The following is a 576716-nucleotide window of genomic DNA, read 5'->3' as shown; positions in this document are numbered from 1 at the left end:
AAGGTTTGCAGACTATGTATGGACCATTTACACTCAATGCACAAGACACTGTGTTATAAAAGTCAGAAGTATGTGCAGTTGTGGACTTAATATGATGTTTTGAGAACCAAGAACTTTCAAAAATGCATAGGAGAGTTCACACAGCAAGATTTTACTAACTTATCACTAAAGAATGACCTCTAGTTTATTGCTTACTGGCTTTTCTCTAAAGAAGTGTCCATGTGGTGGTTGTTTAGGAACATGTTGCCATAGAAGTGAAGAGGATTTCCCCAAAGTAGACCCCCTTTTTTAATCGGTTATCCCAAGTATTTTGGGAACCGATCCACACATTTGTTATCAACAGTCAGTGTTTATCACAACTAAACTGTGTTGCAGCTACAAAAAGTTGAGTAAAATGTTTTCAGTGACCTATATGTTGCTTATATTGTAATTTTATGTGTTTTTTTTTTAAAGCAGTGCCAAAAGTCCCATGCTATGAAATATTGATCAAAACAGAGTGTTGGTAATGAGCTGATGTTATGTCATTTCTTCCTTATTTGTGAAACAAACATGTTCCATTTTGGCTCCAAGAGGGAAACAATACATTGAAGAATCAAGAAAAGAGTTGTAGAGTTTCAGTTCCAGCTGATATTTATTTCCTTCCTTGAAAAAGTTCTGTACACAAGTTTGTATCAACAATCTGACAGGCAGTGAATGGACACAATTTAGCTGGCATGAGTTCCCCATCCTCTCTCTGGGTCTCAGAAAAAGGGCGGTTTCTTTTGTTTATGGCATGATTAGAGACAATAAATGATAATTCTACACAGCATATTGCACAGGATGGATGAAAAATAAAGTTAATATATTTAAAAATGCTTTCATATATATATAAAAAACAGTCTGAACTGACCACCTTAAATGTAAGTAAGGATGTGTAAAAGATAGCAGTTCTAGACAGTGCCTGTCCTCAATAGCAACAACGTACATAAACACACAATCTTTTTGCTTTATGATACAGTCAAATATACAAAGATCGAGTTCACGTTTCATCGTTTTTGCTCATTTTTTCATTTTTTTCTGAAAAACACAACAGCTAATAACCTGAATCTGAAATACAAATGCTATTCACCATGCCATAAAGATACTAAAACAATTATTAGCTAATAGTTAGCCGACAAGTAGAAAAGATTATATATTCAAATACAATGAGAAACGCAGTACAAGTAGGTGTTGCGGAACTCAAATCAAAAATTTGAATATGCTTGATGTTGTCATCCTTTTGCTGTTTGCTTTGCTGTTGTGTTGAGAACCTGTTGGATCCAGTGGCTGATTGGCAAATGTGACATCAGTTAATGAAAACATCAAGAAGTACGTCAAATTTAAAGCTACAATCTCCTCATTGTTGTCATAGGCAAGATACTTGACGGGAAATGCAAAACCAAAAACAAGTGGCTGCTGGAGACAGTGATGCTGTTGCTAAACCCACGTGGTGTACAGGAACAGCCCCTGGAAATAAAGCCTCCTGTGTCTTTAAGAAGCCTGCAGTCTGGCACTGTAAACGTAGAAGGTAGGCTGATACAAGACTGGTGCTGCTTTCAAGTGCTGTCGGGAAAAATCCAAATTGCAGTGTGCGTTACTCCTGCACTGCCAATATTCAGGGTAGATTCGGGGGGGTTGGGTGTCAGATAAGTGTTACAAGTATTTGCTGGTAGAAGTGACAAAGTTTGGCTGTTTTGGTGACGTAAAACACGAATTGCACACCTGGTTCATGTTCTGCTCCATCACTAAAAGTACAAAATTTGGTGCCTCTAACTGCTAAAAATCAAACAACAGGCACCACAGTGTTTATAAGGTCTGTTCTGCTGCCTGTCCCTGCAAAAGCATTTCAACAGTCTGCAGAAACTTAGAAATACGAGCTTGTCATGAGCACTTGAAGGCAGCATGAAAACCAGTCTGCCGGGGGTATTAAAAATTAGGAAATCCAATACAGCTGTATTAGTAGGCTACACACACCGATTGTTGACTTCCCCATTTTTCTATATAGATTTGTACAAAAATACACTGAGAAAATAATCAAACTGTTTCCTCTCTTTTAAGTGTCCAAAAGTGTGTACATTTAAATATAAAAAAGAAATCAAAAAAGTTGTGTTTTTAAAACTCTAGCCCTTCGCCTGAGAAGGAAATGTGACAGACATACTGACAAACAACCGTGTTAGAAAAAGAAATGGACTAGATCGTGTGTACAAGAAATAAAAACGAAAATAAAAAAATGATAAAGTTAAAAATGCTTGGCCCAGTATATAAATACAACATCCCATATAAAATGGCATCTGAATACATGTACAAAACAAAGCTCAGAGGATGAAAAACAACAAAAAAATCGGTGAGGATTTCTCTATAGCTATCATCTAAAATTAAAGAATTTTGGTCCTGAATCAGAGAACACGTGTATAAAGTTCAGCACAGATTTGAAGTTGCGTTTGAGTCCTGAAGTCTGAAAAATTACGACAGCTGGTGATTATTTCAATGTCCTTTTTTTTCCTTATAGAGAAGAACCGAAGCGAGCGCCACCTATCCATTTAAATAACCCTAATACTAGTTGAACTGCTCGACAGTCTTACAGAAAATCTCAGCACAAGATAGGAAACAAAGTAGGCTATCATGCTTAACAGGTTTTTTGCTTTTGAGAAAAATATCCAACTTTAAAAAACAAAAACATCAACCCACCTCGGTCTCATTTTAAAAAATCCCTCTCGGTGACACACCACAATAAAAACGTTGCACGGCAGTCAGTCCTATTTCTGTACCTTTTAGTGGTGAAGTTCACTTGGCGATTGGTAAAACGTTGTGAAATGTCCCTTTTTTTAAAAATTCAGCAACAACATTGATTAAGTGAACGGCGGACCGCGTAACGTGCAAATCAATCACAGTAAAGTTCAAACAGTCCAGGACTGAGTCAGTCTGCTCCTCCTCTGGTTCCTCCACCGGTACCGAGTCCCACAGTCCACTCATCCGAAGAAAAGGACAAAAAGCAAGTTATTCGCTTTAAAGTTGAGCTTTCCAAGGACTCGTAGCTCTCGCCTCTAGAGGCAGGAAGGGACGGGGACTAGTTTAGTGGCTTTTTACTAGTCTGCTGTAGTCAGAACAAACTATTGCGCCCACACTCGCAGGAACCCCCGTTTCTGTTTGTGGTCAGATTTTTACGCGCAGGAATTGTTACCTGTCGTCTGTCGCCCGTTTGCTTCCTCAGTATGTGAACACCAGGTTGGAGATGGTGGACTCCAGCCAGTCCCCGGAGATCATCTCGCTGACTTCGGGCGTGCAGTAGTCGGGGAACTCGAAGTGGGACCCCCCGGAGCCGGACTCAAAGTTCAAATCCCAGTCCCTGTCCAGCACCGAGGAGCCGAAGCTGCCCAGAGACATGCTGTCAAAGCTGGGGCTCGGGTTGATGTCGAGCAGGTCGTCCTCGAACTCTTCGTCCTCCGAGGAAGAGGAGGAGGACGAGTGGGACGAGGCGGAGGAGTGGGAGCCGGAGGGAGTGGGCGAGGAAGTCCGCCGGCTGCTGTACGTGTGGCCGCCGTGGCGCTCCGAAGACGCGCTCAGGCTGCCGCTGCTGCCCGGGGAGTCTGCGCCCTCCTCCCGGCCGCTGGACGCGTCCTCGTACAGGCTCAGTGGGTCGCTGGAGTCCGCCGAGCTGCTGAGCGTGGGGCTGGCCGGGACCACGACGGAGGACGCCGGGCTGACGCTCAGGCTTGCCCCGCTGCTGCCGAAGACGTAGACCCGCTTGGGCTTCTTGCCGTCCGGTATCTGCTTGGCTGAGGAGACGGATTTGGACTTGTACAGGGAGTTGTGGTGGTGCTCTGACGGGTGCTCAGAGGCAAACAGTGATGCTTTGGTGCTACTGCTCCCGAAAAGTGATTTGTGGGGTTTGCTGCTGCTGGTGGTAGATTTGGATCCATTCTTCCTCGAAGATGAGGATGTCTTGGTGCTGGTGTTGTTCGAGCTACTGCTAAGTTTGTCTCCCTTGTCTCCGCTGCTGCCCGGCTTGGATGCGCTGGATTTTACCTTCTTTCTGGGCCGGTACTTGTAGTCGGGATAGTCCGCCATGTGCTTGAGCCTGAGCCGCTCCGCCTCTCTGATGAAGGGGATCTTGTCGCTGTCTCTGAGCAGCTTCCACCGCTTCCCCAGCCGCTTGGAGATCTCAGCGTTGTGCATGTCCGGGGACTGCTCCATGATCTTTCTCCTCTCGATCTGCGACCAAACCATAAACGCGTTCATGGGTCTCTTGATGTGGCCGCTCGGAGTTTTACACCACGCCGGGTTGTCTCCCAACTTGTCGCCGGCGGTCGAGGAGGCTGTGGAGCCCGGGGAGAGAGGCGAGGCGGCCGGGTCCAGGTCCATGCACGCCCCGGAGTCGGAGCTCGAATCCCCGGCGAAGAAGGACAGCGCCTCGGCGGTGCTCTCTGTGTGGCTCATTTTCTGCACCATGCTGCCCGCTTCTGCACACAGAGGGAGAGGGCTGTACTGGCTCTTTCTCTCCCTCTCTCCGTGGTCCTCTGATTCACTTTAAAGCAAACTCAGCTCTTTTCTCCCCCTCTTCACAGTCTGAGCTGAGAGGAGAGGAAAAAAAAACAGTGCAAGAAATAATTCACTCCTGAGATGCGCAGGAAACTCGGAAACACTTCAGTCCAGAGGAGCCTCAAACGGCTGGATGCGTAAAAGTTTAATCTCCAGCTTCTGTAGGAGTTGAAACAGCTCGGACGGTGCAGCCCACTGTCCACTGTGCACCCTGGGATCGCTCTCAGTCTCTTCCTTCTGTGTTATAAGATTAGTTCAGTGAAACAGTCTACACAGCTGAGACTGGGCGCCACTCTCTGCGTTTTGGGCACTTGCAAAGGACTCCCAGAGTGTGTAAGGTAAGTGCTTTTCTCTGCATCAGCTCTCCTAGAAACAAAAGCCATGCATGCTGGGGAAGGAAAAAAGCAGCTAGAGCGAGTTACACTGTCCGCCTCCCATCCGCAGACCTACAGTCGCGTTTTAACCAGCCCTCCAGACCCGGCCCCCCTCGCCTGCATTTATCCCTTCCCGTGATACAACGGCGATAAAAATCCACCAATGGCACGCTGTCGCTACCCTGCCTTTGCGCCAGAATCACGCCCCCTCGGATCTGATTGGCCCAAAATGGAATCTAATAATAATCAGCGCGTGCAATGAGGAGCCTCGTGTCTGACCTCATTCCAGAATACAACAAGAAACTTCAATTTTTTTTTAAAGAGACACTGGCTTATGTTATGAACCCCCCTTCCTACTCTCTCACCCGCAGCCCATGTGTGGACCATTAACATGCAGCTATATGGGAAAGCTGAGTATACTTTTGCCATATGGCAATTTAAACACGTACAGTTTCCCACTGTGCCAGATTAAAAAAGAAATATGCTCTGTTATATCAGCCTCCTTTACAGTGGGGATGTTGTGAATGGTGCGCAAAAACAGAACCCGGAGGCGCACAATGTGTATAAAGACACATGCTGTTTATATTTAAAAGTATTTAGTATTTTTAAAAAGTGGATCATTCTTTTAATTTCTAAAAGTGATCACTGGGTTAATAGGTGGCTGTCTGCATACAGGGGGTCACTGCTCATCATGATGTTAAACAAGACCACGTTCAACAGTTGAGCTCCTCTTACTGACTGCTGCACAAACAGGGAAATGTCTCTTGGACACCTCATAATCGTTATGCTGGTGTGAGAGAAGACTCCGAGCCAAGCTTCCAAGCTTCACCTCCTTCTCTCTCTCTCTCTCTCTCGCTCTCTCCCTCTCCCTCTCTCTCTGCGAGGCGGGGTTGGGCGGTCTTTTGTCACATAACACACATCGAACCAGCCCCTCTCCAGCACAGCAGACAGGGGAGAAGAGAAGGGGAGCGAAGATCTGTGTGGGCAAACTGCCTGTGAGGACACACACATCCGCACACCCCGAAACTGACATCGAGTGCAGTTTTTTTGTGAGCAGTGACAAAAACAAGACCGGGTGGCACAAATACGCACGGCACTGCACTCTGTGCGCAAAAGTACTTTTACGCACGGAGGTAAATATGCCCACATCAATATAAAAGTTGTGTACAAAGATAGATAAAGAATTAGGACCAATGAAATATTTCATTTTTGTCGCCAATCTTATCATATGCACTTTTAAACCCATTGGCATCATTTCCAAAATTACATTTTCTTAGTGTTGTCTATTTCTACTGTAATGTCCTCGTGACGCATCCAGTAAACACAATAATTTCTGGTTTAACCCACTTTAAATTTGTAACGAGTCAAAAAAATGTAAGGAGGAATAAGGAGGGTTAAAGGCAGGCGCACAGTAGTGAGCGAACTAGAATGCTGAGGTGGAGGGCCGCTAGATGGCGTCGCAGAGCCGGAGAGAACACCGCGTGGCTGAGCTGCAGAGAATTTAGGAGGGTAAAGAGATCAGGCCGAGCATTGAAAACAGTTACCAGGGGTGAATTACATAATGTCTCTGTGCGACAGGGAGGCATCCGAGCGATGCTGTTGTGCAGTGAGTGTGTGTGTTATAGCAAGTTATACCAGACCGTAGAGAGGTAGAACAGGATGCAAAATTTATGGTAAATTAAAGCAATTTAGTGGTTAGTAGAGAAAAAAAACAGTTTGGTTTGTAATCAGCCCCCACTTTAATGATTCCAGCTTCCAGGGGAGAACGAGTCTGCACATTAAAAAAAATACCATCAAAAATATGGAATGAATTGGAAATGAAAGCAGTGTGTGAGTGTGAGTGTGAGTGTGAGTGTGCGTGCGTGTGTGTGAGTGAAAGAGAGAGAGAGATAGAGATGGTCAGATGTTCTGTGTCTTAATGAAAGGAGAGTCAGAGGTGACTTGGACCACCGCTGGGAAATTAGTATGAAAGTAAAGTCACCAACGTTCCTGGATGCATTTCACTGAGTACAATTATATTCAATATGGCCTCATATCTGCGGTGCATCCAAGTAAAGCAACGGGTAATTGGGCTCCAATTTGTGTGTTCATGGAGCATAACTGCAATGGAAATAAGAGCGTTAACTCATAAAGTCACACTGCTGCACAATGCCATTTTAATAAGAAAATGCAGGAAAACATTATAGCATATAAGCCTATATGCTATAGAAGAGGTTCTGCTTTGGTGGATGACTTAACCTGTGAGTGCTTTAAAATATACACTGAGGCTTATTTTACAAGTATAAATACAAATACTCTTCCCTGTGGGGATGTGTTAAGGTCAGTATGAACTTACTGAAGACTAATGTTTGCCAAATTTTAAGTAACATCAAGTCTTCCTTGGCAACTCTCTGCACCTGGAGGGACAGCTGGTGGCTTTTCAAGATAACACCTCATTCAGTACCTTGAGCAGGTGTCTTCTATTCTATACTATCCTATCCTATTCTATTCTATTCTATTCTATTCTATTCTATTCTATTCTATTCTATTCTATTCTATTCTATTCTATTCTATTCTATTCTATTCTATTCTTAATCCCAAGGATAAATAAGACCTTTCACCCAGTTTTGGCTTCATGGTTAACTTGAATACACGTCTTTTTCTTGGCACACTTATCTGACTCGCTTTCTCTCTCCCTCCCTCTTCCCTCTCTCACTCACCCTCATTACTATGCCACACACACACACACACACACACACACACACACACACACACACACGACCCGAAAGGATAAGTAGCGCATTCAAACTTTCCTCTCGCTTTCTTCCCTCTCTCTCTTTTACTGCCATTGTTCCAGTGAGGTGCAGCTGCCACGCGAGTTGGAGTGGGTCGCGTGCCAACCCTAATCTCAACAGGTGTTCTTTTTGTGCCCCACCTCCACCCCCAACTTTCTTTTGTCAGTCCTCACTCTTTGCTTCTCACTCTCGCTCTCTCTAAACTCCCCTCTTAATTTTCCCAACCACTGTTGTAGCTCTCTCGCTCTCACGAAAACTGAATTTACTTCATTAGAAAGACCATAATTAAGTTCTCTTAATTAGGCTTCGCAATCAAAGAATAAAAATGTAAGGAAACAAATTAACAAATGGGCACATTATTACACTATATATGTACATATGCACTCAATAATGCAGTTATGCTAAGAAAACTCAGTCACTAGGTATTTAAAGAGATGATATGAGATGTAGATTAATAAATAAAAGAAATAGCAGTTGTATAGCTGTAAAGGAAAATAGATCAGATTCAAAGATTTTAGAAGTTCAGTATAGATTCAGATAGTTTTCTGCTGGTATCTAATATAGTGGTATGATAATGTTGAGATTTCTTCAGTTGCCAAACAGATTTGCATGGATCGGGGAGCATGTCAAGCTCTTTGAGTGTGAGTTTTGGTTTGGTGAGGAATTTGGTGCTTCTCTGTTTAAACAGGCTTCCTCCCTCTGAGTTATCTCTCACTGTCTTCCCTCTGAACTCTCTCTTGTCATCCCCTCCTCTGCCTCTCAGCTCTCTCTCTTCACTTTAGGTCAGTTTGTTTTATTGGCATGAATGTTAGATGAAGAATGTTGCCAAAGCAGCCCCATCTCTCTTTCTTTTTGCTCCGCGTCTCCCTCCTAAGATAAATCTGATCTGAGGTCATCTGTTATTCAGAATACCGACACCATATGGTCAGCCACCCACTCAGAGCGCATCCACTCAGTTTCATGAAAACTTAAAATCTTCCCATATTTAAATATTGATGGAGGTGTGTATTGAACAGCTGTCACAACCCCTGCCTGGAGTTTAGCTGCTCGAACTTTGAATCATAACAGCAGCCGATCCATTACAGAAATATTGATCTTTAACGACAGAATAAGCAAATTAGTGAAATATTTCTAAAAACGGGTTATAACCAGACATGAGTGAAAAATAGAAGCATTAGAAACAGAAAATATACTGTTCTGTGATAAATACGCTTCTAAAGAATGAGTTATTTAATGGGAAAGCTAAGCAACGTAATGAACAACCTTAACAAAAACCAACAATTATAATAATAATCATGATTCTGCTTTGTTGTTCATCCCTGCCACGAGTCGACCTTTATTGCAATTAAAAATGCAGTGCTTGAGGCTCTACTTTGGTCAGACCCCTTTAAAAAGAAAGAGTTGTGGTATTGAAAGAGGGCAGGTGGGAATGCTCTGTCTGGACGGGTGTCAGTGATGTAAAGAAGGTAGAAACGTTTTAATTGTTTCAGGATTTTTCATGGAAATGAACTCCACGTCCCCTTGCATCTCAGAGATGTCACCATCTCTAACACTCCTCATTATTTTCGCTGCATAACCTGGCAGGTTGTGTGGAATGCTAAGCAGTAAGTTACCGCTTTAACGTGCACAAACACACAGAAATCTGCCGGGTCATTTTGCAGCAGCTTGATGTTGGTTGCGCAAGAGTTAATCAAGCTAACCAGTGGATCTGATGTGTTTAACCATGCCCTGACAATGCATGCCAGTCAAATTAGACCCTGCAAATGGACCACATACCTGCCTCCTCCAGTAGCTGCAAAATGATTTAATCAGTGGAATGAGAGAGCCTTTACGTACGAAGGCGAAATGGATTTGAGATTCGGATAACTGGAATGTAAAAAACGGAGAATTGGGACTATTCTTAAAACAACATGGGTCCATGTGTATGCAAAAAAAACAAACAAAAAACAACATATTCTCTGCTTAGCACACAATTTATCAGATGGCAGAAACATCAGACTTGCAGTGAGCCATTGGATGACTCCCTACTGCTCTTCATCCAGTGTGGCAAATATTTAAAACTCTGCAAGAAAACGTAACTTCTTGCAAATTTTACTGGCTCACATGACAGAGTCCACACAATGTATCAGTGAACCACAGCACATACAATGAAGCTCTTTGATTTATTATATTTTTACTGTCATCAAAGTCCGTGTTCCCAGCAAAGTCTTTTACAACCCTGTAACAGACAGATGGCTGGTTACTGTATATGTGAAATGTATTTATTCAGTCATATTTCTAAAGCTTTGTTTGAACAGGTGTTTTCAGGCACAGAAAGAGACAAAGATGCAGACACAAACACACACACAAGAGCACACACACTCTGTCTCAGCAGCCAGCAAAGTCTTATCTTATCCAGAAAGAGCAGCTGCAAAGTATGACCCTAGCTTAGCTGTTAATGATTGGTGGTGTGTGACTGGAGCTGTGTGTGTGTGTGTCTGTGTGTCTGTGTGTATATGATCTTATTTTACCTCACAATCCCTCCTTTTCTCAACTGACAAGAGCTCATTATTAGTGGCCAAGCTTTGATTTGTGAAGTTCAGCAGGTTTGAATTTGAACATCTGTCGCATTTCAAGGTTGTTTCTGTGGGTGAGAGCAAACACACACACACACAGAGCTAAAGTAGCAAGGAAGTGAATAGGTGGAACACACACATTCAGCAGGTAGATGTGTGACAAACCTATATGTGCATGTTCATGAATATTTCTTAGATTTGTGCAGTCTTATAGATTTGATTATTTGCTTTGTAAGAATATCTGCAAAGGCAATGCAGAATATTTAACAACCAAGGTTCAGCATCAGTAAATCTGTACATTGTACAGTGGGTATGTTAATTAGTTTTCATTTATTGTAGCCCAAAAATGTGCTTGTTGCATAGCAACACTGTCAGCTTCAGAGGCATGTGCAATTTAGATATAAATTACATTTCTGTCTTGATAAAGAGATGTAACTTGGGTGTCGTAATGATGTCTTCAGTGTATGTGCAGCACAAATATCAATATCTAAGACACTAAAAACATCTGTTTCAGAAGATCTGTCACACTGTCTTGGATTAGATTGTGTTCGTGTCCAGCTCTGGTATGTCTGAGTATTACTGGATGCAAAAGTTCTTCAGGACAAACAAGTTCTGTCACCTGATCTCCTCCAGCCTGTCTCTCAGTGTTGATCGTCCGCTCTACTCCTTCTACATCTGACTGCATTCCCACACACCCCTCAAACACAATAATTAAATTTGCGCAACAGTGGTGGGTCTCATTACAAACAGTGATGACAGGGATGAAGTCTGCAGTCTGACAAGAAGAGAAAAGAAATCATCCTCGACCTCTAAAAAGCATAAAGATGACCTCTGTCCACTAACTATTAAAGGGGAGGAGCTGCAGAGGGTCTCCTCCTTTAGTTCCTCACATGGTCAACCAACAAAAAGGCTCAACAGCAGCTCTACTTTCTGACTTTCTGAGGACACTTTAAAAAAACAACCTGTCTGCAGAGCTGCTCAAGGACTTAGTATCACTACATCATATACAAACTGCACAGAAACAGAGTTATAAAAACATCCCAGAAAATTATGGGGCACCTTAAACATCTTGAAAGATGGAACCCATCTCTCTCATCAGACCTTCTCTCTGCTACGTCTTTAAAGCGCCAAAGAGCCTTTAAAACCTGCACAAAGTACTGAATGATAATTTAAATCTTTATAAGCGCAATCACAGTGGTCATTCTGTTGCAGTAACTGTGGACATTATGTGCAATATTTTATACTGAGCCAAAACTCTTATGTTTTTAAATTTCACCATTTAGTGAGTGTGGGTGTGAAAGAGTGTTTGTACAGTGCTTTTTTTTTAAGTGATGGACAGCAAAGCCTGTTGTACTGTTGGTACAATGACAATAAAGCTCTGATTCTGATTCCAAATGACCTCAAATTACTTTTTTTTAACATGTCCAGGCTTTTTCTGATCTAATATATGTACAACTGAGAATCCTGTCATTTCATTTCGATCCTGAAAGAGTTGACAAAATATCCGCAGGCTGTGAAGGACTCTGGGGTGTATAAAAAGGACTAATGCTCTTGCTGTCATTCTGAGATTCATGTTAACATATTTATGCTAAAGTAGTTATGATACTTGACATCTGACACAGTGTGTAACATCATGTCATTGCAGTATTGATGGTCACCGACAGGTTGTAGAGTGGATAACGTTATTTCTTTTACACCGACAAATCAAAGATAAGATGGTTTTACCTCAGCTGACACGTTTCAACTCGCAGTCTTCTTCAGAGCGTCATCTGACGTGTGATGACATGTCCTTTTTTATCATGTGACCGGTCTGACAGATCTGTCAGAATCTGTCAGATAGGCCACGCCCCCCGCCGCCAGGTGGTCTCTGGAGGATGGAGTCCTAGGTATTAGAGGGTGTAGTCCCCCTCGTCCCGGTTCATGGAGCAGCTCGCCCGCTTCCTGATCTCGATGGCCTCCTTGATCCATCGTTTATGCTTGTTGGTCTCTGATGTTACAATCCTCCCCCTGTCCCAGTCCATGATATGATTATTTCTTTTGCAGTGATCCCTGATGGCTGGTTTTTTGTTTTCTTGTTCGGCTTTTTCTTGTTGTGTTCTTGTGAGTCGTCCGATTGTTTCCTTTTCTGTCTGGTGTTCTTTTCGTCTTGTGCTGAATGTTCTGCCTGTTTCTCCAATGTATGTTTTCTCGCAAGATTTGCAGGGAATTTCATAAATGATGCTGCATTTCTTGTCCGGTTCTATTTTGTCTTTGGGATGGACTAATAGTTGCCGGAGTTTTGTATGTGGTTTTACTGCTGTGTTAATGTGTTTTTTCATTATGGGCTGTATGGGTTCTGTTATCCCACGGATATATGGGATGGTGATTATGTCTTTGTTTTTATTGTCCGGTTGTTGTGTGCGTTTTGTTTGTGTTTCCTTTTGTTTATTTACTTTGTTTTTAGCTTGTTGTTTTCCTTTGTTGATGGCCCATATCGGGTATTGGCAGTGTGTGAGTGCGTTCTTGATGTGTTTATCCTCCTCCTGTTTGTTTTTCTCGTCTGTTATGATACTTGTCCTTTCATAAAGTGTTCTAACTACTGATAGTTTGTAAACTGTGGGATGTTCTGATGTCCAGAGGAGGTACTGGTCTGTGTGTGTAGGTTTCCTGTAAACTGTGATCTTAATGCTGCCGTCTTCTCTGTGGTCTATGTTTAAGTTCAAAAATGAAATGGTCCGGTTTATTTCTTCTTCATGCGTGAATTGTGTATTTCCTGTGTCGTCCATGTTGTTCAGATGATCGGTAAGTTCGTGTGTGTCCAGATTTTATTATTTCCAGGATGTCATCAACGTATAGTTTCCAGAGTGTAGGTCTGCAGTGTGGATGGCTTTCGTTTCTAGGTCCTCCATGAAAAAATTACTCATTATTGCAGATAGTGGATCTCCCATAGCTAAACCTTGTTTTTGACTGTAAATAATTCCTTTGAACTGAAAATAGGTGGATGTGGCAACGAACCAGAGTAATGCGATGATGTCATTTACTGTAAGGTTTGTGCGTTTTTTTCAGTGTACTGTCCTTCTTAAGTCGCTCTTGTACAATATGTAATATGTCAGCGGGGTTTTTTGTGAATAATGAAACTACGTCGTGTGAAATGAATATCTCGTCTTTTTGTACTGTGATATTGTTGAGTTCTTGTGCCAGTTGTTTTGAGTTCTTGCAGTGGTGTTGTGATGTACCGAGGAGGGGTTTGATGATAAACCTGATAAAAGGGACACGTCAGCACACGTCAGATGACGCTCTGAAGAAGACTGCAGTTGCAGTTGAAACATGTCAGTTAAGGTAAAACCATCTTATCTTTGATTTGTCAGTGTAAAAGAAATAACTTAATCCTATGATAGTCAACGGCAAAATGAACATCATCCAAATATTAAAAGGTTGTAGAGTGGCTTACATCAGAATTAAAGTATAAACAGTGAGATGATCTGTGCACACAGTTCTGAATATATATACTTGTGTACGTATATCTGAGTTGTTCTGCACAGGAATGTTTGTACTTCTGTGTGTGTGAAGTCTGTATGTTCATGTGTGTGTGTCGGAGGTGACCAGTTGTCACTAAGCTTTGACAGGAGACAGGTATCAGGGAGACGTGGTGTCACCTTGTCACCTCTACCCTGTGCATGCGTGTGTGCGTGCGTGCGTGCGTGTGTGTGTGTGCGTGTGTGCGTGTGTGTGTGTGTGTGTGGCGTACCTCCTGAGACCCCTCCTAACCTGCCCCAGGCAGACTGCATGGAGGCGTCCCAGGAGTGAAGCTCAGGTGATGAGGCAGCAGCGTGTGTGTAGGTGTGTGTGTGTTCACATCTCCTGAGATCAACTACCTCCTTTAGAGCACTGATGACAAACAAACAAACACACACACACACACACACACACACACACACACACACACACACACACACACATACACACACACACACATACACATAGATGGTTTTGACATGAGGAAAGTTGAGCTCTGCTCATTCAGGGACTTGATGGTGCAGTCAGTCAATATCAGGGTCAAAGGAAGAGGAGGAGGAGGAAATGGAAAGAAAGTAAAGAAACAAGCAAACATTTAAGAAGAGTTTTAAGTCTGTGAGAAGTTAAGGACAATCCTTGTAAATCCCTAAAACCTTCCTGTAGCTCTTTGGAACAATACAGATGAACTCGAAATTACACAACTGTTAGTTCATCAAGCCCAAGTCCATGTATTTCTGAAACATCAATTTAATAATGCAGTGAGTACATAATTTCAGAATCATTCTTTCATTTATAGCAGCGGAGGTCAAGCTGCAACTTCGCTAAAGAGCTCCTATGGTCCCTCAGCACTGTGACAGTTGTTCGTGAATCACTCTAAAGGCCCAATCATGATCTGAACTCAGTGTGGCTCCATTGATTTGGAGCTTGCTGCCTTCCCATACTGAGCACAGCAGGTGGACAAAGCACAGGATTCTGGAGAATATGAAACTTCCCTTTTAGCACCATTGCTGGAAAACATGTACAAATCAAAGTAGTAGTTTCAGCTGTGGTGCGGATAGCGGCATGCCTCTACATATAGCTGCCCTTTAAAACATACAGAATTTTCTTTCTTTCAAATTTTGTGCTGCACATAGAATTGGATGGATGATGAAATCTGCATCATGTTAACACAGAAGGCATGGATTGGTCTTCAAGAGGAGACTCTGCTTGGAACTGTTGGAGCCATTTAGGAGGATAGAACATTTTTTGAATATATCTTTGGGACTGGATGTACATTAAATGTCTGAAAATGTTTCCTGTTGTTGTGTTTCTGTATATCTGACAAGTTCCTTGAAAATATCCAATAGAATGTGTTAAATGCGACAGTTTTAGTCATAATGGAGACTTCAAATGACTTCAAAATACTAAATTGGCATCCTGCTTTGTTTGTCTGCTACCATTAATGAGCAATTTTGTGGCATTAAAGTGCATTATATTAAAAAAAACGGCAGTAAGATGTGACATTACATTTCATTTTTCACTTTTGGAGTTTGCCTTTAGGCTTCGGCAACAAGGCTAGATGTGATTTCTATTCTCTGTGTTCCATCATATTAGAAACATATTGGATGTAATCTATCCTGCAGCAAAGTGACAAAGTGCTTTCTCACCAATTACAGACTGCCATCTCCCTCTTCACACCTGGCAGGCAGAGGATGTGGCTGACAGTGTTCATGTGTGTGTGTGTGTGTGTGTGTGTGTGTGTGTGTGTGTGTGTGTGTGTGTGTGTGTGTGTGACAGAGCGAGAGGTAAAGGGGGAAAAGGGCAGCGAGGGCCACCGAGACAGATGAAGTCAGAGAGCGGCTTTAAAGAGGCTGTCACTTGTGTTTACATCTCCTCTGTTGTCATCAGCTGAATGGCATATCTGTGTTTCTGCAATATCACACTTCCTCTGTTCACATGATGTCTTTTTTTATTCTAAATGGCCATTTTACTTTATGATAAATTCAGGAAAATTTGAAATGATATTATTTACTTTGGCATCCTCATATTTTCAGTATTTGTTTAGAAACCTTTAAAATGCAGTTTGAAAGTGGTTTAAGTTATAAATTAAATTATAAATTCTGTAGGGTTGTGTAGTCAGGTTATGTCTGGTAAGCCTTGCAGTGAGCATTTCACACTCCACTTTGTGTGGGTTTGTGGCAAAACTAAGATCCAGTTCTGTACATCTGCAAATGAAATTTATGGTTACAACCCGCAGTTTCCATTTCAAGGATACAATCATGATTGATGATCAAAATAGCATGACTGTGAATTAAATTTACACATTTACAAGTCAGCTCACTGAACGACATTTTTAGTAATTTCGGCACATATGTTCGAACTAGTAACCAATTCTCAAAGCAAAAGATACAGTATAAACTTTCAAAAACAAGAGTGTGTGGAGTTTTTTAAAATCAGAGGTGTTTAAAATCCTAAAAAATCATGTCAAAATCATCAATCTTTGTATGTGTTATCACTAAATTAGTCTGAAAGCTCAAGGCCGTGTGTTGCAAGTGGAGCCTTATTCTGGTGATAGTACAAATTTACAAAGAACTCTAGATTTACATGCATTTCCATTGCACAAATATCTACTACATATATTCTCTTATAAATCAACACGTGGACAAATATACATCTGTTGTGTTTGATCACACAACAGATGACTGTAATGGTTCATGAAATAAAAACATTACTCTGTACTGCAATGTTTTGAGTATACATAGCTAACAGCTACAGTATATGTGCATATATACACATTTGGTAGGATACTGTTTTGTAATAAAAACATCATCATAGACAAGCTGCAGAGGTGCCTCCACTATCACATACAGGCCAAAGCATACAGTAAATGCAAACCTGCAGACCAACAGCAAAAGATTTCAGCAAGAAAATGGATGTGGAAACTGACTAGTGAAGCAATTTGATAGAGTGCAGGATAAATAGAAGAAGAAATTGTTTCCATCTATGAAAAGAAGAGAAAAGGGGGCAAAATTCTCCAAGAAGAGGACACAATAAAAGCAGAAAGGAAAGAAGATCTGCTCGTTTCAAGAAAAACTCCACATTTTGATGCAGAAAATGACACCATCCGTGCTGCCTAGAAGAACAATCAGATAAGAGAAGCCTTTGAAAAATACCCGAGAGGTCGAGGTAGAGTGAGTCAACCAGTTACATGAACTGAAAGACCGATAGCAGGAGAAGGTGAGCCAACTTCAACGGCAGTGAAAGAAAAAAAATAGCTCAGAAAAGGATGGCTTGCACACAAGACCTTGGCCATGCTGAGTGTAAAGAAGGAAGTGCAGGAACTGGAGAGAGAAGAGATGGAAAAACTCGGAAAGCAACAAGGAGGAAAGACTTGAGTGGTGAAGGAGAGCCGGAAGAGGTGAGTCCATAATCTGGAAAAGAAAAGAAAATCTGGAGGAGATGAGGCTCATGAGGCCAGAAAAGGGCAGCAATCAACCGGAAAAATCTGCTTCAGGTGCCTCATCTGGTTATTTTTGTAGTTTGCATTGACTTGTTGGATTCTTATAGCAAGATTACTTTGAGAAATGAAAATAGATGTTTTATCTCTTTCAGAAGGTCACTCAATAAATAAGAAGAAATACAGGCAAAGGAAGGTCCACTGGTCTTGGAGTAGTTATAGGAGTAACAATTGTGCTGCTTCCTGCTTATCTCTGTCTCGAAGGGAAGCAGACACGATGCAAGTTAGCTTCTGAAGCTTTACATGAAAAAGAAAAAATGTGAAAGCAACAGTGAGGTGAAGGAAGCAGCAAACTGAAACCAGACCTCGGTAGACAATCCTTCCTGACCGACTTCTGATCTTTTTGACAGTAAAACGACACCATTAACCACCACTGCTCCGTTTATCAGCCTACAGGATGCTGTACTGCCTTTGGCTTGAAACATTTTTATTTTCGCTTTGCCTTTTTAACACCAGTGCAATTATTTTCTTTTTTACAGTCGAGGGAATATTACATTTTGTGGAAGTCGAGTATCTAATTGTGATTCACACAGACAAAGATACAACAGTCATTTTGTCCTGCACTCACATGAGTTTAAAATTTGAAATGTAATTATTTGATCAGTTAAAATGAAGCCATGTTTGTAGGCATCTGCCAAGTTAGCAGAAACCTTTCCTATTTCCCATCAACATAGAACTGAGGCTCAACACTGCAGATTATAAAACTCAAAACAGGAGACAAAGATTCTGAAGTTTACCTCTGACTAAAAAGCGGGACCACAAGTGCCATAAAACTGATCAGCAACATTACAGAAATAAATGTCATCCAAATGCGGCCAAGCATCACCTCTGGACCTGATTCTTCAGACAACAGAAAACATCAGCAGGAAGGCTGAGAAACATAGTACTAGAGGAGCATGAAAGTGGTAAGAAGATGACAAGAACAACAACAGACTTCATCTTCTTCACTTCAGAATCAAGGAAACAGCAACTTCCTGTTATTTCTCACAGGCAAGCAGGCCAACATTATAGTTATAGAGCTCCGTAAGTATGTTTCATACTCTCCATGTTATATTAGAGGTCCACATGATGTAAATGTTGTCATCTTTTGTCCATACAGACCATTCTCCTGCATTACGCTACAATGGCAGTAGCATGGATGTGCAGAATACGTAGACGTTGATAAATGCATACGTCTTTCAGCAGACTTCAAACGGACCAGAAAGTAGGTTAATAAAAACAACTACACATCTGTAGTGTCTGCAGCTGTCCATCCACAAGGGAGAATAATCATATCTTTAGAGAGACTTGAAATACTCTTAGATACAGAGCATCACTATTATGTGCTCTACGCCACTTTGAAGTTATTTTAAAACCACACAAAACTTGAGATTTATTAGATATAAATTCCTAATTGCTACCAAGATGCATCTCATCAGATGTTCCCTCTTGGTTTTCAAAGGATTCCAATTTGTCATGTGCAAATGAAGTTGCAGTGTGCTGTGGTTTGGTGAGTTATATTTTAGGTTCATCTGTATAATATTTAAGCACTTAATGACTGTACTATCAGTAGTATCTCAGACATAATGTTTGCCTCAGAGATACTGTTGGGAAGGTGAAGATAAATCTATAGGCTAAGATCAAATAAACACTTCTGGTTGCCGTAATATAATCACTTCAGTCAATTAAAACATAATGGGATAACAAGGAATTTAACGTGTGCTGGTTACAAAATCCACTGAGAATTCACATTTGGAAGACATCCAAACTCAAATAAACTGACTACATAGAATGACTAACCGAAACTGTTTGTCTGTGCTGAGTGTTGGTGTCTGTGTTGCGTGTCTGTGTGGTCCCGGGAGTGATGATGCAGTGTCCACACCCACTTTACACCCACTCACCCTCCCACTAACACACACAGCTGTTTGTAAAGCCAAAAGTCTGCGGTGACAGTGATTGATTGCTGATTGATGGCCTCAGATGACTGCTGAGCTTCAGCGCTGCAGCCAGACAGCTCCACGCTCAAACACTTTCTGCCAGTCTGCCACCACAGAGTTAGCAACAGTCTGCGTTTTGCCTCCCTCACTTCTCCAAGCCAGTCGCTCTGCACTGCGGCAGGCAGGCGAAGCAGACACACACTCACACACACTCTTCTCTGCTCCACTCCCTTATTTTTTGGAAGGGAAGAGACGAGGAACGAGCTAAAGCTTGACAGCACACCGTTTTATTTTTTTGTCTTGCGTTTCTTTATGGAGATCTGCTGTAAAATCCAGAGAACGTTTCAGGGATTTCTGTTTTCTTGCCTTGTCCTCAAAGTTGTTTCAAAGAGGTCTGGAGTATCGACATTACAAGAGGAATATGTACAAGTCGACCTGCCTGCCAACACAGAGACACACGAAAAGCACGAAGAAAGAAAAAGGAAATTTGGACCTATGTGGTGGATTTTGGAAGCGTTCGAACAGTGCAATGTTCCAAGGGTCGTTTTCGGATGAGAAGTAATGCCAAAAGGTTTCTCCCTGCTCTCTTTTGAAAATACTCTTGCAGCAGCTGACCCCCGGGTTCTGGCTATGTTCTGTCTCCACCTGCAATGTTGCTGCTGATAAGACAATTGGAGTCTCCTGCGCCCGCTCCAGGATATAGATGCAGCCGGGCCTTGTAATTGTGCAGATCCTGCACCCTCCATATGCAATATGAATCATATCCAGTCCAGCGGTATCCAGCCAGGCGAGCTATCCAGCAGCCGGTGCCCTGGACGGACACGTCGCAGCCCCAGTGGACGAGAAGCAGAGAGCGATGGACTGAATGGATGGTGACAGACAGAGAGAGAGGAGCTTCCAGACAGGCTGACCTACATTTAACAGTGTCTAGAGTCAGAGACAGAGCAAGAGGCAGAGGCAGAGAGAGAGAGAGAGAGAGAGAGTGAGCGAAAGAAAGATGTTAAGCTATGGAGAGTGCAAACAGGGACATAAGGCGCAAGAATGAAATAGCACAAAAGAAATATGAAAGGAAGAGAAACAAAGACAGTCAGAACAGCACTGGCAGAGAGAGAAAGCTGATCCTGAGCTGAGATCATCCATTTCTTACTCTGTCCCTCCTGCCTTCTCCCTTTTTGTTCTTTCCTCTCTTCCTCTTCCCATATCCCCTTTCTCTTTCTGCATGCCGTTTATTTTCATGTCTTCCCATTAATCAGCCATCGCCCTGAGTGTCTGGGGGAAAGCAGCTGTCTGTGGCACAGAAACATTCATTTAGCACAGTCACTTTGTACACTTTTGTTATTTTCTCTTCTACATTCCCTCTTTCCTTTGTCTCTTCTTTCCCTTTTGCTTCCCATTTCCTTCTCTTTCCTCCTTCTTTGTCTGCATCCCATCCTTAAACCATCTCTCCCTGATGTCCAGGCACCCCGTCTCCCCTCCTCAGCCACATTTATCTCTCTCCTCCCTCTCCTCCTCCTCCTCTGTCAGCATTTATCTATCTCCGGGTCGCTCTAACAGTATTTTTATGGTGGATTACTTTGTCTTGCTGTTATCTGGTGTCACTGGAGGGGAAGAACAGCACCAAAGCAGCAGCAGCAGCAGCAGCTCTATCTGTCTGTGAGCCTTCATATCTCTCCGACTGCCTTATGGATGGAAAGCTGTCTGTCTGTCTGGCTTGTTCTCACAGCTTTTGTGTAGCTGAATGTACAGTTGGTAAGGTGGTAAATTCAAGTGTGACTGTCCGCCTGACTGAGCCTTTGTCCGTCTTGCATTATTGCTTTTATATCGCAAGGTTTCCGACTGTTTTTGACTTGGTTTGGTTAGCTTCCTGGCTGTCTTGTCTATAAGTCTAATATTTGATCTCTGCAGACAAGCACACATGATTATTATTTCCTGTTGCAATCATTCCTTCTCACCACCTTGTCTTCTTCTAGTTTTCACACTCTTTTTCACGATTTCCTCATCCTCCCCCACCTCCTTCCCACTCCATCGCTTCTCTCCACTTGCATGTCAGTCCTCAGGGATCAGTGTTAAAGACGTGAGTGAGGATTGCAGTTGAAGGAGAGGAAATGACATGGGTAATGGAAGAGGACACACGGGCATCTGTCGGGGAGAATCAAGGGTGGGAAGGGGGAGGAAAATTAACTATTCATGAAACCGAATTACATTGCTTTCACCGTCTTGAATAAGCCTGATCAGAATCCTATATTTCTTTAAACTCTTAAAGGAGCAGGATTTGTAGTGGCCCTCACATCCGAGTTGAAGAGGTTTCAGAGAGGAGATGTTATTTCAAAATCAGTGAGATATTATAGCTGTTTTGATTTCCCTGGAGATACCGCAAATGTCTTTCATGCATGTCATGATTTCTGAAGCGGTGACATCAAAGCAAATGCCAGTACTTTCTTTACTATACTTTCCAATTTCCAACATGTTGTGTAGCAACAACATTTTCACTGGGTAATTTAAATGTACCTTTTATCAATATAACTATTTAGGTAATATTTAATGTAAGTGACACTAAGGAATGGAAATAAAGTTAACTGTAGGATGAGCTTTGACGGTGTTGACTTGCATTCATTGTTGATCTCTGTGACACTTTGCCCTGCACATTATGTGAATTTTTCACTGGAGTGTTATTTCCCCTTTATGTTGCACCGGCGTCGCTTAAATCATCACTAACTAAGCTTCTGCTCGCCTTGTAGCCCTGACAGACACTTTCCTGACAAGCTTGTTTAGGCCACTGTGCTCTTGCTATATCAACATAATAAGCTTGACCTTTACATTAACATGCATCCAGTGAACCAGTAGCTTCCCCCACGCTCCATGCCGCCGTCTTCCCACATCATAGGACAGGTCCATTATGTGTAAATGGCAACTACACAGCATATCTCTTGCTTTAAGTCACTTACTGTGAATCACATCTATTTGTGTGTTGTGTTTCCTGCCTCTGTGTGTGCCTAAATTGCCTGCTGCTATATGTGCTTACATTCCTTCCTGTACTCTTCTCACTTTTACCTGGCTTGTAAATGTCTCTAAAATGTTGAGGAAATTGAAAAAAAACCCTTCCTGACTGGAGTTATTTCAGCATTATATAGTGTATTATTAGCGGAGGACATGGCAGACAATGCTGGCCGTCAATTACAGTCCGAAAAGTGCTGCACAATTTAAGATTCTCTGCAGGACTTTATGGAAGATGGCAAATGCACTCTGCTCTGTACATCTTAAAGTAAATGGCATCTATTTGTGGAAAAGCGTAAGTGCGGTGCTCTCGCTGTGTTTTAGCAGTGCATTTGCTTTAAACATGCTCTATACTGTACGCTGGACTGTTTTTTTTTATCTTCAACCACACTTTTCAGGCGGTAATTTGCAGCCACGTCTCACAAAAATTGTGTTCCTCTGCTACTAAATTGCATTCTCAATTAGCTTTTGAAAGAAACATATTTCCTCCCGCTAATGGAACACGGTGACATCATGGGACACGTTTTCACTTTCTAAAAGCCACAAAGTCCACATCAGGAGGACAGAAGGGCAGGAAGAATGGAACAAGGAGGGATGCAGGGGTTGTAACACTCACTCTTTTGCTAAAACTTGATTCTGCCCCCACATACACACTTTTTGTGACAGCAAAATGTGCAAGAAATTACAGAGTAAAGATTCTGTATCTGAAAATACATAGACAAATACACACATAGTTCATGTTAGACTGATTGAACACCCACCAGTCATAGTCCAGTGAAATAACTAAAGCTAGTGTGATTTTTTCCACATCTGTGAGTACATGATGGTTCACTAAGGTCTGTGTGATGGAAATTTCATCATTTCCGCAAGTCTACAGGAGTCTGCACTGATTCCTATGTTGACCTGAGTCAACTACACTGGAAAGTCAGCAGTGCACGTGCTTGGCAGTAGTGTGCATGTCTGGAATACGTAGATCTACTGTGCATGTATGAAACTGGCCTCCGTGCAGATGTCAAGAACTAGAAAGTAGTACAGTAACATAGTTGTTGATATTATCCTTCTAAACCTTAACTCTGCCGTAATCACTTTATTCAAACCAAAATTTACAAATGTACAATTATGTTCACTGCTGTTTAGTGTTGTTTTTGGCGGCCTGTTTTGATTTTAGTTTTAGTCTAGTCTTTGTGTCAAGCTGACATTTTAGTTTTTATTAGTTTTAGTCACGTTCATTCTCTTTTTCATCTAGTCAAGTTTTAGTCGACTAAAAGTCTGAGCATTATAGTCTTATTTTAGTCAGAATAACTGACTATTTTCGTCTAGTTTTAGTCGAAGAAAACTGATGACATTTTAGTCTAGTTTTAGTCAATGAAAATTATGTTTTACTCTCTTTTTAGTACTGCAATTCTATTTAACCCAATCAATATAGTATAATTTCCTTGTATAGTATAGACAAAACTATTTTTTTCTTTTAGTCAAACCCATTTCACAAATTAAACATGGTTAACTTATATTATTGTTAACTTATAAACTCAAGAATATACTCACTCCAGACATGGAAGATGCTCTTTTTCCGCGTTATTTTGTGGCCGCATTTCTCCCCGTCTTTTTCCACGACACATTCCGTTTTGTTTTCCACTTGTATATAAACAAAGTATGTCCATATATCGCTTCTTCGTTTTCTCCCCAGCTGCCAGAAAGCTGGGGAACAGTGCTCGGCCAAGATCCCACCGCAGATGCATCTAAATAATGCCGCGAGTGGAGATTGAGGAAGTGACGTCACCTGCGTCAGCGCAGTGCGACGTCACAGCCTGGGGAACAGAAATACTGCAAAATAATAAACGCGACTAAACATTTAAATGTTATTTCGTCTCGTCTCGTTTTGGCCAACGAAAATGAAGAGACATTTCAGCAGAGTTTTTATTTTGTAAACCGAATTTCGTCTCGTTTTTATTCGTCAACAATATTGTATTATATATTTTATTATAGTTATCGTCACATAACCACCATTTACGTTTCGTCTCGTCTCGTTTTCGTCAAGTGATAAAGGTTCGTTGACGACGGTATTTCGTCATAATTTTCGTTGACGAAAGCAACACTACTGCTGTTGTCACTCTAAGACTGCTTATTTATTTGAATTGCTTGAGTTTTTCTATATTTTATACATACAGCTAAGGAGGATCAGCAAAGTCAAAATTTCATTGTATGGTGCAACTGCCTAGTTTTCTGACAGTAAATCTCTTGAATCTTTCTAATTCTCTTGGAGTCCATTTGGAGGATTCTGTTCAGATTATATAGCAGATCAACATCTACCATCTATGTACACTACTGTCCTTGTACTATAGTGGCCACACTGACGTTAATATAGAGACACATGCAGACATCTGCAGAGGGATTTTGTTCAGAGTCCCACAGTCTTGTGCAGATGACAAAATTTACATCATGTTGATTCTGGCAGTTAGCTGTCACAAAGCAGCTGTAACGTCATCAATTATTCACCTCAAATATTTACATCTTCTGACGTGTCGTTGTGATCATATGTTGTATTATTGACATAAATGGGTTCCTGCAAAGCAAACAGTTGAGCTCCTGTGTACAGATTCATGGTCTATACAGGGAAATCCTTGGACACAAAAATGTTTTTATCTCAGTGCCAGTGATTCCTGAACCATCACTTATATGCACAAGTTAAGAATAATAATCTAGAGTAAGAAACAGAAAATATAAATAGTGGTTTGTTCTGCAATGTATTTGGACTTCAGCCTGCTGTTTGTGGTGTTGAATTATTGTCCGTTAGGACTTCACTGTAGTCTGTGGAGGTAAATTATTATTTTTTGTCTTCTGTCTTCAAAATCATTGAAAATATTGCTTTATCCAAATTATGAAAAGGTACTCAGAGTAGGTGAACAACAAAACTGAGAATCTTAGTGGTATCTGGACATTAAATTTGATTCACTTAATCAGTGCAGGTAGATGACAGTAAGCCTGGACAGTCAACATCCATAGAATAGAGTTTGTATAATTCTGATTGGAACTATTTTCTACTGACAAAATAGTTCTTATTTCCATTGTCAGTAGTCTGGTCTATAAACCCAGAGCTCATCAGTTTCTACTGCAATATATTAATGTATGATTGATTGACTGCATAGGAGTGACAGCTGAAAAGCAATACAATGAATGGTAAATATAGGTTGACTAGACATGTATTTGTGAAATGTCACAAGCAAACTTAGTGCATTTCTTGCAAAACATAACTGAGAATGCTGTTTGGTTTTATAGGAAGTTGGTTTTTGTGAGACAGGATTTTAATTCACACTCCAAGAGATAAATCTCCAAGAGCAAATACAAAAAACAATAATAGAGGCTTTCAAAAGTGGAATCGATTGTAGACTTTGTGCATTTTGTTTTTATTAAGCTGTCTGCCAAGTGTTTCTTTTTATTGTGACTGTTTATTTCATCAGTGAAATTCAAAACATAGCTTGAAAGGTAAGATTTTCTGCTGAGAAATCTTTGAATCAGTTCCGCACCAAGCACAGGAATAGCTCAAGGAACACGACCAAGAGCCCAAAGCATTGACTCAGCTTCCAAACCCCCCAGATCCCAATATTACTGATCCACAGAGGCCTCAACCTGAAAATTGCAGGACTCAAAGGATTCTTCACCAACATCTCAGTGCTGGACGCCCCAAGGTGGTTTTATTGTTGTGGCTGATTGGTTCATATTAGAAGATAAATTCCTCACTGAGATTTGAAGCCACTGAAGCCTAAATGCATCAGTGGTTTGACACATTTCATTTACCACTTTGATGCAATTTACAGTACGTTTGATGTGTTTTGCCAGATTTATATTTCGACAGAGGAAGCATCAGATCTCCACCAGAGACAGCATTTCACTCAAAAGTTTTGCATTCTTTGATTCAAAAGGTCAGACAAGCATTCTGAAAGTCCATCGAGTTGTTAAATTAATCTCCACTCTGTCATCAGTGACTCGTCTGCCTTATGTGTTATTCATAAAGTCACATTTTGCCTGAATTCATGGAAATAACAGGCACCCCAGGAGTTAACTTCAGCACACTGATGTTCGCGAATCAAATGGTGGACTGACCGCTGAACATTAAACCAATCAAGCAACAATGTTCTTCCCTTTCAGAAGTCACGTCTTTCACATTAGGCAGCATTTCCTCCTCTGTTTGATACAGCTGTGCTCTCAGTAGGCGGCCAAAGTGCTGCATTAAATCCTCGTCACCTTCTTTTCCGTCTCACTCATCTGCTTGTAAGATAGCAAATTTCCAACTTAATTTGGTCTCAGATGTGTAGGAGGAGAATGTTTAATTATTATTATATGAAATATTTAGATATAAAGGATGAATTGTTCGCATAGCTCCTGCTGTCTTCTAATTCCTCCCAGTTATATCTGTGAAAGACTTACATCTGCTGTGTGAAAGGAGGGGAGTGCTGTGATGGATTATTACTATCACGTACTCACTTTGATTTTCTGCTGTGAATCTGATGCATTAAACTTGGCAACAGATGGGAATGACAATGTTTTCATGATAATAATAATAATAATAATAATTTCAGTTTGTTGGTTTTGCCTTGTCATTTAAATTCCATTTCTGTTCAAGAAATTCTCCAAGGTTTTTGTATTTATCCATTAAAATTTTAACACAATCTGGCTTCAAGTAACAACCAAAACATCCAGCGAGGTGACAACGGATCACAGTGTTCCAGGTGAGTGGTTGTTCAGTTTATTAATATGCAGACAGCCAAGCATGTCCAATTGCAGTGTTTCCTTTTTTATTTATTCTGACCTATTTATAGCCTTTTTGGATGCATAAATTGGAAGAATTGTACCAGATATGTGAAAAATGTAATCAATTAAAACAATTTGACAAAACGCTGATTTTGTCTGTGATGTTTTCAACCTTCTGCTGCTGCACGCGATGAGAATAAAATGACAGTAAAAAAGATTTACAGTCTCTTAACAGTCATGTATGTTGAAAGCCAGATAATAACACTAATTATAAAATAGCTGAAAGTGTCACACTGCTTTCACTGAAACTTTTTTTATCTCCTCACATTTACTTATTTCCTTTTTGTTGTTGTTCAAAGTGAATCACATTTGATCTCTTTCTAATCCAGAGGGACTGTGTGTCATTGTGTTTTGATGTTATAGAAACACATCAGAATGTTTATTGAAGATCCTTGGCAGCATTCAGAATTAAAACTGCCACTTGAAAGTTTTGGTGTTCTACAGTCATAAAGTCTTCTTTGTTATTATCTCTGCAGCCGTCTCGCTCAGACGGAAGATAAAAAGCAGGTTTCAAGTATCAGACAGGTCAAACCAGCTTTAAACCACTGACTCAACTCAGTGACTCACACATGTTGTGTTGTGTCAACAGATGAAGAGATAACACATCTGACCTCAAATGGAAAAAAAGTATAAAAAACACACACACACTTCATGGTTTTTGGTGGAGTGTGTACAATAGCAGCTGTGTGAGACACTTAACAGATCTGTTTATCCACTAAAGTTCAGTTTAACTGATCCAACTGCTGCATTTGTGTGTGTGAGAACATTTAAACTGCATTTGGATGGGAAACCATAGCAACTACAGCTCCGTTTTGTTGTGTTTTATGTAAATTAGTAGGTTGTATATACAGTGCTTTATATTTAAAGAATTTGACTAAAAGGAAACAAAGAATATTGAGATAAGAATGTTATTTCTGAAGTACCACTTTCAACAAAAACAAAGCACTTTCTCCCCATTAAAGACAAATATATGTAACATTATTAGAACTTCTCTTTGGCAGCACAGGTAGTTTAAATTCATACCTTTATGGCTGGTTTCACAGTCCATGTTTTCACCATTATCTTTACACAGTCCAATACAGAATGACTGCAGAGCCGCTTGTTTGTGAGTGGCTGTTTGAGTATGCAGACATGTAAGAGGATAATGAATCTATTTCTTTTTTCAGTCCATGTACGTCGCCTTTATGTGTTGCCTGTAAACATGCCAAGTCTGAGTCTGTGTTCCCTTAACAGTTCTTGTTAACAGAACAAGTGTGAATAAAGCTACACATTGACACGTTGCGTCTCGGGGCCACTGGCAGATAATCAACACATAGACAGCACGCACACATTTGTAGTGTTGTAAATTGTGCAACGTGCCTTTAGGATGCATGTACAGACAGACTGACGACATAAAGACAGGTAAACAGGCCCATGTAGGAATATTCCAGTCAGAAGAGGATGTTGTGTGAAGTCAGGTGAGACGGGAAACAAATCTGCAGGTTTGTGAGTGCAAATACAAATTGAAACAACAAAGTCTGGAAAACAACAACAACGTGTACATCAGTGGCTGGCAGGTTCCCAGAGTTCGGTTTTATCTTAACTACTCTCGCTAGGTGGCTTGTTCTTTCTCACATACAGCAGGGTTTTTACCTTTTAAGTGCACACGCTCACAATAGGAACATCAATATCTACTGACTCTCCCTGGTCAGACACACACACACACACACACAACAGACACACTCTCCCAGACAGTCCCATATGGACTCATTAGGGGCCAGTCTATCACCACCTGTGCACTGAAAGGCCCAGCGGACCGGCTTTGACACTGACGGTGGACAGGAGCTGTGTTGGGAATACACACTCAGACACACACACACACACACACACACACAGGTGCACACAATCATGCACACATATGGACGCAGGCAGGCATGTGTACTCTGCTGCAAGACAGACACAGAGCCAGTGTTAGTGGCAGCAGGGACAGCTTGGGGACTGTATGTGCTGCAGCTTCAGACTAACAATAGATGGTGAGACCAGACTTTACCTGCTGGCTTTAGAAACACGCCTTCGTAGACTCCATGAACTACCTTTTGGCCTGAGTCCCAGTTACCGGGCTTCAGACTTTAAAATTGTTTTACAGCATGTGGTGGCTGAGGATCGTTTTCGTGGCTTCTGCATTGACTAACAAAGTTCTGATCCCTTAGAATAAGCAACATGCACGCTCAAACTTTATTTCATTTCAGTTTTAATGTCTTCATCCAAACATACAGAGCTTGCAGAGCCTCTTGGCTGCCACAATCCATAGACTCAACTGTGCAATAAAACCCAATAATCCTGGCCCACCAGCACTAAAGCACCCCTGTTACATGCTTGTTATTATTTCTTTCTACACTATATGTAGACTTTTTATATACCCTTTGTTATTGTAAATGCCAATTTTTGCACTTTTATTGTAAATCCCAGGAATTTTTGAACCTTTTTTTCTCTAACCAGCACCATTTACACATTAATTGCATACTCTTTTACACATTGGTTTTCTTATTTTTCTTAAATGTATCATACATGAGCTACTGGTTACCTTGAATTTTCTCCAAGGGGATAAATAAAGTATCTATTTATCTCTATCTGTCCATCTCTGCAGGGCTAAAACATACTGTACAGACAGATGAACAGAAAGCCTCACATGTTTATGCCTATGGACAGCTGAATAAATAGACGCACAACATTTTTAAATTGATCTTAAAACACCAGGTTTTGCTTCGATCATTTTCCTTGTTAATACTGACTAATTAAATTTTCCTACTTAATGCTACTTGATGTGACAGATGAATAAATTTACAACCTGAATTTTGTGTGAAAATATATGTCAAGGTCAACCAAATATGAAGAGCCAACAATCTGACTTAAACAAAGCAAGAGGATGTCTTAGATTAGAGGTTGAAATGATCAATTTGCATTTTGATTGATGGTGTTTCCCTGTAGAACTAATGTACTTGAGTACAGGGATAGCAAAACTTGGCTTGCCTAACTTGGACAACTTAAGTCTCAGATTAGCTTCAGATAAATATTTGAATGCATTTTTAGGTCTGCTGATTTTACCTGACATCATCTACAGTTGTTTATCAAGGAGGCTTAAAAACAACCATTAATACATAATGGACAGTATCAGCAGATGGAATGATTACAGGAAGAAAAACGTTGTTTCAGGCTTCATATGGCACCTGAACATTATCTCAAAGGTGACTGCAAACTTGTCCTATAAGCATGCAACCTCTTCGACATTCTTGTTGGATTATAGGTGAAAATAAACGTAAACTTGCAGAGACAATAGTCTGATCAAACCTGAAATATTATGAATGCACCCAAACATCACTTTTTAAAGAAGACAAGCATGAAAGCAGCTGATCAGTACATATATTTAAAGAGGATGCACCAGTACTTCTTCACATTGGTCAAGTTCCTAAACGCCTACATGTAGATTTTGTTTGTATTCACAGAATTTGAATTTGTAATCCATGCTGTAAAATCAGGTGAACTCAACTCCCGATAGTAGCTGATGGGTACTTTTGTTCTGCTTGTTTTGTTAATCTTTCTTAACTTGTTCGTCCTTGATAATATATTTTTTAAATCATTTTCATTTCATTCAAACATAAATAAATGCAAATTAGAGATTAAACTAAAATGCACACACTAGTCTATCTCTGTGTGGGGCTGCGCTAAATCATAAGTAAAGACAAGTTAGAAGGCAGCTGGGAGCATAATGAAGGACAGTCGAAGACAGGAAGGAGAAGAAGTAAACAAAAGTGAAGCAAGATGATAAAAGAATTATGAAAAGCAGGACGTACACAGAGCAGATGTAAACAGAATGAGAGAGAACAGACCGTTTCAATCCTTCCTCTTTGGTTCACTGATGTTCTTGTCATTACTGGATTGATACCAGGCAATCAGTTGTGTCAGTGATCCCCCTGGATTCATAGCTTTGGGAAAACTACAGTCCTTGTCATGTGTGTGAAAAAGCCGACTGTGTGTGTGTGTGTGTGTGTGTGTGTGTGTGCGCGCGCGCGTGCGTGCGTGTGTGTGTGTGTGTGTGTGTGTGGCATCAAAAATAGTCCCAAAGATGTCTCTTGAGCTATCTGCATTAAAAAATATGTGCGTGAGATGAAATCAGGGGAACTGAGGTGGGCGTTAGCACAAAGAGACACCTTTAGCTATTTTTGATTCACCAGTTACCCCACCATGGATGTCCTCGGCCTGTAGGAGGGATCCAGAGAAAACCTGAAGTCTACACGGAATGGTCTTGTGTGTTTGTATGTGTGTGCTTGTATGTGTGTTTAGTGTATATCAGAAGAGACAGGCTCTCTGGAAACAGATGGTGTTGTTGCTATAGTGTACACTGTTTATCAGGCTGATTGCTGAACTTTTATTTTGAAACCCTGGGGCTAGAGGTGCAGCTCGTGTTGCATCCATGAGTCCAGATCTCAATGAATGACTGAAAGTGTGCGGATGCTATACTTTAAACACAATCTGTAAATCACCCTGACAAAGGCTCTGAGTGGAGAAGCATGCTGGTGAAACAAACAAGATGCTTCCATTTGAGATGCTTTGTTCATTTTTGTGTAACAGAAGAGAGAGTTCCTCTCCGGAAACATGTGTTGTGCTGTTTATTATGGATGAAGCGCAAGAAACTGGCCCTGTATTGGATTTGGATCTAGTAGTTTGTCCAGTTAAATCACAGAACAATATACTAGTATATTTAGTATTCAGGTAACAGTCACTCTCACTGTATAGCAGCTATAGATCTTTGTCTCATCCATATGGTTCATTCTGTTATTGGAGCTTTAGTCTCTTTAATACATTTCCCGTCTCTTTAATTAAACTTCTAACTTGATTAAGCTGACTTCTTCATCATCAGCGGCTCATTCATCAACTGTGTGGATAAAAGCTGACTGTCACGTCCAATCACATCCATGCAGCCCAACCTCCTCCCTATATGGGAATGTTCTGATGTTGTTACCATCATGTATTGTATGGTAGCCATTGAGTCTTAACCAAATGTACATATAACCCTCATAAATTTTGCATTTTTTAGAGTCACTGTGCTCTGGATTTCAAGTAATTGATTGCACTGTTTTATTGTTTTATTGCGTTCATCCATCCATTTTCTTCTGCTTAGACTCAGATTGTGATGACAGCAAGCTTAGCATGATATTCCAAATATCCCTTTTCCACTGCTGGGTCTACCCCAGAATCTCTTTGCAGTCGGACATACACGGAAAACCTCCAACGAAAGACACCCAGAGTGCATCAGAACAAGATCATTTGGTTCCTTTAGACACAAAGGACCAGCGACTCCACCACAACTCTATCTGTGAAGTCTAGCAACACTATGGAGGAAACTAATTTCATCTGCTAGTATCTGTGATTTAATTTTTTCCAGCACTACTCAGAGCTCATGACAATAGGTGATGGTTGGAATGTAGAGTGATTGGTAAACAGCTTTGCCTTCTATTTTGTACAGCACTCTTTTGCTCTACTGTTACACTTCAAAGAGCCCTAAGAGAGAAACTGGATTGGGTTAGACACAACAATCCTGGACAAAACACTTTATGAAAACCAGACAAAGCTATCTGTAAGCATTGGGTTAAAACTGTCTGAAGTCCATCAACTAGAAAGGGGTTGGAGTCAAAAACCAGCTTACCACCATGACCTAAACCACCATAATTTGGTAAATGTGCTCATCAAATGTCATAGTCTGATTGGATTTTAATAGTTCATTGTTTCCATACTTGTGAATTTTTTCCTGGTAGTTCTGTCAGGCATGGAAGTTTTTCAAGCTTTCCAGATTTCTTCATCTACATATATAGAGAAACTACTGGACTTAGCATCAGAAATACTTCCATCAGTGACATTTGGTTTAAATTAAAACCACCCAACCCCTTGTTCTCTCAACCTATCAACAGCAGCAGTGAGATACAATAGACATGATTCATCTGTTCAGGAATTCCATTATAATTTCTTGCATTGCACACAACCAATCAGAATGACCCTTCGGCTGCACAGTTACATGTTGTTAATGACCTGCCAAGGTCATGTTCCACTTTGAGCTCTTTCTCTGTGCTTCCACACTTCTCGGGGGGTTCAGCATTCATACTTCATCACAGTAGGTCACAGCCATTCTGCTCCCCTCTGTACTGCACAGGGTTATAGCTTCCAGTCCCTGTCAGGGTAAAAACTTTAACCATCCACATGTGCATACTGACATGCGCTCAGGAACGCGTGCACACACACACACACAACCTAATAATAGTCTAACCTTTATGCTGGATCAGTTACTGATGGCTTGGGATATTTCATCATGTTGAAGCAAGGTGAAAGATCTCTCATTTCCAACTTTTCCTCCTCATTCTCTGGGCTTCTGCCTCCCGCTGCCTCCCCCTCCACCCCTCACTCCCTTCAAACTGGCCTTTATCTGTGAACTTTGCTTGACCCCCCTCCACTAATCTGCCATGCTCTAGGGAAGCCAGCGTCAAAACTCAGCGCTTTAATAGACTGAGGGAGCTGAGGGCTAAAGTGTAAGGGTAAAGGGAATAAGAGATTGCTGCTCATAGCGGGGCTAATGCCAGCGCCGTGAAATGCTCTGCCATCTTTCATCAGCTTGTCTCAAGGTGAAAGAGACCTCGTCACTTTCATCACAAGCGGACAATTAATTCAATCCCACTAATATGCTCAGTGGTCAAGCTGTTCTCATTAGCTTGTTTCACTCTTTCATTGTGTCCTGTTACTTTCTCCTCATGTCTGTTTCTGCCCTTTCTAACCAAAATGTTTTGTTCAGAATGCAGCAGCTCGTCTTCTAACAGGGACAAAGAAACGTGAGCACACAACGCCGGTGCTTTCCTCACTTCACTGGCTTCCGGTTAGGGTCAGGATTGATTTTAAAATTCTTCTATTTGTTTTTAAGTCTGAATGGACTGGCCCCAGAAAATTTGTCTGACCTTGTTGAGGTGCATCAACCCTCTAGAGCCCTTAGGTCAGCTGACCAGATGGTCCTGGATGTTCCTTGATCTCTCATGAAAACCAGAGGAGATGGAGCCTTTGCAGTTGTGGCTCCCAGGATGTGGAATGCATTGCCCCTCTCTGTGCAGTCTGCGAATAGTCTCTCCATTTTTAAAACTCATCTTAAGACTCACTTATTCACCCTGGCCTTTGGCTGAGCAGAGTCACCTTTAATGGACCTTTTATCTGTTTTATTTTACTGTTTTATTGTTTTGCTTTTATTGTTCTCGTATTATTATTTATTTTACTGTAAAGCACTTTGGTTGGCCATAGACCTTTGAAAGTGCTATATAAATAAGTCTGACATTGACATTGACATTAAATGTACATTTTCAGAACAGTATTGTAAAATGCAAAGCTCACACATTCATCACGGCTGGGAACTTGTCCATACTAAGAAATGTTGATCGGTTTGTTGTCGCTCTCTGAGTTGAGCCGGTGCCAATAGAATCCATTCTAAACCGGGCCAGTGAACTAGAAGCGACGCGGTTCACACCACGTTTGTATTTTCACGCATCAAGATCAATTTAAACCCACAACTTTCACACTCGGCTAGCTGGCGCATTCTGCAGGTTTTTGCTGTTTTAAATAATCAGCAGGGTTCCACTCAAACTTCCACAACTTTGCCACAGATGTCTTTCTGCCCCAGAGGGCAAAAACATGCAGAAAATTACACATTTCAGCAGAAAAAGTCTGCGATCTCACACACCTTACGCCTTTTTCTTTCTATCTCCCAGAGCGAGGGATGGAGCAGGAGGTGGAGACGAGGGACAAAGAGGGAATGAAGGACGATGAAAGGACACGGACAGTTAAAGAGGTCCTCGAAGACAGGAACTTTTATTTGGTGCTTCCAGTTCTTTGTTTGTATAATTAATCTACATTGTAAAGACGAGCTTTCCAAAAGCATGTTAAGTGGTGACTATCTGACAACACATTTTAGCTCAAGTTAAGTTATTTGAGAAGCTTCTCTCCCTTGGCATACTACCTCGGACCTTGTCTTTATTATATTCATCACAAAAATTAATTAATAAGAAATACTGTAACTCCACTTAAGTTACAAAAGGACTGGAAAGTTGCCTCATTTTCTATGTCATGTAGTTCGTTTTTTTTTAAAAAAAATGTTATAACAAAGGAGATGTCGGTCACTATATGAGAAGCAGCACAAATTAAAGCAGTTTACGCTACATAGACTGTTAAAAAGCTTTAATTTTTCTTTCTCCTCTAAAAAAGAATATTTGTCTGATTCTGCATTGCTTCACATTTTGACCTACAGCTTATTTACCAGAAGAAAACAGACTCTCGTCTCTTTGAGAGTTGGATCCTTGTGAAAACCCTCATGAAAACCTCTTCTTCCTTTTCAGTCCTTTAAGGAAGATGCTAAGCTATTAATTTTCCGTCCAACTTCATTCAGTGTCGACATCCACTTTAGCGCATTGTTGTGTCTGTTTTGTGCAACTTCTATGTAACCCCTAACATCAGATCATTGCTATCCTTGAATTCACAGCATCGCAGATGAAAAAAAAACATCCATTTATGACATGTTGTTGGGTTTCAATGTCTATGTTTTGTTGTCATCTGTTTGCTTTTCACTCACTTTCTGTTCATGCATTGCTGCTTTAGTGTCATAGACTTGTATACTATACAAACTGCCACATGTTGCCCAGCAGCAGCAGCTTATACAGAATAACTCAATGTCATGAAGAGACCACTAGAAACAGTTAGATACACAAACCACATCTCTCAAGGATGAGCACATTTTTCATTTCCTCTGTAGCTTCAAAAAGTCACTATTCAGTGTTGAAACGTCTCATTATAACTTTTTTACAGCTTATTGCATTTGTCCAGTTGTTTACAAGAATATTACAAACTATCATATGGTCATATCATCAAGTGAGCAGCAGTGAAAATGCATTATGTGACATTAATTAAAATCTAAAATGTGTATGTGAGGTGGGTTTTTATTAAGTATTTTCTGCTAATCTGAGTAAACTAATGTTGCTTGCTACTTCAACTTTCCAGTTTAAATTGATGTTATTCAATAAAGTCATTTAAATTTTTTCAAAAAGGGTCCTAAAAGGAGAAAAAGGTTTGCCTTAATAAAAAAAAAAAAAAAAAAAAAAAAAAAAAGCATGATAAGTACAAACCCTGAAAATGTGATTCCGTGAGGTCATGAATCACTGGTTCAGGTGTAGTTTTAAAGGGTGACTGTCACAGTGTGAGATGTGCAACTGAAAAAGTTGCTGGAATAGTTCTTCTTTTACACATTCACGCAAGTGCAGTCTGGAGATCTTTCTAATTTGCAGCTGAAAAGCTTCTAATTGCACATTTCATCAAGGTGCTTGTGTGCTCGGTGTGTACGTACATGTGTGTAACGTTCTGGTGCATTGCCAGTGACTCAGTCATTAGCATCCTGCCTGCGCGCGCACACACACACATACACACACACACACATACGGACCACCAGCCAACACCCCAACATGCATTGCACCCCTCATGTCTCCCCCTCTAAACACACACATTGTTACTCCCATTTCCACACATCCTGCAAACACACATATACACATACACACATACACACATACACACACACATACACACACACACACACACACACACACCCCATTCAATTTCACACATGTCACGGGAGACTCCCAACCAGGCAGTCATATTAAACCAGCTCATTATTTATGCAAGGGAAGAGATTGCCAGTCCCCGATTCGCCTCATAAAATGTTAATATATTCATCGGAAGATTGTAGTCTTTTAATCTGCCCCGCCAGAAAAACACTTATCAGCCACTACAGCACCATGTTGTACAGTAGTGCTTTCTCTCCTCAGACTCATTCCCTTCTATAGTGCTCTCTGTCAGATTCTCTCATTTCCTATCTCTCTCTCTCCCTCTACCCCAGTACTAGCTGGTGGCGATCATGTATGGCGTTTGAGATGCAAATTCCCATTGTCTTCTTCTGGCTTTTAATTGCCAAATGCTAAATGCGGTGTAAGATTTGCGCAGCAAGATTTAGGATGTCACTGCTGCAGACTACAACAGTGACTGAGGCAGATTTATGACACACCAGTATTTCAGGAACACTTTTAGGTTTTCTTAAAAAAAATATAGCTGCCTATATTGTTGGGATTCTTAAAGGAAAATAAATAAAAAGTATTATTTTATGGATTATTTAGGATGCAGTGATTCATATCACATTCATGTATTACCAAATTGATGTTACTTGCTCTGATGAAAATCCACTTACCAGGGAGGCTACAACACCTACAGACTGCCAGGCCTTGACCTGCTGCTGTTTCCAAAGGAAGTATATGCAAGCATTTGCCTCTTCGGTTCACACTCCAGTCTAATACGTAAAGCCTTCAAAGTTTGTTTCTTCACCGGTTTCGTTTAAAGTAGACAGAAAAAAAAAAACAATAATGAGGGAGAGACCAAAACTGCATGAATCCATCAGTCGACACTCAAACCATCTTCCTTCATGTCCTCAGTCATTTTCAATTCTTTTGATGCTCACAGCCTCCTGAAATAATCCCAGTCCAGCCAGTCTCTGCAATTTACTGGTGTGCATGGAAAATATACATGTTGCTCAAGAAACTGCACCAGATATAACAAATTTCTGGACTTGGACTGGGCAAAAACAATCACACTGTTGGACTGGACTTGGATATTAAACTGCAAGCTTTGATATTTTGATGGACTAAGTAGAGATTTTAGTCATATAGTCACCATATTCTCGACTTGCCAAATATGTAAGCTAACATTGTTTTTATCATTATTTTAATTTTAAATAGTGACAGCAATTACATCTTCTTCAAAATGTAGTTTTAGTTTGTAATCAGTTTTACTGTACATAAATATGATTACAGTACTTGGAAACAGGCCTGTAGCTATAAACATCTAAAAAATAACCTTTTTTCATCTTTTTTTCTTTCCCCACTTCTTTCCTCTCCGTGGCTGGCAGACAAAAATATCTCCACTCTTCTGGTTTTATTTAAAAAAAAAAAAAAAAAAGCAACAACATTTCTATCACCTAAAATGAAGCAGTGCTAGCTAGCTGAAAATTACCTAGGTTGCTATGCAACGGCAGCATCGTGCAAAGCCCTGTCATTTCCCAAGCCAAACTAATATCCCATAATAACCTCAAATAAGCCCTTCACTCGTATATGTAGGTGTGTGTGTGTGTGTGTGTGTGTGTGTAGAGACAGTGTCCGTCTGCCTGTCTGCATAAATATTGTGCTAGTGTGTACATTTGTGCATTAAGCATGTCTGTGGACACAGCTGTCTCTCTGTCTGTCTGTCTCTCCTGTTCTTTTGGGACACACGGTAGATTATGGCTAACTCCTCCCAAAATGAAATCAAAAACAACACAAGCAGAAACCTAAGAAGGACTCCAGTTGTTGGAATACTATTTTTACTGAACCCAGAAGGAAAAAGTGATTTACGAAGCATTTGTGGCATTTGGATTAGCGATTTGCACCTAAAATATATATATTTATAACTATAGTAAGAAACCTTGTCTTTGTCAAATTTACATTATTTTGCAGCTATGAAGAAAAGAGCAATGCAGGACAGAGAGAAGCAACTTCAACAAAAATACTCTGATGCTCGTGTCAGCTGATAAGGGACGTGCTAATAAGTGGCAGAGCATGAAGTCATGTCGACACCAGTGTGGGCGGGCCAGCAGTCTCTGCAGCCCCGTAGCTTCACTGAGATTTATCACAAAGTGTTGAGTGCAGTGACAAGTTGTTGCATGTGATGCCATTTGTAGTATGAAAGCGGCTGCTGGTGCAATTAACAGACGATGGAGGTAATTTGTAAAAACTTCACAGGAAAGTTGAAATTGTGTTTGAACACGGAAGCTCCCAAATGTTTGCAAACGTGCCTGCAAACACAAATGTAAAGAACAAATGTAGGCTGCTTAAACTGTAATTTGTGAAGCTTACAATCTCCAACTTAACTGAGACTATGTCAGAAAAGGTGTTGCTTGGTGTTTTGTTGTAAATTTGCTTGGCATTCCTGCTATTGTGAAATCCACAATCCATACATGTGATGCTTGTGGCCCATTTTACGGCTATTTAGCCACTCAGGTCAAGCTTTTTGAATTTGTAGGTGTTTTTGAAAAGCTTTAAGGGTTTGAAATTATTTTCTCGCCTGAAAAATCATTTTCACCACAAAATACTTTTTTTCTATCCAGAGATGTAAGAAAATCACATTTAAACACAGGATATATAGGAATAAAAACCTGTTTTAGTCTCCATGAAAAAATAAATGAATTCCAAGAGTAGCTCTAAGACATGCAGCATCTGTAGTGTGGGCTGATGTTTTTGTTTTTTTGTTTTTATACAGTTAACATTTTTAATACTGTAGTGCTTCTAGTATAGATTCTTAAAAAGAAAGAAAGAAATGTGTTAAAAAAGATCAATCTGATAACCTCTGAAGCAAAGTTCACTTTAAAAACAGAAATATAAGATATGACTTAAAAATAAGATTATATAAGGCTTCTGAATCTAACTGAGTCATATTTTCCCACTTTAGATCAAATGTGGCCAAAAAAACAGACATATTGTGAACAAAATTTATGAAAGGGTTGTGTCTTTTGGTTCTATAACTGATGTGAACATTCATCAAAGAGTGCACAGAACCACAAGTCAAAATTCTGCAAACAAAAAATGAAGTAAGTGAGTTCGAATTTTATTGTACTGTATTCTGGCACTAAACCTTTAAATGTTGCCACCATTAAAGCTGCAGGCTAAAAGTTCCATTCAAGCTAAACTGCATATAACTGTGAATGATTTCAAAGCTTGCAGATCATTATGTTTATTTTGTTGTGATAAGTAGTCTAAAAAGTAATCTAAAAAATAATTGAAAGAAGTCAGTGTTATTCCGAAAGTGTCTACAGACTTAGCCTTGTTTTATTTTCTTTCTTGGTGAGCAGCTTTCAAACCTATACTGAAATATGTCAGCTTCTCTTTGCCAAATGTTTTTGAAGAAGCGACAAAAACATCAAGCGAAAGAGAGCGACGGCATTGTACAGGTAAAAGTCTTTTTCAGCCTTTCAATTCGAATCAAACCAAGAGCAACTCACATCAAAATAACAAAGAAAAAAAATATTTTGGCTTTCAGAGCTCTCAGATTTAAGTCCAAGTTATGCTGCGAGTACAAACTTCAGTCTAAACTTTCTTCTAAGAAACAACGTTGGCCTTGACAGCATGTAACAGACTGACCTTCTGTACTTTCCAAATATCAAAAGACTCATTTCAACACCCATTCATTCACTTTCACACATTAATATAACACATTCCCTGGTACAATAGGCCAACATACAAACACACGCAGATGGCAGGCGCTGGGACCAATCCAGTGTGTGTGTTTGTGGAAGCGAGTGTGTGTGTTTGTGTGACTGTGGCTGTAGGAGGTTGACAGCAGTGTGTTTGCGATCATACGTCCAGTCCAATTCAGCGTGTCTGTGACGGAGACTTCCTGGGCCAGTGAGCGCATTTAAAGTATGCATATGGGTGTGTGGAACTTCAGGTATTTGTGTGTGTGTGTGTGCGGTTAAACGGGGTAACACTTACAAACATGTGTATTTATGTGTTTAAATGCAAGAACGTCTGTGTGCAAAGCCGCTGCCAGAGAGAGAAACAGGCTTTACTCAGTTACTTAGTATTTCTGGCACACTGATAAAGCTCTTGAAGCCATCAGAGTGAATAATATCCAACAGATTGGGGAGGCCTGCTCAGATTCTCCAGCCAGCCCTCTCTGGTTTGATAAGATTGTGTTAGCCACCACCTCACGCCACCTCAGACTTCAAACAGTTACATATTGCCCTGGAAATTGTCGCAGGGAGCGCGTCAAGCCGATAAATTCATTTCTGATCATACATCTAGCTCAGTTTATTTATAGTACCGCCAGCCAGCCAGCCAGGCAGGGAGACGAGGATGAAGGAGAGGAGGAGGAACGTGGGGAGGAGTGAAAAAAGTGAGATGCAGAGATGGAGAATGAGATGTATGAAGGTATGTAGTCGACTGTGACTTCATCGCAAATCACAGCTGAGCACCACCAACGCATACACAGCAGCATGCACATGTTTTAGCACGTATCTGAGATGGTAAATCCACAAATATCAGCTGAAGAGAAGTTTGCAACAAGTGCTTATTGATATTTTTTCTTTAAATTTTGGCCTGATGACTCTTGGTCACATTACAAAGCTTCACTTTCCCGACATTTATAAAAGACTTTCTTTCAATCAAGGATGTGATAGTTGTGTTAGAGATAGAAAAAAGCAATATTAGTAAAGCCCAATCTCAAGAAAATTACATAAGGTGCAAAATTTAGTTCAACCATCTCACATATTGATAGAAGTTACTTAATTAATGATTAATGATTAATTGAAGATTGCATGATTATCTACAATTAATCATGAAATGTAAATGGGATTACCAAAGATTGAGCTCATAGGACGCAAACTGTAAATGAGCTTTGATGCTAAGTTACACAGCATAGTTAGCCAGCTTTGTAGCACATGTTTACTGCACTATATATCAACTTACATGTTCCAGCTGATTGATTCTACCAGACAGAAACACACCTGAATCAAATTCAAAGGAAGGATTCAAGCATCTTCTTACATATTAATCAAACAGCATAAATAAACTGACATTTGATGATATTTAGTCTGACTTACATGATATAGACTTCTGGTATAACACTGCCATTTTAATCTTTTCATCTTCTGCTCTCTGTGTGTTACCGTTTCCCAAATCAGCTTCACTACAGGAAACCACAACAACAACCTATGTGCTACAACCTACAGGCTGAAAACTTCATGCTTTACTAAAGACCTGGATCATGCAATAAGGAAGGACTGCTTGTTTGTTTTTTTCCAGTAAATTTGACATCCTTTGACCTATCACTATTCTGCAGGGACACAGTCACCGCATCCTGAGCTTAGCACCGCCCACATCAAATCTGATTGGTCCAAAGAAAAACAAACAAGCAAGAGCGTTAATGAAAATGAGGTGCAACCAGAACAGGCTCAAATTCTGACACAGTGCAGCAAAGATATGTGTGAGCTAAAGAATAATATTGCTGGCATCTACTGCCTGCAGTATTATCATGCACCGTCTACATAACCTCTGCAACACCTTTAACCTCACCTTGCATCGCTATTCAGGCTTGTTTACAAAGTGCAGTGTTTTCTTTGTCTAAACTTCGACTTGTGCTGAAACCTTTTTACAACACGTGAAGAAAAGAATCACATCTATGTTTCATCAAGTCTTAACAAGGTCACAGTATCAGCAGGAGAGGAAACAGGCTTTTTTATAAGAAAAAAAACAAAGTCACTCACATCATGTCACGCAGCTGTATGGATGTGTGTGTCTGAGATACCTCATCAGGTGGTTTCACCTACATGTGGTGTTCTCACTGCACTCTGCTAACTTCCTGTCTCTCTGTATTTTTAGTCTGGCGGTCTGTTTGTACACCACATTGGAGCCTTTTAAAATGAAACAACACCTCCTCTACATCTCAGAGCCTCTCATGCCACCTAATTACATCAGAATTAATTGTGTCTTTCCTTCACATTCTTGGCATGAGAACTGAGGAAGCCCCGGACTGAATGTAAAGCTCTACTCTCTCCGTCTGTATGTCAGCAGCGAATACGTGATGACATTTTTATGATCATTATTTTTCCACCTCCAGGCTGACTTCAGAGGTAATCGGCCAGGGGACGCTGGTTGAGCCGCATATTGCGTGCGCTGCATATGACTGAATGTAGTCCAAGTGAAAACAGAGATAACAGAACAAACCTTTACCCAGAGAAAAACCTCGCTTATTGAGTTGTGTCCTGCTTTAAACTTTATAGTGGACCTTTTTTGTGCAGAGCGAGTTTATTAAACTGGGACTGTGGGACTGAGGATGTGAAATGCAGATGTTTTTCTGGACTCCTGAAGAGCAGGCAGGTCTGTCTTTGAGTTGTGCAGCTTTCATCTAGCACTGGTGATTGCATTTGCACTGGAATCATGATTATACACTTGACACTGATTCCGCCATCTGACACCGTATTAATGCAGCTCCTGGTGGCAGAATGCCAGCTTCTACTGAGAGAAAACACTTTTCTCTAAATGTCAGGGGTCAGAGAGCAGAGTCAAGCACAGAAAAAAAACAAGAAGATATGTGTTCCTTAATTTTAGAGCACTACTAAACAGCTTCAGCGGTAGTAACAGCTCTTATCACAAACCAATTAAAACCAACTAAGTTGATGAAGAGGAAAACATAAGAGCACCACACTCTCTTGATTCACATGGAGGATTTTAAAAGGCGTTAAGCATCCATCTTCAAGACGATGCAGCAGCTTTCACAGACCAAAGACAAAAAAAAGGAGCCAAACATCAGTGACCTACAGCGACTGTCGGTGGGCGTATAATTCAGACACACACTCACTTTATGACTATCAGCTGTCTGGTGTCTCCAGAGGTGCATGGCCTAATCATTTATCTACTAGTGTGATGAACCTCTGTCTTTTCCAGCGCAGACAGAGAGAATAATCACAGAGTGCATCTCACATTGGCAGCTTCAGGACAGACGGTGACAGTTACATCTGTGCATTACAGCTGCAAACTCTCTGCTCCTCAGTAGCCGTGACACCTTGACCTTTTCAGTGCTGGATGTTCTCGCTGCGGTGCAGGTGACAGCATGAGTCCAACGACAAGTCAGCCAAGCAGCTCGCCATAAAGGTCTAATGAAGGAGTTAATTAAAGCTTTATTGAAGTGAGCTGCAGTTCAACAGTGCTGACAGCGAGTGAGAAGAGAGCGAGCTCTTCTTAGAGTGATGAACATGTGTATAGTACTGGATGAATCCAGCTAAACTATGCAGTAGCAAATGTTGGTTTAATGTGGCGATGTAGTTTTAAAGCTGAAGATGTGGTTATAAATGCCACATAACACCACTATAGCTGCATTTGTTAGAGCAAATAACTAATTTTAGAGAACTGGCTTAAGTTGATATGAGCATGTTTTGAAAACTTTGTCAGCAACAGTGGAAAAGTTGTGTTTTGCAAAGAGAAAATTTAATTTATGAAAGTTTCAAGTAATCCACAAGTAAAAAAACTTCGTTTCATCGCTAACGAATTGTGTTTCAGCAAATTTTATTATGTAGCTTTTCAGAAATCAAACAGGAGTGGAGGTAAATGGAAAATGTATTATTACAAAAACAGGGGGTTTTACTATTTGCTAAAGTTACTGAGGATAGAATACGCCACATCATGTCTGGATCTATGTAAAATATTTACATGCAGTTTACTGGTGAAGGATTAGGGGTTTTTTTTGGAATTAACTATTTGATTTATAATCTCTAGACTTGTCTCAGTGTCAAGACTTAAGTGTTTAACCATCACAGAGTACAAACCTATCTCCTTAGAACTAATAATATTTACTGATTTGTCTATATATTCACTTTTTGCATATATTAACCTATATAATGTACAGTTTCTTGCTTCATTTGTATGATTTCTTAATCTGTTTTTAATATTTTTTGACTTCTACTTCTATCTTTATTTTAATAAGAGATATTTTATCTTCTTTTATTTTATCTCGTGTTATATAGGATGGAGTCCTTTATTGATAACATGACTTTGGGGAGTTGTTTGTACTGTTGTGTTGCACTTCATTTGAATGAAGAGTGCTCCATATATAAAGTCTGTTGATTGAAATAAGTTAAGCTTGGGGATCAAACCTGCTTGTCTCCTCTATTACAGTATATGCCACACAAACAGAACGTGGCATCTTTCATTTTATTCTCATCATTTACTCTCCGAGCTCATCTGCTTTTCACCGTCCAGATGCTCATATAAGTGGAGGCATCCAGAGACGAGTAACATAATGAATGTGTAAATATCAGAACAAAGGTGAGATGGCTGTGGCGTTGGTGATGGGGCAGAGTGGGTTGCTGGGTGAGAGGAGGTTGTTAATCAGTCGCTGTCAGTGGGGGAGGCAGGTAATGAGCACATGTGATATGTAAGTGATGTGAGTGTGGATGAGCAATGAGCCTCGATTATTCTCTCTTACTGATGCGAACATGGACAACTATGGACACATAGTTTGTATTATACTGCTGTACTATACTCTGCTTCGTACTTGTGCAGCAGATTGGTTTCTATGTATTCTATGCATGCACACTGCTGCAGAGCATGTGCACTTCTGCCCCTATAACATAATGGCTCGGAGAGCATATCGCTGGCCTAAGGCTGCTACAAAAGGACAGTACATAAGGTTAGCAGAGTGTCTTATTTGGCTGCCAGTCCAATTTCACAAAAAGTGCAAAATATTTTTTTTTCATATATAAGGTTGTGAAACTGTGAGATGCCAACATCCTTTAGGAGCTATTCTGTGTTTAGTGTTTGTATGGATGAATTTTAACCCAAACCATGATCTTTTGCTGAACCTGACTGAGTAGCTTTGGCGTCTAAACTTAACCAGGTATTTTTGTAGGATGGACGTAAGCAAACGGCATCAGAGAACGAGACCAAACGGCAACTAAAAATATGTATTTTATTTCAAAGCATAATCTTTTCCTACATGTTATGAAGTAGTTTGGGTGCTTAAAATGGTTTTGTAGCGTAACTAAATGGGAAAAGCATCTGAAAATGACAGAAAAGGCACTAAGTAACGTGTGAAAACATCAGAAAACACACAAAAACATTTCTACCTCCTTCTGACTACCTCATGTGGACCTTGCTCCTCTTTTTATAGATAAGTGAAATAAACTTATAAGCCTTATAACTCAGGGCAAGAAAACATATTAATCTCACTATTTTACAAACTATATTGTGCAGGATATACATTTTTGCTCTGTGGATCAATGCAGCATTTCAGACTGTATATGTCCCTCTCTATCAACTCCTTCAAAAGGAGGAGATGGACCCTTTTCTAACTGCAGTTTTACATTCATTCCATCTGAATGCTCTTTGTGGATCCTTAGTTCAATTTCTTGTTATTTTTTTCTTCTTTAACTTTCTCTGTGAACTTTACAGTGTTTTTCTCAATTCATATCTTTTTGACATTACTTTCTACCTAACAGCATCAATTTGTGCATTTCTTTCTATCTCGTTTTTGTTCTTGAATGCCTCTTCTTACTTTCTTTCTTTCTCTTCCTTTATTTTTCCAATCTGCCCTTGCTCCTCTCTGACCTTTTGCTCATCTTCCTCCTCTTTCACTCATTCCACTCCACATCCTCCTCGTCAAATACATCAGAGAGAAGACAAAACTGCAGCAGTTATTATCAAACCAGAATTCATTTATTTGTTCATTTATTTCCTCCTATTCTTCCATAACCTTTTCCACCTACTTTTCATCCTACATCCATCTCATTCAGCAGAGATTTGATAAAAGAGTTACTGGATCACAGATCTTATGGATAGGAGGTGTAGCCTTTAATCATACTGATGCTAAAGAGATTATCTACAGAAAGCAGTGTATAAGCAGTGTCTATCTATCTTTGCATTATCTAACACTATCCCACTCTGCATGCTGATGCCATGCAAAAGGATTTGATTAATATAGGAACTGACATGCATACCCTAAGAAACCTGATGTGAACAAACAGAGGGTTATTTGCATACATACTGTAGGTCATCGTGGCGAACAGAGGAAGAGGAGGAAAGAACAACGAAGTAGTTGGAGATGTGATGCTCTTGAGCATCCAGTTTCTACCACAGAAATGTCACCACTTTATTTTATGTGGAGCACCTCATTGCTTGTAGCTTAATAAATGGCTTCACATACAGCAGTTGTGCTATTTTTGGAGTTTCATGTTGGTCTTGTGGTGTTTCTCCAACATAATCCAGAAGAGAAGAGAAGAGAAGAGAAGAGAAGAGAAGAGAAGAGAAGAGAAGAGAAGAGAAGAGAAGAGAAGAGAAGAGAAGAGAAGAGAAGAGAAGAGAAGAGAAGAGAAGAGAAGAGAAGAGAAGAGAAGAGAAGAGAATTTGGCCATAATAAAACTACATTATTGATAAGAGCATCATTATGGCTGCTTAACACTGCTGTTTCTATAAAAGGGTCCAAGTCATTACTGTCTGACTCCCATGAAAAAGACATCATCCTGCAGTACAGTACATAACACTGCAGAAATGTTCTTTTAGGGAGCGTTAAGTGTACTATACAAGAGAATTCACATTCTATTGTTGCCAGAAAATCTAGAAATGTGAACTTTGAGGAATTGCAATCTAAACCAAAGTGTGTCGCCAACATCAGCAGCTACATCTGATTAAGAAAACAGTTGGATGAGGTGGACAGAGAGGTTCAACATGCCATATATTTGCAGAAAGCCGCTCGACATCAGTCACTAGCAGTTGAGACATTCTGGTTTAAAGGAAGAGAAAATATGAAAGGAAAAAGGCAGAAAATGGTGCCTTAATCACTCGCTCACTCCTCTCTTTCATTCTCTTCCTCTTTCTGTGTGCCTTTGGAGGCGCTTTAGTCACTATAATCCGCTGAGCGTTGCTTTAATCACATCTTCGTGGGTCTCCACTTTTTAATTAAGGCCCGTGTTTCAGCTCATTTCACTGCGCATATTTAGCGAGCCGGTGGGACGCCGAGGCATTCATCAGACACGAGCCTGACAGAACAGCATCACACAGGTTTTAAAGACACCAATTGGGTCCTGAACCAGATGAAGGTTCACAATTATAAGCACAAACAGACTGCATAGAGCTTATTTCCACTGCATACATATGATTTTCTTCAATTTTCTTACTTATACAGCATATTGACTGGAGGAGTAAAGGGCACCTCGGACTTTTGGCTCTTTTAAACAAGCCAATTAAACATTCCCTCCAAATAGCATTCTTTCAAAATAACACAACACGTCGTGCAATAGCTGTTAATTGCCTTGTTGGCTGTGTTTTTAAATTGTTTAACTGTGTCCTAAATAAATAAAAAAAAATATTGCTTTAATTATTTCTCTGTGTGGACCTGGCAAATCTGAATTTCAAATTAAATACGTTTAGTGAGTCCGTTTCACCCACACACAGTGCAGAGAGGCATTGAAATTTGTACAAGCAAAGGGCAGAATGACCCGCAGAGACACACACACACACACACACACACACACACACACACACACACACACACACACAGAAGCACATGGACGTGCTTCTGCAAACATCTGCACAAATCTCGATCTTGGACTTATTTTCTCTTCTTAACTTATACCCAGAATATTGCTCTAGTATTCCCTTATTCTCGCTTCCATTTTAGTCTCTTTATCTCTCTGTGTCTTTGTCCCACACACACATACACACACACCTACATACATATACACACACACATGCATACACACACACACACACACCCACACACACATCTCCACGCATTGCTCCATCAGTGATCATCACAGAGTCTTCCATTAACTTCACAGCAAGAGGTTTTCCATCTCCCTCAGATTGCTCTTGTTTGTCATCCTAAGCTCTGCCTTCAATCATGTTTGCCCATGCCTTTACAGCACATTGCCCATTTAATTGGATTGAGAACCCCGTTTTGAATATGTAAGAGAGGGAGCTGCATAATAATCAGGAATATTCAAATGAAGGACAGTGCTTTAATTGACATTTCTGGATGTGTTGAAAAGGACGGAGTCACTTTTATTTCGTTCTTTTTTTTTTAACAGAGGGTTAACACTGATGTTGGCTTTGTAAGAGGTTAGATTTGGAGCAAAATCTATGAAAAAAATACTGCAATCCGAGATGATTTCTAATCTTTAATGGAATCTATCACAGAGCTTGTGTAGCTACATCTGTTATGATGATATCATTAAATTAGGAGCATAATTAATCGGCTAAATGAAAATCTCCATTATATATTGTTTTAAAGTTTAGTTTTTTAAAATTTTGGGAAGCTTCTGACACATTTTACTCACCATGCATGCAGTCATACCTTATTCTAACTCAGGATGTGTTCCTTTTTAACACTAAAATATAGCACAAGACAAGATCAAACATTATAGATCAGTGCTAGAAAATCAGGTCAGTACTGCAGATCGACCACAAAAGGGGGAAAATAGATGCAGTTGTAGCACAGTACAGTAGTAAATAAGACAAAGTAATAAAACAGTAAAGCAAAACAGGCTATTTCAAGTTGTTGGGTTACTGTTACAAAACATGTTTTTCCCCTCCACACAAGTACAAATGCTAAAAATTACTCATGCATTAAAATAAATATTGATCTCAGTAACACTGTACATCAGCTCGTCCTGTTTTAGCCAGTCTGGGTTTAAATTGCTCTGTTAGAGGCTAAATGTCAATTATTGACTGTCTTTGTGTTGGGTGCGTATCGACGTCCCTGAGATCAGCCACATGTTGGAGTTTCTGGGTTTAAGGTCAGGTCTATGGAGTCAGAGTTCACACCGTAGTGACAGCAGAGCACGCTTTGCTGAATAATGAAAGAGAACTGTCACGGTAAGCACTGGAGGAGAACTAAACAGTTTCCACTAAACGACCAAAGGGTAATAGGGTGTAGCACGGAAAATAGTCCCATTATTTGGTAAGTAGATTGGAGTGATGGATAGATGGATGGAGGAACTGGTGGATCACTAGATGGATAGACGTTTTTGCATGAAATTACACAGAACTTGTCAATTTGAGAGAAGAAAAATGTTTGTGACTTTTAGCAGCAGATTCAAGTAGTTCTTGTGTTTTACTGGAAAAATATCCAAGAAAACAAGTGCATTTATATGAAAATATTCTGCAGATATGCAAATTCTCAACTTGATTTCACAGGAGTGTGAATGTTTTTTGCACCACACATCCATAGCAAAAATGCAATTGTATGAGTTTCATAATTTGTATTTCATAGAGTAGGATTTCAAGAATTTAAGGTATAACTTGTGTTTGTGAGAGAGGAAAACTAAAATTCTCTGTGACTACTTTTTACAACTGCAAATCCCCCGTCACTGGTGCTTAGTTGTTTTTGCTCTAAGAATAACTTCATAAAGTACTTTCCCACAAAGGCCCAGTTGGTGTCAGAAAACTTCATTTATTTCAGTGCATACAATTAAAATTCAAAAGTTGTAGTTTATGTTTACTCAGGTTGCCTTTGTTTTATGTTCCAATTTGTTTGAAGAACCCAGGAGGGGGTCCAATACTTTTTCAAGGTGCCACAGATAGACAGATTTATGCTTTTACCTTTCATTTAATAGAAACTATGGATGCTATCTTCTTTTTTCCAGAATCTTTTGATGATACAGTTAATTGACAGCAATGAAGGATGTACATTTGCTCAAACTCCACCCAGAGTCGGGATCACAAGCAGCTGATGCCTGAGAAGTGGAAGGAACGGCAATGCTTCCCATGTGTTTCGAGATCAAACACGTTTTAACGGTGATTAGAGCTTCAAGTTGTAACCAGACTACGTGAACAGACCTTGAAGGAGAGAAGTATGTCTGTATGAACACCTGCTGCCTATTGCTCTAATTAAAGAATCTTAAATCTGCCTTTAGGTGCATTATTTTATCCACCAAGTAGTCCTGCTATGCTGGCATTGATGGATGGAGGAGGGAGGCTGCTGGAGTGAGGCAACCAGGGAAGCAGATAAAGGGTAAACTGCCGTGAGAAGAAGAGATGGCAGGAGAGAGAATACAGACAGCATAAAGTAGTGACTTATAGCAAAGTGACAGAGTTCAAAGCAAGGCCGAGTCCTCTTGTCTCCTCATTGCTTTTGTCATTCGCACACACTCACACATACACAAAGACAATGGTTGACAGAGAAAAGGGTGATTCCATTTCTGTGAGCTGACATAAAGATCAGTGTTCCACAGCCCGAGCAGCCTACTGAGCATGCTCACTGTTGACTCCGATATTTCCTGACACTGCTGCCTCAGGGACAAGAAGACTCTGTCACACACACACACACACACACACAAAGACCCAGAAACCACAAAGAGCATGACAAAAAAAGAGCCCGTTTGGTCGATAAATATGTTCGCTGCAATCTGTCTTTGTTTGCCCACCTGCATGTGAATGTGCACACTTCCAGATCCAAGCATAGGTGTGTGTGTGTGTGTGTGTGTGTGTGTGTGTGTGTGTGTGTGTGTGTGTGTGTGTGTGTGTGTGTGTGTGTGTGTGTGTGTGTGTGTGTGTGTGTCCAACTATGCTTTGGTGCAAGAGTGTGTGAGACGCTGCCCTTCTGCCTCATCAGCAAATGCCAGCGAGGACCAATGTGTCAGTGAAATGTGCAAATGCCAGTCATGATAAGGGAGAAGGGCAATTACCACTGCAGGGCTTCAGAGGTAGACAGCCAACGGCATTTTAGGAGAAAAATGAAATCAGAAAAATACCTTAAAAGAAAGATTTAGATTCGTATTAATCCTGGGATCTTTCACCAGAAAATAAAACATTAACTGATCAAGCGGTGAGCATTCTGACACCTTTTAGCTGGACAACAATTCAAACTCTAATAACTCAGAGCACTTCAGCTGGACTGTGTCTCTCTGCCAGTGTCAGGGTCCTTCCTCTATAGGTAATTTCTATATATACAGAAAATCCTGTGAAAAGAAGCCTTTTCTCCATTCTTATATGTCTCCTTACATTGCAAACAGAAAATGTGACCACAGCAGTGCTACAATCTGCAGCTGCTGCCTTAAGAAAGAAGCATTGTAAGCCTTTTCAGAGCTGCAATTGCAAACATAAGTAAAGCATTTATTGTATATGTACACACGTGTATTGAGGTCTAAAATCTCATAAAGCCTTTCACTGACTCCATTCTATCAATTCAAATCCAGCTATGCTACAGAGATTTGCTTTCAATTGCAAATATTTAAGATCAAATTTCCCCAATGGGAAATGTGGCTGGACCTTTGATTTTACTTCTCCACAGGGACACCAATGCAAATCTGTTTCCAGTGGGAGTCTTCTGTTTGGATTCTTATGCTGAGATCAAACATAACATCAAGCTGAAGGTCACTGCTTTTACTCATGTTCATGCTTAAAGGAGCTCAGGAATGCTTCTATATAAACATGTAAAATTGCTGTATTTTGCACAAAGGTGCTGTGCCAAATCCAAAACAAAACCTTGTGGAGAAGCCACAGGAAGGGCTTCTGTAACAGTTATAAATGCGGCATGTTTACCTTTGAATAGCACTCTATAGTTTATTGATGAACATATGCATCCCTTCTAGGCTCCTAACAGGAATATATAACATTCTGTTTGAAATATCTCACATCAAATGACTAAACATGTGAAATACTTTCAGGCTTGTTATGGTATGTGATATGGTGTTTATTAGCATTTTCTTATCAACGCGAACAAAAGAACGTATGCCTTCGGATGCATTTAAATGAGGTCGACCGGGATTGAACTGTACAGTTTGTAAAGCACACAAACATCTCTGAGGCGTGGTGAAGAAAACACAGCCTTTGGAGCATTAACTTATGTTGCATCTGCACATCTGCATGTGTGCAAAATTCTCTCCACGCATCTGTGTGCATGCCCATAAAACGTCGATACACATATCAAATGGGATTGGGGTCACCGGTGTAATGAGCTTTGTTGTCCCCACATGGTCAGTGCGTATTGGTAAAGGGCTGAACAGACGGGAAGCACAAACACATGCACCCAGGTCCCCCCGGAGCAGTGTACATATAGGCGACATGTTGGCACTGATGAGGGCAGACAGCTCGCCCCTGCACATAGACAGGCCCAGACAGGATGGCGTGGTGCCAGCAGCAGCTACGAGCTTCACTCTGTGTCTGTGTGTGCAGCAGCTCAGCTCTGCTCGCCTCAAGTGTCCTGCTGGGAGTTTGGCTCCACGTCATAAACAAACAGACAAGAGCAAATAGGAGAAGGAGGAAACAGATACTGAGAGGGATGGAGACAAAAACAGCAAAGTGAGGAGTAAATATCCACTTGTGCTTTCTATCTGTTCACCGAAACATCTATCTCTGTCTTTTCAATAAAATTTTACAGGTTTAGAGGTTGGAGTAAAGGGAACCTGTAATCTATAACCCCTGCATGTATTTATGTACAGTGTTTGCTCTGGGGGTTCAGGCATATGGGTTCTGTAAAGCGGCTTGAGGCAATTTGACCTGTAATTGGCGCAATATAAATAAAATTGAAGTGAATTGAATTGCTTAAAAAGAACATTTGCCCCCTTGGAAGTTTTTCCCTTTTATTGCTTTTCAGCCTTGAAAACCAGTCGCTGTAATTTTGGTGTTGTCAGGAATTTACCGATAAAGACTCTTGAGTGTCAACGTGAAACAGATTTCTACAAAGTAATGTCAGTTAATTAAAATTATAAAACATAGAAGGTGTGACTGTATAAGTATTCACTCCTTGACTCACTTAATTCAGCATCAGTGGAGCTAATTGTTGCTAGAAGTCACACAATTAGTGACTTTCTTTCTGCCCAATTACACATTCATATATCCTACTTTCTATCCACCTGGTTTCTCTTTTCAATAAAATCCCACAACCTATGCATGTCTTATTTATAGTGCCTATAAACATTCTTCACCCACTTTGGAAGTCTTCCTCTCCTATTTTTTTTTTTTAGATATTGCAACAAGAATTTCCAAAGAAACTCATTTAAAGACTCTTTCATGTCAAAGTGAAGACAGCTTTCTACAAGTAATGTCAATTAATTAAACATACAATATAAAAGAAGTGATAAGTTTTTGTTAGGTGCAGTCAGTTGGTGCTAGAAGTCAGTAGTTAGTAAATGGACCATCTGAGGTAAGTGAATGTGTCTCAATGATTGTAGTATAAAAACTCTATACTCTGTATCTGGAAGGTCCAGTCACTGGTGGATCAGTACTCCTGGATAGAACTAAACCATGAAGACTAATGAACACTCCAAGCAACTCCCCAGACTGAAAAGCATCAGTGAGGATGGTACAAGAACATTTCCAAGTTACTGAATATAAATTGGAGTTCAGTTAAATTCATCATTAAGAAATGTAAGGAATATAGAACATGAGTACATCTGATTAGAGTAAGACGTCCTCAAAAACTGACAGACCAAGCAAGAATGAGACTAGTGAGGGAGGCCACCAAGACACCTATGACTTATCTGAAGGAGCTACAATCTTCAGTGGCAAAATGAAGCTTTTTGGCGATCAGACTAGACACTAGTTTGTCTGGCGGACACCAAACACTGCACATCAACACAAACCCACCATTTTCACTGTGCAGCATGGTGGTGGTATCATCATGATGTGAAGCACGGCAGTGGCAGCATCATGATGTGAGGATGTTTCTCAGCAGCAGGTCCTGGAAGGCTTGTAAAGGCAGAGGGTAAAATGAATGCAGAAAAGTCTAGAGAAATCCTACAGGACAACCTGGTACAGTCTGAAGAGAAGTGAGACTCGGAGAAGAATTGTTTTCCATCAAGAGAATGATTTGAAACAAACAACGAAAGATACTCAGAAATGGTTTAAAGAAAACAAGATGAATGATCTGGAGTGGCTGAGTCACAGCTTAGCTCTAACTCCAACTTAGAATATGTGGGTGAACTTGAAAAGGGCTGTTCACATTCAATCTTGGTGCAATTTAACAGTTTTGCAAAGAGGAAAGGTAAATATTTGCAGCGTCCACATGTGCAAGGCTGATTGAGATCTATCCATACAGGATCAATACTGTAGCTGCAGTCAAACGTTCATGTACTAAACACTAGATTGATGGAGGTGAATACTTATGCAATTACTATTTCCAGTGTATATTTTTAATTAATTGTCATTATTTTGTAGAAGTCAATTTTCACCATGACCTTGAAGAGTCTTTATTTGTAAATTCTTACCAGGAAGTGCAAATGATATTAACTATGATTCATTGTTTAACCCTTTGATGTGATACCCATTTCCCATTGAATATGAATCACTTTGACCCATGTTGTCTATCAAAGGGTTAAAAGTTAGAAAAAGGGAAAACTTTGAAGCGCAGTGAATACTTTCTATAATCTCTGTATCTTTGTTTAGTTCCTCTATTTACCAAAGGATCTTAGATCGGTGTTTAGGGCAGCAAACTGAAAAGCTTTCATGACAAACACAAAAGATAGATTACAGATAATGAACCTTTTGTGACACAATGTCAAGGTGAGCACCGTCTCTCAGCCGTATATTTTATAGTTTTATGGAGAAAAGGTTTGTGGTGTGTCAGCCTTCAGATCCCACACCTCTTTAGGTGTAAATGAGATTCAGCAGCAGGCAGAGGCCTACTTCTAAGACAAAGTGAAAGAGCAAACAAGGAGGAAGACTGACATTTTGTCTCTTCAAGGCTCTTCTCTGAAACAGAACGAGACACACACTCCTACATACTGTATGTGTTCCACACAGGCCCCCTGTTGTTCACAGCACTAGCTAGTTATGCTAATGTGTCTCCTCACTAAGACTGTCAAGGCGTGGAACAGGATTAGCATAAAGTTGATTTCAAAGCACGTACACTCACATACACAGGCATCTGGGCCATTTAAAAGAAAAAATCACTGCACAGACTCCACGAGCAATCAGCGTAGGATGTCAGGCATTAAAGAAAAAGAACATATATGATGTGCATGTATGAGCAAAGACTGCAATCATGATATTATAAGCCTAACTTAATGGGCATACCAGTGATATTAAAGTAAACAGCAATTTTCCAGAGAAAGCAGTCTGAGACCAGAGGTAGTAATATTGGATTAGAACAAAACACACAAACTCACTGATGAATGCATAAATTACACAAACACACATTACTACCGAAGGAAATGAAAGTTTTTCAAACAAGTCATCTCAGGAACCTAAAGAACTGTTTTTATGCAGGTTTGTAAACACAGTTACACAGCGTCACTGTAAACCCAGTGGCCATCATAAAATACACAAAATGAAAATGTGATGATTATTTTTTTGATCAGAAACATTTTGGTTAACTTCATAAAACATATCCAAAAACCAACCCTGCCTCCCAAAAATTACGTTTCTCATACAACATAAATGAATTGTCAATTCTGATTTTAGCGAAACTCAAGGTTGAGACCATAAATTTATTAAGAAAATGTTTACTGAGAGAACAGAACAAGTGAGAAATAGGGCAGTTTTTGTCACTGACTTCTGTACAGTTAGACTTCTTTTTGCAACCAGAGGTTTCGCCCCCTGCTGGCTATTGTAAAGAATTCAGGTGTAAGGCACCTCCACCTTGGCTTCACTTTTCAGGCCAAAAACTCACGTCCATCTTTTACATGCAGTTTATGGTTCAAAACATCATATATTTTCCACATATTTCTTGCTGTACTGTTGCTCCTTTTCAGCCAAGTCGTCATAAACCAGATCGATAGAACATAGAAAAGAGGAGAAGCTTTAAACATGTTGTAAAATGCAAATAATAAAAGCTAAGGTATTTTACCAAAGGTTTGGTGCCTACACTTAACCAAGCTTCTAACCAGTCGTTATCATTTTTATTGAAATTTTCAAAACTTAAACAAATATAACTTTCATGTCAAAGACTAAAAAACAATGAGTGAAAATATCATATCTTTAATGTTTGATTCAAAATGAAATAATTTTTCTTTTAAAAGGTAAATGAGAACACAGTTTAGTTGGATAGAAACCAGATTATGGGAGACAGAGTTGCTAAAAGCACATTTAGAAATTATGTTTTATTGATTTTACAGCTACTTACTGTAACTTTACCTTAACTAGTGATTATTTTGCTGCTACACTGATCACAGTGTTGTGTGTCTGATATTCTAAACATCAGTTCGCTCTTTATTGTCTCAATTGATTTCACTGAAGGTTTCAGTTCTTATCAGTGTCTCACAGCACATAGTACTGAACATTAAAAAAAAAGCAAAGATTGTGAAAAACGTCAGCTCTTACACTGTTTGTGCTCGACACTCAAGAGGACCAGCAGGTCTGCACTGCAGTGTGTAGCGTTTTTTTTTTTTTCAAAGCTTTGTATTAGAGAATTTTATTAGAGATGTGCACAGTGTTAAAGTGCTTAAACCCAACACAAAAGTCTCTATGGAAGAATCCTGCATCCAAACTGTTAAAAACTGGTCGCAACATTGCAGCTTTTCTTTTGCGTGAAATTCATTAATTATATTCTCATGCTGAAAACACACAGGCTCGCATCAGCAGAGGTGTGCACATGGTCGCACTATGAGCCTATCAGCTGCTGCACACCGCTGCGGGATTTATCAGATGTTTCTCTTATTTTTTCTCCCTCCATCTCTTTTCACTTTCCCAGCATCCACAGAAAACAACAGATGGATGGAAAGGAGGGGGAAGGCAGGAGAGGGTAGAAAAGAGAACCGAGGGTGTTTGCTTCTTTTTCTTGCTTTTTTGAGTCTAAACTGCATCTAAATTCTGTGCTGCCATATGCTGACCTGCAGAGGAATGTGCCATATGCTCAGAAATTCATCAAGCAGCACCAGAGGCAAACACTGAATGAGTTTAATATTAAGTAAATTCAAGGAACACTGACAGAGACCTCAGTGCGATGCCAGAAGTGTTGCTGGTGAACATGTTTGCAGAGCTGTGAAAGAGTTTTTATAAAGTGCTGCAACAGTCAACAGGGAGAAAATGGCAGCAATTAAATCCGAATATGTCTTCATACGCAATTGTCAAGGTGAGGACATGAAACAGAAGGAGCACGGCCTTCAGATAAACTAATAAATTAGCCAGATAACTGAGCTTGAATAAATGGTGTTTATGACTCAGAACAACATTTCTCTGGGTTACCCTAGAGTGTTTTATTTACTTATTTGTTGTCTTTTAAAGCTGAGGTAGGCAGTATTCTTCTGCAAAACTGCCATACTAACCTTTTAGCGTATTGTAATTCAAGTGGTGTGTGAGGAAACTAGAATTGTGCACCTCCTCCTGGCTTTGTTTTCAGACTAGAAAATCTAACCAGTGATGGGAGACTTCAGTCAATCACCGGGGTTTTCATCGATCACATTAGATATTATTAATAGCAATAAAGTCCACTATGAAAACCGAATGTAGTGGTGCAGTGGGTCAGATGGAGGATTTACCCTCAGGATGCTGGTTTGGATTCTGGGTGGCACCACAAATGAATGTTGACTTTTGGTTTAACTGTCTTTAAAGCTCACGTGGTGGGAGGAGCTTAGAACAGAGAAAGAACAGGCAAGAGCTGCGTATTTTTCAATTCTGACATTTTTTTCCCTTGACCTACAGTAATATTTTGCTCTAAATGACAGTGTTATGCAGCATAAAGTTGTCAGTTTAGTAAGACTGCTTGAATGCATAACTAAGAGAATAAGAGGTCTTTTAAATTCTATTTTTGTTCAAAATCAAACATATATTTCAGTTGAAAATCCAGCTGCATGATGTGATCATCAAACCACTACCAAATTTTCTTTGTGAATCAAAATTACATGAATTTTAACTGCCTCAAAATGGCTCACATGTAATTCTTGCTTACATGCAGCTTGAGCACACCAGCTCACCTGTCACTCTGCTCAAACACTGCAAAACTACATCTACAGCTTTCTCTTCTTTTGCTATTACCTCTCTGTGGGAAACAACTTCCAGGCAGCAACTTATCACCATTACCATTATAAAGCACAGAATGGATCCATGTTTTTTGACACAGATATGCGCTGCTGTGGTTATTTCACTCATAACATGTCTTATAGCACATCAAAAACACAATAGAAACATGTAAAAATGACTCATTAAAGCTCTAAAGCAAAACATTTTTCCCTTAAAGTCATTTACTTTACTATTGTCCCATTAATGGAGCGTTATTTATTTCCATCGATGTTAGATGCTGTTACTCTTCTCAACTGTGTTTGCATGTAAATACCACCGCCAACCTAAAACCACTGTCAGTGCTTTGGCTCCCTCCTTTTGCTGGGCCTAAAGTGAATCGCTGCACGGCGAAAAAACAATTTTAAAAAGCTGCTGTTATATTCAATAATATGTGTGAAATGCAAGAGTTTTCAAAGCTGTTTCCTATTTGTGGAAATGCAGAAGTAGTATGAAATACATATACTTTGAAAAATGTGAATTTCATAAGCAGATTTTTCAAATCAACTGAGCGAGTAGGGGGATGCCCCAAAGGCCTCGCCTTGATCCAGAGTGGAGGTATGTGCACAGAGCTGGCATTTTGATCCTCTGCTCTCACTCACACTCAGCCAGACAGAGGAATATGGGGCTTCTTCCCACAGATGTGATGGGAGATCATTTGTGTGCATGTGGTGAGCAGCACACACATTCGCACACAAACACACACTAAAACACACTGCCTGGGCGCTGCTCGTCTGCCACGGGTGTCAGTACATCTAAAAGGTCTCAACATAAATGGGATTAATGCAGTCTCTCTCCCATCGGCAGTCATTAGGCATTCTGTTTAAAGCGCAAACACACTCAAAATAAACGCACTTCCACTCTCCCCTGCTGCAGTAAATTATTCAAAGAAAAAAAAATTAAAGGAAAGAGAAAAAGGGAGAGATGTGGGGGGGGGGTACGAGAAACTCCTCGGATAGGAGGAGGTGCATCGGAGGGGAGAGACAAATAAATAAGAATGGGGAGAACATGAAAGAATTGTCTTAAAGCTCAGAATCCTAAAATGCGATTGGCTTTGTCACCGAGGACTGATTCCTCTCGCTGTTTTTCCACATTTCTCCTCTCTTTCGCGTCTTCATCTCCTTCATTCTCTGCTGACATGTTCCTCCCTCTTCCTCCAACTTTCTCCTCCCACCTCCCTCCCAGTTTGAAATCCCTGTGTGCTGCTTGCCATACGTTAATAACTGTTTACTTCCCACTGAGAGCAATTAGGCTAAGAGGGCTTATTTTTTTTTTCCTCCTTTCATATTCTTGAACTTTTGAAACCAGGCATATAGTTTGAAGTCTGTGTTCGGAGGCCTTCACCAGCTCAAGCACGAGTACTACGGTTGCAAGTGGAAGATTTGGAGACAAGTATGTGCAGACCAGAAAGAGCTTTGTGATATTTTGAATTAGGCTTCCAAGAGATGGTATTAGTTTATCAAAGGGGCTTTTACTTGGGTTTAATGAAAAGACGAGTAAGACCATGGCTCGAGATTCTTTTTTGCTAATGTTTCTCCTTTGCTTATTATACAGTAAACAAAAAACAGGATGTTTGCCCACTAAGTGTAAAATTGACAAACCGGGCTGCTCTTTTAGCCTCCACGCTGTACAGTACACTGCACTGAGACATTTCCTTGAAGTTAAAAGCCTCTGACTGGAACAATCGCTGCCTGATGTGTCCATAATAATCAAAAAGAGTGATTAAATATCTCGGCTATTCATAGACGAGAATGTATTGATTTTCTTCGTGAGGTTTCATAGCATGGATGACACTGGGAAGGCCAGCGAGTCGGTAATCAACATTACTTAAGTGTCAAAAGGAGCAAGAATGTAAGAAAAAATTTAAAAATTAAAGCTACAGTGAATTATTTTCTTAGCCAATGCAAACAGATGCAACAAATAATCCCCTTGACTTAATAAATGCGCACTACAACACAGTGTAGTTTGAAAAAACAGCATTTAATGATTCAATGAAAGAATCATTTCCTACTTCATAAGTCGCTTTTGAGTCACTGAGCAACTCAATTCGTCATTTATTACTAATCACTGAATCAGTATTTACTCTTTTTATGCACCGTTAAGTACAGTCAAAGCTAAAGCAAAGCATCAGCACACTAGATACTGAGATCATCTTGGGAATTTAACATTAGTTGGTTCATAACAAACTCCAGAGAGCACAGAAAGAGTAAATAATGATTAAATGATTAGTAATGACTGAGTGGTCACTAGTTTGAGCCTCTATTTCAGAGTTAATCAGAAGTGACTTATGGAGACAGTGATCATTATTGTATCTCACAGATAATAATGAGCTAATCATTATCCAGTGATTCATGTTGTCTAGTAACTCATCATTATCTCCTATAAAGTCCTCAGTTCTGCTCATCAACAGTTCATTCATTATCAGCTGTTTCCTTCCTCCTCAGTGTCCTCTCACAGCTTTTTCTATCGTTAATTCTTATCTTTGTCCAACTAAGACGTGTTCATTTTTCATGCCAGTACGGTAAATTCAAACATATATGTGATTATGTTTGGTTTACTTAATAACGGAAGTCTCGGTTTACGTGTGAAGCTACAAGCTTCAATAACAATCTTTTTTTCTCACCTTTAATGAATGAAACTGCTCTCTGAGACACAAGTTGATTCATGCCTGTCTGATTCTGTTCTGTCTTCTTTGTGTTTTACATATTAATTTGTAAAAAAATAAATCTCACCTATTTGAGGTGTTTTGCAGAGTCTTGTTGTTTCTATTACAAGCCGGAGGCTGAATGTTACAATAACAGGTTCTTATTGAGTTCAGTTTTACCTCTTCATACGTATTTATTTAGGAATGATGTAACCATAAGTCAGGAGTAAGGCTCAGCATTTCAAGTTTAATTTTATTTATTTATATTTTTTTTACTGAATGAGTCAAAATTAAATCTATCTTTTTTCATGTACTGTTTTATTTTGGTTGGTAGAACATGGATGAGCAGCTCATTTGCATTTTCTTTCCATTTTTCTCTTTACATTCTGCAGACGCTCCGCTGTCATCACTGTTTGACAACCTAATTTACTGCTGTAATCAGTGACTTCTTGTACTGGATGCAGGCATGGACTAAAATGTTTTAAAATCAGTTTAAACCAACCTAGTGCTGTAGTAGACTCACTGTTATTTTAAGTAGTGGGTTGTAAACATAATTACTATTTGCGACTGTATTTATCATATTTAATCAGTGACTATGATGCTCTACTTTCTTTAGAAGTTGTCAATCGGATTTTAAAATAAGCTTAAGGAATTGCATTTTGTTACATTTCTGACTCAATTGTGAATTAGAATATTCTGAACAAGTTTTCCACCTCCTTCAATCTATGTGTATTTGGTGGACTGACCAATAATAAAGCGTCATCTACAAACCAATGTCAGTGATAGCCAAGTAGAAATATTTGTTTTTAAAAAAGCAGTAAAATATGAATAAAATCACTTTTTTTCCCTCATTGCTAACATGTTGTATACACTTTATTATGAAAAAAATCACTACAAGTTCATTTGATTCAGTGCATGCTTTTAGTTTTGCCCTCGTAATTCCTCTTCCAGTTTCTGAATATCTTTCCTTCCCCCCCCATGCTCTATGCCTATTATATCCATAATACGTGCCACATTTCTCCTTGACAACTCTTCCCCCCACCCCTTCATCAAAGTGAATTAACAAGCAGATGTTCTGATTAACTTCACATGTAATATGCAGCTATACTGACATTGAATACAAAAATAATTCCCACTTTTTTTTCCAATTAACTGTGACTTTGCAGTGGTTAATTACATTTCTCTTGGTTCAAAAGTGAGATAGAACAAGACTTCTGAGTGCAGATATATAGTCCACTTATCTATCCAGCAGTCATTTACAAAGCTTCCAGATGAAACAGGACTCTTCAGCGTTTTTTGCTCTTTTTTTTGCTCATAAATGGTCGTTTTATTAACATATGTAATATGTTAGCAGTGTCACCTCTTCAGAATGTATTTTTTTATGGCTGCAGTGATACATAAGTTTTAAGTTTTTTACTATTTTACACTAAACAATAAGCGTATAAGTGTCACATACTAGCTTCTTTCGCTCTCTCTTTGAGCTTTCCGATCTCTTCACGCTGTATACTATCAAATCAATCAAAAAAACTCATGAAAGCAGCCTTCAAGTTTAAAAAAAGAAGTATAGATTGAGTTAGGAAAGCCCTGTGAGCTCAGCCTATGACAACCACAGTCTCCAGCTGTGAGCTTTGATGAAATATAGTTCAAGGGATGAGGCTATAACATCCATACCTTCATCTCATCTCTATCTCCTCCCTCGCCTTCTTTTCATTCATAAGTAATGGTACACACTGAGACTCATCAATAACCTACAGCGGTCCTCTGTGAAAAAGCATCATGCTCATAAATGTTATCATTACCTCCAACGTATAGCGCTGGACGCTGAGATATATCAGTGAAGTGTCTGTGAAGGAGAGTCAATGAGCCATGAATGAAGTTATTCTCATGTATATTTTACTGTAAATGTACACATTCCCACGGGTGGATCTGGTGGATGTGAGGATTTCTCTGCTAATATTGGTGGAGAATCGTACTTTCTCACGTTCCTGACCACATAATAAAGTTGTTTGGCTTTGTGTGTGAGTCAGTTAATCATAGGAGGAAAAGGAACCAAATAAAACACAAGTGCAGAGGTTTGGTTTAATCTTCTTATAGTCACAAATTATGCAGAAAGTACATTCTTCAAAGTTTTATTTACTATTACTATGACTGGTATTACTTCTAGTCAAGCCTTGTTTTTATGTTGTTCTAATATAACCCACTAGGTTCTTTTATTCCACTTGTTCTTCTTCCTTACTTGGATGTGGTATTTTTGGTTCTTTTAACCCTTGTGTTGTCTTTGGGTCATTTTTGACCTGAAAACATGTTTAATAGCATAGAAAACCCCCTAAATGACCTTTTTTCAACTTGAAATTCACTGAGTTTTCCTAAAGTGACCCCAACATTGTTTTGCATAATTTTTTGTCTTAAAAATGGTGCAAAACAAGAAATAGAGTGCAAAAATAAACAAAAAAGTGCAAAAACAGCATAGAGGTAGCATAGTAAAAGGAAGGTAGCACAGAGACAAGATGAAAATGGTGCAAAATAAGATAAAAACTGCAAAAAGACAAGGCAAAAATATGCAAAGAATTATGTAGCGAATACTAAAATACTGCAAACCAGTGCACATTTCCATGTAATATAAGCTGCAGGATCAGTTCAGTCTGAGGTCTGTCAGCAGTAAATGGTAACAACATTGGTCCTGATTCTCAGCATTATTTTAAAGATTAATCTGATCTTCTCCTGAAAACATTATTCTTCTCATATTTTATCACTCTTTTTGTCTTCTCTTTTTGCACAAAGTTTTACAGTCAAGAACTGATGTTGGTTCACACATTTACTCTGTGCAAATGGAAAATAAAGTTAATACTTAATATTTAACACGATTTAGTTGACTTTTTTTTTTTTATAGTTAAAACACAATTAACCAGAGTTTATCTGACAGCAGAGGAAAGGAAAACCAAATTCTAAGCGTATTTTAAATGTTAATTATTGTGTTACTGATGTGATGAGTTGGAGAGTTTCTTACAGCAGACATTTTGTGTTGATTTCAAAACACCTCACTGATAAATCTTCACACAGAAAGTGTCCGTTTGATGAACAATGAGAAAATTCTGTAGTGAAACTCATGTTGGATTGAAATGAAAAGTGAATTCATGTGAGTTTAGTGAAATCTGACAGCAGAAGGAAATGCAACAAACTGAAAATATATTTGGTTATTAATATTTTATCATAATTTTATTACAAAATTTTGGTTTAGTTGATTTAAATTTTTAAAATTTTGCTCTTATTTTGTATATTTTTTTTAAGGTGTGCTATATAGACAATTTTTTTAATGTTGCTATTTGGAGAGTACTAAACCAATTTTCATTGTTCTCTGTAACAGTGACAATAAAGATCTATTCTAAAAAGGTGTGGAAGGAAGACGTTTTCTACGTTTCCTTCAAGATCAACAAACACTAAAAGTATAAAAAAAAAATATATTTTTTAAAGTATTGTTATTAACGGATTAATGATAACAAAAAAGAAAACAATCATATCTCCCACCCCATACTCAATCCCCCCCTACCCCCTACAAAACCAAAACAATACCAAAAAAAAAATCCCGTTAATTTTATTCTTATTATTGTTATGTACCTTGTGAGTGGGAACAATGAGTCAGAAGATGTCAGTAGACTAGCATTTTGCAGTTGAGTTTTGTAGTTTTCCATTCCATTGTACAGTATACAGTACACTGTTGTTTCTCTTCAAAAATGCATTTCAAGCTACATTCTGCACATTTCTGGTACTTTCTTAGGAAATAGAAGTACTATCTCTTGCTAAATAAATAATGTTTACACCTATGCAGTACCTTTAGCAGCAATAATAGTGATAATAAACCTCTACTTTAGCAAAGAAAACAGTTTTAGCATGTGTGATGCAATAAAAATGAGTGGTGTCCATTTATTAAATACAGTCTTTCTGCCTCCTGAAGAGCCAAAAACTCAGACATTCACCAAGTGTGTGATGCATGACAGGTTGTTTCTTCATGTAAAATAGATTTTTGGTTGCAAATTCAATCAAGCTGCTCTATTTTAGAGGCTCAGTGGAGGCAGGTCATTTTTGACCCTGAGGACAAGTGGAGTGCACAGGAATCACTTAAATACACAACAGAGCTTTTCTCATGATTTTATCGTGTGCAGCCATCGTTGCCTTTGTCTCTGATAATAAAACTTTTTCCACAAAAGCATTTGCCTCCATCTATTTTACTAGTCTCTGTCATCTGTCCTTTATGTCACTGCAGTGTTTTGCAGTCAGGATTGTTTTCAGTTCACTATTGCAGAGAAACAGATATTTAAACCCTGATCCTCGCTGATGTGTCCTTGAGCAAGACACTGAATTCCCCACCTCTTGGATGGCACCATTAACTTAATTAGAATTTCATCCCCCTGTTAAAACATGTACATGTATGCACTTCACTGAAACATACTTCTAATTACACGAACATTCAACAGAGCCAGCGAGCACTTAAAATTCTTAAATTTAGAGCGCACTAAACTTAAAATAATAAAAAATCACATCAGATCCCTTTCATCGCCCGCTGCCTTTTGTGAATATTAGAGAATGGAAGTTCACAGGGTTCACATTAGCTGTGATGGTGGTCGGGGGTTACAGTCAGAGCCACTACTTTGAACATATGAATTAATAATCCATGGCCGGGTTATTAGTGTATGAGGGATTTCAGGCCCCTATTACTGTAGATGAATAGATCCAGAGGGCATCATGGGTAAGGATGAAGGAAGACAACACGCACAACTCTAAACACATCAAAACATCATTTGTTTTATATTCCATAATTCAAAGTTTCTGCTACAAGCTAGTGGACTTTTGGTCAAAGTTTGAAACTGATGGCGATCATTTAAATACAAAGTTTTTCTTCAACCCAACCTCCAAAAATAAAACTGAATCTTCAGCCCTTCAATAGGTAAGATGCAGATTTTTTTTCCCCTCTTGTTAATCTTTGTGCCTATAGCTGGCATCTTAATTAAAACTGAATGTAATTCAATAAAGCATCTATCAGATTTACAAAGCCCTTTTAAGCTTTTTGGATCTCAAAAACACCTTGGCCTTACGCTATAAGGGATGCATGCATATCTTACAAGAAATCATCAAATGCAGCCCATTAGGCACACATCACATGGAAAAACACCTTGAAGCCACCACGCCACTATAGCCAATTTAATTTCCATACGCTAATGCTAATTACCTTGAAAGAATCAAGCTAATTTAGAAAGATGCAAATGTGTTTGAGGTTAGGTTCATTAGTAAAGAGGACCAGTGCATGGAAGTGTATGAGTGTGTGTGTGCATGTGTGTGTGTGTGTGTGTGTGTGTGTGTTTGTGATGGGTTTCATTAACGACAAGCCCTAATGTGTGTGGAGAGGAAAGCTGTGCACTAAAGGACAGAAGAACAGTGACTATGACAGGTACTGTTTCCTTATTGAGTCGATGCATTTCTTTCAATTTCTCTTCCTAAAATGTACATTTTCTAACTTAACAACACAATTTGAACTTTAATCTGTTTTCCAAATCTCTCCGAGTGAGAAATCTACTATTATGAAGCATCAAATATGAAGGTATGATTATTCCTTAAACGTTTTGAGCCATCGAAGGTCTGAACAGGCCACAACTGCGGTTTCTGTCACACACTGCTGAGATGAGACCTATCTTTAACTACTAATTAAACATTGTAATATCCCTTTATTCTGCTCCACTGAGAAGCTGGAGACTCAGATTACACACAAACATCTCTTCTGCAATTATCCTGATTACAGTAGAGCTGCCGCGAGTTCAAACACATACATGCATGCACACATTCGGATACACTTAACAGCACATATTGTCACACACACACACACACACACACACACACACACACACACACACACACACACACACACATGCAGGCGTGCTGGTCCCTCAAGGCCAGGCTTTGGTGCCACTGAAGGTTGTAGCAATTAAAAACATCATCCTCTGCTTGTCACAAACATGATGAATTTGTAGCAGCAGAGCAGTAAGGCATAACTCTACAACCCGCAATATGTCACATTCCTCCTCTCCTCCGATTCCTCGGTTTATATCATCACTATTTTGTTGGCGGAGGAAAAAAATACGACGCTGTGATAGCATCAGCAGTCATTAAATGATTGCATACTGCTGTATATTTGTACAATGGCGTAACATGTTGTCTCTTGCTGTTGCAAACGCATGAAAATTTTGATTTGTCCAAACATTTCCTCTTGGGGTGCTGCAGCAAATCCACATAACTGTCATGACAGTGACAGGTACATGTGCAAATGAGCAGATTTAAAAGGACAGGACATTTTGATGACACTCGACTTGTCTTATTATACAAGTCACTAGTAAATGGCACAATAAATCAGTCAGGTGCTCGCCAGCTGAAACCATGTTGAGATTAAATGAGCTGGAAATGGCCAGTTTCCTTCAGAATCCATGTTCAATATCAGTCTGCTAATTGTCATAATATGGTGAGGAGATGTTGCACAAACGCTGGGGTTGTCTTCAGCCTCCCAGATCCCTTAAACCATTACATACGAGCTTTATCTGTACTATTTCAAAAAGGGAGCGGTTGAATTGCCTTCAGGCGCCTCTTTCTGTCTTCCTCATCCCACCGGTCACTGTCTGTTTGATGGTAAACAGGAGAACAAAAGAAGAGAAGAATATAGTGGAGCTTCAGAGGCAACGCTTCAATACAAGCTTCTCCAATGACTGGAGTCTCTGGAACACTTTGCTTTGTGAGGAGAGAACATTTCATACTGATCACACAGTGTGCATGTGTTGGTGCTTTAGATGAGCTACTCTGTAACATACACCATTTACAGCATATCTAAAGGAATAAAACTATGTTAAAATGGAATTTCCAAGTGTGTGAGAATGTAAGTGTAATCTGCAGAATTTTCACGGATTAACAAATTGTAATTCTTCATATTTTTTTAGCTTTGGCTTTCATTTTAAAATTTGTCCAGATGACATAAACAATTAAGTTGAATTTTTAAAATCATCATCTAAAAAGGGTACTTTGCCTGAACTACACCACTCCCTTTGCAGCATAACCAAAAGGAAACATCTCAAAATGGAATTTGCTCGTGTGTGAGAATGAGTGTAAGAAGCAAAACCAGTTTTGATGCATTAACACGTAGTATTTCTTTTATAACTATGACTTTGACCTTACAGTTAAAAAATACCATGTCTTCGATTTGCTTTGCACACAAGTTGCATTCTTGAGTTTTTCTAAATCAGTCTCTAAAGAGGTTAAAAGACTCCATTGTATACAAACAGAATGTAAAAAGACCTACTGAATGAGCATTTTCATACTTCTGAATGATGTTCCTCTTTAGTTATTGATTTAACAACTAAAAACTCATCTCTGCATATCAAAGCTGCATATTCAGAGGTCTTCACTGCATTCAAATAGCTTGGAAGTCTGCACTCTCCATGCAGCCCTTCACTGGTTGCTGCAATGCAAGCACACCAGCTTCCTAACAAAGTCCAAACCGCCCAAACAATGACACAGAAACTGACGAACTGACAGAATTTGTTCTTTAGTTTTGTCACATATGAAACTCCACTCATGTTTTTCAGAAGGTCATCGATATGCTGCAGTTTCAAGGTGGAAATTCTTAGCCATGGTGTTGATTTTTAGCTCAGAGGGTCTTTAAATCGACAGCTAGACCAAAGGACACATTTAATTTAAACATCGGATCACTAAAAGTTTTGCCTGAGTGGACATTTTTATGCTCTCCCACTGAAATACTAAGATCACTCCCTCTTTCTCTTGGATTACTTTACTGCACCAAACCAATAAACCCAGTTATTTCTTCATAATTTCACAAACCTTGATCCCCTCCACATACCTGCGCTCAGAAAGGCAAACATTAGCTGTGCATAAAGATATATAGTGAGGTTGTAAGTCTTTTTTTTATTAAACTCCATGGTACCATCCTCTGACTTTTATTCTGTCCTAGACCAAGTGGAGCAGAACGTCCCACACAGAATGTCTCAGAATTTGCAAGAATTCAACAACTTTTCAGATGTTTAGCTAAAACTAGGGTAATAGGCAGAATAGGGCTTCACATAACATCAATTGTTTTAATGAAAAGCAAACAGAACAGATGAAGATGAGTTTGTTTTCTGCTCTTCTGTTAGTCAGATGAGTTTCAAGTGGTTTGAATGATTTTATTTAACATTTACGTCATGTTGATATGAGTGATTCATGGTTCTAAATTCCACAGCACTTGAGCTACACCTTATTTTCATTCAGGTGATATTTTGGCTCACAGGGAGTATTTCTGAAAGTATTCCAACCAGATCAGCACCATCAAAAACACACCTGTCATCACTGCGAATGTACTCGTGGCACCGGATCATCTCCTCCAGTTTGGAATAAATCATCAGTCTAAAAATCATCCCCCTAATGCAACCCTTCGTTAAACAATCAGAGCTTGTTAAGCCCCTTGTTTGTTAATCAAGCACTTGCTTGTTAAATGGGAGATGAGATAATAGACCTCTAGTGTGTGTGTCTAATTTTGGGGGCTGTCTAGCTGCCTGATTGTTTATTGCTTTTAAATATCAGCCACTGCTGTGAAGGAAGCTCTAATTGGTTTGTTTGCATTGCCTTGCAGCACTGATGGAGTTTGACTCAGTCGTGAGTTGGCTGCATTTTACAATCAAGACTCCAAAAAAACAAACAAAAAAAACTAAATCCCAAACAAATGTTTTCTGTTATTTTGCTTGGCTGATAAAAATGAACATTTGAACTTGTTGCGAGGTGCTTATAGTTCCCTGATCGCTCTTTTATCCTTAATCTCTTGTTGATTCCTCTCCTGTTTCCACAGACAGTTGCATTCTAATCTCACGCCCTGGATTTTATTGCGATGCGGCCTTTAAAACACCAAATCGTTTCGATGAATCTCTCTCATCAAACTGCAAATTCAGGGCAAATGCAAGAAAACAAAACATCACCTCTTGCATTTTGCAGAGGGATTGAGTGCACCTCATGTACACACTATCAGCAAAGTGTACAGCAGCCCACATAGATTATCAACCTCCACAAGGCTGACATCAAAGGTTGAGAAAACCTCCACTTTATGCGTCAGCCTACAGAACTGTAAGTCACAAATCCTAAAACAAGGAAGGGTTTAGGGGGAGAGGTGCTTCTTCTCTATTCTGATCGTTAAGTCCTTTTTACAAGGAAAACAGTGCTGACAAATCCTTGTCAATGAATGCATCAAACCTGATCACTCTGGATTTGATTAGCATTACCTAATATGCCATTAAACACATACAGAGGAAGGGAAACAAACGAAGGCAGGAAGAGTGAATAGTTTGAAGATTTGTAGTCTTGGTTGGTGAAATCATTTCATGGTGCGCCAACGGACAAAATGTGCTTCTTCTGTTAAGATGCTTTGAGGCCGAGAATAGCTGAATGGTTACATGAGAGCGTTCTGATGTTGCAGCAGGTAATTCACGGCGTGTTGGCCTAAAGCCGGCCACAGAGCTCCGCCAGATGATAAATAACATGGATTTAGTCAATGGTGTCTGTTCTTGTCAGTAAAGCCTTTTTCTCTCTCTCAGGATTTTATTTTTCTGAGAGGTTCTTAGAGGGAAATTGTCATGTTTTCATGTCAAAGGCGTGCTTTTATCTGTTTGTTTTCCAGGGTGCTTAAAGTTGTTTACTGTGCCAGGGGGGCTTTCAGTCTGAGTGTGTAATCGCGTGTTCTCCTGAGTGAGTGCGAGAGACAACCACCTCACCACGGATGATGCAAAAAGGAGGTGGAAATTCGACATCTAAGCCTGAACGTATCACTGCATCAGATGGGGAAGAAGTCTGGACAAAATTTGTAGCAGTGGCCTACTTATCTTTGATCACGGAGAGCTGTCATCGATTCTCAACCAAATGTTGACATAAAGTAAGTCAAACGTGCAGGTGACCTTTCAGAGCCTCCCGCAGCAGAGCAGGGCAGCTGGCTGAGGATATGATGGAAATTATTCCTCCTTGACATTTCAGGGACCTCAGCCCATCGGTTTTTAGCATTCCAGTCCAGGCACCAAAGAGAAAATGTCACCTTTTTTATTTACTTGGGGGAATACACCAATTAATGGTGACTTTAAGGCCAGGCCATGATAACTCCTTTCTAGCGCTGCCACACACACACACAAACACACACACACTCCTCGTCATATCAGTGACATTTTAAATAATGCTGATGCTTGACCCTGTTGAGGTAACCTTTCTTACACAGGCAGTTTAGAATTAGTCTCTGTAGCTTTGTGAACTAACTGCACTGACCTCTGGAACGTGCTCTGGACCTTTGAGTGTTGGAAAGAACCAACACTTTCCACCTGGTCGCAGTTTTGCGGGTAAATTCAGCTGCAAGAAGTCTGGAACGAATTCCGACAAACTCTTCCTCAGAATTATTGGCATTTATTTGACATAAAATTAAACTTTTTTGACCTTTTTACCATATAAAGCCTCTGCATCTTACTTAACACAACTGAAACTTTTAGCATCAGCAAGTTTAATTATTAACTGAAAAAATTATTCTACACAATCAAGTTTATCACTTTTACATTACTTTTACTGACATTTGAAGCTGAGGGTTGAAGTAGGATTGATTTACTAAGCTTCAGTGTTTTACAACTGATTTCTGTCTATTTGCAGTGTTTCATGACCTTGTCGGTTATAGCTGATGATGATGATATTTCTGCAAAACTGGGTATGTGAAAACATAAAAAGTTCAGAAGAGAGAGAAGAAAAAGTAGAATTTGATTATTTTTCATGGCAAGAAGTTATCATCACATCTGCTGCAACACATCTGAAGAAAAGGTAAAAAATCAGATACAATAATAAGAAGAAAGCAGAATGAACTCAATATTTGTGTAATATATATAATTAAATATTCATTCAAAAACAAAACGATTTGAAGCAATAGTGCTAGTCCAGCAAAGTGGGATGGTGAGAGTTATGGTCGCTTATATCACACAATATACAGTCTAGTAATATTCTGCAATCAATCTAAAATGACTCATTAATTTCTATATGTAATATGACTATGTAAATGCAATATATCGCATGTAATGAATGTAAAATAGATAAATGCAAAAACCTGTATCTCTTTGTTTGTAAAAACAGGTACTGAAGTAAATAACAAACAGTAAAAGCAATTTACATTTTTGAATTTCATCAAAAGTATTTTATGTCACTCTTTATATCATGAAAGCCTATTTTTGCTGTTGCCAGTCCACAAAAAGCCAAAATGGAAAATTACACCAGAATTTATTTCAACTGTGCTAAAATGATTCCCCAGTATGAATTGCGTTTCTTAAATCATCTAGTCTCTAATTTCTCAGACAACCAAGAAATGCCAAATTCATGCCACATATAATTATCAATTAGTATTTTCTCAACGGCAAGATATTCACTAATAACTAATAATAAGGCATTAGCTCACAGAAACACAGCACCCATGGTCATTAGAACAGTGACAATGAGAATCCTACACACTAATAATCCTGCCAAGTTTCCTGTTCCACTGTAATTTGTGCGACTTGGACTGAGGTCAAGCAGCAAACCCTGTGAATTGTATGATTTTATGCAAGAAACTGCAGATCAAAAATAACTGATGCAACATATTAAATTGGACAGGAAATGCCTCTGAAGCACAGGGGATCTTCATCTCGTTCCCCTCCCCACATCCCCCACCTCTCTCTGTAATTAGTGCATTTTTTTCTAGTATTTCCAGCGATGTTTTCATCAGAGTACAGCTCCGTCCTCGGCTGAGACGGAGAGTGAATTGGGGAGAGAGGAGGTCCTCTGTGGCTGCTAATAGTTCTCATCTCTCCCCTGGACTCTCCTTTAATTGCTCTGCTTTGCCTGCAGGGTCATTATTACTCTGATCAAGTGCAACTCTGTTTTTCGTTGCTTTTCATGAATATCATTTTTGTGCGAAAACAACTGCTTTGAGGTTTCTCGGGCAAGGGATCAAATGTGATCACCTACCCTGATGTAAATGTGGGAGCATTCTTGGCATCACCAGGACACAATATCTTTCATATGCACGGCTTTCAAGTCTTTAACACATTTGACATGTAAAACACTTTGAAGTATTTTCTCTCTCATTTACTCACTTTAATCAAGCAAAATGCCTTTTGAGGTTTTGACAGTCAGTGGTCAGACGGCGTAGATTAATTCACTTTTTATCCAAGAATCATAGCGAAAGGTCCCAAAAATTCTCACATTTGTTTTTCTGGTAAAATGTCTTTCTTTTGTAATCACTCTGCTCCGTCTCTTAGGTCGTTGTTACTCTGATCAAGTGCAACTGTGTTTTTAGAGCTTCTCTGAATGTCATTTAGCCCATATAAAAAATAATGATAGTCCTGGTTTTCTCAGCACAAAGACATAATGAAGAATAAAAGCAGAGTGCAACAAAAAAAAGAAACATCTCTCTCAGTGAAGGTAAAAATGTTGAATGTCAGCGTTAGAAAATCACACACAGATTCAGACAAATGAAATTGAATTAGATGTGGCGCTTCTTCAAGCACGCATTGTGTCTCTTTTTTTATTAGATTCCTGACTAAAGCTGCAGATTAAAAGAAATGTTTTCTTTAGAGACATGTTTGTGGGATTTGAATGGAGACAAGGAAAATAAATGTAAAAAAAAATATGGCTATAAAAGCGAGAAACTCACCTTTTGAACAAAATCTTCATCTCCTCCATCATCGTGAATTTCGTATAAAGTGTAGTTCACAGAGTGCACTTGTACTTGTCATTCAAAGTTATGCATTTAGACAAACATCACCTATTGATTCCTTCCAGCTGAATAATGTCAACTCTTGACATTTAAAGTTTCATATATTGGCAGAGATTGTTATGGTTAAGGCAGAGGTGCCATATTTGAAGCGTCTAAAACATGGCATTTGACTTTTTTTTTCAAATACATTACCTTGATAAAAATCTCTGAATGACCAAGGAGGGATAAAAGAGACAAAAAGGTTTTGCACTGTTATCTGTGAAGTAAGTAACTGGGACACAATAATATGACAAATGGCACCAGGACTAGGAGATAAGTGAAATAGCGGGAAAAAAATACATCTTGGCTGCATCTATATTCTGGAACAGAAGCAGTGAAAGTGTAGCGCTGCCTGAAACTCAAATCATCGCCGCTATAAAGAACAGTAGGACAAAGACTGTCGTGTTGTTTGCCAATTGGTAGTCAATCATGCGAGCTCTGTGTTGTGTACAATCCACCAGGCAAGAGTTGTCAAATAAACAAGTGGATCTTCAAACACGGAGAGGCTTATCTCTCACTTCCATTCCCTTGATGTTTTCTAATTCAAATGGTCTCATCAGTGAGGCTATGAATGCTGATTTTAGCAAGTAAACACTCCTTTAAACTCACCGTACATGTACTCGCCAAACATATCGTCTCCAGAACCGAACATCTGTCTGGCCAGTATCTGACATCGGATTAAGAGTCACCTGATGCACATTATACAAGACAAACAAGGAAACATCTTTGGACAGGTTTATCTGGTTCCAACATTTCAACTGCTTCCTAAAATGGACAAACAGATTCAGCCAATTTTGCTCAAGAGTTGCATCTTTATAAAGACAACCAAAACAAAACAGAAAACACAGTTATTATTAATAACAGGACCCATAAGTGCATCTGAGGTTTAACACTTTTTCTGCCATGAAGCAAAGATAAGAGCAGTTGCTGTAATGAACATTATGTCTAGTTGTGTCTGCTCTTGTTGCTTTTATTTGCAATATTGTCTCTCAGTTGCATCTCCTTTGACACGTAAAGTAACGTCAAAATCCAAAGAAAGCATTCATGTCTAAAGTGTGACTGACTGCCAGCGGTGCACTAATGAATACTTTCCTCTGCCAAAGAGCCAAACTGCCTCAGTGTTTCAGTTCTATTATTCGCTTGGCTGAATAACAAGCTCTGTAACAATATTGTCAAATATACTTCTGTGAGTATCAGAGGCCGTCGCTCTGCCTATAAATCAACTCAGAAATGTGGTTAGAGGGTCCAAAAGCACATTTTACATCCAATTTTCCTGGGCTGCACAGTCTGGGAGCCTGCGGGCAGGACACTCAGAGCAGGGGATTCTGTAATGATTGCATAGCTGTTGAAACAATTTGTTATGCAACCTCTGAAATACAGAACAGAAATGCGGCTCTTTTTTACTGCCAAAATAACATGTTGACAAAAAGCATGCAACAGTTATACCTAGATATGCTCATGCAAACTGTATATCTTGTAAATCTGCCATGCAAAATGTCTTTATGTATCTGCATTTTTATCCTGCCATTTACAGTATGCTTTAAATGTGCTATAAATTTCATTCATTTTACGCATAATTCATAAAAATCAAATGTACATACATTATCTGCTACTGTATGTGTGTTTATGTGTTTTCTAGTTGTTGCTGCAGGCCCCATAAGACACATTATTATATATACGGTATAAAAGGTTATGTGTCTACAGCACTGGTTAAATAGAACGCACTAATATGAACAATTAACTCATTAATGCACTGACTCTTAATACTAATCAACAAACAGCATCTTATGACAAAATATGAATCTAATTGAGTTCCTTCTTTCTTATTATATGCAGATGTCATGTGTGTTTGTGTGTGTGCAGATGGATAGAAGGTTATTTGAAACACTTATTTTCTTCTGGCGACTTTCGTAAATCCTGTTAAAATTATAATTATTTATCAAAGGTATCGTGCTGTGAATTAGGCTACGCTTTATCGCCCTTTATAAATAAATAAAGCTCTCACAGGGAGCGTTCAATGCAGTGGGAAGATTGGAAAAATGGCCCTGAAACATAAGAGTGGACGTGCATTTAAATGCGGTTTTACATACAGTATGTTGGCAACACAAATGGCTGCAGATTGTTCACCACTTTTTAGGACAGTGCAAATACAAAACATCATCGGACATCCTTCAACCGGTGAAAAAGTGGATTTAAGTAAATACTATGATGTTCTGTAAATGTCAGTTTGCCCTAAAGTCAATAAAGTTCATGAAAACGTTCAAGAAAGCGTCAACGCCTGCGCTGAAAAATCTCAGATTAACTTTCAGCAAAGTCGGTCATTTAGATGCATTTTAATCTGAGTGAAAATGTTGGTTATTTATGAGAACACACATTCAAACACACACTTATACACTTACTATTCTGATATTATTCACACACACACACACATACACAGAGAGAGAGAGAGAGATCCCAAAGTCAGAATGTCAATAAATCAAAATTCAAATTGAATCTGCCAATCAGGTTACTTCCCCCTCAGGTCAATCTGCCAGTCATATCGGTTTTCAGGAGGTCAGAGTTCTTCCAGCAGAATCCTATCTGGTCAATATCTCACACTGTAGTTTCCAGTCAGCATCTCGAGTGTGAGTGTAGATGTGAGTGCGTATGTGTGTGCGTGTGTGAGTGTATGTGTGTGCGTGTTCCCTGCAGACCTGCCCAGGGCCCTGTTTCGACAACAGATCTGTGTACAATCCAACAGGGAAGAGAGTCAGTCCATTGATCCACAGCACAGGAGACATCAAAAGATCCATAGGAGGAAGAGCAGAGACGGAGCAGAGAGGCTGAACAGTGTGAGCGTGATTGAGAGCGAGATCACAGCTTTCATCAAATTTTCATTAAGTAATGTTTTTGTTGGACCTACTTTACACTTACTCTCCAAATAAAAGCACATCGTTCCGCAGATGTGAAAAAGTGGAGCGTTTTTCCTCCATCCTTGAATGGTTTTACATTTTAAATCACCACTTGTTTGCTGTAAACCATGAGAAAAACTACTGGATAAAAAAAAAAAAAAAAAAAAAGCAAGCAGAGCAGCAGTGATTCCTGTGATTTGGTTGGCTGAGGGAGCTGGAGATGTTGTAATGCCCTGGCAACATGGATCCTGAGTTGAGTGACTTGCCAAATCTCTGGGTAGCAACACAGGAGCTGTGCCTAAAATATTGTGCTTGTGTGTTTACATGTGGGACTGTGTGTGAGAGAGAGACTGAGGCAGACTGGAGGCATAATGCAACACATTTGTAAACGGGCTTCACATTCCAAAACAACATTTCAATTACCATTCTGCACAGAAACGCACACACACAAACCACTGCCATTGATGCCATTCAGCCTCTGTTTGTGACACAACACACAAATTAAACAACATCATGTTCACAGCAAAAGAAAAACTGTCCGACAAGATGAATAGAAGCAGGCAAACTTCAGTCCCTGTGCTCGTGATGCCTTGAACATTCCTGATAAAACCATTTTGCCTGCATTCGGACGGTGATGTGCAGCTGTTTCCATCACAGCCACAGTGAAAATACTATTTATTCACATCAATAAAAGCACAGGAATTTGCCTTGTTGTCCAGTTAAAAAGTGACAAAACACAACGCCAACCATAGGCAACAGGACCTTATAATTACTTCAGGAGCAGGAGGATAGATGAAGGTTATGGAGTGTGGCCCTGATTCTATGGTGGAGTCTTATTCAAGGCTACAGGCACAGCTGAAGCGTGAATTCACACAAAAAAATCTGTCGCTGTGCGCATTTGTACAGTTCTGCATACAATAGGTGTGCAGTTGTCAAAGCCTTCTATTGATAATCTGTGCCCGAACTTGTTTTTAATTACCAAGGACAGCAAAAAATACAAAAGATTCTCTTTACTATCCATGTGTATTTACATGGAAAGCAGCTGCATTTGCAACCCACTGTCACACACAGTTGGACTAATTATTTGAGATGTCTGTTAATTCTCATAAAAGCGAATATTTCACTAAAAACTTTTTATCCCATAAACTATTTGCTGGCAGAAGGAAACAGATTACAAGATGTGATGTATTACAGAAGTAATAGAAGATAGATAATACAGACTGATGGATGTAAATTTGCTTAAAAGTTGTGTTGTTTAGCTCCCAGTAAACATCTGTTTTGTGTGTTTGTGTCCAACACATTTTTCAACAAAGTTATTAGTTGGTCTTCAGCTGTTTCCATCTGTTGACTGTCAACTGATGCAATCGGAGGCAACTGCTGAGAATTAACTCTCCTACTGTCTGCTCTCCATCCAACTCTCTTTTTCTCTGCACACACACACACACACACACACCCACACACACACACACACACACACACACATACACACACATTTCATCTAGTTTCAGCCCACAGGAATTAATTTAGCGCTCTGCATGAACAACTTGAAGATTTCCTGTAAGAACCTGTTATAATGATCATAAACAACTTAATCTGTTTTCTGGGTCAGCATCACGCAGGTATTTCTATTTTTCTGTCTTGTTGCATTTAACCGCAGCACTTATGGCACAATTTGCAGGTTTTAACTTATTTAAGGACGTGGCTGTGCAGTGGTCCTCCCTTTGTCCCTCCTGTCCGCTAATTTATCTTCCATACGAATGACATTAACCGTCCCGGGTGCAATATGGCTTAAAACTGGCACATGGTGAGGGCAGGCTGGGTCGAGAGAACACAAACGCGCGTGCACATACAAAAGAGGATGGCAGACGGGACAAGGGTAGTGCATCTGCTCTTTAATTAAAATAAGAGGGGGGCCACAGACAGGCCTTAATCAGAATGGGACCCATGTGCGCATACAGACACACTGTCATTGGTCCATGAGACAGAAAACTGCAGATTTAAGAGGCAGAAAGGTGGGACAGAAATAAACAGTTACACATAAAAACACACTGAAAGAGGGGCAGGAAGAAAAGAAAGCTGAAATATGTCCACACAAAAATGTGTTTATTCTTTCAACATTCACAATGATGTCACATTGAAAGGATCGAGGCCAGAGGTCAACTACATTTCGTAAACATCATCTGGTTTTAGGTGATTACTGATCCAACTACGGATGTCGCGATACCAGAATTATGGTAGCAAATGTAATATATGGATGTATGTCAAAATAAACTCTTATTTACTAAGGCTGCTGCACACACACCCAAATTCAAGTCATGAACTAGTGTGATGTTAGCTTAACAATGTAAAAATTTTACTGTTGTACATGAAGAATTTCTACAACGGATGCTGAAGTTGCAATTTGCAAACACCAGTAACATTTTGATGAAAAGATATTGATAAAAAAAAGTGCAACTCCAATTTATTCGCTTTGAATTCTGTGTACAGATCAAACATCTGCCTTTGAGCTGCGCAGATAAGCTCATGTTCCAAATACTCATCCTATGATACCGTCTTCATGACTGACTTTTGGTTGTCTATAATTTGTCCTGGATCATTTGACCCAAATGCAGAATGTCTCTATGCATGACTCCGTTGTTGCACCTGCTTCACATGTTGCTGTTATTGTCCAACATCTCAAGGTAATATCAGATCCTTAAGAAATCAAGTTTTCAGAACTGGTTTCAACTTGGCATGGGGTCTCCTAACATCGATATATATGAATCATTTCTACATAAAGGAGAGGATCTACAGGAGCATGTCCTGCACATCCTCATATTTGAAACAGCAGCACACTGAGGCCATAAACTTGCTTTCTATAGAAGTATGCAAAAAACAAATGGTGATGTGTGGCCCCGCCAGCGTAAACACACAGCCCCAGAGATGCACATTAGTGGAGGTGATCAATCTCAGTCCTCCAGGAGGCAATATAGTTAAAACTAATCAAAGCAATTCTGTGACCACAGCAGTAAACAAACACGGAGTCCATGGAGGAATGTAAACTCCTTTGCTTACTGCACTGAAGAAGGGAAATAAGGAAAAGCTGCAGATGCTACGTGCTGCCTTTAAGGATGGAGAATTCCTGTCTGAAATAAGAGTTGACAAAGTTCAGCTGCAGCTTTATGGAACTGATCAGCAGGATGGTTTTAAGCCATAGTCAAACAAAGGTCAGCATTCTCTTGAGTTGTTGCTTCTGAAAATGTTTGGAGTACAATGATGTCAAGATCAAAGTGTTTTTGCATGAAGCATGTTCTCGGTTTAATGCACTAGCAGGCAAGGGGGCTAAAATAAGTTCAAAGTTTTCGAAGCGTGCTGTGGATTGAAAATTAATAATATATGAGATGAACAGTCTTCAGCTGTTCTGTCTGTGGTCTTTCTGCTTCCCCTCTTCACCCACAATATGCTTCCAAAAGCCAGATTGTGCTTATTCCAATTTTAGTGAAGTGTTGGGAACAACCTGAGAACTAATTTTATGTAACAGTTAAATCTAATGAGTTAAACATAAAAAAAATAGCAGAATTCTTGTAAACTTTGCCTCCTCTGTGACTTTCTCCTGTCCTACATAGTCTCACATCAGCAGGACAGAGATGATAGAGGTGAGAATCGCGGGATGATACCAACAAGTTTAATGTGAAAATGATAAGTCAGTAACTATATTTCTTTATGCACAGCTAAAAATGGCCTTTCTGGATGTGTGGTCAGAATAGAGGATTGTAAAATTAAGAGGAGAAATCTGTGGTTTTTGTTCTGGTGCACTAAAGTAGTCTAAAAGAAAAGGGGGAATAAACTTTTAACATCTCATGAGGAGAACATGAACATGACAACTCCTGTATAGCTTTTTAAGGATCCGCTGTTTAAATCTAATCTGTCCTTTGGTCTCGCTATCAATCTATTTACAGAACACCTACAGTGAAAATCAAGTTTCATGCCTTGTTAACACATTCATATTGTGTTTTTTTACATCTTGGGAGACACAGATTCAGACACTCATGGTTTGAACCAAGCCTGTACGGCTGAATTATTCTATTATTACAGCTTCACATTAAACAGGAGTTTTGCAATATTTTAGCAGTTTTAGTTGGAGGTAAACTGGTGTGCTGGAGCTGCAGTGAGATTGCAGGTGGAGATCGTAGGTCTGCACTGTCATTTTATGGCATAAATGGACATTTTTATTGAAAAATCTTCCGATTATGTCTTGGTATGTAGGTGTAGTTATAGGAAACATGATCTTCAAGGTCAGCTGTACACAAATATAGTAAATATTGAACTCTAACCATCTCATTTTTTCTGGGAAAAAAAGATTAAAAATGATGATCTAAGAGAAATGGAAACATTTTTGGTGAACTTTGGTCATTTCAACGGTTATTTTCCACACAACGGTTGAAAAATATACACATTTAACTGTGCACCAAATAAGTGTTTTAAAATGAAGCTACCGGTTTCTGTGGTAGTTCACTGCATCCTCACTTTAAACAGAGTTTTGCTCCTGATACTAACAGTGGTTGACGTATGTATAGCCGTGTGTGCATACGTTTATACACGAATGCATGTGTCGGTGCAGAAGTATGTGCTTGCTGTGTGCGACTGAATCCATAGGGTCGCTCTGGGGAATGTCTCTCTGGAAGAGAGTCAAACAGAGTGAGCAGGACCCCATATATCTACTGTGACTAACAGGATTAAACCTGACTGGGGAGGGAGACAGATAAAAAAGAAGGGAGGCGGGGGAGAGAGTGGGAGAAATCAAGTTCTCCGCTTTCATACTGATGAGAGGAAAAGAAGAAGAATGAAGTTTTGAGTTTCACCTAGAGGTGGGCAAAAGGAGGAGGAGAAGGACAGAAATAAGGGATAAGATCAGAGGAGATGGATCAGTGTAGCAGAGACGACGGGGAAGCCTTTACATTTGTGCATATCTGTACATAAAAATGCATATTGTGTGTACTTTTGCCTGCAGTTTCCTCCATGGAAGAGTGATGCTCCTTCCATGAGCCCTCCAGGGCATATATTCACCTAACCCGTCCCCAGAGCAATTTAGGAGCAATTTAGAAACACTTTCACACTTTAATGCCCTTAACACTACTGAGCACACACACACACACCACACACACCACACACAAGCACACAGACACACACAGATATGTAGTGCATGGAGCATAAAAGCAGGAAGCACAGGTCAGCAAGATGTGCTGTTGCTAATCGAGCATCTTCTAATATTAGATTAATATTTAACATTATTACTCAACTATGGAGAGAGAGTGGGGGAAAATAAAACCTGTTTTACACCATCCTACGTGGTTTTCTCTAAGCTGCTCCTCTGCAGACTGCGAGTCCTGCTCAGCTGGGTTTATACATTAACACTCTGCAAAAAATCATTTACCACCATCTCTGCAATTTCACCTAACGAAACATTAGTCAACATGTTATATTACTGGACATGGTTCCGATTTGCTCTGGAAGCTCCTGGAGGGGGGTACTTCAGCTCTGAAGAAATTTGCACCAATAAGTGCAAAAAATAATCATATTTGCCTACCAGTGCGTTTACATTGCAGGTCTCCTGGGTGAGACTGGTGCAGCAGACGGTGAAAATTAAAATAAATGATGTGACAGAGATCAGAGAGCATGTTTTCCAAAATGACACACTTATAGAAGTATATCAGTACAGTCAGTCAAACCCCACAACTGGAAGATAAGTCACCCATTTCCCAAAATGGAAAAGGCTTTCCATCCACATTCTGCCACTGAACTCGATGGCTTTTAAAACTAATCATGTATTCTAATTATTACAGAGGGAGACAGTGTCCTTTAGAAGGACTTTCCTGACTCCACCGCTGTGACATCCACTCCGCTAAAGAGCCCTACAGGTTAGAGAAGAGGGCTTAAACTGGCTCACATCCTGAGGACAACTGGAAAAAAACATGCGGATGAAAGTGAATGAGTCGGGCTCCGCCAGAAGTGTGACCTCGTCAACCTTGCTCAAGTCCCCAGTTAGTAAAGCAGAGAGACTATGTGAGCGGAGAGGAGCTGCAGTAATTTCCTCTTGCTGTTCAAAGCAGCAGTAATCACTGAGCTCCAGCTGCTCGGAGACTTCTATGTGCAGAGAGCAAACCTGTTCGCTCCAAACAGGTTCAGCTTGTCTTATCGCTGTAATGGTAACGACGTGTGAATGCTGCCCTATAGTTGAACTATGAAACTGTAGAATGTGTCCTTTGCATTCAACGTAAAACACAGAGGTGGCGAGAAGGTACACAAAGTGAAGGGAAAATGCAGATTCACTTCAGGGAGCGCGGACACATCTGCTCAGGTTGAAAATGCTTTTACTTGAGTAAAACATTTACCCAGAACTGACAGGAGCAAAGAGCAGTGAATCAGTTTGAGTTCCTGGTATCTCTGGAATGCTACAGACAAGCTTCATCACACACATCCATGAGCTCCATAGCCATAAATGTGTTCAACGGACAGACTGCAAAAACAAACCACAAATATATGGTGGCACAAATATATGCATCAGACTCCATGCTTCAGGCAATACCATGCAGCCAAAACTCACAAAACGAGTCCAAAAGCCTGAACACAGAAAGTCTGGCTGATGTCATTAGTGTCAGGTTTCATCTGAAGCCTTAAATATAACGGCTTCAGTCCAAGTCAAGTCAGGACGAAAGTGACCAACGCCAATTCAATGTCTGAAGTAAATCAGATTATCTTATTGACCAAGTAGTCGAGTTTCAAACTCAGGCCAGAATCTCGCACAAACGTATTCACAGCAGTGGTCTGTCTCTCTCATAATCAATTAAATCTGAACCAAATTCAAGCTTCTGTTTCGCTCCCATCTTTGTGCTCTTCCACCAGCCACTAGTTGAAGCGCTCTTGAGCAGAGTATTGAATCTTCTCGTGCAGTGGAGCAGCTGAGTGGAACCAGGACTGTACAGTTTGTGGTTCCCGATGGTGAAAGTGCACCAGAGTGTCGCCGTAATAAAAGCACGAGTGCTCAGTTGACTTTCTGTGTGTGAATAAAGGTTGATGACTGATACGAACACTCAGGGAGATTATATAGCGCTGGTAGTCTCCACAGTGTGCCGTGAGGAATCGGAGAGAGGGACTGGAAAGTGGAGATACTAGTATAATGGGAATAAATCAAGCTGCACTCTGGGGCTTGAAAATGAAACCTGACATGAGCCATAAATCTTAAGGGATGTAAATAAAGCAGGACGAGAAACTAGATATTAGAACTTCAAGATCAGATGACGCTTCTACGCCAACTCAGAAACGCTTGTCTTATAACCTAAGAAGAAAAATATACAAACGACTAACATGTTCCAAGAAAGAAGATAGAGTAAGAGAGGAAAAAAGAGATTTGGAAAGGGGCAGAAAGAGAGATTAATGCAGGCAGCAGACAGCATGAGAGAGAGGGAGAAAGAGACAGGGATTATGGGTACTTTTCTTTTGCAGCCTCATCACAAACAAATAAGCCGATCGTCAAGACCCAGCCAGGCAATTAATATTCAAGGAATTAGTTTTCTTTTTTTTAAAAAAAAAGGGAGGGGGTAGAGGAGATTTAGATTCTTTTCCTCCCTTTGCTGCATGAGGATCCATTTTGTGAGCTTAGGCTATAAACAGCTTGAAATCACTTTGACAGCCTGCTCTATCTCATGGAAGACACACACACAAACACCACACACACACACACACACACCACAGGGAATTTTAATTTCAACCTGTAAAATTGTAATTGGCTCTCCTGTAAAAGGCAAAGGATTGTGGGAAGGCTGAGTGTGAGCTCTCTCACATCAGCTCTGACAGTCGGACTTCTTTATTTTGCCTTTATTATCCATTTATTGCTTGATTTATTTTTCTCAACTTGTTTTTTTAATCTTTCTTTTCTGCCTCCTCCCCCCCTCCTCGCCTATCTCTTCCTTGTCCCTCTCCACACTCTCACACTCTCCTGTTTGTCTCGCAGTGACGAGGCGAGCTGGCAGAGCTGACATTAAATTAACTGGAGCTGTCAACGGCAGAAGCAGGGCGGCCAGGAGAGGAAGAAGAAAAAGGGAAGAAGCAGTGGAAAGAGGGAGAAAAGTAAAAAGGAAATGAACAAGGAAGAGAGAAGAGCTCAAGAGTGATAAAAGAGAGAAAATCATAGCGCAGGGTGGAGAACAAAAACCCCATGACACAAAAACGTGATGAAAATGTCTTAAGGGCATTTGGATGCCATTATTATTTCTCTTCTTTTGTTCATTTGTTATTTCTGACTCCTCTCGCTGCGAGGCTGCCCTGTGAATGACTTCTCAACTCTGTACGTGTGATTGTTGTTCTGCAGCGTGTTGGAGAGACCGCCTGCCTTGCAAACTGTCAGCTGAAGCTACGTTCAACTCGGGGAAGAAAAAAAAAGAAATATATATATATCTTCCAAAGCAGAAGGCAAAACAGGCATGAAAGGCTTGCATGTGGATGTAATTAGTTGTGATATTAAGTCATTTCTAACCTGTCACAGCTCTACTCTCTCACTCAGACACACACACACACTGTGAGGTGAAGAGGTGCCTATTAAATAACAGCTCCCTCTTATCAGGACTTAACAGTAACAGTACTATAGCTATATGAATGTGTGTGTGTGTGTGTGTGTGTGTGTGTGTGTGTGTGTGTGTGTGTGTGTGTGTGTGTGTGTGTGTGTGTGTGTGTGTGTGTGTGTGTGTGTGTGTGTGTGTGGATTCTTGTGTTGTAAGTGCAGAGAAAAAGGGGGCAGGTGAGTTTACCCACTTCATACCTATATATACTGACATAAGGAATGCATAGATGAAAAAAAATGCATGAATGTAAAAACAAAACTGAGAGGAGGAGTAATGATGTAGAAGAGGAAGGGGGACACAGAGAATGATATGCTGCAACACATCATGGATATTATTTCTCTCAGAAAGTTGCAGCTGCCTCAATGCATCAGTCTTTGCTTTTTTCTTTTTCTCCCCTGTTGTCACTGTCTTTGGAAATCCTAGAGATCCCTGCTCTCCCAGCACTCAGTATACAGGACACAGGAGAAAATCAGGAATAATCAGCATATTCTGATTGAGTGTGGTGGTTATTTTTTTATACTGAGAAGTTGTAGGGAACTTTATATTTTTCTACATCTTAATAATTGCATTATGTCTACGTTGAACAGCAGGATATTTGTTGTTTTGTTAAAATGAAAAGCCATAAGCTTATACTTACTGCTTTATCAAGAGAATCCCCAAATTGATGACTCAGTTTAACATGAGTTTGAAGACATTTAATTACAGTCGATAATTTCTTTCATTCATTAAACAAGTGTGTAAATTTCACATATCTGCTCTTATTTTGATGACAGTCCTCCTCTGCATGATACCAGTGCTCATACAAACTCCTGAAGTAATGTTCTGAGATTTGTCAGAGACTATTTTTGTTTAGCTGCTCTTGTAGTTGCTCTATTTTTGTCTTTAAAATAGACCAAAGGTGTTGTGCTGGATTCAAGTCAGGCAACGTACTTGGTCGAATCACAGTTTTCACTTTTTAAATCTTCATAAACCTGGGTGATTTAGTGCTTTGGATTGTTATCTTGCTGGACTATTCATCTTCTGCCAAACTTCTGGAGTCACTTTGTCCACCAGCATTTTGGTTTATCCTCAGACAGTCATGGCACATCTATAAATGTCATCTACACCTTTTGCAGCTCCATATCATCACACTTCCACCTCCGTGCTTCACTGTCAGGACTATGCATTCATTGTGGAAGTCCTGGTCAGCTTCACACCAAGCCTGCTGGACTCCATTGGAGCCAAACAAATAAATTTTGATCTCAGCTGACCAAAGAACGTTCTCCCAACATCCATCTGACTTTATTACATATGGTTTAGAAAAGTCTCATCTTATAGTGTTCGGCCAGACATTAATCAAAGTCCTTTTTACTGCCTGGACTGTTGCAGAAACAGAAACTGTAAGCCCTAAGTCACATCTGTCAATCTTTTTACTTGATTAATAATATTCCTTTGTCATTTTCCATTGATACGAAGCCTTATAATAAGATTTTCAATTCCTCTGGCAATTTTTATCCCGTGTGGAGCCATGATGCAGACATACACAGCTCATTGGCCCAAAACAGAAGAAGTTCTGGTGTTCACAATTCATATTATAACTATGTTCATGCAATTAAGGTTTTTGGAAATTATGACAGAATTTGTTTTCACTTTGGGGCCTGTATCTTCAATGTTGACACTCAAACACTCAATATTGATTGTTTGCAGGAGGGAATACTATACTTATCAATTTAAGAAAAAATTGCAATTATTGAGAGATAATGCAAATTTGAGTCTTTGGACAGTCTAGTTGTATTTCATAGGTGTGTACATTTACTGTGCCCTGCTGATTCCACCCTGAAAAAGCTGTTTGTGCTGCTGCACCTGACTTGCAAATCTTTTTAATGAGGTCAGTGTCGATCCAGAATTCATTTTTTAATGTAAATTTAATTTGAAGGTTAGACTGAACTAATTCTCCAGTTTCTACAGTGATGCTTCATAAAAATTATGTCATCAGGCTAATAAAAACAAGTTATTTCATTTCATTTTTCTGCCAAAAGTCTTACCTTTCAAACTAGAAATGCATTAGTGGGTTTTTGTTTGTGTCAAGTTTGTCCTCAACTGGCAGCTAAACAGTTTTTTTTTCAGATAACTACACTTTGAACAAATCTTAACACAAAATGTACTTCCTCAATAATGCCAGAGCCTACTTTTAGTAATTGTGCACAATGTTCAAGTGTGTCAGCAGGTGAGCCGCAGCATCCTCAGCACTGATCAGTCAAGCACATACTGAGCTCACAAGACCTCCTTTGGCTCTGTGAGATAAATTTACACTCTGGAGAACATGAAAAGGTCTTTTACTTAAAGACCTGACATGCAGCTAAAGATCTGACGTGAGTGTTGGAAAGGAAATAACTAATTCACTGTATTTTGGGTAGAAGTTCACATGAACACAATCATCAAATCGCCTTTATTGAAAAAATGATTTCACATGATGCTTCCGAAGCCATATCAAAGACATGGCGCAAGCTAGCAACACATGGCTCATTCATGGCAGGATGTCTGACAGTGATTTGGTCCAAACCGGCTGATATGTATTCAGTTAGTGCTGGTTGGCATCAGGAAGACTTGGAAGGAAGCTGCGTGTAGCCTCCGTCCTTGTGACTCTCGTTTTCTGTCTTCTGAATGCATGTTTAAGGCTGTTCCTTATGTAATAACTCTCTCCCATGCACATGCCTTACTGTTCCTTTGCTATTGTGCATTTCTAATTATGATATTTACAGTCAATTTACTTAATCATGGCAGGCTGGTGCAACAACAGAGTACATCATATCCTTCCATTTTTACACTGATAATTTCTGCTGGCTCCAGCAAAACTCTGAAGGCCGGAGCACCACTAAACATCCTGATCTGTGGGCCAAGAGGGCGGGAAGGACACTGATTACCTCCTCATGCAACTCTTTGTTTTACTTTTAAAGACATGAGTCAATAGTACATTACTCCAGAGCAGAGACATCATCTGTTCAGAACACTCAGTAGCAGAATTAGTCTCCCTCTCATACATCTGAGAAGGTTTCCATTAAACGTTAACAAAGCAGTTATGTAAATGAGCATTGTTTCATGCGTGGACAACGCCACAGGAACATTTCACCATGGCAACTAACCAGCCCCCAGGAGTCTCAGGCAATGTACAGTTATTTCCATGGCAACATCATTAAAAGTTTCTTGGATGCCATCTGAAGTAGTCTAATCAAACATTAGCAGGAGGGAAAAAGCTGCGAGACCTCAAGGTGATTGTGTTTTTTTTTCTAACCCTTCTTTGACAAGATGCAAAGCTCATTCCCACTATCTGATGAAAAATATCCAACTTAGATGGTTCATTAAGCTAAAACCTGTTAAATGTGCTACTTGGCTGCAATCACCAATTTCCTCTCAGTTACTTTTTTGACCGAGCAAATGTGAGCTGTGTGTGTTCCAGCATCTGTATCTGTTATCTGAATGAACTGTGAAAGAAAGAACAACTTTCAGCACTTCAAGAGTTCCATAAAAAGCCAGAGCAGGTCCACCACGAATGTTTGACATCGAAGGTGTCTGAACAACACTTGAGTAAACTTATTAAATAAAATTACTATACTTTTTTGCCCTAAAATTCCTGGAGACAGATTTCTAAATCCTTGAGGTTTAACAGTTAAGCACCACAGTTTGTGAACACTCAACAAGAGTACCATATTTTTTGTTTTGAGGCAGATAAACTGAACAATTTCATTCAGTCTCTGTTATGCAAACAATACAAAAACTATACAAATGGCGTGTCAAGAGACATTAAAACTGTCTTCAAACTAATAACAGCTTTTAACACCAAGTAATACTGCAGCACTGCCATGTCTCTGTGCGCTTATTAAAGTGCTTTCAAGAACAATGCTGCTGTAGAGCTAAAATATTGACTTTGGTCTCTCGTCCCACTGGTGATTACAAACACCCTTAACCGTTCAAAGTCAAAGATGTATGTAGGTCCATCAAACACACACAAAACCACAGACACACACAGCGGCACAAAGAGACACACTAAAACAGAACTGGCAAGCCACCAAGACACTCAATAGAGCCAATCTCTCCCTCACACGGCAGCCTGTGAATTCCCAGTTTGCTTTGCAGCGACAATGGGGTGTGTGTGCGTCTGTGTTTGTGCGTGTGTGCAGATAAAAACACAGCAATCACCGAATGCAGGCACAAGGGCCACCAAACTAAATGCTTGAACGAAGCTGGCATGAAGACTCATGTGCACACACACACACTGAGCACATATGATTAGGAATGGATATGCTTGCCAAGACAGTTTCCCCCTCTGTTCCAGAAGGCACTGAGGTGCTTAGCAGACCTCAGCCTATAGAAATGGGAAGGCAGAGTGTGACAGAAAGAGAGGGAAGGTGGGAAGTGAAGACAGGAAGCAACAAAGCATGTTGGTCACCAAAATTGCGAAAATTAATTGGTCACACCCATGTGGGCTTGAATTTGCATCCGGCAATTGCACTTGCAGGGAATTACAGGCAAACATTTTCCAGAAATTTTTGGGGTGAGAGATAAATCAAATATTTCCATCCATAATCACAATCCGTCCTTCTTCCTCTTCAATTCACAGCCTGAAAACTCTACAGTGTGGCAGGAAAACCCTTGTTATCGCACAGGTTCGATAGGAAGGAAAGCTGGTTTCACTGCTTCTTTATAAAAAAATCACTTCAGCATCCTCCACTACAGTGTGTGTTTACTGTATAGGGCTGAAGAGTCTTGTAGAGCACCACTGTAGACACACAATACACACTATATGTGCAACATTTCTTGTATGGTAATGCCAAAGTCAAGGGCAAATGATAAGTAAGTTAATGCAAGGGAGCTGTGGGAAAGAAGGATTTTCTGTCCTTGTTTCTCAGTTTCTTCAAACTAAAGGAGGGTCAGGAAGGCAGCTGCAAATTAGGGCAGTGACACACACACACACACACACACACACACATTATTAATAGTCACTGTGTTAGCTGTAAGGTAGTGTCAGTCACTGCTCTTGGTGTGTGTCTGCCCTCAGGCTAAGCAGACCTCCTTCCCTCCAGATACTCACACTGAGGCCACAGTATTTTCATATTTTGTCAGAAACTGTCACCGGCTGCATCCTGAGCCAATTAACATCTGTGCAAAGATAAAATGCTGCGCGGATACTTTGGTCGTGTAAATATTTTAATTGCACCTTCGCCGGTATTGTCTCTGTAATCTCGTTGCTGCAGCTTTGACTGACACGTAGCTGGATGTAGGTAAAATTTCTGAGCTAAAACAAAGGGAAGGGAAAAAAAATTTAATGAAACTGCGGTGAAGCATTCTGAATGACAGCATGGGAAATTGACTGAACTAAATTGGGCTTAACCTGACAAACATCAACATGGTAATTACGTCAGGTTTTTCCCTCCAAACTTTACTGATTGCTTTTCTGAAAAAACAGCGTTACAAAGCTTAACAAGAGAGGTGTCAGCTGAAGCCTGAAAAACTTCCTACTTTTTTTGCCTTCATACAATGAAACTGAACTCAGATGAATGATTTATATTCAGATAACCACACATGCAGGAGCTACAGCGAAACAACCTCAGTGGCAGATGCAGAAGATGGTGAAGAATTTACTTCGTTAGGCAGAAATGAAAAGGTCACCGGCTGAGATGGCAGCAAATGAGAATCTCTGTCAGCCCGAAGCTCACGTCAAGATCCTGCATTAGCTAAAAATTCATTCTAGTTGCTGGCATCAGTGTGTATTTATTGCATATCTGACAACATGTTTATCTGAACAGAACTCAAGTTTAATTGATCAGCTCAGTAAAGGTAACTGTGCAGCAGACTACAGGCTTGTTTTACAGGCTTTTGAATGTCATGAATAAAGTAGATTACAAACCAAGTGGTGTTGGATCACTGGTCAGGGGACTGCGGAGTAATCACATGTGTCAATATAATTCTTTCTGTGCTCTCTATTGGGACCTCATAAGATGATGGATTCTGGTGCATCGGTTCTGACTGGTTCTAACTGGTTCTAACCCGTTCTGACCGTTTCTAACAGGTTCTAGTCTTTTCTAACCCATTGTTACTATTTCTAACTGATTCGGACTGGTTCTAACCAGTTCTAACTGGTTCTGACAGATTTTTACTGGTCCTAATCAGTTATGACTGGTTCTAACCGGTTCTAAATGGTTCGGACTAGTTCTAACTGGTTCTGGTAGATTTTTTCTGGTTCTAACCAATTATGACTGGTTCTAACCAATCATGACTTGTTCTAACCAATCATGACTGGTTCTAACCAATCATGACTGGTTCTAAACAATTCTGACTGGTTCTAACCAGTTCTGAATGGTTCTATCTGGTTCTGAAAGATTTTTACTGATTCTAAGCAGTTCCGACTGGTTCGAGCTGGTTCCAACTGGTTCTAAGTGGTTCTGACAGATTCTAAGTGATGTGATTGCCTCAAATTGTGGATAACTCCTGTTCTCATTAATTCCAAAAGAGGCTATCCATCAGCATTAGCACCAGTCAGTAAAATAAAGCCCCTGTCTGACATGCACTCTTCTTCATAGACTTCATGTCTGAATAAGCATCCTGCTCACTTTCCTGTAAAAGTCACAACAGAAATCTTACTATAACTTTCATTTTGAGTTGGCTAATGCAGTCTTAGGGAATGTTTTTTTCATTTTCAGCATCACAGTAACTGCAAAAGACAGTTGATGTGCCAAAATCTCAAAACACCTTGAATTTACCTGAGATGAATCTAATGTTAACAGGATGAAACTATGAAACTATCCAATATGACATTTAATCAAGTTTTGAGAAAACAGTAACAGCAGCTGAAGTTCAGTTCATTGCTTCCAGCTGTTTGGAGGACTTTTTCCTCTGAGTTCATTAAATAACTGCAGCATCAAGCAGCAGCAGGGTCCACATGGCATCTCTTAAATCAGAGAGCTGCACACAGTTGTGAACATGAAAAAGGGGTAGCTTGATGAATTGCTTATAATATTAAATGATCCCTGACACGGAGACAGATTTGATAAGGATCTAACTTTCCAGAAGTCATAGTTTATCAGCTAAATCATGGTACACAGTGAATCCTCAGGTGTCTTACAGTCCTGAACTCCATCACAGCTGTCAGGACATTTTTATTTTACTGTTGTGAAAGCAGTAGTTGGATTAACATTGCATTTGGACATTCGGATGGTTTGCTAGACTTGCTATTAGTTTCGATTTAATGTATTATTATACACCGTATGACAAATATTGTGCGTGCTGTAGCTCTGTTTGTCACTGTGGTGGGTCAGTCTGAAGAAATCCTTGTGGAACGTTAACATAAAGGTGCATGAATGACAGAATATTGTTACTTTCAAAGAATCCAGCACCTTTTTGTATCTCATGTCTGAAAAGAGTTCAACTGCCACAGACATGAAATTTTTACAATACCCAGCAACATTTTACGGCAGCTTATGTCAAGGTTTTGTATAAAGAAATTCTTCAAGGCTATATGCAGCTTTCTATAAAATAATTTCTAACTGATCCTGATTTCTGACACATATTCACACATATTTATGGTGTTAATGTTTTACGTCAGAATTTGGCCTCCTGTTACTGTTTAGCCATTGTTTACAGTTTGTGCTCGGCAAACAAACATAATTCATGGCTCATAGCACCTTTTTTTTTTCTTTACATATACTAGCTTGTCAACACCAGATGAGCAGAGGAGTGTTGTGCAGAAATGGGACCAGATGGCCACAATCCTCAGAAACAGAAAACTGCAGGCTAGTATCATACAAGAAAGTATCTTATGGATTTATACCTCTGCTTATGCAATACATCTAACTTGTTGCACATGTATGATGTATCCATGTCACACATTTTTTATTTTGCACAAATACAGAGATTGAAAACAGACACTATCTTCATCTTACTGAGCTGGTTTCACACAGGTTAGCTCCCATACAGCTAAAAATCCACAGAAATATTTTTCTTTCTCTGTCTCCTACAGCCTGCACACTAACTGCTAACTTTGATTTTAGTCAGACTGTTATAAGGTGAACATGTGAAGCTCTAGAAAAGACTCGCCGCCACATTTGCTTCGGCTTAACTCTCGAAATTGTGATCTTACACAATTTCACATCTCATCTAAAAAAAAAAAAAAAAAAAACCCTCAGCTAATAAAGTTTAGCTTAGTTGGATCTACCAGATGACAACATATAATTTCAAAAATAACATCCAGATTCATCCAGAGTGTTTTACTGCTTCCACCGCACTCCGAGTGATGTGGCATCTGAGCCAATTAAAAATAAATTGTGTGAAAACGTTCACGCCCTTCTGTGAGCAGCAGCAGCGCAGCCTCTGCTCTTATGCAAGCCAAACCACTCGGAATTTAAAACACTTAAATCAAAGAGAAGAAATGACACAACGGATGAGAGACGGAACAGGCAGGCACAATAATGCTCAGCCTCTCTTGCATTTGTCTCGTGTCCAAAGTTTCACATAAAAAGGACGTCAGTGCACAAATGACAAATCGACAACAGCTGCAACTGAGACAAGAATTCAGAAACTCTTGCTTTTATTAGAAACAACTGAAGTGAATGATGCGAAGTGAATAATGATCTTCTTTCGATGGTTCCTGCTTCAATATTTCATAGTAAGTGATGATCTCCCAAACATAAAGGGTGTCGTTGCATCCATTTTTCATTGGAGAACAATGCAGTGTAACTGACATACACAGGGAGGAAATGTGCTTACAAAGCATCAAAAGAACTGTCGCGCAGTATGGATGGCTGCAGAACAATATAGGGCACTGCTGGATGGATGTAACAAGCGTCGGAGCTACACGCATCATTTGATCACATAATACAAAGCTGGTGTGTGTGTGCGTCTGTGTGTACGACATGCATCATTTGATCGGGTAATATAAAGCTTTGGTGCCTGTGTTTGTGTGCAAGTTTGCTTGACATGCATCATTTGCCCATATAGTACAAAGCTGCAGGATGCCGTGAGTGTGTGTGACATGCATCAGACAGGTGGGAGGAGTGCATGCATGTACCTGTGTCTCCGCAAAACATGTGACATGCATCATTTAGTTAGAGAATACAAAGCTGGTGCCTATGTGAGCTACAAACTTTGGTTTATCTAACAAGAGGGCTTTCAGAGTGAGAGAGTGATGAGGCCTGTCACTCCTGATCCACACACACACACACACACACACACACACACACACACACACACACACACACACACACACACACACACACACACACACACACACACACACACACACACACACACACACACACACACACACACACACACACACACACACACACAAGCTGACTTTCTGCTAAATTAAGCATCGGAAGAGCCTCAACATCAGGCCGTGCACACACACAAATTCACACACACCTTTTGACACGGAAACAAGCTCACAAACAAGCTTGGAGAGACACTTGTGACGAGGAATATATGCAGGGCACAAACACACGCAGATAAAACGCAGACATACTGACAGAGACACATGTGGCAGAGCAGCGCGACATAAATTGGGGCATGCATTATTAACTGTCTGGGATTTCACAGCTTGTGTTCAGACAGTTGCACCTCAAAACAGCAACATTGGAGAGCAGCACAGGCCGACGGCGTGCACGGCAACAACCGAGAAAATCAATAATTCAACGAATCAGTCAATCAGTCCGCATTTTAGCAGTTTCACTCATGACAAATTGATTTAGCCTTTTATTAAACCACGGTTGCAATGATGAAAAAATAAAAGACTGGCTCATTTATGACGACTAACTGTACATACGCCACCAGTCCACACGTCAACAGAACAGCTGTTACAGGAAAAGTTCACCTGAATTACAGAAAGAAAATTCTCAGCTACCTTTACTGATGTGTAGCAAAGCTGAGACTTCTGCTGTTGTCCTAATTCATGATATTTAAATCTTTTCTTGTGAGTCTTTGAGTAAATAAGAAGAATGATGATGTTTTTTTTGGGATGGTAAAAAGACAACTGTATTGGGGTTGCAGAATAAGTCTCACAGGAGCAAACCAGCGAAGCACCACTACAGGTAAGTGAAAAAAAACATGTAAACCCCTTTATGTTGGCAGCAGAGACAGACAACGTAAACAAATAAAACAAGTCATCCAATAATGACCATTAATCCCAGCAGCCACATGCCTTAATTAAAATAAGAGGTATATTACATGTGAATTCCATTTGACTTCAATGTTTGGGGCAAAAAACATAAAATAAAATGCTTTATGAACAGCCGAATAAAACACAAGGTTAACAGAAATGACATTCATTAAGTACAATAGCTCTGAAAATATTCTGTCCACGTCTCCTTTTCAAAAATAAATACTTTGAAATGAAGATTATACATTAACTTTAATCAGAGTATTATACAGATCAGCTCCACATAGTAAAAAAACAAAACAAAACATAAACTAAGCACAAAAACTCTACAAATAAGCTGCAGAGTGACTGACTGGTTGATCATTTTAACCTAGTGGCTACCATGAATGCGCAACGTTTGTAGAGCATTTCTAAAGCATCTTCTGCATCGACTTTCACTATAATCAATGAAACCGGCAACACCAGGTGTGACAGCAGCACACAGCTCTTGAAATAGGTTAGAAAGCATCTATATTTTAAAAAAGTGAAACTACCAGTATGAAGAAAATGACCACTTTCTATCAAACAGAGTTTTGACCACGCTGTCGGTTGTTTTATCCTTTACAGTCTCAAGTGAACTTACTCAGATTTAACAAACTTGTAGAAAAAAGTGAAACACTACAGAATGCAATCTCAAAATGAAAAGTCACCGTCTTGTTTTCATTCTACGCTGTGCTGCAGATGAAGCCAGTAAATGCAGTTCAGTGTGGCCACAGTAGTCAGACTGTTCTATTACAGGTGAAAATGACATCCTGAATGTATTAACTCACTGAGTCGTGCTTAGTTTATTTGTGAAACAGCTACAACACCCCCAAAACTAGCTTCAAAATACTTATTCCTCACTCTATGGACAATGTCAGGCAGCATCAGTGAACATGTCACATTTTAATAAAATTGTTCAGCTCTTATAACCAAACGCAACAAAAAAAGACCCAACCTGTACTTCCAATAGGTTCTAATTAAAATGTAGTATAACTTATAATTTGTACCAAAAAGCTTGTATAAAAGGAGTTCTGACTGGTGACCTGTTATTGCCCATGAGGTTATTCTTTCTGTACTGACAGAAGAAGACATCACTTTGGTGCATACAAAGTAAAATAACTGCACAGAGGCTCAGTATTCACTCAGTACAGTTTCTCTACAATAAAGGCTAAGATGATTGCTGCCAGTGCGAGTCCGATCCCCAACTTCTTCAGCGCTTCTCGATCCACACTGGAGGATCCAATCAAGAAAGAAGAACCTTGGATTCCATTGGCCAGATGTTCCTGTGGGAAGAAATATATAGATTAAACAATCACATTCAACTAAGACAGAAAGAGCATTTTGATGTGTCATTTATTCTCTACACTGGGAATAATTCACCTCTTTACTGAGTGCAACCCTGTTCCCAAAATTTTCGCTCGAAAACAACTAAACTCCCTTCTCATTTACATTTAGGAAGAAACGTGTTCTCTCACCTAACACTCCTCAGACTGTAAGAGGAAACACTTCCAGTTTGAAAGAGCCACGATGCTCTGTCTTGGAAATCAGCAACAGAATCTTCACCCAGAAGACCTGGATTCACGTTTAATATGGGGATTTTATTCTGAGACTTGTTTATTTACAGTTTTCACTCACAGACTTTAGGAAAATAGCACAGTTGGGTGTAAAATACAACCCTTCACAACACGTTTGAAGCTTCTCTTACATTTTCTGGGTGCCAAGTCCCACCTCGTCTGATATATGACTGTCAAATAAATGGTAAAGATATGTCGATTTGAGTATTTGGTATTTCAGTTGCAGATTTCTGGGTCAGTTGTTGATATTTAGCTGACAGGAATCAAACTGCATGGTAGAAATGCTGTGGGTCAACTGGGAAGTAATTGTTTAAAAATTAGAATTCTGTGATAAAATGCGGCTATTCATGAAAGCTCCATTTCTTCCTCAGACTTGTGGACACACAGATTGCAGCTCATTGCACATCATGTCCATAATTCATAATTAGAGAATCATCTTTAGATTAAATCAGCCGGCTGTGGTCACAAATCAAAGAGCCGGACTTGACAGCAGAGCGGTCGGCGATCCGACACATCAAATGTCTATAATGAGAGAGTTCTGCTCCGTCCTAATGTGCTGGACCATTAAAAGATAAACGATAGTCAAAGATGAAGAAACAGCAGAGCAGGAGGGGAAAAAACTGTCAGTAGGGAAGGAAGATGAAGAACCAAACCTTGACTGTATTTGTTTAAACAAATATCCAGAGTTTGTTTTGCTAAATCAATAAGCCAAATCACAATTTACTCATAAAAAATCCATTTCACATAAGGAGGTGTATTATTACCCTTCATGGATCATTAAAAAATACATCTAATGATGCCACTTGATAGGACGATCCATAGATATGCTGGTGATATTTGAAGAGCAAAGGGGATCCTCCACTGTCTCTTCCTTCTACTCTCACCTTCTGTCTCTCCCCATCTGCTTCCTCTCTAGAACTCAGCTTCACTGGGAAACTCTAGTAATATAATAATAAAAAACTGAATTTTAAATGCAGTTCGTGTTTTGGCATTTTGTGGATGAAAGCATTCATCAAACCAGCCATTTGTTTATGCAAATGAGTGCATTTCAATTATGATGCCATTATCTCTGTGTAAGCAGTTAATGCAGTTTTGTAGTGATCCAATTATTGCAGAGTGCTGTCTATTAAATCAAGCTGATGTTGAGAAGGTGCACTGTGATGTCATTGTGGAAGCTTGGAGAGATATGAGGAAATAGGAGTTATCTTACAGTGTTACAGCAGCACGGCCAGAGTAACACAAAAACACATTTGCTGTGTTTGTGTTGCAGTCGACCATCAAATTAACATTGCTTTGCTGCCATGTTCCTATAAAACTTTGCATAAACCATAAATCTTTAGCCTGATTGTGCACCTAAAGCAAAGATTGTTTTGAGGCTAATTTGAGGGTTTTGAGCATTTAGCACGCTGCTAATCATCAAACATGCAAAAAGATCCATACTGTCCCCCTTTTTCGCAAATTATAAATGCCTGACATTTCCCCAGAAAGGTGTTTTTCAATTTTTCAGCAAAGTTGGCTCACTTCACCATGACTGCATGGTTCAGCCCAGTTCTAAATGAGTTCTTTTAGCATCTGTAGCTGTAAATGCAACTGAGCTGCTGTCATCTACACCTCCTTCAGGAAGAAGACTCTCTCTGCGTGTGTATTATCTGAGTGTGTGAAGTCGAACTTTCCATTGCATCTAACTTTCTCTCTAAGCGATCATTTTGCATGGAAATATTGCAGCTGTTTTTTTTTTTTTTTTTTTTTTTTTAAATTTATGTGCATGGTGACTTTGTTAGGCAATGCTTTCCATCTACGGACAGTATTAATATAAATCAGTGGGTAACATTGAATATTGATCACAAGCCCTATTTCCTCACGGCCTCCACCCTCCCTCACTGATCATCATTCTGTTTGATTACACATTTATTTAGTTTTATCTTAACCTGTGAGAGCGGAGACCTGAGGTGCAATCTGAAACCTAGCCGATTGATCGCTGGATGAATAAATAATCCAACACAAAATACGCGGTCCTTTTAACATGAGCTTTAAATAAATTGGACGAGAGAAGCAACACTTGTCAACATCAGTGGGCGGAGTGGAAATCAATGTGGATGACCTTGTGGTGGTTCCTGCACGTCTCCTCCTGCATGACAGCTGGTTAAACGCCTCATCACCACAGAGGTAAATTATGCAGGGTGACATTAATCAATCGATCTGAATTTCTAGAATAACCTTTAATTAAGTTCACTGTAGGGATAACTGTAGGAGGTTTGGCTTTGATATTCACCACAGATGTATTGACTCATTCTGTCTGCCTCTCCCTTATTGATTTTGTTCGACTATCTATCTGATACATAACAAGTCTTTCCTCTACCTTTTCATCTGCCGTGTTCTTAAGTTAGTCAGAAATGCTGTATACCAATAAAAAAGTTCCTAAGTGAATAGAAAACTTACTGTACATTTGACCAATGTACTGAGAGTATAAAAAATGACAGACTTTGTGGAGCAGAAACACCTACATGCATGTGCAGTATGTAACTGGATGCTAGCACGCCTACACGTGTTGCACACACACGGCTGCATGTTTAGCAGCTGCCTCTCGATCCTCCACGTCACCGCGAACGCTACCTTTCCACCCACTCTTCTCCTCATTCTCCTCCAAACATTGAATGGCTTCCTCTGTTACGGCGCACAATGGAGGATGGATAGTATGACGAACAACGCCTAGGTGACACATCCATCAGTCACCTGCAGTAACCTCAGACAATAGGTGGAGGGAGAATCAGTAACAGAGGTCTGGCTGACACATCGCCGAATCTCAGGATCATCTCTGGTCTCCCTGATGGCAAAAGTGAGACGCTGCTTTGTTGCTAAAGACACTTGATAAAACAATGAAAGTTCTAACAGAATGAGCCGTATGGTGGCAGACCTGTCACTTCACAGTGCAGATCCTTCTAACTGAAGACCCTCTTGACTTTTAAAAAAGGGATAACAAATACACTTCAATAATTCAAATTCTATGGTTTGTAAAGTTCTTTTCAGGTGTTCAGCAGGTTTTGAACATCGTCTCATTCTTTTAAGGATGAATGAACAGTGAGACCAAAGGGTGTCATCATTCACACCTTATTAAAACCTGAATTAATAAGAAAAGTGGCACGCAAACAGAAAATTTCCCCTTTTCTCACTTTTTGAGAAGAAAAGGACCGAAACGAATATTTAATGGAAACTGTGGCTAAAGGAGAGGTGGACTAAGGGCAAAGGACTAATGAAATAGAGAAAAAAAAGTCGAGAACTAAAATCATTATCTTTCTCTGTGCTCAAAGGCCTGGTAAAGTGCCTCCTTCTCTATGTGTCTCTGTCTCTGCAGGTGGCTTTTAACAATGGTGCGCCAGCAGAGAGACTGAATAATACAGTCTAAAATCTATTACTAGTATGAGGGATAAGTGAAAATCCAAGTGCCAGTGGGTGCATGTCAGCACAGTGGGTGGGAGGGGAGCAGCAGAGAGGAGGGAACTGAAAAACTGAGAAGAAATGAGGAGAGGAAGAAAGGCAGCAGGAAAAGATGAGAGATGTGGCTTTCAGTGATAGTTCACCACCTGCTAGCCGGCCTGTTGAGTCTGTGCATATGCCTGTGAGAAAAAGGGCTAGCATTCGCGAGAGTGTGTACATGTGTAGACCTGTAGTGGATAATGTCTCTTCTCTCAGCAGTAGAACAGAGCAAAAACAATCCCCCTGAAAATCAACTAACACTACACCGGAGCTACAGCCAGATACTATTCCCTCAAGGTTCGAAGCTCTCAAATGTCTCTCCGTCTCTAACAAAATACAACACAAAAATCTCCCAAAAGCTACAATGCCACATATGCACCGTTTTTTAAAAACAAAATCTGCCTGGCCGTCTGGCGCAGCAACATATTCACACAGAAACACACACAACACATGATGAGAGCCAGGAAGAACAATGCACAGTGGTCACATTTCTCACATGATCCTCACCAGCTGTCAGTGTCACTCTAACACACAGAGACCAAGGAAGTGTGTTTGTGTGGATACTGTAACAGCCTCCTTAGTCACGGGTGACTCGACAAAGCCACAGCGACAATCAGAGAGTGCTGCAGCTGCATGTACCAGCAGAAAAGACAGACTGATTAATAATTTGTAAAACAGACCAGTTGGTCGATAGACTGAGTTTACAGCAACAAACAAAAAGAGGTTTTTTTTCCCTTTCTCTTGCATCTAAAATTGTCCCTTAGCTCAACTGTCAAACCCTCTGACACAACAACGCATGGACATAAGACAAGCCTTTATTAATCTCGAAAATAATTTGTGTCAGAAAAAAAGACATAAGAAACGCAGGTAGAAAAAGGCAAAAAAGCAATAAAATAGAGGTAGAATACTGAAATAAAATAGGAAAACTAAAGGCTAGAGGCTAGAATAGAAAGGTATACAGTAATGCTGGCAATTGATGTGAACTGAGTGAAATAATGCACATTATATTCACAATGTTGTACATAAACTGACCATGTAATGAAATGCTGCAAATGAAAATGAGGTGTTACACATGATAATGAGATATTAAACATGAAACTGAAACACTGCACCTAAGAAATTAAAATATGACATACTGCACATTACAAATGCACATGAAATGAAACGCTACACATGATGAAGCTACAAAGCATCTTAAATTGTTCATTTTTGACACAACTTGCTTTGTCTGTGTACATGTTGGACCCTCTTTTGCCTTCAGAACAGCCTTAATTCTTCATATAGATCCAGCAAGGCGCTGAAAACGTTTCTACATATTTAATGATAGCATCACTCAGTTGCTGCAGATTTGTCGGCTGCACATCCATGATGCAAAGCTCCCGTTCCACCACATCCCAAAGGTGGTCTACTGGTCTGAGTTCTCATGACTGTGGAGGCCACTGGAGTACAGTGAACTCATTGTCATGTTCAAGAAACCTGTTTGAGATGATTTGAGCTTTGTGACATGGTTCATTCTCCTGCTGGAAGTAGGAAGTCAGGTAGACCGTGGTGTTTAAAACAAGGTCAGTTGGAGCCCAAAGTATGCAAAGAAAATATCCCCCACACCACTACACCACCAGCCTGAACTGTTGATACAAGGCAGGATGGATCCATGTTTTTATGTTGTTTTATGTTGTTTAAGGAAAATTCTGACCATGGAATGTGGCAGCAGAAATGGAGACTTATCAGGTCAAGCAACATTTTTCCAATCATCAACTGTCTCCTGTAGCCTGTCTGCTTCAAGGTTCGGTATGTTGTGCATTCAGAGATGGTCTTTTGTATATCTTAGTTGTATTTGAATCACTGTTGCCTCTCTATCATCCGTCATTCTCCTTTGATCTCTGGCATCAACAAAGAGAACTGCAGCTCACTGGATAGTTTCTCTTTTTCAGACCATTCTCTGTAAACACTAAAGACGGTTGTGCATAAAAATCCCAGGAGATCAGCACTTTCTGAAATAATCAAACAACAACGCCACATTCAAGATCCCTTAAATCACCTTTATTCCTAATGCTGATGCTGGGTTTGACCTTCAGCAAGCTGCCTTGACAACATCTACATGCCTATATGCATTGAGTTGCTGCCATGTGATTGGCTGATTAATGAACAGCTGAATCTAATAATGTGGTCAGTGAGTGTAAATGAAATGAAGACCTGAACTATAAAGACAGGGAGAATTTCATGAACAGTTTGTGCTGGGAATGATTTTGTTTATGCCACAGAAAGTGTAAAAGAAATCAATCTTTTGACTTCTACAATTACAAAACAAGAAATATCTTCTCCGATAAAGGTACATGTTTACACAACTATTTCATGACTTGTTAGTGTGGTATTTCATTATTTTTTAACTTCTGTCAGTTTTCAGCTATAAGTTGTAAGAAGGTCGAGTGTCCAACCAAGAGAGACATGTGAATTTCAAACACAGCATTTTGTCAATGGCTATAAAAGCCTGAACCGACTTTGTCCACTATACTGTCTATGAAGCTGCGTTGTGATCAGGAAAAGATCATGGCAGTGTTACATACACTTTCAGCCCTCTAGTATCTCCATCTTGGCATTGATAGATTCATCAAGTGCACTTACATAACGCACACACCTGACTAACACACGTAAACAAGGATCCTTTATACTCATTAACATACACAACGACGAGTTCAGGATGTTCCCACACAAACAGGTTTACAGTTTCAGTAACTGAATACAGAAGAACACTACACATGTGTACAGAGAGCTGCTGAGTCTGCATGTATGTGTCAGACTAGAAGCTCGACGCTTTCAGGTGCACTGATCTAACATGAACACAACACTCGCAGACACATGCATACATTAAACACTTGGTGGGCAATAAAGTTAGTGCAATATTGAAAAGATTAAAACAAATGCAAGTGGTTCCATGAAAAATGCTGCTGAACATGTCAAAAATACAATACAAGAGACAAGTTCATTATTCTGTTGCACAAAAGGCAGGATTAGATGAAGTGTTGCTGCAGACTGTCAGAGCACAGGTTTACACTATTGTAATGTGGTTTGATCTTGAAATCCTGATTCATGCAGTCTTAGCTTCCTATGATGACATGAAAGAAAAAAAAATAGAAAAAGCAGGAAAAGCAAAAAAACATCACAAAACTTGCAAAACAACTTTTATGCTTTGCTTGAGTTGACTTTATCCATTTTAGAAACAGAGTTAATCAAAACAGGAGATTTTTCTATTATGTTCAAGCGCAGTGAGCATTTAACTCTAGGGCCGCCACGATTATTTGACATAATCAAGTACGTAGATGCTGAAAATGCATCTATGTTAATATTTTTAAACAATGCATTTTTTTGCACTTTAAATCACTATAACTGAAGTTTTTCTTCAGTGTTCAGGCACTTCACTACTGTTTACTTCTGCCTGCGCAGCAGTCTTCTTCTTAGGTGTCTTGTTTAATCACGTTGACGACCATGTCTTTCCACTTTTTTCTATCATACGTTGTCATCATCAGATAGAAGATCAGTTGTGATTTAACTGCAATCTGAAATATTTCTATATAGGTTCTCAAAAAGAATATTTATCTGTAAACAAATTATTGTTTTATGGTTAATATTTCTGTGTCTCTGGATCAAAAATTATTCAGTGAGCAGGAGTAATTTCTGCACCAGCAATACTGATGAGACAGCATGCTGAGATTAAAAGGATGGTAGAAGACAAAGCCACGGGTGACTGTTTGGCTGATTTTTTTCTTCTTTTTCCAAGGAGTTTGTTTACAAGGGCCACTCTGGGGAATGATGGCTATTTTTATGATACCACGGAAGAAAAATCCCAAAAAAACATAAAGTCCTTAAAACAGATTACTCAATAACTAAACACATCCTCTGAGTTTTTTTTTGGCTGAGTGCTTTGTTATTTACATCTTCCATCTGTGGATCAAAAACAAAACGGCATTTCAAGCCCTCTGACATTCTAAATGAACACAACAGAATGAGGTTCTGTAATGCCATTTGACATATTAGGTAGAAACACTGAAAATAGAGCTGAGTGATGTTTTGATGGGTTAACATTTACTCCTTTGTTGCTCTGATTTTGGTTCTTAAGTGCAGGCCATGTAACACAATTTGACATGCTAAATGAAATGCTTAAAATAGCTCCGCTCGCTGTTTTGAAGGCAAAACAAATGATTCGCTGCGAGAGTAAACAAAGTCATGCAAAGGCCAAGCAGAACCTTTTGACATTTTAAATAAAAAAGTTTAAAAATAGATTTGAGAGGATTAACTGTATTGCGACCAGAAAAGACAGCAGCCTAATCTTTGGTTCCTGTTCTCTTCCTGACAATGCCGATGACGTGGAAGCATAACGCAACATCAAAGCAACAATCCAGAACAGTTGCATGTCAGCGCGGAGCAGCAAATAAACAGATCAGAGCGGCGTAGATTTTTGTTCAGGCTTCATTCCTGTGTGTCGGGCGGCCTTGCGTTTTGTCTGTGCGATGATTGTGTGTCTATGGAAGCGTCTCAAACAGCCCGCGGCCACCCGGAGTCTGCCAGGCTCACCGGGGGGGGGAACTGCATCAGCGTATATGTGCATAGAACAAGGATCAGCGAATGTGTATGAGCTTTGTTTTACCAATGAACCAGGGGTGTATGCTATTGTGTTCCGGCATTTATGTACCGTCAGCATTATGATGCAAAGCACAAGCAATCCCACCCAAACACCCACTCATTCTGCACTGCAAAATTATAAACTGATGAGATTCCCAACAGCATGCGCTCAAATATTACTCCAAACAAGTAAAATATTGACACAGGATGGCGAATCTGAGACAGAACTGAGAAGACAGATCTTAATTTCCAAATACAAGACTTTTTCAACACAGAATGCTGTTTATTTGGTAAATTATGGTCCCTTTTGAAGTAAATCAGGCAGTAAAACAGCAAATGTTTAAAGGTGGGACTAAATTTTGACTGACAGCCTCCAAATGCAAGGGTTAAATATTATTCCTCTGCCCCCCTTTGATACCAAACAAGAAAAAAAACTCAAACAGGATGGCGAATCTGAGACAGAACAGAGAAGGCAGATCTCAATTTCCAGTTCCAAGACTTTTTCAATACAGAGTGGTGTTTATTTTGTAAGTTATAGTTCCATTTGGAGTAAAACAGACTATAAATCAACAAATGTTGAGTTCTCTGTGAGATCCATCCCTCGTTCACTACATCCAGTTTTAAAAGAACAAGATGGCGACGGCCAAATTCCTAACGCAAGGGTTCAAAACAGCAGTCCACAAACCAGTGGGTGGAAACATAGTAAAGTTTATCTGTTATATACACAGTCTCTTGTTTATAAAGTGAAAAAATCCACACAGAAAAGATGCTCATGTGGTCTTGTTACCAAAGTTGGAAGCATCTTTCTCAAATAACGAAAAAAAAAAATGCTTGACCTGCAGTCCATCTTTGTTGTTGATTCAATCTGTAAAACTCATCTCTGCATTTCAAAGTTACAGATTTAGAAGCTTTTCCCTTGAAAATACCCCCTTTTTTTTGCCTAAAAGTGACTTAGATCAAACTCTACATTGTTACTTCCTCCAGAATGCGCAGATCTATGAAGTCCCTCTGCAGTCGCTGCAGCTAAGCACACCAGCTCATCTATAACTCTGCTCAAACACTGTAAAACTACTGAAACAGTTTAGAAAGCAGCAAGTGTTTAAAGGTGGGACTTTAATTTTGACTGACAGGAACCAAATACAAGGATTAAATATTACTCCTTTACCGCCCTTTTACACCAAACAACTAAAATACTCACATGGGATGGCAAATCTGAGGCAGTACTGAGAAGACAGAGTAGGAAAAGCTAAAGAAAGAACAAGAGAATTAACAGTGCAGTAGAGATTCATCCATTCGCCTCCATTTTTCTGCTGTGTGGTTATGGATGGACATTGTTCACCACCAGTATTCTTCCTTCTCTATGTCTCTCTCCCTTTTCTATTCTGTCTTTCATACAAACTGTCAATTTGCTCTTGTGGAAGGAGCAGAGAGGTTTTCTTCTGCCTCTCCTATTCTCTTGGTGTTCTTGAGGAAATGTGCTGTGAAAAGAGTTGATTATTAGATGGCACTCCAAGCTGCTGCTCCGTCTCCTGATCTCTCTCTGTCTATTTCACTCAGTCTTTTTTTTTTGGCCTCCTCTTCTCTTCTATCATTTAATTTCATCTGAGGAAGAAGGCCGGTGAAGATACGTTCTCTTTTTCTCTCCTTCACCATGCTGTTGAGTGCTTTCTCTGCTATTGTGTCCTACCAAAAGACTCATTACTGTCCATGGCCTTCTGTTGAAAGTGCTGTTTTTTTTGTATGACAGGCTGACACACATGGGTAGAGTAAGAGAGGGAAAGAGAGAAAAGATCTTCTCTGGACTAAAATGGCATAATCATCATGGACTGTCACAGTACCCCCCCCCCCCAAAAAAAAAACAAAAAACAAAAAACAAAAAAAAAAAACCACATCAACACCAAGCTCATAGTTATTTAACTATCTGACCTGAATGTTTCTGGGGTTCAGAAGGGCCTGAGCCTCAGTGACAATGACAGACTTTATATGGAAGATGGTTGTAGCCTGCTGTCAAAGTGCCTTAAACCTACATTCTTTCTAACGGCAACTCCTCTGGTGGCAAAAAGAAGCCTGATTGTACAGAGGTTTATCAGAAAATGACCCTGCTTCTAACTTGATCTGCTACCTCAGCAAACATCTTTCGAATGAGTTCAGGGTCATAATGTACAGTTTCAAGACTTTTTCAATACAGCATTGTGTTTAATTTGTAAATTATGGTCCCATTCTGAGTAAAACAGACAATAAAGCAGAGTGTATTGCCACCATACTTGAGTTCTCACTGAGATCTACCCATCCCTGATAATGTCCTGCTTTTAAAAAACCAAGATGGCGACAGCCAAATTCCAAAAGAAGTTTCAAAACTGCAGAAGCTTTTTTTCCCATGAAAACATTCCTTTTCTGCCTAAAAGTGACTTTGAAGAAGCTCTGCATTGTTACTTTCTCTCGTCATTCCTCTGTAGTTGCTGCAGCTCAGCACACCAGCTCACGTATAACTCTGCTCAAACACTATTTTAGGCTACACAATGGCAAGTTGTTATACTGTAGTAAATTTACTATAGATGTTAGAACTGGAAACAACTTATGAAGAACAACAATGATGCAGAAAGACACAATCTGCAAGCTGGCAGGAAAAATGTAACACGCAGTCTGAATTAGGGTATCATTTGTACATCCCAGTTTCAAGGGACAAAAGCTCAGGCACTGCGTTGACTAATCATTTCAATCATGATAATTATTCCAGCATATAAAAACACACCATATGGACATGTTAACAAGGTTAGAAAACACTTTCATGGTGTTTAAAAACTGATGCACAAAAACTGGATATCAGACAATAAATTCAAAACTCCCAACTGCTATCTGATTGAATACATCCAAAGTTACAGGTTGTAATTTTTCTATTCTTCTTCTATAAATGTTTGCTTTATAGACATAACCTGTACCAGCTCCAGACCACAGCACAACATTCAAGGTCTGCTCTTGGAGAAAGCGAGCGTGTTATTAGATCGCTATGAATCTATCCTCGCTACTCATCCATCCATTCAGAATTGCTATACCTGAGCATATATTCACACATTCATGCATGTGTTCGTCTGCTCATCCATCAGTCGTGTGCATCTAAACCATCATGTGTCACATCCATCGCTCTACTCTCAAGCCCATTCCAGAGGCTTTCATACTCATCCATCCATCCATTTGGCCACAGTGTGTCAATCCCTCACACATCAGTATGTACGCTGGCTGGTGTGCAATCACCCTGTTAGTCTCTATTTCTGGCACGACAGATCCCTCACTTTGTTCTTCTTTTGACAAATGGACATTATGGACCTTAGTTGCTTCCTCTGACTATCCAATCATCCACTTATCCACCACTTTTTCTTTTGTCCCACTACTCTCTTACATTGCTCCTCTGCATCTTGGATGGAAAGATAAAAGCTCAGACTCTCTTCCTATCACCTCCCAGCTATCATGTACCTCATCATACAATGTCTCTCCTCCTGCTCCTTCATTCTTCTGTTTTTCTCCTGCTCTCGGCCAGAAGCCTGCAATTATGGAACCTTGATGCAAGACATAGAGTATCAGCCTTTCCATTATCACTCATTCACCTCGCACATACATATCCTGTTCAGTATGTGGTTGACTCACAGAGTCCCACAGAAAATAGATGGTCTTCAGATATGTATAGAAACAGTCACCCATAGGTCTATGCACACGTGTATACATGGGTAAGGTTATTGTGGATGATATGTTCAATTAGGGGGATATCATCGAAAATCAACATCCAGATTAACTCTCACATTTAGCTCAGTAATGATTCATTTAAAATGCATATCTGAAAATGTATTTGGCCACAAAATGTACCTTCAAACAAGACAATTTTAGTTATTTGCACTGTGAAATAAATGGATTTGGACCTCAAGTAACATTCGACATTCAATAGAAAGAACTCTGAACCTGTGACGACTTCTCTTCTCCACAATTAGCCCAGTTTTGGCAGTCTTCATTGTCTCTCATGGATGACGTACACCGGTTAAAAAGGTTAGCTGCTGTCAGGGAACATGCCAACTGCATGTATGTGAGTGCACATGAACATAAAGACTGTGAGCACATGGGAACTGAGTAAGCCAGATAAAAAGAAAATAACGCTGATAAATCAATTATTAACTTCACTACAATAACATCGTGAATACAGATGCTCACACAGATGTCAAGGACATCGCATGTACATGATTCCGCTTTGTTTCCAAGCCATTAGGTCAGTTATCACACTGTGCTCACAAGTGCCACTCAGAGTCATAAAGAGCCAACCATAAGAACCAGAGATTACAGATCATCAGCAGCATCTAGAGATAAATTAATATAACACCATGTTAATTGACAATATGCTGTGGACAGCAGACTCAGACGTTAATGAATTTTTCAAATCCACTACTGAATTAAAACATGCTGATCTGACATTAATGGGGGGGCGATTTGGTCATATCACTTCGTTTTTTGATTTAATCACACGATCTGAAGCACAACTTCCCTCCAAAGACGTAGTGAAGCCTGTCATTCAATCGATGCATCCTGCTTTCGCTCGGATTATAAGTAGTGACTCATATTTCTGCTGTTTTGATGCTTTTTTCATGACGTTGCCGATATTATTCATCCTCCATGCCGGATTCTGTTTACAAAAAAATTACACCTCCATGATGCAAAGTGTGTCCATTATCATTCAGTTTCCTTTACAGTGACACAACACACTACCTCCATTGTTTTGAACTGCAGCTTGCAAAGACAGTAGTTGACATCACGGTCTTCTTGTTCTGCTCTACAGCTTCAGTGATCCTGCAAGTTCTGATTGGACAGACCTTAAAGTTTGTAGTGAGTCTGTCACTGTAGAGAAGCAATTTATAACAGTATACTGTGACACATCCATCCATCTATTCATTTTCTCCTGTTTATCCCGAGTCGGGTTGGAGTGGCAGCAGACAAACCTCTCACCAAAAACATACTCCAGTTCCTCCTGGGGGAAACCAAGGCATTCCCAGGCCAGATGAGATATATAATCTCTCTAGTAAGTTCTGGGTCCACACTGGTGTTTCCTCCTAGGTGCCTTGAAAACCTCCAAAGTAAAGCCCCCAAGATGAATCCTAATCAGACAACTGATCCACTTCAGCTGTCTTCTGTTGACATGAAGAAGCAGAATTTACTGTCCAGTTCATAAATTTCTCCTGTACAAACTGATGGCTGAGTCCGATGGGGCTTGTTGGGCTCAGCAGCATGAAGCTGAAACCCAGTGGGTTTTTCAGCTACTGAAGTAACAAAGATTCACTCTTTTCTGCCTTTCTGTCAACCCTTGTCTCTCTACAGAAACACTCTTGTAGTTCAAGGTGGAGATGATGACCTCCCCTCCATGTTCACCTGAAAAAATAACTCACATTTTGACCTGGAACTAGCTGACATCAGGCAATACATAGTGTGTGAAAAGGTGAGAAGAGTGACATGTGTGCATGAATGTATGTGCAAGAGAGCCTTGTGTTACATCAAACCCTGCAAAAATAAGAACTGAAATATTGTGTAAGAAAGTCCATTGAAAGCGTGTGAGCATGGGGGAAAGTAAGCAACGCTTGTGTGTGTGTGTGTGTGTGTGTGTGTGTGTGTGTGTGTGTGTGTGTGTGTGTGTGTGTGTGTGTGTGAGAATGTGTGTGTGTTGTACGAGCTGCAGACTTCATGAGGCAACTAGTTTTACAAGGTCCAGTCTCCACTGCTGAACTTCTCATTGCTGAGTGACGTGTCGATTGGTTTGCTGTGAAACCTTTCTCATTCTTTCTTTTTATCTCACTCTCTGCTATCCATTTCTCTCTCTGCTTGCTTTCCTCTTCATCCGAACCCCCTACCCGGCTCTCTCATGTCTCTGTGTGTTCCTTTCTGCCCCTCCCTCGCTGTCTGGCAGTAAAGGCTGATGGAGTGTGAAATTAGAAAGTGTATCATATTCTGCTCTGTGGCTCCATGTCCTGAGCTATAAGCTGCAGCTAGTCAGAGTGAAAAATAACATGCAGTGAAACAGATACATTAACATGGTTTTGTGTGTGTGTGTGTGTGTGTGTGTGTGTGTGTGTGTGTGTGTGTGTGTGTGTGTGTGTGTGTGTGTGTGTGTGTAGCATGTGTGTGTATGTGTGGTGAAAAGGCAGACAGAGGACAGTTTAGCTAGCCACAGCTTATCTAAAATTACTTATCTCATGGATGATACACTGGTGCTTCTTCACAAACTATAGTGGCAAGCATGGACTAAAAATATGCACACAAACACACCTTTCTCATTTGCTGAGTGCACAAAATCTGAAGACCCAGTTGTAAACACAACTTTCACAGTTTTGCCAAGAAAAGAATACACAGCGAGAGCTTGAAAGATAGGATACGTCCTCACATTACCTTCTATCCTGCAGGGAAAACATCTTATTTGGTTGTGTAATACTGATATAAATGCACCAGCTTAGCAGAATTTCGATTACATTTTGAGGTACGCTCATTCTAGTGCAGTAAGTGTACATTTCATACATTTCTTGATAGAATCTTGTTCATATGAGCAGGAAGAAGTGCTTTATATTTAAAGGATGCTTATTTAGTGAACAGACAAGGTGTGCTGCCTGAACCCAAAGATGCAACATATGTTGTATCGCAATACTCTTGCACATTTGCAGGAGCCAACAAAGTCCAATTCTTTTCTGTCTTTGCCAGTACCAACTAAGAAATGAATCCAAATGTCAGAGTTGCTTAGATTCGCATTGGCATTGTAAAAAACCTGCTTTAATCTGCTTTTCGGCTTCACTTTCTGACCCCATCGTTTTGGTTGGAACTAAATCTGGAGACTTGCAGTTCATTTTTTGGCTGCACAGTGGCGTAGTGGTTAGCACTTTCGCCTTGCAGCAAGAAGGTCCCTGGTTCGCGTCCCGGCTTTCCCGGGATCTTTCTGCATGGAGTTTGCATGTTCTCCCTGTGCATGCGTGGGTTTTCTCCGGGTACTCCGGCTTCCTTCCACAGTCCAAAAATATGCTGAGGTTAATTGATTATTCTAAATTGCCCGTAGGTGTGAATGTGAGAGTGCTTGTTTGTCTATATATGTAGCCCTGCGACAGACTGGCGACCTGTCCAGGGTGTCCCCTGCCTTCGCCCGAGTCAGCTGGGATAGGCTCCAGCCCCCCCCGCGACCCTAGTGAGGATTAAGCGGTGTATAGATAATGGATGGATGGACTCATATTTCTGCTGTTTTGATGCTTTTTTCATGACGTTGCCGATATTATTCATCCTCCATGCCGGATTCTGTTTACAAAAAAATTACACCTCCATGATGCAAAGTGTGTCCATTATCATTCAGTTTCCTTTACAGTGACACAACACACTACCTCCATTGTTTTGAACTGCAGCTTGCAAAGACAGTAGTTGACATCACGGTCTTCTTGTTCTGCTCTACAGCTTCAGTGATCCTGCAAGTTCTGATTGGACAGACCTTAAAGTTTGTAGTGAGTCTGTCACTGTAGAGAAGCAATTTATAACAGTATACTGTGACACATCCATCCATCTATTCATTTTCTCCTGTTTATCCCGAGTCGGGTTGGAGTGGCAGCAGACAAACCTCTCACCAAAAACATACTCCAGTTCCTCCTGGGGGAAACCAAGGCATTCCCAGGCCAGATGAGATATATAATCTCTCTAGTAAGTTCTGGGTCCACACTGGTGTTTCCTCCTAGGTGCCTTGAAAACCTCCAAAGTAAAGCCCCCAAGATGAATCCTAATCAGACAACTGATCCACTTCAGCTGTCTTCTGTTGACATGAAGAAGCAGAATTTACTGTCCAGTTCATAAATTTCTCCTGTACAAACTGATGGCTGAGTCCGATGGGGCTTGTTGGGCTCAGCAGCATGAAGCTGAAACCCAGTGGGTTTTTCAGCTACTGAAGTAACAAAGATTCACTCTTTTCTGCCTTTCTGTCAACCCTTGTCTCTCTACAGAAACACTCTTGTAGTTCAAGGTGGAGATGATGACCTCCCCTCCATGTTCACCTGAAAAAATAACTCACATTTTGACCTGGAACTAGCTGACATCAGGCAATACATAGTGTGTGAAAAGGTGAGAAGAGTGACATGTGTGCATGAATGTATGTGCAAGAGAGCCTTGTGTTACATCAAACCCTGCAAAAATAAGAACTGAAATATTGTGTAAGAAAGTCCATTGAAAGCGTGTGAGCATGGGGGAAAGTAAGCAACGCTTGTGTGTGTGTGTGTGTGTGTGTGTGTGTGTGTGTGTGTGTGTGTGTGTGTGTGTGTGTGTGTGTGTGTGTGTGAGAATGTGTATGTGTTGTACGAGCTGCAGACTTCATGAGGCAACTAGTTTTACAAGGTCCAGTCTCCACTGCTGAACTTCTCATTGCTGAGTGACGTGTCGATTGGTTTGCTGTGAAACCTTTCTCATTCTTTCTTTTTATCTCACTCTCTGCTATCCATTTCTCTCTCTGCTTGCTTTCCTCTTCATCCGAACCCCCTACCCGGCTCTCTCATGTCTCTGTGTGTTCCTTTCTGCCCCTCCCTCGCTGTCTGGCAGTAAAGGCTGATGGAGTGTGAAATTAGAAAGTGTATCATATTCTGCTCTGTGGCTCCATGTCCTGAGCTATAAGCTGCAGCTAGTCAGAGTGAAAAATAACATGCAGTGAAACAGATACATTAACATGGTTTTGTGTGTGTGTGTGTGTGTGTGTGTGTGTGTGTGTGTGTGTGTGTGTGTGTGTGTGTGTGTGTGTGTGTGTGTGTGTGTGTAGCATGTGTGTGTATGTGTGGTGAAAAGGCAGACAGAGGACAGTTTAGCTAGCCACAGCTTATCTAAAATTACTTATCTCATGGATGATACACTGGTGCTTCTTCACAAACTATAGTGGCAAGCATGGACTAAAAATATGCACACAAACACACCTTTCTCATTTGCTGAGTGCACAAAATCTGAAGACCCAGTTGTAAACACAACTTTCACAGTTTTGCCAAGAAAAGAATACACAGCGAGAGCTTGAAAGATAGGATACGTCCTCACATTACCTTCTATCCTGCAGGGAAAACATCTTATTTGGTTGTGTAATACTGATATAAATGCACCAGCTTAGCAGAATTTCGATTACATTTTGAGGTACGCTCATTCTAGTGCAGTAAGTGTACATTTCATACATTTCTTGATAGAATCTTGTTCATATGAGCAGGAAGAAGTGCTTTATATTTAAAGGATGCTTATTTAGTGAACAGACAAGGTGTGCTGCCTGAACCCAAAGATGCAACATATGTTGTATCGCAATACTCTTGCACATTTGCAGGAGCCAACAAAGTCCAATTCTTTTCTGTCTTTGCCAGTACCAACTAAGAAATGAATCCAAATGTCAGAGTTGCTTAGATTCGCATTGGCATTGTAAAAAACCTGCTTTAATCTGCTTTTCGGCTTCACTTTCTGACCCCATCGTTTTGGTTGGAACTAAATCTGGAGACTTGCAGTTCATTTTTTACAGTGCGCTTCAAGCTGCTGCAAACTTAATACTGCTCAGTCAAAACAAGACACTATGACCCAGCTTTCTAGGCCCAATTTTTGGATTCTTGTCAAAGTTGCTCAGGTCTTTCCACTAACTCATTTCTTTACCATCCAACCTGTTGAATATGCCAATAGACTCCAAACCTTCTCCTTCATTGTTAATCATTCGGAATATTTTGTCCTACTGGTGGACAAACCTCTGTTCAAATTTTATCATCTTAACTATAAAGCTCTTTGATTGTGGGTTTGTCTAATATAATGTTAATTTACAGCAATTACTTGGTAAGACTTAATTACATCTCTGTGCAGGTGTGCATGTATCTGTGTGTATTCACCTGCATCAAACCAGATACCTCTCCTTTCTGAAGAGGTGCAGCGATGGAGGGGGTGAACGGTTTGCTGTGTTCGACTGGTTGTCCTTTCAAGAAGTGTTTTCCTGCTTCATAGATGTCCACCTCGATCATCTTCCCTTTGAATTCAACCCTCTTAGGTACCAGCACCTGCAAATCAGAAGACAACATGACTGATATCAGCACAGATTATAAATAAAATAACCTGTCAAAGCAGCACAATGAACCTACAAATGCCCCAAAGTTATGATTTTGGATCCATCAGTATTTACTATCAGCAGAACAAATCCAGCACTTTGCTGTGATTTAAAGAGAAAGGCGTTCATATATAACCATTCCTTCAGCCAAATAACACACTCTCTACATGTTTCTTCACATCTGACAATTATATTTTCAATTAACAGCTGCTCAAAGCTGTTTCCCCCAATGCTCCCCCACTCTGTTATTTAGATAGTCCTTGGCTGCTTGGAAAAACAGGGTCTGAGTGCTTTCTGTTCCATCTGCGAGATAAACCGGAGTGATATGCTGGTCTGTCTTATTATTTCACCATGGCAACTATAAATCTTGGCTGATCGCAACAGGAAGGAAGGCAAAACAAAGAGTTATAATTACAACTTCATGTGAAATGGAATTTGTCCTTAATGACTTAGCTCTGTAAACACCTAATGTGTGAAAAGTCATCTTCTTTCAAAACAAATTTCAAGCTAACTACAGAGTCGACAGGGTGACAGCGATGTACGCCGTACGATTAGGGTGCTGATTTATTCCTCTTCTTTTGCTCTCGTGTTCAGATTCAATCTCTGTGGTAAACACTTACTGGATGATTTGTATTGTCTAATTATTGGGGGGATTTAAACTGCAGTTCTAAGTGCTCGTGTAAATTACAATCACAACTAAAGTGGGAGTTTTCGTTGTAAACATGCAATGATTTATTCTGCTTCCAAAGCTGCATGTGAGCAGAAATGAACCCAGCTATGACAAATTATCTGACACTGTTTGACTATTTGTTATCATACAAGTGTACGGACTATGTGTAAAAGCTAAATGACGACGATAATTCTCTGAAACTTGGCAATAAATTCTCTTTATTCTTGCTTCTTTTCAGGCCTCGGACGTGTTAGAAATTCAGGTTCAGGGTGGTTTCGTGCTGACTCAGAGCGTCTGGTGGTCTGTCTAACCATTACGCCACTCTGCAGGATTAAGTCACCGACTGGGCAGAGAATAGCTCATGAACCGGTGGAGGGATTGTTACCGCTGCGATGGCAGGAGCGAGCCTGCCTCAGTATTAATCTGTCAGTCTTCATCCAGCTGGTGGAATATGATAGGAGACGGTGCTCGGTCCAAACAGACACGCAGCCAGGAACACACCTGCCCAATCAACACACCTGCTGCTCGACACTCTGACCACTGCGAGAGAGAGTGTGTGTGCATGAGAGTAGCAGCAACCAGACTGTGAGCAGAGAGGTAAAACAGCAGGGCAGAGGGGGAGGCAGTGCTGTTTAGGTGAGGGTCATTTGAGGCCCATTACATGGTGATTAAATGATGAAAGAGCTTGTCCGATTTCATTGGAAACCCCCTCTGCTGCTTCCTCCCTGCACCACTAACTGATACACACTCACACACACACACACACACACACACACACACACACACACACACACACACACACACACACACACACACACACACACACACACACACACACAGGTGGGTTGGGCACCTATTACAACCGTCAGGATTGATATCAATCTGATGGTGTAAAAGGGAAAACTAGGCCACTTGTTCACACTCACACCTTTTCTCCATCTTATTCCCTACTTCCCTCAACCCACGCAGCCTCCCCTCTCCACCTCCTTTTCTTTGCTCCCACAATTCATTCCTCTTCTTTACAGTTGCAGTCTTAACACGACTCTTAATGTTGTTGTTTTCATGCTGAACAATGAGGTTTAAGCTTTGAATTTCACATGCATTTACATAACTGCATCAAGAATATATAAAAGATCTTAGATAAAAGTGAGGAAGATACAACTTGTACTCCTGTGAGTCAGGTTTCTGTATACATGTGTCTGTGCGTCCAGTGGAAGCAGGCGTTTTCCTTTGCTGGACAGATTCAGGGACATATTGGCACGCAGTTGTTGTTTTTTCTCCCAAGTCAAAGTGTGATTTAAGAGAACATGTGAGAGACTTGATGCCCAAAAAAAGAGGAGAAAAAAACGGGGCAGGAAAAACATCAAACACGTCCCCTCTTAAGTACAGCCGCACATGACACACATGTCTGGATACGCAGAAATGCACACATGCATGGAAGAGTCGTGCACTCGTGCAACACACACATGAACCGAGTAACACTTGTAACTTAAGTTTATAGCCTGCAGAAGGAGGTGCAAAGGAGGAGGAGAAGAGGGGAGGAGAGGAAAGTGGAAGGGAGGAAAAATTATTACCATTCCCTGCCCTCCCTGCTAATAAAAAGCATAACTTCAAACATGTTTCTGATGATGGTTAAAGCAGGAGGAAATTGATTTATTTGAAGATGTTTTAAAGTGAATTTTTCACAGGTTGAGAGAGGGTCTTTGAAGCCATGTGAGTGCATGTCTCTCTGTGTGTGTGTGTGTCTCTATGTGTGTGTGTGTGTGTGTGGGTGTGGGTGTGCGTGTAGGTGTGTGTACGTGTAGGTGTGTGTGTGTGTGTGTGTCTGTGTGTGTGTGTGTGTGTGAGAGAGAGTTGGATGGAATGTTCATGTCTTTAGGGCTGAACTTAATGTTAGCACAGTAAAAAAAAAAAAAAGAAGCAAAAACTACTGCTGCTATCAGTCACCAAATGCTCTCATGACCACCGCAGGGTGTGTGTGTGTGTGTATTTGTGAGTATGTTTGATATTATAGCTAACCTACTTTAGTCAGTACAAGCTTAAGCTTCTGACACCTGCTGTGAGAACCTCTGTGACATGCAAAGCAAACCTTCTGATCAGATTTATTAAGTGTGAAAATGAGAAAGAGTTGGATTAGCTTCACATCCGGAATCATCAAATGCAGATTAATTTACTGCTTTTCCACTCTGTGTTTTCTCGATGGTGCAGGTCAGCTTTACTATTTCAGTATACCTCCAACGCAACAGCATCAACATAAACTCACTCTCCTGAATCAGGCTTCAGCAAGTATTAAAGTTCTACTGATTATTATCTGTTAGGTTAAATGTGCTCAGTAAATATTGCTGCAACTATTAAACCTGTGTTCTATATAGAAAACAAAATCTCTATTTGGGTTTTGTGTCATCAGTGATCCTTTGTTAATGTCTTAAAATTTTAGGAAATATATTGTATACATTGTAGTAAAAGTAAAAATGGTGAGACATGCTCATGACCTCTGGAGTCTGTGCTTAAATCATTGTATAAATCTATTAGCTAGAGGCTATTTCTGGAGAATTTCACTAACTTTGTTTTTAAGGTTGTATGTTGGTCATAATCAGATCCATCATTTGATATAATAATATTTGCAGTTTTTTTAAAATCTATAATAGCCTGTATAACAAGGGAACCAAAAAATATAATAGGTGATTGTTATGTTTTTTCACATATCTCATTATAAAATGCGGGCAGCAGAGTTATTTTTTTTTATAATCGTGTAGGGAAAGTTGTCTGGAGTCTGGTAATATCAGAGTCAAGATGGTGGGAAACTGTAAAACTCATAAAATGGTAAAAATCCAATATTACTTTGAAGAATTTTGAAGTGTCTTTATTACTTCGGTATGCTCAAATATAGTATGTGACCTAACCAGTGTAATTACAAAACTCCGGTTGGACTCTTTCTTGTGATGGGAGCTTAACATATCATGCTGATATCTATGCGCTGATTGCCTTGCAACGATATTAACATATCTTGATATCAACATTTATATACGATGATGAGTCATGAGTAATTCAAACAAGAGTAATGGGTGCAGAGCCGGTTGTAACTCTGATTAAATTTCATGTAAATTCAAAATTATTGTTCTTATTATTGAGAAGACCGGGTCTAGTGGTTTCATTTAATATGGGCTACATCCTACTGCAATTCAGAACCAATCAATGTAGAGGAAGGTTTGTGAATTTGGATTCAAAGTGCATCCAAACATGTTCTTATCCCCCATCGTACCTGTTCGTAGAACTTGTTGTGAGCCACGTAGTATTGTCCATCAAATGATTCCTCTGTCACCAGCACATGTTGTCTTTCTCCTACCTGCACAGAAGCACAGAGAAAAGTTGTGAAAATGCATCTGCTCAAACAATAAATATCAAACACACACAACTTTATTGAACAAAGCATCAATCGTCCTTTTCATCACAAATGTGTTTTCATCCGTCCATCTGTCTCCCTTCCCCACCTCTTCTTTATTGTCCTTTTGATTGCTGAAACATTTCTTTTAAAAAAAAAAAAAAAAAAAGATGATTCGGACAGAAATAGTACATATTTACGACACTGAGTCATTTCTGTCAAGACAAAGAAAAGAAAAATGTATTCTATTGGTCTTAATATTTAAGGGCTATTTGCCTCAGCACACTGGTTTCACTGCACATTGAAAAAGACACTGATTTAATATGCTGATATACATTTACTGTCCAGTTTATAAATGTCTCCTGTACATATGTAAGCATCTCTGTGGGTTCAGAGCTTTTGTTGTACAGGTCGCCTTTAAGAGCTGTGTATCTTCTTCTGATTTAATTCAACACAACAAAAAGCTTCCACGATCCTGCTTCTATTCATCAAGAGCCCAAATCCAAGCAATGAAAGCTTTTTTCCTTTATGTTCTCAAGTTTTATGTTACTGGAGTTCACCGTCTAATTACAATCTCAAGGTTTCTAAGCCACTTCAGTTTTAGTGCTTTGCTGAGAGGATGGTGAGCATTATGTAGCAGAATACTTCTGCACAGTGCAAATATCCAACAAATATCTGACTGTTGCATCCACATTTATTTTATTTTACGCTGTTGTGAAAGAAAACAGTCAATGCATTGTGAGTCTGACCTAACGCATCTCCTGGAGAAGCTCTGAGTGATGGACTCTTCCTCTGGGGGTAATTACACCTGTACATTAGAAATTTTTAGTCTATCTGATTGTGCTCATGGCATCCTGAAATCATGTAAATGTTCCTGCCATGTGGAAAACTACCACAGAAAGTTTAGATCCAAGGCAGCAGTTTAGGAACCAGAGCTACAGAGTAGAACCACCTGGGCTTTAAACATCAGTACACATGTTTGAAGATGTTGGGAACATGGTGTCCTGTGGGCTTGGCATGCAGCATTTGCATTCTAACTCTGTCAGTGACGAGCCCTGTGCTCTAAAACTGTGCTGACTGATCATTTCCTTAGCAATATGTCAAAGCCTTAGAAGTCATGCCTCTGACATATTGCCAAAGGTGTTTCCACTTTTGCAGACACCCATATTCTGCTCTTTTCTTCCCTCTTTCCAGCGCTTATCCTTTCGCTTCCATCCCTCTCTAGTATCTCTGGGCGTTCTCTTTGTTGTTCATACCTCTCTTCCTTCCACTGTAACTCCCTCTCATCCTGTTCTCCCACCTGCACAGGCACACTGACAGACTTAAAAAGAGATCAAATAAATCACTTATTTAATTTTCAGAAAAGGTGGGTGGAAAACATATCCTTTGAACGTTATTACTGGATGACAAGCATTTGATTTGGACCCTTTGTTTTCCCTTTGGATTGAAGACAGATGTCTCTGCTGAGAGCCTAAAACTCTGAGCACATGAAAAAGATTATTTTCACGGCACTGTAAATATATTTAAGGGAAAAAACGTTTTTCTTTAAAATGCTTTTTCTTTTTTTTCTGCTAACCCCAGCCACTGGCGATAATGTCTCACCTACCCACCTGTGTGTGTGTGTGTGTGTGTGTGTGTGTGTGTGTGTATATATATATACATAACATATACTATTATTATTATTATTATTATTATTATTAAAAATAGATCTACAGATTCTCAAATCAGTTTTAGTGAGTTTGAGAATCTGTGTGCTCACAAACACACTACATTACGAACTCTTTTACATTTACTCTATAAGCAGAGCTGCACTGTGGAAGCTACATGAGAATCTGTGTGGCTCCACCTGCCTTAATAATATCTAATCCCTGTCTAAACAACCAGCAGCGAACAATGATCTGGGATTAAGGTATATCTCAAAATGTTGATTGAATTGTGAATCAGAGGGCGACTGTACATCAAGACATCAGCATAGACAAAGACGCATACAAGACAGAGAAAACTCTATATCAAAAGGTGACTAGCTGCACATACCTTTGTGGAAATCACACAACAAGCACAATGCATGTTTGTCTGCAATATACAGCATTTATAAAAATATTCACCTGCCTTGGAGGTTTTCTCCTTTTATTGCTTTTCAAAACTGAACCACAGCCATTTAAATTTGTCTTTTGTGACAAGAATTTACAAAAGAGACTCTTTAATGTCAATGCCAAAGCTCCACAGAAATGGTTTAAAAACAACAAGATGAATGTTCTGGAGGCCGAGTCAGAGTCCAGATCTCTATCCAACTGAGAATTAGAGTCTGGACCTGGATAGTTGAGGTAAAACTGAAGTGTCCAGATGTGCAAGGCAGACTGAGACCTACCCACACAGGATCAATGTGTAATTCAGGCCAAATGTGCATCTACTATATCCTGACTTAAAGGGAGTAAATATGTGTGAAATCAGTTATTTTACATTTTATATTTTTAATTATTTCAAATTAGTCTGTAAAATGAAATCAGTTTTCACTTTGACATGAAACAGTCTTTTTTTGTAAAAAAGTCAAACTACATTGACCATGATTCAATGTAGAAAAACAATAAAAGGGGAAAATTTCAAAGGCGAGTGAATACTTTTTAATAGGTGCTATATTTATTGGTTTTGGTTTGTGTGGCTGCCTATCTTTCCTTGCATATCTGCATGTGTGAGAGTCTGCATTTAGATTTGTATTTACTCCATCTGTTGGAAAACGTCACAGCATACCAAACGAGGCATGTATGTCTTTGCACAGCGAGGCGTTTATTTACTTCCCCATCCAGAGAATAGCATCCCAGGATACGCAGCAGATCCACTACAGATTTGTGGGATCGTGAGTTTAATTGATAATTAATCCACATCATAACAAGGATGATGAGAGAACTGTGGCTTTGAATTGTAATCAGCATTTTCATCTGCAACACAAATAAAGGAGCAATTCATCCAAACACCATCCAAACTACTTTGCTGCATCTGTGGCCTTTTTAGCATGCAAATGGATTATGGTTCCAAACAGAGTGAAAAGCAGACAACACATGTCGTCGTGCCACTGTGACAATACTGAATAAGAAAGATAGTAGAGTCCATCATTGACAGAAAAGCCATATTTACTTTTAATGCCTTCTAGTACAACTGTGGTGTCAGTACAAGGGCAACGACATTTAAATCCACTTAACACACAGCATGTACCCAAGATGACGGCATGCAAAATTAGATTTTAACCTATTGTGAAGATGCACTGCATTACAAGCACTTTCCCTTCATGCTGATGTTAAATTATAAGTTAAGAGTGACATATTTTACACAAGGATGTAACATTAGTTAACATACAGAATTACATGTATCCATTTGAACCCACCAAAGGCAATAATTTAACAACAATGGATTCATATCCCTTGAAATCATCATAATTTTTTAAAAGAGTACAAGCTTCTCTTCCATGACATGTGGTCCTGGTAATTTCTATCATTTTCTTCAGTATTCTAATACACTATGCATTTAGAAAAGCTGATGCAGTAGTCCTCTAATCAGTCACTTGTCAACTGCTACAAACCAACGGGCTAAGTGAGCTGAGCACTGAGAAAAAGTAGTGCAGTGTGGCCGGTCACAAGACAGGGAAAACCTCTGAAGGTCGCATCCAAGTGTTTTTAAGTGTCAGGGTCCACAGTGCGAAACATAATCAAAAAGGAAAAGGAGCTCCACTTTTGAAAAACCTCAAAAGGTCATGGTAGGAAGCCAAAGGTGAATGGTAATTCAAGGGACAAAAGAGAAATCAAGGAAATTCATCAAGTCGCATCTCAGTAATTCTGGTACCATTGTCTCAAAGCAGATACTCTAGTGGACGATACACAAAGCTGGTCTCCACGGATGCTAACCACTTTACCACAGGCACACAAAGGCTCACTTAGTCTTTGTGAAAGCTCATCTGGACAAAGACGAAAGCTCTTGGTCATCAGTACTGTGGCCGGATGAAATGAAAATGGAGTTATTTAGACACAAGGACGTAACATTTGTTTTGGCAAAAGAGAGAAGAAGCATTGGATACAAAGACACCACCACCACCGTTAAGTATGGTTGTTAGAATGTAACACTTCAACAGTGTTTCTGAGCCAGTGGGCCAGACAAACATGTCAAGGTAAAACAGCATCATGAGAAAAAAAACATCAGGCAGCCTGCAGAAAAACCTACTGGCTGTAGAAACACACAGCCAAAGTAGTCAAGAAATAGTTTAAACAAGACAATATCAACAATTTTAATTCCCACTGAGAAGACTTAATCCAAAGAAGCCTTCAAAACTCAAAGGGCTGGAGATTGTTGCAAAAGAGGAATGGAACAAAATCCCACTCAAATTTATCACTGACATCTGTAGCACAGTGTTTTACTAGAAGAGAAGAAACCTACTGGTTGAATAAAAATTCACCACAAATCAAAATGTGGCATGACATGAATAATTTAGAGGTTAGCCTCAGCTCTCATTTGCTTTTGGTTTTCTCAGATGTTGCATTAAAGGTATCAACACCTCGGGATGAAAGACTCTGCATCATAACTAGAAACAACAAGTTACAACTAGTCGGTTCGTACTTAATTACACAGATGATAAATGCCCCAACTATGGATCTTGAAGAAGTGCTAAATTTGAATTTCCAGTAAACGGTCAATTGAATCACTAAACCCTGAATTCTGAGCCCACTGCACAGCAACCTCATGCAACACAAAGCTGAACTTCTCCTGCTCATTGTAAATTTATAAATCCCTCCCTCTAACTCTGACCCACTTGTTTTAACTTCTCCATCAATCTCTCTGTCTCCTTATCATCCCCTATGGTTCCTATACACACACTTTACTTTTTTGCACTCGTACACAAACACAGAGGGAATGCAGGAATACGATGTGCTGTCTTGCTCACAAACCTCGCCAAATTATCGCCAGCACGCACACACTCACACAAATCAAATGTTGCACAAACCAGCACACACACAGCTGTCTGAAGCCACTTGTAGAAAGAGATTTTGTTTTGTTGCCTGCTAAACAATCGCTGTGGGGAGCGATTTAACAGGGCAACAGAAAGATGCTCTGATCTTTTGGAGGTTCTCTTTGAATAAGCTTCTTGAAAGATGAAGAAAGAAAAAAACACCCCTGTTGGTTTGTGTATTTTGTTTTACCCACAAAGTCAAATTCAAAGTAAATGGGGCTCAAACTTTACAGTGTTGGCCATGAAAACTGAAGGGATTATGGATGGCTTTGGTTAAATGTTTGCAGGGACAAATGTAAAATCAACACAGATCAAAGTCATACAAATGAACTGGTTCAAAACAAGGCTGGAACATAAATACTTGAGACAGAGAAATGCACTGACAGTAAGAGAAGAAGAAGACAAAGGGAGGCACATATGGATGACAAAAGGGACAATACAGTTAAGGTTAAAAGAAATGAAAAAGACGAGAGGGAAACAAATGAAAATTTTTTGAAGGAACAAGTTCATAAAGTCTATACACAGAGTGTATCGACTTGCATTTCTCATGCCTTTGAGAAGTTTTCAAGACTTTGTCCTCAACTAAGCCTTTGCAAAGAACTCAATGACTTCATGTCCACACAAACACAACAGGTCCTGCCTTTAAAAACTAAGGACACAGATTTTTTTTTCAGTAAACTAACTCCTCATCTGTTTGTTCATGCACTCTACTTGTCTGTCTGTAACAATACATTCATCTGCTGTCCACCCAACACTCTGAGCCTTTATCAAGGCCGCATTCTAATATACGAGAAGAAATAAGTACTTTCATGCACAGCCACCAGCTCAGTTTGCAGTCTGGCTCTGATAGTCTGTTGTGTCAAATTAATTGTGATGTTTGAATTATTGCTGTCCAATTCTTATAAAAGGAAAACGGCTATGATTCAGAACAAATCCTGGCATCTGTTTAATCTTAAGTGCTTTGAATGTTGATTACACAAGAGTGAATTCAAGAGCACAAAGCAGAGGAAACACTGCAATTATTGGCATTGACCTCTGCAGAAGGAACTACACTTTGAGACACAATGGATTTGAAATTTTAGTCGTTATATAAAGTAAACAATGAATAAAGAATGTTTTTGACCCCACCTAGACGCACACTGTACTATCAGATAGACAAGCGGACTGTGGAGTCGTGATGTACTCAGTGAAAGGCAGATTTTATCCAAGAATCAGATAGTGTTGAATATGTGTGTGTGTGTGTGTGTGTGTAAACTTGTTGAGACAGAACAAGAAAGAAGAAATATAGCCTGGTGTTCATCTTAATCCAGCTAGAATCTCTGCACCTACCTGAAAGTAAATGCAAGTGTGTGCATTAATGTACATGTGCAAATATATGTATATATATATATATATATATATATATATATATATATATATATATATATATATATATATATATATATATATATATATATATATATATATATATATATAGTGCATCTGCAAATGTGTATGTATATTAGTGGGAAAAACACTTGATCAAAACTATTGCAGCATTTTGTATTTGTGAGAGTGTAACTAACAATATATTAAAAATATATCAAATTGCCTAACAGAAAAAGAAACTCCTTGTAAAGTCCTTCAAAGGCAAAGGCCTGCACAATATTCTACATGCATCAGCACCAGTCAGTTTCTTTCAAGGATTTCAACATTTTGGTGAGTAGAGACTTGAAATATCTTTTGTATTGTGTTATTATACTTCACCGTGAGGCAAAGAACCGATCATCTTTGTAAAATACTTGCCTTGGCTGTAAGTCAGTCTTATCTTCGGTGGGTCTTTTCTGTCTATGCTTTGGCCAGTATTAAATTAAAAGAAATATATTCAGAACTCACAACTTCTGAGTCTGTTTGAGGCTGAACTTGGTTTTAAAGTTATTAGGTTTAGATCAAGGTAAAGGTTAGGTTTGATGTCAGGCATTCAGATGTAATAGTAACAGGCTTGGAATGCTTTAAGTCAGTTAGTGTCATCACATCAATGTGTAACTATTCATGTGCCTGAGAGAGACAGGAATGTACTTCTATGTGCAGTTTCAAGTATTGCACAATGAAATATTAATTCAACTGGTAAAATTACAAAAAAAAAGAGTTTCGAAAACAGTTAATGTGCACATTTGGAACACCTTATTTTGATTCTGCTGATGAAACACGTTTAATACCAGCAAAAATGAAAGTTAAAATTACAAATTTCCCATTTGAAAATTAGTCCTGAAGATTTATCTCTATTTGTTTATATTGCAGATGATCAACACTGCATTCCTTTCTTCTTTTTATTGAGTCTTTTTCAGCTGTTGTTAAATCATTGGTTTTGTTTTCTGCTTCTTCTACTCTGGTTATTACAGCCATGTAACCTACACGGCCACAGCAGAGACATATAGAGACGCTGCAAATCCAAGAGGAAGGAAGGTGATTAAAACTATTAGCATCCTAAAAGACACTCATACATACGTAACTATCCAGATTTGTCTCACACACACGCATATAAACACAGACACACATGAAAACCAAGCTCCAAAACTGCACTACGCATTTTGCTAAACAGAGAGAGAGAGAGTGTGTGTGTGTGTGTGTGTGTGTGTGTGTGCCTTGAGGCTTTAAACCAGGCCTCTAATGTGTGTTTGGCTCTTGCAGCTCCCCCGCCTCCTCTCTGAACAGAGCTGTGGAAGTGTGAGAGGTTTCTGCCTGAACAGAAAGCTGCGCACCTGCATCAAAACTACAAACCCCTCCAGGACCTCGGTAGCAGAATGGGAATTGAGGAAAATGAAGAAAAACATGAACTTTTCCTTACAAGAGCTCTGAAACACCAGCCAAGCCTGTACAAGACAGACTTTCCAAGAATGAACAACTTTATCCTCAAATTAAATAAAGCTCCGTGCTTGGGTTTCATGAAACCTGAGGTCATGAAACCTCGTCGGCCAAACGAGGACTTCCAAGAATGTTCAGAGAGAGTGGAATAAAGAATGGAAAACATACGAAGGTTAGCATATGACGCACTGCAGCAGCAATGGGCAGGTTTGTTATTCTGTTACAGCCCTGAAAAACCTATTCTAAAACATTCTCACAGTATTTCTAAATCGAAAAGACAATGACAAGCATTTTCTTCCAAAGTGCAATTCACTGATCAAAGTTATTCTTCTGTATGTGAACCCACTGCAGGGTATTTGTTTGCATTTGAAGTTTGGAGTGACAAAAATTTAGCAATCAGCTCTGAAATAAATACTAACAAATGTATAAGTCAACAACTTCAGAGAACATTTTCCAGCCATACTATTTATGTTACACCAGTTATGTCTGTCCACAATTACAGAACAACTGAGCAACTCCCAAATGCTTGACTTCAGTCGCAGCACAGCAGCTGCTCCTGGGGATTCCACTGTAAACCCTCGAAATAAAACCCTCTTTATAGATCTACACACAATTTTGTGATATTGCTGATCACATTAGTATGTTAAATGATATGCTTTCTATAGGTTTTCTTATTTATAATAGGTTCAGATGTTATCTCGCTGATAGAGAGAGAGAATGGGTTTAAATTAAGTCCCCAGATGGCTGATAAAAGTCTCTAAAGGGTCAATACTAAACCCACTCTTTACTCTGTACACAAATAATCTTTAATTTCCAACTCAACAATGAGTCAGAACTGTAATTTGAGCCTCTGATGTCTTTGTTGAATTTAAAATTTGTTATAAACTCCAAAAACACAAAATGCATACATTACATAAGAGCATTTGCAATTGATATTACAAATATTATCTTATTAATACTGTTCACCATCATAATACCTTGGAAATTTGGCTAGATAGATCATTTCCAATAAACCTTATGTTGGATATGTTGCCCAAAAATGAAGAATTGAAATCATGAAACCAAGCTTTTCCTTTTAAAAAAACAAAACAAAAAAAATTACATAATCCATTATACCGTCTCCAGCTGCTAGCCTGGTGACTTTCGATTCTCATAAAACATTACTGTCTAAGATATTTAACATCCTAATTAAGATTAGCTCTGGCCCGAATAGCAATTTCTGTGCTCTGGATATTCGGTCCCAATTACTGACGAGCATCCGGATCAGATCACAAATAAATATTCGGATACCACCGTAACGACTGAATATTCGGGTATTCGGGTCCAGCCCCAATTAAGATTAGACACAGTAACGATGGCACCAAAACACAGGATTGCACAGAATATGGACAGTGAATCTGTCGAGTCAAAAAGTTGACAGAACAGTGCTTAACACTCACACAGATCATGTTAATTTAGATCCAACATGCTGCAGTACAGCACTAAACCAATAAACAAGGTACCATCGTCGATGTACTGCATATATATTTAAGATGGTGGATATATGACAGCTTCAGCAAGGAGTATAAAAAGTGAGAAAGTAAAAGGAACACAGAGTGAAACAGTTTCTAGCACATAATGTTGAGTTATCATACTAAGCGGATTTATGCATATCCTTATTTTGCAACAGGAGTTTGAAGATTATGATGGTAAACGAAAGTACTCTGACATACATGCTGCATCTACACAAAACATACCATGTGCTGGCACGGACACAGGAAAAAAAACTGCTAAATCCCACACATATACACAACTTGATTGCCTCATCAGTTTTATCCACCCAGCAGAAAAGACAGAGGACTGGCAGCAGTGTGACAGATCCAGTTTGTCAGTCCAGAGACAGATAGATGTCTCCCTGACACACAACACACACACTCAGGCCTGTGACAGTAGCTACTGGCTGTTTAGTGTCTCAGATGCTGCAATGAATCACATCAAAACAGAGACGTGGCAGAAAACAAAGAATGAAAACCTCGGAAACATCAGTTACTAAAAGGCACGGCATCGCAGAAACCCACAAACATTGGAAAACACACACGCTCGGTCATAAAGTACGGGGAGGATGCCTTCGAGTAAAGATTAGAAAGCATCATAAATAAGATAAATATGTAGAGGAACACTTGGATGGGTTTTGGTTTTAACATTTCTTTCAAGTTTTCTTGCATCAATTGCTATAATATATAGAAATATTACCTGGATGAAATCCTAATTCTGTTATATTTACTGTGTGAATTTAACGGCAAAGAAATAAACAACACGACAACGGCTTATACGTTTTTTCCACCTTTTGTCACACGCAGATGTACAATGAACGGCCTTTGACCCAAACCAATTCTCCTTTCTTCTGCAACAACTGACAGTTGTGCGGCAGAAGCTTCCTTCACTCCTTTATTTATTCATTCAGTATATATGAGAGTGTGTGTGTGTGTGTGTGTGTGTGTGTGCATGCCTATGTGTGTGTGTGTGTGGGGACCGAGCGCTTGGCGTTACAGCGTGTTCGTGTCTGAAATTGTGTGTGTTTGCAAGTGCAGCATCAATCAGAGCTCAGCTGTGATTGTCAGGCTGATTGTCTGTTACGTCCCTGTGGGCCTCGAGGCCTTGGCGTGTGTAATTCATGTGCGCATGTGTACACGTAATGGAGAGAGAGCGCACATATAATGCAAACATCTATACATCCACATTAATCTATAATTGCGGCTAAAACTAATGCCTCGGCAATAGCAGTATGATTATGATTATCACTAGAGGCCAGACCCGAAGACACAACAAATCATACATGCATAGGGAGGCCTATCTGGCGAGCGCGTCTGATTGCTGTTCAAGGCTAGCCCTCCAGTCATCATATTAGAATGAGAGAAAGTATGTGTTGTGATAAGGGAGAAAAAAACATGAGCTACGAGGCCATACTGGTGGCTCCGTGGGACGAGGCGAGGATCATGCTCCTAATGCTTGATTGGGTTAAAAGCTGGATCATGACCTTTGATGATGCATGTTCCATCTCCAGCTTTCTTTTTCTTTCTTCCATATTTTCAGCAACAGTGCAAATGAAAATATTAATGCTGATCGGAAATTAGAAAGACCCAGAGATGTAAAAGTCGGGAGATATCCAAAAGACATGGTATGAAGGGAAACAAAGGCATAACTACTTCTGCCACAATTCATGTGTTCACTTGTTGGTGCAGTTTCTGGGTGTTTTTACTCACTGTGGTTCATTTTTCACTCCAATATAAACTCCTGCACCTCTATGGAAACCACACAACCATGACTAGAAATAGAAAGAACTGTTTTTTTGTGCAGATTAACAGAGCTATAATGCCATAAATCATAACTAAAAAGGAATCAGAGTCGGTGGATCTACATACTACAGATATGTTACGACTTAGATTTGTGCAACCTCTAGAAATTAGCATTTTTCCCACTACTCTGCACATCAGCTGTAGAAAGAAGTCTCACCAGGCTACATGTATCTTACAACAACTTTGTAACAACTTGCTCCTCCGTTTACCATGTTTGTTGCAGCTGAGACACACAGAGCTTCTAGACTTTGCTGATCAGTGCAGAATTTTTTTGTTTTTCACAGAATTTCTTTGGAGGGAATATTTTATTTTTGATAAATTTTTAAAAGCGACATGTACAATAATGTGATTTGATTGAATATGATGGACCCAAATGTCACACATGACGATTTCAAGAAATGTCAGAACATTTGACAATTCCAATGTTTTATCAGGTTGTTGATCTTATAAACAAAGTAATTTTGTACGTAGTGTGCTGTTTTGGTAGCACGGTAGAAAGTAAGAATTTCATGGACAGAAAATAACCTAAAATAAGCCTAAAGCAAAAGTTGAGTAACCTTAAATTATTATTAATGAATTAATGTTCTGTTTTTAGTGGTGTTAATTCAACTTCCTGGTTGCTTGTCGGTTGTAGCTTGTGGTGTTTTAAACTGGACTGCGTTATTCTGAAAGGCAGTTTGAATGGAGTGTATCCAGTGAAAAGAAAAAACTGACTGTACATGTATAAAAAACATTTTAAAAGTGTACACAGGTTCCACAGTAGCCAAAGAGGCTTGCATCTTCAGCTGGACAAGAAATAACAAATGAAGGAACCAGACCTCTCATTGTATAGAACATACTGGGTTTTGTGCATGATGACAATGTGCTTCTCACTGTTTTTTGCTCTTGTGCGTTGTGTTGTCTCTCGGACACTCGATTCTCCTCGAGGTCTGATGGTTCAGTCTTTATTTCCTTGGTTCAGTGTGTTCGTGTCCTCTTTTGTGACCCACTGACGGTACATTCTGAAGTGGTACAATGATGGACTGTCAAGTATCCTGCTGTTTGTTTCTCTGTACATCCCACTCAGGTACCCAAGGACGAGGAAACAAAGGAAGAACCGAGAGAGAAGAACGGGAGGAGCTAAGGTTCTGTTGGTTCATGCATGTGATTTCTTCTTGCAGCCTTATTGTAACATTTCCATTTTAGTTTTTGTACATTTTATTCATTAGACAGTGATGACTGAGTGATCCAGGAGGATTCAGGTTGTTGTGGAGTAGGTTGCTAGCTGCATTCAAGTACACAAAAACAAACGTCAGTCAAGGTCATCATTTATAATGTTGTGAAAAGAACTGCTTCAAGTATGTCTGAAAAAGCTCTTTTAATACGTATCTTTCTTCATTTTTTAACCTTTTAATAAGTATCTTTCTTATTGAATTATTACATTTTTAAAAAATTAATTCTTATTTCTGAGATTCTTTTGTGTAGTCTGATCTCACATTTATTGCTGCATTGTGTTCGTTTGTGAAGTATCACAAATACATTGTAAATAAAATATCTTTGCCATTTATTTTATTGCTTTCTGCTTTACTGCTTCTCTTTAGGTTTGTTCGAGACATATCATCTTGCTAACCCCAAAAATTATTGAGAAGATTCAAACATTCTGTGAAAGAGTCAGATTTTTACTAAACTGCTCTATTTTATGAAACTTAACCAAATAATTGTGGTTCTCAGACTTGCCTACAGATGCTTTTTATCATGTTTTTATAGTCAAAATGTCCTTAAAACTGGAAGCTAATGCTACTACAACACAGTCAAAACCTCTGGTGAGAAAATACATTAAAAAAACAGTTTCTTTCAAAATATAAGTTTAGTTGTGCAGGAATGGAATTTTGGGAAGATAGGGTTTAATTCTGACTGCAAATTCTTTTCAAAACAATCCAGTGAGATGATTTACTGCACAGATTCAGTATTTCTTTTTGCAACAGAATTTCATTTAAGGCAAATGAAATGCAATGAATGAAAAATGCAGTCAGAAAAGTAGGAATTCACACTGGTGCTGCTGTAAGGAATGACGTTTGCGAGACAGAATAAGAAAATGTTGACAGGACATGATCTGGAAGAAGGGGATGACAATGAAATGTTAACTTCCTGAAGAAGAAGTGTGTCACAAAGCAGCAGAAGAGTGAAGCCCTCAGAATTGAGCTCCCTATAGAATATAGCTTGAGGTAGAATGCATACTAAATTCACTGCTAAATAAGCTGCTTCAATCAACTTTTTTTATTTTTTAACCCACTTCTCGTGATCCCTCCGAGCTAGCACCGTATTCCCTCCATTTCTTAGACACTAAATGTGCTGCAGTTTCCTTTCTGACAGTTTTCTTTCTTCTCATTTCTTCTGCTAGAAACAACATCCCTGTCACTGGTTCTGGTGGCTTAAAATGCACAGATTCCTTAAATTTTTCAAGCATTGCTTCCTGATGCTGCCAGTCATTATAATATGTAAAGAAACTATCATTAAACCTGTAGAGTTTTCAAGCATTTCTTAACAAGACATCATGAACTCTGTACACGCAAATATATAATTCCTCTGCAGATGCACAACACACTGTATCGCTAATGTAAACACGTTGAAGCCTGCATTTGCTGGGGAATCAAAGTCATTAAAGCATGCAAGTGGCAACAGAATAGATACTGCAACGCTTAAGTAGGTTCATGTCAAAGCTGAATCTATATTTGAACCATAAATGCCACATAGATTGAGGATGATCTTTAAAGAAAAATAGTACATTCTCAGAATAAACGTAAAATGTCGCTAATGTGTTTGCGTCAGTGACATGAAGTGAGTGGACAGCTCAGCAGCAGATGAATGCAGTTTTGCTGGTTACTGGCCACGGGGTCAGAAAGAGTTGACAAACTGGCACTGATGTACGGACGTTATGTGAGTAATGCAGGATGTGAAGGCAGCTGAATGAATCTATTTCTGCGTCATCGAGATGAGAAAATGTGAGCGGATGGCAGGAAAACATGCATGAACAAAATAAGCTAGATGTGCAGCAAATGTGCAGATTGGAAACTGACACTTCAAAGGGAAGGTGCTCAGCTGGTGGCAAACAGATTCCTATCACATACAGATTAATCCTCAACATTACATAATTTCCCTCTTCCTGGTTGAGAGCAGTTTGGTGGTCACAGGCTCAATGAGAGCCGACAAACCCACAGAACGTATGGATAATGTGCCGACTAGAGCAGGATGTGTAGGCTTTCACATTAATGTATAGACCTGTCAGTGAGACGACAAATAAATGTGGATAGATGTAGAAAACAAAGTAAGATATCACGCCTCCGTTTGCTCTAATTCACATAGAAAGAAATACAGCGAGAGGCTATAAGGATCGGGAAAAGCCAACAGTGACACACAGAGCCGCTTGGCAGATTCTAACTTAATTAAATTCATTTTTAAAATGCTCACACTGGACATTTGTGTGTAAAATGACCTTTTCTTTAAAATCATCAAGCAGACAGCCTTACAGTTGCATTTATATTTAGCACACATAGAACGACACAAATTGTGAACACTGATGCTGCTTCCTTTTCTCCTAGTAAATCCATACGATAGATGCAAAACCAAACAAAGTGTGATCTAAAGTTCTCTCTTATCCACATTTGGATACAAGCTGCGGATTTCCACAACGTCTGATACAACTGCTGGCAAACACAAGTGCAGTTAAAGCACGGGGAGTTTTACTGTTGAAAATTTTAGTTTTTTATTAGCAGGTTGCAGCCAGTTGCAACTGTATTAAGACATTTTTAAGAAAGACACAGGCGGTAAACCAATGTTTGCGTCAAGAAAAAAAGAAAAAAAAGACTCAGTTAATGTAATTCTTATGTATGTTTTCTTTCCGCTGGACCAAAAATGTATAAACCATAAGCTTAAAACTGATATACATACTGAACTGTACCTTTGCGGAGTGATACACCCTTATCCTCGAGTGAAGATTTAGCTTCCTTTTTATTCTATTTTATTTAACCTTTATTTTATCAGGAAGTCCCTTGAGATTAAAAATCTCTTTTCCGAGGGAGACCTGGCCAAGACAGCACACCAATTCAGACAATGTAAAATGTGTAGTATAAGTATACAAAAACAATTGACATTTCTTTTTATTGTCTTTGCCTCTGGACAGCATTAAAAACATGTCTAACATCAGCTAACATTTAAAGAACACACACAGTTTTAGCGACTAAAAACAATCCGTGAAGATATTTCTCCATTTTCACTCCTGTACATCATCTTTAAAAGCTTTGTAGCAGTTATCAAACTTGCTTTGCTTCAAGCTTCTTCTACTTCGGTGATCACAGTAATGTGGAACACAGTTTTTATCACCATCTTCAGATGACATAAAACAGCCAAGTACATTTGCTTCACAGCTGTAAAAGGAAACAGGCCAAAGTCTCATTTTCTTTTTTATACTTTCAGCAAGTTTTAGCAACAATTATATGGAAACGCTGGCCAAAGAAAAGCATAAGATTCTCATAAGTGGGAAAAAAAGAGTATCTGATTATCGAAAGAGTTATTTCTTTTTCAGTTGATTATCTAATCAATTAATCAACTAATGGCAAAAGTAATCAGAACAGACGAGTGAAAGTCCTCATCAGTAAAAGTCAGTCTGGCTTCAGAGAGATGGGGCTTGAATACGTAAAATGGCTCACAAAGGGGGGAATATTAGCACTTCAATGGTGTTGATTGATTTATGGCAGAGGGAGTCAGGTTGATACCGAGCACACACACACACATGCACGCACGCACACACACACTAAGACGTAATGAGCATTAATCAAAGGGAGCAAGTAGCAATCAGACAGAGCTTTAAGAGGCTAGTCTGCTCGCTCACAGCTGTGCCATTCAGACCAACAGACAGACAAAAAGCTTGATCCCTCAGCTTTATGCAAGGTCGATAAAATAAACATGCTCTGCTGCTTACTGCACCTATTAAACCACTTCAGACAAACATATCAAGCCTGTTGCAATGTGTCTTTTTATTATTACAGCTCAAGTATTTGAGACCTGTCATCTAACAGCAGCAGAAAGTACTGAAAATGGCATATAATAATCAATATTATAGTATTTATGAAAAAGGCAGTAAACGAATAAATCTGAATTTTCCAGCAGAGATACAGGATATAATTTCACACATGTAAGTGCAAATGGTGTGTAGATACAAAGCTGAGCCAGTTCTGACTGTGGGCTAATGGCACAAATGCAAATGAGGGACCAATCTTAGATGCTTTAGAATAAATTGAATATGCATGAAACCAGCCAGTGTCTTTGTGTGTACAGTTATAAATGTGACTCTGCATGTTTAGCTTTATATGCATGACTTCTGCCATGAATTTGGTTCCCTGAAAATGCATTTTTGAGGAACTGATGTTGCAAACGATGGGCCCAGAGATGCTGTCTTGGTGACTTGTTTCTAAATCTACTGTTTAAATCCAGTGAATGAGCTGCTCAAATAGTAGGTAAAGAAGAACTGCTGCACAGATTGTGTTTTTTTTCTGTGTGTGTGTGTGTGTGTGTGTGTGTGTGAATGCATATGCAAATGTATTAGTGCGCAATGCAGGAAAAAGTGATTACTTCGCTGTGAGTCTCTTGTTGCTGTGTTCCAGCAGATGCCAGGCCCTTGGGTGGCATATGGCTGAGTGGCAGAGCTATCAAATGGCCAGCGTTGTGCGTGTTTGTCTGTGTGTTCACGTGTGTGACAAGCCACACGACTGGGAATTGAGTAGGATTTGAATGTTCATCCAAAATTAAACCCTCTATAGTCATCACCAACACACACACACACACACACACACACACACACACACACACACACACACACACACACACCTCAGTGCTTGGCAAAGAGATCTCTGTTAATTTGTACACAGAGCAGCTGCTGGAACTTCTTAACGCAGCACAAACCCAAATTCACAAATACAGATGTAGGAAAACAAATTCACTCTGCAGCAGAACAAACACAGGAACACATGAATTTGAGCATTTTTGGAAAAGAAAAATGCCTAGAAACCATTTCTATTTTTCATGTCATAACATAGGTCATTTTGCTATTCTTTGATGTACTAATAAATTAAGCTACTTTCAGTCATGGTTAAACTGCATACGTAAGGATGCATGGTATGTAACTTGTACAAGTGGTACGGCAATTCTCAAAAATATTTTCTATGAAGAAAGTTTTGTTTTCATGATGAATGTCTGTGACTCTGGCTAAATTCTTCATTTTAAGTTGTCTTAGTGGGTGAACGACCATTAATATTGGCTTTAATAAAAGCTGTTTAGCATTGACCATCAATTTTAAGGAATGAAAAGAAAGATTCTCAATAAATGTATAAAAGTTACTCTATTATCTGTGAAACTGCTGAAAGCAGAGAGTAAAACCCACAACGAGTACAGGCTATAGTTCAGTACAATGATAAAACAAGGGCTTTTAACAACAGCATCAAGGTGACAGAGACACTCCAGAACACAAGGAATGCTGTTTGGAATAAAAGCTACTGTCGTGCTGTGGATAGCAAGATGTAATAAAAAAAAAAAAAATCTTGATCACAAAAGTAACTCTGCATGACTGACTTTCACTGCTCTGTTTGAAACAACATCATACCTTTTAATGACCTTTTAATGCTCTGAGAGGCGGCTGTGACCTTGTCCATCTCAACAAATCCATCCTTGCTTTTATTCACATGTGTGAGGAGGGAAAAAAATTAGAAAACACATCAAGTGGCATTTTAGCCTGTGGTACTCTAGTTACATAAACAAGCCTATGCGCCCAATAAAATCCTGTGGCGGTTCTGCTAACTCCATATACTATCCTGCTAATGGGAACACGCTGCACTGCTCTAATGTCAACAGGCATTTAGCCATAAGCAGGTCAAAGCAAGTGAAAATGGCTCCATACTACATTAGATTAATAAACTGGCCTGCGTCCTCCAGAAGTCCTCCACATAGTTCTCAGTTCGATCCATACTCACCAGCAGAGGTTATTCTTTCATATATGGTACATTAGATACGTAAACAACTTGTGTCCTCAATAAAGGCCCGAGGCTTTTCATGCAACGCTCTGCAAAGTGTTATTTACTCATGAAATAAGCTATCATATCACGTTGTTTCTGAGCCAGCCAGTACAGCAGCTGAATGACTTTTGACTTTTTCTGAAGTCCGGGACCAAACAATAAAAAGCATGCGAATATAAAGACTATATATATATATAGACTCTCCAGTAGAGTCTGTAAGGCATAATTTTAGCGTAAGGCAAAAAGTAAGAAGGTATTTTAAAAAACACATTTTCCAGAGAATATTGAGAAACTGTTAACACTGATGATCACATAATGTACACAAAAAGCCAAACTGAAAGAAACAGAATAAATCAGAAAACACTTGTCCGCAGCAATTTCACCATAAGAATGCAATAAACTACAAATATGTAAGCCATAGAGATGCATGACCAGATATAGCACTATAAGTATTACACACATAGATCTTAAAAGCTACAAAAAGTAATCAGCATATTGTAAATCAACAATATATAAACAGAACACAAAAGTTTTTCTGAAAGTTCAATGGCAGTTCACCAATAAAGCAGCAACTGTGAAATCTGTGGTGCAGTTACATACATCACGCATTAAATAATCGAGGTAAACATCATCAATAAAAGCATTAAGCACTGGCTGTCAATGAATTCACAGCAAACTAAGCTTGTTTTATATGCTATGCTATGCAGAACGCACAAACTGGGGTCAATAAAAGCCCCAAAGCTCAGTTATTGCCTCTGCGAATAGCAAAGGAAATTTACATTATCTATCAAGCAACAAAAGCCAAACTCAACAGACAATTCACCCGACAGTTAGTAAAAAATAGCCTCCGTCCTTAATACTTGCCTGCATTCACAGACAGCTGAAGCCAGCAGCGTTAAAGGTTCCAGTTATCAGAGGGTTATCCTATAGTCTATACTGCTGCTGCCAAAAGGGGACTTGAACGCACCGGTTTTGTCTTAGCTCAGCTTTAGCCCGGGGCCTTGTTGTCACTACATGTGTTGTCCTGATGAAAAAATCCTCTCCAAACAATGTAATTATAATGTGGCCTTGCAGTGACTTGTACACACACACACTGCCTGAGAGTACAGCAGTCAGAATGCACTAAATACTCACACACATGCAGCCGGAGAGACATGAATTTCCATCAGAGCCACGTTGGATACACAAACACCACGGCGACGCACACACAAAGCTGAAGACACAGGAAGAAAAATCCCATAAAGCAAAGGATGCACGTACATCTCCAGATATGCAAAGAGCTGCAGGGACACTTTGACTTAATTTTGTTTATGTTGCAGTTCCTGGAAAGGACGGAGCTCGAGGCTGAACATCACTTCTGCATGAGGAGATGACTGGAACTGGTCGGCCCTCCGCTAATTTCTGTCTCGCCCTTGTTTTTGTTTTTATTCTTCCATCTATGAGCTTCTCACACAGGTCTGTATCACCTGATTTGGATGTTACCAGCCCATTAAAGGACTGATATCAACGCTGATCATCTCATCATAGCATAGTGTAACCCTGCTAACTCAAACCTCTTATTTTTATGTCAATATGTGTATGCAAATTCTTGATTTTTGTCTACAGATGCATAGTTTTTGTTAATTTACTACTTTTCAAGTACACAAGAGTCCACTTGGAAGACTCTCCTGCATTCATGAGAAGTAAAGTAAAATATCGATGTATTTTAGGGTTCCTCTCCTCAAACTAAACCTTTCTTTATACGGCAATTTAAACATTTACATGCTCCCCAGGCTTTCTGTAGTAAGATTAAGGTGATTTACTCTTCAAGAACATGAATTTCACAGATTCTTATTCAACAGGGGAAACACAAAGCATCATTCATTCCAAAGGCTGCAGTTCCTGTGATATTCTTAGAGTTTGCGCGCTATTGTACTTTAAGCCGCACATGGATGTTCATACGAAGGTCCTGTGAGATGACAAAATTCACATCATTTGGAAAAAAAAATCCTTGGTTGAGTCAGGAAATGCACAAAATGGAGCTCTGTACCCAACTGTAAACGATAGTAATGAGGTGTATTTTAACCCAAAACCCTAAAAAACTTAGCTTTGGTGAACAAACTTTGCCAAACTTAACAAAACGCAAACAAAAAATGCAAGTAAACACCAAAACAGTGAGTGAACATGAAAGTCTAACACTAAATCTGCTAATTTATCTCCTCAAATCTCCAAATGCAAACTTTTGATCCTGCTTGTAAGAGCAAAATCACACCTCAAGGGCCATTAAACAGGATGATAACAGCCTACAAAATCTATTAGAAGGTGCAAGATCTTCCTACTGTCTACTACCAAATGTATGGGAATGAAACATTTGATACTGATACCAATAAAGCACATTGAGGTAAATACTTTTCTCCCTCAACTTTACATCTTTTTTTTTCTTTTTCTCTTGAAAAAATACTAATTAAAAAGAGAAAGTCAGAGAGAATGCACATCTTTAGCTATACAGTTACTGTATGTGTAAATACAAGCTAATTATATTCAGGAATAGTATGTATACCAGGAGAATAACCAACATAAAGACAGCAGTGTTACAGCTACAGCACATACAGGGTCAAGAAGATGTCACTGGAGCGTAATAAGTTCCAACCATAAGCTGCGGGATTGTGGCTTTAGGAAAACCTGTTAGAGCAAAACATAATTTAATCTTCTCTGAATGTACACAATATACTGTTTGATACTATTCTAGAGATGAAAGGAAAAGCCTCCATCTGACTCAATATTCTCTGTTTATAACTGTCTATTTATTACAAGATGAAAGGAAGGAGGAAACAGTCTTTTTCTGCACGTCTCTACTTTTTTTTGTAAAATTAGGTCAGAAATGACAATCTAGAAAACGATCTGTTTGTCTTTTTTTTTCATCTGAACTGATCAGCAAATTCTCTGAGTTAACGTACCTGGTTACTCCATTTCTGAAACTTTACAAGAGCTTTAAAGGAGCTAAAATTGATTCATTTCTTGACAGAATGTCAATATTGTGCCTGTAAAAGCAGATACATATTCATTTCGATCTGCATTACAAAATTGGCTGCACTAATGCCAAATGTAAATGCAGAGTTCACTGCTCAGCAGCATGAAAAATAAAATAAACCTTCACTGTTCAAATGTAGCGCATCTATGTTCCATCTTCCAAATTAAATTTCTACTTCTGATGTAACCAGAAAAGTGAAGCATGGCGAACTTACATTATATGTTCAATACATTATGGAAATAAAACACTACAATCCATCACTTGAAGAGACTTCAAATAAGAGAGCGAGCTGAATAAGTGGAACACATGCACAGACTCATACACACAGGTGGCCATTAAAGCATTTGATCTTCCTGCTTTCTTTCAACAGAAGCTTCATGTCATCACGGCGGCTGACAGGCCCTCAGGGTACAGCTCTTCCTTCAAACGCTGATTTTAACAATAAGACAGATACATGTGACTCGGAGAAACGCAGCAAAATAAGAAAGATGCTTCTGATAGCTGATCTATGCAAATTATGTAAATGTATGTTAAATGCTAATTAGGTAGTCAGCGTAACCTTTGGAAGCAAAATGTTGAAGAAATTATAGTTATATAGTCGATCCCCTACAAAATGGTTTAACATTTTCTCTAAATGAAAAGTTTATTTTAAAATGCTTTAATTTGATTAATTCAGTTTATGTGGTGTCAAAAAAAGTGGAATATCAGTTCTCTACATGTCATGATCAACGTTTTTCCAATAATTATTACCCACAATGAACAGTGGTAACTTATAACAATTATCTTTTTGATATTACCTTAAGCACCTCTTCATTTATTCACCGAAACTGCAAGTTTACATACAGCTGCCCCTTGTATGTCGTGTTTGCTCTTCTTTAAGCCATTATTTTTTCATTTATGTTCAGCAACGTGCAACATCCAGAAGAGCAACATCAGTTACTGTTTTTATATCAAATACACTAAATAAACTATTTAAAATAATAAGCTAGACCACTGTTTTCACAGATACAATTGTGCATACTTTTTTTCATACTTCTTTTCCATATTTCTTATTGTACTTTTAAATATGTCTGTGTAAATGCACTGACTCGATTGCTGCTAATGACAACAAAGGAATTCTATCTATTTTATGCAGTTATAGAGTTCAACCCTCCACCACCACTTTCACTCCTATAGCTTTGTGGTGAAAGCATACAATCAAAAGAAATCAGTCCAGGACACAAACCGCCGTTATTTATTTCAGTAGAATTACGATCAGATAATTACTCTTATTATAATAGCACTTTTACTGGGGTGTGCCTCATGAGTGGGTGTGACAACCGTTTGAGCCTCACCTGCACCCATTCACCTTCTATTTGCTTTTTTTGCCGGCATGTCATAGAAGCATGAATGAAAAAAAAAAAAAAATCAGCTGCTGCAGTCAAAAGAAAGAGAAAATCCCTGGTGCTTTTTACCCCTCTTTAATGGGCTTAAAGTCCACTTTTTAACTGGCAGAACTTCAAACAGCCATACCTCGCTTCAACAAGTCTGGGCTCTCACGTATCAACAGACGAGCCACAGTCAAGGGCGAAGAAAGTAAGAACAGATGATGAGCCGAACAAGGAAAAGATGAGATCGCACTAAATGGTAAACTAGCAGAGATGACAGACGAGAAAGAGCAAGAGAAAGTCCAACTCAAGCTTTTCAGTCAGTTGACACAGCAGACAAAATCTTTCCATCCCAACATCAAACATGTGGAGACTTCAAGGTGAAAAGAGAAGAAGGTTGATAGGCGCATCTGCTTCACACAACAAAATCTATTTCCTTTGTCTGCTTTCACCGGAGCGTTTGTCACTGCAGCAAGCGTCTTCACATCTTCAACACATTAAATGTTGGCCAGAGCTTATGCTTTTTACTGCAGCACAGTGATGCAATTCTACACTATAACTGTGACACAATTACAGCAAACCAAATGAAATAAACAAGCTAAAACCAACAGAAACAGACAAAAAGCAACAGACAGGTTGCACAAAATGATCTGCTTAAAGGAATATGTTATGATTTCTAATGATGAAATTTGCATGAATAATGTGGGTGGACTGATTTTAGGTGGATTCCACCAAAACACAACTTGTTAAAGGTGAAAATCCATTTTAATATTTTTTTATGGTTGTTATAAACTGAGAGGAGTAAAGTAAAAGCTGTTAAGATCAGATGATGCCTACTTCTGCCATTCGTACATCCTCTCACAGCTAGTTAGTCTACCAGCGTTATAAGTTTGTACTGAGCTGCTACGTAGCAGTTCATTAAACAATAGCTACCTCAGGCAAGCTTTGCATAATCATCCCTACTGTGAAGTGATTTATTCTAAAAAAGCAGCTGCTTCTTAGTCCGTCACGTTTATTTACTCTCTAAAGCTAATCCTGTTAATTCTAAAATGTCTCAGTCAGAAGCAAAACACACCAAATGTTCTGCTGCTGGTTGTAAGAGTGAACACAAGAGCCTTCATGCACTCCAGCATCTGAAGAACTGAAGTGGACTACATTTATTACTGATGACAACAATAAGAAAATCCTTATTGTTGGCACGCTGTGGCTAATGTTACCATTAGCTTTGATCGTATGCACACACATCTGAGCAATCTGGATAGTCCAACACTAAGGGGGAGATGGTGGAAACTTCAAGCTCAATTTGAAGCCATTAAACAAGGACCGGGTGTGTTACTGTGTTTTCGTGTCACCTGTTATGCTTCAGTGCAACCTAAGCTTGGCAAGTGTTTCTATTCTTTAGCGTCTCTCCTGATTTCTGTGCTCACACATACTGCATTTTTTAACACTCATTTTCCCAATAAAACTATCCTCATCAGCATATTTTGCAGACAATGGATCAAGTATAAAATAATGACTGAAACTGATGTAGCCCTTTAATGCTACATGTTAACCGGCAGTCACTTCAGAGCCATTTCCCAAAGAGAAGCTACTGATTTTGAACTAATCAGAAACACAAGGAAAAACAATGACTGGGTGTGCATTGAATTCGGTGAATTTTTCACGTAAAATCATCATGTAGAAAGAAATAGATTAAAAGTCCTAGTTGCACATATGTTGTTAATCACAGATGCAGAGAGAGTCTTCTTCCTGAAAGGGGTGTGGCCAGCAGCAGCTCAACTGAACACTGAAACAGCCCTGTTAGATCAGGGCTAAAACGAGGGATTTTATAGTTAAACAGACACATTCTGAGACTTTCATTAATTTGCTGAAACGTGGCACAATATGAAACCTTTAATGAACTCAGAATTATTGGAAAAAATGTCAACTAATAAATCTGATAAGGTAATATTTCAAATTTAAGGCCTCTCATTGGTGCTATCATTAGGAGTGTCTTTAATGAGCATGCATGGAATTCAGCTTCAAAAAGAACATTTTATTGGTCCCAATAAGACTCATCTTGCTGCTCATTTAATCTGAATTTCCCAATGGACAGAAGTTCCAGGTGAAGCTGCCTTATTGTGGTTCATTGTTTTCCTGTAGCTGCCTTGCCACAGATTTTATATCCCTATCTCACCCAGACCTGTTAATTACAGCTATTTATTAGCCCCAAACAGCCAATTAACAGGCCTTCAGCAAACACACTAATCTATATACAACACATTGAGAGACGACTGCACCAAATATTATGAAGAAAAATGAAAACAGGACCACAAATAGAATAGGTGTCAAAGCTGCTGAAAATGCTCTTTGTTTTCTTTTCTCCTGTTCAGTCCCATAAATATTCAGTTCAGTGTTTTTTTTCCTGAGGTGTTTGCTTTTGTTCTTTTGTGCCACTTTCCCCTCTTCAGTATGTGAAAGGTTTCGCTTTTCTTTAAGTGATTCTTTCCTTCATTGTCCGAAGCTGTCCTGATTGTTTTCAGAGCGCAGTGAGTAATGATGTCGGGCTGAATATAGAGAGAAAAACAAAATGCTGAACATCCTCAAGGAGAAAAAAAGCTGTTAGTATCAAAACACTGCAAGTAAATGAAAAAATAAATAAATTTGAGGCTAAATTCTGACACTATGAATGAATACGAGCCCAGAAACAATCAATCACCAATAGTTTTAAGGCTTAGTAGTGAAAATAAACTAAAAAAACACAAAAATATTGATCCAAAGTATTAATCATAATCAAACTCTCTTAAACTCAACAATACATGTCTGATTGATTTCCAACCAAAGGGGCCATTGTGTTATTTTAACCTCCAGTTCAGTTTTATGTTGGTGCCTAAATGCTGTGGTTTACACATAAAGCTGGATTATTGATTAGATGTCTGCTGCAGATTTATAGTTCTGCAGCTGTGTCAATGTAACTGGGGCACTGAAATTTTCTGGCAGTGATGCGTTTTTCATTGTGACGAGGGAGAGAAGCAGCTTAAATTCTCTGTTTCAGAATGATTACATCATAATGGTTTATAAGCTGAAACTGACCTGACAGCAATCAAAGCACAAATCTGACAGTAATTTAAAACATTAAAGAACAGAAAATGGCCTGTGAGACGACTAGAAAGGTTTAGGGAAGATTTGAAACAGATCTCTGGCCTGAATCCATCTGCAGAACAATGATATTATGGTGAAATTAGCCTCAAATGATGATCCCGTGAAATATACAGAAAACTACTGAAAAAAATAACTTGTGATGCTCAGAATGTAGTGGGGAAAAAACTATTCTGGATAAAAATAAATAATTTATAAGGTTTCAAATATGTCAAAATATGACAGCTTGGGAATAATCCTTGTCACATGAACACATACAAAGAACATAAGGCAAAGAGCACAATAAACACACTCGCTGTGACTATTTTTAACTGTCTTCATTTAGACAGTAAATTCTGTCTTGCTTACACACCCACACAGACACAATGCCTGCAGTCAGTTAATGTATCACTTATCCCCCCTGCTGTGCCCCAGTTTCTCCAACTCAGTTCTGAGAATAAGAGCCGTACAGTAGCGATGCTGCACTATACACACAGCTCATTTACAGGGTCGGGTTTAAAACATGTGCATGTCCTGAGTGTAAAGTGACTATTCTCCAAGTCTGTGTTCATGTGGACAGTAGAAAGCAGAGGCAGGCAAAGTGTCTACATGAAATATTAAACTGCTCCTTTCATCTGGTCATTTCCAGTGTCTCTCCAATATTTGACATATTATTTTAGCAATAAAAGCAAACATAAAAGTGCTGAAAGCAAAAATTTGAATTTTCAGCAGTGTTGATTTCAGTATTTGTCAATTAGTCATGAAAGCTGGTTGATGTTGGTTTAACCCTCCGAACCCTAAAACCCACCAGTGGATTTAAAAGGCATGTTATTTAAATAAACAAAACAAAAAAACAATATTACAGCATTTATCAGTTGCATTTTCACATTTCCGACTGTATGAGCTAAAAATGTGTGAGGTGCAGTTCTATCAGGAATAATCCGGAACTAAGCTTAAAATTATGATATTTGATCCAAATCATTTTATTCTACATGCCTCATTTAAAAATTCACCAAAAATAAAGTGTTTACAGTAGAATAAATTGGTAAAAACGTAAAAATTCTGCAGCCATTGTGCAGACTGTGAAGTCATGACTGACTCAGTCGCATTCAACAGTCAACATGATAAAAATCGGGACATTTTTGCCTGAACTGCAGGTTGTGCTTCCATGGAGCAGACAGAGGAAAAGTAAGGAAACAAATGAAATATTGACATTTTTTTTCTTTCCCCAATATTGGTTTATGAACTGTGGGGATTTTGAAAATATTGTACACGTTGATTCCATGTTTGAAACTGTTTGTGAAATAAATAAATACAACTGTTGTATTTTTGTTTTGTTTTTTTAATGATTTTTTTATGGTTTTATGGATTCATGTATTAATGTTCTGTCTACCTGTAACCATGCTGCACTGTTTCCATCAAGGTGTAGAACTTTATACTGCAGCAAGAAATGAGAAAATGAGCAAAAAACAAGTCTGTTTAGGGTTCAGAGAGTTTAAATGAAAAATAAAATTGCAATATTCTTTTTTTTTCAAAATTAATAGGCAGAATTTCTGCTGTACCTTCTGACTGTTAACCAGTATGCATGTAAACACACAATATGCAAATAGTCACCATGTTAGTTTTTCTGAGGTGACATTTGTGCATTAGTATTTCGGATGATTTAATAGATAGAAGGCAGATGTAGACTCAAAAGCCCAACTGATGCTGTTACCTTCTGTTTATTTTCCACATTTATGAAAAGATAATTTAGTATACTAAATCTCTTTATCTTGGGAAGAACAACAGTATTCTGTTTAACAATTCATAAAATGTCAGTGGCAAAATGGAGAGTTTCTTTGTAAAAATATATTTAAGAAACTGAATTTAGCTTTTATACATGGGGACTCTGATTGATTACAAGACAAATTTAATAAAAAAAACTGACTTATTCAAATAGAAAACATGATTGAAAATACCAGTTTTCAAGACAAAAAGAAACATTAAGTACATTGTACCACTGAAGATTAAACATTTAAAGAATACTACGGTCTTCAGATAACAGCGACTGCCAAAATAATGGAAGATTCTTTTTAAGTTTTGTGGGACAAGTGGATAACCTGTAAACATGCATCGCTCAAGATAAAAGCCCTTCAACTAGCTAGCAAAATCAATAAGCAAATGCAAGATTTTAAACGGTGTTAACATGTAATTTACAATGGAAGATAAGCTCTGCACAGCCGGTGAAATAAGAAGATAAAGTAGCCAACAAAGGAACTTGTGCAGCTCGTATTTACTGTTTGCAGAGATTGGCTGAGTTGGTCCTCTCTCTTGACAAAGTGTCCACGACTGAATGTGTAGCACGGCGATAAGCTCAGATTTAAGGTGCTAGAGGAGCGAATTAAACAACCACGGGAAATTCACACACTAAATAAGATCCAGGTATTCGTTTCTGTAGCTGTATCCCTCCCTCTGTCTAGGTGTTTTTGTCTGCGTGGTAACTAATAACCATCTCGGCTTTACTTAGCCGGATTGAGTAGCTTAGACCGAATGTGGGCTCGTAAACAACAGGAGAGTGAAGATGGAAAAGCTGCAGCCATGCATCTGAATTTCCATATAGATTGTAGTGGGTTACTTTGATGGAGGCTTCAGATATTTCTAATGACAGGCTGTGTTAAGCAATCAGGCAGAAACAACACGACTGCATACATGCATACATAAAACACGTGTGTTCTAACATCTGTTCACTCATATAGAGGAAAGTTGGTCAAACACTGAGAAAACTCCTGGAATGTATTTAGTACATACGTGGACAGTTTGGAAAGACGTGTTTAGAGATCAACTGTGATAAGTTGTGAAGATGCAATGAGGCTTAATTCACTACAGAAGGTTTCTCATTAAGGAAGAGCCTTTGTTAACGATGCAGCCAATAGGGGAAGTACTCACAATAAGATAGAATAAGATAAAACTTTATCTAAAAGGAAACACTTGTCCTAATTTTCACTCAAAAAACTAAATGACATAACACAATAAATGCAATGAATAAAAAGTAGAAAAGCTATAAGACATACATTATTGAAACAGAATAAGTAGCTAAAATAAGGGTAGAACAGAACATTTAAAAAAGTAATACTGGCAGTGTTACTGATGTAATTAGTAATATCACATATTAAAATGAAATGTCCCACCTGAAAAATTTAAGTAAAAATGAAATGTTGCAAATGTGACTAAAATGTGAAATAAAAATTAAATGTAGATGACATAATAATTAAGTGTTGATAAAGGAGGACAGGTAGATGCACAGAAAATGTGTTATTATAAAATGCTTGTTATACAAAACTGCAAAGAATAGAAGAACAGAAGCTTCTAATGAATGACTTTGAGCTTTCTGGAAATCTGACTATCAGTGGAGTGAAAAAACAAACAAACAAAAAAGAGTATTAGTATTCATTTGTCAAAGACAAAAAAAAAACAAGCATTTTCTGAAAACCTCTGTGCACTAAAATGACACAACAGAAAACCTACTTAATACTGTCTGGTGCTGCAGTGTGTTTTATCACTGAACACTGCCTAATGTTGGACATATCATTAAAAGACAAGTCACAATAAGCAGTAGGTATTTTAATACTTCAGGTACAGGAAAGGTTTGCATACTTTATTGTATATTTTTGACTGGTTTTAAAGAAGAGACGATCCACTTTTGCAGCCGAGCAGCTGCAGAATAGAGAGGAAAGAACACACACTCATCAACAATAAAACACACATACCTTTTCAAACGAGCCTGGCTGAATGGAGGCCTATTGACTGAATCAGAAAGCATTCACACTCCTGTCTAGGAAACCATTTAGCAGCACAAGCCCTGACAGCCCTCCTTCATTCATCCCCCTGCCTCCTTTCTCTCTGCCTCCCCTCCATTCAGATGTCACTCACATATTATGCTGAAGTAGCTGCAAACCCTGGTTTCCTCCGGCCTGCTGCTGTGGCCTCATGTATGGAAGTGTGTGTGTGTGTGTGTGTGTGTGTGTGTGTGTGTGTGTGTGTGTGTGTGTGTGTGTGTGTGTGTCTGTGTGTGTGTCTGTGTGTACCTGCCGAGTGGAAAAACACAGGCATGATGCCTTTAGCCCAACAAATGGAAGCAATCAACAAGCCACTGCGAGACACACTGTGTCCCTTTTTTTTTTTTTTGTGTGTCCCTTTCAGAGAGGAGGTGGGGGTGGTGGACGGGTCAGAGAGGGAGAGAGACGGAGTGAAAAAGCTGATATTTTGTTGGCATTTTATGTTAAAAGAAGAAAAAATTGTCCAACTGAGCCATTTAGGTTTCTTTAAATGGGACGGAAATGAAATATTTCACATTACACTGTAAATGTTGTGCATGAAAGTGAAACATTGCACGTGTAATGAAAATGTTGCAAATGAAAATGAAATGAAAAATAAAGTGTTGATAAAGTAAGTGTGAGGAAATGGTGCGATTACAAAATACTCATTACATAAAATTGCATAGAGCAGGAGGAGAGAAGCTTTTAATGAATGATTTTACCATGAAATGTAACTAGCAATAAAGTGAGAAATCCCCCCCAAAAAGAATTAAGTATTCAATTATAGCTAAATGCTTGAGAGAGTAACACAAAAAAATCAAGTATTTTCAGGTCATTTCTGAAAACTTCTGTTCACTAAAATGCCACAAGCTGCCTATTTTACGTTAAAGGATAAAAAATAGCCAACTGAGTCACTTAGATTTCTTCAAATGAGATGAAAATGAAATACATTACACTGATGCAGTGAAAAAGCATTTTTTTTGCTGGGACTTGTTAATATGAGAACAAATGGCCACTTAGATTTCTTCAAAATGTAAATTTTTTGTTTGGCCAATTCTAGTCAGTTGTATTAAAGCCTGTTAAGATAATATACAGCAACAATCTTTTTTGCTACATAACCTTGAAAGTATGAAAACAGGACAGAAATATTCAGATGAGGTTCTTCCTAATGTTTTCAGCTGAAACCTTTCTTACTGTGATAAGGATAAACAGCAGCAAGTTCTAGTTTCCACCAGTTAGAAAACACACAAATTAAAAATAAAAGAACAAAACAACACTCAACATAAAATATAATGATGTTATAAGTTGCTTGGACAGGTGTGTCTGACCAAAATAGAAGCTGCTCAGGTGGATTTGTTTTCTTAAGGTTCAGCACTTGTTTTGCTGTAATTGCATCACAAATAGTAGCTCATTAGTTTAAAAAACTTGGCATTTCTTCAGAAACTGTTCACTCGACATTCTCTCTTCTCCTATGGGTGTAAGAATATAAAAAGAATAGGCTACATTTTAAACTACACTGATTTTAAACCAGGTCGGGGCATCGACACAAGACTTCTGAAGTGTCTGGTGGTGTCTGGTGCTGGGAAAGTGCTCGATCAGACTGATATTTGCTGAATTTGGAAAGCTTAACCAATGCTTTGAGCTCTTTGTCATGTTCCTCCAGCTACTGCTGAGTAGTTTCTGCAGTGTAAAATCAACATGGATGCCAGAGCGTGAGGTTTCCTAGCAGAACGCTGCATTGTAATGAGATAAACCATCACTTGACCTCTCAGTGATTTTAATGTTGAAACTGCTCGGTGTTTATCATATTGTTTTTCACTCTTAAGTCACTTTCACAACACCTGGAGCAGCTGCAGGAGATTTGTAGTGTTGTTGAATATGCAGAGGCATTCCACCTTTGTTTAGAGTCCAAAACATTGATTTCGGTGGGTGCTGCATGCAGGAACAAAGTCCAGCATCTAAAACAAAGTAAAAAATATCTTTGGAGGACAGCTTTAATTCAGTATGATTTCATTAATATGATGTATTTTACATAGTGCGCTGTGTGCCATTAAAATGAACTTGTGAGGTGCCTTTAGTGTGCTGTTAATAAGTTTTATTCACCTTATTTTTAAGAACAAAGCCTTCAACTCTCAGCATTACAAGTTCTGATCAAAATGTATAAAGAGTTGTCTGTTTTACAGATCTAAGGTCACAGTGCCATTTCCTAACAGCTGATTTTTGAGTGACGACATCAGTTTCATCCTGTGTGGTGCAGGCACATGTCCAGCAGTAAAAAGAACAGTTGCAAGGTGTCATATTTGGCAAAAGTAATGCTCTGTTAGTGTGTCGAGAGCAAACCCAGTGTAGCTCTAATGTGGTGTTAGTGAAATAAAGAACCTGGGAATATAACGTATGTTTGGCACCAAAATGACCATGCAATTACAGAAGTTCACATGTGTTTTTGTACTTTTGCAGGACTGTATATGAGTATGTGTTGTGCTGGTCCTTGTTGTGTAACCTTGACAGATTGAGAGCATGTATACATGGCTATAGTGCTCTACTGTAAAGTAGCAGAGGAAAATCATGTATTTGGCAAGCAGCGTGCAATGTGGGTGGAATATCAGTGTGCACGCACACATGTAGACACATACACACAAAGAGGTTTTGTTCCATTTCTATTGCCTTTGATCAAACAGGAGGTGTAATATTATCCTGTATAGTAAGGTGTTATGCATATCTCAGCCTACTTAAAGCCACAGAAGAATCTGTGAGTTGTACAACACTTTTGACTACCAACTTTGTCACAGAAAGGTCTTCTCAACACTCATTGGATATGTGCAAGGCTGCAGACCTGCTGTTAATTAAAACACCGGAGAAAAACACCTAGAGATCCAAGAAAAGTGTGCAGTTTAATTCAGTAACTTGCAGAGAAAAAAATGCACAGTAGTAACACATAATATCACATTCTAAAGATAAAAAACAAAAAAAACAACCAATGACTGCACCCAAGTTCTGGCAGAAAATGCTGCACTGGAAAGCTGGTAATATTATGGAACAATTCATATCCATTTTGGATTTAAGAGAGATTCCAGCAGCTGACGATGTTAAACTGGTTGTAGGGAACCATTAGAAATAGCAGAACTGATGAAAATGCACAGAACAAAGGGGGACTCAAGAGAGATTCAGTATGGAGGAAGAACAGGTGACGGTGTTAACATGGCCTGAAGCTCGATTTATACCTGAATCTACCCCTGCAATGCAAAGAACCTGATTGGTAGTAGTACAACGTGCAAAGATCATGTTTAAGTGAAACTAAATGTAATATGTAATGGATTGTAATTGTGTCTGGCTTGCTCATAATGTATTTTATAGCTGTTTTCTGCTGTCTCGTGTTTTGTTAATTTATTCCTTTGTTAGATTGTTAGGAAAAGTGATCTATAAATAATAAACTTTTATTATTGCTATTAGTAATATTCTGCCTATGTCATATTCCTTTGTCACAGCTCTATTGTCTGTTCTACAAAAATTATAGTAAAGGCAGTTGTTCAGCATTTATTAGGTTTAACTCCAACATGATCAGCTCCATTCCAGTCACCGCTTCTTGAAGAATACAAAGAAACTCCTCATGATGGTATATTAATACCACAGCTTACTAGCGGTTTGGCAGTGTAACCTCGGAGAAACTTAGACACACAACTATAAAAGCTTGAAACAGCCACTTTCTCTGCGTAGATTCAACTACAGAGAATGAACCAAGATCAGTTCTTTCAGTATGCATCAGTGAGTTCAAGAACTGCTGAAAAGCTAAACTATAAAAGACTTTCCACAAGCCATTTGTGTGTTTTGGTTTTATTTCTGTCACCTTTTATCACATTTACACCGCAATGAAAAGATAAAGACAGTGGCAGGGATTCAAATTATTCTAAAAACAAAGCATACAGCAGCTTTCCTCCAGAATGTGTCCTTCATAAACACCTAAAAATAACCACAACAACAACATTTTTATTCCGGTGTAATCAGTCCATCACAGTTAACAACAGAAGTTAACTAACTAACAGCACTGAAAATCTGTAATACCTTTAAAGCCTTAGATTGTTGCAATGAAAGCCAATTGTAGATATTCTTTAAAAAAAAAAAAAAAGCCACATAGAACCTGAATCAGATGAAGCAAAAAAATAAAATAAAATAAAAGTCTTTCCCAGATTAGACAGCAAAATCAGACAGATGGACGAGGAGACCAGTCAAGAAAGAGTGGCACAAACATAAATCACGATAACTAATATTTCTCTCGTTTTTTTCCCCTTCTTCCACTCCCTCTTTTTTTTTTTTTTTTTTGCCCTGAATAGTCAGTTAATTAACAGGGAACGAGGGAAAAGAAGTACGGCAAGCAAATGTCAAGCCTGACAAAGACAGAGGTTAGCTTCTCACAACAATGCAAAACAACAGCGGCTTAAAAACTCATTCTAAAAAATAAAAGTAATTAAAAATGCCAAAAGAAAAAAAAAGAATACTAATTGTTCAGTTTAGCAGCATGCACAAAAATAAGAAAAAAAAGATCTGTTGTGTATAGGGAGAGAATTGTGAGACTAATTACCTTTTTTTGTTTTTTCAAACGATAGATAATTATGTCAACTTCTATGAGGCAAACTGGGAGTTCAGAGTAACTGAAGGGGGAAAGTTTACTGAGTGTAATTAAGTGTTTTATTTTCTACAAATGCCTCCTTTCCCTTGTTAGTCTTTCATTACCAGCCTTTCATTTAGCCACCTCTACCTCCTTTTCTATTCCGTCTTCCTGTTTCCAGTCTTTGTGAGTGTTTTGAGGCCGGCAGGTGCAGCCGGCCATGTTGACAGCTTGTCCCTCCTCTCTTGCCGCAGGGAAAACTGTCACCCCTGTCATTCAGGCCTCTGAACACAGCGTGGAGAATGTATGTGTGTGCGCTCTCAGGAGACTGTGGCAGTGTGTGCTGAGAGGTGAGCTCTGTTAACTCTGCCAGAAACAGCTGAACGCGTGGACACTCGCGCACACACACACACACACACTGCTGACAATGACTTCAGCATGATGGCAGCGCCACAACCTCAACCTGGAAGGGCACATACTCCAGGGAGCAAAACTTTACAGCAGATGACACAGCGATGCAGCAAAGGGAGAGACGTCTGCATGCGTGCAGTGTGTTCATGCGCTTTCTCTAACCACACACAGACACACATTTGCACAGGGGAATAAAAATGTGGTCATCCTAGGCAAACAAGAGGGAGGCAGGCATCACCGACTACAGGGACTTCAAAAAGGCATAATTAAAGTGAGCACACAGGTAAGAGGAGCAGGATATAGACTGAAGTTGCAGGAATAAAATCTCACAGATAAACACAGACCAGATCTCCAGGAGCACTTTAAATCTTACCTGTGAAAAAAAGGTTGCAAACACTGGTTCTGCTAATTGTGTCGAAGACAAGTGAGTAAAGATGAATATTCAGAGATTATGGAAATTTTAGGCCAATATGAGACCAACAAACAGCTACTGAGTGGGTTATTGTGTTTCTGTATTGTCTGCTGTGCTTCAGTTCAACCTAAACTCTGCTGTTTGTTCTTTACATCTGTTAGCTTCTCTCCTTCTCTCTGTGCTCACACATTATGCATTTTAATTCCCAATAAAACTGTTCTCTTTGCAGATTTTTCTCTTTTGGTTGTCAGATAATAGAACAAGTGTGAAATTGTTACAAAACGACAGCCCATTAAGACTCCATGTTAACAAGGACTATTTCAACAATGCTTCACTGCACCACTAAACTACCGATTTCATATCGTTGTCTGACAAAGTCATCATACAGTCCAAAGTAAAATAAACCATCTTCGCAGTATTTTGAGCTGAAAAGTTGAAGGACACATATGAGACTTTCATTAGTTTGCTGAAAAGAGGCACAATATGGGACCTTTAAAGATGTCTACTGTTTAACAATCCTGCTTTTGTTTTCAGAAATCCATATGGAAACAAACTGTGCACTAGAATTGTAAAAACGGAACTAGTTGACCTTTCAGCTCAGTCGTGGGACTATAATAGGTTGAAGACCTGCATATGTCAACACCACAGCAGACTTGTTTTCAGGGGTGAACTACCACCGCTCATGTGGGACCGAAGCAGGAAAAAACAAGCAAGAACCTGGACTCCAAAGCAAAACACGAGGCTCCGGTATGGCTCAGTGGGTTATACAGTGAAAGCCTGAGAGAGTGTGTACGCATGTGTTGTGTGTCTGTGTGTGTTTGTGAGTGTGTCCAGTGGGGGCACTGGCCCTAGACAAAGTGCTCTGCCAGCTTTCTGCCCACTGGTCTTTTCATTGCTGATGGATGGGCCTTGTTCAGCACCATCTGGCTAAAGGATACCTCGCATTAATCATCACAAACACACACTCATGTACACACTTCTGTCTCTTAAACATACACACACCAGATGACTGTCTATATGTAACGTATATGATCACACAGGAACACGCAGCACTGTTTAATATGCGGCGACAAAGTGAGAGAAAGGAAGAGAAAAACTGACAATAAAAGGAAAGCAAAGGAAGGAAAGTATTCTCTTTGACAGCCCATTTTCGTTTGAGCTCACCATTTTTCCAATTTATAATTCAGAGTTAGTCATGGGAGATTAAGAAACAAGCTCGGTACAAAAACAACAATTAGTTCATTTAAAAACATGGTTTCATTTGGTTTGGTAGCCTGCAGCTACAATAAAGCCGCACTAACCCAGCGCCCTCTCCCCAACTCACTCTTTATTAATGACCTTTTCATACCTATAGGAGGATATGCATTAACAACAATGGCTGTAAAAACACCAATTTCTCCCTTCAATCTAAATCTATGAACACACTCGCCGTCTTTATCTCCGCCTCACACACACATGTTGGTAAACACATAATATCCTTACATAAAGCGTAAGCTGAAAGGCCAGACACCCAGGGGAATTTACTGTAAAATGAGGGACATTATCAGACTTCATTTATTTCTATCTAACGGCTATATGGGCTTAATACAAGCTGATTTGCTTTAACATTTCCACAGTGTATGGACACGGGCAAGGACAGGCAGAACCGTGCTTGATCTGGGAGGAAGCATGCTTGACATTAGATTTGTTATCATTAAATCATATCTCACGGCTATCCGAGTCTGTAATGTGAGGGGATTTATTTGCACATTTACACAATCTATGGAAAAGGAATAAGACCTGCAGTAATGTGGCTGTAAGTCGAGCTGCTCTGGAGATTTATATGAAACCTGACATGTTAAAAACATTGATAACGTCAGGGATGTAATAGTACTGGATTACTTTTGACATATTTTATTCACAAAATATCACAAAAAAGGCAAGTTTATCAATAAGTTAGCTGGCATTTTACCCTACTAAAGATTAAAAACAGAGCACTGTCCTCTTTTTCAGATCTACATCAAGTTTAACAGGTTCTTTCTTTGCCTCTGCTCCAAGTGTACGACCAAGTGTTATGAAATTTGTCTCGCATTGAAAACACACAAATAACAAATGTGACATATCAAAAGAGGGCAATTGTTTTATCAATTGCAAGGTTATTATCCTCGTAATTTGGCTTTTTAAAATTGCAAAATAGCTGCTTACAACAAAGCAAATTCGTCTCGATGTCTCGATGTACAAATATTGAAGAGATTTTTCTTGTTTGTCTCCTAAAAAAAGGGAATCTCAGAAGGACTGGCGCTCTGACTGCAGCCATGTTTCATCTTTAGCCTTAACTTTGGAATGGACATGGGCTTCCTCCCAGAGGAGCTCACGCTGCGCACAAGCTCAGAATGAATTAAGTTGTCTAAGAACTGCAGAGGCCATACAGTGCCTTTAAAGTGGTTCTTCACACAACATCTGTCTTTGGAGAGTGAAACCCCCTGTATGCTCTCTATTCTCACAAAAAAAAGTGTCAAAATTTACAGCTGACAGAAAATGAACGTGCACACAGACAGCTGTTTCAGAAGGAGGTTCTATTGCAGGAGTGATTTAAGAAACTGATGCTCTTTGTTTGCAGCGACAACTTGTTATCAGATCCATGTGCCTCTTTGTGAAGGTTTAGCCAGACTTGGACTTAGACTTTATGCAATATTTCAGGACCTTTTCAGTGGCTTAATTTAACTCCTCAAACAATTTAAACATTAACGAAGAACAGACGACTGAGCAAGAAAGGTGCAAAAAAAAATATTGGTTTGAGCGATGGAGCAGAGTTTCTCATTTAGATACGAGTGTGTTAATTTAATGTCAAGACACTCTGCTAACTTTGTTCAAATTCCTGTTAACCATCGTCTTTAATGTGCATGTGTGTCCCACGTGTACTATTATTAGTGTACTTTTGCTCGTCTGTGTGAGACTTTGTGAGTGTGGGAGGCAGAGATGCATGTCTGCCACAGAGAAAACGTGATCTCTCCCATATCCCTTTAATTAGTGTGTAACATTAACCCGTGCACTACAGGCTCTGGGAATAAAGTCTGCAAAAAACTTGGCTAAGCTAAAGCTTTGCTAAATAACACAGCGTCACACCTGCAAGGCAAGATTCAAACTCCAACATGTTCAAAGCCTTCACTCTGCAGTAGCAGGCTGCCAACTGCTTTCCAGAATGTTTTATGATATGAGTGTGTTCAGGATAAGTAGAGTTTGCCTGATGGACCAACATTATGACAGGAAAAAAGTGAGATATATGTATTTCTAACCATACACAAGAGCTCACGACACTCTTGCATGTAAACGTGTAATTCATCTTTTACAGGATGGGAGTAAAATGTGATGACAGCTGTCGTCGTGGGTTTTCAGAAGGTCATCTTTCTAGAAGAACACAACAGACACACAAACTGCAGTCATGAGAGTCTCTTCATCATAAGTGGCTGAAGTGTGGCAGGTTCAGTCTGCTGTCAGATGTTAACCTGATAATGTACGAACACTGCAGCACACACACAGCTGATTAGATTTATCTCCGACCTCACAGTTCAATCTCCCTCACACACACTCACAATGTAATCAGGAACAAACACTTGAGCCGTCCTCATCCGTCAGATTGCTGACAAGAGGTGTCCATCTCAAAGAGGCAACAAACCATCAGGGCCATAAATACGATGGTGACTTATAGCGAATACTTCTGAAGTCAAATAAAGACGTCTGCTCTGGAAGGGAATGATGCTGAATGTGTGTCAGGACAACGTTTTTTGTGTTAACTCACCTGTACTGCACAGCCAAAAACAGCCACTTTTAGAAAAAACCCTCCAGACACACATATCTGCAACAACTTTATTCTGCTCTTAATAATCCTAATATTTCTTTCTTTGGACATTGATTTTACAAGTTGCTATCTAGTTGAACAATTCCATTTTATTATTTTTATCCAGTCTTGATGATGTTTTGCACATAATTTTGCTGTCTGTCAGACCAACATATGCAGCACTTTGGTCAATTCAGGTTGTTGTAAACAAACTACATAAATAAAGTGGATTTCATTTGACTTCACTGCTCACATCCACAATGTTGGTGGTCACACTAAATGTAGAAGCCAAGACATCAGTTGCTTTTGTCCACTGACAGTCCAAATAAAGGTTTTCAAAACAAAATACCTCCTCCCTTTAGTGTTGCTTTGCACAACTTTTACTGCTGAAATTGTACTGTTGGCTTCAATAACTATTCTAAATTGATATATTAAACTTGTCTTAATGGAAATTTGGATTTGATTAGATTTTTTTCCTTCCATACTAAAGAGTAAACAGCTCAAAGTCTTTTTTGCAGACTGTATGCAGTATTTGACTGCTTTAATAGTTACAGTCAAAAATGTACTGAAGAGTGACTTCAAAACCGAGGTTTATACCGGAAGATGCATTTTGAATACAGTTACACCATTAACAGTGACAGATCTTACCTCGTGGTCGTACGGGTTGTAAGAGTGGAAGAGTTGTGAGAGCTCTTTTGTCCTTTGTTTTTTCTAAAAAATAAAAAAAAAGACAAAAGAAATGTTAAGTTTTAATAAAACCACCCATTAAACATACAGCTACAAAAAAAAGACAAGAAAAGCAACACAAACTGGAGACAGAGAATCATATCAAAACACTTTCTTCAGGTTAAAGAGTTAATGCAAGAATTTCCTAAAAAATGACCTCTCCGTCAAAACTCCATTTTTTTTTTTGGCATAATGATTTCATAAAATCCAACATTCCCTGAATTGTCTTCATTTTTCCCCTCATGATATAGAATATTCTTCCTCCTCCTCCTCTGCTTGCTTCACAAAGAAAGAAGACATGACATATGGTAAAAACATGGACATACAGTACAACTTTACTCATGTTAACTCTTTGGGAGACTTGAACAGAAGGAAATGAACTGCCATGGCTGACAACTACGCCTCCAGTAATCCATTAAATATATAGACATGGAATTCGTTTATTTGTTCAGCAACTGTAGCAGAAAATATTCCACATTTTATTTCCTTGTGAAAATCTGGCTTTAACCTTGCGTGTCCTTAATGTGTAATGAGATGCATAAGCGTGAGACATGACTGTTTGATGTGTGGCAGTTGTTAATGCAATCAGTTACATGAGGCTGATGCAGTTACAGAGAGCGCTAATTAGCTCGCTGATTAGGCCATGTCTGGCTAAAGGGGAAGGATATATGTCTACGCTACTCTAGCTAAAGGGAGAGTGCATTCGATGCTGCTCTCCCTCCTCTTCCCTCCCTTTGCTTTTTCATTGTTAGTATGTACAGGGATGATTCTGTGTCCTTAGGCCAGATCTGTACGTAGCGAGCAGACAACCTAGTCGCTCTCCTATCACACACAGGCTTCATTACAGCTTGACAGACATATGCAGCTTCAGGATGTAGGCAAATACAACTTGATGCTTGAATGCAAAAAGGAGGGGGGAAAAAATTTCTTAATATGTACAATATGTGTGTCAAATGGACAAAGATGGACTGAGCTGCAAAAGTTAGCATGACATGACAGACTGTGCTGGTGTTCTTAGAAGGAAAGAAATGCCAAAAAACTGAACAAAGACGTGGAAAAGCAAAGTAAACATAGCAGAGAGGCAGAGGGAAGGTGAAATAAAGGTATTAGAATCGAAGTGTCTGAAGGTGGTGATTTCCTCCTTGTCCAGTTTTGACTTTTTCTGATATTCTGTCTCCATCCTTCATCTGTGCACCTCTCACAGCTCTAAACTCTCTTCCCTCCATCTGTGTACGTCTTTACTTCTTTTCCTTCCCTATGGTATGTTTCTGGCCGTCTCTTGCTCATTCTCTGTTCACTCAAGGCGCTTCTGATCCATAAAATCCTGTAATCATCGGCCCTGTCCCTGTACCATCCTCTCATTTATGTTTTCACCTGATTCCCTCTCTCTTCCTCTGCCAAAGGGCTCTCCGGAATCTCCAAATCCTCTTTTCTCTCATTTTCTGTGCCTTTTCCACGTCTCCCTCAGCGCTCCCCCCACTCTCCCCTCGCTCCATGTGTTTCCTCCAGTGGGAGAAAACTCACACTAATCATTGGGTCTCCACTCTCTCACCAATCCTCCCCCTATAAGTCTGTCCCTCTACAATTCCTCTCGCTCTCTCTTTGCCTGAAGCACCTCGGCTGAGAGCAGTGCTCTCATCATCTCTCCTCAGCACCGTTCTCTCTCCTCCTGCCATCCCTTCATCACTTTTACCATCACTCTGTAGTCGACGATGCTCAGCTCAGTGTGTGTGTGTGTGTGTGTGTGTGTGTGTGTGTGCAGCTCTAAGACAGATGTAACTGCAGGTAAGGATTTCTCAGCCCCCGATGAATAGCCAACAGAATTTATTCAGTCCTGCAGCACACAAACATGCCAATACAAACACACATGCTGCAAGGCGCACGCTGAAAATGGACAAAGGAGGGAAAACATGCCAGATGCACAGTAATTCAAATGGAAACATGAAAACATTCTCAGTTTCCTTCCATAACAGTAATAATTTAGGGGGAAATCTCAGCTCATTACCTGTAAACCTATAGTCCGGTGGTTTTCTTAAGTCATGCTACCTGTTCCTCAATTTTTGGAGGTTCACATCCTTCGTTTAAATCTCCAGACGAGTGTAGAAAAGCTGGCTAAAGGGAAGTAAACTAGACATACTCTCATTATCACACCACAGCTGCTGTCGAGGTGCCCTTGAGCAAGACCTACACTCTTAGTCGCCCCTGTGAAACTGATTTGTAAACACTAGCAGACGTCTGCACTGGGGAGGTGAGGATCTGCAAATGTGGAAGCAAGAGGACGTTGAAACAGGCCGCAGACGATCTGTAAAGGTGGACTACCGTGTATATTTTAGGAAGTGAGTAGAAATGACTATAAGGCAGACCGTATATAAAGATGGATGAGCCCTCCATGGCAGCCCTGTGATACCCACCTGCCAAAGTGACAACGCCCTGAATTATAGATCATTTTTAAGCTTAATGCAATTTAAATGGAAAAGATATACAAAAACTCACCCTTTGTTCAGTGATTATTAACGGATAAATTACCTATAGACACCAAAATTGTCTTTTGCATCAGGTTGCAAACCTGCTTATTTTTACTATAAAGTTAAAGCATTGTAACATTGGGGTTGATGGAGATTGACTCACTTTCGGAAACAGCTTCAAGCGGCCACTTAATGAACTACAGTTTTTGGCATTTAGCATAATTTTTCAGTCCCAGAGGTTGCAGCTTGATCTAGCAGTCATATGTTTGTGCAAATATTTCGAAGAATCACATCAGAAAAAGTTAACCCAAAACTCCCTAATTGTGCAAAGGTTTTTAGGCTCACTTAAGGTGGTTTTTGCATAAAGAGATGGAAACAACTTTTTCAAATAAGTTCTAACATAGCAAACATGTAAGTGACACGACTGATCAGATGTTTAGACTTCTTTTGTTGTCTTTGTTTCCAGACAACATGAAACATGTCCAACACCAGATTGCCTGGCTTTTTGTCCTCTGTTTATTACTGCCACCTTTTATTGGCACTCTGCAGTCTACTTTACTCCAATGCAGGCAATTTAAAAAAAAAAAAAAGACAAATTTATAATTTTTTTCTTTTGTGCGACATTTCAAAAGCTCATTTCAAATTCTCTTGATGATTATATGAAAATACAATTACTGTGGAGATATACACACTTTATTTAACTCTTCACCGTGTTACTTTTCCAATTAGATTAAAATAGTTTAAAGCATAAAAAAAATGTTTTGATACCCTTCAAAAAGTTGACAAACGCTGGCCACTATCTTTTTTTTTTCTGTACACTGTTTCGATGAAAGTGCGACTTGATTAAGACACAAAAACCTGCTTGTGAAAATACAACACAAACACAAAAAAACCTGTTATGAAGTCAGTGTGTTGTCTGTGTACAGGTATGTGTGTGTTCTATCAGCTACAGAAGTTAATCTTGCATGCCGTCGAGGTTGTGCTAGTGACAGCCCAGCAATGCACAGCCACTGTGGACCTGTCACCATGGTGATGATGAACAATGGTTTTTATCATGACGTCCATCTGTTGTTGTCGCCAGAGACGGATGCTGCATCTAACGGGAAGTGACATTACATGGATGTAGACACTTGTACACAGATTCCAACGTAGGAGTGACAAGGAAAGAAGCAAAAGCTCTGTGAAAAAGTGCTCATACAGGCAGCGTTAACTCATTTTATATAACAAAGGAAGGTCCGCACAGAGCTGAGAAGCAGTTACTGTAAGTAATTTAAAGTGATAGATAGTAAATAATTGTCTTTAGGTACCTGTTAGCTTTCTAATTTCACTAAAAAACAATATTCAGATCGATGCATCTACTCAAACTTTCCTTTAATTTCTTCTTTCTCTTTGTTTTGCTTTTTTCTCATTTCAATGCTGGCTACATTTCCAGAAAGCTCAAAGTCATTCATTAGAAGCATCTGCTCTTTGGAGTTTTATGTAATAAGCATTATATAAGAACACATTTTCCTGGCATCTACTTGGCCTCCTTCATTAACGCTGATTATTATTTCTTTGTCATTTTATTTTCATTTGTAACATTTAGGTCACGTGCAATATTTATTGTTCTATTCTTGCCCTATTTTAGTTTAGTTTATTTCAGTATTGTACTTATATCTTATTGCTATTCTACTTTAAAGGCACTGCATTTCTTGTGTCATGTCTTTTGCTTTTTCTGAGCAGTATCTGACACAAGAATTTCTTTCGGGATTAATAAAATTTTATCTTATCTTATGTGTGAGGATGTTGTGGTTCCATGCTCACATATATGGGATGTACAGACTGTTTATATAATATAAACATTAATATAAATATTACTATTGATAGTAGCTTTTACCATGTTATTTTTCTTTTTTTTAACTATTTATTTTTTTTACTGTGTATGGATGAATCTAAATGTATGTCGCACACTGTGGGCTGCTGGACACCTGAATTTCCTCTCTGGGGATAAATAAAGTATCTTTATCTTTATCTTGTTCATATACTGTTTACATTTTGTATATGCATTCTAATGCTAATGGCAAAGTCCTGCTTTTGTTTTTGTTTGTTTTTTATTTATATGAGAGAAAATGCTTTATTTGTGACTCCTTGACACAATGCAATAGAGCTGTGACTACATATGAAGTACATGTGTGTCAGCAGTGAGTGTGATGTGGGGCAAGGTAACTGTGATCTTGCCGGTGCTGTTTGTGCTTGTGGCTCAGCAGAATGTGCCCGTTTGTCTTTCCCTAATGACAGACAGATGTTAGCGTTACAGAGCCCGAGTGTTATATTACTTCTATAGCTGAACAACCTCGGGCATAATGTGTGTGTGGTTGTGTCTGTGAAGGATTAACACCTCCTAAAGCATCACGCTGAGAGGTGGTACTGTGGTGTTTGTAACCTTTATCTCACTGCAGAGGTCACTAAACAGAACATTGTCCAACTAGTTGACTTGTGTTAGACATTATCTGCAAAATAAGACACACAAAAGGTAGATACCGCGAATTATTGATGTAGAAGTGGAAATGATCATATGTGAGCAACTCGTTATAGATGAAATGCTCTTTTTACACACTGAGACAAATTTAAAGTGATTTCAACATGTTATTAAGACATATTCAGGTAAATAACGCAGTTATATACTCTACAGAGGCTATGCAGTCACTTCATTTCAGCTGAGAAAGAATAAAATCAGTCTTTTCTTAGTTCAGCCAGTCATTTTAAATGGAGGACATGTAGCATTATTTTTAAAATGCATTTTTATTTTTGTTTCCAATAAACAATTTCTTCATTCTGAAGCATATAAAATGGGCTAAAACATATGGAAGAACACACTTAGATTCTCAGTCATTCTCAGTCCAGTTCTCTTCTAATAAAGAACTGAAGATGTATATACTGTACTTCATTTAAAGATTTCTATTAAAAAAGTGAACATATTTAAGCACACTTTGCTCACCACTATTACCCTCCTTCAGGAACAACTAAATCTCCCCTCAGGCATTGGCAAAGACTTACTGGAGATCTTTATTTTTCTCACCCTGTTACTGTCAGCGTCTCCAGCTAGTTAAAACTCTAAATTGAACAGCGCACTGATGACCTGCACAGGTAAGAACACCCGTTTGAATAAGGCAAGCAAAAGTTGTGATCATTAAAGCAGAATGTGTTACTGCTTTCATTATTAGTGGACTAGGTGCTCATTAATCAAGCACAGGTCTACCTGGCCCCAGACAGCAACTTAACCATTAACTCAACCTTAATACCTGTTAGACTGCCTTTAACCAAGTGTTATTATCTCCCCTGATAGGACAGTTTCAGACGGAGAGGCGGAGAGAAACCCAAGTGTTTGTCTGTGTGTGTGTCGGCGTAGATAAATGACGGCGAAGTTAGAAGATGGAGTTACTGGTGGCTGGCCAGCTGTTTCACTTTGACAGCTGCGGCACTGGTGCCTCGTGGGTAATGGAGTTCTTAACCAATTACAACCTGGGGAAATTAAAAACATTGTCCCACTAGATCAGCTAATCTCCTTCTCTATCACTTTTTTCTCCCTTTCCCTCCCACAGCTGCTCATTCTCAACTCGTCCTTACCAACAGACGTTCAAATGCACGCACACACACACACCTTCCACTCTGCAAGTCCATTTATCAAGGCTAAGTTCTAGTCACCTGGGGATGATTATGGAGATCCGAGCTAATAACACACATCCTTTTATTCTCAACATGCTGCCTCCATCCCTGTGGTCCCCTATTCTTTCCATCTGCCTCTACTCTACCCTACATGCAGCTCATATATCATTTATTATGGAAGGTAATAAGTTAGACCCACAGATACCAAAAAACACCTGGACCTTATCACAGGTGGACGCTCTCCAACCTGTTTTCTGTGCTCCGCTCACTGGCTCGGCGACGGAGTGTTTTCCTGATCAAATATGTGTTTTGCGATGGCTGGAAATTAGATTGCCAAAGCGAAACAAATCTGCAATGTAACATCAAAATAAAAATGTCAGTGTTGCTAATTACAGTCACGGCCAAATATCAGATTTTCTTGCACTAGCCGCAGCAAAGTGAGGAAAAAGGGTTTCTTCATTATCACTTCCACACTCTGGCATTAACTCTTTCGGTTTATAGTTGAGATCTTCCGAGCAGTACACGAAGAAAGAAAACGGTAAGAATACTGTACAGTAAAATAAGATCATTCCTTGTTATTACTCGTCTCTTCGGCCAGAAATAATGTTTTTGTGTGCAGGGGAAACTAGAAGAGCACTCAAAGAGCTAATCCTCCACTGAGGCCAGCGCCCTATCTGGTGATTTCAAAGAAAGCGGTCTGGATCTGCACCAAAATTGAATGTTTTTTTTCCTCATTTTCAGTGTGCTTTTCAGTACGACAAACAGCTTGTTTGCATGACAACCACAAGGTCAAAAAACACAAATGAGGAGAATTCGGTGAGTATGAAAATCATCTTTTTTCCCATACTGGAGGTGGAAAAACACCATTGTAAACTGTCAGACTGTGTCCCATATGGACCGTGCAAATGACACCTTTATAACCTCTCAGCCTCCACATTTAGTAGGTCGTGGTGCACCTTAAACTCCCCACAATGGACATGTCCCTGTATGTTTCTCCTTCTGTCTCATTATTCCCTCCATCCATCTCCCTTCAGCTCCTTTTCTTCTCCTCCTTCCTCCTCCATCTACTTCTCCATCCATCCCTCCTGTGGCTATTCAACACAGTTGTGTTCCAGACAAACCATCTGGTGCACTTTATTAATGACTGACCCTACATGGCTTCGACGTCGCCTAGCTGCCACTGCTTGCTGTGTGTGTGCGTCTGAATGTGTGTTTGTGTGTGTGTGTGTGTGTGTGTGTGTGTGTGTGTGTGTGTGTGTGTGTGTGTGTGTGTGTGTGTGTGTGTGTGTGTGTAAAAACAGGTGCATGCTGACTGATGAAGTGATGCTGGGAGCAACTTTAACCACTGAAGCAGGTGTACTGGTCACAGGGAACTCAAATATTTCCCAACTTTCTCACCCTTTACTTAATCTGGCAAGCACAGGTACACTCAGAGTTATCCCACGTATAAACCTTTAAATAGGCAGCAAAAATGGTTATTAGAAATGCAGGAAGGACAATGTGATCAAGGGAATTTCATCTTACACAATCTGCACTATACTGCTCCAGTGAAATAAATCTCTGTGCCATTAAGTTAACAACAAACTACCAATTAAAAAATAAGTAAAAAAACCAAACATTTGCTAATTAAAGAGCCCCACAGGAAACAGTATTATTGCACAATCTGACATTCAAAGAGCTGCCTGCAGAATAAAATATTTTGACATCCAAATGAATGAGACCGATGTAGGAGACAGAAATAGGGAGAGAGAAAAAAAAACAAGGACGAAAAGATGTAGAACTGTGGTTGTCTGGGGATTGATTCCTCCAAGACGCACTCAGCTTCCCCCTCAGAGAACGAATAGAGGAAGGAAAAAGAGAATGACTTATGAAGACACTCGACTTGAAAGAGAAGTGTCAACACTTTGATGGTAAAGAGGGAGGGAGTACAAATGCTAGAAGAGATATAACATACAGTACAGGGCACAGCATATGTAGGAGGTCAACTCCAAAGAGAAGCGGGTCAAAGAAAAACATTTCAGGCACAAGAACAATCCCAAGTAGCATGTGTGATATGGCTTCAGGAATGTATAAAATGCTCCATATAATGCTCAAATGCTCATGTTTAGATAATATACTAAAATGAAGAGTGAAACAAGCATGCAGGCAAAAAAATGTGATGAAACAACTACATATGTTTCTGCTTGAAGTTGAACGAAGTGAAAAGCCAAATATAGGCTAAATAAACAGTAATTCTTTCATAAAATAATAACTACATATACATTTTACAACTGAAGTAAGTACATCAAGTACAGTGTTAGCTCTTATATGAAATTAAAATCAAATAAATCATTGGCTTTTGCACTCAAGGAGCTCCATATAGTCACACTTCCATCTCCGTACTTCACTGTCAGGATTATGCATTCACTGTAGTAGTCCTGGTCAGGTTAATGTCAAGCAAATGGATCTTTACCTCATTTAACTGAAGAGTGTTCTTGTAGTGGTCATTGGACATCTGTACATGCCATTTAGAAAAGTTTACTCTTGCAGTTTAGTGCCAAAGAGAAAGGAATAGGTTTGTTCTTGGATGTCGTCGCATCAGGTCGACAAACAACTAAATATGATGAAATACCGAAATGAATAGCCAAACGTAGGGTAAATAAAGAGCAATTCTTTCTGCTAATTCTGTGGAAATAAATACATATTACAACAGAAGTGAGTACACATTAATGTATACACAGTGTTTGTGTTTATATATAAACAAAAAAAACAAACAAACACTGATTTTTGCACTCGTGCAGCTCCATATCATCACACTACCACCTCTGTGCTTCACTGTGAGGGCTATGCATTCACTGTGGTAGTCCTGAACATTTTCATGCCAAACAAATTTATCTTCATCTAATTTAACCAGAGTGTTCTCACAGTGTTCATCGGGCATCTTTAGAAATGTTTTCTCTTGCAGTTTAGTGTCAGATAGAATGGAAGGGTTTTGTTCTTGGATGTTATAGTATCAGGTTGATGTTATGCAGTGTCCTATATTTTACCAAAAGCTTATTATTGATAATCTCTGTGCCAAGTCTGAAGCAGCTGCTGTCTGGTTTTCACAGCTAAATTGTGCGTCTAATTTTTGACTTGTTCTATACCTTCTGATTATTGCTGCCACTGTGTTTCGATCTGAGTTTTCAATTCCTCTCGCGATTCTTTCAATTCCATGAGGAGACATAGTCCCGAAGTCCAAATCTAGTTAGCAATATGCTAACTAGAAATCACGGATTTATTCAGTTTTTGTTGCAGTGATCACATGTTTTCTGATGTTTTCTCTTTTGTCCCATTGAATTTCTGCTATGGGGTTTGTGTTGTAAATTCAGTATCCCTAAAGTACTCAAGCATTTCCACCTGAATGACGTGGAATCATTTGACATAAAGGTGATATTTTACACTGCCCTTCATTTCACCAAAATATCTACATCTAACTGTGCATCAATTTCAATCAAACTGCAGGTAAAAAAAAAAAAGTGAAGAGAGTACGCATAAGAACACAATGAGAAGAAATTAAAGTTACAAAGGAGAGACTTTAGAGCGTAAGATTGTTTTACAGTTTAATTATAGATGTATGCGGCTCTGCCAAACAATAATGTAGCTGAGAAACCTGTGAGGCGAAAGGTCAAGAAAACGTCGGTGCTGACGGCGACGTGTTCAGTCGGTGTTGCTTTCTCACTCTCTCCCTCACACACCTTTCCTCACAATTATGGCTTCATTAGCCGCTAATTGTTTCATTTGGCAGCAGACTGAGAGAGAGAGAAGCTGGAGAGGCTCTGTGTTAGAAGTTGGATGGCTGAGCAGGGAACAATAAGAGGCTCGAATGAAACTACCATTAGACAATGTGTTGGTGCCTCAAGTGCTTCAAGATGCAGCTTTCTACTCTGACAATGGCATTTAGATCTCAAGGGAAGTCAAGAGAAAGAGCTTCAGATAGTAACTGTTTAATTAGGGAGATATTGTAGCTCTAAAACTTGGCTTGACTGACAGATGTTTTACCCTGTCACAGTCAGATTGTTCATCTCAACGCAGCACTGCTCAGGAGTTCTCTGCTTTAAATGTTTTTCTTTGGATTTTCTGCAGCATCAAATGTTTCTGTAGACTTAATGCATTTAGACATTTACTGTGCTTTCAGACGTGGCCTCCGAATGTGAGTCAGCTCGCCCCACACACAAACACACTTCTGATGGCTCTCAGGATTAGAGATATTAAAATGCATGTACATGTCATGACAGAACTGGAACAGGTTTTTACATTTTCAGATGACGGGAGGCCGAACTGTGATTCCTCGATTAACACACATGTAAATATGTGTGCGCTCACAGCTTTTGCATAAACATATGCAGCATCTTTTCCTGTAAAATTCATCATGAGCTGCCTGCTATAGTCCAATTCATTCAATTTTGAAATGATTTTGTTTGTTTTGAATCGGACTTGGTTAAAATATTACATATAAAATGCAGATTTTTTTTAATGGAATCTGCAGCATTAGATGTGTAAAATTAGACAAATCTTGTAGAAGCAACACCATAATGCAGAAAAGAGAGAAACAGAACATTAGTCCACCTGAGAATGTTGAAGATTTTGGTGGCACTAGCATAACTTTTTGGTCGTGCAAGTAGTATTATGGTGCTGGAAATTCTTGCACGAATTCTTGAGGGAATGAGGGAGAAAAATCACAGCAAACAAGAGGTTTTCACTGAGCCTTTAGGTTGTTACACAAATAAACTGACTGAAACTTGATCAAAATGCTGTTTAAATCATGAACGCTACGAGTTACTTTATACATTTGTAAAATACGAAAATTTCCTGAAGCTAATTACTTTAGGTTGCAAGCATTGCTACAGTTCTATGCTTACATTTAGTTTTCAGAGACACTGGAGCCTTGAGGGACACAAATGAAGATTAAGAGGCACTATTAATTTTAAAAGAACTGACATGACATGGATGCATCTGTTTAGTAAAGAGTAAAGACATTAACCCCAGGAACTCTTGGCTATTTTCAAGGTAATTTCACTACCTTCACTATTAACCTCTTATCCTGGTCATCATAAGTATCTGCATACGGATACATAAGATGTACTTGGAGCCTAGTAAAGGACAGAAACACATTGTGCTTCTTTAATGCATCTCTTTTCAAACAGCATGAACTCATCTAAAGCTTTCAAAATGACCCAGCATGAATCCAGTATTGAATTTGCTTCTTTAATCTAAATCCATTCAAACCTCTTAGCGATGTTAGCAATGTTTTTGAATGATAAAAATCACAAAAACTCGAGAAGCCTAATTAATTCAGAACCTCTATCAAAGATCTGAAAATGACATAAATGATGATAAATGTATACTTACAGCACGACTGAATATGAGCTTACACGTTAAATTAATAGCAAAATTTATAAAAACTGTTTGCTTTTTTATATATTTATATTTAACATGACTGGAGCACAGTTTTAATCATTTTTTTCACACCACTGAAATCATAATCAGCTGATGGTTTTACTGGAGAAAACCCCTGAATCTGCTTGACTAGTTGAAACTCTGACTGTGCAGCAGTTTTACAATGAACAATGACGTGTTGCAGCTTTGTTTCTCCACCAGCTTGATACAGTTACACTTCGGCCTGTTGAGCTAATTCATGCAATTACCATTAGTCAGCTGTCATTTCAACCAGCAGCCACAAATGCTTGTATATGCTGCGACTGGATGACGATGTTTTCTGCTTTTTTTACAAGTAGTGTTCTTATCCACACTCACCACATGTGCAGCTACTTGCTCCATCTTGGCAGCAGGAGTACCGGGTCGGGGGTAAAACTGATTGATGAAAAGGCTGGGGAATCGGTAGCATTTCACCAAATCAACTGTCTCCTGGAAGTCTTCATCAGTCTCACCAGGAAAACCGCAGATTATATCTGTAGCAATGGTCACACCGGGGACTCTGAGAAGAAAGACAAGGGCAAAGTTTTCTTATTTTCTAGTGATAGAATCAATTAAAAAGTAACTGGTACTGAGACGTCTTTGAGAAAAGCTCTTCATCTCTGCTTAACTTCTGAGGCTGCCAGGGAATTTACATTATTACAACAATATAGCAGAACTATGAAGCTAATCTATAATGCATCAGTTCAGTCTGTTAAACCTACTGGCTTTTGGTATTTACTGAGTGTAAAACAATTTCCCTTTGGTTATTCATTAGTCAACAACTTGGAGATTCAGGAGCAACTTGGAGATTCAGTCCAAAGCAAAACAAACCATAATTTAAAACAAACAAATACATTTCCATCCCACATTCACCAGAAACTACTGTCCAGTAAATTATATGGAACTGTCCTGATGTTTGTGAGTCACAGATATTTTCCCACTGTTGATTTATACCTTTAAAAACCTATCTGAGGTACAGTAGCATTACAGGAGGCTCAAGCATTTCCCCATGGACTCATTCAGCCAATCAAAACCTGATTAGCAACCTTTGCTGCCAATCGTTAGCTATTGATTATTGGCCAGTTGGCTCGCTGGATTTAATCGTCGCCGCTCCGATGGTACGGGAATAAATGCATTGATTTGTTCCATGTATTTGGTTTGTATTGACAGATGTTGGATGGCCTGTAGAGGAACTCCAAGGTGAAGTCATCGCTGTCTGTCAGAAGACAATCCACTCTAAAGGCCTTGACATTCCCAGTGAGATGAACAGTATTTGGACAGGCTGAGTTTCAGTGACAGCATTTATCGTCATCTCTGGTGGCTGAAATTACTGTCAATTACCAGAAAAACCTAAATTATCTATATGAAAGTTCTGTAAGAAACGTTGTTAATCTGAGACAAACTGGCTCCCTGTTTTTGAGGATTTAGTTATTTGCTGGAGTGGTCTGTTTCTAGGAAGGCTAACTAATATGGAAATAATTGGAAATCATTCTCAATTTAACCAAGCCGAGCCATTGATTTCAAGCTTTCTATTAAAGCTCTCAATGCAGTTGAACAGGAGCCTCTTAATGTAATGGGCTATATGGTCAGCAGTCTGCTACAAGAAGGAAGGATGCTATTAGTACCAGACAAGTCATTTGGGCTTCAGTACTTAGAGATAAGAATGTGGCTTCAGAAATGTTGCACCAAACAAAGACTGCAATGAACTAAAAAGCAAAGATATGAAGACGACTTTATCTCCTGTTGATAATCTGTGAAAACTTCAAGACCTTAAGACGAGAAATCAACACATCCAAGACCCACAAAAGAGCAAAGCAACTCAACAAAGACATTAAGAGTGGAAAAGGCATTTTCCCTGCAATCGACAGCATGATGCATCTTTAATTACATTAACTTCCTGCATCTGCAACCCCATGATAACCCCTGACCTATTGATGAGATCCAATTGGCTGATGGTCATTAATATTAACCAATGGCCTGCAGGCACAGGCATCCTTGACCTCTCAGATCTGCCTGACACCGACCCTATGGAAAAGTAAAACTACATAAATTAAAAGTAAAATGTGCATGGAATGGTCAAATGGTCGAATAAATGAATAATTCTCTATTTATCATTAAAAATTAACTTTTTGGATCCCCTCAAGCTATAGTTCTACCTGCTCCTGAGGATTTAACACAAAATAAACAGTCTAATTCTTCCTCTTAGTAGGTAAATAAACGAGGATCTGCAGTCTATAGAGTCTAGATTGCAATAATTAATCAAGTTAAGTGTTCGAAAATCGAGGATATAGTTCACGTTTTGAACCTGAACCCACATTGGGGTCATCGGTACTAAACTTGTAGGCGGGAAAGTTCAGTCCAGAGGCCATGTAAGAGAAATTTTGTGGACTGCATGACATCTAATGACAAAAAAATGCTCTCCTCTCATGAGGAATAAAAAAACATCTGAATAAACTCACATTACTTACTGCTATTTAAAGCCCTTTGCATAATATACTCCCTTCGAGCTGTTTCATTAATGACAGTGGGAGGGAATGTAAATAAAATTAGCAATATGAACAAACAAGCAGTTTTTTCTCATCTCCACAGGGCTTGTAGATCTAATTTGCTGTGGCTCTTTGGTGGTGCTGAGGAGGCAGACGGCCACTGTGTCCTTTTCATTCTGGTAGCAGCAGTAAAAAAAACTGACACTGTTGCCGGGAAAAAAATGTACAATTCAGGCCAAGGGTGAAAAATAACACAAGGAGATAGAATATTGAGAAAAGCAGCAGAGAGAGAGAGAGACTAGTGTGAATTGGCTTATGTGGATTTTACTAAGGTGGAGGTTGAGAGGCTAAAAAAAAAAAAAAAAAAAAAAAAAACATGCGTGCACACACACACTGTCATTTTGACACCTCTGCCTCTCCCAGATCTGAGGGTGATAGAGGTGTGATGTGTGATACTAATGAACAAGAAGCACACAGATACTCTCCTTGTTAAAATGAGAGAAGAGAAATGTATCTTGTTATTGCTCACCTTTCAAAAAACAGAGTGTGAGAGAAACAGAGAGGGAGCAAAATCAGGAAAGACGACAGATTACATTTCAGCTCAGTGCGCTTTCAATTAAAGCGTTTTTTCGAGGGATATTTTTACAACTTCAAAACTGAAAAACAGATTTGTTTGTTTAACCCGGAATGAACTTTTGTCACAAAGTGCTGGGAATAATTTTAACAAAAGGGAGGTGAGATTGTTTTCAGTTTTATGCCTATTTATCCAGGTTTGAATCACATTTCTACTCTCAAAACAGCTGTAATACACATTCATTGCAATGTCAACTGCAACTGTTGCTGCAAATTCCTGCTTTACTTAAACAGAACAAACACATTTAAGTGTGCTATGTCCAATATTAGGCTTTTGAAAGGTGAATGACTTATCTGACTAATAAATAAAGAGATCTGTATGCAGACTAACTAAAACACTGAGTAAGATGAGTCTCTCTGGTGTGTGGAATAGAGATAAACAGACATAATCTATCAAATGAGACAGTATCTGCTACGGTCAGGCACAGAGAAAGAGTTAATGTTGAGTATTGATTAGGGTAAGATTTGCCACAAAACAGAAAGAAAAGAAAAGAAGTGCTCTTACAATACAAACTGTATTATGCAAAAAAAAAAAAAAAAGCTACATATAGCATATTAGGGAGAAACAAGCAGAAAAAAATACTGTCAGAAGACAAAAAAAAAGGGATCACAGTTCATCAAATTAAAAAAAAAACTGTGATGAATACTGCAGGTAAAAACGAGGCTCTATATTTTATACCAGATTTAAATAAAGAACATAAATTCTCCAGTGTCCATCACCCTTATTGCTTCTCCAAATGTCATCATTAAATGCAGCCTAAATGTATGTTTACAGGAGCTACATTTAATTAGATCTCTATTTGACAATGTCTGAGACTATGAATGATCTGCTGTAATGGAAAGTAAAGTAATATCTCCTGAATATATTATGGACACATCTAAAGAGAAAACCAAGGAGGAGGAATGATTTTTCTCAGCAGCTAGCAGTCAGCTGCTAACCTCATGACTAATGCTGAGATTCCTGCAGCTGCTCCAGAATAAAAAGCAGTAAAACCCTAAATCAAAAGACACAATGCTGCAGGAAAACAGCTCCATGTTTGTGTGTAGTTTGTCTTTTCTCCTTCTGCTCCACGGAGGCAAAAAGAGTCAAAAAGACCACAACCCCTAAGACAGTAGCCTCCATTAGCACTGGTGTACTATCGGGACGAGTTAGGCTTTACACAGGGAGAGTGTGCTCATAGAAGACTAAATTCTTTTAATTAAAACTCCAGATAAGCACACAGTCAGTCCCCATCTGCCTCAGTGTGCTGAATTAAGCTTCATAAAACACACCATTGTCTGTGTTGTTATTATCAACTCTTTGTTTGCTGAGGCCGCCGCACATCCATACAAGAGTGTACGAGTTTCCGAAGCCACACGGCGCAGCCTCTTCATCATATATTCAAAATATGTGCATGTGTACGCAAGAGTGTTTGCACAACAGATGCCTGTGAATCGGCCCCCGTGATAAGATGAAGGCGAGACCGCTGGAACAGAAGAACCCTGAAAAATGACAAGGGAAGAAAAAAATGAGTGTGGCGTGGAGGTGTAGAGAGGATGGAAGGATGAGAGCGGAAGAAAGACAATCTGGGAAGGTAAATATTTATCTATTCATGTGCTGGAAAGACACCATGCTGTAGTGTGTGCGTTCTCTGAAATGATAATGTGTGGCACTGTGGGGCTGCTGCAGCGTAGGAGTCAGATGGTGAAAGGAAGGAGAGCTGCAAAGAGATGTGCTTTGGGGAGATTTGTTGTCAAATGTTAAAAAAAGAAAAAAAAAGTTTGGAAAGCTGTTGTCTTGAGGAAGCCCTAAATAAAATCCAATTAACACGGACAGCTTTACTATGAAGCCTAATAGTGTGTAAAGGAGAGAGAGAAGAAAACTAATTTTGCAAGGTCTGAAATATGGAATAATGTGTGAAAATTACATACAGGTCTGACATAATCAACTCAGGCACTTAGAAGAGCCATCTGCTCACTGTATTACGCTTTAAAATGCACCTCTGATGTTGTATTTTCCACCAGACCTTTAAAATCGACCATCAGTTAAATCTATTTTTTAATTTCTGCGTTGGTTTCACTACATTTCTTCAAGTCAGGCAGTGTCTGGTGTTCCTGGTGCCTATGCAGCTTGAATTTATTCACCGAAACTTCACGTTTGCACCTTATATATACTTTTTGCACTACTTAAACGATGTGCAACATCAGTTACTGTTTTAATCATACTCATTACTACCAAACAATCTGTCTTTAAAAGAATAAACAATCCCAGTGTTTTCATAGACACACTTGCACAAACTACTTTTTCCGCTAGACGTTGTTTATGTTTGCACATTTCTTATTGGACTTTTAAATATGTTTGTGTAAAGACTGTGACAGGATCGCTGTTTAATTTTGTTGTGCAATGACAATAAAGATCCTATTCTATTGTATTAGATGACACGCAGACACACACATTTATTTCAATTGATATTGACAATTACTGATTATTTTAATGGACTCTTTCAAATAACTTTTTTTCTAAATTCTGAGTTGAATTCAATCACACAGGTAACAAGAAAAGCACTCAGAGAGCACAGTACTCCGCCAAGGCTGCTCTGTCGTATAATTTCCGATGGATAAGTCCTGATAAAATCCGCAGCGGTGGATTTGTAGTAGGATCACAATCATGTGATCTGATGTAGAGTTCACTTGTTGTCATAGTTACAGTGACGCCATGCTACTATCTCTCAATGATAAAGAAATCTCTAACAAATCTGTGGATCCAGACTATAAGGCGCATCACTGCCAAAATCTAATCAGTTTCATTTTGTGTACTTTATGACCCGCCCTGAAAATTTCATCCAAATCCATTAAATGGATAAACAGACAAACATACGCTGATGGTTACATAACTGCCAAGTGTATTCCTCACACTGGTTTTTTTTTTTTTTTTTTAATGTTAGTACAAGTAAAACCACGGAGGTGCACAGAGAGCTACATTGCTGCACCATACTGGGGTAAAGGTTTCGAGTGGCTGGCCTGGACTGGGCTTCACTGGATGGGGATTAAGTCTGCGTCACTTCGGTGGAGATCGATTGGGACTCAGGGATGTGGGGTTTTTGTGATTGTCTAGGTCCCCATTGGACTGTGGGTGCAGGTGGAGCTACTGCACCCTGGAAGGCCTGCACAGGAGCCACTGGGAAGAACCACGAAGATGCTCCATTATCCAGAGATATCATAGACTTTGTAGAGCCTGAGAAGAAGGCCTCTTAAGGAGAAGGCTTTCACAGTGGATTGTATCAAATGTATATAAGTAAAACTATCAAATATTCTATAAGCCCATTTTTCTTCATGAAGTGTTACCAGCAGTTTTTTTTTTTATTATTATTATTCGCCAAGTCTTGAGATGAAGTTTGAGATACTTGTTCAGAAAATGAATTTTCCTTTTAAAATCACAAATCATCCATACAACAGATGTCTTGCAAAATGAACTTGAGCCTTAAGAGGCTGAACTGTTCTTAAAATAAATCTGCCATCAAGTGGGTTCATCGAATCCCTCTTCAACATACAATATCTGGACCAGCACGGCTTTAAAGGTCGTCTTCGTCTGCAGTCATTTACTGGGATCAAACTGCTTTTGAAGACGTGATCAAACCCTCAGAAAGCTGCATCATACGTCTCAGCTCTGAATCTTTACTGAAGCACATTTCACGGAGAGCTGTCAGAGATGTTCAATGAACATTTGCATTGTGTTCAAGGTCAGCCTTCGCTCTGTTTTCTTCATTAGTGTTTGCTTGTTTGTCTCTTCAGTTCGAGAACTTTTTTGTTTTTGCACGGCTGTTTTGCATATGTCTTTCATTTTCAATCTAACCAACCAAATAAAAAAAGAACTCAAGTACACTGGATCACATATATACATCAGAAAATAATTCCTGGAGACAGACGGGACCTGAAGAAGTGTGAAGAATAAGAACACTTGTGAGGAGTGTGAGTAATCACTCAGACACTTAAGTGTTTGATTTAGCTCTGGCAGCTGGAGATAATGGCACTGTCATGTAGCAGCTCAATTTACAGAGAAGCAGAGAGAGAGGAAGAGGTCAGGTTAGTTATCAGTCACTTTCCTCACTGCTGCCACCTTAAGGGATGAGGGAGGAGACTGTCAGTACCAGCTGAGGTGAAAAACTAGTTGACAGGAGGCTTTGAGAATGATTAAAGTTGTACAAGCAAACAATGGTTCTTACGTTGGCCCTTATACAAACTCAAATGACTTTAGATGCATAACTGACAGCAAACATGACCTGAAAACCTGATTACATCAAAACGGAGGTAATATTCGCACCACTGCAGCACGACAAGAAGATACAAATTATTTCACTCTGTATGGGAGCCAAGTTGGCAGGTGTATTCTTGCAATTTGATGTGAAGTAATTCAGAGTACGAAGGATGCCAAAGAGGTTGAAGAGAAGCTGTTAGAGAGGTGACAGACGGATCGGTTAAAAGACAGATCGAAGCCAGTGATGGCTTTAGTTGGCCTGAGACAGCTGTCAAAGTGTCAGAATGACTTTCTCACCCTTCATATTTAGCTCATTCTTCCCTCAAATCTCTGCCTTCTCTCAGTCTGTGTGGAATGACTTTTTTCACTTATACTGAAGTGTAAACCACATAAGTTCTCAGAGCTGTGACAGTCTGTTTCACTCCATCATACTTTGTCATCTTCCTCTCTTAATCATCATTTATGACTATCTATTTACAAGGTGAAAGATTGGATTCTGTTTGGCATATTTGGAAAAAAAGATGAAAGAAAGTGTCATTAAATTTTTTTAAACTGTGTTTATTTAGGCAAACTCTCAAAATGAGATAAACATCAGATATTGGATAGAAGTGCAAATGGGTGTGCAAATGGGGTGTGTAAACACGTTGGAGATGCCGGTGGTCTATTAAGTGAATCCCGAGTCATTTGTCTTTAAACCTGCAGTGCAAAATAACCTCTGTCTCTCCGTGTAGCAGGTCATTTGTAAAGATCGAGGTGGCTACTGTGGAATGAACGGAGAGCCAAGTAAATAATGATCCCACCGGAGTCATCAGTAAACTTTATCATTTAATGAAACAGCCTGAACACAGCAGAGCAGAACTGCAGTTCAATTTAACACACACACACTTACACATGCTGGCACACACATACTTCATTAGCCTTGGAGAAGGGTAATGAGAACACACACATACACATTCCATTAGTCTGAGGGAGGAGTAATAAGAGCGCACAGACACCACAAATCCATCCATTCACACACACACACACACACACACAGTTATTTCATACACATCGACACCTATGAATGCTTAAGGAGGGCAGCGGAGCAAAGGCTCGACACTCCTGACTGTCTAGCCAGCCGTTAAATGGACTGTCCCTTTGCACTTTATTTCAATTTAACCCAACCTTCATTGGCATACCAGTATTATGTGATTCATCCTTCCATCCCGCTGTGCTGACCCGACCCACGCAGATATGGATAACATCAAGGCCTCGGATAAATGCTGGACATAAAAGCTTTATCCGAATCAAATGAATGGTGGACATGCCTTAAGTGTGGGCTTTTGTGCTCTCTGTATCGAGCAGCTGACCCACAGCCAGTCAGAAATGTTATTACTGACATGAATTGCTAAAGCAAGCAACCGCACACATCCTGCCTTTGTGTGCAGACTGAGACACGAGTGGTTACTCCAATATGCTGAAAGATTAGCAATTAAAAGAAGCAACTCACTCAATAAAAATGGATTAATCGGAACTGTTAGGTCCACAGTTACCAGTATTAAAATGTTTTTGGTTTGTCGCTTTGTTCTGAGCAGCTCACATGCAACAGAAGAAAAGAAGAGAAGATGGTGAAGCTTCTCCGCCAGATGACAGGAAAATTTAAGGGCAGCTCATGGTTTCTGCATCTTTGTGTGCAGACCGACGGGGATTTTGTACACTTTAAGTGGACACACACATGGCTGTACCCTTACAACAAAACGTAAATTTTGCTGCACGCTGATGGTCACATTTTACTTCATAATGAATGCAGAAAAATACTTAGGGCTCCAGAGTTGGCTTCTGAAAGGACTGTGATTTTGCTGTTTTACAGGATGTAGCAGCGATTTCTACAGAGTTCAGAATTTGCATGTAGATTTAAATTAAGTGTGTGTTGAAGTGAATGAAAAAATGACATTTCCCTTTTTGACAGTGTATCTGTTTGCAAGAATATCCTGTCAGCTTTTAATTCATTCTCCCGTTGACTAAAAAGCATTTGGCTCATTTTACCGAAGGAAACACGTCAGCTAGGCACTAATTGATTATGTCGGACAAGTTCTTCGTCATTCTCAAGAAAAACTGCACGAGCTCAGCTTAATGACTCTTAAAATGATCCGTTGATGATCACAACCAACTGCAGCATCAGTCTTTCCTGGATGTCACTGTTGTCTTCTGTAACTACGGCTCTTAACGTGAAGGATATCAACAGATATCACTATTTTATAGCATCAAACTGAGCCAGCTTAACTGAAATTACACATCACGGACTTGCTAGACAGCTGACATGCAAACAAACTGAAGGCCAACTCATGCTTTCATATGTAATGAAAAGAAATGAAGCTCGAAAGAACCACTTCTCTTTGTCATTTACCATTTAAAAAGTTCAATTTAAAAAACTGAAGGAATTGCTGCCGAACTTGGGAGTTGCTTTAATCATAAGGGAAACAAATCTGCTGTACAATTGCTTCAAATCATTTACTAATCAGAAAAAGAGCAGACAAAATACTAAAACATTCTCAGAAAGAGGTGAGTGAAAAGGAAGCACTTAGAAAAAGAATATTTAAAGGCCATCCACTATCAGTGTATCATTCCTATGTAGTCTCTACCTGTTATCAAGATTCCTTGGAACAGCATATGCGAGCACACAAAGACAGCAAACACAAACACTCCACATTCATTTTCGTATTTTTTTTTTGTCACAACAGTAAACGGAGCAACACCAGTCTCATCTGGCATCTTGTATGCTGAGCAGATATGAAGGTTTCTTGGCATTTCAAGTGTCTTCGTCTTGACACCTACAGTTTAACTTCCTTAAAGAGTCACATTTACCTGCACATTTACAGGTTTAGAATTCTACTTTGGAGGTCGACTAGAATACATTTACATGCTTTAATGTTGAAAAATACATTATTTTCTTCATACTGAACATTAGTGCAGCTCCTCTGTCTGAAATTCTCCATTTGAGTTCCCGTTATTTACTCTCAGAGCCCTAAAACCTGCAAGTAGGTTTGAATTTGACATTGAGCGAAAATCAGGCAGAAACTGTCAAAGCAGAAAGAATTGTGTTGAACCTTCAAATAATCCTTGAACATATCTGCAAATGCAGCTTCGTTGGGAAAATTTATCAAATCTAAGCTTAAAATTGTGATGATTTACTAAAATCACTTGTGTTTCTACATGTCTCATTTAAAATTCCCCCCAAAAAAATCAAGCGATTGCACCAGATCCTATTATAAAAAATTTAAAAAATTTAAAAAATCACATTCTGACCTCAACAGCACAACTGGTTCATGATTGACTCAGCTGTGATCAAATTTCTGAGTTTTCAGCTGAACTGCACGCAGAGTTTCTGCAGAGAGACTGAGAGGAAAATCAAACTGGATACTGGATCAATAAAATGAATGCAGCGTGGCTCAGAAACAGGAAACAGAGGAGCAAGTTGTCGGAAGATACACAAGAGTTAAAAAAGCCTTTACTTTGACATACACAAACAACTTAAGTTAGAAGTATGCCTCTAGTTGGAATACCTGTGTTAAAATTTTACTGAACATTCAAGCTCACGAGTATTTGTTGGTGGCATGTATTTAAAGAAAAAAAAAGTGCAGGAATTTAGAAACACACAAAAAACAGGATTGCTAATTCTGCTGCCAGAGATAATCCCCCTCAGGCTGGAATAACTGTTGCACAACAGTTGAGTTAAAAACAGAGCAACAATCGCTTACATCTGCTCTCACACAAACAGATTACAGTCCATCAACTGGGAGTGAAACTGCGTGGTTGAAAATAAGCTCTCAGAGGCAGCGTGACTCAAACACCGAGCCAGAGAAATGTGATACGACAGAGACTGAGAGACTGAAAGCTGAGTCAGACGGTGAAATATGACTGTGCTGCTCTGCCCCAGTATCAGCTGACATTCAGAGGCTGCGTGGGTTCACTGGGAGAGTCCAGGCTCATGGAAAGTTAACACTTAACACTGCCTCATCCTCTGACATTCCATTATCTTCTAGAGAGCTTGTTTACATGTTCACAGTGTCCTGCCACGCTGCCTTACCGCCGGTCATGCATGTCTGTGAGGATGTGGGTGGCAGCGTTCGAAGGGCCGGTTTACGGCGTCGCAGCTGGTTGTGATGGAAAATCTAAAGTGTTTACACCTGATCTGAATGGCTGTACGCTAACATGGACTGAAAACCATCAGAAGGAGACGTGATATCCTTTACATGTGGGGATAACGGTGCACGATTTCCAAGAGTCTCTGCAGAAGGATATCACAGTGCCATGAAAAATTGTGTGAGAAATGTAAAAAGTGAGGCACAGAGAGTTGTACACTTCCTGACTTCTTTCCTCACAGGTGGACAAGTGTGAAGCAGGTGTGAACGTCAGATTGTCAGTTTCAGAAGGTTACAGAAATACACTCACAACCTCCTAATCCAGTGTCAGAAAGGTGTGCGGAGAGAGGCTTTGCAAAGCTCTCTGACCATCTGACGAGAAGGTCAGACAGAATAAAAAAGCTGAACTTAAAGCTGGTTTTATGGTCCATCCTAAACCTTCTCATTTGATGTTCGATAGCAGGTGTTCATGTCACTTTACGCCATGATTGGCTACCTGTGGAGATGAGAAAGAACCTGGGAATCGTACTTTTTTATTCCACAGTAGCTTGTTTTTGGTGTTTTTAAACAATATCCTCGTCATTCTTTCCACTGTTTGGCTCCACTATAAATTTATTAGCATGTCTTAGGAACTTGTTTTCAGATCTCAGCCTTAAGTCTAATCTTCCTGTCTGTGTTTATGTGAGTGGATCCAGCACCTAAACACATGATTGGCCTTCTGAGTAAAACATAAAGCCACCTCTGGCTGCTTTTTTAATGTGACGAGATATGTTTTCTGCACGCTTTCTCAAACCAAATTGAATTGATGATGCATGAAAAAAAATAAAACAAGGAATAAGAAGAAATAACCAGTTCAGGTTGACCTTTCTTCAGGTCAACCTGAACTTCCACAGTTTCAGTTTGATATATCTTTTAAGTGGGAAACCAGTCGGTGCGCTTTCCCATGCAGGTCTACAAAAACAACTTGTACAACAAATACCACCACATCTTATAAGCAAATATAGAAAACTTGGAACAACTGAGGTTACTGTGAAAACTCAAACATGGCCTCAGTCCTTCGGGAACACAGATAACCTTGAGGCTCATGACTAAAACCCACATGAAAGCGTTTCATTGATAAAAATGACAATGATAAACTAGTCACTTAGCTGAGGACAATATTGACAGACTACTTCTGAAGACAAGCTGATAGTAAACAGGAAGAGTGAGTAACTTTATGTTTTAAACTGATGCAGTTCGTGGAAAAAAGAGCACCCTGTTCTACTTTAATCTTCAGGGTGTGTTTCTATGGTTTTAGGCTGTTTTGCCACCTGCTCTTTGTGACCACTGGGAGGCTTAAAGTTTCACTGCTGCTCCAACATGTTTTGAAGAAACTCACACACTCTTACATAAGCGCTGACAGTACGTCAGTTTCATGCAAACACACCAAACTCCCACATTTGTATGAGCACTTTTTTTTACAAGGCAGGAAGGATGGGTGATACGGTCTGACGGGCCTAATAAGAACTGAACACAAGTTAATAAAGGAAAACTTAACTCTTGTAATTATAGTGAAGCCGTATGTATCTTTTGTGTGTGGTTTATGGGAAGGAAGTGAAGTTTAATCCAGAGGAAGTGTCAATAAGACGGCGATGTGTTAGGAATTGCCAAGAGTCATTATCCACAAGCTGCTTCTCTCACACACACACAAACACACACTTCAGTTTCAGCTTGTTGTGAAGTTAATGAGTCGTCTCTGCTTGTCTCCTGTTGTTTAAACGGAGAAGATTCACAGCACTAGACTTGCTGACACACACAGGCAGGTATGTAGGCAGGAAGCCGCCTCCTTCCCTCCTTCACTGCTTCCTGGATTAAATGGCTTCATACACAAACCAACAGGCAACATAAACAAACAGCATAAACAAGTTGACAAGCAGATACAATCGCAATCACAATCATTCACCCCTGCCGAGAACGTAAAGGTTTACACGTGTTTATGAATGCTTTCCTGCAGAGTTAGTATGAATTCTATTTCTATGAGCTGGGTGACAAACTGATAATGAAAAAGTGCAACATAATCTTCATGAATTTATCCCTGTTTAATCACTTACTTTTACTGGATCAGACTTAAGCCTAAGCGCAGATGCTCATGAGTAAAAAGTCTGGACAGAACTTATGGAAAATATGGATGTGAAATCTTGGAGCTGCTGGCTGGTGAGTTTAAAACACTTGCGTGTGTGAGAAGTAAAACAGGCTGTTTGCTGTATGTGCTTTCACTGTGTTAAAGAGGAGTTTTAAATCAATGACTGAGAGTCAAAACACAAAAACACAACGCTTCATTTACTTTACTTGCTGAATCATCAGCTGGAGGGAAAGCAGAGGAGAGAGGAGGGTTGAAATGTTGACAAGTGCCGCCAGTGTGGCAGGTTATCGCGGCAATCCCGTCTCGCTCGTTGCTCTCTTCCCGCCTCCCTTCTTTCCCTCTTTTATTTTTTTCCCTCCACACGAGTCTGATCTGTTTTTCTGAGTTTTGTTTCTTTCCAAAGCCTTCAGGGTACCGCCACCCCTCCCTCCGTCTGTCCCAGTGAAACATTAGCTCTGGCCGATACCTTAAACCCTGAAGTGAGTGAGTGCGTGAGTGCGAACTAATAAAGGTATCTTCAACAACAAATAGACACAGTCTGCACACACTCTGTGCAGTCACGCTACTGCTGCATGTGTCCTGTTGTAACCCGGAGAGGTTTGATATAACGCCTTCACTCCTCGTGACTAATAGCGATGACTAACTCAGACGGGACACAAACACAACTGTCTTGGAGCCATTTGTTTGGCAAGAAACAGTTGCTGCACTTAAGAGACACAAAGTTTATCACCAACACGTTGTATCAGCAGCCTCAGCGTCACTCTGGCGGCACATTGCAACACAGTACCACCACATAAAGGTGCCCATAATACCAGGAAGCCTGAGCAATCAATTTGACTGAAAAGCTGAGACTGAAAAAAAGAGTTCATTATTACTTTCCCAGGGCTTCGTCTCGCAGGCACAGACTTATTATTTCTTATTGTAGTGCCAGATACGAGAGTCAGGCTTGAACCAACAGTGCTGTGCATGCAATATAGACATTTTATTTTATACCTGCGCTCTGTGAAATGGCAAAAACTTCTCTTTATTTTACTAATGATAGCTCTAGCAGTGTCTTTAAAGCAGGATTAATAAAATGCTGAAAAGTCAACTGATAGTATCGGGTGACAAAATTAGAAGTTTTAGAATAAAATTTCCCCCATACTCCTGCAAAAGCTCTTTCATTTATGTCTTTTTTGTAACACTCAAGACAATATTAAACAAAACTTGTACCCAATAAAGAACATGAGTACACCCTTGTGAAATATCGCTTCAATGTGAAATGATGCACAACTGTATCACCACTCAATAACTGCATTAAATCTGCGTTGAACAGTCCAAGCTGTTGCACTTACGCAGCTCCAGACCATCACACTCTCACCTCTGTGCTTCACTAGCGGAACTATGCATTCACTGCAGTAGTCCTCCAATGAAAAATTCAAAAACAAATACTTGAGAGAGACTGTATTAACGATACAGGCTCCAAAGTAAAAGCTTAGTGCAACAAAAAGTGAATACACCTGTGACATATTAGTTAGAAATTCTGTGATTATAGAAACTAAACCAGAAAAGCAGTCAGAGAGCAAAAAAAAAAAAAAAAAGAAGTCCACAGCGGTGGATTTGTAGTAGGATTGCAATCATGTGATCACTTGTTGTCACAGTTACAGTGACGCCATGCTGCTGTCTCGCAATGATACAGAAATCTTAAACAAATCCATGGATCCAGACTATAAGCTGCATCACTGCCAAAATCCAATCAGGTGGTCCTTGTGTCATTTCTGACCTTCCCTGGAAATTTCATCCAAATCTGTTCTTCCATTTTTGAGTAATGTTGCACACAGATAAATAGAAAAACATACACCAATCATCACATAACTCTGCTGCATTCCTTGGAGGAGTAATTAAGAACATCTGTGATTTCCAATTAGTCCAATTACACAAACATGGCTGTGAAATGACTTGTGAATGGCAGAACTGTCTCAATTTTTGCTCCACATGGAAGGAATTGCCAGAGTAACTGAAAAATATGATTGTTTGACTGCACAAAGATGGAAAAAATTACAGGAAAATTCTTGAACAACAATCACTTGCAATAACCAGGAGATATAGATGCATTAGTAGTAGAGTTGCAGTGACAGTTCTCCTAAAATTATTCCACAGACAGTGTCTGCACTACCTTGTTGTACAAAATAGATGGCAAGTGCTTGAGAGTTAGTACAGGGGTAATCAGTTGAAAACAAAGTTTCTGTGACAGGTCAGACATCATTGCCTCAAGACTTCAAGACAAAACTTTGCTAAAGAACAGAAAGCATGATGAACATCGGGGGCTCATTCTGTAGTCAGATGAGACCGAGATAAATGACTCTGGGTCAGATGGGTTTAACATGTTTCATGTGAACATGGCCAGGATGATCACAATGAATGCATAGTCCTGAAGGTGAAGCACAGAGTTGGGAGCATGATGCACACAGTGCTGACGAGATGCTATGTATAGATACAAAAGCTTAACAAAAGAGGAATATTTTAGCATGATAACAATCCAGGAAACACTGCCAGTCACAGAAGAATTTCTAAAAATGAAAAAACAGGAAAATTATGAACCGGCCAAGGACATCAGCTGATTTCAATCCAATAGAACACCACTGAGGTATTTTAAAGAGAAAGGTAGAACAATACAACCTCATCCAGAAAAGACCAGTTTAAAAAAAAGTCTTGAAAGAATGGCAGAACGTCTCTTCAGAAATGTGTGGAACAACGATATTCTATATGCCAAGAGGGATTGAGTCTTTCATTAAAAATAAAAGTGGACATACAAAGCATTGACTTCCAACTGCAGGGCCTGTATTTTTAATATAACTCTAAAATGTTAGTTTTTAATTTTTTGCAAGATTAAGTAGCCCAAACTTATGCTTAGCAGTAATGCCATTTAATTGATAAGTGTAGTCACTTCTGCTGTAAATGCAGTTGTAAGAAGTCTTTGTATTGAGAAAAGTGTGAGCAGGTTGAAACTCTAAAAGACAGGACAGAAAAACCAAATGCAATATCGCTTTGGTGCTGTAGAAAAATAATTCCGCCAGAGGTAAAACTGATTACATTCAGAGCAGTAATCGAGGTCAACATAAGCCATGAAAGCAAATCTATTTATTGTAACATCTCAGTGGGTTAAACCAGTGGAGCAATGGACTGAAGAAGCACACACTGGTAACCAAATGTTTAGATGGAGATTGAATGAAAACGTTGGGTTCTCATAGGTCATGTTAAAAGTCAAAGGTCACTGTAGCGTTCAGCTGCTGGGATTACACAGATTAATCACCTGTTGACCTGCTCAAGTCTTCACTGCTTTGGTAAACCAACTGTAAAAACTCCACAGCTGGAGGAGCAACTTCAACATTTTGAATAATGAAGTGTTCTTTTGAGCTCCTGTTTCGACCCAACAGAAGGATTTTTGCAGAAATTCTGTCTTTCAATAATTCAGAAATGATGGAAAGCAGATTGCTTTGATAGATTGTCTGCAGCTGACAGCGCTGAGAGTCGCTGAGTCTCCTTGGAAGAAGGACCTTCTGCCCTGAGATTGAAGGGTTTTCAGAGGTCAGGAACATATAACCTCCAGGGAAACCAACCTATCAACCCGAGGGAACTCCCAGAAGGTCTGAGGGCGGCTCGACACCCAGCGATACCCAGTCATTAATCCCTGTCTGATAGCACGACGCCCTCCCCCCTCGCTGCTCAACACAACTAACCCTAAAGTTCAGCACCGATTCCTCTTCACACTTACACAACCAATCCCCAACTCACATAACTAGTCTTTTCCAGGCGTTTCATCTTTGGCCCCAGTGGTTCAAACACACTTAATCCTCCAGAGCAGTTCAGGGAAAAATCTGCCCAGATATTACTGCAAACAACTGTGGAAAATCCTCGGACCACGTTCACTCCCTCTGTAACAGCCTTATTCCACCATAACAGGATTTCCTCCATACATCACCACATAAAGACTGTACTTCATTATGTGGATTTAATTGATGGAAGCTGAGAGAAAAGAGTGGAAAAATATGGTCTGAATGGGCAGACGAGAACAAATGAACCATTTTAATGAAATAATTATTCTACTGATTGTTTGAATTATTCATGGCAGAAAACAATTTACTTATAACAACCAAAAATTAGTTATTATGTTCTTGAAAGGACAGTTTTTTAATTCAGTTTTTTTCCTCTGTGGATGATTTAAGTGGGAAGCTCTGTATACCAAAATTTGCAGTGTGAATTAGGTTAAATATTTAAGTAGTGGGATTAAACATTATATGGAAATAATGTCATGATCCCAGCATGGAAAAATAAGAAAAAAAACAGCAATTAAATAATGTGCAGCAAAAATATAAGCATTCTAAAAAGTAAAATACTCATACTCACTATGTATTATTAACTTTGAGGGCCAATAATGTTTGAACTGTCTTGCATAAGGACCACAGTCTTGGAGGAACAATGGAGGACTGATTTTCTCTCAACAAGTCTTGTTTCATTAATGTCTGAGATGGTTCGCCCTCTTTCTTTGTATTGCACATATAGACTTAATGTGTGTTTTAAATTCTTCCCCTGGAGACTCACTGCAACAGTTTTTAGATGTTTAATGGAAATTTTGTAGTTTAGATGCTTGTGACGGTACCATTTATAGCTTTGTGATTTAATTTCTGAACAAAAAAAAAACAATTTCCTCAGAACGACTGCAGTGTAAAATCTCACGAGTCATAAACTCCCAACTGAGGAGCAGCAGGAGCTGAAGTTACAGTGTTCTCTTAGTTTTTGAAGGAGTTCAGCATTTCATGTTCATTCTTTGAACTCTAACAATGACCCTGACTGCCAAATAATTATTTATTTTGACTGACATTATGCTGTTTAGATTTTATTTCATTTTTTTCAATAGTTAAATTCCTCCATTTCAAGGAGAAATATTGTACTCACTTTGAATGTACCTGTTCACACAGAAATTCTTTAGCAGAAAAGAAACACATACAGAAAAGAAAAAGCTACCTGTTAAGCTACTTTTAAAAAATGACCAAAGAAACATCCTCTGCATTTTATAGCAATGCTCAAGATTCTCCTGGGTGAAGATTTCAAGGAGAGGCGGCGTGTGAATGTGTGTGTGCTGGTTTCCACTGATAAGGAAGGTCGAAGGACTGCGACCTCCGGTGACCTCTGCAGCGTTGCAGGCACTAAGCTGTTTATAAAGAGAAATGCATTTATCTGCTGCTGTGTGTGTCAATCAGATAAGTCCTGGTCTCACACTGTCTCATTCTTTCAGGTGAACTTCTGATGCTTCAACAAAGGACTAATTGTGAGAATCGAGGTTAACTGTCGCCTGTGAGGATGAGTCGCTGCCTAACCAAACACACCCATGGAGCGGTGTGGGGTTTCTATGGTAAGGGGTTGAAACAGATAAAAACAAAGTTCTAAAACAGGTCGATGTAGAGATGAGCAGATCAGGAGGTCAGTGAGAAATTCCCAAATCATCAGACATATATGAAAGAACATGTAAGTCTCTCAGTGAAAGGAAAAACATGCAAATACTTTTAATTAATAATTATCGTGTTAACATCATACTAAACTTTGCAAGTAATCCAGAATGACAAAGTCCACTGAAAAGATGAGGTTTTAAGTCCAGACAAAGTGGAGGACACTAAGCAATTTCTTTCATTTTTCTTCACTGTGGTTCATTTTCCACTGCAATCTAAAGTCCTGCAGCTCTATGGAAACAGAATAACATGAAGGACAGAAAACTCAGAAATGTCCTCTGTCAGTAGAACACAGTTACTGTATATTGCCATGAATCATGAAGAAAGAAAAAACTAAATTAAATTTCTTTGATTACGTATTCTATGGAAGTTGAAATGACTTTTTTTAAAGTGCTTACAAGCGTTACCAATTTTAACTGAAAATGAGGGCTCCACATACAGCGGATATTTACTTATTTATTAACTATCTCACCGTCGGTCATTAATTTGTTCCAGCCTTGCATCTTAAAATCCCGTCTTAAAGGCATGTAACCCTTAAAAAATGCATATTTGTTTATTAAGGGTACATTATTAGACGTTTTGTCCATGAAAATAATCACTTCCTGTCTTAAACTGGTGTAAACGCAACTCTAAACTGTAAATCTATGAAGTCCCCATCTCTCCGTCCATGCAGCCAGGCACACCAGCTCACCTACAGCTCAAACACTGTAAAACTACTCTACACTACCCAATGACAAGTTCTGAATTTGCAGTAATTCAGAAAAACATAAATCTCAATGTATGCTTTTGAGACGCTGCAGCTTCGAGGTGGAAATGCTCAGCTATATGGAACCAGCTGCTTTCAGTCATGATACATCTTCTAGCATATAAAAAAGCCTTGTTAACAAGGTAAAAAACTTGATTTAGAGGCTACAATAACACACACAGAGCTGCACACCAACACTTGTCCTTGGCATACCTCGTCTCTCTCTAACCCTCCTGTTTAGCTCTCTCTGTTGTGTCTTAAATTTCCTCTCAAAGACCCACAGCCCTGGACGAGGCGCTTTGAAAAGAACCTTTATGTTTAACACGTGCACACTCCTGCACGCTCTTATTCTTCCCCTCTCGCACACAGCGGGTGTGTTTTTTGGCCTGTCTGGAGTCCTGGCTGCTCTCCCAGACCCTGAACTGCACCCCAGCCATTACTGCTGCAGCCAAATGGGTCAGAACACTGGATTGATTTCACACAACCGACATCACCCATTTGTGTTTCAATGCGTGTTTATGCAACAGATGCCAGAAATTGAGTAACCCCCCCTACACACACACACACAACTCGCACAAAAGACACTTTATGGACTGCATGTGGATAGCTAGGGTGTTTATGTGTCTTTGCTGCTCCCCTGATCTTTCAGCTCAGTGTGTACAGATTTTCACCAGATCAGTGTCAGTGTGTCAGAAGTTCTACTGAAAACAAACAAATGTAAAAAAACAAACAAAAAAAACTGGACAGAGACACTGCAATGACTAAAAAACCGTATAGAGAGCAAAGCTGTACATACAAAAATGCGCAAATAAGCATCTATGTTTGTGTTAAAGCAAATGTAATTACCCATTTAAAAGTCTTTCAAAAGGAGCTTCAAACAAGATTCAGAGAGGTGTAGGTTTTAATTAACGCACCTAATCAGAAGCTAAAGGGGATATTTGAGAGACCGACAGGTGAGAATACAATATTAAGTTGGGGAACATTCTTAGACGCATGTACAGAGAACAGACAAAGGACAGAGATATAAATTAAAATGTCCTCTCTGGGGCTGCACAGTGGCTTGGTGGTTAGCACTTTCACCGAGCCAGAAGATGCCCGGTTTGTGTCCCGGCCTTAACGGGATCTTTCTGCATGGAGTTTGCATGTTCTCCCTGTGCATGTGTGGGTTTTCTCCGGGTACTCCGGCTTCCTCCCATAGTCCAAAAATATGCTGAGGTTAATTGGTGATGGATGAATGGATGGATGGATGGATGGATGGATGGATGGATGGATGGATGGATGGATGGATGGATGGATGGATGGATGGATGGATGGATGGATGGATGGATGTTCCTTCTGAACATCTGCTGACAGATTTAAAAAGCATGCTGTCTTTGAGAGAAAGCACCCCAATTACAGCATTTACTAGAGCCAGAAATTTTTATTTATTCTAAATCTGACCTTAAAGCTGGGATATTTCACCAGAATCCTTTCTTTATACATCACATTTAAAAAAAAAAAAAAAAAAAAAAACAATGCTAAATAAAACTGTTGTAACTCTTACCAAAAAATTCTACATATTGAGCTTCTTGGTGCAACCAAGAATGATTTAGGGATTCAGCTACAATTCAGTGTTTAGCGACAAAAATTCAGGGACTTTTTACTTTGAATGGGTTGAACTGCAGGCTGTGTATACGCATCAGTAAATAGTAGGATAGCTATAGTATGTAAAGTGACCTTTGTTTTACAGTGCTGGTAACACCTAGGAGCACTTTGAAATATTTTGCATGAGCTTTTCTTGATTTGTGGAATAAATAATGAAAGAAGGTCAACTTTGTTATGATGTATGGTATTATCATTTTTGCTAAACTGCACAAAAGTCATGTTTCAGTTCTAGATATTTGTACGCGTGGTTGTATTATTTCTATAGAGGTGCACGATTTTATATTGCAGAAAGATGTGAGCCTAAGGGGGCGCAGAAATAGCTTGGGTTCAAAGGATTAAAATCTGACCTAAAAGATGAATCAATTCCGAAAACTATCGCAGATTAATCTATCAGGATATATATACTGATATATGACAAAAGACAAGCATTAAAGACAGAATAGATGTGAGTTCAGGTTGGTTTCTACACAGTGCCGGAAGGAAAATAAAGAGGAGGTTGGAAAGAACAGATGAGAAAAAGGTTGAAGAGGGAGAAAAGCTAACCTGCAGGTGTGTCAAAGTGATGTAAAGACTCTCAATATATATACAAATATCACAAATGTGAGTAGGAACAAACTTCTTCCAGGACAGATTTTAAATGTAGACAGCTGGACAGTGACTTGGATAAAAGTCGTCACTCAGATTTAGATTTTATACTTAAGCCTGCTTGACTTTGACCTACATGAAGCAGTTGCATAAAATCTATTGATTGCTGCAGAACATGAATCTTATCCGCTTAGAGCAAACATGATCTCCCACATCATAAAACATGTATGTGAACATATATTTATTAAGATTTAGATCTATATATAGGAACCAAACCAATATAATTTAACCTATACAAGAGTTGCAGCTAACATTTAGTGTATTTAATATGTACGTTCACATAATCATGCAGCTATATGCGGAGATAATCATGTCCATTCTGTGATCCGACTTGTGTTTATTCTATCTCCGTCACAATCTCTTCAAATCTCTGACAGTATATAATCAATGAGGCTGATATGCGCTCCCATCTTAAAACCACATACGGTGCTTTTAATTCCAGGAAAAATAGAAGGTTATCATCTGGCAAAAGCATCACCATATTTAAATAAGCCACTGCATCCATAAACATGCTCTAAATCTTACAATAGCACCTAAAGATTTAAGACGGAAATATGACACGAACTCATTTTCATATGAATCCCTTCATAGCGTTTCATAATAGCATCAAATCTATATTTATTCACCGCTCTGACATGCACTGCCATAATTAATCACACTCAAATTCAATGACAGATTATCTTCCGTACAGTAAAAGATTAGGTTTGCTTCTTTCAGGCAAAGTCAGAGGTCAAATCTGTAATTTCAGGAATGTACATGTTTAGCTTTGAAATCTGTGTCTAGATTTTGCAGGAAGATTTGTTTGAACACGAAGCCTGTGAGGAATCAGGGCTGAACCACTTGTACAGGCAGTTCTGCTTTAACTTGTCTATTCATTCCGAGTTTGAAATGTTTTACCTTGGAAAGTGATGTCCTGATGAAAGACAGATGCTCAGCAGCAAAGGTGGGATGTAGAAAAGAGAACACATCAATGCTGCCATTCAGAAACATGGACTGATTTTTGTGCTACTAAAAGGAAATCTTACTGTCACACTTTGTAAGGAGCTCACATTTATGGGATATCAGCATGAAAGCTGCGATAATCACGTTTTATTAGTAGTTTTCTTTCTCCCTGACGTACACATTTATCTGGAACTCAAGTTCAAGGTTTAAATCCTTCAGTTTGTTTAGTATTTAGTGTTTCTAAGATATCAGAGTAGCTTCCCAATGACAAACAGCAACAAAAGGAACTAATGCACAAATATGAGTTGATATGGCAGGAAACGGAACCAAAAAATGAGCCAAACGCATCACGAGCCAAAAAAAAAGATGCTCCGGAAATAAATACTCATAAGAACTCACATTCAAACACATCATCATACAGTTCACATCTGACACAGCGTATCATGGTTTGTTTTGCTTTGATAAGAGTCAAATGAAAGAAAATCTTCAGAAAATTAAATTATCACGATTCCAAAATCATGCCTTTCATGTGACAGCTGCCATTATACTGAAATGATACCAAAAAATCCACTACATCAGGGAAAATATTGTATCAATACGACACAACATGCAACTAAGAATCTGTCCTTCTTTAAAACTAAATATAGTAAAATATTTTAACAATTTTAATGTAAGAATGTGGAGGACATTAAAATATATATTGGTACAATATCATGTGAATTCCGAATATTTCGCAATTTAAAAATCCTGTGCAATATCTATTTTTCTACACATACTAGAATTCATTCTATTTCTTTCTACCCAAGTACAATCCATGCAATAATAGTACTCTATCCTTATTTCTATTCATCAAAAAAATCTGTGCAATAATGGACTAGTACTTGTGTATATTTTATTTTATTTTATTTTTATACTTCACTCCTTAAATGTTTGAACTATCTTTGCTGCTGTAACACTGCAAAATTCCAACTGTAGGATTAACATAAGATTTATTTATCTTGAAAGAAGCAGCCCTAAAACAACTGGAGGGACTTACTGTACCACAGTTTGTTCATATATTTTAATATCCAACCATAAATTGAGGACAGTTTCAGTAGTATTTTAGTGCACATTTTAATACGTTTGCTCTTTCTGCAGGAATCAGTTGATCTTTATAACTGGTGCTGCTGCAGCTTCGTGCTACAAATTTAAAGCCATATTAAACAGTCAAGATTGTTCCTAATTACTTCAACAAATGGTAATTAAAAAAAAGTTGCATGTCACAAAATAAATCCCACTCATTTGACTTATATTTGAGGACATGTTGTAATTACGATACTAAACTTAAAGGAGCTCTTCACAGATCTATTTCATGAGGCAGGTGCATGGCAGAGGTACAAGTATGTCTACAAATTTGCACACTGTTTAACTTGCAAAAGTATCTTTATTGGTGCAATGTTTCAGTGCTGGATCTTCATCAGGAAGATAGTTTGGTACAAAGCCAGAAGACATCTAAAATAATGAGTTGCTCTGAATCAGTCACAAATGAACAAACTCTACAAACAGTACCTGTTTCCCTAGAGATTAATGAAACACCAAAAGAATACAGAATATTTTCCATTCTATATAAAACATGTGAGTGAACAACAATGCAAAGAGAAACACTGATATTGCCTCAAAATATTCACATAGTGTTGGTGTACTTCTAGGAAGAAAATACTTCAGGACTGTTGCAATGACAATTTGGGTCTAGACCTACAAGTATTTATGCAAACTGGTTAATTTGCGTTGAGAAGGAAACTATTTTCTCAATGAAGGTCCAGCACTGAAAACGTTGCACCAATAAATGCATCTTTGGAAGCTAGAAAACGCGCAGAGGTCTGTTAGAAGGTTTTGTATTTGTGTTATTAATCACATTCATTAACCCGTCGCTCTTTAAATCCATTGAACAGGTGAAAGAGTGACATATTGTGCTTTAAGCGTCGACTTTGTGGAGAAACATGCAGCATGTAAGCCCAAAATGGCTGCAGAGAGTGGACACGCAGACACCTGCTGTTTCACACGGAGGGAACTCAGAGGAAATGTAACTTCATTTTAACAGCGGGATTCTTTAAATATCCGTTCTAATAAAATACAGGATAGTGCTTTTTACTGCAGGGTGTTGCAATACCTTTATAGTACTGGTATACTGTACTGAACTGCATTCATGTGAAGATGAAATGTATGCTTTCAAAGTTTCTAGAAGTAGTTGCATAAATGTATACTTGTGTACAAACAGACACATCCGGACAACAACATATGCGACTGAAGGTTGCAGCAGCCCATGAGGAGTCCACGTCCTGCCTTACCTCTGCTTCAGGAAGTCCACCACTCGTTTGAAGTCGTCGATGCAATACTCTCTCTTCATGTCCATCAGAACACTGTCTGAGGCCGACTGCACAGGAACGTGGAGGAAGGCGTAGACTCGCGGATGGTTCAAAATCTTCGCCATCTCCTGATGAGACCCAGTGGAAGGAAAAAAAAGGTTGTGTGGTAAGAAAAGGAGGTGAAAGCAGTAAAATTCACAGATTTTTCTACATGTTTCACATTTAAATCTGAGTCCAAACTGCTGTTTTTCATCTGTGTCCTCAGAATGAGTGACAACAGACTAATTGGGGTTGTGTGTAACTTAAAAACTATAACATGGTAAAACACATATTCAAGCACCACAGCACAAATCCTACTAATTATTATTGTAAGTGCAAACATTTGCAATTAACCTGTCAAATATAGTGGACAAAACGGTACAAATTCCTAACAAGAAGAAGTCCATGAGTCAATAATTTAAAGCAAAAATATTTAACCGCAACAATTATTTTCATGCGAGTGCAAGTTTTAGTCAATAGAAATGTACCAAAGGTGGTAGAAGCTGAATCTGTGGTGAATGATAGCTGCTGGCTCTGAATAAAACGAAGGTTCCATCAACATTCCTGCCTCCTTTCACTTCAGACCTTCTACAATAAACTGCCGCTTTCTCTTATTTTTTTTCATTTCTCCTTTTTATATCATCAAAATAAAAGAAAAAGCGGCTCTGAGAATTCAGCGCATACACCAAAAAGATCTTAAGGTCAAGGAGTCAAGGTTGCTCCAGTAGGGGCCCTTTATGTGTGAAAAGTCAAGAGCTTTTACTGAAGCATGTCGGTCCCCATTTCACATGAAAATGGTGAAGCGGGAGGGAAAAAAGATTTAGCAAGTCTATAATTAACTCAGTGAGTCACTTTGTACCTTTTATACAATTACCCGAGTGCTGTAGCTTCTGGAGTTTCTATAATACTAAAAGCAGGATTTAAGTATATAACTCTACTATTAAAGTTGTTAAAAATGTGAAAAAAACAAAGAGACTAAAGGCTGAAGCTGGCAGGAGGCTTTGTTCAAGAAATCTCTCTTGATTTTAATAATAATATTAATAATAATAATAATATCTTTATATATGTAGCACTTTTTAAAAACAGAGTTTACAAAGTGCTTTACAAACTGGACAAGAAAGAAAAGAAGGATAGTCAGGAAAAACACAGTAAAAGATTCTCACAATAAATGAGTATACCATATACAATAATAAAATGCCACACCTGAGTAACAGAATGAGTGGAATATAAGAAACAGAGGGTAAAACCATAAACACAATGCTAAAATGATAATAATAGTAGTAAATAACTAGAATGAAAACATAAATAAGTGAATAAACAAAGGGTAAAGTTTAAAAATCAATTAGATCGTAAAAATAGAAGATAAAAATAATAATAATAATAGAAATAGATGAGTTTGCAGACTTGTCATAGCTCAAATCACAAAGCAAAATTCTGGATATTATCTGCTAAATGGCATTAATTATATGATACTATATTGAGATGTTTGGAAAAAAATGTATATGTATGAAAACTGGATTTTCCAGTTGAAACACTGGACAGCGGTTTGTACATATTAATGTCGCAGATTCTACACTTTTACCACGAAAACTGCATTTTAACAGCCTGATTAATTAGCAGAGAGCTGGCAAGTTTTTAGTTTTTTCTTTCATTCTCTCTTTAATTTCCTCAGTAAACGAAGTGGAGAGAGCGCAGATGTCAGATTTTTCTGATGGACATAATCAGGATGCTATCATCGCCACGCTAATCACCACAAGAAGGAGAAAAAGAAAAGGAGAGGGGAGGAAGAAATGATTTAATGATTTCCTACAAGAATGTGCTGATTGCAGTCCGTCTTCTCAATTAGGATCTATTGTAGAACGTTCTCGGCTTCATACGCAGACACACACACACACACACACACACACACACACACACACACACACACACACACACACACACACACACACACACACACACACACACACACACACACACACACACACACACACACACACACACACACACACACACACACACACACACACACACACACACACACACACACACACACAGTTGCAGCACCGCGGGGGGTTGACCGCTGGAAGCTCCAAATTAGAAAGAATTAATTTGGTTGAAAAATGGAGCTTGATTGGTGACAGAAATCAGTCTGCTGCACGTGTGAGTGTGAGACAGAAAGACCTGTACAGGAGCACGGATTTAAATGTGTTCCTGAGCGTTTGACTGAACAGTAGATCAATGAAATAATGATACTTTGTGCAGAGAATTTACTGAGTATACTTTATGTCTGCTTTCAAGGTCTTTAAAATGAAGAGCTGCAAAATATCACAATCACTCAACCAGTTTTGCACTACATGAGCACTTCTAAAATCACATAGGTGCTGTTTTTTGTCTTTATGAGCCTTTCAAAAGTGAGATCTTTTTACCTCTGGCATCAAAAATCAATTACACTACACCATTTATCAAAGCTAGAAAAATACAAAAACAGAAAGCATTGACTGAATATCAACTTTCAGATGGTTCTTTAACTAAAGAGCTAAAAATTGTCATGTTTATTCTGTGTGACTGATATGAACATTTTCAAAAAATTGAACCTAATTTGATGGTAAATCTGTGCTCCTGTGCAAAAACAAGAAGCCATAATGTAATCAGTTGCAACCAACAATCATGTAACAAAAATTTAGGGACTACTCAGCTGAACTGCAGGCAGTGTTTAAGTATGAACAAGTATGTTGACAAATAAAAAATGTAAGAAGTAAAAGGTGTACTGCAACGTCTGTGGCTCTTGGAACAAAGTTGGCTCCAGGTTTTTCCAGGTTAAATTAATAATAGAAATTCAACTTCCATTTATTTCCCATTTGAGTTCTTTCTACTTCTACTTTCATGGAGGTGCAGGATTTTATACTGTAGTAAAAAAAAATTAGTGACTAACAAACAGCCAGTTTGGGATTCAGAGGGTGAAGTGAGAACTGTGAGAATTTAAGTTTTCACTTAGTTGGGAACCAAATTTCAGTGAAAATTGTGATATTTATACTGCATATCTGATATGAAAATTTACTAAAAAGAAAAAAAAAAGACAGTTTACCCCAGATTTCATAATAAACAAAAACAATCTGTGTTCCTGTGCAAAAACAAGAAGTCATAGCTTAATCAGTTGCAACCAACAATCACGTGACCAAAATTTAGCCACTACTCGGCGGAACTGCAGGCAGTGTTTACACAGAGATAGCAAAAAAAGTACTGAAACGAACTAAAAATGTAAGGAGTAAAATAAATATAATGTGCACTGCAACACCTGTGGGCTCTTGGAAAAATGTTGACTCCGGGTTTTCTTAATTCATATAAAATAATTCATAGAAGTTCGACTTACGGCATAACTGCACAAAAGACACGTGAGTTCTCTCTCCTACATCCACTTCATGGAGGTGCATGACTTTATATTGTAGTAAAAAGTGAGTTCACAGTGACTAAAAACTGCCAGTTTGAGATTTAGAGGGTTAAGTGAAAACTGTAAGCATTTAAGTTTGCACTTGGCTTCAGTGACATAGTTTAGATTTGATACCGTTTTGCAGAATTGACCTGTAGAGTCTGATCGATGAAAGCTATCATGTTCAGGTCACGACGAGCACATTTGAACATAATCCTTTCAAAGCCTGCTAAATGACACAACTGTGGAAGCTTTCTAGTTGCTCAGGATTAACATTTGTTGTGCTGTGCATTTTACACCAAGCACAATGAGTTGATTTGTGCTTAAATGGAAATGACATTGCCCAGCCTTGCAGGGTATTTTTTAGTGCATCCTGGCGTGCCTTTGTATTATCTATATAATATGTTACTCCAGTGTGATTAGATCCGCTGTCAGTGATGGTGAATAAATGCATGTTGCAGGGTTAGATGGGCTCTCAACAGACGGCATGCTGGGTTGACTAGCAGGGCGCTCCTGATTACAGCTGAGGATTAACCTATAGGAGGAAGACTTTTCACTCACACAAGCCATTTATCATGTGCATCCCACCGCCCAGCCATTACACACTGATATGGATCTCTAGCTACAGATCCCTGTGGAGTTAAAGCTTTTTCACTGCTACTGACAGTCTAAAGTGAAAATGATGCTGTGATGAGCACAAGTCAATAAAGCCTAAACACACCAATTGAGGGGAGATGCATGTGTTCTCTTTTTATTTTCATTTGTTTTAGTTTTAATCACTTTTAAAGCGACACTAACTAGTCCCCGCTCGTTCTGTTTTCCACCGAGTCCATGTCTCATTCCCACAAACAGACGCGCAATCTTTTCATCTCCGGCTGATTGGCTCAAATAGACACACAAACCAGAGAGGATCTATCTTAACTGGATTAGCTCAAAGGATCTGATATCGCTCCCTGTAAATCAGATAGCCCTCAAAAGACGACATAAGGAAAAAAGAGAAAAATAGGAGATGAAAGATGATTTGGCTCCAAGCAGCCTGCATCCTTTCACACTGCCTTCCCACTTCCCTCTTTGTAAAGACAAAAAATGTGTCTCGCTGTGAGCTCGGTGCTGTAAATTCCTTTGGAATATTCTGCTGCTTTCTGCTCTCTTCATCAGTCCCTCCCTCCTCGCTTTTAGTATTTGGAGGCACAAAACATGTGATTTCTGCGTGAGTTTCATCACATACTGGTGCATGTTGCAGGATGAAAACTGTGGGTTAATAAACATGTTTCTGGCTGGTTCTCCCTGAAGAGGCTGCAGAAAGTCAGGATCGATCTGGATCAAATCATCTGTGCTGGTGTTGTTCGGAAGGTCAAAAAGTTAATAATTAGAAGTGTCGCACAAATAATATTGGAAGAAAATCTGTGAAATCCAAAATGAGTCACATCCACAGTCAAGTAAAATTCTGTAGAATTTTGTTTTTCTGCCTGAATTCATGGTTTGATTCAAACAGAGAGAAAATGAAATATTTCAGAAAAGTGGTAAAAACAGGCCAGAAAGGAGAAGTTCGATGTAACACAGTCTGTCTGGGCCTGTTTAATACTGGATGTATTTATTATAAATCATTATTTGTCAAATGTCAGTAACTGACACAAATCAGGAAACCACGCTACACTGCGCTATCAATAGCAAGATTTGAGTCACACAGGTTTTTGTGAGGATTTGTGATTTCCTTGTGGATCAGAGTAGAAAACGTCACATTTTGTGTCAGCAAACGTCCAGGATGAGGCAGACATCATGTTGATGATCATCTGTGGTGATGTGGGTCACAGCTACTACCAGAGGAAGAAAGTGCAGTTTTTACAGTGGAAGTTTCCAAGACTGAACAAGTCGGACCAAAAGTGCACCAGGAAAACCTGCTTTCATCCGAATTCATAGAGACGTGCATAAGAATTAGTCCCTTTGTTTTCTACTGCAATATCCTGATGTGCCTGAGAGAGAACATTTGGTGAAAATGACCTGAGCTATGGCAAGCGGGTTCTCCAAAGTGTTCACAGCGTGGTGATTATGCAAAGGTTTTTGGCCACAACTACACAATAGTCGCTCTGCACCTGCCCTCCTCACTACATTACCTCCCTGTGGTTTCCTTTTCTTTCCTAAAATGAAATTCAATTTGAAGAGTCGCTGTTTCTGAGAGTCAGCATCACAGATGACGCTTGACACGTTTACAAAATCGGACTTCCAGGGAGAGTGTTGCAGAAGTGTTTGGAGCGCTGTATAGCTGCACAAGAAGGTTAAACTAGGTGCAGTTTTTGATTTTATGGGTGGCTGATTGCACCTGGAACACTACAGAGAAAACACAGAAAGAGCAACACTGCTGTCAAAACATCTATAGAGATTCTATGTAGATATTTGGAAATAAAGAACCTAAACATCATACATACACACTGAATAATATTTTCATATATTGCACTCTGCTCCAAACAGTGCAGCACTATGTCTTTGCCTTGACAACACTTGGGGATCAAATAACTAAGTTTGGCACTACAGAGAAGGAATTAGAAGTGGAATTTAAGAAATAATGGCAATATTTTAAGGCTTGTATTCAATTTATTTCTTTTGTAAACAAGAAAGAAGTCGAGAAAAGTCACCACTTGTTAAAAATAAATAAAAACAAACTCAAAACTGGCAAGAAGACAGAAAGAAAACAAAATGAAGTACACTTGAAATTGCTAAAATGCCAACACTATAAATCTCTAAATGCAACAACAGCCTTGATGTGGAGGAGCTACACAAGGCAAGAAAAATGTTTAATTACAATAATAATACAGAAAGACATGTTTTACTTTTTTTGCGATAATGTTTGAAAGTTGAGGCTTGTTGTCCTTAAAATCTGAGTGGCTACATGACTAGGAGTGTACTGTATCACATATAATGTGTAACAAGGCCTCTGAAACATACATTGAAGTATACACATATTAGCAGGGTTCACTCTGGGGAGTCTGTAAAGAAAATGATTCTACAAGTGATTCCCAGGACAGTCGGTCTCGTCTCCATATGTGTGCACTGACACACAAACAGTTGATGGAACTGTATTCAGTAGCAGAAAGAACAACTGAGATCCCAGCGGTATTGAACATTTCAAACACTTCAGGCTGCTCTTGATTTTCCCTGGAGGGTTCACAGAGCCTGCAGCACCCCGCACGGCACACATGAAATCCATGTATTGCACAGTAAAATAGGAATTAAGTGCACGAGTAGCATTTGAATATCACGCTGTGAGCTGGGAGAAATGATAGTGCTGTAATGTTTTCAAGCATTTAGTCATTTTTCCAACCGTTTGCTCTTAATGCTGAAACCAAAGTTTGCTTTTCGGGGATGCAAACAGCATGATAAGTCAAACAAAGACACAATATGCATGAAACCAGTATGTGAGTAAATGTTATTGCATCTTGTTTATGTGTCTAAAAGCCACAACATACATCACTGCTGAGATGCACAGTTTCACACAGTCAGTTGGCATTTAAATCCTCATCTTTCAGAACTCCTAATTCCACATGAGAACCCAGAACACATAATTCCCTGCATTAAGTCAGGAGTCATAATTTAAAAGGCGCTTCAGGAAAGCTTTAGAGTGAGCGCTCATTCAGTCTGGGTCGCTCACACAATGCTACATTAGGCCTCTAATGTGAGGAGGCTCCCAAAGGCTTCATTAAAATGAAAATGGCTTGAGAGGCTGTGAGCTTCAATACGGCTGCTTTTGTGTGCAGGTAGGAGATGGTCTCAGTATGTTTCTGCACGTGTTCAGGGTTTAAAAATCAGCCAATTCAAAGAATTTTCATTTTGCTACAGGTATTTTGCAGTTTCTGGAAACAAGCAACCAAACAAAATGTATAAAATGATTAGAGATCATGCTTAGCCTCATAGTTTTTAGAAAATGATCACCTTTAACAGCATCCTTCAAGGATCCACATGGCTGATACACGCTGATTCTAATAAAATTTTAAAATGGATGGAAATTAGCTGGTTGCTACATCCAGACCAAGAAAAGCACTCAGAGAGCGCAGTACTCCGCCAAGGCTGCTCAGTCATATCATTTCACATCTTGAAAAAATTCATGGCAGAAACCATGGCAACATAGAATGTGTCCATTTAATATAGATCTACCCACAAACAAAATGACCTTGCGCTGAGCACAGGCATGTGTTGTGCATGTATACGTTATGTACGGATACCGAATCATGTGACCTAAATATGTAGCGGGTGGTGGGAATTGATGGGACTCAGAAACACCACAAAAATTTAAATAATTGTTCCTTGTATTATTTCCGACGGATAAGTCCCTATAAGTCCGCAGTGGTCAATTTGTAGTAAGATTGCAATCATGTGATCGTCAGCAGGCAGCTGACGTAGTGTTCACTTGTTGTCATAGTTACACCGCTCCTTGGCGGAGTAATAATGCTAACTTATAAATAAAACATGAAGCAATACAACAAAACAATAAACAGATGCATTTTTAGGATAACGGTAAAATGTTTTTGCAAAATGTTAACCCTTCCATGCATTCAAATGACGACTAAAACCACATTATTCATTATTCAATAACTACTCTAAACCAGCAGAGAACAACTGCTCACGCCTTTCTCTGTATTGTTATATGTTATGTGATCATTATCTTAATTAATATTTGATACCCTGAAAAATTGCTTCATGAATCAAAAATGGTGGTGGGACTGTGCCTGTCGCCTCTGAAGTATCTCTTAGAATCTTTTCATTCTAGAAGAAAAATACAGATACAAAACCTACTCTCTGGTTAAAGTTGTGAATTATTGTTTACGCTGCATAGTAGACAAATGTAAGTAATAAACTGGGGAGGTTCAATGTTGATATCTATTATTTAAAAGCTTCACCTGTAAATAGGTTTCAAAAGAAAACCTTTGAGCGAGAAATCTTTATTTAACAACACTTACATACACCAGACTTTTATTTTATTATTCCTCTCTATAGTCTAAAAGCTTTTACAGAAGTATTTGTTCATTTATCAGTTGTAGCTTGAATTTTAAAACATTTTAAGTAGAGAGTATAAAAACATTTGACTCTAATATTTCAACAAAATGAAACAAGAATCTGGAACCTGATTTCATGCAAAATTTTGAATTCTGTTGTGGAAATTATAGTAAATTTGTGCATTTTTGATTAGATAAAAATCTAATTTGCTTCAGAAAACATGATATTTTACTTTAAACTACATTTTAAACTATTGTGGAATGGTGTCTACAAAAAGGAAAACTGTGTATCTCACTGGGAATAATATATACTGAAAAAAAAATCTAATTGGACATGTTTTAAGTATGGTTTGTGTGTACAAAAAGACTTGAATCTCACTCAGTTATTTTAATAATTTGTGCATATAAGAGTTAAGTTTGCTTAAAATCTGGCTTGGAGCTAGAACAACAACAAACTATAGAAGTATATTTTGTTTTTCTTGTCAGATTTATATAGAAACAAACAATGAAATAAAATGATTAAATATTACAGGTTATGTTCAGTTTCATAGTTCATCAGACAATAATCACCTTTAAGGACCAACATAATATAATTCATAAAAAAAAAATCTAAAAAGGGGCCTTGGATGGAAATGAACCAGTTGCTACATGTGGAATCTGATTGGACAAGTCTTGTTTGGGTGGAGTAAAACATTTTTAAAAATAAATCTCACTCAGTTTTTTAAGTAATTTGTGCAAGAAAAAGTTAAGTTTGCTTGAAACTGGATGCAAACCAACAAACAAGAATAAAGAAGGATGTTATGTTCTTCTTCTCAAATTTAGAACGTTGGGATTTATTGTTTTCAGTGAAATATTAAGTAAACGAAAAGTCAGATCATTCTTTATTTTCACTGAAAGCTGTGTCAAAGAACAAACTGCAGCGAGACTGAATGAATATGTTTCTGATGTTGGTCAAACTGAGATGAGGGGGATGTTTAATGGACGACTCCCGTTTCATTCATCTTAGCCTGACTGATTGCTGCGTACAAGGAGCCTACTTTCACACCTCATTTGCTGTTTCTGCTACCATGATAGATTCAATCACACACATGCACAGCTATCAGCGTGCACACATACCTTAGATGATCAGATACCAGTCAGAAAGAATGCTGAGCTCAAAAAATATGAAGCCCGAAGAAGAGGAAGCAGGAAAAAAAACATAAAGGTAAAATGAAAAACAAAAAAAAGCAGCATTGTTAGAGACATTTCTTATGTGCAGCTCTTCAAAAAGGAACCAGTGACAGCACAATGCAATCAACTAAAATGTCAGAGAGAAGTGGCCCATGAGGGGCGATTGGGCCTTTAACTGCTCCAATCAGCAAATGGTGCTATGAGGCTGTCAGGAAAAAGAAAGAGAGAAAAAAAAAGGCTGCACGGAGGAAGAAATTGTGTGACAGAAGACGACAGAGTGAAAGCGTTGATCTGTGAGAACGTGTGAGAGAGGCTGATCTTTAACGGGGTAGTGGAGAAGTTACTTGGCCTTTTCAGCTTCAATCACAGCCATTCGGAATGATGCTGTTATATAAGTACCGGTGTTGTTCAGGGGAAAAGTAAGCAGGATATCATCTGGCCTTTACTTCAGATGAAGGACAAATACACTTTGGAGATTCATCGTCATCGAGTGTCGAGTGATTACCGTCATCACGGTGTGAATGGGACACGAGAGGGAAAAGAAGAGAGTGATTAAGGAGGAGAAAAACAAGAAGCTAAAGGTGGAGGGAAATGAACAAAGTTAAAACAATGACAAGAAGAACAGGAAGAGTAAAATATGAATCAGTGGGAGAAAAGACGAATAAAAACAAGACAGCTTCAAGGAAAACTTTCAGACTTTTTTTTCTGGAATAGTTTGTCTGTTAGATGTTGAGCTAATAATCATTGACATGATAAAGAAATTTAATAAGTAGGACTAGAAAAAGAAGTAAAGAGGGGGAAAGAAAGGAGGGGATAGGATAAAGGGTAAATAGGGGACAGGAGTAACAAAAGACAATGATAAGTTAAAGAAGACCATTCTTATCTCTCCTTATGTAGGTTAATTGACTAAGGAATTAAAGCAAAAGAGATATAATTCAATTCAAGGCATGGACGTTAACAATAAGAGGGCTGCTAGCATATGAAATGACTTAACATACACACACAAGCTGGTGTGTCTTCCTGCTATATTTCTAATTATCAGTTAATTGTTATTCCCTATCATTAGGAGGGTGGTTTTTTAATTGTAATGTAGCCAAGCAGAAAGCCTACCTATACATGTGGGGGACAATTAGCCACCTCCATTAACCCCTGCTTAATTACAACCTCCATCGCTGCTTCCCACAGCACTTTTCTCGCTCCTTCGTACCCCTCGTCTCTATCCCCGGGCCGTCATCCCCCTTTTTTTCTTTTTCTTTTTAAATTTCTGCCCTCATTTCATTCATCTGTGATCCCTATCATCCTCGATTGTTTGATTCATAGTATCTGTTGTGAACTTTTTCAGGAAACTTTTGTGTTTCACTTCGGTTTTCTAGGTTAAAATCTCCCAGTTTCTGCCCTTCGTGTCCTCACATTCTACGCTGATGTCTTTCTCCTCGACTTTTTCCGAACTATTTTCATCAGGGTCGAAAACTGCAGTTCTATGGAAAAGTAGGGCGTAAAAAGAGGACTGATAAATAAGTCAAAAATCCTAAGTAAAATCAGAAGAATCAGTCTCTTTCATTAGCAGACTTTGATGGAGACTGAATCACATTCAACCACATTTATGGCATTGATCATAACTCTAACAAGTAGCATTGTGATGGTGTAAATAACGGCCTCAGAACTAAGTCAAAGTGTCTGCAGGTACTGCTTTTACAAAGAGGAGATTTCTAAAGGAGACTTTGCTGCAGAATTTGCCCAAAAAAAAAATCAAGGCTCCAATCAACAAAAGTACCAGCAAAAGAAGGCTGTGTGGTCTCACTTTGGATAAAAGTGTCTGCTAAATGAAACCGTAGGATGAAGATATTTAGCAGAGTGGAATTACATTAATAACAACAGCACAGAAAAGTTGAATAAAGTGCACACAAAACGGAACAAGACTGAATTACTTCTGAGGAAAAAGGACCAAATGCTCGAAGTAGGCTCAGAACAAACCGGCATTTAAGGACGATTAACTGGAAAACTTTCCGATTTACCGAAAAGTATGAGATGTGTAGCTGCAGTAACAGAAGTGTGCATGTATAGAAAGACTTGCCACCAGCAGTAGTGGTGGGACTATTTAGGTCGAGGTGGTGGATCAACTCCAACCTGACCAAGTACATCTACAGTCTGGGTTGCAATTTTGTGCGGAAGGATTCATTCTGCAGCAGGAAAATGATCCCAAACACATGTCAAAGCTTCACAAGGACTACATGAAGACTGAAGAAGACCATGAAGTGCTTATAGTTGTGGGTTTTCCTCCACAGTCTCTTGTCCTCAACTCCATTGAATGTTTTTTGAACTGAAAAAGCCAAAAACTCGGAGATATCACAAGGAGCTCTTTCAGCTATTGTTAGAATAACATGAGTTTTGCACAAAATTCTGGAGTCCGAGGATCAATTTATCCAAATATTGAAGCTTTTCGAGCATAATGACCTAAATTTAAAGCTGATGTTGCTCAAAAGTAGCTGCTATACCGTATACTGAAAAAAATTGTTGTCCACAGGAACAGGACATCAGCAGCCGCTCAGGTAAAAGTTCTGCAAAATTCTGTTGAATAAATAGAAATATTGATGAGAAAACTGTTGATCTCGCAAATTATAACTTCAATGCTTTTACATTGTTGGGTAATTTACAGTGAGAAAACAATGATTCAAAGGGTGAGCTGCAAGTCCTTCTCAGTGAAAAGTGCCATCTTGTGAGTAATGTCTGGTACAGAAGAGTGATTCTTCATTAAATGCTTGATGCTGCAATTTTGATTCACAAAGAAGCCACTGGCTGAATTCTGGGTATCAATGCTTAGGTGAATAATGAGCTACTGAGGACAACTTCAAATTCACATCTCTGTAGTTCTGTTGCTGCAAATCAAGGACAGACGCCATCTTAGCTAAAGATTTGCAGCTTTTTCTGTTTTGAAAGTTTGCATTGATAAGTCTCTGTTCAAGGATTTTAAAATCTTTTTCCTGTTGTTGGTTTAACCCCTAAAAACTCATCCCCAGGTGTCAAAGATGCATATTTAGAGGTTTTATTCTGTGGAAAAACTGTTATTCTGCTCAAATTCTGTAAAACTAATTCATGCTACACAATAACAAGATGTAATTTTAGAGTAATGCAGCAACACATGCTCAAACCTGAAATCAATTCTTAAGTTTAATGAAAAAGTCATAAACTGCAGTATTGGATCTTTTGGTTTGTTACGTATGAAACTCTGAAAGTCTGAATCAGTGCAATGCAGGTTAAAATGGAACAGTGGAGTTGACTACTTATTTTCACTCATCCAGTGTACAGAAAAGACAATATCTTAACCAGGTATAAAATGAAAAAAACAAAACAAAACAAACATAAAATATATGGATGAAAGAGGGTTTTTCTCAGTCAATTAAAAGAGAATTTCTGAATAGATATCTTCTCTGCATCCAGCACACTTTCTGCCTCTCTGTTCTAACTTCTTCTTCTACTCTATGTACGATTATTTGCTGTCTATTGTAAGCTGCTGGTGGAAAATGGTGATAATATGCGTTACTGTTGTTAGTCTAACACATCTGGAAACAAAGAATTCAAAAAAACAAGAGGAAAATCTGTTTAAAAAAACAGATTTAAATGATAGAAAATTCTCACAGACATGTAAAAACACAAAGAGAGAAAGAGGAGTAGAGAGAAAAGAGAGAGGAGGGATAACAATGTCCATTGTTCCATTAGGGAAGACAATAATGACTGATAAAATGAGGTTGCTAAAGAGGACACAATGGACCTTAATTGACTCATTAGGGAAAGAAGAGAATGAACTAATGAGTGGAAAACGAGTGCTGCCGCTTAACTGCTTAGTAAGCAAAACAGAAAGGCATTTAGTTTATTAAATCTAAGCAATGCAATATTGTTTGTTCCCAGAAAGGGATCGCACAGGAGACCATCAGGAGGGAAACAAAGGAGATGTGAAAAAGAAAAGGTCTGGAGTGCTCAAGGATTTTACATTTATTTATCACCGAGGTATTATTATCGTTGATGGGACTTCTGGGTGAAACGGGTGGAGAGTGTGTGAGACTATATTACTCATGTTGTGGGGACATAATGCTGGACTCTATGCCGTTTTGCAGGATTAAAGGACTGTTAATATGAAGACTTGGTTTAAGGATATTAGTAGCTGGATTATAGGAAATCTCCAGGAAGTCATTGTTATGTCATCTGAAATTATGGAAACCGTCTGTGTGTGCACATGCGTGTGTGTGTGTCTGTATTTTGTGTCTACCTCCAGGTGTTCCAGGATGTAAGGTGGGTTGGTCATCCCCAGCCTCAGCATGGCTCCTTCAGGAATCTCCTCCACTAGTCTCCACAGCAGCTTCGGCAGGTCGGTCCCGATGTCTCTACCGTAAGCACCGGTATCCTCACTGGTCAGCCAGATCTCACACACCCCCTCTGCAATGTGCACAAAAAATATTCAGAATTAAGCACACTTTTAAACTCATTTTACATTGTTTTTTCCTCATAACAGCATTTAATCTGACATGACTGTGTTGCATCGCATCAGAAAACAAACTGCCCTGTGCATCCCTGAGCAGCACCTCCCATGTGGGCATTCTTTCCTGTGACTGTAGCTGCTGTTACACTTTGGGGAATCTCACATTTACATTTCACTAATTAGATCTAGGTAACCTCACCTACTGAAGGTAATGAATGCACAACCTGTAGACTGAAACCTGGGGGAAATATCTGATTTAGACCTCTGTTCTGGTGGTTATATAATCTACATTTCAGTGATCATAACATGCTTACAAAATAATCCATGTTTGACTGGCTTGGTTAACATTATCGTCGCAGCTATTTCATCATATCTGGACTTTCTGAGAGCTACAATTCTTTCTTCTTTTTCATTTTTTAAAGATAATCATCACTATGTTTGCCTCAAAATCAGAGCTTTTATTTCGGTACTTTACACAGTTGTTGGTCTGAAGTCCTCTTTTAATTCTTTATCTTACTGGTCTGGTTTGGTCTTATGTAAATTTGACACTAGAATGCCTTATGTAACCCTTTTAAAACTATATAATTTAATAATAATAATCTGCAGTAACTGAGTGGGGACTAGTGGCTTCTTTATGCACGGCTGCCTACCTACCATAAACTGATGCATGTGAGGCATTTTTGTAAAACTGGTAAACTGTAGCATCTACTCCTGGATGTGTCAGGTTTAGTGAACATCAGGAAATTGTATCATCTACCGATAGTCTGAATGTGAGGTATTTCAAGGACAAGTACATTTTAGCTTCAGGAATAAACCTGGGTTACACTCATGAAACACTGAGATATGATAAAAAATATTCATTGCATTGACTGCTAAGAATGCAGCCAAAGCGTGGCTGGGAAAAGTTATTTTTTGTCAAATCGTCAAAGTTCCAAATTGAAATGTTAAAAAAAGACATGAATATCTGTACTTTTATTCCAGTTTACAATAAACTGACAAGATTTGCAAAGAGAATACCGAAGTGAATGTAAAATAACAACGAAGTTGCACCTAAATTATGTGTTAGTACATCTAAATTAAAATGCAAAGTGTAAAAAGTTAGTTTAGAGTTGATTATTTATGCTTAAATATCAAAACTCAACCTACAAACTGCTACAAACTATTATCACTTTACCAATTTTCTGAGGCTCCTGTCGTCATTGCATAAACGCCTGAAGGCTTTAGTAGAACCCCGTTCATGACAGTCACCAACAAGTATTAAAAATACTCGTCTTGTAAACACACTTTGCAGGAAAGTGAAGGTCACGTGTAGCAAAAAGGGGACTGATCTACCGGCTTCATGCTAAATTAGAGCAACGCTCAGCGCTGGAGCTTAATGATCGAACTGTCATTTGGCTGTAGGTCTGGAAATGGTTGAGTGTCTGCTTAAGCTATGTGTTGAGACATATTATATCATGCAGGCTCACAAAAATACATTTGCAAAACGTGGCGGCACAAGACTGAGTACACACACACACACAGAAAGCAGGAAATACACAACCATCATTATCATTAGCTGTGCAGAGACAGACAGAAAGATGCATGTGGTCATTCAGACAGCAAAGATGATGTCTGGCTAATTGGACAGTGCATGTGTGTGTGTGTCTGTGTGTGTGCGCGACATAAACCGTTTAAAGGTGCACATGGGCCAGATAGATTAAAAATGATGACAGTGTAATTGTCTGGAGTGGAATGAAAGAGTTTCCAAAGCTCATCATCGCTGACATTAAGATGCGCTAATGATTTCTGGAGCCACTCGCGTCTAAAAACTCCATCAAAAACATCCATCAATCACACATGTTCAGATCAGATCCAATACACACAAACACACATGCACACACACACACACACACACACACACACACACACACACACACACACACACACACACACACACACACACACACACACACACACACACACACACACACACACACACACACACACACACACACACACACTGAACAAGAATGCAGTCAAGATGTGATACTCATTTGCTTCAGCGTGTAATTAAAAGCATATTTCACCTTGGTGCAACACTCAATAATATCCTAGTTCATTAAATTCTTTATCATTTTATACTTCATTCAATTTATTCTACTCAGAATGTAGGTTCTGTTTCAGTAAAGTCTTCCGTCACAAAAGGTCAAGCCCCATGCAGGCCCATGTTTTTATCTGCTATCAATGAAAGAGGTGTTTTGCAAAATAAAAAGCATTGTTGATTTGATGAAGCTTTTTTTTTTTTTTTCATACACAACCTGTCATATATTTTATCTTTTCAGCATAAAGGAAGGTGGTGACAGTAAATTCCCAGAGCAGCTGAATTATGGCAATCTCACTGCCGGAGTCAAGGCCCCTGACTGCATCCTCAGCAACCCAGGAGTGAACGTTTATTCCTGCATCCAACACACCAACAGTGTAATTTTCAGCTCAACACCGTGTCTTCTACTGCAAGGCCAGACCTGTATCAAACTGAGCTGAATTGGTTCCCTCCAAAACAACATTCCTGTGATTCCACATGATGCTGTGTATTGTCTGCTCACTCTTTTGATTCCTGTGTTAATTATGTTTTGAACGGAGTGATGCTTTGGAAAAGTTACGTTTTACTCAAGGCCACAGTTATACACAGATCTCCAGATAAACTCACTAACCCGCCCAGCAATTTGCCCTTTTGGTTGGCTTCTCCGCTCCCTTTGTGTTCGGTGTGTCGATAGTGTTATTGTTGGCCGAACGTGCGGGGAAGGTAGCCATTAGGAAACGTCTGTTCACCCTCCACTCTCTATCTCTTCTGATACAAACTGCCCAGCTGCTTCCTCTGCTGTTGGTTTATGTGCAATAGAAAGAGGCTGAAACGTCTCTCAGGCTTGTCAAGGCTGTCTCCAAAAAGCCATTTTTCTCTGGCGACAAAAATTTGGAAATTTGATAATGTACCACCTGTGGCTTATTTTTTCAATAAAATAATTTAATTCTGATGTAAATTGATTATAGTTAAAATATATTATGACATGCCATCATTTGTGAGAAAACAAGTTCTAAAAACCAACACTACAATCCAGATAATTGACAACATATTGTGGCAGCATAATATTTTACGTCTGTGAAAAGTTTTAATCAAAGATAGTCCAGTAAGGTGAAAATATTCAGACTATTCTGCTTTAAATTATATTTGTCATACAGATTTGTGTCAGAGATGACTTTTCCATACACACTCCATACATTTCACCTTTAAACATGCTCGCCTTAGGCCATATGGTTAGAAAACACCAAATAAACTCACATTGCTATGCAGATGTCACCCACCTATATTTACATATGAAGGGGGATGAGCTAGTAAAAATTCACGCACGTCTTTAAAAAATAATAACCTTGAAGATCTGTAATTTTCTACTAAATTCAAATAAAACAGCAGTTATTGTATTTGGTCCAGAAACATCATCATATATAGTTACACTGAAAGGTGTTGCATTGAAGTTACATTTGACCATGCAACCAGTGTCTTTCACCTTTGTAAAATTTATCAATTACCACAATTCCTTAATGTCAGAATGTCCTATTTTCACTCTGAAAAACCTCAAGTTGATCAAAAATGCTAATGCAAATGAAACATATTCTCCCTGTATCAGCTTCCCTTTATCCTTAATGACCAGATTCCACTGTATATTAAAGACGTCGTATTCCAAGTGCAGGCTCATTTCCTGTACTTCTTCATCCTCTCTACTTTTAAAATTAGGCTTCAAACATTACTTTTTGATGAAGTTTACAGTTAAAACTTGCTCAGGTGAGACTGAAACGTCTCTTAGTTATGCTGCAAGATTCTTACAGTGCTGGAGGATTTGTCAAGATGCACTGAGGTTTTCCCCTCACTTCTTGGCAAGTGCTTGATCAAAGGGAACCATTGGGTTACTGTTTATAAAACGTTAAGGTCTTGACTTCACTTTGTAAACAGCCCTGAAATGACTTATTTTATGAATTAGCATTTTATAAAGAAAAAGGCTAAAAGTGCACCAGTTAAAGAGGTGCTGTTCTGTTCTGACCTCTGCTTCTGACCCCAGTATCAAAGGCAGACAAAAAACGCTGAATTTGAACATATAAACAAAATCTGAACCTTGTTAATGTGTCATCATTGCTGTATTTACAAAAGCTAAATCCCTGAAAATAAAAAACACAGGAATCAGTTTCCATTCTGCACTGACCTGTGTGTGTTCACATTAGAAACTTTCACCTCAGACCTTTTTCCATGTCAGTTTGTGATGTAGTTTGATGTCAGAACAGTCATAAACCAGGGCGGGGAGCTGCACACTTTCCAAAAAGCCATTAACATTCACTAATTTAGACACGGCAGTGCCAAGACAGCACAGAAAGGGGTGGACAACAGCTAGCAATGATGCAAATATTTTAAAAACAAGAGTCACACCTGCACAAATGGGGTCGCAGGATTGGAACGATAGAACAAATATGCACAAAAAGGAAATAGTTGTATGTACGTGGAGGTTCCATTTGTCTTTGTCCAAGAATAGCACCATCAGTAATGATGTGCACTTGTCCAACAGTCAACACTGCAGCTCTCTGGCTTCTCTTTGTGTTTTTATGTTTTAGAAAAACTCCTGCTCAACACAGATTTATCATCTGACAAGGATGAAAGGGAACCGGTGGCTTTGGTTTATGCAGGTTAAGTGAATTTTAGACATCTTTAAATTTGCATTTTACACTTACTGTGTCAGACCTCTATATATTATTAAGCTGTTTACATGCCTGATTCCTTATGACCTTGTATCCTCACTCTGCCTATAAGGACAGAAAGCTGCAGAGAGCGAGAGCAGAAAAGAAGACGATGGGGGTTTTGAAGTGGCTGCTTGGAAGCGTGACAGAACCAATTGATTCAGGTGATTGGGAGTTTCAGTAAAAGCCACAGTTGAAACAGTAAAAGGGTCTGAAATCATAAAGGAGACAGGAGCAGAGCAACACGACCACACGTTTTCATGTTACACCTGTTGGTTGGTTAGTTTAGCAACGTACACATAAATAACAACAGTCTGAATACCAGCCAGAATGTTTGTTCAACTCCTAGACACTGTTCTGTAAAATTAATAGCAGGAGATAAGAATACCAAATCATATTTGCATTTCTGTGACACTACTACAAGTGGTCACCGACTTTTGGACTCCAGAATATATATATATATATATATATATATATATATATATATATATATATATATATATATATATATATATATATATATATATATATATATATATATATATATTTAACAGCTTTAAATAGTATTTTTTTAAACAATTTACTGTTACATTTTTTTCCTTCTAATCACAAAAAGTACTCATTTACACATTAACCCTAAAATAACAGGCCAAAACAATAAATAATGTTAAAAATCTATTAAAAGCAGTGATTTAATTTTACTTTTAAATTTATTTGTCAGATATTTACCACTATTTTTAAGAAAAACTATACCCAGTAAAGATTTTAAAATGGTATATCATTTTTAGCTATTATTTTACAGGATATTCCTTGTTTTGTTAATTTATACACATTACCTCAAGTATTACTACTATTATGTCCACATCAAAATCAGTATTTTTTAAAAATTAATTTATGCTTTTACAATATTTGACCATATTTGCTGCTTTTTTAACAGGTTTTACATGTTTTTTTTAACAGATGAGAAAATCTGCAGATTTACAGGTTTTATTTTTGTAAAGTCCCCCGTTTATCTGTACTGTATATACAGACTCATAAGTCACCTTCTATCCATACAACATACATATGGGCTCAGTATCCCTACTTATCTTAATCTCTTCAGCATGATATACATTTTCATTGGCTGCCACAGGCTACCAAGTTTAACAGATTATAGATTAGATGCACATAAAGATGATCCTATTAAACTGTATTAAACCCATTTTTCAAAACACAAGTCAACACATGGCAGAGCATGTCACGGTATATACGTGGAGAACATAAAAGAGAGAGCGAGAGAGAAAGAAGTGAACATGGGTCAAGTTTTTTTGATTTGTTTTGAAAGTTTTGCAGTATTTGACCGATAATGATTTATTGGAATTCACAGCCTGACGATGTAAATCTATGTCCAGATACACCTCAGACTATGAGCACACACACCCTCCCTCATGGCAGCTTAATGTACACAACATGCTTAGCTGTGTGTTGCTTAGTGTCATGGAAAATATGGACTTAAGGCAGTATAATAGGATTATATCCATGTGCATATAAATTGAAATCTATTAAACATTCCCACTAAGGATGTGCATGACTACACAAACCTGCAAAATATGAACATATCAGCTAAGATGAAAAAAAACCCAACACAAATTAATGAATCAACCATAAGTTTGCGAACTCTGCCCACACAGTTTGACCCCTTTTAATGCTCCTTAATACTGGTTTCTATGGAGACCAGTAACATAGAAAATAAACATGCACAAACACTCAACTGGTACCTGCAGAAATAAATGAGCATCTACATGAATCAATATGTTTACTATAATGTGCAATCAGTCTTCACGTGGCCAAGAATTTACGGGGGAATAAAAGAGAGAATACACATAATTAGAAATATTACCACATATAGGGAGTGGTTTTAAAACAGTATTTGTATGACAAAAGCAGACCCACATTAAAAACGTAATGCGTGATTATGCCTTCAAGAAGAATATTTTAATATTATAAATTAAAATAGAAAGCTCTAACATATTTATGTATTTTAACACTCTAAACCTGAAAACCCTCCAGCAGTTAAAAAATAGGCAAAATTACACCATTTATTTCCAGCCAAAAACTCTAACAACAAAAGAACCATCAACTTCCCAATAGTCTTTGAACTAATCTTGAGGTGAAATTCCAATTATGTTGCAAAAAATTAACCAGATCTAAGCTTAAAATCGGAATATTTCATCAAAACCACTATACTCCCCATGACTCGTGAAAAAAAATTCTTTGCAGTAACCAGATTCTGTAAAAAACAAAAACTTCTACACTCCTCAGTGTAACAGAGAAACCACAAGTGACTCAACAGTAACAACAATTTACACTGAACTGGGCTCAACTGCAGGCTGTGTAGGCTCTGTTAGTCAGATTTTCATTTAAGTGAAAAACAAACTGAGAAAGTTTCACAGATAAATGTTTAATACAACAATTGTTTTCACATCGATCAGCTGTTTGGTCTCTAAAATGGTGACAGTGTGGATCGTGTTTCTTCAGATTTCTTGTTTATTTCCTGTTTTGTCCAAAAAAAAAACTTAGTTTACTGTCATAGAAACCAGAAAATATTCAGATGACAATTGGAAAAATGTTGATTCATTTAAAAAATAAATAAATAAAAAATAGAAATTCAACTCCAAGTTTTTTTCTTTTTTGATGATTTGTGGCACAACTTGATAACTGTGCACAAAATACATGTTGGACTTCTTTATACTTCTAGTCAATGTTGTGCTGTTCCCATCGAGATTTCGGACTTTGTATTGCAAAGAAAATGAGCCCACAGTGAGTAAAAATGTCATAGGAGCAAAAGACTCACATTGCTGGGATTCAAAGGGTCAGAAAAAAATCATTAAAATGACTTTTCTAGCTGTAGAGATCCTCATGCGTCTACAGAGAGCCCTGGAACATGCAAAACTGAGGCATGATTGCATTAAATAGCTGTTTCTTGGAGTATTTGTTCAACATGAATATGTAAAAAAACAAATTAAACTTGTCTTGAAGGAATGTGGCCTCTCAACACTCAACCTCTGTACTTCATGAGCATATTGTTTCCAACCAGAGCCTTTTCAAGACAATATTTTTTTCTTATGGTTTGTCTTTATTTTTGCATTTCAAGTCTTTATTTGAGTGCTACAGTGAAGAACGATGGGAAACGTGGGAAGCAGCAAATGGATCGAATCGAACCGGGACGCTTGGTGCTCAGGGCACATGCAGCTGTCGGGTCACCCAGCACACACCTCGTCTTTAACCATCCAACACATCGGTGCAACGCCACTGACTGGAAGGCCTGTCTGACCTTCAATCACATTAGTCCCTCCCCTATCCTCCCCCATCAACCACTTCCCTCTGGCTGTCTGCCTGCACTGTGAGCCTCCACATCCACCACTAGACGGCAAGAAACTCTGGGGCAGATGTCAGCAACAGCAACTTGAGAAATTCAATGTTGAATTTGGATTCAGAGAGAAAAGTGAGCCTGTGTGTGGTGAGGGTGAACTATGAGGAGAAAAGATTTGTTGGAGGAAGAACAGGAAGAAGAAGAAGAAGAGGGGTGCATTAATATTGCAGAGCACTTAAGAATGTTCTCCAGGAGTGGATTTATTAGCATTGCAATGAATCATTCGACATCATCTATATCACAAGACGACTAATTGAATCTGCTTTTCCTAAATTTTCAGATGAAACATATTTAAAAATTCAAAGAGTATACAAACTCTGTAATTATTATTTTAATTGGTTTTAACCCTCCTTAATCCCTGCTTCCCAACATAACGAGTAAATGTGCGCCAAGTCACTTCATTTAATTCCTATTTTCCATCAAAACAACTTTTTTTTTAGGTTCGTATTCATCAACTCTCACTGAAAACTTTACTAATAAGCATTTTCACACATGCAAGCAGCTACACGCACAAACACAAGCACTCTTTGAATCCTCAGCACACACATTTACACACTACGACTGGTGCACAAACACCACACACAGAGTTTAATTGCGGTAATTAAGCAGCTTAATTTAGAGCAACAACTGTTGATGTGGTGTGTGGGTGTCTTGGCAGGTAGCATCATCATCATGGATTAATCCAACACACACACTCATACATGCAAATATCGTCTCTCAGGCATGTTTACACTAAATACACGCATGTGTGAGAGTTGCATGTGTATGTGCACGTGTGTGTATGTGCGCGCGGCTTTACTAAACAGCCTACACAATCCTTCAAACAACAGCAGCACATCAGCGTTAACCTACTTTCACATAGTTTGTGAACTACAGGCGTGACCCCGTGTGCACATCTGTGGATAAGACAAAACGTCTGAATATATCAAAGCCTGCATGTGTGTGTGCGTACGTGCACGTTCAATGTATGTGGAATAAAAACAACATGCCACATGCATATGTGGGTCAGACGTATGGATATATCAAAAGTAATTGGCAAGGGGACTCCAAGAATAGTGTGTGTGCTATATATAGGGTATACAGTGTGTGTGAATGTATAGACAGGAACAAGGAGAGAAGTTAGAGCCCCTCTTTCATCTATTCTGTGTTTGTGTGTTTGTGTTGTCAAAGAGGAAGCGTCTTGTGCAGCTTCCAAAGCAGATGGACTGCAGCATACGAGAAGAAGGAGGATCAGAAACAGTCCTTTAACTGCCTCTAGCGCTTCATACTGATGGGGCTTCCACTGAACTACAGGAGACGCAGATTATTGATGTTAGTGATTGGTCTGCTGCAAAGGTTCAAAAAGAGTTCATTCATTCTTCTTACATTCACTTAGAGACTAACTGAAAACGCAAAATTTCGGCTAGCATTAGGTGAATAAAGAATAAATCACTAATGCTTCAAACTGCTTTGTGCAGCATGAAAACACGACAAGCCTTATGGAATTTTATTATGGTGCCAAATAAAGGAAAAACTAAAACACTTGACACCTACAGTGAGGGAATCCAGTGGTGTTGCTATTTAGGGCATTTTGCTAGTAGATCTTGGATTCTTAGAAGAAAGAGTCACTGCAAATCAATAAAAGGTTGTTCCAAATAATCATTTTTATCCTTTGATGAAACATTGCTATCCCGATGGAAGTCATCTCTTCCATCCAAGAGGAGTCACTCAATGGTCTGATGTAAAAGATGTAAACTGAACACTTCCGTGAGGTTTTGGACCTCACAACGCTCTCCATTGCCATCATCAAAACACCATGTGCAGGGATATCTTTGCGAAGAAGGTGTTTATCTCACCAAAAGAGTTCCAGAGATTCAGTGAGGCACTGAGGCTGCTTTTGTGGCACATAGTAGCCAAACATTTTATTAAGACAGGTTATGTAGGTTCACGCTGTAATTATTCATCTGTATATACATGAATTGAATATTAAATAATGTCTTTGGAAGCATCCATCCTTTTTGTGGAAAAAAATGACTGATATTGGTACAGATCCCACTCTTTTCACTCGGGAAATATTGAAATTTGCCCTGATTTGATGGTAAAATGTAAAGTATCTTTAGAAAGAAACAATGCTACATCCGTGCAGAAATCATCAGCATTGGATTTAAACAAGCCTATCTACACTACACTATTCTCTGTTTCTATCCCTATATAAAAAAAAGAAAACAAATATAGCGTTCTTTACCTCAGTCAAATTAATGGATGGATGGATGGATGGATGGATGGATGGATGGATGGATGGATGGATGGATGGATGTGCTGGTTCAACACCTCCAATGCTTGAACTAGATGCTAATATTCCTGCACAGGCCTGTTACAGTAACATGTTAGTCGTTCTCAGATGGTTCACCTGTGCATGTTAGATAATAGATGTCAAATTGGAGATTATGCAAGAAGGGTTTTTTGCAAATTAGTCGTGTTTTAGCGATAAACAGACCTTGTCATCTGCCCTCTTTAATGTTATTTAATGAGCAATTAATGCAATTGAACAGGAGAATTGAGTAAAAGATGCACCTGTCACAATAGTTCAGATTCAGATGTCTAACGTGATACAAATACAACTATCTGAGAGAATATCAGGCTTGTCAATGTATTGATTAATCAGAATTAAGTGATTGCTTCAGTATGCTACTGAGGATTATATCAGAGTAGGAACGAGATTATCGACGCTGTCCGCAGATCTGACCTGATGTCAGTCTATCAAGATAATGAACTTGCACTGAGCGCCATTAAAGGCACATGAGTGGAAGCTGAGGGGAGGATGAATGGCTGATGGGGCGTGTGGATTAAAGGACGGCGAGCTGAGAAACTGGCTATAGGGACACATCTCATTCCCGTACGCTTCAGAGACCCCAGGAACCGCCACGAGCCGAGGGCATTAGAACACACACACACACACACACACACACACACACACACACACACACACACATGTACGCCTCGACACTGAGATTACATATGGAAATGAGTTCCTATTAAAAAGTCATTGAGGTGGTAATGGTTAATATCAGCTGTCAAGAAGTCAAGGCAGTGGACACACACACAGAGAAATGTACTATCACAAATATCCCCCCCACACACACACACATAAAGCACTACAGTTGTGTTATTAATCAGACATAATAAGGTTTAACTCCTCTCAATTCAAGGCTGTTGACCTAATTTCTTTGCGAGCCACGTGTGTGTGTGTGCATGAATGAGTGTGTGTATATGTGTGTGTATGTGTGCTTTTGCAGGCACTAATTTGATAAATAATAATAAGTCTGGTCAGTATTTATGCTAATATATTCATGACCCACCAGCAGGCATCATGTTTGTGTTTGTTAATTCATTTAGCCAGTGTGTGTGTGTGTGTGTGTGTGTGTGTGTGTGTGTGTGTGTGTGTGCCTATGGCATTAGTTACTGTATGAAGCCCAAATGAACTTTGCACTGTGCTTCTGTCTGCAGGAGCGTTAATTAAGTTAGTGCCTCTATAATATATTGGGTGTGTTTGGATATTTGCAAATGTAATAAAAGGTTGTGTGTGCGTTAACTTATGACTGTATTATAGAACATTATCATATTATGTAAATATTAGCATCTTATGTGAACATATGGGGCATTTTCGGTATTAAAGCCTCAGATAATGACTGTGGTCTGTTTACGAAGTTAGAAAAACTGAGAAACAGGGAGCCCATATGCAGGCTGCTGATCATAATCTGCCCATCATCCTTCTCACTCTTATCAACTCTTGTAATCCTCTTCGACTACACACTGAAACACCACTTATACGTACAAAACTCAAGGACACAAGAGAGTCTACATGTGCTCAGGCTTCAACAAGTCACGGGACACATGTTCTGTGTTTCTGAGTTTCTATCTCTAGTCTATTTGTGCCTACAGTTTAAAAAAGTTTGCAAAAATATTTTCCTACACTGTGTACTTAATTTTTTTTTGCTCATGTCACTAATTCTGCAGTGATCCTTGCAAGTTTTACAGTCATTGTCAATATATACTCAGTTATTTAAGAGTAAATATGTTTACTTTGACCCCCGGAACATGCATGCAGATATGGATTTACATGTAAAAAAAAGAAAAAAAAAAAAGACAATATGGGCTGCTAGGTACCACGAAGTGATTTTACTAATTCACTGGAAATCGGATTAGACAAAGTACAGATTCATGTAATTCGAAAAATTATGAATAACACCTACAAAGTAATTAGTCAAGAACCAGATGGATATCATTACAATGAAGGCTACTATTGCAGAAAAGAAAAGCTGAGGATCTCAACACACACTTCTAGGTACAAGGCGAAGGGGTGATACAGTGACGTTGTGCCTTGAACACACACACACACACATGTAGACACAAACATGCAATGGGGGTCGAAGGGAATCAGGAACAGGGTTTTCTGCAAAGTGACAGATGTGGCGACAGGCTGTCCAGTCAGGCAGAAACACTCAGAGACTTCTTCGGCTCAAGACCTGCAGTGACAGTGACTGTGGCTGGAGAGAAACGTGTCAGGACAGTCACTCGCACAAACAGAAAGACACACAAATAGGAAAATATGCAAACAGAAGACTGACTTCGCTATCAGAGCCAAGGTGCACAAACTTAGATTTAACCGAGAGGATGAAGCAGGAGATGGAGGCTGTGCTTTGCTCTATCACTTTTCACACACATGCATCTGGCCCAAACATTTTCTGTTTGTGAATACACTCATAATACACTCCTAAACTCTACTACAAGCTTTTACACTCTCACAGCTACTAGCCTCCAGGACCAGGACTTTGTTTTTTGAATCATTAGTAAGGTACAAGCTGCCATTTAACTGCTCAACTTCTGTGTCCTGCTTTTGTATATTTTATGTTGTCAAACTATGTTGGTGTTGCTTCTTTTGTGCAACACAAACTGAATTCAAGCATATAGCAGCTGTGTCCCCTTGATGAAGGAATTCTCCTCTGACAGGAAAAAAAAAAAGAGAAACGAATGTGGTGGCTGCTGAAGCTAAAAGCTCCACTGCAGCAGGAGACATAAATAGGCAGCAGAGACTCATGTTCAAACATGTAAACCTGACATGTATGGACATGTAACCAGCAGTGAAGGCCTCTTTTCTTTGCAACACTGTTTTGAACCACAGGTTTTAATAGTCCCAGTGATTAAAACATCTAGAAAACTGCGCCCAAGCAAACATAAAACTGTTTTTTTTTGTTTATATAACTTCCCTACTTATCTTTATTCTTCCTTGAATTTTCTTTCTCTCATCTTCTGCAGCAATTTATTTTGTCTTTTGTTCAGCCTCTGTATTGTTCACTTTCAGTATACAGTAAAAGCGTCAGTTATGCACAAAGTAGTGACATAAAAAACAATTCCTTTGAATTCATAATGCTGTTCAACACTGTTAACTCGAACCACATAGTGCAGTAATCTAATATGCACATCACATGACTCGCCAGTTTGATTTCTGGCTGGACCTTGACTGTCATTTCCCTGCTCTCTTTCTCACATGTCTAATTTCTCACATAACTAATAAATGAACCCTCCCCCACCCACCCACACACACACAATAATAATAATAATTAACGGGACAATACAAGGTTCAACAAATCTAATGTAAACTACAAGGTGTCAGCAAAAAATGTATGTGAGTGAAATAAACTGTACAACATCGATTGTAATACAGAAAAAGGTCACTGAGTGAACCATTTCAAAACCATTTTCGTCCGTATCGACTCACATCACTCTGGCATCACATGGTTCTTGCAGACTGAGAAGAAAGATGCTGAGGTCTGTCCAAGGCTGTGCTGGTGATAACTGGTGAAACTGATCTTTCAGTGTGTTCAAGTGCATTTTACACAACATCAAGAAGCTAAACCAGACCTAACTACAACATAAATAATACGACCAGCTCTCAACCTGCTTGCTGATGTGGAAAAAGACACTTAGAAAGTTACTCAAGTTGCAAACAACAAAAAGACAATAAAAAGTTTGCACTAAGCTACTGATTGAATCCAAGACTTTCTTTATACCTGAAAATAAACTTCATTAAAAGGAAGCTAAATCCAGGCTGTAGCATAGGACGAGTAGCCGCCCTCCACCTGTTTGGTTTGGTTGACAATGCCAGCTCCCCACCCACCTACTTAGTTTGCATACTGTGCATGAACACGCCATCTGATAACACAAAACATACACAATGAGTAGGACTCACTATTTGGGTAACATATTGGATGCAGATCAGGCTGTGTTCAAATGTCAGAGGTCTGCAATGTAAAACTTTTAAAGTAGCATACGGCTTGAAAAAGAGTTTAAATTTGTAGCTCTGTGAATTATTGCAACCCACATGAAAGTTCCAGCTACATTTACTTCGAATCTGTAGAAGAATGCTGATGAACCAAAACACAATAAAGCTATTGACAGGCTTTGACTTTTGCCCTTCCTCATTCTACCAGCTTCTAATGGAAAAGCATAAAGCAACATATTGTAAAAACCTTATTTATACAATATATAACATGTAATATAATAGAAGATAAATGCATGCCAACATTTCATTATACCTTAAAAGTGTGAATTTAACACGATCAAGACCTTTTGACCGGAAAATGACAATGCACAGAGCACCTAAACTGAGGAAGCTACAAGGCTTTGACTTCAAAAAAATTTATATCTATTTGTTCTGTCGAATAATGATGCATCCAAATGGAAAGAATTCTTTTCGAGAGGGATGGAAAATTGTTTTCTAAAGGTTGTTTATCAAGGGTCAATGCCATGTGCAACCTGCAGCACAAAGAGCCAGTTAGAAGAGTTGGAGGCAACATTTACTAGAGGACGCACACGTTAGTTTGTAGCGAAACATTTCTCCGAGGAAGTGTGTCTGTATGTTTGTGTAACTATGTGCATCAGCTGTCTCCCCTGCAGTCCTTTCATGTCACCCAACACCAGGAGCTCGTGGCTGCGGCCGCGGGTGGTCCACGATGTGAGAAGTGCTTCCTGCAGGGGGTGTGAAGAGACCCCCCGATGGTATCAAAATATATACCAGGACACACAAACACACACGGAGCTGCAAACTACACTCAGAACAAGTGGGCGTTCTTCGCTAGATGTACACGCGGACAAAGCTGCAAAATAAAGGCAGTTTCTGTCCAAATACATGCCAATCGTTTGGTTCTCAAAACAAAATAAGACACAATACCTCCAAAATCTAGTTTAACTGCTCAGTCAGAGCAATATGTGAACAAATGTGCAAATATTTGTTGCTGCCGTCGCGCCTCGAGCCATTATGACACTAAAACAGCCAAAATCACTGTTAATGAACATTTCTGCACGTCATGAGACAACCTCATCATACTATGGATCACTTAAAATTAATTTACAAATGAAGAATAAATAAATGCACACGCAAATAACTTCGGGCAAACATTTCGCCGCTGCTGTTCATTCAGCTAAATGGGAAATAAATGAGCTGCTGAAGCGCCTGGTGAAATGAACTGAGGTTTAGTCTTTTCACAAGCGCTGCTAGTGTTTATCCATCTGAATGCAGATAAGCCAACAGTGGTCCAACATCAGACAGTAAACTAAGTGGAGGAATTACCCAACAGCACTGAAACTATACCAAAGATGAGAGTAATCACGTGAGAAAACTAAAAGGATGAAGACAAAAGTGTGATTGAGCCGGAGAGATCCACGCAAAAAAAAAAAAAAAAACTCGATGCAGCAAGAAAAACTGATCTGAAACTAAACTGAAAGATCAGAATGCGAGGGAGAAGCACCGACTGAAAATAAGTAGAGAGATCAAAGAAGACGAAGCCATAAATGACAGAGAGCAGAGAGGGAAAAAGACGCATGGATGGCAGCATGGTGGGAGAAGTGATGGGATGGATTCAGACAGAAAAACAGACTAAAAAGAGCATAAGTGGGGCAGCTGCATAATATTTTAGACCGAGCAGAACCAAATAATCTCAATATCTGTTTGACTTTCCATTTCTGTCTTTCTTCAACTTCTCAAGGGGTTTTCCTTCGTGAAAAAAAAGAAGCTTACCTAATAAGAATAATATAATCTGAAAAGACAGATTTGGCCACACATTTGGACTTAAGTAAGACATATTTCTGGCTCATTTTCTCTCTTGTGAGGCTTTCATTCGACTCCCTCTTTAGATTTCTTTTGCAGGTAATGAGTTGATCACAACACTGATGTGAGGTTCAGATTAATTACAGGTAGATTAACCAATTAACGGTGATGCCTGTGTTAAGTGTGCATACATGTAAAGTGTGTGGAGGGCATGTCAGACTATCCTACAGATCAAATTTAAATAAAACTATCTATAAATCAAATGTTTGTATTTAAAAATATGGTAAATATATTGACTGTTGCAGGGCTTTACATTTCACAGGTCTGTTTGTGTGTTACTTTTTCCCTCACCTTCACTCTACGTTGCATCGTATATCAATGATCAGCTGCTTTGCAAGTTGCTGCAGCTGATTCCTGCAGCAGGTGGCTCTGGGCGCTAATGCTAGCCGCTCCGCTAGCATGCACTGCTGTATCCTGCACTTCATCAGGCGGTTCTGTGGTTTATAGCAGGAGCTTGGTGTCCTGTTTAAGCTTCATGAATGATATCATGTGTACAAGCTGCATATATTAATGACATTTGCTTGTGTAGATTAGCTGAGCAGGTGGCCATCAAACTGTATAACCCCTCACTTTTCTGGAGGAATCACAGCCAAAACAAAAATGTCAATGTCATTTGCAATATTACTTTTCTTTATGGTTTGTTAAATTTCATTTCCGTGTGCAATATGTCATTTTTTGAGGTGCAATATTTCATTATCATGTGTGATATTATTTATTATCTCAGTATAAGTGCCAGAATTAAGTTTTACTGTTTATTCTACCTTCATTTTAGCTCATTTATTCTATTTCAGTAACGTATCGTACATACATCTTACTGCTTTTCTACTTTTAAGGCACTGCATTTCTTATGTTGGGTCATTCAGTTTTTTTTCTGAGCGATATCTGGCACAAGAATTTCCTTTTGGGATTATTAAAGTTTTAACATTTGCCTTATCAGAGGAAACGTGAATTACAAAGTGTGTGTGTTTTCATTATATATTTTAATAGCTTTCGGGCATTTTATTCGTGTTATTCTATTTTGACACTGTTATTGTGTAGAGCAGTCAGCAGGTTGAGAATGAGAGGTCAGCAAGAAACCAAGTCCTCTGCTGCTTCCTGAAAATTGTGTTGACATTCCTCTCAGTTGTGTATTAGGTATAAAGTGAAGTAAAAGTGCATCAATAAGCTCAAAATGTAACCTAATCAACAACAAATTATAGGTATCAAATTACCATATATTAGCTATGCAGGTGCATAATGTAATAGTATCCTTCTGTGGAGCCCATCTGTCAACTTCAAGCCTCACTAATCAATATTTTTTATACAAACAATGGATGAAATCATCGCTCATAGTGTTTACATTAATTCTACACAACATGTGACACCTCAGCCTCAATCAACAACAAATTATAGGTTTTACATTATTGTAAATTAGTTGTGCAGGTGCATAATGTAATAGCAGCCTATTGTGGAACTCATCGGTCATCTTCAGGCTGTCACCAATCAATATTTTGGCTGTAACAATGGACGAGTTACTCCATAATAGTGGAGCATTTTAACATCTTGTGGCTTTTCCTGGATTTGTGTTCTGTTACTTAACTGTTTTGGCTGAATCTGCTCTTGTCAGTGTCACTTTCACAATCAGCAGGCAGCTGTTTTCAATACACCAAGTGATCAAGATCCAACTGCTGACAGACAAAGTTAGTGACACTGAAAAACAGAGAGAAGCTCATAGAGCCAAAAGTCAGAACTAAAGGACGGAACGTCCATCAAAAAGCCACAAACTTGAATCCAAATAAAGGTTTCTATATGTTTGCTGAAATTTCGCCAACAGATCTGCCACAAGTTGCTCCATAAAGTGACATATAGTCTGTTTTTGCATTTGATTATGTTAAACGTAGGCAGCAAGGCTTCTCTCCAGCTGAAGAATTTGCACATTAAACACAGTGGATGTAAAGGAGAATGTTTATTACCATGACAGACACCCTCACAAAGTCATTATGCTGCATTACTATATGCCACTTAATACCCAACTGCTTTTTCTCATCTACCTTTCACTGATCTGAAGCAGTCATCCCACTCGGAAATCCACATGACAGAAATATGCCACATGGCAGAAACTTTAATCCCTGAAGGTATCTAAAGGGCTTTTGTTTTGTGCCACTGCCAGAGAGCTGAAAGCGTTCCAACACGGAACTGTGCAGATTAAACAGCCCAATTAATCTCACCTTCTCCAGCCTCCCAAGATCCAAGTCTAGACTTCAAAGCTCACAAACTCGAGGGCTTGAGCCACTTGTAGCTTTTTCTTTGTTTCTCTCTGCTCTGGTGTGTGTATGTTCATGTATATCATGACTCATCTGGGGCTTAGAAAACAACTTCGTACTTTACATAAGCTTCCGTTTGTTCAGGAAGAAATGGTGCGAAAAATAGGACTCAGGACTTCATTCTCACTGTTAATATGACAGTAATTTTTGTTTAGTCCCTCTCTGGTGTTGGATTTCACCTCTGAATACTAATTTCTGTGTGTTAAAGTTACACATTTTAAAGTTTTTTCAATGAAAATAACCGCTTTATACCTTAAAACTGCATGGATTTAACATTGACCTATGTACTACTTGCTTATTACTCCATTCACGGCAACTCGAGCACACCAGCTCACCTACAACTCAGCTCAAAACTTGTAAAACTAAAATAATGATGCAGAAAGCAACAACCAGCAAATTGACAGAAGTGGAAGTTTTAATGTATGAGCAGGTTTTTTTCTCAATTTAAAATTTGATGACCTTTGAACAACAATATCTCAGGAACAATTAAAGATAAAAACCTGAAAATGTCACTGTTATTTCATGTTATTGATTAAGAACCTGCAAAATTGATAACGCAGAAATCAGCTAGTAATATTTTCTGAACCATATGCAGCTGCATGTCACAATTGTACAAGAAAAAACATAAAGAATACTTATTTATGTGCAATACCTGGTCACAAAAATAACTTTAAAAAGTTGTTTTTCACTACTGATTGAGCAGATTTGACAAGTTGTACCACGAAAACTAAAGTATAGCTAGATAGTCAAATCCAGGTGGAACAGAGATCTGGAGATTTGAAATGTTCTTCCAATTACAACTAAGAAAACATATTTTTAATATGGACATGATTTGAATTTTCAGAACCACTTTGTAGACATAAACCTGCTTTGGAGGAGACTTTGTCATCTAAGTTTTGTGTAATTTCTGAGACTATCATCAGTACACTGCAGTTTAAAAGTGGAAATTATCAACCACAAAAGCTCATGGTGTGTCTTCTAGCTACTAAAAAATACACCTTATTGACATGTTAATGTGGTAAAAACTGTTCTTGAGTGAGAAATATATGAGAAAAATGTTAAATTAGACTGACAACTTGAATTCTGACAACCAGTAAGTGTAGATTGATGAAGAAAAACAGATAAGAGCAACTAGCAGGAAGGAAAGAAGCTATTGGGGCAAAAAAAATAGCAAAAATGCTGTATGTATGTAAATGCTGTAAATAGAGAAAAACAGCAGCTTAAGACTAAGAAATAAAACTATGTGAGTCATATTTTACCATGATGTTAAATGATGCAATTAAAGTGTAGTATTTTCTTCTCCCACAGCACTTCATGGATGAGACGGGTCACATGAAAACTGAAAATAAAATATTAACTGTTTAGATTGCTTATTTGAGTGAGTAATCATTACAAATATTTGCAAGGCTGCAATAAGAAAGGACAGGGTGCCATTTATTCCTTATCTTTTGTGACTCGCTCGGGGTAACAAGGAGGAAGTTGGTATGTAAACAGCAGAGCAGGAGTGTGTTGAACAGCTTGGGAAACACACACACACACAATCACACACACAGACACACAAACACAACACACGTTTTGGGAGGAAGAACTAAAAGCCAAATGTGAGTCAGAGGACTTACAGCAGTTAAACATTTTAACAGCCGACTCTCAGAGGCTCCAGACAATAACGCGGCTGAGCACATGGTCCAGCGTGAATCTAAGAGTCCTACTGCCACCTATTGACTGAAACAGGAAGTGCTCCCCCCTCCCCCACACTGAGGCTACAATACAGTAGAGCCTTTAGGTGAGAGAACAGAAAAAGAAAAGGCAGATGGAGGAGAGGGGCCACGAGGAGAAGAAAACATGTCAGGAAAGGAAGGAGAAGTGAGAAAGGGGAAGGAAGATATTTCAGGGGGAGAGAAACTAAAATTAAACCTCTAAAACATGTTTTTGTTTCCAGCAGCAAAAACAGCATCTTCATCTGTTGCTCATCTTCAGCTATTTCAATTTCTTCATGCCACTGCTTTCTCAGAACTGCAGCTACTTAATTGCAGTACAATACAAAATGATCAACGCTACAGAGAGAAAAACCTTAACGTTAACATCATACTATAAAATATAGAGTTGAATTTATAGTTATTCATTGATGTAGCTCTATTACACTGTAGTGTAACATTGCAGAACAAATATTAGCGCTTATAGTAATAAACTGCAATAAAACAACGTATACAACTTGATGTGCATCGCTTGTTTAGCAGTAACACAATACAGTATTGCAGTAGGAGTATCAAGTACAGTATCTGTCAGAGGTCTTACTACATTTCGAGGTGGGACAGGCAGAGGAGAGGTGTAGACACAAGTTCACAGAGGACAGAGCAGATGGTGTCTGCTGGACTTACACAACTACACACACACACACACACACGCACAAGTGCACACACACACAACACACTGGTGACATAATAGCAGCATGCCAGGTGTGCGGTTGGTGGCCTGCAGTCTGGCAATGACTGTGTTCGTGTGTGTGTGTGTGTGTGTGTGTGTGTGTGTGTGTGTGTGTGTGTGTGTGTGTGTGTTCGCGCTCTCTTTGTGTGAAAGGGCCTCCTATTCACGGCTCTTGGCTGCCAGCTTGGCACTAAATCACAGGACAAGACGTGCACACACACATACACACAGGCACACACAGACATGCATACACACACACATGTACACACACACACACACCACCCTCTGTTGTCTTTTTGTCCGGCCCAGGCAGAGAATTAAAAGAGGTCAAACCAGAATACAGAGGCAGAGACGCAAATGAAGGACAACAGCAGTTGATCTTTGGGGGCAAAGGAACGAAAAGAAGCTTAATTTGGTTTGAGAAACAAGAAGAAATTAACTGTCCTCTTTATCTTTAGCATCTATGAGATTACTGATGTGTAAAACTGAGAACCAAACAAAGATACACTCAAACACACACAGTCTGCATCACGTCCACGGTTGTGAGTCTCTGTTCTTTAACTTTCACAACAATCACTCATCTGATTTACTTCACATTTGTCTGTTGGAAAATGCAACATAGACTCCGAAGTCATCGCAGTTTTTATAATTTGGCGAAAGTTTTTTCTGTTTGGACTTTGGAGTGTGACAGTTGGTCAGGTGTTATTCGCCCCGCCCCTTCTCCACTTTGATTGGACGTCTGGGTAAAAAGTGATTGAAAGATTATCTAATTTTCCTCCTTGACCCTTCGACCTTTGACCTGGAAATCGCGCTTGGTGAATCATAAAAAAGGGCATTTCAATTCCTAAAATGTATATCAAAGACGGAGGAGGTTACTGGAGGATCTATGGTGCTCAGGTGTATCCAGGTGTATCCTCGTAATGAAGTCTATTCTGCACTGTGACATAAAAGATGCAAATATACAAACCACATCAGCAGCAGGATGGGCAGATGTGTGTACACAATATTCAATATTAGTATCAGTCAGTCTTTATTTCTATAGTGCTACTCTGTCTATTTTACAAGTAAAAATATATCGTATAGATCTTCATGAACACTGTTCTGCTCATCTGATAGATCATAAAACACAGCTGTAATAAAACAGTGGACAGATGATGCAGCTGTGACAAACGTCATATCTAATTAACGTCGCTTTAAACTGACGCTCTGAGGTGAGGATGTCTCATTTTGGTTAAATAATGCTGCCTCAACTCGTCCACTTGAACCTCTAGATGGAGGGACTAAGACACGAGAGAAGTCGAGGAAAGGAATCGATGATGTGCGATTAGTGAGAGAAGCTAAGGAGAGTGAAGAGTGCAGCGTTGAACCAGAGTTGGCAAACAGGAAAACAAAACAGCAATTCTTGCTGCAGCTGCTTTAACCACAGTGGAAATGTGTGTTGCTCCCCGTGTAGGCAGTTGCATAAATAGGAGTTTGAAGTCTTTTGGACAAGAAGTTCTCATATTTTGGAAAAAAAATACAGCGTCACAATAGTATCCTCAGCAGGCTTTTGGCTAAGCTGACCCAGTTGTTTTGGTCACTTTCAACACAGATCTACTTATAATGGTGCATTAGTTTGGGTTAAAGAACCAAATAAAGACAGACAGACCCACCATAGGCTGTATCCCCACCAAAACCTTTTGGTACCAGTCGAAAAAATCAGATTCTCCTCTGAAAATGAAACTTTTGGAGGCTCTTTTCAGCTGTGATGCTTTGTTTGCAATTATACGGAAGTAATAGCAAGTACTGATCAGCTGTAACTAACTACAGCTACAACACGCATTGCTTAAAATATATTAATGCAGTGATAGTCCAGAGAAGTCATCTGATACAGACATGGATACTTAGACAACAAGAGTATTAACTTCTCTTCCACTGGTGTTTAGCCATTGTGCTGCCCTTGTACAAGCAGAATGTTATGGTTGGTTGGCATCTGTCCTGTAACTCCTCCACTGTGATTGAGCGACAAGGTAATAAGTATTTTATCCAACACATGTAACCTCTTGGTGACCACAAAAAACTTTGAAAGTGCTCAATAATCAGTGTGGAACAGATGTTAGCGCCTTCTTACGCTGCTAACACTTTTACTACTGTGTAAATATGTGATGCTCCCAATGCAAACAATTGAAAAATATACCGGAATCAGGAAAAAACACTGGTGGGCATCCTGCCAATCACAATGAAGGTCAGCAGCAGCTCGGAGGGACCAACACTTGGCACAAATGAGCAAACACCTCAACACAAAGCAGTTCTTTCAAACACATACACATCTGTAGGGATTTATGTTGGATTCTATATCTGAATACTTTACGATCTTCACAGCTTTTGTAGTCTGTTTTAGACTCCATTTCACTGTAAGGCTGAGATCTTATTGATTCTTCGGTGTCTTATCCTGATAATCAAATAAAATAACGGACAATAAACCTTCTTTTCATATCGTCTACTATCAGGTTTCATAGCAGGAGTGGCACAGGTGGAACTAATGCCATTAACAACGGCTCACTTCCATTTTCTCAGTCAGCTCTTCCACTGAGGCAGCGTGAACAATGCAGGGCCCTGAAAGTGGAACATATAGACTTAATGCAGCCATGATTAGCATTATTAATCACATTTGTGTTTGACAAGCGAAAAGACATTGACTGAAATAAAGTGCTGACGCTGGAAACTCAAACTGATCTTCACTGGGGTTGTGTTCATTTTCTACAAACAAGAACTGCAGTCAGCAGAGCAAACTGGAATCACGAACAAGTTAAACTTTTATGACATTGTTTATTGGAGATAAGATGATATTTTTAGTTTTGTTATCAAAATACTCTGAGATATTGTGCTGCAGACAAGCAAAATACTAATCAACGTCTCCCTGATGAGTAGTGGTGTAAAACGCAACTTTCATCACAATTTGATACACCAATAGTTTGGGCGACGATAAAATATTTGCAGGTCTCTCAAAGTCTGCAGCGAAAAGTCATTTTTGAGTCTGAATTCACTGATGAGGTTTTGTTGCATAAACAAAAGCAAACAGTGACTGAAAACACAACAAAAATATGGTTAAATGCAGGACCCAAACCCCACTATCTAGGGGGAAAATAATGCTTCCTCATATGTACTGAGAAAGAACTTACAGGTCACATGACACTGACACAAGCCAATAGAATAGGCAAAAATAAAGCACAAGTATCCCACCATTCTACAGCCTCGACTTTGCTACTTATACATTTTCTACACATTAAGGCAGGATTTTCCGCACAGGTGTGACTCTCACTAGTGCTCATAGTTATTCAGATTTTGGGGAAAAAGCCATCTGACACAGAAAGGCTCAGTGTTGTGCTTCCTTTTTAGGAGCCTGACCAGGTTCATCATGACCCACATTTTCTCTGAAATCCAAAGAATCTCCACACGGACGATTTACTCCCAAGAGGAGAGTAAATATCCTCCATGTCATCTTTTTCTTGGCTGCTTTGCACTTTGGTTTTCACTTTGCATCGAGCATATTGGATCAATGATGACTGAATTGATCGCACTCATCCAAATCAATGAATCATTACTCTGAGTTTCCATTACAGCTGCAAATATCTGCTTCATATGTGAGTTAAGACATATACACGAGCTTTCCGGATTTTATTTGTTTCAAAAAATTATTTTCACAAATCACTAACCTGACGTCTGTACAGACCATCAATTTGGATATTTGACAAAATGTGCGACGTGCATTTGAGCTTTTCCACTTGGGCTGTAAGTAGGAAGAAAATCCTTCTGGTGTTGAGCTTCACCCACAGAGTTCTACATCTGTTGCAGTGTCATGCTCAGTAATACCTACCGTCGGCTAACAACACATTAAACTAAGAACTGTAGGACTTGTTGTCACTTCTAGATGCTTTGCTAGTGGTGACACACGTCTGAACTCTGGCTCATGTGTGTCACTGCATGTGTTTCCAGTTTACTGTCCGATCAACAGACAGATAATGAAAAACTGAACCATTCCTCAGTCCGAGCCACATGCAGAAACCTCTGCCTGCGTGAAAAATATCTGCAAGTTATCGGCCTGGAAGCGATTAAGAAAATCCATTTTTAGCTTCTCCATGAGAGCTTTCCTAGAGGATAATGAATCTGACTGCTTCCACACACAGGAAATTTGTGTTCATGCTTGCACGCTCAGCAGTTTTCCACACGCTCTTTCCAATAGGAAGCACTTTGGTGACTCAACTATGATCAATGTTCTTCTATCAATATCTCAGTGCTCTGCTTGTCGGCCTCTAGTCCTCCTTATCTTATTACCTCCATCTAGTTTACCTAAATGAATGCCAAGTGTACAGTTTACATTACATACAAATCTATATGCATCTTCCAATTTGCAGGGAAAATGTGTAATAATGTTAACAGCCAAAGAAAATGCAAAGCTGCACATCTGTCAAATGATACCGTTCCTTTATTTGTCTTTGTTAACTGACTGCATCTTCTCTGCCACAGTGACAATTACTGGTCCTAATTTGTCATTTAAGGTGCTATTTAAATGTACCCACAAAACTGCTGCATGATATTGCAATTTTATTTATATATATTCATATATATTACAATATGAAAAAAAGACTGTTTTGCAAACATTGCATTGGTATAACTTAACAAGTGCATCTTGGCTGTGGTGTTATCATCTAAAAATTACATTTTCAAATTGGAACTTTGTCTTTTGCGAGATAAAAATGCATTGAGTCATTTAAAACATTTTAATATGGTGCTACAGTAGCAAATGCATCTAAAATAGTAGCACTGGATGTCATTTAAATCTGGCTTTGCACTCATACAGAGCTACGTGGTGCATATTTAAAGAAAGAAATTGTTGCAAGATACTGAAGACGAAGTACTTATCTGTAGTCACAATATTCCCATGCAACAGAAACAGTGAAAAAAACAAAAACAGCAAAAACAAATGCAACATTCATTTGTTTTTGCAACTAAATCTTACTTTCCCTGTTTCTCTCTTGTTCCTTGCTTATTTTCTGTGGAGCCTGCATGTCTCAACCTTGCAAATGAAGCTAAAAAAATACAAATTGTGCATCTAAGAAGTGGTGCAAATTATGTTACATTAGATTTCTTTTGCAGATAAGTCACGGAAAATGAAAACAATGGAAGATTCCTCTATGCATCCAACAGCAAATAGTCATATAGCATGATGGTTGAGTTGATTTGCCTCCTATGGATGTGACTACTGCACATCGCAGCATTGATGCTGAAAGGAAATATTGAGCAGCCCTGCACCCAACCTGCATTAACCACTCACCCATAAAGGATCATTCCTGGAAAACTTTGGCAGCCTTGTCTGTCCATGTGTCACATAGCTGCAGCAGCAGAAGTAAAGAAGAGCTGACACCTGTCACAGATGTTGGAGCTAGCCAACAAGATAGCCCATATATCTGTCTATCTGCAGCTACCTGACATATGTCATCCAGCTCAGGCCGAGACACTAAGCAGTGTCATTTCTGCTAATATCTGGGTTTAATACTGATGCCAGCAGTCATGTAGAAATAAGCAGAAAAAGTAGATGACATCAGTCAACATTTCATGCATTAAGTCATCATAAAGAAGGATTTGTGACAAAGTTAACCAGATTACTGCAGTGTTTTGATTATGTTGTCAGTCTATGGTTGAGATCCAGCCATTACACTGCATTTTTCGTGTTTTGCTCACATTCTAGTGCTTCAAAAAATTCTACACCAGGGAGAAAAGCAGCAGCTGTCAGTTCCAGAAAGAAGCAATAACGGTGATATGAGGTTCCAGTTGTGCGTTTTCATTATGGCAACACTAGCGAGAGCCCAAAATTCCAGCTGTGTCAAGATCGCTGAGACGCATGTCAAACACTAATGTAGTGTGTCATGTGGCAATGATAGCAGTGTGTCTGTATCTCTGAAGCGTCACATCCTGTTTTAGACAGGGCCATTTCAAACACACCCGACTGACAGTTTAAAATGACAAGGCGTCAGCCACAGTGGAGGTTTGAAGACCACAACAAAAATAGAGTTCTCCGTCTAAGCGAGTCCCGACTGCTGGGGCAGCCGCCATGTTTACAGGACAGACAGGGTTCAGCCTTTAAGACAGTCGATTTCCAAATAAATATCACTAATAAATCCAATTTTACTATGAATGATAAGTTCCAAAGGTGACGTAATTATATCTACTTTAAGGAACATAGTATATCCTGGTTACTTCAGTTTTTACTGTGCTTCATATGTACAGTTGGACTCATTTCTACTGGAACTGAATATTTATCATAGCGGGTCCCGAGGCACACACACTCACACACTTAATTACAAGCCTGGTTACACATCATCCACCTCATCACATGACCACTGAGGGCAGGATTTGGCAGAATTTTTTTTAGTTAGTGACATATTTTATTTTAATTTAGAATTATCTGTGTCCGATCATGAGAATTTTTGCCTAAAATTGAGAGATGCCTTTGTAGCCAGACCACTGCTGTAGGTGGACAGTGATGGAAGACATATCAGAGCTTAGATTTTTTAGATTGATTGTCATATTTCCTGCTATGTAATGGATCAACATAACCAAAGAACGATGGTTTCAGAGAATAAAAATGCTGTTCTATGTTCTAGAATCCTCTCATGGAGAACTCTCGAGGAATATTTATAAATATTTCTCAGCTCCTGATTTCTTGTGTTTTTCTAAAAGACACACACTTCCCAGTTGACACACAGACCGACCCACACTCAATCAGTTTCCCAGCATGTGTCTGTGACACGCACAACTACAGAAGCAAAGCCCTCCACTCCCCCCATGCAGTCACACACACCCACAGCCTTGTCATTTCCGATGACATCCGCAGCCTCCATTACCTGCATGCATTAACAAACCCCTCTGATGTTAAAAATTATACATTCAAATATTTGAATAATTCAGATTATTTTAAAAGCTGTGCACTCACACTCTCTCTCGTTTTTTTTTTTTCCGCATCGAATGAGAGCTATTTACCTCAAATCGCATTTGAATAAATCCCATAAATCCTTTCAAAGTTGCCTGAGATAAACCAATCAAATATTCTCAACGCTGGCTGACTGGCCAATCAAAATTAGCATTCATGCTTGCAGCTTATTTTCATTCAAAATACATCAAATAGCAAATCAAATTGCAGGGTCTATTTGTAAGGCTCAATTTGTTTGAGATAAGAAAAAGGTGGCGAATAGGGAGAAATGGGGCGCTGCTGCATCGCCATAATGTAATTCCAAACCTAACAAAAATATTTGATGGAGGAAACAGCGAGCCTTTGATTCATAAATGTGGTGGATGATTCCATTTGTTCAACAAAAGAGAAATATATTATATGAAACTTACAAAGTATTATATATTAGATGGCCAGAGGGGGAGGACACCAAATTATTTCTGAGATGAAACCAGCTTATCACACTTGCCAGTGAGTGTGTTGATCTGTTTGTGTTGTGCTGATAAAATATGACAGATGAGAATCAGGGAGTTTGAGCCATTTATCCAACAGTGTTTTAGCTTATTAAAATGGAGATTTCTAAAGTAATTTTTTTTTTTTTTTTAAAACTTCAGGAATTCGAACTCGCCTATTGTTGCTTCGTGTAAATAGAATGTACCATAAAGAACAACAGTGGTACCAGTTTCTTTACATTTGGTTAGCAGCGGAAGTTTACAACTTCTTCTTCAAAAGCGTCAGCTGTACCAAATATCACCAGGTCCACAGTATCTATGGCTTTAAGTTTGCATTTTTATATTATATTATTTGATAAATGGATGGCCGTGTGGATAGAATTTGCCCTAAAACAGAAGAGGAAAATATGCATCAGGAAGAACATCCATATTATTGTGTACAAGACCAACCTATGTCACAGCAAGCATAGTATTTACTCCTTTAATTCTGAATATTCATAATAAACAACACCAGCTAGATAGTGAAACCTCATCTCTTATTCTCTTATTCCAACTGTCTGTAAATCAAACCAGCCAGTTAACCTCCTGCTTCCTTTTTCTCTTCATGAAAACATCAAACTGTCTCACACACTCATGTCTACTGCATTGTGACAGAATAACTTCCAACTAACACACACTTTTATTTCCACTGCCGTACAAACGTGATGTTGCTCCATTGCTTGATTGCACTGATTGATTGATTCCTTTATAATTTAATGTATTTACAGCCTGTACCTGAGATTATTTGGATAAGTATTAGTGACACTTTTACAATATATACTTGATTCAAGCCACACAGAGTCTCAGCAAAACATCAGTTTGCATTTGTGCATCTCAAACTTCTCTGAAACAAGTGCAGGTGTATTTTCACTCTGTTTTCTCCAACATCACACTTGTATAAAACATACAAACACACACCGAGGTTCAAGCAGCTGGTGAGTTTGCCCTTGACTGCCCACCCTGTGGCAGTGGCATGGATGCAGCTGTTTTAGAGGTTCTGGGTGGGATTTAGAAAGCTGTGTCCTTGTCAAGGGTATATTCTAGTCAGAAACTAAGGCTGTGTCCAGAACAACATGAAAATTTGTTTGTATCACTGAAATGTATCTGCAGTGGTGGTGCTGAAAGAGAAGCAAACCTGCAAAGATATCTTTCTACTGGACAGTCAAGTTGTAGTAATCATAAAGTAACGTTCTGTGTTATTCAGTCAAACATGTGCAACTGCATGACAGCAAGAGGGACTGTTGTAATTTATCTCTTTATCTTGCAAACATTGAGAAAGATGTGCAAAACAGTGAGCTGTAATGTGTCAATAAAGCAACACAGCTATTAATGTGTGTATAAAAACACTGTTTATGTGGCTGCATGGATCTCTGGACCAATAAATCCTCAGAACTCACTGCCACAAAGCTTTTTATTCACAAGTTATATCATCAGCTGACTGTCAAGTGTTTTTTTTAAAGTAGGAAGTTCTTAAAGAATTGAGTTGCACAACAGCCAAACAACTGCTGGCAGTGCACAGCGAGTCAGGTGTTGCTGGCTTATTCATCAAATGGGATACATGAAAAAATAAAAGCACGCTGCTGGAATATTGTTTGAAAAGCTGCATGCGCAAAGAACAAAATGTGGATTCACTATTCTGTACAAAATCCCCAGGAGGAGTAGAGGAAGGCAATGAATGTATAACGATGCAGCATGTTTGTTCACATGGAGGTCTTTCTAACAGAAACAGCAAAAACAGAAAGACTGGTTGGACTTTTAGCTTTTTAGCTGTTGCATGAGAAATTTTAACCAAATCTGGAGTTTAAATCTACGATATTTCATTAAAATTATGTTATTCTGTAAGTGAAATTCATAATTTCATGAAAAAAAAAACATTTGCACAAATGAGATTCTGTAAAATAAATAAATATCAAAATAAATATATAAATAAATACATAAAATTATTCCCTCCTCGGGGCACCTAATGAGCCATCTGTGGCCAACAGTCACATGACCAAACTTCAGTGACCCTCGGCTGAACTGCAGGCAGTGTTTACACAGATCAGATAGAAGACAAGCACGGAGACGAATTAGAGCAATTGAGAGGAAAATAAAACAAACTTAAACAGAAATATAGGGCGGTAAGTTGTCAGTAAGCTGTCTGAAGACACATACAGCATTGTGAAATACATTTAGCGAATTATTGTGCACTGAAGAGGAAAGAATATGTAGTTTGTTCAGGTTATAAAAATGTAAGTAGTGAAATATGTCAAGTATATGTGTCTATATACTTTTATGGTATTGGTGACATCTGGGACATGTTGATTATATTTTGTCATTTTGTTTGCAAAATAAATAATCAAATAAATTAAACCTTTTTTGCATGATTTTTTCATAACTAAAAAAAGCATGCATGAGTTCTTTCTACTTGCATCCATGCTTCCATAGAGGTGAAGAACAAAAAAGCCAAGAATTTTACTCATCTATAATGCTCATGGTTACATTTTTTGATATTGTAAATATGTGCACGAGCAATGAAATGCAATTTTCTAGTCTAAGTTTATACACATGGAATACAAAGATCTAATAGATATAATATATGCCAGTATAATGTGCAATACGAAAGCTGAAAACCAAATGGCAGCTCCTCAATGAGATATGTGCCCACTTGTGTTATCAATGTGCAGACTTGCCCTTGACTGACCCGCCTGAGGCTCTAATAGAGGCCTGGCCTGCTGTGCAGTTAGGGATTCTGGGAATGTGCTCTTAAGGAACAGATGCCAGGGCACAACAGCTGTTCCTCTGGCATCGAGCTAGAGCCAACTGGCCGGACCCTCTACCCAAGAACAAAAACATCAACATGTGTTACTAAAACCTCCCCCTCTTGATAGGACACACAAACACATGCAACACACTGAACTTAACTGATACCAAGAGCCACATTTAAGGACAGAGACACTAAATAATGAACCTAAAACCGCCTACTTTGCCAAATTCAGCACTTGAACATCCACAGTCGAATTAAACATATTAATCAGTATATTTGCCAGGAATTTAGTGAGTCTTATTGCCACTTAAATACCTCTTTAAAGATGTTTTTAATTGTCATATCATATAAATGTCATGATTCAGATTCATGTTGTGACTGTGCACGATAAAGCGCTCACCCTGGAATGACTGCCTGGCTCTCTCCACCAGCTCCTCGATGGGATAGCTGGCCAGGTCTCCTCTGGCATGCTTCGTCTTGCAGTAGGTACAAGCATTCAGACACCTGCAGCGACAGAAAACAGACAAGCAAGAGTTCAGGAGAAAGATTTGGATGTGCAGAGAAGAGAGCAGTTTTATTCCAGGGTTACAGTTTGTCTTGTCTTGTTTGCTTTTGTGTTTTTGTGTATTAACCACCAAGGAAACATGACACTGGAGACAAAACAAATGCAAAATGTCATGAAATAATATTAAACATGCATTTATTATAACAAATACTGTGTTTACCTTACTGCCCTTTACAATAAGGTTCAATTTGCTTGTAAATGCTAACTTGTAATTTGGACAAAATTGTAGACGTTTTTATAATATATATATATATATACATATATATATACACACTGAGTTTCCAGTTTATTACTGTAGGTAAATCTACAATTAAGCCCCAAACTATTTATGCGTATGACAAATTTAGAGTTTTAGCTAATTTGGATTTGACTTGTAGATTTCTTCTGAGTAAAAATAATAAAAACAATTCATAAATTTGAACTATTTCTATGCCTCTCATATATATATATATATATATATATATATATATATATATATATATATATATATATATATATATATATACATATACATATACATATACATATACATATACATATACATATACATATATATATATATATATGTTTTTTTTTTAACTATGTGACAATCAGCATTGGTTTGTCTGTCAGTCTGTTTATCTATTAGCAACATTACTCAAAAACGAACTAACAGATGTGGATGAAATTTTCAGGGAAGGTCAGAAATGACACAAGGACAAAGTGATTAGATTTGGCAGTGATGCGGTTTATAGTCTGGATCCACAGATTTGTTTAAGATTTCTGTATCATTGCGAGATAGCGGCACGTCATTGTAACTATGACAACAAGTGAACACTACATCAGCTGCCTGCTGACGATCACAATTGCGATTCTACTACAAATCGATCACTGCTGACTTATCAGGACTTATCCGTCAGATATCATACGACTTAGCAGCCTTGGCGGTGTACTGCGCTCTCTGAGTGCTTTTCTTGTTTTTAAATGCCATGTCCAAAGTTATTCTCACTCTTTCTTAGTAATCAATTGCAAAGCCGTAACTCAATCAAACAGTTCTTATTATTGTGAACAGTCTTTCTTCATGCCTCCACAGGGATTTAGTTCCTCCGAATGATGATCTGCAAGTCTTTGAGATTTAAAGGTTTCTTCTTCATCACTCTGGTCTTCAGTTTCCAGAGGTCCAGAGACCAGAGGTCTTCAGTTTCCTCCATAGAATCTGGTCTGGACTCCAAAATATTCTTCCTTTCAGCAACGCCGTGACCACCTGTGTTTCGGATCACGGAAGTTTCAATGCTGTCCAAGGACAAGGTTTTCTGCATGAAGTTTTCCTCCAGAATTTTTAAGTATTTTTCTTGTCTCATGATGCCATGTACTTTGACCAGGTAGCTTTGATCGCTGCAATGGTGTTACTGGAGCTGAATGTTTCTCCTTTGTAGTTCACTAAACTAGAGACCTTGAGTCAAAACAATTATTTTCCCTTCTTATTCATCTACAAAACTGAAGACCAAAACTTACTTTGCTGTCCAGGTGAGCTTTTGCAAAGGCTTGGTGAGCTTTTTGTTCCTGTCTTGGAGAAGACTCTTTAGTCAAGCTGCAATTTTTAAAATAAATGTCAAAAATTTCAAGTACTATGAATAAATTTTCATATGGCATCTTTAGTATCTTCATAGCGAAGAGCAGGAACCAGATGAAATCTATGATCTGTTGTCATTTGTTGATGTCATTTACAGCTAGAGGAAATCTACAGGTTAAACAGAAATTCACTTTAAATCCAAATTATGCACATTGTGGCCTTAACTGTAACTAAAACAAACAGCCCTGCAACAAATCTGAGCATTTTTTAAGGTGATAATCTTTAGTTTAGGTGCTGATTCAATTTTTTCATCATATTGGAGGCTGCAGTTTGTGATACCGTTGCAGTGGTGAGTCTTTACAGTAGGACTGCTGCATTCAATTGCATTTTTACTTGAGTGTGTATGATTTAGAATATAACATCTCAAACTAGAGAAAGGCAGTCATTGTCAGCACAATAAATTCAAATAAACTGAACCGTAACTGTGGGGGGAGACTGAGGAGAACAGAGTGAGTACACAAATGAATAGAAGAGACTTTTAAAAGAAGACTATTGATGAATACTTGGTGAATAGAGCAGAAGCACCACGAGCAAAAGGCCAGTTAGAACTACCCTTTCTCTCCTAAAGTGTTCAGAAGGACTTCAGCTAATTCCAAAATGACCGTGGACAGCTGTCTCAGATTAAAACAGCAGTGGAAAAACTGGACTCAATGCATTTTTTTGTTTTATAAAAAGTAGAGCGGCTTAATTCAAATTGACCATGAAAAGAAGACAATAAAGCAGAAGAAAATAAGAACCAAAATACACAGAATAAAGCGAGAATAGAAGCATGGCGGGGAATAAATTCTGGGGGAGTCTTTGTTTAACATGAAGGAGGCTCTTCTTCAAGTGCTGTGTGTAAATCACTATTGAAAAAAAGAAGAAAAGCCACTATTAAAGGCGTTTACTCCATTCGAGTTTCATTTCTGACCTCCAATTTGACATAGTGGGTTTACAAATATATGCTGTTATTACCACAGTAGGGTTTTTTCAAACATTTGGCTTAAAATCCTTCCAACAGTTCTGGTTAGTTGCAGGAACTTGCTGCTGGGCCATTTAAGTTAAACACTGTGGCATCCCATAACCGGAGCTCTGCATGTGAAGGAGTGTTTCCAAGAACCATTCAAATATAACTGATAACTGAGTCCAGCTACTCATAAGGAAAACAACACGACTGTCGGATGGAGACAAAAGATCTAAAGCTCACAGTGTGTCACGGAGTTAAAGTTGTTTTGCTGTGAGGCTTCAAATCTTCAGTTCAACGACAAAAACATCTCACCAGAGATTAATAAGCATCAAATGCAGTGATGTAAGGAAGCCAGTGTGAGACTATGAAATCAGGCTGCTGCAGATAACAAGCGTAAACCCTGTATCTGTCCGTGACAGACTCACGAAGGAGAAGCAGAGATTCCCCAGAAACTCAAACAGACACAAACTCCTGCTGAAGCACAAATACGACTGTTGGCATATTTACATAATGTGTTTTTGAACTGGGTCATGTAGATTCTGTTTTGCTCAGGAATAATCATTTTTCTCAATTACTTCTTGTAGTATAATGTCTGTCACACTGAGAGATCTTAGTGGATCCTGTTGTCTTTGCTACACAGAGAGTTGAAGCAGCTCTGGAATAAATATGGTGAGACATTACAAATCAAGATGAGAAAGTCTTATCAGAGAAAATTGCTTTTCTGTAAGTGCAGACATTCTGGTTCTCTTTATATTTTCTTTCAGAAAATCTCTATACAAAATGTTTTAAACTCAAAATCTGCTAATAATGGTTCACATTCAGCTCAGCTTAACCCCAGTCCACCACTGCAGGCTACTGAACAGATTCATTAGCAGTAAGATTCGCCCTTTGGACACCGACAGGTTTGAAAGGCATGTTGTCTTTAAAAGAAAAAGTCTAAATTGCATATTTTATTATAGCCAGAAACTATAAAAACTGAGAAAATCATCAGATTGTCAACTTTCCAACAGTCCTTGAACTAATCTTCTATAATGTAAAATAAACAGCTTGTTCGAACAAGATTCAGTAAAACACTAAAAATTCTGTGGTCATGGGTGCAACAGTGAAGCCACGAGTGACTCAGATGTCTCCAAAGGTGATGTAGTGAAAAATTCAGGGACTTTTCGACTCAACTGGACTAAGCTGAACTGCAGACTCACACAGAGCAGAAGGAGACAAAAAAATGTAAGTACTAAAACATTTATACTATGAAGAGGCATAAAAAAATGCAGCACTAGCAATACTTGTAAACATTTCAAAAAAAACATTGTACATGTTGATTCTTGATTTTTTCATTTTTATAAGACAAATATTCAAAGAAATTCAACGAAATATGTTTAGATATTTTTATAGTACCAGGATCACTTGGAAATTGTTGCAGATGTTTTATAAAATAAATTATTAATGAATTTTTAAAAAAATGTGTATGATTTATGGCATTTTGACTTTGCTATGCTGCACAAAAGCATTTTTGAGCTCTCTCTACATCGAGCCATGGTTGTGCTGTTTCCTTAGAGGTGCAGTGAGAAAAATTCAAAGGGTTCAAAGGATTAAGCAATTTGTGAAAAATTAAGATAAATCAAAAGAACTCCCCAATTTAGTGATTTTAGCAAAGGGAACCCACATTTTTAAACACATTTTTTCCACCACACTGTAACTATGTAATCGTTTTGAAATACAATCAACATGACAGCAGCATTTCTAATGTCACAAATAACCACACAGGAGAGCAGAAGAGAACACAGCGACCCACTCATCTATCCATCCATCTCAGAGTATTGCTTATCCTGGCTGAGGGCACTGAAGATGGCAGCTAGGTCACAGGACCTCGCTGTGGAGAAAACACAGACAGATGGGACCCTGCGAGCGTGCACGTGCATTAACACACACACAAAGTGACACACACACACACACACACACACACCACCAGGGGGTCCATCCATCTTAATATGATCAGGCCCAGCTGAGTGGATCACACCAACATTAATCTCAAGAGACAGTCAGTGGCCTGCTTGGGTGTCTGTGTCTGTGTATGTTTGTGTGCGAGTATTTGCATCAATTGTGCATGTCTGTGTGTGTGTCTGTGTGTGTGTATTTGCATCAATTGTGTGTGTGTTTGTGTGTGTGTATTTGCATCAATTATGTGTGTGTGTGTGTGTGTGTGTGTGTTTGTGTGTGTGTGTGTGTGTGTGTCTGTGTATGTTTGTGTGCGTGTATTTGCATCAATTGTGCATGTGTGTGTGTGTGTGTGTGTGTGTGTGTGTGTGTGTGTGTGTGTGTGCGCGTCTGCTGAACATTTGTCCAGTATCACAACAGGGCATTAGCAGTTTCGACTTCTCCATTAGCCTGAACACATTGCGACAACTACTCAGCACCTCAGACCAACAGTGACTGAAGGAGACTGAGACACATTCACACATTTACTTTTACGTTGATTACAAGTTTGCAGCTGATGTTCAATAAAATTTTATTCTGCCTAGCAACAAGATTTCACCATTACTGTTCATGAGAAAGACGATTAAACATCGAACATTCCGGTGCCGTAAAGGAACTTGTTTTGTGGCATGTATCCAGGTTGTTTTCTCCTGACTAGATCCTTGCTTGTGTTGTATCTACTGTCAGATGTACGTCGCTTTGGATAAAAGCATCCGCTAAATGTAACTGTAGAACTGTAGAACCACAAAAGTACTGCCAGACTTAAGTATTTCTGCTCCTTATCAGCCTCCATCCTTCCTCTATTTTATATCTGTCCTCTCTCCTTCTGTTTCATCCCAGTTAATTAAACCACAGAGGTAGCTGTTGTACCTGACAACAGTGTACTTCATCAATGTGTTGCAATGAGAAAGGCTACCTCCCCAGTGTGTGTTCGAGTGTGAGACAGGGAGGCTATTGTGTGGCTTCAGCCTTGAAACGGTAACAAAGAGAGGAAAGCCCGAGGTTCCTCTATATGTTTGTGAACCTCCCTCGACATACACAAACACACTATAGTTGCCCTCAGAGGGCTTCCCTGGTGGAGCATCTCAGAGACAGACTGGGATGGAGCTGAGCACTGAAAGGTTCCCTCAATGATAAGCATTTTGGATCAACACATTAATTAGAAAACTGCTCTGTGCATAAACAAATTGGGCCATTGGTGCATTTAGAGTGTGTGGGCGCGTGTGTGTGTGTGTGTGTGTGTGTGTGTGTGTGTGTGTGTGTGTGTGTGTGTGTGTGTGTGTGTTCGCAGAGGGTTTGTATTGTGCCAGCTTCAAAATGTAATTATGAAAACAAAGCTTAAACTGTGAGGGGAAGTCTGAGCGCTGAGTGCAAGATTATTCACTGCACTTATTGTCAGCACTGGGAGAGACGGTGAAGTGGGTATATAAGCAAACAAAATCTTAAAACTGCTATTATGAGACCGAACAAAGCCTCAGGCCTGTAAGTTTGCTGTTAGTGTCATCTCAAAGTCAAAGTGGAGGTGGCAAAATAATACGGAGTCAAGGAACAAAGAATGTCGACACAATGGAGTTAAGACCTATTAAGAGCAATGAATAGAGCATGATTAGTAATTCAGAAAAAGATTAGCAGCTAAAGCCATTTCAAGTTACATGGGAACTTTACACGAACATCAATGATGCTGTGTGACTCGCATAAAGGTAATATTCCTGATAGCTTCAATATTATTGGGAACTTTAAACCACAAAACCAAACATTTCTGTGGAGTTTAACCATCTTGGCTCACTTTTCAAGCAAAGTGGAGACACTGAGGATAAACCAAATGACAGAAAAGTATGTGTGAACACAACATTTCGCATTGATTGATAGCTGGGTAAGTCTCCGGGTCAGACGAAGAAATAAATTAATTCAAGGTTTTCCTGAACCCAATATTTCATATTAGGGTTATTGTTGCATATTTGTGAGTGTGTACATGTGTGCACACTTCCTTTCATCTCCTACTGTGTCTATGAGCGAGTCCTAATACAGCTGGGGCCCATTTCTCTCAGCGTTCAATCCTGCCTTTGTGTCTGACCTCTTGAATTCTGTTAGTGAGTCTCATGCTCTGAAAGAACTGTGTGTGTGTTTCAGAAAATGAGTCACATGCTGATCTGAGTTTTTTGCGGCTACTACAGCAGCCTTGCTTGTTGTTTTGACTGGAAAAAGGCAGCACGTGCATGTGTGCGAGCGCATGTGCATTTGTGTGTGAAACCACAGCAGCATGTCTACAAAGGAACTGCGAGTGTTTTCCCAACTTCTTGTTTTGTCTGTGCACAGACCTGAGCTGGTGTTTGTGTTAGATCAGTCGGCCCATTGTTGCTGCACAAGAATGGTGTTTATTACTGAACATGTAGGCTCGCTGTTAAAGTCAAAGTGTGCATGTGAAGTTAGACTTGCAGGCCAACTAATCCTGTCACCTACTGACCATGTCACCTGTCTAACTGTCTACCTGACTTAAGTGACACAGTCATTCAGCAGATTGATTCTCTGACAAGCTACCTGAAACACAAAAAGTCTGAGAGACCTTTGTATGAACCTTTGCATGATTTAAACTTTAACTCGGCTACACTGCCTCTAAATCACTTCCAACAGCTGTTACCAGATGTTCCCTCCTTACACACTGCTGTAGACAAGTTTATGTAGCTCCAGCAGCAACATCACCTAAGTCTACAGCAATGGGAGCAGCAAGATGCTAACTCTGCAAGAACCAATCCATCTCCTCCGATTGGCACCATCAGAACAGTACACAGCAAGAAGTGGATTCACCATCAGAAGCACAACTCTTCGCAGGGCAGATTAAACTGCCAGCCACCAAGTTAAACAGCACACCAAGGGGCTATCTTTGCTTTAATACACTGGTAACGGGGCTGACACAGGATGGTATTGCTAAACTTTGCTATGTTATATTATGTTCGTGGGTAGTTGGTTCTACTACACTATTAAGTTGAAGATCTTTATGTTTCTCATGTACGCAGGGTTTTGCTTGCAAACTAACATCCTGGCATACAATCCATACATATAAGGAAACTCTAAACTTTCACTTTACTTAGACTCGGTTTCTGGCTACAACGTGGGTTCAAGCACATGGATCACAGGAAGGCAGAACAAAGACACAAGTTCCTTCACACACACACATGCTTTAGCTCTTTTTAAGTTCATTTAGTTAGATTTATTGCATGTATTACATGATTTCTTAATATTATCTTTGATAAATACTTCATTTCTTTTCAGTTTCTCTCTCCCGGTCTTTGCTCATTTTGTTGTGCATCTCTGAACTCATGAAATCTTATCTGTATAGCAGCTAATTAAATTTTGAATATTGACATACACTTGCTCTACTTAATCACCTGTTTCCTTTCTAAGTCGAGACTTAACATGCACTTAACATGCTATCTCAGGTCTGCTTGATTAGCAGGTAAAAATGGCTTCTGTCTCTTGGACTGCTTCGCCTTTTCTCTCCTGCTCAGTATGGCACATATTTTTTTTCTTTGCTGCCTTAAGCAATAATGATATTTGCAATAAACAGTCTGTTCTCAGCAACGGAAGGGAAGTTCATTGAACTGGAAACCTCAAAAATAGCCCAGTAGCTGCAGTTCCACACTAGAACAAAGCAAATCATTTAGCTGATAAAGTGGCCTTCTTAACATCTTCCCATATTAGAAGGCTTTAAGTTTCCAAACACTCAATTCATCAGAGCTGTTATAGCTGCCATTTTTCCTGTTAAAATCCATCTCACTGGAGCCAGAATAACAAAAAACGTGTCACTGTCCACATAACCAGACATGACTGCATGTGTACACACACAATCCTACAAAGAAAATGACAACCATCGAGTAAAACGCCTCATCGCTGGCTTGATGGTTCGACCATTTACCACTTGGAAGGAAACAAGTAGGAAACTGGTTTGTGCAAATAGTCTGTAAGACAATCAGTTGTGTGTCTGTGTGGGTGTGAGTTTGTGTGTTTGCCTGTGACACACTGGGACTAATTCAGTTACTCAGGGGTTCTGTAGCGTAATACCTTGTAATGACACACAATCTCATTTTGTCCAAGGAGACACATCAATCTTTTGGATTTACTGTGGGGAGCTGAGTCTCTCCTGGTGAGTGAGTGCCGAGAACAGTGGATGGAGAGTGAGTGAGAGTGTGTGTGTGGTGCGTGTGCATGTGTGGGTGTGTGTGTGTGTCTCAGGCATACATTTGTGTGTTTGTGTGTTAAGCAGTGGGAAAGAGGGAAATGGAATAAAATGTTCAGACCAGTGGAGCTGAAAACTACCCATACATTGGTTTGATAAACAGCAGGAAAGGCCACCATGGTACATAGCTTGAAGAGGTGTGGGCATGTGTGAGTGTGTGAGTGTCTGCATATGATCATGTGTGTTGAGAACAAAATAGAAAAAAAAAAGGAATTCCTTTGTGGAGGTGTGTGTTTGCGCTAAAAAAAATCAAAGCAGATTGTGTGTACGCTGGGCATCCATGCATCTCTGGAGTTCCACACATGTACGTGATCAGAAACACCATTCACTCCACTGTAATTCTGCTTTTCTGAAGCACATCAACACATTTTCTCCCTCTTTTGTTGCTGCTTGACATGATACGTTTTCATTTTGGCTCCTTGGAGAGCAAAACAACGGCGAAAAGAAAAGATGAGATCGTTGACCAACGATAAACCAAATGAAAACGCAGTCAAGTAGAGCAGGCCAATGTGGATTATGTGGTCCTTGTGAGATCAAGAAGAGATATGGGCAAATTATTTGAAATGAATATTACGCAACACCCCGGTGGTGGATGTGAGAGTCTGAATACTGTATATGTGCTTTAACTGCTGGGTAAAAGAAGAAAAAAGACACTCTGGCATCTCACCTTATTCAATTCTACACTGTTACCCAATAAATTGAAATTACAAATGAGTACATAGGCCTGATTCAATTTGCTTTTAACTTGACTAATGACTTCCCATCTATCTCCCCTTTTCTATCCCTTTCTCTTTGAAGCAGAGACTTTCATCTTCAAAAACATCTCCTCTATTCACTCACTGACATCACTATTCTTTAGTGATAATCAGTATTATAAAGTGTGCCACCAATGAACTGTGCTGTCTTTTTTTTCTTGCCGTGCCAAAGTATGAAAAAGAAAAAGTGCTGACTCTGACTGATCTCTAAACAGAAATTGTTGTAAAGTTCGCTAAGAAAAGAATCTCTTTTGTGGTCATATATGGACAAAAGAGGGCCAGTGTGGTAATTCATAGTAGAAAAGAGAAAATTTAACACTGCTGATAAACAGGATGTGACAGTTAGTAATATGAAAAGGAAACACAGATTTCTAGTGTCTTTCCAAGCAAAGCAAATGCTTACATCCTGTTTTACAATATTTCGGAAGTATATAAAAATCTGCCAGATATGCACACATAACGCAAAAAGAAAAAGTGAAGGTTAGTGTGCCCCGTGCGCCTTCGCTGCTACAATTTCCTCCCAGCTGTGTTAAAATGTGCACTACTTAGCCACAGCTCTTGAGAAGAAGCAGTGAAACTCCCATGCATCGATACAATCATGATGTGCTCTGGCTCTACGAGGAAACAAAATTGCTTTGTGTTGCTTGGACATGTGAGTTAAAACCTGAAACAATACAAGAAAACATACTTTTGCTTCATATTTTGACCATATGTGACATTATTTCAGGAAAAACCATCGTCTTCTTTCACCTTCGCTTCTTATCATGCTGGATACTGGGATTGTTGAAGGCATCTGAAGTGAACAATGAGTTCTGTGTGGCCTCAGTAAGGCTCTTGGGTTTCTTTATTGGCAACAAGCTGCAACTTGTGTGTCTGAATCTAAATTGGTTTGGAAAAAGTGCGTGTATAGTTCCATATTTGTGACCCCCACTAGCTTCAAAGCAGCGTGTGAATGAGATGCGAATGGCAAACTGTCGGCCACAGTGACACATTCAAAACAGCTGAACCATTTCTGATGTCATGTATTCCACTTTCCAACAATGTATGTGCACACAAACTTTTTCTTATTCTCAGAAACACACACTCATTAATGATGGCACACATTGAAGAAAACAATTAATAAATCTTGTCAACTCTTTCAGATGAATTAAGTGCAGCAGATGAAATAATGGAAAGATTATAGAGCTGTTAGGAGTCTGCATTAAACTTTACAACATAAATTACAAAGAAACAGGAGGTTGTGATTCTGTAAGAGTAAGAAAGAGTGTAAACTACTTAACCATTATAGCATTATGAATGAAAGCTGTGTAGTCACAATATGGTCAAAAAGAGGGCTGTTTTGATATTTTGTTGTTTTTTTGTGAATTATCCAGTTTACTTTGGGCCAGATATAAGGCCAGGAAGAGGTCTACATGTGCAAAATCAGGTGAAAAGAGCCCCAAGTGACCACAGACTAGCTGGCCAGGGAACACCTGCAGGAAAAAAAAAAAAAAAAACTTGGAAAGCGACAAAGAGCAGAGGGTCTCCATTATCAAGAGGTATGAAAGGCTGTTCGTGGGCCACTGAGGGAGCAGGCTTTCGGTTTATTCATGGAGCTAAACTTTGTATTTTTGTGATGTACTTTCATGGCAAGTTGCATCCCATGCATTTAAATAAAACTATCCAACATTCTATTGAACAATGTTATTATTTGTCCAAAACTGGGAACTCATTGTCTCCTGTATTATCTGAGAGCATTATTACTGCAAACCAAAATGATAAAACTTTCTGCTCTATTGCAAACTAAGCTTGGATAAATAAAATAAGTAGTTTTTGTATGAAATTCATTTTGTCTCATATGAATATATAAGATTTGTAAAAAAAAAAAAGATATAACAATATATATATATATATATATATATATATATATATATATATGTTTTTACGAATCTTCCATGTTACTAAAGGACGCATAAGGTTACCAACAGATGTGATAAAATACTAATGTTGTAAGTGTGTTTTTCATTATAAGAACCTTCCTTTTGGCTTATAGGACACTGCTGATGTTGTTGCAGCTTCACTAGCCCTTACTTTCACCCCGTCTGTTCTGAGGCTAATCGTTTCTTCTGTGCATCTAAACACCGCTGACCTCAAACCTCCTTCTCTCTCAGCTGGCTGAAGGCTTGAACGTAACACCTCAGTCACAATGGAGTAACACAAATCTGCATAAAGGTCAGCACCAACGCTGATAAGAGCTATTATTCTACCGTGTCGGCCTGCAGAGTGGATGGAGAAGCTGTGCCAGCCTGATGCAAAACACAGGAAACAAACTCACACTGGGGGCCTCAATGCTAACACAAATATATTCACAGTACACGCTAACATGCAAGCACATGGACATTTTTCACTCCATCTGTTGGCTCTGTTTACACAGCGTCTGTGTGTACAAGTGTCCTCTGCTACAGTGATTACAGTGATTACTTGTATAAATTAAGGTCTGCGAGAAATCAGCCTCTAGCCTGTTAAAATCATTTGAGTGTAGCCAAAAATGAAAGTGAATAGACAAAGGGAAAAAAAACAGACGGTTTCTATGTTGCCTGAATAAAGAGTCTAAAACATTAATGTTTAAAAAGTGTTAAATGTCCATTCAAACCCCAAACAATGGAATCAAGAAATATTCAACATGGCTTAATAGAAAGATTAAATTACCTTTCTGTTAAGTAGATAAATATGTTACTGTAAGTTTCAAAGGTAAAAAAGAAAAAAGAAGTGAATAGAGGGAGCTGAACAGAGGAGGGAGGATAAAATGCTGCATGGGCTCCAAGATTATCCATTATACCTCCTGGATAGGTGAGGTCAACAGCTCAGAGAGGAAGAAATTTCCACTCTCCTCCAACAAAAAACAAGACTATTGAAATTTATCACATATTAAATCCTTCGATGGTTGCTTCTATTCAGCTTCTCTCTGTTTGTCTATTGTAAGCTCAACTCTGCAAGAATTTGAAGGACAATAGTGTGCAGGAGGCAACTGCACAGAATACCCAGCCAAAAGTGTATTTTTGCAGGATCATATAATAAAACAAAGAAATAAAAAGCCTATTGAAAAAGTAAAAGAAACGGTTTTGTGAAAAATAAATATTTATGCGATGCTTGGCCACAGATGCTTGATGATATTTTCATTTCAGAGTAATATTTAAAAAGGTTTTCAGCCCTGCGTATCAGCATTAATTCAACTTCACACTATTTGTTGCAGAGTGTGAGCTGCGATCAAGCATCAAGGCTACAGTCAGAAATTCTTCACTCATGTTTGAGAGCTCTCAAACCTTGAGACTTTTACTGAATATTCCTCTCCACCATCCCGTCTTATCTGCCTGCCTGTCTGGAGGAAACATGAGGTCGGTTATTGGTTCGGGGTTGGAGCAGAGGATCATCAACACCTGACTTTAGCACATTGTAATAACAGTGACAGAGATTATGACTGCCAAAAATACAACTAAATAGAGAACAGGGAGGCTAATGAAATGTAATGAGCTGTAACGGTGGAACAAAGGACTTGTTTTTTAATGCCCGGAGTCTAATAGCAAAAGGTTCACACAAACAGACGCAGCAGCAACAAACACACATACAAGTTTAATGACCCATTCTGACTGAGTGGCTGTAAATTCCTTGTTTATGATGCCGCAGCATCATGACTGAACTTGCTCACAAAAGGGCTTTTACTGCCGCACAAATATAGATATACAAAGAGCAATATAGGACCGTTAGTGTAGCCCGGGGCAAAACGCACACATGCACACACCAGCTTCCCTAATGGCATCAAGTGTGCTAAAACTGAGACTCAAAGCATTAGGAAGACAGAGTAAAGTCTTTCTCCAGTGTGAATGAAAAATGAACTCTGCCCTCAGGCTTATCTGTTTGCATACAGTGTCTATGGAAGGAAAAACACAAGAAACGATCCAAATGTTGCAGAACATGAGCCAATTAAAGAGCACAAACCTGACATGAGCTGCAGGAGACATCCTGAACAAGGTAGAGAGGTGTTCAAAGCAACACCGTGTTACCTGTGAGTATACTTCCAATATTTCTATCATTCTCACTGATCTGTCAACGCGCACACAAACACAATCTGTAAAAAAAAAAAAAGGTTCAAACTTTACAGGTTTGGTTTACCTTATGATTATGCTACTTATAGGGTGGTGTTAATTAAAATAATGAGGAAATTGACCAAATCAGTCAAATTGAAACACCAAAAAGCAAACAAAATATGAAATTACTAAAAGAAAAATGTCATTAATTAATTGCCAGATGAGAGTTGTTTTCACTACCATCAGAGGCTTTTGTTCACCCGTGTTTCCAGTGAATACAACCCAAAATAACTGTGCTAAAGGCCCAGGAGAAACTCGGCAATGTTCCTTTTCTTTAAAGCCAGAGGCTATTTAAGGCCTGGCTGGACGATGCTGAGTCTAATTTCTGATGGGGATAAAATTAACTTTGTGAAAAAAAAAAGCCAATCTAATTTGGATTTAATAGGTGCAAATGAAATTAATATGCAACTTAATGAAACTAATATTGTGAATCAATTTCAACGCAAAATTAAATTTTCGTAGGTGGTCCCAGGTGAGACGCTTCGCCGGGCTGTTGTGAGGATTTGCACTCATTAAGTGACGGAAAGACTGACTGACTAAAGTGAGCTGATAATCTGAAAGGAGGACGGTTTCTATTTAACAATACAAACACTGAGCCGATCGCTGTTTATAGTCAAAAACTCAAATCATGTGGAAGTTTTAGAAGCTGTACATGGTAAATCTGTAATATTTCAACAGGTAATTTTACAGAAATCGACTTCTGTTTTGCCAAATTTCCCCCTTTTTCCACACATGCGCCCCGACCTGCAGCACAGAGCCTGATCCATGACCGCCGTCACATCCATTTACACCAACTACTGTGATCAGTGGAGTAGAAAGGCAAACACTGGAAATGAGTTATTCTTTCATTGATTATTTTTTGAGTGCTTGAGCTCATTTGCGGTTTAATTGCTCTCATGGCTGTTGAGCCGAGCTGACTTCTGCAAGAGGAAATCCCAACGTTTTAGAGCGCCAAATTTAAGATCTCTCTCTCTGGTTACTGATGAAACCCCTGAAAACTAACCTGTGTGTATCAAAATTACATATTTAGAAGTTTTACTCTATGAAAATAATCCCTCCCTACCTCAACACTCTGAAACCCTAAGACTGTGAGTCTAAAGGGCATGTCATCTGGAAAAACACAGCACTAAAGTTACAGCATTTATCAGAACTAAAAATATAAAGAACTGTTGGCTTTTTATCTCTCTGGTCTTTGAACTCTGTGATGGGTCTTTCCAACACTTGACTAGGGCTGAAATGATTCCCCGATTAATTTGAGTAATTTGATTACTAAAATGCCTCAAGGCAAAATTCTCTGCCTCAAGGGTTCTTTAAATTCCACTATATACTATATATGTACAATACAGCACGGATGTTCGCTCATGTTCTGCCCAGATGGTTATTTCTGTTGCACATCGTGCTCCCTTCTGCTTTTGATGCTGTAACACGCAGGCCAAGCATGGAATGCAAAATGGACACAGAGACTGACGCCTACTCGATTAATCACCATTAAAATAGATAGAATACTCCATTATTAAAATAATCGATAGCTGCAGCCCTAAAGTTGACCAAATCCAACACTGAAATTGTAATATTTCATAAAAAATCATTTTTTTTCTACATATCTGGAAAATTTACAGAAAAAAACATTTGCTCTGATGAGATTCAGTATAAAACAAAGCAAATCTGCATTCCTCGGTGCAACTGAGAAGATTTTAGCGACTCAGCGGTGACCAACAGTCGTGTAACTGAAATTCAGGGACTTTTCTGTGGAACTCGTCTGAACTGCAGGCTGTGCTTCAGACCATATAGGAGATAAGTATAATAACAAATTAAAACTGTAAGTAGAAAAATACATGGACCAGCTCACCTACAACTCTACTCAAACCCAATAAAACTACTTCAAATAATGGCAAGTTGTATTATTAAAGTAATTCAGCAATAAATGTCCGAACTGGAAATCAATTCTGAAGAAGAAGAATGATACTGAAATCATCAGTTGACAGGATTGGCTCTTTTGGTTTGTTACATAGCAAACGCTGGAAGTCTGAATCGGTGTTTTTCAGTGTAAGACAAATTTTCTTTTTTAACGATTTAGCTTATAATGTGTCATCTAGCATCCAAAAAGACACCATATGGACATGTTAAAAGGGTAAAAAATGTAATTATCACTAAAGGCGGCCTTAAGAGTCAGTCTAAATGTCACGGAAGTGAAATGTTATTTTTAATCCAGAACAGCATTAATAAAATTCCATTTTTTATTACTATTCTCATTAATGGTAATAAAAAAATGTAGGTATTTATTAACTGCATTCAAATATGTACACTTTTTCATGCCATAAAAATGACTTGAGATTGAAGATTTGTCAAAGATCTTCACACTGAAGCATTATATCAGCTTGACATTTAGCAAAAAAAAAACAAAAACAAAAAAAAAAAACCAAGAGTTTAAATGAATGCATCCCTCATGTTCGTACAAAAAGACAAACCGGCGCAAACTGGAGTTGCTGAAGGCCACTGACTCAACTAATTAATGCTCTCAAATGTTCTCTTTGACGCAGAAGCAGCTGGAGAAAAGCTACCACTGATGTCGTGCATATTAGAGCCACACAGAGTGTCGCACAAGGATCCCTCTGTTTCATCAGCTGACAAACGTCGCCAGTGATGTCAGCACTACCTCAGAGGAATATTCTCCACAGATTATCTAAAAACAGCCAAATAAAGGACACTTTCTCTGGCTTTTCCTTGAGACACGCAATAAGAGGATCGAAAGTAATGACACTGATGACCGACCGGCTCAAACTAAAGCGCACAGCTCGAATGTTATTTGGGGAAAAGGGAGATTTGGTCAACAGTCGATCCATCCAGTTAAATATTTGTGTAATCCATGTTTGTACTGAAAGAGTTCCAGTTAAAAGAGTAAAAACAAGGGGATTTATTCGCAGCCAGTCTGACCCTTCTGAAAAACAACAGCGAGATCATCTGGATCAGATGCGGACCCCTGCTGGCGGCTGGCGAGGGACTGACATCTGCACACACAACACAAAACTACTGACAAAAATGGAAGAAAAATGAGGAAAAAAAATGCTGAGATGCAGGTTTGAAGGCCCAAAGAGCACAGAAAAATAGAAACAGCCTAAGAAGAGAGCACATGGAGCAAGAAATGCATATGAAAGTGACCAAAACAAAACAACAGAGGCTGAAATGCATTTGTTAACAATTACCAAAAAGACATACAGCGAGTATGACAGGGCGCACCAACATCTTTTTGTGTTAAAGATGCTAAATTTGCTGCTGGCCAGGAGTACTAATTTATCTGAAAAGGAGTGACAGACTAAACCAGCTGGATTTAGAGTTTTTCTAACAGATCAATGTAGTTTAAGAAGCTTTAGTCTGGAATAACGAACATTGAGCTCTGTGGCCTACAAACATCTGAGACACAATCAACTCTTCAGGAAACAACTTGCTGGATTTAAACTGATGCTTTTTTAACAGAAAGCAGATCTTAACATTTAATGTTAGAGAACTAAAGAGCGTAAAAAAATTATAAAAGCCTACACCTCCATGAAAACAGTACAACCAGAAGTAGAAATATGTCAAAAATGTCTTTTGTGAAGAGCAACAAAACCTTACAAAAAAGAAAGCTCTATTTCTTTAATTATCCATTTTATATTTTAAATAAAACAGAAATCAACATATACAACATTTCTCCACTGGTGTCACCAATGCTAGGATATTTTACTACAACATTTATTTGTACATAAACTCCATGAAGATATTTCAATATGCAGCAATAATTTGCTCCACTGTGTTGCATTTTGCAACCGCCCTGCATTTCTTTATAGCTCAAGCATGTTTTATTTTCTTTTTCACTCTATTATGTTTCCATACTGTGCATAACTTGCAGTTCAGCTAAAAAAGTCACAGAATTTTTGCTGTCAACTGAATATTTTGCAACAGTTGAGTCACTCGGGGGTTCTCGGTTCAGAATTTTTACAGTTTTTTGCAGTTTTTATTGAGTGAGAGGTTTGCTTTTTGTGACTTTAAAAAAAACACATTTCAATAAGTGATATCGGTAAGATATTTTATTCTAAGCTTAGATTTGGTTAATTTTCCAAACAGAATAGCACACCAAACATGATGAGTTCAAGGACAATTGGAAAGTTAAAAATATGCCGACTCTTTTTGTTTTTATAGTTTGTGGCTCTGATAAATGTTGCAATTGTGGCATTTCTTTAAAAAAAAAAAAAAGCAGATTAGGAGGTTGAAACAGTTAAAACATGCTGGTAACTGATTATTGATCCTTGGTCTTTCACCACACGCACCCATAATATCCGATAAAAATGAAATTAAGCATATTATTAAGTGAATGAAACTAATTTCTGTGGAATTTTCTCGAACCGACAACAATCCTCGTGAATCTCACATGTAACAAAATTGTATTATAAATGTATAAGTACATTTTTATTTTCTTAGTACAAATGTACATTTTGACATTTTTACTTTTCTACTCATGTTTATCTTTTTATTTTTTGACTCCCTAAATTTCTAAGAGTTTGAATGGGAGCAGCTGCAACATGAGCAATTTGCCCTCAGGGATCAATAAAGTCTTTCCGATTCTGATACCAGGAATGACTGTGAGCAGAATAGTGGATGAATAAAAAACAAATGAAAACAAATGCAGAAAATAAAATATTCTCAGAAAGGGGTTATTAACTTTTAATAAATAAGTTAGATACACGGCATATAACGTAGGAGCTCCGTTTTTGCTAATGATGGAACTACAATGTTACAATCTATTCTTCTGAAAACAAAGGTCCCCCTGTAACAAATATAAGGATGCTGATGGATGACATTCATTGCTATTTACTGCTCCAATGTGAAGAATCACCAGGAATCTACTGCATCACTATCGCACCCAAAATCATCATAAAAACGCCCACTGTGGTAATACGGCAGCCACAAACACTGATCAGACGACAGGTCGCAGCATCTTTGTTGGTTCATCTCTACGTTACACGGACAAGAATGTTGCTGCAATTAGCCCAGAAGGTTCAAGGACACTGATGGAAATTCCAGTGAAATGCTGAAACCCCCTTCATGGAGAGAACGAATGTAAACACAGCAGCCTCAGACAAACAGATGATGTATTTCTGAACATGTAACGTCTTTCTGATGCTGATTCAAAGCAGGTTAAGCCTGTTTTCCTGACAGCTAGTTAAAAAAGCTCTTCAATACATTTCTATGAGGACAAATGAGCCTTCATTTAAGCCGAGAAAGCTCTGCTCTTAAAGAAGAACAGCTCTTTGTCTGCGAGCTGTTCACTTCTGTGCTTTGTGAGTCGAGCCATTAATGTATAGACCTGGAAGTCATGAAGTAGGATGATTGATGGATTATCATCAGTGGAGGTCCGGCACAGTGGAATTAGTCTGTCATAACCCTTTTTAACTAGCCCACTGAGGATGCAGCACACGGGCTGGAGGAGGCTCACATATCTGTAAACAACATGAAATTAGCCCATAAAAATGTAGCTGCACATGTTTGTGAAGGTGTTTGTGCATCTGAACATGTAAAAAGCGCTCTGCTCCATCTGTATGTGGAGTATTTATTTCTGCATGCACCAAATCTACATTTATATACCTATCTACACCATAAAATCTGATTTACTGGCATCACTGCTGCTATGTTTGGTAAAAAAATAACCAAACACAACTACTCTTGAACTCACTACCATAAAAAACATTTGTGCAAAGAAAAGGTAGAACATCACAACAAAAGAGGTAGAATCTGTTTTTTTTTCTTTTTTTTTTTCACTTGCTTTTATAATCGAAGTCAAATGAAAGCTGGTAAAAGCGTCCAGACACCTGTTGGCTCTCTATTACATTTACATATGACAAACATCACTATATGCACACCCACATTCTAGCACACACATCCACTGCAAACCCTGTGAATTGATAAAATTAGAAGCACAGAGGGGCTCTGTTTAAGTGGTTGTGCAAAGACAGAGAACACACACGCACACACACACACACACACGTATACACACACACACACACAGAAAACCTGAATGGCAGGGAAGCAGTGAAATTGAATTCAGTTAAAGCTGAATATTTTATGAGTCGTGTTCTCTGTTTGTGCATCTGTGTCCTACCCCGTGTTAATGGAGATGATTTCGATCAGTGGGTTCTTCCTGATCTTGGGCAGATCCAGTCGAGCTCCTCCGAGCCGTCGGCCTCCATCTTTCTTTTGACCCAACAGACGAACCGAGTGACCTGGAAAATACAAAAAAATTAAAAAAACACCCCTTTACAGAATGTTCCTTTTCACACTTGAGTGTCACCTGTTTTTCTGTGGTTTCCTTGTTGCACAAAGGGTGCACCATTGTTAAAATTTGTGTGAATGGATGTTAAAATGAAAGTTAGTTAAGCCTAAATTCCTTTGTGCCAAAGAACAAACTGGGCAAATAAAAGATGAAAGAAATAACAGAAACATGACAAATTCAATATTTGGATGTTGGATCACTTCCTCTCTTTTTCTGTCTCTATATCAAGCTCCCAAACATACAGTTAACAACTACATTTACATAGACCTGTGCATAAAACATAGCTTTATGTACCACTGGTAGACAGCAATGAGAAAATTATTTGCATTACATGTAATTACATGCCATGAACGCACAAAACAAAAACACAAAGTTCGGTTGCATAACAACATCTGTGTGCATGCATGGACTGGTTGGGCACTCCAGTCTGGTCTACTGGAGCAGCTTCATCTTCCAGCACCTCCAGGTTTTACATGCTTTCTTGTTCACTGTGTCTTAACGTGTTTAATTTACATGGATTTTTGTTTCATTGCTCTGCTAAAATTATAAGAATAAAATATTGCTGGTTATAATTTAAAAATGATTTTAAAATTATCAACAATTGTCGAAATCAACTGAAATAAAACATTTAATTGAGATTCACTTTCCAGCTACATCACCTTGCCCTTCATTTACATGATTTTTGACAAGATATCACAATTCTAGGCTTAAATTTGGTAAATCTTCCTAATGGAAAATGCAGCCACACATGATTAGTTCAAGGATCATAAGAAAGTAGAAAATCTGGCAACTACTTCTGTTGTTACAGTTTGTGGCTAATAAATAGTGGAATTATGGCATTTATTTTTTAAAAAGTCAGCAGGTTTGGGGGGTTTTTGAGCCAACAACAATACTCATAATTTACTTACTTACAAATATTTACAATAACACAAATTTGGTAGAAATTAATTTCAGGACTTGAGTGCATGTACAAAACACCTGTTAACACTTTTAAATAGCAAAAGATTCCTTTCTACTTTTGTATTTTTATTCATGTGGCTATTTATTGATTTATGCCAGTTATTCATTGCTGTGTTGACACTGAAATTATTGTTGGTTCTACTTAAATATCATTATGTTTGTCAATATTTCAAGACACCGTTTTAAGCTCTATCATGTAGTCTTACATCTATAAATGCAACTTTTCAGAATAGAAATCTAGTCTTCAGCTGTACAATATCTAGATATTCTAATGAATCCCAGTATAATGTTCATTAAAATACATTAAAGACAAATATTAATACACACAGTGATCAGTAGGGCAACAATGATTTTCTAGGTGAAGTAAATTTGACTGATTTTAAGCGTAAAGTCAATAAAACCAGTAAAGGAAAGGTAGGAAAGTGGGGATTTTCTACATAGAAAAAATGAATTCCCTCATATCTTTCATCAAATGTGCACAGTAACAACTGTGGAAGTCTTACTTAGTGGATGTGACAGCGTCAGAAAAGCAAATGAGAATCCACACCTGAGTCTAATAGCTGGTAATGTCCAGGCTTTGGTGTGTGGAAATGGGATGCAGCAGACTCCCTCTCTAACATCTAATAGGCTCCCGGCTCGAGGTGAGCGAGATGGAGGCGCTGAGGGATGGAATTGTCTTCCTGTTTTCATCCGCTTTACAAGGGTCTCCAGGGAGGGTGGGTTCAGGGCAGGAAGCGTGGTTATCAATTGGTAGATAAAAATGACAATCTGCCCCAGAGGAGGACAAAGAGCCAATCGGTGAGGCGTGACTGGTCTTAATATCCCAGTACAAGCAAGGAAATGAGAAAACTTCCCCCATGGAAAACAGCTGGGACTTGGAGCACATTTGGTCATAGTCTCAAGCATACAAAACTCATACAAGCTGTAATTATAATATCATACCTCTCTAACCATAGTTCCATCTGTTGATCCACTTTCTTGAGCAAATTCACCTGATAATTCACTGCTGCTTTAAACATTTTATGAGAAGTTCGACAAAAACACTGAAGAAAAGTAAAAAAAAAATAAATTATGCTGACTGAAGATGTACACAAGCTTCAAAAAGTAGACAAGATCTGATTAAAACAATTTAAAATGGCTTAAAATCTTCTTTTTTCCACCTTTGCACAAGTAGACCAACTATAACTGCTTGCATGTTGAGGTTGAACAATGGACCCTGAAACATTTGAGCAATTTTAATGTCATTTCGCTTCAGGCCTGTTGGTGCAGGTTTGTGGTAAAATCTCTTTTTGAAATTCCACATTTTTTTCCAGCTCACATTGTACTCGGTGGGAAAGTAAGAGTTACCAGTACCTAACTGCATACACAGACTTGTCAGGAAAAAGCAATTACCAGTATGGTGCTAGATTTCCAGATGTTTTTCCAAATTATGAGCTTGTCCGTTCTAATAAAACATGGAAATTGCCACTCCCTGCATATTCCTCGCTGTAAAACTGCGCAGGACCCCTGTCAATGAGACTCCCACCCGAGACTCAAGAAATAATCTCGGTGCCAGCATGGACTCACTCCAGGAATGTACCCAAAGCCAAATTCAATTTCAGGGCCGAGGGGACCATGAATGGAAAGCATGAGATAAAACATGAAGAAAAGCAAAAAACGCTTCCCTATTTGTCATCTCAATTACAGAGTTTAGAGGCCAACTGCTGCGATGGGCGACGCCACATAGACACACATCCACTTACACCACAATTTCTTGTTACAGACTGCCCTGCTCTTTTCCTTCCTGCACTTTTTCACCGTCTATCTTTGTTCTTTTCTCTCCTTCATAAATACTAGCCGACATAAATCCTTCTATCCGCCCATTAAAACATGCTGGAGAGAAGAAGGAAGGACAGATGGATGGAAAGGTGGATGATGATAGAAAAAAAAATACATCACGGATGGAAGATGTATAGGACGGCCAGATGGATGGTGGGGTGAGAGAGGCAGAAAGCTAAAAGGATGACCTGTTGACCTGTGTCTGATGTCTCTTAAGTGGAGGTTCTTGTTGTGCTCTCTGGTTTGATTGTAAAGCAGCAGGAGGTACTGGGGGGAGGGACAGAGGTGGCACTGAGGGGGGACAGCAGGGCTTCAATGTTTGTCATTTATCCTTTCAATGCATCTGATTAATATAAATGTACGGCTGACTTCGAAAAAGTGCAAGTCAAATCAGTTTTCATGGGAAATATTTCACATCGGTGATAAATGTGTTACTCCAAATGTTCCACAATGTGCCTTAATGTAAACAGACAAATAAGTGCTTCCCTTAAAAGTCATACAAAAGACTTTGATGCCTGACAAGGAGCTTTCTTTTGTCACTACTGGTAAAAGACATTACTCAGAACATCCTCAGATGAGTAAAAACATGATGATTTAAAGGAAAAAACAACATAAAGTGTCTTAGTAAGACAGTAAGTGCCGCCTTCAGAGCATCTCAGCATCTCTCTGGAACTCTAGAGATAGATGATGATGATGGTGGTGGTGGTGGAGAGCGCTCTTGGTCCAAAATCTCCCAAACTTGTTGGATCAGGTGACTAAAAGCGCCGTTGCATTTGATGATCATTTTCATACTCATTGAACCATCCAGTGACCCCTCTGGCCCATGTATGGGGTTATTGTTATCCTGGATGACACCACTTCCATCAGGACAACAAGGTTTCATCGTAGGATTAAATGTGATCACTCAGAAAAACTCTGTATTGATCTGCAGTGACCCTTTTCTCTAAGAGGACAGTGGAACCAAACAAACAAAACCAAAAACATGACCCAATAACAGAGCCATCAAATCCCTACAGAACTGTAGGTTCTCTTGATGTACATGACACATGAATTTGTCATGACTATGGTGAAGGATCTGACCACACTACTTTTTTCCACATCTTTGTAGTCCTGTGTCTATGATTTCTGTACCACCGAACTGTCAAATGTGCATTTATCTTTGTAATGAGATGTTTATGCACTGCAAACCTACTGTAATATCCCTCTCGATATACAGTCATCAAATGTGTGTTTTTGAGTTTCAAATTTTGTTTACTCATGTCGTTCCCATGAATTTAAATGCAAATGCCACTTTAGTCACATTAAAACATTAACCAGTTGAGCAGTCTTTGCAGCTGAAGCTCCGGCCTCTCTGTTCCCTAACACTGAGCTTTTTGTTAAAAGTCACTTACATACTTTTTTCTAGCCATCTTCATACAAAATTTGAATCAACTGGTCTGAATTTTTAAACATTCCACAGGGCATGACTAGATGGTAATTGTTTACTGGTACCATGCCCTGCACATTAGAGATGTGACAAAACCAGAAAGTAGGTAATCAGTAACAATATCACTAAAATTCTGTGGATCTCTATACCTAGTTTCGAGATAACCAGCAAAAACTTTGAAACTTCTTTTAGTGGCACAAGCATTTATCGAACACCAGCTGCCTGATGTATGGAAAATGTACAAGAAATAGATGAAAAAATAGTTATATTACAAAAAACAGTGGCGTGCAGTTGTGAGCAGTGAATTTTTTTTTCATATTTTTCATGTCTTGGAAAGACTTTAGAGCATCCTCCTCATACTGACACGGTGGAAATAAAAGTAGACAAATAGTAGTTGCTACACGTATTTGCAGTTCTATGTAAGAAATACAACAAGGGAGGTTTGTGTTGTTAGCCTACGTGGTGAATTTATTTTGGAGATCACATGTTAGGGAGTAAAAGACTGCTATTTGACCAGGACATTGGAAGATAAATAAAAATTGCCTGTTTTCCTCTTTGAGTTTAACCAATTTATTTTGGTCTTTTCCAAGTTTACGCAAATTTACACAAGTAATAACTAAAAAACTATTACATTAAATCCTGTAGACAAACCCACGTCTGTCTTTGAGCTGCTTATATAAGTTTGAGGTATTTCCTCCATTTACGCCAAATAGTCTGTGACATCGTTTGCGTTGTGACGTTTGGTTCGCTATCAAAACTCAACAAAAAAACAAAAACCAAAAAGGACACATTTTCAGAATTTATGATATTGATTTGGTATCCTAGTGTGTGTGTATAGAAGCTACTGCATTTGTTGTGTTTCTCCATTCATTTCATTTTTTTGTATTTGCCACCCGTCTGCATGTGAAACTTGTTTCTTAGTGTTTCTTCCTCCTCTTGTCTGCCTCGATCTGTTCAGCTACATCTCCATATTTCATTTTTTCAGCACGGATAAAGGCAAACAGTTTGTTTATATGGTGAAATAAGGTTCATGAGGTTATACTGTTGCAATATAGCCTCTGATCTGGAGCTAAACACATATATTAGCCTGTCTAACCTGCGCTGCCCCCCGTTTCTATGTGACACACACACACTAAATCTAAACTGTTTCTAAATGATAAAAGAATATCAGGTGAGAAAGCATCATCTGAGGCTATCTTCTCAGTGAGAGAAGATCAATATTAGAAGGCAATAAAGAAACAAACACATCAAAACAGCCCTATAAAAAAAGAAATACATCAGACGTTTGTGATAAGAGAGAAAATATGGCTAAAACTGTTTTCTAGCCTTTGTTTGGGATTCAGTTTTCTACATTTTCTCTACATTTACTCTTGAAAAAACTATTTGTTCTTGTTTTTGTTTGTTGAGCATCACTTGGAATGATGCTCTTGTAAAAATGTGCATCCATGGGTGTCATAAGGGCTTGGAATAGAAACTATAGTCAAAGCTGTGTTTGTTGTTAGCAAGAGAATTAACATCTGGAAAAAATGGACTTGGATGCTGAAGCTTGTGACGACGGTAAAAATAACAACCAGCAAATCACTGACGCTGCACAATAACACTCAACACAAGGCTGTGCAGTAACTGTAATGGATGAGAGTGTATAAATTAAGTGAGTGCACACTCACTAAGTCAACCTGAGATAACAGTACAGGATAAAAACATGCTCTGTCATTTACCACAGGTAGTAACCGGAGCTTTATATTACATAGATGCAGCATGATTAAAAGCGGCTTCACAGTAGTGAGTTATCCTCATGGACTGGCAGATGTTAAGTTCAAATGGAATAAAAAGTCTTACACCTCCAGAAGCAACTTCATAAAAACATCGCAGTACTCTTGTCATGTGGAAAACAGACCTGCAAGCAATTCTGGCACCGCAAAGACCTGCATCTATTAGCAGTTCACTCAAGTAAGTATTTTAGTAGCCATTACGAAAGGCAAATCTCATGGCTTAAAGGTTTATGCCCAGGCTTCCGAGACGAAATAACAGCTCTCAGTTTATACGAGGTCATAAAGAACTGTAATGATACCGGCGAAATTAGTTTCTATGGAGGGGGTGACGGTGGGAGGAGGAGGGAGGGAAGGAGGTGGAAAAAGAACAGATCAAAAGATGCAGAGGAAAGAGCGAAAGAAGGAAATGTAAGGAAAAGGGAAAGAATGAGCAAATCATGGAGGAGAAAGAGGGAATAAAAGTCACAGTGTGCATGTGTGAATGTGAGTTTGTGCATCGCCAGACAATTTAGGGTTGATGACACATTGTAAAATTAAGCCTTAGTTCAGCTGTCCTTCATTAGAACGAAGCCTGCAGTGCAAAGCAACACATACACACACACACACACACACACACATAGTGTAAAGTCAATCTGTTCTTTATTAGAGAACAGCTGGGGGTGAATGACAGCTTGACTGGACACTCTCACACTGTAAACTCTTTCTGACCTTCATTAAACAGCTAAGTGCGCTGCTTCACTAACTGTTTAAATGGATGACCTAATCACTGCCATGTGAGTCCGTCAGTAAGCTTCCACTTAACAAGCAGCTCAGACAGAATCCAAAAGCAACACGATGACTCCGCTTTTAAACACACATCCATCTAAACCCATAGAAGAAAAAATAACTCAACTTCGGTCATGAAATTTACCAGCAGTTCTTTACACTTTGAGCAAATTTTCCCCCCAGTAGTGACTGAATCATATGTTTTATGTTAGAACAGTAAACAACGGGGCGCCCAGATAGCTTGGTTGAGCGGGGGACCCATGAACGGGGGTCTGGGTTCAATTCTATCTCATGGCCATTTTGCTACAGGTCTTTCCCCCCAGTCTTCTCCCTACTTTCCTGTCTGCCTGTCTAATAAAGCTGAAAAAAGAACAATAAACAACCATTATTAATCACATATCTACTGCTCTTAAGCTATGCGATACATTCAGACTCTCGACAGTAAAGTCACTCTCAGCACTTGAAAATTATCCATCCAGGCAACAGGAGCTGAAAAACTTGATTTCCTGTTCCAACTATGGAAGCCCTCTCATTCATTCATTCCCTGATCAATGCTTTGCTGCTCACTCACTCACACAAGTGCTCGTGTGTGTGTGTGTTTGTTAAAATACCTTTAACAGCCTCGTCCACTACTTCCACCACTCGATCAATCTGCTGGACCTGAAATGCAGACCGACACACAAGGGAAAAGTTTATTGATGCAGACGAACCGAGTCCACGCAGTCAAACAAAAGCCTCGTATTGATGACACACAAGCTTACACACACTTAGCCGGGTTTAAACAAGGCGGGCATGTAAATATACACAAGAAGCACATGGACAAACAAGTGCAAGAAGATACGTACGATCACACTGAGCTTTTCTCCAGACAGTAGTATGGATTTCCTAAATGCCACTGAGTGTGTATGTACGTGCAACAGCTTGTGTATCATGTATTGGCATGATTTTACAGATGAAAACCAAAAGGCAAAGAAAGACATTCAGAGAGCAGCAGATAATCATACCGGTAACAGTACAAGGAATAACTAAAACCACATTATAATAATGCATGAGAGCTATTATGGAAAAATATCCTGCAGTTCTTCCAAGGAGTATTCTGAAATCACTAATAATTCATGTGAAGAAAATAAGCAAGACCCCAGTGGCCACAGAATAATAAGAGCTGGACTGCCATCATACGGAGATATTGTGAAGACAATGGGGAAGTGAATGACCAAAACAGAGCGAAAGGCTTGGACCAAACTAAAGAAATGGGGGGAATGAACTTAATAATTTCTGCTGCCATTACTTCTCCTTTCATTCCTCCCAGCATCCCATCCAACTCTAATCCGCTCGCTCACTTTCTCCATTCTTAGAGGTCCACGCTGCAGCACACAACACCGGCTCTCAATGCCTCCTGGCCCATTACTCAGAATAAACCTCCTTTCAAACACACTCACATGCGATAGCACACTGTGCTTTGCAAGCAACACTTACATGCATGTTACACACCGAAATAAAACCCATTTCCTTGTAATAGCGATGCAATCTGGGTTCATTCAGAGCAGCAGCGGGCGTCCCTACTTACAGTAAGGGTCAGGTGTCTCTACATTTTAGCTGTTAATTCAGATTTTCAGCTCTGGCTGTTTTCAAATCCTGCTTTCTATTCATGGAATATTGTTTGAGTCAAAAATTAAACACAATATGCAGAAAAAACATATTTTCAGCAGATTTAGCCTTCAAAGAAACTCATTTGTAAAAAATTATGAGATTATTCTTTGATAAACCATTTCCATCTTGTCATTGACAAGTGGACTGTTAATATGTTGGAAGTACAGAACAGCCACTGCACACCAAGGATATGCACATTTTCTGAGACTATTTCTAGCCAAGGAAAAAAACATTTCAGATGTGCTGCACAGACCAAACTATAGGGGAAGAAAAATTTTTGTCCCTGAATCAAGAGTCCGAAAGAAATTAACTTTGTAAAGACAAAATCTCTTCTACATTTACATTTCAAGAAACCGAAAGAATAAAGTAAAAGTCTAAGACAATTTATACCAAGTTTTGATTTACAGTGAATCCATATTTGAGCAATAACTTTCTTCTGGCTTTTATGTTTTTACTTAAACTGCCGTCCAAAATCATTCATGTATTTTCTCCGTAATCAATGGTAAAGCCTTTATTTGCCATCGAAGCAATTCAACAGTCCTGATAATTGCCTAAGCAAATCTCCGCTGGGATTTGCACCACTCCTCTTTTGTAAAGGCTTCCTTCCATCACTCTGGTCTATGTTTCCTCCACAGTTTATTCGTAGATTCAAAAATGTTCAGACTGTTTTCTTTTAACCATTTTTTCACCACTTTGGCTGCATGTTATAGATTACCATGTTGTTGGATGCTTAAACAGTGCCCAAGCTCAAGTTTTTTGCACACTGTCTGATGGTTTCCTCTAGCATCTTAACATCCTCCTCAGTTCATATGATGCTGTTAACTTTGATGAGGTTGCTTGGCCCCCAAAGCATCACGTTCCCACCACCGAGCTTGACTGGTGCTCTTGGAGATGACTGATTCTCCTTTCTTTCTACAAATGAACACCACATCTCTGTGTCCAAACAACTCAATTTTTAAATCATCTGAGCACAAAACTGACAACAACACACGTTATTCTTTGTCCAGGTGCAGTTTTAGCCTAGACTAGATGAGCTTTTGCGCATCTGTCTTTGAAAGTCTTTTGTGGTTGGCGTCCATAGAGATCAGCCTTGTTCAGTGTCTGCTGGAGATGATGCTACCAGAACTGGTCCGATTCATCAGGATGCTCTTGATGGTGATCCTTAGATTCTTTTTAGCCCATTGCACTACCATTTCTTGCCACTGTAGGGTTCCCATTAGGCTTCCCACTACGTCCTTTCAGCTTTTATAGTGTGAAACGCCTTATATTTTATGGTCACACTTTGCACTGTGGCCACTTACACTTAAAAACCTTTGTATTTGGCCTAAAAGCCTTTTCCTGTCATAAGTAACCAGAATACTCAACGTTTTGTCAGTGATGGACCCTAACAGGAAACTCATGCAGCTTTTTGGTTTTAACCATAACTCAGACCTGACTAAAAATGGAACTACTTCTTGAGCTGTTCAGTTTATTGTGATTTATTAGAGCGCTGGAGAACATGCACACACACACACACACACACACACACACACACACACACACACACACACACACACACACACACACACACACACACACACACACACACACACATAGTGTAAAGTCAATCTGTTCTTTATTAGAGAACAGCTGGGGGTGAATGACAGCTTGACTGGACACTCTCACACTGTAAACTCTTTCTGACCTTCATTAAACAGCTAAGTGCGCTGCTTCACTAACTGTTTAAATGGATGACCTAATCACTGCCATGTGAGTCCGTCAGTAAGCTTCCACTTAACAAGCAGCTCAGACAGAATCCAAAAGCAACACGATGACTCCGCTTTTAAACACACATCCATCTAAACCCATAGAAGAAAAAATAACTCAACTTCGGTCATGAAATTTACCAGCAGTTCTTTACACTTTGAGCAAATTTTCCCCCCAGTAGTGACTGAATCATATGTTTTATGTTAGAACAGTAAACAACGGGGCGCCCAGATAGCTTGGTTGAGCGGGGGACCCATGAACGGGGGTCTGGGTTCAATTCTATCTCATGGCCATTTTGCTACAGGTCTTTCCCCCCAGTCTTCTCCCTACTTTCCTGTCTGCCTGTCTAATAAAGCTGAAAAAAGAACAATAAACAACCATTATTAATCACATATCTACTGCTCTTAAGCTATGCGATACATTCAGACTCTCGACAGTAAAGTCACTCTCAGCACTTGAAAATTATCCATCCAGGCAACAGGAGCTGAAAAACTTGATTTCCTGTTCCAACAATGGAAGCCCTCTCATTCATTCATTCCCTGATCAATGCTTTGCTGCTCACTCACTCACACAAGTGCTCGTGTGTGTGTGTGTGTGTGTGTTTGTTAAAATACCTTTAACAGCCTCGTCCACTACTTCCACCACTCGATCAATCTGCTGGACCTGAAATGCAGACCGACACACAAGGGAAAAGTTTATTGATGCAGACGAACCGAGTCCACGCAGTCAAACAAAAGCCTCGTATTGATGACACACAAGCTTACACACACTTAGCCGGGTTTAAACAAGGCGGGCATGTAAATATACACAAGAAGCACATGGACAAACAAGTGCAAGAAGATACGTACGATCACACTGAGCTTTTCTCCAGACAGCAGTATGGATTTCCTAAATGCCACTGAGTGTGTATGTACGTGCAACAGCTTGTGTATCATGTATTGGCATGATTTTACAGATGAAAACCAAAAGGCAAAGAAAGACATTCAGAGAGCAGCAGATAATCATACCGGTAACAGTACAAGGAATAACTAAAACCACATTATAATAATGCATGAGAGCTATTATGGAAAAATATCCTGCAGTTCTTCCAAGGAGTATTCTGAAATCACTAATAATTCATGTGAAGAAAATAAGCAAGACCCCAGTGGCCACAGAATAATAAGAGCTGGACTGCCATCATACGGAGATATTGTGAAGACAATGGGGAAGTGAATGACCAAAACAGAGCAAAAGGCTTGGACCAAACTAAAGAAATGGGGGGAATGAACTTAATAATTTCTGCTGCCATTACTTCTCCTTTCATTCCTCCCAGCATCCCATCCAACTGTAATCTGCTCACTTTCTCCATTCTTAGAGGTCCACGCTGCAGCACACAACACCGGCTCTCAATGCCTCCTGGCCCATTACTCAGTATAAACCTCCTTTCAAACACACTCACATGCGATAGCACACTGTGCTTTGCAAGCAACACTTACATGCATGTTACACACCGAAATAAAACCCATTTCCTTGTAATAGCGATGCAATCTGGGTTCATTCAGAGCAGCAGCGGGCGTCCCTACTTACAGTAAGGGTCAGGTGTCTCTACATTTTAGCTGTTAATTCAGATTTTCAGCTCTGGCTGTTTTCAAATCCTGCTTTCTATTCATGGAATATTGTTTGAGTCAAAAATTAAACACAATATGCAGAAAAAACATATTTTCAGCAGATTTAGCCTTCAAAGAAACTCATTTGTAAAAAATTATGAGATTATTCTTTGATAAACCATTTCCATCTTGTCATTGACAAGTGGACTGTTAATATGTTGGAAGTACAGAACAGCCACTGCACACCAAGGATATGCACATTTTCTGAGACTATTTCTAGCCAAGGAAAAAAACATTTCAGATGTGCTGCACAGACCAAACTATAGGGGAAGAAAAATTTTTGTCCCTGAATCAAGAGTCCGAAAGAAATTAACTTTGTAAAGACAAAATCTCTTCTACATTTACATTTCAAGAAACCGAAAGAATAAAGTAAAAGTCTAAGACAATTTATACCAAGTTTTGATTTACAGTGAATCCATATTTGAGCAATAACTTTCTTCTGGCTTTTATGTTTTTACTTAAACTGCCGTCCAAAATCATTCATGTATTTTCTCCGTAATCAATGGTAAAGCCTTTATTTGCCATCGAAGCAATTCAACAGTCCTGATAATTGCCTAAGCAAATCTCCGCTGGGATTTGCACCACTCCTCTTTTGTAAAGGCTTCCTTCCATCACTCTGGTCTATGTTTCCTCCACAGTTTATTCGTAGATTCAAAAATGTTCAGACTGTTTTCTTTTAACCATTTTTTCACCACTTTGGCTGCATGTTATAGATTACCATGTTGTTGGATGCTTAAATAGTGCCCAAGCTCAAGTTTTTTGCACACTGTCTGATGGTTTCCTCTAGCATCTTAACATCCTCCTCAGTTCATATGATGCTGTTAACTTTGATGAGGTTGCTTGGCCCCCAAAGCATCACGTTCCCACCACCGAGCTTGACTGGTGCTCTTGGAGATGACTGATTCTCCTTTCTTTCTACAAATGAACACCACATCTCTGTGTCCAAACAACTCAATTTTTAAATCATCTGAGCACAAAACTGACAACAACACACGTTATTCTTTGTCCAGGTGCAGTTTTAGCCTAGACTAGATGAGCTTTTGCGCATCTGTCTTTGAAAGTCTTTTGTGGTTGGCGTCCATAGAGATCAGCCTTGTTCAGTGTCTGCTGGAGATGATGCTACCAGAACTGGTCCGATTCATCAGGATGCTCTTGATGGTGATCCTTAGATTCTTTTTAGCCCATTGCACTACCATTTCTTGCCACTGTAGGGTTCCCATTAGGCTTCCCACTACATCCTTTCAGCTTTTATAGTGTGAAACGCCTTATATTTTATGGTCACACTTTGCACTGTGGCCACTTGCACTTAAAAACCTTTGTATTTGGCCTAAAAGCCTTTTCCTGTCATAAGTAACCAGAATACTCAACGTTTTGTCAGTGATGGACCCTAACAGGAAACTCATGCAGCTTTTTGGTTTTAACCATAACTCAGACCTGACTAAAAATGGAACTACTTCTTGAGCTGTTCAGTTTATTGTGATTTATTAGAGCGCTGGAGAACATGGCAGGTATTACCTAAAATGGTATGAAAGCTGCATTTTCTCAACAAATGTACACAGTTTTAAGGAGCAAGAATCATTTTGGACATGGCACTTTTTAGTACAACATAGAAATAGTTCAAATTTATGCTTGTTTATGTAATTTCCAGGCTTACTAGTTAAATTAAAATGTACTTTATATGCAACGATGATGAATTATCAATTTGTGTTTTGTAGTAATGCAAATTTGCCACAAGTAGTCATGTGAGATGCATATAAGTTTGGGTAATCAGGCGCATTCTGCATCCTGAAAACACTGATGTGTGGCATCTCAAGCTTACATCTCTGCTGTCCTATTGTGAGCCTGTGTGTGTCGGTTTGTGTCAGACACAAGATGTGACAAATCTACACTGCAGGCTTGCGTGACTGCCTGTACCTCACACAGAAAACACAAGTCATTCACGGAAAAGCACAAACACAACAGAGACGCACGCATAAAAGCACACACACAGCTCAAATAAACAAAATGAATTCAACAGGAGGGACTCTATTTTTTTTTTTAAACTGCACCCCTTATCTAGCCATTAGTGCAATCACTATACACAAATTTTAACTGGTGATTTGCATGTGATTTGCATAACCCACCAACTGCCACTGTCATTACGTGGCTGATTGTAACTACCAAGGATACACAAGGGGAGGACATGCATCCTCATATACCTCTGTCTGTGCTTGTTACTGTATATGTGCCTCCTCATGCATATATACATCCATTAGCGTGCGCGCCAATGCGTGCATATGCATGTCTGTGCACGTGTATCAATGCATAATCCAATGGAGTCACGACAATGGAGGGACCAGCAATGGTAAACTTGCAGCTGTTTGTGCTTCCCCCTGAAGGCTATTAGATATACAAGCCTGTTTATCTGAATGTAATTATATTATACATACATGCCACTTTATTTGAATGTAATTACGTTACACACTGGCATGTTTACTCGGATGGAATAACATTATTTATGGTATAGGATATTTAACATAACATTTGAGCCGACTCCAACCCATTACTCATAAGACAGTGGCAGGAAACAACAGTGGATGTTTTCCATTCATCCCCATTTTCAACAAGGCAGTTTGTTTTAATACACAGGCAAATAAATTCTGCATTATGTCAAATTAAGATCACAGTTTTCTGGAGTGGTTTAGAAGGCAAATTGTGGTTCTTGGTGAAGATGGGGTGAACAAAAGAATGTATGAATAAATGCTACACCCAAAAAGACCAACTAGCTCTCCTTATTCACTTTTTATGCCTGGTAGAGACATGCTTGTACTGCAAACTGCAAATTCCTTGTTTGAAATATTATACATATTTAATGTAAGACTACACAATTAAGGTCAAAATGTTCATCATCACTTGCTGAAAATTTGCTTATTAATGGAAAATTTGCAGATTTTCCCTGAATGCTAAAGAAACTAGCTAGTCAGCTGTGCACAGAGAAGCCTCTAGTCTCCTCATTCAGTAACTGCTGTGCAGGAAACTCGCAAAGGTTTGTGACCAAAGGTGGCTTTGCAAAGAGTAAAATGAGGCAGTTTAACGTCAGATTTACTCAAAACAAAACCAGGTGATTATATTTAAATGGACTGTTTCTATTGGAGTCAAACATGTTCATTAAATTGTGGTAAGTCAAAATTGTAATTAAAATTTCAAAGATTTATTTATTTTAAGTAGGAGTGTTAAGATGACTTCAAATATCTAATTCAATGACAAACACTTACTGAGCTGTTAAATAATGACAGACTTGACAGACCTTTTTACTCCCTCTGAGGTGAAAAACATTAAATACACTGTTCCATTCTGTCAGTTATGCACTCTATTCACAGCAATGAGGGCGATAATTAAAACATATTAGCTTCGTTTAAAATAACCAAAATTACTAACTCAAAAACCTGCTATTTGTTATATAGAGGGTTATATAGATATAAGACGATGTTTCGTTCCTTCTGGTTGCCATATCTGCATGTTTCTGATTCTTTTTTTACATTAACTGTCGTTTCCTCTGTTGACTCAATCAACTACACATAACAATGGGATGCATGCAGACATACAGTAAATATTGCATAAACACAAAACTCTGTGCAATATCAGTATTTATGTACTTATGGACAAATCTTGTGCAATATAGATCAAATCTGTGCAATATTGATAGACCTCTACCAGTATTTCTACTCAAGAAAGAATCTGTGCAAAACCATTGATATATGTAACATTGTTTTTTTCCACATCCAAGGGGAATTTGAACAAGCTGAGTACACAGATGTATGTATGAAATATACATACCCCAATGATGCTCAGACCTTTGAGGTACTCCATCCTCGGCTGGGCCTGGGGAACACATCCTGCTACTACCACCTTTTTCTGCTGTTCTGTGGCTTTTCTGTACAAGCAAACGCAGAGAGGAAAAACACAGATGAGGAGATTAATTAACGCTTTGTACGATTTTACTTTTTAACTGGGTCAGCCTTAAACTGTGACCGTTCTGGACTGACCTCTTTATGACACATGGCTCCTACCTGCAAGAGTTTGTGTGCATGTTAAATGGTAACTTCACTGTAAAATTTCTCTAGTCCGCGTATTCAAAAAGCAATTTTCAATGACAGTATATCTGTTTTTCTGAGCCATTAATGGAAATATAAAGGCTTAATGGAGCTGACATGCACACACACACACACACACACACACACACACACACACACACACACACCAATCAGTGGCCTTCAGGGATAAAGCCCGTCTGTGTCCTGTATCAAATGACAAGTGCCTTCAAATTCTGTGCAGCTTTTCTCTTGCTGTATGAATAGCAAAGTCCACATTCTTCAAACATAAGCCATAAAAATATTGAAGAGGGTGAATGAAAAAGGAGAGGCTGTGGCGGGATTTTCTATTATCTGTAGGAAGATGAAAAGAGCCACTAAACATCACTGTGAAGCCCAACAAGTAGCAGATAGGTCTCCATCAGTAATGGGTAGTTTCACGATGGGATGCCTGTGAAGGTTTCTTGTTTACGCTCAGTGGCATGTTCTCCATTTCCTCAAAAAAAATTCCAGAAGAAAGTAGATTTAACTCACATTAAACCAGAGGGTGCAAAATGCAGATAATAAATGTAAGTTCAATTTATGTCCGATAATTAAACAGAAGCAGGAATTCTTCCAAATTTTTGGACTAATAATTCTGCATAGGGACAAATCGACATTTGTTTTACATGTTTAATTAAAAGAAACTTCTCAACATTTTTCAATTAATACATTTTAATAGGAAATGGTTAGAAAAATAACAATACCAAATAGTCAGAAAAATACTGAACTTTGAATCTATTAAGTACATTTTTCTTTGAGTGTTTTACAGCATTTTTCAACTTTAGGAATTAAGTGACACACAACCTTGAGCGTCCCATATTGTGAAAATTTGGAGAATTTGGAGGGTAAAGATGGTGTATTTCTACTGTATTCTAAATGTTGTAAAAGACATGTTTCACATGTTTGTCATTAAAAGGGCACTACCAGTAAAGATAGGTTCAGTTTTATGAGTGTATCCAGGTTATTATACTACTGTGAACAGAAAAAATTATATTCTCATATTTCTATTAGCTAACAAAGACCACAAGATGCAGCTGAAAGCTCTGAAACAAATCTAGCAAATTAGACTTATTTTCTGTCAAAATAACCCAATAAAGTAGTTTGACACGGTTTTTAATACCAAGTTCTTTTGTTTTGTCATAATATAATAATAATAATAGATACAAAGTCTGGAGTCACAGCTTGGGTTTTATACTCAGGGAAAAACCGGTTGGTTTACAAGATTAGTTGATCTCCTACAATGTTGACCCCGAATACTCAACCCAGCATGAGTAAACCAGCGTAGCCCTCATGTCAGGTTTTGATTAAGGTATGAGCAACACACAATGTGATTTAAAATATCACAAGAAATTCATAGTTTCTGTGAGAAAACAGGGCACAATGGCACACTACAACAAAAACACAGCTCAATCAAAACTGGCGATTTGTATAACCATGCAGACTGTCAAATATTTTCAGCATCCGTCACATATTTTAGTATGAAGCAGCCATTAGGAAGAATATGCCCGGCTGAAGTGTTATACTATTACTTTTTGATGGAAATAAAAGACGTACTATAAATTTCTTTAGTTAGAATGATCTGAATCAAAAAGAGCTGCACAGAGTAAAATAACGTAACAAACTACAAGGAAAACGTGTTTCCGTGTGTGCATGTGGATCTACTTCACGTCACCTCCAGTTAGCGGCAGCGAGACTTGAGACACTCTGTCTGTCTGACAAAAGCTTTCGGAGGAGCTGCCCAGACTCTGCCATGAATCTTTAATAATGAAGCCTCCTGACAGCTGGAGTGAGAGCGGGAGGGAGGGGAGGAATGGTGGGAGGAGGACGGAGGAGGAGCACCAGAACTGGATGCAAACTGTCAGTTGTGTTTTAATTCAGACTCCGTATTCTTCAGTAAAGGGAGAGGGTGCTGTGAAGGTAGACGAGTCAGTTCAAAGCCAGATTACACTGTCGCATGAAAAAGGGGAGGAGGGATGGAGGAAAGCTAAAGATGGTGGAGAGATGAAAGCAGAAATGGAAGTGGGGTGTGATTATTTTGACTACTCAGAGCTTTATGCATTGTTATGATTGCTTAAAAATCTGAATCAGTGTCATTAGCCCAGCAGGTCTGCAAATTCATTGAATTTGACTCAGTATATCCAATAAACAAGGACAAAAAAATTCGCTATAAAAGCCAAAATCTCAGATATGATAATTGCACATTCATTGTTGGTTCCTGAATGCACCTTTCCAGTGTAAGGCAGGTAGGGCAGAAAATCATGATGCTGGTAAATAACAAAAACTTTGAAGACTCGTTGAAGTGAGAAAGTATGCGTTTAGAGGAGCTTGTTATTCATGAAGACCTCACACTGGCCTCGCTGCACATCCAGACACATGGACGGCGGAGGTGCGTCTGCATAATTCACACCGTCTCTTGCCAAAATCCGACCAAACGCTCCTTTAATGTGCGAGTCGCTCCTCTGCCCACAGACTTGCAGCCATAGCTGACACGGCGAGTCAGCAGCCTGAACCGTCGCCGAGGCGCCCCAGGGGGAACAGGCCAATCACGTCGCGCTGGGCGGGATGAGATGGGATGGGATTATGCGATGCGGTTGCCGTGGAGCCCAACCGAGCGCTCGCTGCCAGTGACCCGGACCACAGCAGATGTCCCCCAAGATCAGACGACAAGGTGTGTGTGCGTGAACACACATTTCTACTTGACTTCGTTGGCACCTCGCCCTGAATCTCTGCAGCCCTCTGTCAACTCCGTGTTACCGCCTCCAGACCACACACTGCATCTCTACACCCACACGCCAAAAACACGCTTTACATACATACACATAACGATGGTCACGGCCGTGCAACAGTCTATGCATACATGTATGACCTGTGTGGTATGTATGTATGGAAAGGAGCGCTGCGCTGTACATACCGGTTTTTAACAGCTGAGTGGACACAGTGAATCAGTCAAATTAGACCAGACTAAATGTCCAAGTGAATTGATCAGCTTGACTTGGAGATGTCCCTTGCTATGAATATGACATTAAAATAACTCTAGGCATCAGATGGACCACAGTGCATGACCTATATAAGAGCCTCTTCAACTTTCTCACAACAAAACCCGAAGTGAAGGAGAAGACCATCCTATAGTGCCACTTATATGACTGCTACTAAAATCATATAAATTGAGAAGGAATGCGGATTTTCTCACAACTAGCAAAAATATCTCACATGTATTATGAAAAATAACAGATTTATAATGAATTCCTTTGGCAAAACAATAAATTCTGCATCATGCAAACTTTTTTTTATTTCCATTTTCTTCTTTCTGTTTTTTTGTTATGTGCTAGTCCTGATGAAAATTCACAGTGTGTTAATAAACTGTTTTCCAACCACAACAAACGTCCCTGCAGAAGCTCTTTCAGGTTCATTCTCAGAGCAGAAAGTATTACCATCGAAGAACTGCTTTGTGGCTCTCGATGTCATTTGTTAAACTCAAACATCAAGTACAGGGGCTATGTAAAAGATGGCCATAGAATTTGCCTGTCGCCATCTTGGTTTTTGAAACCAGACGTAAAGGGCGAAAACTAGAGAACACTAAACCCCCAACTCTACTACATACTCATGTTTTATCATCCATTTCACCCCTAATAGGACCATAATTTTACAAACAGCCTATTTTTAGTGACATTTTAGTGTTTTTATTTTATCTACTGAGCATTGAGGCTACAGTCGTCGTCTTTTTGCATGGTTACTTGAACTGGAGTTGCAGCCAGCAACTATTACTTGTTGTTGCTGTCAAAGCTGCATTGCAATGGAAACAGAACGACTGAAAGGGCCAATTACAGGGACATTTGTAAACGAATTTCAACACTCATCAAAATAACCACTAACTCCAGCAAAAGCATCTAATATGACCTTTCCAGATGTCTAGATTCAAATCAGGATGAATATCAGAAACAACACAACCTAGCCGTCTATGTAGCCGTCTAATAAAGTCAGGTAGAGAAGCATCCCAAACAGGTTAGCAGCTGTGAACGGTGTGTTTGCATGCGTTTCGGTGTGTGTGTGTGTGTGTGTGTGTGTGTCCTCTCAATGACTCTCCCTGCTGCTCAACATCCTCGGCTCTATACAGAAAGCTGCATGCTGGGGAGAGGATGAGCTCATTACACTCACACACAGAGTCGGCCATATGCTCGGCAACAAGCATGTTGCTTAAACAATGAGGTCATACAGGAACTGAAACGTACGTACAGTATCTGCTCTGTGATTAACTCTAGGAAGATGCATTCAAATACAAACTGAGTAAAAAGTGTTTAAATGCAGTAAATTTTCATTTTGCTCCCGTTAAACGACTGCCCCTTCCCCATATCTGGCCTGTCCTTGCTCCTCCGTCTCCCTCATCCTCTCATCTGCACTCCAGCGGTTGTTTCTGGCTGATTTGACAGCGAGCCAGCCACTCGGCACACTCCTGACCTCTGTGCATTTGCATAAGCAGCAAGGGGTAAGGTTAAGTACCCATCAAGCCTCAGTAATTAAGATGTGAGCTGGTGTGTGCACAACTGCTAGCGTGTGAATGCGAGTAAGTGAGAGCAGCCAAATGTTTTTAATCTTCCACTTCATATATTCTCCACAAACTTCTACTAACTCAGTCTTACAGCTGGTCACTGTCCCAATTTTAATTCCACAGTGGTTATTACAATGCACCACTTTACCTTAGTTACTTTTCATTGATTGGGGGGTCCGCAGTGTATGTTTATGTGTTTATGTTATGTTATGTTTTATTCATGGTTTCATATTTATTTCCCTGTGCAGTTCTTTTGAGCTGCAGCACTTTTTGAGCTCTCTCCGCTGACTGACAGCACAGACTGGATGAACGTGGAGAAAACACACTAGCCTTTCCTCTGTGGATAAGTTCTGTGCAAAGTTTACCACAACAACTGTCAGAATACAAACAGTATAAATAAAACAGCAGCTCAATGCAGACCGGTGGGATCTGACTGCAGACAAACTAAACTAAATTAAAGCTGCTAATGTTGTAGGGTCCTCTTGGAGATGTTGCCGGGAGATACGAGGAAAAAGCAGGAAGGCAAAGAGTGACTGACAGGAAGATGTCAGAAGAACATGGTAATTATCATGTCAGAAGGTGAGAGGAATGTGTTGAACAGGACAGAGTCGATGTCAGAAGAGATAAAAGGCAGCAAAACATGCAGTTAATTGCCAATTTAAACAGTAACCTTTCCTCGTGCAACTAGTGTCCAATGAGTTATCTAATGTAGAACAACGACTAACACTGTTCTGCGGCTTAACAACCACCTCACTGTAGTTTAATGATCGACCTCGTGTCTGTTTAACCCTCTAAACCCCAGCAAGTTTTGTTGCACCATTTTTCAGTGCAACACAAAACCCTGCACCTCTATGGAAACAGCAGAACCACATATAGAAGTAGGGAAACAATTATTTTGTGCAGTTTAACAAAATGCCAGAAATCATAAAAAATAACATTAAAAAAGAAACCTGAATTTCTATGATTAACAAAAACTGGGAAAAATGAATCAAGGGTCCCAAGTGCCTGCAGGTGTTACTAATATTAAAAATAAATAAATAAATGAAATGTGTCTGCATACTAAAGACACGTTTACTAATTGCATGCTCAAAACCCTCAAAAAGTATTTAACTACATCAACTCTAGAAAAAATATTTCACCATGCTAAATGTATCTTACATAGGTTTTATTTTGCTTTCCATAACTCTAATTTGCTTCCATACACAGCCTGCAGTTCACTCAAACTGTTTCTGAATTTGATGATCGTGGATGAGGCAGTCATGACTTCTTAGTTGAAAGAAAAAGTGCAGAATGTTATTTAATTTTTTTTTTTATTTTTAAATGTGACATGTAGATTAAAGCAGATCTGGATGAAAAATCACGATTTTAGGCCTAGAATTGGTTAATTCTGAAAACATACACAACCGTTCAAAAGTTTGGGGTCACCCAGGCAATTTCACGTTTTTCATGAAAACTCACACTTTTTGTCATGTGCTGACACAATTGCACAAGGGTTTTCTAATCATCAATTAGCCTTTCAACACCATTAGCTAACACAATGTAGCATTAGAACACAGGAGTGATGGTTGCTGGAAATGTTCCTCTGTACCCCTATGGAGATATTCCATTAAAAATCAGCCATTTCCAGCTAGAATAGTCATTTACCACATTAATAATGTCTACACTGTATTTCTGATTAATTCAATGTTATCTTCATTGAAAAAAATGCCTTTCTTTCAAAAAATAAGGACATTTCTAAGTGACCACAAACTTTTGAAAGATAGTTTAAGTCACACAACATTAGTTCAGGGACAATTTCAACGTTGAAAATAGGATTTTTTTTTTTTGTATTTTTTACAGTTTCTGGCTCTGATTTTTTTAAAAAATCACATCACTGCTGTTTTCCAACTTGAAAGCTATCACTAGCTTGGAGATGAATTGAAAATAATGCTGTGATTGGAGTAACAAATACATTTTGTGTAAAAGCTGACAAAAAAACAACCTCTTGATTAATAAATTACAGTCACTCCAGTGGGATGCCAAAGAACCAAAAAATCAAATGGTTCTTAAGATGAGGCCACTTTTATACCTTTTAAGTCCTCAGAATATACTGAGTTTTTTGTTTTGCAGGATAATTGATATTTTAAATGTGTTGGGGATAGCTGGGAAGCAAGTGTAGACCAACACAACTAAAAAACTTAAAAAGGATACAGGAGAACATTCATCCATCAGCTACATCCATTTATCCTTTAATTGGGCTGGAGTCAGTCCCAGCTGACACTGAGCTACACCCTGAACACGTCTGAAACATTCATCTTTTTTATTTTTTACATCTAAATAGAAAGGGGCTCAGGAGAGGAGAAGAAAAAAAGAACTGGCAATGAGTTAAAGGAAGGAGAAAGGAGAAACTCAGAGGAGGGATGACAACAGGACTGAAAAGGAGATGAAGGAGGAGGACAAGAGGTCAGAGGGTACAGACGGTGATTGAGGGATGAAGCAGGGGTAGGATGGAAACAACTGCTGAATCCTCTTCGATTTCTGTCTTTCTCTACACAAAAACTCAGCTGCATTTTCTGGTAGCAGGAGCTGATGCACATAAAGAGAATTGAAAAACAAATTAAAAAGAAATAACATCTGAAAGCAAAAGAAGAGAAAACGAGGTAGGAAGTAGAGGAGGGACGTCTGGTTTAATCAATAAAAGATAATTACATGAAAGGAGGACTATAAAAGTGTGTTGTGGTAATGTGATATAAAACTGGGCATTCAAAGCACCAAAGACAAGTTCAAAGATCCTCATTGCTTTTCTTAAATACTCAATCTAGATTTTTAGAGGTTTAAATAGAAGCTGAAAGACTGTCGCTGACGTGAGTCACCACAACCAAACCTACTTGTTTTCAGTTTTGCACGTTTATGAGCAGGCATGGTTAATAAAGGCTTCACATTTGTGCTGTGTTTTACAGGATACAGCCAATCTGTTGACCAATCAATACACACCTATAACACGGCTAGTTTACGGCGAGCTCGCGTAGGCCTTCGGGTGTATTAGAGATAGGATGCAGCCCAACTGTCAACATGGGTCTAGTAAAGGCACGGCAAAGGAAATGCAAGGCTTTCAGATTATGGCCTTTTAAACCAAAAAAAACAAACGCCTGACACACCTGCCCAGCGCTGTGAAAGGGATGACAACTGTCTTGTAAAAATCAGTTGAATGTGCGATAAATATTGCATTACTGTAAATGAGTTGTATTCACCGCTTGAATGGTTCATAATAGGGAAAATGCTCATAAAAAAAAAACTGCGGCAGAGGCCCACACAAACATTCAGACACACAGATGAGCAGCGAATTGCATTAGAGATGAGCACTTGAGAGAAACCTCAAAGCTGAATCCTGGGAAAAGTCCCAAGAGTCCCATTCCTAATGCAAAGTCCTGCAATCTATAGCAGAGGCTATTATAGGACAATCATACGTAACCTCATGCAACTGCCAGGTTCTTACTTTAAAGAAGGAGAATGAACACACTCATATAAAACCAGAGTTAGTGTTGTTTGGAAGCTGGGAATAACCTTCACAAACAGAAGCATGTGCTTAATAGAACAAATGTCAGCAGGAAATCACTTAGATTCAGGTTTGTAAAAGTCAATAATCAGCATTTTATCAAGATCAGTGTATGTGTTTCAGAAACTAGGAGGTTTGTGTTGCAACAGACCAACTAAATGAGCATATTTGAGTTTTTTTAATCTCATATCTTGTGTCTGCAGCAGTGACAGTCGTGTAGCAATGTGGCAGCTTAACTCTTAGACTAAACAGGTCAAGTCACAGCTTCTCCCCATGAGGCCGCTGGCATTGTGTGAATCAATGTCAAAATGTATGTGTGCAGGAATACAAGAATTTTTCTATGTTTACATGCTTGCATAGAGATGTATAGGTGTGTATATGTGTGTGTGTGCACTGTCTGTCTACATGTTTGTGCGTTTCCATGCAATTACTTTGAACCCTAACTGGAGACGAGCCGAGAATCAGTGCTGAAGATGACACAGGTGAAAGGGCGTTGCTGGTTGAATGAATCCACACAAAATTAGTCCAAGCATAAACAATCATGATTGGTTTCAAGGTCATAAATTATTACAAGCAAGGGTTTGGAAAAGTGGAATGGCACATGCTCAGTGACCTGGAATGCATCAACAATCTTTGCAAAGCAGCATTTTTTTTTTTTTCCCAGCTCACACAAGGACAGAATAATTACACCATTCTGACAAGTAGACATGCGTGAAATACACACAGAAAATTGTTCATTTGTCATATTTTACAGACGTTTGATTATGCAATTGATAATAAGATTAAGAAAGATATGGGTACAGAGGTAAAGAGAGGTAGTACCACAAGTTAAACTGTAGATCCTGTCCATAGGTGTGACCTTCCACGTTAGAACAAACATAGAGTACAGGGATTATTAAATAGTCAAGTGCATAAAAACTGATGCAGGCTGAAGAGTTTAATCTTCACTTCCACTTTCAAAGGAAAAGGTACAATAGCTCAAGAAAAGACGAAGCACTAAGTGCAAAAGTGTGAGCTTCAAAAGAGACAACTGCGATAGCAAACTGGCAAAGGACAAAGTATTCTATGTATATGCATTGACAACTATTAACTCAGCTCCACAGGTGCACACATTGCTATTCCAGCCTTCATTTCCATCATCACAGCAGGAACTACCATCACTGGCCTGGGATTATATTGCTCTGTTTCTATGACAGCCTGCACAATCAACTGAGACACATTATGCTCATTTCCAACCCCATATTTTTCAACCTGCATAACTCCCAGTTCAAAATAATTCTTATTTATTTATTCATTGCTATTATGCAGTCTCTTAATTTAGCATCTCCTTGGCCATATTAGCCCAGGCTCTTCCTAAAAGCATCCTTCCTTCTGGTTGGCCGGCTCTGAGGAAGCCTCTGCTTGTGAGCAGTTCCAAAAGCACAATGTAAACCTACTACATTTTAGTTTTTTTTTTTCCTCGTCTGTCTGCTCATGGTAGAGCCCAGTCTCATCCAGAAAAATCTATAAATGCTCATTTTAATAGGGGTACTTGTGGAAAACGTGCTAACACACTAACTGAAGTGGAAAACAACTGCCGTCTGGCAAGGACAAAGGTGACGCAGTAAGTAAAATGTTATTCTTTTGTCATTAAACAACATGGTAAGACAATGAAAAAAAGAAAAGATGTAATTTTGTCTGTTAAAATTACTATAATTGCAGTTTTCACACATTTTTGGAGCATATACTTCATATTTTGCATATTATCTTGTACATTTTAGACAGCTATGTTAATGTGAGCTGGTGCCCTGTTATTTATTCCATGTGAGAATGCATACCAAGCAGATATGTGAGTACATGTATAGTAGAGCGAGACCATGTAGACTAGGGGAGTCTCATTATGGAGCTCCACAGTCTAAACGTCTATTCAGCCCGTTAATTTCCCCGGCTGATGTCTTTCCCTGCACGGCCTGAAGTGGCTCCACAATGGCCCATCAGTCCCTCATTTAACCACACTGCCTTATTTATTCCAAATAACATTCCTTTAAAATCCAAGGTTGCAGCAAGCACAAAGCCAACTATTTGATTAAATCACTATGCAGGGCCTCCTTACTTCGTAAAAATTAATTTATGGAATGTTAAAATAAAATTCTTTTTTTGCCTTCACTCTTCTCAGCAGAGTCAACACCAATTAAAAGGAAGGTTCAAGGCATGGTTCATTACATTAGAAAGGAGAAGAAAGAAAAGGGGGTGAACAGTTGGAAGGAAAGAAAAGCCTTTGCTTGGATGAGAAGGTGATTTTAAAAATACATTTGACTTGTTAGGGGGATGGTGCATATTTTTCTAGTTGAGGATGAATAGAGCTGCTTCTTTTGTTGAACTACATTTGTTGTATCTTCCTCCTTCTCACAGTTTCAATCAGTAAAAACCATGTTCTACAAATTCATCCGTGCATAAACACACAAAATGTTTTATTACATTTGAGTTCTCAAGTGATTTTAATGATGCATTTGTATGTTACATCAAAACAAAAAGAGGATTCTGTGTTGTTCTCTTTCTCCTGTAAATGGTTCCACAATTATTTGTCAACATTGAGTAAATATTTGCTCTGAAATTTGACTTTTGTTACGAGTTCTACAAGGTTCAATTCTGGGTCCTGTCCTCTTCATAATTTACATCAATAATACACTGTACAGCTAGAGATGCATTAATTTTTAACCAAGATCTTATATTGATGATGGGAGAGTCAGACCGCTGTACAAAATCTTCTCCACCACATCCCATTCTCAATGGGGCTGAGGTCTGGACCTGTGGAGGCCAATCCATGTGTGAAAATGATGTGTCATTCTTCCTGATCCACTCATTCACAATGTGAGCCCCATGAATCCTAGCATCGTCATCTCGGAATATGCCCATGCCATCAGGGAAGAAAAATTCCATTGATGGAAAGACCTGGTCATTCAGTATATTCAGGTAGTCAGCTGACCTCATTCTTTGGGAACATAACGTTGGTGAACCTGACCAACCCCAGATCATAACCATAACCCTCACAGGCTTGTAGGCACTAAGCATGATGACTGCATCACTTCATCTGCTTCTCTTGTTACCTTAATGCATCCATCACTTTGGAACAAGGTTAATCTGGACACATCACACCACATGACCGACCACATTTGTTCCTCAAAGATGATAGTTCACCATTATCCTTCCAGGTTTTAATGATGCGTTAGACAGTTCTTAACCTGATTTTAGTAGTTTCATCTCCTTAGTTGTTTTCTTTGATGCAGGCCAATAAGTTGACCCTTCTGAGATAGATTAGCATCCTTCCACGATCACAGGATATGTCTTCCGACATGGTTGTTTAAGAAATGAGAAGCTACTCACTACATCAGCTAGGGTTACATAAGTTCTTGCCAGCTGAAGCGTATTCATCACTGCAGTAATTGTCCAATGGAAGGTTCTTACCTATTTGCTCAGTTTAAATCCAGGTGGTGACAGTTCTGTGCTGCTTTTCTAAAACTTTCCAATCTCTGCAACAAACTTTGGATTAACTGTAAAATGCAATTGTTCAATCACTACTTGTCCTCAATGCAAAAAAAAGGCCAAATATAAGCTTGAAGGTAGTTTATCACCACTCTGACTTGTTTCTGAAAATAAACATCTAGGCATCAATTTGGATCAAAAACGTACATTCAAATTTCATATCTATAAATCAGAAAACTGGGTATTTTTGAGAAACAGAGACTTTTCCTGTGTTCTGCAGAAAGCAAACAATCAAATCTTCTTGTCTGTTCTAGATACAAAGATATCATTCACAAAAAATGCATCTATCTCAACTTTGAAAGCTCCGAATCCAGTTTACCACTCAGCTCTCAGATTGATCCAACTATTTCACTCATCACTGCTTACTGTATGAAAAAGATAGCTGGCCATCCTTAGCAATGACGCGAGACAAACATTGATTTTTGTTTATTTATAGAGCACTAAATGGCAAGATGCTGTAATACAGCATTTCCTTGTTAAATTGGTTTCAAAATCATTGTTCAACTACTTCAAGAATTTAGCTAACCGTCAAAGTCCCACAAACTCACACCAAAATCAGTAAAACTATTTTTAGCTTTTCTGCTTCACACACTTGGAACATTTTACAGCATGCTTGGTACACCTGTACCTATTTAATAATTCAAATCCATGATCATAGACTGAATGTGACTGTTCTTAAATGTGTTTTTCTTGTCATCTTGTTGACTGTACTTAATGATTCGTTGAGATTCAAATATAGGTCGAATGAAAGAAATGAATGAAAGCATTTCTTTTGCCTACTATTATCCGCACAGATGTCAACTAATACTACCTTTAGTAGAACCAGCATAGGAAATAATACCATGTTAGCTCTCTATCATATTTGTTTCTTATAGCCCACATGAGTGAAGCCAAGAAACTGCTTGAACTGTTAATGCTTCAACATACATTATGCATTACTGAAGAACTTTCAGATAAACTTTGGACAAAAGCTGCACAACACAACAAAGTTTCCACCAGATGAGTTGAGATGTCAGAGAAGATGCTTCATGGTATCTTATCTGACACGCATATAAGACATGCACGTAATCCCACATCACTGCAAACATTCAGCCAGGGAACGTACAGTAGCCTATATCCCACATGTGGCCTAATTCCCCTCAGCGATATTCCTTCCCTCCATATCCAGCGATCTGTCTGTTTGTTTACAGTACCTCAGAGGTTAAGGATTGCCCCGGGTGCACCGAGGCACCGACCCACCAGCCCCTCGCCTCACAGAGGTTGGCATCTGGCTGTGTACATTCCCATGCTTCCATCATCCTCTGTACCTATAGCGGAGCAGGAAGCCTTGGGCTCGTGTCACTCCAAATACCGCTTGGTGAAATGGCTTCTTCGCCTGTTTGCCCCTGTCCATCGGCTGGTTAAATAAAATTAGAAACAAGCCCTTCTAAGTGAACTGTAAGATGCTTTGATGACAGCACCTCTAAGGCACATATGTACATAACCACACAGATACTGCGGATAGATACACAACTATGTCAAAGAGGAGAGTGACAGTTCAGAAAGTTCACGGTTCCGTATGAACCTCAGTTTTAGAGTCATGGTGAAGTAAGCTTCCAGTAAAGCAGAGAAAATAAAACTTTTCCATTTATTTACAAAAATGACTAATTGGGATAATCCACAGGGTAACAGTTTAGAAACTCAAAAGCTGATTGCTGTCACTAAGAAAAAGAAAAGACTACAATGAACATATATTAAAGCAGCAGTGGAATTTCAGCTTTACCTTTTTGAAAACAAATTGGAATTTGTTTATTTTATGGCTCAGTCCACTTCCAATGCAACCGTTTATTTCTAACATGACAGCTGCAAATAAAAGTTCTTGAACTCTAAAATTCATACATTTAAATGCGTTACTAAGTGAAATGAATGTAATTGACTGCATTTTATCTGTACTAACAGACGTACATTTTATAAACTGTTTCTAAACGTCTAGTAGCTGCAGCATCAGCACTAAAACAAAAGCAAATCAGGACAAAGTATAAAAACATATTTATGCATTTTCTGCATCAATGACTGAATGTGTTTAGGTTACTACAGCAACACAATGCAAACAGCTTTCTAGCTTTACTAAAGTACAGGTCAACATGTTTGTATAGAATGTACTGCAAAGCTAAGAAACTATATCACACATTGAAAACATGGTCAGGAAAAGAATTTGTGAAACATGGGATGTCTTACAGCTGATTTAAACCCCAAATTCTGAACTTAACCTCCATTGGTGCAGATTAGCTGTGCATCATTAGTTACCATGGTGATTTAACCAGATTAAGACTTTCAAAATACAGTTAAGTTCAAAAAACTGTATTTGACCTCTGGGAAAAATTAAGAACAACATTTAAATTCAATTTAAATACATTTTAACTACGGCTTTTCGCTCAACGTGCCTCACTAACCTAATACATCACACAAATGTACAAGGTCTATTCCCGGGTTTGGGGGTTGACTATGAACAAAAGAAAGCCTGATCAATAACAGCAGTAAGTCTGTGATACTGTATTTGACAAAAATCCTTGTCTTTTTTTGATTATTTCTGGCAATAAATTTGAAACAAAAATGTAGATTATGCTTGCAGCCATTAAACCAGTTAACAAAGCGGGTTAAACAAATATATGTTGTGTTTTTTATTCTCAATTCTTGTCATTTTGGCCCCAATGACTAAAGTGTCTTTGGGGGGGCACCTGAAAACTCTTCCAGGGCCTAAAAATTCCTATATGGTGGAAAAAGTCTGTATGTAGACATAAATACAATTCAACAGGTTCACAACAGGTACAAACCAAATTTCACACACTAAACACGTGTACTGTACAAATAAAATAATACATTCTACAAAAAACATACACATTTAAACAGATACATATACAAATGGAAATCTACTGTCTTAGTGAAGGTTTGTAAGATGGTAAATTCTATCTGATCCATGATTTAACAATCATCTAACATCAAATGTGACCTCTTTACATCCTCCTCTATCTCTAGAACATTTCTCTTCCTTTCTCCTGCAAGTTCTCCAAGTCTTCCAGCTCTTTATGCTGTCATCTTTTTTCTACTCCCATCTTTTTTCTTCCACTGTGTGCATCGCTCCAAAAATTTCCCCTCAGGGCTTCGAGCATAAGTCATGCAAAGGTCAAAGATCTTACTGTCATCTTGCATGACTTAATGTATATCACGCACGTCTCTATACTTCAACGTATTGAATCTAGATGTGACATCTGCGGAGAGAGACTTGGAAAGAGTGTTTGTATCTTCATCTGTGTGTTACCGCAAAGTTTCTCAAGTAATTCTGCTGTCACTCATCACCCTGAAGGTGCAGGAGGATAAACTATCTTTCAGAGGAGGAGAATGTCATCTTTTATCACTGGCAGCGAGTACAAAGTATCTCAGTAGTGGGCTAATTTCCAGGTCAGTGCTTGTTTAGCAAACACCAGCAAATGCCAGCCTCTGGAATCATCAAGCGGACAAAAAGCTTACAGGTGCTCCTCAGGAGAACACACGAAAACCGTGTCCTGCCGCTGCCCTTTTCTCTCTTACAGTTGGACTTTATTAATAAATGATCAGACATGCAAAAACAGCTTGTTGAAACAGGCGTCAAAGGCTTTCTGCTGTGTGTGGGTCGTACGCTGTGAATATGCATTGATGTAATGTAGTTTGTTGTGTCCACAGTGTATTCATGTGTGGATGAATAGAAGCAGGCCGATCATGTTTCAGTGTCAGAACCCTCTGTGTGTAACTAAAGATACCTGGTAGGAACACAGCAGCTGCTCAGCACACACCTGTCACCTGAGTCCGTCAGGCCTCCTCACCTTCCTGTACACTCACACTCAATCAGCAGACATTATCGCCTCCAAAGAAGAACTACGTCACACTAAAGACAAATATGACCAAGTGGGAGCTGCAGTCAGAGAAGGAAAAGAAATATTCTAGCGTTACTTGTCTTCTCTGTCACTGAGGCAGTTTGAAATCATGGAGACACAGGGAGAAGGATGGACGAAGCAGCAGGTGTTGTGTGTACAGTGTGTGTGTTTGTGTCAGTGCAGGTGAACAGAGGGTCAGTGCAGAACTCTCCATATGCCATCTGTCAGATGAGCTACATCTCACTCTGACATTTCCCAACATTTCCCTACTTTCACTAACAATGTCACCGAAAACCCAAACCAGCGCAATCACCAGCACAGATATTAATAGCTAAAATCACATTTTCTCATCAAATTCAAAGCTTCCACAGGGTTTAATTTATTATTGACAGCTTTAAAGACAGAATGAATTGGTTTTGACATGCTTTAAATTTGAAATATAATTCTTTAAGAGCTGCAACTAACAATTATTTTATGAGTAATTAGTCTGAATTATTTCATAAGTGACTAAAAAAGCTGACAGCTCTAATTGCGTTTATTAAATCAACATTAATCTAAATGACTATGAAATGATTACACAGAAAAGGCAGAAATCGCTCACATTTCAAGAGGTGGAACCACTAAATTTATAGCATTTTGCTTAATTAAACCACTTAAATAAACTTCAGAATCACGATTAACCCAGCTTCTCACATTCAGTTAGGCACATATTTGTCAAAATTCTGAGAATGATAGCTAAGAATGCTCTCAAGAAGAAATTAAAGGACTAAATATTCTTAATTAAGTGAGAAAAATAACAAATATTTATAACGTGATTGATCACATAAATGCTCAGAGAAGGAATATAATACATTCCTTTCAACATTTTCACAGTGAACCAGCAGTATGTTTTTCTATTAGACCACTGGATCTACTGGTAAAAGTGAGAAACAGCACACTACATTATTAATTGCGACCTCATGATAAGCATTTCTAAATAAATAACAATAATATACATTCCTAGTTAAGTTTTTGTGATCTATAAATTAAAATATTACTTTCTCAGGTATGGCTCCAGTCTTCTGTTATTGATTAGACAGACTTGGCTTGGCAAACCATGCTAGGGAAGACTGAAAGTAGCTCTAATTAAAGCTTTTATAGCATTGTCAAGTATTTCAAGTAACTTAACAATCAGAACTTTCACAAGCAGTAACCCGAAAACAAGAACAATGAGCACAGCTCCACATTGTTTTGTGTTTTATTACAAGCACATCTGCTTTGCTTGTGCTACATCGTCAATACGAATACTAGTCTTGAAATTCTAACATTATCATTAAATTTACATCCTGATGCGATAGCCAGATGTAAGTCAAGAGTCGTCCATCCAGAATCAAGTGGAAAATTGGGCAGCTTCACAATATCTGTGCTGCTCATTAATCTCACAATAGATGAGAATAACAAAGGTGATGATAGCTATAGCCTCAAAATGCACAGAGGGGAAAAAAAACACTAAAATATGACTAAAAATATGGTATTTTTCAATGCAGGAGCTCAAATATTACAGGAGCAGCTTTGTAATTGGCACATTCAGCCTTTTTGTTTCCATCGTCAAGTCCAACTTCATCAAATAACAATAAATAGCAGCTACAAGTTAAATGAGCACATAAGAAACATGACAATGGAGGTTTTATTATGCTAGCCTATATGGTGGATTCTACATTGTTTATGGTGATGTTGGAAAAGAGAAGATGGCAACAGAAAATTGGACACTGTCATCTTCTCCGAGTTAAACCAATCATTGTAAAAGCCTGGCAGTAGTTTTTCCAAGGGTGCCAGAAGGTACGAACCCTGTAGTCTGTATGTGTTCTCTTCCACAAAAACAGCCCAAAAGAAGATCTACATGAGATGTTCCTACAGCTGAAATACAGCGTAATGTCAAGAACTACCTTGAAACAAACAAAGAACAAAACAAACACACATTTTCGTCATAAGACCAGCACCTAATGAACACCAGAGGCCAAAATCTACTTTTCAGCACTTCTGGAGCTCTGAGATTTGTGACACTTTTAAGTCAAGAACATCTTAATAAAGTATGTCCTCTTTCATTTTTTATTTAATTTCAAAAATTGACTTTTAGCAGTTCAATGAAGCTGTTCTCTTGGCCTTTTGGAGAGACAGATTTAACAGGATTTTAATGTATGTATTTATAGTATTTAGATTAAACATTTATGTTGAGGATGGATATCAATATTTTTAAGACACATCATCGTAGAGCTGCTCCTTCACCAATCATATGAGCTTCAAACAGCTCTAGTTCTTCCAACATGAACTTCAGATCTCTGTCTACTCAATTCAGCCCTGAACTGAGCTTGACTCCCTCATTTCCATGTCTCTTCCCATCACTCTCTCAGATTCCTAATGAGGTGCTAATGAGATTCACAGAACTCTTCTGAATGAGATTACAGTGAATTATGTATAAAGCCTTTAAATCACTGCTTTAAAATTACACGAGTGGGACGTGTAGCAACACGACAGCCTTGTGTTGTTATAAACTGACAACGTGGTGACAGTGTTGATTTAGCATTGCAGGTTGCATACTAATAACTGTCTTTGTTAAAAAAAAAAAAAAAAAACAATGGTAATACAATTAAATTTCAATTATTTTGCGACTTTAATGAAATAGTGGACACGCATTTTAATTTTGGAAGCCGAAGCAACCCTGACAAATAATTTCTGGGCATGTGCAGGCTTGTAGATGGACAGTTTGATGCCGCCGTGCAAACAACAACATCTCATAGTCCTGAGATTGTGAACTGTGAAGAGAGAGAAATGACACGGCAAATAGCGGGAAAATTAAGGTGAAAGATGGGAAAAGCTGGAGTCACCTGGAGAGTGTGAGATGGTTCAGAGGCAGAGAGAAGATAAGTGGGGAGAGAATGATGGACAGACAGAGGTAATGGTGTGACCTTGTGAAAGCCTGTCATCACCTGCTGGGAAAAAAATTACCTGCAGGAGATTGTCCAACTATACAACACATCAACATCTGAGTGGAGAGGTCTCCAGCTACCCTCCAGCTTCTTCACTACCTCTTTAACTACTCCCAAATGACGAATATTTTACTTGCTCGAAATACCTAAACTCAATTAAAACGGAATAGAAATGACTCTGGTGGGTCCGCTGCGTTCATTAATTGGGAGCAAAATAACCTCACTCTCATTTACTGCTGCATTCCATCCATCTTTTTATCCGTCTTTTCTCACTCGTTCTTCCCCCCTCCTCTACTGTAATTTGTCTTCATCTCTTGCACGTTATCTCTTTAGCTGCAAATTCAATTAAACGCACCGTATTGCTGGAAAATTTGGAGAACAGTGTTGCCGAGGCATCAAGGTCATCGGTTTGGTATTAAAATTGTTTCATGCTAGGAGCGCACTAACACACGGTGTCAAATTTAACAAGATCACTTTAAAATCAGGTTGTGTAGGTGTGTGTGTGTCTTTTCTTTGTACTTTAAAAAGAAACTCACTGTCCAAAGCACATCTCAGTCTCTTTGTTGAGTCTTATAGCATTTTGGGTGCACAATGGTCCATAACCTTGAGCTTCCCATAAAATGAACATTTGGAGAACAAACATCATTGGTGCTGCCTAGCTTTTCTGCTGTATTTCAATGTTGTGAAAGACTTGTAGAAGAGATGTGAGCATTTGTTTGAGTAAATCTAAAATAGGGTGAGCAATATTGCTGAAATTTTTATCACAATAAAATGTTAAATTTCAGTCAATATCTATAATTATTGATAATTTTTCAATGTTAACATTCAGGTGTGGGATTGCACAGCGGCTTGGTGGTTAGCAGTGTTGCCTTGCAGCTAGAACATCCCCCGGTTCACATCCTGAGCTGGGATCTTTCTGCATGGAGTTTGCATGTTCTCCCTGTGCATGTCTGGGTTTTCTCCAGGTACTCAGGCTTCCTCCCATAGTCTAAAAACATGCTGAGGTTAATTGGTCATTCTAAATTGTCTGCAGGTGTCAATGTGAGTGTGACTGTTTGTGGTGACCTGTCCAGGGTGTCCCCTGCCTTCACCCTAAGTCACCTGGGATAGGCTCCAGCCCCCTAATGAGGATTAAGTTGTGTATAGATACTAGATGGATGGATGGACATTAAGGTGTCCTGCATCAGCCTCCACGTGCAACTAACGTCAAGTCCGTCAGCCCTCGTTGCAGGTTGTCAAGAGTGCGTTTCTTACCCACAAAGCCCATATCGCATGTGAAATCACCAGCTACCACCACAAGAATCTGGCACAAAAAGGTGCAATTACAGACCCAGGTAATCACAGACTAGCACACTTTAGGAGACCTGCACAGATGCTACAGTATGAACAACAAAGGGCAAAAAGACTTCATTATCATGGTATGACCACAGTTTATAGACCTGGGAAGGAGTACAGGAGGGAGATTTGGTCATGCAACTGAACAATGTGTTTTCATTATGTGATTTAATCTAAGTGAAACTGTCAAGCAATCCAGCAAACAGTATTTGTGTTATTTCAGAAATACCACATTCTCATAAAGGCCAAAAACAAAAACAACAAAACAACGAGAACCTAAAATAATGTCAGAAAACAAGTAGGATAAAGTTTAACTTATTACCTTCTACCCGCTACATGTCCATACATCTCAACTGTTTTCAAGATTCCCAGTTACTACTTCAACTATTCTCCTTCTTATTTCTAAAACTCCCAGAGGTTTCCATCGCGCACATATTCGGTTGCCAGTTATATGTACGGTGGATCTCCTCGGTTCAACCAATCCAGCCTTTAACAGCAACCATTAATTCGTTCATTCATCTACTTTTGCTGGCATCTTGCTTGCAGTAAGTAAATTAGTTAATTCTCTTTGCTTTTTCACCTTACCTTAGCAACATCACACTGTTGTCATTCTAATTACCCCTTCCTCGTCTCACTTGAGTAACCTTACACTGGCATTCCATTGAGAACTAGACATTTTTGCTATATGCTGTGTCCATTACGAAAACTGTGATGCCCGTAAAAACTATTCCTGCTACTCACATTGGATTTCCAGCAATTTTGGCTTGTTTCCATTTCTGACATTGGGTTTCCAGGCTCTAATAATGGACTTAGCAGTTTGTGTTATTTCTGTTTAATTTGTCTCAACAATCAAAATCTCTTGTATAAGCTACTTCCTGATTATATATATGTATATATATGAATTTCCCAAATGCGTTTATCAAGATTTCTCCCACAGTACTTGGCCTGAAACCAAACTGCAAAGTGGAAAGATTACCTTAAACCACAAAGACTAGACAAATCACACCTAAAGCCTGTTTCCATCAACGTTTGCAGATATTGCTTTCTGACGGTCAGAAAGGAGAATAGCAAGACTTGCAAGAACACGATTCTCTTGTGATTTCCTATGAAAAGCCCAAAAAAGAAGGAAAACATTCAGAGTTTTGCTGAGATACTGGAAACCTGCAGGACTGTAGCAACAGAGGGAAATAAAGGTGAGCTTTGTTTTCTACAAAGCTAGTGAGGTAAAGATGTTTAGTCTGAACAGTGAAGTACAGTAAAGTAGGTGTTAAAGCAGTGAAGTGGGAAATTCCGAATTTAATCAAGAATACGGGTGTGCGTGTGCGTGCGTGTGTGTGTGTGTGTGTGTGTGTGTGTGTGTGTGTGTGTGTGTGTGTGTGTGTGTGTGTGTGTGTGCGTGTGTGTGTGTGTATGAGTGTGTCTGTCTTCATTTCTGTCCTGTCACAACAGTGACAGGAAGTGTCCTGGGAGGCTAAGATCTGGCCTCCCACATGCCTGAAGGGGAAACACACTCACATATGTGGTTATTTATCATGGGAAATAACTTCACACCAAACAGAGCTTCTTCAGTTATTGATCAAGAATGCCCACTTTCTTCTGCTCATATGAGGATGGCAACCCTGAAACTCACTGATAGAATATGTAAAAAGCAGCTTTGGGTCATTAAAATTCTCCAAACACAAGGAGCTACAGAGTTTCTCTATGATGCTATCTTGCATGTAAAGCGCTCTATAAAAGGTATATTATGACAGAATTAAATGTGGCATTGTTGTGTTTGAAATTACTAGGAGATATATAAAAACAACAGCAACAGCAAATAGAGTAAATACAATAAATCATCCCCAGATACTCAAGCTAACCAAACAAGAACAAAGCCTAATATGAGCACTCCAATATAACTTCTAACACTGATGATAACATACAGACTATCAGTGATCAATGATTCCCTGGACTGCACCTACAGAGATATGTGTGTATATATATATATATATAGCATGAGCAAAGCCCCACAGATGCAGCCATGTGATCCATCACCAGCTGTGGAGAGCATGACCTCCAAAACCTCTGAAGGCACCTCTGACCTCTTCAACGTGACCTTTCCAAGGGTCAGTGCAGATTTATCAAACAACATAATGAGCATTACAACCACCATCACTCACTAATGTTAGTTCTCTCGCAGGAAAAACATAATATAGAGGCCAAATAAAAATAACACCAGCCTGACAGCCTCCTGCTGAGACCTCCCGTCTCAACATATTTCACCATTTTCTTATTACGGCTGACAGCTGACATTGTCTCTCAATCTTGCACTTCTGCCCTGCTGCTTCACTCTTTATCTTTTCCTTTTACCTTTGTCTTCAATTCCCCATCCTTGTCACAGATTGTACCACACACATGCAGTCGCTGACAGAAAGCTGGCAGTGTGATCCAGCTGCCCATGGGTATACCGCACGGCTGCGGATCCAGTCACTTTGCTGGCGAAACACAAATCGTTGCAAGTCGGAGCAACAAAGCTGAGACAGTATTATTGACATGTGTTCTAATTAAAAGTCTGAATGTTGTGCATCACAAAGCCCAGCCAGTGTCATAGCAATGATCTATTTGTTTTGTTGATTGGGTGGTAAAGGTCCCATATGGTGAAAATCCATTTTCATTGTGTCTTAAAAATGTGAAGAAGTGAAAACAAAAGTTATGAAAACATGGAGAAGCTAATTACTGACACTCGTCAACTAGATAGCCTCCAAACTTGACCAGCCAGGAAGAATTTCAGTCACTTTCTAAGGAGAAAATGAGCATGTTTACATGTTTTTGCTTCTGTCCTGCTCTCTGTGCTCACATAAACTCTTATTCCATATTGTCAAATTCCCCGTAAAGCTATTCTCATTTACATATATTTCTGTTTTTGCTGTCAGACAACAGAACGTGCATGAAACAGTGACTGAAATGCAGCCATTTCCAAGCTGCCGCTCTTCACTGTTAAAATGTGGATTTTGTAATGGCAACGTCGTCTGTCAAGCTCAACGAATTAGAACGAATGTTTATGTCTTGAATTGATGTAAAATGACCACTCAGAGAGACAGAAAATTCTGGTCTCACACGCTAACTTATGTCTATGTTGGCTGCTGAACAATTAACAATCACAGATTCAAAGAGAGTCTTCTTCCTGACACAGCCCGTTTAGACCAGGGCTAAAATTAGGAGTAAACACAGTAAAATGAATCGTCTTTGCAGTATATTGATCTGAAAATTAAAAAGACACATTCTGAGGACATGCAAGACTTTCACTGATCTGCTAAAAAGTAGTACTGAATTCATCGGCTGGCCAATAAAATTGGTTGATTATAACCCTTTTCAAAATAATCGTCATCGGCCGGAGTTTTGCCGATTAAACGCTGATATATTCTTAAATTCTCATAAAAAAAATAAATGTTGTTAAGCGTCGGAGTTGCGCAGAATGCTGTCCTTGCGCCATTCGTCCAATATATGAAGCTCTGACTCTATTCAGTCCTCAGTCCTCACCGCTGTCTTCTCAGTAACGTACAGGAGTAAGCTACAGCCAGGCAACATTACAGGAGTGGGCTGAGCGGAGCCTGCCGTTGCCACATGTCTTGACGAATGGCGCGCGTTTTATTGTGTCGGCCACGCTTTTCATTTATGTTGGATTGCTATGGTGTGCTAACCAAGCTTACGTTACTCCCTGTTTGTTTATGTTAGAAATAACATCGCTGTAGTTATGCCAGCGTAGCGTTAGTTAACAGCTTCAAAGCCAGTAACTGCAGAAATAACGTAAGTGTGCAAAATATTTGAGAATACAGAGCAACCGTTTATCACTCCATCAGCTGCATGTTGAGGCGCATTTAAGGAGGAGCGATGTGAACACAGAGGGGAGGAGGTTTATTCAGTTCAAATGATTAACATTACTGTCTGTCTTCAGCACGATGACATGTCATGTCACTCAGTTTTATTTTGTCAGATAATACTATAACATGACACAGGCTGGAACAGCAACTCACTGTGTGTGTTGTTATGGAGTAACATTAGTGTTAGACTATTAGTGACCATTATATATTTAAAATGCAACTGTCAAAGATAGGGTTGCCACCTTTCAGAAATGAAAATAAAGGATGCCCACCACAGCTCCTCGGGGCCACAGTTCAGTAAAGTTGGAAAGATATTCACAGATTCAGACTTCTGGCATCCACAATTCGTTAGATATACGTTGTCAAAACATAAATTATGCCTCTTTTCCATCATTGTAAGGTAGACAGTGTGCTACAAGCCCAGTTTGATCAAAAGTAGCTGTCGTTCAAGTTGCAAGAATAACATTGGTGTCAACAGGAGCCAGTTGAAGGCTGCAGTGATTTTGGTGACACTACAGTATATAAGAGTGAAGTTATTGAATATTTGTCTCTCTTTACTGTTGCAGCGGTTTTGCAAATTGCAGACGGACCCTGTTCACTCCATAGACACCAATGTTATTCCTGTAGCTTGAAAGACAGCTACTTTTGATAAAACTGGCCTTGTAGCACATTGTCTGCCTTACAACGATGGGAAAGAGGCATCACTTATGTTTAGACAACGTATATCTAATGAGTAATTGATGCCAGAAGTCTGAATCTGTGAATATCTTTCCAACTTCACTGAACTTGGGGCCACTACCACCTAAGGAGTGATATATTTAATTTTGAAAAAAGCATTTAGCCATACTAAAAGTTTCAAGTGCTTTATTAACATGAACTTAAGAATTTTGTATTGTTTTAAGATCACAGGTTCTGTCTGAAAAGAGGTGGCATCATTTTAAACAGTGAAAATGTTTGAGCAACCAGTGTGCAATACTGGATTCTGCAAAAACATAAACAACTGAATGCAGAATACTGTACAAAGAAATTTTCTACATACATTTTTTTCATCTAAATATTATCTTAACACAATTAATGTATTAACTTATTTATGTGTGTATGCATGTATTTATTGATTGATTTATTTAGTACTGGTAGCATATCAGAGTTCTGAGTGAGTTTTTCTTTAGACAGGCAAAGGCCATTTATTGATTACATATAGGCTATTAAATAAATGTTTATTAAAAACTATAAAGCATTAAACGATAATAAACAACTTAAAGGTTAAAGGACATCAGAGGTCTGCATAAATAATGTTTTACCAGTAACTTCACTCATTCTGTTGCTTATATACAGCATGTATATATATACAACCTACTTCTAATTTACAGCAACAAGAAGTACAAGGCGAGATGTATTTCACAGCTCATTCATAGATTGACTCTTCTAAGGTTATATAATTTCCCAGAGGTTTAATGCTTTGTTGCATGTTTTTATACTTGAAATTCCTCTCAATTGTAAAGTTAAACAATTACTAAAGGACAAAGTATTGTTAAACAGTAAAATGTTCTCTCTATAATTCATATCTTTGTTGTTAAAAGCATCAAAGGAACAAAAAAAGAAGTTTTTTTTCATTATATATTTTCTAAACTAATTGGCCAATTAATCGGTTATCGGAATTTCTTTGTGCCAAATATCGGTATCGGCCTCAAAAAATCCACATCGGTCTGGCCCTACTAAAAAGGGCGAAATATGGAACGTTTCTTCCCAACCCAAAATAGGATGGTTGTGGTCTCAACTCACTGTAATCGCTCCAGAGTAAGGCACAGCACTTCCACTGTCAAGGTGAGGATAATTCCATTTTAACATGTACATACAGACACGAGATACGCATTTTATGCAAAAAACGTAATACATAAATGACAAAATCTGGAATCATTATTTGAGTATCCTACGGCTAGTGTCTTTTGAAATGTAAAGCCTCCTCTATCCTTCCCCAGATTTGCAAATGGAGTGTCAGCGGCGTCCACGTCTCTTAATAAGACATCAGTTTTCCTGAAAAGTCTAAGAATCACATGACATGTCTATCAAACCCCCTGCAGAGGGATTTAGCAGCCCTTCATTCCATTAAAGCTCACAACACAACACACGCACTGATTTAGAAACAGTTAACATTAAACGCTGGTAATCTTGTCACATCCTGGGAGGCTGATGCTCACGATGAGCTGCAATATCGTCTTATTGTGTTTGTCCTGTCACTCTCTGTATACAGTATAAGTCATAGACATTACATATGTTCTGTGATTTAATTCAATCATGCAATGTACACCTGTTTAGCCAAGTGGTTTCCGTTATAGAACAGAACAGAATAGAATCATTATCACCAAAAATACTAATAAATATGCAGAAATGTCCAGTAAGCCAGATAAAAAAAAAAGAAAAAGAAGAAAAATATACAAAAGTACAAAATTCACAATAAAGTGTTCAATATACTTTGAGTAAAAAAGTACTTAAGCAAAAAATGCACTTCCGCGAGCTTCACTGGTAATTTTTACTGTTTAAAAATTCAAAAAAAAATCCAAATACACCCTTTCACCATCAAGTTAAGTCAATTATAGATGACCTATTATAAGGTCCTTCTCCCAGATTCATCCTCTCACCAATGTCTGAAGCTCTAATCTTAAACTGCAGTATTAGACATCACAGTAGAAAACATATGGACCCACAATTTGGCTTTAATTTTAATCATATAGACTAGATGGTGAGATTTTCTCCACTCTTAAATGACAAGAGTAGACGCACCAATTCAGTAGGTTTCCAAAGGTGATGACCCAGCTTTCCCAATTTCCCTATACATATATTATTTCCTACTTTTCAGTCTTATCTTAGTCCCCTCAAAGTTAAAATGGCCAACATGAGTCCTTCAATATGGATAAGAAATTCTTTAAAGCTTCTCAAGCAACTCCATCCCTTGAAAAAAATGCAAAAACTCAACTTGGGATTCAACTATGAAAATCGAGTTACTTGCAACACACCAGGGTGAAAGGTCCCTCCTTTATCTTCAATCCTATATTAGCTTGGCCTCTTATGGCTTAAATCCACAATCGGGGACCAGCGAAAAGGCAGCAGCCCAGCGGGAGGCGCTAAGAGCCGCCGTCTGAGCAGATGAAAGGCGGCAGTTGTTTGTGATTGCCGTTGAGGAAGACCTTATGAGGACAGCAACAACGTGACAGGCTGTGATTATGCAGCCATTTACTTAAAGGGATCACTCATGCAGACGCTTTCCCAGAGTTACACGACAAAATACACAACAACGAAGAGCGCTGGTTTGTTTTCCAATAAGCTCAACTTGGGAAGAGAGCTTAACATGCTTTTGCAATGCAGTTATTATTATTTTGTAAATGCATTTTTCATTTCATCAGATTACTAAATGTCTGTTCCTAAATATCTACCACATTCAGAATGAAACTACAAATCTGTTAAGTGTAAAAGCACCGAAAGGGCCAGATTTAATTTTGCTTCACATCCAACCACAGAGAACACACTGAAGCCAGAGTAAAGCCGTGTTCAACAAGATCTGGTTGGATGGTGAAAAGGGTTGTTGGCTCGGACCTTCAGCACCACACTGAGCCACCCACCATTGTAGCCGCATACAAACACACACTCCAGGCTGGAAACCGCAAACACACACTGAGCCGAGCCTGGCATTCAAAACCACTTTGTAGAGCAGATGTGACAGGTTGTTTGTGAGTACGATTCAGCACCACACACATGTGGAGTACACAGATTCCATATCAAAATGCACATAAAACTACATACATGAACAATAAAAGATTCTCAGAAATTGGCTCAAATACAGAAATCATCATCATAGGTCCTCTATTGGTCCAGAAAACTAATCATCTCCATCACTGACATTCTCGGACTGCATCTACAGGCAACAGATGTCCTGGTTGCACATGTGGACACGCTTCTTCAAGGTACATTTAAAAATAGTGTGGAGTCAGGCAGTTAGACTTTACTAAAAGCAAGTCTGATTTCTATCTTTTTGTCATTTTCAGCTGGCACAGCCACAATAAAACACATCTCCTCAGGGGTATTTCTAGCTTTGGCACTGAGCTCTTCAACTTCTCCTAAAGAGCAGAAGGAGTGGATTTAGCACAGAACGATTCTCCTGCAATTCTTCCATTAAATGCAATGGCCATTAATATTCAGATAATAGCAGCACCACCTCTGACTTGACATTCAGTTACTGGAGCTCTAATGACTCCTCACTGGCCTAATACCTGGTCTTTTAAAGCCGATAGAAGCCGATGAAAGTCAAGTCTGTTAGGAATGGAGATTTAATATTATTAGCCTTAGATCACATTACAGTCATCCCTGCTGATGGCCGAGTTGTCAATCGTCTTTTCTAACAAATAGGCTTTAAAATGCGTTGGGCTGTTACTTCACTTTCTGCTTTCTGTGCATAAAATTGGATTTGACCGTTTGTTGTGGAGGCAGAAAGTCTTAAAGACAAAAGTACTAAAATTCAGGCTGACAGCAGGTAAATGTTTTTAAGAGGATAAATCTGAATCGATTAATTATGGCCCAGTTATTGCTTAAAGTCCAGTTAACAGGCTCAAAGCTGGAGCCGTTAGCTGGACATCTAATGGAGTTGGAAAACTTCAAGGTGAATCTTCGAGTAGCAATGAAGCTGTAAATGCTTTAAAATAAAAAATTCAACGCATGTTCACCACAACATTGTCAGGAACTTATGAAATATCAGAGACAGAATAATGACTCACTTCATACTGAATTATACATCACCTTGAGGTATTTTATTTACCTCACAATCCCTGTACAGCAACAGAACAGAATGAAACAGAACCAGGCAGAGAATATAGTACACCACAGCAAAAAAAAAACAACAACTGGAAGAACATGACCTATTGAATAATGCATGCATTAATTATTTTTTAACTCGATACACACTGCTTTGTCTTCACAGAATGTGCCAGCCTACTGAACAGTGTTAATTTCAACAAAAACAAAGGCAAATTAAAAAAAGAAAACATATTTCAAGAAAGGAACTGCAAGAAATGTTTCAAGCTTTTTGTCAACTATTACAAACTAAATGCAAAAAGGTGAGCAAATGTTGATCTAACACTGCTAACGTAACACAGCTGAAGTATCGGTAATGTTAACATCAGAGGGATTGGCTCAGATTCAGGATGTAGCTCTTCATATACTTGTTGGATAGCTGTGCTAATGTTTTCCAACCTTTAAGTGTCTTTTTTCAAGCTGAACCCAGACAGTAAACAGGATGAACAAGTGGGTGAATCATCCAGTGAACCAGCTGCTGCTCCTCACTAGCTGCAGGAATGCTAATGTTAATGCTAGGTAAATTTGGAAAGAACTGAATTTACTAAGGAGCGTTCATCGGCTGCATCACTGCAGAAGGATGGAAGGACGTAGAGTATTTTTCCGTTAATCTAGGTGGAGATGAGAATAACACGTTGGTAACCGTAAACAAAGACGGCTGTGGCCTCGGAGGGCTTAGATGATACAAAAACTCATATGGGACTGATGAAAACTACACTGAATTGTCTACGCAAGTTGGCTAAAACTAATACACATTTTCATCACTAAATCAAAATCAGGTGCCAAAATTTGCACTTTAACTCAACAACAAAAGTTTGTTGTCTTACTATGAAAACAGCTACATTGTAGCTGTATTTGTACAAGAAATGATAAGAAATTTAAGCGAATTGCACAAAAAGGAGTACATGAAGCAGACAAAATTAGCATTTAAACAGATCATCTTCTCCCACCAGACAAAACAAAACAGATAAGCGGAAATCTGTCAATGGTTTGAATGACTAAATCAAAATCTCAACTGCAAAATATGAAACTAAACTTTGTTATCTCACTATGAATGAAACTGTGGTAGCAGTACATGTATTAGAAATGATAATAAATTTAAGCAAATTCCCCTAAAAGCAGACAAAACTACATATTTAAATATCAAACCTAACAGATCATCTGCTCCCACTAGACAAAACACACCATAACAGTGGAGTTCATTCTAAATATTCAGACGAAGATGTGTTAAAACAAGGTCATGTGTGGTGCATCCCGGCCTCGGTGTGATTCTTAAACAGCCGTGGGCTCCGTCAGACAGACCAACACAGGATGCCTGAACTCGGCTACTCTCCCCATAACTCCCTGTTTTTTTCTAATTTCCCCCCTCTGAGTCTGTCAGTCTCTGCCTCTCCACGACTATTTTTTGTGTCTGTGTGCAGCCGAAAATGTAGGCTAATGCCCTGTAGAACTGACAGATTAAATGCCAATCCCTGGGTTGTACCAAAACTGGCCCCAGGCGTCAGGCTCTGTTTGTGCTCGTGTGTGTTAGTGTGTGTGCGTCTGTTGGTGAACACAGATATAAAACAACTGGCCTCAGTAAACAACCCGAAAGGTCAGTGCAGATTTCAGATTGTTTTTACTTCGTTGTCATGTCCTGATGAAAAGTAACATTTCTGGCATTAATGTCAGTCACTTCATTTAAAATTATACAGTCCTGTAAGGCAGCGCCATATGTTCTGAGTACTGTAAAATAATAAAAACACCTCATAGCAGTGTCACTGCGCTGACAGATATTTAAGAAAACATATTTTTGGTCCGTCATCTGCCTGACTGCAGCCTCAGCAGTGTTTTAATGCTGTCAAACAAAGGTTGAAAAAAGACTCCCGTGGAATAACACATGTAAATTCAGTTTCTGGGTGGATTTTCACTCTAATGATTGTATTTGCCAAGCATGACCTTGTCCCTCTGGTAAATATGTGGTCAGAAATCCATGACATAAAATCACTTGGCCAGCATCAGTGGATATCTTACTAATCAGCACATGTAGCCACAGGCCGAAATGCATATTCACCACCTGGAATTTCACTGTAAATATACCAAATTACAACATACCCTGGACTTGTGTGTTCAAGATTCAGCAAATTAGAATAAAAAGTTAGATTAAAGATCTCGAGGCCTCCTTCTGTCAACTGGAGGTTTAATTACCAACAATGTGAGTGATTAAAACAGGTGTACATAACAGCAAAAAAAAGCATACTGAAATAAACAAATTGTCTTCTTGCATATTACTGAAACACTAACACAACCACAACTAAAATCCCACATCCAGTTTTACATTATTATTTATCATTTAGGTCCATACCGCAACTGTAAAGCCGCTAACTTTATCTTTGTATTCACACTTTTGGCAGCATATATTCTACAATCAATGGTCCTAAATGTGTGTAAAGAAAGTTGTGCCAAGACCACAGTGAGGTAGAACACCCAGTAGCCAGCAGCTATAATACATATTCACCAACCAGCCTACCCATCTGTTAAAAATACACAATATAAGCACAGTACATACACTTTGGACTCCTTCCAAGAGTTCATTCTGTGTGTTCTGTGTCCCTTTTCAATTAACATTAATGATTTTTTTTCTTTCTTATGGCTGGTTCATGAATATTAAAATCATATTGAAATGAATGTAAATATAACGTGGGAATTGGTGTATTTTGAAAACAGAAGACAGAACGGCGAGTTGGGTTCTAATTCGTTAAGCGTACATTCCCTTGATCATAGAAATTTGCAGAAACAGCCAAGTGGAGAAATCCAACACACACCCAACAAACACACACCAACACCAAGCAGTTTAATCACATGCTGTTGAGCAACTGTTTCTTTAATGCATTCTGCGTTCATTGATTTTAAAGGTCTCTGACATCGAATCGCACTATAGATTTTGGCATTTTAAACACACACACACACACACACGCCCTAATATCCATACTAATTGACTTTTCAGCATTCAGAAGCCGCTCTATTATGAGTTTATGCAACTGATGTAAAAGTCCTGCAGGGGAGTAAACAGTAGAAGAAATCCCATCTCCCCCACATGTCAAGTCACCAAAATGATAGATGCAGGCTTCAAATCCAAACACTGCCCCGCTGAAAGTAATTACAGAGTCAACAAATAAATGTACTGATATTATCTTAATAATCAGGAATTACATCAACACAACACACACCCTAAACCTCCCCCTGAGCGACACGCACAGAGGTCTGGGCTCACTATAGATTTAACTTAAATGGATTTGTGTGTGTGCTCACATAATGAAAAACAGCAGCATTCATGTATGCACAGACACAACCTCCTCTATAAACACTCGCAGTGCAGGAACCTCGAGCACATCTGATTGCATTCTCTCACAGGGAAACCCTTCAGACCGCAAACACAGCGCCGGGCATCCATCCACCTGACAGCCCTCATGCACATATGCACAAATTTAACTCCTACCCCACACACTTGGCACCGATGCCAGCTAAGCCCCAGTTCTCCAGAGGTAATAAACCATCTTTTCAGTGCGTCTCTCCAAACAGTGATAGAAGATGCCGAAAGGCCCCCGCGCTTCCATTTTAAACCCCTCAACTCATTTAACACCACACTGATTGTTGCTTATGTGACGACGCACTATGTGTGTGCTTGTGTGTCCCACATGCTGGAGTCAAAGGGGACTAAAAAAATTAACAATAACGATAAAAAACACAGTCTTTTCTGTCAAATGTTCCAAAATGTGCATCTGTGACATAGCATTTATCTACATATTTACTGGTTCAGAACACTATCGAGTTTTTGCAGAAAAACAGAGGATTGTTTCACATCGTTTTATTTCAGGAAATCAAAACCTAGATAGTTAATTGTTCATGGAGCTCATTGTTGGGGCAGATGCTTATTATTTAAATTTTTGCACTGTTTTTAGATTTTTGATACACCTTTGTACACTAAATACCAGCAATTTTGCATTTTTACTCTAAATAACAGCAATTTTTGGACCTTATTTCTTTGACCAGCACGATTTGCACGTTCTTTTGTACACTGGTTTCCTCATTTTTCTTAATATAACATATGTGAGCTACTGGAAACCTAGAATTTCCCCAAGGAGATGAATAAAGTACCTTTCTTTATAACTTGTGCTCTTTTCCCCAGGCATTTTACTGCTGGTACTAGTCCTTGTAATGTACATAAGCTGGTAAATCTTTTCATTTGTGTTCACTTGCTTTTTTTCATGACTCAAATTTTTCTGGTGTCATTTGTGAGGAAATTCAATCAAACATTTCTATATTAGCTCATGGCGTAGCCTGAACAAACGTCTGCTGTTCCTTTTTTCTTGCACACACTATATTCTGTGACGAGGTTGTATTTATAATGTCGCTGTTTTTCTTTTCTGAATGGACATTTTTGGTTTCTCTCCACTTCTAGCAACATGTTTCCATAGAGGTGCAGGATTTTACAGTGAGTTTGAATGTGACAAGAGCAAAAAATGCCCAGAAACAGCTTGTGGTTGAGAGAATTAATAATAACATATGAGAAAATTACTGTATACTTACATATACAACCATATTCTAGCCAACTAACAGCATACAAAATATGAAAACCTATTTTTGATGGCACGTAACTGTCTATTTTAAAATCTAAAATGCATGACAGAATTCCATCACAGCATCCAAGAACTTTAAGCCAGTTTCATTTTGTTCTGTTTTACATTATCTGAACCCTAAGTGTGCAAACAGTGTCTTTTTCTCAGTTGCAGGTCATCCTGTTTCTCACCCTGTTGCATCAATGGATTTTCACTCTCCTCACCCTCTTTACATCAACTTTGAGTTATGATAATCCCACAGTGGGGGAAGTTTGTATTTTTACAGCAGCAAAGGGGAAGCGCTCAAGAAATATCAGAAAAATAACAAAAAAATACACCTACGTACAAGTTCAGTTTATCCGATTTCCTCTGGATGAGGAAATAACAATTCATAAGTTTGATAAGTCACGACAATGAACAACAGCAGAACAAATGACAGACTGTCTTTGTTTGGAAGTGCATTCAGAGGAGCAAGTTGTTTGTTAACATGGAGTAAAATCCTACATCAAGATGTGAGAATGTCCTTGAATGACAGTGAAAAACCAAATTTGCAAATCTAAAATGAGTGTTGGTGGAACAGACACGTGCAGCAGCTCCAGACACGATGCCCCAGCCTGGTCCAATGTGTGAACTCTGAGTGTGGGTTTGTGGTACCAGGAGGTGAAGGCGTAACGTCCAGCGTGTGACTGAGCACGAGGCAGCCGTGTGCCTGCCACCTCCGTGGAAAATAAAAGGAAATGACAAGTGGCCATTTGGATTCTCTCTGATCCTGAACCCTCATTTAGTGTCTCCATCTTGCAGGCAGCAAGGCAGAAAAACTTTCTTTTTCTTTTTTTCTTAATTCTCCCTGTGTGTGCGTTTGTGTGTGTGTGTGTGTGTGTGTGTGTGTGTGTGTGTGTGTGTGTGTGTGTGTGTGTGTGTGTGTGTGTGTGTGTGTGTGTGTGTGCGTGCGTGCGTGTCCTTCCCAGTGAATAGAGCATTAATTGCATTAGCATTACAGCTGGGTGATTTCCAGCCAAAGAAAAACTCTGGCATCAACCAGGAGGATATTTTCAAAGTCCTGAAGTGTGTTATTATTTTTGCGCATTTCAATCGACAAATTCTTTGCATAAAAAAGAAGCGGCATGACAGAAAGAGTGAAAGAAAAATCACAGAGCATCAGGAGACAGACAGGAAGATTGCACTGACTAATCTGGCCTTGTGAAACGGTTCCCCATTAAACTGTTATATTGCCTTTTGGGGGGATATAAGTTACTTTATTCCAAGGATTCAGACAACCAAAATGTAAAAAAATGACAGATGAGAAAATGCAGCTTTTTCATTTACCTAAAAATCTATGTTTTGAGGATATTAGAGCTGCAGTACACCAGTCTTTCTTCAGATTTTCTAGCACTTTAAACACCACAAACCTTGCAGCAGCCTCCCCACATTCACAGCATATAATGCACTGCAATATTTTAGAATAATATCTTTAGTTACTGAGATATACAGCAACTTCACAGTATCTACATTAAGATGTTGGGAAATAACTCACTGCTAAAACAGCTTCAAAGATACTCCCTTTTCTATTCCCCTTATTATTTCTATCATTAAAGTGTATTAGGATTTTTTTAATACTCATTTTATTGCATTATATATTATATTTTTCTTCTCCCAGCAAAGTTTGCACATTAATTTGCACATTGTGTGAGCTTATGGATCTATCTACTTATCTATCTATAACTGGGTTGAGCTGTGATGATGGCCACAGCATGAGATTCACATCATTTTCATACCAATCAAACCTCTCGCTGAGACCTCCTGCCCTGTGGATGGAGGCGCTGTCGTCCTGCAGTAGACCATCAGCATTGAAATGCATCATCACAGGATAAGGGTGATCACTCAGAACCACTTTCTATTGATTTCCAGTGACCCTTTCCCTCCACGGGGCCAAATGGACCCAAATCATGTCAGCAAAAATGTCCCCCAAAAGCATAACAGAGGCCCCAGATCGCTTCACTGCAGGGGTCAAGATATGTACAGTATATATCTTTATAGATTCAATTAAAAACATGCTATTAAATTTCTGATTATAACTCACTCTGTAAGCCATCAATACTTGAGTGTGTTCAAATGCATTTCCTCTAGAGGTCCCTGGAGACGGATTCAAGTGCATTATCTTAATTTTACATGACTGTGAAGTGATGTTTCATGAGGATATTGAAGTCCTCTTTTCCTCCACACACACAGAATGTTACAACTCATCATATTAACAGTCAATAAGTTTATTTTAAATTATTACTGACTATTGACGGCATCTGATTTTTTTTTAAGATCTGGAGTTTTCAACCTTAAAACTGTCTCTAGCAGCAGAATTCTGATTCTAAGCACAGTAAAATCACTATGTGGCTCAAACAAAAGCGTACAGCCGCCAGGTGTGTGCGCCCCGATGGAGGGAAATTAATCAAAATGCAAAACAGTTTCAAGCTTAATTTCTCTGTGTTTATGCAAATAAGTGTGTGTGTGTGTGTGTGTGTTACTGGGAGAGACCAGCAGAACAGAGAGTAGGTGGAAACTGACACAGGGCAACAAGCTGGAAATATGCAGCACATACATACACATATTCATGTATGAGGAAAAAAATGCATTTTGCAGAAAAAGCACCATAATTATATTTTGGGCTACGCAGGAGTCAAAAAACTGAATTTTAAAATAACCAAAGTTAGTTCAGGATGTAGGTCACACTGTTCCATTAGTCTCGTATACATATAATTGTTATTAACTGATGAAAGCTGCAGTTATTCTGTTGTTTTAATGTTTTAAGACACATGATTCTCAGTCAAAATGACATGAAACCTATAAACCTTGTTATGCTTGTTCCAACATGTCTCACAGTGGACACTCAACAATTAGGACCTATTTTTCATTTCTGGTTTTGTTTTTTCATCCAGTTAATCCTACAGACAAATTCTTATAAGAACCCTTTGAACTGTGAAGTCACATAAATGTGGTGGTGGAGGTGTAAAGGTGTGTTTTCAGTACTTGATGGAGTTTCTGAAGTGATCCTCTGCAGGATTTTTCACGGTGCAGCTGTTCAGCAACCACACGTCTGCTTCTGTCGGGTCATCTATAGATTGGACACAATATAAAGATAGACAGTAGAGACAAACATGATGTTATAAAGAATAGAAAACACAGATCTTGTCGACACATATTCACACAACAAATCATATCATGCAGGATTTAACTAAGCACACACTATCCTGAAAAAGCAGAATTAGTAATCGGTTACTGATGAAGTTCCTTTGAATCTGAGTCACACAACAGGTCAGTGTGCTCTCAAAAAGTCCCTCCCAAATACTACTTTTCAACGCAACTGTAAATTCTCCTTTCTATTCAAAGTTATGACAACAAACTACTTTTCTTTCATGACCAAAACAGTGCCGATCTGTGCTCTCTCTTCAGGGATCGTATGAGTTTAAGGTGTTATAAAGGAGAACAGTCGAGGGGGTAACAGTGCACAACATTCATGGTTTGGTACATTTTCAGTGCAGTAGGGAAATAAAACATATTTTTACTTATTTATAGAAGTAAAATTAAACATTCAAAAGTGCCAAGCTAGGTTAACACATACATTTACAGTTAAAGCATCCAAATGTTGCATACTATCAATAACACTCTGTTTGCGTTCAACTAAAAAATAAATTGAATATAAAAATGCTGATTAAAACAACTGTACAACTGCCAGTGCAAGTTCAGCTATAAAAATTTCAGAAAGTAACACTGTCTTTCTCCCATTTGATCAACACAGAGGATATATCCATCTTGTCTTGTAAAAACTTCATTAAATTATCACTGGACAAAAGCCTGGGTTATCAGTGTGAGGTCCACATTTGTCGATTAGTCGTAAAGTTTGCGCAGAAAAGATGCAGATTCTGGCTGAGCATCATAAATACTTCAAGGCTACTCCCACTAGTAGGCTACACCTGATGGACAACAACTGGTACCACAGTTACAGACCAACTTTTGCACTGGTGCGTCTAGCTGTTTTATATTTTTGTCACCAGCATGTAGTCTTGGTGAACCTTAAAGTTTTACAGCCATTACAGTCAAATGCTGGTGCACTGCCAAAATGTTCCCGGCAGAACAGGGAAGGATTCATGTACCGTTACATCCCTAATATACTGATCTGCAAGCTCCCTTCCCATTTAATGAATTTAATTCCACGTACATATGTTTTGGTTTGTGTCTGTTTTGCCTGCAGCTAATGAAGAATGCTGACTCGAAGTTTCTGAGTGCCAATAAAACAGGGCTCTTCTGTACTGGCCTTATTTCACTGGGTCACATTAAGCAGAGTTGACTTTAAGTGTTGTCTGTTTTGGATGTCGTTGCACTTCCCCGTGCTTCAGATGTCCTCTGCCTCCACTAAAATCAACAAAGGTTTTCATGGCTTTTAACGTAAAAATGTACAATAACATGATGTCAGCAGTTTACATACAGACCGTAAAGCTACCAAAAGGATCCTATTGAACTCCTGGACCTGATGTGACACAGTTAGGACTCTGTGGTGGATTATAAACTTACTGCCATCCTCAAACATGGAGATTATTATCTGTACACATAAAATGCATTCACCATTTTTCACTCAGTCATTTTGCCATGAGTTTTAATGACATTTTCAAACAGACTTTTAATATTTTGAGCATGGGAGGTGATTCTGGAATTTGGAAACAGTCTGTGACGACAATCCTGCCTCAAAGGTCCACTTAGTGGCTGGTCCTGAGCTTTCAAATACATCTATGACCCACTTTTATACTGTAATTTGTCCTAATAAGCTTATGGGACAGAATTAGACAATGAAATTAAAGTAAACAATGAATAATTAAGACAAACACCAATGCTGTTAATACTCAAAAACAGGCCTGTTGAGTTAGTTCAAATTAACGGATCATTTAGACATCTGTTCAATCAGCATTCACACACACACAGACACACACAGGGGTGTGTTGGTCTCTGTGATGTTAAGCTCGGTTTCCACTCAGGATGATGGTGGTAGGATTAGCATGGCACTGCCAGGAGAGCTGTCACAAACAAAGACACACATACTGGGGAGTTATGGTGGTGGGGAGCTGGAAGTCTGCTCCTTTACGCCACACTGAACCAGATATTTCACTTAGAATCCACTTCCCTGCTGCAGTCAAGCATGCACACACCCCACACACACACACACACACACACACACACACACACACACACACACACACACACTGTATTTCCTGCATTAGTTAATCTGATATATGGACACAGTATTCTTTCTGGGAAAAACACAGCAGGTCCAAGAATGTGAAGAAAAAGAGAGATCACCAACCGTACCATGCTTTCCTTTACGTAAACTCTCCACCACAAAAAATGCACACAAGCAAACTGTGATGGTGCAAATTCATCTAATTATTCAGAAAAAAGGGAGATGTCTGATGACTGTCATTCGCAGGGCGTAATCAGTATTTTCGGGTGTCTTCAACTTTTAGAAAAATGATATTCAAAACCTTCATTATGTCAAACTGACAAGAGTTTGAATCAGAAATTCTTTACTGATCTCCGAGGGGAAACTGTTCACATCGCCGCCATTTCAAGTGTTAGAAATTTAAGATAAACATGAGTAGAAAAATATGTGCTAAAAATATGAACATAAGTAGAAAAGAATAAGCACAAAATCTAAAAATAAATGTACAAGTATATGGTACAATAAATAACAACAGAGTTATAATTGTGTTAATGTGCAGAGAGGTATTTATTGCACATTATTTAAGGTGAAGTCAATAAGTGAATGAGTTAATTGCTGGGAGGTAGAATATGTCTGAGGTAAAATCCAACATGGCAACGGATCTGAAACTACTTTTAATTTAAATTACACAAACATCGAAACCACCTTGTTTTCTTAAATGTAAAATAATACATATAAGACTTAAGTTCGGGGTTTGAGGTGTGTCAGCTGATTAGCTCAGATGCTAAGCAAGACTTAATGATGGCTCATAAAAACAGAAGTACAGCTGCATGTCTTGTAAAAGCAATGAAACAACGTGAGTCAGACTGCTTGGACGTGAATCATGAGCAGGTTTGTTTGTTTGGGCTTTTGTGCAGAATGATCTCTTGTTTTGGGACGAAGCTAATAATAGAAAATCTACTGAGTAATCCCGAAGCTACAAAAGCTGTGCGTGTGATGAAGAAATGAAAACAGACTGAGTGAAGAAGAGGCAGTACGTTCAGCTGGCGAAAGGTGCTCATTATTCCCACCTTTATTTGTCTGGAAAGCGACACACATGCAGCGCTACAGTGGGAGTGGTCTCAGCTGTGTGGCTGCTGTCTGCTCTCAGTCCCAGGGGACATTTTCCAGACCAACAATAACAAGCTCTCCATCAATTTAACACAAAACACACTCACACACGCTAAAGACAGACACACAAATCTGCAAAACAATCTACAGACTCAGCAGAACCTGCAAGCTTTCAGATAAAAACATGCTGGAGTTGAACTGCTGGAAATATTAGTTTTAAAGCTGCTTGTTGCTCTGTACATGTTTGAAAGCAGCAAGTTATTCATAGATGAATCTACTGATTAAAAATAGAATCCCTTTTCTAACTGTGAGGACTTAAAGTCGAATGTAGGAAATTGTATTCATCTCAGAAGTAGTACCTTTTAGCTCAAAGCTAACCCATAAATGCACTTTGTTTTAACGCATTGCAGGCAGTGGATATTCATCACATTAAATCAGGTCAAACTGCACTTTGTTGTTCTGTATTTTTGGCAAATGCAAGCAAAATCTAACAAAGTTTCTACAGAGGGGGCGCAGAGTGACGATCCTTCTGTTCTGACAATCGCTGTCACTTCGTCAGAGACAGCTGCTTCTTCTGTCAGACTTTCATCACATCTGAAAACTTATCAAGACATTAAAGCCATCATTCATGTCATGAAAATACACTGTCCTGGCTGTCACAAGAGAAAATCAGACTTCCAACTGTAACCTGATTACTCTGAATCAAAAGAATGCAGGATTTTGTATTATAATATATAACAATAATGTACACTTTAAATCATGAATAAAATGGAGACTTAAGCAGCAGAAACTGCATTAAAATTGCCTAAAATGGAAAGGAAGAGCAGGTAAATTTAAATATTTGGGTTTTTTTTTCATCTTTTCTATGATTTTAAGTCATCAAACTCCTAATAAGGCTACGTTCATTCACATATTTATCTGTTTTTGTTGGTAGACAAAAGAATGAGTATGAAATGTGAGTGAAATTAATTCATTCTATTTTTTATTTACATAGATGTTGGAGTTGCTAATTTAACCCAAAAGTTTTGCTTTTTATACATAAACCTGCATGTACATGTTGGACTGTGCTGCATTTCACAATAAAATACAATTTGTCAAAATAAAAGTACCCTAACGGAATTGGACATTTGGCTTTAACTGATTTTATAAAATGTAATCACTTAGATGAATTGACTGATTATTCAATAGAAAAATAGTTGCTAGCAGCATCTTTGAAGCACAAATCCTTCTCCCCCTTACTGGGAACTTCACAAACTGTAACACAAATTGTAAAAACTGTATAAAATCACATCATTTGTGTCTGTAGACTGATCACACACTGTGATATTGAATATTCTGCATCATAAGAACCCTGTACGCTGCTGAACTGCATTAGAATTCCTTTAAGAGAACATGATGCTTTACTATTTCATGGATCAGTATGAATGATTTTCTGTTGATCTCTAATCTCAGTGTGAGAAAGCAGCTGCCTGAGTTCACCTTCAGTGACTTAGCATTTAGGTGTCCATAAATTTCCTTCACATAAAGAAACGCTGCTATTGGAAAATCTCTGGAATCTCTTATTTGCATAAGATTTGCATCAGCATAGGTGTACAGCCAATGGCAGTGGAGTCATTTGGTTATTTTTGCCTGTCATTGCCATCAGGCAATTGTGTGGGAATTTATTTCAACGGAATGTGCACAAAAACTGTTGACTTATCTTTTATCTGATGAAGAAAAGGCCCAGAGGGTAAGACATGCATCCTGGTATGTATGTGTGTGTGTGTGTGTGTGTGTGTGTGTGTGTGTGTGTGTGTGTGTGTGTGTGTGTGTGTGTGTGTGTGTGTGTTGTAAAAGGAGTCTTTACTAGCCCTGTGTTAAACACCGTGGAACTGAAGTGTGTGCAGAGTGGTGACTGTACTTTTACACTCTGAAATGCAAAATGTACAGCTGTAACGTGGAATATCCACTAAAAAATCTTTAATAGTTAGCACAATAAACTAAATTGGAAATAAACCAAAGCTAGACACAGGCTGCAAAACTTCAATTTGCTCTGTTCAAGTCATCAGAAAAATAGCAAATATGATGATAATACCAGTTTAACTTGTGTCATTAGTGCCTTGGCACTGTTATACGACTTCACAGTCACATGGCATTTAAATAAGGAGGCAGAAGAGAACCCAAGAGTGGTCAGTGAGATAGGAATCGAGGACCTGAAAAGCATGAATGTACTGTCACTGCTGGCTCTAGAAAACTTTTCCTGTCTGTGATAAGTCACACTAAAAGCACAATGAGCTAAATGGAGGCAACGTGGGACCACTCAAACTTAGAAAGAAGACACTATAATCGATCGCTGATGGGAGTTTTCCTCTGGCCAGTTGGTGTCTTGGTACTATGACTACAAAAAAATGCAAAATTCCACTGTGTTCGTGTCTGAAAGTTTCATTTTAGGTTATTTTTTTTCACTTAAAATGATTTTCGTATTAAGGAACTAGTAAACCACTTCAACTGTCACGTTTATATCATAACATCCCCAAAACAATTCAACCAAGATCATTTTTAATATAAGGGTTTATATCATACTGATGTGCAGAGGGCACTTTTAGACCTACAAATAACTCTCTCTGATATACACGCAGTGTAATAATGACACTATTTCGCTCAAGCTGCAGCCCATAGATGAAAAAGTATAAGAAATACATTCCATTTGACCACAAAAGATTGGTATTTTTTCAGTGTGTATGTGTGTGTTTGTGGCGTTCTCCAATAAGGAATACACGGAATTCCACCGATATCAAACAGTTGACCCCACTATACACAAAAAGAAATTGGCCTCTGCCTGTGTGTGAGTGTGTGTACACTGCCATGCTTCAATTGGTTTGCATGCATGTGTGTGTCTGTGTGTGGAGGTGGTTTACGTGTATAGAGGTGTTCGTTCCTTTAAAAACATCCCCACCGACTGACCCAAATGACAAAATCGAATCCATGAGGTTATTCCTGTGTATGTTTGTGCGACGGCCACCCTAAATTCACTAAACAACCACATCATACAAGGGAGACGAGGATATTGGAAATGCAGCACCTGTGGTCAGTGTGTGTGTGTTTGTGCAGGCGTGTGCTGAGGGTCATACATAACACATTTCAATCACACTGCTCCCTATGGAGATGAATGGAAAAGAGTTACTGGAGCAGGTGCATTCGCCAAGTAAGTATGGATGGAAAGATGAACAAAAGACAGAGGAAGAGTGAGAGCAAGGGCCAGATGGGTTTTACTGTACAAAGAGAGAACAAAAAAAAGATTAAAGAAAAGGTAGGACATGGAAGAACAGCATCCTGAGAGAAGGAATAAAGAAAATGTGAAGTGGAAGCAGGTGATTGTTAACATCTAAATGAGATTAAAGAATGACCAACAACAGGAGGACAAAAGTGGAAACAGAGGCGCAGCAACTACTCTGATCTGAAATCAAACATTCGTTTCATAAAAATGCATTAAAAACACATGCATTTAATAGCTAGCATGTTTTTATTTGTGTGTGTGCTCTCCTTTACACACAATTATGTAAATATTTTGTTGCAGAAACAACAGAAAATGATGTATTCTGCTGTATTTGCACACGTCTGTATGTTTTGATGATGTACCCACAGGTGTGTTGAGAGCCCCACAGAGAAGCAGAGGGCGAGGCTCAGCTGCAGGGTCAGAAAGCAGAGAAACATACAAACAATAACAGGCAGGATGGGAATTGGATAATTTCCCCAAACCACCGTGTATCTACTGTATGCAGATGTGCCGATTTACAAATAAACTGTAAATGTAACTGAGCCGTTTAATGTATACAGACGGCTGCTTTTCATTTTTTTAGTGATAAAATTTACCGTTGCACCACAGAATTAGGATGTAAAACAAAATGTGTGCAAAACCGAGTGGAAAAGTGATTCTCGAGTGTTGATCTGGATGTAGGAGTCTATTTGTGTTTTTACTGAACTTGCCTGAACTTTTTCCGCATTGAGAGCTCATCCTCCAGCTCAACAAGTTTTTATATTTTTAGCATAAAACCAGAAAAAAATACAAAGGTGTGCACCCTTTATCCCATACCTCATGGTAAAGGCAACATACTTGGGATGCTTTTATACCTGAACAACTGAGCTTTGCCTTGTCCGTAATGACACTTAGAAAATCACAGAAGAACAAGTGCTATTTGTTAACAAGAAAAAGTCAAGGCACAGTGGTTTGTATGCACCAAGAGAGAATGAAAATAGACGAATTTCAAGAGCATCAATGATAGAAATTCAGTTTTTTTGTATCCTGCACTGGCTTATGTTTGCACAGGACCTAACAGTGGTTGGTGTAGTATAGCCGTGGCATATTGGTGCAATGACTAGCACTGTTGCCTCAGAAGAAAGGTTAACCTCCACCGGCTGACTGTGGCTTCTCTGTGTGACTTCTGCATGTTCCCTCTAAGTCTGCATGACGTTCGTCCTCCAATCCAAATGCATGCTGTTAGAGAAACTGGAGACCCTGGTTGTCTCTAAAATCACTCCCTTTTTCACTCTTTCACTACTATATATTTAACACACACACACTAGTTTAACTGAACAGCAATTTAACACTTCAGTTATACAATGGTAATTTTTATATCTAATGGCATTGCAGAAGAATGTATACATGCTGTGGATTTGTGGAATTTGTGAGCCACTATATATTGAGTCTAGTCCGAGATTAAATGTGAGACACACAACATAATAATCTCTCTGTACCGAGACAAGACTAGATTTAAAACTGGACACTAGAAACAGTAAATCAGAATAGCACACCACATACTGCAAACAGAGATGTCCAGATCAAGAAATGTTAACTGATCAGCACAAACCAAAGTATGACCCTTTGTTTATGTCAGCTTAAATTAAATAAATTATCAATCAATAACTGATTAATTGATAATGCAAACTGAGCACAGTGGACATTTGTCTTGTGCCAATACTGCTATTTTAGCCAACAGACATATGTTTTGTCTTTAGGCTGCAAAGTTGGTTTGTCTTAAACACATGGACTCTGGTCGGAGGCTACTACATGTCACAGAAGTCTTTGTCATGATGCCCATGGCTAGCTAAACCCCAACAATGCTCTCTACCTACCAATACAGAACTGTTAAACAGAAAGCAACAAAGTACTACAGCTTGATTTTCTGTCACGCATGCAGAAAATACAGGTTTCTACTCTCGACACTACATTTCCAACAACGCCCTACCAGGGCTTTACAACAAATCCTGTGACAACCTATTTAACATAAAGAAACATGGATACAGAAATGCTTTCTTTTTTCTTCATGCATTGCAGAGCTGTTCATTTGATATACACTGGGCAGATTTTCATAACTGTGATGCACTCAAAGTTAATCTAGGAAAATGGCATCAGATTGGAACTCACTTTGAGCAAATACTTGATATTAAATGACTCAGTGATTAAAACATCATGGTATCATACAGCCTATGAGTGGCCACAGGTATTGCTGTAATAATATGTACAATACCCTGTCTAATACAGCTAAAAACAAATAAAAGATGAAGCACTACACATAAAGAAACCCTATTGTTGTCTAAGCTTCCTGGAAAACGTAAGGGAATTACAATACTGGCTTTCTATGTGACCATTTTCAAAATTCTGTGTAATATATAGGGCTAAATGATCTTAATGTCATGCACACAGTTACCAGGAGGATTCACTGGATCAACCAAGGACAGAATTACACTGGTCTCAAACAGGGAATGAAATAAGATTCCAAAAGTGCAACCAGCTTGGAGTTAACCATCGTTGAAATAACAGTATTTTACAACTCAGTGTGAAAATACAAGCCAGTAAGTAAGAAGGTGGGAGTTAGGAGAGATGGGAGGTTCATACAGCTCCAATCAGCATGTACGTACCTGATATTTTACCACAACATTCCAAAACCACCACAATATCCAAACACAGTGGAGGATTCTCATGTCTCATTTAACCACCACATATTACATCCACTCACTTTTACTCTTTGCTTTCGTGTGTCACCGGTGGTGTTACCAATTTCTCTTATTTCCTAGTGTTCTCCACATATCAAATATTCCTTCATCTCATTTTTGTCTTCTTTTGCCTTTTTCAATTTCTACTTCATGACTCAACCCAACATTAACCCCGGACTCATTTCCCTTTTTCACTCTCCGACTCCATCTTTAAATGACAGTCTTCAGCTTTTATGAATGCAATTTTGCAATTGTGTCTGTCATTTTTGACTGAAGTGAAATGCAACATAGTGCAAATCGAGTCTAACACCTTTAGGATTTCAGAATTTTCTGTAATGGAGGAACGCATGGAAATTTTACTCATCCATAATTCATACATTTGATTTGCAGAAAAGGAAAGACAACATTGCCTGTTTAATTTAACAGGAACAATAAATGCATCTACATGCAATGCATTATAGATATCCACATTAAAGCATGCATACCTAATGGTTGCTTTGACAAATCTAATCACAATAATTACATACTATGAAATTAAACACATCAGTAATTGTATGTACAATTAAAATGTCATACATCCACTTTACTTCCTCCCTGTAATGAAGCAGTACAGTATTTACAAAAATGCTTCTATAAATAACAAGTTACAAAGCCTTTAGAGGTCACACGGTGATTACCCTGCAAACAGATTGGCTTCCTGCCTGCCAGGAGAGGACTGTGCATCCGTAGTTGTAACTGATTATAAAGTATGTGTCTTGAGTTTTTGAGGTAGTTCAGGGAAGTTCACCACAGTCACACTGTGTATATTTATGTAGGAAAAAGAGCTCTGGAGACATTTAGCTTTCTAGGCACCATAAACCTTTCCTAAAGACTCCTTTAATTCTCTCTCTCGATGATAGCCGTACAGTATGCCATAAACAACCCCGATTCCACTGCTGTCATGGTGAATGGAGAATCATACTTTCCATTTCAGACAGGCTTACTTAACAAGTTTCCAAACTTTCTCTTTCTCTTTACATACAGTCGTATGTATAAAGTTTACAAACACTTGGAGGAGAAAATATGAGGAATTTAACCCCAAGAAACCAACTGTCAAGCATGGTGGTGGCAATATTATGCTCTGGGGATGTTTTGTTGTTTCAACAAGACAATGAGCTCAAACACACATCAAAAGTGGTGAAGAAATGGTTAAATCAGACTAGAATGAAGGTTGTAGACTGACTTAAACCCATCAAGAACTTGTGGACTTATGAAGAAATAAATCTAAATCAGAAAGGCAACAAATTTTGTCAAATTACACCAATTCTGTCCAGAAGCGTCAAAGATAAACCAGACGCTTGTGGACAGAAATCAAAAGAGCCTAACGGAGGTGAAAACAGCAAAGGAATAGTTATCCAAATATTAACATTTCTGTATATATATTTTTGACCCAGCAAATTTTCTCATATTTCTAGAAGACCTTTAATAAATCTATGAAAGGATAATGTTTTGTCACAGACACATGCATTTATTTCAGTCAGTTATAGAAGTCACTGAAAACTCAAGACTGCAATAATAGGCAATGTCTTTTCCAGTGGATGGAAACTTTTGTTCAGGACTTTTATCTCCAAATCTGAATCTCCTGACCCCGGTTGTTTCTACTTGATGTCTCTGCAGTACACTGGTACCTCACATTTCTCATACTGATCAGCTTAATTATCTGTGTGTCCATTCAGTCATTTCCCCAGACTGTAAAAAGCGACGTGAGCGATTAAGATGTGCAGATTTTCATGACCGAAGACACAGATCCGTGGTGTCTCTGATGCCCCTCTGGTCTTCTTCACTCGTAGATGATATATGAGGGCGAAGGACGGGACCTTTGGGTGAGGATGAGTGAGAGGGAGAAGAAGCAGACAGCAGCCCTCGGGGTCAATATGATGCTCCTGGTGCTTCGCATACAGACCACACCATGACCCACTTTCCACCCCATCCTGCACACACACACCCCGACACTCCCGCGTGCACGCATGCATGCACGGACACACACATTCACACTCCCTTCTGTTGTTATTTCCGTCCTCTACCCTCCATCCATTCCAGCCTCCGTCTCAAACACTTCCCTCCACCCCCTCACTCATCTTACAAAAACACCCAGGACATGCTGACCTTGGGATACAGAGCAGCACTGCTTTATCGGGGTAAGCATGCTGGGGCAAGGGCTGGCTGTGGGGTGAATGGACACACTTGACTGAGCTAACAAGGCCTGTATGGCCTCGCTGGCTGATAGGCTGAGTGGACAGCTGGATGCCCAGCCGACTGGCTGGGAGGACAGGTGGACCGGAGGGCAGGGTGGGCCGGTGACCCACTCCCCCGAGTCATGTATCGCAAACATGTCACTGTCATGGAGTATTTCCTGGAAAATATTTGGCTGCAACTTACATTTTGGCACCATTAATCAAGGAAACATGATATTACAACTTCTAAGTGCCAAAAGTGTTGTCCCTAATTGTTTAATTTTGTAAAAGCTGGGTTGGCAGATAGACACTACGTAAAATCTTAGCTCTCGTATCTCGTGTTTTGTTTTTTCCAAAACAGTTCAGGCTCCCCTCATTAAATATATACAGACTTTTTCTACTGGCCTTTATATGAAGGGGAAAAAATACTGTTATGTTTGTATATATACCTGATCATAAAATACTGGCAGTAGACATACATTTCCATAAATTTGTAGGAGAGATTGTCTGTAATCTGTTAACACCAGAACCATGATGGTGGGACGGTTTGACCTTGAATTTGGGAAAAAATAACTGTCATTGTTTTATTCACTGTAGTGTTTGCATAGAGTAGCTAACTTGCAGAGGTGTAAAACCAAACAAATCCAGTATTTTGAGATTATTTTTCAAACAAAGTGGGATGGAACGTCAGTCCTATGATTGCGACAACACAGAAGTTATTTTTTTTGCACACAACTGGCATCATCAGAGAGGGTAAGTTTTGTTGCTTATTTTAGGGACTTTGTGGGTTAGTCGTCACAGAAGCAGTAAAAATGGGGAAAGAAATCAGTGAAGATATCATTTTGTAGAAGTTTCATCTGTCTTCATAGTGTTCAGTGTTAACTAATAAGAACATAAAGCTCCCATTTCACTCTTTCTAGGGATACATTAACCTGCAATTACTGCATTGCATAAATATTAACACGTGCATGCAACGTCAACTTCATTAGGAAAAAAGATTCACAGCTGCATATAGGTTGTAACTATGATCAATTTAATGTGAATTCAAGATGATTTTATCACTTTGCCGCACATATAATCAATTAGAAGAGTTAGGAAAGTCACGGCATGTAGATTTATTGTATTTATGCTTCTCCACACTAAAATAAATGCTTCAATTCAACACAAGTGCATTCGTTGAGCTGTAAGACTTAAAGGAACCTAATATATGTTTGCGATGTGTTGAAGGAATAATGTGATTGGGAAGTTATACTGAAGTCATGGATGGTGATAAATGATAGATGGAGAGCTCGAATAAAGTTGTAAATAGTACTACTAATAACACCCATTTATATTTTCATTAATCCAACTGTGTTGGATTTTTAATGTGTCAAATCCTACAACAAAGTGTCATATCTCAAAACTAATAAAAAATGTGAACACAAGCAACTTGGTAAAAATAAAAAAGGAGAAAAATTAAATATTTTTGTCAATTCAGCTTTAAAAAGCAGTGTGTAAATAACTAATCCATCTGGGTAGAGGACAGTGGTGGCATATAAACTTTAAATCTGCAAATTCAAAACTTGATAAACTGATAAATTGCTCATACAACCATATTCCCAGGGCATGTGCGTGAGAGTGGGTGCGTGAGCAGAGCAAAACTGCCTGTTTGGGACAACAAGGCAGATTCCTGGCTGACAACGTTTCAGTCTAAAAGGTTCACTTTCCTCAGGGGGAAACTGTGTGTGTTTGTGTGTATATGTACATTTGCCCTACTGACGTGGCAAATTGTGAATGGGTCTTCGAGGACTTGCGAGTTTCACCTCCAATCACATTTTACAAGCACAGTCACAGTCACACAAACACCAGGACATGTACACACACAGTGATATACACACACTGATACAAAGACATACAAAGACACACACACACACACACACACACATGGAGGGGCCTTGGGGTTTGGCAGTTGGTCTATCCGTCTAGCAGAGTGAGCAGCCACTCAGCCGTGGATGATAACGCAATCAACTGTCATTAGAGGGGTGCTGGCTGCCTGGCTACACAAACACACACAGATAATACAGCTACACACAATACACCAAGACCGCTCAGTGGAAAAACTACACACACTGCTGTAGTAAATTTATACATCGATATGTTTCCACTGATTAAGTCACAGATTCATATTTAAACATTACAAAGTGACTAGAAAATAATATAATCATAGCTGAATTGCTTAACCAGCTCGTCAAGCAACAGAAAAAGAACTGACAAATACTTTAAATAATATAGGATTAAGGTGATTTTTCAAGTAAAAACTGTGAAAAGAAAGGTGCATCAGCTGCAGATTCTCTCATTCTTCTGCATAAGTAAATACCTTTACCACGAGCCTACTGTTGGACATCTGAAGATGATACTTTAGATTAAATTCTTGTAAAAATTAGGAAGGAAACAATCATTAGTTGTAGCCCTAAACATATTTCTTATAAAACTTAGAATATCCAGTTATGAAAAAAAGACACAAGCAGAAAAACACAACCACATCTCCGATCCTTATCGGCCATTAATCTTCTGATGCAACTGCAGAGCAACATCAGAAGCACCAGTATTACTGCCGGATTGGGGCAGATCTCGGTCCTTTTGGTGCCCTTAATGCTGCTTTTATTAATCCTTTCCTTAGTGGTGAAGCATTTAAAGGCATCAGACCTGATAAGATGCATTTTTCTTTTTTCCTTTTTTTGGAATTGAAGGATCATCCTCTGTCTCCGTTTTCAGTATAGTACTACAAACTCTTTTAGCTTTTTAATCCTGTCGAAAATAAGTTTTTAGTCGTAGCTACATTAGAAAATCAATTAACATTAATTAAGCTTGCTGAATTATAGTTCCAAACCTCTAGTTAGAACCTACTACATGAAATGCTGATATATACTGATTGTTTTAACGGGCTGAAAAACAATTGCAACATACAGACCTCACTTTTTTCAGAACAAATACTGGAACTTGTGTTTCAGAACCACAAAGTTAATGACCTTAAAATATTAATTTGATATGCAAATACACTTTAACGCTATGTGACCACTCACAGCAGGCTAGAGAGAATATGATAACAAGGCAATGGACAAAAAATTGGATTGATAATTTGTATGTTGATAGAATTAGCTTAAAACCAGACATTTGATGGAGTCTACCACTAATGAAAATGGTCTTTCAAACCTGCAAAAACAACCACCGTCAGCTCTGGATATAAATGTGAAGCCTTACTTGCATGTTTTCAAAATTGGTCTTTGGTAATAAAAAGTTGAGAGATGAAAGGTTCTAAAGTCAATTTTAACTGTCAGACTTTGACAAATTCAGGTATTTTGCCAAACACAGCAAAGAAGACTGGACCCAAACCCTACTGAGCTGTAAACCAAAAAGTTGCTTTGTGCATATTTACAGGTTTATCCAGACATTGTAGATTTGGGCCAAAAATATATTTAATGGTAATTCCAGATGTTAAGGGATGAAGCCAGACAGAAGAACAAATGTTAAGTGAGGATAAAGAAATAAATGGATGGTGAACAGAAGACTAAAGCAAAATAGTAGAAGAGGACAGAAGATTGGAAATACGATAAGAAAATTTCTGGTATGTGTACATTCTCATGGTATATAAATATAGCAGTTTATCATCTTGTACCATCAAATCCATTTTGAACTCATGCAGTCATCTGACTACATAAACAAAGATTCAGTATGTTGGACAGTATGTTACAGTCATGCAAAATTAGACAGAAAATAACAGCCTCTTTATGTTGCAGGGTATTTAAATTTGTCCACATTGAGCAGCCCTGTCAAAAAGTTGAGTTTGTAGGATTAGAAAATGGCAACTTAGTGCGAGTATAAGCCTGAAATAAAGAGAAAAGCCTTTCAAATGCATTAACATGAATTAGTATGGACATCATCTAAGCTGTCATTTTTTACACTTCCTTTCTTTTCTTATCTTTTCGTGTCCCTCACTCACAAACACATGCAAACCAACTGCACAGACAGTTTCCTCTCAGACACACTGTCTAAATCAGCTTTGTTAAATGGCAAGAAATTCACAGCAATGGTTCCTTGTAGTTCGTGCATAATCTGGAGCCTCTTCTCAGGAGACAGATATGGGTCTGTGTGTCGGTGTGCACTAAGAAGTAGGGAGGCTACGCCAAGTTAGGCACAGCAGGAGTCCGTGATAGCACTCACATCAACAGTTTGACAACATCTTAAAAAGATCTATTCACTTGGGATTTCTGCTCCTGTCCTTAACAGCTCCGAGTACATTACTGCTGCACAAGGAGAGTCAGTCTGACAGATAGAGGCAGACGAGAAGGATGGAGGGCTGAGAGGGAGGGAAGGAATCAAGAAGCTAAGAAAGACGGAGGTGGAGCAGGAATGGAGATGCAGAAATAAATTAATAAGACTCAGAGAGATCGAAGAAAGTGGGGAGAAAATGAGGAAAAAATGCAGAGAAACAGACGGAAAGAGAACAAAATAACAAGGACGTGCAAAGGAGAGCCCCAGCATTAGAAGATTAAGTGGGGGTATCTCAGTGAAAAATAGCAGGTGAGCTTAGCTGAAAGTGGAGCAGGAATGATGAATGCTGTAAGACAAGCCAGCCGCTAATTTGGATGGTAGAAGTTTGCTTCTACAGGGCAAGAGGCTGGAGTCAATCTGTCTCTCTTACGTCTGATCTCAAAGCCACAGCGAGTGCACCTGGGTCCAGACAAGAAGCACTAAAACTAGAGGAAACCTAACCGGAACAGAAGCAGTCATATATCTGTAAGATTAAGGTACATTTTCCATTTGGACCAGTGTTTGCCATCTACTAGAAGTGGTGAATATACTGTTAAAGACAGCAAAAGCAGCTCTGCAATTAAAGGGGGGAGGAGATGTGGGAGGTGTTCATGCAAACTGAAGAAATAAATACACTTTGAGCTGTTAAGTTTAAAAGCAGTCGCTGCTAAAGAAAGAGGGCTCATTGGGGCATCTGGGCTGTATATGGAAAAAAAATGAACAACAAAGCAAAGTAATGATAAACATCTGGCAGTCGATTCCGTGCGATTTTAAATGTGCATTAAGTTTGATTTATTGAGCTACACGCAGGCAGGGGATGGAAACCAGGCCTAAATAGATTTTTGCCATTACACGTCTCACCTTGCATGGATAGGATGATTTGAAGCCTCAGGTTCACACAGTAATTGGGGCCAATCACTAGTCTGCAACTCAGACAGAAAACCATTATGATCATCAGCACAGACATGAAAAGATATTTCGCACAGCGAGAGAGGGATTATTAGAGTCAAGGGCACCGAAGTCAGGGTGTCTGGGAGAGAGAAGGGCTAGAAGGTTACTGACTGACAGAGGAATAGAAAGAGCGATTTCACTTTTACAACACACCTCAGAATGAAACGCGACACACATTTTATAGATGGAGGTCGATATAACTGCGAGGGTGGAATAAAAAATTTACTTCCTCATTAATCTCGGAGATGGATCTTTGCTTTTGGACCTTTTCTTAGTGAACATGTGCCAAATGTGCAGAAATAAGAGTTACTGCAAAATGAAAAGAAAGAGTATTTTGTTTTAATATAAATAGCATGTCATGAGTCAACTAATGTGAATAGTTAGTGTGTCACAGGCGCGTCTGCTGATCTGGTATTCAATCCAGAGATCAAAAAACACTCTTCACACTGATCTGAACTCTGTCAGACCAATCAGACCGATTCTGACTCACACAGTGCAGATGGATTAGTGAATTTCAGTTTCTGCTCACCCGTTTTTGAAAAGATCTTTAAAATCACAGCATTGAACAAATTTTGTTAAACAACCGTAATAATGTCAAATGATGCCTTCTTAAGTGGTGCAGGTCCTCCATTATTATTGCTCCATTGTTTTGCACACGTAGGACTACATAAAGTCATGTTTTAGCCTTTCTGCATTTTCCCAAGAAAAAGAAACAGGTCAACATATTTAGAACCAGGAAATGTGTTTACAGTTTACCCTATAATGTGCACTATATACAGTTTTATAGTCGAAAAAAACAACTGTGCTCCACACATGCTTGATGTAAGATCTTATCATCATTCTAATGATATTTTAACCACAAACGATATCTGAAATGTTGAACAATACATTGATTTTAATTAGAAAAAGATGTATAAAGTATGACATGATTTCAACATAATCCAAAGACATACAAACAAACATTCCTACAACCCCACCTACCACCATACTAGCCATGATCTAACCATATATACTCTTCAAACAATAGTCGACATGTTTTCTGTAGAATACATTACAAGGGTACAAAACTGTAGATACCTCAATAGTGCGGTAATAATACAATCCAAAGCAACAAGTCTGAAATAAATCCTCTAACAGGAAGAGTTTTTTGTGTCTAGAAACCATTGATTTAAATCTCAAACTTCTACTTTCAGGTTTGCATTTTCTCATTTTCTTTCCATACAACACGATGCAACCCAACACATAGTCAATCCTCGCTCCAGTTGAACTCAATAGCTCTCCTTACACCACCTAAGCAACACTGAACAACATGACCTTCATAAAGTTTTTTATTTGTGTGTGGCTGTTTGTGTAGTGTTGGAACATAAATCACATTCACAGGGGATACATCAGGGACAAAAACACCGCTTTTCTATTTAATATGAACCATGCTGTGAACTTAAAATACTTTGTTAGTCTCTAACTTTTTATAATGAAAAGTTATGGCAACAGTTTATGTGGCAAGTGAAATTTTTTCACCATCAGAGTTTAACTGGACAATTGAGGGCAATGATATATGTTTAATTTGGCTATTTTAAAGCTAATTTACCAACATAGCAATCATGAACAGTCACAACTATACAGATCAACAACCCTAGTTATAATGATCGAATGAATTCCTACAGAAACAGTGAAAGCGGTTGATTAAGATGTGCCCTGAAGTCCTACTGCACTTATCTCTGCAAGGATTTAACCTTTTATTAGCAGCAGTGTGATGACAAAGTGGAGAACATGTAAAGAGCTGATTTAAATGAAGACTTTCTTCAGATCATGGTTGGATATGAAATGCAGGAACACACTATGGTACAAAAATTCCCACCTGATGTTTCATGGCTTCTTATAGCATCCTTGTAATGAGTTTGACAAGATATTTTCTGTTTCCATTTTTTTAATTATTAAAAAAAAAAACTCCTTGTTCTGTCATCTATTCTGTTCGTTCTCCTGATGTTTTAGGTTTCTTCTATATTTCAGACTTGGTGTTGACATATTTAGGCAGGTAACATATTTGAGCCTCAATTTTGGTATTTTACAACCACTACATTACAGAGATGTCCTGAGCCAATGTCCTATTTCAAGATCTGGGCCAATTAAGGCATTTTTGAATTAACTGGTATCTGCACAACACTATGCCTGAACTTCGGTTTGCATTGCATAATACAGACGCTGGATGGAGGTCGATAAGTACTACAGAAGTCTCTGTCACGGTGCCCATTGATAGTTAAACAGCCACAATGCTCTCTGCTAGCCAACTTGAACTTCCTGTAGTGTGAGTGACGCCTCCTCTGGTTGCTACAGTATTAAACAATAAGAGGCTCGATGTGGTGGAACAACCAAGTTCTGTCTTTCTGGAGCTTTTTAAGCTACAGCACACCATACCCTCTAATACTACACATGTCAGACAGTGCATTATGGGAATAAAAACGGCAATGAACACCTACACAACATTAAGGAATCTCTTGGATGCAGAAATGTTATGTTATTCAGTTGTCATACATATACAATGGATGGATTTTAATACATTTAATGTACTTGAAGTGTGTTTTTTGTAGGAAAATGGCATCTGTTTGGGACTCAGATTAGACAGATGCTAAATATTGAATGACTTGGATCAGATCGGAGTCAGAACTACAGCGTTATTAGATATTCTGCCAAAACTAGAAACATAATGATCAATTCTATTTGGGTTTTAACACTTGGGCCCAATTAACTGACTCATTGTCATTATCAGAGATATCATATATAATTTAAAGTATGACAGGGGTGCCGCAAAACAAACAAGCCAAACATCAACGCGGCAAGTGATGATCAGCCTTATTTTGCAAACCTCTTTCTGACACTGAAATGCAAGAGTGTGTGTGTCTGTGAGAGAGAGGGTGTGTATTTCTGTACCTCAAAGCCAACTGTCAGAATCATGCACACCATAGTAACTGCAGTCAGTTCCCCATTTCACAACAATAACAGACCAGCCAAATATTGACACGCCATTTCTCTGACATTACAAATGTGATTATATTTGCTGTTTGCCCTGGGAGATGGCAGTTAATATTCAATGTGTGTGTGTGTGTGTGTGTGTGTGTGTGTGTGTGTGTGTGTGTGTGTGTGTGTGTGTGTGTGTGTAAGTTGCATTTTAAGTTCAAAAATAGGCCATGGGAACGTCAATTTGCTCTGTACACAAAAGAACATGTTAGAAGACTAGAACAGTGTGTGTGTGTGTGTGTGTGTGTGTGTGTGTGTGTGTGTGTGTGTGTGTGTGTGTGTGTGTGTGTGTGTGTCTTTTCATTCCACTTCTCCCGCTTGTCACCTGGAAGGGAGACAAAGACTGATTCAGAGAGGTAAAGAAAAAGGAAAAACTGGAGCCACCTGTATGTAAAAGCTCACCTGTCCTCTGATGAATGTGTGAAAGTGGCAGATGGAGTCGAGGCATAAATAAACGTAGAGGCGGGAGCTAAGAAGCCAAGAGAGGCTGTGGTCAGGAAAGAGGAAATACCACAGCAGCACTGGTTATTGTCCACCTCTTACAGATATACAACCTTGTTCTCTCTGCAGCTTAAGTCTAGGTTCAGATACACTGTAAAGGAATTTAACAAACGCTTTGGTTGGCATGAACAGTTATTATTCAATCAAAAAATTTTGACTGGACAAAAAAATATTGTTTGCATTATGAAGGATTCATTTTTAAATCAGAAAATAATATTCATGTAGTTGTTGAAAGTATTTGAAAACCCTTCATACTACACTACAAATCAAAATTCTTCACACTATTTCAGTTGTTGTTCATGACTTTGCCTGTATTGTTAATTTTGTCTCTTTAAATTCCTCTTCACTATAAATGTCCTGTTCATTATCACTGTGAGGGAAAGTGAAGGAAAGAAAGATGTCTTTTGTATAACTTTCTTTACCAAAGTCTGACAGGGGAATAACAATGTAACTCTCAGATGTTCTGCTGCATATTGCAGACAAAGTGAAGTACAAGAACTACAAGGTGCAATTCACATCCAAGTTTGTTCAGCCTCGTATAATTTATGTCGCTGAGATGTTGAAGGAATTTGATAAAACCTATTAAGTGTACGTCTATCGAGTGTAAAAAGCTGATTCTGACGGAACAAAAAGTTGTGGCCATGACAGTGAACGCTGCTTGAAATAAAAATGTTGCTGTAAAGAACTTTAAATACTAAAACATGGAAGTTTCACACACATATTCAAGGTTCAGTATCTGACCAATGGACAAATATGGTCACAACCTTCCTTCTGCTCTTGTGTTACGACATTAAAGGTGTTTTTTGCAGAACAATATCTTGCCACAGTGAAGTCGACATTGACGTTTTTCATGTAAAATGTCATCACTTCATCATTTCATCCTATTAGACATTTGTGTGAAGTGTTCATGACCTTTGAGGACCAAATTCAAATCACTTAATTCTTAAGTTTATGTGGAAATTTGTGCAAAACCAAAGAAATTCCCACAAGCTGCTCCTGACAATATGCACGAATGTATGGACGGACAGTTTACAATCATAAGACGTGTAATAAGCAAGCTGAGAAAACACTGAAGGAAAACAATTAATGAAATGTGATGAGTTTAGTGCATCCGGAATTTTCCCAACTCATATAAGACTCAAGTGCAACAACGAAAACTGGAGAATTACGTGTTCGGTTATTCTTTTTAAAAAGAGAGATCACAAGTATTATAATTTCCTGCAGAGACTGGTGCATTATGGGTTGTTTATCGCCTTAATTCTGCTCAGCTAGCGAGTGTTATCGAGGCAGTTTACTGTGAGCCTTTCAGAGTTAATCAGCCCTTAAAGTGTTCGGTTACCCCACTCTAATTTGCTGGGTTTTCCGAGGGCTCCTGTGAGGTGTTTTGCTGCCGCGGAAGAAAATAAATTCATGAAGTTCACAGCGTCTCCTGAACTGCAGAAATGAATTAGGAAGCAACTCTGCTGAACAACCGCAAATAAGGACTGTCACAGATAATAGGCTCAAAAAGACAATACAGTCGGGGGAAAATGATTCAGAGAAAGGTGAAAGAGGAACCGACACGCTGCATTAACTCCGTCAGCTGGCTAATGGTTACACCCAGTGAGAAAGTGAACATCCAGCAGAGCAGAAATTTTAGTAAGAAGCCAAATACTGTAACGCTTTCAAATGTCAAACCTCTGCTGTTCCTTTTTAGCAATACTGTAGTGATCATAAAATAATGTAAAAATGCATGTTTTTGAGTCATTAATATCCCATTTTCTTGGAGGAGCCTTAACACGGTTTGTATTAAACACAGATTGCCTCAGCTTGCTATCGCAGCTCATCACCATTTCACATATTTACGCTGCACACGTAAAGTGTCCTAATTCGATTAATAGTCATAATTAGAGCTTCCTCCGCTGCTTTACTTGTGGGTGAAATTGAAACAATTTAGGTCATCTGGCCCCTTATTCCCACATCCAAGCTAAGGGACATGCAAATCAGATGCAAATGCCACCAGAAGAGTGAAAACTAGTTGTGGGCTCTGCTAATAAATACTGAATTTAGCCTCTTGGCATTCCAAAAACAGCCAGTTGGGGTTCATATGCAAATGTTATGCAAATATCTCAGGCGCAGGGAGCTCTTAGCTTTCTGAAACATGTGGGGTGTCCTGGTGGCTCAGGAGGCAGAGGCACATAACATGTCCTTATGATGTTATGGGTTTGAAGCCAACTCATGCTGCCATCCTCTGACACTTTCATACTCACTCTCCAACTATAATAAACAGAAGAAGGGGTAGCGATGATAGAAAGACGAAAGGGAAAAAAAATTACAAGACATTATATGGGGAGGAAAATGAGAGGGTAAGGCGAGGAGATGAGAAGAAGGGGAGGCATGGCATGTAATTTCAAAAACTAAACCCCAGACTGTGTTGTCGGCTGATTAGAGGATCAGAGTGGAGACAAAAGGCAGAAGCAAGAAGACACAGGCTGTAAGAGTAAGGTATACAGTTTGGCTGAGAAAGAGAGAAAAGGTTGGCCTTGAGTCCAAAAAGCGGAAAAAAAAAAAATAAGGATATGAAAGCGAAAAGAGATGGAAGGAGCCGGAGACGAGCAGAAACCATGGAAATTGGAAAGACATCAGAAAGGCTCAGTCAGAGAAACTCTATAGAGAAGATGAGACACAGATAGAGATAGTTAGGAGAGTCTCTGAAAAAGGAGCAGATATACGGTGTATATATACAGTAAACTGGGATATTCACAGTTTGCTGATCTAGCAGGGAAGGCAGTAAATTAATCTTGAGGAAACACACAACACATGATAAGCTTAGTGGACCACCTTGTTCAATTGGCAATGTCTCCTCAAATTACATGCATCAGTGACGTGCACACACAACCCGCACTCTGTCTCCACTAGTCGTTCCAGCATAATCACTATAATGCTCTTAATTGAAACCCAGTGTTGCCCTGAACACATCACCTGATCTCTCTACCTGCATGGCTACCACATGCAGAATGAATACTGCAAAGCTCTTAATCACAGCCTCGACCCTCCAACACACACGCTGCTGATGTGCTTAGCGCTGAGCGGTGAAAGGAATGTGGATGTTGGCAGGTAGACCAGTGATTAGACACCCTGTTCTGCTCAAAGTACACAGACCTAAACATTTTACACACACGCTAATACAAATTGCTAGAGTGCATTTACGTACACGCAGACTGAGCAGGGTGGTCTGTTTGGACGCTTTAGCATTTTGAATATCTCGTATTTTGATCATCTATACTCAGATTGTGATTGCAAAATCCCTAATGCAACAGCTGTTTGGTTGCCATGCAAGGATACCAAATGTCAAAAACATAAATGGGTCTTATGATGGTAGTAAAAGAAGAGTCACAGAAGAATGAGGAGTGAATAAATGTGCAATAGCATTCTATTTATGACCTCTGCAATAACACACCACTTATTACACAGTACATTACAATTTATTTTCTAGGAAATGCACATTTTACATTTATGCTTATGCTGTTTCTACTTATGTATATTTTTTTTCCACTCATGTTCACATTTTGAGGTCGTATTTTTCTACTAATGCTTACGTTTTAGTTCATATTTTGTCCTGTTTATATATCTGATTTTGAATAGGAGCAACTGTAACAAAAGTAACTTCCCCTCTGGGATCAATAAAGTATTTCTGATTCTGAAAAAGGGACAAAAAAGAATTTAATTGCAACTACTGGTTACTTTTCTGATTTTACAAGTTATACCAAATGATATTCCTGGTGTGTAGTTTAATACTTCCACACCCCTTTTAACTTGCAAAGCCTCATTCAAAATGCATATTCTCAATTTTTCCAAACCTGGCTCCTGTTTGAACAAGCAAAATTGCATTATTAGTTGAATAATTCAAACCTGATTTATGAGGAAATTACAAAAGACATCTGAATGGATAATCCTATGGAACCGCTGCAAGAATCTTAATCACACAAAGCTGACATCCGTGTGTCTGCTCGTGTGCACATACATGTTTTCTTGCATGTGTGGCTCCATGCATCTGTGAATGAATACATGAGATAGGTGGTGCGGACATAAAGCCAAATCCCAGAGAATTTGGCTCCTAATTAATAAATCATTACAAAATTGAACAATTCAGAGTGTTTTCCATCGTCAATAATTAATGTCTTTGTCCATTTTGTGTGTTAATAACGGGTCTGCTCCTCCCTGGGACAAAATAGAATAAAAATAAAAACACGGGAAATAATAGCACAAAAGGTACAGCAGCAGAAATACAAATAACAAGCCGAAAACAGCAGCGAGGACAATGACAGAGAGCAGGGCTGTGGGGGCGGCACATCCACAGAAAACACATTCCCTCTGCCTCCAACAGATTCCATTGAAAACAGATGGCATCGGAATTATCTGATGTCCTGTCACTGTCTTTTTATATGCTAATCCAGCTCCTCCACACATCTGAGTCCCTTTAATCAGATACCAGGTCACAGAAACCAAATCAAGCTGAGACAGTCCTGCTGCTGGCACATTACAATGCACTGAGACAGGTAGTCACACTGCAGCGTTATCAATGCACTTAATGTCAGGAGACTCTGCCAAAGTGTGGAGTTAACGCAGACGGGCGGCCACTTAAAGTGACTGATAAATTGGAAAGAGCATTTCCGATGCTCTCATTCACTTCTGCAGGAGCCGGAATGTTGAGCAACATGACAAACTTTCTCTGCATAATATTCACATATTTATCACCATTTGCTGGCAGTCATTCTGTCACTTAAACAACACTGCCACAGCGGGAGGTCTGTTGTTTTCTGTTTTCGCTCAGTTCCGATGCTGCGTGTTGCTGTTACTGATGCTTAAATCTGTCTGTTGATAATAATTCAACACCTCCTGCTTCAAAGTGAATCTGTTCCAAAGTGCAGGTGGGCGTGGCGGCTTGTACCGAATACTAATTTCACTAAAAGTTGAAGCAGGTTTTTAAGACATTTTTTGTTAACTTTACGGTACTAATATATCTCTGACAAAGAACAAAACAGGAATATTTAAGCTGTTGTCCGTAATCAGGTTCGATTCATGGCCGTAAGATGGAGTGGATTTTTATAGATTTGGCAAAGCTCAAAATTTGGAGGATTTCCAATCACTGGAGACAAATGGATTGTTGTTTCTGACTTCTGAACACGAAAACAGCAGCGTATCCACAGCACAGGGTTGGTTAGTCTGGTTAGGCTTTATAAATGTGTACTACCAATAGACACTTCATTAACAGCAACAAGAAAATTCAAAGGTGTCCAATAGCTTCACTTGAATTCATCAGATTAAAATCTGCCACGACAGCAAGCGACAAAAACGCAAAGTTTGGTTGCATGAATAAACTTTAAGTATGCTCCAGACCTGACTCATAAAAAGGTAAAATATTTTAAATTTGATCGTTTTGGCTTGTGCAAACATTTAAAATATGAGACAAAAACTTTCTTAATCCCAAAGGAAACTTTTGTGCTCAGAAAAAGCAAAATGACTTCAGTGCCTAAAAAGTAGAAAAGCATTAGTAGTACTATACAATACTTAAGAAAAAAAAATTTAAAAAGTAAACCAAAGGCTAGAAACTAAAACAGAACAATATAAGTAATGCTGGTAACTACTACACACATGATAATTAAATATAATGAAACAAAACATTAAATCCGAAAAATTAGATGAAAATTAAATATTGCACATTCCATTGAAAATGTTGACAATATTACCTGCGCACACTGATAAATACGCCAAAGGGACTAAATTCAGATTGAACCTTTTTCTGCTCATCTTTATTCACGTGTCATGATAAATGAGCAATAATTATTGATATCAATTGAACTGAAACATATTCTTGTGACAATTTTTTCTGCTGTTTCATAGCTCTGATCACGTTGATTGACTTCAGTAACTTAAACTCTGCTCAGCCGCTTTAAAGTTAAAACTAAGAGCAGATATGTTCAAATCTGACCTATTTTCAAGGCCACCCAGCCTCACACTCCTTCCCTTCCCTTTTCCACATATACAGTTCAAGGAAAGATAACATAAATATTCACATTATCCCATTTATAAACTGAAGCGTGACTGATATCCGACAGAGAATTGGGCAGAATGGAGTTCAGAAGTATACGCTTGTCATAACAGTCCTGGTCATCCATTGATCAGCGATCAATGATCATGACAAGAGCACAGACACACTCCAACCACAACTGTAAAATAAGTTACACACAAGAGAGGGATGAAAGTCGGCACACACAAACACACACACAGGAGACAGCAGGGGCCTTCTGAGGACAGATTTATCGAGTTCAGCCACACAGTCGCTCAGCCATCATCAGATCAGATCAGATCTCAAAAGGCTGTCTGAAAGATTAGAAGAGCCATCTGTCTGCCATGTGGACCGCAGCTGATTATCAATAAACTTCACACACCTCTGCATGTGCATGCATCAGTGTGCTTTATGTTTGATCCCAGTGTGGAAAGCAAATGACTGAGATGAGAGTAAATACCAACTTAAACAGTCTAATTTAAAGCCCTTCAGCTGATGTATTTACATCATTATTCTGTCTCAGTTGGAACATGTGGCAAACTATATACACAGAATATTAGTATTTTATTACTATTTCAACATTTTCTTACTTAGAATACACTAGAATTGCAACATGTTAGGCACCAAACAGAATCCTTCACCTTCCAACACAGACAGTCACACACAAATGACCAGGAAATTACTTGTGGCCACACTTGATGCTTAATCAATACACGTCTATTGATCTCTCTGCTGGCTCACTTGTATTTACTCTGCTAACTTTCCCCCGTATGGATCTTTACTACTAATACAGGACGAGAGGTGAGCAAGTTGAAGAAGAGTCTCAAAGGAAAGAAGTTTAGTCAACAGTTGAGCTGAATTATGAGTGAATGGACGGCAGACAGGCTATTAGTCTTCTAATCTGAGGGTGACCACACCCACACACACATACACACACACACACACACACGCACACGCACACACACACACCCACACACACATACACACACACACACACACGCACGCCCATTCATTCACGATCGCTATCTGGTCAAGAAAAAGGTCCTGCCAAGGCTCCCAGTCAAGTCATATTTTCTGCTTGGCGATCAAGGTTACTTTGACCGATGATGATTCAAATTAAACCCACCGCTCCAATCATCCACAGCTTTTAAATCCACTTTATCTAATATCTGTGCTCTCACATGGAAATCCAGCACGGAGCTCATTCATTTATATGTATGAAGAAGAGATCAGACAGGGACACATGTAGAATTAATTTATTACAAAAGGACACACACACATGATGTCGCTTTAAAAACACTTGCGAGGACTTCCTGTACGTTTACTCGTTCGTTCAATCCAGGCGGGACCTGGTCCTCGCAAAACTCGGAAATTCTCCCGACACACAAACACTCTTTCCTCTTCACTCACAGGTAGCCAGAGCTTTCATTTCAGCAGGTGGCCTCATATGAACATCACACACAGCGATCCAGGTCACCCCTGCTTTCCCTTTCAGCAGGTGGTCAGTGAGTAATGGCACTGATGGCTGAACATTGGACGCTCAGACAGAAAGTGGGTGTTATCTTCCACAACAACACAAAAGGGCCAAAGTGAAGAGAGGGGACAGAGAAAAAACCTCAAAGCGGGGCCTTGAGAAGTCATTTACTGCATGTCCTTGAATGCACAACTCTCAATTTCTTTGCTTTTTAGCCTTATGTCTCCCACACTCTTCATCCACCCACGCCAACAGCCCTGCATGCCACATTAATTACAAACGTCTTTCATTTTGTCTTCATAAGGGAAATTGTATTTGTTTTCCTCGTTTGAGTCAAGATGACAGGGAGAAGGACAAATTAGAAGTGAAAAAGTCTCTTTCAGCTAGTAAAATATTAGACAAGCTAATTATTCAAAAACAAAGAAAGCAACAATTAGATGCCAAATGTCAAAGAATATAGATCGCATCGCTTTGGTCCTTTTAGCTCTGCTGCCAAGGAGTCTGACAAAGTTTGTCCTCCAGGAGAAAAAGGAAGAGATCACTCTATTGAACAAATGAGGACGTGTAACTGTAAGAAAAACAATGACATTATTTAAATTAGTATAGTCTGCACTTTCACATTATGTGAATAGAGCTCAATTTGTCCTTTGCTCAACCCAATTATCACATTGCTAGCTCCGTCTTAATCAACTTTCAGTGAAGCCTTACAGCTCAAGGTTGAGGAAGAATGGTTTTATGAGTTATTTTGCAGTAAGCTAGTGGAATTAGTTGACAGACTATTCATCATTGTGAACATTTGACCAACAATGTGCTAATCTGATTCTAACACTGGTCACTGTACTACACTATGGCACCAGGAGAAAACCCAGTTTTACCTCCTGAAGCTAACCTGAAACAATCATAATAGTAAAAGCACATGGAATATGGTGTGTGGGGTCTTTAACAACAATTTTCAATATACATTTGCAGTTAAAATGAAAATCTTTGTCAAGATTTAGACTAACACAACCCCCAGCACAAAATCTCATTGAAATGCCTTTCTTTCTTTATGTTTTAAATCTTAATATTTATCCTAAAGTGTTGATTGGCTGTTACTGATGACATGTATTGGAACGTAACATGCAGGACATTTACTATCTGGTTGCACCTGAGGCAAAGTAGAATTTTTGGATTATTTCATTGGGAAAAAAGACAAAAAAAAAGAAAAAATATTACCAATAATTACGGGTTCTTATCTGATTAATATCAGCAAGATGTGACGTGCAGCAATTTCAAGCGATAATCGAATAATTATAATATAATTTTCTTTTTAATGGTCCTTACTGATCCCAACTTGATTTAATGCATGTACACTGGTCAGAGGTCATTAAGCCACACATAAAACTCTGTTATGGTGCCCCTTTACTCACTAACTCCTCACAATGCTCTCTGCTTGCCATGACAACAAGGTGGTAGCACAACCAGGTAGTACAGCTAATCCGCAGTACCCGAATTGTGTATTATCTTGGCAAATAGCATCAGGTATTCGCAGATACTAGAGTCAAATCAGCCCAGGGGCAAAACACTAATTTGATTAGGACATGTCTACAAATAGCTGGAAAAACACTGCATGCAAGCAGCAGTTGTATTGTGTTCTATTGTTTGTATTGCACACTCATGTTGGATTACAATATTTTTTTAGCATTGTTGTCTTCAGTAAGTTAGAAATTAAAATGACATTAGCTAACATTACCTGCAGCTTCTTCATGAGAATCAAAGAACGGGAATATTTGCGAGTAAGCAAAGTGATTAAAGCTTACGTGTAAACGTGATTTTAGCCTGAATCACATCAGATATATTTTCTATGGCAATGCTAGTGAAGAAAACAACTCCCATGATGTCTCACTACTTCGAGCTACGTCTTTTCTCATTGTTTTTACTGACTTTTACTGACTATTGACTAGTGACTGTGCATTTGGAACCATTAAAAGAGCTAAAAATTAAGAAGCAATTACTGTTTAACAAACCTTTTAGGCACCAAACCTTCCCAAGAACACTCATATTTGTTGTCACGTTCATAAATATGAACTGGTGAGACAAGTGCAGTAGATGGTGGGGTATACTGAACAATATCCACAGGTACACTGTGTTTCCCACTGAGCAGCCCCAGTCGAGGCCTTGGGGGTTAAATGTCTTGTTAAATGGCACCTGATGCAACTTGCTGAATGGGAGGGACGCATGACTCCTGCAATTCCTGATGCAGTGCCAGCACAGTGGTCTGACATTTTAACTGCCATGCTTTTATTTTCTACAATTAGACACCTTTGATGTCAGAATGCATCATCTCCCTGCTTTAAGGCTGTGGATGGGAGCACAACCTGGCTTTACCCCTCATCCTCCTTCCAGACAACCTCCTTTGCTCTTCATTTTCCAGTCCCTCTCTTCTTCCTCTGTCCTCCTCCACCCCCACCCCGACACCTTCCCTTTGCTTCATCCCATTACTCACATCCCCTCCATGATATTCCCATTATATCCCTTCAGGGTATCCACAATCCCTGTGGAATGCAGCTGGTATTCCTGGGATAACGGGGTTCACTGGCTGGCTGGGTTCTGAAGGGAATAGGGAATACGCTTCCTTTCCTTTACAGGGTACAAGCAAAGGAAATTCCTTCCCAGCTTCTCCAATCATTTATCTCTTGCTCTCTTCATCAGAGCAATGAAAGTGCAAGTGAACAAATGACTGGACGGAGGGAACACTGGAGCAGCAACTCAGGCCTCCATTCTTCTTCCTCTGCTACCTTTGAGGTTTGAGAAACAAGGATGAGATATCACCACCCTTTGGGGGATGAATTTGTTCTGTTTTTTTGTTATTTCTCAGAGGAGCAAGGAGTGGCCTCTCTTTCAGTATCTGTAATTCTCTTTTTCCTTAGGCCTAAATCTCACATATGGGAAGGAGCCAATAGCACAAGGGGATCTTTGTGTCCTTACAGAAATTATTTGCAGGGAAGAATCATTATGTTTCTTGCAGTTCCTTAGCATCACTGGAAGGTATCAGCGGTGACATTTGAACAACAGATTATCTATTGACTTAATTTTGCCTTTTTGTGTATGAGTCATGCAAGAACCTTGGCATAATGTCTGACTTGCTACGTAAAGAAACCTGAGATTACATATGTTGTATAAATAACATTGAATTGGAATCATCTAAAAATGCCACCCATAAATCCCTCTGACTTACATGCTGGATTTTAACTCCCATGACAATTTCTCGCTGCAGTAGTTCTTCTCATCAGGTCAGTTTGTGACGCTATCAGAATTCCTTTCCTCACAGTAATCAATGGATGCGACCGAGCAGTGATCCCCTCTTCCTTCTCCTCCTCTATCCGTCGATATCTCCAAGGAATTTTAAGGCAGGACTGACCGGGGTCCCTAATCCCACAGCTTCTAACCGGTTACTGGGTGCTGCCGACACATGGGTCACCTTGTTGGATCACCAAAACACACATGTGCATGCACAAACACACGGCTCGGGATCAGTCTAATCTCCTGGTCTCTAAATGGTCACACCTGACTGCCTGGATTCATGGCTCTTTTTATAGGACTTTAGACAAATTCAAAACCTTGGATACTGTGTGCAGGTTTGTGTGTCCACGGGAGATGGCAGAAAAAGCCATCCCATTATCATTTCCGCAGTTTAGCTTTAGTAAAGTCACACAAACATCATATAAAAATGTACAATATTCAATTCAAGTGCACATGAAGCTGTGTAAATTCTAGAAATTTAAGGCCTTGTCTGAAATCATCCACTCATTTTCAATCTATGCCGAATATAAAGTGAACTACAGAGGGGGTTTCTCTGCAAAACAAACACTTTCTGACTGTGCAGGAGCCTCTGCGCTAATAACTACATCATGACTGTCGCTAAATTAAAACATATCAGATCAGTAACAGTTATGGTAGTAAACCGACCGGCATTTTTGCGATAAATTCATATTATCAAGCGTATTTTCAAAAATTAATAGAGGAAAATACCTTTTTTTGTTTGTTTGTTTGTTTGTGTGATACATCACTCTGCTTCCATTAAACATATCAATGCAAATTATTTTCAATTTTAATATTTTTGCACCATAACTCATGGCTCTGTTTCATGCCTGTTGTCTTTTCGAAAATGCTTCTAGGAAACATATATTACTTAGAAAATGGAACCTAAGACTATAAAATGTGTCTTAACACAATAAAATACATCTTAATACAATTAAAAAACATAAAATATTAAACTATCAAAACACAATAAAAAAATTCTTCACACTATAAAATCTGTCTGTACACTATCAAATACGTTTGACACTATAAGATACATCTGAACACTACCAAAAATGTCTTAACAACTTAAAAAATATGTCTTAACACCAAAAAATACATCTAAACAGTATAAAAAATGTCTCAACCCTATAAAAAAGTTTGAACAATAAAATACGCCTTAACATCATTAAAAAAAAACATCTTAGCACTAAAAAAAATGTCTTAACACATCTTATCACTAAAAAAAAAGTCTCAACACTGTAAGAAAATGCCTTAACACTACAAAAAAAACCATTTTAACACTGTAAAATAAATCTCAACACTATTAAAAAAACATCTCAACATGACAAAATACGTAATAAGACTATAAAATACATCATAATGGTATAAAATAGTGTCCGAAATCTGCGGAATCACCACAATCCTCGATGTACTCTCTTGTCCGTCTGCAGTTCTCCTTCAGTGCAATGCATGATGGTACATATTGTTGGTTAGTGACTATCAGCTGTACTTTACTTTTCTTGATGCATTGTGGGATACTATGAATGACTTTATAACATGGAACAATGGTAACTTAACATTCAGCCAGGATTTCAAAAAGGTGAACACCCTCTATAGTGAGTAGTGACTGATTTCAGACACAACCTCAGATTCCAGTTAGATTTTTAGTTGTGTGCGTATTTATTTAAGTTGTTCTCTAGTAGTTAAATATTTTGCCAACTACTATTTATTCTCTTCCCTCTGCAGTGCAGATTCTCTGCTGTCACTGCTCATTGCTCAAACCTCTCTCCTCTCCATCTATCCATGTATCTCTACTCCCTGTTTCTGCAGACTTGCCAGATTCCAGTTCATGTTCCCTGGCAGTGCTTTGCCCTCATGGTTCCTATATCCACCTTCACTTTGGCTAATTTTGGCTTTGAGTGCATCTCTGTCGGCTGCACTCTCCATCCCTCCTCTCTTCCCCTCCGACTCTTCCTCTCGTCGCTTCATTCTTTCTCGCTCTCAAACCGGCTGTCTGACACTCTCAGCTGCAACACAGTGCAGAGACGGTGAGCGTTTCTCAGACGTGCACCAGCCAATACATCTAATCTTGCAGAATGATGACTGTCAGAAAGTGATCTGTCTCTCGTGCACTTTCCCTGTACAACGCCAATTCCCACCACGTCTGCGACTGTGTGCGAGTAGAGCAAATGTGTGTGTGAGTGGCTGTGCGAGCCAAAATGTGTGTATATGTGAGAGGTGGAGTCAAACGCGACATTGTAAGTTTTCATTGGGTACGACATCGCGGCGTGTAATGTTGCGCGGGACCCAGTCGGCCAATCGGAGGATCCTGAAACGCTCCGTTTTATGAATGAGACGGCATGTATGCGAGGTGCACACGCTCAGAGTGAGAATACTCTACAGTGATGTAATACAATCACACAGAGCTGCAGAAGCGCTTCAAACACCAACGTAGCACGAGCTCAGTCAGAAAACAAAATACTGTCTATTAGAAACATCCTGCAGTAAAACAGCAAAATACACCTCTATTAAATCCAAAATGATGATATTCTTCAGCTGCCACTGAGCAAAAACACAGTGCTTCAGCTCATAAAGGCAAAATGAATTTAGTATAGATAGATTTAGCAGTTTTTTTTCAAGTAAATGTTAAATTTAAAAGTAGTTCCTTGTCTAAAAAAAGCACAATTAAATGACATTTTTGATACATGTTCCATCCACAGCAACACCTGCATTTCCTGCGGATCAATTAAGTCCTCGTATCGTTTTATCAAAACAGCTCACACCCTCTCTCTGAAAGCCATATCCTCCAACCGTCTGTGTCCAAACCAGGAACTGAGAACGCCTCATTTGGCTGACATTGTGTACCAGGGAGTAATTTTGCCTAACCGGTATGTAAAATCATAACTGAAGTGCTGTGTGCACGGCTGGCGACCAGAGAAGAGACTGGGAGGGGAGGAGACCAGCCAAAAACAATCAAAATATCCTGGTGTGACTTTCCATGAAGGGTGTGTGCATGTGTATGTGCATGTGCAAGTGTGTGTGTGTGTGTGTGTGTGTGTGTGTGTGTGTGTGTGTGTGTGTGTGTGTGTGTGTGTGTGTGTGTGTGTGTGTGTGTGTGTGTGTGTGTGTGTGTGTGTGTGTGTACACGTTCATGTGTGAGAATACATGCCTTTCTATGAAGTCACTATTTGGCACATTGCTCTGCTGCTCAAATGCAGTTCATTGGTGGACTGTGGCAGGTAAACAGTGCCCCCTTTGGCTGGATGCAGGAACAGCAGCTCAGAACAAGTACCGACAGTAAAACAAGTGTTGAGACAATGAAAGCAGAGAAAAATAACAGGTTTATATAAATGATGTAAAAGATAACAACAGAAAAACACGAGTTGGAGATTTAGGAGACATTTTCTCTTCAGACCGACCAGTATATTTCAATATTTTAAATTTTATGCATAGAAATCAAAGTCAAACAGTAAATGTTTAAAAATAAAATGACCATTTTTTACCTCTTCAAGTGGGAAGAAAGTCAAAAGTTGAAAGTGAACTAAACATTTCACAAAAGAAGCACTATGAGTTTAATTGTTTCATGTGTGCTCATTTTAAACATTATATAAATAATACTGAATGCAGATGCAGAATAAGGAATGGTCCCTCACATTTACGTAAAGTCACAAAACACACCCTTCATTTAACCTTATACAACTTGTTATACAAGCAAAATGTCCTACAGGGTTATATTATACTGGTGCGGGTTAACTTTCTTCATTTTCCACCTCATATAACATCATGTGCAAAATTTAGGGATTAAAAGTTCCAAATTTTAAAACTATGAATGGGGACAGAGTATGTTTTTCAGAAGGATGACCTCATCCTGATATTGCAGAGATGCATCCTTTCAACCAAATAAAAGCCTCCTCCATTAGCCGAGGCTGCCATCTACGGGCCGACGGCAGAACTTCTACTACGTCTCACACCAGGTGATGTCATAGTTTGAGAAAGAAAGAAAGAGTTAGACATGAGGATGAAAGTGCGACTGGGGAGGGCAGCAAGTGTGAAAGAGAAAAACCGGGATGAGAGAGAAGGTGATGTCATGTTTTAGAGCCGCAGAAGGCGTCTTTGTCCAGATTCTTTCGTTCAACTCTGCAGAGCGACACTGCGGATTTAACACTACAGAGGTAAGATATTCAAAATGACGTGATTTTGCGCAGAAAATATTCTGTCTGGCCGACAACATTCGGGAGCACATTCCAAACTCTCTGGACAATTTCGTGCCATTCCAGACATCCAGACCACTGCATTGCGCTTCATAACGTTTAGAACAATCACCAGCTGTGCCAGGTGTAATCTCCCCTGATTTTGGCCATGACAGTCGATTTCTCCTTCTCAAATAATGAATTACCACAAAGAAGGAGAGAGTGAGGTGGAAGATTCTGCAGGAAATAGAAGATACAAGCAAGCAAACAAGTGGAAAAGACAGATTAAAAAAAGCAGATGTGTGCAGGACAGAAACCAAACTAATCCTTTAGACACTGACCTTTAAAGTACTTTGTAAGAAGAAAGAAGCAGAACATTTATCGAAATATTATCAAAATGGTCCAATGCACTATCCAAATCACAGGAGCTGCAGTTTTTTGATAAAATGCACCAAAATGTACCATTATAAAGAAAGCATTGTGGTGCAGCATAGATGTCTACAAATCATATCCTCCAGACATAAAGGGAGTAAAGCTTGTTTGGTGCAGAACAGACCCAAATGACATTATTTGTTTCAGTATAAAAGAAACGTAAAAACTCCCACTAAAATCATATTCTAGTGTGTGTTAAAATAATCACTTTATTTGCTTATCATTCAGCCTCTATCAAGGCAACAACATGGAGGTAAAACCATATTAATTTAGATGATCGATGACAGAGAATTGTTCTTTTTGTAAGCCATTATAAGTAGAACCCGCTATTTACAAAACTTGTATGCATGTAAAGACACTGCGTTCATCAACATTTACATTCTATGATTTAAATCTTTGTGATGAGTAATCCTCAAGCTCCAATACAACCAAATCTAGCAGTATGAGATCCTGTCTCTTTTCTAACCACCCATGACCCCATAAATATTCCTGTTTTCCTCCCTGTGAACATCTCTTGAGCTCCTCAGCTGTCCTGACTCTGGATTTTCCACCAACTGTTCCAAGCAAAACCTGGTTCTCTGACAACTGAGTGAGTAATCCCACAATCCCCTCCTTACTTGTATGTGGAAGAAATATGCTTGAGAATACTGTGTGTGGTTACAACGACCCTTTTTTGAGGTAAACGAGGTTATTCTGGTGCAGAGCGTTACGAAACTGCAGCTCCTCAGTCAGAGAGGAAAATAAACCTGGTGTCATTAAGACTATATAAACTCTTCTGTTATGTTTAAGCCCAGTATCTAAGCTACTCCGGAGTTTTAAAACCCCTAAACAGTGACTTTTGGAAATGCTGTTTGAGTTTGACCATTTCTGGGATGCATTTTAGTCTCGATGTGCAGAAACAGAGACTTAGGGAAACGGAAAACACCCTGATTTTTCACATTCTACTACCATCTTCTGGTAAAAGACAAAAAAGGACATATGCCTTAACTACTAGTGAGACTAGTAGACTACTTTTAAAATGCTGCTTTAAAACAAAATCTTGTTCTTTCAGATGTCGAATAAGGTGAATGCAAACACCAACTAACACACACACACACACACACACACACACACACACACACACACACACACACACACACACACACACACACACACACACACACACACACACACACACACACACACACACACACACACACACACACACACCAGGCGAACAAGTAGATGTCAAAATATCAAGCAAGACTACAGCCTGTTGCAAATCCATGTAGTCATGCAAAATATATGCAAATAGCAACCGAAAGACATTAAAATGTGTTTCTTTTGCACGTTACGAGAATCTACACCCTCTTCAATTCTGTCATGTGATCTCAAAGAATGATGTCAAATATCTCCAAACAGAAAACACTCATATGCTGCTGATTTCATATTGAATTGTGTAACTCTCTGCATTATAAGACAAATGGAAAGAGGAGTAAAATCTTCTTCTACTAAGTTAAAAATCTAATCAAATTAAACAGCGGAACGCTTTCTGGAAGCACAGTTTCCGTGTGGTCACTGCACAGTCCTGTTTTAACAAGTGGAGGAGACAGAAACGAACGTAATCCAGAGTTCCAAAAATCTAATATCCATAACAGCCAGATTTAACCTGATTACCTGAGACTGTATTACATTACACCCTCTCGCATCTATATCTGCTGAGGACCTTAAGACAACCAGGGAGGCAACGTGTGCTGTAATCACATTGGGAGACAGACAGATATTTCCCATGCAGAGGTCACAGTGGGAATAAAGACGACGCTCTGAATACAAACAGCAGCTTCTTACTCCAGCCGTTCCACTAAATAACAGTCAAAACAGATGTACGCTTGGACAATTAGCAGACTAAATATCAGGCCTTGGGAGATGCTTGAACACAGGATGTGAGTCGAGGGGCAGCTTAGAAACAACAAAGTGAAAACAGAGATCTGTTCTATCAGACAGCAGCTCCTGGGACTAGAAAAAACAGCAAAACAAAGAAAGGTGGAAAAGATAAAGAGATCAAGGGTCGAAAATACCACATGAGAGGGGGGAAAGAGAAACTGTTGGCCCATGTTCGGGAGCAAATTGTGCCTAGTGTGTGTGTTTGTGAGTGAGTGAGTGGGTACATCTGCATTTTTGAAGTGTGTGATTAATGTCCTTCTACGGCTGTGGAGACCCCATGGAGAGAGAAACGCCTCAGGGCTTAACTCTCTCTCCACAAACACACAACTGCATGTCGAAAGAAGTGTGTTCACTGCACAACTAACCACACACAACCTGCACAAGAAGTACATTTTCTTTGTGATTAATTGCGGAAAACAGGAGGCCAAAACTACATACACACAAAGCAACAAACGTAGATTATCAGATTTAACTGCTAACTACAATCCAACATGTACATTTTGTACACTCACAAAGAATCTATCTGCTAATCTACAGCACAATATGTCTGGCTTCAATGCAAAAGACATGCAAAACCAGTGATGAAAGGTCGTATTCAATATTACGGAGTATTTATTAAGCATGCAAAGGTGTTGTGCATTTTAATTGTCACACTACTGTCAGGTTAAAGAATCTAAACTAGAGGCTCAGATTATATTGGATGAGATTCATCGTGGTTTAAATCCTCACATTAACCATTATAAACACACACATCAACAAAAGATTTGTTGAGGGAAGTGCAAAAGTGAAAAATCCCCCACAGGTGTAATACTCAATGTATATGATACTTGCAAGGCAACACCGCCCCCTTGTGTTTAGTAATAACATTGACACCAGCTCTATGGTATCGAATATATTAAAATAGTTCTATACTTTTACCATTTCAGCTATGAATTCATGTGGTTAGCTTACATCTATCAATCTAAAATTCAAACATTGTTTTATCCAAGTGTTCTTCTACAAGTAGTAGTATCTTATCAGTATTTCAACTAAACAATCTCTCACCGGTCATCTTGTATCCACTGGCAGCGAGCTGTCCGGCCATGTACTCTCCATCTGAGTTGTTGTGACTGCAGCCCCACGTTTTCATCCAGATCTTTTGGGTTCCGGGGATCAGACTAAAAATGAACAATAAAATATATCTGTTATGACATTTTGAAATGCTAAGATAGATATCTTAACCTAAATATTACATCATAAAACTCTCAAGTGTAGCAGAACAGACTATAAAGATGCTTTGACATCTAACCTGTTTAGTGCAGGCTGTTTACAAAACTATCAACCAAACAACTTAAAATGAGTCTCTTTTGTGACGCCTTTGTCAAGTTAAAGCCAAGAGGACAAATCACAAATGGATAGTAGATATATTTTTTGGGTAATTTTGTCAGCTACATAAGACATACAGAACATAAAGCAATAAAAACAAGCAGCAGAAGTGTGCTACATGTATTTTAATTTATATTATCTATATGATTTATCGAAAAGCTTGAAAGTAAACAAACCAAAACCAGGTGCTATCTGCTTTATGGAGCGTAATTATTGTTGGGTTTGTACTGTACACAGAAACAATATCACAATACTCTTACATCCTACACTCATGTACACCCATGTCAAAAAACTATGTACCTCACATGGAAACGTTTCACTTTGTCAGCATATTTGAACAAGCAAACACTTGATCCTCTCTGAAACAGTGTCTACTGATGAATGTGACATGCTCAAATGACATAAATTTGACATTTTTCATAACTTTTTTTTTTTTTTTTTATAAAGAAAAAGAAAGAAAACATGCCAGTCACATGGTAAAATCACTTATTTAAACTCATTATACTATCACCACAAACTCCAGATTAGGTGCCAGAAATTAGAACCTCCTTAGGGAGTGATGGGGGAAACTGTCTAATTTAAATCTCTAATATCTATGGTCTGGTTTTCTCTTTGCTATTGAGGTCTGTGGTGTCTTCATGCCAAGATCTACCAACTATCTACAGCCTTTAGAAAAAACATTGTTGATATTTATAAGTCTGGGAAGGAATTCAAAAAAGAAAATGAATATAAATCATGACACTGCAGGGAATATCTACAAGTGGTATTGACTAGACTAGAGCATAAATTTGTCCAGGATTTTTCAGCTCAGTCCAAGAGCAAACCGCAAAATGCAAAGAGAAGTCACCAAAAAAAAAAAACTAAAATGTCACTTCAGGACCTGCAGGTGGCTCTTGCAACTATTAGTATTAAATCTAAAATCAGGAAGAAATGGCACAAATATGGCCTGCATGGGCATGTGAGGAAAAGAAACCTTCACTGTCCAAAAAGGACATTATAACAAAACTACACTTTGGAATAATAATAACAATTAGTAGTATCATTATTATCATTACAATTATTATTATTGACAGACTACTCAAAGATAGAGTTGTTTTGCAGCTTGTAGTCACCAATTCAATGATGAATTCTGCACCATATCAGAGAGTGTTTGAAGATAATGTGAGGCTATCTGTTTGGAAGTTAAAGTGCAGATTTGAACCTTTGATCAGGACAACGATCTACCAAGGAACAGCTCAAAAATAACAAATGGAAGGCTATGAAATGGCCAAGTCAAACCCCGATGTGAGTTCCATTTGAATGTTGTGGGCGGGTTTGAAAGTGGCATATATGCAAGTAAGCGTCTGGCAACTAAAGGATTGTCGCACGAAAGAGTTGACATTTTTCTTGAATAAATTATTTAAAAAGCTAATTCCCCTTCAAGTATACCACCTTTATCTGTAGGCTGCGGGTTTCAAAGAGAATCAAATCATTGCTTGTCCATAAAGGACAACAGTTTCCAAGGGATGTAATTATATTTTCTTTCCAACATTTGACAGACCTGTCAACTTGGAGCTCCTCGTTGTTCAGCTCTTTCTTCCTCCTGGACCTCGGTATGATGCTTTTTCTAGCGGACTGTCTCTCATGAGGAGTAGGGTCGCTGGAAGACACCATGTCCTCGATGTCATCGATCAGAGAGTCACAGGCGGAAGGCATGACGGGCTGAAAATCAGACAGAGCTGGTCAACACAGTTAATTTGGAGACTCTCTTATATAGTTCAGACCTGTAAGTAGTCCAGACCCTGATTACCAAAAATGAGACTCTGGCAATGGGTGTACGACCACATAAAGCAAAAAAGAGTAGAGATAAACCAGTCTTAAGTACATTTTCACTTCAAAGGTGAAAATGTACTTCTTCTTGTACTTCTAAAACATCATACCTATCTATTCTGACTAAATAGATAGGTATGATGCATTCATTGAATTTCTGGAGGGATGCATGAATATGAAGCTCAAATGGCACACAATACTGCCATAATTTTACTTTTAGTGCAACAAATATTACACTGCTCAACTTTCTTGCAAATGTAAGACAGCAAATTTATTCTTTATTTATTCATATTTATTGGATTGTTTTCCTGACTTTGGGTTAATTGTGACAGTAAACTTGGATTTTGAACCAATAGTTAGTAAAACAACACTTTTGTTATATTTGCAGAAAATGTATTCCCAATGAATTAATAAAATAATCTTTAATACATGAATCATAAAAGAAAAATTGTGTAAGTTGCAGACCAAAAAAAAAAAAGTTACTGATTCCACAAACCTGCTGTGACATTGCAGTAGGTTTTATTCCTTCTAGCTGTCTCTGTAAATGAACCAATTATGTATGGAGTTATGTGTTAAATTAATATGAAGCTTCATTCATTTTTTTAAAACCTAAGAAGTTGATAACATGCATAATCTAAATGACCAATAAACAGGCACAGATTTCAGGGATGGACACAGGAAACAAGATCCTATCAGTATTTAGAACACATGCATTTGTCTTCCGAATAAAAAACAAGGAAGAAGCAGAAGCCCTTTAACAACAGTGGTCCTGTAAGTTCATCATTCATATGTTGAGAGAAAACAGACCCAGGAAAGTTTGGAAGATCCATAAACAGTATATTCTATTGAACTTTGTCACCTGGTGCCTGAATTTTCAGTTGAATGTCTTAAACCATAAATTGATTCAGAAAGAGCACAAATTGGTGCAGAAAGATTCACCAGAATGCAGGAAATAAAGTGTTTGATGCTCAAATTTTCATGACCTGAGGTAAAACACAGGTGTAATTATATTATCTGTAATGCTATCTATAATCTAATCTATAATATTACCTGTATAACAAGCTACAGAATCAGAGACAGCAGCTGTGATCGTGCAAACTAAATGTGCGTTAAACATAAAGTTATGTTAACTACGTTGAAGTTACATTATTAGCTCACGTTTTCTTATTTTCTCACGTCTTTTACCAACAACCTGCACACTGTCGGTTAATTAACATTAACGTCTCCTGCTTCAAATAAAAAGACACGTGTAAAAACGTTTTATTTATCAGATATTCAGTAGCATTCTGTTTGTTTTGCTGGTAACATGAGCAAGCTAGCTGTTAGCTTGGTTAGCCTCTTTAGCTAGCTACAACCCACGTGCCTCTTATTCTGAACAAATAGACCGAGTAATATTCGTTATGAGTCTCTTACCTTAGTCGAAATGTGGCTATTATTCCAGAAAAATCTCAATTCCGATGACACGATGCTTTAAAAGTGGAAAATAAAGATTATTTGCAGCAGCAACACAGTTGTGACAACTCTCAGGACGCCATACTGTATGCAGTGACGGAAGCTGAGGAGGGACAAAGCGGACGGACGCGGATTTTGCACTTCGTTGGTTAATGTACAGTGGTGAAAAAAACGTCAAGAAATAAAATTTAGTGATCTAGGGTCTTTCGTTAGTGATCTTTATACACAAATAAAGCTTTGTTGAGCTATTTCAAATTAGAAAACAACAACAAGACATGTGTTTTATTATATTTGGACAATTTAAATCACAATTTTACACTAACTTTAATATCTTTATTTGTTAATTTATTTCTTTTAGGTGCCCCATATGTCTGAATAAGAAATGCAAGAGAGCGTTATTGATATTAGGTTCATAAGCATCATCAGACTGAGTCAAATAGAGGAACTGTTAACTCCATAATGCTGACGAAGAGACTGGATTTCCCCCTAAACTGAGGTTTACAAAGTCAAAATGCTGTCTAAGCAGACTTCGGTACTCCCCATGGAAGCATGAAAGGGCAGAAATGTGTTGTGTGAATCATTATCTGTATTATTTGGGGTCCAAGAGAAGCATTTCACCATAAACAAAAGAAAAGGACTAAAAAAAAATAATGACTTCATTTATTTAAAATTTCAAAAAAAAAAATAAAAAAACAAAATTATCAGGAAATTACACATCCATATTAAATACTGGTTTCTGAGCGATGGTATTCTAAGATCTGTGAGCCATGTAAACCATATGCAACTACTGTACAAGAATAAGTATATAAACATAACATTTATTTTTCCAGTAACATCCAGTCAATTCACAGTGGCTCCTCCAGGTTTTTCTTAAATAATTAAAATAGAAACTAGTGTTTACTCTACAGCTTAACTCAGTACTTGATTGCTGCTTATATATCTGCATCCATCTGACCAGTAAAATATTTTAAATTCAATATTTGAAGAAAATGTTTAATAATTTCATTGTTTTGGTTTGTCACTGCTGTGCTAACATAAAAATATAAGATAAAACCTTACTAATCCTGAAGAAAATTATTGTGCCAGATTTTGCTCAGAAAAAACATATTACATAATATAAGAAAGGCAGCAATGCCTAAAAAGCAGAAAAGCAATAAGATATGAGTACAATACAATAATGAAATACAATAAGTAGCTAAAATAAGGCTGGAATAGAACAGTATAAAATAATACTGACAGTGATACTGAGGTAATATGTAATATCACACATGATAATAAAACATTGTGCCTGGAAAATGGGATATAATGAAATATTGCACATTATATTGATAATGTACATGAAAGTAAAATATTGTACATAAAAATGATATTTTACATGATACTGAAACTAATATTGCACAACCTTTCGAGAAAAGTAGTACTGCAAATGATACTGACATTATTGTTGAGATCAAACTGTCTAATGTTTAAGCTGCTATTCCTGCAGAAAGTGGAGGAGTCAGTTAGTGCACTTGAAAAACAAACAAAAAAGGAGAAATGTCAGTGTAATCAAGAATCAATCCTTTGTTTTCCATCTTAGCATTAGTCCCAAGTTGCAGCTAAATCTTGACTAAGAGACTAGATGAGCATTACCTTATTTTAAAATCATGCCAATGTTGTTTGAGTCCAAGGTTTCTACTGGAGAGCTTGAGCTTTATTTCATGTGCTTGTATACACATATAGACATAATATTATGACCACTGACAAGTGAAGTGAATAACACTGATTATCTCTTCATCATGGCACCTGTTAGTGGGTCGACTGCATTAGGCAGCAAGTGAACATTTTGTCCTCAAAGTTGATGTGTTAGAAGCAGGAAAAATGGGCAAGCGTAAGGATTTGAGCGAATTTGACAAGGGCCAAATTGTGATGCCTAGACGACTGGTGGTATGGTCCAAAAAAGGAACAGTCATGAACCTTCAACAGGGTCATGGGCGGCCAAGAGGCATTGATGCATGTGGGGAGCGAATGCTGGCCCGTGTGGTCTGATCCAACAGATGAGCTACTGTTGCTCAAACTGCTGAAGAAGTTAATGCTGGTTCTGATTGAAAGGTGCCAGAATACACAGTGCATCACAGTTTGTTGTGTATGGAGCTGCATCACTGCAGACCAGTCAGGGTGTCCATGCTGACCCCTGTGCACCACCAAAAATGGGCACGTGAGCATAAACAAGTCCGATCCATGGAGGCCCCAGCTCACAACTTCCAGGACTTAAAGGATCTGCTGCTAACATCTTGGTGCCAGATACCACAGCACACCTTCAGGGGTCTAGTGGAGTCCATGCCTCAATGGGTCGGGGCTGTTTTGGTAGCAAAAGGGGAGCGGCACAATATTAGGCAGGTGGTCGTGTTATGCCTGATCGGTGTACATTTCAAGGTGATCCGCCAAGCAGATTTTGAGACTGCAGAGAAGTCAAAGATGTACCCCTTGGTGGTGATGGAGGGCAGCGTAGAGGTCACAAAATTAACAGAGCTCATGCACAGAGGAGCATGAATGTGCATGCTAGATATCATAGAAATGCAGCCAATAAGATTATTAGCATGTTGCCTTAAAATGTCAAATGGGTGGACATGGAAATGCTGAGCTCCACTAACAGACAAGCAATGCAGCTGACCTAACTAAAATGTATATTAATTTCAATAATGAAAAAAGAAGTTTCTACAACACTATTAGAATTCATCCAACATATTAAAAAGTGGTAAATCTCAGTTTTGTGGGCAAGAAAGAAAAATTAGGAGATGCTGTTTAAGCTGCCACATTAACCCAACAGTTGATACCATTATGCACTGGTATCAGATTTGGAGGAGAGAACTGATTGTTCCATTGCATTCCATTTCCCTCAAGACGGAGACCTTTCCAGTAAATCTCATCCCGAAATACAGATCATATACAAACCTTTCTTTATTTATATTGCCTTTATTCAAATTTTCAATTACAAATGCCCAAAGTACAAAAAAAATCCATGTATCCCTCCCATCCCACCCCGCACACAAATACAACTCAAATTCCTCATTTAACAGATGTACAGAAACAACTTATATAACTGAATAACACACACCAAAAACATCAAATTAGTTTATCTTAAACATTCAACAGCACTTTCACCCATGCGTTCAAATTGCAAATTGCTCTTTTCTCTGTAGTTAGTGGAAAACAGGCAGCAACACCAGAATTTTACAGTCAATTTTCCTATCAAATACTTAACTTTTCACATAACCTTTACAGAATATTTACGGATCAGTATATTGTATTTGGTAACAGCTTAAGTATAACCATAAGAAAATAGCAGGAAAAACAAATGCTGTTTCGATCTATAGCTAACACCATATTTAGCCTAATGATCATTTTCGGTAAGATCTAATCACATATCAGAATCACACATTAGAAATGAATGAGCTGCAATTTTAAGTCACCCATTACACAAGACACTAGCTTCAGCGGTGCATTAAAATCTTTAACATTCCATTAGAAAACTTATGGAAAGGCACAAGCTTTCCAAAAAATCCTGTTTCCATCACGTAAAAGAGGATAAAATATTTCAACCAGATTCTGACTGCTTGAAACAGACGGGAAAATAGAATTACCTGTAAACAGTAGAAAGTGGCACTGTGGTTAGTGAACCAGATGGGGAAAATGAGCTCAACTTACCCATGAAAACATGTAAACTGCTCTGATATAAATATGGAAGTTGTACTTGGTGAATCAGAACATTTCTGTGCACTGAAGTCAAATTTCGGTCATTTCTGAGGGTGGCACTGATTAAATTCGGCAACAAGCGGTTGAAGTTATTTTTAACTTCAATGGTTTGTTTTCAGTTCTCTCTGTGAAAGTGAAAATGGCAGAAATATTTTCTAAAAAGCATCACACTCTCAATCAACATTCCAAAAACAAAACACACTTTGACACACAGTGTCACAAAAGCAAAGCAGACGACAACCAAATCACTGATCCTGGTTCAGTTATGAATGCAGACAGAGCAGAGTCTCCTGATGACCAGCAAAGGACAGATTAGAAAACTGGATGAATGGCTGCATGGAAACACGTGCATTATCAGGGGTCTAAGAGAAGCTCTGTATTTGAACAAAAACAAAAGAACTAAATAACTTATTGAAAATAGCTAAAAATAAAAACAAACCAAAAATATATTGCAATATATTTGTCCACTTTTCTACCCAATGTGCACCCCAATATTCAGATCTAAACCGGTCTGTGAGCAATGGTTTTCTCATTACCAGAGTGGAATCTCGCATGCATGAAAGAGACAAAAGTGTGATGTAATATTCAACATCACCGCTAAATAATACAAAGGGTCATTTCTATGACAAAAGGACTCATCCACACTACGGCTTTTACCTCTACGCCCTACTACTACTGTCCAACGTTAAGTGAGAGGTAGCCTACAGTACCTTGTGCACTGGAAAAATTAGAAAACTACACATCAATTTACACATGACAGGCTCACTCTTTAGCAAGCTTGATCGGACATCACTCGCACACGCAAATTACTCAAGCGCACATCAATCAAATCAGGGGAAAAGTCAACAATAACAGCAGCAATATCACCTGTGATCTCTAAAAGCCAGGCTTCAGGCAAGACGTTTGCGTCTGGGATGTAATGATACGCGTTTAGAAGTCAATTGTGATTGCGCTCATCACATCCCTTCAGCTTCTATTTCAGCTTCACTGTTTTCAAATTAAGTGGCTCTAAACACATGATACCAAAGCTTGGTTGCACTGAATTCAGTTATGTATTCGAATCTTATTTTTATTACATGTTGAAGTCTCATTTAGTGGCTATCAGGTCCTTGATGTCAGCTATTTCTACAGTATTAAAATCCATTAAAATTCAACAGTTACTGAATCTAAAAAGACTCACCAAAACTGCTTTCACTGAATATTCAGTGTGCATGAGCGAGTCAGTGCTTTCTGATCACAGTTTAACTGCACAGCACAGTCAGAGGAGGTGTTAGAAGTTGGGTTATGGCGATTTCTGCTGATGAAGGTGGAACCGACAGGTAAGAAGCAGCAACAGATGGAGTCCTGAATTCACAAAGTATCAATAAGAGTTGGAGAAGATTTATTATTATTATTTTTTTTTTTTTGTGCATCACATCTGAACAGGCCAGAATTAAACATCCGGTGGTTCAGCAAAACCCCACATTACCCAAGAAGTGATGGCTTTTCTCTGTTAGCAACTAAAAAGTTTCTGGGTTATGTGAGGCCAGGCGTCACTTCTTTTTGTATTCATCATTGCACTGTGAAAATTTGCATTTAATGACAGACTGATGTTTAAGAGCATTGAGAGTACACACTCCTGTTATTTTTTGATGCCATTTTACAGTTTAAATTTGTAGTCCAGAACATTCTTCCATGCTAAGTTTCAATATGGAGGAACGCCTAAATGTATACAGTATGAATACTCTAACTTTAGAATCAGAAGGCCAGATATGTAACAAGCAACCCAACAGGTGACCAGTCTGTCTGCCTGACCAAACCGTAACCGAGTCATGAGTGCCGTGCACAACAATCGTCCTGTTGTCTTTTTATAGTTCCTTTAATTTCTAAAATGTTCTACATTTGCACACAAAAGATTTCTATTTAACAGTCAGCAGTATGAGCCTTCAATCACAGATCATTGGTGTTGAATGAAAACAGTAAAAAACCCTTCAGAATCTCGTCCTGACAACACCTGGCATTAACACTTCCTAAGGTTTACCTGGATGATTCTGTACAGCTGATGGGAGATGCATCAGAGGACAGATTTAACCAGGATTCTTACAGATTTAACAACACTTCACTGCTCTACTGATGGCTTTGGATCATTGTACTGATAAATCAAACCTCACAGAACCGCAGCAATGCCAGGTGGTGTTGGGGAGTTTTTCTTATAGCTCTTTGTTGTTCTCTCTGTACAGCATCACCTTACAGAGAGCGTGGACAACCTTCCTGTCCCCATTTAAACTTCACCAACCACCTGTAAATCATCGTCCACTAAAATAAAGACGGTAAAGGCTTCACACTGACCAGGCCACTTATCACTCACACCATGAGGGAACATGGTGTTTAGCCCCTTTGACACAGAAAAAGCCCTCAGTGTTTCATCCCCAGCTATGTGCTTTAGCTAATGCTAGCTGCACAGGAGATCATCCAGACCCAGTGAAGGCATCTTATCAAAGTCACAGGCATCAAACAAGTCGCTAATTCCCTGATCATCTCCCAAACCTAGAAGGTAATCATCTTGGTCCAGAAGAGGAGGCCCGAGGTTTAGGAAAGGCCCCAGAGAAGCAGGGATCTGATCTTCTGTCTGCTGGAGGAGGCTGGTGTACGGGGACGAGATGGGGGAGAGAGTGGTGACGGAGACGGCTGAGGAAGAGGGAGGTGGAGAGAGGAAGGGAGTCGGAGCAGGAGCTGTGCAGCTGGGATCTGTGGAGGGAAACACAGACTACCGGTTACTATCTCTACACAGCCACATAGAATGGACACAAGCAAGCCGTTCATTAAATATAGTCTGGATTAACAGTTTTTCAGCCTGATTAGTGTCTTTTTGCACCGCGGTTGTCCATGAGAAGGTTCAGTACATCACAAACCAACAGCTAAATTCACCTTAACAACTCTGAGCTGAACACCGTAAATACTGTCAGAGAAAGACAACAAGGATGTGATGTTGTCCATTTCATTATCATTTGTTGTATTTTGTTTTACCCTATATCTATTTACTTAATTATTTCATTTATTTACTATTACTATTATTGCTTCGAGCCTTGTCTTTATGACTTTACTTTCTATTTTCTTTTATTCCACTTATTCATTTTCATTACTTGAATATGGCATTTCTGGTTCTTTTCTTGTTCTTCGTGGTGGTGTTGTGTGATTTATTAAGTAAATCTTTTACCAGGCTTAACTCTGTTTTTCTACTTGTGCCTCCCTGATCATTCTCCTTCTGCTTCTCCTTCTTTCCTCTATTGTTCTGTCTGTAAAGCTCTTTGTAAACTCTATTTTTAAAGACTACTACTTAAATAAAGTTATTAATAGTTTTAAACTGTGTACAAGAGCTAAGATGCTTTTAAAAAAATGTCACCTTGACTACCTTATTCAGAATTCAACATCAGATATGCTGTCTAGTGTAAGCCACAATAAACTGAGGATAAAATAAAGCAAAGTAAATTAAACCTCCACATGTAAAATATTGCTGCACTCAGATATCCATCTGAAACAAACCTTGAACTACTTTGAGGAAAGGCGAGTTCCCATTAATATCTGTGTTTCCGTTTTTTATTGGACTCCTGGGGTCGTTCTCCTCGTCTGGACACAGCAGGACTTCTATCGGACCCTTGGTGCTGGTTAGGTGGATGGACAAACTCTGGAGGGAGGAAAACATTTTTGAAAAGTCAAAATTAGAGAAACTGATAGGCTTCACCTTGACTACAAAGATGGACTGTTCCAGTGAAAGATAACAAACATCAAGTCTCTTTTCCAGTGTCAAAAGATACGCACTGGTGTTCCTGGACATGTGCATCAGCTGGGAATGACACTACATTAAAGACAGTTACTTTAATGACCATCAGTACAAATAGAAAGATAAATTCAATACTTTAAAGCCAACTCATATTTGACCTCTTAAAATATTCCAAAATGAGCATTTGTAAAGACTGCAAATTTGCAGTGTTCTTATATGGTTACAGGAAAATGCCTTGTGATGCAATCTGTGTTCCAGACCCACAGCTACACTTGTTTTAGAGATTGAATAATGCATATTCTCCCTGGGTACAATCAGCAGTCAATTTAACCAGATATAAAACTGCTTCTTTAAGAGGAGAGTAAGCCACGGGTCAGATGACAAATCAGCAAAACGCAGAAGTTCATTAGGACAACAATGACAAATCCATTTTCTCAGACACATATCCAGCCTAGCCCTGGACTAAAAACTAACTTTAATAAGAATCTACATTGGAAAAAAAATATATAATTTTAGCATAGGACCAGGCTTATCCCAGGTGTACAAACCTCATCAGGATCTGGAACTTCCAGTTTGGTGTCTGTGGGCGCTTTGACGACAATCACAGTCTGATCTCGGAGGTTTCCCAGCTGTTTGATGTCTTGGTATGTTACATAAGAATATGTGGAGACAGAAGGGTTAAAGAAATAGAACGGTATCCCACGTCAGTGAAGCACATGTTAATACTGAGCATACAACTATATGCAACATGTTCCGGGAATAAAAACTACATGAATTGCTTTACAATTTTGACAGTTCACTGTTAAAAATAATCTACATATAATTACATATAATCAACCCTCTATATGAGCAATTTTCAAACTTATCCATCAGTTTGATAATATTTACCAAATGGATTATGAAACCCTGCTCACTAAAGTACCTAGAAGTCATTTTAACTTTTGGTATCCAAAAAAGGATATTTCTGGTTGCCTGCCAAATCGCTCATGTGCCTCATATCCAGGCTGCATCTCTGGATCAGCTGCTCGAGTTTCTGCTCTTCTTCACCGAGTGCAGAAACTTCAGCCGTCAGTCTTTGTCTCTGGGTCAGTGTTCCCTCTACCTCCAGCAGACTGCAGCCCCTGTGAGGGTGAGAATTGGAACAGATTCAGTGCTAGTTCAGGCAACTATTCCGGTACCTCGTGTTCATCGTTTCAAATATTTGACTTGGCTTCAACAGTGCAAAAAACTTCTGGTCTGATGTCAGTTTTCTGCAGTTGCAATTTCTATTTGAGCTGGTAGAACACAGATTTAGTTTGCAATATGTAGGGACTATCTTCACTATAAGCTGCAGAGGAATACTGTGACTGAAACATATGTGGGAGTTTACTTTTCAATAGGAAAAAGCATTCCTAGGTTTCCCTAATCCTACGTCTTATGAAGTGAGACTATAAAAGAGCCTTAAGAGAACTGAACTCTACCAAACACACACTTCACCTTGTGCACCTTGTATGCATGTACTGAAACTATTTGTGTTTAGATACAACTGCACCTTACATGTAATTTTTGCACTATTTAAGCCATGCTTTTTTGTACATGTGCAAATAATTTTAAAAGAATAATCTATTTCCATATTTCATAGATACACTTCACATACTATTTTTTTTCTACTAGGTGATATATTTTATTTTTGCACACTTCTTACTGTACTTTTAAAAATGTCAGATTGTGTAAATGCACTGACAAACTGAAACCAAATTCTATTCTATTTTAGAGCAGAAACAACCCTAAATAAAAGGCTTTCTCATAGTTAATTTGATACGAGACTCAATTGTAGACAGGGTAAGTGACTGATTTGGCTAAAATATTTTTATTAACATTCAAACTTTGGTCAACCCCATCATAATGAATGAAGGGAACTTTAAAGCAGTTAAATTAATAATGAGAACACAAGCAGACTGAGAGTAGCACAGCTATAAAACCTCTTGTGACTTCAGCTGAAGGAAAGACGGAGGAGACCTGGAGATCAATCCATCACATTATATTCTTTAATTTTTCACAGACGACATAAATGTCTAGTCTGATTGCCAGAGGATCAATTTCAGTGTGTGACTGAGCCCACAGGTCGACTAAAACTGATCATTTACGTGATGTAGAGGGAGCGAACGACCGCTTACATCCACTGAATGTTATTCTTCGATTTCTTCTTGATGAGGTGGATTCCTTCTAGCACATTGGTGATATCATAAAGGCGTCTTTTCTGTACCTGGAAGCAGAGAATACAAGTCGAGATAGTTAGCCATTTAAGTGACTTTTGGGCTGGTTTACCTCCATTTTACCCCTCTGAACAATCCAAGAGAAATCCAAACTGGGATCTTGACCCGAGTCGATGTTTGCCTCAGATTATTTTGCAACATGAGAGGTTACAGATAAGATCAGATAAAACTAATCACAAAGGAAATTCTTGTGCCAGATATTGCTCAGAAAAGCAAAATGACATAAGAAATGCAGTGAATAAAAAGTAGAAAAGAAATAACATATAAGTAGATCGTGCCTTAAACCTCCCAAAATGCTCATAGACTCAAAGACACCCCAATAATCGCAAACATGTTTGACATTTCTTAGTTAAAGCAAGGATGGGTACAAATCTCATGCTAGCATCCAAACAATGCCAAACAAGGACTAATATTCTAGGCCTTAAAGCTAACATTAGCCACAGATATTAGTTAAAAATTCACCTCCAGTTCTCACCAGAAGTCTCAATTTTTTCCCAGATTCACTCGCTTTTGTTTGTTCCTCACTGTAAAGTACTATTGCACCATTTTAAGCACATCTGCTTCTCCATGATATCACATAAGAAGTGCATTGCTTCTTCTGACAAGATAATCTTAATATTAAATCTTGCAGTGTGTGTATATGTCCAAAAATAGACAGAAAAAGTACCAGAAGTTTCGCCTCATGTGTGTAATGCAACACAATTTCAAGGTCTGTGAGGGATTGTAAATCTCCTGTATAATATCAATGACTAAATTAACCACCAGACACAATCCCTGACAGTATTTCCAACATTTTCTGTGCTCCAAAGCGATACCTGCGGTTAAGGTGTTCTCTTTGGAGATAAATTTACCTGTAAGGTTTCAGCAGCAAGATTTAGGTCCAGAACACCGTCAGAAGACTGAGCAAGAAGGTCGACAAACTTTTTCGTTAACAGGCCCAAAGATGTGTCATATCGCGTCTTCTCTGGAGGAGATTTGGGCGCTACATTGGATGAAAAGAAGAAAGAACAGAAAAATAAAAGAGAATGCTAAAGTGTTCTGCTTGATATTTAATTTTGACTAAAACATTCCTTGTTTCACAAAAGGAAGTCAAGCAAAGTGTGGCTTCCTCGGTACGAGAAAGATTTGAGCAGAGGTCTGGTCGACTCAGGATTCCTGAACCTCGCTACCAATGTGTTCACATAAAAGGGGCAGGAGCAGGTCTGGAGTCATATTTCTCACAAGAAGAACAAAGTAAAGTCCTAAACTAACATAAGGAATTTAAACATTTAATAAAGAATAAAAGCAACAGAGCTGCTGCAGGCAAAGTCATGAAAGAAGCTAAAAACAAATGAGCCAACTGTGTAAATGCTTTAATAATAGCATTTACACACCAAATCACTGCCCCATCATTAAAGCATGAGTAGATCTGACTATAATTATAATGGTCTATTCTATTAAATATGTTGCTTAGATGTAGCCTGTTCTTATAGCGTGTAAGACAATTTTTTGCCTTTTTCCTTCAGCTGCAGCAGAATGTTGGTGTCAAAAACACTATTTAAACTTATAAACAGGCTTAATCACAACTCTTCTAAAAGGTGACCAAGAAGTACAAGACATTGGTGCTTTACCACCTCTGTCTTTGGACTATATTGATGTAAAACGTCCTATAGAAGTAATGAAATGGTTTTGTTGTTTCTTGTAGTCAAGCAGAAAAAACAAAGCAAGAAAGAGAAGTTTCCTCTGCTGAGAATCAATAGCTCTCATATCTGTGCTCATTTGGGAAAGAAAAATGTTTATAAAGTCTGAAAACTCTCACTATCCATACTGGATCTTCTAAGAAGTTATGGTTTGTTTCTAATTTTATATACTATTACTAATATTTTTTATTTAATTGTAATGCTTTGTCTTAAATAGTTTTTTTTTTCGATCAATAGTCTTAACTGTTTATGCCTTAGGAGCACTATCCAATTTTCTTTATATTGTTGTCCAATCTCAACATAAAGACAATAAAGCTACTACTAATAATATTAAGAGCATAAGTCACCATGGAGATGTACAGATGTAAGAATCACCATTGTAGCTCTGAAAACTTTCAACTAAACCTGAAGTTATCTCACTAATTGTCAATATGTACAAATGTATATTTTAACAAATCTCATGCTACAACTTTGCAAAAACATCTACCTGAATGAGAATTACATTCAGTTTCGTGTTGTATCTGGGTCATAAAGACGTAGAATCAACTCTCTGTCCATCTCAAGACACTTGTTGTGCCATTGTTGTGCTGCATCGCATTTATTGGTTGGCTTATTGAAGCATGTTTGGAAAGCTTAAGTTTTTCTAGTCCAGAAAGAGGGAAATGACTTAATGAGTCATAACCGGCTACACTGGTACACTACAGGTCAGGTTGAAGTCAGCTTTAACAACCTCCAGCTGATAACATTCATGTCACGTGTTGAGTTAGTCGAGCGGCTTCTGTCCTCTGCAGCGTCTCACCCTCCAACACCGTCCAATTACTAAAATCAACAAGTCAGCTTATCACACCACTGCAGTAGCTTTATATCCTGAGCATAACAACTCATGCACAGACTCTTTTTTAAGTTTGAAGGATTGTCTGCTGGATCACACGGGGAACTCATGTTGAAAGTTAACAGAAAAATCAGGAAACATCTAAACAGATGCCCTTTTTGTTGATGAATGAATAATGTAAAATAGCTGGGAACCAAATGTTTCATATTGTTATTTTTATGAACCTTTTGGATATTAGAGTGCATTTCATATTTCAGTTCCATATATATATATATGTTCCATATATACGTATACAGTTCCATACATATTGTGATATTTAATTTGGGAAATCAAATCAGGAAATTTCTACTCATGACTTATATTTTTACTCTTTGATGACTAATGACAAAACTGCCATGTGTTAAAGACATTTACCTATTGAGAGGTCTACAGTGCTGAGGTATATTTCTGAGATAATTAATGTTCTAGGCCTTTTGTCATTACATATATAAATGCATAACCTCCCCTGATCAAAAGCAGAAAGAAAATTAAGCTGCAAAAACATTTATGCTCATCAACAGCTCTGTTCAATATGACAACCTGACAAACAAAGTGCATCAAGACTGTTCCTGTATATAAAACTGTAAAATTCTGGATTAACTGTACAAACAGGATGTCCGAAGGCCTCTCGTAGCCGTCTGCTTCTTACTTCTGGGTGTCTTTAACCGAGCCCCGTTGGCCGCTGAGCTGCCTCCTCGGCCTCGTGGAGTTCTGGCTGGTTCTGACTGGTACTGGTGGTCTGAATCATCGAGCGCCAACCGCCTTTTGGCCTTAGAGGAAACAAAAATAAATGTTAACGGCAGATATAGTAGTTGGCTGCTATCAGCAATCCCTGAAGTCATGTCTCATGAGCAATAACACATCAGAACTGTGATTTTTTCCTCCTCAGCGTCTCTAAAGTGTTGCCTGGTACAGCAAAATGACTAAACATTGAAAAGAACAAGAGGTTAAAGATTCTATAAACGGTCTAATAAAAGGCAGCACACACAGTGAGAATATTCCATTGTTGGGTTTGTTTTGATCGCTAAATCTGAAAGGAGAATATTGTCTCCAGTTTTATCCATTTCGGTTTTATTAAGCACAGCATTATTTCACCTCAGAACGGTCATAAAATCTGTCACGACAAATAAAATTTGACATCAAAATGCTAAAAGTGCAGTGAAATTATGGCAGTTTCATACACTGTCATACATGTGATGACGTAGTATAGAGACAGCAACTGTGACTTCTTGCTTTTCTTCAAACTGATTGGCCAAGACAAACCCAAATACCTCAAGACTGAGTCACACCCTCGAGTTTGATCCACATGCTGCACAGTCATGGCAAAGAAAACCAATAAAAGTATAGAAATAAGAATAAATCCCATAACTAAAGTGAATCTCAAGTTATTCTGATGTCAGGTTAAGACATGAGAAGAAAGAAGAAACTCACTAATCACATCGAGTTACTTCGGTGTTCCTGACATGTTGTAGTTAATATTCAAGAATTCTAGCTGGACAGTGTTTCTGTCAACTTATGGAATAACATAACATGCACCTACCACATTATTTGAATAGTTTGAGGAAGTCCAAGTATAAAATCAAACATTTTCTCCCTATTTAACACCATATTTAAGCCAACATGCATCTCTATAGCAGCATATTTCTTCACATAACCATGCAGGAATCCATTTTTTGCAGTTTTTTCAGCCAAAAACAGAATATTTCCCACTGTTTCATGGCATCGTGTTGGTCAAATCCCACCCTGCTTTAGCGCCTTTGAGTGACACACCAACACCAGTATCCAGCTACACTGAATTTCCCTCCAGCTACTCTTTCAGGGCACAAATCAGTTCACCTCTAGGTAATATTAACCAACACTGTAACCCATCCTGACTACTTTATCTTGCTGGATCTAGCAGGAACCAGTGAAGGAATAATATGCCCTCTGTTGACAGTCAAAGTGTCAGCCATTTTATATCAGCCAGCAGCTCCCTGCACCCCACTGCCTGCTCATGGCTTCAGCCTGAGATACTGAGTCTGCTTTGGTTCATGAAAGATGAATAGCCAGGAACAAAACCTCACCCTGAACGCTGCTCAAACTATTCTGTGTGGTTTGTGCATGATGAGAATACAGGAAACGTGCAATCAGCACTAAAGCACAAACTCGGGTTTCACTTTACTTGAAAAGGCTCCACAGCGTCACTTTATTCACACAACAGCAGGACAGACAACACTTGTGCAGAATTTTTTTTTTTAAAAAAAGGTCACAGCCGAGTAATGTTGTCCTCTGATCAGCATTACAGCCACTAGCCTGGAAAGCTAACACACATTTACAAGCTTCATCCAAGTTGCATCTCCAGAGAGACAAATATCCACCGAGCAGTCCAACACTGACCTGAAGCTATTTCTCTTTAACTGCTTGTCTTTACAAGTTTCGCTGCTCGTGTCTTGTTAAAAAAAAAAAAGCTAAAAAATGAGCTAACTAAGAAGCAGCAGTCCAACAATCCCCCCCCTCCAACCCCCAAATTAAGACACCAACAGCAGCCACTAGGCCAGCGCTAACGTTACTCATCTCTTACCAATATTTCCATCTGGCTGCAAAGGTGAAGCAAAAGCACCACGAAGTTAGCTAGCAGGCTACTAGCTGGCAGCCCTGCATGCCTCTAAACTAACTTAAACTCGCCTCGTGGCTCCCTGCAGTCAACAAAACTCTTCACCAGCCCACTTGGGCAACTTAGCTAGCGGTATTTAGTTAGCCACCTCGCTAGGTTGAGTCGTGGGAATGCCCTGGCTAAGTAGCTAACGTTAGCTGCCCGAACAACAAGCTCGGCTAGCTTAGCAGGCTAACACTTTGTCGTGTCTGTGGCGGAGCTGAACACGTCCAAACCGGGCTGTGTGATTACCGGAGGTCTCCCCAGAGCGGGTCGTTGTCCGGCTCCGTTGGCTGCAGCTTGTTGTGGAGTTGTGTAAATGTTGTTGACCTGAGGCTCGGATAAACACACACTGGATGTCTGTGTAACGTTGCAAGGCGGTGGGGTGGTTATTATTTGGATATACGTCGCGTTCGACTGTCCGGGGTTTAACCGATCCGACAGTGTGGTTAAAATGATATTATTGTCCAGAGGAGAGCCCCCAACCCCCGCTAAAATCACTTTGTCCGGAGCCGAGGAGATCCCTCTTCTCATCTTGCGTATTCGGGGTAACCCCTTTCTTGTCTCTCAACTTTCGAGCCCGTATGGCCGCTAATCCGCCGCGATAGTGACAAAAATAATCAGACCAAAGTGAAGACGAGTGTCTGAACTATCGACTTTTGTCAAGTATTTTTCCTCCTGAAGGTGCATTTAGGCAGATGCAACGGATTAAAAAGTAGCGCAACTCTCGTTTCCCCCGTCTGGAAATGGCTTCAGGAAACGGCCTGATGAATGAAGGGATACGGTTTACGCGCTCAAGAGCCCTCCCGCGAAACTCAGATTTCCCGGGAAATTTTCAAACGGAATTTACATCCCTCACACTATTGGTCCTCCACGACAGAGTCCCCGCCCAAATCGCTATCATACTGGCCAATGAGGGCCTCAGATGTAGGGTGCCACGTGTTCATTGGCAGATGTAAACAGGCGAGGTCACCTGTCACGCCTCATGTGTTTCCGGAAAAACACACTAGGTGGCGGAAGTGACACATTTTGCGGAAGACAACAGAACCAACTTACAAAATTATATCGTTATATTAATCTAGTAAATTCATGTAACAAGATTTTCCCGTCTGTTCTAAACTACTACTACCTGTTTGGTTCTAAATTAATTTCAATTTTAATTCACAGAATTTCCCTTTGGGTATCAATAAAGTATTATTTCAATTTCTATTATTTTCTTTAGATATTTTTTTTTCCTTTATAGCTTGATTTTATCTGCATGAAATTGACTGGTTCTGTAAATTCATGTCACGGGATTTTCCTGTCTGTTCTAAGCTACTGCTTATCTGTTTAATTCTAAATTAATTAAGTTTCATTGAAATTCACAGAATTTTCCCTTGGGGATCAATAAAGTATTTCTATTTTTTATTATTAATATTATTTTCCCTTCATAAGTTAATTCTGTGGATATTTTCTCTGGATAAAATTGTAATCTTCAGAATAATATTCCAAAATTCTTACAGTTTTTATATCGGCATTGAAGTTAGGTTCATTCAGTAAATTCATGCCACAAAATTTTTCTGACTGTTCTAAATTTCTGCTTACCTGCTAAATACTATTTTCCGTTTATGTTTTGATTTTTTTAAATCTATTTTCTCTGCATAAAATTATAACCTGCAAAATAATAGGTTGCTCTGAATGCAGATCAGTATTGTACAAGTTAGTAAAAAATATATATACAGTCTCTATTTTCCTCCAAAGACAAGGACTAGTTTGAATTTTAATATCATGAGACACTATGATGTTTATGTTAGTGCATCTTATTTTCTTCTATAGCCATATAATTGCATGAATTTTTCATGCAGAGTGGTTTCAAGAGTTTAAAGCTAATTTATTTGTTTTGTGCATCTTTTCTTCTCTTCAGCTCAACTGAGTATGCTCCCGTGCAATATTATTATTAAAGTGTTAAATTCTTTAATATCTTACAGTGATTGTAAAACATTATGTTTAAGTTGAAGCTCAGGGCACTGGAGCTCATATTTCATTAAAAATAAACACCTTGGATGACCTCATTGAAAATACTGGCTCCTGAAACACAATCTCAAAGCAACTAAGGTGAGTACACCAGTGGCCACTGTAATAAGCATGACTACAGACCACTTAAACAAAAGTGCTGCACATATAATTTCCTGCAAAAGCAAACTATATTAAGAAGGCAGTAAAAGAACCTGTGAACATCACAGAAGTTTTTAGCTTAGGTCAAGGCTGTGTTTAAAGTAGAATGGCCCCACGTCGTAAAACTTTGCCTGAACAGGTAATAAATTAGATTGTGACACTTCATAGAGATGGGAGAAGCAACGAGAGCATCAATATGGTACCGAACATTGATGAAAATGCCAAAAAAGGTAAGCTTAAAGTGGAGGACATAGCAGAAAAATCCCTCCAGCAGAGAGCAGCTGAAAAGAATCATGTGTTCTGCCATGAAAAAAAGATAAAATTGTAAAATATTAAATTATAAAAGAATTAAATCTCACCACTTGCAGTGAGGTTGTGATTTGGGCCACATATTTTTCACTGTAGTTGAACGTATTTGCTTTTATTTATACATATGATCAAATACAGGCACTTTAACCTGATTATAAGATGCTGCAAATTAGTGTAATTTAAAGTAATTGGACTGGGGTTTACTCACTTCATGTTGAACTCAGGGGACATTTAAGACTGGATATGCTGTGTTAGGAACTTGTACTGTGGACATGATTAATATTGTTAACGATCCACATTAAAACCACTGATATGGATGTTGCTTCAGCACCAACCTAAACACTGCTGCAGACGAAGCACCAACTGCAAAAACTTTTGAGGAACAACTCGAGGAACACAACCAAGAGCTCGAGTTGTTTACCTAAGTTCCTGAAATCCCCAGATTGTAATCAAACTGAGACTCTATGGGATGTTCAGGAACAAACTTGATCCATGGACACCTCCAGAGGCTCTGTGCCAATGGTTTTACTAATCAAAGCTGTTTTAGCAGCTCAAGCGGGATGTACACGGTATTAGGCAGGTGGTTTTAATGTTGTGGCTGATTGTTGTAGGTCAATCTGTTCTGTATACCTTGAGAATTGTGGCGGCAGGATTAAATACATGTTCAAGAGACGACCTTTCAGGTGGAGAAAGCTCCTTAACGAACCCTTAAAGATGCTGAAGTGTCCTTTGGGAAGATAATAAATCTCTTCCAAGCTTTTATTTTGCTGCAAATCCTGACCCCTGACTTCAGTGTTGAAGAGAGCCAAAAATCTTGTCCTGTAGGGATTCTTTAAATGTCACATTAATTGTTTATCATTGGGGAATTCCAGCATTTGAAGCTGAACTCATTACTGCTGCCACTTCTTAAATGTCACCCTTGGGCTCACCTTGAACAGAGAGTGTTTGCTAGCTACCGGCAGAATGTGATATTTGGGTATTAATTATGACTCGCAGCAACAAGTGCATTACACTTAATAAACATTTACTCCCAAATGTCTCAAAGCTGTGCAGGCCATTGATGTCTCAGTAAAAAGCATTCAGTCATTTTGCAAATGACCTTTTTACTGAGCTGTGCAACGGGAATGATAATTCAGCAATTTTCAAAGTGGGTTTTGATATATGAGGAGTTTTATTTGGTGTTTTGCTACAAAACAGCAGACAATGACTAGCAGAAAAAAGCAAGTGTTGCAAGCCAGGAGAATAAGCTATAAAGTAATATATTTACAGTGTTTTTTTGTTGTTGTTTAAAGTGAGACAGCTGTGCTGAGTATACAGGAATGTGTAAATTATTTTTCTGTTAATGAGTAAAATTTCATATTATATAGTGTAAACAACTTGTAATGTGCAAAAACATATTCATGAGCCTATTTAAACTTCTATAATTTAAAAAATCTGAAAAATACAGTATGCCTCAATAATTTTTCAGAAATCTAGGCTAAAGTATTGACAACCACTGATGTACTTAAATATATGTCTGTAAGATAAATCTTAGAATTTATTGATTTAAATTAAAAAATCTTTGTTTTCAAATATCAATTCAATGAGTTGAATAGACATATAACTGCCTCAGTTTAATATTGTGTGTAGTTTCGACTGACTTTTTTGTCTGGTATTTCAAGATTTAAATATTGTTTGTTCAAAAAATACATAGCTACAGTTCAAAACAAAATCAGATAAATTCTGTTGCTGATTGAGTTAGTTTCTTAAGAACTACAATATAAACCAAAGCATTAAAAAAAAGATACTGAAGAAACTCTAAGTGGAGCAAATTTTTTAAAAAAATGCTTGTCAGCTTAAAAGCTTGTGGTAATTAAGTACATAACACTTCAAATTTGATTAAAATTACACAGAAAACAGTACCTGGAACAACTTTTTTTGAGTAATCAAATTTAATACCAAACATTAAATATGTTGCCAGTAAAAATAACTTTAAATGAAAAAAATGCAAATTCTGCTAACTTAATGCAGTTTGTTAGGTGACCATAATATCATTATAATATTATATTCAGTTTTTCTTGTTGAGCCAAAACATTAATGTTGTCAGAGTGTGCCAGGGGTGTCCTCACTCAAAAGTTCTATTCTTACACTTGCACATATTACAAAACACAAAGCTTTTTCTCATGTATATTCTTTCATTTAAAAAAAAACACAGATTCTTATTTTTTACTGTCAAAACATGGGATTAACACACCTCGAAACCATTTCTTTTGATTTGCTCAGACCAGTAAAATGATTTTACTGATATTGAAAGATAATAAGACCACAACCGTCCAAGAAAAGACCGGGAATTAAAACTCAGCCCATGCAGTGGCCAGGGAGGGGCAGTTATGGAGGGAGGAGGAATTCATCCTAATGAGATCAGCTGATCTGTTTTCAAAATAAAAGCCCCAGATAATACTCAGGAGTTAGTGCGCCATCAGAAGTTTATGTGAGAGTTACTGAAAAGCTTTTTATAGGAGTCAAACAAGATTTTATTTCGCAAGTAGCAACCAGAGAAGCTTTTTATTTGTCCCAGTCCGGCTTGACTGGTACCAAGGAGGAGGAGGAGGAGGAGAACCGCAGATCTGTCCCTGCTCTGCGGACTGGTTTGACTTGTCAGGGATCCTCCGGCAGAGAATGTTTCTGAGCCGCAGTAAACTCTGACCAGTTGGCTGGAAAAAGAAGCGAACCGAGCAGCGGGAAGAACCGGGGCGAGGATGGCCGAGCCGGCGTTCAAAACCACCGGATCCAAGTGGCTGCTGCCCGTCAGTGAGCTGCTGGGTTTCCCTCTGGACCAGGTAGGAACCGACTGACTGCCGGTACCGAGTGTTTGATTAGAGACCTGTTGCTCCAGGTCATGAATGGAGCTGATTCCTACATCGACGCCCACATCGTGGTTCATGATGGTAATAAATCAGAGGCTCCATGTGTTTTCTGAGCACCTGAACTACACTCGAGGGGCTCAATGTCAAGTTTGTTTGGGTTTTTTTTTGCTTGTTTTTGGTCGCTCAGGTATTTCCCTGATTAAACAATTAGTTGATTGGTCTGTCAAATTGTGGAATAAAAGAGGGAAATAGTGACTATTTTTGTCCAAAATCCAAAGATACTCATATTGTTGTCATGGAGATTTAAGGAGCCAAAAATATGTATATTTAAGAAGCTTGAAGTAGGGGATTTAGACTTTTTTGTAACCTGAAAAGTGGACATTGGAGTGGCACAATGTTACTTTTTCTGGCCAAACGGTCTTTTGTTGTTGCTACTGGGTGCTCCTGCAGGAAATACTGCCATGTAGTGTTGGTTAAAGGGGATACTTTCTAAATGTTTGTATAATTCTCTAATTCTCTAAACACCAGAAAAAGTAAAGAAGCACAGAACTGAGCACTCCTTATTAAACACAATATGTCTTTATTTACAGGTGCTACTGGCACAATGGAACACCATTCATTTTTAAGTAAACAACAGAGAAATTAAAGACAAAAAGTCTTTCAATAACCACAAACAATTAAAAATACAAAAACACAATGTGGATTTGGGCACTTTTGTTAATATTTTTGAAAAATTCTACTAGTATTTTTTAACAGTTTGACCACAGCCACCACATAGGCCTATTTGCTAAAAATATGACTGTATTTAATATTTACCTAAATAATTTCATACATGTTAGGATAATATGTAAAAATAGCTATGAATAGCTCACCTACCTCACACTTAAATTTCAATTGTGTATATATATTTTTAGGGTTTGTTAATATTGCCTTAAATAGTAAATTTTTAATGCTGCTATTCGGAGGGTACTAAACTGATTTTCATTGTTTTCTGCAACAGTGACAATAAAGATCTATTCTATTCTATTCTTTATTGGTATGATAATTTTGGCTAAAACATGGCTATGCTAGCTCTTCCTTGGTGGGTTCCAGCAGGTTATCCAATTATATCCGATCCAATTTAGAAATTTTTTTTGAAGACAGCATGTAAAACTTTTTCTTCCTTATCAAAATGGCCAACAGCAAAACACAATTAGCCAACTGGGACACCAACAAAATTGACATTTTTCAAAATTATTAATATTATTTAATTCTATGTAATTTTGATGCATAATTCCACCTCATTACAGCATAAATTGGAATCAAATTGTGATTATGTGTTTCTTGATTTTTAGAAGTTTATCAGTTTTTATGCCATTTCAGGGACCACTGTGATTCCATGATCAGCTGTGACTGTACTGGAATGCGTTTTCAGTGACCTATAGGCACTGATTGGGCATTATTTGATGTATTCCTAGTAAAAAAAATACTCCTTACAAAAATTAAATGTCCAAATTTGCCAGGAGTTTCATTAGAACAATATTACCCTTGAGGACTCGAACACAGTATAATCTGCTATTTTTGTAACTTTGCCCTGTTCTGCTCAGAAAATCCACCAAGTAGAGACATCCCACTGTGTCCATGCAGTCTTTTTGTTTTGTGTTTTCTGTCTTTTTGGATCAGTCTCATCTTGTTCAGCAGTTTGCGTGACTTGTGTCCACAGATTTATGACTATAATAAGCGTAAACATGTTCTGGTTGGTCAGAACTACTTGGTTCTGGTTCATGGTTGAATGGAGGCTGGTTGTGTTGCTTAAATGCACAAATGGTTCTGCCAAAAAAATCATAGTTGCTGGATGTAACTTAAATTCTGAATGTATTTGCAGCCTCCCCAGGCCACCTTTCGCTCTGCCCCTGCATGACAAAATTTAAAAAATTAAGCTATCATGCATTATATCCAGCTGTTTGATAGTCTACCTAACTAATATCACAGCAAACAACACATCTCTATCATTGAAAACCTCCATAATAACTGCCTTTCTCCCCATCCAGGTGAATTTTCTGGCCTGCCAGCTGTTTGCTCTCTGTGCTGCCTTCTGGTTCCGTCTCTACCTCAGTCCTCGACATGCCAACCCTCTGGTCCGACACGCCGTGGCCACGCTGCTGGGCATCGCTTTTCTCATCTTCTGCTTCGGATGGTATAAAATACTGCATTAATTTCCTTTACTGCAATTCTACACCATACACATGTGTTCAGATGAAATATGTGAGAGTTAGTTATCTTTAGCAGTTGAACTCTGTCGACCGTTCTGACATTTTCTTCGCTGATTAATCTGTCCAACATTTTCTTGATTAATTAAGTTGGTTGGTCTATAAAATGTCAGAAAATGGTGAAAACTGACAATCATTGTTTCTTTAGCCCAAAATGATGTCCACAATCCAAAGATATTCATATTACTGTCATACTGATCAAAGGAGTGTGAAAATATTCAAATTTAAGAAGGTAGCACAACGAATTTAGACTTGTTTTCCCTTTAAAAAAAATGACTCAAAATGATGAATCATTTAACAAAATGTTTGGCATTTAACTAATCAATCATTGCACCTCTAGACACATGTTGGAAATGTTTTTGGTTGCATTTGCTGCATTAACAGCAGATTAAATCTGTCTAGATTGTATGAATTCATACACATCACCATGCTACAGACAAACAGCATAATGTCAGATGTTGGCTGAAAGAGTGCTGAATTATTTAAATAGTGAATGTGATGAGGCACGTTTTCTGACCATGTGTTCTGTTCTGCAGGTACTCGGCTCACATTCTGACTGTGGTGTTTGCAAACTACTTGATCATTATCAACAGTGATATCAACAATGTCCACAAGTAAGTGTTGGCTTTCATAGAGCCACAGAAAAGTCTCGGATATGGCTATGTAATGGAGACCAAATGATTGCTTGTGCAGAAATGAGTGTGTAAAAATTTGTTCCAGAGAAACATATCAGATATTATGGGGAGTTATCATGCATTCCTCGTGTACGTAGAGTTCTTTCATCTGCTTTTTAAACTGTCTTGCTGCCTGGTTGGTCTAGTTGTGGACCAACCCACGAAACACTTACCCTTCCTGTTACATTCCTTCATCACAGTTGCTGTGAGGTTTGTCTGTAGACCAGACTGACATGTCTGTCGCGTCATGTTGACAGACGGATGACACAGCTGTTACGACCGCAATGAATTTCCACAGCAGGGATGCAATTCTTGCTATTGTTGTTTTCCTGTCAAATCAGTTTGGCCTGCCCAGAAACCACTGATCTTGTATGTGTTTCAGAGAGACATATTTTTCTTTTTAAATCTTAAACAAATGTTTTTGCTGTTGCTCCTGTCCTTACACTTCCTTGTTTATTCCCTGCCAGTCACACATTCCAATACAGATTATAATGCAAGTTAACGTGTCTTGACCTAAAATACTGTCTTTACAAACATGAAACTGACATAAAGAACATCAGATGAAAGGCAGGCACACATTCCTGCCAAACCAGTCTGTTGGATAAATACAACAGATTGTTTGTGTGCATGTTTACACACCCATTTCTCTCCCTCCTGCCATGTTTTTAGTATATTTGAGGAATTTTGCGAATGCACATCAGTTTTTCTTCATTTTCTTCAAATAATATGCCTGAAATGTGTCCTGTCAGTGTGTTTTGTTTTTTTTTTGTCTCTCTTCAAGAATGAAGCAACATCAGTCAGTTTGGTTGTGGTATTCACATGTATCTTCAGGCAGAGCAAGACAAAACCAGTATTGTTCAAATGCATTCCAGTATCAACATGCCTGTTACACACACCTGTGTTACAGGGTGATAGGAGGTAACTGAGTGAGTCAAGACAAACTCAGGACACTATAGTTCACACACACAAAAATCAGCTCTGTTAGGTAATAATTTGAGACTGAAGGATTTGTGGTGATGTATATTTATGTAAGTGTGAAAGTTCTAAACAGCAGGAAAAAAATCTTGCGGAATCTGGTTCATAATGCAGAGGTTGAAGAGATGTGACTGTCGTTTCCAGTTATTCCATGTGAGTAATTGCTTTATTGTGTAGCTGTTTCAAGAAACTCTTCAAAGGAGTTTCTTAATCCACCTCAACAGTAACAACTGATGAGTCAACTATAGATACACTAAGAAGTGTTAGACCTGCTTGTCATGTCTCTATCACAAGAACATCTCTGAAATGTGTGACTTTTGTTCATTCCTCCACTTGCAGGTATTCCATGCTGACCGCTATGGGCTACCTGACAGTATGCCAAGTGAGCCGAGTCTTCATCTTCAACTATGGGATTCTTTCCACGGACTTCTCTGGGTGAGGAAAAGCTGAATCATTTTTTGCTGCCATCTTATTTCTCTGCCGCACCTTCTTGCTGACAGCTCATTAGTTATTCCAGTCACAGAGCGAGTCCTTCATTATCAGTTAACCTTTCCAGAGTGTGTGATACCTACTCACACCCTGGTCAGAACCACAGCCCTAAACAAACACGACAACACTGATTAAAAAGCCGCAACACGGATTGTTCACAGTTGACATTGTTCAGTCAGGTAGAGTTAAGGTGCTTGCTGCCTCCTGGCAACTCCAGTTTTTTCACCAAAGCAAGACAGAACAGTTGGTTGAGGGTTTTATTTGAAGGGTTACTTTGAAACCCTAGAACGGTTGTGAAGAAATGATAAAATTAAAGCACTGGAACAAAAAGCAAAGTGAGATTGGAAGTGCCCTCTCTGTGATTGCACATTATGTCATAAATTAAAGGTCAAAAACTGAACTATTTAGAAATCAAACCTCAGCCCACGTGTCTTAACTGCAGCTCTTAGATTGATTGATTGATTCAATAAAGATAGTTTTTAAAGATCCCATTTGGTGAAAATCCATTTTTATTGTCATCTTTATGTCTTTAAAACTTGAAGGTGTAAAGTATTGTCTCTGACAATATAAAGACATTTTCTGCTGCCATTCCTTAACTAGAAGCCTCCCAGCATTACAACACAGTCAGCATTTTATTCAGTTTCTAGGTGAACCAATAGTTGCTGAGCTAAACATTTGTATAACCCCGGCCCCTCACTGCTGCTTCCGTGATGAATGAGGTTGTTCTCTTGCTATAGACACTTTGCTCACTTAAAATGTCATCAGCACCCAATGTTCTGACGTTGGCTGCAAGAGTAAACACAAGATCCTTCATGCACTCCCAGCATCTGAGGAACTAAAGGCTCAGTGGATTACTTTTATTTTTCATGGCAGCATCACCAAAACAACAGGAACATCTTTACTGTTAGCATACTATGCAGCTAATGTGGCTAATGTCACCATTAGCTTTGATTATATAACCACAAGTGACAACTACGTGAAAATAGCAAAGGGAAGAGAAGGTCAGACGAGGTGGAAAGTTTAAGTCTGATGTGACACCAGTAAACAAAGACTTGTTGGGTTATTGTGTATTTTTTGTTGCTCTCTGTGCTTCAAACTCAGCTGCTGTTTCCATCTGCTTCTCCCTTGCTCTCTGTGCTCACAAAAACTACATTTTAATACAGCTGCATACAAAAAAAAGTGTTTTCATTTCTATGTTTTTCTATTGATGGTGTCAGACAACAGAGTGAGTATAAAGTAATGTATAAAACTGAGCCCTTTAAGACTACAAATTAAGCAGTAGTCACTTCAGGACAACTGCCAAGCTGCTGCTCTGCACTGCTAAGCTACTGATTTAAAATCAACAGTTGTGTTGTGAATTTGGTGACATTCCCATATAAAAAGATCGCTCAGAGAGAAGGGTTGAAAAAGCCATAGAAGTGTTGATCTCACATACTTATTCTGTATGTCGACTGCCAGGCTTTTAGCTGCTGGGAGAGTCTTCTTCCTGAAGGAGGTGTGGTCAGAAGAAGTGGAGTTGCATTTAAAGCGACAGACACTGAAACAGTCTGCTTAGAACTGGACTTAGTCCAGGAGTTATACAATCAGAATACAATGAACCATCTTTGGTGTGTTTTGAGCTGAAAAATTGAAAGACACATTCTGTTGACATGTGAGACTTTTATTAATTTACTGAGACTTTGGGAAATGTATCTAAACATGGAACTGACTAATCTTGTGGTCATGTGCGTAGGGTTAATGTCTGAGTCTGTACCAGTGGAAATGCTCATGCCAGACAAAGTGGGTAATAGAATTTAGTGTGTGCGATGCAGTAAAAGGTGACTCTGCTGTCCCCTGTACTCAGCAACTTCTCTGCCTGGTTCCAGCGTGGATGAATTTGTTGGCAGCTTCACTTAAACTCCATGTGACTCCAGTGTTGAGCAGAGCTGTGAGTCAGGCCTCAGTATGAATCTGAATCAGGAAACAGCTTTAGTTAGGCTTCAACGTTAAAGTCCAGTATGAAAGGTTGTGAATCACAGACTGCAAACACTATTTAACCAGCATTTAATGAATTAATCAGGTTGAACAAAAGTTGAGTGACTCACTTTTTCTGACCTAACAGCTCTCATTCTTGTTTTCTGCTTTCCCTGCAGATGTATTAGTTGATCTCCAAATTGTCCTTAAAGTCTCAGTTTGTCCAAAAGCTGATCATTTCTGAATCTGGCACTGAATGAACTCAAACTGTTATTTACTTTGCCGTATCTACATGGAAAACACAGTCTTTGGGCTCCAGTGGTGGAGTGCTGCATGTACCGGCTGGCACCCAGAAAATGTTTCTCTAAAGCCCACTGCCAGCCCTCATTGAGCTGGCACCGCCAGCCGCACGGCCAGAACCTCTCCGCCTCAGTTTTCCATGCTGTGCACACAATGCAGCCCACTCACAGACAGAAACCAGAATGTGTGACTGGGAGAGGGAGGCGAACGGGGACAGAATGGGAGTGAGACTTAGTTTATATGTGCCTTTGTGCAAACACACTCACATTCTTTGGACAGAGAGCTCAGTATCTGTGAATGAAACAAGGCCAGAGTGTGTGAGACTCACTGTACAGACCTTATTGGCCTCCGCTGTTGCATCTCTTCAGTGTCACTTATTGTATTTTACTGTTTACTGCATTTAAAACTACCCTCCAGCACCATTCTATCAGCGGAACAAACCTTAGGATGTGAGTTTTCACAGCTCTAAACTTGACAGGCTGAAAATCTGGCTGTACTTGTTTCAAAAAGGCATGACTGAATGAAACTCTGAGGGTGGAATGACTGGATTAATAAGTGACCTGATTCAGCACTGCTGGAAAAGAATGAAGCGATTCACCTGCAAAGTAAATTCTGTGCAGAAGCTCAGCATGCTGCAACATGGGAGACCCTTTGTTTTATGCTGTGAATGTATTTAATGATTAGAAAGTGGTTTCTTTCACTAAAACATCCTTCTCATAGGACTGACATGTTTTCTGAGCTGCATTCTCTATAAAATCATATTCAAATTTCCCACCTATATCACTATTTAACATTCTCTTTAATATAGTTTTAATGCTAATCAATTCCAAAATTGACAAAATCAAGTTTATTATTAAAATGATTTACCTGCTGCCTTCTTCTGCTCAGACCTTTGATGATTGTCACCCAAAAGATCACCACTCTGGCCTTCCAGCTGCATGATGGTAAGAAGTAAAAACACACTTTTTAAAAAATGTCTTTTATCAAAAATATCTATTAGAGTGAAATTTAATATTATTATTATATCTAGCTTCCTGTTTTTCTTTTCAGGTATGTGTAAGAAACCCGAACAGCTGACGTCAGAGCAGAAGCTTATGGCCATAAAGTAAGTTTTTCATTCTTTAAAAAAAAAAAAAAAAACTAATTATAGTAATGTTTGTATTTATTATACAGGGCTCATTATTTTGTATGTTGCTTTGTGAAACTACATTAAATTACAGTGACTAACGCAGTGCTAGAGCTGCAAATATACATGAAAAGTAATCACAATCAGTAATTCAGCTTCCTACAATTATGTGAATATGATTGGCTGCTGTATTTACATTTTAAATGCACATAGAAAACAGCTAATTTAGATTATATTATTTGGTTTAAACTTGGGTAAATCTGACATTAGAACTCTTTATTTCAGTCTTTTCAAAGTATTGTATTTTCACATCTGTCTGAGTAAACTGCAGCTGCATAATTGTATCTTCTGCAGGCTGCATGTGAGACGTTTAGGGACCAACGGTAAACTGTAGTCATCTATTTAACCTGAGTTTAACCTGTTCTCAGTTTATCGGAGAGATGACAGACAACATCCAGAAATGACTGGTGACAAAATGAGTACATATTTTCTGATAAAAATACACAAAATCACTGATATTATTTACATCAATGCAAAACTGTGGTATGCAAATTATTATTCATTAGCATGCAAGGTTAATTAATATCATGTTGTACCAAAAGTGACAGGAGGTGTGACTACATCATCTATTGATGTTTGTTTGTTCTGAAATGTACTTAAAATCTGCCCTTTCCTTTGACATTTTAAAGTTATATTACATTAGATTCCAGTTGCATTGTTTTGTGATTATTGTGTGTTGAGACAATGCAGATGTTTTCATTATATGTTCAGTACCTTTCAAATACATTTCTCTTGTGAAATTCTTTCACATAACTAAGACTATAGAAGCTTAAAAATAGACTTTCTCAAATAATTCCAAGGGACCGAAATGAGGGTTTTCTTAGTAAAAGAAAACTAAGAATAAATGGACTAGAGGTCTGTATTTCAAATGAATTCAGCCTTTTTCTTTCTTTCTTTCTTTCTTTCTTTTAAACTTGATCTTTGTGGTGCATTTACAGACAGATGGCAAAATAATGGAAAAACATCTATCCCTGGCTTTATGTTTTTCCTTTAATTAATTTAACCTGCCTGTTGTTCACACTGTAGGATAAAAGTGTATCTGTGCACAGGAGGATAAATACCTAAATGATGCCAGAATGCATCTGAATTAACACTTTGGTTAAAGAATAAATAACCTTTTCTTTTCCTTTAGCCACGAAGGACAAAGACAAGCAGATGAAATCATGGTGAATAGCTTGTTCATGAAAAAAAGCATGCTGAGAACTTAGAAGAGGCATCATTTTGCATGGAAACCTCACATTTTTGCGCATGTGAACTGATAAAATCACATTCATCAGTGTAGCACGCATGCCATTTTTAAACTGAATTTAGAAATGCATAGAAAAGCAACCCTGCAGTAAATATGATTCTCTTCTGTTTGGTATCTTACTTAAAAATTCCTGCAACTACCTGTAGATTTGGGTACGGTTTAATTTGACTAATTTGTTTCCACTTTTACTTGCAAGTTCTAGTTGTACTGTAACTTTACATACATTCTTTAATGCATTTATAACAGATCAGCTCAGTTTGTGACAACTTTGCTTTGTGGAATTGATTTGCAAACTGAAAAGCAGGTTTTAAAAATAATTTCCAGATTCTTCAATTTTTGGTCACAGTTCATAACCAGCTTTGATACCCAAAGCTGGCTTCCTTGAATGCTTTAATTGGAGGATCTAGAGGAGCCAGATCAGAAGCTAATTTCTAACATTTATAATGATAAATTTAAAGCATCACAGCATATGTGCTTTTACGTAACCTAACCTTTACATCTGGAAGCAACATCATAGGTTTACAGGACCACTGTTTCATTGTTTAACTTTTATTTAAAGATACATGGCATGCATTTTTCTTACATCCATCCAATGTAGAATGAAATTTTTGCTGCATTTCACCTAAAGTGATCACAGACTGTTTTGTTTCTCCTGTCTCTCTGCAGCGTGAGGCCTTCTCTCATCGAGTACCTGAGTTATAACCTGAACTTCCTGAGCATCTTGGTGGGGCCGTGCAGTAACTATAAGGATTATACAGACTTCATCGAGGGCCGACACATCAGCAGGAGGCTCAGGCTGCACTCTGGAACCTGTAATGGACAGAATGGATATGATAAGACTCCAGAACCGTCACCTACGGTAAGTTCATGATACAGATGTGTCCTGCAGGCTTCTCCTGGTTTCATTTTGATCCTCACTGAGATTAATATTGTCGTACGAGGAGATGGAGAAAGATGTTGTGGTTTACTTTTAATATTTAATATCTAAAAATGGCACAAGTTTAGTATTAAATTCCCTGTCCTGTTTGAAATCTAGAATAAATTCATCGTGAAGCATACATTTCCCTTTTACCTTGGTTCTTGTTTTATTCTCTGAAGTTTAAGTAAATGCTGCTTGGCTCCTAAACAGCTGGAGTTATTCAATTGCAGACATCTGACTCATTTACAGTCTTCCTGTATATCTAATAAGATTTTAGTGTTACCATAAGGCTGTATATAAAAGATAGATAACCATAGATAGTCACTCAGTGTAAATACCCTTTTAAAGACTTGAGTGTGGAGTTTTGCCAATGCTAAGGTCTGCACGATATTGGGGGAAAAAACTGCTGTATATTGTTATCTGTGATATGAAAAAATGTAGGAATTTGCACCAGATGGCTGCAATAACTCTGTTTGGAAAGAAACAATCGCTGGAGAATAACAGGGTGATTTTGTAGGCTAGTGTATCTGGATCAGAAATAAAAAATTATATTTTTAGGACCCTTGTATAGTGCAATGCTGGCAAAGACATTCAAAATAGAGTTGATTTTGCTCTGGATGGCTTTGGGCTGATTTGTGGTGCTGATTTAAATAATCAAACTGACTGAGTTTTTTGAGTCTTCCTCATTTTGGTGATGTCCAAATGCCAACAAACTTATAGATGAACTTATAAAGAAAACTACGTGTATTTGAGAGGCTTTTAATTATTGAATTTAAAAAGTAAGTTATGTTTTATTAAACAGATTTCCACTGTAGATTAATCATGGAAAATATGTTTTGTTTTTGTATCAAGAAGCAAAAAATTTTTGTTTTTAACTTGTATGTGTGCACACTGCACTGTGAATGTTAAAATTCTTTTAAAAAGAGATCCTGCTTTGCCATCTATTTTACTTTAAACTGGATCATAGTTTACAGAATAAACAACATGCTCTATTATTGGAGGCTTGAAACTAGTGATTCAGACCATAAACTCATTAAGAAAATGTTCATTGAGGCAACAAATGAAGTGAGAAGTCAGTTAATTTTCTCAAACTTCTATAGAATCTGACTTTGTTTTGCTGCCAGAAGCGTCACCCCCTGCTGGCTGTTAGAAAGAAAGCAGGTTTAATAAGTAATACTGGCTTCCTTTTTCAAATGTAGAGGCTACGTCTACCCTTTTATATACAGTCTGTCGGAGTTTAAGGTCACCGAGCCGTCATGTATTTGTACTGTGTGTTTCCATGAATGCTCAGCAGTTTTCTGTTTCCTCTGCAGGATTCTGTCTGTAGAAAGCTGCTGGTCTGCAGTGGCTGCATGCTCTTCTTCCTCACTGTGACTCGTTCTTTGCCGATAAAGTACAACGTCGACCCCGACTTCGTCAGCAGAGCCTCTTTCCTCACCAGGCTCACATACGCCTTCTTCTCCATACAAGCTGCGAGGCCCAAATTCTACTTTGCCTGGACACTAGGTGAGAACAGGTTGTTTCGTAAAAGCCGGCCAGTCATCTGCTGCTCATATAATGGAGACGCTTTTTATTTTCCATTACCGTGGCAGTCATGTGGTTGTTTTCCTGTCATTGCAGCTGACGCAGTGAACAACGCTGCCGGTTATGGTTTCCTGGGGATGGATGAAAATGGAAAACCATCCTGGGACCTGATCAGCAACCTCAACATCATTGGGATCGAGGTACCAACCCATGATTTCAGTGTGATAGTGATTAATAAACGGAGCACGCAGTTACTTTACCGACTGATCTTTTTTTCAGACAGCAACCAGCTTCAAGACCTTCATAGACAACTGGAATATTCGAACAGGAATTTGGCTCAAGACGTAAGTTCTGCAAATGTTAACTCGGCTTTACATGGCCATAATCAGAACTTCCTGAATTTAATTCCTCTCTTTATTCTCCTCTCAGGGTTTGTTACGACCGAGCGCCGAAGCACCGGCTGGCGTTGACCTTCATCCTGTCGGCTCTGTGGCACGGAGTTTATCCAGGATACTACTTCACCTTCCTCACTGCCATCCCTATCACTGTGGCTGCCAGAGCTGTGAGTAGTTTACCTGTATGCCAATATATAAAATGACAAACAAAACTGCGTACTGTAAATTTTGAATACTCGGGACAGTTCTTTTTCCAGTTTCAACTTTGCAATTATGATAGCAATGTTAAGATTAAGGAAACCATCTCATTTTTCTGAGCAAAACTGCTAACAAAAACTTTTCTTTACAGTATCAAAGTGTCTTTTCTCTAGAAATATAATTAATATCTGTTCAGTCAAAACTCGTACCTCTGCAGGAACAGCTTTCATCTCAAATTTTAGAGTAACACCAACACTTTATTGATCTGCATCTGACTTTAAATAGAAAAAAGCTCAACAGCCAAATAAAACGTACAAAAATACTGCAGATTCGGTAGTCGAAATGCATATAATCTGACAACGGAATAACTTAAAGACAGTAAGCCTTGTCCCTGTGTGAAAACAATAACTTCTCCATCTCTTCCCATCAGGTGAGGAAGTCTGTTCGCCACCTCTTCCTTGGCTCCAGGGTTTTGAAGTCGGGTTACGACATCCTAACTTGGGCAGCCACTCAGTTCGCCATCTGCTACACCGTCATGCCTTTTCTGCTGCTCGCAGTCGATGACACTCTGGTTTATTACAGGTATGTCCAACCTAAAAGCTGCAAAATGTGCAGGTGTAAGAAACAAAGTGATTTTAAGCAGAAATTACTGAAAACATTAGTGCTGCTGTGATAGAAAAGTGTCACTGGTGATGCTTCTCTTCATCTCTTCTGTTTTTGCCATCTCTAGTCCTAATTTTCTTGACTTTTTCATGTTGCTCAGCCATTTTTTTTAAATTACTAGCAGTATTTCTTTCTTCTTTTCAGTCATCAGTTGAAGCTGTTTGATCTTATTTGGAATTTAAAATGTGCATCTGGACAGTTATAGATATTTTAACAAGATTTTACCATTTCTTTTATTTTAACTGATTTGTTTTAGTTTATTGTTATTTTGTGTCTTGTGCAGTTGCAGATTACACAAGTGGGATGTTTGCTAGCTTATGCTGTACATTTTTCTTTGTGCAACAAGTGTCTTTCTGCAGAAATGTTGCAATATCTTCTATTTAGTTCAAGATATATTTTGAGGTATTTTACCTTTATTAAACAGTTGAGAAAACAACGGGAAAATAATACATGATATACAGGCTAGACAGTGTGGTTATTACTCCGTCAAGGAGGCAGAGACTTGGCAGACGATCAGCATTGGTTTGTCTTTCTGTCCTTCTGTTAGCAACATTACTCAAAAATGGACCAACGGATTAGGATGAAATTTTCAGGGAAGGTCAGAAATGACACAAGGACCAACTGATTAGATTTTGGCAGTGATGCGGCTTATAGTCTGGATCCATGACTTTATTGAAGATTTCTGTATCATTGATAGCGGCACGGCATCACTGTAACTATGACAACCAATCAGCTGCCTGCTGACGATAACATGATTGCGATCCTACAACAAATCTACCACTGTGGACTTATCAGGACTTATCCATCATAAATCACACGACGACTGAGCAGCCTTGGCGGAGTACTGCGCTCTCTGAGTGCTTTTCTGGTCTATTATGGGCTTTTATCATTTGGACACCATGCGTGGATCTAATTTTATGTATTGTATATGCATTAAATGTTTAAACCTCTACCTTTAGGAGGGAAAAATTAGTTTGGAACTCTAAACTGCCAGTTATCGCTGTTTTATTTTATATTCTGTCCCCATCCAACAGTTTTAAACATTTGTGATAAGTGGTGCCTTTCAGTCTGTTTTATGGACATTTTGGCAGAGTTTACATGTTGTTTTTGCCACAAATCTGTCTGCAATTTAAATTTTAAAAAAGTATTTCTGAGGGTCCGTGCCAGGCAAAAAACTGTGCGCATGTAAAACTAGAAATTTCTTCTGCTGCAAAGTTTAAACCAGAATTTTAAAAAATACTAATATAAATTGTCAATGCAATGTGCAATTCTTCATTTTTCATGTGTAATATTTCTTATTCCCTCAGTATAATTGCCAGCATTACTTTATACTGTCCAAGCCTAACCTTTACATTTCCTATTTTATTTCAGAGTTTTATTTTATTGCTTTTCTATTTTTTTATTCACTGCATTTCTTATGTTCTGTCATTTTGTTTTTCTGAGCAATGTCAAGCACAAGAATTTCCTTCAGGATTTAAAAAGGATTTTATCTGGTCTTATATATTTGAAGGTTTTCAGTGACATATTAATGATATATCAAGAGACACTATGCCAACAAAGCCCCTTCTACTGGGATTTAGACATATATTACACTTTAATTCTTTTTTTTTGTAAAATTAACAAAAAGTATGGCATTTTATTTTTTAAGGCGATATCTTGTGTCTAACACTTTTTCTTCATGTCACATTTTTACCCTGATTAAAAGTTCCACTCAGTTTATCCGTCTTTTTTAGGTCCATGTACTTCCATGTGCACATCATCAGCATTCTGGCTGCGGTCGCCCTCCATCGGAGACATAAACCCAGGGAACCCTCGGCCTCCTCAGCTCCGTGCTCAGCCCAGTGCCAGCCTGTTCACTCCAACAACAATGACAAAGTGGACTGAAAAGCTCCTCTTCACGTTCTTTTACCAGCTGCTCAGAGACAAGTGAGTATCCCCACAGGGCGACTTAAAATGGAGAAAACTTTGCGCTATTTATTTTTTGGACCGTACGGAGTAAAGAGACAGACGATGCCAGATTTGTTACCTGTGGCGCTGAATTTACACAAGACGATGCATCAGACATGAACTCAGCAGGCTGACTGTACAGAGAAACTCTGAGTGAACGCTGGCCTCCCTCCACTCTTCCCCCCCCCAGCTCCCCACTGTCCTCCACCCCACCTCAGCACCAGCCTGCCCCCTCCAGCAACAATGCAACAGTGTGAAGACAGAAATGAGGCTCACTTTCGTTGCTGTCCTCCATCCGCACTGTCCCACTGACTGGCTGGACTGAAGCCAGCGCAGTGGGAGAGCAGCTCATAAACAGGCCGCAAATACCACAAAAACGCGTGCATAAACAGACGCTGGGAAACAAATATGCACATACTCTCTCTCGGACACGCTTGCACTCGGTCGCACTCGGCCGGCACACAAAGGCCGCTCTTGTGAGGCCACAACAGAGCTCGCCAAGAGGGGCGAGCTGCACCCTCTGCACCCAGATGATGTAGATTTATGTAAGTTTCAACCCACCGTCGTCTATCAGTGCAAAACTGTGCACTGTGTCAGTATTTATCCCACTGAAAACCTCATGAAATACTCATCAGATCCTGCAGCTCTGGAAGCATCGCTATTTCTGCTGTGGTGGAGTTTTCAGGTCGGACAGCAGCTCCTCCAGGTGAGGAAACTGCAGAAAAAGAAGAAACTTGCACAGTTAACAAATGATAAAATGGTGGAAATGTTGGAAGCATAAAAGCACTTTTCACAGTCTAGTCAGCAATACACTTTCCTGTCTTTTTTTTTTTTTTTTTAATTTTTTGTAGCAGCAGGGACTTTAACAGTGACACAGTTTCTAATATGTTATCATGAGTATGGTGCTGGAAACCTGCTATCATGATACAGTCAGTGAACAAAAAGCTGAGAGGAAATCCACTTAACTTTTCTCACTTTTTGGACGATGCAAGAACAGAAAATATGACAAAAAACAGCAAGTCAAATGTGTTTCCTCTGAGTGGTGCTGTGTTGGATCTGTGGTTCTCTGCAGGATTAAGAGTCTGTTTTAAGAGAGACATCTGGTGGTTGTTTGTGTCTCAACTGAGCTGAATGAAGCGACGAAGGTAATTTACATGTGGCTGAATCAGGCTGTCGTCCTTCAGCAACTTCATGAGCTGATTTTTGTTCCACCGATATTATAATTTATCATCAAAATTCGCATTTTTCTGTCTCTACTGGTATTTACTTTTTGCACAGTTGAAGTTGCTGGATATTTTGATCACAGTAGGAAGAAATTAGCACTGTTGATGATGGTTTGGGAGCTTGTGGCACAGTGGTTTGGTTAATATTGGTGCTACCTGCAGGCTTTCAGCTGCATTTATTCTAACAAGGTTTGCTGGCTATGCTAAGACGTTGCAATGCAAGAACTTGAAATCTCTTTAAATGGGTTTCCAACGGAAAACGCATTTTATTTCCGTGGGTTTAACATGTTTGTGCACCAGGTTTGCCTATTTAATAACACTGGAGAAACAATCTTAATGTATTTTGTTGCCTGCTTTGGAAGAATGTGCATTTTCCAGCTATTTTGGCTCAGTTTATATATTAACTCAGCCCTCTAATTCCTCCAATTTCAAACCTCAGAGTAGAGCCATGTTTTCTTTTATATACAGTTTTCCCTCCTGAGAGATGCATAAAAAAAGACATTTCTTATCTTTGCTGCAGTGTGAAGGAGCATTGTATGATGGAGTCCGGGCACAAATGAAATTAACAGTAATGATTGAATAAACGCTGCAGGGGATTATTTAAGATTTTAACTCTGGGGGAGGAAAATACAAATTAACCTAATGAGTCTCCTTTGGCTAATTCTTCCCTTTATGACTAAATCTTTTTATCTGCAGCCATGTTGGATTAAAGATGCCACCAGTTAATTTTTTGTTGATTATGTTTGAATGCACATTATCAGCTCTTATGGAGTTAATGAAGTGTCAATAATGAAGCCCTGAGGGCCCAAACACTGGCAATTTCTTTTGCAAGATGCTATTTTGTTAGCAACTCTAAACTTTTAGACCTGAAAGAAAAAGAAATCTGATGATAGTACACTTAAACGAGGGACGTAATTCGTAGTACGGCTTTGCTATAATAATAAAAGTCTAATACCATTTTGTAAAACAGAGTAATTGGAACTGTCCATAACTTTAAATTTGTCTACATGTTTTTAGAGCAGAACTGAGCAATGAGTGACAAATATACAGTATGAATCTGTTGTCAGAATGAGCAGCTATTTGAGTGATTTAATAATGAATTATTTTTTGTGTGTGTGTGTGTTTTGCAGATGTGTGTGTTATCTAAATGTACTGACTGTGAGAGTGTATGTGAATTATTTTATTACAAGCTTGCTTCATTTTAGTATTTGTTCGTGCGGAGGAATGAGTGGTATCAAGAAATCTAATAAAGCTTCAGTGAAATAAATAATCGGGTATTTGATCACTTTTTGACATACTTATTGTTGTATTCTGGTGATATAAATATAGAATCTGTGTTTCATTAGCAGGAACAACCTCTGTTTAATCATTCGGTGTGTTGATGTTCACACTGACGCTCTCTCTATGCGACGCTTCTCCCAAGGTGTTAAACCTCCGGTGAGTTTCTCAGCTCCTTCTTCGTCCCTCGAGTCTTTTCTCTTTTCCCTTCCAACACAAATACACCTGAGTGTATGTTTGTGTGTTGTCATCAACAGCTAATAACAACCACACAGCAGGATAAAGACAACAACAAACATGAATATAAGACACTTAAATCACTGTAACTCCTGCTCACATTTCTTCGCTAACTAGAGCTGCCAGTTGTTTTGTACTGACAAATTGTCCTGCAAAGTGGAGAAAACTGAGTTATATGAGGAGTTTCTGCAAACACAACCAGCATCCAAGTCTATTCAGTTCACAGCTGGAGTTCATCTGCAGGGAAATAAGGTGAAGGTGTGGTGCATTAGCAGCTGTGCTTGCACTGCTGTCTAAACACTTCTAAGTATGTGCCTCTTTTTTAAGTCTCTCTCTGTGTGTGTGTGTGTATATATATGATATATTTGAACAGTAAAGCCCAACATTATTCCTCTCCATGACAAATAATGATTGACGGGGACTTTTTATTTGGCCAGACACAAATGAGAAAAGAAGACAAGGTTGTTTTTTTTCATATTTTTACTAAAAATGCCATGCCCAAAATCACTCATACCCCTTGTTGCAGATGTTTGAGAAAATGCAGTTTCTATACCATTTTAATTTCTACTATGTTTGAGAGCATTCTAATGCACTAAAATTTCTGATGCCAACATCACAAAGCAGACTCTGCACAAGACTCCTTAGCACATGCGATGCTTTGGGGGTGTTTTTCATCCAGTAGACCAGGAAACCTTCTCAAAGTAATTGTCCTTATGGGAAAAAAAGGATTGTATTAAGATTTTGGAGGAAAATAAATGGCATTCTGCAGAAAAATCTGACCTTTGGCAACATTGGAACAAGTTGAAACTTGCAGCGCAAGTGGTTGAAAAATGGTTAATGATGAACACAATCAGCATTACGCAGTGACCCAGCCAGAGTCCAGCCCTGAATTTAATCAAGAATCTGTGGAGGAAACTGAAGATCAGAGGGTTGAAAGGAACAAAATCCCAGTGGAGACATGCAGAAGCTGTTCGATTACCGTGGCGACAAAGAATTATACTGATTACTGAGCGCGGGTATGATTAATTTTGAACATTGCATTGTTAGTAAAAATGTAAAGAAATATCATGTTTGCCCATTTTTTTTTTACCTTTTGTTCATGTCATTTCCAGCCATATAAACACATTTGATCCAATAAAAATTCACTATATTTAAAAACTCATCATGAGTATGATTAATTTGGGATGTATAAATACTTTACTGTAACGGAAGGCCAGCTACAGGACCAAGATGGAATCTCACCTGCAGGACAATAACACAAGGGAGGTCTGGAGAGACCTGAGATCCATCTCTGGTTACAGCAGAGGCCATGAGAGGGGAGCTGCAGCAGGAGGCCAGGAGTGGGCCAATGAGCTGAATCTGTTCTTTAACAGATTCGACTCTGCTCCCACTCCTCCCCCCTCTCATCAAAGCACCGACCAGCCAGCTCCTTCTTCACACCTCAGCTCTCTACCACCAACACCACCAACAGCACCCCTCCTCCCATCCCCGTCTTCTACCACCTTCGGACTCCGCATACAGCCCCATCACCCCTCCTCATCTCACCCCCCACCACCACCATCACCCCTCCCCCTGCCACCCTCCTCCACCACCCCCTGCCTCTCCATAACAGCTGATCAGGTGAGAAGTGAACTTAAAAAGATCAAGACCAGGAAAGCTGCAGGTCCTGATGGAATCAGCTCCAGACTCCTTAGAGACTGTGCAGACCAGCTCTGTCAGGTGCTGCTGCACATCTTTAACCTGAGCCTGAGTCTGGAGAGGGTTCCTCTGTTGTGGAAGACTTCCTGCCTGGTTCCTGTCTCTAAGACCAGGAACCCCAGGGAGCCTAACCACTTCAGACCTGTGGCCCTCACTTCTCACCTGATGAAGACCATGGAGAGGATCGTCCTCAAGAACCTCCGTCCCCAGATGACCCAGTATCTGGATCCACTGCAGTTCGCCTACCAACCGAACATTGGAGTGGATGATGCAGTGGTCTACCTGCTGCACAGATCACTGACTCACCTGGAGAAACCCAGCAGCACTGTGAGGGTCATGTTCTTTGACTTCTCCAGTGCTTTCAACACCATCCAGCCTTCTCTGCTTAGGGTGAAGCTTGAAGGAGCGGGAGTAGACTGTCACCTGGCTGCTTGGACCATCGACTACCTCACCAACAGACCACAGTACGTGAGGCTTCAGGACTGTGTGTCTGATGTGGTAGTCAGCAGCATGGGGGCCCCACAGGGGACAGTGCTCTCCCCCTTTCTCTTCACCCTGTACACATCGGACTTCCACTACAACTCTGGGAGCTGTCACCTCCAGAAGTTCTCCGATGATACAGCCATTGTTGGGTGCGTATCTGAAGGGGACGAGCGGGAGTACAGGATGGTCATCTCTGACTTTGTGGACTGGTGTGAGCGAAACCATCTGCAGCTCAACGCCAGTAAGACGAAGGAGATGATCGTGGACTTCCGCAGGAGGAGGACACCCCGGACTGCACCGGTGAACATCCAGGGTTTGGACATTGACATGGTGGACACATACAAATACCTGGGTGTTCACCTCAACAACAAACTGGACTGGACACACAATACAGAGGTCCTGTACAAGAAGGGCCAAAGTCGTCTCCACCTGCTGAGGAGACTGAGGTCCTTTGGAGTGTGCAGGACTCTGCTTAGGACATTCTACGACTCTGTGGTAGCGTCTGCTATTTTCTATGCAGTGGTCTGCTGGGGAGCAGGGAGCACTGAAAGGGACAGAAAGAGACTAAACAGACTGGTCAGGAGGGCTGGTTCTGTCCTGGACTGTTCCCTGGACTCCATAGAGGAGGTGGGTGAGAGGAGGATGTTGGCAAAGCTCACATCCATCATGGACAATCCCTCTCACCCACTGCATGACACTGTGGGGTCTTTAAGCAGCTCCTTCAGCAGCAGACTGAGACATCCACCCTGCAAGAAAGAGCGCTATCACAGGTCCTTCATTCCATCTGCTATAAGACTTTACAACATCAGCATCACTGGCTGATGTTAACATAAACTGGACTACATCATTACCACCCCAAACCATAAAATTTGCACAGACATTCTTGCACTGCACATCTCTGCACTTTTAAACTTTATTTTTATTTTTATTTTTTCTGTTAAAAAATTTTGCCACCCTTGTATATATTGTAAATAAAGCTGCTGTAACAATGTAAATTTCCCCTGGAGTGGGGAGAAATAAAGAACTTTATCTTATCTTATCTTATCTTGAAACATACTGCTCTCACTGTATACACAACTTCAGCAAGTCTGCAGCTGGAACAGGGAGATCCAATTTCTCATGGTAGTTGTATTTTTTTTTTTTTTACCCAAAGTCACTCTCACTACTTTCAATTACACAATTGCTGTAATGACAACCCGAATCCTTTTTATACTCCTTGTTCAGTAATTTTCTGCCTGGGTTCGCTTTGAATTTACATCCTGTCCGCAAAACTTTTTTCTATTTTGCTATTAACCTATAAGAGCACAAAGCAAAACTAAGACACTGTGAGCTACAAAAAAAAAAGCTTGATCCACTTTTAGTGCATCAGAGGCTAAGAGAGACACTTTTCCTTTTGGTAAAAACTGCGTTAAGCAAATTAAAAACCTAACAGAACAGGTGTTTTCACTGAATCTGCCTAATTCATCCTCCTGTTGGGTTTGTATTGCAGCTCCATCTGCATCATCGGAGGCTTAGTCAGGCAATAGAAGTGTTCAGAGTTAGTTTACAAACCCAAATCGTCTTCGTAGTCCAAGTTAGAACTTAGAACCAAGAAACAAGCCGATGTCCAACGTACTCCGTTCAGTCTCTAAAAGAATGTTCTCAAAGTTTAATTTGATAATTTTCTGTTAAAACAATAAATGTATACAGATAACATGATGCACAAATCCATCTTGAATATATAAATAACCTTAAATGCCATAATGCAGAATGCAGAAGATGTTTCCACTTTAACCCTTTAAGACCCACCATTGTGCAAGTCCGCCAGGACATATTTTTACATTTTTACATCCTGTAGTGCCATTTTTTGGAGTATTTTTATTTGCTTTGCATCAAAATAACCCTGATATCCCAAATTTTAATAATATGTATTGACTTATGTCTTAACTACTACAAAAAATTGCTTAAAAGTGCAATAAACCTTAAAAAAATGAAAATCGTTTTTGTTTTTTTCACATATATTTCAAAATACAGAAATTGCATAGCTGTATCCCTCAAATTTGTAAATGTGAAAAAGTTGCACAATATCCTTTGGAACCACAGGAAATTTATTTGGAGTCTGTACATAATTTGCTTTTTGAGATATGGTCAATTATGTAACCTGTAAAAAAAACCCGAAAATAAACAAAACTGCAAAATTTGCAAAGAGACAACATCAACATCAAAACAAATTATTTACAATAGTGCAATCAAATTTCTAAGTGTGCCAGATACTTATGAACACACAGATTTTATGTACAAAACCATGGTCAGACCATAAAAAGTGCATTTGAAAATAAAAGAAAATCGTTTTTACTGAGTTGAATCAAACAGTATTTTAATGGTCTCCTGGTCCAAGTACTTGGACAGGTCTGATGGAGAAGGGCTGTCCACATATTCTGACAGAGGTGGCTGGACACCTGGCCTCCTTTTCGGCAGGCAGGAAATGTGGCAGAGAAGGTAAGCTGTCAGGTTCCTTCTCAGTTTTCCAGCCAGCTGTAGGGAGCGCCTCTGGCCCGGAGCGCTCGCTGGTGGAGCGGCTGCTGCAGCGTCTCCTGGCTGGAGGACGGTCTGTCCCTCTACCTCTCGCTGGGGTACCAGGACAGCAGGAGACCTCCATTCTCTCCTCTTCCTCCTCCTCCTCCTTCCCAACATTGTAAATGCTGCACACAGAAAAAGTTACGTGGTACGTTAGCTGTGCGCAGCACATGACTTGTAAAAATGATGCGTATTTTGCGCGGAATGCTTTCGGCGGCGTTACATGTATATTATACTTTCTTTACTTTTCTCCAACTCAAAACAAACAACTTCTCATGAATACAGACTTACATGTCACTGGAATGATCAATTCCTTCGATAAGATCGGCTTCATCCGCGCTGGTGGCAGAATCCGGGCCAGATGAGTGGCTGGACTCTTCATCCGACGCTGTAGTTTGCTGGAGAGCTTCGCCAGATGTAAAATAGTTTGGCGCGACCAGGTTTTTGCGGTTCCTCAACTAATGTGTGGAAGTGTGTCAAAGGTGTGTGTGGTGGGTCCGTGTACGGATCTGGTAACTGGATTTTCCGTTTTGAAACGGTTATTGAAAAACAAAAAACGAGTGGTTATTTGATTTTCGTTTTAAAATACAAAAATTAAAATTGAAATACAAGGCGTTTTTCCTTTTCATGATCAAAAAGGGATATACGATTTTTTAAAAAAATGCTTTGATTTTCGTTTTATATTTAGAATAACAAGAAAGTAAAATCAGTAAGAGACAGACACGAAAAAATGTCCGTTTTGTTCATTTTCTGAGACCGGAAGTGGTCATCAGCAAGTGTGGAGCCAAACGACAACAAGATTCTCAGAGGGCGGAGCCAGAGAGCAGTGATTGGTCAGACCATAGATAATATAGGAGACAGCGCGCTAGCGTGTCTAGTCTGCTGTGTATGTCTATGGTCGACACGTCTGGTAGCATCTCTGGCTGCTGTTGACCTTGTTTTTGGAGTAAAACACGGTAGGAAGATAAATACTTCTAACCTGTAGCGTTGTTTTGTTGTACGTTAAGTCAGTGACTTGTGAAGAGTTGTGTTTTGTTATGTTTGAGCAGTTGGTCTGGACGCGTTAGCTAGCTAAGCGGCTAAGTTAGCTAGCGGGCTAATTAACACAGGTGGCTAACTTACCGCTGAACACCTGTGTTAGTTGCTGTCGCAGCTGTCCCTCATTATTAGAATGACATTCTCAACCTGTATTTCTCTGCTGTGTATTTTAGCTTTTAAGAAAGTTGTTTTACTTTAAGGTTAACTGAAACCCGTTGAGCTGCACTGAAGTTTAACATTCAGCTGGTTTGAATTAAACTGCGCTTAACATTGCGCAACATTACCTCTCTGAATCTCCATAATTTCATTAAATTCCTTCTCTCTTCCACTGCTCCAGTTCAATCCAGTATATAAAATGACATTAATAGTGCATAAACTAACAACCAGCCATTGTATTTATATATTACTGTGTGTATTTGTAGTAAAACATGAGTTGAAACATCCTACTTTTGGATCTAGAGCTGCACAAGCCGTTCATTTTCAGTCACCTGACAAGTTAAACTCCCCTTTTTATGTGAGGTTGAAGCACAAAGTCTGAGTTAACAAAGAAAGTTCTTTATAATTTGCAATACCTGTTATCTCTGACTGAGGCTTTAGTTTTTGTTGAGCTGATTCACACGTAGAAACTTTGTTCAGGAAGATTTCTCAGGAGCTCAGAGGACAGGCTGCTTTTTACACAACCTTGTAAGAGAATGTCTGTCAATGCTTTCAGCAGAATTTAGAAACACAACACTTTCTAAACAGATATTTTGAGGCTGTGAGGTTGAATGTTTGAGAGTATATCTGTGTTTTTGTTTGTGGTCTTTCTGTTTCTAGGTGGAAGCTGAATTAGTGAGGATGACTCCTGCTCCTGTCATCTCTAAGCTCCTCACACATCTTTACCTGCACATGAGGAAAATCACTCCTGTAGAATGCAGGTATGTTTGTCATTATTATAAAAAGATGTTGCCTGGTGACCTGTCAGAAACCCATTATACAGAGTCAGCCAAAATAATGTTTACACACATCAGGAAAAGAAAAACTTACATAAATATTTCAATACCAAATTTATTCAGACATCACGAGATTAATAAAAGTTATCTTTGGTCTCAACAATTACAAGAGCTGCTCAAAGTGGTGGCCACTGGCTTCCAGACATTTCTGTTGTGTTGTAGACGTCACTTGTTGATGCTCCATTCATGAGGGTAGTGCCATCTGTTGGGAAAACATCGTACAACAGGACACAGAGTTATCGTGATTTGATCAAACTTAGAAAGAGGAATCTATATGTATAGAAGTACTTATACAAATGAAATATTTATAAAAGTTTTTCTTTTCCTGATGTGTGTACATTATTTACTCTGAACTTATTGAGAACAAAACTGTCATTTAATTGTTGCTCTGAAAGCTTCTTTAGTGAAAACCAGCTGGTGTTCTGCTTTGAAACAAACTGCTGTTGAGGTCTGTGTTTTTAGGTTTAACCCCACAGTTTCTGAATAAACTGATAGTTTTTTTTTCCTGATCAATGTGGACGTTATAATTGATGGTAACATTTACTGATCATATAATCAACATGACAATATAACAGTATAACATTCTGACCACCTGACTAATACTGTGTTGGTCCCTTTATGCTGCTAAAACTCCTCTGACCCAGTGGTTCATCAGAACCTCTGAGGATGTCCTGTGGATTCTGTGGATCCTGTGGGTTGCAGGGTGGGTCCTACCTAGACCAGGCTGATCCTGGACCATCCCACAGATGCTCAATCAGATCTGGATGTGGGGAGTGTGGAACCCAGGTGAACAGCTTAGCTCTGTCGTGTTCCTCGGACCACTCCTGAGCAGTTTGTTTGTCCTGCTGAGGGTGGCAGCTGGCATCAAGGACTGCTGTTGCCATGGAGACTAGGGGGTTGTTTGTCCTGCAGTGTTTAGGTGGTGGTACATGTCAAACATCCACATGAATGTCAAGGTTTCCCAGCAGAACGTTGCATTAGAACAAGATGATGCATGTTGTTCTCTTCAGCTGTCAGTGGTCAGAATGTTGTGGCTGATCAGTGGATCTGTCTGCCTTTACTCTGACATCCAGAGTTATACAAAAGTGTAGTATGTGTGCAGTGCAGAAGACATTTACTTTATTGTATGCATTTTTTTTTTTTAAAGGGAGAGCATTGTTTTTAATCCACCTGAAGAAGACCTAATCTTTCCCTTCAAAGGATAGTTAATTGTTACTACGGCTTCCATAGTGGTCCCATCAGAGAAAATCATATCCATATACAGATTTTTATTAATTCCAGGGCTGGTTCAGTAAAGATTATAATAATAACTACATCAGATAATTCTTGGTCGCAGTTGGAATTTTGCAGCCTGAGAGATGGTTGAGAAGGTTTGCAGTTCTTGTTTTAGCAAAATATGTTATAATAGAAGATCTTTATTGTCATTGTACATGAAATTATCTGCAAACCAGCAAAGTGCATCAGTCTGAGGTATCTAAAAATAAATAAAGAAAAATGCTTCTAAAGCCAATAATAAACAGAATATTTTGAGGGAATATTGTAAAAAGGAAAGAAAAGCTCCATTCTCACTCCTCTCAGGATAAACTGTCATTAAAATTGACTTTAAATTTAGCTTCAACACGAGATAAAAACATTTACTTTCATTACTGATGTTGTCAAGTTTTAATAAAGTTCATGCTACTTTTATAATATGATGAAAGTGAATAAATTGTATTTCTGTGATCTGTGTTTGATTTCTGTCTTTTCTCCTGTCATCCAGATGTTCAGAGGGAGATGATGCCACATCTGGTCCAGCTGATGGAAGGTCTTGAAGTTCTCTGACTGGCCTCGACTGAAGATGGTCGTCTCACTGGATTTAAGGTTCAGATGCTCAGTAACAAACTCCACCAATGAGCCAACAGGGAAGCTTTAGGTTTATTAAATGTTGCTATGAAGGTATCGCTGTTTTTCTTTGTGAATGCAATGTGCTCCAACTGAAACTTGAATTAGAACTTAGAAGTAAATCCTTCCATCTGAAAGGATTTAGTTGCATTAATAACCTCATAACATTCTAATTTTTATTCCAGTCTTAGTTGGAAATAGAATCTCTGTATTGATTCAGGTAAAAACTGAACTTCACAGCATGTTGGAGCAAAACAACCAGATGAAAACTGTGATGGTGTTGGATTGTCAGACCGTAATGTTGCAGCTCAAAGCAGCTTTTCTAGCTCAGTTCATTCTGACATTCAGCTATGAATCAACACAGCAGATGGTGATCCATGCTGTGGAAGTCTCACATCTCCTGATTTAATGGAGCTGCTTTGCACTTTTTACACTGTTTATTCACCAACACTTTATTTAATAAAAGTCCCATCTAGTTTTTATGAGGAATGTGATGTTTTAATTTCTCTGTGAATAACTGCAGTCTAATGCAACAGCTGGAGTTGTAACATCTGTCCTGATATTGATCATGAAGTATTGATCAGAATACTTATGGTCAGCAGTCATCCCTGAAGTTTTACATTAAAATCTTTACTTGTGTTGTGAACTTTGGTAAGAAGCAGAAATGTTAGCGTTGCCATGGATACATGAGTGTTAAATTCTGTCCATGTTTCCATTTTGGGAAATGCAGTCCAGTTCCAGAATGTGGAGGAATTTAGTCTCACAATCACAGACAACAAATATTATCTGAAAGTCGGGTTATTGTTGTTTATCAGCACAATACAAAAAGATTAATGTTAGAAATATTCCAGTTAAGACTCTAGAATATCATGATTTATGTAAATTTACCTCAATAATATGAATGTTCAGGTTAAGATTGTACAGGGATATTTATGTAAGTTTAACTGATTAAAGTTTATGACTCTGCACTAAAATATGATTTAAATCGACATCATTATTATAATATTTAGGGTCAGACCCTACAGTATTGAGATTAAGAAATCAAATATTCTATAAAATGTAAATACACTGAACTCATTTGGATATATTTAAGTGAGACTCTACAATAGTATTTGACACAAATCTATCTAAATCAAAATTTTAATAATTTTCACGCCAAACATTTACTGATTTAAATATTAAAATCACTCCTTTCTAATCCTCTGCTGTACGTTTAAACCTGAGGCCTTAAATAGAAACACACAAGTATCTGATTGAAGGAACTTCTGCAGAGTCCTGGTTCCAGAACTTGATGATAGAATTATAGACAAACTTTAACAAAAGCTGCCTGAGAGTTTACAGGTTTTTATGTTGGATTTCTTCAGTAATTTAATGAGTGTTATCAGCAATAATCAAGTGTTCATTTGATGAACTTCATTTCCTAAAACATCCAGAATTGGAGCTCATATCTTTGGCAGCTGTAAAGTTTCTGCTCCTTCAAAGTTCACAACACAATGAATGAATTCCTAAAACACTCTCAATGCTGGAGAGCGTTTGTGATGCTGAAGCAGTGATCAGTTTTTCTGTTTCTTCTCTGGAGATGCACAATGAGGGACGTCTGCAGAGACTGAGAAAGAGTCTCACCACATCCTGACATGAGGAAAAAGACTTTATTGAAGACTACAATGAGAAAAACTATCAGACAGCAGACAGCTGCATTCAAGGTGAGCTCTGAACATTTGATCTGGAACAGGAATTCAATAACAGCATCATGAGCTTCATTTCAGTCTGTAGCTGCTGAATTCATGGATGAATCATCTGGCACTAGAGAAGAAGACCATCAAACATCCACATCAGCTGATGGAGGTCCAAGAGTCTCACCAAACAAACAACCTACAGAGTGAAGACCTCAAATCTGATTGGACGGCCTCCTATTCAGCCACATGTGTGAACAAATGCCTCTAAGTTGTTTTCTAAAATAAATCTAGTTTGAGTCCTAATCTATGCCTGTGTGTTTGCTTCTTTACACCGCTGTTAACAGTTTAGTTTTTAGATTGACAAAAACAAACAAAAACTAGTATTTTCAGCTGAACTAAAGACAGACTTTGTGATTTTTCTGCTCACATGTTGTGTTGTTGTAAACGTACTCTTTCAAATAACTCGCCTCCTAACCCCCTGGAAACCAGCGTTTGTCCTGTTTTTGTGTTGCTCCTCGGCAACCTTAGACAGCCGGGTCCTAATGTTTTTTGAGCAACACACCATACTATGACGTTTTTACAATGATGGTTCTATTATGGAACCAGTTTGACATGTTCAGGCTGTTCTTTGTGTGAAAACTCAGAGATTTCAGGTATCAGAAGGTGGTTTTCAACTTTCTTTATTAACTTTCTGCTTCAACTTTAAACTAAATTTCTTTCACTAACCCAGCCCTCTGGACTTCCAGTAAGCTGTGTTCCTATTGGCTGTCCAGGTGGCTGCTAGGTGTTATCAGGAACACCTGAGCAGCTTGGTGTTATCAGGAACACCTGAGCAGCTCAGTGTCTTCCTGCTTTATTTAGCTGCAGACAAACATTTCCTCTGCTTCTCTTCACCACAGAACCGGGTTTGGCTCTGTTGGTTTAGTTTGTTCTTTAGGCGTTGGCTTGCAGCTTCCAGCAGTAAAATAGGCTTTAATGTGTTTCTTGGTGTGTTTTAGGGCTTTGTACTGGATAGTTGTCTTGGTAAATGTGGTTCTTTAGCCACAGTTAGCACATGGTGCTAATCTGTGCAGTGATTAGTGGATTTGGTGCAGCTGAGTTGTGTCTTTATCTTGGGTGTAGTGAGTCTTTAGAGGTTTTTGGTCAGACACATTCTGTATTCTTGTTTGTGAACCAAGGGTGGTTGTCCAGAAGGTAAGAGTTCCTGTCCTGATTCTCTGTTCTCAGAGGTTCTCTGGTAGGCTGCAGGAGACTTTAGCGTTTGGGTTGTGCTAGTTTGGTTTTTGTACGGTTTCATTTAGACGACTATCTTGAGGCCCCTCCATGTGGTTTAGTGAGGTTTTCTGGAACAGTTCTACAAAGCAACCTGCAGCAGAAGAGACTTTGAGAGTTTTTAGGAAGTTCTGGAGAGCAGACTTTAGAGCAGCAGAAACATTTGTCAGCAGTTTGAGCAGGAGAAGGTGAGCTTCAGAGTAGAAATTAGATGGAAACCTTCTTGACCCGTGTGGTGAAGTCCTGTACCAAGAGTTTGAGCAGGTTGTGAAGAGTCTGTAGTTCTTTGGTCTGAAAGCACAAGAAGAGTCGACTCATTAAAGGAGAAAACAGGAGATATTGTTGGTTCTTCTGTCGCTCTGCAGTTTCCTTAGACTGAATATCAAGTTTATATTTTAAATGATTTCCCATGTGAGCCCAAGAAGACTTCAATAAACTCCCTCCATCCCCTGGACACGTTTTATTACGATGTTAAATATTTTTTTAAAAAATGTTTTTGAGTTTTAATCCTAGTTTTAGCATAGTTTTTTCTCTGCTTGTTTAGTTTTGTCATCTGTGTGAAAGGTGCTAAACAAATAAAGCTGAACTGATAAACTGAATAACTGACTAACTCATGATTGTGACAACAGAAGTATTTTCATTGTGATTTAAGGGTTTGTTTCATTTCTAAGGTTGAGGTTAAAATCTTGACAGAAAAAAAGATTAAAGAAATAAACTACATTTTAAGAAAGCAATTAAAGCACAAAAACATTTAATCCAACGAACTTTTAGAAAGAAAATTAAATATTAAATACAATTAAATTATATTAAACAAATATTTAATTAAATAATTAAACAGAAGGTACAAAACATGTAATTATGAAATTAAACAAAATTTTTTAAACAAAAATATGAAACATTAAAGATGAAATATTTTAGATAATTAAACATTTGAAAAATAAAATTAAACAAGAATATTAAGCTTTTTTTTTAAAAATACAAAACATTAAATTAGATTATTAAACCTTTAAAAAGAGAAAACATTGAATTAAAAATTCAATGTTTAATTAGAAAATTAAATCTTAAAGACAATAAAACTTTAAATAGGAATTAAACAGAAAATACAATGAAGCATTTAAAAAGAAAATTAAACATTAAAAGGTGGTAAAACATTTAAAAAGAAAAACCTTAAAAATTTAATCGAAAAATTAAACACGGGGAAAGAAAAGGAAAATTTTTCAAACAAGCTGATAAAACATTTGAAAAAACAACAAACATTAAAAAGACAAAACATTTGGAAATCAAATCAGACATTAGAAAAGAATAAAAGGTGAGAAAAGAGCAAAACTAAACATTTAAGAAGAAGACAAAACATTTGAAAAGACACCAGTTAGACTTTAGAAGATCAAATTAAACAGAAGAGACAATAAAACGATCAAAAAAGCAAAAACAGATAAAGGTCTTGAAGTGTTTTCTAGTCTGAAATGAAAACATCAAGTTGTTTCTTCAAACATTTCCTCTTTCTATGTTCTTGGTTTGATTGTGGACAGATTTACTAAGAACTCATTTCAGAAAACTGCTTTCCAGATAAAGTCTGCTAGTAGTTGAAGGCATTGATCAAACTAATGTTAACTTCTGATCTCCACAAACTTTCCTGTTCAGTGAAGAGAATCAAAGTTTGTTGAGGATTTCTAAAAAACCCACAGGTGAAGGTCTGAGAAGAACTCAGATGGATGGTCTAAATGTGAAATCAAGACTCATGGTCACAAGTTTTAAGGCTTCTGTTAACCACAAAGTTCAAACTAACAGAGAAGTACTGAGAAACTTTTAAAATTTCAGCCCTCAGACTGTCTGAAGGTTCAAACTAACAGAGAACTACTCAAGAACTTCTAAGATTTCAGTCCTCAGACTGTCTGAAGGTTCAAACTAACAGAGAAGTACTCAGGAACTGAGAAGATTTCAGTCCTTGGACTGTCTGAAAGTTAAATCTAACAGAGAACTACTGTGGGACTTCAAAAATTTCAGCCCTCAGACTGTCTGAAGGTTCAAACTAACAGAGAAGTACTCAGGAACTGAGAAGATTTCAGTCCTTGGACTGTCTGAAAGTTCAATCTAACAGAGAACTACTGTGGGACTTCAAAAATTTCAGCCCTCAGACTGTGTGAAAGCTCAGGTCCTGAGGACTCGGGAGGTGTGGAGGCTTTGGAAAGTCTTGGAACTGAGGGTTCAACCCTCCAGCACAAAGGCTGAAGTCCAACCTCCTGAGAAAAACGGTCGAGTCGAGACTCGAGTAAAAAAAAAACTCGAAAATGACAAAAAATAGATGATAAATGCGCAAAAAAAAGAAGAATTGGTATCTGAGCGAGTAGCTCAGGAGGATAAGAAGAGGACTACCAAGCGGAGGGTCGCAGGTTCAAGACCCACCACTGGCAATTTTCTTTCTTTGTCTTTGTCAGGATTTTGATAAAACTTAAGAAGGGTCTGGTCTTGAACCAGCGACCTGCAGCTCCATAGGCAAATCCTTAACTCACTGAGCTACAGATCAGATGAAAAGAAATAAATTCGTCGTCCCTTTGGCATCGTAGTTCGTGAAGTGACCACATGGGTGGAGCCAAGGCGGAGTCTGGGTGGAGTCAAGGCGGAGAGTAGGCGGGGAGGTGGGTGGCGGTCTCCCCCCTCTACTCCCCCACCACCCACCACACCTTCCCCCGCCCGACGAGTTCTTCGAGTCTCCACGAGTTCTTCGAGTCTCCACGGGTTTTCCCCAGTTTCTGGAGTTTCCACCAGGACGGAGGCAGAACAAGTCGTCATGAAGAGGTGTTGAAGTCGGCCAGGATGGACTGACTTTTTACAGCTACTAGAAGGAAGACGACTAGAAGAGCAGGTCTTTAACCACCATCCATAAAATCCATGGAGTCGCTCCAGAGAAATGAAAGAAGGTCAACTTTTATCAACCTCCATCCAGATGTTCAACTTGATATCTTTACTTAGACATTTTTAGCACCACAAACCTTTAGTATCACACTTTATTATCATTTATTAGGACTTTAATGGAATCCACCAGCAGATTTAGTTTTTGTTGACAAACTTTATTCTTGTCATCGTGGGACTGCAGTATTTAAAACTGTTCCTTCTATTTGACCTCATGTTTATTAGTTTTAGTGGAGAAACTTATTTTAATTGTCCATTAGTCTCTTAAAAACCAAATAATAAATTGGATTAGTCAAGATGTTAAAATTTCTTACTGTCATATTTTAAATATGACAAAAAAATATAAAAATAAAGCCTGTAATTGTCGTCATATAAATAAAATTGAATTAAAAATGTATGTATCTTGTAATGTTGGAGTAAGTCAGCCATATATGCTGGAAAACACATTTTCTTTGTCCATTAATCTGTTCATTGTTTTCTCCAGTAATTCATTTCTTGTTTTGGTTTATAAAATGTCAAACCCAAATATATTCAGTTTACTGTCATAAAACCCAAAAAGATTTACATTCATGATGCAGGAAACAGGCAGTTTTTCACTTTTTATCTTAGTTTAGTCAGAAAGATAGTTGATAATGTGTGAATTGTTGCAGCTTGTGAGCCATAGAAGGTTTTAATCTTTGGGGCCGAGTGTCAAAAAACATTTAGAAACCAACATCAACAAAGCACTCAACAAAGATTTGAACATCATTAAAGGGAAATCCAACTTTTGCATGACAATGTCTAATTAAAGGACATTTATTTCCAACGTAAATGTGTGATATTCATCCTCTGGAGCTTTCACTTCACATCTTCTTCCACCTGGACTGGTTTGGTCGGGAGCATGTGCAACAAACATTTGAAAAACTGCACTTTAACATCAATGAATGACACTGAAGTTTAACCTCTACATAAATGAGACTGAGTCTGGATGTGCTGTTCTGTCATTAACTCCTAAGTTTAGGGAAAGTTCAAACAAAAGAGGACAATTCAGATAAGACTTGAGAATGAGCTTATTTTGAACAAACATCTCAGACTTTCTGAGCTTCAGCACCTACTGCAAGATATTTTAACAAGCAACTCAAGAGATCCAGAAGTTGGAGAGAGTTAGCTTTAGCTGAGCCAAAGAACATGTGGGACGCTAACCTAGCAAACATTTCAGACTTTCTTCTGTGAATTCAGAGAAATAATTTCCTATTTAATGACAGAGCTACACATCTGAACTCAGTCTCATGAAAACAGACTCTAATTCAGTGTCATCCATCCATATTAAAGTGCAGTTACCCAAAATGTTTGCTGCATGAGCTCCAACAAAACCTGTCCAGGTAGAAGGCTACTTTGACAAACAGGAAGTGGAAGATTCCAAGCAGATTTATAGAAGGGGGAACCGGACTGTACTAAGTGTGGTCGAGTATAGAGGGGTGTTTTGTGGGTTTTTAAGGCTGATAATGATTATTACTGAGACATTTAGAGTCGATATTCATTTGCAGTAAATGAAAATATTTAAAATCTTGGAGTTAAACTTAGAAGAACACAAACTCTTACAGGAAACTTTGTTGATACGTTTTTGTTTTGTTTACAGATGTTAAGTTAAAGGAGTTTTATTTGTGACGCATAACCAATCAAATCACTCCAGAAGACAGAGCGACCACAGGTAGATTAAGGTTCAGAGCCAAAGTAGTGCCATTTTTAAATGTATTTATTACCGTAAATCAGTAAAAAATAAAATACTGATAATCAGTAAATCAGTCAGCCCACAATTACTACAATTCTACAATGTATGTCTCTTTCCTTTGACTTGTTATTTGTACAATATACGATGTATATGATGGTGTTTTTTCATACCAAAGGCTGTACTATGATGTTTTCTAAGAGACATACGATGCTACTCTGCTTGTTCTGGCTCTGGGCTGCTGCACTCCTCCTCTGTTGTTTCTGGATTGTACTCAGCTGCATGCCTTCGTCCACCCGGCCTCCGTTGACTCGTCCCGCCTGCCGTCTCTGGAGCTGAAGCTGGATTGGAACAGACCAAAGTACAGTCCAGTCACGATGCCAGCTGCCTCTCAAAAGGCTCCTTCATCTGACAGGTGGTGGCACTTCTTCTGAGGGGAAGCTGAGCTGGCCTTGCAGAACTTTGGAGATGTGTTCCAGTGGCTGGTGGATGTCTGGGAGATAGAGAGGGACCTTTGAATTGTTCAGAAAGGAAAACAGGAAACCCATTGGTAATTTTAGTTTAGGATGCTACTGCGGTGTGTTTTTGGGCTTGAAGAGGTGAACAGGAGGAGGTTTTTTCGTATTGATTATCTTTTACTTTGTTCCTGGTTGTAATGCCCATCAATGTCAACGTGAAGTTCACTTTTAGTTCTGTTTATTTATTTTTATTTTATTAACACCATTTGCTTTTAACCTCCTCGCATGTTGTGTTGTTGTAAACTTAGTCTTTCAAATAAATACTCGTCTAACCCTCTGGAAACAAGTGTTTGAACTGTTTTGGTGTTGCTCCTCACCTACTTCAGACAGCCGGGACAAAACAACGTTTTGTGGACCAAAGGCTATACTATGACGTTTTTAGAGCGACATGCTGTACTATGATGTTCTTTGGACGACATGCTATACTATGACGTTGTTTGGACCAAAGGCTATACTATGACGTTTTTAGAGCAACATGCTATACTGTGACGTTTCAAGAGCGAGATGCTATATTATGACGTTTTTTGGGCGACATGCTATACTATGACGTTTCAAGAGGGACATGCTATACTATGATGTTTTTAGAGCGACATGTTGTACTATGACGTTTTTAGAGCGACATGCTATACTATGACGTTTTTAGAGCGACATGTACTATGACGTTTTTAGAGCGACATGCTATACTGTGACGTTTCAAGAGTGACATGCTATACGATGACGTTTCAAGAGCGACATGCTATACGATGACGTTTTTTGGACGACATGCTATGCTATGACGCTTTTACAGCGACATGCTGTACTATGACGTTTTTAGAGCGACATGCTATACGATGACGTTTTTTGGACGACATGCTATACTGTGACGTTTTTTGGGCGACATGCTATACTACGAAGTTTTTAGAGCGACATGCTATACTATGACGTTTTTAGAGCAACATGCTAATACTATGACGTATTAAGAGTGACATGCTATACTATGTTCTTTGGACGACATGTTATACTATGACGTTTTGTGGACTAAAGGCTATACTATGACATTTTTAAGAGCGACATGCTATAGTATGACGTTTTTAGAGCGACATGCTATGCTATGACGTTTTTAGAGCAACATGCTATACTGTGACGTTTCAAGAGCAACATGCTATGCTATTACGTTTTTAGAGCGACATGCTATACTGTGATGTTTCAAAAATGACATGCTATACGATGAAGTTTTTTGGACAACATGCTATACTATCACGTTTTTAGAGCAACATGCTATACTATGACGTTTTTAGATCGACATGCTATAGTATGACATTCTTAGAGCGACATGCTATGCTATTACGTTTTTAGAGCGACATGCTATACTGTGATGTTTCAAAAACGACATGCTATACGATGACGTTTTTTGGACGACACGCTATACTCTGACGTTTTTAGATCGACATGCTATAGTATGACATTCTTAGAGCGACATGCTATGCTATTACGTTTTTAGAGCGACATGCTATACTGTGATGTTTCAAAAACGACATGCTATACGATGACGTTTTTTGGACGACATGCTATACTCTGACGTTTTTAGAGCGACATGCTATACTCTGACGTTTTTTTGGGTGACATGCTATACTATGACGTTTTTAGAGCGACATGCTACACTATGACGTTTTTAGACCAAAGGCTATACTCTGGACGACATGCAAAACTATGATGTTTTTTGGACAACATGCTATACTATGATGTTTTTTTTGGAAGACATGCTATGCTGTGACATTTTTTGGACCAAAGGCTATACAATGACATTTTTAAAAGCGACATGCTATACAATGACATTTTTTGAGTAACATGCTATTCAATGACGTTTTTTGAGCGACATGCTATACTATGATATTTTGTTGAAGGACATGCTAAACTATGACGTTTGTTAGACCAAAAGCTATACTATGACATTTTTTGAGCGACATGCTATCTATGACATTTTTAAAGCGACATGCTATACTATGACGTTTTTTGGGTGACATGCTATACTATGACATTTTTAGAGCGACATGCTATACTATAATGTTTTTAGAGCGACATGCTATACTATGACATTTTTAGAGTGACATGCTATACTATGACGTTTTTAGAGCAACATGCTATACTATGATGTTTTTTGGATGACACACTATGCTATGATGTTTTTTGGACCAAAGGATATACTATGTTTTTAGAGCGACATGCTATACCATGATGTTTTTTGGACGACATGCTATACTATGACATTTTTTGGGTGACATGCTATACTATGACGTTTTTAGAGCAACATGCTGTACTATGACATTTTTAGAGGGACATGCTATACTATGACATTTTTAGAGTGACATGCTATACTATGACGTTTTTAGAGCAACATGCTATACTATGACGTTTTTTGGACCAAAGGCCATACTATGACGTTTTTAGAGCGACATGCTATACTATGACGTTTGTTGGGCGACACTATATACTATAGGCTTTTTAAATTGACATATCACTATGACTTTTTTTGTGTTTTAGATTTTTTAGTTTTTTAGCAACATATAAGAATTTGAACAGTTTTAAAAATTATTATACTTTTACTTGTGCAATGAAATATTATTCTATGGCATTTTTTAGACGACATATACTCTGATGTTTTCTTGAAAAACATACTATTTTGACAATATACTGCACTATGACATTTTTTGAACCACATATCATACATGACAATTTTAGGCAACATCCTATCATTTTGCACTTTTTGAACCACATAATAATCAGTTGGGTTTTTTTGCCGACATGCTATACTATGAACTACAGGCCATACTATGTTATTCTTGAAAAGTATACTATACTTTGACATTTTCTGAACTACATCCTATACTATGGCGTTATACACAGAGTGCTTTGGTTACATGTTGATTTATAATCTAGATTTTTTTCTGTTTTGTTTTTTGACGGGATTACCACAGACCTGACCGTGAACACCGTTGACACCCACCCGAGGGAGACGATGCCTAAGATCTCAAGGCTGCTTGGTCGTGGTCTTTCTGGTCCTGCTCCAGAACGCCTTCATCAACTACGTCTTCTTTTGAAGAGGCCCTCAGATGCTGCAATCTCTGACCTTAAGGAGGAATTGCTACTTTCACTCTGTAACGAGACGGCGGTTATTTTAAAGACCCAGTTCCTGGTGGCTTTGAGTGAAAGTTTAACACCCATCAAAACGGAACTACAGACAGTTAAATCTGAGCTGTCGGTCAGTATTTTAAACATCAAGTCTGACCCGGCTGCCCTAAAGCACACTGTGGGTGAAACGGAAACTTCACTCTCCACATCACTGACGTCATCGTCACACTCCAAAGCAGAGCACTTGTCTGCTGAACTTTTAAAAGTGGACTATAAATGTGAAGAATGTGAGCAGCAGCAGCCTGTGAGCAGCGGAACAGATGTGATCAGAAATAAGTCATTTTCTTTTTTCTTTTCTTTCTGGTTGACTTGATGCTGTCAGATGCAGATGTTGGAGCTGATTCTGATCTTTCAGGATAAAAAGCTGCTTTTCCTTCACAGACTTTTCAGGAAATTATTCTCTCAGGTTTTCTCTGCTATTTATATTTTTATTATCTGTGATTATTTCATTATTTCTTTATTGTAAAAATAAAGTTTGAGGCATAAAGACTCATTTAGTTATTTTAATCCTGAAATCTTTGATGTAGCAGAACTAAACTTCCATTTTCCTTCTTGTACTTCTGATACTAGAACTAAACGTATCTTCAACACGGATCATCTGCTTTTAATGAATCGGCAGCAACATCACAACAACAAATAAGACAATTTTCAACAAATTAATAAAACTGATGTGATTTAAAACTATCAGAGTCTGTTTTAGTGTCAAATTAAAGCTGATTACTGACAACTAGAACATTAACGTTACTGTTTTAATCACATTTAAGTTTCCTGAACGTCACATTAATGTCAACCAGCCACAGTTTTATGAACTTAATGAACCACATTACAGGAACACAACACACTTCAGCTGTTTACATGAAACTCAACACAAACATCGTTAGCTTAATGCTACGTTAGCTTTAACCAGGCTACGACTGAGCAGCTAGCTCGGTTAGCATCGCTAACATTAAAGCTAATATTTACTATGCTAACTTTCTTCTCTGGTCAACACACACTGAAATAAACTCCACCAACATCTGGAGTGCATGGCGCACATTACATCTGACACTAAAGCTGCATATAAAGTGCATTAAAAGCGGCACCGATACGAAAATAAACATTTACTTACCGAACTATCAGAGTCCTTTCAGTGTCTGCTGGTAGAATCAGCCGAAGGTAGAAAACTGGTTAAAACAAGCCAACGGGCAGGAAAACTGTCTGCGGAAAATGTAGTGCTGCTCCACCGATAAATAAACCAACAGTTATTATATCAGAATTAATCCAAACGAGGAGAACAGAGTCTCTGCTGCCTCCTCCATAGGACCTGTCAATCATTCCAGACCGGACTGTCAATCAAGTAGTCCCGCCTCCTGGCTTCGCAAAACTTTAACGCTCTATAAAAAAAAATCAATATTGATTCATTTTAAGATCGGCCACCTGATGTCTCATTTTGACCATGAAAACTAACGGAAAAAAATTTATATACAGTCTATGCACCGTACTCTGTTTGGCTCCAAACTTACTGATGACCACTTCCGGTCTCAGAAAATGAAAAAACTGACCTTTTTTTCGTTTCTGTCTCTTACTGATTTTACCTTCTTGTTATTCTAAATGTAAAACGAAAATCAAAGCATTTTTTAAAAAAAATCGTATATCCCTTTTTGATCAAGAAAAGGAAAAACGCCTTGTATTTCAATTTTAATTTTTGTATTTTAAAACGAAAATCAAATAACCACTCTTTTGTTTTTCAATACCCGTTTCAGAACAGAAAATCCAATTATCAGATCCGTACACGGACCGTGGTGGATGTCTGGTGTGCGTGTGGGCTGTGTGTCTGAATGTTTTTGTTAAAAAAAAAAAACAAACAAAAAAAAAACAAACAAGTGGGACTGAAACGAGTGAGAGCTCGTATCTGTGCAGGCTACAGCCGAAAACTACAGTTGTAGTTGTCGGATGAAAAACTACAACTCCCGGCAAAACGTCACATCCTGTTGATGGGGACGGGAGCCTCTCGGGTATGGACACATAAGAATCATGTGACAGGTCATGGCCACAACGTGAGCACGCTTATTTCAACATAAGAAGTCCTCCAAATACTGGTCTGGTTTATAAAGAGTTTTGTTGTGTGCGCTTTATTGTGTATTTTTACAGACCCATCACTGCAACGAAAAAGCACCCTGAGACCTGGTGAATGTGTGAAATGTTAGTGTAACTCCCCAGATTTTATATGCAAAAAGATTATCGATCTATCTCATCTGGTTTAAAATCTACAGCCAATCAAAAATCAATATGCAAAACGTAGCGCCGGCGATACGCTGGGTTCTAAAGGGTTAATCAAAGCAGATAAACTGAAACATCACAAGGAGACAAACGCCTACACTCAGCTCTTCTACATGATATTTATCAGGGCATTTTTAATTTTTTGTTCTTTTTACATACGTACACAGCACATATTCAAAGAGCCTTGACAAAGGCAACAAATGAATTTTTCGGCACCGTGTCAAAATCAAGTCGTCCCTACAGTCACATTAATACTGCTGCTAAAACCCCAGAAAACCAGGAGGACTCAGGTTTTTCAACTCTTTTATGCAGAATATCTGTCTGTTCTTTTGATGCATATCAGTAAAATCCCCATTTAATGTCAGATTTTAGTGTTTGAACTCGAGTTTGAAGGATTAGAGAGAACTTCCAGCAGGTATAGTAATGATTTTATCTCATCTTCTGCTTCTGTTTGCACAAAACCTTACAACTTAAAATACCAGGAGACATCAAGAAAAACAGGTTGTTTTGTTTGCATGCATTTGCCTACAACATGCTGCATTTAACAGATTAATTTAATGTGCTTTTTCAGTCGTCTTCACCTGATTTTCAAACGTAAAGTTACAACATTTCAAGATGAGGAGCGTCTGTGAGCTGTAGATCTTGGTTTCCTTCCTTTTAAAAACACAATAAGTGACACAGTGCAAATTGAATTTATAACAGCCTCATATTACTGGATTTTTACACATATTTTTCTACACACTAAAGATGTTCTTAAAGCCTTCAAACAGGCAATTTATGATGCATTTCAAGGACGCAAATTGCCACTATTATTGGAAGCCACTGCTAACATCACATGTTGCCCATCAAGATACTATTTTCTCATAATATTCTTCTCCTTTCATGCAACAACCACCACATACAGCGTCCACATCTCCACTCTGCAGAGGCCCTTATACATATTTTTAAATCCTGTTTTCAAACATACATCATTAGGTGTCTGGAAAACACATGAGAGTCTTTGTGCTTTTTAACTGAAATAAAAATATATTTTTTAGAGTCAAAAATATGATCTTTTGCATGTTATTCCAGCCTGAGATACCTGTATTAACCTCTTAATCAGTGATGCATGACCTTACAACATTTTTTATTATTGGTACTTTTTATTAGTAGTGCATGCAATGTGGAAATCAAGCAATCAGATCAAAATCCTAACTACATATTTATGTTATTTCTCTATACATTTTCTTCATTTTTATCACTCTTTAGTATCACTGTTTCCCACATAGTAAATAACATCATATACAGAGTAAGTCTCCTTTGAAAGTGTTTTCAGAACATGTTTATCAGCTGCAAGGTTCCTTCTGATGAAATTCTGCTAACATGGATTTTGTGCTGACAGATACTTTCTACTCTTAATATCGTCCTCTGAGATAAAGTGAATAAACATCGAGAAGACATAAACACAAATCCAAGTGTTACAGCAAAAAAAAACAACAAAATAAAAACGCTGTTACTTTTCATTTCAGAATAAAATCTTGAGTGCAGCTGCTGAGATGAGCCAAGCAGGTGACAAAAATAAAACCTGCAAGTTTCCTTGTTTGCATGTCAAAATGAGAAAGAAATATAATCAAATAGAGATAAATTAGCAGCTAAACTTTGGCAGTTTTAATGTTCAGAAGCAAACAGGTGAATTACAACCAGATGAGGGACTTGTTGAAGGTTTTCTACCAAACTGAAAGAAAACAAAAACCTCTTTTGTGTCTCCACCAGTGGAGGGCAGCAGAACAGGCTTTATAGTCAAAGTGCAGGAAGAAATGGACAGAGGAGCCAAAAATTATTCATATCCGTGCCAAATTTTGACAAATAGATGTATTCTGTCTGGCTTGCTGGCAGAAATCAGCAGGATCATTTGAAATGGCCTGAAATTTGAGACAATTTCAGGCCATTGATATGTTTGGGCATGACATTTTAAATAATAATGTAAAAAAAACATAGCAATTGTTAAAATTGATCTTCTAGCACAATGTCTTACAATCTTTTGATATTTATTTATGTCATTTCCTGCCAGAAGAAACATATTGGTCAAATAAAAATTCACTACAAATCAAAATTTAGCTTGAATTTGAATCATTTAGGGCTTGACTGTAGTTGTGCGCTCGTACAAGCGGTAACAGCTTTTTTTAGAGGATGAAAACAGGCTAACAAATATCTCGCATAATGTAACAAAACTTTAACCACCCTCCTGGATGTAGTTGCAGGTTTTGTGTTGTATTTTGGCTGCAGTGAGCTAAAGCAGAACTGCAGGAGATAAATCCTGTAATATTGGAGGAGGAGGGTCATTTCAGATGGACAGAGGTCTCAGGTGGTTCACTGTTGCTGTTATTCATCTTTCTGCCACAAATATTGTCTGTTTCTTCCTCCCTTGGCCTCTCGTTCCTCTTTTCTTCTGCAAACTGCTCTTTAAAAAGACTCTAAAACTGGAGTGACCTGTTTATATACGGCACACATGGGAGATATTTGGGGAATGTTACTGCTTTGGCAGAGCTACAAGCCAACATGTAGCTCCTGAGTGACAAAATAAAGAGAATAAATAATCTAAAGAAGCAGTTATAAGGTTAGATATTGAACTGCCTGCAGCTGAAGAAGGACTTTTTAAGACCTCAAACTGAAACACGTTTTCCTCGATGCAACAAAATCGAATGAGGAGAAACAGGAAAGCTCTTTAAAGCGTGTTTAAACACTGAATCTGCTCTTCGTTAAGTCGTAGCTATCGAGATTTCTGACAGAAAACAAATCTTCAACAAGATTTTTTTTACTAAATGAGCTCTAGTAGTGTTTCTTTGCACTGGTTCCAAAACTTGGGATATTTTGTCAGCCGACCATCTACAGTCAGAGCTTTATATTAGTTCCATGAACTGACTCAAGCAGAGGCCACTTCAGGGTGTGTTGGATAAATGAGATTCTGCCCGTTGACAAGGTGAGGTTACGGTGCAGCAGCAGTCCAAGCTCATCTCCTGAACAGTTTCCTGTGCTTATGTTCAGAGTCTACAGTCAAATATTATCTAAAATACTGTTCAGAATACCTCTGACAGTGTGACTGAACCTTGCTAGGTGGCGAAACGCTCCTCCAGTCCACAAGGCAAGACTCACATTCAGTCAGATATTCGAACGGATTCCAAATAGTATTTGTCTCCAGTCAGTTGCTAGTTTCAGTTTTTGCTGCCTTCTGTCGGAGCAGGAGGCGGCTGAACGTTCTCCTCCGTCTGGCCGTCTTTCTTCTCGTCGTCGTCCTTGAAGAAGAGCAGCGGAAACATGCCGAGGATGCAGCCGATGCCGACGCCGATGGCTTTGCCCTGCAAACAGGAGGGAGGTCATGAAGTTCAGGAAAACCCAAACCGAGTCAATAAAGTCGTTCACAGAAAGATGCATGTCCAATTTCAAATAAAAAGTCTTTTATATATGATTTAAAAAATTGTATTTAGATGATTTTGGTCAAAATTTACCACTGAAGGAAAATCCATAATTCTATCATCCTCTTTACTCTTAAGACTGATCAAGCAAAAATTACAAAAAAAACCCCAAAACACTATAAATAATCAGACTTCTAGACACATTCTGACAAGTATCATATTGTTGTTCGCATAAAAACAACATAAAATATATTTGCTAACCTGTTTGAACAGTTTTTCATGACCTTTAACAATCAGCCAGGTGACTTTCAGAGTTAAACCAACCACAGCAGCTAATTATATTTCACACCTCAGCAGTCATAGCACATTAAAAACCACTCGGGTCTAAATTTCTTTCAGCAGGATCAAATGATTTAAAGGCTGCATCAAAGAGACGTGTGTTTCCGTTGTCTGAGCGCCTGGTTTCATGTTTGTGATCGTCGTGTGCAGTAAACAGAAACCCATGAAAACTGAATCTGCTGTAGGTTCATTAATCAGAGTCTCCTCAGGTTAGAAGACAGACATACAGTTGTGTGTGTTGTTTTTTTTAAATTACTGATACAAACCGAGTGAGAGCTGACTCTGGTTTGCCACATGTCGGCCTGCTTTGGGCTGAGATCTGGAATCTGCATCCCCAACCGAGACGCCAAGGCCTCCACGTAACCTGCCAGCCTGAGGAGAGGCAGAGAAACATGGATTTAACAAACTGGAGTGAACTTAAACAATAAATCACTTCCATTTGTGGTTCCATTAACCCTCTGAAACTTGAAACCCGCAGGCGGATTTAAAAAGCATCTTAAAAATAAATGACACCATTTATCAGAGGCAGAAACTGTAGAATCACCGGATGTTCAACTTTCCGACAGTTCTTGAATTAATCACGTGTGACTTCCAGATTTATTGGGAAAAATGACCAATAACCAAAATAACCAGACAGTTTTGAATAAATTAAATAGCTTGCACTAAAATCTGTAAAAATAAAAAAATATGCAGTCTTCGGTACAATCCAGAAACCAGGATTAAATCAGGCGCCACCAACAGCTGTGAGATAAAAATTTGGGGAATTTTTGGCTTAACTGCAGGCAGTGTTAACACCGTGCTGATAGGAGACAAGTATGGAGAACAAATTAAATTATATGTATCATTTTTATATGTAGTGTCACCATTTTTTCAGTGTTTCTAACTGCTGTAGATATTTGGAAAAATGTTAAACAGGTTTATTATTTTTTTTAAATTTTTTGATAAATTTCAGAAAATACATTGTTTTCTAATTTATGGTACTATACTTGCATCATACTTTTCAAAATACATCCTGAGTCCTCTCTCCTTCTTCATGGTTGTTCTGTCTCCATAGAGCTGCAGGACTTTAGATTGCCAAGAAAAATGAACCACTGAGGAAAAAAAACTGCTCAGAGTTCCGAGGTTTAAGGCGCTTTGAGAAAAAGATGAGCAACTGTCCTTTTACTTTATCATGTGAATATTTAGTTCCTTCTTTAATTCTGACATTTTATTAGATCCAGCAGCCTCTTAAAGTAGACACAAGAGCCGACGTGAATCCGTTAAAGTAATCAAACCCTTTAAATGAAGTGTGAATAAGAGTTTCTGAGCACAGTGAAGTCCTTGGATTTTATTCAAATGTTATCTGAGTACAAGAAAATCAAAAGAATATTGTTAACATCGTGTGAAATTAAACGCATCGCTCAGAAAAGTGTGGCTCTCACAAACTCACACCAAATTAGTTTTGTTCAAGCTTCAGGCTGATTCTGTCATTTATATATGTAGATTAAAGCGCTTATTCGTGTTTGCTTTTTTATTCAGTTCACATAAAAGTCTCCTATTGATGTTTTTCTGCATTACGTGTCATGATTCATTAAACCGCTCATGGAACAACACGTTCCCTCCCAGGAAACGACCAAAATTATTGATAATCATGAAAAAATCAATCAGCAGATTAATGTTCCAGTGTGTTTCTTGTTGCTGCCATCACTCTTAAGCCCAGCAGGATGTTAAATCTCAGCTCAGAGGACAGAAAAAGAACGAGAGGAACTCTGCAGTGAGTATAAATGACATAATTTCGTTTCATGACTTTACGCAGATGACGGAACAAAACGGATTGTAGCAGATTCACAGAATTCATCTCATAGATCATCCAAAACTTTTTACATTTTTCATTTCAGTTCTAATGTTTGAAGTTTTGTCTGTTTCTTATGTAACATTCTATGTGTGGAAATGTGTAATATTGCTGGGATCTACAGTATATGGGCATAAAGGCAAAAACAATGAGTAGAATCAGTATTTCTTTTGGCCATAGTTAGAGTCAAATGTGCCTTTTTCCAGGTTAATCAATAGAAATGATTCACCACTAGAATAGCTCGCGCATCGCAGCATCTGGAGAATTTAATTATAAATACTGTATTGTAAAATGAGTCACAATGTGCAACAATGCAAAGATTTAATTTTCCTGTAGCAGCTGATGGAGTAAACAGCTGATAAAACCCCACTTTGTGTTGCAGATTTGATTTTAAATGTTCAAATTTGTCATTCCCCCCCCTAAATCTGCCCTCAATAACCCACAATGACAAAATGAAAACAGGTCTTTAGAGAGTTTTGCTAAATTACTAACAATCAAAACAGTTCTGGCTCATTTCTGTGTGGAATTTGAATGTCCACTGGTGGATAAACTCCCACCAGCTGTAACCACCCACAGGAAAAAGCAGGTCTAGTTCATGGATGGATGGATGGATGGATGAAATTTCTTACTTATAAAAAATGTTTATATCAACTACTGTGGAGCTCAAATGTTGTCAGATGACTGGAGTCCACCTGTGGCAGATTTAATTAACTGGACATAGTTGAGGAAAGCAAACACCTGACAGTTTACACTGCATGTCGGGACAAAAACCAAATCTCAGGAACACCGTGACTTTAATAATCATGAAACAGAAGAAATTTAAACCACCAGGACTCTTCTAGGAGTTGCCAATCTCACTAAATTGAGCAACAGTCACTAAGAGAGCATCAGAAGCCCTCAGCGTCACTCCAACAATCAGAGCAGCTGATTGTGGAGTAAAAGGCCAAAAAGCATTTAAAGGACTCTGAGGAAAAAGATCCTCCTTTCAGGCTGAGACTGTTAGAGGAGTAGAAGCTAATCTGCAGACTAATTGCTGTAACGAACACAATAACAGCATTCTGATTAAAACAAAGGATAACGTTCATGTGTCACTACACCTGCACTGCCTTCAGCTGCAGAACAGCGTTAATATAACGCAGGTCAGCAGCAGGAATGGGAGAGAAGCTCATATTGTGGCCGAGGTCTGGTTCAGTCACCGACACTAATGGATCCTCAGTTCACTGCACACACATATAAACTGCAGCTGGAGCCGTCAGAGGGAGCGATAAGGAGCAGGAGGCATAACTGAGTACAAGATAGGGAGGCAGAGGAGGGCCGTGCACGTCTGGGAGCGTGCATGTGAGTTTCTGTCTGAAGCCCACAGACATCCAACATGTTACAGCAGAATCAGTAGAAACAGGAGCTTCTAGGTGCAGATTCTTTGCAGTTCTCAGCCAGTCATTTTTACAACATTTGCGCTGTTTATTCTGTTGCAAATGAGCCTTGATTCATCGTCAGAAAAATCTATTTATGCAGTTGATTTTGCTCATGAAATGAAGATTAAATTGAGGTATCTGGGACATAAATTATGGAAATACAAACTCAACCACATCTGTTCTGACCATCAGGAAGAATTTTTAAGGGTCTTGTTAAGTACACTCTCCCTTAACCCCAAAAGTAATAGCCTATATGCCTCTCTACAAATATTCCATCTCAGCTGCAGCGACACGGCTGCTGAAATCTGTAATCGCAGGTAGGAGTCGCCAACTGAAAGCATCGAACATTTTGGCATTCCTTGCTGAAACGTGGATTAAAAAAGAAAATCGGCAGTTTGCATGCAGAGAACGAGCCAAAGAACATCCACAGCAAAGAGATATAACTGATTTATACAAGCAGTCTGCAGGTGAAGACAAGGACATGGATGCAGAACTAAGCAGGAAGCACTTCTTTGTTATGTTTCATGCAAGAATTATCCATCCATTATCTATATGCTGCTTAATTCTCATTAGGGTCGCTGGGGGGCTGGAGTCTGACTTAAGGTGAAGGCAGGGGACACTCAGGACAGGTCGCCAGTCTATCACAGGACTACATATAGAGCCAGACAATCACACCTATGGACAATTTAGAATGACCAATCAACCTCAGCATGTTTTTGGACTGTGGGAGGAAGCTGGAGAACCAAGAGAAAACCCAGGCATGCACAGGGAGAACATGCAAACTCCATGCAGAAAGATCGTGGGAAGGTGGGGACACAAACCGGGGATCTTCTAGTTGCAAGGCGAAAGTGCTAACCACTGCGCCACTGTGCAGCCCATGTAAGAACTAGTTTTTATTAATTTAAGGGTTTCTTTGCTAGTTTCTTGCTGCATGTTTCACCATCTCCAAGGCGGAACAGACTCAGTGCATAAACATTTAGAGAAGTTTAAGCTACATTTATCTGAAGAATAGTCATCACTTTTGACTATATTTGGGTAAAATGACCATAAAAATCTGCACATTTTCTTCCTGTAGCCAATAAAGCTGGTTATATATGAGAGAAAATCCTGCAGTAAATATGATTTGTTAAATACTTTACATTCTAAACAAAGAAGTGAAAGAAAGAAAGAAAGAAAGAAAGAAAGAAAGAAAGAAAGAAAGAAAGAAAGTGTAAGCACCTCTAACCAGATCTGATTAGACGTGCAACACTGTGTGACTAAATTAAATTAGAGCACATTCATTGAAGTTATTCATCTTTGCATAAGAAATAGAATTAATGGCAGATACATTGCAATATTTAAATTCTGAAATGCAGCTACAGCAAGTCAAATGTGGTGTCAGGTTATCATCACATTATTTCAACTTGAATTTATTTCTTTTTGTAAATGCTAACGGCAAGAAAAAAAAGGCCAAAAGCCCAACAAAAACAATACAACTCAACAGACTAAAGGATTCGCTGATGGACAAAGATGCCATGTCAGTTAGAATCTGCTGCTTTGTGTTGCCAGTCTGTCCCGATCACCAAACACTAACGCTTTTAGATTTATCTGCTACATACCTCCAACTGTGCAACAACACACACACCCCTGCCAAATCAAACCCAGCCAAAATATTTCAGACGCTTGCAACAGCAGAAGACCCAAATAAAATCAGGAAAAAACTGCAGCAATGAAAATACTGAAATGATGAAATTTACTGGAAGCAGAGTTGGACATGAAGAGAGCGAGTTCAGTGTGTGAGAAGCAGAAAGCATGAAGACCGAAACACGAGCCGCTGCATCACAAGCAATAAAAACTCCACTACAACGTCTCATCGTCTGGAAAATGACAACTGCAGAGACCGAAACTGCATTTGTGAGGTTTCTCAGTTGGAGTTTTCTCTGTGCGAAATCAGTGGTGGTTTCAGCAAGAATATGCGTCAAAATCGGTGACAAACATCAGCTCTAAGGGACAAAAGTGTTAAAAGTTAAAGATGGTGTGTTTCAGAGCGGCTGCCTGTGTGTTGGAGAGTCATTTCTTCAACTGAGATAAAACCAAAATTTAAACAAGCATCCACTCGACACTGAATCCCTTCTGCTCTGGTATAGATACTGAGCTCTCAAAGGAAGAAAACAAAGTGAGATTCCCCCCGAGGAGATTAATGCATCGTTACTCTACTGTTAATCCTGAGAAACCTTAAAGGAAAACATCAGAGGAATGTAAAAGTCATCAGTCATCCATCACCTCTTTATGCCTCTTACAAAACAAGGTCATGTTGTATAACCCCAGCATGCAGTGAGGACATCTTGAAGGCTGGGAGTCTTCTTTTAGTCTCCACTTTTTCTTCCCTAGAGCTCATCATCGCCTTCTAAGTTTTTGTGTTGTGTTCTCAAACTTGGCTGAGCGCAACGATACTTCACTCGCTGCTTCGTCTGCCCCAGAAAGCCACCGATGCATCTAGTCCATAAGAAATGCAAACAACATCTGAGGCCGGACTGAGACGGTAATAAGTCACCGAACGGTCAGAATGACTCACGAGCTAAATTATGGACCTCAACAAGATTTAGCTGGGGGTTTTTTTCTCCGTCTGTCAAAACACACTGGTGCTGAGGAAAATCTGGCTAATTCACCCAGCATGAACCCCTAAATGATAAAATATGCACATATGTGGATACGGGTGCACAGATTGACGGAAACTTCAATACAAACAGCAAGCGATACAGCAGAGCTCCATCAGCGTCGGTTAAATGAGGAAAACAGACGCCGAGTGGGAGGATTTACCAACAATCACTACATTATCGACCCAAGAGGCTCCTGAAGGACTTGCTGCTCTGACAGCTACATAGATCTGTAAGCTTTAGTTACAAGACTTAGAAAATTAAGGTCTCACAGGGAGGCAGGACTGAGAGGAAAAAAATTAGGAATAAAATGTGGCTTCAGTTTATTATTGCTATTCATTTAATCTCCAAACTGCTGAGGATTTGGGTTACAGCACTGTCATCTCCCTGTAGGTTTACAGAATTATGTGTTTTAGAATTTTGTGTCTGCAAAAATACTGGTTTATATCCATAGAAATAGAATATACCATTGAAACGCCAGTGGAAAATTTATTTGTCAGAGAGTTCTCCAGCAAAGAAAAAAACAGAACTGTGTCAAAAAAGGTAAATGTGGAAATTACAGTAGATGTTTATAGCATGCTCATCTTTTGTTGCAGGGTTCTATGAAAACTCTTCTCAAATTTTGACTGGATATAATCAAAACAGATGCTGTGCGACAGTCTTCCAGCAAATATAAACTAAAGGAACCTTATGTTCAGCATATTGGCAGGTTTTGAATCAATCTGGAGCTTCACATTTGGCTCATCTATGCAGGTGGAAACAATCACAGCTGAACATCATCACATCCAACAAGCCTGAAAATAGGAAACTTGATCTTGGTCCAAGCTAACCTTTATGTCAGAGCGGGGATGCAATCCAAGTCAATTACAGCAAACAGCCTAAAATAAACATGCAAATTCACAGGTGCATATACAGGCTTATAATTTAGGCATTTTGCTTTTAACTAGCAAGGACAGAAAATAAAAGTTTAGCTGCAAAATAGTCCATTGACCAATGGACTAGTAGTAGTCAAACAGTAGAAAATGAACCTGAGTCAATATAATAATACAATAATTGTCAATGTAATTTGTTTTAGTGCAAAAAAGCCAAAAGTTGGTGTCACGTGACTGTAATAAATGTAAATATTTGCTGGATCATTACTCTGAACAACACTAGGCTCAATCACTGTAATGCATGTTCTGCAGGTATCAGTAGGAAACATTTAAAGGTTTCCATTAATGCAAAATGCTGCAGCTTCCAGTAGAAGTGACCTTGTTACCGTCACTGGTAACCACTTAGTTTTAGTACTGATTTTAAGATGTTATTGCATGTTTTTAAAGCATTACACAACCAAACGTCAACTTACATTTGGAATCCTTTAACTTGTAATGAGCCTGATAGCTGCTGATTTGCTGTTTGTGTTAAGTTCTGGAGTGGCATCATCAGTGTCCTCTAAAACATTACTAAAAAGATTCCTATATCACAGGGCCCTCTCTTACTTTTTATCTAACTTTTGTATATTTTCCTTCGTTCTTTATATCAGCTATGTCTTAATTGAGAGTTTTTTTTTTATCTCAATCTGATCTGAGCCCTTTAACATTTAGTACCTGTCAATACCAGATACCTTTTCCGAGATAATACACACTATAAGTATTTTAGATTAGCTGTAGTACCTGGATATTCCACCTCATGCTGTTTATTACTGTAGCAGCCAGGGGAGGCTGGTAATTCTATGTTGGCATGTGACGTTTAATGTCCAGAAAGTGCACACAATAACAATATTATATCAGCGATAAATTAATGTCCAGTGTGCAGAATTGGTATGACAGATTTACCAGTTATTGTTAGTTAATCTTGAAATTATTCAAATTTTACTTTGCATTGTGGTTGTCTTTTGGAAAGGTCCTACATAAATAAAGTTAATATTAGTAGTTGTATTATTTTTATTTATATCATCACCAAATAATCTTGAGCTTTGGCAAATTGTAATGGACATCTATCAGTTAAAGGATTAATAATGAAGATAATCACATCATTCTGAGCTGGAAATATTGGTTAGTTGAAGCCTTAGTATGTATTTACTGTACATGTCAGACATGCTTAAATATAAAGGGACAGGAATCTGATTTGTTTTTACTCAGCCATCAGCATCTTATGGAATGAAAGTATGTTTAACAAGTCATTTAGGATTCAAGTAGTTTACTTATAATTTGAGTCTTCTGGGATCTTCTCATTTGTCAGCTTCTAAAGTTTACCCACAACCTCAGCAGAAAACCCACTGAGCCTCCTCTCAACTGTCAGAGCCACAGATGACCACAGAGTAATTTAAAGTGCAGGTTTATGTGCATCCACTTAAGCCTTTCCTGTTTGAAGCGAACAAAAGCTGTAACACAGCTGTTGCAGTGAAGGACACCTGCAGAAGCTCGACTGAGACCATCGGCCTTCGCACACGCTGGAGTAAATTTATCAAGATGAAAAAACCCTCAGTTGTCTGGTCCGATCGAGTGTCACCTTGACAAACGGGCCACAAGAGCTTTGTTCTCCTATGAAGACTGAGTATCAAGCTGAAACACACACACAGGAAGCACAACTGTGTGTCTGCTGAGGGAGTTCACAACAACTGGACTCATCTATCACACTGAAACACAAAGACGGCAGCAGAGTCCACGTCACAGTGTCTGCATGATTCGTATTTAAATGAGTGTAATTATCTCCCATTCTGCTGAATTCTCATCTAATACCTAAATAATGATGGCTGGTTTAGTCCATGAAACAGGTTAGGAAGCTGATTATGGTCCCTGTTGGTCCGTAGGAGGCTCTGAAGTGGAAAATAGTAATAAATTAGCTGACTGAACCTTATAAAAGGCACTGCAATAATATGGATGGATATGTGATGCATCAGCTTCACGTTCTCCTGTCTGTCCATCAGGCTTTTATTGATCAAATCTGATCATGTGGTGCATGCATGACTATTAGCTTTAATTTCAGTCACAACAGTGCAAAAGGGGGACAGAAAGTGTCTCTTGATGGATCTGATTTGCTTTGGAACTGAAATATAAAAGAAGGAAGGTGGGTATCTTTTATTAAATTGGGGTTTCAGTGCATCATAATGTTCAGTCTGTGTTACAACACAGTCTAACACCACTTACTAGAATTATTTACTGAGCATAGCTGTGCATAAATAGGTACTTGCTACTTGTCTAGACAAACTATGCTAATATGTTACAGATGACCCAATTTGGATGTTCTGATAACATCCAATCCTGCAGGACTTCTTCCACCTTCTGGTTGGTGCATTATCATCCATTCTGATTATTATTAAACATAAAGTAACCCTGATGATGTCGGTGCCCTCTTGTGGTCGTGTAAACAAGAGAATGTAAAATCTGAGGTTGTATTTTAATGTATTTATGATCAATCAAGAAACCTCCCCACATAGTTTTGGTGTTTTGTCAAAACGGCTTTTCAGTGCGTCATTATATAATGTTCATACAGAGTCCAATACCACTTATTACAATCAGATTTCTGTGCATAGTTGTGCATAAACAAGTACTTCTTTGCATTCCAGAAGAACTCCGTCTATGGTAAGTTACAGATAATCAAATTAACTCAAACCGTGATCGTTCTCAAAACCTAACCAAGTAGTTTTGGTGTTTAAACATTAAATGAATGATCTGTATTCCTAGTTGTGAGTGTAAAATCCCATTAAACGGGGTGATAACAGCTACTAAAGGTTCTTACTGTCCATATGTGAATGTTGTGCCGTGATAAGACTTTTTCTTATTACTAACAGTATGATAACATCCAAAACAGGTGCACAGGTCAACAAAATCCTCTGTTCTACTTCCTCAGTTATACACACTTTGTTCAGAGTGTGTAGATTTAATCAAACCCCACTGATGAGCTCAAATGAGGCTTTTCTTATTCATGGCGATGTCCCTTTTATAGGCTCTGCTCAGTCACACTGTTGTTTCCTGTGGGACCTCTGCTTCCTGGATTCCTCTTCCCCCCTTGATGCTCATCCTTATCATCCTCTTAATTAATGTTTAATACTAAGCAACTTAATGACTTCACTAAACGGAGTGTAATGTCTCTACCTTCATAAAGTCATTTAGAAATCATCTGTTTATTAGAATGTTTACATATCTAAGTGGAAAAAAACACAGGGCTCCTGTAAAATCCGTGTACACTTTCATAATACCACAGTGACTCTAAATTACATTAAACTGTTGGACTTTCTGTCCTTTTCTGTTGTTTCTGTTGCCTCTGAGCGTGTTTGTGTGAAATTCTTACCCGAGTCCTGCCAGATCAGACACCAGGTTTCCAAGGGCAGCAGCTGTAGAAAACATAAAAAGAAAAGGAGACATGATTAGAGAAAGAGTCGGGAAATTAAGGTTTGTGTCGAGGACAGAAAAAAGAACAAGGCAGTTTTCTTATCATGAAAAAGACAACAAGCTTTTCTGTCTCCAACTCGGATGTATGAACCTGGATTAATCCTCCAGCAGACGATGATGCATCCTTCATATTAACAGGCTACTATATTTAGACCCTTCAGTAACAATATGCACCCAGCAGCCACTGCACTGATAAAAATATAGGCAAGAATACACAAGCGGTCAAGTTTGTTTGCATCTCATTTTCATTGTCAGTTAATCTGTCATTTATTTTCTAAATTAATCAATGAGTTGTTTGGAGACAAAAAATACTCAGAAAATGTAGATCAATGTTTGTCCTCGTGTCTAGTTTTGTCTGCAACTCACAGATTTTCTGTTCACCGTCACATATGAGTAAAGAAACAAGAAGATAGTCACATTTAAAGCTGGGATGGGAGAATTTGGTTTTTTTTTTGTCTTAAAAAAATACTCAAACTGCTCATCAACATAGTTGTTGATTAATTCAATAGTTGACAACTAATCGATTAATCGTTTGGGACTTGTGTATCATTTTTTTGGTAAAAGATGGCAGCAGGGTGCATTATGGGAAGAAGGCAAACCAGTGGAGGTAGTACAATGGAAAGCCTTTGGTCCTGCATATTACTTTGACATACATCTCCCAAGCACTGTTTCAGAACATCTACACCAGCAGGAAACGCTTCCTGCAGCACTGCAAACATCATCTATGGATAGTTTGAGGAACATGATTAAGTGTTCAAGGTGCTGACTTTGCCTCCAAAGTCTCCACTGCTACTGGAAACATAATCTTCCTGCATTTAAAGTTCCTGCTGCTAACATCTTGATGCTTGATAAAACAGGACACTTACTGGTCTTGAAGTCGAGGCCTCTGCAGCTCAGAGCTGATTTTGTGGCACAAAGAGGATCTATCAAATACTGGGCAGCTGGTTGTAATGCTGTGGCACAAAGACCAACCTCTCACAAACTGGGATAATTATCTGTGTTTGTCTTTTATGTGCCATATGTTGAGGTATACCTGGGGAAGGGGCTCAGTTGATGTGCCAGCTTTAATCTGTCTCATGTATCAGGACACTGAGACAAAAGATGTTCTGAATAAAAGCTGGTGACACAGAAAGCTGAGATTGTGGGTGAAGCGTAGTTATTCTGATAACTCCTGTGTCCTCTTCTGTGTCCTCGTCTAACAGAATGTGAAGTATAGACCAGGACCTGGAGATAAACTAGTACTTCTACTATCCATACATGCCTTCTTCTGTTTAGATGATGTAGCACAATAGTGCATGTTTGTCATAATATTTAGCTTAATTACTGACCGTAGGTCCTAACAGGCATTTCTAAATATAAAAAAATCCCACAGAGCAGATAAGGGTCAGTGTTTGGTCCACATGATATGATGGAGATCCAGAGTGCATTCTGGGGTCATTAAAGGGGCAGAAGCAAACATCACATTTCTTTACATTTCCTGATAAACTGACATGAATAATTGCAGCTGCAGTGAAATAACGGATGAAACAGGAACAGGGAGTGGACCTCAGTGACATTATCCCTGAATATGTTCTGGTCACTGGGTGGAGTAAAGCTGGAGAATAGAAGGAGCCGGGATTTCTTCAGCTAAAGAATCAGCTTGTTCTGAGTTTGCATTGTACTGTAGTATCGGCTCCTAAGAGAGAAAACGATTACTTGTATCCTCTCGGTTGTTCGTGACCCCGAGTTCAGATTATTGATGCAGCTGCTGCAGCAGCGTGAAGCCCTTCACGGGGACGGACAGCTCTGCCATCCTGACTGACATACAACCTGAACCCAGCTCTGGCAGGAGGTCATGACATCTGATCATTTAGTTGCTGCAGGAACAATATAGAAACCCATATATTATATACCCAAACAAGAGTCCAAGGACCTGCACACATTCATATTCATAGCAGACAGCTATTATTATTATTTTTAGCACACCACAGTTTCTCAGAGTGCAGCACATGTTGACCTCAGCTGGACTGACCTCAACCTCACTGAGCATCACTGATAATAAGCTGCTGGTTTGTCTGCATTTGGTTCAAATGACGCATGTTTTCTGCTCTGTGAACTTTGATGATGATTTCATCAAAAGCTCAGACTTGAACCATAACAACAGGAGGAAAATATGCAAGTTTCTAATTCTTGACCCTGCAATCAGTGCCAAAACACACACAGTAGTTTTGGGCTAAATGAGGAGATCATGGTGCTTTTAGCAGAAATGTTTGCACTGAGCAGCATCAGTGAATACAATGTGCTGGATATTTTCTGTCTGATGAGGAAAGTCTTTATTTGAAGCAAAGTTCATGTTTTATTCCTCATTAGATGAGGATTTAAGGTGACGCTTTTAGTAAAATGTTCATATCTGATGAATTCTGATGAATATGGAACCACACAACTGTGGTTTTTGTGAAGCAGAATGGGCATTTAATAATACCACAAATGTCTGTCTGAGTGCAGCACAAATGGAAATATTTCTCAGTTACTGTCAAGGTATTTCTCCATCAATTCTTCTAATTTTCATGCTACATTCGTCATTGAGAGATAATCTGCACCTTTATAAAAAGAAAAAAAAATTCTGGGGTTCCTTTTTTAAAAAGAAATAATGATGTAGCAGTAAAATATCCTGCTGATGTTATACATTGTACCTCCATACAATCCCCCAAAGAACCAGACGTAATGGAGAGACCATTGTCTTAGATAATGTGGTCAAATGTAATTACAAGGATGTCTTCCTTTAACTCTCGGTTTCCTTTCCTTCAAATCTAATTCACCTCCACGGCTTGGACAAGGACACTCAGCATAACGCAAGTGGTTTGTAAGCAACTCCAGACATGCAGATTGACATATAATAGATGCTTTTACAATATTTTTTAAACTGTACAGTGGTTTCATGTCTGTGACCACTGTTTTGACTATTAATAGTCTGAAATATATGGATAGTGACGCAATTTTCACCATTCTGCTTCTGTATACCACCATAGCAGATTAGAAATAAAGCAATCAAGATGTGAAGTGTCACCTTTTAACTTTAATTCTTGGTGTTTACCAAAACTTCTCAATTTTTACAGTGTCAAAAGCAACTGGACAAACCAATATATTCACAAACATGAGGATCATTTTGAATATTTATATGCAAAACATTCAAAGTCGATGCATCAAGTCTGGATCCAGTGGACGTCACCAAATGCTGAATTTCCTCTCTTCTGATACCTTACATTAGCCGCCTTAAGTTGCTGCTTGTTTGTGGGTTTTTCTGCTTTCGGTTTTGTCATGAAAAGCTCAACGGATCTTTTCCACTGCAGACATTTTGGCTTGTCGAAGTGGGAAAAGGACAGGTGGAACTTTATGATGGTTCGGCTCCATTAAGCGTCCAGTTAGCCGTGACGGTAAGACATCATGGACAAGCAGGAAATCACTTAAAGATCACCTCTGGTGAAAATCAATCAATTGTTTTTTACCTCAGCAATATGCACATGGGGTGTTTTTTAGATGATGGAAGACACATCATGAGCTAAACAAGCAGTCAGTGCCAAAACTGATTAATTTACACCCTGCACTAAACCGAAAACTGGCGTATTCTGGGGCATTCTGATCAAACGTCAATATTCTCGAATATTACATCTTGCCTTTGTGTAATGAAAACAGTTTTTACAATGTTTGAGTGGAGCTGCACGTGAGCTGGTGTGCTCCAAGTGCAGCAAGTGAAAGTAGGGGCCTAATATCCACAAATTCTAGTAAAAACTGTGTAGAGTTACATCTAAGCCATTTGTCAGCAGGATTGGATTATTTGCATGGATAAAAACTTCTAAATATGTAACTTTGATACACAGAGAACAGTTTTTAGGGGTTAAAATCAATGACCAGAGGGGAGCAGCATAATTACAAGCTAAAATATCTGGTGAAGAAGAAAGAAGCTTCATTGGGTTGAGGTCAGCCTTGTGTTTTAGATCATTTTCCATCCGTACATGAAGCTCTGTCCAATCACTTTTGCACAATTTGGCTAAATCTGAGCAGAAAGTTTAGCCCTGCACACTTCATAATTCATCCTGCTGCTTCTATCAGCAGTCACATCATCAATAAACAGCAGTAAACCTGCTCCATTCACATCCAAACAGGCCCATGTGTTTTGTTGCATAATAAGTCTTTCATCTCCTTTATCATTCAGCTACAAGTTCATCTTGGTTTCATCTGTCCAGAGAATGTTGTTCCAGAACTGGGCAGCTTTTGTCAATGTTCTCCAGCAATCTGACCTTTCTGCTCTGAAGTGCCACGAGTACCTTGTACTTTGGAGTAAACCATATCTCCGTTATAGACCTTGACAATGACGCTTCTACCTCTCTGAAAGTGTTCTTGACTCAGCTTGAGTTTTTCTTTACCAAGGACAGGCTTCTGCACTTTAGTTTTGGTGTTTCTGAGCTCAGCAGTGCATTCCTTCTTTTTAAAAAATGTACCAAACTACTGATTCGGCAGCTCTTACAGTTTCTTTTCTTTCTCTGGTCTGTTTCAACCTCGTTCACTTCCATCAACTTATATTTGGACCACATATTGACAAATTCAGCACTTTGAATCGACTCCAGACCCTTTTTCACCTTAATTCGCTGTAAAAAATGAGAAAACAGGCCACGAAACTGCTCATCAATCACCAGCTCAATTACTTTAGAGCCCGCGAACATGTAATTTCTAAAAGGTTAATGGAAAATCTTTGTGAGAACCACGGATTTAAAGCTGAAGTCTACACATCAATCACAACTTGATTGCTTTATTTCAAAATCCACTGTTGTGGTACACAGAAGCAAAATTATAAAAATTCTATTGCTAAAAAAAAAGTTTACGGACCCGATTTTAGATTTAAAAAAAGAATAAATCAGATATGTCGAGTAGTTTTGGGAAAAAAGACAAACAGTACAAGAGCTGTTAGATCTGTTTGGAATTAAAATTTGGGGTAAAATGAATATTTTAAATATTGAGTCTGTGAAATACCTTCCCTGTTCCTTTTATGGCATGTTTACTTCAGGATGGACCATCACCATCTTTCTCTACCACTTTCTAAAACTTTCCAGCCCTGCAGCTGAACCCAGGCTACTGTCTGCATGTGTTTCAGGTCCTGCTGGGGAAACAGAGCATGAAACAACGTGGAATAACTAATGGAGACTGTGGGGACGTTTTATTGGAGTCATAACGTTCACAGACTGACAAATGAGCATAGAAGCTCTGTAGAGAAAGAAAAACACAAGAAAGTCAAGTGTGCATTTGTGTGTACACTCAATAAAATGCAATATTAATTTAATTCATTATTTTTTACCAGTGTTAACTGAAATTAAATCGTTCATCCTTAACTCAAGGCGAAGAAAAATTATGCTATCAAGACAATGTTATGAAATCATCTCAATTTAAATTTTATTAAATAGAAGCCAACTAATGCTAAAATTTTTGTTGAAATTACTCTCAATGTTTGGTTCATGCAACATGATGTCAACACACACAATACTTTAATGTGATGTCATCCGTTTTATTTGTTTTATTCTCTTTTACCTTTCATTTATTTATTTACTTATTTTATCTATTTACTATTACTAGTATTGTCATTATTACTTCTATTGCTATTACCATTATTTATTGATATTGTTTTTGCTCTTGCTGTTATGGTTATTATTGTTTGCATTAGTAAATTATCAGTATTGTTCTTTTATGCTATTTATTCTTTTTTTTCCATATTTTGATATGGCATTTTTTGTGCTTTTATTGTGGAATTTTGTGTTGTTGTATTGATTTATTTTGTAAATCTTTAACCATCTTTAACTCTGTTTTAGTATTTTTTTTACCTATCAATTTCTCTGGTCTTTATTCATTCTATTTCTTTCTGTTTTTAAAGATTCCATATAAATAAAGTTATTTTAATGTATATGTGAGTCGGAGCTAAACAAATCTTTAAACCACGGTGGATAACTGTAAAAAACAGTCTCATATCCAACGAGTAAACCAGAGATTAGAGGGAGGAAATCCAACCTGGAGGCATTTATTCAGTTTGATGTGTTAATCCATTATTAAGTTATTAAAAGTTAGAAGAGATGCAATAAGAACACGGTAAAATCGTGAATCTATTCGATCAGTGTGTTGGATTTTGGTGATTTTGTGACTTAATCGCATTAGTTGTAATCTGTAATGGATTTAATCCTGTTGAAGGTTTTTCTTGTCATTAACTCTGTTTAAATGAAGTAATGAGGCCAAATCAGCAGCAGTAGGTGCAGCCTCCATCTTCATCCCGCTCACATTTGCTTCCTAGTAAGTGATTGGTGGTCTGACTGCAGGCTTGACATTAGTTCTAAATCATTCTGGACTGAGTTCGACAACTGCAGCCTCCTGATTTCAGCCTCCTGACTGTCCCCGATCCAGCAGGAAGAAATGGAGTGTGAGGGTTAGAAAGTGGGTTAAATAGAAGTTCTGTTTCTCGCCTCTCCGTGGCTGCTGGGTCGTTGGATACTTTTCAAACCACTCATTTAAAGGAGGACATCTGCAGCTGCAGCTCGCCGTCCAACCTGGATTAGAAAAATCTCCCCACACGAGGATAACAAGCTCCGCAGTCAGACTGACCAGCAGCTGCCTGAATCCTTTCTACACCTTCAGCCTGACAACCGTCTATAAATATAAATCCTACCAAGCCTGAAGTTGCTCCTTTGGCTTAATCACAATCCTAGCTGTGCATTTACTGTAAAGTTCATGAAGAAAATGAATAAATGTACATTTCTAAATTGACAAAAACATTCACAAAATGAGTGAAAATAAAAAGCCTCCTTAATGGATGCATTTCTCTCTTTGCTTTTGGTCGAATCTTTTGCAACTTCCAGCCTCCTCTGTTCTCTGACACCAGATTTAAGTCCTTTAGACAGATCAGTTTACTCAGAATGTTTCATGTTTAAAAGAGAAAAACCAACCAAAACTCTGCTGTTACCAACAACGGCAGAATACAAAGAGGAAAGATTTATTTCTGCACACAACAAAGTAAAGGACGGAAGAGAAAGAAAACCTGATTTTGAGATGCATTAATGAATCATCCAGACACTGACTGATGCTGGTTATCGTCGTTAATTTATAAAGGTTGTTTTCCTTCCAATAAATATGTAAATAGACGGTTTTCATGCTTCGCCTTGAGCTCCAACATCAGTCTCCTCCACTTCTCAAAGCTAATATTCGCTTTCCACTATTGTAAAGGAACAGCGAGAGTCTCTGTAGAAACACTGAACAGAAACAAGCGATAACATTAAAATGCAAATGTTCCTCGTTAAGCTAAGTGGACATTACGGCTCCCATTCAGTTTGCCGGGGAACAGAATTATCATATTTATGAAATGTTCATTATCTTTGACAGTCATTCCTCCTCTGCTTGTTCTCCTGTGTGCCCTCACTCATTAATATCACGGGTTTCTGTAAAACAGTCACAGCTGTGGCCATATTTTCAGTTTATCTTGAAAGCTTCGTTATGAGACAGCACATTCTGGAAACACGGAAAGTAAAAATACCTCCAGTGTGATTCAGAGCCATCACTCTAATTAGACTGGAAATGGATTTCGGAATCTAAACTTAGACTTTGCTAGTTTTAGAGATCTTGTGGTTTCTGCTGTAACCACTCAACTATGGGGTCACTCAAAACATTAATTTAATTCAAGCTGCCTGCAAATATACTGTAAATCAAATATATGTCACAAAGTCAGACATAGAAAAATGAGGAATCACAGCAACATGTTACAAACAGACATTTAACAGACATTTTAAAAGGCACGGTTGCAGAATTTACCAAACAAAAAGCAACACTGTATCAACAATCCTCCATCAAATTATTATATTATTCAAAAACCCTCACAGAATTCAAATAATAAACACCATTTATGACTGTAAAAAGGACATTAAACAGTAATAATCAAAGATCATCTTAAAAAACATGAAGTTGCATTAAGATAATGAGATTCTCTGACCTGCCATAGTTGAAATTCCGAGGACGACGCCGATGGATAACTCGATCTGTGTTCCCTGAAAACAAAGATAACAGAAGTTGGTGTGCAAAGACTGAAAAGTTTGGGGTACTATCAGCGCAACCTTTAATGAGATGAAAGACGTATCTGCTCAGGTTCCTTTGCAGCTTAAATTCAGAGGGGAGTGCAGAAATTTAGCGCTTGACTGTGCTGCACTTTGCATCTTTTGTGAATAGTAGCTTGTATAAGGACTAAATAAAGGACAGAAATTTATGGTCCGCAGTGTCACAACTAATCAATCAGACTCACTGAGATGTTTTCATCCTCAATAAATCACACACCTGCTTATTTGTTCTATTTTAGGGTTTGACAGAAGCTCTCTGCCTTTCAGTTTATGGTTTCTGTCTGAAGTTTATCCAACACAAAATGGAAAACAACCTTCAGGGTGCAATAGTTGCCTTAAATAAAGGAACAACTCTGGATTACACAGGTACAGCTTTGCCTTTAGGTTTGCATTTCATTAGTTTGTTCTGTTAGGATTTCTTTGAACAATGAAAAGGCTTGTGGCAAGATGAGAGAAACAGAAAAAGCAAAGATTTCTTGCTCTCCCTCTTTGTTTTCTTCTTGTGCAAATACACCACATATTCTTTAAATACACGTTCCCTGTGTGGAAATCAATCATCTCCACTGCAGGACACTTACAGCAACAATCATAATGCAGTTGTCCAGGAATCCAAACCCGACGAAGGGAAGAGCGTTGTGCAGCAGAACTGTAGTAGAAACAGAAACAGACACAAAAAGTAAACAGACTGATTCTGCATTAATAAAACAAATCAACATAATCAAGCTGTGTTCTTTAAGAGAAGAAACGTGGGCAAGTCTACATTAAATTAGACACAAAAACCTTCTGTGCTGAGAAGAAAATCAACAATATGAAGCAGCTAAAAAGAAATATTCATCATGTTTTAGCAACACCTTGAGCACAAAATTAATGCAATTTCCATTTTTCTAACAGGTATGTGTTAGTATGAGATAAAATGTAAACCTGAACATTTTAATTACAAAGCAGCATAACACTGGCCTTTCTCTAAAGTGCATTATAGTGGAAAAAATGCATCATAAACACCAAACAGTTCAGTAACGAGTTTGTCCTTTCAGATGCATAAACAGATATTCGGTGTCTATAGATGATAAAGACAGTTTGATTGACTGTTGCTGTTGTGAAAGTGGATTTTAAAATGCCACCGACACTCTAGGAAAGTTTGTTCTGTTTGAAGTTCAAGTGAAGTTCAGTCGAGTTTAACTGATTTGGAGAAAGAAGCTCTAAACACCAGCCGTCTCTGAAGCAGCTGATTCTGCTGCAGCTCATATTAAGAGCTCTCAGTCACCTAAACCACCTACTCAGCTCCGAAACAAACTTAACGCTGCACCAGAGCCACTTCTGCTCTGTAAATGTGAGCTGGAATGGAACAACGAGAGCCCTTCATCTGCTGCTGCAGGATCACAAGCTGCTGTTTGGTTTTGACGATTCTCTGTATAGAATAAAACAGACGAGAACTCAAGTGTGAAATCTAACAACAGCAGAGAGAGGGGCTGTGTGTGGGTATTTTTCCTCTTCTCTCTCCGGTATAGTTTCATTTACTGCACAGTTTCATTCTAAACCCAGAAACTGTCCACAGAGATTTCAAAGTGGAGAACACCACGATGCCTAAATTTTAATTTCACAGTCAGTATCTCTGATCTTCACCAAGTCCTTTGAGGGTAAAAAAGACTTTCATTGATTTCCACCAAATATGCTGCAGGTCAGAGGATTTAATAATTGTTCCCTCTGGTTGTGTTAGTTCTGATTACTGCATTTTCTGTGGTGAATCAAATGAAGTCTTTCACTGTTGGTAGGGATGTTTTTTTTTATTAAAAAGTTAACCTTTGGGTAAATATGAGAGATTTTATCAGTTCACTTGTTTTAAGGGAAATTCCCTTTTCCACTCCTTTGATGTGAACTGATACCACGAGCTCCTCTGGTATCATCGACAGGAGAAACTTTACTTTCCTGGTATATGTTGGAACTATACTTTATTATTCTGCTCCCTGTGTTTTCTTGTTAATTTAACATTTTGATCAGGACGTTCACTTTGAGAACCTCAGAATCACGTTTCTGCTTTATGCAGATGATGTGATTCTGTTGGTGCACTGAGCTGGTTTGCAGCTGGAACCTCCAATTCTGAGACCATAGTTCTCTGCTGGAAACCAGTTAGTTGTTTCCTCTGGGTTGTGGATTAGCTGCTGCCCAAAGCAACAGAGTTCAAGTGTCTCATCCATGAGTAAGTGAAAAGAATGTTTGGTCAGCAAACAACTGGTTTTGTGCCTCCCTTATCTTTGCTTTCGTCTGTATTTTGCATTGTTTCTGTTGTTTGTTGCATTTTGAGTTCCATTATTAGCATTTTTAGGCAACATCCATATGATTAATAACACATAGTGAGTGTTACTGATTGTGCTCTTTGGTTTTGTTTGCAGTTTCACTTCAGTTTGTTTCATGCTTTTGTTTCCTTTTTGTATTTTTGGTGAACTTTTGCCTGCTGTGTTCTCTTTTTGTTAACCTTCTGAACTTTAGTGATCTTTACATTGGATTAGTTCTTAAAGCTCACTTGTGTGTGGAAACCTGTCATGTGTGTGTTTCAACACTTGTACTACAGTTAAAAGTGTTTATTAATTTATTTTGAAGCCTCCTGTGGGTGAGTTGTCACTGGTTTATTACAAGATGAATGAAAATATAGTAAAATGCAATAAATGTACTAATAGAAATACTGTTTATGGAGTGAATTCTTTAAGGAACATCTTTTGCACAGAGCAGCCTTTTAATGGTATAATTTACCATCATTTATTAGAGAATGCCTGAATGGAGGTGCTTTTAAAAAACAGTCAAAGGTCTTAGAAATAAAACAGATATCTAAAAATAAATGGGCATCAGGAAACACACTTAAATTAATGAAATACAATCAACAAAAACAAAGTGAACTATTCTCCTCATTATAGTGCTATTTGCAACTTGCTAAGTACATCTATTTTTGTTAATGTTCACACCCATATGTGTTTTTATACATTTGTTGAAGCTGTTGAAACACATAAACAAGTCTGTTTCTTACACAGCAGTTTCTATCTTCACCAGTTTGTGTTTTGATTTGTTGAAATCCTGTGTTCTGCTAACTGCATGATGGAATGGCAACATATCAAGTTTCATCAGTGTCATGAGTCAGTTAAAGGCCTCAGTACAAGACCGTGGAAATGGACCTGAACTATCATAATGTATCTTATTGTTTGCTTTCTATTCAGTTTGTAGCTGAGTTATGTTCCTTTAACCCATTCTTGAACTTCAAACTACGCTTTAATCTTCATTTAAAGTGAAATAAGAAATGTAAGATGGATGTAAGTATCTCAGGATCTTGTTCCTGAGTCACTGGAAAGAGGAGCATGAGATGAACAGATAAACTAGTCCAGCATCAGCAGTAATCCAGACATTATACTGGACCATCATGGTGAAAAAGAAGCTGAGTCAGAGGGCAAAACTCTTGATTTACCGGTTGAGCCACATTCCAACCGTCACCTATGGACATGAGCTCAGGGAAACGACTGAAAGAAGGAGACACAAGCAGCTAAAACAAGGCTGCGTTCCAATATTCAGATTTCCCCCATGATACAGTGGGTCAGAAAAAGTTCTAGCATGTTCCAGTACATACTACATCAAATATAGTACACCAAAAATACCAGAATGTCCTTCTAGATCTTGTCAGATTAAGCAATAAGCAATCCAGCATTCTTTTCTGGTCATTTTGACACACAATCCTCTCTACAGTTACGTCACACATGTTGCAACGTCTCGTTTCACAGTAGAAACCGGAAAGCTCATCATCATGTGGAACTGGTCTGTCCCAGTGATATGTATTCTGCAGGAAACAGTACTTTTGGAGCGCAGCTGTAATAAGAAAAAGAGTGAGATTAGGAAGCCTGGGATTCCTCCGTGGTGCTGCTGGGGTAAGACTGAGAGATCAGATTATTCGCTCAGACATCCGGAGGGAGATCGAAGCAGAGTAGCTGAAACTTTGCATAGAAAGGAGCAGCTGAACTGGTTCTGATTAGGATCCCTCCTGGTTTTCGGGCAGATCCAAGAGCCCGGGTGAATCTAGAACTCACTGGAGGGATTTAATATCTCATCTGTGCTGGGAATGTCTTCAGGAAGTAGAAAACACTGGTGGGGAGACAGACGTTTGGTTGTTCTGCTTAACCTGCTGTCACCGTGGAAAATATCAACTGGTACAAATTTATCTATTTACTTTTGATTCAGAAAAATAAAAAGCAGGAAATGAAAGGTTTTCTTTTGACAAACTTCACTATCATTTTCTCAGTTTAGTATAGAAGAAATTTAGAGATCTCATCGCTCGGACACTTATTATGAATCAAATACTGCATAGATGTGTTCTTACAGTGATGATAAAAAAAACACAACAGTCTTTACAAAGGAGTAACCAACAGCTCCTGCAGCTCCCAGCAGGAAAAAGTGACATTAAACACAGAAAACAAAGACTCTCTGTATGGAAGGAAATCATGATCAGCGCTGAAACTCTGCCTGACAGTCAGGTGAGTCAGTGCTTTACTTAAAGCTTTACTCTGCTGTGTTTCTTTACTGATGAGTAGAAGCAGAAATAATCTAGTTCAGTCCAACAGGAAGAAGGCAGAAAGCTGAATCAGAAGAAATATTTCTTTGTTTTCCCTGACTGACACAAAATTCTCTGTTAAATTAACCAAGTGAGAACCAAAAACAGACCAACAGTAGAGAGCAGGACTGACGCTGGGTTTCACAGCAGGTTCTCTGACTTCTCAGCAGGAATAAAAGACGAAGCAAAGCTGAGGTCAGATCACTAACTGAGACCACAGAAAGAAAAATGACTGAACAAGCTTCTAATTGCTCAGGTGGACTACAGAGAGAGCTGCATGATACTGGAAAATACAGTTTTGTCTGCAGTATAAACACTGCGATATGAAAGAATGCAGAAAATGTCACCAGGCGACTTTAATGAATCAATTTGGAAAGAATTAAGGAGAAGGAAAAAAGCAGTCATGTTAAATATGGTGCAACACTGACAAAGGCTTCCAAATTAGTGTTGTTTTTTGTGTTTGTTTGTTTGTTTGGTTTTTTTTGCTTTGGATGGGTTTATATCTGACTGATTTAAATTAGTTGTGTTGCTTCACGCAGCAGCAACAACTGCTCCAGAGAGCCTGTTTTTGGTCAATGTCTTTCTTTCTGTGCCTGAATTATCATCATTTAACTGATGTTGCATTTAATTTCTCCGCTGTTTGGCTCATTTTGTTTCTGCACATGTGGAGCCTGAATGTCAACAAACTTAATTTGGAGAACATCATGTTTAATAAGTCAGATCTGGCTTTTACATGAGTTTTGGAAAATGAGTTTTCTTTCTGTAAGCAAGCCAAACAAAAAGGTGTAGCATGATACGTTTGAATTAAATTGCCTTCACATTGCTAGTAGTAGGAGTTATTAAAGTTCACTTGTTGTTTGTGGAAACAGTTAAAAGTGTTTATTAATGTTTTTGAAGCCTCCTGTGGGTGAGTTGTGGCTGATTTATAACAATATAAATGAAAATATAGTAAATGGAATAGATGTACTAATAGAAATACTGTTTATGGAGTGAAATCTTTAAAGACCATGTTTTGCAGAGAGCAGCCATTCAATGGTGTAATTTATCACCATTTGTTAGAGAATGCCTGAATAAAGCTGCTTGTCAAAAACAGTTTCAGGTCTTAGAAATAAATTGGGTATTTAAAAATACATCAGCACCACAAAACTCACTTAAAGTCATGAAATACAGTCTACAGAAAACAAAGTGAAATTCTCTCTTCATTATACTTCCATCTGCAATACATTTATTTTTGCTAATGTTCACGTCTACATATGTTTTCATATATTTGTTGAAGCTGTTACATTAATAATGAGGAATTCAAATACATAGACAAGTCCGTTTCCACATAGGAGTTTCTATCTTCACCAGTTTGTGTTCTGATTTGTTGAAGTCTTGTGTTCTGCTAATGTTATGATGGAATAGCAACATATCAAGTTTCATCAGTGTCATGAGTCAGTACTACTGCAAGATAGTGAAGGTGGACCTGAACCATCATAATGCATCTTAATGTTTGGATTCTATTCAGACTAACTTCCTTCTGCCTCTCCTCCTCTGTAAATGAGTTATGATCCTATACCCCATTTTTGAACTTCAAACTACCCATTAATCTTCATTTAAACTGGAATAAGATAAAGGTATGTTATTGTATATGTACAACAGTTATGTTGCTGTTTTGTTATTTATGTGCTGAATAAATGACATGATGTGGAGGAGATACCTCAGCTAACTTCATTATACTCCCTTGCAGACATGTCATTTTTCTAGTGGAGTCCTTTGGAAGGACTCTGTTCATTAGTAGGTTGTATTTACATAGTACACACATGTACATGAGCACTGAGCTTCAGCACTACTGGGACTTGTAGCATCATGTATGCTTGAACACAAACTTGGAGCGGCATACAGATGTTCATACAGATGGTGGAGTCTCCACAAACTCTTGTGGACTTAAGGAGTATTAAGCCTTGGTTATATTCCTCTGCACACTAATACAGCTGCAGATATCACAGATTTATTCTCCTACTTTTATATTTCACTCAGGTCCACTTGAGGAATTCTGTTTCATACTTATGCAGAAGGTATAACTATATATTCCAGGCTTATATGCTTCTGCAGAGCACGTGCATTATTGCAACTTGCAGCTTAGGCACAAATTTTGGGCTGCAGCTGATGCCCACAGACGGATCCTTTCAGACTCTCATGAACTTGATGAGACAAGGCAATGAAATTTGTGGTACTTGCAGATGCAGAAACTAGAAAGTATTGATCATGCTTCCCTGTAAACGCACATGTGGACAGTTGCAGACACAACGGACATGCAGTTGTTGCTATTATACCACTTTTCTGGACTACTGGAGTCTGCTGGAGGGAATTCTGTTCCATATAAGAACAGTAAATCATGTCCACATTTTGTCATTATTGCTTTTTGTTGCTTAGCAGACACTAATTTTGGGCTGGACTTATGTAGTATTAAACTAGATTTAGGTCATATTTGCACACCTTCCTCTGCACTATCATCACACTCAACGTTGGCTTATATCACTCATCTAATCCACAGGTTCTTTAGCCAACACATTTACAGTGCAGCTCTTCCTTTCCTTTGGGGAAACCATGGAAACAACCTGCGAGCAGTGAACCACTACATCCTGCTAATTGATTTTAATTAAGACTGGTCGCCATTAATCTTCCTGCTTGACTGACCGGCTGTCAGGATACATGATTAATGAGCAGGTTTCAGATCTGCTGTATGTACTCAACCTGTACATGAGCAAAAAAGGATAATAAACCATACAGTAAGAATGAAAAAGTAAAAAACTTCTTACCGTATCTTAACTGCGCTGCAGTAGGTGGTGCGATTTCCAGCTGACCTGGAATAGAAGAGAATAAAAGCTATTATAAAAGTATTCAAGTCTCCTTTGGCCTGCTTTTGTATGATGATAAAGTCAGGATAAATGTCAGACAGTTTCTAAATGGAAAAGCCGTCAGTCAGGACCTTTTGGATACAGAAGGGAAAATAAGTAGGTCAAGGGTGGAAAACCTAAACCACATGACAGAGGAGGCGAGGAGTCAGAGGAAGCAGCATCTACCCTGAGAAAGAAGGGATGAGGACCAGAGTGACGTCCAGAAATGATCGCTCTGCTGCTAGTCAGGCCTCAGAGGAGGAGGAGGAGGAGGAGGAGGAGGAGGAGGAGGAGGATGACTGTCAGCTAAATGATGAACAGCCATAGAGAAGACAAAAGGTGACATTCTACCTTCTTCATATCAGCAGATTCCAAGCACCAACATATGACACAATGTAGACTAAAACAAAATGAATTTACCGAGATCTAACATACATTTTCCAACACTGTGACAAAAGTTGCAGTAAACTCCATCAGGTTTGAGAGATTTCAGAATAAAATCAGGCTGCATCCACTCAGACGTCACTGATGTGTGAAGTAGAACAATAATTACATTTAAGGCCGAAGACACAAGGCTGGATCATTTCCTTTGCTGGCTCTGTGAAATTGGATTTGTTGCCATGAGGCCAGTGGAAATGTTAGTCCACATAATGAGGTCTGTCCCGTCACTTCCAGGTGTTATTGCAGCGCTGCTCAGTAAACCAGGAGAATTCACTCAGCGGTGAAGGCAGCTGGATTCCCAACAGTCTGTTTCAGCTGCAGCAATTCAGAATTCATCCACTCTTTACTCCCACATACTTAAAATGAACCTCTAATAAGCTGTGACAGACTTTTCGGTTGAACTGCAGGCTGTGTTTACATAGAGCAGATGGGAGACAAGTATGGACGCAAATTAAAAACGTACGTAGTATAACATTAATAATATGCACAGCTGGAACTGGTATTGGTAACCTCTGGGAACAAAAAAATGCACATGTTGGTTCCAGCTACTTTCAATTACATTCATCCAAATATTTTTTTATGATTTATGCCATTATAAAAGTGTCAGACTGCATGAAATACAATTAAGCTCTCTCTGTTTCCATAGAACTGTAGGACTTTATATTGCAGTGAAGAAATGAACCACAGTGAGGAAAAAAATGAGACAGAAGCAAATTAAAACACCCAGAAAGTGGCTCAGAGGGTTTAACTGCAGATAACTTGAACTGAAATTACAGCCAGATATCTGCAGCTGAATTGTAGGTTTCTGTAATTAAAAACTCCACAGGCATGAATGAACATGATGACACAAATGACACTGTGGATGTGTGAAACGTTCATTTGGACTAGACAGAACTGAATCACAGATATCTGCAGCACTATTAAATGTTAAAGCAGCGTGCTGTAGAGTCACATTACAAACCTCTTAGTTCAGCCTTCCGTCCAAACCTCCGTCTCATGTTTCTCACACAACAATAGACAATCGTTCACCCGATGACGACCTTTCGCTGGAGTAAAAACGCTCCTGAAACACCCACTATGTTTATCATCAGCGCTCACACAGATCAGTCACTGCCTCTAGCTGCTGCAGCTGCTTGCGCATAATGAAATATTGTTCATTTCCCTCCTGAGCTTTGCTACAGCTATTATCTCATTTCACAGGTTTATAAAATCCTCTCACCTCCAGCAGCATCAAACAACCCACCACCAGACAGCAGCTAACTGACAGTGATGAACATCCATCCACAGAAGATGGGATGAAACCATTTCTACCCGTTTATCGTGCGTTCAGGGGCCGTTTGAGGATTTAATTAATCCTGTGATCACCAGCAGCAGAATAACATCCGACACATAACTGTTGGCACTGATGCTGAATTATTCTCAGCTGCTCTAATATCTGTAAGACACTGGAAATAAAATAACATGCTGTTCATTAAAATAACCCAAGTTTCAATATATCGCATGCACTCGAGCGTTAATTTCAACAGATTCATGTTCATTGTTCTCCTCTGACATTTTACACAACACATCTGTAAAAGTCAAGACAACAGTTATAAAAGTTCTTCCAACCAGCGTCAGACGGTGAATCTCCCATAAATCAAACTGGAGAAGGTCTGTTGGATTCGTCACCTCCTGAATCGAGGGCAGAGCTGTCAGATCATGAGCTGTGAAAGGCCACAAGTCCATCCAGCAGAGATCAGGATTCACTGCTGTGTGTTTCTGCAAGTTACCATCTCAAACTTTTAAAAACATGAAGGCTGATCCTCCTAGTCTTCAGGTAAACTTTCCCTCCATCGACACACTTGTGATCTCCTTCAAAATCACCACAATTATTATTCTAACTAGTTTATAGTGGAATCAGTGGAACATTCTGGTGTCACGTTTAGCCCGAAAGCAATTTGGGGAGTGTTGCATGTTAAATATCTTTAACCTCAGGGCTGAATGTGAACATTTGTACGACGAAGGCAGCCGTTTTCCTTTGATAGCAGCATCTCATGTTATTATAGCCACAATTTGTCTTAATATTACACATATCATTATAAAAATAAAAAAGGAAAAGGCAATTTTTTAGGATATAGCAACTGTAGAGGTCTCATGTATGAACAATAAACCCTTTTTTTGGAACTGAGAACATAAAATGTGGTTAAAATTAGCTAATTTTACTGGATCCCCTACAGCTCCTGCATTAGTTGCAAATCCTCCTGGACTCCACACAATGAAAATATTGGCTGACAATTACTTTTTGCATGTTTCTGGCTCACCTAACTAATGCGCCAGACAGCAGATAACGTGTTCAGACTCTGCTGAATGAAAACGCAGCTGATGATGAGTCTAATAACAATCCAACCCTCTTCGAAATGAAAGAAAATAGCACAATACATCATTCTAGGCCCATTTCGGTGGAATGTTCCTGCTGTATTTTCTCATCACTTACAAAGAATGAAAACGCAGCCGAGTCACTGTCTCATCACGAGTCGCATGAAGAAAAAAACATTAATGAAACACAGAGTCCTGATGGTTTTCTCCTCAGTCCTCTGGGCTTCATGCAGCATTTATTAGATCCTGATGGCTGACATGGCCGTCTGTTGCCCCCAGATGATTTTGGTACAAACTATTGATTGCATGGAGTCCTATATCCCCCAGACTTCAATTTCAACAGACAACATGTATTGTGCTGAGAAAAGTCGCAAACCAGCAGCTTGATTAAATACCAGAACTGCCATGTTTGGTTCTTTTGAAGCCTTGTCTGATATTTATCCTCCCTCTGCTGAATCACCAACATCTGGCAGCTGATAAAGAGTCTCTACAGATCGACAGACGACATGTGAAAACATTTCAGTCACAGATCTTAACAGCTAATTACTAGATCAGCTACAGGCCTTCTGTCAGGCATTTTCTATACACCACCTACAAAAACCCTGACACGTCTTCACAATCTAATCATTACCAGAAAAAACACATCACGTTGGATCTGCATGGTGTTTCGAATAAGAGGAAAATTACAAACATGTGCTGTAGTCTGATCATCTCATCTAATATTTCACTTCATCATCATCCCACTATTCATGTCTATGTGTCCGTGATAAAAGGTAAAACTCCATAATCTCTGTTCAGAATGCATCGAAGAGGATAAATCTAAGAAGCTCTTATTTTGAATTCACTGTCAATCTCATCAGAAATCAGTAGTAATGATTTCAAACTGCATCACTTCTCAATAACTGCATTATTTCTACACTGACAAGTATTTTGTCTTATCAAGAATCAAAAACACAAATTTTAGAAAGACTATATGTAAAATACAGCCTCTCCAACTCAAAGCTAAACACCACAAATTTGAAGACACCTGTAATTGCTGAACAATTAAAAGAAAAATCGGTGGAAAGGCAAAAACAAGCACTAATCAGAGCTGCAGTGGGCGTCTTGATAAAATGATTGCACGGAGAGTGAATGACTTTCACAATCTAACTGCGAACAACAGACGGCAGCTGCTTCAGGCTTTTAGCAGGGGTTATTTCAGGAATTCAGAGTTTCTGTGTCAGCTCAGACACCATGAAGGTCATTGAATAACATCGACCTCTATGGACAACATCAAAGAGCTTGCTGCAATCTGCAAACTTTCTTTAAAGGCCTAAAAAGAAGCCTCATGAATACATTACTTGGTCAGATGAAGATAGATTAGTTGGGCTCAGATGGAATCCAGCATGTCTGCTGTGAACCTGACCACAGTGAAGGCATAGTCCTGACAGTGAAGCAGGTGGAACTGTGATGATATGAGGCTGCATGAGAGCAAAAGGTGTTTTATAGATGGATGTCTGAGGATAAACCAAAACACTGGCTGCAGAAGCTTGACAGAAGAGGAATATTCCAGCAGGAGAACAATCCAAAAGACACTGTCAAAATCACTTGAGTTTCTAAAGAAGGAAAAATGAAAACTATGACCTGGACATGTGTGCCGCAGCACAACACAATCACTCCTTAATATCATCCATGCTAAGGGGGTTTGAGTCTGTCATTAAAGATAAAGCAGGACATATGAAACACTGAAAAATAATAAAGATTTGTATCTCATGACTGACTTGTTGCATTAAAATCCTACTGTGAGGCCTGATTTTTTTTTTATATAGTCAGTTTAAACTGGTAGTCTTTAATTTTACATAAGAGGAACCACTCCACTGTTCAACTTAAAGTCTTCGCTCTTATTCTGAATTTGCTCTCAATCTCAAGTCTGTCCACAAACATTTATCTATTCGTGTGTTTGGCTGGTTGGATTTTTACCCTCAAGATTCTGCTGCTTGCTGTCCTGCTGTTGTCTTTGGCAACTGGTTACGCAGCTTTTCTCCCGCTGTGATTACTGAAAAATCACACTTTATTGTCTTTGTTCAGCTTTGACAAACGGTTTGTTCCACATTTTTGTTTCTTGGTGCGAACACAGCATGAAACTGAAGTTCTGGAAGCATAATTCAGTCATAATGAATAAGTGCCTGTCGCTTTAACTGACTTTCATTTGCCTCAGTGAAAATGACAAATAGGGGCGGAGAGATTTTCTGCAAAATCAGGTGTTGGTGTTAAACGGGCAGGAAGAAGAACATCTGAAGGGCATCTTCTATCAGTCAGTGTGAGTTTAATGCGCACAATGTAAAGTCCTTTTGTTGTCAGTTTCCTAGATGAAGGTATTTGCATCCTCTGACAGAGTCGTGTGTCTGGATGCTGTGTGAGACAATCATGTGATTTGCATCTTTGCCATCTTATTTGAATTACTGAGATGCACATGTGGACGTGTGCATGAGACCAAGGGTTCATGAGACAATAGGAGGCTCGAGTCATTCATCTTCTCCTCGTTATTCTGCTGTTATGTGTGAGGCAGAAAAGGGGAAAGTCACACAACACAGACTGTGGGTTTAACAGGCATCAGCAGCACAAAATGGGAACAACTTCACGGGGAAGAGCACGGTTACATTAATCAGACCTAGAATGAGTGCGTTACAAAGAAAACCTGCACAAAAAAGTAACACAGAGTGAAAGCAATCAAAAATCCACCTTCAGCTTGTGATTTGCATATAAAAGCTCAGTTAAAAGAAAAGAGCATTTGTGTTTTTCCAATTCTTAGGAGACCAAGTTGGCCCCAACCAGTACGTCTGAATGTCATATAACAGCAGAAAACATAATGAGCAGTTTCTCAGTGACCGCTATATTTCTGAGAAGAAAACACAAAGCAGTGGAGCATGACCCTCCACACACAAACCAAACACTGAAGCAAAGAGTTTCTCCTGCAGAACTCTATACGGAAGAACAGAAATATAACAGCAGTGCGTTTCCCCAGAGCCAGTTTAGGAAGCTGTAAGACCTGAAACACAACACAGAGCAGACAAAAACAAACACAAAACCACAAATCCTTAGAAAGAACCTCCCGACAAATAGCAGAACCACAAGAGATGGAAGGAAGGAAGGAAGCAGCTGGTTTCCCATCTGGCTTTGAAACAAAGGACAAAGCAGAGAGGAAAAAAGGAAATATTCTCAGCTGAGCAGCGAGCAGCTTTAAAAACCTCAAAGATTCACATAAATGACAGTTTATACCAAATATTCTTCATACCGATGCCAAAATTTTGATTTACAGTGAATTTTTTATTTATTTCTGCCTGGAAATTACACTAACAAAACATAGTCAGACACTGTGCTAGAGATCCATTTAAACTATTTCTGTGTTTTTTGACAGTTTAACAAAAAGCAAAGCCATGTCCAGAATTATTCATCATATTTATTATTATTATTCATCCTTCATTATTCAACTCAGTCGCCTTTATTTGCTACCACAACAATGAACAAATCATTATGTAATCACACTAAATGCTCACCACAGGTTGCTGCTATCAGATCCTAATCCACTAACAGTTTTCAGTCATGACACTGAATGAAAATTGAAGCAGACTTTCTCTTGTCCAGGTGAGTTAATTGCATCCACCTGCTGTTCCAGGGGTCACATGACCAGAGGAATTAAAGCTCCAGAAACAAGCACGATGCTGTTTTCACATATTTTGGATACAGACAGCCTTTGTTTAGGTGCAGAAACCATCTTTTGGACTATTTTATGTAGAAAAATGTTGGCCAAAAGCTCAGGTTTAAAAAACAAACATGAATAACAACAACTAGACTTCATTTATGTGAGCTGGTTCCAGGTATTGTGCACCTGCTGACTAACACTGAGCGACAAGTCAAACGGCAGCTCCTGTTGACTGTGGAACATCTTGCCACTATTCTGATTAGTTCTGCTTTATTTGACATGTTGCTGTACACAGCAGCAGTGACAGAAGTGTGACTCCACAGGTTATTACAACTACAGTGGCAGGAGCTGTGCTAAAGCTGCTTACTGAGGCTGATGTACACAAAGTTCATCTTAAAAATAGCTTCTGCTCAACATTCGCAGTTGTTTTCAGTCGGTGTAGTTACATTTCTGTGTGTTTTGTAGCCACGTGAAAGCAGTTTATCATCGTTTACTCTACTGGGCTTCTGAATTTTGCACCGATTTATCCATGTCTAACCTTTCAACAATACAAAGAGTATCTGCTCTGGCATTTTGGTCTGAGCCGATGTTTGGTTGGTAAAGTGAGGGTTTTACAGATCCAGGGTTACATCTTGTATACAGCTACCAGACTCATTGAAAGTGATAACATTAAACGTTTTTGACATGTATGAGTTAAATCAGACTGTAGATACAGATGACAAACCCTCTGCTAGGTTGGGGTAGGGTTAGATGTCCCCTTCTAATCAGTGCCTGACTGAGTTAATTAATGGGGATTTATGTATCACTTTAAACCTTAACAGAAATGAAATTGTTGAGTTGTATGACAGTCCACTCCTTGTACAGTTTCACAAACAGGGAAATAGACTACAGAGATCAAACAGTTTTTTTCTACCATGTTAAAATCATGTCTATTTCTAATGCAAAGCTGGACATTTTAACATGGAGGTCTATGGGGACTGACTCACTTTCAGAGACAGCCTCAAGTGGCCATTTGAGGAACTGCAGGTTTTGGCATTTGATTTTTCATCCCTTAGGTGCAGCACCAAACATTTTAGCATTTGAAGCGAATGATAGCTACAGATAACAAAGCTGATAGTTTCACCCCCAATTTGTGCAAACCATATGAACTGCATCTCCAAAAATATTTTATCATCAAGACTAATTTTTTGTCTCACTGCAAAGTATCATTAGCAAGTTGTTGCATCACAGTTTCCAGTTTGTTTACATCTGCTTCCCCATGAGGTCACATGGGAAGATACACTGCTCCTTACATGCTCCATCTAGCATGACAATCTTTAAAGTATTCTAGAGTAATGCTTCATTATTTTCAAATCTTCTGGTGTGTGTGTTTGTGTGTGTGTCTGACATTAGTTAAAATATTCACAAAGGGTCTCCTTATGTGTGTGATGCAACTGCACGCATGACTCTCCTAAAAATTGCAATAATTCTTAAAAGCGAGACATATGTAAAGAGAAAGACCCTGAAAGCTAGAAGGCAGATTCTTATATTTTCATTTAACTACTTTAAAGCTGCTGTGATCAATATTTTCATGACAGAGCCGCTGAGAATCAGCTGCACCTCCACAGTCCCTGCAGCTCTAAAAACCATTTCAGCATCTCTCAGCTCCAAACTTTACTGTCTCGGTCACTGCTTTCTTATCAGCACTTTTTTCCCACACACAGCAGGCGGCTAATTTTTTTGTGCGTGTGCGTGTGTGTGTGTGTGTGTGCGTGTGCGTGTGCGTGTGCGTGTGTGTGTGTGTGTGTGAGGAATAAAGGCCTAACAACTGATTGTGCACCACATGGCTGCAGTGGCATCTACCACCACACAGACCCAGTTAATAATAGCCACTTATGAACACAGTGCAGCTACAGAACCTGTTATTTCACTAAAACTGGGCCAAAAGGAGAGCAGATGCCACATGGAAGCTGATATTCTGACTTCCTCGACTAACAAACCCCTAATAGTTAAAACTAATAAGTACATAGTGAAGTCATGTTTCATCAAGGTGTGAATTTTTCTCAAGTTAAACCCAGCATGAGTTGAGTGCAGTAAAAACAGGCCTGCAGGGACATAATAACCTTAATATCTGGTTTGTGCTGACTTCAGCCTCATGGGGCTGCAGTGAAATCAGCACTGACTGTACACGAAGGTCAGAAACAGCAGCCTCAGAGGAGCCACGGACAAATCAAGGAGAAATCAATGTTGTAGAACGTATTCTATCTCATATAAGAACCAAAGGGAAGGAAAAAATGAGCAAAGAATAAATGACAGAGTAAAATAGATGGAATAAAATGTTTGAAAAGAACAAAAAGTGCTTTAAGGGTCATAGCATCCTGTGAAAATAACACCAGAAAATGATGTGTCCCTGTCTCTGAGGCTCATGACCTCATGATTGAATGGACAGACTCGCAAAAACAAATACCACCTTGAATATCAAGCACTTCCTGCTGTGCATAATAATATTAGCCGGGCTTCTGTGCCTCCTGTGTAATTTGATTCATATCTGGATCCATCTGCCTCGGCTTCACAAGAAAGAAGAACCATATGCGGTGATTTTACTCCTCACTGTTTACTTAGAAATTATGAAATTATAATTGGTAGCAGATTGTCAACTGAGAGGCAAAGTCACATCCGAGTCTTCTGTTTACTTCCACATTAGAAGTGGCCTTTCGGTGCTCTTTTATAAACATAAAGCTAAAAAACAAGACGAATTTTGAGGGTGACATTTGCAGTATTCCTCATCAGCATTCTGTTTGCTGATTCTTTCCACCAACAGCAGCTGTATGAAGACTTCAGGCAGGTAACAGTATGCAAGAAACACAAAGTACACGACACACAAAGACTTAATGACACGACAATCTGGCAGGTTTAAACACTGAGGGAACCAGTGAGGAGACAGGAGGGAACAGGTGTGAGTCAGGTGACTGGGAATGGAGGGAAAGTCTGGTAACGGAGGATTGCAGGTCTGAGGCCGAATAAACAGGAATCACGACAAGCTTTATGTGGAGGGACTCTGATAAGAAAGATAAAAGTCTCTAGGGTAAAAACAAAGAAAGAAAACGCCACAAAAATGTTTGAAATGCAGCTAAACCAAAAGTGAGCTGCAAAAAATAGCACATCTGGTAAACTATACAGTAAAGTCATCTCATTTCTCATTTTCAGCCTCCTTGTCTGCTGCCTGTGATCCAGAAATCTATCTTAGCATGTCAAGGAGAAAGCTGAGTGGAAATACACAGATGCAAGACTTTTGATGCACAAATGAGACAAAAGTGACACACAACTGGAATATAGAAAACATGTCGGCAGCCGGACTGGAAAATAGATATCACTAAGGCTTCACATATGTCACTGTGTGAATAAATGAAATGAAACAGCATCTGTGCATTCTTGTCATTGTAAATAAATATGTACTGTATGCAAGTGTAACCATCACATACTTGAATAAAAACCCTTTTGCCTGGATTCTCAGTCAGCTCCTCACTACACTGGCTTCATTAGTGATCCACAGCTAATAAACTCTGTCAGGAACAGCAGGAAAACCCACAGCCTACTGGAAGCCTGTTGCAGTAAATTGGCCATGAAGAGTTAATCAAAGAAAACCTCATCACTTGGCTCGTTCTTCTTTCAGCATCACAGACAGCAGGTTTCATCTAATGTTTGGGTTTTGTGCCAATAAGTTCAGCACCAACAGCTGTTAATAAAAAGTTTCTAATGAAGATATACTTCGTCACATTGAAACCAATGTGTTCAAACAGCTGCAACTCTGCTGTTGGCAGCAAACGCAGCTCAATAAATACAGTGACTGTGATGAACGGTGTGTTTTTAGCACACAAATTACCACACAAAGCTACGACATCCAGCAGACGGCAGCAGAGTCGGCTGTGTGGCAGGTTTAAGAGCGAACACATGCAGTGCTTTTCAGAAAGTCAAATCCCAGCTTGACGCACTGATGTGAACGATGCTGGTGTCTCTATAGCTGTCATTAGTGTTTGTGTGGGTCACAGTTGGTTAAATGTCACCACGGACTCTTATTGTGGAGCGGTGTGTGTGTGTGTGTGTGTGTGTGTGTGTGTGTGTGTGTGTGTGTGCGTGTGCGTGTGCGTGTGCGTGTGTGTGAATTAGCATGACAATAACACTGAAGGAATGAAAAGGTGCAGCTCTCCTTTGTCTGGTGTTTCAGGCAAAAATGCACACGGTGTTTGCTTTGGTCATAAAAGGTGAACTAAAAATATTACAATCCGCTGCAGCATACTGAGCATAGCACAGAGAAGCTGAGAAACCCGAGGATGAAGGCTTTGATCCCAGAGTCTGAATTCAAAAAGCCATGAAGAAGAATGAAGGTAGCAAACCGGCATTGGAGCAGCTGTGGCAGACAAAGTGTAATCTGTCTGCTGACGCTTCCTCAGGGTGTCAGCGAGGTGATAAACAAAGTCATAAAGAACATCCAGACGTCCTCCTCTTTTCTCCTGCTGCTGCCTCTCTTTTGCATCTTCAGTTAAGTCTCCCTTCACATTACTTCTCCATCCTCTGAGTCAGGGAGGAAAACTCCATCCATCTCATGTCGTCTTTTCTTTCAGCAGCATCACTGTGAGAAACCAGGAGGATGTCGCCGGGAAACAAAGATCTCTGGTCATTTATTCATTTCCTTCCCATTTCTCTCAATCTTTGCAGTTTCTCTACACTGCATTTCAAACAAACTCCTGAATTTCTGGTGAACAAGATGATAACTTTACTGCACAGACCCTCTTTGAGAAATGTGGTTTTCCGAAAGAAGTGTTTAGATCAGCTAATACAGATCCAGATGCTAAATAATGCAAGAACTGCACCTAAAGTAGCTTTCAAAAAGGAGTTTTTCACGTTTTCCATTTAGATTCAAACATCACTACACACATACACCACAGTTCAGTTTTTCTGCACTTGTTGTTCAAGCCTTCAGATATTTAATATGTTTAACAAATTGATGTCATCCATGGATAATGAATAAATCTCATTACATCACCGTGATGAGTCCAGCAAGCACCAGACTGGAGCCTTCTTTACTTCTCCTAACTTAATTATTCATCATTTGATACTTGAGTATTCATTGGTTGCTTGTTTCTAAGATTTGTGACACAATATTTCTTTACTACAGACAGAAATAATCGGTAAAATTAAGCTTCTCTCTAAATTTAAAAGATCCATTTTAAAACTGGATGCTTTGTTCAAAAATGGGTTCTTCAGTATTCACAACTGATATAAGGTGATATTTTATAAGAAACAAATTACCATGTGGGTCTTAACTCTCTGAAACTCATGTTTCTTTGCTCCTGGAAAAAACACAAAAGTAATAACACCATAAATCATAAAAACAAAAGTGGAATTTCTTGGATTATAAGTTTAACAAAACCTAAAAAAAAATGGAATCAATATGGAAAACATTTTCCCAAGGGTCCTCTCACCAGTATTAGAAAAAAAGGGGGACATCTGGGCTATTTGACTCAACGTATTCACATTTTTACCTCTACAAATTGAACATTTTCCACATTACTCTGCACATAAAGTCCATAAATCTTGTATCTTCCAACAACAAATCTGCTTTACTGTAAATTGTTTTGGAACCTTGCTGCATTTAATTTATTGATCAACTATGTTTTATATTTGCTCTGTGTAAACACTGCCTGCAGTTCAACCGAAAAATCTGAATTTTTGTGACTGTTGTTTCACAGCTTAGTCATTTATAGCGTCTCAGTTCTGCACTAACGAGAGCAATTTTTTTTTCATTTCTTACAGAATCTGGAGGCAACACTTGGTTATTTGATACATTTTTGAACAAGACATGTAGAATAAAGAGATTTTTTTTTTTTTTTTAAAAACAAAACTTAAACATTTTAAGGTCATTTTTTTGGCTATACAGCCAAACTGATATATTCACAGACTATTGAAAAGTTTAAAAACGTTTTCCTTTCAACAATAAATGGTGTATTTTGGTAATTCAAAGCATCTAGTTTCTACTGCAGATGAATTATATCAAAATTATAAAACTCTTTCAAATGCCTTTGTCATTGTTATACTAGATGATAAAGATTAAAAAAAAAAAAAAAACAGAAACGAGTATCCACAGTATAAAGTTATTTACAATGTGTTGTGCTGATGCAGCTACCTTGTAATACAATACGTTCCTTACATTTTATAGCGTCACCCAGAACAGAGGAGGCCGTATTCAGTAAACACCTCCACAACAACCATGAATCCACTGCAGTAAACTCCACTAACCCCGAGGTCCTGTCCAGCACCGAGACGAGCTTCCATCTCTGGCAGACATCAGGACCTTTAGCCACCTGAACGTGAACATCAGGAAAAATACGGGTTTGACTCCCGGCACCCTGCAGCCAAACCTGCTGCAGATAAACCCGTCAAAACCTCAATCAAACCCTCAGCTACAGCCTGCAGAGTGCACATACAGTGTGTAAGAGAACCTCGCAGGGTTTTTATAGCATGAAGGTGAGTTTGTCAGTCAGACAGGAACCACAGGAAGGAAGCTGCCCTCTCTGTACTCACCTTATGGTATGCTTCTGTTGTGCTACTGCCTGATTTTTTTTTTTGCAACAATCATAAAAACTGCACAAATGACAAAAGATAGAAAAATCCTGCCATTAAGATTCACAAAGTGGTAAGAAAATATCTGGATTCCAAGGGTAAGAGTGGGGTGCTGCATCTGTCAGCCTGAGTGTGATGTGAAACCTCCATTTAGCTGTTTGTTCAGAGCTGATCTCTGCTCAGTAATTGAGGCCTAAAAAGGAAGCAGCCCGATGAAATCATCCACATCTGAGAGGAAAATAAAGAAGCACTAGTAGGATCAGTGTGGCAATGTCTTGTGATGACAAGTCTGCTGGTCTGTACAGTTCCTACTTTATATTCAGATACTGAGACACAAATATTCTCCATATCAGAGCTGAGGGGAGGGAGGAATGTGAGAGGCAGACAAACTGAGGATCTGTATTTTCTGATCAAGCAAATTTCCTGTTGGAAATGATTTATTTCCTGGAAGAGTCAGGAACTGAATGCAGTATAATGATGGACTGGATGAATAAAACACCACAGTCTGTCTGTTTAGTAAAATAAGTGTTGACACTGATAGTACTAGCATCTCCATGATCATCACTTTTAGCACTATTATCACAAAACAAAGAAACTATTTGCACTTTTAATTCACAAGAAAGTGTATTTGCACCAAAAAAAAAAATAAATTCATGCACATGAACCAAACAAATACAGAATGCTTTTGTGTGTGCAGAACTCAATTTGCATCATCCAGAGTCTACTGTTTGGGAACATTATGGTTTCCAAGTGAGCTACAAAGACAGATAGATAAAAGTTTGTTTATTCAACTAGAAACAAGTAGCTGGCTGTACGTTGAATTTCATCACTCAAATAGGAACATCAGTGGTACATTCAAGCAGGCTCTTGCTAACGATTCAGACTGAACCAAGGTGATAGCAAACTCTAATGTTGTTTTTAAAGCAGCAGATATTTGACCCAACTCTGCTTTCTGGTTTTAAGTACATGCTGAAGTTCCCTCTAATCTGCATTTCTGCCAGCAAGCAACTAATCAAAAGAATCTGCCATTGCTCTCATGAAAATCTACAACTAGTTACAGTTAGCTGCAGCTCAAGTACAGTAGTCCAACTATCCATGATCTTTATGCGGCTCTATCCTCATTAGGGTCACTGGGGGGCTGGAGTCTATCCCAGCTGACTTAGCGTGAAGGTAGGGGACACTCTGGACAGGTCACCAGTCTATCACAGGGCTACATATAGAGACTAACAATCACACTCACATTCATGCCTACAGACATTTTAGAATCACCAGTTAACCTCAGCATGTTTTTAGACTGTGGGAGGAAGCCAGAGAACCCAGAAAAAACCCACACATGCACAGGAAGAACATGCAAACTCCATGCAGAAACATCCCAGGCCCAGGCCAGGACACGAACCAGGGATCTTGTAGCAGTGAGGCAACAGTCCTAACCACTGATCCACTGTGCAGCCCAGCTCAAGTAGTGCATTTCTTAAACGCTGCACTTTAATGGACATCATGTATTTTTCATTTGAGGGAATATTTGTTTTGCAAATAGTTGTAGTGTGAATCTGCTAAAGTAAATACAGGTACAGTACAGTTAATTTTATAAATGCTGCACCTTTGTTTGAGAGAATATTTATTTCAGTTCATCTATTTTCTGAAGCTTACTTGGAGCCGACTGCAGAAGCATCAATGAACTCTTTAAAAACAAGCACAGCCGTAGTCTGTTCAGCAAACGAGTAAATCCAGATTTGCAAAAATGTATTTATTTGTGACATTTTTGGTGCTTGAACTTCATTCAGCAGATTTTTCTTGCACAGTAAAGTCACAAATAAATGCATTTTTCCACATCAGACGTCCGTTTGAATCCTTATTATGGCAGCTAGAATGACCTCTGCAACCATCTCAGGTAACTATCAGTCAGCAGAAGCTGACTGGCCTATTTAAGCATCTATGACCTGATCAGTCACATGAAGGATCAATACTGTGACATGCAGCCAACAACAACATGCTTCCCTCTCCGCACATATTTATGACTTTCATGCAGGATCTTATAGAGAGTGAATTATGACACCAGGAGAGGATGAAAGCAGCTGCTATTAGAATTAGATGGGACAGAAGAGCAGATTTTACACTGCAGACCTAACAACAAATCAAAATGTTCATATCATCAGTGATGGTGGAGGCTGTGATTTATCATGGAAACATGTTGTTCTGAGCTTCACATACTGCACGGTGATGAGACACTACTCATAGGAGTGGATGCATGTGTGTTCTACATTCAGTGGTATGGTGTTAAAGGACACTGTGGACCAAGAAATACATTAGAGAACAAACAGGAACTGATTGAACTGGGTGGAAGGAAAAACATGAAAAACACATACATGTTTCTAAATGCTGTGGCTGGAAATTTAGAGCGAATTCTGACTTGTGGTGATATTTGAGTGTCCCTGCTGCATGAGAATCTGTCATGAGAGTAAGAAAGCTCCACTGAAACACTCACTTCCCCCTGCAGGAGTAAAGCGACAGCACTTAATCGTTATCCACAGTCCTGTCGCCTAATGCAGATTTTTATATCGATATTGTCATAATATCATATTACAGACGAATGAAAGGAGCATTGATTGAGCAACGAAGATGTACTCGTTTCGCGTTTTTTATATTCAAATCCAATATCTGAGCATTCAGCAGACACAAATCAGTCACATAAATAAAATTAGACGCTGCACTTTGCTCCTGCAGAGAATATAAACAGAGAAAGCAGCACAGAGCCTCACACGCCGTAAAGACTCTTCATCATCACTCATGTTTTCCTCTTTCTCTTCCTCTATTCTTCTCTGTACTGATCGACCCACTTCCTTCATGTGATAGATCCTCTGTGCTGCTCTTCTCCCTCTTATACTCTCATTATTTCATTCCTATATGTCACGAGCCCAACAATAGACGATAAAAACCTTCTATTGTGAGCTTCTGTTCACCTTCATCACGCTGTACTGGAACTCAATGATATGCAGAAATAGAATATTGTGGTATTTTAACGGCTGTTGTAATATAAGTCATGTTTTACTGGTTTGTTTTCCAACAAATCAAAAAAAAGAAGTGATTTTTGCTGTGGTTTGTACCTAAAACGTTCTCTTACGTCTGCAGAATATGATTTATAAGCTGCAGCATCTCTGCACCACTCCAGCTAGAATTGTTTTGTTCTGAAATCGTTTTGAGAAGGTTCTGCAAAGTTCTAGTCATGCTTTATCAGGACTTTTATTGTAGTTCCCAGAATATTTTTAATACAGGTGAACAATCTCAACAGCAAAATCCCCAAAACATCCTCAGAATATTACAGGCAAAATGAACATTACAGGAACATTTTCCAAACATGTTCTGAATGTTAAAATGTTCTGCCTTAGTTCTGTTTTAGCCTCATAAGAACTCTACTTGAAATTATAAAATCTTTAAAATGTTCTTTGAACATTACATTAAGACGTCCTCTTCAAAACATGATTAAAACCAGTGTTGTGAGAATATTCTCTCCTTGCTCTTTTATTTAAAGAGTCCATATTATTCTCATTTACAGGTTAATTTGCGTTATTTATTTTTAGGGCTGAATAGAACATGTTTGCATGCTTCAATGTTCAAAAAACACATTATTTTTCTCTCACCAACACTGCTGCTGCTGCTGCTCAGTTTTAGCTCCTGCCTCATAAGACTCTCATTCTGAAAACCTCGGTCCGCTATGATTGGTCAGCTTGTCTGCTGAAGCCAGGAAACATAACTCCAACAGAATAAGGATGCAGCATTAGCAGAAGCAGCAAACAGATAATAAGTTGCTTATTCTTTGTTTAAAGGCCAAATTAGCCACTGGGGAGACATGATGCAAATATGTAACAGGATGACATAGATAAGTAACAGAAGAAAAGCCTGGACTTCAAACGATGTGTTCAAGACAGGTAAGGAGAAGTGTATTCTGTACAACATGATAAAGTACGAGAAAAAGTTTGCAGTTCTACATGCACAAAAAATGCAATACTACACATTAAGAACAGAGAAAAACCCAAAAAGCAGAATATGGGTTCTTTAAAATGTTTTGATGTGACATATTTTACTTTTGTCAAAAAAAACTACAGCTCTTGCAATCTGATATTATATTTCTCTGTCATGCAATTTCTATAATATTTCAATTAATTGTTTAGCACTAAACAGTACTGCATGTCAGTGAACAACACTTGGTTTGGACTAGATATGTCAGATATTTCCTCAATTTTTTATTTATATATATATATATATATATATATATATATATATATATATATATATATATATATATATATATAAAAATAAAAATATTGATATAAATTTGACCTACTGTGTTACAGATTTCTGTCTATGATCAACTAATATCAAGCAGAGCCACAATGATGAGTTGTACGGGAAGTCACTATAATGCCAGAGAAAATACCCCCCCAAAAATGCATATTTCTTCAACTTCTTGCCAAATCTTTGCTGTTGAAATAAATCTGTTTTCTTCACTGACATCTTTGGGTGGCTGGAACCTATCAAGGCTCTTTTCCTGCAGCAGTTTTTTGGCAGAAGTATTGTCTCAGTCTGCAGAAATGACAAATCACCATCTAACAGACACGCACAGTCAGTCACAATCACACCCACTAACACTTTTCAATGCACCTGAATCACAATCTGTAAAGAAACAAGTGAAAAAAACAAAAGAACAGAATGCAAAGTGAGCCTGCATTTCCTTTATGGTGCAGAGACGCTTCTATCAGATACTATACTGCAGGTCTAAGGACTAAACGTGAGTGTAGCTGATTAAAGTAAAATGAACACTGGTGTTGTGAATTTACCTCACAAGTAGTACATACTAAATATTAAGTAAAATGCAAATCTACCCGCCTAAATTAAATATAAATCAATGATTCCTAATTCATGAATCAGACAGATGTGGGAATAACAATGACTTTACAGGACTTTATTGATCCTCGTCTTCAGATTCTGTTTTCTCTGCAGACTGAGAGGTCAGAGGTCAGCAGAGGAGCATTTGCTGGAATAATTAATGATTATTATTTAACACTTTGACCAGATTCTTTCAACTGTCCTCACAGATGCCTCAAAAGAATAAAAGTGTTGATTTATCCTTTTAACACTTGGCCCAAATGTTCTAAGTAACTGTAACTGATGTCAAAGGGAATTAAGCTGAAGGATGAATATTTCTAACCCCAGACTTCACAGCTTGTCATCACATATTGCATCCAGGGACACGCAGAGTGAATAATAGATGGAACTGTGACATGTCCAGTCTCTTTGATCACTGATAAAAATTGATCTATTAAATCTATTAAAAATAACTTGAATTTAGAACAAGATAAGTCTTTTCTGATGAGCTCCTGCACTGGACATTGTGTTCATTATATTCTGTATGCAATAAATGCACCATATCAACCAAAATCAGTTATAAATGATGAAAAAATACGCATATCCATTCCATTCCATGTATGTGAGCACTGGAACACATGACCTACCTTGAGCGATGGCTATGGACTCGAACCTGTGCAGCTCCCGCAGCAGACAGGTGCGCTCGGACGGATGGAGGCTATAAATAAACTCCTTGGCTCCGCGGGGAGAGTTCAACGGCTCCACGGGCTCCTTCAGCGGGTGCGTGCCCAGGTGACACCGCTGCACCAGCGCGGACAGCGGCGGGGACGCCTGGTGGTTCCTGAGCCCCGCTAAGGCCACCCCAGTCCCGGCTCGGAGGGAGAAGGCAGGCCGCAGGACGGTCCGCAGGCAGGGCAGCATCTCTGGGCGGGGAGGCGGCGAGCGGTGGACCTGGAGGAGAGAACGGGCCTGTTATCTGAGCTCCTTCACAGAAACATCTCCGTATAATGTGGATTCATCGCTGCAGAGGATCAGTTAACGGCAGCCTCCGGAACCTGGAGGCTGTCTGGAGCCGAACACGGGCCTGACAACATTATTTACGCACGTTTGGACTCGAGCGGATTTTACGCGTCAGTTGGGAAACACAAAGCGGAGAAAAACGTCCGGGAATCAAACTGAAACTTGACTTATCGGACGCACCTCAATCGATGCTCCGCTGTCCCGTCCAGAAACCTCCTCAGCAGACCTTCACAACGCAGCAGCTGCGGCGGCGCATAGACGTTTCAGCGGCGGCGGCGGTTTGCGGTCAGAGGCGCAGAAATGTGGAACCTTTAGCGGAGCTGTAGTGTTCTGCGTGCGGGTAAATCACATATTTGCTGCCGGAGTAGCGTAACCTCTGGCTGGCAGGCAGCTGACGAGCGGATGGGAGGAACTTAAAGCGACCAGCGGCCCCGAAAATATTTTCCAATCCCAGCGCTGCGTTGCTCCGTGCGTAACTGTGACGGCACCGGACGTCCATCCAGTCCAGATGGACACCGGACTGGATGCGCGTTATTCTGTGTCTACCAAAGCCACAAATCTGCCCTTTCATACTGGAGATGATGAATTAAAGAATTAATCTGTATTCTCGCGAGAAAAAAAATAATAAGTGCATTTTCTGTGCTATTTATAATCAATTTCCTGCGTTAAATCTAGAACATAAAGACAGATTACCACTTGTTACAGTTTAGTGAGATAAACACCAACAAGGAGAATCTTTTAAAGTTTCTGTTTTCATTGTTCCAGCCTGGATGCGATGTGAACACAGTAAAAGGAGTGTTTGTCTGCTGGGTGTGTGCTCATCCCTCCGTCTGCTGTTACACACGTGGGGCATCTGAATTATTCAGCCAGACAGGAGTCCACACCCCGAGAAAATATGACACCATGTGGAAGTTATTTGTCTCCAGGAAGAAGCCTGCGCCTAATAACACAAACAGAAAGGTGTTGGTTTAAACTCAGAGCTCAAGTATGCTGCTCGTGTGTGAGAGTCAGTCAGGAAAGTGAGTGTTTAAAGTAGTTTCATGGATCAGAGGAGTTAGAGGCCTCTTAGGATGCAGACTGATGGAGGAAAGGTCAGCTAACAGCGGCCTCTGGTGGACAAAATGAAACACATCGTTTGTATTGGTTTATAACGCATCTAAAAGCGTTTTTCAAGCCCAAGATTATTCATACTCATGGCATATTAGGTGTCAAAAGTCAGTAAGACATTGTGTGTTCAACCTTTTCTATGTATATTTTTGCATTTTTACGAAAAACGCCATGTTCAAAATTACTCATACCCTTGTAATTGCTGCAGATTGTTGAGATAAAGCAGTTTCTATACCATTTCTATGTTCTACAGCACTGTGTTCACTACAAACTAAGACCAGCTGATGCAGAAGCACTCTAGTCATTTACAAACACTGCTATTAGGTTCTGTCACTGTGAGAAATCTGCACATTGTAGCTGCTAACAAGATGTCTCAAGCCTATAAAGTCATATCCAAGTGTTTTTAAATGTTAGTGGCCTCAGTTAAAAAAACATCAAGAATAAGGAAAAGAATTCCCACATTGTTAAACAAAAAAAAATCTCAAATGACATGGTAGGAAGTCAAAAGTGAGGCCTGCTCTGACAAGGAACATACCGTAAGAGGTTAAGAAGAATCCAAGGATCAGCACCAAGAACATCCTGATGAAGATCCTGAAGGAAACATCAGACAATCTGCAGAAAATGTTTTTTCCAACAAGATAATAATCCAAAACATGTAGCCAAAGAGTTTAAAAAGGTTAAAATCAAAGAATATGGACATTTTAAAGCAACCCAGAGTTCACACTTGAATCTCATCAAGAATCTGTGGAGGAAACCAGAGTGATGCAAAGAAACCTTCAAATCTTAAATAGCTGGAAAAAAGAAAAAGAAGCAAAACCCAAGTGGGGACATGCAGAAAGACTGTTACAATGAAGGCTTTGACACTGATTGTAGACAAGGGTATGGATATTTAAAATATATCACCAACATCTTACCATCTTTTGTCGCTCATCATTTCTAGCCGGATGAAACCTAAATCAAAATTTAAAATGAGTAAGGAAAATTTGGAGTTTTCTAGTTCAAGAATAAACTTTCAAGCTCACCTGTTAAGTCAGAACACTTTGGAAACTTCCAGCAGAGCTACTGAAGAACCTTGAAGCATAAATAATTTAACTATTTGGCAGGTTAATTGGGCTCCAGGCTTGAAAGAACAAGATCACAACATGACACATTAGCTGCACATTTAGACATTCAAGAAGTCAGTGAGCCAAAGCAAATTTAATGTTTTTTTTTTTTTTTTTAATATATTGCTATAGCTGTCATAACACAAAAAATATCAACCTTTAACCTCCTGAAACAAACTGCATCATATCCTGAACTAAACAGGGACACAAAGAGAGCTCAACTCTCCTGAGGGGGGGAGAGGATAAGCTAAAAACTAAACTAGAAATAGGCCTTCACAAACTATAAACTTTTTATTCATAGTATATACTGACATTTGGCAATATATAATATATATTTATGCTAGCAATTTAAATATGGGCATTATGGGTTGATAATACAAGTTTTAGACGAGTGGATGGAAAAAAATTAAACAGAAACATGTAAAAATGAATCAGGGAAGATTTGATGTTTTCACCCAAAATAGGTGAGCAACCAGAAAGTAATCATTACTTTAATCAAAAATGAAGAGATTTAGTTGTATTCATTCAGAAAGAAATCTTGACTGAAGTGGTTGCAGCTCTGAATAATCCCAAAACCTGGACTCATAATACTGACACAAACTAGTTTTAAAAGCGTGTTCTGTACCAGAATGGATTTATGTGAATATTTAAACGCAACCTATGCGAGTGTGTGAAATACGGGACGTCACTGAACACATCCTCAGATAGAACATGCACAGAGAGGAAACAACTGGTACACTGATAATTCTGCTGTAAGTATAAAAATAGAGATAGGCTGAGAAACAAGGAGAGATTTAAAGACTGAGAAAGAAAATAAATTAAAACTGTGAGTTTCTGGACTAACTTGTGGAGCTAAATATTATTTACAGTTTCACACGTCTTGTAGTAGCCACGGTCTCACAGTGCTTCAACTGAAATGCAAATCAAATACAGACTAAGCAGCCTATTTAGCTTATGGTCTAATGGATGAGCCTCAAAACACTCTACTGTCCAGAATAAAAAAATAATTAAAATGTACCATTAACAACATTTTCCTTAAGTTAAATGTGAATTTTTATGTGATTTTCTAGTTTTTAAGGTAACAAAATCTGTCACCTTTGATACTATAAAAAAAAAAAAAAAAACTGAAGTGATGGATGTAAAAATCAAATTGACCATCTGAGAGTACTGGCTGCACGCGTTAAAAAGAAAGAATTCAACATAACAGCAACTCGACAGAACAAAAAACGTGGCATTACAAATTATAGCTTTAACTTTCTAAACATCAAAATTATTTTGCCCCATTAGCTTCAATAAAATGTTGAATAATATATATTTATATAAATTTTACGTGTGTTCCGACATGGCACATTTACTAGCGATGCTATGGGCGGTCAATGCGCAGCAGGCTGTTATACGGCTAATATAATGGAACGACTCATGTTAAGACGAACAACTGCGAAGTTCTACAAGCTCAGCATGTAGAGATTTCAGATTAAATGAGTCGAATTAAAAAAAAAAAAAACACTTCACATCTCTAGGCGATGGGCTGTGATGATGATCATTATATCATATTTAAAGATCGGAAACTGAATGATTTTGGCACCATGGAGGAGCAGGATGAACATGGACGTACAGAACAGATACAGAGACACTCCTCGTGCAAAATTATTTACAGATTGTGTGAATATTAAAACCAATAAAGCAAAATAGGATGAAACTGATAGAGTCTCTTGATGTCACAGCATCAGCCATGTGACAGTCAGGTCACACTGTTGTTTTCTCAGATGAAGGTCAAACTCTGGCAGCAACAGAGAGTCAGAAGTGTTGGACTGACTCTGCTGTATTTGAGTCTCGGCAGCTGTCAACGCAGCTCCTAACCAGGCAACTTTCCAAATAAACAGTTCAGGAGTTGCCAAATGGTGCAGTGAAATCCTGCCACAGGAGCCAGAACCTCCCACTGCAGCTGAATATTCCTCTCTGGATGCTGCTACTGCTTGCAGTGGTTAAAACAAACGCTCCCAGGCAGTCAGAGTGCTTCACACGACGGAACAATGCACTGAATGTACACATGAAATTGATGAAGGAGAAAACTGACTCATGTTTGTGTGAAGCACATCTTTACCGTCCTTATAAAGAAATAAACATACTGTGTAGTGATGCTGCTCTGTCATTCATGAGCAAAAACACATCCTGATGTTCTTCGTTGTCATTGTGGGTCCAGATTTGTCAAAGCATCTCCAGAATCCTTAAATAAGACACGAAGTCTTGTACAAGCTTGTACAATTGCTCAACTTATACAAGGAATATACAACTGGGCCTGTGATCCCACTATAAACCCACATTTAATGAACCTGGCTTTACATAATTCGAGGCATCATAAGCCTAATTAGAAATGTGGCGAACAATCTATACATTGTCTTTTTTGAGTATTTGTAAATGAGATTCTCACGGGTGAAAACGTAGAAATGCTGCATGTGGAGGAGGTTCAGCTGATGTCTCCTACTAGCATGAGAAGCCTGTTCATTTTGCACATTGCACTTCTACCAGCAACATGTTTTTTCTAAAGCTTTTGACCTAATTTACAAATACGGTGAAGAGGAGGAGCCCTGCTGCTTTGACAACAGGTCACGTGCTTCTCGTGACCTCAGCGTGTTCTGGCGGTTTCATCATGCGATTCGTGGTGCTGAGCGGTCGTTGGTGAGGGTTCTCTTGAGCTTCACGCCCTTCCGGATGGCCACCAGCATGTTTCCTCCCTCCTGTTCTGCTGCTTCCTCCCCGGCGTCGCTCTGAAGCTGCTGCTGAGGCAGCTGGTTGGCCGCAGTGGGAGGGTTGGTTGAAGCCTGACCGCTCCAGGACACCACCGGCAGCGAGCCGACATCCTCTGATCCTGCAAATGTTGGAGAATCCGGGCTTTCTGCTCCCATCTCCTCTGAGCCCCTGCTCCCGTTAACTGTTCCTGGCATGTCGGGCACCGTGGGGATTTTTACCGGCACCGCAGGAGTACGGATAGGAATCGGGCCAGTACCGCCAACAGAGCCTGAGCGGCGGGCCGAGGGTTTGGAGGACGGGGTTCGGCGGATTGTGGCGACTCCAGGGGTGACTATGATTGGACCATGACCTGGAGGAAAGAGGATAGAGGATAGAGGCGTTATGGGAGCTGGATCTAGATAAAAATCCTGGACTTGAACAGGAGGCTGTTATGATGCAAGACAGATGATGAAATAATTCAGAGAAAGAAGGAAATTCTTAGCATAAACCACCATGATATCAAATGATAAAATCAAGTGTTAGAAATGGACAAGCTGGATTGAAGTGAGCATGTCGTGTACTGTGTAAAAGTCTTCAGACATGATTAGGTTTGCCGTTTGACAAAGTTTATAATGACTACACATAAACATTTATCAGTCTCTGTATCAAGATATAACCAGAACTACATGCACAGTATGAAAAAAACCAACAAAAATACAGGAAAAAAAATAAGTTTTTACAGGCAAAAGTGGGTATTTCTTGTGATCTTCTTTAGCAATTCAATTCAATTCAATTTTATTTATATAGCGCCAATTACAGTCAAATTGTCTCGAGACGCTTTACAGAACCCATATGCCTGACCCCCAGAGCAAGCCAAAAGGCGACAGTGGCAAGGAAAACACCCTTTTAACAGGGAAAAAAACCTCGAGCAGAACCCGGCTCTAATGTGGGGGGACCCATCTGCCTGCTGGCCGGACGGGTTGAGAGGGACAGAAGAGGTAGAGAGGTAGAGATAGAGGGGTAGAGGTAGAGATAGAGGGATACAGATAGAGGGGTAGAGATAGAGAGGTGGGGGGTGGGACACAAGGACCATAAAACACAGCCACACATCTGAAGCATCCAGCATCCAGCTCTGGGACCAGGGACACTCGGAGAAAGGACACAGAAAGAAACAGAGTGAATGTAATGCAATAATGGTATATATAGTAAATACATAGGTAGTTAGAGAAGGGCTCAGTGCATCAAGAGAGGTTCCCCAGCAGCCTAGGCCTATAGCAGCATAACTAGGGGCAAACTAAAGGGACGTCAAGAGGGGAAGTCAGTTGTGCAAATGAAAACACCAGCTCACCCCGTCAGGGTCACCCAGTCAGCCCTAACTATAAGCTTTGTCGAAAAGGAAGGTTTTAAGCCTGGTCTTAAAAGTAGAGAGGGTGTCCGCCTCCCGAACCCAAACTGGGAGCTGGTTCCACAGGAGAGGTGCCTGATAATTGAAGGCTCTGCCTCCCATTCTACTTTTAGAGATTCTAGGAACAACAAGTAAGCCTGCAGTCTGAGAGCGAAGAGTTCTGCTAGGGTAATATGGTACTATCAGATCTTTAAGATATGATGGAGATTGGTTGTTAAGAGCTTTATATGTCAGAAGAAGGATTTTGAATTCTATTCTAGATTTAACAGGGAGCCAATGAAGAGAAACCAATATAGGAGAAATATGATCTCTCTTGCTAACTCCCGTCAGTACTCTGGCTGCAGCGTTTTGGATCAGCTGTAGATGGAAGATTAGCACTAAACATGTCTTGAGCATTTTACTGTTACTAATCATCTAGTATATAATTGTACATGTATTATCTTTCATCAAAGACATGTCAAAATTTTCTTATTGAAGCTACATTTTGTTAGAAATGGTTGTCTGATTCCAAGTTTGCTCTTAATCCATGTTGTTGGGTGCTAAAGTATAAAACAAAGGCACATTCTTTTATCAAAATACCAAAAATGACACAATTTTGCACCAGCAAAGCCACTCTCAAAGGCAAATCAGCAAACAAACTGGATACTCAAGAAGTGGTATTCAATCTGTTGTAAAGAAATGTAAAGAATCTGAGGAGGGAGAGGTGAAAAAGGAGTAGAAGGCCAATAAAACTCAGTGTCTGATGATGTTTTTTTCTTTGAGAAGCCAGAAGAATTCTTAGTTCTATATCCAGTTCCATGTCAGTACTAAGTTGATCCCTTTGCAGTCTGGAGTAGTTTGATCAGGAGGGGAACAAGGCTAAAATACGCAAAAGCTAAAAGACTGGCATGAAGGTCAATGGGAAAGAGTAGTGTGGAGTGAACAATTAAAGTTTAAAATGTTCTGATCCAATTGTCGACAATATGTGAGTGGAACAGTCAGACAGAGGAACATGAAGAGGGACTACTGTGATTCAGGCTGCATTTCTACTTTTCATGAAGGCTGTAAAGTACAGATAAATTTAGATTCAACATATTCCTTCTGAAAAGTATCTCACAGCTTAAATAAATACTTTTATTATTCAGCATGAGAATGATTCCAAAAACATGGCTAATGCAGTGAAATCATATTTGGAGAATAAAATCCACAAGAAATCCTAGCAGAACTCCAAAGACAGTCGACCCTAGAAAGGTTTAAATGTGCAAAGTGAGGTCACACTAAATACTCCCTTTAACCTGTAGAAGCCATTTTGCTGCGAATATATTCATGTTTTTAATACTACATGCAGATTTTCTTGTTGTAATTTATTAAGAGACTGAGAAACAAACATGTATGATCAGTACATCCTTGCAAACACAACAAACCCAATTGTGGCCTCAGACTTTGTGCTCTACACTCTGTACCTGTAGGAGTGGGAGGATAAGGCCCAGCTGGACTAGACGGATAACCTCCAGTGTGGATGGGTGTGGAGGGGTAAGGTCCCACATGGTAGCCCCCCTGTGCAGGGTACGGAGCCTGAGTGCTGGGCAGGCCGGCGGTAGAGGCTGGACGTTTGGTCTGAAACATGCGTCTGTATGACTGACTGATGTCGCTATTTCTGGGGATGGTGGAGGATTTATCAAAGTCAGACTGCTGCTGATCAGAATCCTGGTCTCCAGCCATGGAGAAATAGTCATAGTCTGATACTGAAATGGAAGAAAGAAAGAGGTTAACAGTGGACTGACACTAGAAGATGAGAGAGAAGGAGCAGTGAACTTTAAAATTGAACAGTGGGCTACCTTGTGATGGTATAGTGTCTTCAGAGCAGCAGGGTGTGTTGGTCTGAGTGCTGTAGCCACTGGAGCACTGGATGGAGTCTCTGCTGGACCTCTGAGTGTCCAGCTCCAGACCTCTGGATAGAGCCAGAGCCAGTTCATCATGGGCTTCAATATCACCAGCCTGCAGAAAAATAGATTAAATCAATGGAGAGAACGATTTAGTAACAGAGTCTGAGAGTCTGGACACCGCCAGGTACAATTCATTAAAGCCATTAAAGTCATTAGGTACAATCCGTTAAAGTCATTAAATGGGAACATTTCTTCTAAATGCCATGACTGCAAAAACATCGGCCTGCTACAAGTTCAATAGGAGGACGACTGAAACTCAAAGGTCACAGATTACGTGTAGACTGACCTATGTTAATAAGCTTCAGCAATTTATGGACCTAAGTAAGTGGACAAGTCTTTCTGGGAATTTGCCTACAGCTTTAGCTGATTACTACAGATTTATATGTATTCTGTTGACTGATTCAAAGAATTTAAGTGGGGAAAAAAATATATGAAGCTCCTGAAGCAGGGAAAGTAGAGATTAGCAGTTCATGAAGATCACGTAGCAGTGCTTCTTCTCACAGCAAAATCCTCCCAAATTACCCAAATTATTAACAGAACCAATCTCTATTTGGCACCAGAGTCTGTAAGGAAAACATTACAATGTAGATAAAGTTATAAAGTAAAAAGAGATGTATTAATATGAATCCTTAAATGCAAAACTCAGTGAGTGACTAAATCTGACGGAACTTCTCTGCCGGTATGCTACCTCGAGACCTCTTCCATCTTAAGCTTTTAACTGTTTCATTATCGAGGCTTTTGGGTAATTCCAGGCTCAGACTGCAGCAGTTATTAAATCCTAATCGAGTTGCATCACACACATAAGGAGAAACTTCACAGATAATAACCTCTCTGCCCTCAGACAAGCACACACTAGAAGATTTGGAAATAATGAAGGACATTATTAAGGTTATTGTGCCAGAGGGAACAGACCGCCAACACAGCTGATCTCAGGAGGAAGCAGATGTAAACAAAAGGGACACTGTGGTTCAAAAACTTGCTGGAACACAAAAACACTTTGCACTGAGAAAACAAAACCAGAGCAGAAGGCTGAAGAGTCCGGGTGAGAAAATTCTTGTGGATGCAGTTAACAGGGTTTGTCTTTTCTTCAGTGAGGACTGGAGGTGAGATTTTAACCATCAGTTTTAACATCTGCATGTGACGTTAACCTCAGAGGCTAAAAAACAGTCTAATAATCCTCCTAATCTTAACTCCTAAATATCAAACAGCCCAGAGGAATGTGTGAGCAGTTCAGGAGGTTTAAGACTGGATTTGTAAACTTCCCCAAAGTAGAAAATAAGCTGAGCTAAACATCAGTCCAGACCAGATTTCTCATGTGATTGTCGGCAGGTGTGAAACAGAAGTAAATCAGCCTGAAACGCCTTTATAATGTCCTGTATTCTGTCTTTTTCGCATATATTTTTATAACGTATACAGCATTTTCATCAGCTCCGGTTCCTTTAAAATGTACTCCACAAATAAACGTTTAATTAATCAAATAATCCAAGTTAAACGAAAGCATATGTAGTATGAGACGAAGACTAAAACCAACCTTGAGAGGCGCAGGCACAATTCTGTTCTTGCCTTCCAATGATGCTGATTGGTTTGCTGTTTGTATTACAGCTGGAGCTGGAGCTGAAGTCGACAGTGAGGTCTGGACTGACGGAGGGATGCTGTCACTGTTCATATTCCCATTGCTGTCTACCACCACCGGAGTCTCCTTGTCTTTCTTCCTCCTCAGTGTGTTGACCATAGGTTGGTCATAAGGTCCAGGCTTCGCCCAGTCCTGTAAACAAACACATGTCAGTGTTTCTTACTAATGATACACATTTCGCTGGTGTGCTTTGCTCTCCCTCCTCATTTCAGTTTGAAGTCTAAAGATTTCATGGAAAATCATAAATGAATCGAAGAACGTATGAACAAACTGTGAACAATGAGGATGGAAACACGTGGATCATTGAGTCTGCGGACTTGAACAAACCTTCCAGCTGGGGACTCGTGATGACGGCACCATGGCGGAGCCCATGGTGCAGTAGTGAGGGTAGTCTGGCATCAGGGCTGAGGCAGGACGAGACCATGAGCGAGTGGGGCAGGAGGAGGAGGTGGAGGATGAGGAGGAAGGAGGGAAGAAGGGGAAGGCAGTGCCTGAACCTGAGCCCAAACTGCCCCCGTTGCTGTGCAGGTAGGGGGAGCTGGCAGGGCTGTAGTGGTCAAAACCATTGGACAACTGGTTGTGTGTCGGTGGGAGGAGTGACGCCATAAAGAGACAAAATAAAGAAACAAAAATGCAATGGGATAAATAACTGAAATGATAAACTGTGGGAAACAAAACAACACAAAGGAAAATAAAAACAAGGAATCCAAATTGATCACATCAACACAAAACAAAGGAATCGGTCACAAAGACTGAAATGAATGAAAACTGGAGGAAGTGATGCACACGGCGGAGTTTGGCAGTTCCTCGCTCGCTTTAACAGTTTCTAAAGTCGATGTGTTCTAATGCTGATGGTGGATAAGTGTTTTTCACCTTGTCAGAAGAATGCGGAGGTGCAGTAGCAGCAGCTAGAGAAGAGGGGGAGCTGTAGTCACTGTGAAGCTGCAAAGTCTCTGACATCTCAGAGTTGCTGGAACTGGGACAAGGCTGTACAGCAGGGCAGCAGGCAGGAGGTCGAAACCAGAAAGACAGACCAGGAGGAGAGACAGACAGATGGACGGACATGCACACAGGGGAAGGATCGCAAAGACAGACATGTCAGCAGGTAAATCCAGAGAAGCAGTTTGTTAGACAGCAGAGGCAACTTTTCCACAGTTCTCAGCAGTTAGTGAGCAGTGCAGCCAGGTGACTGTAGCGGCTGTAAAGAAGGTGCACTGGGAGTCATAGCAGCTTTAACTGCAGCGTTCTGTTAGATGTTGAAGCTCTGCAGAAGGGACACGCAGCTCAAGTTCTTCTTTGGGATTCAGAAAGTAATGTGACAAACTCCACTTGTGCATCGCATAGCATTTAAAGGGATTTTATAACAACTAAAGCCCTAATTATTTTATCAACATTAATAATGTATATAGATAAATTTTGATTTTGCTTGCTTCCCTCCAGATAGGGATTAGAGACTGGGGTCAAAACAGACTGAAATCAAAGAGATCCATAAGACTATGAGGCTGTTCTCCTTCAAACGTCAGCTACTGTAACTGAGAATGAGGCAATGAGAGTCTGATTCCCAGGACTGTACTGTAAATGGGTCAGGGATTGACTTGCCAAACCACCTTTAGTGCATCATAAAAACTTGGAGCCTAACTACACCAGTGTGTTCTGGACGGAGGAAGTCTGGTTGCTGGCATGCTGAGAAAATGTGCAGCCGCTCTCATGGTTGATCTCAAACCACAAAAACCCCACACAGACAATCCCCTGGACTATCTCAGCGATAATTATCTCAAACCCTGTTTCAGATGGAATGGACAGAATGAGACCTGCTGATAGAGACATGCTCTTAGCGACTGTAAAACGTACCGTTGACAGTGTAACATGTCATTTCACTGTGATCTATTTACTGAAAACACAACACAAAGTACGGTGAAGCCTCTGAGTTTAGCCAAACCACAGTCTGTCACAGTGGTCGACTTTTTAATAGCAAGATGGGCCTGACCTGTTTTGCCCTGAGCTAGAATGGAGGCAGACTAATTTCCTGCACATTTATGCTATAATAATAGCATTGAAATGACTTCACCATGATCACACGGACTCACTGCTGCCAGTTAACTGCCTTTCATGGAAGCTGGGGGAGATGGATCCAAAATCATGGCTCAGTGTGGGTATCTGAGGGTTTTTTCTTACCTTTGTCTCAGTTGTCATCGGGGAGGATGACTTGGACGATGTGTACTGGTCTTGTGATGAAGAAATAAAGCCCGAGTCGTGGGAGGAGATGCTGGAGAGCCGAGCCGGGGCCTGTTGGGGGAGCGTGGAGCTGCGGAATCGATGGCGGGGGTGATGGTGGTGGAAGAGGTGGTTTGAGGAAGAGGAGGAAGAAGAGGAGGAAGGAGAATGAGAGTGAGAGCCACTGGATCCCCTGGAGTCACTACTGTTAACGCTGTTCAGACTACTGTGAAAGGGGGATGAGGGGAGGACCAGAGCAAGGAGAGATTTGGCAGTGATAGGTAGAGAATTAAAGGTGCACCCAAAGACATGGATTGAAGGAGAAAGATTGGGGAGAGAAGAGTTAAAGGGAATAAAAGAAGGAATGAAGGCAAAGGATTGGGGGAATGTGGAGGAGACATGGTGGGAAACAATTAACACAGCACACCAAGATGCAGCAGGCAGTGACTGAGGCCAAACCCACCAAACAACAAAACAAACCAACACAAGAGGCATGAAATCATAATGACAGTAATTACAGGCAGGAAATCACAGGATTTCATGCCTTGGAGTCGGAAAATTTTTGCACAACAATCATGAAACGCAAAAACAGCTTAATCACAGAGTCTAATTACTGTGTGAACTGAACATCTAAAGCAGATATTTCAGAATCTGTAATGTAAAAAAGGCATAAAAGATGTCCAAGATCAAGGCAAAACTGTAGCCAGCTGAAGCTCCTAATGCTACACTATCATGTACAAACAAGAAACACACACAAGTCTGTGCATTAAACACGTCATGAAATGAGTAAAAATCATAAAATGCAAAGCATCAAAACTGTTTTGCAATGAATCACAGATTCCATAACAGATTTTTTGGAACCAACAGAAGAAGCAAAAGCTTTGAACCATCTGATGAAACTGCTGTATCTTCAAAACACATTCATAAAAGAATCAAGGGAAAAATAAGAAAAATGGCCTCATTTTGGACTGAAATTCCTAAATTGCTTCCCTGTAGCATGTCATCATGCCACAACATGTAATTTAAAGTATTGATTCATCACCCACAACCCCAGAATAGATGATTTTCACAAGACAGTTGCAAAGCAATGCGCAACCCAAGCATGAGCTTTCTCTCTTTAAACCAAACCAGTTCTGGAAAAATCATCAGGAGACACAAGAAGCAGCAAGAACAGAGTGAAGAGGACATGGTCTGAACAGCTAAAAAGGGCTTCTTTTATTTTTTCATATGTTAAGAATGTGCTTCAAGGAATCCACTTTATCTAAAGTTATTTTTAATGTCTCAAAAAAACATATCCATGTGCAAATATTTTTTAAAAAGTGCAAACTATTACAGCTCATACTACCACTAGGTGGCAGACATAGTTTGAACAAGTTTTTCTCCAACATCTTGTTCAACTCCCCTTTATACTGCTGTAAAATGTTATGCAGATTGACAAAAATTGATTGGGTTAAAATAACAGATTTAGAGATTCTAATATATCCTGTATGTTTACATGTCATGCTATTATAAAACTGTATAATCTCTAAACAGATTCTGTTTGCACTTTCATCTCTTCCTTCCTCAGTTCTTGGAAATTAGAATGAAGTAATTTCATTTTCCATTTAACATCATTTTATAGTAAACTGAATTGCTAAATGTGTTATAGGTGCAGTAGGTTACTGTGTATTTGAAAAATAAAGTCTGTTTCATTTATTTCATGCAAGGAGGCTTGTGATTGGCTGTATAAGCCTACCTGCACATGCTGGACTTCCTGGACATGGTGGTACTGGGGGATGAGGGTGGCGTCTGATAGGACCAGCCGTAGTCCGAGCCCTTCAGATCCATGATCACCTGGAAGGAAGGAAAGTATTACTATACATGTTTAATTCAAGGAGTCTAACTCAGTAAATAAGCACATGTCCATTTTTGGGGATTTATTTCCATCAGGTTTATCTGTGTTCTTCCTCACCTGTTCACTAGCAGGAGGAAGCTTGTGGGGGTCAGAGGTCAAGGCTTTGAGGTCATCAGAGATGGCCTGGAGATGGGTAACTTCTCCCAACATAGAAATTTCCTCATCCTGTCAGAATAAAGGAGGGGAAGGACAAAGACATTTACAGTCAATAGCAGATAATTACTGTTTGAGTGACAGAATGATCTCATTTCAAGAGTTTACACAACAGTGAAAACAGTCATTATTTACATGGCAGCTGGAGTGTAAAAAAAAGTTTAATTGTGATTGTCTCAAGTGGAAAAATATGCATTTAATGATGGATTAGGAAGCAGCTTCTATCCTGTCAGAGGGATTTAACCGAATAGCACTATGGAGAGAAGTGACGTTTTCTCTCTGGGTGTTTGAAAAGGCTCATTGGTCTCTTCACTCACCACTACAGGCCTCAGCATGGCCACAAACCAGCAGAACCTCTGTCTCTCCTCTATCAGAGCCCTCCTCAGGGCCTGCTTCTCCGTCTCCTCCAGCAGGATGTATTTATCACTGACGTCCTGCATGGCGCTGTCCAGCTGGGGTTGGATGTCACCACGGCCTTAAAAACAAACAGACACAAACACAAAAAGAATAAAGTATAAGTCATTACAGGCAATAAAATTAGCTAAAATTTACAACTACTGCTAAACCAGACAGACAGTATTCTACCTTTGTCTTCCTTCACAACACAAATACTATAGCTATGCTACTGTAACATGCAAGAATTAACACAAACAATATGATCATGTAATAATGAATGAGTTCGATGGCATTTTCTGTTTTTTATTTATGTTACATCCTTCTTCTGCTATCTTGAACTGTTACTACTCTTCTAGATGTTATCTTCTTATTAGCTCTGTTTCCATGTAACTGTCAAGTGAATTTGTGGCAAACTTTTGAAATGTTGCAAAGATTTTTAAAAACATGACAATGCAGTTTAGGTTTGTTTCTGTTGACTGGCACTGCTATAGGCTATGGTACACATGACTATAATAAACAGAGCAGAATACGCTGGAAACAGAACCAGTTGTTGTTGTTAATCACTGAAAAATCTTGAAAAAACAAGAGAAAAATAGAAGTCTTTAGCCTTTGTTTTAAACTGGAAAAGCGCCATTTTTTCTTCCATGTCAGCTACTAACAGCCATGTTTTAAGCTGTCCAGAGGCAAAGACATGTCAGGTAAATGTTTACAATGTCAGAACTTATTCAAAATAGTTTTTTCTATCTCCCAATTATACCTCTTTTCAAAAATGTCATACATACACAACAAGTGACAGCAAAAACTGATTTGCAAAATAATTGACTGCAGATTTATTGTACATGAGGCAATGCTTCAAAATGCACATAAATAACAAACACACAATGGAAAAATGGCTACTGCAATCAAGAGTGTCTACTACTTTTGGCTATCACCTCAGCATGAAGAGCCTCTCTTGTTATTGAAGTGTTGGCAGTCTCTTGTTCAGAGGAGGCAAAACGTTTATCTACTGAAAGTCAAATCTACTGCTTGTATTTGAAAACCTCAATCTACCAGGACAAGATAGTCAAAAGTGAGAACCATTTTTCCACTACTCTTTGTCAGACACTTCAAGTCCTGGGAGTTTGTGGAGGAGGTTAAGACTCTCTGTGTGTGTCTGATTTAATAATGACAAGAGTGCAAGTTATCCACAGGACCATCTGGTGCCGTGTATGTGTGTTTAATATGCATATGTAAATCCAGGAATGTTTGAGGACAATTACAACCCCAAGGTTATCCTGTTATTAAGCACTGTGTGTCATTGTATTGTGTTTGTGTGTGATTTTAGAAAGAGACTACCCTAAAGCCAGATCAAGCCCCTCTTGAGTTCTCTAAGGAGGCAGGAAGGCTGGCGACTGCCCAAGATGACATCCAGCAGCCTCAGAGGCTTTATTCAACCACTCAAACTCCACAAACAACATACGCTCGCAGTTTAACTCTTATACATCAAGGTTAAACCCACAGAGAACAACTCTGTGGTCTCTGCATCTGCTCTTGTGTCGCAGCAAAGATAACAAACTGGCGTCTTTTGTGGACTTTTAAGGCCCTGAATCATGCAAATCAGTAGTAAAGAAACTCAGATAGAGTTACACAGGGAAATCACTCTCACCTCAAATGGAAAACAGAAGGATGTGTGTTTTATCTTGAGGGCACACTATCAACTGTTTCCTCTCGGATACTGCATTACAGTCTATATATTCTCTAAAATACAGCAGTAAGAAGCTACTCACCACAATTAAAATGACAATTAAGAATGTCTTGGAGCACACAAACATTTACTGCTACTGTAAAATAAACCATGAAAGGGGAGTTTGAGTTCTTGGATCCTTGTTGTTGATGAAATAAGACAGTGAGTTGCCACATGCAGGAGTCCATTTAGGGTGAGTTCAGCACTGAACTCAGTCAGATGTGAGTTATGTGTGCGTTTATGGCAGCTCCTAGTATATTCCATTACAGAGACCATGATGAAGTAAATTGACTGCAGGTATATATTTTCAGGCTCGTATAGATCCAAAGGCCACTTCTGTAGCAGGCTACTCTACAATTACACTGTATAAGGGTGTGTGGAGAGCTGCATGTATGAATGAACCTGGAAGGGCTCAGACTGGCCTCACTCATTTGTCTGGTTTCCACCTCAGGACCAAACTCATTATCATTCATGTCCCTGCAGGCAAACTCTTTTTCCATCTTGTTGCCACAGAAATGATGTTGTGTTGGGTTGACATTTCAAATAATGTTTTAATCATTAGGTATCAACAGCTGTTAAATCATTATTGACAGGTAATGCCAAAAATAATGCATCTATAAAGTGAAACTTCAAACTACAGGATTGTTTATTGTCAAAATGCTCTTTACATGCCACGAAAACAACTAGACTGAGTGGATGTGGGCTCTGGTCATATGCTGTGTGTCACACAACATTGAGAAATGCTCTTATCACATTACAGTCAGGTTGTGTTTAACTCTGTTTTGAGACTAAGTGAGTTTTAAACTTTAGGTCTCAGTTTGCATCAACAAAGAAAAGCAGATTCCGAGCCCAGAAGTCGAAGATGCTGTGGTGTCTCGTTGGCACGCAATAAAATGAAGGAGCACACTGAGTTCTGGTTTTCTCCCACCAGTTCACATACTGGCAGATTGTTTTTTCAACATAACCAAAGTGGTTTTGGAAAGATATTGCTCTAAGTTGAGGTACTTTGTCTGAGACAGACAGAAAGCCAAATATTTTCTTTGTTGTTTCGAGCCTGAGCAGCGCCTCCAGTGCGTCTAACTCTTTTAAAGGTTGATCTATTAAGATCCCTTCTCTTATTAAATGAAAAGATGAAGTTTTGAAAACTAATTTTATTATAGAATTTAACCCCTTTAAAATGAATCATGAGGTCCTCGACAGCAAACATCGTCACAGCTCTCATGTGGAAACTAACCATAAAAGGGAAATTCATGACTTAATCAGCTCCAGACAGTTATTAGAGTTGATGTAAAATATACAACCGCGGGGATGGAGAATATGCTCAGACAATGCAGGCACATCCTGGCTTTAAATTTCATCTTATGGTGCACAAAGGGGTTGTTAGTGCCCAACTTCAGCTTCTGTTATGTTACAACTTTGTCTCTGCTTTGGGTTCTCTTCGCCTGTCCACATTCCCAGGCTCTGTGCTATAAGCTGTGCATCTGTGAATGACAAAGTCCTGATTGCTGCTTTTTCTCTTCAACCACAAATAAACAGTGAGGTTCAGTGAACATGTGTGGTCACTGACTGCGCTGTGAACAAACCGACGACACAAACTCCATTTTCAGTGTTCGATTAGAGACAGTTGGTGGTTGTGAGATTGACGACTGATTTTCTGGGTTGAATTTGTGTCTTAAAGTTTTCACATTCACGAAAACTGTAAGACACCACAGCAGACTCTAAATAATATCTGACCAGTTGGATATTTCAAAGTTCTTTTGAAGAGTTTCTTGACGTGAGTGAAAAACAAAAGAAGGCAGGCAGATGAATAATCTGTGTATAATACTGTACAGAAGATAATAATTAACCCATTTTTAGCTTTACTTGGTTGTAAACAGTCCTATAAAGCCAAAGGTTTAAGGGTAAAAGCTTAACATCAGGCTAAACTTCAAGAATTGCACTTCTATAGTTTTTCTTTGTAGTTTGGCTGAGGGGCTTGAAATGGACCCCAGCCTCCACACATGCAGCTACATGTGCACACACAAATGAGATTAACTGCTCAAGCTTTCACATGGCCAATGATTACATTAAGTTGCAGTCACAGGCTGTTTCTTAGCGCCGTTGGGGTCTCATGGTCAAAAAAAACACCCTCACAAGACACGTATCAAACATCAGATATAGACTCAGACAGATGGTGAGTTATTTCTGTGTGCAAACAGAGTGCTCAGTAGTATGACTCAATCTAGTAAACTCTAAATTTGAGTGAGATATTTGTATAAATTACTATGAGCCAATTTCAGTCGCTGACATCACTGGGGGATCTCCAAAATGCTTGTATTAAAGCTGTGTGCCTAATAATTTTCAAAGAATTGGTAATGTATTGGTCAGTTGGATCCGTCTGCAGCTGAATGAGGTTTACCAGTTTATTATAATGTGACGCTGCACCAGTTACTATAGACACATCAGGGCAAAAGTCCTTGTCTATAATTTAAAAATGCGTACAAATGTAACCAATTGTAATCTTAAGGTTTGTGAATAATCTGCTTCTATTGTTTTTCATTAGCAGTTGTACAGTATAAACAAACTCTCATCAATATCAGGGGAATCTTTTAAAGGACTACAAAACATCAACATTGTTTAATGTTAAACTTTGTTTCTGGCAACATTTCCTTCTTGGTTTTGTCACTAAGTGCAAGTGTGCACAGCGATGTAACAGGAAATTGCCATCATACAACATATTTAAGGTGGATGCTGCAGAGCTGATAAACAAAAAGACAGACAGTTTGTATCTAACACTACAGAACTGTGACGCACAACACGCCAGACCTCTTAGGATCAAAGTGAACACAAGGCTACCGAGGCCTCCTTCACCTCCTCTTCCTCCTCCTGTAAACACCATCTCCACCACTAAAGTACATCAGAACCATTACTGTAAACTGATCCTATTAAAGAATTCTTCTTTTCTAATAGAACCCTTGAGTGGTCAGAGCTCAGAGTCAATTACAGAGCTGCACCTGTTTTTGTTCAGTTCTCTTTTAAAGAATGTTTCTTTACTTCAGGTGCTTTCTAACATGGGACCTCTAACCCAGAACTACCGGCAGTAAATGAGATGGCTCATGAGACAAAAAAGCAGACAAAATAGAGGAGGACACAGCAAAAAGGATGAGTCCTGACTTTCTGCAACACTTGGGTAAAAACCTGGGGACCACAGATTCACAGGCTATACTGTACATCACTAGTGTATCTTGATGTGTCAAAATTGCCATTATCTGTGGAGGAAAATTCAGCATGCATATATTCAGTACCATTTACACATATAATTATTTGTATGAAACTCCGTGTATTTGGCAGCTACTTCACAATGCAACCAAGAAGTCTGGTTAAACATTACAGCATAAGCAACAGTCTGGACAGTGTGTCTATTCCACAAACTGACTTACCCAGATTATCAGCTGCAGTGCAGCGTAAGGTGAAGGATGGTATCAGAACCACATGGGGACAAGGAGAGGAAAAAGATCCAAGTCAACTGAAAGAGTGCCAGAACTAAACACTAATCCATCACAGAAATGTGCAGCTTTGAGTGTCTGGATGCCCGTTTAGTTTTTTTGAAAAAATAATATCGTTATTAAACATTTCCTACCTAGTATCAGATACTTACACAGATATAATATGCATTTTCCTACACATTAGAACAGAAATACTGATGATATCATCTGGCTTTAGCAATGTTCTCATATATCGATGCATTAACTATATAAATTTGGAATTATGGAACTGTATAATTTGTTAGAGAACTAAAAGCCATCAAGACAACCTTAATAAAAATTGATGTTGCTAAACATGATATATAAGTATGCTGGTATAAATTATATCTAAATTAAATTTATTGCATAGTAAGAAGAACTACTGCCTTCCATGATTGATTTTCTTGTACTTTTCCTCAAATATTTTTTAACTTCAGGACTGCAAGTCTTTCAGTGGTTTGAAACTCAAACTAGCAATGTCCCTAAACATGCTGGAGGCTTGTTCACTTTATTCCTTTTCTGTGTACAGTATTTTTTCTCCAGGTAGGTGAATGTGTATGTAGCAACTGAGCCAAGAGACAGCAGAGGGGAACACGGTGTTTACCAAGTAAGGTAATGTTTAGCTGAACTACATCTGCACAACTTAATCAGTGAGGACAAACTTCTTCTGCACACATCACCGCTGTCTGATGAAAAACTCACATATACAGGTTTTCTCCTTACAGGTTGTTTCTTCAGCTGAACCCATCTGAAGACATGTTTTATGATTTCAATAATCAGATGTTTTTTAGTCCTGAATGTTGACTTCTTACAGATAGATGTCCTCAATTTAGTACAACATAAAAAAGACTAAACTAAAAATCTACCAACTGGAGCAATTCACCTATAGATGAGTTGCTGTTTTTTCCTTCTATCCTCATATGCATTTGACACAGCAAGCAGAGGGGAAAAAAAAACTAATTTAGGTGTGTTGGCATCCAAGAAGAGAGAGGACTGTAGGATTTGCCTAGAGGTCAGTAGAAACACTGTGAGTCTTAGGCTGTCTAGTGATGGGAGGAACATAGCATTTATGGAAGAAGCATGGAGCTTCTCCTGAATCTGCTGTAATACATGTACACAACTGATCTTTTAATATGAGGGAAGTAAAATATTCAAATAGCATGTTTCCTGATTAAACTTTGAAGTATTTGAGAATAAAAAAAGAATGTTACTTGTTGGTTTACCAAGAGGTTAGTCTACTCTTGACAGAAACTAAACATGTAAAGCTTTTAACTGTCTGATCTCTAGATTTAGAGAGTTTTTTAATCTGTGCAATGAAAATATTAATTTACTCTATATAGTGTGGTGTGAAGTTTATTTGATTTTCATACTCTGATTACTCATCTGTGTGTACAAGAATTATTGTTAGTAATACTGCAAGATTGTTAGTACGAGATTTGTTTCCATCTCTGACAGCTGACCTGAATTTAGCAGTATTTTCTGTTAATAATTGTTGAAATTTTATTTCCTTTACCTTTCTTGGCTTTCTTCTGGAGTTTCAGCGTGTCTGAGGACTTCTTCTTAATTTCCTGCCGAGCTCTTTTATACTCTGGTTCAAATGGAAAAAGTACAAAGGTCAACTAGCTGTGTTAAGTTGCAGTTTTTCATTACACATAGTAATAATCTGTGGATGGAAGAACAAACAAAAATGCAATAACAACCTGAATATAACCCTGTGTTTAAGGTCATAACTACTTAGGATGCTGCTTGAAAGTTCTTGTGTGCAATCACATTGGTTTGTTTATCCCACCTTTTGCGTGGTCCTTGTCCAGAGTATGAACTCCTCTTTTCCAGTCCTCCATCTGCTCTTGTAGAGGGTTGATCAGACCCTCCATGAAGCCCCTATGAAAACAGCAGCTCAGTCACTTCTGATCTGAGGTCGGTCTGATCAATTAAACCTTTTGCATTAAGCATTTGGACAGGTGCACATTTTTATTCTTCAGTTTCTGTTGGGTACTACATTAAAGTGCCAGGTTTGAGCTTTAATCGGTGTGGGTTCATTATACAGAAGAGTGTGTGGGAGACATTTTAACACACTGTGCAACAGTATATCTGTCATCCAGCTGAAGCAGTAGACTGTCAGACTTAAAAATCATTAGGTCTGGTTTGCCTTTTTTTATGGCACATAATCTGGTGTCAATCATTGACAGGCAGAGAGGGAGGCAGAAACACACCGACTGTGAGAAAAAAGTCTGACTGTGCGTCATAAGAGGAAGTAGGTAGCCTGTGCAGTTATGTCTGTCAATCATTACCCAACTGTGCCCATCTTTAAGATGTATTGTGAGTGTTTAGGAGGCTCAGTGTGAGAGGTGGACAGCTGCAGTCTTAGTGCATGAAACTAAAATTAGACTTCTCCCTCTTGCAGACATTTCTACAAAGTGTGAGTGTCAGTGGGAGGTTGGTGATCACAGCCCCCCCAGTGCACAGACCCTGCTATGGAGATCCAAGAGGAATCTCTGCTGAAATGCCAACTGAAATTAGAGAGCCCCTTGTCTGAGTAATGTGTGTGTGGTTACAGAAATGTGTGTGTGTGTCTTCACTGAGACACTATAGATGCTCGAGCTGCCAGACAAATCGTCTCTTTCCCAGCATTCCCTGACAAGAAGCATTTTCACCCACGCACGCCAAATGTCGAAACATGGAGGATATGGTGAGGTAACAATTCAAATACAGACCATTTTGTTGGAGCTACAGTGCTGGGAAACAGCGTGGGTCAAAGTACATTAACTGTGAGTTACTAATATCGAAACCACTCTGAGAGGAAATTTTAAAAAACACTGTTTACCTTTGAAAGTTTCAAAAACTCCTTGGTGCTGACAGTTTTTATCAGAACTGGAAAATTACTGTATAATCAAATGCTGCATAACAGGAAAGTAGCAGGGTTCAAGTGTGGGTGGTAAATGTCAACAGTATTATGGAGCAGAAGAAAAGGGGAAAAACTGCACAGCAATACGTTATGTGTAATGTTCCTTACATGGAGAAGTGTTTGAGTTTAGCTTCTATGCTGCGATGTCTCATACACATCCTGGTCAATGCTGATCCGATGTCTCTGGTGCCTCCTGAAAGACACAAAAAGGACAAAACATTATTATTTGCAAAAATAAAAATAAAAAATCGTGACAATTGACAAAATCATTCATATTCATCTATATAACCAAATTTCAGATATCAACCAGTTTCACTCATTGGGGAAAAAAAGATGGCATACACAAAATACTGGTAATAATAATAGTGATTAATGATTCTGTATTCCACACAGAATAAGACCAAGCAAATACCAGAACAGGGTTAGAAGTAGGAAAGTCCAGAAAGAAAGACTAGAGGGACAATTTCACACCATAACTTCAAATTTAGCTTGAAAACATACAGAGAAATTCTTTTGTTTGAATATTCATTAGTCATTATGTTTGTTTTTAAGACTAATTTTCTTGAATAAACTGCAATAAAAGAGTTTGTTGTCATTGTAACCATACTACCATAACATCAGAACTGCAGCTGCATCATTTAGCAGGTCCTCCAGTAGGTAATTGGAGAAAATCCTTTAAAATTCAGACATGCACTTTTGAAATAGATTTTTGAATTCCCTACTAATTATTTTACTATATGAAAAGTTACAACTGAACCTTAATGACCACAATTCATTTTGGGGCAGGACATAAATTATAGCTCAGTGACAAACTGGAGCCATACTTAGCCCAAATCCTCTTCCTAATACTGTAACACTATAAAAATTAACATCAGTGATTCTCCTGGTTGAGTTACTTCACCTATTACAGTGTGTAGTTGTTATCTACTTATGAAAATTCATCTTTTCTGGATGCCAGAATTTGTAGAACAGCTTAGTCTCTGTGTTTAGAACAATGAGATAAAGATGACTGATTTTGTGAAGGATCACAACAAACAACCGCCTCTTCAGTGACTATTTTACACTGGAGAGTTTAACAAACTTGCATCAGAGACAACCAGGATTCACAGATAATCTGCTACTGACGAGCACGGCTGAATCAAGTTGCTCAATCCCTGGCCTTCATCTTCTCATTCTGCAAAAACCTGGTACTGTAATACATGCCCACGGATGAGTTTAAGCTGCCTTGTCTAGTTAGTTTATTACATCTTACAGGCGCAACATGCTGAAAATATGCTGTAACCACACATCTAACCTGTTTGGTTAAAATCAAACAAGATCTGTTTGCATTAGTATGGTTCACTTGGGCTGGTGTGAATGCTGTCAGTCAGCACCTTCAGCAGACACACCTTCAGTATTGCAAAGCAGAGAATACTGATTCATTTTTTTAGGATTTTGAAACCTATTTTTCCACTCCTTTACACGGACATCAACTTTATACTAAGCTGGGAGTGACTTTACCACTGCAGAAAAAAAAAACACTGCAGGACTTGGTAAAAGAAACATCATTAGCATGCACTCAGTGAACCCATTCCCTGCAAAACTGACAGAAACGGTGGGAAACATGGAGCTACAAAATGTATATATATTTAAGTGAAGATGGGAGGTTGGAGCTGGGGCCTAATGAAAGCGCCTGGAGCGAATGTCAGCTTCCTTCACTCAGGCTAACTAGTTGTCCACTGGAAGGCCTCAGGCTGGACAGCAGAGCAGAGACCTGACATTGATTGACAGAGCTATTGTCTGGCTGCTCAGTAGGACTAGTCGGTTTCTCTGTGGGACGACTGAGTGTATGTCTACGTCTGTGTGTGTTGGTGTGGCAGAGAAAAGCTGGGGGCACAGAGATCTCGACTGAAACTGTGCAGAGTTATGACATTCTGATAGTCAGAATATGCGTGCATGGTTCTGTGTGTGTGTTTGGTTGTGATAATCTGATGTGAAGTGTGAATCTCCTCCAACTGAGCGAGCCATTCTGCTGTCAGCAGAGTCCGTACTTCATGCAGAGACACACACTGAGCTGTCACTCATTCACACTAACATTCACAATATACATTTACAGACAACTGTCTTAGAGGCTGAACAAAACACACAAAGGAGGCTGCTGATACAACACTCACATAAAGCAGAAAGAGAGGCTCACAGCTTTAGTTATTTTATTTTTACATTTTGTCAGCTGTTTTGTCAGGTTCTGGCTCTGGTTGTGTATCTTAGAGCTGGAGTGAGAAAAAAATCTAGTTGTGAACATGTCTGCACTGAAGACTGATCTATCTTATATTTAAATTAACATTGTGTGAAGAAAAGTGCGTGGATAATTGAACTGAAGCGGGTTAAATGAACGTAGAATGATGTCAGGGTTAAACGAACAAAATTACCATTTGCAAAGCTGTGTGCTAAGTCACTTTTCTCTGATCTTTTTTCAGATCAGATAAACTCTGGTTTCAGAGTTAGAAAATTTATCCTATTTTGTCATTGTTGCTTTGACAAACCTGGAGTAGAAAGGTCATATATGCAATAACGGTATTTTATCATGTGTAGCAAAAAGCTCATTTTATAAAAGTTTCAATCAACTGCAGAAAACCTGAGATGCAATATTTCATTTAATATATTTTACTATGAATTTCTGGATGTTTCTGTGTTTCAACTTGAAGGGGAAAGAAAAAAAACATGGTGATAATGAGATCATTTGAGTGCCAATTGAATGTTGCTGCTCTTCTAAAAGGCTTGTGTTTCTAAATGCTAAACAGAGACAAACTGTACCACAGAGATACTAGCTGACAGTGTGTTAAACTACTACGTATAATTTACTACCAGCCCCATTGAGCCCATTATTACCCCAAGTTTTTCCCTCGATCCATTCATTTATCCATCCCTGCCCTCTGTGTGCCTGTTATTGCAGAGGGTGTGGCTATTACACGCCGTAAAAGACCTTTCTGTTACACAACACCATAATACCCATTCATTCCTGCATTGACTTGTTTAGTCTTTATATCCATCCATCCATCTGCTCACCTCTCACTTACTGCTTGTTGGTGTAGAGGGTGTGGCTGATAGCTGTCACAGTGCCACAGAGAGGCCACAGAGCCAAAAAAAAAAAAAATTGGTGAGTTAGTTTTTCATTAGAAAGTTACTGTAGAGTTTCAGCCCTTGCTGTCAAGGGAAGAGTTTGGTTTCAGCTGATTATTCCTTTGCCACAACCCCACCCATGCTCTTGGATTTGATACGAGGCACACAAGAAAACTAAAATCTGCTCTTGGCTGTTTGCACTACTGCACAGAAAGACTTGACCTGTGAGATTGTGGCATTAACTCTGTCTCCATTTGAAGAGTTTCACTGAATGACACATGTCCTTTCAAGGAGATAACTTCTGACTTACAAGAGACAGGTACTCATTGAAATGTGCCTACAGATGCAAAAGAGCTCCACCCACGTAATGACAGTAAGCAGACAAAAATTCCAGATAAGTGGATTTTGCAACTAAAACTGGTTAAACCATTGCAATATGACAATCATAATAAAAGTATTATGTTTCATTGAGGGCTGCACAGTGGCGTAGTGGTTAGCACTTTCGCCTTGCAGCTAGAAGATCCCTGGTTCGCGTCCCGGCTTTCCCGGGATCTTTCTGCATGGAGTTTGCATGTTCTCCCTGTGCATGCATGGGTTTTCTCCGGGTACTCCGGCTTCCTCCCACAGTCCAAAAATATGCTGAGGTTAATTGATTATTCTAAATTGCCCGTAGGTGTGAATGTGAGAGTGCTTGTTTGTCTTTGTATGTAGCCCTGCGACAGACTGGTGACCTGTCTAGGGTGTCCCCTGCCTTCGCCCGAGTCAGCTGGGATAGACTCCAGCCCCCCCCGCGACCCTAGTGAGGATTAAGCCGTGTATAGATAATGGATGGATGGATGTTTCATTGAAACAGCTTAGAATTTCATCTTTGCCTGTTGTCTGTATCAGCTGTAGTTTTGCTGGGTTAGGGCCCATGTTTTGCATTTACTCTACATGGTACAGTGATATTGTGGATAATATTTACACTAACCAGGACACTAATTTCCAACATTTAGCCCTTTGTGAGCTCATGTTACAAGCACTCAGTAGAAGTGTTGAGGCTGCTGGATATCAGGTCGATTTCCCCAGTTTGTGGAGTTTTGTTTTGTTGCTCTCAGGATGAAGTGGCTGCTAACACACAACACATCGTCTGCTCCGTCTAGCACTGAGTGACCCCTGGATAGAAATAGCCGCATTGGCAGCTCCAGTTGTCTGTGACACAGGAAAGAAAAGCAAGCATCGACTGCCTTACGACCAGGCCAGACCACTTCTGTGTGTGTGCAGTGGCATAACTGGCTGTCAGTAGAAATAGCTGCTGTGTAACATGATTGTTTCGGTGGCTTGTAATTATCCCTGCAACTGAACCAGCTGAAAACACAAGTAGACACATTTTTTTCAGGGAAACTATGAGCTCTATTCTTCAGTGAATCTGTGCACCAGCGATGCTGAACTCGCACCTTCTTTATGAAGCCAGTGAACAAGGACAGTGGATTGTCTTGCAACTGCATTTCATTATTTCAATATCGATCGAGCAACAAATGCAAGTCGTATGCACCAAGAAACGCCTGCTTTTTTTTTTTTTTTTTTTTTTTTTTAAAAACAATTCTAGGCAAAATTCTGTCATTTGGTGTGGTATTTAAGCTTTCTGAGAGAGCCAGTGTCTGAGCCAGAGTCTATGGGGACATTTATGACAGGGCTGGGAGATAGAATGGCAATTTGATGTGGAGTTGCCAAGTCTGTCTCTGTCCTCAACCCCCTTCCAGTCTGTTCCTTGGAATGTCACACTGTGCTGACACAGAAAGTGTCTGAGTGTGTGTTTTTGCACTTTGCCAGAATGCATCAGAAAGAAAGGACCTCAAATGGCCAGTGACTTAGAGTTTCACGTGCAAATGTATTAGAAGCATACTGTAGAAAGACACCCATTAGTTTAAGTGTGTTATTACTAACTTTCTGTATAATGTGGAGCAGAGTACAGTACAGCAACAAAACATCCCTGTTGGTATGTAACTGGATCATCTCCAAATAAACTCAGTAGGCTGGTTAACTCAACTTAAATCAAGATGGAAGAAGAAAACTCTGTCCTTTGTCTGTATTTATACAACAGGATTAACTTTCATGTTGCTGCTGAAATGTGACACAATTTGATGCAATTTGAGATCATCAATAATAACAGCAGGAAGCCATATGATAACATATGATCCTCTGCATGTCACAACATAGCCCAGACCACTGGTTTAAAGAAGGCAAACATAACTATGATTTAAATGAGCAGATGACTGTAACAACAATCAAAATACATTAATCATTTTCATTTATAGCACTTTGAGTTCTTTCCATGTGCACTTTTAAACAGACATCAGCTGGCCATTAGAGAATGGAGTGAAAGCTGATATAAACATAGATTTATGATTGATTAAGATGGAAAGAGAAAGGAAGGAAAAGAATGAATGGTCGAAGAGGTGTACAAAAAGCCTCTCTATAGATAGATGTACGTTATTGATCCTGTGAGTGAACTTCCTCTGTGACAGATGCATGATTAACAATACATTGCAATATACATTCAAATAAAAACAGAAGGGAAAGAAAGAAGAGGAAGCAAGGGAAAAAGAAGAAAGAGAGAGTGTTGTGGGGGTAGTTTTGACATGCAGATCAGAGGTTGGCTAGCAGGAACCAGCTCGGTGTATGGGCACCAGATGGCTGCTGTTAACTATGGGCCAGTGGTTACGTTGATAAGAGACTGGGGACTCCACAGCTGGAAACACACACACACAAATGCACACACTCCCAGCTGGACAGAGGTAAGGCGATCTGCTCACCAGCTAATTAGAGAGCTGCAGAAAACAGTGAGGCTTCATGCACACTGAACCTCCTAAAACTGGAAATCTTTCATTTTGCTCTTTCAGCCAAACAGAGCTGGTGTTTTTCACACTACAAACTCTGTGACTGATTTTCTTTTTATAAATGATTATGTGTCTCCACAGCTCCCTGCTTTCCAGGAATAGTGTTAAGACATTTTTATGCTGCCTTTGTCCTACAGAGCAGACTACACATGCTAACACTGATTAATGTAACCTGCATTTACATTTATCTTGTCAGGTTATGTTTAAGCATCAGCTGGTGATTGACAGTTTTACTGCAAAGGTGCAGGAATTGAATTTGGCACAAGGAACATTTAGTCAAATCACTACTTATTTATTTAAAAAAAAACTGACGAGAACAACTAGCGCTAGCACTTAGCTAAACTGAAACAGTGTTGAGGAGGATCAGCAAACCTACTCAACTTTTAACTAAATATTCTCTGTACCATTGACTCTGGATGGTAGTTAACTCTTATGAGCGTTAGCAATACATAAAGATGCAAAGAGAGAAAGAGAAAAGCAATGTTGCCTATTTTAGAACTACAGAAATTGCTAACCTAGCTACATAGACATTCATGTCATTGAATTATGTTAGCCAGCGAAACTAGTTGATGTTCCATTAATAACATTCAACGAAACTGACGCAGGCATATGACAAAATTTGGGAGTTAAGCTGTGTTCACACGTGAAAGAGTTTTTTTCATATTAAAAAATGCTGTTCCAAAATGCACTTGAGAGCATCTTTTTCAGACAGCATCTAAGCTGTGTAAAAATCCTGCTTTTAGAATGTGTTACTGTGTAGGAAAGACATGACTCCTGACGTGCACACACATATAGTCCAGGCTGAGCAGTTGGCATGCCCAGATGGAGCCACCCACACAGTACAGATACAGGCTAACATTTCATTCACTGATTTATTTGTCTACTCTGTCAGTCTGGTAGCCTGCTGTTAGTGTACAATGACAGTTTTCTGTAAACGATAACCTAAATGGCTGGTTGTGAGGAGTTTATTGAATCAGGGACTCAGGGAAGTTAGAAAAAAGTGAATATATGAATGAATCAAATCAGCAAACAGGAAATTATTATATTATTTAGACAAAGTTAAAGGTTTATACACTATATTGCCAAAAGTATTCGCTCACCTGCCTTGACTCACGTATGAATGTAAGTGACATCCCATTCCTAATCCATAGGGTTCAATATGACGTCGGTCCACCCTTTGCAGCTATAACAGCTTCAGCTCTTCTGGGAAGGCTGTCCACAAGGTTTAGGAGTGTGTTTATGGGAATTTTTCACCATTCTTCCACAAGCGCATTTGTGAGGTCACACTTGGATACTTGGATATCAGTCAGCATTTCCTCCAAGGTCAAGGGCCTACAGATCTGTTCTATTAGCTGCCTCCTTGAGAACCAAACTCACCTCTTCATTCATCAATAGCTGCTGACAGAAAGTCAGGTTGTCCGTCTTACGATGCCGACCCACACACACAAACACACACTCGACAGTCAGCAAGTCTAGTCTCAATAGGCACCAGCACATACAACGAGTGGGCGAGCAAACACGCACGCACGCACGCACGCACGCACGCACGCACGCACGCACGCACGCACACACACACACACACACGCACACACACACCTGCTGTAGTGTGACCAGTGCTGACACAAAAAAAACCCGGACTGCCTGACTACAGCTTCCAACAGCTGCCATGCAAAGACTGGAGAAGGAAAAGGGATGACAGAGAGGAGAAATGATGAGGACTATTTTCAGATACTGTAGAAATTATTTAAATGTATTATGAACATGTTCATACTGTAATAAAGCTGTGTACTGGCAATAACGTATATTGACATAATGGCAATAACAGTATCAGTGCTGACTTATTGTTTTTGAAAGTCCCAATATTGAAGACCTTAATGTGGAAAAATTCATTTTACTTTGTATTTTAATACATCTGTGGCTTGTTTTTGCCAGTATAGATACCCTAGATGCTTGTGTTACACAGAAACTACAACAATAATATTAAGATCTGCTGACAATGAGTGGCAGTAAAAGAGACAGTACTGATGCACATATAACACATTTTCCAACTCAGGCCTGAACCTATGATCATGAACTTACAGTAGCTCAATAAAGGACCTATATAGTAAAAACTATAAACTACTGATCAGTATACTTTTTAACAGCCAATTATCTCACTACATAGGCACCATAATCACTGAAACTGATAGGTAAGGGGGAGAAAAAACAACAGAAAGGCACCTATCACCGATCATTCAACAGGTAAAACCCATGATGCTGCTTGTCAGTGCATCACAGTCTAATGAGAAACCAAAACAGCAGCAGCCTGACCTCTGAGAGCCAGTAATTGACAACTTTAATGGTTTCTGATTGTTAGGTTACCGAAAATATTAATCTACATCCACAATGGTCCAATGTTATTCCTGACTACAAGTCTACAGAATGTGTAGCCTTAGAAAGAAGATTCTGTGTAAAGTGTAGTTGTGAATGTGTGTCAGTGTGCCACTGCAATGCAGTGAAATGCATCCTGAATAGTAATGCATGTGGCTTCTTTACATTGCTCTCCTCTCTTGAAGGTTTTATCTTGTCCAATCTACTCTCGTCTTTTCTCCTTGTGTGGTTCTTTTTATCTCCCCTTCTGCCCTGATTATGTTTCTTTCTTATACCTTCTTCTTTTCTCTGTCTTCCTGCTCATTTATCCTCTTTCTCCCTTTTCATTACCTTCCTGCATTCTTTTACTCTGTTCTGTCATCAAACCATCCATGTAGAAACTGAAAAAAGGAGCAGTGGAGGGATTCTTGAGTGATGTATGAAGAGAGGATTCAGAGGGGCATTTCTGAGATTTCGGGATTGATGTGCACCAAACAGAGCTCAATGTGGTATCAGTAAGTGTGTTAGTGTGTCAGTGTAGCGCTGCACACTGAATACTAATGAATTCTGTATGAAATTTGGAAAACATTCCCCTTATAGTAGAAGGTTGAAAATAGAAGAGAATTTAGGAAAGAGAGATATGTGTTGAGTTTTTGGTGTTACAGACTTGGATGTGCAGTGCTGAGGAAAGCAAAATATTAAGGCAAGAATACAGATGACAAAGAGAAGCAGTTTGAGTGTGACAGTATGCCACCTTTGTGTGGTTCTGCAGTGTGAATGCTAACGAGGTCTTGAAGCTACAGATAAACAAGAATAGATAGCTGACAAATGTACCAATTACTCTATCTCTGTCTCATTTGGATGCTAAGCTACTGTATCTCCACCTTCCTTCTCTGCTACTGTGCCCCTTTCAGGGTACTCTGAATGGATACTAAAGCAGTGGATGGGAACCAATTAAGATAACTAGAATGCATAACTCCTCGCTACAAAATGCCACCATCCTTTCTCCTCTCACTTTCCGTAGTGTGCTATGTGAGCTTTTTCTCACTTTGCACATTTGTTGCACATTTACAGAGAAAAAAATGACTCTTGTAGGGAAATACACACTGATTCACGAATGTGTCTATCAGATGTGTAAAACAGCAGAGGAATGACATGCATTAAAAGTCCACAAAAGTCAGGAATCAAACCGTGGACTCAGTGCTTGAAGGTATTTGTGCCAATACGCTATGCTACTTGTATTGTTGACATTTAAAGCATAAGACTAAAGTTTTTTTATTTTATTTATTTATTTTTTTTTTTTTACATATAATCCCACAGCTTTAGGACTAAGCAGCAAGACACACCTCCTAAACACACAAGTGCAACGGAGTGTTTTATAGCCAAACGGCTGAAAGTTCTTGACTGGATAAATCAGTCATCTGACCTCAATCCAACTGAGCACCTCAACGAAGCAAAGAAGCTCCACAAACAAGAACTAAATGGCTTCAGTACAGGCCTGGTGGAGCATCAACACAGAAGATAGCAGATGTGTACAGTGAAGGTCACATTCAACTGTTAAGAAGAAAGAGACAGACAGTGTTGTGGTCGACAGAATTTCACAAGCTGCATAAGAGAAAAGTACGAGGTATCTACTACCAAACAGTCTCCAGGCAGATATGATATGTAAATTTATGCTAACTGGCTTACTGTAGTGTTACAGGAAGATGTCATAACTGCACATGCAGGCTTCAGCTGCACATTGCAATGAAAATGTAGGTCATTTATTCTACTGTATTCCACTGATTTTTTCTTTTAAGCTGTTATCGCTCTGATCTTGGTCTCTACATTACACTCCATTCTTTCTATGTTTTGTTTAGTTTTCAATCTTTCTTTTTTATTTCTCTGTAGTCTTAGTCCTCTGCTCCCACCTCCTGTCTCTGATGTCTCTGTGATAGTTGTACCATAATGTTAACACAGTGCCTGAGTTAATCCAGTCAGTAAGCAGTTGGTTGGTTCAATGAGCGGTCAAAGTCAAGACCAAAATAAATGTTCAAAGGAAGGAGAGAATATCCCATGGGAGAGTGCATATTGGTCATACAGCATTTTGGTGTATCCTTGCAAATGTCCTTAATGGTTAGGAATATTTCACATACGCAAACATCCCTCATTTTAAGAACAAAAAGCCTACATTGTCCTGCAGTCTCTGTTATATTGAAGGTTCCTACATATAGTAGCAGGTGCTTAACATCACTGCTAGATTTTTCTAAAGTGAACTTTTAGGGACACTGTCTGGCTGTGACACCAAAACCAGATTTTAATCCCAATCTGTATGTATGAACAGCAATGAACATCTACTAAGCACGCCAACAGCAGTTGTTGTCATGAAAATGTTTTCATTTGTGGACAGCCTCTATCTTCATATTACTCTACGCAGCATGTAAAAGCTCAGCAGCAGCAGCTGTACATCTGCTGTCCAGAATCTGACCAATTAAAGCCACTGATGAGGGGATTTAAGCATGTCATGAGATGTGCAGAGAGACAGGCAGAGTGAATGGGAGACAGAATAGATTACCCTGGAGCCCACTCCTGCTCCTCTCTGGGCTTTGGTGCCCCACTTTTTCCTCTAATCTTCCTTTCTGGTCTGACACACATTCCACTGACAGTGAGACAGAAAGGATTTACTAGGACCAATGAACTAAATTCATTGCTCTTTTTCTTTGGTTGAGCCCTGACATCCTTATTTATGGTATGCAGAACTGAGAAGCAGTGGCAGTGATAATAACTGCACCTTAGAAACAATCAAACCATTAAATCCACTCAGCATAAAGGTCAACGTTAAAGCATTTTTTGTCCATATGTATTGAACTGGGGTCAGCAGGTGGTCAGTACGTGCAAAAAGTCTGATACCACAGTTAATCATTTACAATGAAGAGGATAGAGATTCACATTCCCATCGCAACTTCTGTATGCTATGAGGTCTGAGTCACGTTCGTCTTATACACAAGACTGAAGTCAAAGTCTAGTTTCAACTCACTCACTCTTCACAGTAAGAAAAAGCTGATTGTGGACGTTTGAGATTGTAGGTGTGACTACCATGAATACAAATTATAACACTAGAAAAAAGAAATCTAATTTAAAAAATATTAGCAATAGAAATCTTTGCTACAACATGCACGTGTAAATCAAACAGAGGCAGACTGGTAATTCAACTAAAGGTGGTGGAGAGAGTATAATTAAAGCAACTAATAAAAACTTTGTGCACACTTGCTCTTAAAAAATTGCTCTGGGAAAATTATTCGTGTTGAGTGCTAGTTAATACCCATATTATGGACCTGTGCAAAAAACGATAGTGTTCTAGGAGGTATTTTTAAAAGCCAAGACACAGCATATTATTCTTATATATATTCAATCCAGTAGTAAGGGCAGTGGGTGTAATGTTTGTGTACACCACAATGGATTTAAAATTAAGCAATCAAGATATGATTAAAGTGCAGACTTTTAGCATTAGTTCAAAGGGTTTAACAAAAATAATGCATTAATCGCTCACGCATTAGACAATTTTTATGTAATCCCTCCATTTTCACAAAAGTAATGGGACAACTGAATCTCAATGTGAGGTCCAAAGAGGCGTCAGTGCAAGAGAGGGATGATACCAATAGACTGAAAAAACAAAACACACCTATGGGAGAAATGTAGGAAAGTTTGGGAGTGTTTGGTACGTTATTTAAAAGAAGTAATGTGCTCGTGAGCTCAGCAAAGTCTAATTTATTCTTTACTGCCTCATTTCAAATCCACTGCCGTAGTGTAAAATTACAAGAATTGTGTCACCGACCAAATACTGATGGACCCAAGTGTATTTTTTTACGTCACACAGAGATTACTGTTAATAGCTGATTCTGGTGTGACATGACACAATAAAATGAGGATCTGATGTCTGTTCCTCAGTCATGATATTTTCTACAGGTTTTCATCTTATTAAGAACTAATTCAGCATCCGTTTGCATTTGGGAGGAAATGATGCAAGACAGAAGGTAAAGACAAGAAGAAGTAAAGTCTTATCAATCAATATTTATCTTAGAATTTGGAAGAGACAGCTGTTGCATGAGATAACAGTTAAGTTTGGGCTTAATGTATCTCTGTGAATGATCTAAACCTTTCTGCATGGCACTGCCAAAATTAGCGTTTAAGAAAAAACAGGAAAAATTTGGCTTTCAACAACCAGAAGATGATCTATACAGAAAGTGGCTTACAAAACTGTTAGAAAATTAAAAACTGTAGTTGCAGAGGGGAAATCCAGCCTGAAGTAAAATGTAAACAGGACAGTTTTTCCTTAACAAAACTGTTGACAGTTTACAATATCGTTAACAGACTCATGAAAGGAATGAAGAACCTAACTCACCACTTACTCAGACCAAACAGGACATCAAAAATATCCACAATGTTTGGCTTGTCAGCTCCTGCACTCAGTATGTGAATGTGTCAGTGACCTTTCCTTTCCCTGTAGGGAGACCGACTGAGGCCTCCAGTCTGTGAGATACCGGTGATAATTTAAACCAGAGACACACTAGAGAGACTGAACTGTTTGTCAGTGCAACACAACACTGCCTTGTTTGCAGTAATGACCACCAGATTACATCTACTGTGTGTGTCTGAGCCTTTGCATGTATATGTGTGAGTCTGTGCACTTGTGTATGTGTTAGAGCCCCCATATAATGTCAAAGAGTTAGTGAAGGGACAATCTCCGGCCCAAAGTCACTCCACATTCATCCTCTTCACACAACCACATCATTCATTCAGTGTTTTATGGAGTATCTATGTGACTATAGGAACAATTCAGACACTGACAAGTCAATGAATCAAACTGCTGACTGGATAACATGAATGAACTCAACTTAATCACTATTTATCCATCTATCAACCAATACAATGACCATTATTATCTCACACACTCAATCATAAGCTCATACTTATTGAAACATATGTTCAGGAGAATTAGACAATAGATATACACTACCAGTCAAAAGCTTGGACACACCTTCTCATTCAATGTTTTTATTTAATTATTTTATACATTGCATATTAATACTGAAGACATCAAAACTATAAAAGAATACATATGGTATTATGTTGTAAACAAAAAGGTGTTCATCTTCAGAATTAATTTACAATGTAGAAAATAATACAAATAAATAAAAAACATTGAATGAGAAGGTTTGTCCAAACTTTTGACTGGTAGTATACCATTTAATTGTGAAATAGTTCTTTTTTTCTTGTGACTGAAGAGGGTTGAATTAGATAACACACTTTGTCCAAGTTCACCTTTAATGTTCATGCTGCAACAGATGGCCCACCTGCCCAGTGACACAGCAAGAAGCTGATGACAGTTTCCCACTGTGCATGTGTGTCACTGAATTTGTGTGTTTATGCAAATAAGTAGCTGTTGCACTCTATTTTCAAGTACGAAGCATAAAAGACTGAAAAGACTTTTTATTCTGTCGCTTTGTATTACAGCTGAGCTCTTTCTGTCCTCTGTCTCTACACCTTCATCTTTCTCTCTGTCCTTGAGGATAGAAGAGAAAGTCCCTGATGATAAACAGAAAATGTCTTGGTGTTGCTGTCACCGAGCGGCTGTGGATACACCTGTCCTCGACAGCCTGGACACAGATAGCAGGTAAGGTTGTAGATGTAGAAGAGAAAAATATATTAAAAAAGAGGAAAAGGAAAGGGATTGGAAGAGCTACTCATAGAACCTTGCAAGTATTTTGAAAGCAATCAAATATGTATAATGGCAAATGGTGAGCAAGTAAATAAAAACACTTGCAGTATACTTGGCATGTGTTTATCTCTAGAGATAATAAAAGTTCAATTTCTGGTTTATAGCAGCAATGTCTTATTGAAGATCAATTCATGTTGTCTTCATCTGCAAAGGTCATGCCAGTCCATGTGGAGTAAATTTTATTATTCACTCAAGCCTGCGTGCAGCACAAAACTTGTGACAACTTGGACTATATAAGCACTGCAAGCCCATCAACTGTGCATGTTTGTATCATGTAGTCGTTGAATTTCCTGCATCTTAACCTGTTAGGAAATTCTAAACTATAACTCATTCCTATACTATACTGCAAAGATCCTTTGGCTAAAAAGCACAAAATTACTGTGTGTTTCTGCTTAATATAAGCAGTAATGTCATATTCCAGTTCATAGTGATGCCTCTCATCTCAATGCACTATATTGCGCATGCTTTAAATTAGTTTTCATAGCCAATAGACATTTACCTAATACTACAGTATGAATGAAACAACATGCATGTCGACTATCTATGTTCAGTGGCTCTGTGGGAACCATAAATCAGGCTTTAGTCTGCACTGTATGGCTACTAAAATCCTAAAATATAAATAAAATCTGTGGATTTAGATTTCCAGGGGCCAGAATAATCTCCCTCTGTTTAATATTTGGGTTAACCTAGATCTTGGAGGGCAACTGCTCCGAGTGTCAACGTCACCATCTATATGAAACACAGTGTGAGTCTATGTGTGTGAGGTAGGTACAGAACAAAGAAAGGCAGTGTTGGGTCAGTCTGGCAGACGGGATGTGGTCTTGTGTTAATGTGCTCGATGTTAACCATTAAAAAGAAAAACCTAAAATTTGGCATACACAGACATAAAACACACACTTGTGAACTCGACACAAAAGCACGCACACACACCACTGCCTTAAAATAAACAAATGACACACACACACAGCAGACAGATGCAAATAACACACAGACTGACAACACTTGTGTATTGGAAGGAGACTGATGTCCTGACATGGAGCAGACTAGCTAGGTGCCATTAGTTTACCAGGAACACACACATATAGGTTGACAGAAGAGATGTTATCAGCCCACTACTTTCTTATCACTTCACATTAAGAGGTGAACATTGTGGAAATGTTAGCAACTGAGAATTAATACAATTTAATAAGATCTACTGGGATTAACAGGTGTGTTTTTACAACATGAACCTGATTCTTTATTGCTGTCTCTGTCATGGACACAGTACAGAAAAGGCCACAAAAGTCAGGTTTCACAATAAATCAAGTTAATAGGTGAAGACCTGATGTGCACAAAAGACCAAAAAACAAAGTGACTTTCCAAGATTACGTAACAGGATCTTCTGGGTCGGGTTAAAGTAGGTTACTTGGAGCCTCTTCTTATCCACTCTGTTAAGAGGCTTGAACTGCCTTCATTTATTTGACATCTTCAGTTCACCAATCTTCACGTGAACAGTCATATGACATGTATTGATTACTCTAACCCACATCCAGACAAAAAAGCACAAATGTCAGCTGTTCTAGACTATAATTAGCCCTTTTGGTATCCCCTTAAATGTAGAAGTTTATTGTTTCTTTATGTTCTGTCCAATGACATCTGTATGTTGTAGGATTATTTGTGTGAGTAAATAAAATCAAATATAAGTCCTTCAGTGTGTTTTTGTTCTATCAGTTAGGTCTATCAGTTCGTCGGCTTGCTTAATAAATGCCTGTCAGGTATTTATTAAGCCACCTCAGAGAGACACAAGTCTGAAGTTCATTTGCCAGAGAAATGTGTTTTGAATTTGGCTTTGCATGCATGTCAGACGCTTCAAATCCGAAGCTCACTGGTCTAACCGGGTCTATGTTTAAACAAAAACAGACAGCAAACAGCGCGAACACCCACCAACACTTGTGTGGCCGAACACTGAATAGACAAGTGCATAGATGATCTGAAACACATCTATTCTGTCTCTACTGAAGGTGTCTTAACCTTTCTGTTTCACTAAATGTAGAAGCATATACGCTCACATATTTGTGTCCCTGAACTCCATTACAAGGGCAATTTGGTGCCTAACTTGAATGTGTAATATCAAAGGACAGATATTCATATTAAAGCAGTTGGTTGACAAGTCATCCTTGGAAATGGATTGAAAAAGGGCAGAAAAGATGGATTCTGCCATGATGTGGCAAACTTTGAGAAAATCCAGCAGCCTTGAAAGTTTGGCAATTTTGTGCATTTTAGTCTATACTGTCCCTTCACAAGCTGTGTGTGAGTATGAATGCATATGCACACTGGGTGTACAAGCTTTAACTAGTGTGTGAGTCCATCCGTGAGTCAGTGTATTTGACCCATTAACTGATCCATTTGCTGGTTGCAGTGATCTGTGAGATTCCCAGGATGGGGTCAGGGCGAACACAAGAGAACAGAGAACGGATTGAGAGGCACCAAACTGTGGAAGGGGATCTAGGTCTGGGCTGGACACAAGACAGGAAATGTACACAGCCAGGACTAGTCTTGGACTGAGACTGGAAAAGAGGACAGAACTCTCTCAGAGAGGGCATTGAGACAGTGGTTTAGTTCAGGATCTAAGGCTGCTCTGTAACAGAGGCCAAGGCATGAGCTGAAAGGGCCAAAGAGGAAAGGGCCTGATTTTTTTTTTCATGGAGTTGTATGAGGGTTTGTCCATCCATTGCAGAGAACACAGAGCAGGCTTAGAGCAATGAGCAAAATACAGTAGAATTAGATTCAAAAGTCTTGTGTTCAGTGCATTCCAAGTTGGGTTCAAAAACTTGTGTGCTTGATCATTCAAAAAAAAAAGTCAATTTTGTCTTTGAGCCTGTTGAGTAATAACACCTCTAGAGTTACCAAAGTAAAGCAGTCAACTGGATCACTTTTTACTTTAATCAAAATAGGTTGGATGTGTGCTAGTTCACAGCAATTACATGCCCCATGGTAACTCAGTTAAAAGGAATGAGGGAACAGAAGCCCCATTGAGGAACAACCAGGCCATGCAAATGCACACACTCACACAGAGTAAATATGTGTACCGTGTGCTTGCCTGTATGAACACGTATGCACACACAAGCACTTGATTTCTCATTCACCCATGCATGCACAAATACTGTGGACAGCCCTGTGTTATGGGTGACATACATCCCCCTGTTAATGTGCGGTGTTTGGTCCTCTCTGACCCAGAGATTTGCGGAGTCTAGTGAATGTATACACTCATTATTAACCCCTCTATCCCCCATTTTGGCTTAGGGACCCCACTGTCTCACCACCTGCCAGCATCACATGTATGTCTGTTAAACTAAGTTTCTCCCCTGTATGCTCTATCTGTAGAGCTTTTAATTATTCTCAAACTACGAAGTTAAACAGAGTGATGATGTGTGAATGTGTTATCTGTGGCTATACTAGCAGCAGGCAGTGATAACAGATAGCAGATGTGATCGCTTCTGCTGTGAATTAGCAGAGGCACCAAGTGCATTACCAGATGACTGGAAACAGAAGAAGGTAAATCCTGAGAGACAACTGGGGTTCACCACCTCATTCCTCCTGTAGAGCTGCTAAACACACCAACGTAGCACCAACAACAATGTATAAAATATCTTTTGTTTTCATGGCCGTGTTATGTTAAAACAATGCAACACTGATAGTTCAGGAGCAAGAACATACACACCTCTAGATTGGAAGTTATTTTTGGGTGCTGAACTCATTGAGGGCTCACACTGGCCTCAGTGGAACTAAGCTATTCCATAAGGAAGGGCAGCACTGCTTAAATGGAGAGGTTACACAATGGGCTGAAGCTCAGCAGTGTATAGAGGTCACAAAGATGTAGCACAGTCAGTTAGCTCGCAAACAGAGCAAGACCCACCAGTATGGTGAAACCATCACTGGACTGATTCCTGCTGAATCCTCCCTAACTCCCAGTATATACTATTATACTTTGATTATGAGAAAATTATAGCTTATCTTTTGATCTGTGACTTAGAATTGCAGGCAGCACAACTTAAGCATTCCAATTAAACAACCCCCCTCCACTGCTCTCCATGTCTATGGGGAACATTAAAGTTTCATAAAGGCTGCAGCTTACTCAGACATACTGGGCTGCTTCCAGTCAACATACTGGTGTTTGTGTTTGTCCTTGCCTCTACTGGTTCTAGTTTTAAACCAGCTTCCCACTGCATTTCTGTAACTGATGCAAATTAGAACCAGGTACAGTCAGCTAAAAGGGACAGACATGGGATTAAATACAAGTATAGCTGGATAACAGAAACTTTTGCAATAATGACAAAAACTGCAATAAAGACAAGAGCAGACAGAAATCTTCCAAACAGACAGAATGTGTGAAACTGATGTACTTCAGAACAATGAGACACCTGACTGCTGGCTCTGAGAAACAGATTTAAATGACAGAATATGTTTTCATCAGTCATATAGTGGGAATGCAGTGAGTATCTAGAGGCTTATAGCGCCAGCTCTAAAAACACACTGTTACTGGATAATCTTTTTAGGTCCGAACACATCCAACAGGCCTCTGCACGCTTTGCTTTGTGGCAGGTGTCTATTTCATCTCCACAGAGTCTGACATGTCCAAACAAACTCAGCACTGGAGCTGCTGGCAAAACCTCTGGGAATAATACACATAAATACACAGTACATGTAGAGACAGTGTCCTAACGGCTAACAGCACACATGTGACCCAGCCCTGGTTATTTAATAAATGTGCTTTGGGTGGTGTGATTAATTTATTGTTGTTTGAATGTGTTTTTGAGCCTGCATTTAGCAAGATAAGCTGCAGTAATAAACAAATTTACCTAGGTGTGGGTGATAAAAACAGTACTACTTCATTAGTAGGAATAAGAAAATTCTCAGCCTCGATGCAAGCACAGAATGAAAATGCATATTTTGGTTGCATTAAAATTTACATTTAATGCATATCAAGGAGATATCATTCCATTATCCTTATTTGTTTGTATTTATGTCTGGAAATAGTTTTTCTTTGTTGTAGTAACATTAAAATTGTTGCCTGTGTACCTTGAAAACCTAATTCAAATTAAACTCAAACTTTCTCCAAGCCTTCATAATTAACAGGTCGTTAAATATAATCATAATTATGAATAAATTGAAATGACAGTGTTTATCTCGAGAAATTTCTTAGTCATTTTCACCCACCCCTATGTGTCATAAGTTCAGCAATGTGCAATAACTGGAAGTGCATTATCAGTTACTGCTGCTTTTATAATTCCTAATACACCAAAACCACTGTTTTTATAGAAGTACTTCTGCACTACTACATGTTTATATTTGCACATTTCTTATTGTACTTTTTAAAATGCCTGAATGTGTAAATGCACTGAAAGGGTTGTTGCTGATTTTTCTTTGCACACTGTGCAATAACAATTAAGGAATTATACTCTATTCTATTGTACACATCATGTTATATGCTAGAGAGTTCACTCCTGTTAATTGTGTACTCCAGAAAGAACAACCATTCACAGTACAATCTGTCCTTGCCACAACTCAACTTGTACATGTTTTTTCCTCAAACAGTAGTTCTCAAGGTCAGACTCTGGGTTTTAAAGATGGGTCAATAAAAGACAAACAAACCCTCTAATTATGTCTCCAAACTGGTAAAACAGGCTCTCTGTGAACGATGCCACTGTTAGGATGCTAAGCAATCTTTCTGCAGCGCATACCAGGAACACACTCCAGTCTAGTAACTTAAAGGTATGTCCTCTAGGCTGTCACTCATAGCACTAAAATACTTCCGGTTTAGTACAACAATATGCAATTGTTAGAATAGGTAAAACTTGCATTATTGTCTTTGTAACTTTTTCTCTCTGTGCTTTGACTGTTGCATGGAATGACTTAATAGTTCTGTGAAGCTCAGCTGCTGTCGACTCTGAAGAAAATCTCACCACTCACCCACTCTGTCACTTTCACACTCACTCTGTGAATGAATTCCCACAAAGACAGACACACTGCACGTGAAAACAGAAAACACACAAACAAGCTAAATAAAGACTACAAGCACACGGAAACAGACACATAAAGAAGTCCATTATGCAAAGACGGAACATATGACGCATTGATAATTTGATACAGAACGCAGGGAAAGCGGGGATATACATGGAAAATGAACTGATGCCGAAAGAAACAAGAGATAGGATTGTTCTCAGAGTAGCTGTTCTTTTGCCTTTTCTGTTATCGCTCTCTCCATGGATTCAAAGACGCTTTGTCTGTTTCTTCACTGATGATCAGAGCAGTTTCAATTTTCCGGAGAGACTAAACATGGCTCCAACTGCTTGTTATAAAAGTTATGATCTGTTTGTTTTTACCATTAAGCTAATACTTTAATTCAGCTGAAAGTCCTCTTAAAAATAGAAAACAAGCTGGTTATTGGCTGTACTTTTTGTAGCTCAGGTCTCCAAACTTTAAAGGAGGAAAGCTACACTTCTGGGACATCTTGATGAACTTTAGGAACAAAGACAAGAACTGGCAAAGAAAGCTGGAGCACATTAGAATGACAGTTCTGCAGCCCAGTGTTCTATATAACAGGGATGAGAATGACAAATGGAAAAAAACTCGGAAAATGTCTGCCGAAGCCCTCTAAGCTGCTGCATCATCATCACCACCATTGTAGGCTGCTAGTGATAATGATGTAAAGAGATTATTGGCAATGAGGAAAACTCAAGACCAACCTTTTAATTCAGGTTTTTTACTGATTGAATGATTTTATGTATCCATAACACCTTCTAGAACTAATTTTATTTATTGATTTTTCGATTCATTCAAGTATTGACTATTTTAGGCTATCCGTTTTATTGTTTACTACTTCATTTGCTGAGTTATTTTATTTAGTGTTTATGAATTTTGACATCTCTTTTGTCATTTCCCTATCTATCATCTATATTTTATCTACAGATTTTTTTTCATTTTTTTTTGTTTCATTATAATTAATCTGGTGTTTTCTCATTGCATGCATTGTTCAGGAAAGCATTTTGTCAGTTTCTTTGTTTTCAAGACCTTCATTTTTAACAGTATCACAGTTTTACTCTCAGTAAATTTACAGACGGCTGTTGGTAACAGCTTGTTTGTCCGTCTCCGGAGCACTGGAGGACATTGTTCCATGTGGCCTGATCTCTGAGTGACTCTATCAACAAAACATGTTCAATCATTAACGCTTTCACATGAGTTTAAATCAAATAGAAGCATTAGACCTATTAGAGCTGTCACATTGGTTCAAGGAAGGAGCCTCTCAATATGTGTTTGTTCACAGAGTCCCTGAAAAAACTGTGGAGGACAAGGTTTCTTAAACAACATTACCTCAGGCAGCGCTAAGCCTGAAACCAGTGCAAACCAGGGGAGCTGCTGATCCAAGCTTTTTCATGTAGTAGTGCATATAGTGAATGCACTACTACCCCTTTTTCCATCTTAAAGCTCCCTCCTCCTGTCTTTTGAGTATGTTTGTGTCAACACATGGACACGTCTGCATGTTTTAACCTTTGTGGGCAGGTTCAATGTTCATAAAAGAAGTCAGAGCAAACAGTGAAAGGGACAGAGAGTAAACAGGGCTTGTCAAATCTTATTTTTAGACTTTATTAACACTTTATTTCCAGAAATGCAATTTAAACCTTTTGGGAAAACATATGATGCAGGCCTGACACAGTAACATTCAACACGATGCACCAAAAATAAAAAAGTTACTCTTTCTAACTCCTTCTTATTTGTCCAAGAATATAATATTGAGTTTTTTTTAGGTGATGTTTTGGTTTGTCCCACTGTGCTAATGTTTCTCAACTCGGCTGCACAAGAATATTTTGAAGTTTTAAGCTGATGCATATTGTAAACTTACATAATGATTAGCCGGTGAACAGTGCACTCAAGTTACCTCTTAAAAAATTCACTGTTGACAGACGAAGCAGAACAACCAGTGTTTATACCACGCAGAAAAAATGTCCGATCCATTTTGAAAACAGACAGAGTAGCCAAAGCTAAGCTAACCAACGCTCAACACCTACTGCTAAAATAAACAAAGAAGAAAGATGAAAGCAGGAGACAGAAAACAAATTACTGGATGAAATTGAATCCACCAAGAAATTAAATAAGAATACAGTCTGCCATATACCCCGAGACTTTAAAAAAATTGTGTCTCAGGCTGCATTCAAAGAAGGAAAACTATACAGATATGTTATGCAGAATTCCAAATAGTAGCTGAAAACAAGTAAAGAAAAGCAAAGGGGAGCTGCCAAGGCAAACTCAGATGTATTTCATCAGCCTGAGATAACAAACTAAAGTGAGCCGATGGAAAAAGTCCAAATCTGAAAACAACAGAGTGCAGTGAACAGGTGGTTTCAGCTAAACTACAGGGCATTTCAGTTTTCTGCTTTAATTTAAATTTTTTTCAAAGTTATTTTTTTGGCTTTTGTGGCTTTATTTGATAGGTCAGTGAAGAGACAGACAGGAAAGCAGGGAGAAGAACAGGGGGAAGACATGAAGTAAAGGGCCAGGAGCAGGAACCGAACCCAGGCCACTACGTCGGGAACTATAGGCCCTGTTCATGGGTCACCTGCTCAACCAGTTGAGCTATCTGGGCGCCCCGTTTCCTGCTTCAATTTAACTGCAAATTTTACTGGTTTACAATTCTTGACAATAAGAAAGCCCATACAACTTTCATCATACGTTTATTCTGGTAATTCATATTTCCCCTCATATCTTAATCTTCATTTCTTCTCCAACTCCAACTATGTGCCTTCAGTCTGGTCCTTGTGATACAAAAACTTGTTTCAGTCTGTTAAGTTTGCAGGAGTTTTCTTTTCTGTTCCTGTTTATCAATACATCTGGCTTTCATAAATTAGTTCAGATACTATAAATCTCTCAAAAGCAACATAAACAGCAAGCAACAGCTGATAATTATGGAAAGCTACAGCCTTTTGCTGGACTGTTTCCAGAACTCAGTCAAATGTTTTTACTCCACCACAATGATTAGCTCATGCAGTGAGTATTTACTAATGTTAACACTGGAGGGATGTTTCACAACACTAGTATGTTTTGCATAAAACAATTACCGCTGAACTGCTGACACACATTTTTAACCCAAAATCTATTTAAATCTAAAAACACTGGCATGATTAATGTTAAAATTATGGAATTTTGCACATTTTATGTATAATGTTGCATTGAGAGATGGCATGAATTTCAGTATCAAAATATCAAGTATATAACTAGCATGAAATAAAGTTTGAATGTAATTTGTGCAGCGACTCAGCAAACCTGAGAGAACAAATGGCTGTCAAACACTAATTGATACAGGTGCAATTAATTTTTCTCACTGAGGATATAAAAGCATGAGAAAAGCTGTTTATTGGCTGTATTGGTGCAATAAAAAAATATCTATAAAAATCCAATCCTGGCAAAAGATTTGCTTCTGTGCACAAGGTTTTTGCTGTTTTTTAGTGACTGATCTAAATGACATCACTGAGATATTTGGAAAAAGGATTTTTGTCATTTTTAACCTAAGACAACAATTAAGCAACTATAATGATTATAAAGCAAGTTACTGTACAAAAGCATCATTACTGGTGTTTAGAACTTTGTGGGTTTTGGAACCTTTGAGAAAACATCTTATTCTTCTGTGTTGTACTTTTCTTATTTAACTCACTTCTTATTTCAGATGGGTCTAGTCCACGTCTTGCTTTGGAGATATCTTCGTCATACATTGAATAAATTGAAAAATCAATACAAGTCTGACATGCACATTTCACATAGTTGCAAATTAGAATTTTGCTACTACACTTATCACAGTGCTTCAGGTACATGTGCGAACACAAATTGCAATCCAAAGTCTAAGTTTTGAAAAGTGCTCTTTCTGTTGATGTTTCTATTTTCTGATTATGCTGCCTCAGTGATATGACTGATAACAGTCAAAGAGTAACTTTCATCTAAAACCTATAAACTTACCTCCTGTCAGATATCAAAGTGTGTCGGTTCTATAGATCAGCCCTTTTATGAGGTATCATCACTGCCAATATCATAAATCATACAACAATAAGTCAGCCAAAAGCTCTGATCTCATGATTAAGACAGTTAATGCTAATATGTGCATGTCTAGATCCTCTGTTACCTCTATGGTTGTGGTTGTTGTTGTTCAAAAAGAAGAACAGTTATTTCCTTTTTTTTCTTCAGCTACTTAACACAAACCTTTGATCTGAAAACACATGATTTCCAAGTCATTACCGTGGTGATAGCTGTGGGTGGCAGGTTAGGACTTGAAGGAACAGAGGAAGACGAGAAAACGGAAGGAGATATTAAAAATGAATAAAGAAGCCACCATCTATTGTATGTATATGGCCTCAGCAGCCTCTGGCTTATTTTGATATGTGAATTATCTGATGTAGACACAAAACCATGCAGATAATCTGACTTCAAAGTTACTGGATCAAACACATGCAGAAAACCAGGCTGTGATGTTTTTAGAAAATATACTTTAATCTTCTGCATTGTAGGTGATCAGGGCAGTAAGTCGATCTTTCACCGAGGAGAAAGATGACTGACATCCCTAGAGGACCATTACATACACATAACAACTGTTTGGGGGCTATAGCAGATTCCAGCCGAGCAGTTTGGTTCAGTGACAAATAAGCCCTGAGTAAATTTTACTCCAGAGATAAAGTATTTTTTAAAAGATTTTTCTTTTACAAGCAGATATTAAGGGCTGTTGTGGGGGCTGACCTACAAATCTATCCAATTGTTCATGCCTCTGAGCCACTAGACACTGTTGTCACCACAAAAACAATACTGCTAGGACTTTTAAAGTAAGTTAAAATGTAGGTGTAATGAGAAAATTTTCTTTTGGGCACATTCTTCTGCCTTCTAGCAACTTTTCAGTCAGCCTTGCAATGTGTTCACAGGCTTTTGGATTAGCTCAATATATAAAAACCTTCAAAACAAGCAGGCTAATAAAAATACATATCTCTACTCAATATCTGTGTTATTCTCTATCCAGCACACATTACGGCAGCGATCAGAACTCTCATGAGCCAGTTCAGAAAGTCTTCAATCACTATGGAAAAATAAGCAACACTAACTGCAGGAAGACAGCTATTACCTAGACAAAGTGTGCATAAAATTTACTTTAAGGATGCAATGAGCAACAGATTATTGCAATTTATTTCCATTATGTAAAATATAATGCAGTTCTTTACTCTTTAATATTGTCAAAGCATGCATAAGCCTTTACAAAAAAAATAAAGGTTAAATCTATATATTGGATGAGTACAGTTTCTTGTTTACGTACACAACAGGAATATTAAAGGAAAATATGGTGTGTAAACCTGGTAATTAAGGCTCATAACAGTCTAGTACAGCTGTCATGCGGACAGTTTATCTCCCTGTTATAAAGATGCATCAGGCAGCTGTGTATAATAACTCATTACTCTAACCTGCCTCTCAGGTGTGCAGTAAAACCTGACCTACAGAACACAGAATGATGAGTTCTATGTGATACTGAGAATGAGGGGGAGAAAGTGATGAAAGAGCAGACAAAAAATGACACAACACTGAATCTCAGTCCTTTACAGCAAACAGAAACACTGTGTGAGAGGGTGAGAGAGAATGATGACTCCGTGTTACCCCCCATCTCTGCCTTTAGCTCCATTCCCTCCATACTCTGCTGTGAGTGAGGTGATGAATGTGTGTGTCTGTCTCAGTTCCTATTAATAGTGTGGTGCAGGGCTGGAGGTGTCAAAGCTGGGGAGGGATGAGATCTCTCACTCTGTCTCTTATACAAAAGCAGAAGTAAAACAGACTACCAGAGAGTCCAGATGTAGCAGAGGAGGAGTACTGGTGGGGGTGGGCCAGAGAGAGCAGAGAAAAGGGGGTAGAGGTCGAAGCTAACAGCAGAGCTTCAAACAGCACACTGACGGATTTACTACCCCAACGATAAAGCAAACAACCCGCAGAACTTCTCAGCACAGTGGGGTGAAAGACTGGGCCTACATAGTGGTGCTGCACCGACATGCACAGCGACACAAGTGACCAGTCACATACACTATCAAACAGAGCTTTAATCCTGTCACCACTGCGCTACACCCGAGGTCCATCAAAGGTCATGTAAGAGATGAAGAATAGGTTTGCAGGAGGAGACCACCAGCTACACTCTAAACCTTCTGTGTGACTGTTCTTACCTCTGGAGTTGGTAGCCAGGTCAGCCACCTTCTGAAAGGCATCCAGGAAGGCAGCCACAGCAACCACCGTCGCCCTGGAGAACACAAGAAGACAGATTTTTAATTAAAACTAGAATCACCACGTTGTAGTTGCATGCCTACAGCAATTATTGAAGGTACAATTTACATCCATATCTATCCAGACTCATAATAAATGTAGTGAAGACTGAAGTGCATAAATTCAGAGTCAAATTTCTTGTATAACTTCTAAGATGGCAGCTACCTGTCACTCAAACAGCCACAGCCTTAATTATGGCAACTATGCAAAACTTTAAGCCCTAATACTTAAAGAGAAACTAGCTCTTGAGACCAAAATAGTTTTTTGCAATAGGCTCTAAACCTGTTTATTTCTTGGATATTTCAATATGGGGGCCAATAGGGATAAAAGTGACTGCAGTCACTATGACATTTGACCAATTCTAATGAGCTCATTCTTGAGTCCAAGTGAATTTTTGTGGCAAATATGAAGAAATTCCCTCAAGGTGTGTCTGAGCTATTGTGCTTACAAGAATGAGACAGACGAGCCTAAAACATAATATCACAGCTATCATTAGTGAGGTGGTATAAAAAAAGGTTTTAGACAGAAAAAAACTGTACAAAAAAAGAAAAATATTAGTGCAATAATAACGGCAGAAGCACACCTTGAAATCCCTCAAAGGCAAACACACACACACACACACACACAAACACAAAAAGGAATAGCTAATTAACTGCAGTAATTACATATAAGCGTTGGCAGACAGACATAAACAGATCAGATGAATATAGTTTCTTTCTGCAGGGTACAGAATAAAACACGTGCATGCACTAGTTTGACTCTTGAGGTAATGACGCTAACATCAACCCTGATAATTGCACAGTTAAAGAAAATGTGATAGGGTAGATACTGTATGCACTGTGTGTGTTTAGGTTAAAACTTGAACGTGCCCTGCTGTGAGAGGAATGTCTGAGTAATTACTTAGAGACCGCTGGAATCTGTCCGGCTCAGCAGAGCAGCTCTAGAGTTTGCCACACTTACAGGTCAATGAAAGGATCAATGTGGGATCTACCCTGTTCAGCGCTACAATGGAAGCTAGCCCAAATCTGCTCCTCTTTCATCTTGTAAAGCATTTATAAAGTGAAGTGTGAGACATTGCATGCACACAGCAGACTTAAGAAAGGGCAAAATCCCCTATATCATTAAAAGTAGTTGGTGTAAGATTGCAGAAACCATCTTATTGGTAGCCGGACTGACTGCTTGACGGAGCAGCTGACTGGTTAACTTTCAAACACTGGCCTACTTCACAAACAACAGACCTCTTATGATTAAGATCACAGGTACGAAGATGAAAGTCCCTCGGTTTGTGCACGTGCATGTATGTGATATCCAATCTCCCAAACAGAGACTAGACTACTTGTCAGTCATGCATGCTAAACAAAGAAAACAACAGATGACACATTTTCCAAAGCATGTCCTGCAACAAAAGGTTGTTTGTTCTAAAATCTGAGTGAGTTAAATTGTAAACACTTGTTACCTTCCATTGGCCAACAGAAAAACCTTCATAGTACAACCTGGGAATTTCCATTAACACTCGTGCCTTTCATAAACGGGGGAAATGATAGCTGAATACAGGATAAAACAGAAAAACTGGTGAGTAATGGTGAGATTATCGGTTTGCTCTGTGTTTGCAAAGACACGTAAGACAAAGGTATAGATGCTACTAATACAACATAACCCAATGTCTGACAAAACTGAGTTGCAATGTGGGTAATGTAGACATCGGTTTTGACAAGAAAGAACAATGCATGGAGTCTCTGCTTCTACCAATTTTGATTCTGTCCAACCATGTTCAGTGTGGTATTCTTTTGATACTCGTCTTTTGGGATGGAAGGAAACTGGAGCACCCTGGAGTTTCAACCTAGAACCAGAGCTCAAAATGAACTCAAAGAGATTAAAGGTTCATTGTGCTTTAAGTACATTCCTGTTGCTGAGCTGCACAGTATTTTAAAGAAATCTTATCTCCCTGTCTCAAGACTGTTGTTTAGATGTATCTTCAGCGTAGCCTCCTACAAGCTTCACAGAAAGGGAAAGCAGATAGACAGATCAACAACCATGATTCAAAGCATAGTTGCAGGCCTTATTATTCTTCCATAAATCAAGTATTAAAAATGGAACAATCTTTTTCTTTATCACTGAAAGACTTGATCTAATATTGGCTAACAAGTGGTGTGTTGTTGCAGAGCTGACCAGAAGATCCCAGGGTGTGTCCTGCAAATGGAAAAAGAAACATACGCTCAGGCACACACAGATTCCTTTCTATTTAAAGCCCAGTGCGGGTACCAGAACGGCCTCTAACTGATATTCACCACCACTAATTTATGATTGGGCTATGGATCCGATTTTACATGCACTTGCTGCAAAGTCTTGTTCATTCAAGCTGAACTGATTAATTGGAAACAGGCTTGTGTGATAAGTGGTTAGAAGCCTACTTCTGGCATGAAGCACACTGTGGTAAGTTAACAATTAGTTGCCATGTGCTTTTTTTCTGCGCTATGCTTTTACAAGAGAAATGCCCAGTTATTAAACTGGTTTATCCATTCAACACACTTTCACTCTTAGTTCTACATTTCACAGAGAATCATTAAATAGGCAGCATTAAAAAAATAAACTCTTTAATATTTTCTGGCTCAATCAACAGGGAAATAATTTCTCCTCTCAACATATAAATGAAAACGAGGCTGTTAAAGAAGAATAATCATATTTTAATTTCCAGCTCTAATAGTTGGCCAGAAAGTCTCACCACTTCTGCGGCTTCAACAATAAAAAGAAACACTCTGCTACAAGCTCAGCTCTGCACAGAACCCCAACAATGACCTGACTGCTACCATTGGTTTTAAGATCTACACACTGTGCTAGAGTCAAGACAAACGACTTTAACATATCTATTCCACGAGGCCCCAGCCAGGCCAACCCAAAGTCCCCACGGAGGCTAGCATGGTACAGTAGAGGGCTCCTTATGACAATGATACATTCAGCACTGCTGCCCTCATCTATTCACAGTCCAACAGAAACTGGAATGCAACTGAAGTAAATCTGAATCATAGAAAAAAGTTGTTTTAATTCCCCTCCACTAGCTTCAGGCACATCATACAAAAGAATAACAGAGTTAGTTCTGAGATTCTTTGTTGTATTGTATGCATTTGTCTGTTGATCAGCCTCTCTATTTATATGCACATATTTTAGTGCTTCTTTTTGAGTTCAATTAAGTTTTATAAGTACCCAGTAATACTTCAAATACATCCTGAGCTGTATTTTTAAGTTTTGAGGTGGTCCGTTTCAACACAAAATTAACTTTGAACCAGAAAGATGGAGGCCTGTGTGTAAGCCAAGCTCCAACACAGCTGCATCAACCATGGCCAACCAAACAGACCAAACATTGACGAGTTAAAAGAGAACTGTGATTAGAAATCAGTTAGCCTGTATTCCACCCTGCCCTCTTTCTTCAAAGCTCTGTTCCATACATATGTGTGTGTGATGGCTTCTTAAAACCAGAAAGGGCAGGAAAAAAACACCATTTCTGAACCAAAGAGAAAAAAAATGACAGAACTGCCCCAACACTGTAATTGGTTGATTTCCGAGTTGCTTTGTGAGAGGGGAGCAGAGGGGCTAAATTACAGAGTAGGCTGCCTCAGGACGTCATTACACTCACAGACGTATGCCGCTGCCACTGCTGGCTACACACTTATCCAGGCCAAGGCGGGAAGGTGGGCGTGTTGGTGCTTTACTGCATGTATGTGTTCCTGTGTGTGTATGTGCCCCTCTATGTAGTCCAGATTACAGAGATCTGTGGGTTGGGGGGTTGCACTGTAGTCAAAGGGGCTATTTTGGCATTTGTAGTGGCTGGAGACAGGCTTTAAAGCGGACAGAATAAGTCTTATTTGTAGGTCACACTTATTACTGCTCCAGCAGCAAGGGCATCGTTACAGGCACCCATATGCCATAACCACTGCATCCCGGAGCAGGGCGGAGGCGAATAGCTCGCACTAAAACATGGTCATCGGTTTATTAATGACACTCTGCTCATTCTGTAGAGGAGGAAGCGATCTTTTCTGATCTTCTCTGAGAGCGTCGACTGGCTGATGCTGTGAAACAACTGAGTCAAAGTTGAAGTGTGGGACAATCATACATTATAGTAAAAGTAACAAATTAGAATCTCCATCGTCAAGCTGCCACTATGCTACTACGACTAAACACAAAGATCATACTGTAAGTTCAACTCACCTTTTCACCAGTCTGATGAACTAGTGGGATTGTTCTTTTATCATTTACCCGGTATTCAGACACACAAACACTCTACTTCCAAACAACCAGTCATTAGCAACAAGGTCAGAAATACTCCCCTGAGCTTTGGCATGACAGGGTCACATATTTAACCCCAGAATGATGGAGACACTTGAATAACATATCACCATTAATGAGCCTTAATACTGAGAAAATGGAAGAACGGGACACAGAGTGGCCCCTGAAAAGTATTGTTAAGTCACTGAGCCTTTATACAACTGTCAGTGTTAGTCTGTCTGCGGACACATAGACACTTAAATGGCTAGAGAACTGCCATGCACTGTTAATCAAAGAATAATTCAGACCACAGGACATCTGTATTTGCAGTATTTGCCGGACAATGAGCTTTTATTTCAGCTGTCGTAAGTTGTTTGTCTTGTGACACGTGGCCACTTAAAACCAACTAGGAGAGGTGGCTGGGATTGGCATCCATTGTTAGCCAAAGACTTGGAATAATTCTGTCAGGAGGTGTGTAAATTTACAGTATTAGGAAGACAAATTAAATCAGGCGTAAGAGAGACTAAACGGGGGAGAAGGACAAGTAACAACCCCTGGACAGTATTGTTAAGAGATGAGACTTTTATGTAAACGTCATTGTTCGATAGTCTGAGGCCACGTGGCCACTTAAAATTCTTGGGAAGGGAATTGCCACTGACATGTAATGTAAAAGCCCAGATTAAGTACAAAAACAGTTGCTCAGATAAGATTTTTTCTGTAAAACGATGCAAACATGGGGTACTTAAGAAGTTATGCAACAGTTATAGTGATATGTCCCTGGCCAGGGATTGCTGCAGTTTTTACAAAATTATGTTTCTAACAATCTGTGACTATTTAGAGGCACAGTTTCTTTAAAATTTACTGCAAAACTTGACTAAATTTCCAGAAAATCAATAGAAGAAAATGGCAGTTCCAGTGAGGTGAAAGCTTCAGTGGATGTGGTAGATCCTGACTGGTTTACTAAGCCGGATTCAATGTTTTGCCATTGTGTTTTACAGTTATAGATATACCATATTCTGATTTCTTTTTCGTATAGGTAGCGCCCTCACTCAAGTTTTCTTAAATGCAAATTGAAAATTCCCAAACGCTGATGCACTGAAATGCACCCAATGTCTACATCAACTTAATTAAAATAAGAAACAAGAGCCAGTCTATTACTGAAGTTCCTGAAGAAACTAAATGATTAGGTGAAAATGTTAAGTTTCCTTCGTTCCTTTATCATGTTGAGTAATAGTCACAGAAGCATCCAAGTTTGTTGTACGTGCACACAAACATGCTCTCACCTGAGTTGCGACTGTAGTTTGCCGGCCTTGTTGATAAAGTCCTCCCAAATTGGGTAGCTGCTCTGTGGGTGGACAAAAAACAGAAACATGACTGAGTCACTCCGATTATCAGAACAGATTTCACTATTCCCACACTTACATAAAAGTTGTGCCGATACAAGGCCATACCGTTGCCTCACCTCACCTTCAGGGCTAAACTGAACTAACCAAGGCTTCAGCTTTCCAATACAGTTAAAACTCAGTTGCGTCACCCCCCAAGAAACAAAAAAAAGCATGTTTTTCCAGCTTGCTGCCAGTAGACCTGAGGGTTTCTAGGAATTTAGAAAGAAATTCAGCTCATCAATTATATGCAATAAATATTTCCAAATGGCTGGTTTTCATTTTGCAGCTATTTTGTTCAATATTCTCTGCACATTTAATTGAAGAACAGACATTACCATCATGTCCTGCATGGGTTTCGGTTGCAAAATGGGTCACAGGCCTCTTTTGGAAAGATCTCCGCACAACAAGAGCACTAATACTACGGTATAATGAGCCCGGCTCCCGATGGGACTCTAAATTTTCCTAATTCAGGTCCTGGGCTGAAAATAGTTGGAGAGCCTTTTATCGAAACGAACGCTGAGAACAAGTGGCCTAATGCACTGAAAAGAGGACGCTGGCTTTGTAGTAGCACAGCACAGGGTAAAATGATGACTCCAGCATGAGCACATGTTTGTCAGTGATGTGCTACTACTGTCGCTGGCCTGAGGAATGTCTTGTTATGCTGTCAAACATTACACCCAAACACCAACTTAACTGTAAGCCTACTTTCCCATTCTCTGAGTCTCCCTTACATCACCTTTGTTCCTTTGAATCTGTGCATCCTTGTTTCTGTTCACTCAAATCTCCACCATGACTAATGAGCTTTCCTTGCATTTCTTATTCCTCTTGTTGACAGATTAGGCTTGCATAGAAGTCAAAGAAGACATGCTTTGTTGTATTTACAAGAAGCCCTCTACGCATATTTCCATTGGTGTTACCTTGCAGTGGAGTCACATTAAGACACAGAGAGAAGTGCTGATGTCTGTGCAGTTTTCATAACAAACGTTCTGCCTGCAGTAGACCTGATGGTTGCACATTTGACCTGCACATGTCAGAGCCTTCAATGGGTAATTTTCTACCCTGGCAGCTATGTTCCTCACATTCCTTCAGGCAACTACAACAGCTGGGGAATCTGCTAATTGTCTCATCAGCCAAGCTCTGTCAAAAATAACATCAAAATAAGATGCCCCAGTTTTGGGGCTGACTATTGCCCTAGTTAGCCTTTAATGTTGGCTGCTGCATCCACTTCAAATTGGAACAAATAAGTTTTCGAGTGCATTCAAATGGAAAAGCAGTAACCTAAAACAAAACTAATCATAAAGTGGAACTAATATAAAATTGACTCCGCTTTGCTGCTTTTGTTTGTAGACTTGAATTCAGAAGCCTGATGCTAACACTGCGTGAACTAACTTGGCTAACTTACAGTTTATTGATCACAGGCTGATGTTTGGGTAGTTAGCTAGCTAGTTTTGGTAGGTTAAGTTTACCACGTAGTTTTAACACGTCCCTTTAGAAAACCTAACGTGTGTTGTAAAGTTCATTTTACTTACTTTCATGTCTCCGATAACAGTTTGGAAGAGTCCTCCGAGCGCGCTGCATTCCTTCTCGATAACAGCCTCCATTTTCAGGACCACCTCCAGCGGTCAGTCCCGACTCCGTGAGCCGCTCTCAGTCCACCGCCTCCTCTCTCTCCGGGGGAAACAAACAAAAACTCCCCAAAAACTATCACTAACACGAAGAAAACCAAAGTACAATAACGTCTGCTGCTCTACCAACTAAACCAACTTTTATTTCGCTCGTACAGAAGCACACGGCCAGGTTCTGCTCCGGTGCTCCGTAACTACTTCAAATCAGAAGAAGCCGTTGGGACGAAAGAGAAATTTAAATCCCCCTCTCCGGTCCACGCCGCCCCGCTCACATCCATCACCGCTCCGAGGAGGAGATCTTTAGCAGTCGGCCGGTCGGGACAAGAAAATAATCCTGGATATTCGCCCGGTAATGTTATTCCCGATTCCTGACAGGCAGGTAAACACCGACACCGAGGCTCCTTCTCTGCTTCACAACACTGGAAGGAGAAAAAGACGAGAACCAACCGTCAAGCTAATGGGAATCACGTCGACACGTAGTTCCGGTTGACTGTTTTCAGTTTATTTTTCCATTAAAAGCAAATATATCTCATTGAAGAGGCCTTTTGAAGGCAACGTAGCACATATTTGTGCATTAAAACAATCGTTTATCAAAAATTACCAATACTATCGTTAGCATAATAAGCTGCTTTGAAAGGTTATTTCTAAACAACACATTGTAGTGATATCACAATGCGTGAATCCCCGTTAATTTTAGATAAGGGAACTGAATTAAAATTAAAATTGAGGTTCAGCTCAAGGGTTAAGGTAAAACTAAATACATTTTTTCTAAAACGTTTTATTTTGAAGGAGTTGCAGAGATGCCCGGTGCTTGGACGAGCGCAGCGCAGTGGAGGTAGTCCGCGTTCACGAGCTACTGGGATGTTTTTCTTTTGGCAGCATTTTAGGTTCAAAGTCAAAACAGTTGAATATATTAAGTAAATTGCAGTAGAAGTGTGCTTTTATAATTGTACTGTATATTTTACTGTTTGTATCCCGCCTCTTATACTCACTGTTCATACTGTTTATACTGTCATCTATCCTATATTTTTATTCACATATTTGTGTCTTTATATTCTTATTTTTCTAGAATACTTATATTACCTCCAGCTTTTTACCACTCTGCCCAGTGTGCCATATTGTGCATGCCCATACTTCATATACTATATAAATTATTGATGCATATTCATTCTTCTTACATGCACTGTCTATACTGTTGTTGCTGCTCCGACTATGTTTTCTCCTTAAACCTACAGCACGTAGACATTTTACATTGCACTGCGCTCCTACTGCTCCTTTTACACTTCTGATTGGATGCTAAACTGCACTTCCATGTCTTAGTACTTGTACTTTGTGCAATGACAATAAAGTTGAATCTAATTTAATCTAATTTAATCTGATGAAGCAATGATCAAAGTCATTTTTTCTGACTTATAATCTGTTGAGTTTGCAGTGATGCAAGCAAAATATTATTGTTGATGTGAAACTTTTTTATTTATGTATAAACACTGGATAAATATGGACAAGTCATGCATCAAAGTCAAGCAGTTAGCTAACTGCTGACACCTAGTGGCATAAATAACATTTGCACGACGTGGAATATGGTGATACAGTCCACAACTGCAGTACACCTCTGTGCAATATCAACTTCATATTAAATAACTTAATACTTGCATTTTTTTCAGAGTTGAACTGGAGGGTATTATATTAAAAATATAGGCCACACAGTAAGAACTCCATGGGAAAAAAGTCATGATAGAGATTTATGTTTTATTTTTTCAATGCTTTTTATGTCCATCTTCATTTTAAATGACACTCGGTCATCCTTGAGGATATCAAATATCTGGAGAGATGACCTGAATGCTCCTGATGCTTTACCCTTTTTCTCCAAAATACTCCAAAGGTGTTCTGTTGAATTCAAGTCAGGTGAGACATTTGTTCAGAATCAGAATCAAATTTTATTTATCCTGAGGGGCAATTAAATGAGCAAAGAGCGTCATGTTAAAAAAGAACAAGAGAAAGGAAAAAAAACAAAATGTGGGTGGGCGAAAGCAGCAGATTATGTGCAGTGGCAGCCTGCTGCCAGTAACAGTATGAGTGGTTGCTGCAGCGAAAAGACAGTAGTGTCCATAATATAAGTGGCAGAGATGTAAAACAGCAGATTATGAACAGCAATAAATTAAAAATAAATTACAATTTTAAAAACAATTAAGCAAGTGTATTAAAATCAGCAATTAAAACAGCAGATTGAACAGTAGAATGTACAGAATAGTAATATTGCAGTGTAAAAGTAAAAGTAAGATTGCGTCTGAATGACATTGTCATATTGCACATGAGGATAGTGTAGTTATTGCACATGAACAGTGTAGTTATTGCACATGAACAATATTGCACAAAGCTTAAGATTACTGTGACCCTTAGAGTTCAGGATGAGAATAGCATTGGGGACAAAGGGCGCTCTCTTTCTCTGGGTCTTACAGGTCAGACAGCGGAACCTGCAACCAGATGGCAGCAGCTAAAATGCGGGGAACAGAGCATGTGTTGAGTCACTGAGAATGCGATGAGACAGGCCACATGTCTGCTGCTCGTACACAGTGCTCACATGGCGAGCAGGAAGTCCAATAATCCTACAACACACCTTCACAATGTTGTGCAAGTGGTTCCTGCCTTGTAGGATGATGGAGTGATACCAGCAGCAAATGGAGAAAGATACAACATTTTCAATGAATGATCATAGTTTTCACTTTTTTCTTCTTTAGAAACTCTATGGTGATTTTTTTTTCTTTGGATGGTTCTCCTGCTGGAATATTCCTTCCTGTCAGCCAGTATTTTGGTTTATCCTCAGACATTCATGGTGCTAATATGTGCATTCATGCTACATTTTCTTTAAACCAAACTTCAAAATATATAAATAAAAGTTTGCACATTAATGCTAAAATCAAATATTTGCAGTTTGAACTGAAGTATCACAGCAACAAATGAGCTTTAACAGCCTGGAGAACATGTGTAGGTCTGGTTAATTAATGAACCTCAAAAAACAGATGTTTATACAAAGAGAGTCACATTCCCCAGTACGCCCTAGAATAATGACTACACCAAGCATCTTATTGAATAGAAAATGTAGCAGTAGACAAACATGCTTATGATTAATTCAATGAGTCTCATATTTCTAAGAAGCTAGTAAACTTCCTTGTTTTGAAATGTAAGTTGGAAAAAGCTGAAACAGACTAAAACCTCAGCTTTGTAAGCAACTGCTACTACAGAGTGTTTGTATGAGTTTAGTGCCACTTAGAGAAAATTTGGAAACCTAAGAAGAAAGACAGGACCTTCATGCAGAATGTTCCCATCATATGCATTCAAATATTCTCAGCTGGGGATGTTGTCAACACCTGAACAGTCTCATAAATCTGAAACCACGGGAGGCTGGTGAGGGTCAAATCCAATCTGTGGAGCTATACGTGATAAAGTGGGCTTCCAGCAAGGGGCCTTGTTGCTACAGGACCACTTCATCATGTTAAAGAATTATTGTACGCTGTAATTATTTCTAGATATTGTTAGCCACGTCCGTATCTGAGAAAACACTGTATGCTATTTAGGCATCAGTCTCTATCCCAGTCACAAAATATAGAAACAGTTTTTTATCCTCAAACAGATGATAAAAAGGACATTTTGTTCAGTATAGTTGTGGAGTCTGAGGAATTTTGTGAGGAAATATAATACCTGGGTCACTGGAGGAAACCAGCTTTGCTTTCATAAAGTTTCTGTGTATTGAATTTGAAATATTTGCCTTTGTCGACCCCTAGTGGTGGTACTAAAAATACGCCGGACAATCCAGCCTCTAATTATGCACAGACAAGAGCTTTATTTTCTTCAAAACTTTTATTTCTGTGGTTCTAATTTGCATTTAAAATGTCAAAAACAGCAGGCATCAAAACAATCAATAAGTCTCGATTTAAAACTATTTTACATTAATTATATCTTTTTAAAAAGCCAAACAGTAATTACAACTAACAAATCATGTACAAAGATAGTTATTGATTTAAGCAGTTTAAAAATGCATCAACACAGTTAAATATAAATGTCAAACACTAAAAACAAACTACTTTAGCAACGCATACTAAAATTATCCATCAGTAAGTAACAATATTTGAAATATAGTAGCTGACTAAGACTTCTGATAAGCAGATTAGGTGATTAGTTTGCAGTAGAATGAAGGTTTTCCCAGATACATTTTATTCATCAGTAGGTCAGGGAAGTTAGCTAAACAGGAGAGCATTCAGAAAGACTAAACAGTAACCAACATTATTATTATTTATTATTATGTACTGATAAAAATCAAGAACAAGACATTCAAATTTGTGATTAACTTCATTTTAAATAATGGCCACATAAAAATGTCCTAACAGTCATGTTAAAACTACAGTCAGTTTACAGCTCTTTAGCACCAGAGTAACTGAAGACAGCGACCCACAATCATGCTGCCTTTCAGAGTCTTTGAAATATCAAATTAATTTTGTGTTGTGCATCATCTGTTAGCAGCATATGTCGGCACGTGTTTATGGTACTGAAAATGGGAAATATTTCTTTCTGTGAGAGTGTGACTAAGGAAATGGGGAAATATCTGCATGATAAACACAAGACGAACAAAACCATAACGCTGAAGCATCATTTTTATCTTACATAATTCCCCTGTCATGCTGCCCACTCACAACTTCCCTTCACTTCCCCTATAAATCTTTATTAGAATAGATAGTTGCAAAACCGCTGGTTAGCAACAAGGGAATCAAATTCATACTTACATCCAACTATCATAGATGAATCAGAATCTACTTGAAACTGATCATTTCAACGCCTCAGAAGATGAATTTTTTTAGGAAGTTTACTCTCCAGGAATCTTGACATCTAGATTTTTCCATTGTTGATGTAGTGCTGCTTTCTGATTTCTGATTTGAGATTCCTGTGAAGTGTCACTTAACTGAGCTGAGGAGCAGTGCTCTCTGTGGAGCTCTGTCTGATGCTTTAATACATGTTGAAGTTATGAAGCCATTGTAAAATTAGTTTGTGTTCATTCTCCCGGTTACATCCTCCACCTCTTAATGCCCATCACCATACTGCAACCGTAGCATATCGTCACCACAAAGGCAAATACCTGAGACAGAAAAGAAAGACAAGTTAACAAACAAGTCGGACAGCAAGCAATAAGAAAAAGTATAGTTGTATTTTCACATATGCTTTCTATTTATTTCAGCCCACTGACCGACCTACATTATGCACATATAGCTTTAACATTTCAAAAACTTGGCATAGAAGGAACTGAGAAAAATCAATTGTGTACAAATGTATGTAAAAACCAACTGGGTTTAGTAACACAGGGTTCAGGGTACATTGTTGTTATAAATAGTGGACCACACATCTTCCATTTCTAGCTAAAGATATTCAGCTTTTAGCTGTCAGGCTTATTTTAGCCAGCGAGACAGCATAACACCACATATATTCTGCTCCTGTTCTGGAAACATGGACTTTCTGTCACTTTATCAAAAGGTTCATGCAAAATGTGAACCCAAAGCCAAAGATTATTCAATCGGGAGGCTACTTTGTATGTGCAAATGTGCTCCAATGATTATAACAAAATAACCTCTCATCTCATAACACCTCATGCACTATGACTTTCTATTGCATGAGAATGTTTTCATCATATCTAAGGCGTTTTGAGCAACTCCCCAACCACAGTTTGATTCATAGAGGCCAGTCACAGTTATTACGTAATAGAGCTGAGAGCGGTCATCTTGCTTAATCCTTAGAGTCCTTTCCATCCTGCTGTATGTCATCTGTCAATTATAAAACCTGGAAAGCATCACAATACCCTGTCATTAAAAACAATGCCTTTTTTTTCTTTTTATTCGTTCTTTTGTTTCAATAGCACGCTGTTGCTTTAATAGAGATTAAACCAGAGGCAGCTGTTGTCCACAAAGTAGGTGCATGATGTGACATAGGACACCGACAGCCAGCCTTCAGGACACAACACAAAAACCGTCTGTGATATGTTTTAAACTGAGGGAGCTACTGTTTATGTGTAAATGTAGCGTTTACACTGGTAACCAATGTTAATATCAGACGTTCACAAATGTGTAGATCAACAACACCAGTTATAAAATAATCAAATGAATTCTTGCAGAAAGAGTGAAAATAGGGAATTAAAATGTGCACTAAAGTACTGCTGCACTGATCTCTGCAAGGATTGTTTGTTTGCTTTGCTGTTGTTCACGTTGGTATCTTCCTATTTATTCTATCACTATTTCCATGTTATTTTTCACTGTGTGTTCTGCTGTGCTTTAACGATACCAACTGTTTATCTTGAGGTGCTTAGATTCAAATACTTGACCGACTAAATTTTGATTAGTATTAGTTGACATTAATGTCATGGACTTAACTGTCAAACCATTTGGGCACATTTTGGCTCTAAGTCAAATGAAAAATCAGAGAACTAACTGTAACTATCTGGGACCAGTGTTGGCAGAATTGATCAGTCTTTGTACAGTTGTGTTGCCTTATTTCACAGAAATCTATACATTTTTCTGTTATTTCTGACCATCTGATTAACAAAAATGTCTGTTATGCTCGATTAAGTGAAACTGGATCAAACACAAAAAGATTCTCAATTCTTATTCATTTATTTCCTCTGTGCAGGAAAAGTCCAGGTTGGAGAGTAACTCATTACAGTAATGTGGTTACTTTTCAGTAATGAGTTATACTTATTAATCCCAGGTAGATTCTGTCACTATAACATGCTATCAGCTTGTTCCAATATTCCCCAAAATATTGTTCCTATTTCACTACTATAAATATATAATAATAATAATAATAATAATAATAATAATAATAATAATAATAATAATAATAATAATAATAATAATAATAATAATAATAATAATAATAATATATGACTCAATAAAATACAATAATATTATATTATACTATATATACACATAATATTAATGCTCCTCATGCATTAACTTGGAACAGGCAATTTGTCAGATTTGATGTAAAATAAAGTTGTATTGAAATTCACTAATCTCATACTATAGAGGTATAGAAATGACAATTAAACAAGGAAAAGACAATTAAATCACTGATTACAAATACTTACAACTAAAACATCATGATCATGACAGTCCTAGGTTCTTATTCCCTCAAACAGTGCAACCCTGTCAGTGCACAATGAAACCATGAATATAAATCCACGGGTTATGGGTACAGACTTACTGTGTAGTCTCACTCACCGTGGCTGCCACATTAATACTGTATTGTGTTCCACTCAGGACTGTAAATATGTTGCCTCGAGGGTAGGTTATACACATGACAGCTTCAGTGCTGTTTGGCAGAGGATTGATGTGGGCTCCTCCATTTGCTGCTGTAGTCGCCGCTTCTAACACAAAGGCAGCGAAGTAGAACAGCAAAGCCGTGAAATGGTAAACCATATCCTGAAGAAAAAAGAAGAGAACACATCAGACTGTAGTTTTCAAGTGTCTTTTTTTCAGTATGAAATAACCTACATGTCAGCATGTATTAGGGATTGTCCCAACGGATTATTGATGACAATATTTGGCCTTTTTAGAATCTTAGTTTTGTTATTTTTATTGTCTGATAATTGCAAAATAAATTAAATGTTCAGTTCTCCATCTGCTGTCACTCTGTACTCTCAAGCCAAGTCCAGCCCACAGCCCTATCTGATTGGCTGTTACAAGTCACAAGTAACAACCAATCACAACTCTTGTTTACACAGAGAGCCAGATGAGCACATTAGCAGACTAATAAACACAACAGTCCTCCTCAGTCATTCCTAATGTTACACTGATAGACCCCAGTAATTCAAGTGTATTATGCTAGACTAATGCTAACACTGAGGGGTTAGCTGTGCCTCTTAGCATGTGGCTAACACTATCTGGAGCACCGTAACATGTTTCTAAAGTCAGATTAACACTGTTCTGTCTGACAGATTGAAAAATAACCTGCAAAAACTGAACAAGAAGCACACACAGCTCCATAAATAAATGATCAGGACATTAGCAGCTGTCACAGCAGCTAATGCTATGCAAATGGCTAGTGGCTAAGTTTGGACGCAGCCACAGATTTAACTGAAACAGAATCTGGAAAACATTAACCAATAAAGCTCAAGGATCTGGACTTTAGTGGGAAATAAAAAGAGAAGAACAGCCGACAGAACTGCAGGAGACAAACTGTTATTGATCTCGATCGAACGATCAGTAAACTCAGGAGAGGATCGTAGCATCATGCTTATATGCCATTACTCCTATTTCTACTGTACATATTTAGGTACAGTAATCATTACTAATGAAGAAGCCTCTGTATATATGGCAGCTTCTGTGCTATAACATGCTGTTAATAAATAATTTTTAACTTACATATTCAGTCATAGTAATCCTTATTAATGAACAAACCGAGTAATAAATGACAGATTCCTGCTATCACATGCTGCTAATCATTAACTTTTAATGTATGTCAATTCTAGATACTAGTTATCAGCCTTTCTTAATTGCCATTAACCAACTTTGGCCCAGAAAAAAGACATCATTTGATTCCTAGTATGTATCAGACTGGTTACTGCAGCTACCCTTTGGCATTCACATAAACTCTCAATCTGTCCAAAAAAAAAAGTCAACCTGTGAGGCAGAACAAAGTAGACAACAAGAGAGAATGAAAAATACAAGAGTGAAAAAGGGATTCAGTGTGAAACGTAAGGAAAGAAAAGTGAAAGAAAGACGCACAAAAAGGGATTACAGGCCTGAAGGCGACGCACTGAGTGAGGAAGGTTAATGAGAGTTTGTGTTGCCTGCTGCGACTACAGGAACGCCTTTGTTGGGTTTCAGTGTGAGCTCATCATCCATGTCACTCATTGTTCGGCTGAAAACAAACAACCCCACACGCCTGGTAACTCCTGGGATCAGAGCTGGAGCCTGAGGAGAGGCGGCCCAGTCTGAGAGCCAGACTGGACTCAGAGTACAGTCCAACACACTGAACCAGAACATGGCCCAGTGTAGGAATGAAGCCCAAATGTGCACAAACGCAGACATCTTAGGTCATATCTCCTCAGACGTGTTGTACTTTGCTGGTTATATCAGACTGATCGAGTCATTTAGAGATGAGGACGTGGTTTTATCTTCGAACGGGTTACATAAAATGTTATGATGGAACAACAGCCCCAATAAATCCTATAAAAGATTCAGCAAATAAATAACCAGCCTCACGATGCCATTACATCATTTTACAAGGGAAATAATTCGTTTGGTCATTATGGAGAACCTGTGTGCATTTTATATTACCTTTTAGTGTTTTTGTGCTGTTTAATATTGTAGACCAGACCGTACTGATGCATGGTCAGGATTTACACATGATGCTGTGAATAATAGAACAAGCAGGGCTGCAAAAATGAATATTTCCATTGTCAATCTATCTGCAGATTATTTATACAAATATTAAATACATATTATTTTCATTGTATAGCTATATACATTTCACAATAAATTGATTAGTTGTTTGGTCTATATAATGTCAGAAAATGGTGAAAAATATTGATTAATATGAAATCTTCAAATATCTTGTTTTGTACACAACCCAAAGACATTTGGTATACTGCAACAGAAAAGTAAAGAAACCAGATAATATTCAGATTTAAGAAGCTGGAATCTGAGGTTGTTATTTTTTTTTCTTAGAAAACTACTCAAACTGACTTAGGACTTATAAAAATAGCAGCTCTCCTCATAAATGCTGTGCCTTTCTCTTTGTTCCTCAGAATGGTACTTGCATAAAAGCCACGATTTACAAGCAATCACACTGACAAAATCAGTTTACTGTCATACAATAAAAGGGAATAAAGCACAATAGAAAGCCCAAAGCCATCATTACACTGTATATCAGACAGTAATGTGCATTAGTACACACAGGCAGGCTGGCGTCCAACTTTCAGTCACTGTTTGATGTGTAGACACTTCATCCTGAGCTGAAATATTACCAATGAAAGACTGACGTGCAGGTTTACAACTGAACCCAACCTCTGACTGTTACCAAGCAACAGCTCCTGCCATGATTTAAACATCAAACACTGACTGCCATGTTAAATTTCAGTATCGGTCGTTTCATTGTGTGTCATGACATGGGAGATCATTGCTTTTCATTCGTCTTCACGTTTCCGGCTAATAAATATTAAATATATGTACTTGTATAAATCAAGGTTGCAGTGCCTCTGATTTGAGGGTTTTTGGATGCAGTGAGAGTTTAGATTTTTGCTTTATTTACAACAGAGTTTGTTGACATGCAGGCTCCATATGCACAGTGACGTGAGCAAGGAACACCAGACGAACATTAAAAGAGCAGATTTGGTTACAAAAACAAATACATCTACTGCGTGGAGCTAGCTCGACTACAAACAGGACCACATCGACCAAATGCAGCAACTCTGTCAGCGGCGTCTTGCAACTGTGCACATGAGGCAACGCAGCTAATCTGTTTGATGATTTAAAAAAGCACTACAAAGCTCTATGTGAAGCCAGATGTGAACAGCATCCCAAGCAATAAACACCATGAAATTCTTACACCATAAACAACATCTTTTTCACCTGTTTTAAGACTCATTTATGATGCAGATGCACTCCTCTACAGAAGCACCCAGATCATTCCAGAATGATTCACTCTTTCCAAACAGTTATCCAAGTCATCTGAGAGAAACGGTTGTATTTTATCATGTCGCAATATATATCTCAGGGAAAGACAGTATTGCAATATCAGTTTTCTCAAATATCACATAGCCATAATTTAATTAAATAAATATCTGAGACACAAACTGCAGCCTGAATGTCACTCTTCTCACATATGACCCTAAAAAACAAAAACCTGCTTTTAAACTGCACTTGTGTGATTTGATTTTAGTATTCCTGATCCCTGGGGAGCTGCATAGTTGATCTGAAATGCACTAACTCACGGTTTATAAATTACCAAAATCATAAAGCTATCATGAAATATATTGACATCTCTAATAGAAATCTCAGACAGGTAGCTAGACGGCTGCACAGTCAGCTAGATTAATAGACAGACGGACGGAAAAGTAAAACGCTGGACAGTCTGATCAGTACATTTGTTTCCATCTTACCAGGAAGTTCCAGTCGGTGTCGATGCGATCAGCCAGACCAGTGAGGAGCAGAGTGAGGTAGGCGGAGGAGAGGAAGAAGGTGGTGACGGAGACGAACATCACCCAGCCCTGCAGCAGAGGAACGGGAACGTTGGAGGAGGCCACCAGGATCCAGACGAGGCCTCCGAAAAGCTGAGGACACAAACAGTGTGACTGGTGACAGAAGAAGCTGACAAATAAGAGTTTAACTTCTTAACCATCAGGAAGGCCTGCAGAAATCATTTAATCATTCACTACATCTGGAGCCAGTTCTCAGCTGAGGACCGCTGCAGACACCTGATCCTTCTGATACATGTGAATATCCTCGTTTCTAAACCAGAAACAGACAGAACTGGTTTGGGTGGCAGAATCACAAAACAAAAACCAAACACACCCAGCTTTTGGTTTTTGACGATTCACTTGAAAACCAAAATCTGAGGCCACTTGGTTTATTAGTTTTTTTTTTTGCATGGATAGATAGATAGATAGATCGATAGATGGATAGATCGATAGATAGATAGATAGATAGATAGACAAAGGCAACATAAAGATGTTTTTCATTTAGTATTTTCACTTTTAAATTCAGACAGCAGGGATTTGCACAAATTTAACTGTTTTTTGGGTTTGACTTTCCCATTTTTTACAGTTATTTTTCTCTCGGTTTTGAAACAAGACCTAGAAGTACTTTTGGTTTTCTTCCATTTCTCATTTGCAAATCAATTACCCAATACACAGAGACACTCCTTTTCCCAAATCTTGAAATCCATTTACGTCACTGCATGCAAATCGTGCAGATCACTGAGGAAACACCAGGTCAGTGATGAGCAACAAATGTTATCTTTGCTTGGACTTATTTTAGATAACTGACGAAGAAAGTAGAGTTTATGGCACTTTCACTACAGATTATGTAGTGTGGCACATTTTAAACAGCTTTAACACTGGCTGCCTTTCGCTGTGACATTACAGGCATGAGCAGAAATAACCATGTTCCCAGCTGAAGATAAATAGTGAAACAAGCATGCGATCAGAGGAACGTGAAGGCGGTGCAGAGGTCACCTTGCTGGACTAAAGATGGTAGTTTAACACTAAAAGTGCACACAAAGCAGCAAAAATATCCAAGAATTTCTACTAAAGTCTGAATAAATATTCTGAGACGATAAATAGTGCTATAAATGTTATATGTAACAGGCCAAAGCTGTGTTAAAGCAGCAGTTCGGATCCAATCAGGGCTGAAAAACACAACCTGAAGCAACAAGTGCCTTAGTTTCAACACAAGCAGAAACTGCAGCCTGAAGGCAAAATCAGAGGGAATCAAACATCAGAGCTCAGAACCAAAAGTCCAACTGCACCTGCACAACAAGCCCCATCAATCATTAATAAAGAACTAACGACTAACGGAGGCCACTGACCCGGAGAACTGGATCTGAGCTGAACTTACTATTTCTAAGCAGACCAGAGCTCCAGAAGACGTCCTCAGAACCTCCAGGCCCAGAGGCAGAGACAGGGTCGGTCCGGGGACGGCGGTGACCGCGGGGTTCGTGGCTGGTTCCGACATCTCTCCTCGGTCCGTGTCCGTCTCCTCTGGCTCTCCGCCGCCGCCTCCCGCTGTAGAGGAGCCGTTAAACAAAGGACGGCGGCAGCGGCACGAATTCCTCCGGAGTCATGTGTCCCTCCTCCGAACAGGTCGGACAGGTGCACGGCCACGCCCTGGAGCGGTGCTGCGTTCACGGACCCTCCAACACCCACACATCCAAAATAAAGTCTGCACAGTCTCTGGAAACATCTCCTATAACTGTTATTTATTCTTAAATAAGATCAAGATTATGAATACAAAAACATTAAACTAAACACATGATTGGAAATTAATTTAATCTTCAAACAAACCTCATTAAAAATGTGAATACATCTTGAAATTGAGCTTTTACAAACCAATATTCCCTCTTCTCCATAATGACAAGCGAATGCATTTCTTCATGCACTGGTGAAAAGAAGCTCCTTCTGGAAGAATGTAAAGTACTTTTATGGCTCTGTATTGTTTGCATCTTACATGGGCAAGGCAGCATATCAGACCTGCTATAAAACCCCTGAGGGAGTGTTTCACCTGTGACTAGCTTCACCTGTCCTTTATGCTCTCTCTTTGTGCTCTGCTTCTGTTTTTTGTCTAACACCAAGCGAAGGCACCAGTTTGACTCACTGTAGTCCACGAAGACTGACCATCTAACCCTGTCAGGACACAATCAGGGCTCAGTACAAAGAGTATTCAGGTTAAACCTTCACGGAGCAAATACCTGCAAATGTTAGTTTGAGGCTCCAGTGAGGAGAATGGATTTCCAGTGCTGGAGCGTTTTCCTTCCCGGAGTTAATGATTCGCCAGGATTTGTGTTCTGTGAGCCAGTGTTGGTTTAACCTCTGAAAAGTCACCATTCAGTTTACTGTGGCAGCAGCTACAATCAGTGTCACCGCTTTAAGATCCGCTCACGTGATGGAAGGTCACTGTTCTGCTGGAAATCTGTTCATGCTTCTGTTTTCCAAGAATCCCAACAATGGGATTTAGGAAGTCTGAACAGAAAGACATTTGGCACAGTTGGCTCATCCATGGAACGACAGAAATCAGTCTTCCTTCTTTCACTCTTTTGTCTTGGTTTATTTTAGAAAAAAAACATTCAGAAGTTGTTGATTGATGTATTTTTTTTAATTATAGAAGAAAGCAGGAGCAGCATATTAAGAAGATAGCTTTCTGGCACCAAAGAATAAATAAATTTAGATAAATTGTTACCCCCCACAAACTGTCACAAAATATATATATATATATATATATAAAACACATATATGTACATATATACAGGACTGTGTATGTGTGTGTGTATATATATACACACATACATATATGTGTATGTATGTGTGTGTGTGAGAGAGAGAGAGAGAGAAAGAGAGAGAGAGAGAGAAATTGTAAAATAAATGTCTGTTAAAAAAGAAAAATAAAATTCTTTAAGCATTTGAAATTTTTTGATTACTCACAGATACAATTGTTAGCATTATTTTGCAATAGACATGAAAATTAAAAGTGTATTTTTGCAATTTTATTGACATTTTTGAGTATTGCAAAAACAATTTAAAAATATGTAAAATAAAAATGCTGTAAAATAACTGAAATAAATGACTTCTTAAAGTGTTTTCAGTATAATTTTAGTTTGTATGTTACATTTTCATTTATTTTAGTGTTTTTTTTATTTAGAAAATAAATTAGCAAGATAAACTGGAAAGTAGCAGAACATTTGAAGGACTTGTTATGATATAAAATTACAAGAGAAATGGTAATTATTAGCAGTAAGTCTATTATCTATTTCTAAGTTCTAATTGGACTAAAAGCTTTTGATTACAGTGCAGACATCCAATATTCAATCCAATATTGACCTTCAGGAGGCAGTAGAATATGAATGTATGACTTTAAAGGTATGAATGATAAGCTATGTGCTGCTGAAAGACAAACTCTTGCATCTTAATCCTCACAAATCCAAGGTAGTTTACTACTACAAAGGACATCATTCCACTCCCCGGTTGTCCGTGAGATCTCTGCACAGTCCTCATTTCTTTCATTATTGGGCTCTCCAGTCTGCCAGAACCCCGTCTGCAGCTCAGATCCATCCACCCAGAGCCACTTTCCCTCGTTTTTTTTGTCAGACAAACCGATCCAGGTTCTGTCGTAAATTCTGGTCACAAAGTTCAGCTCTTCTCTTGTGGTCGGCATCACCAGGTCAGCTCCCCTCTGCAGACAGTCCTTCCTGCTGTCCTCCCAGTTCTTAGTCTTTCCTCGTGGAGAAGCGTAGTAGCACTTGTTGTCGAATGGTATCCATTCAGATGGACAAACTTTACCTGCAGAGAGTCCAAAGAGAACAGAGTCATACTGAGGTGCACTGTAATATACATCTAGTCAGTAAAAATGTATGTTATAGGTTCCTAATGTTAGCTTTAGTTCTGTTTCTAAGAGCCACAGAAAAGTTCAAATGTCACCTTTGGTCACTTGGAGAACTCATATTTTGGGCTTTTTGTGCAGTCAGTTATATTCAACAAAGTGTTATATTTACATCACTGACAGATATATATTAATATAACATACATCAAAACCTGAAAAATCAACAGACAATATAATGGGCTGCTTGGAATCATCATTGTGATTAGGAATGCTATTATAAAAATGACCTTTTTATAGTATATTTGAATGTATTTCTGTGTCTTCTACAGTTACTTTTTCTGCAGCAGTGAGTCCATGCTGTGTTTCTTACATGTTGTGTTGCTGTTTAACATTTTGACCTCCTGTAAGTGGTCTCGACTCGCAGCCACAGTCTTGTATTCTCTCTGCAGCTCTTCCATCTCTTTTGTCAGTCTGCTGGACTTAACCTTCGTCTGGTTCAGCTCATCTCTCAGAGCGCTGTTGTCTGTCGTCAGGTTGTGAATCAGCTTTTCACGCTTCTTCAGATCATCCAGCAGTGAGTGCTGCTGACTGATAGCACTGGCCAGCGCATCTGATGAAATGTAAATAATGTCAATTTCAAAAATGAGCATTTTTTACAAATAATTTGTTCTTTTACAAAATGTGACAGTAAAATTATGCCGTTTTAATGTACTTAAATATCCTATAAACCAAATTATTTTACAGATATTTGCAGTTACTTTCACTATTTCATGCTGTTTTTGAAAGTAATTCAATATTCACTTGTCATAACTTCAGTTCTATTCACCTCCAACACCATTCTGACTGGTTCAGACTTAATTTAGAATTTTGAAAAGATCTTTTGTGTCAGACAAGTTTAGTGTTTGCTGAAAGCTGTGTTTCTTACATGCTGAACTGCTGTTTAAAGTTGTGTATTCCTGCAGTAAGTGGTCTCGACTTGCAACCACAGTCTTGTATTCTCTCTGCAGCTCTTCCATCTCTTTTGTCAGTCTGCTGGACTTAACCTTCATCTGATTCAGCTCATCTCTCAGAGCGCTGTTGTCTGTCGTCAGGTTGTGAATCAGCTTTTCACGCTTCATCAGATGATCCAGCAGTGAGTCCTGCTGACCGATAGCACTGGCATCTGCAACAAGTTCATTTAGTTTGACGGGAAACCACAGAGATGATGTTTTAAATCTGTCTTTGTGCTCCTGGTGAGGAGTTCAACAGTGGTGTACTTACTGTGGGCCACCAAGCCCAAGATCACAAGCAGCAGCAGGAGTCCCAGACACACTGCAGCAGCTCTGATCCACCACACTGGACCACAGAACCACCACCAGACCAGAAAACCACCACATTAATTAGAGGTATCTGGATGTCTTCATACACATCATGGCCTTTTAGAACAACTACAGATACATTTAAGTTATAGCTAACATTCCATATTTTGCAGGAATGTGGCTCCATCCTACCTGGACATTGAGATCTCCATCCATATTTAGATCTTTTGTCAGGAGGAGTCATTGTGCTCCAAGTGTCTTCTTCGGCCTCCTCTGACTTGTTGATCATTGCCATTGACATCTTTTGGATCTCTGGTCTTTGTCTGATGCACAAACTGTTGCAACAAACCACTTTTATAATGTTCAAAGTGTTGCTGATTCAGCAAAGACAGTCTGAGGGGAAGGGATGTTTTCCAAGAAAGCTAATTGCACGGCTTTACAGCAGATTGTGACACGCACTGCATTTACAAAGAGCGTAATTTCATTTTTATACCATCTCTTTTTACATTTTTCACACTCTTTTACATTCATGCTGAGCGGCAGTGTATTGCAGTGGTGCGATTAAATGTGATTTAATTTCAGTTGTGTTTTATTTGCATCAGGATTTCAGTGTGAACCTTTACAACCTTTCTTCCTGTGAAATAACAGAATATCAGGCCCTTTATGTACCTAAGTGTGTGAATCTACAAAAACCAGTTGAGTTTTTTACATGTAGTTATACACTTTGCAGATTGGATTGTAAAACTTTAAGGCACTAAGTGGAACCTCTTTCTATAACGTGTCAGACTGTCCCCCTCTAGAGGCCTAAAGATGCACCAAACACTCAACAAAGCTTCCTAACTAAGTGAAGTATTCATTTAATTTACAAGCCACAGTTTCCACCAACTATTTTGTAGACGCTGACTACTTGACCAACCCTCCAGACTCTCAGTGAACATGCCGAGGCTTGTTCAGCTCCACAGCAGCAGAAAAACAGGAAGGACTGTTTTCCTTAAATCTGCAGTTTGGTTTTTTAAAAAAAAGAAGAAGAGAGAAAAAAAGCAGCACATGTTGCTGGAACACAATACAAGGTTAACTTGAGTTAATTTTTCCTTGTCAACCTCAAATAAACCCTTAAAAACTGTGTACATGATTTATGACTTCCTGTAACTGGCATGATGTTGCATCAAATTATTAATATCTGATGATTTATAGTGAATTTTTGTTTGACCAGCATATTTCTTCTGGTGGAAAATACCATAAACAAGCAGTGAAATAAGGTCAGACATCTTGATACAATTGATATGTTTTGTACTTCTTGATGATATCTAATATTCACATCTTTTCTCAACTCTTTAAAACAATATAAAAATAGTCAATCCATCATTCTTTTCGTGATGCATTTATAGTTTGTTAGAATAAAACTTTTAAGCTGCAGCATTGTGTATTAAACTTAAATATTTTGCTGTGAATTAGGCATTTTTGTTAAAAGCAGGAACAGGATAACAAAAAAGGACACTTGCTCAGTATAATTTTTAATGGATATATTTTTTAAACATTTATTTCAGTGATATAAAAGAAATTAGAAGGACAAATTAGAAAGTAGCAGCATAACTGAAGGGCTTGTTATGAAGATTTAAAATTGCAAGAGACACCAACATTGTCATCAGACTGTCTATTATTGTATATATTTCTATCAGTAAGTAGGGAACTAATTGTAATAGGATCAAAAACAGAAGTTTCTATACACTTGTACAGACTTTGTATATCATGGTGGTAAGTTTTCAATGACTTCTTATAAATCTGAATTTTCTATGATGGAATCATTTCAACACATAAATGTTTATCCCAATAAGCAATCATGAATTTATGGTATTTCATAGATTTATTAAAGGTCTTCTAGAAGTATGACAAAACCTGCTGGATCAAAAATATACATACAGACATGCTGATATTTGGTTAAATGTCCATTTTCACCTCAGGTAGGTTATTTTGGTTTCCATCTACGAGCTTCTCTGTGACAAAAATTCATGTGTTTCAATGATTGAATTATAGAAAATTCAGTTACTTGAGTGATTGGAAACTAAGACTGGCATTATATACATGATATAGATGGTTTTTACATGTGGATGGAGACTTTAGCTGACTACTGGACACTTGTAGTTGACATTCAAGAAGCAGGAGAATATAAATGTATGAATATAAAAGCATGTGCTGCTCAAACTCTTATTGCCCATTGGTTCTTAATCCTCACAAATCCATGGTACTGTCATGCTACAAAGAGCATCGTTCCATTTCCCATTTATGAACTCTGCACAGTCCTCATCTCCACTGTTATTGGGTTCTCCAGTGTCCCAGAACCCCGTCACCAGCTCAGATCCGTCCACCCAGAGCCACGTTCCCTCATGTTTCTTGTCAGACAAACCGATCCAAGTTCTCTCATAAATTCTGACCACAAAGTCCAGCTCTTCTCTTGTGGTCGGCATCACCAGGTCGCCTCCTCTTTTCAGACAGTCCTTCCTGCTGTCCTCCCAGTTCTTGGCCTCTCCTTTTGCTGAGGCGTAGTAGCACTTGTTGTTGAACTTCATCCATCCACGCTGGCAAACTTTACCTGCAGACAGAACAGTGTTTCAGCTGTTTTGACCCTAAAACTTTCTCACTGATCTGAGAGGAAACAAGACTTTTTCATGTCTTCCTTGTTCCATTTTCATTTCCTAGAAAGCCTAGCCTACAATAAGAGACTTCAGCCAATGGTAGGGCACTTCACAGATCACATGACATTGCAGAAACCGCCACTAAGCTGATCAACAAGGATCTGTGTTTTAAATTTACCTCTGGCTGTTGACACACTATTAAAAAAATTAACAGTTTTGGTATAACCCACAGTTGTTTTACAGAAAATTGGCAGAAAAAAATATAGATTCGTATGTTGACTGTAAAAAAAAAACTAAACCTGATTAAAACTGTATATAATCTCTATGTCAAAAATGAGCATGATTACAAACAGTAAATTGTTCTTTTGCAATGTTACCATAAAATTATGTTTCTTTGATGTATTTAAACCTGCTTTAAAAAGAATTATTTTACAGTATCCCTAAAATGTTTTCTGTGTCAGACAAGTTTAGTGTCTGCTGAAAGCTGTGTTTCTTACATGCTGAACTGCTGTTTAAAGTTGTGTATTCCTGCAGTAAGTGGTCTCGACTTGCAACCACAGTCTTGTATTCTCTCTGCAGCTCTTCCATCTCTTTTGTCAGTCTGCTGGACTTAACCTTCATCTGATTCAGCTCATCTCTCAGAGCGCTGTTGTCTGTCGTCAGGTTGTGAATCAGCTTTTCACGCTTCATCAGATGATCCAGCAGTGAGTGCTGCTGACCGATAGCACTGGCATCTGCAACAAGTTCATTTAGTTTGACGGGAAACCACAGAGATGATGTTTTAAATCTGTCTTTGTGCTCCTGGTGAGGAGTTCAACAGTGGTGTACTTACTGTGGGCCACCAAGCCCAAGATCACAAGCAGCAGCAGGAGTCCCAGACACACTGCAGCAGCTCTGATCCACCACACTGGACCACAGAACCACCACCAGACCAGAAAACCACCACATTAATTAGAGGTAACTGGATGTCTTCATACACATCATAACCTTTTAGAACAACTACAGATACATTTAAGTTATAGCTAACATTCCATATTTTGCAGGAATGTGGCTCCATCCTACCTGGACATTGAGATCTCCATCCATATTTAGATCTTTTTTCAGTATCTGTTTCATTCCAGGTGTCTCCTTCAGCCTCCTGTGACTTGTTAAACATCGCCATTGACATCTTTTGGATTCTGGTCTCAAAGTTTCCGAGTGTTGCGACAAACAGCTTTTATAAGGTTCAATGTGAAGCTGATTCAGCAAATGCTAATCTGAGAGGAAGGAAGATATTCTTGGCTCCTAGTCTTATTTACAGGAACACTGAGGCTTTTTCTTCACAGTAGTTGTGACTTGTAGTGGATTTACATAGCACAAAATTCCATTTTTATATAAGCTGTTCTCTAATCACTTAATACTTGACTTTTCTTGAACATTTTTTCCACATCTATTTACATTTATGGCAGCAGTGTAAGTAAACCTGTGATTTAATTTTGGTGTTATTTGCATCAGAATTTCAGAGTGAACCTCACAGTTAGAAGACAGCTAGGGAAAACTTTTCACGTGTGTGCATGAACCCCACTGTGACTTTAATATAAGCGCATACTCTTTACGCACCAGATTGTAGGGAGAAAATGTATTTAATATGTTCAACTGTTCACTTAATATGTAACCCAACTGCCTTAAAAGCTTGAGTTCAGTAAGCTAAGAATTTTCAACTTTTTGCTCATATCAAGTTGCTTCAGTTAAGAATAGTTGGAGACAAAGGTGATTAGTTAAACAAGCTTCTACTGATATCCTGAGTTTTAAAAACACGACTAAGTTGTTCTCCTTGATCCAAAAGTTCTCCAAGAAATCAACCTGAAGTACATCCACTATGTTCTGGAGCTGTATCAAAAACCACAGATCCTTTTAACAGCGTAGACGCATAAAGATGCATTTACCGCTCAAAAGGTGTTTTTATTTTGAAAGTCCCAGTTTGCCCTCTCAAACCTGCCAAGACAGGAAACAGAAACAGCAGAAAAACAGGAAGGATTTTTAAATTTAATGAGAAAGCACAACGTGACAGTTCACATGTCCTTGAATTAAACCATTAAAAACAGTGAGAAATGACTTCCTGCAATAAACAACATTGTTTCTGGAATGAATGATAACAGACAGTGATCATAAATGATAGAATATATTTATGTAATGGCAGACAGGTGGTAAGTAGGAAAAGAGTTTCATGTAAACAAAGCAAGAACTTCATTAAATGTATGAGATAGACTGTGGATGATCACTAAAACCGATATATTATAGATACCTGTCAAAATGAAAGGGCACGAAACACACAGAAATGCTTGTTAGGATGTAATATCTGGATTAAAGTTCTGATGGAAACAAACCAAAATGAAAACAGATCATTAACAAAGTGTGATCTTTTAGGACTAAAGCAGAATGAAGACTGAAGAGAGAAAAATGAAATGAACTCTGACTGAATGAACTCTGCTCACTGATGGTGGAAACACTGACCCAGAGTTAGTGATGTGGAAAACTTTAAGATAATGAATTCAGAGATGCTCCAGATGCTTTTACTTACTGAAATAAAGGGAAAATAAGACAGTGGATTGGTTTGGGTCCAAAATGGAAACATTTGATTGGAGGCAGATTTCTGGAAAATTTCTTCATTAAATCCTCGGACACTTATTGAAGGTCATGATAACGTTTCCAAACAACAGTCCAGCAACCTTAATGGTTAAAACAGACCAAACAAGCAGCAACTTCTTCATCAATATCTTCAGCTCATCTTTAAAATGCCACAGATAGACCTGCACTAAATAAACGTCAAATGGGAAGCATGTTGTGGAAATAGAAAGATGTAAATGCTATGAAAGATGTAAAAAAAAAAATATGAAAAAAACAGATCTTGCATCTACCTTGAAACTTATTGTATCATAGCAGCAGAGGATGAACGAAATGAAAAAATACGTTATGATGAAGATTACAGACTGAACTTGTACAAAGAAAAGGCAGCAAACCACAGTCCACCTGTAAATAATGGATCAAACAGCAAACATGGACGATCACTGGAAAACAGGTGGATGATTTGGATAGAAATAACTTTATTGAGATACATAAAACAAAAAGGAAAAAGACGTCATGGATGTGGAACTCTTGTTTGGAGTAAATGTCCCAAGTAGATATCTTTAGATGGAGGTAAAAGGACAATTTAACCTAACGAGCACAAAGACACTAGAACTGCAGGTCAAACAAGTAATGGTCTGTAATATCTGTAATGGTAGCTGCTGCAGTCACAGTAAAATGTTTAAGCTAAAAGACATTATCGACTGAAAGATGTATCACAGTGAAGCCCCAAATCACCAATTCTCCTTATAATCACTTAATAAAAGTGTTTTTCATGCCCATTCACGAGCCAGAGGTGATATTGAACTGCTATTTCCTATGAAAAATTAGAAACACCGACTACTTCAGAGTTTTTCGGGTATTTTTTTTAATGCTATGAGCGCTACAAATGCTATCCCATTGACCTCCATTGTTTAAAGGCAGTGGTAGAAGTAATTCTATCAGAATTTGTGCTGATAAAACCTAATTTCCTTTAACAGTGAGATGAATATTGGTCAACTCTGAGGACACAAAGAGCTGCTAATCTGATAAAGTCAGTTTTATTTTACTGATGATTTCTTGCACAATTTGTTTTGGAAGTTTCAGTTACTTTTAATTTTTCAGATTCATCATCAGTGCCATACATACTGCAAATACAACCAGCACACACATCCCAATAATTACAGTATGCTTTGTACTGTATGGCCATGCATTCAGGACGAGGCCGAGGCAGGCGTCCCTCTTCCTCCTCCTCCTCCTCTTCTTCTGCTCTTTGGGAACTCGCAGACGAAGAACATGGAGGCTTCACACTCCACATGACCCCACGTTCCAGTGCTGAGCAGCTCCACACAGCTGGAGTTGGTGGCTGGAGATGGTCTGGAGTGAAGCTCGTCATCTTTACTCCAAGCTACGAACCCCTGCAGAGGGCTGGAGTCTGCATAAACATAACTTCCTGGTCCAACCTGATGACAAGAACACGGCAGAGGAGTAGTTTATTGTGACCTGTGAATTGCTTTGTTGTCTATTTGACTCTGAATTGGTGCCATATTTTGCTAAATGAGCATCGTGCTGTATAGAAGAAGACTTGAAACTAGTGACTGAGACCATACAGTAAATAGGAAAATGTTTTCTGAGGTAACAAATCAAAGAAGTTGAAGAATTTTCTCATAGATGTCTATACAGTCAGACCAGAGGAGTCGCCCCCTGCTGGCCAGAAGAAACAACATAGGTTTAAGGCTTCAGTCTACACCTATCTTCTACAGTCTTTGGTCATCCATTCCTCTGTTCACTTCTGCTTTGGCTTTTGCTGCTTGTTGTAAAACCACTGATCATTATTCTATTTCTAGTTTAGGACCATAAACTCTCTCTTACCGTGCTCTGAGCCTGAACTCCGATGTAAACTCCCGTCAGCCCTGCCTGAAGCACATATTCTGCCATGAGGCGGTTGGTGTTGCTGGTTTTCGGCATGGCCAGTGTTCCTCCTCTAAGCTTGCAGTTCATTGAAGCGTCTCTGAACCTCTTGGGTTCCTTCACCAGTAGATAATATCTCTCTTCTGTCTCCCTCAAGCCCAACACCACTATACAAGACAGATTCAGAGGTTAAAGGTCACCAGGAAGCATCATAAGGACATGTTTCAAAAGATAATTTACTGTATTTTTACTCACTGAGAACAACAAGGATTTATTTTCTACTTTATCTGTATGGAAAGTACATTATGCTTGCCAGAGTGGAAAGTCACAGAGAAAAAATGGTATGAAAAACTCAGTGAAAGTTGAATTTAATTGCATGATAGGATGAGGAGCATGCATGAAAAGATGAGTGTACGTCATGTAAATCTTAACCCTCTCTTTTCTCAGGAAAAACAATAATGTTCCTACGTCAATTACCCAGAAGTGTCAGAAACCACAAAATCCCATGAACCATTGTTTAAATCTCATTGTTAACTACATTACTAACCATTTCAATCACAATATTTAGTGCAGTGATGTTCTTTATCTCTCACAGATCATGGTTCAATGGGGATAATTCACTCGTTTTTCATAAACAATGCATGTTGAAATTTTTTTCTTACCGTACATTGGAATAACGTCCATATAAAATACCATTGTTCTGCACAACACTGATTTAAAAAAAAAAATTACATTTTGAAATTTTTTGTTTTTATGGAGTCTTGCTGATAAATTAACATGAGACACCTCTTCTGTTCAGGGTCGAATTGACCTGCTGATTTAAAGTCAAGACAAATCAGTGCTGAGGATTTGTCTCCAGAGACATCGTGGCACAAAATATAGCATCTGAAACTTCTCATCCATTCTCATCCCTTTTAACTTCCATGTTGACTGCTGGGTCAAATTGACCTGAACAGTATCTATGTAATATAAACATTCAAATATGTGAAATGAACCACTTTCATTTTATATGTTGATTACACATATTGAACCAAGCAGCAGAAGTTTCATACCAAAGATGATTTTTTACAATTTGTTTTGTTGGTTTTTTTTAACTTTCATATAGGTCAATTTGACCCGCAACACAACAGGAAGGTTAAATGAACCTGGTGTTTGCCCAGTTTCCCAGTCCTATTTAGTATCAAACATAAGCCTTAAAATCACAGTTTTAAAGATGTTTTAATATATTAGAGTATAATAGCATTAGAGAAGGTAAAATAAAAAATGCTTGACAAACTTTGAGAATGATTGTAGCAACAAAAATCAGTTGCTGCAGCTGGTTTCCAGCAGTCATAAGAACATCCGATTCACCTGCTGACACTAAATCTACACTGGATTAAAACAAAAAGGACTCACCGTTTTTGACAAACTTCACAGCGTCCCTCAGCTTCCCCACATTAACATCCAGCTGTCCAACCACCTTCCTGTACCTGCCGCAGTCACATGTTGTACCTTAAGGATAAAACAAGAGTCACACAAACAGAAACACAACTTACACTTGAAGTTCAGACCTAAAAAAGCGAGCAGTGTGTTCATACTCACCTGGTTTCCCTTTTAAACCTGAGGGTCCGTCCACACCTTTATCACCTTTATCACCTATAGAGGAACAAAAATCAGAGACAGAACCACCTTTAAATTCATGTAATATAAGCTTATCACAAATATAAATAACTTGAAATATAACTGTCACTATCTACCATTAACTCAATCTTCACGTTGTGATGTAGTTACCACCACCACCAGATGGCGCTATCACACATTAAAACATTACACATGGCTGCAAAATAACAGAAAGTCACTCAGGTCACAGTTTCACCTATTAGTTTCAAAGGTTCAAACAGACGTTGACATGTCAACACAATAAAATTAATGTTCTTTTTTTTTTGATTTAGACGTTAAAGTCTATACTTTGTGTGTAAATGTTCTGCGATGCAAAATTCAGATTTTATCTTCGTTGTGGAAATTAACCAAACTGACAGTTGCACATTTTGGGGAAGTGGACTCTAGTACAAACATCACAGTGGCCTTTTTCTGTATGAGGAAGAGCTGAACAGTAACACACTGTGCGCTCTGATCAGACTGTTTACCAGCAGTGACTACATGGCTGTTATTTATTTACCTCATCAGTCTTTGATCAGAGCAACAATGGTTCTGTAGCAGGAACTAACATAAAGGTGGGTTTGACTATTTTCATCTGCATGTCCATCATCAAAGTACGACAGCGTGCACAATGCAGTGACAAAACTTTACATTTATGTGGTTGACAAATAAATGAAATGAAGGCCGGGTTTGAAGTCGGGTGCAGTCCAAGAACTCACTGGTGAGATTCTATCACAAGGTGGTCTCGAGTTCTGGGACATAAATGGGATAAAAAGTTGAGTTTCCAGGCAAAAATGTGATAATCTCAGCGGGTTGGGATAAAAAACACTGCGATACACTGTCCTCTGGGGACACTCAGCACAGAACATCCCAAAGTTTTATACTTTTGTTGCTTTAGATAAATGTTCTTCTACCAAAATACAGCACAAGCTCTGTAGATAGTCTGATGTACAGATAGAAATATCATAATAATCTTAAGGGCATCTCAAATGAACACCGGTGTAGCTAATGCAGAAGGGGAAATTAAACCTTTTATGAGCCTCAGTTTGCTCAACGGTAACTGAATTTTACTCCATGATTGTGTTAACGCTGGCATTGCACAGAAAAAGCTTTTTTCCAGGTGTTTTATGAGCTGCAGGCTCTCAGGATCAAGGAAAATCCAAAGCTGTGACCTCACCGCTCCACTGAGACGGCTGATGCTCAGCCACTTTCCTGTAAACATATTAAACATAATGAACACTGAGGAAAGTGAATATCTCGGAAGGCAGCGGAACATGACTGCTCATAAAAATAAAAGTAAAGATAGAAATTGTTTCAGCCACTCCGGGCAAAGCAGCCGCATGACATCATGTTGCAGGATTATGTTTTCTTCTGTCTTTGGATGTGATAAGTGAAAACATGAAAGAAACTCAGAGAAATATGGACCTTGAAAGAAAACTGTCTCGTTAGCTTCGAACCCTTTAATGAGCAGCTTCAAAGCAGCTTTTGCTTTGTGTTTTAGTCCTGGGACTAATTAAATGCACTGATTTGTATATAGATGTCTATTCTGCTTAAAGTTTTCAGTCTACTCTTACCTCAGGAGACTCTATTTATTCATTAAAACATATTTAACATGAGCTTCTGTGGAAAACTCACTGCTATATTTATTTAAAAAAAGAGCTCATAATGTCACTGGATCAAGGCTAAATTTATTCATTTGATGGTTATGAAGTTCCAATAAAGTTACGTTAATCTAATATACTCTAATGTTTCATTAATGAAAATGATGTATTTTAATAATAAAATAAAGGCACTATAGAGTTTACTTAATGCCACTATAAAATGACTTTTCCTTTGCTCTACCTTCGTCTCCTGAAGGCCCCATCTTTCCTATGTGGCCAACTTCTCCTTTAAGTCCTGCATCTCCTGGAACTCCTGTGGAGGAGAAAGAAAAGTAAAGAGGAGAAAGAAGGAGGAATGATGAATCTCATGATCTCATTATGATCATCATCCATCCAACACCGTGTGCAAAATATAGCAGGAGAAAGGGTGCAAACTTTACATTATATTTGCAGAAAGCTTCCTCATTGTCAGATTTACACTAGTTAGATGTTAGACGTAAAGTAATCTTCAAATTATTAAGTTTTTCATGACTGCTTCCATCATTTTCTCTTTGTTTTTGTGATTCTTTTATTGCTCTCAAGCCTAATAAGTACAACTGCTTTCCATCTTTTAGAGATTATCTCTGCAAGCACTAAGGCTTTGCATACTTTTGGTATTTTTATTCCAGGAAGTGAATCCTGACTGATTTCAGACACTTTAATACTTTGTGTTGAGAAATTGTTAGCACATTTAAGAATCCTAGGTGTGAAAATGCTAATTTATTATTACCTCCGACATTTGATCAGATTATTGTCCTTCTCTGTAATCTGATTACTGCCTGCTGTGGCTTTACAGGAACTGAGATACTGATTCTCTGCCTGATTTTGGATGTTCTAGTGTTCTAGTGAAAGTGTAGATTGTGTGTATCTGTATGTGTGTGTTTGTGGGAAACCAGAGAGCAGACGGAGGCTTCCTGCCAGTGTCTCCTCAGGAAACTATTCAACTGGAAATTGATGGCGTTTGAAACACTAAGTGACGCACCGGAGAAGCCTTTGCTGCTAGAGGGATTTGACAGACACACACACACACACACACACACACACACACACACACACACACACACACACACACACACACCCACACCCACACACAGCTAGACATTCAATACTATTCCACGTGTTCCCCACTTTCCTCCTGCCGCTGTTTTACTCGCTGATTTGGGAGCGTGTTGGCAGGAGGTGTGAGGTCTTATGGATCGTGTGAGGTCCGCTGAGTTCTGCCTTTGGGAAATTTCTCTATAATCTGTATGCAATTTTCATGGAATTTTCTACACGATTGCCTGAGACGCACCCTGGCAGAGTAAATATTTTGACAACACTGACCCAAGGACTGATTGAGAGAAGTCATCAGACGTGTTTGTTCTCTGCCATATAAAGAAATTCAATCTGTTGTTCTGCTGTTATTCCTTTCTGAGTGTGTAATCTTGTTTTGGCTAATGCTTGCCAGTTAAACCGTCCAGATAACAGTCGCTGCTATCACTGCTCTCACTCTTTACAATGGCCAACCCCTCCAACTGGTCTAACGTCTGGATTCTCCAGCTGCTGGATTAGAATGGAGCTGAAGGCCACATTTTTATCTGGAATTGTGGAACCTCAGACACATTTCAAACAACAGGATTTACATGCCCTCAAGGCTTAAAATGACAAAATTACCGGACATTTAAATATTGTTTGCTCACTCCAAAAGGTCAGATATGAATATTTCTGGCTATTAGAGCTCAGTGGATGGAGGAAAAGCAGCAGGGCCACATGAACTAAGGCCTTGAGTTGGATTTTCCATTTGTTTTGCATGTTCTTCAAATGCTCATTAAACGACACCTACTCTCACCCTTGTGTTTCCACTTCTGGAGCACTTTTGATTAAAGCCCAATTAACAAATGTAGAAACGCAGCAGTTGGTTGACGTTAATGAGCACGGAGCAACAAACAGGTTTTGTTGCCCACCAGAGCATCAACAGTCATGGATTCCCTTTTAACATTCCAAAATTAAGCAACTGTTTCCTGTAAAAGTGCCTAAATGAAGACGGGGAATACATGCGTCATCACAGGATCCTGCATTCAGCACTGACAGGCCATAACCACTGCTCTGCTGTGCTGCTGAATAATATCTGCAGAGTTGAAGAGTTGAATACACACCTTCCACACGGTGCAGGCGTTTGTCTCTCACACACACTGACAACAGCAGTGTGTAGTCGAGGGTGTTCATGTGAAGTTATCGAAGAAAACAAACATCTGAGCAGAAGAAGAGGCACGAACCAGAGCTTCTATGCAGTGTGTGAATACGACCATCTGCAAGTTGTGTGTCGATGCTCACATTCCTAACACGTGTGTGTGCATAGATGTATTATATGGCTGGTTGGCTCAGTGGAAAACATGTGGTGAAACTGGATGCCCTGTCTGTCTGTCTGTCTGTCTGTCTGTCTGTCTCTCTCTGTCTGTCTGTCTGTCTGTCTGTCTGTCTGTCTGTCTGTCTGTCTGTCTGTCTATCTGTCTGTCTGTCTGTCACAGCAGACATAGACAGTAAAGTCAGGAAACACTGGGAGAAGTGACACTGTCTCAGGAACTAAGAACAAACGGTGTGTTAGGGCTGCACCAGCAGTGAAAATAATATTTTTGAGTCACTGAGATGAAGTCAGACTTTATCTTCATGTGTGAATATAAAGTAGAGCAGCCACACCACATTTTACTTTTTTACCCTTCAGTTCTCTTGCTGCTGGCTGGAAACTTGCTAATGAAGAATTTTTTTCATTTATACATGAAACTTTTTCATATATTCAAATTAAATGCATTTGAAATCAAGAGCTGAGTTTGCAAGAGCTGTTTTTTGTAGTGTGTAGTATCAGGAAAGCAGGTTAAAAAACTTTGCTGGGACATTCACTGAAGTGTTCACATACAATGAGCTCCTTGCAGAAGAGACAAAACAACAATTTTGAATTTAGGAAAAGTAAGGCTTGAGCAATACTAGAAAACTGCCATATTTGGGGCATATTTGGAAAAATAGCAAACATGAGTAAAAAATATTATTTCTGTGGCCTCAGAGTAATCACCTGATTCTGCTGCTTCGTACTAATCACCTACACCTGCTTCGTACTAATCACCTACACCTGCTCACTGATTGCAGTTTTTCTTCACTGGTTCTGAAATCTTCCAGGTCATCCAGCCAGTTTGAATACCTCAACTAATGGACTCAAAGGTAAGCTGCATTGCTTTAATTATTTTATTCTGTTGTCCAGTGTGAATGTGGTAACGTTACTGGTCTGGGACGTGTCTAATCGCTGAAACTGCTTCTGTGTGTCTGATTGCAGAGTGGATTCAGGTGAGCTGCAGCTGGATCAGATCACAACCATCAGAGTTTGGTTCAAATCCCCCCTGAGCTGCCAACTCTGGAGGCTGTGCAAGCGATTCATGGATGATTTAGGCTCTGTTCTCAGACATCTTCCTCTCTTTGCTTCAGCTCTGCTCAGCCTCAGTCTCAGGTTCTCAGCTACCAGCCTAAACTTTGGCTGCGGGTTTACAGAAACTTGTGCAAAACTTTGCTTCAGGTTTCCTGATCCCAGCTCAGGTTGTTTCCCTACATGCCTGTAAAAGAAACTGTTAACCAGCGTCTGCACTTTGGTTAACCAGTCCTCTTATACAATCGTATTTATGATTAAATAAATAGTAGGAAAGCTGCTTTAAATGCGCAGATTCTCGATACCTGGAAGTCCTGACGGTCCATACTTCCCCAGTTTCCCCAGATCTCCCTCCTCTCCAATCTCACCTTGGTCTCCTGGATTTAGAAGAAAAGACCATACCAAGAAAGCTAAATGCAAATCATGAAAAGAGAGTCAGTACTACAGCACGGTTCAGGCCCAGACTGCTGGTAAACATAAGGCCGACCATTTATGTTCGGTTTTAATATAACATTAGGTCAAACCAATATAATTTCAAAAGCTCCTATAAAAAGCATTAATGACACGACATACTTCTCAGAGCTAAAAGCACAAACGAGGTGCAGCAGAAATATCTCTGGCAGCTGCGACGATCAAAGAGCTCCTGGCAAGAAATCTTAAGAGGCTTCTGAGTGTCTATTAGAGGAGTAATTTTTCCCCAGTTGTTGATGCAGATGGCAGCTTATATCTTTTTTAGTGCTTGACTTTGAAATGAAGGATTTTAAGAAACTCCTTCTGTTAGTCTGGAAGAGAACTTTGGAAAACGGATTATTCATCTCTGCAGGAAGCATTTTCATTCTGCCTGCATGAGATTCTTTCTCTGCACTACTGGAGTGAAACCAGTACAATTACTAAATTGCCTCATTTGTGTGATTTGAGGTATTAAATCACACGATTTATATATATTCTGGGAATGATTTCACATTTACTAAGCAGCAAGAGCAATTTGAGTTGGTAAAATATTGTAATTCGATGTTCAGTGCCATCAAATCTTTCTTAAACAGAACTGAAGTGTTTTGATCTCCAGTGCCCCACATTCTTATATCTCAATAAAAAGAAAAATGCCAGTAAATCTATTTAAAATGATGCAGCCAAAGTACCAGTAAAAGCAATAAAAGTGTGTTTGTTGAAAAAGGTTAAAATAAATAAGGAGACATTTTTGGGGTGTATGAAACGTTGAAAAATGCACATCTGACACCCACTCGAATACGCAGACGTGAGTGAATGTTCAGTCAGTCAGAGTCTGCGGTCGGTCGTATCTGGATGAGTCCTGTACAAATAATCAGTTCACTTTAGGGGCAGCTGTCTAAATACACACCGTCACAATGGGGCTTTTTTACCAGTACAGAAAATTCAGTGGGAAGCTGAATGTTACAGTCGCCCTTTTCTTTATCCACTGAACACTTCAAGTTCAGCAACAACTTTTATGCAGACTGAAGATACAATTTTTCTATTTTCAGTAACCATAAAATTCAATCAGTGGCCTCTGGTCTAATTTTTTTTCTGCTTCTTCCTGTCGACTCCTTTAGAAACGTGTCTCTGGATTTGATTTGAGCCAGAACTAGATGCCATGTTTTTCGGTAGGAGCTGAAAAAATAGCCCAACTTTCTATTTTATTAGGTCTGTCTGACTGAATCAGCAGGAGAACGAGCTACTGGATGTCGTAAACTGTAGAACACGCTCAGGGAGGCATTCCCTCCGAAGGCTCTGCAGACAGAAGACTTGTAAACTACAGGACACCTAATGCCTGGATGCTTCATCATCAGCTCAGTAAAGCCTGAAACATACTGAAATACACCCTCACTTAAGGCTACTATACGCTGATGATGAAGCTTGAAATACTTCGTCTTCAGGATTGTGAACAAACGATGGTAAAGACAGCAGATTATTTGGCTTTAAATTAAACATCTTGCTGCAGGAAAATATAAATAGTAGGTTTCTATTTAAGCTGCTTCAGGGCATCATGCAGATTTCCAACAGGTTTTACCATCATGCAGTCAGCACAAACACATGTTACCTTTAGCTCCTGGTAGGAGGCTGTTGGTGCAGACTTCTGTAGAAGCAGAGACCCACCTGAAGATAGCTCCAAACACACAGAAAATCAATAAGCGAAACATCTCCAGAACATCACAGACCAAAGAACAAGACCCAAACTTTAGCTGTAGCAGAACCAGGAATCGGTGCAGCATTAATGAGCAAACACACTGCAGAGAGGAGAAACTCTGCTGCTTATACAACACACTTGTGTTTATAGAGTCTTATCAGTTACTGTCAAAATGTCAAACAACGCTTCCCAGAGTCCTACATTCCTCTGCATGTCCTGCTGCTTGGACGTCTACATGGAAAACTCACAGCACAATTTGAATGGATGCAAAACCTCAATGAAGAAACACACATCAGAAGAATTAAAAAATGTATTCTTTAAAATATTGTTAAAATACACTGTTACAGAGCTCTTCCTCTACCTTCTGCCAAGTATAAAGTTCACTGATTTACTGATTAAGCCGCAATATTAAAACTACTAACAGGGAAACAGTGAAAACCAACAAGTTATCCTGCAATAACCAGATCATTTACGATAAAAGTTTCTGTATTAAAACACAAAGTGACCATATAACCGAAATACTGCAGAGTTGTATTATGACCTTAAGGTGCCATGCAATGGAATTCTTAAGGTTCTTGTACACAAAAACAAAGGAAATTGTCATCAGAAGGCATCATTTGTTAATCCAGTAAAAATAAAACTAAGATCACGTCATTCACTTCACACACCTTAAAAATAGTTCACAAGTTTTCAGGCATCTCGATAGAATTTGGTGGTAATTTGTCACCATATTACAACTAAAACTGAACTCTTTTTAATTAATTTAGTTCCTAACCCTTCTATGTCTCTCTTTACATCAAATAGAGCCCAAAATAATAATCTTTAAATCAAGTCTGACAGTTTTTTTTCCCACAAAATCCGAACAAATTTATCAAAAATTTCGCCCATGAATATGTGATTTAGAAATACTGAGGTATTAAATTATCAGACAGGAAACATGTTTAAAATTGAAAGTGATTAGAAAAGCATGATTAGCCAACAGTCACTTATCCAGAGGTCAATGCGGTTTTGATGTTAATAAGACCAGCTGTAACTTTTGCATTTTAAAACAAACTTACTGAACAGTTGCGTTTCTTTATATTTTCCTCAACTGTAATGCAAAATGTTCCAATATATTTGCTTTTCAGAGTTTGTAGATGTATTCCAAGTGCTTGTATCACTTCTCTTGTCATAACTGAAGCTGGTGAAAGAGTTTGGTTTGGACTTTTCCCCTGATTAGTTCTGAATGTGAATGTGGTCGACGACCACACAGAACCGAAGCTATTAGCTGAAATTTTTATTCTTGGAGAGGAACTCTGGAATTAGAGAAACAGATGTGACCCACCTCTGTTTTGTCTTCACATTACTTAATGATTCATCATCAATGATCAATGCTACAACTGCAGAGTCAACACATGCTTCATATTTATTCAGAATTTGTTTAACTGGACCACAGAACACAATATGTGAATCTGTTCTTCCTTTGGAAGCTGTTAATGGAGTTCAGCTCAATGAATACTATGTGGTGTACTGGATTTTTTTTTTTTTTTTTTTTTTGATGAATCTACTGAAAAATATTCTAAAAATTTAAAATCAACAGAGTGTAATATTAAACCCACAAGCCAGAAGAGATTTGGATGTTTCCTTATCAACAGAAAGGGAGTAGAACCTCTGGGCCTGCAGATTTTTCTCATTTCTCCTCCTCTTTTCTTCTTCCCACCCTTCAGACCACAAAATATTTGGTAGGAGAGGCCTTATACATGCATGATGGCATGCACACACAGACATCTGTATATTATGTAGATACACTAACTAACAAGAATACATGGCCACAAACACACAAAGCGTGCGTGCACGAGTATGAAAACGTTGCGTGCACACAGATTCTTGCCTAATTGCATCCTCTAGTTTGTCACTATGTGATGAAAACATACAGGGATTAGAGGGTTTGGAGGCCTCAGAGGGATGGAGAGGAGGGAGGAGGAGTGACAGAAGAATGGAAAAAGACAAGATGAGAAAATGTGCATTAATGAAAAAAAAGTCACAAAGACCAGAGACAGAGAGGAACAAAGAGATTCAACTAATAAGGAAGAGAGAGCAGCCAGAGCCACATAACTTGGCTCTGAAAGGGTCGAGTTTTTCAAGAGTTCTGCTTCCTGAGAAGTTTAAAGAGCTCCATCAGAAAGACAAGTCATCAGGGCGTTAATGTGCTCGGTTCTTTGAGTAGCAGGGAGTGGCCGACGTTATCAAGAGACGATTAATTTTAAAAAAGACAGAGATTCATCTTCATCAGTCTTTTGTTCCCTGGAGGCCTCAGACCTTTAAGTGTATTTACCGACAAAAAAATCTTTCAAATGCATCCAGTGCTGGCTGGAAAAATGACACAAAAATGTTCTTCTTACAGTCAAGTTGCGACTTATTTCAACGGTTGCAGAAGCTCTTCAAAGAAAATAACGTCACAGTCATTAATCAGTCCCTGTTGCTGATTGGGATGTTTGTTTCTTTTGGATTATCTTCGTAAAGCAGTTTCAACCTCACAGACACGCTTGAAAAATATTTCAGACCTCAGACGCTCGATATCAGCGACGACGGTTTTTTTTGGCCGCTGCCACTGTTTGCTCCGAGCTTCAGACTCATTATATTGTTTCTGCTGAGGAATTTGTTGCTGTATATTTTGGTACAAGAGCTTGGTGGCTCTGTTTGGTGTTTCTGACAATAACTGCACAGAAAGAGTTTAAAAAAGACCACTGAGGCCAGCAGAAGAATTTCGTATGTGGTGACAAGCACAGACACCAGCACTAATACGAGGTTATTTATTGTTTGACTAACGTTTAATAGCATGAAGGCTAAAGGAAATTGAGCTTTGAGTTTTGATATTCGCTGCTGTCATGAGTTCATAAACCATAGACGCAGAATTCAGGCAGATGCAGAGGATATGTGACCCTGAATATTTGCATTTGTCCAATTAAAACATGTACGAATAACAACACATCTATCACTATAAGGTCTTGAACTCACTATGTAGAGCACCATGAGATGACTTGAGAGTAGGTTGTGAAAAATTAATATGACATTTACTTGTGCTTGAATTTTTCCATTACATGTCAAAATTCTACCACAAATTAATCCATAAAAGGCACAAATGTCTGCATAAAATTTCAAATCTTTGGTGCTATAGTTTCCTAGGCAAGGATGCCAAGACAAGATCTTTCACCAAGTTGTAAACCATTGCCTATCAGCTGCAGAGCAACATTACCTTTCTGTGTCTAGTTTTCACTTTTCCCTTCTACCTTTGTTTTGATCTCCATCCTCCCCTTAGGGAAATACCAAACTGTTTTCATGCTAAATGATCCGTTCTGTTTACCAGATGTTGCTAACTCTGAGTGTCTGCTGCCTGGTGCTGGACAGGTAGAGTTCAGTGTGGAGGCATCTGAGCTGTTTTACTGAAACCAGCTGCTCACCTCAGTCAAGACCAGCTCTGAGGAGAGCAGCGACAGCACAGAGGAGCTGTAGGCTGGAAAAAAAAACAAACTAAAATCTTACCCAGAGTTCATTTCTGTGTGTGCATCTTCAGGTTTTAATCATCCCTTCAGTTTTTGTGGATTTTCTGTGTAACTCTGTGGCAGTCAAAATCCAGGAAGTGAAAGATTCCTATGAAAGTGTGTGTGTGTGTTTATGTACATGTCGCACACACACACACACACACACGTCGACACACACATGCACATAGGAACAGCCCTGCTATCCTGAAGGCTAATTGTTTACATGTGGTTTAGATTGCGTCCTCGTGATTCACACTCCTGGATTGAGGCTTGACTCCATAGTGGTAACCACACCACAAAACAACCCTGTTTTCTCCGCTGCTCTCGGTCCACGCTGGAAGTAACCATTGACATTTTACAACAGCAGCAAACTGCCCACATGTGTGTCAATGACAAACCCATCAACAGCAACTTCAGCATATAAAACATTTACCTAACCTCTGCTCCAAGCCACATTAATTTACTGTAGAGCATGAGTGTCGCAATTGGTCTGTTTCCTGGTATCTACTGCAGAGCTGCACAGATACAACCCTTTTCTGGGTAAGGCAGCAGACGTACAACAAAGAGACGCGACAACCAGATCATCCCTGGGTGACAAATCTCTTTGTTTTTATGATTTCACTCATGAGTCAGTCGATTGTCAACATCACCGAAGAGTCCTCAGCAGGAATCAATTAAAGTCCGTTTGCTGCAGTGTTTCCCAAGCAGTCAGCCATGAACTCTGGTGGTCTCAGTAATCAGTACTGCTGTCGCTGAAAACCTCAAATCTTACGCTTGATATTAGCACTGACAAGTATATTGACTTGAAAAATGCTCGGGTGGCACTGAAAGATAAATTGCGGGTAACAGCAGTTTGAAGTCGCTTCACTGGGGTTTCCTTGATTCATTAATTGCTAATTTATAGTATTTTACTAGCAACTGGAGGTCCTGTGGCATGTAAAAAACCAGCTGTATCCTACCTTTATTGGTTATCTTCTTGTACATGCTCTCACTGGGTGATATTATTAGGAAACACCATATAAACCTTCATTGCTATGCAGATGACACCCACTCATATGTGTGTGAAGCCAGATTTAACAAATCAGTTACTCAAACTTCAAGGAGGTCTTAAAGATAGAAAAACCTGGATGAGCAGGACATTTCTTCTTTGAAATGGTCCCCAGCACTCCTGTCCATTTTTCAAGAATGAAGAATGGATGAAGAACATCCTGTCTCACAGTGCTGCTAAAACGCTAGATCCAAGCATTATTACTTCAACATTGGACTCTATTATTAGGATGTCTCAGTAGCTCTCTGGAAGACCTGCAAGCAGGATCCTGGAACTGGAACCTCTAACAAAGATCATATTTCTTTTGTATTAGCTTCTCTTCAATGGCTTGCTGTGAAGTCCAGAACAGAATTTTAAAAATATTTTTCCTTACATGTAAAACCCTCACCAACCAAACTCCACTGTACCTAAAGACCTTTTATTATCCCAATAGAACACTTCCTATATAGAGTGCTGGTTTGCTTGTGGGTTCAAAGAGTTTCCAGAAAGGGATGCAGATCCATCAGCTATTTCCTGTGGAACCAGCCCCTAGTTTGAAGTTCAGAATGCAGACATCTTCTCTATTTTTAAGATTAGGCTCAAAGATGTCCTTACTGATAAAGCTAACAGTTAGAGCTGGCTCAAGTCACCTTGAACCATCCATTTATTAGGCTGTTATGGATTTCCCATCATGCTCAGGGATTCATATGTCACCTTTGCATGTCACTTACTTTGTGTCTTCTCTCTCCTGTAGTTTGTTTCAATGTTTCTGCAGTAATTTCTGGCACCGGAGCTCCACGTTTGTGATCTTTGGTTAAAGGCCTCACCGACCTCCTCGGAGCTTATTGTTCTGTTATATGTTGTTCTGCTATCCTTTTCTCTCCGTCCTTTACTGTCACCTCCACCAGCCTTGTTTTGTCTGATTTTTATTTCTGCTTAATTTAGTTTTTTTCCCCACAGTCACTAATGAGCTGCTAAAGAGGCGTCTCTATAATATAATATTAGAAATTCCTGAGATGATTTATGTTGTGAATTGACTCCAAAGTGAAACAGATGTTAATGTAAGAAGCATGTTTTTCTTCAACAGGTCTATACTACAGCATGGTTTTTCTTACATATATCCTAAAACACTAGATCCAAGCATCCAAGGATAGGTCACATTTCAAGCATATTTAAAGTGTCTTTATTTAATTTAGACATAAACTTAAAAATGTTCAGCAGACCTATATCTGCCTGACCCACTGGCCTCCTACTAACCCACCATGGAAAGACCCTCTGAGTGTGGTCAGGACAACACGTTCACTTCCCATCTTTCACCAGAGGCTGAAAACTCATCTCTTGATCTTTTCCCATGAAACACTCCCCCACAGCATGATTCCCCCGTTTACTCACTCTGATTGTTCCAGAAAGCAAACAAAAGACCCCTTTTCCAACACAAAGTTTGTCCAGTAAGCAAACTCATAGGATATTTGTTGTTGTATTAGTGGAACAACATCATGTCTGGCCTGGGTGTGAACTCCATTACAGGCTGTAGGTCCAAACCAAACCAGAACTGCTTCTCTATAGTTTGGCGCTTAAAGCAAAAGACTGCAGCTTGTTAAAATAGCTACAGCTGTCAGTGTCTTACTGGAACAGACCACAATAGAGGACAAAATCAAACCAGTTACACAACAATTACTACAAAGAGCCATGGACTTATTCTGCAAACGGTGAAACTTAAGCATACAGTAGAACAGTTTATAATAAAATAAATGAGAATAAGGATGCTCAGCCATATCACGTTTGGTATTTTTGTCTTGTTTTGCTACACAACATCAAGAAAAACAAGAGAAAGATCAAATTACTTCTGGTAGAACAAAAATAGATAAATGTTTTTTGCAATAAAGGTGAAAAATACTAAAACAGGTGTGCACAGATCAGCCCCAAGATTAAAACCAACTGCTTAATATTGTTTAGGTTCTTGTTGTGCCACCAAAACAGCTTTGAACCATCAGACCACTGGACCTCTGGAGGTGTTCAATGGCAGAGAATTATTGGTGGAGCCTCTATGGATGAGGCTTTTTTCCAGGGAACACTTGATTAGACTCAGTTTTTGTGGTATTTTGAGGTATTTTATCCAGCTGGAGAAGGTCACAGATGTTGGGGAGTCCTAGGTGCGTGTCACGAACAATGTTTAGGAGGGTGGTACACGTCAAAGTAACATCTGCAAGAACACCAGGAACCAAGGTTCTCCAGCAGAACATTGTGAAGAGAGAATGGACACTTCACCGGTCAGTGGTTTTAATGTTGTGGCTGATCTGTTTATGATACACTTAGGCAAGAAAATGCAAAATGAGTGGAGCTGAATGTGTTGAAAATGCTGGTCTGGAGGTGAAGAGCTCAAATGAGGTGGAAAGGTGATGCCCACATGGAGCCCAAACATTTAAGGTGCCAGTTTGCCTCTTCAGAAGCTTCTTGTTAGTTGGGCGAACGGCTTTGATAACTGGCGATGTCTTTCCAATCTTTTTCCTGTAACCTTCTAATATGATTTTGATTTGAATTTAACGCTCACACCTGCTTCACACCACGACTGTTTAGCTGTGCACAGACAAGAGGAACCAGGATCTCAAAACATGTTTGATTGCTAAAATGGACCACAAAACACTGATTAGGTGTGACTGGAGATCTAAAAAACATGATGCCAAGTACTAGAAAATGTGGCAGAAATGGATAGAAATTAAATATTCTTTAATGATTTAACAGAACTTGCTGCATGCGATGAATTAATCCAGTTAAATAACGAACAGTCAAGCTCCAGTTGGAAATAGAATTCTTAATCCTGGTCTTGTTCAAATAAGCAAAGAAAATGCCAGAATAAGCTTTTTGATTCAACTTAGATACACAGGTAACAACTTTGTATGACCACAGATGTCTGAAATTTCACCTCAACCTTATTTTGATGTTTTGACTGAAAGTAAAACGCTATGATCTGCTCAGGCTCCGTCCAGACAAGCCTGCTCCTTATACAGTTTGAGAAATCACACATTAAAAAGCAAATATGTGGTACCTGCATGAAAACCAAGCAACACATTTCTTCTCCCCGTGAAAAGATGATACTTCCTCCACAAAATCTCTTCGATATTTGTTTGACATGGAAGCGGTGTGATGGAGAGTAATGGTGCTGTGGTTGGGGTGATGGATGGGTATTTACATCTGCCTCCAACTCTGCTGACTTTGGTTCAATATGCAGCCTTTCCAGGAAGTATTTTACTGAGAGAAGTTCTCATTTTTAGGCAAAAGTTTGTCTTATTTCACCGTGACCAATGGCTTTCCCCAACCTTAAATAAACTGTCTGGTTGAAACCTCAACTTAAATTGTATTGTCTTAACCTAATCCTAACCTTCCCCAGAGAGGTTATAACCTGTTACCATAACTCCAGCTGTCAACGTGCGACACACAGGTGAAAATCAAGTGTATTTGTTTTAATAGTTGCGTTATGAGGCCCACAATGTGTGTTGCAGATGTGCTCATGCCATTAATGTCGAATTGGACTGAGCAGAACAGACTCTCGTCAGTATATCAAATGTCAGTAGAAAAATGTTAACCAGCTATTCAAACGAAGCAGGAGGGAAAAGTCAGCAGCTATTTGCTTATTACAAACTATAAAAACTGAGCTCCAACACCACACTACATACACAAGTATAAACCATTAACAGACTCCAAATCACTCTCCCGTCTTTTAGAAATGCACTTTTCCCCCCAACAAGTTGTTCAGTTGTTTAAGGGAAAATCTGTCGCAGCCACAAAACAAGCTTTGTTTGCTCAAGAAAACTTTAATATCCATCTGACGGTCTGCATTTCTCTTCAGTATTTCACTTCATGGCATCTGATCAAACCCAGTTTCTGGACACAGTTTGATCCTCTGGACAAAACATTCAAACTCGAGGAAAATTATAAACAGCAGCAACAGTGCAGCTATGCCGATGTGTACTTGTGTGTGTGTGTTATTCCATATGCTGCTCGTATCTTTAATGCACACTTTAAACATTTTTCAGGGTTTCCTACAGACCTCAAACTCTTTGACTAACACTTGATACTTCTGAGCGCCAAAAACAGCAAAAGTCAAATATGTGCCTCATGTTTGTTTCTGCATCTGCATCTATGCAAGTCAAAGTGTTGTTGAAATCATCGCGTCGCCTGATCAGAGACCTGATTTTCTGTCATTTACATCACTTGAGCCACAGCTTCCCGGAGAAAGTCCCTGGGGGAAGTTTGATCAGCTTCCCTGAACCCTATAAAAAGACAAAAAGTAATTTTCAGAGTTTCAAAGCAGCGTTCTTTTTTTTTTTTTCCACAGCGAGTGGGAATGCACCGCTCTCACACAGGTTTCCTTTATTTGTGAAGAGGAAAAGAGGTTATTATGAGGCAGATTAATAATGCAAATTCATGGCAGACAGACAGGAAAATAAGCCGACATTCAGGTAGACACACAGATGTTGGAGCAGACGTTCACAGGAGACCACTGTCTAGAAATCAGAGAACTTTTTACTATAACCGATTAAAACCAGCTTTCAGTGAATACTTTAATTATTACTGTGAGTTAACATCTTCACAGCGTTGTGTTTTGGTTACCTAGTCTACATCTAAAGCTAAAAATAGCTGTTTAATACTAATTATTCCATAATTGTTTCGAGGAAAGCTGCACAGCCGACATAAGAACCTTTTCCAGTAACAAATCCATTATATCAGATCATTTTCTCCTCCTTGACATCAAACAGTGTGGCAATGCTGTCTAATACCAGCAACACACACAAACACTGCCACATTAATCCTTAGAGGAATCTCAGAAAGCTTTTAATCAAATTCTGATCTCACTGTGATTACAGTCCCCTCGTAATGTAACTTCTCAGGATTTAAAACTATTCGGGCTGAAGGTCGATTGTGCAAACGTCTCTATCTCACTCTCGATGAAACGTTGGATTAGATAGGAGGCTGTAAGCCGCAAATTGTCGTGTGCAAGTAGCTGGCAATATTAAATAATATGAGTCAGATGGGTGTTGAGAAAACCACCTCGAGAGTCCTGAGCATTTCTCACGACTCCACCTCACAGCTTTGGATGTCACGGTGTTTTTATAGCGTTCCTCATCCAGACCTGTGGTTGCACTTTAATATTAAAAACCTTTTCCTGTACTCCACGATCGACTTAAGCCTAAATTCCTGCAGTGTGTGTGTGTGTGTGTGTCTGAGCTACACCTACTAGTTTGGAAATAACCTCCGCATAAGAACCAGCAACAACAAAAGATAAACACTCCTCCGATTAGACCAAATAGCTTCGTCTTTTAATTTATCAGAACTTTAATATTCAGCTATGCTAATTGAAATACAGTACCTTATTACACAATAGCAGAAGAGCTACTTTCATTTAAATTTTGCTTTTCCAAAATAGTCTCTAATTTCAGTTTAAAATTGTCCTTTTGTGAATGTTGTTTTTGGTTGACATGGTACCGTTTATTTCATGTAAACATTGCTGCATGAATGTGGACGTGGCCTCACTTTTCGGATATTTCTAACCACCAGAGTTTACTTAGCGTTTAGTGAGCTATTATGCAGGGCAGACACCACAGGCTGCCAGACACACAGACAGATTTTACTGCTAATCTCATTGTCGGTTGTCGGATAAGACGATTAAAGGAACAAACTGTGTTTCTTCCTCATCCGGTTGTCTTGCGTGAGTTTGTGCTGATCAGCTTTAAAGCCAGTTAAGAGACACACATTTAAATTCTTCTTCTTCTTTTAAATTAACAGTAAAATGAAGACAACTTTGACATTTTTGTCCATCAGGGTTTCTATTCATGTCAGTCTATTGTTCAGCACACGGAACATCTCTTCATTGTCCAGGTTCTTTTTGGGGATTGGATTCAGCCAATTAGTCATTTTGGTCATTTTAACAGTCTGCTACACGCAGCCCACAGTGTGATGGAATAAACAGTAAATGAGGTTTTAATGGTACTTTTATGTCACTGTGGACAAATTAGTGTTTTGCAGAATTCCCCCTCGCTGCCTTAAACACGTCCTGAAAGTGGTTTGGTTGCAGTTTAAAAGCTTCCCGTTCTTCTACATCAGTGTCTTGGCAGCTCGGCCTGTTTCTCTGGAGGGTGACTGAGTTTCAACATCAGTCTGACACACTCACACACACGCACACACACACACACGCACACACACACACACACACACACACACACACACACACACACACACACACACACACACACACACACACACACACACACACACACACACACACACACACACACACACACACACACACACCAGCAGCTCTTATAACCCAACTGCTCGATGGCCTCAGGTCACTTTGGAGTTCAGAAGAGTTTGTCTCTACTGTGAATAGCAAAGGGAGGAAAGAGAAATGAAAGTTCTTTCATAGCATTCATTTTATGTTTCACTATGTGAACTATTCTTGCATAACCTCATCAGAAGCTCAGATACCATTAAACCAGCTCTAATAGCCTGGCACTAGTGATGTTTCTGTCAGGAGTTCTGGTTACCCTCCTCCTGTATAATAAGCTGGTATAGCATCCGTTGTAATTAAAAAACCCGTCGACTGAACCATCAGGTGCTAAATTAAGCTGTATACAGACTGGAGTGCAGAACGTTAGCAAGAGTAGCTTTCACTTCCACTAGCAATGGAAGTACTTCCATCCATCCATTATTTATACACCGCGTAATCCTCATTAGGGTCGCAGGGGGCTGGAGTCTATCCCAGCTGACTTAGGGTGAAGGCAGGAGACACCCTGGACAGGTCACCAGTCTATCACAGGACTACATATAGAGACAAACAGGCACACTGGCATTCACACCTATGGGCAATCTAGAATTACCAATTAACCTGAGCATGTTTTTGGACTGTGGGAGGAAGCCAGAGTACCCAGAGAAAGCAGAAGCAATTGCACAAGCTATTTAGGTTGTTCATAATCAAGCTAACCAAAGCCCATGAGCTAACATGGCTACGGTCAATAACCCTAGTGAAGCCTGAAACTTTGCTGTAAGTAATAAGTATCTATTTGGGACGCCCACGAAGAAGAAAGTAACCAACATATGATGTCTGCTCTCCTGGATCTGACATGCAGAACATGAGCAAACGTGCAGCTGCTAAGCTCAGCAAACTGTGGTAGTTTTGATGGCAAAAAGCTGCTGAAGATGAAGAAGACACAAAAGCAGGTGTTGCTAGTCTTTAGAGTGTGGTGACATGGAGAGTTAAGCCCTACAAAGAGAAACACCCCATTGTAGGAGGCTCCCTGCTGGATTGTTAAAGGATGGAGGCTCATGATATCCCAAAGATGCTACTCATAAAACCGCTGGCAGTCACCCAGCATCACTCATCATTGTACAGTTCTTCCCTCTTCTGCAGGAGGGATACATAAACATCAACGGACTTATTTCCATGTACAATATCATCAGACTTTTCCTTAATAGTCTCACTATCTGCATTATAATTGTTCAAGTGCAATATTTCTATTGCAATACATCTGTTTACTGTGCAATATTCCTTGGCATCCACTTAGACCCTTAACACACTTAGACACTTCACACAAACACTTGGACACTTTGCATTTTGTACTTTGTATTATTTTTTGATTTCTATTTTACTATTAAGCTCTGTGTAATTGTGTGTATTCCACTGACCTTTGTTCATTGTATTGTATTCTGTCAAAAAAAAAAATTCCTCCGGGATGAATAAAGCTGATCTTGTCTTATTTTATCTTATCTCATCACCTGAGGCCTCACTCTCATCTGCAGGAAACTTGCAGAAGACAGGGAGGCCCTCAGGCGATGGTGGGTGGCTGCCATTGGCTCGATGTCTTCTTCAGGCTTCCTGGCTCAAGGTGTTGCTATGGGAATGGAAAAGCTCCAAAGTTAAGCCCCCATGATGCCTCCTAATGAGTCCCTGAACCCCATCAGTCAGCTCTGGCAAGCAGCAGTGACTCTACCCTCCGTGTGGTCGAGCTCCTCTCCTTACCTCTTCAACACGACGGTCTGGTACGTGGCCCATATTACTGCTGACGCTGTATCAGTTCATCCGTCCATCTCCCCATCCATGAACAAGATCCCAACACACCCTGACTCCTTCCCTTGAGCCAGAAACTCACTCTGAACCCAGAGGGAAAAATCCAGTGGTTTCTGGCAGAGATCCATGGCATCACACTCAGGAAAGCCAGGGGAAAAGTTGACAATTGATCTGTTGCCACTTAAGAAGAAGTAGCATTAACACTGTAAATACTCCATTAAAATTAGGGTGTGAATTGATATATTTTAGTAAATAAATGTGCAAAAGTTTCAGCAGTAAAATGGCCACAATAGAGCAAAATGCTAGAACATAAAAAGCTAAAAACTCTCCTTCTGAACTAAAAGACTGCTGACTTTCTGTTTTTCCGAAAATAATTTCTGGTGTCTGATGACTTATTCTGTGTAACTATGAGCAACTGACCAAGTTCAGCAGTAATCACCAAATATAGTAGTTTTGCTTCTGCAGAATGTCACACTATCACAGTTTCCCTTTATTGAGAATTAATAACGGTTTTGAGCTGATGCATTGCAAACATGCTTAATGTAGCATAACAAATTTCTGGACTCCTTCTTTTCCTTCCTTTAATGTTATTGATGACTGTTTTTACAGCGTGATTTATGAGGTTTTGGGTCACTTATTCGTCTCTGCTGGATTTGGCTGCAGTCATAGAATAATTGTCAGAAATTATAAAAATAACAAAACACATAAAGAGTTTTTCTCTCCAAATACGAGACTTTAAAATGACAAGATACTGTGAAAAGACCTCTGGAAGGGTCAGAAACGTATTCTTAGAAAAAACTTTAAAAAAACTCTAAAGGGAGACTACTAGGACTCCTTGGACTCAAACATAGATCTTTATTTTTATGGCTTTTTCTTCACGGCATAAATCACTGACACAGAAAATTTAATTTGTGGTGGATGACTTATGGAATGACAACAGACGGCTGGAGCGACTATTGAAGACTGAGGTTGGAGCCGCTAGTGTTGCTTTAGGCACAGTTAGTCCTGCGTGTCGGTAGACTGGGTTTGATATTCTGGAATCGCAGTTACATCTTTTATTTCATGTACGCAGACTTGTTCACCTCGCTGCTGTGTAATTACAGGAAAACAACAAGCTGTGTTTTCCCTCTGTATCGTAGCATCAGTTTTCTGCATTACAATCAGCTGCGAGCGTCAGACTCCAGCCTGAACCGTGATGTGTGGGCTGAGATCATGAAGTGTGGCTTCAAACTGCGATGTGTGGTTTCGTGAAGCTGCATGAAATATGGATCTGTGACAGTTTGCAGGAGAGAAACTCTGCTCTGTGCTGTCACGTTCGATTTATAAATCATCCCAAACTGTGAACTGTTAAACTGTGACAAGAGAAGGGCGGGGAGGCGAATTCTTTGATAGAGTGTAGCTGAGACAAATTGATTCCAACTGAATTTGAAAAAACAAAAAACAAAACTCATTGCGGTCAGTGAGAGGCACCATGTTCTGATCATATTACCAAACCCGGATCTAAAACGGGTCAAAAATTTGCATGTAAAAGTAAAATTTCACCTGAGTTGATGTAAAAACTAGCAGGAGTTGTCCTAACTAAAGAAGAAAATCAGACTTGCATGAAGTGTATTTGTGTCTGTACATTTGTTCTTGACCATAACTTGAATGTATAAAATAAAAAATGATGCTCATCAAGTGTAACTGAATCTGTGATAATCCCCACATTTTTTATTACACTCAATGTCATTCTACACTGTCGTAAAACCATCTGAAAGACAGGATTTGGCCTCATACGAGAAAGCGAATTTCCCTGAAGCTCACCTGTCAGAAAAAGCTTCTCACTTTATTTTCTTTTGGTTTGGAAGATTTCCTGCCTGTTAGATTTGGCACTTGGTGGACCTGGTTCTGCTCTGTCTGTTTCTGTCCCTGACAACAGAGTTAATACTAAACAAAATCTTTTATAAAAATCAAGCAGCACTAATCTTCATTTACTTATGTTTCTCTTTTGCCATTGCTCCAAATAGCAATATTTTTCCTTGCCCTAATATTTCTTTCTCCTTGTTATTCCTTATTTTCTCTCCGTCTCGCTCCCTCGCTGGTGAAGTGGGAAAACACTCACTTTACTGCCGAGAGAAGAAATAAATCAGAGCTAAGCTGTCCCATGTGTCAGAAGAAGAAGAAGAAACCCAAACTTGTCCACAGACACTCATACATGTGAATCTGCACCCACAGCTCTGTGAAGCACCAATTAGGAAATATTCATGTACACAGCATGGATATGGACACAAACAACCAGGGTTTAACAGCTATTTTAGAGGACTCTTGCTGTGTTTCTCATTTCTTAAAATTAGGCCATTTGCAGGATGTGAAATCCAAACCCTTTTTTAAAAAAATGAATTAGATATCTTGCTTTGAAGTCAAGGAATTACTGAAGAACTTGACAAAACTAGCTTAGTAATAACCATCTGCAGACAGCATGTGATGAACATCCATTCACTAACTCTTCATGTTTTTCCCCATGTCTCAGTTCCCACTGCATCTCTCCCAAGACTGAGAGTCTAATGAGAGTCTGAGAATTCAAATACAGACTTTATTCACATGAGGTGAGAAAAAGGCAAAACATTCTCAACCACATGAGGATCGTGTGAAGCAGAAACAGCTGCAGTTTAACGTACGGAAAGTGTACGTGTGTCAATTTAAATTCATCCAGAACTCTAATGTGAATCTGCTGCCAGACTCATGCAAAGCAGCTTCTGCTACTGTGAATAAATGTTGACTTTTTACTTCAAGTGTTTCTCATTTGATCATGACCAAAATCTTCCAAAAACCTCCGGAAAAGTTGGTTTAGTTTTGTTGACACATTCACACGACAAGCAATACAAAATGTTGCTCACAGTTTTTCAGCTTTTTCTCGATGGTATGTGGAGAAATCCTCACCGTGTCAGAATAAAGTTTATAACGTGTTATTTCTCCTAATTTATTGGAGGCTGTGAACTTTAAGACTTCATCGGCAAAATATCTCCAACTAACTTTAATGTTTTGTCATAAGTCTTACCAGATGTTAATAGTTGGTGTTTTTCCAGTAAGAAAATAAAACATGGTACATAAATAGGAATTCTGGATAAATATGACAACAAAAAACATTAAAAAGTCAAAGTCAGTAAAAAAAAAAAAAAGCAAAATTTCAGGATCACCAAACAACACCTGTGATAAAGTTGCCCAAATTAGCAGTTTTTCTACAATGCAGTTTAAAACATGTTCCACGTTCCAAGATATTGCCGTATACTATATTTTTGAAAGCAACTTGTAAGTCTACAAAGCAGTGCTAAAGTGATTTAACAGCAGAATGTACAGGATCAGCACCACAGTACAAAACTGCATCATCTGCGTAAAGATGTACAACAACAGGTTGCAGGATTGAGCTTTGAGGGAAATTTTTACATTTTTCACAAATTCTGTTTTAACATTTCCAATAGCCACACATTGTTATCTGTCCATGAAGTAAAACTTATAACACATAAAAGCATTTTTCTTTAAACCACAATTGTAAAGCCTTTTTAAAGTCAGTGTGTTATCAAAAAATAGGTCAGAACACTGGTTGATTTTTCTGCGTTTCATCTGACTCATTTATACTGAAAGTCCTCTTGTAGTTAAACTTGATAATAGGGCTAAAACATTGAGGCTAAAGTCCCACATTAACACAGTCGACACTCCACGTAGACAACATGTTTTTTGGTTTTTGGTGAGGTTAGAAAAGAATTACGCTACCCACCAAACTCTTTAAATGCTCAGTATCTAATGAGCCATATGCACACTGCTCTGGAATGTGACAAATCCAGAGCAGAGGGATAATCACTGTTCAGAGGAGGAGTTTGAGGAGTCCCAACAGTTTGTGGTCTAAGTGGGATCCCTGCTGATTTGAGGTGCCACCTTGAGCTGGTCCTTCAGCCGACAGTACCGTGCGGTTGTTCCTTTTTCTTGGCTCTGCTTCATCAGAATGAATCAATTTTCCTCCAAGGCTGTGATGGGCTTGGTGGGTCATCACAGACAGCTCTGGTAATTATCGTGATGTGCTCATCTCATCTGCTGCCTTTGTTCCATCACCCTGCTGGCTTGGACTGTAGATTCCTCCTCCGGCTCATCTTTGCCTTCACTGTTGTCAGAATGTGACACTGTAAAGGCCATTTTTTTCCAGAGCCTGCAGCCCGACTCACCCCGACGCAACCACATATAGCTTAATTTGCACAACACTTCATGTCCATACTTAATCTTCAGTGAGACACTAAAGAGCCTGAGCTCGCTTTTCAAAATTAATGGCTAAAATTTGTTGCAGTTATCCTGTCTTAGAACATGATTTATAGCTATTCTGAAGAAATATTGCTTCCAGGAACACTTGCAACAAGTAATGATTAAATTGTAAAGTTTAAAATACCTTCCAGCAACACACCGTTCAACCTATTTGTGCTTCTGTCTCTCCTTATTTCCCGCTACACCTAAACAGAGGTGACATCTCCTGACTACATTTCACTTAGTTCTTCCTCCCTCCATCCCGTCTTTTTATTCCCTCCACCCAGCCGGCGATGACAGGCTGTCACTTACAGATGAAAGTTTGCGTATATTCTCTGTCCCCAGGGCTTCTGGTGGAACATATGATACTGCAAACAGCAGGAAGGGAGGGGCGAGGCAGGAAAGACGACCAGCGGATTGCGATGGATGATTGATTTTATGGAACATTGGAGCCGTCACATAAATGTTAATTCATGCTGTCGGCTCTGGGTTTGGGATTATTCTGCTGTCCATGAGGATCCTGGACCAGTTTGCGCTTCTGGAATGTTCACTGTTCCTCTTAAAATCATCAACAAAAGCAGCATATTGGTCACCAGCTTGGCAGGAAAACCAGGAACTGCTCTCGAAATGTATTTTGTTATGACTATTGTGAAGAGTCTTGAATAGGTTAGCAGAGGACAGAAACCCTCAAAGATTCTCACATCCATCTTTTACCCAAAGGCGTGTGCTGTGTAACATCTTGAGGTACTTTTCACCACAACATGTGGTAATGTGATTTTTGTGTATAAATCTTTGTCACATGCTGTGCTGAAAGTCCTCCACCTGAAGAAAATCTGCCCAGTCTGAGAAACTGGGCCAGGATTGATTTTGGCTCCGAGTTTGAAAATTTTCCACATGATTGATCTTTGTTGAGATTAGATTATATCAAAGTCGACTGTTTCACAACGGGCTCCTCTTCGTTCACTGGAGGTAAAGTGAAAGTGTTGAAAGTTTGATGAAAATTTGAGACAAAGCTGTGATGATAGTGAGGGAGTTAACTGGATACAAGAACATCCAACATCTTCTGATCTCATTTTTTGAGATTTGAAATATTTTTAATATTTGATTTTTTTTACCAGCGTCTCTTCATTTTGCATTTTTTTCTTCCACACCAATTTCCCACCTTCTCTGCTGTAATTTTGCCCACTACACAAACCCCTTCTGAAACCTTTAACATCTCCAAATAGGAATCTCCAAGCAGGAATAAGTTAACAGACTTCTTAGAATCCAGGTACATGTCCACAGGATACCCAGTTTCCGCACAATGTCCGAAAAAACAAGGGCTGCCGCTCTCTGAGGCTGCATTTTAAGACCAAATGTTTCCCAGCGGTGCAACACTGACTAACCTTGATCAAATGCCAACTAGGAACACATTTTACTTATCCTGGGCCATGAAGGATCCAACAAGTGGGACTTTTGTGGTCCAAACCATCCCAAGATTCAGTGCACAACAGTGATGGCCAGATTTCTGAGAATATGCTGGACTAAGTGATGAGACTAGCCAAGATGTAAGGATAGACTGGCAACACAACAACGCCCAGTTCTACCTTTGGCACATGTTTTGAAGGAAGCAGCCCCTGAATTAGCACACAGCTTACGAAAGCAGTGTTGCGATGCATTCTGGTAGCATCGCATTGTGGTTCCAGAGACAAGGAGTTGTGCTTTTTTGCTTGACGTTAGGCCTATAAATAAAATCACAATTTCCAGCTCGATCTTGTAAAAACGACTTAAGTCTTGGCTTTAGTCTTGACTGTCAACTTCAGCTATTAATGTTGCTATATGATAGGAATGATGCTCCAGGGTGCAAGGGTGAGCTGGTGACGCTAATAGGAAGTAATTTAACAAAGCTCATTTTCACCTTCAAGAGACATTTCATCCGACTGGCTGCTCTTCATATGGATAAAATTGATGTCTTGGCTACTTAGTGCAAACCAGAAACGTCCAGTGTAAGTCACTGCCTCTGGAAACTCCTGAAAAACTTTTATCCAGCTGTTTCCGATCTAAAATGAAAACAGCAGCTGCATGACTCCTTTCTCACCTCAAATGTTTGTAGAAATTTCAGTGAACTATTTTTATAATGTACGAGAACATTTCCAAAGAAATCGCCATGTTGGTTGGATTTGAAGTCCAACGTTGACCCAGTGTTTGTGTATTTGTAGGAGGGTGTAGCCTGGGTTGGTTCACCATTGAACAGCAGCGTTGGATGCCCAAGTGTCCAGTGTTGGAATCAGTCACTCATCAAAAACAATCTGTTGTATTCTCTTCTTAAAATATGCACAGTATTTGTTTTGTGCATCTGACTGTGTCCGTTTGTTTAGTGATTAGTATATTCTTGGGAGTTTTTTGCAGCCATAGCATACCTTAAAAACTCAGTGTTTAGATGGGCTATTCCCAAATGCTGTATTTTCTAATCTGGATAATGTTCCTCCCAGATGAACAGAGTGACTAAATTTATAACTAGCCTGGTACCAGTTACATCAGCAACTAGAATTAGCCTCCAGAATAGTGGTCTGGTGGTTTGCATGGACAGGGATGCCTGATGGAGTCAAATTTCAGCCAGAAATATTCTTTCGGTCCAACTCTGACAACTCACCTGCACTGCTGTCACACATTAAAGCACAATTTTAGTCAAATAAAAATAGCCTTTAATTAAGTGCAGACATCTTTTTAAGGTGATGTATTACTCAGTAATACAGTCAGGTTCTTCTTTTCTTCCATTTCTTCTCTGTCTCTCGCTCTCGATCATATTACCATCCCCTGCTTTCATCCTTCAGCACAGAAGCACTTACTTTCATTCCTCCCTTTCTTGTCTAATGGACTAAATCTGCCACTGTCCCGTTAGAGAAATAAACAGCACCACAGTGAAAGCAGGAGGACAGAGCGGCTGTGTTCTGGTCTCGCTGGTTCTGATGAGGGAACCAGACAGTGAACTGGCAGCGCTGCTCTCAGTTTGTCTGGGAGGAAGAGACACTGAAGGAGAAAACATTACGTCGCCAAAACAGATCAGAAAGGTCACGAAAGATGAACTCAAGATGCAAACAGAACCTCACCCTTGAAAATTAGGAAGCACGTAAACTTAAATCATGCAGCAGCTTTGGTGATTAATTTTACTTAGTCCAGCACATCATAGAATACAAATATTAATCTTGAAGCAAACCAGTTTTCCCATTTTTCTATAAGTGAACTTTTTCGTACCAGTAAAATATTTTTTGCAATATTCAACATTTTGAAAAAAGGAAACCAACACTCAGAAAAATGAATATGCTAAAGGGAACCAAAACATGCATCTTTGCGGTGATGCCATAGAAGAACTAATTTCAGAATCTTTTAGCAAGAAGTTCTTTAGACAATCATTTACTCTGTTTTTTAAAGACAAAGAAGAACCAAAGGTGCCTCAAAGAACCAGTAAGATGTTTCCTTAAGGCACCAAAAAAGGGTGTTTCAAAAAACTTTAGCAAAATCAAGTTCTTTTGGGAATCATTTTTAAGCTGGTTCTTTGTGGAGCCACTTGTTCTTGTTTAATAAAACAACATGTAAGTCATTTTTAAGCAAATGTAAGAATTTGCAGCATTTCTGGGTTCCTTCCATTAGAACATAATATTTTGGGTTCTGGACTGTTGGTCAGACAGAACAACTGGAAACAGTGATGATGGTGTCTCACTGTTTTCTGATGTTTTATAGACCAAATGATTATTCAATAAATTGAAAAACTAATCTACTACCTGCAAATAGCTTTGATAGCAATGAAGAACCTTTAAAGAACTGCATAAAGTATGTAAAGAACCCTAAATAAAGAGGCTGTTTGACTTTTTATGGTGCCTTTGTTAGAACCATTGTTTTTAGTAGTCGCTCCCTTAATGCTTCTTCCCTCTTGACGCTACATTTAATTCATGTCTTTAAATAACTGCACAAGTCAGAACTGGAGATGTGCATAAAGAATAAACTTTTTCATAGAAGAAGTTTTTTTTTTATAAAAAAAAAAAAGCAAAAAGCTTTTCTTCCCTCTGTGGGAACCTACTTCACTTCAGGTCTGCTTCATTGAATCTAAATTTCCTCTGTCATCTGTAGCATGTGTTAAAATACAACATTTAATAGAACGGTTAAAGCTGCAGCACTGCAAAAATAAACCCCTGATCATTTCCAGTATATGGGGTATAAACTGATTTGCCACAAAACCCTTTAGATGTAGAGGAGACGTTTTGCTAACCGCGTTCCTGCGTTGTGAACTACGGCAGATAAATCAGGTCTGGCCACATTACAAATACAGTCCTGCAGTGTAACAACAGAACTTGGGTTTTGGTCATTAGTGGCAGGATCAAAGCTTGTACACATTTATAGAAAGAAGGGCAGAAATCAGTGTAATAAAGATGTATTTAGCCCCAGTACAGCACATTTGACGGGGGTGTAAGGGTTTCTGCCTGTCTTAGCCTGTTAATCTGGGCAGCCACAGTAGCTTGGATCCCCGGTGATATTTAGTCACGGTCGCGTGTCTGCCGGCCACGCAGATGGCTACTTGTCGGCGGCTGTGAGTCACCAAATGGCTGATGATGCTCTGGTCAGAAATGATCAGTGGCCTGACAGACAGAGGGACGTCTTGCAGGTGAAACAACAAATCCTGGTGACTCACAGAGTTTATGAATGGGGATGTTGTAACCACGCAGCAGGGAGCATTTAGCGTGTTGTTGTTGGTCAATGAGAGAAAGGATCCGTATTTTGAGGGGGAGAATATTTTGCATTGATGAGAAAACGAGTGCAAATGTTGAAGTCGACCACACAAACACACACACGCAGATACACAGTGACCCATTCATCAGGGTCTGTGGAGGCTGGAAAATCCCGTGTCACAGCCAAACACACACTATACGCCGAAACACTGAGCGAGACACATAAACTGCTGGCCTGCTCCGTCCATCTGTCACATTTTATATGCTTAAAGAAATCCTCTACTTCAATGAATCTTCTGGATTTTCCTGCTCTGACATGTAAAGCTTCATATAACATTATGGGCCTGTTTTCACGCCATCTAAATCACTGAGGCCTGGAATTGCTTTGGCTAATTGTCATGTCATATGCTTTTGTATTTTTAGGTGAATTTGATTTAGTCATGGGTGTGGTAAGGTTGGACACTTTGCAAAATCTATGAAAGGGAAAATCTAGTGCCATTTTATAAGACTGAATTCATGAGCTGCAGTTGAAAGTAAGAAGGTGCGAGTCATTGAATCAGTCGAGGACTAAAGAAAGCAGTATTTTGTGATTGATCTTAAATTATTTCTGATATTCGGTGCTGACTGTTTTCATGACTACATGTTAGGAAATGTTCCATATTGCAAGAAACTTATAGCTGCATAGAGGCCTTAGAGATAAAATTAAGTTTTTACCCTGTTAACATACGATGTTGTTATATTTTGGAAGACAAATCACGAGTGAAATAAGAAGTCACCATCATGGCTGAACATTTCTGCTTTGATACTGTAGTGCGCTGATGAGAGTCCAAAAAACACAGATTTCAGACAGCCAGGGTTTCATATATTACAAACCTAACGCATCCTTTTCACAAGAAATTACAAAAAGTCTGTTTCTTGTCAAAGTGAAAACAGATGTCTAAAAAGTAATGTCAATTAATTAAAATTATAAAGTGTAAAATATTTGATTGCATAAGTATTCAGCCCCTTTAATGTGACTCACCTACTTGAACTGAGGTGCAGCCAGTTGGTGCTAGAAGTCATCAGTTAGGAAATGGACCATCTGAGGTCAGTGAATGTAGTATAAAGACTCCTGTATCTGGAAGATCACGTCCCTGGTGGATCAGTACTCCTGGATAGAACTATACCATGAAAACTAAAGAACACTCTAAGAAACTCTGAGGAAACGTTGCTGAAAAGCGTCAGTCAGGGGATGATACAAGAACATATCCAAGTTACTGAATATCTCTTGGTGTCCAGTTAAATCTGCCATCAAGAAATATAAGGTATATGGAACCTGAGTAAATCTGACTAGAGCAGAGAGAACGAGCAAGAAAGACACTAGTGGGGGAAGCCACCAAGACACCTATGACTCCTCTGAAGGAATCACAAGATAGAGACTAGTGAAGGAGGTCACCAAGACACCTGTGACTCACCAGTCAAAGCCTTATGGGAGAGTGACTAAAAGAAAGACACTGTTGAAAAAAAGCTCATATAAAATCTCAACTAGAGTTCCCCAGAATTCAGACACCAAACTCTGCACATTATCACAAACACACCACCCCCCCATGAAGCATGGTGGTGGCAGCGTCATGATGTGAAGCATGGTGGTGGCAGCATCATGATGTGAAACATGGTGGTGGCAGCATCATGATGTGAAGCATGGCGGTGGCAGCATCATGATGTGAAGCATGGCGGTGGCAGCATCATGGTGTGAAGCATGGCGGTGGCAGCATCATGGTGTGAAGCATGGCGGTGGCAGCATCATGATGTGAAGAACGGTGGTGGCAGCATCATGATGTGAAGCATGGTGGTGGCAGCATCATGATGTGAAGCATGGTGGTGGCAGCATCATGATGTGAAGAACGGTGGTGGCAGCATCATGATGTGAAGCATGGTGGTGGCAGCGTCATGATGTGAAGCATGGCGGTGGCAGCGTCATGATGTGAAGCATGGTGGTGGCAGCATCATGATGTGAAGAACGGTGGTGGCAGCATCATGATGTGAAGAACGGTGGTGGCAGCATCATGATGTGAAGAACGGTGGTGGCAGCATCATGATGTGAAGCATGGAGGTGGCAGCATCATGGTGTGAAGCATGGCG

At 39.0% G+C, this 576716-nt stretch overlaps 10 protein-coding genes and 1 long non-coding RNA gene across 23 annotated transcripts; 2 read left to right on the top strand and 9 right to left on the bottom strand.

The window, feature by feature from the left end:
* Nucleotides 1-612: 612 nt before the first annotated feature.
* On the bottom strand, nt 613-5048 carry sox4b (SRY-box transcription factor 4b). The gene has a single exon (XM_023276822.3). The coding sequence runs from the start codon at nt 4465-4467 to the stop codon at nt 3226-3228; it is 1242 nt and encodes a 413-aa protein (XP_023132590.1). The 5' UTR covers nt 4468-5048; the 3' UTR covers nt 613-3225.
* Nucleotides 5049-94007: 88959 nt separating this feature from the next.
* cdkal1 (CDK5 regulatory subunit associated protein 1-like 1) lies at nt 94008-356064 on the bottom strand. Its single transcript, XM_023276824.3, has 15 exons — nt 355922-356064; nt 354240-354400; nt 352379-352491; nt 313750-313834; nt 277339-277435; nt 272491-272539; nt 261569-261689; nt 241626-241729; nt 209748-209914; nt 195842-195987; nt 170796-170976; nt 158833-158895; nt 119319-119402; nt 115175-115339; nt 94008-96914 (listed from the first exon to the last, which is right to left on the bottom strand). Exons 2-15 carry the CDS (start codon nt 354392-354394, stop codon nt 96774-96776), a joined length of 1671 nt encoding a protein of 556 aa, XP_023132592.2. The 5' UTR covers nt 354395-354400; nt 355922-356064; the 3' UTR covers nt 94008-96773.
* A 4989-nt stretch (nt 356065-361053) lies between these two features.
* Nucleotides 361054-371683, bottom strand: LOC111572932 (transcription factor E2F3). 4 transcript variants are annotated; one of them, XM_023276825.3, is made up of 8 exons: nt 371145-371683; nt 368871-369030; nt 366562-366692; nt 365612-365700; nt 364418-364576; nt 364004-364118; nt 363218-363359; nt 361054-362422 (listed from the first exon to the last, which is right to left on the bottom strand). In XM_023276825.3, the coding sequence occupies exons 1-8, from the start codon at nt 371424-371426 to the stop codon at nt 362127-362129; spliced, it is 1374 nt and encodes a 457-aa protein (XP_023132593.1). In that variant the 5' UTR covers nt 371427-371683; the 3' UTR covers nt 361054-362126. The 4 variants fall into 4 exon arrangements, with proteins under 4 accessions (XP_023132593.1, XP_023132594.1, XP_023132595.1 ...); XM_023276826.3 differs by having other exon boundaries at nt 368910-369030; nt 371145-371681; XM_023276827.3 differs by lacking the exon at nt 371145-371683 and adding an exon at nt 370821-370995.
* A 4117-nt stretch (nt 371684-375800) lies between these two features.
* Nucleotides 375801-393392, top strand: mboat1 (membrane bound O-acyltransferase domain containing 1). Its single transcript, XM_023276821.3, has 13 exons — nt 375801-376174; nt 378232-378377; nt 378987-379064; nt 380439-380534; nt 383730-383785; nt 383892-383946; nt 385943-386135; nt 387509-387701; nt 387816-387919; nt 387999-388063; nt 388149-388281; nt 388743-388894; nt 390709-393392. Exons 1-13 carry the CDS (start codon nt 376094-376096, stop codon nt 390857-390859), a joined length of 1503 nt encoding a protein of 500 aa, XP_023132589.1. The 5' UTR covers nt 375801-376093; the 3' UTR covers nt 390860-393392.
* Nucleotides 393393-398416: 5024 nt separating this feature from the next.
* LOC129349606 (uncharacterized) lies at nt 398417-404290 on the top strand. 2 transcript variants are annotated; one of them, XR_008602668.1, is made up of 4 exons: nt 398417-398545; nt 400252-400352; nt 402187-404011; nt 404075-404290. It is a non-coding gene; the product is annotated as an uncharacterized LOC129349606 (long non-coding RNA). The 2 variants fall into 2 exon arrangements; XR_008602667.1 differs by lacking the exon at nt 398417-398545 and adding an exon at nt 399306-399353.
* An 11643-nt stretch (nt 404291-415933) lies between these two features.
* On the bottom strand, nt 415934-464902 carry LOC111578982 (transmembrane protein 65-like). The gene is made up of 8 exons (XM_023286024.3): nt 464528-464902; nt 463975-464278; nt 445309-445353; nt 438501-438568; nt 437802-437856; nt 429705-429747; nt 419817-419922; nt 415934-419154 (listed from the first exon to the last, which is right to left on the bottom strand). The coding sequence occupies exons 2-8, from the start codon at nt 464246-464248 to the stop codon at nt 419011-419013; spliced, it is 735 nt and encodes a 244-aa protein (XP_023141792.1). The 5' UTR covers nt 464249-464278; nt 464528-464902; the 3' UTR covers nt 415934-419010.
* Nucleotides 464903-466632: 1730 nt separating this feature from the next.
* Nucleotides 466633-521132, bottom strand: LOC111578981 (protein MTSS 1-like). 7 transcript variants are annotated; one of them, XM_023286015.3, is made up of 17 exons: nt 520604-521132; nt 518973-519034; nt 513333-513406; nt 487147-487231; nt 485923-486014; nt 485647-485721; nt 484050-484061; nt 478829-478986; nt 478416-478523; nt 478200-478297; nt 476426-476690; nt 475124-475237; nt 474578-474823; nt 474149-474382; nt 472510-472669; nt 472135-472416; nt 466633-469657 (listed from the first exon to the last, which is right to left on the bottom strand). In XM_023286015.3, exons 1-17 carry the CDS (start codon nt 520673-520675, stop codon nt 469206-469208), a joined length of 2589 nt encoding a protein of 862 aa, XP_023141783.2. In that variant the 5' UTR covers nt 520676-521132; the 3' UTR covers nt 466633-469205. The 7 variants fall into 7 exon arrangements, with proteins under 7 accessions (XP_023141783.2, XP_023141788.2, XP_023141790.2 ...); XM_023286020.3 differs by having other exon boundaries at nt 476426-476555; XM_023286022.3 differs by lacking the exon at nt 474578-474823.
* A 3756-nt stretch (nt 521133-524888) lies between these two features.
* Nucleotides 524889-534273, bottom strand: mal2 (mal, T cell differentiation protein 2). 2 transcript variants are annotated; one of them, XM_055013286.1, is made up of 5 exons: nt 534149-534273; nt 533299-533593; nt 531843-532013; nt 527959-528159; nt 524889-525827 (listed from the first exon to the last, which is right to left on the bottom strand). In XM_055013286.1, exons 2-5 carry the CDS (start codon nt 533413-533415, stop codon nt 525756-525758), a joined length of 561 nt encoding a protein of 186 aa, XP_054869261.1. In that variant the 5' UTR covers nt 533416-533593; nt 534149-534273; the 3' UTR covers nt 524889-525755. The 2 variants fall into 2 exon arrangements, with proteins under 2 accessions (XP_054869261.1, XP_035811254.1); XM_035955361.2 differs by lacking the exon at nt 534149-534273 and having other exon boundaries at nt 533299-533738.
* Nucleotides 534274-534587: 314 nt separating this feature from the next.
* LOC111578975 (low affinity immunoglobulin epsilon Fc receptor-like) lies at nt 534588-537380 on the bottom strand. The gene is made up of 5 exons (XM_023286004.3): nt 537264-537380; nt 537034-537108; nt 536699-536935; nt 536144-536383; nt 534588-535733 (listed from the first exon to the last, which is right to left on the bottom strand). Exons 1-5 carry the CDS (start codon nt 537370-537372, stop codon nt 535360-535362), a joined length of 1035 nt encoding a protein of 344 aa, XP_023141772.3. The 5' UTR covers nt 537373-537380; the 3' UTR covers nt 534588-535359.
* Nucleotides 537381-538564: 1184 nt separating this feature from the next.
* On the bottom strand, nt 538565-540909 carry LOC129349582 (CD209 antigen-like protein C). The gene is made up of 4 exons (XM_055013325.1): nt 540767-540909; nt 540537-540611; nt 540202-540438; nt 538565-539661 (listed from the first exon to the last, which is right to left on the bottom strand). The coding sequence occupies exons 1-4, from the start codon at nt 540870-540872 to the stop codon at nt 539294-539296; spliced, it is 786 nt and encodes a 261-aa protein (XP_054869300.1). The 5' UTR covers nt 540873-540909; the 3' UTR covers nt 538565-539293.
* Nucleotides 540910-542767: 1858 nt separating this feature from the next.
* Nucleotides 542768-553122, bottom strand: colec10 (collectin sub-family member 10 (C-type lectin)). 2 transcript variants are annotated; one of them, XM_023286005.3, is made up of 7 exons: nt 552924-553122; nt 551173-551244; nt 547679-547750; nt 545780-545833; nt 545594-545689; nt 544160-544365; nt 542768-543750 (listed from the first exon to the last, which is right to left on the bottom strand). In XM_023286005.3, the coding sequence occupies exons 1-7, from the start codon at nt 553093-553095 to the stop codon at nt 543502-543504; spliced, it is 921 nt and encodes a 306-aa protein (XP_023141773.2). In that variant the 5' UTR covers nt 553096-553122; the 3' UTR covers nt 542768-543501. The 2 variants fall into 2 exon arrangements, with proteins under 2 accessions (XP_023141773.2, XP_054869298.1); XM_055013323.1 differs by lacking the exons at nt 551173-551244; nt 552924-553122 and adding an exon at nt 549612-549852.
* Between the last annotated feature and the right edge of the window lie 23594 nt (nt 553123-576716).

Source organism: Amphiprion ocellaris, chromosome 9 (genome assembly GCF_022539595.1).
Source record: "Amphiprion ocellaris isolate individual 3 ecotype Okinawa chromosome 9, ASM2253959v1, whole genome shotgun sequence".
Taxonomy (NCBI): Eukaryota; Metazoa; Chordata; class Actinopteri; family Pomacentridae; genus Amphiprion; species Amphiprion ocellaris.
Note: the sequence above shows the minus strand (reverse complement) of the source record. Positions and strands in the feature narration are given on the sequence as shown.

Bases quoted from the DNA above. Each gene is read 5' to 3' on its own strand.
- sox4b (XM_023276822.3), bottom strand. From the start codon at position 4,467: ATGGTGCAGAAAATGAGCCACACAGAGAGCACCGCCGAGGCGCTGTCC.
- cdkal1 (XM_023276824.3), bottom strand. From the start codon at position 354,394: ATGCCTTCCGCCTGTGACTCTCTGATCGATGACATCGAGGACATGGTG. The intron at 261,690-272,490 runs GTATTTTAACAA...TGTATTTTCCAG, and splicing joins AGTGGACGAGGCTGTTAAAG to GTCACTCGGTTCGTCTGTTG. The intron at 115,340-119,318 runs GTACGATGGGGG...TCTGATTTGCAG, and splicing joins ACAACAAGTTCTACGAACAG to GTGCTGGTACCTAAGAGGGT.
- LOC111572932 (XM_023276825.3), bottom strand. From the start codon at position 371,426: ATGAGAAGAGGGATCTCCTCGGCTCCGGACAAAGTGATTTTAGCGGGG. The intron at 364,577-365,611 runs GTAAGCGGTCGT...TCACCCTCACAG, and splicing joins AAGAATAACATTCAGTGGAT to GGGCTGCAGTCTGCTGGAGG. The intron at 363,360-364,003 runs GTTTGTACACCT...TCCTCCCTCCAG, and splicing joins AAGTTCCAGATCCTGATGAG to AGTTTGTCCATCCACCTAAC.
- mboat1 (XM_023276821.3), top strand. From the start codon at position 376,094: ATGGCCGAGCCGGCGTTCAAAACCACCGGATCCAAGTGGCTGCTGCCC. The intron at 386,136-387,508 runs GTAAGTTCATGA...TTTCCTCTGCAG, and splicing joins CTCCAGAACCGTCACCTACG to GATTCTGTCTGTAGAAAGCT. The intron at 388,064-388,148 runs GTAAGTTCTGCA...TTCTCCTCTCAG, and splicing joins ACAGGAATTTGGCTCAAGAC to GGTTTGTTACGACCGAGCGC.
- LOC111578982 (XM_023286024.3), bottom strand. From the start codon at position 464,248: ATGCTGCCCTGCCTGCGGACCGTCCTGCGGCCTGCCTTCTCCCTCCGA. The intron at 438,569-445,308 runs GTAAGAAGTTTT...TTTCTACTACAG, and splicing joins TGCAGCGCAGTTAAGATACG to TTCTGCTGCACAACGCTCTT. The intron at 429,748-437,801 runs GTCAGAGAATCT...TGTTTTCTACAG, and splicing joins CGGAATTTCAACTATGGCAG to CTGCTGCCCTTGGAAACCTG.
- LOC111578981 (XM_023286015.3), bottom strand. From the start codon at position 520,675: ATGGAGGCTGTTATCGAGAAGGAATGCAGCGCGCTCGGAGGACTCTTC. The intron at 513,407-518,972 runs GTGAGAGCATGT...TGTGTTCTCCAG, and splicing joins AAACTACAGTCGCAACTCAG to GGCGACGGTGGTTGCTGTGG. The intron at 478,298-478,415 runs GTGAGGAAGAAC...CCTTCCTTCCAG, and splicing joins TTCCTCCTGCTAGTGAACAG to GTGATCATGGATCTGAAGGG.
- mal2 (XM_055013286.1), bottom strand. From the start codon at position 533,415: ATGTCGGAACCAGCCACGAACCCCGCGGTCACCGCCGTCCCCGGACCG. The intron at 532,014-533,298 runs GTAAGTTCAGCT...TTGTGTCCTCAG, and splicing joins CTCTGGTCTGCTTAGAAATA to CTTTTCGGAGGCCTCGTCTG. The intron at 525,828-527,958 runs GTGAGTGAGACT...TTTCTGTCTCAG, and splicing joins GTATTAATGTGGCAGCCACG to GTATTTGCCTTTGTGGTGAC.
- LOC111578975 (XM_023286004.3), bottom strand. From the start codon at position 537,372: ATGTCAATGGCAATGATCAACAAGTCAGAGGAGGCCGAAGAAGACACT. The intron at 537,109-537,263 runs GTAGGATGGAGC...TCTGTGGTCCAG, and splicing joins ATGGAGATCTCAATGTCCAG to TGTGGTGGATCAGAGCTGCT. The intron at 536,936-537,033 runs GTAAGTACACCA...AACTTGTTGCAG, and splicing joins CTTGGGCTTGGTGGCCCACA to ATGCCAGTGCTATCGGTCAG.
- LOC129349582 (XM_055013325.1), bottom strand. From the start codon at position 540,872: ATGTCAATGGCGATGTTTAACAAGTCACAGGAGGCTGAAGGAGACACC. The intron at 540,612-540,766 runs GTAGGATGGAGC...TCTGTGGTCCAG, and splicing joins ATGGAGATCTCAATGTCCAG to TGTGGTGGATCAGAGCTGCT. The intron at 539,662-540,201 runs GTAAGAAACACA...TTCTGTCTGCAG, and splicing joins TTTAAACAGCAGTTCAGCAT to GTAAAGTTTGCCAGCGTGGA.
- colec10 (XM_023286005.3), bottom strand. From the start codon at position 553,095: ATGCTGCACCGATTCCTGGTTCTGCTACAGCTAAAGTTTGGGTCTTGT. The intron at 547,751-551,172 runs GTATCGAGAATC...TCTCCTCCACAG, and splicing joins TGGACCGTCAGGACTTCCAG to GAGTTCCAGGAGATGCAGGA. The intron at 544,366-545,593 runs GTGAGTCCTTTT...TGTCTTGTATAG, and splicing joins TGTGAAGTTTGTCAAAAACG to TGGTGTTGGGCTTGAGGGAG.